Source organism: Trachypithecus francoisi, unplaced genomic scaffold (assembly GCF_009764315.1).
Source record: "Trachypithecus francoisi isolate TF-2019V2 unplaced genomic scaffold, Tfra_2.0 Lachesis_group17, whole genome shotgun sequence".
Classification (NCBI taxonomy): Eukaryota; Metazoa; Chordata; class Mammalia; order Primates; family Cercopithecidae; genus Trachypithecus; species Trachypithecus francoisi.
In genome coordinates, this window is record NW_022681462.1 from 44,528,619 (window position 1) to 45,105,334 (window position 576,716).

The window sequence follows — 576,716 nt, forward strand, 5'->3', positions numbered from 1 at the left end:
CCTCCTAAGAACTTTACACTTCTAGAGAATTCCAAACTCTTAAAATCCTTTGCTAGCATAGAAAAGGATCTGATACTTCTGTCTATTCATCAGAAGGGTGTGAGCTCTGCGTTTGCATACAGGCATACTTAATTTTGTTGTACTTCACCTTTATTGTGGTTCACAGATACTGCGTCTTTTACAAATTGAAGATTTGTGGCAACCCTGCATCTTGTGAAAAATATAATTTGCATTTTTCAAACTTTTCTGTTACTATTATTATATCTGTCATGGTGATCTGCGATCAGTTATTTTTATTTATTTATTTGTTTGTTTGTTTATTTATTTTAGAGACAGGGTCTCACCCTGTTGCCCAGACTGGAGTGCAGTGGTGTGATCATAGCTCAATGCAGCCTCCAACTGCTAGGTTCATGTGATCCTCCTGCCTCAGCTTCTCGAGTTGCTAGGACTACAAGCGCCTGCCACCACACCTGGCTGGTTTACTTTTATTTTTACTCTTTTTGTAGAAACAGGGTCTTGTTATGTTGCCCGGGCTGGTTTGAAACTTCTGCCCTCAAGCAATCCTCCAGCCTCAGCTTCCCAAAGTGCTGGGATTACAAGAGTGAGCCATCGTGCCTGGCCAATAATCTCTGATGTTACTATTGTAATTGTTTCAGGATGCCAAGAACCACACCCACGTAAGACAGCAAACCTAACTGATAAATGTGTGTGTTCTGACTGCTCCACTGACTGGCTGATCCCCCCATCTCTTCCTCTCCTTGGATCGCTCTCCATTTCCTGAGACATAACAATACTGATATTAGGCCAATTAATAACCTTAAAATGTCCTCTAAGTGTCCAGGTGAAAGAAAGAGTCTCACATCTCTCACTTTAAATGAAAAGCTAGAAGTGATTGGGTAATTTAGCATGTCCAAAGCCAAGAAAAGCTGAAGGTTAGGACTCTTGCGCCAAACTACGAAGTTGTGAAAGTAAAAGAAAAGTTCTTAAAGGAAATTAGAAGTGCTACTCCAGAGAATACACAAATGATAAGAAAACACAGCAGCCTTATTGCTGATAAGGAGAAAGTTTTAATGGTATTGATAGATCAAATCAGCCACAATATTCCTTTAAGCCAAAGCCTAATCCAAAGCAAGGCCCTAACTCTCTTCAATTCTAAGAAGGCTAAGGAAGCTGCAGAAGGAAAGGTTGAAGATAGCAGAGGTTGGTTCATGAGGTTTTAGGAAAGAAATCATCTCCATAACATAAAAGTGCAAGATGAAGCAGCAAGTGCTGGTGCAGAAGCTGCAGTAAGTTATCCAGAAGACTGAGGTAAGACCACTGATGAAGTGACTACACTACACAACAGATTTCCAATGTAGATGAAACAGCCTTCTTCTGGAAGACCATGCCATCTTAGGCTCCACATCTGATTCTAGTTCATTTGCAATTTCCTCCACATCTGCAGTTACTTCCTCCATTGAAGTCTTAAACCCCTCAAAGTCATTCATGAGGATTGGAATCAACTTTTTCCAAACTCCTGTTAATGTTGACATTTTAACCTTCTCCCATGAATTATAAAGTATATATGGAGAAGCAAATTGACTTGAAAGTTGAAATTACGTTTTGGTTCACAGGCTGCAGAATGGATGTTATGTTATCGGGCATGGAAACATTAATCTTGTACATCTCCATTAGAGCTCTTTGGTCACTGGGTGCACTGTTAATAAGTGGTAATGTTTTCAGAAAAGTCTGTTTTATCTGAGCAGTAGGTCTCAACAGCAGGCTTAAAGTATTCAGGAAATGATGCTGTAAACAGACGTGCTGTCATACAGGCTTTGTTCTTCCATTTACAGAGTACAGGTAGGGGAGATTTAGCATAATTCTTAAGGGCCCTAAGATTTTCAGAATGGTAAATGAGCATTGCCAGCTCCATTAAACTCTAACAGAGAGTCAGCCTGTCCTTTGAAGCTTTGAAGCCAGGCCTTGATGTCTCCTCCCTAGCTCCTCTCTAGCTATGAAAACCTAGAAAGTTTAGCCTTCTAGATGCCATTAAGAAAGTTCATAATTCAAAAAAAAAAAAAGTTCATAATTCATGGGAGAAAGTCAGTTGGTACTCACAAAATAACTTGTTAGGATTTTGAATAGGATTTCCATTGTATTTATAGATCAAGTTGGGAAGAATAGACATCTTAACAATATTGAGTCTTCCTATCTATGAACATGGAATCTACAGTAATGTTCCCTCTTTCGTTTTTGGTATTAGCAATTTGTGCCTTCTCTCGTTTTTTTTTGTTTTGTTTTGTTTTTGTTTTTTTTTCCCTTTTAAGTTAGCCTGGCTGGAAGCTTATTAATTTTATTGATATTTTCAAAGAAATAGCTTTTGGTTTTGTTGACTTCCTTTTTTCTACTTCATTGATTTCTGGTCTTTAAATTTTTTTCTTTTGCTTTGGATTTGTTTCTTATGTCTGGTCTCCAAGACCAGACATATTGCTAACATATTGCTTTTCCCATTATTTAAAAACAAATGTTTTCAAATAAAAGGTCTCACATATTTGTTACTAAACCACCCTGCTAGTGCGTAACATATACACAAAGAGAAAAACGATTTTCCCAGTAAAACATATCTGACTTTGCCACCAGCTCAACCACATGCCTATGTACTCGTAACATTTTTAGTTGCACTGCACCTGGAGAATAGATATAGTCCACCACACTGCTGAAAATAAAAATTTTCTATTTTACATCGTTTACTCTAGAAAAATTTCTTTTGTTATTCCAATAAATTTGGAGGTTGGAAGAGAGGAGGTAAACTCAAGGACTCTAGTTACAACTATAATATGGGTAAAAATCTACTATTGCAAATTCCCTGTCACTCCCCTTCAACTAACAGAGCTCTAGTCACAACAATGATAGTGGCTTACTCAGATCTCCCTAACTCCATTTCTTTTTTGATCTATAAAATGGTAACAATTAAAAAACCCATCACAAAGTTATTATGAGGATTAAATAATAATAATACACTAAAAACTTAGCCTGGCCAAAATATATTTTTCTGTTAGAAAGCTAATCTTGTATTTCTGGAATGTATGTTATCCTACTTAATCATGGATTAATGTTTCTGTCATATGCAGTTGGTATTAATTTCTCCATAATTCTTTTAAGACTTTTAAATCTTATTCTTTCTCATTTTGCCAACTGTTTGATACTAGGTTCATGCTAACTGCATAAAATGCATTTGATTTTTCTACATTCTGGGACAGTTTAAATAACTTTAAATATTTCATGTTGAAATTTTAAAACAATCCACTTGTAAAACACCTGGACTTGCAGCCATTTAAAAAAATAATTCTTGGCCAGGCACGGTGGCTCAAGCCTGTAATCCCAGCACTTTGGGAGGCCGAGACGGGCGGATCACAAGGTCAGGAGATCGAGACCATCCTGGCTAACATGGTGAAACCCCGTCTCTACTAAAAAATATGAAAAACTAGCCGGGCGAGGTGGCGGGCACCTGTAGTCCCAGCTACTCGGGAGGCTGAGGCAGAAGAATGGCATAAACCCGGGAGGCGGAGCTTGCCGTGAGCTGAGATCCGGCCACTGCACTCCAGCCTGGGCGACAGAGCGAGACTCGGTCTCAAAAAAAAAAAAAAAAAATAATAATAATAATAATAATAATAATTCTTTGATAATTTTATAAAAGACTGTAGGCTAGGAGCACTGGCTCATGCTTGTAATCCCAGCATTCTGGAAGGCTGAGGCAGGCAGACTGCTCAAGTTCAGGAGTTCAAGACCAGCCTAGGCAACATGGCAAAACTCTGTCTCTACAAAAAAATTAAATAAATAAATGACTGCAATGGTTTGCTAGTGCAGATTTCTTAAGCCAATTTTGATCTTTCCCTAGAGAATAGTCCATTTCATTCAGATTTTCAATTTTATTAGCACATGACCATAAAGAACAAATAATTTTTAAAACCTCCTTTATCCTAAATATTTTTGTTCTTTTCATGTTCCTGTCATTCTAGTTTTTGCTATATCTATTTCATTTTTCTTTTTCAGTGTTTTGAGAATATTTATGTGATTTTTATTTTAATAGTTTCCTTGATATTTTCCAAAAAGATTCTTTATCTTACATGTTTCTAACAGTGAAATGGAACACTTCGACTCTTTCTGATGATAATGTAGAATACTGTACTTAACAGCTCCTCTTTCATCTCTACCTCAATCTCAAGGCCCCATCAATTCTTAGTTTTTGTTAACAAAAGCTAAGATAGTCTTACCCAGATACTCACTGCTAACATATTGCTTTTCCCATTATATAGAAACAAATGTTTTCAAATAAAAGGTCTCACATATTTGTTACTAAACCACCCTGCTAGTGCATAACATATACACAAAGAGAAAAACGATTTTCCCAATAAAACATATCTGACGGTCCAGATAGTGGTGACATTTTCAGTCTGATATGGTAAGATGACAGTGACCTTGATACAGCATAAATATGTGTGCCATCTCATTTGCAATTGCTTACAGACCCAGCGTGGTTCCTCTCCAGTGTCTCCTCTTGGAACTGTACCTGATTTTATCATCAGTTTTCATCTGAATACAATGGGGAATGAGACAATTTTGCTTTCGTTTCTTGGCCTAAAATCACTTGACCCTGAAAGACTTATGAAGACAGGGTGAAAAATGGAGTCAACTGTACATATCATGATGATGGAGGAAGGAAGAGCGAGGGGCTGCTTTTTCCATTATTTATCCTTTTGAGGAATTTAACATCTCACTGCATCTTATAAACAGTTACAACAATTATTTAATGTTTAAGTTGTTTCAGTGTTCCGTGCTTTTGATATGAGGTTGATTTAATAAACTGTTTTCTTTCTTTTCTTTTTTTTTTTTTTGAGACGGACTCTCGCTCTGTCGCCCAGGCTGGAGTGCAGTGGCCGGATCTCAGCTCACTGCAAGCTCCGCCTCCCGGGTTTACGCCATTCTCCTGCCTCAGCCTCCCGAGTAGCTGGGACTACAAACGCCCGCCACCTCGCCCGGCTAGTTTTTTATATTTTTTAGTAGAGACGGGGTTTCACCAGGTTAGCCAGGATGGTCTCGATCTCCTGACCTTGTGATCCGCCCGTCTCGGCCTCCCAAAGTGCTGGGATTACAGGCTTGAGCCACCGCGCCCGGCCAATAAACTGTTTTCTTTCATCTCTAAGTTGATTAATCTTTAAGTCATTGCTTTCTCCAGAACAGTACGTAAGTGGTATCATATCTCAACGCCTGAATGTCTGAAGATGTCTTTCCATTGTCCCCACTTATGAAAGGTATCTTCACTAGGGATAAAGTCTTGGATTAAAAATCTTCTCCTCTAGAGCTCCCTATTACCTTCCAGCATTCTATAAGGCTAGCCTGGTTTTTCCTTTCTTGTAAGTAACTGGCTTTTGTTTGTGCTTTTATCCTTATAAATTAACATTTGGCCAGGATGCATCTAATTATAGAACTCTTTTCTCATAGGCTTTTCTGGAACATGATGAGCCCTTTCAATCTGTACATGCAGCTCTTTCTTTGGCCGCCAGAATCTTTATTCAACTATATTTCTGAATATTGCTTCCGCTCCATTTGTTCTGTTCTCTTCTTCAGAAACACCAAATGCCGCCCTGCAGAAGTGCCAGGCTCTGTCCTAGAATCTGCCATCCACTCTCATGAGTACAATCCCTATGTACTCTGAGTTCTGAGAGAACTTCTTGTTTGTTCCTGTCATGCTAATCCTATTTTATGAAGTCTTGATGTTATTTTTTGTTTCTAATGTGCACTTTGGCTTCTGTATTTTTATTTTACTTACTTATTTTTATTTTTTTGAGACAGAATCTCACTTTGTTGCCCAGGCTGGAGTGCAATGGCACAATCTTGGCTCACTGGAACCTCTGCCACCCAGGTTCAAGTGATTCTCCTGCCTCAGCCTCCCGAGTAGCTGGGATCACAGGCACCTACCACTGCCCGGCTAATTTTGTATTTTTAGTAAAGACGGGGTTTTCACCATGTTGGCCAGGCTGGTCTTGAACTCCTGACCTTTGGTGATCTGCCCACCTCAGCCTCCCAAAGTTCTGGGATTATAGGCGTGAGCCACCGCGCCTGGGCTTCTGCATTTGTAAGTTTCTGTGGTTCCACCATTCTCACTTTGGCCTGTTCTTTCATTATGGCTTTCTGTTTCTACTTCAAAAATGGCACATTTTCTGGTATTTTTTTGAAGAGGCCCAGTCGTTTCTTGAAAATTTCTTCTAACTCCTGAAACTGAGATTATACACTGATCATATATGATTTTATGACTTTTTAACACAATGTTCCTCAGTATCTTGTCCTAAGTCTCAAGTTTTACCACCTTTACTTCACCCAGACCTCTGGCCACTTTACTCATCTTTGGCTATACCAAGAGATATTTCTGGTAACAGGACTATTATTTTTGTTTACCTTTCGATGTTTAAAAAATGTCTTGCCTTGTATTACATGCTCCAGTAATAATTATTTTGAAAACAAAAAAAGTTTTTAAACCTGTGAACAGCACAATAAAAAACAACTTTTTCTATCCCACAAAGAGCACAATAAAAAAAAATCATTTGTTAATCTAGGATACAGTGTATAGAAAAGTTATGGTATCAAGACAATAGTTTAAAGATATATACTTTTGCTTTCAAAAGGAAGGATTCTAATATATTAAGAAAATAGAAAGACAGTATTATTTAACCTGTTCTCACATAAGCACCGATTTTATTCCAAATAATCACATAATTAAGAAAGAAATTTCCTAATATATTTTTACAAAAAGTAACTTCAGTGTCATACATTCTAGAAATGTCATCTTGTACATTAGCACTACCTTACTTGAACTGAAACATTCCAAAAGTTCCAATACCTTCTACAGATTTCATTTTTAAAGTTCAAAAAAAGTACTTATTTTTCATGATAAATGATGCTACTGATAACTTTCCTTGGTAGAATTGTAGTTACTTTGGTAATTTCTACATGTTTATAAATAAGCACCACATATACTATATTAAAAAATTAGCCAGTCTAATGGCTTGCACTGGAGACCAGGGAGTTACATTTTGTTAAACCCAAATTGAACAGAGTTGAATTTAGATTAATACAGAGAAATGCATGCTCTGGATTTGTTGTCCTTTGTATTTCTTGAAGCATCAGATGAATTGTAAAAAGTTCAAAGAGCTTCTTATTACTCCTGTTAAAAAAATGAATATATTATTTAATTACACATACTTAAGAGAGTTTATCTGCAATGACACGAAAGATAATTTATGTGTAAACATGAGGAAACAGCATCTGTTTTTAAAAACAGTGGAGAAAATAGGCAACTAGGCCGGGCGCGGTGGCTCAAGCCTGTAATCCCAGCACTTTGGGAGGCCGAGACGGGTGGATCACGAGGTCAGGAGATCGAGACCATCCTGGCTAACACAGTGAAACCCCGTCTCTACTTAAAAATACAAAAAAAAAAAAAACTAGCCGGGCGACGAGGCGGCCGCCTGTAGTCCCAGCTACTCGGGAGGCTGAGGCAGGAGAATGGCGTAAACCCGGGAGGCGGAGCTTGCAGTGAGCTGAGATCCGGCCACTGCACTCCAGCCTGGGTGGCAGAGCAAGACTCCGTCTCAAAAAAAAAAAAAAACAAAAAACAAACAAACAAAAAAAAGAAAATAGGCGACTAAAATATTAAGATGCTGAAACAAACAAAATAGGTTTTAGGAGATAAACCTGAAGCAGAAAACCACTGGGGGAAAAAAAGGAAACTTTTTCTTCATTTGAGACAAGGTCTTGTTCTGGCACCCAGGTGGAGTGCAGTGGCATGAACACAACTTACTGCAGCCTCAACCTCCCCAGCTCAAGCAATCCTCCCACCTCAGCCTCCCAAGTAGCCAGAACTACAGGTACACACCACCAAACCTGGCTAATTTTGTTTATTTTTTGTAGAGACATGGTGTCACTATGTTGCTAAGGCTGGTCTTGAACTTCTGGGCTCAAGCAATCCTCCTTCCTTGGCCTCCCAAGGTGCTGAGACTATAGATGTGAACCACTGTGCCCAGCCTGGAACCATTTTATAATTCTGAAAACTGCACCCTATTCACTATTAGCGTGAGAATTTTTTTTTCACTGCTGGCAAAGCAAACATTTGATCATGCTATTTTGAGTAAGCAGGCCTTTTTAAAGTGGCAGAATATTGGTCCATCTTTTGACTTGGTTACAGAATACTTGTTCAACCATCCTCTTTCTAATGACCTGTCAGTAATTTCATTTCAATCATTAAGAATTTATGTGTCTTATTTCCTTGTCTAGCTATTTTTACCTCTTGAGAGAATTTGTCAAATAACCTTATGTACTATCCTAATACAAAAGGATTTACATCTTTTGTGGTCTTAAAGATCTTTTTATTTTCACCTGTGGTATTAGAGAATACCAGTATGCAAGGATTTATTCTGATATTATTACTTGGTTGCTAAAAACTGCTCTTACTTTTATATGATTTATTTCAAGTTCACTTACCTGAAATGAGCTATAGAAACAAGTAGATGTTCTGAGATCAGAACTCTAATTCTAGTCTGCCACTAAATATGTGGTCTTAGATCAGCCTTAGTATTCATGAATCTTAATTTTCTACATCTGTATAATGGAAATTTTTATTTAATAATGAAAGCTTAAGTAGCATGGGATTCAGAAAGGTCTAAATCAAGCTTGTCCAACCTGCAGCCCACGGGCTGCAAGCGGCCCAGGACGGCTTTGAATGCCGCCCAACACAAATTTGTAAACTTTCTGAAAATACTACGAGGTTTTGTTTTGTTTTTAGCACATCAGCTATCACTAGTGTTAGTGTATTCATGTGTGGCCCAAGGCAATTCTTCTTCATCCAGTGTGGCCCAGGGAAGCCAAAAGATTAAACACTCCTGGTCTAAATGATCACAGTAAGGTATTTTTCAATAAAAAATGTTAGCAATAAGAAATTCTTACTTGATTTTGGAAAGTTTCTGTAAAATAATACTGAGTTTTTCTAGTATTTGAAGATCAAGCTTAGGGGCTCGAAGCAGCACAGAGCAAGTACGAAAAAATGAAGAGTTGCTACAGGCTTCCAGGAAAGGCTGCAAGGATTCTGCAAAACAAATCAACAGTGCTTTACCTTTAGGGAGCAGCTAAAAAGGAAATTAAAAACATATTAAAATCAGAACTATGTGAGGCATTTATAAATATTCATTTAGATTTTCATTCTTTTCATACTTAAATTTTTGAGTGAAAATATCATTTGAAAAATTAAAACATCTACTGGCTCTTATTCAACAATGCAAACAAAAGATAAGATTATTTACCCTAATATTAAATTCCTAATAGGCAAAATCTAGAAGAAATCCCATGTTTGAAAGAAAGGAGGAAAGCCATTTCTTCAGTAAGTTCATAATAAGTTAAGTTTAAATACTGTAATTAGCAACAAGAAATTCTGCTTAAGTAGTAAGTTTAAAAAAAAAAAATCAAAGAGCCCCCAAATTGGTGAATTTCACTTGAATATTAATGACAATTTACATAGTCACTGGATAAGGAAGAACCTTTGGAGCATGAAAGCAAAAAGGGAAAAATTCATTTAAAAAAAAAGACTAGTCTCACATTTAATTTATATGAGACTCTGGACTTTTACGTTGGAAGCTATTACAAGACTTGCGGGGCTATTTAGATGAAATGAATTATTTTGTTTATGAGAAGGACATGAGATGTGCGGGCCTGCAGGCAGAATGCTATAGTCAGAATACTTGCCCCCCTAAAACTCATGCTAAATTTAATTGCCATTGTAATAGTATTAAGAGGGGGGACCTTTAAGAAGAGGTGATAAGGCCATGAGGCTCCACCCTCATGTGTGAGTGCAGCCCCCTCTTGCTCTCTCTTGCCCTCTTGTCTTCTGCCAGGTGATGATGCAACAAGAAGCCCTCCAAGATGCCGGCACCTTGATACTGGATTTCCCAGCCTCTAGAATATAAGCCATTAAGCTTCTGTTCATTATAACATACCCAGTCTCAGGTATTCTGCTATAGTAGGATAAAACAGACTAAGTGGTATATGCTAGGAATGGAGCACTGGAGACAATGGTTATGTGCCCTTTGCATGCAACTATGTGGTAAAAGTAGGGTAACCAAACGCATTACTTTCACAATAATAGTCCAACAAAAGCATGGTCTAAACATAGTTTACCGAGTTATGTGTGTGTGCGTCTTTGTGTATGTGTGTTTGTGTGTGTGTGTGTGTGTGTGAGAGAGAGAGAGAGAGAGAGCCTGACAGAGAGAGCCTGAGTCCACGTGAGAGAGTGTTACACAGAATCTTCCTAAAGACTAAAAACTTAGGTTACAGATACAGCACACATAATCTACAAATAGAGCTAAAAATAAATCAACTGAAATTTCAAGCAGCCTCATTAAACAACCATACACAGTTTTAGTTCAGGTCCTGAGACATGATTCATATGAACTGTAAACAAGAAAGTTAACTATTGTATAGCTAACAGAATTCAAACTAGTGCGTAAAGAACAACCTAAATCAGCTGGGCACGGTGGCTCACACCTGTGATCCCAGCACTCTGGGAGGCCGAGGCAGGTGGATCACCTGAGGGCAGGAGTTTGAGACCAGCCTGCCCAAAATGGCAAAACCCCATCTCTACTAAAAACATAAAAAATCAGCCGGGGCTGGTGGCGGGCGCCTATAATCCCAGCTACTCGGGAGGCTGAGGCAGGAGAATTGCTTGAACCTGCAAGGCAGAGGTTGCAGTGAGCCGAGATCGTGCCACTACACTCCAGCCCGGGCAACATGAGCAAAACTCCATCTCAAAAAAAAAAACAACGTAAATCATTACCAGAAAGTTAACTGAGGGGTTCTTAACATATGTACAATCTACAGTATCAATGTTTTCAATCAAAAAGCCCAGAAAGCACACAAGAAAATTATAATCATTTTTCTGCATACTGCAAAAGCATGAAAGAGAACACATCTTACTTTATTTTACTGTACTTTTATCTAAATCAAGTCTTTGGCACACATTTAAGGGTTATTACACGAAGCCCCAAATAGAATCCCAAGCCAAATAAAAGTAAACTTCCTTATATGACCTCTGCAATGGAAAAAAACCCAACATCCCCCAAACATTTTAATATATCAGAATTATTTTAAAAGTGAAGCCTGTACAGGTCTTTTAGAAGTAAAAGAGGTCCAGCCGGGCGCGGTGGCTCACACCTGTAATCCCAGCACTTTGGGAGGCCGAGGTGGGCAGATCACGAGGTCAGGGGATTGAGACCATCCTGGCTAATACTGTGAAACCCCGTCTCTTCTAAAAATACAAAAAATTAGCCAGGCGTGGTGGTAGACGCCTGTAGTCCCAGCTACTCGGGAAGCTGAAGAAGGAGAATGGTGTGAACCCAGAAGGCGGAGCTTGCAGTGAGCCCAGATCATGCCACTGCACTCCAGCCTGGGAGACAGAGCAAGAATCTATCTCAAAAAAAAAAAAAAAAAAAAAAAGGAAGTAAAAGAGGTTCACTGGTTTGGTTTCCAATTTCTCTTTTAAAGCTGTGAGGCAGATGTAAAATATAGTAGAGAAAAAGTTCATTCTGTAGATGAGACAGGCTAACTATAAAATAAGAAACATTGTGGTTTTAACATTTTTTCAATACTACAATGTTCAAATGGATTACATCCTTTCAAGTTTAGAATTTTGACCTGAATACACTTGGTGTTATGAACTGAACATTTCTGTCCCCGTCTAAATTCCTATGTTGAAAGCCTAATCCCACTGTAATAATTATGGTGGGAGGGGGCCTACAGCAGATAATTACAGCGTTAAGAGTAGAACCGTCATGAATGAGTTTAGTGCTGGTTCTAATCTGAATGTCCCCCTCAAACTTCCTATGTTAAAACTCCCAAGGTGATGGTTTTTGGAGGAGGGGACTTTGGGAGGCAGTTAGGTCATGAAGGCTCCACCCTCATGAATAAGATTAGTACCATTATGAGAGGTTTGAGGAAGCCTGTCTGCCCCTTCTGTGATGCCATAGCTAGAAGGTACCTGTTTGGACGAACGGAGGCAAGATGGCGCACTTCCGGGTTCTTCATCCCCCCCCAACTTTTCCCGCGCGCGCGAAAATGCAGCCGACGCCCGGGAAGGTGCAGACCAACTGGGCATGCGCCAGGTGACGTCAATCTGAAGAGACCAAGATTTACCTGGTCGCACCTGCGGAACGCCCCCGGACACGCCCGTGCCCCGCCTATCGCCCTCCCACTCCCAGAAAAGCCACTCCGGACCAGTTCCACGCGCGGACTTCCCAGCTTCCCCACTGCGGTCGGGACTGTCGGAATTCCGTCCGAGAGCAGCATGGAGAACTCTGTGGGCCTCACTTGCCGGAGGCCAACAGACCTCTCCTTACCCACCTTCTTCCCCTGAAGCTAGGTGACCAAAATAAACTTGCAGTTTTGCTCCTACCCTTGCCTAGTCGCTGGTTCCTTTGCGCCCGCTCTGGTGGTCTTAGAAAAACAAGTCAGTTGGTGCCGAAACCCGGGAGGAGACCCCTCCTCGGGGCCCCCAGGGTCTGGGGAGCCTCCTCCTCCTCCTTGCTCCACGCCGCAGACGGACCAGGACCTGAGACCCGCTTCCCTCACTCTCACGGCCTCTCTGGGGTAAGTGCCCTTGTCTCCTCTTTACCTCCCTCGGCCAGAAATCCTGCGCAGGTCCGGGGTCCATTTGGAGCCACCAAGTGGCTCGGGAGCCACCACGTGGCTCGGGAGACCCGTTCAGGACGGAGACGTCCGCCTGAAGGTAATCTCCACTTAGGCTTCAAGAGCCTCTCGTCTGTCTCTGCTGGTTCCAAAGGACGCTTTGAAGCCAGGCAGGGATCCATTCCCATGTCCATTGGGTCCATTGTGTCGGTAAAGAGGAAACAAATGGGAAACCCCCAGTCCAAATTTCCAAGAGCACCCCCTTGGGGTGCCTCCTAGCCAATTTAAAAAACCTTACAGCTTGAACAAGACCTTAGGAGGAAGCGGTTAATTTTCCTTTCCACTGTGGCGTGGCCCCGATACAAACTAGACAATCAGTCTCAGTGGCCACCGGAGGGCACCCTAGATCGCAATGTTCTGACCGACCTCAGCAATTTCTGCCAGCGGTTAGGCAAGTGGTCTGAAATTACGTACATACAAGGCTTTTGGGCCTTACGCTCTCGTCCCGACCTGTGTAGCCGGTGCTCTTCGGCCCAAGTTATGCTAGCCAAGGACGCCGGCTCACAGGAACCCGAAAAAGAGGAGTCTTCATTCCTTTCTGTTCAGCCGGAGGATCTAGGGTTTCCCTCACTTCCGCCCTATACTTCTCCTCCCTCCGCCCGGACTCCTCCTTCCTCTTCCTTATCTACTAGTAATCCACTCAGTCCCGTGCTTCCTTCGGGGCACCCAACTGGCTGTCTTGAGTCTCCTGTCTCTGCACACACCCGCTCTAAGTGCCCTGCTGATGCCTCCACTCCTGCCCCACACCCTCCTACAGTGTTAGCGCCTTTGCGAGAGGTGGCTGGGGCGGAGGGGGTAGTCAGAGTACATGTCCCTTTTTCATTGGCCGATCTTTCCAAAATTGAAAAGTGTTTAGGGGATTTCTCAGCTAATCCCACCGTTTACATAAAGGAATTTAGATATCTTTGTCAGGCTTATGACTTAACTTGGCATGACTTCCAGGTTATCCTAACCTCCACCCTAAACCCTGAGGAGCAAGAGCGCATCGTAGCGGCCGCCAGGCAGCACGCCAACCAACTACATTTAACTGATGCCACCATCCCACTAGGGGAGCAAGCAGTCCCCTCGGCAGACCCAGACTGGAACTACCAAGCAAACCAGCCTGGGCGCCGTAGGCGAGACATAATGGTTCAGTGTTTGTTGGCTGGTATGCAAACAGCCTCAAACAAAACTGTGAATTTTAACAAATTAAAAGAAATTATACAAAATCCAGAAGAAAATCCAGCCGCATTCTTAAATAGGCTGACTGAGGTTCTAACCCAATATACCCGGTTAGATCCGGCCTCCCCCACAGGGGCCACCATTTTGGCGTCTTATTTCATTTCTCAATCAGCTCCTGACATTCGTAAGAAACTTCAAAAGGTAGAGGATGGTCCTCAGGCACCAATACAAGATCTGGTTAAATTAGCCTTTAAGGTCTATAACTCCAGAGAGGAGACGGCTGAGGCAGTGCGACAGGCACGCCTCAAACAGAAGGCCCAACTCCTAGCAGCGGCTTTACAGCCCAGTCGTAACCCCAGGCCAGAGAGTACACACTCCGCAGACTCCAAGGCTACGAAAGGAGCCTGCTATAAGTGCGGCAAGGCAGGACACTATGCCAACAGGTGTCCGCAAGGTCCCCGAGCCCCAACGCAGCCTTGCTATAAGTGCAAGGCGTCAGGACATTGGGCCAATGAATGTCCTAAGCCTCGTCCACCAGCAACCCCCTGCCCTGCTTGCCAGCAGGGAGGACACTGGAAGTCTGATTGCCCCACCCTGAGAACAGGTGCTGCGTCTCCACGTGACCCCCTTTCCCAGGATCCTGGGAGCTCCTTCCAGCTCCTACATCTGGACGACAATGACAACTGAAGGTGCCAAGACTCGGGGACCCCCATCACCCTCGCAGAGCCGCAGGTAACTCTCCTGGTAGCGGGTAAGACTATTAATTTTTTAATCAACAGCGAGGCTACCTATTCTGTTTTGCCGTCCTTCTCTGGACCTAGCCTTCCATCCAATATCTCTATAGTAGGAGTAAGCGGAAAGCCATCCACCCCACGAAAAACTCCACTCCTCAGTTGCTGCCTGGCCAACAACTACTCTGCACACTCATTCCTCATTCCCAGCTAAAGAGGGCCCCCACCGGGAACAATCAGTGGACATCAGTTCAACTTTCCCCCACTCGCCTCAAACTTACAAAACTTTCTTAACTAGTTCATGCTCTCTGACCCCTGGCGCTTAGCTCGCTTTCTCACCATCTTCTACATAAACCTATCAGACTTTCAATACATAACCCCAGACCCAGATCTACCTCCAGACAATAGTCCAGAGCAGTGGTTCTCCCATCTCCTAACCTTCATTGAACATCTCCAGTGGCAAGGGACACTCCGTGACTACATGGAAAATGAAGTCTCATTTTATACTTATATTGCTGTTTCACTCATTCACTCAGACCTTTGCTAGTCCGCCTACTGTATGGCAATTTTTTTCTCATCACTGAAACTTGGCCACAAGACAGCTGAACACACTCAGTAGTACATAGCTCTGCCAGTTGCCTTCCTTAAGGCTATCAAACTTCTCTCCACACAATAGAGACCCCTTTCTCATGGCTCGCACTTATCTGCCAAAGGCTAGACTTAACCTACACTGTGAATATAACCAATCTCTCCCACTGCTTCCTCTGTGAGGCTTTAGAAGGCCCCCACCTAGTGGCAGCCCCCTGCCCATGGCCTTCAACACAACTGGTCAAACATCCCACAATTCACTTACACTCCAGGCGTCACTATACCAGAAATCCAAACTGCCCAATCCTTCCTTTCCGTTATTCAACTCCAAATTCATCCTGAGGTAATCATATTCAGGCACCAATGGAGGCCACACAGCCCCCATTGAAGGCTATTTCTCGTCCAAACTGCCCAATCCTTCCTTTCCGTTATTCAACTCCAAATTCATCCTGAGGTAATCATGCTCAGGCACCCAATGGAGGCCACACAGCCCCCATTGAAGGCTATTTCTCGTCCAAACTGCCCAATCCTTCCTTTCCGTTATTCAACTCCAAATTCATCCTGAGGTAATCATGCTCAGGCACCCAATGGAGGCCACACAGCCCCCATTGAAGGCTATTTCTCGTGCAACTGATCTCTCTCTAAAACTCTTAACCATACAGCCATTAACTGATCCCTCTATGTCCCCGTGTCCTTGGTCCCCAGTCTAACTTTATACAGCCAGGCAGAAGTAGCAGAGCTTTTCCAGCAACTTTCCATGCCACTACGACACCCCCGTAAAAAAAAAAAAAAAAAAACGGGCTGTTTTCCTCCCTCTAGTTATTGGAATCAGCTGAAAGCCTGGCCTCCCTGCAGCACCGAACTACCTCAATAGCCTAAGTAGCTGCCCAAAACAGGCGAGCCCTAGACTTGCTTATAGCTGAAAAAGGAGGCACTTGTCTCTTCCTTGGAGAAGAGTGCTATTATGTTAGCAAGTCAGGCCTAGTAGACACTAGCATTCAAACCCTCAATAAAATAAAATAAAAAACTGAGATATAAAACCTTAACACCCCAACCTTGCCGGGACCTTCCTTCTGGGTTTTGCCCATATTCCGACAAATGCTTCCATAGCTCGTTCCTATACTAATACTGTGCCTTATTTTATTCTTCATCTGTACGTCCAAATGCCAACCATGGGCCCCGACCTTAACGACGCCCCTTAACAGCAGGAAGTAGCCAGACAGACCACGGCGCCCCTTTATCACTATTACCAATAAAAGGTTGGACTGTTTGGACGAACGGAGGCAAGATGGCGCACTTCCGGGTTCTTCATCCCCCCCAACTTTTCCCGCGCGCGCGAAAATGCAGCCGACGCCCGGAAGGTGCAGACCAACTGGGCATGCGCCAGGTGACGTCAATCTGAAGAGACCAAGATTTACCTGGTCGCACCTGCGGAACGCCCCCGGACACGCCCGTGCCCCGCCTATCGCCCTCCCACTCCCAGAAAAGCCGCTCCGGACCAGTTCCACGCGCGGACTTCCCAGCTTCCCCACTGCGGTCGGGACTGTCGGAATTCCGTCCGAGAGCAGCATGGAGAACTCTGTGGGCCTCACTTGCCGGAGGCCAACAGACCTCTCCTTACCCACCTTCTTCCCCTGAAGCTAGGTGACCAAAATAAACTTGCAGTTTTGCTCCTACCCTTGCCTAGTCGCTGGTTCCTTTGCGCCCGCTCTGGTGGTCTTAGAAAAACAAGTCAGTACCATCTATGAGAAACAGGCCCTTATCGGATTGAATCTGCTGGTGCCTTGGTTTTAGGCTTCCCAGCCTCTAGAAATGTGAACGGTAAATTTGTTTATAAATTATCCAGTCTGAGAATTTTGTCATAGGAGCCTGAACATACTAAGACAGAAGTTGGTACCAGTAGCAGGAAGCTGCCGTAACAAATCCCTAAAAATGTGGAAGTAACTTTGGAACTGGATAATGGGTAGAGCCTGGAAGAGTATGGATGTGCATGCTAGAAAAAGCCTACACTGCTGTGGAAGGAGCATTAAGAGCGGTGAGGGCTCAAAAGAAAAGGAGAACTGTTGAGAAAGCTTTGATCTTCTTAGAGATTACCTTAGTGGTCACAATCAAAATGTTGGATGGTAAAGGCCACTCTAATGAGGTCTCAGAAAAAAACGAGAAACATGTTACTGGAAACAGAAGAAAAGGTGATCTTGTAATAAAGTGGCAAAGAACCTGGTGGGATTGTGCTTGTGTCCTAGCGCTCTGTGGAAGAAATTTGACAGTGATGAAACAGGATATTTAGTGGAAAAAATATCCAAGCAAAGTCTTGAGGGTGCTTTGTGGCTTGACTTACAGTAAAATGGGAGAAGATAGAAACAAATAAAAGATGAAATCTATAATCACAAGGGAAGCAGAATTTAAAGATTTGGAAAATTCTCATCCTAGCCATGTTGTAAAGAATGATACAGCATGTTGAGGAAAGAAACCAAAGGTGCGGTGCAAGCATCTGTTAAGGAAATTCGTGTGAATGGAAGGAAGCCAGGTGCTATTCATCGAGACAATGGGAGAAGGACTAGTAAGGTATTTCAGAGATGTCCAGAGTTGCCCAACCCATCACAGGCCCAGAACTCTGGGGCCTGTGGCAGAACAATTTCAAGGCTCTTCTCCCTAAGTTCTGGTGCAGTGCTCCTTGGTAACCTCCGCTGTTGTTCAAGTAGGCTTAGGTGCAGCTCAGATCACCCTTCTAGAAGGCACAGGTGATAAACCTTGGCATGGTGTTTGCACGGTGCCATCTCCACGGGTGTGCAAGTGCATGAGCTGTGATGGTGTGGCTGCCTCCACCTATATTCAAAGGATGCCAGAAAAGCATGAGTGTCCAGGCTGAGAGCTGTCATGGGGCAGGGCCACTGCGGAAAGCCCCCAGTAGAGTGATACGAAGTAGAGGTGTGAGGGCAGAGCCAACACAGGGAGCCTCCTCTAGGGCAATGCTCAGACATGCCACGGGATGGGGGCTGTCTCTGAAACCCTGGAAGGGTAGGACCTACCAGTGTGCAACTCCAGCCTAGGAGAGACATAAGATTCCAATCTGTGAGAGCTGCAGCATGGTCTGTGCCATGCAAAAAAACAGGGGCAGAGTCGCCCAGAACTTGAGGCTGGATATGGTCTGGATATTTGTGCCCTCCAAATCTCACATTGAAATGTAATCCCCAGTGTTGGTGGGGCCTGGTGGGAGGTGTTTGGATCACTAGGGTGGATTCCTCAATGAATAGCTCAGCATCATGCCCTTGGTGATAAATGAGTTCACATGCAATCCGCTTGTTAAAGAGGATGTGGCACCTCCTTCCTCTCTCCTGCTCCTGTTCTTCCATGTAACTTGTTGGCTTCTTGCTGACTTCTACCATGATTTTGAGTTTCCTGAGACCCTCACCAGAAGCAGATGGCAGCACCATGCTTCCTGTACAGCCTGCAGTACCATGAGACAAAATAAAACCTCTTTTCTTTATAAATTACCCAGTCTCAGGTATTCCTTTATAGCAACCTAAGTCCTACCCCAATGTGTCCAGAGGCAGGACATGGAATCAAAGATTATTCTTGAGCCTTAAGAGTTAATGCTGTTTATCTTGTTGGTTTTAGACGTGCTTGGGATTTATCTATCATTTCTTTCTTCCTATTTTTCCCTTTTGGAATGGAAATGTCTGTGCTATGGCTGTCCCACCACTGTGTTTTGAATGCACATAAACTGTTTCATTTCACAGGCTCACAGCTTGAGAACAACTGGCCTCATCCACATCTGATTTAAATGATATTAGGTTAAACTCTGGACTTTAGACTTCTTAGTTACGGAATGAACGTATTCTGCATATGAGAAGGACATAAATTTTGGGGGCCAATGGCAGAATGCTATGGTGGGGGGAGGAAGAGGAGGAGGGAGGAAGAGGAAATGATCACACTCTTCTCTGAATTCTCCCAGGCAACAATGAATGCCTGAAGACAACAGAGCAATGTTTATTTACCAAGTTCTGAACAAAAGCAAAAGAGATTAAAAACCACTCAGCCAAGATCTGGTTAAGTATAAAAGCCTCAGGCATTCTCAAACATGAAGTACCTCTTTAAATCGGTGGAGGGAAGTAGGGCAAAGTATGTGTGAGAGAGGGAAATTAAAAGATCATTCAAAATTAAGAACACAGACATGGAGAAGCCACAGTAAAAGGATTAGTCTTGAGCACTGAATATAATTAACTGTAAAACTAGATAAAATAAAGCTAGTTATGTAGCAAATGTGGAAACTGTAGTCACAAAACAAAAGGTAAAAATATAAACTATGACTATAAAAATAGCAGTATCACTTAAAAATCAGAAAGTTGAGGTGGGGAAGATGAAAAGTGCAATACTGCTCATGTGCTCATCTTTCAGGCTGGAAGTCAATTAATTCTGTGTAGAACACAGTATTGAAACAGGGCATACAATTAAAACATGGATAAAATGGTAAATTTTATGTTATGTATATTTTATCAACATAAACAATGTACAAAAAATGGGACTTTTTTATCTTGTTTTTTTTTAACAGAAGGAACTTTTATTTTTTTTGGAGACGAAGTCTTGCTTTGTTGCCCAGGCTGGAGTGCAGTGGCACGATCTCGGCTCACTGAAGCCTCCTCCCTCCAGGTTCAAGGGATTCTCCTGTCTCACCTCCGAGTAACTGGGATTACAGACACACACCACCATGCCCAGTTAATTTTTGTATTTTTTTAGTAGAGTTGGGGTTTCATCATGTTGGCCAAGCTGGGCTTGAACTCCTGACCTCAAGAGATCCACCCACCTCGGCCTCCCAAAGTGCTGGAATTACAGGCGTGAGACACCACACCTGGCCAGGAATTTATATTTTAAAAAATTTATGGCCGGGCGCGGTGGCTCAAGCCTGTAATCCCAGCACTTTGGGAGGCCGAGACGGGCGGATCACGAGGTCAGGAGATCGAGACCATCCTGGCTAACACAGTGAAACCCCGTCTCTACTAAAAATACAAAAACTAGCCGGGCGAGGTGGCGGGCGCCTGTAGTCCCAGCTACTCGGGAGGCTGAGGCAGGAGAATGGCGTAAACCCGGGAGGCGGAGCTTGCAGTGAGCTGAGATCCGGCCACTGCACTCCAGTCCAGGCGACAGAGCGAAACTCCGCCTAAACAAAAAAAAAAAAAAAAAAAAAAATTTATGACTCAAATCCATTTTATTTTTCCTGTTGAATACTATTTCATTAAATAACATGTATAATGCATGCCATTTCTGTAAAAGTATTTCCTTCTATCCATCCATCTATCTCTTCATGTGAACACAACCATAGGAATATGTCTAAAATAATGTTCACCTAACATTAATGATGACTATTTCCAAATAATGAGGTTCATTTGAATTTTTGAGTCCTAAAAGTTTATTTATATTCATTCTTTAAATTGGTGTTAAATATGCATAACACTTATCATTTTAACCATTTTTAAGTGTTCAGTTCTGTGGTATTAAGTAAATCCACATTACTGTGCAAACATCCACCTCCAGAGCTTTTTCCATCTTCCTCTGAAACTGCACACATTAAACAATAACTTTGATTTTTCCATTTCCCTCTTGTCCAACACCTGACAATCACCAATCTACTTATTTCTCTACTCCAGGCACCTCATGTAAAAGGAATCATACAAGATATAGCCTTTTGTGCCTGGCTTGTTTCATTTAGCATAATGTCTTCCAGGTTCATCCATTTTGTAGCATGTATCAGAATTTCATTTCTTTCTTAGACTGAATAATATTCTACCATATGTACATACCACATTTACCTTTGCTGCTTTCCAGATACTCTTTGTTTTTCACTTTTGACAGTTTCATGATAATGTGTCTTGATGTCAGACTCTGGGTTTATCAAACGTGGATTCCTTGAGTTTCTCTGATTTGTAGTGCTGTGTCTTTCCTCAAATTTGGTAAGTTTCCAACTATTATTTCCATAAATTATCTCTCCACCCTGTCTCTTTTTTCTCTTTCTGGACAGCAGTGCATCAATTGGTCTGCCTGATGGTACTGCATAAGTCCTTCAGACTCTGTTCACTTTTCTTTTTTCTTTGATTTTGCTCCTCAGACTTGATCATTTCAAATAACTTGCCTTCAAGATCACTGATTCTTTCTTTTGCCTGTTCAAGTCTGCTGTTGAATCCTTCTAGTAAAATTTTCAATTCAGCTACTGTATTTTCCTGTTCCAGAATTTGGTTCTTTTAAATAATTTCTATTTCTTTGTTGATAGATATTTTGTTCATGTATCATTTTCCTGATTTCATTATTTCTCATTAGCTCATTGAGCATATTTAAGATAGTTGTTTTAAAGTCTTTTCTGAGCAAATCCAATTAATTTGTGTGTCTTTACAGGATAGTTTCTGAAGATTTATTTTGTTCCTTTGGATGGGCCAGGTTTCATCCTTTCTTTGCATGTTCTATGATTTTTTGCTGAAAATCTGACATTTGAAAAAACCACCCCTCCCAGCCTTTGAAGACTGACATGAAAGACCTTCACTACTTATCAAGCCCCTGAGCCCTGGGAACGGTGCAGGGAGTGTGCTTAAGGTCATCTCAGGTCTTTTCTGGGCATGCAGCCTGTCTGGACCTGTGTGTACTTTCTGTAGTTTTTTTTTTCTTGTTTCCTCTGGCTGCCTGTAAACATCTTAATTTCCCAGAATCTCACCCAAGCTTCTTCTCAAGGCCTTAGATGTTGTATGGTATTCCTCTGTGCATAACCTTCCTCCCACACATCCACAGGTCTGTGGTCTCCCTGTAGTCTTAATGTGCTATAGTGCCCATCACTGCCTTTCTTGGCCATCAGCCTGAGATTCAAACCATGCCGCATTCCCTGTATGTGCTTTGAACGAGGCGAGTCTGCAATCAGTCGCTTGGGTAACCCACTGATAGGCAAGAATGCTTCATACTAGTTCTGCTCAAATCCTTCTCTCCTGAGGAAGGGAATGGAGAACTGGGCCATTTACTTCTCTCTGTGCTGCACTGTGCCAGAGACAGAGTAGGGTAAGGTGAGTAAAATTATCACAGAATTTCCTATCATTTTGCATGTGGCTTTTTCTTGATTGGGCATTTGCAGGTTTGCTACAGATCTCTGACTGGTTTCCATAGTTCCTACAAAGTTATTTTAGTCAGTCTGTAGCTATTTATTTGATGTTTCTGTGGGGAAACAAGCACCTGCAACATCCTAGTCAGCCATTTTGCTAATGTTTGGATTTTGCTCTGCTTGAGCATGTATATAATACTATGAAAAAAATTTTTCTTTAAGGAAACAAAATTTTTATAAAGTAAAATAAAACCCACTCTAAGTATGAAATAAAATCTGTGTTAATTCAGCTGGGAATGTAGAGAAAATCCAACTTACAGCTTAATCAAATAGAAAAAAATTTCATTTTTTTCTTTCATAAAAGGTAGGCACTTCATGGAACCAATTCAGGTGCAAGACAACGTCATCAGAAACCCTGATTCTTTGTTTCTGCCTCAAAATCCTTAGCTTTTTTTTCTTATTCAAGTTTTCTCATGAAAATATCCTTAGTATTTGTTTTTATGTGTCATGGTCAAAGGTTCCATACAACAAAGTAAAAAAGGACAGTATGGGAACGAGTGCCAATTATATCTGTTCTTCTTCAAAAGAAAAGCAAAAGGTTTCCCAGAAACTCTCAGCAGACTTCTGGTTTCCATCTTACTGGCCTCAAGTGTGTCAAAGATGTAGCTACCCTGCCAGCAATGAAAGGCTGGAGGAGAAAGTTTTTAGGTGTTATAGTCTCTAGAAGAGAGGCAGGTGAGGTATAAAGAGGTGAGAATCATGATGAGGGAGCCAAGCCACAGTCTCTGCTGCAAGGATCTAAGTTATTTCTTGAAACAATTTTTTCAGGGCTTTTGTTGAGTCACAATATTTTACATAAATTTATAGTTAATAAACTTGGTGGAAAGTATTTACATCTTCAGTTTGAGAAAGATTACCTGAAGACACAACCACTCTCAGCTACAAGTTACTTTCAGTAATAAGGAAAAAGGGGCACCACAAACTCCCTGCACCAATACTACACTAATATGATATCTGACAAAAATCTATTGCGAGTAACTTAAAAAAATAAACGTAATTTTTATTAATTTAAAAGTCAATACTGACATCTCTCAAGAGAATTATTTATCTGCCAACATTTCCTACAGCGGTTGTACATTTTTTAAAAGTACATGCTGTCAACAAGTCAGCACACTCTTTGGTAATGATTATGTCCACATATGTTAGTCATCAGCCTGTCGATAACTGACTAGAACATTTTTCCAGTTTAAATGCTCAGAATCCAAGTTCCTCAGATGACAGCTATTTTAATCTTTTCAGAATTCTAAGGCAAGAGTAATCAGAATAAAATTATTTTTTAAAGAAAATTCACCTCAGTTCTCAGTAACATGCTATTTATTACATGGGACAAAGAATGTATGATGTTTAGTTAGTAAGGCTTTCATTCCAGTTCTGATGACTCAAAAGCTGGAACATAACACAGCAACATTCAATACCAACCAAAAACCTTCAGTTGCCCGTCCCTCCAACTGGATGAGGGTCAATTAAAAAAAAAAAAAAAGCAATAGTATGAATAGACTTAGGTAGTCTTTGAAAAACACCCAAATGAATTTTCCTCTTCAGTATTTTCTTCAAGTCCACCCTCTTTCCTTTTTGGAAGGAGGAATGGTGTGAAATGCACTAAAGATGAGCTATTTCTTGAAAGATGAGTAGGAACTTGCCAAAGGCTTGGGGAGTGGTGCTAGTCCAGGGACAAAGGTGCTCTTGGAGCAGGGTAATCCATATTCATAACTAACAACTCCCCAAGTAAACTTCCTAGTCTGCCATTTTCCCAGTTTTGAAGCACGTTGTTCCTTCTACTTCTCATTCCTGAGAGAATTTCAAGACTTTTATTTTTTTCTTAGTGCTACCAGTAATTCCCACTCTGGAATCTCTCAGTTCTGGAGTCCTAGCTTCCAGCAGGGAGCTTCTCTCTTGGGTCTACCTCTTATTCTTCTAAAAGACTTAGTTATTCCTCTCATCACTGCCCTGGCCCTAGCCCTGTAACATTAAATAAGTCACTTAATTTCTCAGAGCCCTAGGTTTCCTATCTATGTATATAAATTATACATATATATAAAAACATAGCTGAGCTAGTGGAACAGTTCTCAACCCAGTGACTCAGTAGAATCTTTTCATAATAAATATAATTCCCCTTTAATTATCCTAAAAATAACCATAAACAATATAACAATATAATTTATTTACATGTATCTTTTTAATCAATATAATGCACTATTTATAACACAGGGGAGGAAAAGGGAATTTATAATAAGGTAATATTTTAATCATTTCTTCTTCTTCTTTATTTTTTTTTTCCAGACAGTCTTACTCTGTTGCCCAGGCTGGAGTGCAGTGGCATGATCTCGGCTCACTACAACCTCTGCCTCCCAGGTTCAAGCAATTCTCCTGCCTCAGTCTCCCGAGTAACTGGGATTACAGGTGCCCGTCACAGCGTCCAGCTAATTTTTGTATTTTTAGTGGAGACGGGATTTTACCATCTTGGCCAGGCTGGTCTCAAACTCCTGACCTCGTGATCCACCCGCCTCGGCCTCCCAAAGTGCTGGGATTACAGGCATGAGCCCCGCGCCTGGCCTATTTTAATCATTTCAATGTGTCAATACTTGAGGATAACTGCACTGTAAGACATAATGAAGCAGTCAAATGCTTCTACCTGTACATGGAATACCCTAAATGCAGCAGATACACATGCAAACTGGTACCAAGAAAATTCTCAAACTGATGAGGAGAGAAAAATGAAGGACTAGTGTGGTTCCCCCAAAAGATGTCCATATCTCCGTCATGGGAACCTGTGAATGTTAGCTTATTCTAGATAAAGGCTTTGCAGATGTGATTAAATTAGAGATCCTGAGATGGAGGTGATGATCCTGGATCGTTTTATTGGGTCTAACTACAATCACAAGTATCCTTATAAAAGGGAGGCAGAAGGGATGACATCATCAAGACGGCAGAAGAGGACTCCTGGACCTTCTTTCTTCCAACAAGCAAACTGATTCCACAACAATCCCCATGGCCAAATTCCCTTTCTATGAAATCCAGAAACTTTAAGAGGCTCCTGCATCCCAGTAAGTGTGAAACCAGTCACATCAAAGCCAGTAAGTCAATTCAGATACCATCCTATAATCCTCTATAAACCATAATCCTCTGGCACAGCTCCATATGACAGGAACAAGATCCCCCAGCTCCTAGCTTCTCCCCAGGAAGAGAAAGAGGTACCCTATGTGTCTAATGTCCAAAGTTTTCTAGGAACTACCCAGAAAACTGATCTATGTCTACCCTGTCTTGGAGCACTGACAGAACCCAACAAACTCTGGCCACTCATAGCAACTTGGGGTATTGGTCACCATAGCCACCCCACCCTCTACCTCTGGCTCATCATGGAGTAAGCAGGCAAAAATCCCAGCTCTTTAGCTTCTACCTGGGAATGGATAGGGGAGAACCATGTGTTCAACCACTCACCTTAAATGGCAACTGCCTGAGGAAATGGCTTTAGTCTCCATGGTCTCAGAAGCTGAAGGGACCTGAAATATTCTAGATGCCTAGGGACTACTAAGAACAAAGAAAGTGGATAGGACTGGCAGGAAGGTATGAAAGATCCCAGAATTTCTGTCAGGGCTGATTTGGGAGAGTCTTCTCCAGAATGAGTCCAGTCCATGAAGACTAAGAGAGGTAACTATTTTGTCTATGGCAGAAAAACATCAACAGAGAATGTCAAGGAAAAAGAAGAAACAGGGAAATATTTTCCCCAAAAGACAAAGAAATGAATCTCTAGAAACTGATCCTAATGAAATGGAGATACATCAATTAACTGACAGAGAATTCGAAATCACTACTACCAAATAAGCTCCTACATGTACACACTTAAGTTTTGTATACAGTTATTCACAGAAGCACTGTTTATATTAGCCAAAGACTAGAAACAGCCAAAATATCCATCAATGGTGGTCTGCTTAAATGAATGAATTTTAATTGAAGAAATTATGCATTTATATAAGATCTTTAAGATATAAAGCTGACAATAACAAACATTATATATTATATACATAATATATAAAAAACTTAGTAGCATTCCTGTGATAAAAAGGAAAAAGTAAAAATGAGTATGTATTTGTGTGTGTGTGTTTGTGTGTGTCTGCAGTTGTTCCCTCCAGGGAGGGAAACAGTAACTGAAAGCAGACTTCTCATTTTTGTACTTCTGAAATTATGAGATATGTGAATGTGTTACTATTTATTTATTTTCTTAAAACAGGACCTCACTCTTGCCCAGGCTGGTGTGCAGTGGCATGTTAATAGCTCAGTACAACCTTGAACTCCAGGGCTCAAGCGATTCTCCCACCAAAGCCTCCCAAGTAGATGGGACTGCAAGTGCACACCATTATGCCAAGCTAATTTTTTTTTTTTTTTTGAGACGGAGTCTCGCTCTGTTGCCCAGGCTGGAGTGCAGTAGCACATTCTCAGCTCACTGCAACCTCCGCCTCCTGGGTGCAAGTGATTCTCCTGCCTCAGCCTCCCAAGTAGCTGGAACTACAGGTGTGTGCCACCACGCCTGGCTAACTTTTTGTATTTTTAGTAGAGATGGGGCTTCACCATGTTAGCCAGGCTGGTCTCAATCTCCTGACCTTGTGATCTGCCCGCCTTAGTCTCCCAAAGTGCTGGGATTACAGGCATGAGCCACCGTGTCTGGCCAATTTTTTAATTTTTTTGTAGAGCTGGGCCTTACTATGTTGCCCAGGCTGGTCTCAAACCCCTGGGATCAAGCAGTCCTTCCTCCTAAGCCTCCCAAAGTGCTGGGATTACAGGCATAGGCCACCACAACTGGCCTTGAATGTGTTACCTTTTAAACAATAAACACAATTTTGTTAAAAATAATTCCCTAAGTTAAATAGCTAGAGAACTTTAATCTTTAAAAAAAAAAAAGGCCGGGCGTGGTGGCTCAAGCCTGTAATCCCAGCACTTTGGGAGGCCAAGACGGGTGGATCGCGAGAGGTCAGGAGATCGAGACCAACCTAGCTAACACGGCGAAACCCCGTCTCTACTAAAAAATACAAAAAACTAGCCGGGCGAGTTGGTGGGCGCCTGTAGTCCCAGCTACTCGGGAGGCTGAGGCAGGAGAATGGCGTGAACCCGGGAGGCAGAGCTTGCAGTGAGCTGAGATCCAGCCACTGCACTCCAGCCTGGGCGACAGAGCGAGACTCCGTCTCAAAAAAAAAAAAAAAAAAAATAGTATGCTCATCATCTGGATATTTAATTATTCGCTTTCTTAGCTTTTTCTACCACACTAATTAGTGGGTTAGATTTTATCCCCCATCATATGCAACGTTTTGTTTTTTTCCCACAAAATATTAGAATGGGTTTCTTCAAAATATGCTATATAACACAAACTTAAAAGTTGACCAAAAAGGGCTCACTAGTGTTACACACTAGTGTAACGCATCATCTATTATCTAGTGTCACACACGAGAAAGACCGGCCTTTTATCTTAGAAACAGATTTTGTTAACAGTGTCAAACAAGGGGATGCAAACCATCATTAAAGTGATTATGTAACTTTTAATAGAGCTGTAAATCTGGCAGCATTCAGAGGCCAGTAGCAAATATATGGCTACAAGCGCTCATTAATTGACTCTTAAGTAGACTTCAGAAGTTACAGAAGGAACTGTTAGTTCATTAGGTCCCTGTGCCACGTATCCCTGAAGTGGCTGACCAAGAACAACTTCAAAGCTCTTTTGTGCTGGGAAAGAATGCCAATGAATCAATTTTCTTATCCAATTTCATAAAACTCAATTGCCTTAATAAATAATAAATGATGATAAACATAATGAAATATTAAGCAATAATTAAAAACAAAGGTTATGTAGAAATATATTAAAAAGCTCCTCACTTAATTAAAGTCAACAAACCAGAATAGAAAGAAGAAGATCTAGGAGTTTTACTACCTAAAAATCCCCAAGTCTTGATGACGCCCAACAACGCTCTTCCCAATGAGCAACCCAGCTTGTTTCCTGATTCTTCTACTTCTCTGCCCTCACTACCTCTGCTTCAGCTACACTGGCTTCTCTAATGTTTCTTGAAAACACTACACATCTAAAGTACAGCACAGCCTTTGGTACAGTTGTATATTATTCAGTTATTAAAAATAAATCTTCCCATTGTATTTCCTAAAGGGAATTTTTCCATGTGAAAGCTTGTAACTGAGGAAACAGATTATATGTATGTAGGATTAGGTTGGTGCTTTGTTAGAAATATTGCATCTATAATTTCATTGAAATTATCCTTCCTTTAATCTCCTAAATAATAAAAAACATAATAGAAAGATTGAATAAATTTAAAACAGCAAAAAGGGAAGAAGTTATGTTGTTCATATCAATAAAAACTTGTCAATGAAAAATAGTACCTGCATCAGATAGAAAGATCTCAAATTAACAACCTAATATTGCAACTAAACAATATGGATATGTTCAGAAGTAAGTTCTAGATTTGCAGAACAAATTTAATGCCTGGAATATAGTACAAAGTTTTTGATGATTCTTTGTTATCTTTATTATTTTTTACCCAAATTGACACAAAGAATTTAAACAGAACAACTCAAGTATGTCCTTGTAATATTTCCTAGGATTTTCTTGCATTTTAAACAGATAAACATAGCCTACTTGCAAATATGCAACTGTATATGCACTAGTATCTAGCCATGTAAAAAAAAGAAAAGGTGGCCAACATCAAGAAAACCGTCTGTAGAAAAAAGACACAAAATAGTTATGTATCTTTTGGTAGCAAAGATATACTTTTCTGGGATAGTTGTTGGTTTTTTAATTAAATGAAAATTATATATCTTTACCATGTACAATATATTTCAATATCATGTAGTATGTAGACATTGCGGAATGGCTAAATCAGGCTAAATAACATATCCATTACCTCACATATTTGCTTTGTTGTGGTGGTAACATTTAAAATGTACTCTGTTAGCAATTTTCAAGTACGTAATATACCTGTTATTAACTGTAATCACCACATTATAGAGGTTGAGCATCCCTAATCTGAAAATCCAAAATCCCCCATTATATGCAATGGGAACCAGTCACAGGCACTTGGAGTTAGGCCCACTGACACTACCTCCCAACCTGTGAAGACTCCTGAGGAAGCTCTGTACTCCCTAGAGCACTGTAAACACAATGCTTTGAAACATCGCAACTCACAAGGCTGGTCAGCAATGCCCATTTAGTAAGGTAAGATAACCCATTTGCAAATAAATTCCATCGAGATTTCTTTTGCAGCAACTTTTTCCTTTTATTAAATGGCATGGGTCATTCCCACAACCACAGAACATATATTCTTCTCATCTGCATGTGAAACATACCCTACGATTGACCACACGCTCAGTAAAGTCTCAACAAATCAAACAAACAAACAAACAAACAAACAAAAAACTGAAATCATTCCAAGAATCCTCTTGGGCCATAGTGGAATAAAAATAGAAATCAATACAAAGAGGAACTGTCAAAAACATGCAAACACATGAAAACTAAAGAACTTACTACTCCCGGATGACTTTTGGGTAAACAACAAAATTAAGGCAGAAATAAAAAAATTCTTTGAAACCATGAAAATCAAGATATAACATACTAAAACCTCTAGGATGCAGTAAAAACAGTGTGAAGAAGAAAGTTTAGGCCAGGCGCGGTGGCTCACGCCTGTAATCCCAGCACTTTGGGAGGCTGAGGTGGGCAGATCACTGGAGGTCAGGAGTTTGAGACCAGCCTGGCCAATACGGTGAAACCCCAACTCTACTAAAAATATGAAAATTAGCTGGGTGTGGCAGTGTGCGCCTGTAGTCCCAGCTACTCAGGAGGCTGAGGCAGAAGAATAGCTTGAACCCAGGAGGGGGAGGATGCAGTGAGCCGAGATCGTGCCACTGCACTCCGGCCTGGCTGACAGAGCAAGACTCTGTCTCAAAAAAAAAAAAAAAAAAAGGAAGAAAGTTTATAGTGCTAAATGTCTACATAAAAAAGAAAAATCTCAAATTAACAACCTAATGTCACACCTACAAGAACTAGAAAAACAAGAACAAATTAAATCCAAAGCTAGCTGAAGAAATAATAAAAACAGAGCAGAAGTAAATGAAGTTGAGACTAAAAGAACTATACAAGGATCGACGAAATGAAAAAGTGGTTTTTTGAAAGGATAAACAAGATCAATAAACCACTAGCTAGATTAACAAAGAAAAAAAGAGAGACGATCCAAATAAGCACAACCAGAAATGATAAAGGTGACATTACAACTAATCCCACAGAAATAAATTTTTAAAAAATCCTCGGAGACTGCTATGAACATCTCTATGCACATAAACTAGAAAATCTAGAGGAAATGGATAATTACCCAGAAATATACAAACTCCCAAGATAGAATCAGGAGGAAATTGAAACCCTGAACAGACCAGTATCGAGCTCCAAAATTGAATCAGTAATAAAACCTTACCTTACCAACCAAAAAAAAAAAAAAAGGTCCTGGACCAGATGGATTCACAGCCAAATTCTATCAGATGAACAAAGTAAGAGCTGATACCAATTCTACTGAAACTATTTCCAATATATGGAGGAGGAGGGACTCCTCCCTAACTCATTCCAAAACCCAGTATCATCCTGATGCCAAAATCTGGCAAAGACACAATAAAAGTAGAAAACTATAGGCCAATATCCCTGATCAACACAGAAGCAAAAATCCTCAACAAAATACTGGCAAACAGAACCCAGTAGCACATCAAAGACGTAATCCACCACGATCAAGTGGACTTTATTCCTCAGATGCAAGGATGATTCAATATACATAAATCAGTAAATATAAAAAGAGAATTAAAAACAAAAACCATATGATCTTATCAATAGATGCAGAAAAAAGTTAGATAAAATCCAAGATCCCTTTAGGATAAAAAGAAAACCCTCAACAAACTAGGCATCGAAACAATAAGAGTCATCTATGACTAAACTACAGTCAATATCATATTTAATGGGGAAAAGTTAAAAGGGTTTCCCCTAAAATTTAGAGCAAAACAGGTATGCCCACTTCATGACTCCTACAACAAAATACTAAAGTCCTAGCAAGAGCAATCAGCCAAGAGAAAGAAAGAAAAGGCATCCAAAGAGGAAGACAAGTTATCTCTGTTCACTGACGACAGGATTCTATATCTAGAAAACCCTAAAGATCCTGCCAAAAGACTCCCAGACCTGAAACATGACTTCAGTGAAGTTTGAAGGTACAAATTCAATGTACAAAATCTAGCTTACATCAAAACAACATATTTAAGAAAAAAAAATCAGAAGCATTTCTATACACCAATAACATTCAAGCTGAAAACCAAATCAAAAGCGCAATCCTATTTACAACAGCCACACACACACAAGATGCTTAGGAATACATCTAACCAGGAAGGTGAAATATCTCTACAAGGAGAACTATAAAACACTACTAAAGGAAATCACAGATGACATAAACAGATGGAAAAACATTCCATGCTCATGGATTGGAAGAATTAAGATCATTTAAATGGCTATATTGCCTAAAGCAATCTATGGATTCAACACAATTCCTATCAAATTACCAACATAATTCTTCACAGAATTAGAAAAAAAAAATTGAAAATTCATATGGAACCAAGAAAGAGCCCAAATAGCCAAAACAATCTTAAGCAAAAAGAACAAAGCTGGAAGCATCCTGTTATCTGACTTCAAACTATACTACAAGGCTATAGTAACCGAACACCATGGTACTGGTACATAAAGAGACACATAGACCAATGGAACAGAACAGAGAAACCAGAAACAAAGTCACATACCTACAACCAACTGATTTTCAACAAAGAAAATCACAAGACACAAAAATTAACCCAAGATGGAACAAAGACTTAAATGAAAGATGTCAAATTATTAAAATCCTAGAAGAAAATCTAGGAAATACCCTTCTGGACATTGGCCTAGGCGAAAAATTTAAGACAAAGTCCTCAAAAGCAAATGCAATAAAAATAAAAATTGACAATTGGGACTTAATTAAAATAAAGAGCTTCTGTGCAGCAAAAGAAACTATCAACAGAGTAAACAGACAACCTACAGAATGGGAGAAAATATTTGCAGACTCTGCATCCAGCAAAGGACTCATATCCAGAATCTACAAGGAGCTCAAACAAATCAACAAGAAAAAGCAACCTCCTTAAAAAGTGGGCAAAGGACATGAACAGATACTTCTTAAAAGAAGACATACAAGTGGCCAATAAATAAAAAATGCTCAACATCACTAATCATCAGAGAAATGCAAACCAAAACCACAATGAGATGCCATCTCACACTAGTCAGAACGGCTATTATTAAAAAGTCAAATAGAACTACCATTCGATTCAGCAATCCTACTACTGGGTATATACCCAAAGGAAATGAAATTGTTCTACCAAAAAGATACCTGCACTCACATGCGTATTACAGCAGCTGTATTCAAAATAGCAAAGATGTGCAATCAACCTAAGTGCCCATCAATGGTGGATCAGATAAAGAAAATGTGGTACATATACACCATGGAATACCATGCAACCATGAAAAAAGAATGAAATAATGTTCTTTGCAGCAACATGGATGCAGCTGGATGCCATTATCCTAAGTGACGAGTTCAACTGAAGCCCAAACCTCAGCATCACACAATAAAGCCATGTAACACACCTGCACATGTACTCCCTAAATCTAAAATTTAAAAAAAAGAAAAAAATAGCATGAGAAAATTAAATACATGGTAAAAGGGGTTTCCAATCTCAAACCTACAAAAATGAAAAACCAACAGCTAAAGAAGTATTTGCTACACTTTGATCAATCTTTCATCCCTCTAATAAATTGTACTAGCTGACCAACAGGCACTGAATTTACATTAAAATTCAAGCAAGTATATGCTCTTCAGACAGACTTCATCAAAGATTCACCCATTTCCAAACTTCCAAATTTTTCGCATCACTGAAAAAAAATATGGCTTTAGTAGTGATCACCATCAGATACTGCTTATTGATTTGAACAAGAAGGGCACAGCGTTGCTGTTTTTTTTTTTTTTTTTTTTTGAGACAGAGGCTTGCTCTGTCACCCAGGCTGGTGTACTGTGGCACAATCTTGGCTCACTGCAACCACCACCTCCTGGGTTCAAGCGATTCTTCTGCCTCAGTGTCCTGAGTAGCTGGACAGGCGCACACCACCATGCCTGGCTAATTTTTATATTTTTAGTAGAGACAGGATTTCACCGTGTTGGCCAGGTTGGCCTTGAACTCCTGACCTCCAGTGATCTGCCCACCTCGGCCTCCCAAAGTGCTGGGATTACAGGCATGAGCCACTGCACCTGGCTGAATTTGAGAGTAATCTGAACAATGGTAAACAAATGTGAATGACTGTTGACTATCTCATCTAATAGAATTTTTTCAAATTTGCATTTGCAGTACCACAATTGTCATTTCACCCAAGCAGGTCAACTATTTCATAAAATTATATTTCGTTTTCCTTCGACAATGAGAAGATGTCATCTCTGTCATATTCAGAAAGATTTGTTTCTAATGAACAGACATTTGCATCTGGTATGATTTTTGTTTTTCTCATTAAAAGAAAAATCCCTGTGAAACAAGTTGGGAATCTAGGCACTGAAGTAATACTAGATCCCTCAGTTCACTAACTTTTCACGTTTCATTCTACTCCTTATATTAGTAAACCGAAATACAAAACTCCAGAATTACTAATCTAGGTAGCCAGTCATCAACTATAAGTCCAATATTTTAGCAGTTACAAATAGCTAAAAATGTTGATAAAACATATCAGACAATATAGGACATTTTGGGACAGAAGAAGAAAATAAACCTGGAAAACCTAGTTACAGTGCTTCGGTAGAATAAGCCTTATGTTTAGAGTCAGAGATCTGGCTTTAAGTCTCAGTTCTACTTGTGTTTAGCTGGGGAGTCCCTGGAGAAGTTACCTAATTTTTTAGTGATATATTATTAATGACTCAATTAAATAGCACCAAAAGTATTCTTAAGCATTTAAAAATGCAATAGTCTGGGCGTGGTGGCTCATGCCTGTAATCCTAGCACTTCAGGAGGCCGAGGCTGGCGGATCCCGAGGTCAGAAGATAGAGACCATCCTGGCCAACATGGTGAAACCCCATTTCTACTAAAAATACAAAAATTAGCTGGGCGTGGTGGCGTGTGCCTGTAATTCCAGCTACTCAGGAGGCTGAGGCAGGAGAACTGCTTGAACCAGGGAGTTGGAGGGTGCAGTGAGCTGAGATTGTGCCACTGCACTCCAACTTGGTGACAAAGCAAGACTCTGTCTCAAAAAAAAAAAAAAAAAAAAAGCAATAGTATCTGATATGTGGAGTTATACCTTCAGACAAGATGAAGACAGAAAAATCATCCTGCTTTCTTTACACATATAGAACTTAAAAACTTACTAGATTCCACCGTCATCTGGAGCAAACTGTCAATAACATTAGACAGGAGTCCTTTACTGGATATTCTTAGATGACTTAATATTACTGGAACAGCTTGATACTCCAAAAACAAGGTTTTTCCTTCTTCTGTCTTCAAGTCCAAACAAAGAGAATCAAATGCCTGAGCCAGGTAATCAGCTGGAAAACAGTTATGTACAATCAACTGCAGTTTTGCTAGTCTAGGTGGCAATCAGAAACAGAAGGTAAAAAAGCAATGTCGTTACTTTAACTTAAAAGAGAAACAAAAATTAAATAAGAGATCACAGTCTAAATTTAGATTCTAACTAATTTGTCAGAACTCGAAGGGGGAAGGAGAGCGGAAACATTATGACAGGGTAAATTTCATTTAGAATTTTCATGTTTTAACACCAAAATAACAAAAGAGCCGCATTTTTTAATACTAAGGAAGAAAAACAATGCTTATTAGTATCACAAATGTTTATTTTCCATATTTGATAACTACTACATGTTTCCAAAAACTTAGATTTCTATTTCTTTTATTTATTTATTTATTTTTATTTATTTTATTTTTTTATTTTTTTATTTTTGAGACGGAGTCTCGCTCTGTCGCCCAGGCTGGAGTGCAGTGGTGCGATCTCAGCTCACTGCAAGCTCTGCCTCCCGGGTTCACGCCATTCTCCTGCCTCAGCCTCCCGAGTAGCTGGGACTACAGGCGCCCACCACCTCGCCCGGCTAGTTTTTTGTATTTTTTTAGTAGAGACGGGGTTTCACCGTGTTAGGCAGGATGGTCTCGATCTCCTGACCTCGTGATCCACCCGTCTCAGCCTCCCAAAGTGCTGGGATTACAGGCTTGAGCCACCGCGCCCGGCCAGTATTTCTATTTCTATAAAAGCTTTCTAAGACTATGTTTTTTGTTGCTGCTTCCTAAATGTTTACCTACTTCAAAATGTAATTTATACAAACACGCTAAATGAATTTTAAATAAGGATTTCTGTCTCCTAGTAAAGCTGAAACAAAAGACCAAAGATAATTTCAAGAAGATGAAATATGCTCTGGTGTGTCACTTTTCATGACACATCTGCCATTAAAAATGGCAGCAAGATTTTACCCAGGCCAGCGCTGTGACGAATCCTGAATCAGAATCCCTGAAACCTTCTTAAAGATGTCCCACAGATGACTAAGAAACCTGCAATGCCAGGACTAGGAAGCACTAATTTAACCAGAATCAATGCAAATGCAGTAGTAAGATAGTTGCATCATTACACTTCAGTACACTACACAACCCATGTCCCTATGCTTACAACAGTCTTACCTTGTGCTTTTAATGTACAATAATCAAGTTTTCTAAAACTCACCTTACAAAATGCTATTCAGAGGAATAAAAAACTGTTCATGCTATCCAAGTAATAATTTTTACACTGAGATTTCTGTTTAAAGGAGAAGACTCAAGAGCACCATGAAATACTGAAAGTACAACAGAATCACCGTATTAAAATGTACTCTTTTGTAGCTTCATGTTGCATTTCTTTTTTGCTGTTTCAGCTTACATAATAAATAATTTAAAACCCTGGTTATAAAGAATGAGAAGTTTAGAGTAACTTATGTGAAGTGAGAATACATATGAAACTATTTTGAGAAATTAAGATCTGTGCCTCTGGATCAATTATACTGAACTCCATTTTTACCGCTGGTAGAATTTAGTTCAAGGAACACTAACCGTACTGTACTTAATTTTGTGGTTTAAAAAAAATTGTAAATAAATGAGTATTAAGTTAAACAAAGTTGCTACATTCTGTTCAGACTTGCCTTATTTAGAAATATCCTTTTTTTTTTTTTTTTTAGCAACACCACAGGTAGAAGAGTATACACAGATGAAGCCTGAACGCAACTCTTTACAGGAACAAAAGTTTTATCACAGTGCCACCTACTGTATTTGACACAAATTATTCTTAGTATATAATTTGACAAGATTAAACAGGTTGAATACTATTACAGTTTTTTAAAATGGACTACTATATGGTATTAAGTTTGCAAACTTTAAAAAATTGTCCTTGAGGATTAGAAAAACTGTATTTGGTTACTTTTTCACAAGTGACCTTATCTTTTAGGGATAAATCAAAATTATGTCCTCATTTTAATTCTGTCTTCATTTTAATTTATTGAGTATTTCAGATTTTCTAAAAAGACCAATTTAACTTCTAAAAGAGTATTTTTAAAATTTTAGTTATCAATTATATCAAAGTTGATTTCTTTTTATAAATGTTGTATTATTGAGTCTTTTAACAGTGTCCTGGCAATCAAATGTAACCTTTTTATTCCGTAACAAAAGTCAAACTTCAAACTATTGATCTTAATCAGTATGAAATAGGGTTTTCCATTATTTGGTTTATATGGCAAATTTTAAAATGATTAGAAAGTCTTTTGCAGAAACTCCCATCAAAAGGTGAACTCTACTGCGCACCTTTGAATCTGGGCTAACCTTGTGACTTAACCAATAAAATGTAGCAGAAATGACGTTGTGTGAATTAGGAGCCTGAGGCTCAGCTAGATACTCTTCACCTAAAACAGGCCCCTGGAGAGACGCCAACGAAGAACAGCAGAACCTAGCCCAGCCCAGCCAAATATCCAGCTGAGCTGAGCCCAAATTACCAACCCAAAGAACTGTGAGCTGGTAAATAAAATGGTGGTTGAGCTAAGTCACTAAGTGTCTGGCAGTTAATTAGGCAGGAATAGACAGACAATGTAGTCTAACAGACCTCAATTCTGGTCTCAAGTAAAACCAACTCTTAAAAGTTTTATAATCAGTAATAATGTCTACTGATAACAATAGTAGCTAGTTTAAGACTTTATGCCAGACTTGCTAAACCTTTACATCAATTCTCTCATTAAAAAATAATTGTAGTGAAAATAGTAAAACAAACAAAAAAGACCTTCCAAATATCACACAGCTAGTAGTGAAGCTAAGATTCAAACCTTAGTTGTCTGACTATAGAGTTGAAGTAACTACTCCATTATACTGGCTTCCTACCAAATCAAACCTTCCTATTAACTGAGAACAGCAACAATTCCCTACATTTCTCTAGACCTAAAGTGTAAGTTCACAATTTAAAAACACATAAATCTGCTTTAAGAGTCAAGTACCAAGTAGAACAGGACAAATGTCCTAGTCCTAATGTACACATTTTAAATATATATTTTTTATATGCAAAATTATTTTTATATGCAAATTATTTTATTTTATTTTATTTTATTTTATTTTATTTTTTTTTTTTGAGACGGAGTCTGGCTCTGTCGCCCAGGCTAGAGTGCAGTGGCGTGATCTCGGCTCACTGCAAGCTCCGCCTCCCGGGTTCACGCCATTCTCCTGTCTCAGCCTTCTGAGTAGCTGGGACTACAGGCGCCCGCCACCACGCCCGGCTAATTTTTTTGTATTTTTAGTGGAGACGGGGTTTCACCGTGGTCTCGATCTCCTGACCTTGTGATCCGCCCGCCTCGGCCTCCCAAAGTGCTGGGATTAGAGGTGTGAGCCACCGCGCCCGGCCGCAAATTATTTTATATGCAAATAGAAGACAGTTGGCTGGGGATGGCTTGTGCCTGTAACTCCACTGCTTTGAGGGGCCAAGGTGGGAATATAGCTTCAGCCCAGGAGTATGAGACCAGCTTGGGTAACACGGCAAGAGCTCATCTCTACAAAAAATAAAAAATTAGCTGGGCATCGTAGTGCACGCCTGTAGTCCCAGTTACTTGGAAGCCTAAGGCAAGAGGACTGCTTGAGCCCAGGAGTTCAAGGTTGTGGTGAGCTATGATTGCACCACTGCATTACAGCCTGAGTGACAGAGACCTCATCTCTCAAAAAAAAAAAAAAAAAAGAAAAGAAAAAGAAAGCTATCAGTAAACCAAATAATTCTATCAGATAAAATTCCTACAACTTCTTTTAACAATTTCTAGATTACAGTGGTACAAACATATTGAAGGTTTTATTAATTAAAATATGCATAGATTTCTATATCTCCATACGTATCACTGTTAATGACATATAATATTGCACCATGCTCATGATGCTATGGTTAAGGGCCCAATATTTCTAGAAAATCTGGGTCTGGCCGGGCGCGGTGGCTCAAGCCTGTAATCCCAGCACTTTGGGAGGCCGAGACGGGCGGATCACGAGGTCAGGAGATCGAGACCATCCTGGCTATCACTGTGAAACCCCGTCTCTACTAAAAAATACAAAAAACTAGCCGGGCGAGGTGGCGGGCGCCTGTAGTCCCAGCTACTCGGGAGGCTGAGGCAGGAGAATGGCGTAAACCCGGGAGGCGGAGCTTGCAGTGAGCTGAGATCCGGCCACTGCACTCCAGCCCCGGCGACAGAGCGAGACTCCGTCTCAAAAAAAATAAAAAATAAAAAAAAAGAAAATCTGGGTCAATTATATTAGACTGACCCTCAGTTTGCTCTTCTATAAAAATGACATCACCACCTACGTCATAGTTATTGCAGGGAATAAATTGGAAACAATCAAGTATAATGACTAAAACAAGGCCAGCAAAGTCCAAGAACTTGGCTGATGTTCATTTTCTTCACTATTCCGATTGTGGGTCTACCAGCTATTTATCTTTTCTCATTATTACAAACAGCATATTAACACCTTTGAACATTTTGACCTTTGCAATTATTTCTTGCAATAGATCTCATGAAAGGTTATGATGTATTTTGGTGATGTCTGTGAGCAAAGTGCACTTCAAAAATATTAGCTTTGATACAAACAAAATTGTGCCTGTATCCTCTCAGTGACACATTATATTTGATCATTTTACTTCTGTAATGGTTACATTATATCTTTTTTTTTTTAGTTCAGGGGTACATGTGCAGGTTTGTTACATAGGTAAACTTGTGTCATGGGGGTTTGTTGTACAGATTATTTCATCACCCAGGTATTAAGCCTAGTACCCATTAGTTATTTTTCCTGATCCTGTCCCTCCTCCCACCCTCTTATAGGCCCCAGTGTGTGCTGTTCCCCTCTTATGTATCCATTTGTTCTTATCATTTAGCTCCCACTTATAAATGAGAACATGTGGTATTTGATTTTCTGTTCCTGCATTACTCTGCTAAAGATAATGGCCTCCAGCTCCATCCACGTCCCTACAAAGGACATGATCTCATTCTTTTCCATGGCTGCATAGTATTCCATAGTGTATATGTACATTTTCTTTATCCAGGTTATCTTTGATGGGCATTTGGGTTGATTCCATGACTTTGCTATTGTGAACAGTGCTGCAATGAACATAACGCATGCATGTGTCCCTATAATAGAACAATTTCTATTCCTTTGGGTATATACCCAGTAATGGGATTGCTGGGTTGAATGGCATTCGTCTTTAGGTCTTTGAGGAATTCCCACACTGTCTTCCACAATGGCTGAACTAATTTACACTCCCACCAACAGTGCACAAGTGTTCCTTTCTTTCCGTAAAGAAGAGTTATATCTTACAGTTAAATTTCATTTCAGAGATTGAGCATAACATACTGATTAAGTGTGCAAGCTAAACGTTTTTATGCCTCAATTTCCTCATTTGTAAAATTACAACAATAATATGGACATCCATGAACTGTTGTAAGGATTAAATGAGTTAATATATACAAAGTGCTCGGCCTATAACACAGTAAGTGCTATACAGGTGTTTGTTATTTCTTTGGTTATCTCAGAAGTGTACGCTCTTACGTAGTCATAAAATAGGCTTCAGAAAGTAGGCTTCAGCAATTGATAGAGGCTAAATTAGGCTCTGTCAAATGCAGATTGTATCGTTTTGGCATAATTATCTACCTTTGTAAACCTCATCACTAATATGAGGATAACAGTATTCAGAGATAAGGTATAAAGAGCTTAGCATCTGTGGTGTTATGATATATACGTAAGTTTTCATCTCGTTAGTCTTTTGTTATGATGTTGGGTGTGTGAGGCCTCAGGGGAAGGTCTCTGACCTTCTCCTGCCCTCCTTTCACCTGGCCCAAGCCAGGACTCTAATCTTTCCTGGACTTTCTGATTGTGGGTGTTAAGACCCTCCCCAGCGAGAGTCCTGCCCTATATCCTGGGGGACAGAATTGTGATGTCAGGAAGTCTTCATAAAAACCCAAGAGAAAGGCCGGGCATGACGGCTCACGCCTATAATCTCAGCACTTTGGGATGCCAAGGTGGGCGGATCACCGGAGTTCAGGAGTTCAACACCAGCCTGGCTGACATGGTGAAACCCTGTCTCTTCTAAAAAGACAAAAATCAGCTGGGCATGGTGGCAGACACCTGTAAGCCCAGCTACTCAGGAGGCTGAGGCAGCAGAATTGCTTGAACCTGGGAGGCAGAGGTTGCAGTGAGCCGAGATTACGCCATTGCACTCCAGCCTGGGCAACAAGAGCAAAACTCCGTCTCAAAAACAAACAAACAACAAAAAACAAAACACTCAAGAGAAATGGGTTCAGAGAGCTTCCAGATGGCTGGAGGCAGTATTCCTGAAATCCAGGGTGTGGAGGAAAGGGGTGGCACACAGGTATCTAGAGGAGGCTAAGGAGAAGGGAATAGGAGTGACCATGAGCTCAGTCGGACATGCTCCTTGGATTTCTGTGTTTAGTTTTCACCATATTTGGAAAATTTGGAGACATTATGTCTTGAAATGGTTTTGTCTCCCCTCTTCATAGACTCTAAGTACATAATATTAGAATATATGACTCTGCCTCAAAACTCACAGATGTTCTGTTTTCCTTTTTGTAGATTTTTTTTTTCTCTGTGTAATTCATTTCGGACAGTTTCTATTGCTATGTGTTCCAGTTCACTAGTCTTTTGTCTGCAATATCTAATTCTCTGCAGTGTATTTTCACATTTCAGGCATTGGGTTTTTCATCTCTAGAAATCTGATTGATGTCTTTTTATCCCGTATCTCCCAAGTATCCCCTCACCAGGCTCATGTTTTCCTTTACCTTCTTGAACACAGGAATATAGTGATAATAACTCTAGTAAAGTCTTGTCTACTAATTCTGTGTCATGATATGATTTGACATGATTCTATGTTCTTAAAAAAATGACTTGTACAGGGAAGCAAAGTCATTAATTCAATAATATGAAGTGCCAATTTTGATTCATTTCTGCACTTCCTATTCCCATTGTCCTATTTTGATTAAATAAATTATTATTCATTTTGTATCATTACATATTAGGATTCTTTTAAAGTAGGCTAAAGTTTCTGCCCCAGTGTTGCTGTTTTACTTGTTTTAAATCATCGCATTTGTTGCAAAGTTTTCCACATAAATTTCCCTATCACTTCCTCAACTTATGCAAACTATATTAGAATTTTAACTAGTATTATACACTAAGCCATGTGGGACATCTTATTTTTAAAACACTTTGTCTTCATAGGTAAGAAGAATAAAAGTTCTTTATTTCTGACATTGAACTTCAGCAATAATCTTCATCAACCTATTCATTCATCCATTATTTATCCATATTCTTACGCACTGTTATATTTCTTTGAAAGCCCTTGATTAATATAGAGTCTCCACAAATAAATGGTTTTCTCTACTCCTCCCAATATTCATACTTCATTGTTTCATGGCTCATTACAGATGTCCAAAACTGCCACACACAAGTGGTGACAGAGAGCACCTAATTCCCTTCTATTTCACATAAATATCCCTTATTGCATTTTTGCTTTTTAGCACATTATCAGAAATGAACATTATATGTTATTAAATGATACACTAATGTATGCTGATATATTATTTCAAACATTTTAGTTAAATGATAAATGATTAATAATTTTTCTTATATTACATTGGCTTCAAATTCTCGATACTAACCTTATTTGATCTTTGGTGAATACATACTTTAATGTGTGGCTATGGTCTGTCTGCTAAAATTCTTATTTAGAATCTATTTACCTGTGCGTGTGTAAGTGTGTGTGTATTTTTTTTAAGATTCGGAGATAGGCCTGTGGTGAGCTTTATTTTGAGCTAATCTCTGCTTCTTCTAAGTCACCTTTCACACACTTACCACCTACTCTATTGTAATTTTGAGGAGGTAAAATAATTAAGAAAGCAGTTATATAGTGTTTCATTTTTTCATCAATTCCATACCATTGGGAGAAACCAAATAAACCATACCTCAAAGAAAGAAGTCAAATCAAATTACTGTCATTGCCCATTAATAAAAACAACAATCTGAGTCATATAATTTAACAAACAGGACAGACAGAAAGATGGTATATTTATTGCCTGACTATACTGGCATAACTCACTTTAACAAAAAATTATCACATTTAATAATATAACCTGTTATAGCTAAATATTAAACACATATTAATTAGGGCCAACTTTGAAGAATTTCTAATTCATCCATTTCCTTATTCACTATTATATATGAAGCACTACGCTAGGTGCAGGGTCATTATAAACAAGATTTTTCTTCAGGAAACTTACAAGCTAGTGCAAGCACTGAAAAACATTTTCTGTAAAGGGCCAGATGACAATATTATAGGCTTTGGGGTCCATACAGTCTCTGCTGCCAGCTACTCAACTCTGTCACTGTAGGGCAAAGAGTCATAGACAATATACAACACATGAGCATGCTTGTGGGAGAAAACTTCATTTACAAAACACAGGTAGTAAGCCAGATTTTGCCCATGGGCTCGTTTGCCAACCCATTCGCTAGTGGAAAATAATAAACTAACTAGCAATTTCAATTTGATGTGACAAATACAAATAAATGTAGGCAAAAGCTGTTTTGGGAATATGACCGAAGACAATCAAAGGCCTCTTGGGAGGAGGCAACAATCCAACTAAAGACTTCAATTTCTGAAATTCAGCAAATACAAGTAGCTTTTTATAATGTGTAACCATTATAAAACAATTCAAAACCTCATTCTGAAAATGTACCACAGGCCGGGCGCGGTGGCTCAAGCCTGTAATCCCAGCACTTTGGGAGGCCGAGGCGGGCGGATCACGAGGTCAGGAGATCGAGACCCTCCTGGCTAACACGGTGAAACCCCGTCTCTACTAAAAATACAAAAAACTAGCCGGGCGCGGTGGCGGGCGCCTGTAGTCCCAGCTACTCGGAGGCTGAGGCGGGAGAATGGCGGGAACCCGGGAGGCGGAGCTTGCAGTGAGCCGAGATCGCGCCACTGCACCCCAGCCTGGGCGACACAGCGAGACTCCGTCTCAAAAAAAAAAAAAAAAAAAAAAACAAAGAAAATGTACCACATATGTGATTATAAAAGAATTGCTTTAATATATGATATTCTCTACTGTTTCTCAAAATTAACCACAAGTACACTTCAAAGCTTACCTTGAGTGACTGTTTTGAGAACAATTAAGGTTGATAAAAGTCTCAGTGGCAAATTGGAGCTCTTAAAGAAAGCAGCTGTCTTTGGTTTATTCTCCACAGAATGCTGTGGTGAACTATCCTGAATTCCTTTAGTTACCACTCCTTTAAAAATGTCTTCACCCAGTCTCCTCAATGTTGATGTCATAGTTGAGTGCTGTTAAAAATATGTACAATCTTAGTATGTTTATTCATGTTCAGAATATATCTTCTTTTTTTTTTTTTGAGACACAGTCTTGCTCTGTTGTCCAGGTTGGAGTGTGGTGGTGCAATCATGGCTCACTGCAGCCTCAAACTCCCGGGCTCAAGCAATCCTCCTACCTCAGCCTCCCAAGAAGCTGGGACTACAGGCACTCACCACCACACCCAGGCTTTTTGGGGTCTTTTTGGTAGAGATGGGTCTAAGTTGCTGACGCTGGTCTTGAACTCTTGGGCTCAGGTGATCCTCCCAAAATGCTGGGATTACAGGATCATGAGCCACTGTGCCTGGCCAATAACTACTTTAAATATTAAATCAAATATATGTATTAAAAGTAAGTGAATCTGTGGCTAATTTAAAGTTGAAAATATGCAAAATTGGAAAGTGATAATTTTATCAACTTAAAAATTATTTAAAAGTATGACTGTACATTTTTCTAAAACGCGTAAGAATATAAGATCATGCTATATTTCTGACACAGAGAACTATCAAGGGAACAGAGGCGGACTACCTACATTCTCGGTTGCTGATTGCTCCACCATCAATGAAAACCAGCTTATCAGGCACATCTTTCTGTGTTCGCTTATGAAATGATTATCTAGACCCTCAGTTCCCTTCAGCTCACTCTGACTACAAAAGTCACAGTGACTCCAAAAACTTTTAGCAATTTCAAAACAGTAAAATATTGGGTTACAATCACGGATAATTCTCATGGAGAATAAAACAAAAACAAAATGGGCAAAACAGAAATATTAGCAAGAAACGACTCCTAAAATAATGTATGATCTAACTGTATTTGATGTATCTATTAAGAATCAAATGAGGCCGGGCGCGGTGGCTCAAGCCTGTAATCCCAGCACTTTGGGAGGCCGAGGCGGGCGGATCATGAGTTCAGGAGATCAAGACCATCCTGGCTAACACGGTGAAATCCCGTCTCTACTAAAAATACAAAAACTTAGCTGGGCGTGGTGGCGGGCGCCTGTAGTCCCAGCTACTCGGGAGACTGAGGCAGGAGAATGGCGTGAACCCGGGAGGCGGAGTTTGCAGTGAGCCGAGATTGCGCCACTGCACTCCAGCCTGGGCGACAGAGCCAGACTCCGTCTCAAAAAAAAAAAGAATCAAATGAAAGGAAAGCATTTCAAACTGTTGCAGATCAGAATGCTTAACCCAGATTTAGTAACAACTTAAAATTTCCTTTATTTTTATTCATTTATTTTTTGAGACGGAGTCTCGCTCAGTCGCCTGGGCTGGAGTGCAGTGGCCGGATCTCAGCTCACTGCAAGCTCTGCCTCCCGGGTTTACGCCATTCTCCTGCCTCAGCCTCCCGAGTAGCTGGGACTATAGGCGCCCGCCACCTCGCCCGGCTAGTTTTTTGCATTTTTTTAGTAGAGATGGGGTTTCATCGTGTTAGCCAGGATGGTCTCGATCTCCTGACCTCGTGATCCGCCCGTCTCGGCCTCCCAAAGTGCTGGAATTACAGGCTTGAGCCACCGCGCCCGGCCAAAATTTCCTTTATTATGACCCAATTCTCCAATCTCATGTGACTGAGTTTTATAGCAGTTTCCTCTATCTGCATGGAAATTTGTGACCAAATGGTTCCTAACACAGTATTGATCCTGCAATGTGGATAAGTTTTGGCTTTTAAATTTCTGCATCTAAAATTAAAAACAAATCTATTGAGGTTTTGCCAGTGTCAAAGGCCAAACGGTTGAGTGGTGAGACACACAAGCAGTGCAATCTAATTTACATATACTGTCAATACAATTTTATTAGAAAAAATAATACATAGGTGTTTTCAAACCTTTGTGTAAAAAATAGAAAAAAAATGTTCAAAACTCTACTTAGTGTGTTAAAATGACAGGATTAAGGTAAACTTTTTTTGTTTTTAAAATTCTCTCTAATGCTTACTACTACACTTTCATAATGCAAAAATAAACTTGAAAAAAATATGTGGGCTGGGCTCAGTGGCTCACGCCTGTAATCCCAGCACTTTGGGAGGCCAAGGCGGGCAGATCACAAGGTCAGGAGATCAAGACCATCCTAGTCAACATGGTGAAACCCCACCTCTACTAAAAGTACAAAAATTAACTGGGCTTGGTGGCGCGCACCTGTAATCCCAGCTATTCAGGAGGGTGAGGCAGAAGAATCGCTTGAACCTGGGAGTTGGAGGTTGAAGTGAGCCGAGATCGCGCCACTGCTCTCCAGCCTGGGCGACACAGCAAGACTCTGTCTCACAAAAAAAAAAAAAGAAAGAAAGAAAGAAAGAAAAGAAAAGAAATGTGGATAGTATTTGCCTTTAATTGAAGGAAAAGAGAAAAAAAATCCAAAGCTAGCACTCTGGGTTGTTGCTGAAGCTTCACCTAAGTTATGCTAAAACTTTTGCTGGAACAAATCTAGACCCAAAATGTCTACTTTTCAATTTAAAATCACCCATCATTCCAAGGACGAGAAAGATTTCAAACTAAATGAAGAAAAGACAATCAACAGCTGCCAAAACCAACAGGACAGAATGTTAGAATTGTCTGACAAAGATTCTAAAGTAGCCATGAGAAAAGGAGCACCTGCATATGCTTTTAGAAAATCTCATCGAAGACACAGAAAGCCTTATCAAAGAAAAAACAGAAAAAGAACCAAGTGAATATTTCAGAACTGGAAATACAATAACAGTCTCAATAACAGAATGGAGAGGATGGAGGAAAGAATAACTGAAAAATAAAACAACAGAAAACACCCAACCTGAACAACTGCAAACAACCTGGAAAAATAACAACAACCACCACCACCAGAACTTCGGGGAATAACAAAACATCTAAAATCATGTCATTAGAATCCCAGGAAAGGAAAAATCAGGTAGAGCTGAAAACGTACTTGAAGAAACTGGGGGCGGTGGCTCACAGTTGTACTCTCCGCACTTTGGGAGGCCAAGATGGAAGATTACTTGAGCGTAGGAGTTCAAGACCAGCCTGGGCAACATAGGGAGACCCTATCTCTACAAAGCAAAAAAACTAGCCAGGTAAGGTAGTACATGCCTGTAGTCTCAGCTTGAGCCCAGGAGGGTGAGGCTCACTGCACTCCAGCCTGGGCAACAGAGCGAGACCCTGTCTCAAAAAACAAAACAAAACAAAAACACATACACATGCACACAGAACATGAAATTGAAGAAATAATGACTGAAAACTTCCTGGACTTGGCAAAAAACGTGCCCAGAGACTGAAGAAACTAAGCAGACACCAAAGAGGCTAAAATAAAGAGATCAACACCAAGACCCATCACAGTCAAACATAAAAATTAAAGACAAATGTGTGAGAGAAATGACACCTTACATCTATGGGGAAAATAACTCAAATGACAGTAGATTTCTTATCAGAAACCATGGAGGGCAGAAAGAATTTGCACATTTTTTAAGTACTGAAAGTAAAGAACTGTCACCCTGGAATCTGATACCTAGTGAAAATATCCTTCAGGAATTGAAAAGAAATCAAAATATGTTAAGAAAAACTAAGAGAATGTGTCATGAGCAAACCTACTCTAGGCCAGGTGCGGTGGCTCATGCCTGTAATCCCAGCACTTTGGGAGGCTGTGGCAGGTGGATCACTTGAGGTCAGGAGTTCAAGACCAGCCTGGCCAACATGGCGAACCCCGTCTCTACTAAAAATACAAAAAGTAGATGGGCATGGTGGTGGGCACCTGTAATCCCAGCTACTTGGGAGGGTGAGGCAGGAGCATCGTTTGAACCCAGGAGACGGAGGTTGCAGTGAGCTGAGATCATACCACTGCATCTAGCCTGGGCAGCAGAGCGAGACCCTGTCTCAAAAGAAAAAAAAAAAAAACTAAAGAACTGATAAAGAAGTCCTCTAAACAGACAGGATACAATGAAAGAGGGAACTGTGGCACATCTGGAAGGAGAGAAGAACAAAGTAAGCAAAAATATAGGTAAATACAATAAACTTTCCTTCTCTTCTTGAGTTTTATAAATTATGTTTGATGGTTGAAGGAAAAATGATAACATTCTCTAATGTGGTTCTAAGCATATATAGAAAAGGTTAAGGGATAAAAAGGGAAGTAAAGTTTCTGTATTTTATTCAAACCGGTAAAATGACAATAGCAATAGACTGAGTAAGTTATACATAATGTTGTAGTGAACATTTATAATTTTATGTTGCCCTGGCATTCATTTTAAATAATAAGTTGAACTTTTTCACACTAGAAGCAGGGATCAGTCACTTTTAACATGGTTTCCAGTTCTAAATCCCCATCTCCACCCCTAGTTCCTAAATGTGTTTGATCCAGATATCTGCCTTAGACAGCTCCTCCCTGATGACCACTTCCCTGTGGGATAGCTAGATGCAGTCCACACAACTTGTCTCACAGACCCTCACACCTCACTACAGACTGTGTGAATATGCCACAGTGACTACCTCCTAGAGCTCATGCCTGCTTGCTTTAAACTCAACAGACAAAACACCCTGTGAAAAACCTGTATGGGTAACATCCTGGATCCAATAAGGGCACTTGTCCACAGGTCCCTTTCTCCCTCATCGCTCTCTCTCCCTGCCTGTGCTTCCTGACTTCCAAGTATGTGGACTCCAGGTTTGTCATGTAACTCCCAGGACCTAAAAGTAACAAATTCTTGGCCGGGCACAGTGGCTCACGCCTGTAATCCCAGCACTTTGGGAGGCCGAGATGGGTAGATCACGAGGTCAGGAGATCGAGACCATCCTGGCTAACATGGTGAAACCCCGTCTCTACTAAAAATACAAAAAAAAAAAATTAGCCGGGCATAGTGGCGGGCGCCTGTGGTCCCAGCTACACGGGAGGCTGATGCAGGAGAATGGCGTGAACCCGGGAGGAGGAGCCTGCAGTGAGCTGAGATCCGGCCACTGCACTCCAGCCTGGGCGACACAGCGAGACTCTGTCTCAAAAAATAAATAAACAAATAAATAAATAAATAAATAAATTTCTTTATTGCAGCCAGATGGGTTGGCTCACAGCTGTAATTCCAACAATTTGGGAGGCCAAAGCAGGAGGATCACTTGAGGCCAAGAGTTAGAGACCAGCCTGGGCAACAAAGCAAGACACTGCCTCTACGTAAAAAACAAAAACTTTTTAATTAGCTATGTGTGGTGGTGAACGTCTATAATCCTAGCTATGCAGGAGGCTGAGCGAGGAGAATTGCTTCAGCCCAGGAGCTGGAGGCTGCAGTGATCTATGATCACCACTGCACTCCTGCCTGAGCAACAGAGTGAGACTCTGTCTCAAAAACAAACAAAAAAACAAACAAGAAAAACCCTTTACTTCCATCTTCTATGGCTTCTAATCATTGGAGGGGTACTCTCCATCTTAAAGATCCTAAATTAAAACAAATGTAATACCAAGAAGAACTACTAGAAAAGTTATACAAAGAGATACATTCAATACACTATAGATAAAGGAAAATAAAATTCTAAAAAATGTTCAAGTAACCTGTAAGAAAGCAGGAAAAGGAACCAAAGAAATGAAAAAGAGAAACAAAAAGAACCACCCAGTAGTTAAAAAAACAGTTACAGCTTAAGCCCTAACATATTAATAAGTACATTACATGTAAATGGCCTAAAACACCAATTAAAACACAGAGCTTGACAAAGTTTATTTTTCCTAAATCCAGCTATATGCCATTTATTAAAAAAAAAAAAAAAAAAAAACTCATTCTAGATATAATATAAGCAGGTCAAAAAGATTGGGAAAAGATATATTATTAGAACATGAATCAAAAGAAGGTAGAAGTCTCTATATTAGTATTAGATAAAGAGATTTCAGAGGCAATGCAAATGATCAGAGATAGAAAAGAACATTATAAAATGATAAAAAGGGCAAATCCACCAAGACATAATCCTAACTTTACATGAACACAGTTACAAAATATGTGAGGCAAAACAGATGAAGGTTATAACATATAAATCTATAGTTATAGCCGGAGACTTCAACATCCATCTATCTCTCCACACTTGATAGAACAGGACAAAGTATCAGCAAGGGTATAGACAACTCGCAAACACCATCAACCAACAGGATCAAATTGACATTTATGCAACACTCCACCAAACAACAGAATACATATTCTCAGCCATAAAACAACCTCAACAATACAATAAACTAGAAAAACAGAATAACAGAAAGACGACAAACTTCTGAAGAATTCAAGGGTTCAGCCAGACATGGTGGCTCACACCTGTAATCCCAGCACTTTGGGAGTCCGAGGTGGGCAGATTACTTGAGGTCAACATGGTAAAACTCCACCTCTACTAAAAAAAAAAAAGAAACCACAAAAATTAGCCAGGTGTGGTGGTGGGCATCTGTAATTCCAGCTACTTGGGAGGCTGAGGCAGGAGAATCGCTTGATCCCAGGAGGCAGAGGTTGCAGTGAGCCGAGACTGTGCCAGTGAACTCTAGCCTGGGTAAGGAAGTGAGTAAGACTCTGTCTCAGTAAGTAAATAAATAAATAAATAAATATAAATGAAACAAAGAGATGATCCGTTGAAAGATCAATAAAAGGGAGAAACAGAGAAACTTCTAGCAAAAAAGACGAAGTAAAGAAAACACAAATTATCCATATTAAGAAGGAAATAAGGCTACCACTACAGATACTGAAGACATCAAAAGGATAAGAGAATACTATGAAAAACTCTATACACATAAATTTGCATACATTTGAATGGTTCAGTTCCTCAAAGAGCACAAACTATTACAAATCATCGATAAGAATTACATAACTAGAACAGACCTGTAACTATTAAATAACTTAAATTCACAATTTAAAACCTCCCCCAAAAGAAATCTCATCCACATAGTTTCACTGGAGAATCCTACCAAACGTTTAAAGAAGAATGAACACTAAGTCTACATAATTTCTTCCAGAAGCCGGGCGCGGTGGCTCAAGCCTGTAATCCCAGCACTTTGGGAGGCCGAGACGGGCGGATCACGAGGTCAGGAGATCGAGACCATCCTGGCTAACACGGTGAAACCCCATCTCTACTAAAAATACAAAAACTAGCCGGGCAAAGTGGCGGGCGCCTGTAGTCCCAGCTACTCGGGAGGCTGAGGCAGGAGAATGGCGTGAACCCGGGAGGCGGAGCTTGCAGTGAGCTGAGATCTGGCCACTGCACTCCAGTCCGGGCGACAGAGCGAGACTCCGCCTCAAAAAAAAAAAAAAAAATTTCTTCCAGAAAATATAAAGGATAAGACCCTTCCCAATTCACTTTATGAACCTAATATGGCCCTGATACAAAACCAAAGAGAGTTCAAAACTATAGACAAATATCTCTCATGAATATAGAAACAAAAGTCCTTAACAAAATATTAGCAAACAGAATGAGCTAATATAAAAACATATAAAAAAAATTAACCACCACAACCAAGTACGTTTTATTTCAGAGACACATGGCTAATTTAATATTTCAAAGTAATTCATATTAACAAGTTAAAGATGTAAAAGATCATGTGATCTTATCAATCAATGCAAAAAAAGTACCTAAAAAAATTCAACGCCATTAATGATTTTTTAAAAACTCAGAAAACAGGAATACAGGGGAACTTGACTGAAAGTATCTATGAAAATACCACAGCTAATATTATACTTAGTAATCGCAGAATGAATTTTCCACCTAAGTGGAGAAACAAGGCGAGGATGACTACTCTCACCACTCATATTCAACATACTGCTAGAAACTCTAATGCAATAAGGTTGGAAAAGGAAATTAAAGACATACATATCAAAAAGAAAAAAAACACAATGCTGTCTTCATTTGCAGATAACATGATTTTCTATGTGAAAATCCTGAAGAACCTTCAAGAAAACTCCTAAAACTAATAAGGTCAGGATACAAAATAAGCAAACAATCTTATTTCTATACATTATCAATGAACATGTAAACATCAAAAGTAAAAAGATAACACCAATTAAAAGTGCTCAAAAAATGTAAATACTCAGCCAAAAATCTAAACAAGAATGCAGCAATTTTATGCTGAAAACTATACAACATGGATTAATTAAGGTTTTAAATAAATGGACATTTTATGTTCATAAGTTATAAGACTCAACAAAGGAAAGATGTCAATTATTCTCAAATTGATATACAGGTTTAACACAATTCCTATCAAAATCCCAGCAAGATATCTTATAGATAGGGAAGACTGTTCTGAAATACAAAGAATATATTCAAAAACAGATATTGTGAAATAAGATCAAGAAGTAATATTAGGTGGGTATTACTTGAAGAAAAATTCCTATTAACCAATTACCTGTGCTCCAGCATCTAGCTGCCTTAGGGACCAATATATACATTTTACAAAAGGCTCATGAAGTTTGGTATTCACAAATGGCATCCACTGTAGTTGCTCTGTCATCAGAGGCAAAAGCTAAAGATAAAATGATGGAAAATAAATACAAAGGCACAGTATTTTTAAATGTCTGAAATCAATTACCACAATTTTCCAAAATTATCTTTAAAAACAAACAAACAAAAAAAGAGTTCTCCAACAAAAAATCTTCAGTTTAAAACTATATGCAATACTATTTGGCAATATGTATTTGAATTTTTATATACGCATTTTCTTTCATCCAGCAATAACAGCACATCTAGTTTAAGGAGATTAACCTAAACAAAGATACTCTCTGAAACTTAAATGATTACATAAATGTATAGTACATATGTAACCTTTAAAAATGATAACCTAGATTTACATGTATTGCTATGGTGTATTTTGGGGTGAAAAAAGGTGTTTACAAGGAAGCAAATGGAATAAAAATCTCCTTTACATAAACTACATCTACATAAATTTATACTGAAAAAGATATATGAAAGGATTTCTTAAAAAGCTGGATTTCAGCCAGGCACGGTGGCTCAAGCCTGTAATCCCAGCACTTTGGGAGGCCGAGATGGGCGGATCACGAGGTCAGGAGATCGAGACCATCCTGGCTAACACAGGAGGATGGCGTGAACCCAGGAGGCAGAGCTTGCAGTGAGCTGAGATCTGGCCACTGCACTCCAGCCCGGGCGACAGAGCAAGACTCCGTCTCAAAAAAAAAAAAAAAAAAAAAAAAAAAAGCTGGATTTTAGAAACTGGAGTAATATTTACTTTTTTATATGTCTACATTGCATGTATATCTTAATATGCTAATTTATAAAAATAATATTTAAATGTTTAAGGATGTCTATGAACTTTGCTTCAAAAGTGTAACATTTTGCTAAATGATTTCAGGACCATAAAGATAAATTCTAAGGCTCTAACAGAGTATTCCCACTTCTGAGATACCAGCCTAAGAAAATCGTTTTAAGAAGATCCCTCCAAAAGCCATGTACAAAGATATTTATTGCTACACTGTTTGTAAGAGTATAAACCTGGAAGTAATTGTACAGCAATCAGGAAAATGGTTATGTCAACTGTGTAAAGATTCTCCAGACGAATGATTATGAGCGTATTGTGTGTATATACATACAAGTATTTTAAAAAATTTCCTGTATATTATGATGTTCTGACATCTTAAAAAACCTTTCCACTTGGGGAGAGACTGCCCCTCCCTGGACCAGCCAATTCTTAGATATAGCAAAGTGCTCAGCCTAGAGTATGCCTCTGATAGACAAATGAACCAATTCAGAGCCAGACCCCTTCTATCTGGCCCTTGTATCCCAGGAGGCAATATTCTCTGCTGTCATCTTACCAGAGTCACTAGGGCCTACCCCTAGAGCTTAGTACCAGCCAAAATTATTCAAACTAGCCAATCCTATTTGTTCACCCTGCCCTGCATTGCCCTTCATGTGGAAACCAAAATAAAGGGTCTGACCAATGCTTTCCCCTAGGCTCCTGTCTTCCTTCCATCTGACCACTCTGCTGTCTTAAAAAAAAAAAAATTGAAAAAATTATAGACACCTCACAAACTGAGAAATGTCTGAATAGTATTTTTATGGAATAAAAGTTGGTGGCCATATACTCTCTTACAGTCATAATCTCAGTAAAATTTTATATAAACTTCTCCCCCCAACTTTTTAATAAAGCCATGCATCAGTCAATGACAGAGATATACTCTAAAATAACAATAAATAGTATAGTAAATACATAAACCAGTAACATGGTTGTTTATTATCAAGTATTATGTACTGTACATAACTGTGTGTGCTATACTTTTATGTAACTGGCGGCACAGGTTTGTTTACATCAGCATCATCACAAATATGTGAGTAATGTGTTCTGCTACAATATTATGACACCTATGATGTCACAAAGTGACAGGAAATTTTCACCTCCATTATAATCTGTTTTTTTATATATTCTTTTTTTCTTTGCTCCATTATATTATGGGACCACCGTCATATATACGGTCTACCATTGTCATAAACATCATTATGCAGTGCATGGCTGTATATTAAAAGGATTATACATCATGACTAAGTGAGATTTATTCTTGCAATGCAAGGACGGTTCAACATTTTAACAAAATGAAGGACAAAACCCACACGATTATTTCAACTGACAATGAAAAAGCACTGAACAAGATTCAACACACTTTCATGATAAAAATACTCAGCAAACTTAATAGAGGGAAACTACCTCGATATAATAAAGGCTATATATAAAAAGCCCACAGATTACACTATAAAGGTGAAAGAATGAAAAAGCCTTTCCTCCAAAATCAGGAACAAGACAAGGATGCACACCCTCACCTCTTCTATTCACCACAGTACCAGCCAGTGAAACTGGGCAAAAAAAAGAAATAAAAAGTATCCAAATTGTAAAAGAAGAAGTAAAATCATCTCTCTTTTCAGATGGCATGACCTTGTATGTCGAAAATCCTAAAGATTCCACAATTAAAAAAAAAAAGTTAGAATACATAAATTCAGCAAAGTTGCTGAATACAAAATCGATACTCAAAAATCAGTTGTGGTTCTATACACTAACAATGAACAATCCAAACAGGAAATAAGGAAAACAGTTTCATTTACAAATAGCGTCAAAATTAATAAAAATACTGAGGAATAAATCTAAGCAAGGAGGTAAAAAACTTATACACTAAAAACCACAAAACAGTGATGAAAAAAATTAAAAGACCCAAATAGAATGAAATTTCATGTTTATGGGTCAGAAAACTTGGTATTATTAAGGTGTCCATGCTACCCAAAGTGATCTACAGATTCAAGGTAATCGCTACCAAAATCCCTACAGCATTAATTTACTATGGTGAACAGTATAGCAGTTCTTCAAAAATTGAAAATAAAACTATCAAATGATCTAGCAATCCCACTTCTGAGTATATGTCCAAAGGAATCGATTGAAAACAGGGTCTTGAAAGAAGATTTACAAGCCCATATTCCTATCAGCACTATTCACGATAGCCATGAGATGGTAGCTGCCCAAATATCCATCAACAAATGAACAGATAAGCAACATGTGGTATTCATGCATAAAGAAACATTGTCACCTTAAAAAGGAAAGAAATCCTGTCACACGCTACAACATGGACGAACCTGAAGGATATTATGCTAAGTGAAATAAGCCAGTCACAAAAAGGCCAATATTATTATGATTCCACCCATATGAGAAATCTAATGTCAAATTCATTGAAGCAGAAAATTGAATGGTGGTCATCAGGGGCTGGGGTAGGTGAAATGGGGAATTGTTACTTAATAAGCGCTATGGTTTGAATATGTTCCTCAAAATTTATGTTGGAAACTTAATGCCCAAAACATCAGTGTTGCGAGGCGGGGATCTACTGGGAAGTATTTACGTCAGGAGGGCTCTGCCCTAAGGAATGGATTAACGGCATAATAATAAAGGCATGTGGGAGTGGGATCCCTTTCTCCTGCTCTTCCACCCTGTGGGCACACAACATTCATCTGGTTTTTGCTCTTCTGCCTTGTGCCACGTGAGGATGCAACAAGAAAGCCCCAATCAGATGCTTGGACGTCCAGCTGCCAGAACCGTGAGAAATAAATTTCTGTTGTTTACAGATTGCCCAGTCTCAGATATTCTGTTGCAACAGCACAAAACAAAGACAATGGGTACTGAGTTTTAGTTTTTCAAGATAAAGTATTTCTGGAGAGCTGTTGAAGGACAATGTGAATATACTAATGAACTGTATACTTAAAAATTATTAAGATAATAAATTTGTTTTCATCACAGTTTGAGAAATTATATGGGTGGACCAGAAAAAGACTTACTTGAACAGATTTACAAATCTTATGATATGTAAGGTATTTAAACTATGGTTAGTCATTATACTATCTATAAGCCAATACTTTGTGAAAAATATTTGAATATATCATGTGTTTTCATATCGCTGTTATCAGTGGTGAATTTCATTTGCTCTGGGGGACTTAACTATCAACAGTTCCGTGAATTTTTTATTAGAAATAGAGGTATAATATCCTTAATGGCCCTAACACATGGCAGTGAATTTTTTTAATTTTTGAGCTCATGGCTGAGATGAACATTTTCTGAATAAGAACAGCACTCAATCATTGAACAGTTCTGGAAGTTACCTTTTACTGCACATTATTCATTTTTCTTACTAGAGTCAACCTGAAATTACAAGTCAAAACAGTGCTTATATATGAAACTTACACTACAGTAGCCATTTCAACAACTGGTGGTGGTTGAATCATAATGTTAGAGAGGAGATCTCCAATACCATTCCAACACAACACAACACGGATTTGCAGCGGATATGTTTTCTGACCCCAAACTACAGTTCTAGCAGCATTATTTGAATCTCAATGCAAGTGCAAAATGATTTGCATATTTCAAGATCCATTCGACTGCAACTGAGGAGCTGCCAACTGACCTTCAATTGGAAGTGATTACTCTCCAATACAGTGATATACAAAAAGAAGAATCAAAAAGAATGCTGTAAATGCTTTTCAAATGACAGAGTCATATGCATGTCTGTGGTCCCACTTATGAGATACTTAGAATAGACAAATTCTTAGAGATAGATAGTGGATGGAGACTACCAGGGTCTACAGGGGAGGGAGGAATGGGAAGATATTGTTAAATGGGTACAGAATTCGTTTCAGATGATAAAAAATTCTTGAAATTGATAGTGATGATGGTTGTACAGCATTGGGATTATACTTAATGCCACTAAATTGTACATTTATAAATGGTTAAAACGATAAATATTAAGCTATGCATATTTTACCACAATGAAACAAAATCATATGCTCACGGATTGATGTCAATTATTTGACAATACTTAGTGTATGAAAAGACATTTTCAGGCTGGGCATGGTGGCTCATGCCTATAATCCCAGTACTTTGGGAGGCCAAGGTGGGTGGATCACCTGAGGTCAGCAGTTCAATACCAGCCTGGCCAACATGGTAAAACCCCCATCTGTCTCTACTAAAAATGCAAAAAATTAGCTGGGAGTGGTGGACACCTGTAATCCCAGCTACTCAGGAGGCTGAGGCAAGAGAATTGCTTGAACTCGGGAGGCAGAGGTTGCAGTGAGTCGAGATCGCGCCACTGTACTCCAGCTCGTGCAACAGAGTGAGGCTCCATCTCAACAACAACAACAACAATAACAACAAAAATTCAAAGATGAAATATGTAAACTCTCATTACAGATCAGCATTAACAGATAAAAATATGCAATTGATTCTGATGAAACGAAACACTTGGAACCCCAATTAAGTAAAATGATACCCCCAAATTCTAGTTTCCTCATTATTCGATCTACTGCAAAAAGTTTACTCCACATTACATTTTTAATTTTGTCAACAAAAAAACTGGTGAAAATTTGTTTCATTTCTTATTATGTAAGTACTGGTATCTTTCACTTTGCTTTTTGGCCTGCAAATCCTAAAATATTCATCATTTGTCCTTTTACAAAAAAGGTTTGCTGACCTTTGTCATGGGCTATAAACATTCCCATAGCTTAAGAAAAACCAGACTTCACTAAATTCATCTGGCATTGTCTTCTTTGTAGTTCCTGCCTACTCTATCTCTACTTTCTGTTTACTTTTAAACTAACAGACCTTGTTTTTAAAGAGCAGTTTTAGGTTTCTGAGTATACTGAGTAGGAAGTTGAGAATGCTTATATGCCCCGTCCTACTCCCACCTGCCAGTACCTTCCATTATTAACATCTTTACTAGTGTGGTACATTTGTAACAGTTGTTAACACTGACACACTATGATTAACTAAAATCTATAGTTTACATTAGGATTCACTCTGTTGTATAGCCTACAGATTTTGACAACATATAATGACACATATCCACCATGTATCACAGGAAATATTTTCACTGTCCTAAACATCGCCTGTGCTTCTCTCCTCTCTTTCTCAGAACCCCTGGCAGCTACTGATCTTTTTACTCCAGTTTTTGCCTTTTCCAAAATGTCATTATAGTTGGAATCATAAAGCATGTAGCCTTTTCAGGCTGGCTTCTTTCACTTAGCAATGTGCATTTAAGGTTTCTCCATGGTAAAATATAGATCCCTTGCTTAAAACCATTTCCTGTCTCCCTCTTCTCTGAGGGATGACATTCAAACTCGCCAGCATAGTTCTAGAACAGCAGGTGACTCCACTTCCAGCTCACTGCAACTTTCCTCACATCATACCTCACCCACACCCTGTAACAGATACATGTCGTGACGAAGGCAGCTCATGTCTTCTCCTTCAACTACTAGGTGTCTGTCTTACAAATACCTACTCATCCTTCAAAGTTTAACTTTTGGCCGGGCGCGGTGGCTCAAGCCTGTAATCCCAGCACTTTGGGAGGCCGAGATGGGCGGATCACGAGGTCAGGAGATCGAGACCATCCTGGCGAACACGGTGAAACCCCGTCTCTACTAAAAATACAAAAAACTAGCCGGGCGCGGTGGCGGGCGCCTGTAGTCCCAGCTACTCGGGAGGCTGAGGCAGGAGAATGGCGTAAACCCGGGAGGCGGAGCTTGCAGTGAGCTGAGATCCGGCCACTGCACTCCAGCCTGGGCGACAGAGCGAGACTCCGTCTCAACAAAAAAAAAAAAAAAGTTTAACTTTTAGCAGTCACTTCTACAAGCCTTTTCCATATATTTTCTTATCTTAGGATATAATTTATCTACACCAGTGGTTCTCAAATTGTGGTCCTTACAACTACAGAAAGAGCATCACTTGGGAACCTGTCAGAAATACAAATTCTGGGTGGGGAGTTTCAGATCAGTCTGACCAACATGGAGAAACTCCATCTCTACTAAAAACACAAAATTAGCTGGGTGTGGTGGCGCATGCCTGTAATCCCAGCTACTTGGGAGGCTGAGGCAGAAGAATCACTTGAACCTGGGAGGCAGAGGTTGCAGTGAGCCAAGATCGCACCATTGGACTCCAGCCTGGGCAACAAGAGTGAAACTCCATCTCAAAAAAAAAAGAAAAAAGAAAAGAAAAGAAATACAAATTCTGGCCAGGCGTGGTAGGTCATGCCTGTACTCTCAGCACTTTGGGAGGCTGAGGCAGGCGATCACTTGAGGTCAGGAGTTTGAGACCAGCCAGGCCAACATAGTGAAACCCTGTCTCTACTAAAAATATAAAAATTAGCCAGGTGTGGTGGCGTATACCTGTAATCCCAGCTACTCGGGAGGCTGAGGCAGGAGAACTGCTTAAACCCAGGAGGCAGAGGTTGCAGGGAGCTGAGATTACACCACTGCACTCCAGCATGGGCGACAGAGCGAGACTCCATTTCAAAAAAAGAGAAAAAAAAGCAGGGCATGATGGCTCACGCCTGTAATCCCAGCACTTTGGGAGGCCGAGGAGGGTGGATCACTTGAGGTCAGAAGTTCAAGACCAGCCCAGTCAACATGGTGAAACCCCACCTCTACTAAATATACAAAAATTAGTCAGGCATGGTGACAGGCACCTGTTATCCCAGCTACTCGGAAGGCTGAGGCAGGAGAATCGCTTGAACCCAGGAGGCGGAGGTTGCAGTGAGCCGAGATCACGCCATTGCGCTCCAGCCTGGGCAACAAGACTGGAACTTCATTTCAAAAAAAAAAAAAGAAAGAAAGAAAGAAATACAAAATTCTGTGCCACATTGGATCTACTAAATCAGATTCCAGGGATAGAATCTAGGAACCTGAGTTTTAATAAGCCCTGCAAATGATTCTGATATGTGCTAAAACTGGAAAGTCAAGTTTCTCTTAGATATCTGACTTTCAGTTTCTTCACAGCAAACACTGTCTCTTCCTAGCGATTTCATTTTCTCATGAACAATATTCACTTCATTTATATCCTTATCCCCTCTAAATACTAAGCCTTTTCCGACAGTATTTATATTCTTAATCCAAACATAACAAAAAAGTATTTTTTCTTATCTTCTGAATGTTTCAAGAGATTTGGCATATTTCATCCTACTAACACTGTAACAACGGTCCTTGTTCATGGAGTGGCAGTAATAGTGAACTGTGAACTCTTTCCAAACTCACTTTTTACAATTTGTCCTTTCAGCGTTTAAGATCATCTGGTGATCTTTACATCAGATACATTGCCTTTTTCTTTCTTACTGTGATGATTTGAAATTGTCAGAATTTTTTTTCCTTTTTTTTGAGACAGAGTCCTGCTCTACAGCCCAGGCTGGAGTGCAGTAAGCAGCATGATCTCGGCTCACTGAAACTTCTGCCTCTGGGATTTAAGTGATTCTGGCGCCTCAGCCCCACGAGTAGCTGGGATTACAGGTGTGCACCACCATGCCTGGCTAATTTTTGTATTTTTAATAGAGACAGAGTTTTTCCATGTTGGTCAGGCTGGTCTTGAACTGCTGGCCTCAAGTGACCTGCCCGCCTTGGCATCCCAAGGTGCTGGGATTACAGGCATGAGCCACCGTACCTGGCTAAATTGTCCTGGCCAAAATGTCACAATGAAGAACATTTTCTGGCTTCCTTCTCAAGGTGCCACTGGTTTTTTTTTTTTTTTTTTTTTTTTTTGAGACAGAGTTTTGCTCTTGTTGCCCAGGCTGGAGTGCAATGGCGCGATCTCGGCTCACTGCAACCTCCACTTCCTGGGTTCCAGCGACTCTCCTGCCTCAGCCTCCCGAGTAGCTGGGATTACAGGGGCCCACCACCATGCCCGGCTAATTTTTGTATTTTTTAGTAGAGAGAGGGTTTTACCACATTGGCCAGGCTGGTCTTGAACTCCTGACATCAGGTCTCCGCCTGCCTCAGCCTCCCAAAGTGCTGGGATTACAGGCGTGAGCCATGCCTTTGGTTTCTGACTGGCAACTGCCTACCTTTTGCAAAGTGAGCACCCTAAAGTTTAGGGTGGCCTGTCTTAGAATGCAGAATCCTGGTGAAAATGTACCCTAGTCGACACTTTATTGAAAAATCTTTATTATGGTAAAATACACGTAACTTAAAATTTACCAATGGCATTAGTGTAATCACACTGTTGTATAACCATCACCACTACCCATCCCCAAAACTTCTGCATCATGCCAAACTGAAACTCTGTATCTATTAAATAATAACCCTCTACTCTCTTCCCCCAGCCCCTGGTAACCACCATCCTACTTTGTCTCCACAAAATTTGACTATTCTAGGTACTGCAGCATGGAAGTGGAATCATGTAATATTTGTCATCTGGTGTCTAGCTTATTTCATTTACAATGTCTTCAGGGTTCATTCATATTGTAGCACATGTCAATTTCATGCCTGAATAACAGTCTTGCGTATGTATATACCACATCTTGTTTATCCACTCATTCATGGATAAGCATTTACATTGTGTCCACCTTCATTTTATTATGTATAATCTTGCTATAAACTTGGCGCTTAAGTATCTGTTCAAGCCTCTGCTTTCAATTATTATGAATATATATCCAGAAGTAAAACTGCATAATATAAGGTAATTCTATGTTTAAATTTTTGAAGAACCACCATACTGTCTTCCACAGCAGCTGCATTGTACATTCCTATCACCAATAAACAAGGATTCCGCTTTTTGACATCCTTGCCAACACTTGTATGTACGTATGTATGTACGTACATACCGAAACACAGTCTCAATCTGTCTCCCAGGCTGGAGTGTGGTCGCACAATCTCAGCTCACTGCAACCTCCGCCTCCCAGGTTCAAGCAATTCCCGTGCCTCAGCCTCCCAAGTAGCTGGGACTACAGGGTTGCATCACCATGCCACGCTAATTTTTATATTTTTAGTAAAGATGAGGTTTCCCCATGTTGGCCAGGCTGGTCTCAAGCTCCTGACTTCAAGTGATCCGCCTGCCTTGGCCTCCCAAAGTGCCGGGATTACAAGTGTAAGCCACCACGCCTAGCCCTATTTTTTAAAATAAACATTCTAATAGGTGTTAAGTGGTATCTTACTGTGGTTGTGTGTTTCCTTAGAGAGTAGTGATGTTAAGCATCTTTTTATGTGCTTAGGGGCCATTTCTTTATCTTTGGAGAAATATCTATTTAGGTTCTTTGCTTGCTTTTTAAAAAATAGAGTTTTTTTGGTTTTGTTTTTTGCTGGGTTGAAGGAGTTCCTTATATATTGTGGGTAGCAATCGCTTGTCAGATACACAATTTGCTAATATTTCCTCCCATTCTGGAGATTACCATTTCAATCTGTTGATGCACAAACGTTTTTAATTTTGATGAAGTTCGGTTTAGTTTTGCTTTTGTTGCCTGTGCTTTTGGTGTTTTAGCCATGTAATCACTGCCTAATCTAATATCATGAAGATTTTCCTCTATGTCTTCTAAGAGTTTTATAGTTTTAAATTCTCACATTTAAGCCTTTGACCCATTTTGAGTTAAATTTTTTTTGAGAGGGACTCTTGCACTGTCACCCGGGCTAGAGTGCAATGGCGTGATCTCGGCTCACTGCAACCTCCACCTCCTGGGTTCAAGCGATTCTCCTGACTCAGCCTCCCGAGTAGCTGGGATTACAGGTGCCTGCCACCATGTCTGGCTAATTTTTTGTATTTTTAGTAGAGACACGGTTTCACTATGTTGGCCAGACTGGTCTCGAACTCCTGACCTTGTTATCTGCCCACCTTGGCCTCCCAAAGTGCTGGAATTAAAGGTGTGAGCCACCACGCCCAGCTGAGTTAAATTTTACATATCATATAAGGTAAGGCTCATACTCATTTTGTTGCATCAGGGTATCCAGTTTTCCAACATCGTTTGTTGAAAAGACTGTCCTTCCTCCATTGAGTGGTCTCTGTACCCTTGTGAAAAATCACTGGACTATATGTGAGGCCTTATATTGGGCTCTCCATTCTATCCCATTGGTCTACATGTCTTATGTCAGTATCACAGAGTTTAGATTACTGTAGCTTTGTACTAAGTTTTGAAATCACAAAGTATGAGATCTCTAACTTTGTTCTTTTTATGGTTGTTTTGGCTTTTCATTATGCCTTCAGATTCCATATGAATTTTAGGATAAGTAGTATTCTTTGACTTATAACAGTTTTATGTTTTTATGTCGTTAAATCTAGAGCCCTTGTTTTGTTATTTTTACCATTTGTGTAAACATTAATGGTAAAATGCTTTACCTTGTCCTCATATTTAATAAATATTTAATGTTATATTTTTGGGTTTTCTATGGTTTCATTATAACTTCCAAATATTTATCTACAATATATTTTGGTGTTAAGTATGGTATAGAAGCACCTTCTTGTTTTTAACGGTAAATCAGTAGTCTTGACACATTTATGAAATAATTCCCATTTTCCTCCATTGATTTAACATGCTACTTTTATCATATGTGAAATCCATGTACAAGTTTGGATCTATTTTTGTGGTCACAGTTCTATCAATTTGTGTGCTCCTATACTACTACCACAATGTTCTAATCACTGTGGTTTTAATATATTTTACATATGGGAATGGAATCTCTGACATTTTTTCAGGAACAGTGATCCAAAAGTATGTAACATAATTTTTAAGTTTTTTAAAATCTTTTTTTTTTTTCTTTTTCTGAGACGGAGTCTCGCTTGTTGCCCAGGCTTGAGTGTTGTGGCGTGATCTCGGCTCACTGCAAGCTCCGCCTCCCAGGTTCAAGCCATTCTCCTGCCTCAGCCTCCTGAGTAGCTGGAACTACAGGTGCCCACCACCACGCCCGGCTATTTTTTTGTATTTTTAGTAGAGACAGGGTTTCACCGTGTTAGCCAGGATGGTCTTGATCTCCTGACCTCACGATCTGCCCACCTTGGCCTCCCAAAGTGCTGGGATTACAGGAGTGAGCCACCACACCCAGCCAAAATCATTTTTATTGTTACATTTAACTTTTTGATTTAGTAAGAAATGTCATATATCTTTCTATCCAGCACATGTGAAATCCCTTGATTATCAAATTAAGTTTTCATATTGTTAAATGAAATTTGTAATTTTCTACATTTTGTTTTACACATTTTCTCTTTTATTTATTTTACTAGGTTTGTAAATTTGGTATTGTAAATACATTCTTTTCTTTAAATTACATATTGATGTATATGGAAGATTTTTTTGCTTTTTAGCAACTGGATACTTCACTGAAATCACGAGTTCTAATTAATTTTTTGGCTGGTTTCCTTTCCTTTACATTATTTTAAAGTGATGAAGATAGGTCTGCTTTTCAATGCTAAACATTTCATCCCATTTTCTCATCATTTTGCTTTAGAATAATGTTAAACAGTAGAGGTGACAGTAGGTGGCATCCCTATCTTGACCTGCCTTTAATTGTGTAACCATACATTAGCAACATACCATCCAAAAATGAATTTAAGAAAATGATTCTATTTTGGCATCACCAAAAATAATAAAAATACTCTGAAATTAACTTTTCAAAAGAAGTACAAAACTTATACCCTGAAAATGGAGTATAAGGGTATACTGAAAGAAATTAATGGAACAACTACTGAATAGAGAAAATATTTTCAAATCACATATTGGATAAGGTACATCCATCTTGAATATTTAAAAACAAAACTTCCTACAAACAACCAGTAATAAAAAAGATAGCTCAATTAAAAATGCTCAATGGATTTAAATCAACACTTACCTATAAAAGAAATCCCAACAGTCAATAAGCACATGAAATGATGCTCAACATTAGTCATCAGGGAAACATGAATCAAAACCATGATGACTGACCACTTCATACTCACTGAGATGACAAAAATTTTAAATCCATATGTTCTGACCATCATATAAAGAAATCGAAACTCCTGCAGACTGCTGGCAGGACTGTACAATTGTTGAACCACTTTGACAAACAGTCTGGCAGTTTAGCAGTTTCACTCTTAGGTATGTAGTCAAGGAAAATGAAAAAATACATGCATACAAAAATTTGTAGATAAGTGTTCATAGCGACACCATTTGTAACAGCCAACAAATGGAAACAACCCAAATGTCTCTCAAATGATATGGGCAAGTAAAACGTTATATCTATATTACAGAATATTATTTGGTAATAAAAAGGAATGAAGTATTGATACATGTGACGACATAAGTGAATTTCAAAAACATAATGAGTCAGTCATGGAACTCTACATATTGTATGAATCTGTTTATATGAAAAGTCCAGATAGGAAAATCTATAAAGACAGAAAGCAGATGAGTGGTTGGTGGTTGCCTAGGACTGGAAATGCTGAATAAAGGGCTGGGCAACTGATAATGGGTTGGATTTTTTTTTTGGAGAGAGGAGGTAAAATGTTTTAAAACTGATTAAGGTGATGGTGACACAACTCTGTGAATACAGAAAAAAAAACACTGAATTGCACAGTTAAAAGCCTACTTGTATAAGATGTGAATTATATCTCAATAAAGCTGTTACCAAAAACAAAAACCACCAGAACAAAAACAAGATATAATCAGGCCTGCTTGGTGCTCTTGGTCTTTGTGTCTCCTAAGTCTCTTCAAGTTTTGGACACGTTACATCCTCCCACCTCCTTATTATTTACACGATTAACTTGTTGAAGAGTCTAGGTCAGTGAATTATCTCACGTTCGTAATTTATTTTGCATGATTCCTTGTATTGCTACGTAACTTGTTTTCTGGCAGGAATACTTTATAGGTAAATCTGTGTACTGTATCTTCCATACATATGTCTAGTTCCATGTGAAAGAGTTCCCTCTGAAACAACTCAATTTCATTCTTTACCAATTTTTAATCTCACACAGTCATGCACTACATAACATTTCGGTCAACTGACCACATATAACAATGCTGGTCCCATGAGATTATAAGGGAGCTAAAAATTCCTATTGTCTAGTGATGTTGTAGCTGTTACAATGTCATACGGCAGTAAATTATTCATGTGTTTGTGACAATGCTGGTGTAAAAAAAACTACTGTGTTGCCAGTAGTATAAAAGTGTAACACATACAATTATGTATAGTACATACTACTTGATGAAGATAATAAACAACTATGTTACTGATTACGTATCTGCTACACTATACTTTTTATCATTATTTCAGATGTACTCCTTCCAGTTATTAACAAAAAAAAAAGCCCGGGCACGGTGCCTCAAGCCTGTAATCCCAGCACTTTGGGAGGCCGAGGCGGGCGGATCACGAGGTCAGGAGATCGAGACCATCCTGGCTAACACGGTGAAACTCCGTCTCTACTAAAAACTACAAAAAAAAAACTAGCCGGGTGAGGTGGCGGCGCCTGTAGTCCCAGCTACTCGGGAGGCTGAGGCAGAAGAATGGCGTGAACCCGGGTGGCGGAGCTTGCAGTGAGCTGAGATCCGGCCACAGCACTCCAGCCTGGGTGACAGAGCGAGACTCCGTCTCAAAAAAAAAAAAAAAGTTAAATGTAAAAGAGCCTCAGGCAGGTCCTTCAGCAGGTATTCCAGGGAAAAGGCATTGTTATTATAGGAGGTGATAGCTATTTGTGTGTTATTGCCCCAAAGACCTTCCAGTGGAACCAACTGTAGAGGTGGAAGACACTGATATTGATTATCCTGACCCTGTATAAGCCTAAGCTAACATGTGTCTGTGTCTTAGTTTTTAACAAAATAGTTGAGAGAGTAAAAAATAAAATATAAAATTTTTTTTTTTTTTTTTTTTTTTTTTTGAGACGGAGTCTTGCCCTGCCGCCCAGGCTGGAGTGCAGTGGCCGGGTCTCAGCTCACTGCAAGCTCCGCCTCCTGGGTTTACGCCATTCTCCTGCCTCAGCCTCCCAAGCAGCTGGGACTACAGGCGCCCGCCATGTCGCCCGGCTAGTTTTTTGTATTTTTTAGTAGAGACGGGGTTTCACCATGTTAGCCAGGATGGTCTCGATCTCCTGACCTCGTGATCCGCCCGTCTCGGCCTCCCAAAGTGCTGGGATTACAGGCTTGAGCCACCGCGCCCGGCCAAATATAAAATTTTTAAATAGAAAAAAACATATAGGATAGAATGAAAATATTTTTGTACACCTGTACAATGTGTTTGTGTTTTAAACAAAGTGTTATTAATATTACGAAGTCAAAAAGTTAAAAAAACTAGAATGTTTATAAAGTAAAAAGATTACAGTAAGCTAAGCTTAATTCGTTAGTGAAAAAATTTTTTTTTCTAAATTTAGTGTAGTCTAAGGGCATACTGTTTATAAAATTTACTGTAGCGTGCATGTCTTAGAATTTCATTTACTCACTACTCACTCACTCACTCACTCGCCCAGAGCAACTTCCAGTCCTGAAAGCTCCATTCATGGTAAGTGCTCTATTCAGGTGTACCTGCCCCTTTTTTTTTTTGAGACAGTCTCACTGTGGCCCAGGATGGAGTGCAGTGGTGCGATCTTGGCTCACTACAATCTCTGCCTCCCGGGTTAAAGCAATTCTCTTGCCTCAGCCTCCCGAATAGCTGAGATTACAGAAGCCCGCCACCATGTCCAGCTAATTTTTGTATTTTTAGTAAAAACGGGGTTTCACCATGTTAGCCAAGGTAGTCTCGAACTCCTGACCTCAGGTAATCACCTGCCTCAGCCTCCCAAAGTGCTGGGATTACAGGCATGAGCCACGAGCCTGGCCCAGGTGTACCCTTTTTAATCTGTTATATTGTATCTTTACTGTACATTTTATATGTTTAGATACACAAATACTTCACATTGTGTTACAACTGCCTAAGATATTCAGCATAGTAGATGCTGTACAGGATCATAGCCTAGGAACAACAGGCTACATAATATAGCCTAGGCTGGTAGTAGGCTATATTACCTAGGGTTTTGTGAATACCCTACAATGTTTACACAAAAAGTCACCTAACCATACATTTCTCAGAATGTGGTCCCATTATTAAGCAATGCATGACTGTACTGTTGAATTCAGTTTGCTATTATTTTGTTGAAGATTTTTGCATCTATATTTATCAAGGTATTAGTCAGTAGTTTTTTTACTGTGTCTTTGTCTAGCTTTGGTATCAGGGTAATGCAGGCCCCAAAGAGTAAGTCTGGAAGTGTTACTTCCCTTTCCATTTTTTCAAAGAATATGAGGAGGATGGGTGTTAATTCTTCAAATGTTTGGTAGAATTCTAAAGTGAAGCTCTCTGGCTTTTCATTGTTGGCTTTGTTTTTTTTTTTTTTTTTTAAGTGATTGAATCTCCTTATCGTTGGCCTTTTCAGATTTTCTATTTCATCATGATTCAGTCTTGGAAAGCTGTGTTTTTATAGGAACTTATTCATTTATTCTATGTGATGCAATCTGTTGGCATGTAATTGTTGATAATATTGTCTTATAATCCTTTTTATTTCTGTGGTATTGCTTGCAAGATCCCTTCTTTCCTTTCTAATTTGAGTTATTCCTGTCTTCTCTTTTCTTCTCCCTTCATCTAGCTAGTGGTTTGTCAATTTTGTTGATACTTTCAAGGAACCAAATCAGCCAGGCTGTTGATTTTGATTTTGATCTCTCTTCCTTTTCAATGTAAGTATCTACAGCTGCAAACTTCCCTCTTAACACTGCATCCTATAAATTTTGTTATGATTTTTTTTTGTTTTAAGGTATTTGCCAATTTTCCTTGGGATTTCTTCTTTGACCCAATGGTTGCTGTAGAGTGAGTTTTTAAATTTTCACATATTTGTGGATTTTATAGTTATCCTTCCTTGGTTTGAGGTTTCACTTCATTGTGATCAGAAATTTTGTAACGATGTTAGTCTTTGGAAATTTATTAAGACTTGTTTTGTGGCCAAACACATAGTTTATCTGGAGGATGTTCCATGTACACTTGAGAACAATGTATCATATGCTGTTGTTGGGTGGAGTGTTCTGTATATGTCTGACAGATCGAGTTAATTTATTATGTTGCTCAAGTCCTCCATTTCCTTACTTATATTCTGTCTGGTTATTCTACCTATTTCTGCAATTCTACCTATTTCTGAAAGTAGGGTATTGAAGTTCCTAGTATTATTATGCTACTATTTCTTCAATTCTATCAATGTTTGCTTCACATTATTTTAGAAGTCTGATGTTTTAGGGCATAAATATTTCTCATTTATATCTTCTTGGTGAATTTACCTTTTTATCATTTATATAGTGTCCTTGTCTCTTGTAAGAGTTTTTGACATAAAGTATATTTTGTCTTATATTAGTATTACTACTACTATTCTCTTCTGGTGACCACTGACAAGGATTGCCTTTTTCCATCCTTTGATTTTCAGCCTACACGTGTCTTTAGATCTAAAATGAGTCCCTTGTAGACAGCATACAGTTGGGTGCTGGCTGTTTAAATCCAATCAGCCACTCTAATTAGTTTTTTAATTTCATCCATTTACATTTAAAGTAATTACTGATAAAGGAAGGACATACTTTTTTTTTTTGAGACAAAGTTTCACTCGTTGCCCATGCTGGAGCACAATGGGGTGATCTCAGCTCACTGCAACCTCTGCATCCTGGGTTCAAGCAATTCTCCTGCCTCAGCCTCCGGAGTAGCTGGGATTACAGGTGACTGCCACCATGCCCGGCTAATTTTTGTATTTTTAATAGAGATGGGGTTTCACTATGTTGACCAGGCTGGTCTTGAACTTCTGACCTCAGGTGATCCACCCGCCTCAGCCTCCGAAAGTGCTGGGATTACAGGCATGAGGCACCGCGCCAGGCCAGGAAGGACATACTATTACCATTTTGTTAATTTTTTCTGTATGTCTTGCAGCTTTTTTGTCCCTCCTTTCCTCTCTTACTGCCTTTTGGTTTCAGTGATTTTTGTGTGTGTTACACGTTTAGATTCCCGTTTCATTTCCTTCTGTGTATATTCTATAAGTATTTTCTTTGCAATCAATTATATAAAACATCTTAAAGTTATAACTATCTTACATCAATAATGTCCACTGAATACACCAACTGCACCATTATGGCTCCACATTCCCACTTCATGTTACTGATGTCACAAATTCTTTTTTTTTTGAGACGGAGTCTCACTCTGTTGCCCAGGCTAGAGTGCAATGGCACAAAATCAGCTCACTGCAACCTCCGCCTCCCAGGTTCAAGCAATTCTCCTGCTTCAGCCTCCCAAGTAGCTGGGATTACAGGCACGTACGACCATGCCTGGCTAATTTTTGTACTTTAGTGGAGATGGGCTTTCACCATGTTAGCCAGGCTGGTCTCAAACTCCTGACCTTGGGTGATCCACCTACCTTAGCCTCCCAAAGTGCTGGGATTACAGGCGTCAGCCACTGCACCAGGCCACAAATTGTATCTTTATATGTTGTATTACCCCCAGCATAGACTTAGTTTTTTTTTTTAAATACTTGTCTTTTACATTCTATGCAATAATTAAAAAGCAACTTATATATCAAGATTACAACAATATAGGCTACTTACTGTATTTGTCCATTTATTTGCCTTTAACACAGAATATTACACTTTTATATGGTTTCATGTTGCTGTGTAGTGTGCTTTCATTTCAATCTGAAGGACTCTCTTTAGTATTTTTTATAGGGCAGGTGTAATGGTTACTGAACTCCTTCAACTATTGTTTATCTGAGAAAGTCTTAAGGACAGTTTAGCTGGATATAGTACTCTTGGGTAACAGGGTTTTTTTTTGTTTTTTTGTTTTTATTTTACATTTTGCAGAATGTACCATCCCACTGCCTGTTGGCCTGCAAGGTTTCTGCTGAGAAATCTGCTGAAATTCTTATAGAACTCCCTTCAACGAGACCAGCTTGCTTTTCTCTTGTCAATTTCAAGGTTCTCTTTGTATTTTACTTTTGAGAACTTGATTATAATGTATCTTAGAGTTGGGTGTCTTTGGAATTGTCCTCTGTGGAGTTCCTTGAGCTTCCTGAATTTGTATGCCCAATCCTTTCCTCAAAAAAGGGCAAGTTTGGGACGTTTTCAGCCATTATTTCTACAAATAAGCTCTCTCCCCCTTCTTTTCTCTTCTCATTCCAAGACTTACATTATGCATATACTGGTTCACTTGATGATCTCCCATAAGTCCCTTAGAGTGTCACTACCTTTCTTCATTTTTTTCTTTGCTCCTCTGACATAATTTTATTATTTTGTTAGAACTTTTTGTAGACACAGGGTCTCATTATGTTGACCAGGCTGGTCTTGAACACCTGGCTTCAAGTGACCCTCCTGCTTTGGCTTCCCAAAGCACTGAAATTACAGGTGTAAGCCACTGTGCCCAGCCTCTGACTTAATTTTAGATTATCTGTCTTCAAATGTGTTGACGTCTTCTGCGTAATCAAGTCTGCTGTTGACTTTTATAGTTCAGACATTGTATTCTTCAGCTCCAGAATTTATTTGGTTCTTTCTTATAATTTGTATCTTCTAGTTTACACTGTCACTTTGTTCTTGCATCATTTTCCTGACTTTGCTTAGTTTTTTGTGTTCTCTTAAGTTTTTAAATTATCTGTCACAGTTTTTAAGTCACCTGTCACAAAGTTCAGAGACCTGCATTTCTTTAGGGTGAGTTTCTGAAGCTTTGTTTTCTTCTTTGATTTGATCAATGTCCCTGCTCCTTTGTATGCCTTCTGATCCTTTTGTAATGGGTATTTGGGCATTTGAAAAAACAGAAAACAAATACCTTTCTGAGTCTTTACAACTGGCTTCATACAGGGAAACACTTTCATGAATCAGCCCAGTTAGAGGTTTTAGGACCACCCAAATTTTTCTGAGACATGTGTCTTCTCTGGGCTCCTATGTGTGTTTTTGACAGTCTTAATTTCCCTAACAACTTATTGCTGTTTCCTCACAGAAACCCATTAATCTCTGTGTCCTTCAGACGTCTCCCAGCAGAAGTGCAGATCTCTGCAGCTCTTATTCGCTGCAGCAATCACTTCTGTTTCCTGCAGCTTCCAAACTATGTATGCTACTGTTGCAGGAAGGCAGGGACCCTGAACCGAGGGACTGGCTGAAGCCATGGCAGAACATAAAGCCATGGTGAAGATTTCATAGATATTTATTAGTTCCCCAAATTAATACTTTTATAATTTCTTATGGCTGTCGTTACTGTAATCTCTGAACATAAATTGTGAAGATTTCACAATTGTGAAGTGACACCTATCACTTCCCCAGTCAATACCCTTGTGATTTCCTATGCCTGTCTTTAATCTCTTAATCCCATCATTTCTTTTGTAAGCTGAGGAGGATGTATGTTGCCTCAAGACCCTGTGATGATTGTGCTAACTGCACAAATTGTTTGTAGAGCATGTGTGTTTGAACAATATGAAATCTGGGCACCTTGAAAAAAGAAAAGGATAACAGCAATGTTCAGGGAACAAGGGAGATAACCTTCAACTCTGACTGCCAGGGAGCCGGGCAGAACAGAGCCATATTTCTCTTCTTTCAAAAGCAAATAGAGAAATATCGCTGAAGTCTTTTTCTCAATCAGGAACATCCCTGAGAAAGAGAATGGCCCCTGAGGGTAGGCCTCTGAAATGGCCACTTTGGGGGCAGCTGTCTTTTATGGTCGAAGACGAAGGGATGAAATAAGCCCTGGTCTCCTGTAGTGCTCCCACGCTTATAAGGATGAGGAAATTCCCACCTAATAAATTTTGCTCAGACCAGTTGTCTGCTCTCAAACCCTGTCTCCTGATAAGATGTTATCAATGACAATGCGTGCCCGAAACTTCATTAGCAATTTTAATTTCGCCCCGTCCTGTGGTCCTGTGATCTAGCCCTGCCTCCATTTGCTTCATGAGATTTTATTACCTTGTGAAGCATGTGATCTCTGTGACCCACACCCTTATTCGTGTACTCCCTCCCCTTTTGAAAATCGCTGATAAAAACTTGCTGGTTTTACAGCTCAGGGAGCATCATGGAACCTGCCGACATGTGATGTCTTCCCTGGACACCCAGCTTTAAAATCTCTTTTGTACTCTTTCCCTTTATTTCGTCAGACCAGCTGATGCTTAGGGAAACAGAAAAGAACCCACGTTGAATATCGGGGATGGGGGTTTCTCCGATACGCTACCATTCCCTTCAGCACTCTGAGTGAGATGAGATGCAAACCAGTCCTGTGGGCAGACTTTGGATAAGAAAAAATATTGAACACGCAGTCCGTTATTTCGTTTTTGTCCCAAGGGAGAAGGCAGGGGACAGGAAATTTCCTCCTGGTTGCACTGCACTATACTGGGAGGGGAACACACATGCAAAATGCCACGAACTTTTCCAATCCTTCTGAAGGAGTCCCTTCTTTTTAATGTTTTAGCCTGAGTGCTGCAGCTTCTCAATTGGTCTCTATAATTCTCACTAACATGTCCTTGTCATTATATTGAAATTAACTGGTGTTTCCATGGAGGAATAAGGGCCTGAAACTACCTACTCCAACATGTTGATGATAGTCCTATAGCCAAATTTTACAATCATTAGTCGTAATACATAGTACCTTCCACCTCAGGTTGTACTGAATTTTTCTATCTCAATTTCTTTGATAATAGTCCACCCTTATGTTACTGAATTACACAAGAAAATCAGTCTTATAAGGTATACCCAGTATATCAGATTTACTCCTCAATGGCTTTAGTTGTTTTTAAATATTAAATCCATCCTTAAACAAGTTATAACTGTGATCAAATATACAAAAAAAACCCTGTCAGAAGTTTCCAAAGGTAATTTCTGAAGAGATCACTTTGCTAAAATATTTTGAGTTATACTAGTATTCTTAGAATAAATATAATGCCTGCCCAAGTGGTTAACAGAGTCCTATACCAAAAAAAAAAAAAAGATTTTAAGGTTACATTATTTAAAATCACAAATTTTACATCTTCCTAAAGAGATGTGAATACCTGCTCATGATGCCCACATGTATTTAATTAGTTAATCTGGTACTACTTACTCTTCTATTATTATATTTAAAAACTTATTTATACACCTTAAAATTGTTCTACCCTTATGAATACACAGTAATTAAGTTGAAAACAATATTTTAACTGAAATGATCTAGGTTCAACAGAAACTGTAAATACTGAACATGTCAATAGACAACTTTTTATTTAGAGATGTTAAAATGAATCCTGAGAAATACGTGTGCTAAATGTTATTCTCTTATGTTATTAAACTAATATAAAAACACAGTGTTACATGATCCTGATTCCATTATTTTTCTTCAGACAGGGTCTCACTCTGTTGCCCAGGCTGGAGTACAGTGGTACAATCACAGCTCACTGCAGCTTTGACCTCCCCAGGTTCAGGTGATCCTCCCACCTCAGCCTCCGAGGGAACTGGGGTTACAGGTGTGTGCCACCGTGCCTGGTTAACTTTTGTATTTTTTGTAGATATGGGGTACTGCCATGTTGCCAAAGCTGATCTCAAACTCCTAGGCTCAAGCTATCCTCCCACTTCAACCTCCCAAAGTGCAAGGATTACAGGTATGAGACACCGTGCCCAGCCCTCATCTAGTTCTAACAAATAAAATTTCTCTGCAGAACTTTAATACTGCAGGCCTTCCTAATTAGCAGTTACTTCTAAAATAAGGCTAGATTTAGGGAAATAATTGATGTAGGTACTAAGAGACAGAATCCTAAACAAAGGTATATTTGTGTCCTATTGCTGCCATAACAAATACCACAAACTTAACATTTAAACAACACAAATTCATTATTTTACACTTCTGTAGGTTCAGAAGTCTAATATGGGTCTCAGCCAGCCAAAGTCAATGTATATTCAGAGCTGTGTTCCTTTCTGGAGGCTAAAGGAGGATCCATTTTCTTGCTTATTCAAGTTGCATGCAGAATCCAGTTTGCTGCAGTTAGAGCACTGAGATTTGTATGTCCTTTGTGACTGTTAGCAGAGGGCAATTCCCAGCTTCTAGAAGCTATCTGATGGCCGGGCATGGTGGCTCACACCAGTAATCCCAAGACTTTGGGAGGCCGAGGTGGGCAGATCACAAGGTCAAGAGTTTGAGACTATCCTGGCTGACACAGTCAAAACCCGTCTCTACTAGAAATACAAAAATTAGCTGGGCGTGGTGGCGCACACCTATAGTCCCAGCTACTTGGGAGACTGAGGCAGGAGAATGGCGTAAACTCAGGAGGCAGAGGTTGCAGTGAGCCAACATGGCACCACTGCACCACAGCCTGGCGACAGAGCAAAACTCTGTCTCAAAAAAAAAAAAAAAAAAGATTATCTGAATTCCATGTCTCATGGCCCTCTTTCTCCATCTTCAAAAGCCAGCAAGAGTGGGGTGAGTCTCTGACCTACTCTTCTGAATCCTTCTGGTTTAAAGTTTATGTGATTACCAGGACCACCCACATAATCCTGGATAATCTCCCTATTTTAAGGTCAGCTGATTAGCAACTTTAATTCCCTTTTGCCATGTGCTATGGTTTGAACGTTTGTTTCCTCCAAAAGTCATGTTGAAACTTAATTCCCAATATGACAGTATTGATAAGTGGGGCCTTTAAGAAGTGACTGGGTCCGGGCACAGCGGCCCACATCTGTAATGACAACACTTTGGGAGGCCAAGGCAGGAGGAATGCTTGAAGCTAGGAGTTCAAGATCATCCTGTGCAACGAAGCGAGGTCTGATCTCTACACAAATTTTTTAAAAATTAGCTGGGCAGGCCGGGCATGGTGGCTCAAGCCTGTAATCCCAGCACTTGGGGAGGCTGAGACGGGCAGATCACGAGGTCAGGAGATTGAGACCATCCTGGCTAACACAGTGAAACCCCGTCTCTACTAAAAAATACAAAAAAACTAGCCACGCAAGGTGGCAGGCATCTGTAGTCCCAGCTACTCGGGAGGCTGAGGCAGGAGAATGGCGTAAACCCGGGAGGTGGAGCTTGCAATGAGCTGAGATCGCGCCACTGCACTCCAGCTTGGGTGACAGAGCGAGACTCCGTCTCAAAAAAAAAAAAAAAATTAGCTGGGCAAAGTGGTATATACCTGTAGTCCCTATTCAAAGGGATGAGGCAGAAAGACTGCTTGAGGCTAGGAGTTTGCAGGCTGCAGTAAGCAATGACTGGGCCACTGCACTCCAGCCTAGGTGACACGAGGAGACCCCATCTCTAAAATAAAAGTTTTTAAAAAAGAGGAGACTGGGTTATGAGGGATGCCCTCATGAAAGGATTAATTCATCCAAGGGTTAATGGATTAATGGATTATCATGGGAAGTGGACCGGTGGCTTTATAAAAGGGAGAGAGACTTTAGCTAGCACACTCAGCCCCCTAGCCATGTGATACCCTGCATCACCTCTGGACTCTGCAGGAGACCAGGAAGAAAGGCCTCATCAGAGGCAGCCCCTCAAATCTGTTTGTTGGTTTTTTTCTTTTGAAATAGTCTTGCTCTGTTGCCCAGGATGGACTGCAGTGGTGCAACATCGGCTCACTGCAACCTCCACCTCCCAGATTCAAGCGTTTCTCCTGCCTCAGCCTCCCAAGTAGCTGAGATTACAGGCACGTGCCATGATGCCCACCTATTTTTTGTATTTTTAGTAGAGACAGGGTTGCCCGTTGCACCATGTTGCCCAGGCTGGTCTCAAACTCCTGACCTCAGGTGATCTGCCTGCCCACCTTGAACTCCTAAAAGTGCTGGGATTACAGGCGTGAGCTACTGTGCCTGGCCCTGGCTTTTCCCTTTTTTAATCTTCATATACTCTGAGTCACATATTTCAAATTAAAAAACAAACCTTTACACACTTCTCCTGAATATCATTTCTCTGGGAAGCAAATTTGAGTTGTGGTTTTTTACCATCCATTCCAGATTCTTCATGTTTCACTTTGCTAAGATGATGATCCGAAATCCAGTCCATGAAGACAGTTAAAAGTTCATAAACTTGCCCATTAAGTGGTACCTGTATGTCAAAAATTAAATCATTTATTTCAGTTCACAACTTCGTAAAACTTCAAAGACAAGCTTTAAATGTGGTAAATAATTAAAGAATAATTTGACTAAAGTAATTCACTAAAATGTGTTAAGGACAGAGCTTCTCCAAACGAACAAAAGAAATTCCAAATCAAAGTTTCCCAACTTGTCTGGCGCTGTGGCTCAAGCCTGCAATCTCAGCACTTTGGGAGGCTGAGGTGGGTGGATCACCTGAAGTTCCCTAGAAGTTCGAGACCATCCTGGCCAACATGGCGAAACCTGTCTTTACTAAAAATACAAAAATTATCTGGGCATGGTGGCGCATGCCTGTAATCCCAGTTACTTGGAAGGCTGAGGCAGGAGAATCACTTGCATCTAGGAGGTGGAGGTTGCAGTGAGCCGAGATTGCACCACTGCACACCGGTCTGGGAAAAAGAGCAAGACTCCATCTCAAAAAAGAAAAAACAACAACAACAAAAAACAAACAAACAAAAAAAACACCAAAAACCTCCCTATCTAATATTAAAAACATGTTAAATGATGACTGAGAAAAGGCAAGAAAAGTCATCATAATTAGGAAGTTGAAATAACTTGTACCTTATTACTACAAGAAAACTTTTCATAAAAATTATTTATCCAAGTTTGGTAAGATGGAAAAAAAGTAAAATTAGCCTTAACTCAAGAGCATGAACCACCAAAATTAAAAGACTAAAAAAAATTAAAGGTTTCCAGAGCTAAAGAATTTCCACTATGAAACTTCCTATCTTTTTCTTCTCACAAAAGTTGTTACTTTGTCTTTCCAGTATATCATTCAATACACATATGAACTTTTTTTCCCCTAGAAATCTTGTCCTCCGAGAGCCTACCAAAACGAAAAGTAAAATAACAAAGTAATTTATAAATTTAATTAGACTAATTTTAAGTATTATTACAAAACACATTTCTAATTTAATTCAATTTTTTAAAAATAAGATACCACTACACATATCCACCTTAAGCAGGGAACTATGTTAAATTTATTATTTTTTTTAATCTGCAGGCCGGGCATGGTGGCTCACACCTATAATCCCAGCACTTTAGGAGGCAGAGGCAGGTGGATCACCTGAGGTCAGGAGATCGAGACCAGCCTAGCCAACATGATGAAACCCTGTCTCTACTTAAAATACAAAACATAGCCAGGCGTGGTGGTGGGCGCCTGTAATCCCATTTCTTCAGGAGGCTTGAACCCAGAAGGCAGAGGTTGCAGTGAGCCAAGGTTGCGCCACTGCACTCCAGCCTGGGTGACAGAGTGAGACCCCCATCTCAAAAAAAAATAAAATTAAAAATATTAATAAATTAAAAAATAAAAAAAAAATTCAAAGACAGAGAAATATAAAAGCAAACTAATAAAAAGGCAACATTAAGTCAATGGCAATCCACAAAATCAGAATGAATAAAGACAAAATGATAAATAGTAGCATTACTGCATTATTCTGAAGAGCAATTTTTCACTTTCTCAATTTTTTTCAAATAGAAACTAACTCCCTTTAGATGAAAACTTCAATTATCTTCAGTCCGTGAATATAAAATCTGTACCTTTTAAATTTACTCCAATTTTCTCAATTTATAAAGAACTAGAAAATTTATCAAAATATCTAAATGATCAAAGCCCATAATAATAAGATACTACTACACACCCACTGGAAGGGTCAAAATGAACAAAACTGAAAACACCAAATGTTGACAAGGTTGTGGAGCAACCAAAACTTGGATACACTGTTAATGGGAGTATAAAACAGTACAACCAATTTGGAAAACTGTCAGTTTCTTAAAAACATACATCTACCTTTATCTACCTTATGACCCAGAGATTATAGTCCTGGTATATATCCAAAACAAATGAAAACATATATCCATAAAAACCCTGTACATATCAATATTTGTAGCAGCTTTATTTATTACAGACAAAAACTAGAAAAAGCCCAGGTGTCTATCAACAGGAGAATGAAGGAACAAACTCTGATATATTAATACAATGAAAAACTACTGAGCAATAGTAGGGAACAAACTACTGATACACTCATAATTATGCTGAGAAAAGCCTTACACAAACAAGTACACACAATACAATTCCACCGATCAAATGTCTCACATAGGCAAAACTAATTTCTGCAAAACTTCTGGCAGAAAAGAATGACCAGGAAAGGGCATTAGAGAATTTCCTAGGATAGTGGAAAGTTCTATATTCTAGGACAGTGGAAATATTCTACATCTGGTTGTAGGCAACATGAAATATTTATCAAAATTAATCAAACTTTATGCTACAGGATTTGTGCATTATGTTACCATATGTAATTTATATCTCAAATTTTACAAATTCTTAGGAAAAAAAGATACACGGAAATCCATTCAGGGATGGGTTGCAGTCTTGACTGAAAAATAGCAAATGCTTGTGGAGTGTCAAAACACACTAAGCAATAAAGCCATGAATTAAGTGTCGATACTGTACTTGAAACACTGTCGAAATAAAATAGTTTTGTTTTTGCAAATGAAAGTATATTTTAAATATTCTCGAGACATTTCCCTATTAAAAAAGTATTATGGTGAATCCTTTCCACAGCAAACATTCCAAAAAGAATATTTGCTAAATCAAAGAGAAAAGATTAAAGCACAAGAGAAATCTTCCTGGCTTTCCATTGGAGAAATTTCAATCATATCATACCTTGTAAGTTTTTGAAACTGGTGCTTTTTCTTGTTTTAAACTTTTCATTTCATGAACAGCATGGGAACTTCCTTTCAATCTCTGTATTGTCATAAACTCATACTTCCTCTGCAACAGTACATATGCATGAATTAAAGGACAATTGTATCAAAATGAGTAAACTCAAAGGCAATCATCCAAAAATATACTTGTGTCTGTAGAGAACAGGCAACTTACCTGTAAATTATCTAAACGAGCTTGAACTCTTTTCGCCTGAATGTCCATCTTCCTGTTTTCTTCACTTGCTTCATTCAACTAAAGGGTAGAAAAAGTTAGATATTTCAATATAAACCTTCAACTGGTTTCATACTAATGGTTTCTCAATCTACTATCTAATCTGGTCTATATTAGTAACCAACATAACAAAACAAAGACAGCATTCATGATTAACTTAGATCACAACTGAAGTTGCCATTTTTCCCTAAAATATTAATGATTTGTAAGATAATCTACTTCATCTTATGAAGAATGTACAAGATTCCAGATGTCTTAAAAGCATATACATATATTTTAGTGGAAAATGCTTTTATTAATAAGTAAATTGTTGTTAGAACTATAACATATATACAGAAAAGTATAAAATCCTAAGTATGCAGTACAATGAGCTATAACTGGGATTGCATTACTGGGATTATGTGTGTGTGTGTGTATGTATATACTGACATGTATATGTATGGAAGAACTGACATATTTACAATATTGAGTCTTCCTACACATGAACATATCTTTAATTTATTTAGGTTTTATTTTCTTTTAATAATGTTTTGTAGTTTTCAGTAGCGATGTCTTGCACATCTCTCTTTAGATTTATTTCTGGGTATCCAACTGCTTTTTTATGATATTACTTATGGTATCTTACAATAAAATTTATGATATATATACACCGTGAATGGAATACTATGTGGCCATAGTAAAGAATGAAATCATGTCTTTTGCAGCAACATGGATGGAGCTGGAGGTCACTAATCCTAAGTGAAATAACTTAGAAACAGAAAATTAAATACTGTATGTTCTCACTTATAAGTCAAAGATAAACAACAGGTACACACATATGGACATAAACATGGAAATAACAGATACTGGGGACTCCAAAAGGGAAGCGGGGAGAGGGGTAGGTGTTGAAAATTAACCTACTGGGTACAGTGTTCACTATTTGAGTGAAGAGTACATTTTAGAAGGCCAGACCTCACTGTTAGACAATATATCCATGTAACAAAGCTGCACATGTACCCTCTGAATCTAAAATAATTTTCTTAAAAAATGAAAAGTATCTTTTTGAAAAAATAAAAAAACAAACAAACCATGAACTAGATTAAGAAAAAAGAAGAGGCTGAGTGCAGTAGCTCACACCTGCAATCCCAGCACTTTGGGAGGGTGAGGCAGGAGGATCACTTGAGCCCAGTTCAAGACCAGCCTCAGCAACACAGTTAAGACCTCATCTCTACAACAAAATTAAAAAATTAACCAGAGGTGGTGGCGCACGCCTGCAGTCCCAGCTACTAAGGAGACTGAGGTAGAAGGGTGGTTTAAGCCCTGGAGGTTAAGGTTACAGCAAGCCGTGGTGATGCCACTGCACTTCAGCATGGGAAACAGAGGGAGACAGTCAAAATGAAAAAAAAGGAGAGAAAGAAAGAAAAGGAAGAGAAGAAATAGTACCAAGAGATGGAAGGGAAGAAAAGAGAAAAGGAAAGCAGGGGGAGGGGAAGGGAGGAAGGGAAGAAGGAAAGAAAAAAGAAAAAAAAGAAAAGAAAAAAGGAGAAAAGACCCAAATAGACAAAATCGGAAACAAAAAAGGAGACATTACAAGTGGTACCACAGAAATGCAAGGATCACTAGAGACTACAGAGATCATTATGAAACAACTATATGCCAACAAACTGGAAAATCCAGAGGAAATGGATAAATTCCTAGACACATAAAACCTACCAAGACTGAATCAGGAAGAAATGGAAAACTAGAACAGACCAATAACAAGTAACAATATTGAATCATGGTCAAAAGTTTCCCAGCAAAGTAAAGCCCAAACTAAATGGCTTCACTGCTGAACTGTACTTATAAATTCACTAAATGGTTTCACTGCTGAATTCAAGAGAACAAATACCAATTCTTCTCAGACTATCCCAAAAACCTCAAGGGTAGAGAATTCTTCCAAACTCATTGTACAAAGCCAGCATTACCCTGATACCAAAACCAAACCAAGACACAACAAGAAAACTCCCGGCCAATATTCCTGATGAACATAGATGGTAAAATCCTCAACTAAATATTAGCAAACCAAATTCAGCAACACACCAAAAAGACAATATACCATAACCAAGTGAGATTTATCCCAGGGACACAAGGAAGGCTCAAATATGCAAATAAAAAAATTGATATATCACATTTTAACAGAATAACAATGAATTATAAAAACCTTACGATCACTTCAATAGACACAGAAAACGTATTAGATAAAATTCAAAATCTCTTCACAGTAAAAACTCAAAAAATTAGGTACAGAAGGAATGTACTTCAACACACTAAAAGCTATGCATAACAAACCCACAGTTAACATCATACTGAACAGGGAAAAGCTGAAAATTTTTCCTCTAAGAACTAGAACAAGACAAGGATGCCCATTCTCACTACTCTTGTTCAACACGGTACTAGAAGTACTAGCCAGAGTAATTAAGTAAGAAAAAGAAATGAGACATCCAAATTGGAAATAACAGGCTGGGTGTGGTGACTCATGCCTGTAATCCCAGCAATATGGGAGGCCGAGGCAGGCAGACCACCTGAGGCCAGGAGTTCAAGACCAGCCTGGCCAACACAGCAAAACCTCGTCTCTACTAAAAATACAAAAATTAGCCAGATGTGGTGGCGCATGCCTGTAATCCCAGCTACTCAAGAGGCTGAGGCAGGAGAATGGCGTGAACCCAGGAGGCGGATGTTGCAGTGAGCAGATATTATGCCACTGTACTCCAGCCTGGGCGACAGAGCAAGCCTCCATCTCAAAAAAACAAACAAACAAACAAAAACAAATTGGAAATGAGTCAAACTGTCCTTCTTTGCAGATGACATGATCTTCAATGCAAAGAAACTGAAAGGCTCCACCAAAAATTTCTTAGAACTAATAAATTCAGTAAAGTTGAAGGACACAAAATCAACATACAAAAATCAGTAGCATTTCCAAACACTAACAACAAACTAACTGAAAAAGAAATAAAGGAATTTATCCTGTTTACAATGGCTACAAAAATAAAATAAAATACCTGGGAATAAATGTAATCAAAGAAGTGAAAGATTTCCACAATGAAAACTATAAAACACTGATGAATGAAATTGAAGATCACACACAAAAAAAGAAAAGATATTTCATGTTCATGGACTGGAACAATTAATACTGTCAAAATAACCAAAGTCATCTACAGATTCAACATAATGTGTATTAAAATACCAATAACATGCTTCACAGGAAAAGAAAAAAATCCTAAAATGTGTATGAAATCATGAAAGACCCCAAATAAACAAAAGCAATCCTGTGTGAAAACAACAAAGCCAGAGCTAAACTCAAAATATACTACAAAATTGTAGTTACCAGAACATAATAGTACTGGCATAAAAATAGACTCATAGACTAATGGAACAGCATAGAGAACTCAGAAATAAATCCACACATTTATGGCCAACTGATTTTCTACAAAGGTGCCATGAACATTAATAAGAGAGATGACAGTCTCCTCAACAAACGGTGCTGGGAAATGGATATCCACATGCCTAAGAATAAAACTAGACCCCATCTCTCATCACAGACAAAAATCAACCCAAAATGAATTAAAGACTTTGAAATATAAGACCCAAAACTATGAAACTACTAGAGGAAAAAATGGAAATAGTTCAGGACACTCGCCTAGGCAAAGATATTATGGATAAGACCTCAAAAGCACAAGCAACAAAAGCAAAAACAGACAAATGAGATTGGAAACAATAAAAATGATACAACCTGCAGAATAGGAGAAAATATATGCAAACTAGTCATCCAACAAGGATGAAAATCCAGACAATACAAGGAACTCAACAGCAAAAAAAAAAAATCCAAATAAGAAATGGGTAAATAATCTGAATAGACATTTCTCAAACAAAGGCAAACAAACAGCCAACAGGTATATGAAAAAATGCTCAGTATCACTAATCATCAGATTACTGCAAATCGAAACCATGATCAGGTATCAATCTCATTCCAGTAAGAATGGCTATGAAGAAGACAAAAAGTAATAAACGTTGGTGATGATGTGGAAAAGGAAAACTCTTTTACGTTGTTGGTGGGGATATAAATTAGCACAGCCATTACGAAAAACAGTATTCAGGTTCCCCCAAAAATTAAAAACATAACTACCATACGATCCTGCAAGACCACTTCTGGGTATATATTCACAGGAAAGAAAATCAGTATATTGAAGAGATATCTGCATTCCCATGTTTACTGCAGTAGTCGTTGCAATAGCCAAAGTATGGAAAGTAGCTAACCCATGTGTAGATACTAACCCATCAATAGATAAATTTATAAAGAAAATGTGGTGTATACATAAACAATGAAATACTATTCAGTTGTGAAAAAGAACAAAATCTTGTTATTTGCAGCAACATGGATGAGCCTGAAAGACCTTATGTTAAGTGAAATTAGTCAAGCACAGAACGATAAATACCACATGTTCTTACTCATGTGGAAGCTAAAAAACAAGTTGATCTCACAGAAGTACAGAATATAATATTAGAGGTTGCAAAGGCTGTGGAAAGGAAGGAATGGAGAGAAACTGGTTAACAGACACAAAATTAGAACTGGATGGGGGGCCGGGTGCAGTGGCTCAGGCCTGTATTCCAAGCACTTTGGGAAGCCGAGAGGTAGGTGGATCACTTGAAGCCAGACGTTTGAGACCACCCTGACCAACATGGTGAAACCCCATCTCTACTAAAAATACAAAAATTAGCCGGGTGTGGTGGTGGATGCCGGAAATCCCAGATACTCGGGAGGCTGAGGTAGGAGAATCGCTTGAGTCCAGGAGGCAGAGGTTGCAGTGAGCCGAGATCACGTCACTGCACTCCTCCCTGGGCAACAGAGTAAGACTCATCTCAAAAAAAAAAAAAAAAAAAAAACAAAACAAAAAGAAGAACTAGATAGGAGGAATAAGTTCTAGCTTTATAGCACTACAGGGTAACTACAATCAACAATTTATGGTATATTTTCTAATAGAAAAAGAGAGGATTTTGAATATTTCCAATACAAAGAAATGATAAATGTTTAAGTTGATGGATTTGCTAATTACTCTGATTGATCATTACACATTACTGTATCGAATATCACTGTACCCCATAATTATGCACAATTATGTCAATTAAAAATAATTTTACAACCCCATTCGATGGAATTCTTAAATTCAACTGATGTATTTTTTAGTTTTCAAATTTCAATTTAATTCCTTCACAGACTTACTATATAGGCAAAAATGTACCTACGCTAGGAATTCTCTAATGAAGTTGTCAATGTATTTTTCTACTTTCTTGAACATATTAATCATTGTTTTAAAGTCATTGCCTGTTAAATCTGGATCACTTGCAAGTACGCTTATATTCTCTGTATAGAATGAAAGACGTATTTTCCTCTGCTAGGCATTTAAACTGAGGAGTAAGCACCTTAATCTGATCAGAAACTGTACTTAATCAAGGCCAGGTTTCAATTTAGGAAAGTTCTGTCTCCCTCTAATTCACCCAGTCCCAAGGCACAATCCTGCTCCTTTCAACTGAGATCTTGGGGTGTTCACTGGGACTGTCTCCCCGTGATGAAGCTTGAACATTAACCCTTGCCTCCTCAGTTCGGCTAGACTTAATGAGAAATGTTTTAAATTATTAGAAAATGTATATCCGGTGTTAGCATAAATTACCGTGTAAGTCAGTCACGGAAATAGCATATCTTTTTCTTCAGCAATTTCAAAGTACATGTCATTCATCTGGCCAGGAGCTGGCTAAATATGCCCATTGCTTGTTTCTATAAATACAGTCGTTTTGGAACACAGCCACACTCATTCACTTATTGCCTATGGCTATTTTTGCACTATGATGGCAGAGCTGGGTCACTGAAAGAGAGACCACACAGCCTACAAAGCCTAAAATACTTACTATTTAGTCCTTAACAGAAAAAGTGTGCTGACCTCTGATCTATTTTTAAAAAGAAACCATAAAAAAGCATTCTGCCAAATTTTTTCAGTTTGTACACATTAGCTCGTAAATCCAATTATCAATAGGTCCAAATATTTAATAATCCACATATCCACCCCAATTACCACACACTCATGCAACCACATGCAAAATTATTAAGGATTACAGAAACCTAAGAGATGGGTATGGGCAACAGTTTATCTAGCTAGGAATTTTTAAAATCCTCACGAGAGAGTGGTAGAATGAGACTGTAATGAGAAAAAGTAATCTCTCCAGGGATAAAGTGGGATTCCAAAGAGACAACAGGCCAGCAAATTTATAGTCCAATAGTAACAGTCATAAATGAACTGAGGAAAGCCAAAGAATTAGAATCAGGTGAGAAACAGGGTACCTATGTATCGCTGCCAAGGAGGAGGATCACAACAAGTAGAGATTAAAGGGAAACAAAAGCAGAAACAGAAATGGACAGCTGGCAAAGGATCTCCAGGAGAGTCTGAGGCTTAAGTTACATTTTATAATCCATACAGATTCCCAGCCCAATGCTTTCATTTTCAAAGTGACGGGGTTTACTCCAATTTCTGCTCCAACATCTACTCCCCACACAATCTAAAAAATACATAATCATTCTCTTGTCTCTCTTTAACACACTCCTTTACTTTCACATCTTTCTGCCAAAACCTGGCAGAGGGAAGGAAAAAAATAGACATAACTCACAAAAATATTTATGTTATGCAACTTTGATATTATGTATTAATCTAAATTACAATGCTTTTTTTTTAGGTTTTTTTTTTTTTTTTGAGATGGAGTCTCGTTCTGTCGCCCAGGCTGGAGTGCAGTGGCATGATCTCGGCTCACTGAAAGCTCCGCCTCCTGGGTTCACGCCATTCTCCTGCCTCAGCCTACCGATTAGCTGGGACTACAGGCGCCTGCCACCTCGCTCAGCTAATTTTTTTTTTGTATTTTTAGTAGAGACGGGGTTTCACTGTGTTAGCCAGGATGGTCTCGATCTCCTGACCTCGTGATCCACCCTTCTTGGCCTCCCAAAGTGCTGAGATTACATGCATGAGCCACCGTGCCCGGCCTACAATACTTATTTATAAGTATACTGCAATGTGATACCAGTTTATAACCATGAGAACACAAGCAATGTAAAGGTCTGAGTCTAGCACGATGCCTAAGATATAATAGACACTCAAAAATAAATGAATGTTAAATAAGTAGTGATAAATAATAAGTATTAAAGCCAGAGATCAGTACCTAAAAATGTAATTAGTTCTCAGGTTATCAGGTTTTTTTCTTTTGCTTGTCTTTTTTTCTTTTGTTTGTCTTTTTCTCCTTTGCCTGTCAGTTGGTTGCAGAACAAATAAAGAAAGAAACCAAACAGTTGAAGAATATTTTATTTACATTTGGAAGTATTTTAAAATAAAGCTAACAAATGTAATCCAAACTTTCTCTAGCCGAAACGTGTTCTAAGGCTGACTTTAATTTGTTGTATATAAAATATGGTTCTTAGAATGTCTTATGTCCAATATATATTAAAACAGGTCTTACCTGTCTTTTTAAGGTATCATTCAATTCTTTCAATGCATCAAAAGAGGACCTCAGTCTCTTGGTTTCTTTATTCTTTTCCTTAAGAACTTCAGTTAAGTGTTCAACTTCTGCATCATGTTGCTAGGAGGAGAAAAAAAAACTCTGACCTAAAACTTGTAAGGATTATATATCACTAATACTATGGAACATGAATTAATTACAAGCAAGAACTCCTTCAATCACAAAACCTTTAATCAGCATATTTAAGCACAAGTGACTAGTGTGGCAAATAATTTATAAAAACCATGCAATCTACCAAGATAACAACAAAACATCAAAGGCATTTACAACATACTTATTAAAACATATTAGCATTTACAAAGTAGCAGTAAGTCTATTTTCTGCTTCTGCTCAGAAAAATCCACTCACACAAACTCACAGAAATATTTTGTTTGACATCATGGAATAATAAAACAATAAAGAATTTCTGATACTCTTCAAGAGATGAGTAAGTTATTTATGGCTTTATAAAGTGTATAATTTACATTACCCTTGAGAAATAAAAGAAATCTTCTATAAAACCAACTAATTTCTTGTCCTCATAAAGCAGCTAAAATGTCTGATGCCTGTTTTTCATCTCAAAACATGTTAAATACATAACACAATTTCCGAGCCCCCAACTATTTGACTCTTTTTAATCAGTTTTAAAAATAACTCAAATCAACTTCCCCTCTAATTACATTTAAATGGGATAGCATGTTTTAGATTTTAAATGTGAACACTTAATAGTTTCACCTTTCACTCTCAACCTACTCACCAAGTTTTAAAACAAGTCTCTACAGGAAATAAAAAAAATTGAATTAATTCCCTTCTTCCAAGTAATGATATAAATATGATGAAAATAAGGCAATTATCTTTATACTTAATAAAACAGATACACAAATCTAAAGAGAGAGAATCAAGAACAAGACTAAAATGGAGAGATCAGAGAATCTAAGCATTCTTTAGCCCTGTGAAAAAAATCCAATATTCTAAGAAGTTAATCTTTGTATGATTTTACTATATTAATTCCTTTAATAACTTAGGACATAGTCACAAATAGCTATTTTTTTTTTTTTTTTTTTTTTTTTTTTGAGACGGAGTCTCGCTCTGCCGCCCAGGCTGGAGTGCAGTGGCCGGATCTCAGCTCACTGCAAGCCCCGCCTCCTGGGTTTACGCCATTCTCCTGCCTCAGCCTCCCAAGTAGCTGGGACTACAGGAGCCCGCCACGTCGCCCGGCTAGTTTTTTTTTTTGTATTTTTTAGTAGAGACGGGGTTTCACCGTGTTAGCCAGGATGGTCTCGATCTCCTGACCTCGTGATCCGCCCGTCTCGGCCTCCCAAAGTGCTGGGATTACAGGCTTGAGCCACCGCGCCCGGCCACAAATAGCTATTTTTAAAACTAGTATTTTCATTGTCCAGCTTTTTCCATATCTAAAAGATATTAAAAACATATGCATTCCATTTCTGGCACAGCAGGATAAGCTCAATACAGTCTTCCCCCACTGATTACAGCGGAAAGCCCTAATTAAAACATAAAACAACTAACTGAGAACTGTGAAAAGAAAAAAGGGGAGGACATTGTGATGGGAGAGAAAACTTGTAGAAGCAACTCTCAGGGGTAAAGTTTCCTGCATGTTTGTTTTTCCTGTCAACATTTTGCCTCAGGGTGGGTCCCAGACACGAAGAAGTAGAACAAAAACTTCCACTAGCTGGGCACAGTGGTACACATCTATAGTCCCAGCCACTCAGGAGGCTGAGGGACGAAGATGACTTGAGGGTGCATTGAGCTATGATGACGTCTGTGAATAGCCACTGCACTCCAGCCTGGGCAACACAGCGAGAATCTGTCTCTAAAACAATTAAAAAAAAATTTTTTTTTTTAAATTTCCACTAAAGCTCTAAAAAATGTCCACTAAAGAATGAGAGAAAACCAGTCTTCCTGCAGGAAAATCAGGAAGAGGGGCCCCTACGAGCCAGAGTGTAGAGAGAATCCCGCAGAAGAGAGACTCAAAGAGGATCCTCTTGCTCTGGTATGTACAAATTGGGCTCACCGTTGAGCCGCTCGGGCACAGGACAGACCAAAAGCAGTAGAGCAAACACTTGGAGAATGGAGCTCAGTTTGAAACCATTACCTAAGTCTTGGCTAACACTTCAGTGCCTCTTTACCTGCACAAAAAAGACCCAGAGCAGCACAGCAAAAGCTTTGAGAAATGCATCAGGATTTTAAACTGTTACCCAAGTCTCAGACCGACCTTTAAGAGGCACAGGCACAAGACAACTCCACAGCAACATTGCAAAGGCTTTGAAAGCTGAACTGAGATGAGACCCACTGCCCAGAGGCGGTGAGAAAAAACTGAGGCCTGGCCAGGCACGCCTGTGACTCCAGCAGTTTGGCAGGCCAAGGCAGGTGGATTGCTTGAGGTCAGGAGTTCAAGACCAGCCTGATCAACATGGTGAAACCCCGTCTCTACTAAAAATACAAAAAATTAGCCGGGCATGGTCGTGGGCGCCTGTATTCCCAGCTACTCAGGAGGCTGAGGTAGGAGAATCACTTGAACCCAGGAGGTGGAGGTTGCAGTGAGCTGAGATAGCACCACTGTACTCCAGCCTGGACAACAGAGCGAGACTATCTCAAAAAAAAAAAAAAAAGGGAGGCCTAAATCTAATTCGGCTGAATGATTTGAAATCAACATTCTCTAGAGGGTAACAATAGAACCCAAAATCTATACATTAACCAGAAGGTCTTGAATATACCCTAAAAATCACCGAACATATCAAGAACCAAAGAACGTGACTAAGCCTCAAGAAAAAAGATAATCAACAGATCCCAATCTCGAGATGATACAGGTGATACATAGTTTTTAAACTATGTTTCATGAGGTAAAAGGAAATATATATAAATGTAAATATAAACACAGAAATGCTTATGAGAAAAACAAAAATAAATGCTTTAAACAACTTGAAATTTTAGAATGTTTAAATATCAAAAATAAAAATTTCGGCCGGGTGCGGTGGCTCACGCCTGTAATCCCAGCACTTTGGGAGGCCGAGACGGGTGGATCACGAGGTCAGGAGATGGAGACCATCCTGGCTAACACGGTGAAACCCCGTCTCTACTAAAAATACAAAAAAAACTAGCCGGGTGTAGTGGCGGGCGCCTGTAGTCCCAGCTATTTGGGAGGCTGAGGCAGGAGAATGGCGAGAACCCGGGAGGCGGAGCTTGCAGTGAGCCGAGATCGCGCCACCGCACTCCAGCCTGGGCGACTGAGCAAGACTCTGGCTCAAAAAAATAAAAAATAAAATAAAATAAAATAAAATAAAAATTTCACTAGATGGGCTCAACAGCAACATGGAGATTAAAAAAGAAGTAATGAACTTTAAGATGGATCAAGAAATTATCTGAAGAACACTGAATAAAATAATGGGAAAAAAGGAACGGAACCTCAGAAATCTGTGGGGAAACAGCACAAGGAGTCACTGGAGATCCAAGAGGCGACAAGAAAGAAAGTGGAAAAAATATTTCATGAAATATTGGCTGAAGATTCCCCAAATTTGGCAAAAGACAGAAATTTCCAAATTCAAGAAGCTCAGCTAACCACAAACAGAATAAACTGAAAGAAAACTATGTCAAGAAACACTGTAAATAAACTGCTACTGAAAACCAAAGATAAAGAAAAATCATAAAATGATGCTATTAACATGACATTCTGGAAAAGGCGGAGGTACTGGGACAGAAAATAGGTCAGTGGTTGCCAGGGGCTGAGGCTGGAGGAAAGGGATAGCTAGAAGACAGCGTAAGGGAACTGCTGGTGAGCTGAACTATTCTTGATCTTGATGATGGTTGTGATTACAAAACTGTATGCATTTTTCAAAACTCACAGAAATGTACAACAGACAATGAATTTTACTCCAAGTAAGTTACATGTACAGTAATGTATGTCTTGATATGAAGCAAAGTATATTATTCCACTTATATAATATCCTTGTCAAAAATATTTTATCGTTAGGATAAATATTTATCCTATTTATCCTATCCAATCAGGAAAATCCACAATGTGACATATAAGACTTCTGGCCTGAATTCTACAAAGAAAAAGTTCACAAAAAACAAAAAAGGTGAGGTTAAGTGCTCTAGATTCATAGAAACCAAAAAAGATATAACAACCAAATATAACGCACAAATCTTGTCTAGTTCCTTGATCAAACAAATGACCCACCCCTACAAACAATAAAAGACATACTGAAGACCAACTGAAAAGGTAAATATGGACTATAAATAAGTTATTTAGTTAGCAATAATTTCCTGATACGCTAATGGTCTGGAGAATGTCTTTATTCTTAGGAGATACACACTGAGGTACTTAGTGACAGAACCGTAATTTTTACACACTGCTTTCATACGGATCAGAAAAAAGCATGTGGGGGTGTGTGTGTGTATGTATGTGTAGGTGTGGAGAGGAGGAGGAAGGGAAGGAGAAATAAGCAAATGTGGCAAAATGTTAGTAACTAGTGAATCTAAGAAGAAAAGAAGAAATATACCACTCTAACATCAAAGGCTATACAGTTACCTCTTTCATAATTTGAAATCTTGTAAGAACCTCTTCTTCGACACCTTTAATTTTACTCAAGGCATTTTCATGTCTGAAAAGCAGTTGTTCCCTTTCAAGTAAAAAACGTTCTCGATTTTGAAGTTCTTCAGCAAACTTCTGTTGTGCTGCAGTTTCACACTGTAACAAAATCGCAGATTTTAATGCTCTTGAAAAGTCACAAATTCTGCAAATTCTATTCCTATTGGCTAACACTGTGGTTTAACCAAGTGGTTTTCAGGAATACAGGGGTACCTAAGGACAATCTGGATTATAGTAGCTAGACTAGTATAGCAAGTAAACTTGTACAGAAATTATATCTTGATTTTAAATGATAACACACTATAGTAAGAGTCCACTGCGATGATGCAAGAGAATCTGGGGTCCAAAATGAATCAGCACTATGCAGATTTAGTTCCCGATCCAGTTTAAATTCCATGCTCCACTTCCACATCACAGTCCACTATTTTACCTATACCCTTCCCTCCCTCACCTTGTTGTCTATCACCTTGGACTGAAAGAACGAGGCCTGGATTAGCACACTGACCATCTTCCCCGGCCCCATGCTACTCAGTTCAGTACCACTGGAGGAAAAAAAAAAAAATCACACACCAACCATGAAAAGTGGCCCCATTGCAAATTCATGGTCTCAATCCTGTACTAGATTCTTAATGCAGTCCAAAAATCTTTTTATATGTTCACAGCCAGCTCTCTCTCCCTCACTCTCCAAAGTGTCTATTTTGAGCCTTCTCCATTCTATTAATTTGGAATACATCATGTCCTATATACCACTCTCTGTGAATAGCCTCGTCTCTAACTTCACAGGGAAAAAAACAGAAGACAAAGTCAAGTCCAAAGAGTCTACTTAACATCCCCACCAAGGTGACGGGGATATCTATTACCTCAAACATTTATTCTTTCTTTATGTTGAGAACATTACAATTCTTCTTCTCTAGCTACTTTAAAATATACGATAAATTATCATTAACAATAATTTCCCTATTGTACTAGTAAACACTGAAACTTACTCCTATCTAACTGTATTTTTGTACCCATCAACTAACCTCTCTTCACCCCTGCTACCCTTCCCCTCCCAGCCTCTGGTAACCACCATTCCAGCTCTATTTCTATGAGATTCATTTCTTTAATTCCCATCCCACACGAGTGAGAACATGCAATGTCTGTCCTTCTGTGCCTGGCTTATTTCTCTTAATATAATGACCTCCAATTCTATCTATGCTGCCGTGAATGATAGGATTTCATTCTTTTTATGGCTGAATAATATGCCATTGTGTATAGATACCACATTTTCTTTATCTGCCAATGGACACTTAGATTGACTTCATATTTCGGTTATTATGAACACAGTTGCAATGAACATGGGAGTGTAGGTATCTCTTTGATACACTGTTTTCTTTTTTGGGGGACATACCCAGCGATGGGATTGCTGGATCATACAGTAGTTCTATTTACAGTTTAAGGAACCTCCAAAGTGTTTTCCACAGTGGCTGTACTTACAAAGTAAATTTTAAAGTCAGATTAAACTATAGACTGATTAAACCAGTTAATCCACTGTACTTTTTTTCTTATTAAACATCTTTATGTTTGCTACAAATGACAGATATATCCTTGCAATTTTGCCTATTCTTTTTTATCCTATAAAGTGTTATCAAAGGAATCTTCCTAAAACCTGACTTTTTACTCTGACACTCCTTTCCCTAAAAACTTGTAAAATACCCAGCCTCAGTTTTCATTATTTTCTTTCCTTCAGACAGGCTAATAAATGCACAATTGGACAATCACTGCTTTTCAGAACACCTCTCATTTCCAATTCCTTATACCTGGAATGACCTTCCCACTATTATCTTTCTCAAAGACCAGACTAAGTCTCTCCCTAAACTTTTCATGGTGATTTTAGGCTAAAATAATCTTTTTCTAAAATGCTATGGTAATTACCATCTGAATTATTTTGACAAAACAAGATACTGGTTTTAAAGAAATGCTTAACTATTTCATGTGTTTCCAATGGGAAGGATTTCAAACAGATACTGTGTATTACATACACTTTTGCTTCCTTCTCTACTTCTCATGGATGCTTAATATATAAATTATACTCTTTAGGCTGAGCACAGTGGCTCACGCCTGTAATCCCAGCACTCTGGGAGGCCAAGCGGGGGCAGATCACCTGACATCAGGAGTTCAAGACCAGCCTAGCCAACATGGTAAAACCCCAACTCTACTAAAAATACAAAAAATTGCCTGGACAGGGTGGCATGCATCTGTAATCCCAGCTACTCAGGAGGAGACTGAGGCAGGAGAATCACTGGAACCCAGGAGGCGGAGGTTGCAGTGAGCCAAGATCGCACCACTGCACTCCAGCCTGGATGACAGAACAAGACACCATTGCAAAAAAAAAAAAAAAATACACTTTAGAAACAAAAAAACCCCAAAGGCAGATATAAGCGAATGTTAAGAGTTCAATTTTGATGAGAGTTGACATGAGGACTCTTCATATATAAGTACTTAAAACAATAAAGCTAGAGCATCTACTTAAAAAGCATACTTTTTTTTTTTTGCAGATTTTATTGCTGAAGTAAGGGTGGGATGGGAATCAAATAAAATACAAGACAGTCTGAAACACACATCTACAAATAAAAACGCCACTGTCTCTATTTTATCTCAGCCACTGTATTTTTCCCTTCCTTAGTCCCTATAATTTGAGTTTGTCCCCTGCTGTCCTTGTCTTGACAAACTTATCTAAAGTAATTAAAATGAAATATATACAAATTTTGTAAGTGCTTGGTTCTTAGAACATAAATATTTCTGAATTCTCGATTCAGTATTTAGTTCTTACCTGCAGTTTCAGATGTATCTGACATAATTCGTCATATATCTGACTGATCTGACGTGGAAGTAAACTCCGCTTGTCTGATGTTTTAGATTTTGGATAGCTGACAAGTTTCAAAGGAGAGTCACCTGCATCACTACAACACTCAGTCCGAGGTCTTGACGAGGTCGTATTAGTTGGCAGGGCAACTGCAAAGAAAATAACATTTGCATTATAAACTTTATTAACTTATTGTTTCAAATATTTTCAGAGTAACCTTTAGGAAGAGATGCTTTAAATACAAATTATATACACCATGGAATACTATGCAGCCATAAAAAAGGATGAGTTTGCATCCTTTGTGGGAACATGGATGCAGCTGGAAACCATCATTCTTAGCAAACTATCACAAGAAGAGAAAACCAAACACCGCATGTTCTCACTCATAGGTGGGAACTGAACAATGAGATCACTTGGACTCGGGAAGGGGAACATCACACACTGGGGCCTATCATGGGGAGGGGGGAGGAGGGAGGGATTGCATTGGGGAGTTATACATGATATAAATGATGAATTGATGGGTGCTGACGAGTTGATGGGTGCAGCACACCAACATGGCACAAATATACATATGTAACAAACCTGCACGTTATGCACATGTACCCTAGAACTTAAAGTATAATAAAATAAATAAATAAATAAATACAAATTATAACATTAAAAAGTTTCAAGAGAGACAAATAATAATATAGTAAATATGGTAAAGTGGTAATATCGGAAAATTTGGGTGAAGGGTATACAGGAATTGACTGCACTATTTTTGCAACTTTTCTGTAAGTCTGAAATGATTTCAAAATAAAATACTTTAAAGGACATAAAAAGACACTAATTGCCAAGAAATGGAAAGTAACCTCAGAAACCCCTAATCATGTTCCTCTCTCCCTTCAATCAAATTTACCACTAACACAAATGAATGTTAAATGCTCCTTTACTTTGCTGTTTAATCTCCACTACTTACATTTTAAAAGTCCTTGTTTTGCCTGCTTTTATATTTTATATGTAATTATATTAACATAATTTCTATAACCTCTTCCTTTAAACAGGTTCACAAATCTTCACTGTATACCCTATTTTGCAAACACTGTATACAGTATCCTCCTACAGGTGGAAATTTGAGCTGCTTTGGCTATACAGATGCTACACAGTCTTGTACATGGCTTCTGGTGCACAAATTTAAGAGTTTCCTGAGGGTATGTAAGTAGTAGCAAAATTGCTAGATCACAGGATATATGTGCAGTTTCAACTTTATTAGTGATGCCAAATTGTTTTCCAAAGTGGTTGTATTAATTTACTCTCCCAACAGCAGCAGATAAGTGAGTTCCTCTTGCTTGATATTCTTGCCAACACTGTACTGTTAGAATTTATTTTCTGCTAACAATTAAGAGTATAAAATGCCCTCGCTCAGTGGTTGCTTTTTTGTCTTTTTTTGTTTTTTGAGACGGTCGCCCAGGCTGGAGTGCAGTGGCGCTATCTTGGCTCATTGCAAACTCCGCCTCCCGGGTTCATGCCATTCTCCTGCCACAGTCTCCCAAGCAGCTGGGACTACAGGCGCCCGCCACCATGCCCAGCTAATTTTTTTGTATTTTGTTTAGTAGAGACGGGGTTTCACCGTGTTAGTCAGGATAGTCTCGATCTCCTGACCTCGTGATCCATCTGCCTCGGCTTCCCAAAGTGCTGGGATTACAGGCCACCAAACCTGGCCTTTTTTTTTTTTGAGAGCGTCCCACTATGTCGCCCAAACTAGAGTGCAGTGGCACAATCTCAGCTCTCTGCAACCTCTGCCTCCTGGGTTCAAGTGATTCTCCTGCCTCAGCCTCCCAAGTAGCTGGGACTACAGGTGCATGCCACCACGTCTGGCTAATTTTTTGTATTTTTAATAGAGACGGGGTTTCGCCATGTTAGCCAGGATAGTCTCAATTTCCTGACCTCATGATCCGCCCACCTCGGCCTCCCAAAGTGCTGGGATTATAGGCGTGAGCCACCACGTCTGGCAGATGCTCAGTGGTTTTAACCTGCACTAGACTCATGGAAGCCCCAGCTTTAAAAGGGGAGGGTGGGTGTCTTCCATTATACTTCAGTATAAACAGACAATGGAGAAGCAAAAATAAAACATAGTATGAATTTTTTTAAATGAAAAGCTTCACTTCAGTCAGTTCAGCAAATGCCCTAAAAGTGAAAGGCACATTCACAGAGCTCTACTTGCCTGTTTAGGTTCCCAACTCACCAATCCCTGGCCTGAACATTTCTTAATTTTGTCTACTTTCAAGTATGAGGTTGGTGCAAAAGTCATTGCGGTTTTTTACCATTACTTTTAATGGAATACAAGCAACATTTTCTTTATACCTTATCCCATGTTTTCCACTGGGAAAATCGACCATATAGCAGGAAATACAAGTCCAGACAGAATTATTTTTCATCTTCCTCAAATGCTGAGAATAATGAGACAAAGGAAAACGAAGGAGAAGGAAAAGAGGAAAATGAATGTTGTTGTGTGTAGACCATAATACTGGCACCAGTATTATCGGTAATATCAACAGGGCAACTCGAAGTCATGTAGCCCAGAGGGTGAAGGGTGCCATTTGCGGTTGTCCATTCCTTGAAATCCTGCCACAACTATGAAATGCAGCCAGATACACAGAAAACTGCTGGTAGGTCAGTGCCCAGAAAGCCATACTTTAAATAATCTGGAGTATTTTCTCAAAATATTGTAGTCAAATACTATCACAGTCGTTTACTCAGTTATTATTTGGGTAAATGTTGAGGGTACAGGAATATTACTGAAAAATAATGAAGTTTAATTTCCTCTGCTCCTTTAATTTAATAATAAGCACAGTAACAATCTCCTGGCTTATAGAAGTTCAGAACACAGAAATATGCAGACTCTTGGGGGCCAGTGTTATTACCAGGAGGAAAGCTTCATGTACTCTATCTAACAAAGTTACTACTTGATTGTTCTACAATATTTATTTTACCTTTTTCTATTTCTTTAAAAGACTGCTTGGTTATTTTGGAGGTACTAACTCTATAATCATTTTCAATTAACTCTTCTTCTGTTTCCTGTTTCTTCAAATCATGGAAAGAATCCAGTTCATCATCTAGGCTTTAAAAAAATAATTGTATCACAGCAATCTAGAAGTTTCCTACAGCATTTTAAAAAGATAAAACTGCTTTTCAAATATTAGCAGCATAACTGAGAAAAAATGCAAAAGCATTTTTTAAACTGCAAAATGTAAACATGTAAAAAGGAAAAATGTAAAAAGTAACAGTCACAGATCATTGATAACCCACTACAAGATATTTTTCTACACATTAAATAGACAATTTAAAATGACATATACCTACCTGTGGTATACTCTACAGCTGAGGAACACTTTATTTTGACTCCCAATAATCTGTTGTTATTTATAAGGTAGCTTTAGCTAAAATAATGAATGTTTAACATTAGAAAACTAAACCTAAAGAAGTCAAATAACTGATGGGTGACATAACAAGCAGAAAGTGGAGCAGAACTAGAATCCCAGGTGTTCTCTCCAAAAAGACAATCTGAGTTGAAATTTCTAGAATAGTACTGTTCAAAAGCAATATAACACAAGTCATATAGGTAATTTAAAATTTTCTAGTAGCACATTAAAAAACAAATTTTAAAAATACTATTTAATATAGTATATCTAAAAGTTTATCATTTCAACATGTAATCAATGTTAAAAATTATTAAGATATAACAGGCATGGTGGCTTATGCCTGTGATCTCAGCACTTTGGGAGGCTGAAGTGGGAGTATCTCTTGAGCCCAGGAGTTCAAGATCAGCCTGGACAACACAGTGAGATTCTGTCTCTACAGAAAAAAAATAAATTAAATAAATTAGCCGGGAGTAGTGGTACACATATGTAATTCCGGCTACTCAGGAGGCTGAGGTGAGAGGATCGTTTGAGCACAGGAGTTGGAGGCTACAGTGAGTTACAATTATGCCACTGCACTCACAGCCTGGGCAACAGAGCATGACCCCGCCCCCTGCAAATCCACATACACACACACAAAATTAAGATATTTTACATTATTTTATCCATGCTTATTTATTTTTTGAGAGGGAGTCTCGCTCTGTCACCCAGGTTGTAGTGCAGTGGCACGATCTTGGCTCACTGCAAATTCCGCCTCCCAGGTCCAAGCAATTCTCCTGTATCAGCCTCCCGAGTAGCTGGGACTACAGGCACCCACCACCAAGCCCTGCTAATTTTTGTTATCTATGCTAAGTCTTAGAGAGCCAGTGTGTATATGACAGTTACAGGGTATGTCAATTCAGACCAGCCCCATTTCAAGTACTCAATAGATACATGTGGCCTGTTGCTACTGTGCTGGACAGCACAGTTTCAGACTAGATCATGACTAGGGGTCTAATGTTATGAAAATCTTCATAGTCCAAAACCTTCAGATTATAGTTCAGAATTATACCCAGGTCATTATTTTAAAAATGATAAAACTCAGTTAAAAAGAAAATAATTTCCACGAATTTATTACCTTAAAAGCAATTTTCACTTTCCTTACCCTACATTCAACATGGCTCATGTCTAAATCCTAAATCTAGATCAACTAGATTTTCTGAGTGCAGAATGAAACAGTAATAACAATAATGATAATAGCTAACATTTGAGTACTTATTATTTACCCAGAACTGTTCAGTGTATTACACAGATTTAACTTATTTAAGAAGAGAAAGGGAAAACTGTATTAAAAAAGTCAAGCTCCCAAATACTAATTATGTTAGAAACATATAGATACTTGGCCGGGCGCGGTGGCTCAAGCCTGTAATCCCAGCACTTTGGGAGGCCGAGACGGGTGGATCACGGGGTCAGGAGATCGAGACCATCCCGGCTAACACGGTGAAACCCCGTCTCTACTAAAAAATACAAAAAACTAGCCGGGCGAGGTAGCGGGCACCTGTAGTCCCAGCTACTTGGGAGGCTGAGGCAGGAGAACGGCGTAAACCCGGGAGGCGGAGCTTGCAGTGAGCTGAGATCTGGCCACTGCACTCCAGCCTGGGCGACAGAGCCAGACTCTGGCTCAAAAAAAAAAAAAAAAAAAAGAAAAGAAACATATAGATACTTTAGGCATAATTATTTTTTCTCTCCACAATTATCTCAACATTTCATTTTATATACATATACATCTTTATTTCAAAATGCTTACTCCTTCTTGATACCCATAACATTTCTTTCTGCCACATATTTTTGGCATTAAATAACATCCAACTTAGATCTTTATTTTACCTTAGCTTCCACTGTTTTTTGTACTTTTTCCCCATAGTAAATAGTATCTTCCTTACAGAATGGCAACTTCTTTTAATCCAGCACTGTAGTTCCCATCTCCCCAGACTGCCTTCTTCAATCTCTCTCTCAACCACCTAGATACAATGTGTACCACACTACCAGACACATCAGAGATAGTAAAATGCTGCTGCCTAACAAAACTTGTATGGCAGTTTTTTTTGTAGTTCCTTTTTTTCTTTCTTTCTTCAGGACAGAGTTTTGCTCTTGTCACCCAGGCTGGAGTGCAATGGCGCAATCTCAGCTCACTGCAACTTCCATCTCCTGGGTTCAAGTGATTCTCCTGCCTCAGCCTCTCAAGTAGCTGAGATTCCAGACGCACACCACCACACCCGGCTAATTTTTCTATTTTTAGTAGAAACGGGGTTTCACCATGTTGGCCAGGGTGGTCTCGAACTCCTGACCTCAGCTGAACCACCCGCCTCAGCCTCCCAAAGTGCTGGGATTACAGGTATGAGCCACCGCACCCAGCCCATAGTTCCTTTTCTAAACATTTTTATTTAAAGAAAGGGAGCAGAGTCTGCATTTGGGTCCCAGATGAATAACCATAAAAATATTTTTTCATCTTTTACATTATATAAATAATTTTCCATTACGCTACACTAAATATAATGCTAGGTCTATGCTTTTATTACAGAGACCCTCAGTAAAAATTAATAAGTGATTTGCTTCAACTATTTAGCAGGCTCCAGACTGCCTTATACTTTTTCTCAGGAAAGAGCAAAAATATAACCTGCCCTTTTCGCTTTCTCAGTTTCTTGAGCTACTGAGGGGGTAGCAACAGTAAAGTTTCAGGGTACTTTACCAATTCACATTTACGCGCTTGAATAAGCTGCACAATGGTGTTCTACAATGCTTGCTTTCATCAGAATATTTTAATGATGGACCAACTTTATCTCCAGGGTAGATATCCAAATCATCTGTCAACGACAAATAAACCACGAAAGATTACCAGAACAATGTATCACAAAATATCTGGCACTGGCCACAAGTCTAAATAATATTAGTTTTAAAATCTTCTGTCTCAAATTATTTTTTTCTTTTTTGAGACTGAGTTTCACTCTTGTTGCCCAGGCTGGAGTGCAGCGGCGCCATTTCGGCTCACTGCAACCTCCGCCTCCCAGGTTCAACCGATTCTCCTGCCTCAGCCTTCCCAGCAGCTGGGATTACAGGCGCCCGCCACCAAGCTCGGCTAATTTTTTGTATTTTTAGTAGAGACGGGATTTCACCGTGTTGGCCTGGCTGGTCTCGAACTCCTGACCTCAGGCGATTCGCCTGTCTTGGCCTCCCAAAGTGTTGGGATTACAGACGTGAGCCACCGCGCCCGGCCTCAAATTAACCTTTTGAAACCCCCAAATATACACAAAATACTGGCTTACCTGGGGAGGTTAGAGTTCTTCTCTTATATTTAGACTGATTAAAATTTGAAAAATCATACTAAAAAAGAGAAAAGATATTTAATTTGTATACTAAGACTCAATTTACTGTCTCAAAATATTTCCCCACAAATTATGTATTAATTACAAAGGTTAGAGTGGAGAAATCCTGTAGACACCATCTTAACCAAGTGATCAAAGTTAGTATCATCAATAATGTGACAAACCATCACGTGCCTCCCCAAAGCAGACCACACATCACTCATCTCATGCTCCTGCCAAAAATGCATAATCAATCTAACGAAGAGGCATCCATAAGATAAACCCAAATGGAGAAACATTCCAATAAATAATTCTTACACTTTTCAAAAAACCAATCTTGTAGAAAACAAAGGCTGCGAACCTGTTCCAGATTAAAGGTAACAAAAAGGACAATCAAATGCAATCAATGCTCATTCTTGGATTGGATCTGCACTAGGAAAAAATTTTTCCTATACAAGGCATTATCGAGATAATTGTTGAAATTTCATATGAACTCAAGATTACCAAATATATCAATTCTAAATTTCCTGAAAATATTACTGTGGTTATTAAAAGAGAACGTCCTCATGCTTAGGAAAAGCACACAAGTTATCTCTATCTAGAGGTAAAGGGGCATGATGCCTGCAAATTACCCTCAAATAGTTCAAAGGGAAAAAACGCGTGTAGGGAGGGAAGGGGAGAGAACGAATGGTAAAGCAAACGTGGCAAAATATTAATCTGTGAATGCAAGTGAGGGTACAAGGGAATTATTGGTACTACGGCAGCAACTTTTGAGTAAGTCTGAAATTATTTCGAAATAAGCCGCTTTTAAAAAGCAATTCAACTGTTTTCTCAACTCCACTCACATCACTGCAAAAACAAAAAAGCTGAATAATACTTTCTCTAACATCACACCATGCCCCGTACACCATGAACACATAGGCACAAGTGAAGTGGCGCCCCTGCGCCCCTGCACCGCAACGCCCGCCCCTCCCGCCCGCTTCCACGAGGCCCGAGCCGCAGCCACCGCGGGAGTGCCGGGGCCGGGACCAGAGCCGCTGCGCGCCCGCAGGCCGGCTGCGCGGGGAACTGGGTGAGCCGCTCCGCAGCAGCAGGAGCCCACCCGCGGACCTCGGGGCGGCGGCTTCACCTCGTCCGGGCAGCTGCCCCCGAGTCCGTAGCGGCTTTTGAGACGCTCCACTACTAAATCCTGCCCCGGCGGCTTGACGACCCTCGGCTCCATAGCACACCGCAACCGCAGCGGTCTCCCCGGGAACCGCGTTCATCAAACCCGCGCCGTAAGGCGGCCGCGGTGCGTCACGACGTGCCAGGCCCCGCCCCCAGAGGCACGCAGGGCCGCAGGGAAGGGGCGGGGCAGAACTGGAGGACCCGGAGAAAGCAGCTAGGCTTGACCGCGCGTCGTCCAGGTCTCTCGTGCTATCGCTGCAGACCTCAAAACTTTAGTATTGCATCTCCCCGCGTTAGTGCCGCCCCGGCCGCCTGGGTACCACGGATGGAGGGGCACCGAGGCCCCACACCTGCCTGCAGCGCTCCGCTTCAGCTCCATTTAACCTGTAAGTTTGGTGTGCGTTTGCGCTCACCATAGACCTGTTGTTCCATCAGAAGTGGCCTTTGCTAACTGCCATATAAAAGGTGGTTTTTCTCAAGACTGTACCTGAGCCAGGAGTGGTGGCGCGCGTGTAATCCTGGCTGCTTAGGGAGCCTGGGAGTTAACATCTACTCTGGATAACATAGCAAGACTCCCATCTCTTAAAAAAAAAAAAAAAAAAAGGAAAGCTGAGCATAGAAATTGCACATTACCTCACTTTTCCTGTGTTCCATATGGGTTATAACCAGGTATTAAAAAGAATAATTAGAATGTAAGCTCTCAGAAAACAAACTTTTGTTTTTTGAAAAGAAAAAAGCTTTTGCCAGTACCCACAACAGTGCTAGCCATAGTATACATCAACCTGAAAACCTATGTTAAACAAAACTGAGGGGAACTGTACAACCACTTCATTTTTCTCATTCATACAGTTACAGTGGTGTAATATTTTACTTTTCTAAGTTGTGACTGTCAGCTGCATCTCTGGACTAATAACTCCTAAAGTTTCTGGATTAAAGTTCCCAAATGCCCAAGTTTTATAAAATCTATGCTTAAGCAGTTATTATCTGAAAATTACTTAAGCCATACTTTTTGCCATAAAGTACCACTTAAGATGTACAAATAATGAATTACTTTATTCTATCTTTAAGCAGATTTTAATGAGACAATATAAAATCCAGTTTAAAAGGAAAGATACATATCATCGTGGGTTTAGACCACATCAGTGATTAAATAACAAAGAGAAATCAAAGTCCTTTCCTGAAATGTGACACAAAGACTTTCTCATAAATGCCACAAGCCACTGTTAAGCATCTTTGGAATACTAATACTAGAAAAGTCAGTTTACATGTCATTTTGTCAAATTTTTGGTCAAAGTTTAAAGCTTTTTAATTTGTAACTTTAATGCTTTAGGAAAGCACAGAAATCTGTAAGAAGTCTCTTAAAATGCACTTGCATTGTTAAGAATTTATTCTAAAATCATGACGAAGGCATCAGCTGTCTCAGCTGAAAAGTTACAACACACTTTTACATCAGTTTATATTACACAGATTTCCAAATAAGCCAATTTGAAATATTTAGTGTAAACATATGTAATCCATAGTTCTTGAGTAGGTTTATTTCAGGTATCTGGCTTTGTGGCTGAGTGGAATGGTGATGGTATACCATCACTCATTACTCGCACAACATCCCTCCCCTCTTTTGAACAGTTACTTGGCTTTAGGATACCCAATTTCCAAATCCCCATATAACAGGGAATAAACCTGTCTTTCCTCACTAAATAAAATGAGGTAATTTCACCAGAAAGAATGTGTTCTTTGGGTGGAAGAGAATCAGTATTCATAATTGCAATATACAGAATTTTGTGTTCTATCTGGATTCTTTGTAGTTCCGTATCGAGTAGGCCAGTAAGAACATCCTCTTTTCTTTAGCAATTTGCCTAACATTTGATATAAGCCATTTGCAAATACATTTTCAGCGTATATCCAACTTGAGAAACTAGCTCTGGAAGTTAGGTGGCAGTTTGAATTTACTGCCTCTGAATTCTCTTCCTTTAGAATAACCAGAAGCACAAGTAATGAATTTTTTGAATGTCAGTGGCTCTTATGAATTGTCATTTTATTTCTGCTACAAAATTTACCAGAAAAAGGTACTGCAACAATCCTGTATAAAGCAAATCTTTAACCAAATAACATGGCATAGACTTTCTAAAAATATTCATACTTTATCACAATAACTACAAGGAAAAATTCAATTTCTATCATCAGAACCAAGCTGCAGTTTCTGAGGTAGTAGAGACAGATGACAGAAAAGTTTAAAACAAAACCCCTAAAGGAAATAGTCAACTTGTTTAAAATGTAAAAATTAATTGAATACCTATGAAAGGGCACAGGAAGCTAGATATTTTAAGGAAGGAAGGTACCCTACTTAAAAAGTTAACTTGTAACCACACAGGAGGTGTAAAGATTCTAGAGAAGAGCACTTTGGTTAACTCTGTACGTTCTGTGGCTTTACCCATTCATAATGAGTCTCTATGCATTAATGAGTACACCAATAGTTAAGATTACCAAATATATTTCAAATCTAAAGTAAAATTATCCAAGTTGTGGTCCCTTTATTCAAATGGTAAGTATATCCATGCAGGAAGTCCAAATATCTTAAAAGGAATTAAAATTAAATTGCATATATCATATTCCTTCAATAGTTTGAGAAGGTCTATTGCTTTTAACAAGATTAGTATTATTCCATTTTAATACAAATATGTCAGGAGTACATAAACACAAGTACACCTGAAATACACCAGTGTTTAAACTTTTTATTTCACACCATGCAAGGTCAATTATAACATATTAAAAAGTGACAACAGCTATAAGCTGCAATTTTACATTTGTACATCAGAAATGTCCATTTTCAAAAGCTGAACATAATTATCAAATTGTAATAACTAAGATTCAATTCAACTGCTTATACAGATAAAATTTTCTATGAAACACAATGATTTTATATCTGTCCACATTCTGTGATAGTTATTCTTCGACAAACAGACCCTTTGGGAGAACCAAATGATTCAATCTTTTTCACAGTATCCATGCCATCCTTAACAAACCCAAATACTACATGCTTAAAGTCCAAATGTTCTGCTTTTTTCAGTGTTATAAAAAATTGAGAATTATTGGTATTCTGGCCTCGATTGGCCATAGATAGTAAACCAGGACCAGTATGTTTCACATCAAAATTTTCATCTTCAAATTTATCTCCATAAATGGACTGTCCACCTGTTCCATCATGTTTGGTGATATCTCCTCCCTGAAAAAAATGTATAACAAAAGTTTAAAAAATTTTTCAATTAATAGGAATCCTGAGTAAAATACTAAAATACACACAGAACTCATCACTATAGGATAAATCCTAAAGCCTAGCTTTCCTGACTATAATTTGACACCTAAGAAATTCATATTGTTGGAAAGAAGATGAAAAATGAAAAGGTTTTTCCCATCCCTTAGTCTCTATCTACTAGGTCTCAAGTACTGAAAATTTAACTTTTTTTTTTTTTTTTAAAGACAGGCTGTCTCACTCTGTTGCCCAGGATGGAGTGCAGTGACGCAAACCTAGCTCACTGCAGCCTTGGCTTCCTGGATGCTCCCACCTCAGCCTCCATGTAGCTGGGACCACAGACGCACACCATCACGCCTAATTTCTGTATTTTTTTGTCCAGATGAGATTTTTGCCACGTTGCCCAGGCTGATCTCAAATTCTAGGGCTCAAGCAATCTGCCTGCCTTGGCCTCCTAAAGTGCTGGAATTACAGGTGTGAGTCATTGTGCCCAGCCTAAATGATTTTAGGGTGAAAGTTTTAGGCAGGAGCAGGGAATGGGTAGTGATGCCATGTGATTCCATGTGTGGAAAACCTAAAGAAATCTTAAACAAAACTACAGGATGAGGTCCAGGAAAAACACCCAAATTTCCCGTTAGTGTGGTGCACTCTTAAGACCTCAATTGCAGTATGTACTTAATAATACCTACTTGGCAAACAAAATCTGGAATTACTCTGTGAAAAATGGAATTCTTGAAACCAAAGCCTTTCTCTCCAGTGCACAGTGCTCTGAAGTTCTCAGCAGTCCGAGGAACAATGTTCGAAAATAACTCCATAGTTATCCGTCCTAGAGGTTCACTGTCCACACAAACATCAAAAAACACCACAGGATTGGTCTCCTTTGATAATTCTGCTGCCAGTGATACATGTCCTTTCTGGAGTTGCAATAAATTCTGCTGACATTCTTCAAATGTTTTCTTGAAACAATCAGCTACTTCTTTAGTTTTAAATCTCACTGCAAGCTGTTCTACTTTTGCTTCTCCATCTATTAAGGAGGGAAAGAGGAAGGAGTGACCTTAGTATTAAAATAACTGTTATAAGTTGTTTTGTTATAGATTTTAGAAAAGTCCAAAAAATGAAAAGTACATTTGAATGTAAAAACTCACCAGCATAATCTGAGGCAGTCCAAACTAAAGCATTATTTGAAACATTTAAGGGCTTTAATTCCATTGTTTTAGTAATAACGTGGTTTGCACACACTTTAAAAACCTGGTCTCTTCTCATAAGGATCCGGTAATAATTCTTCATTGTATGCCAAAGAATCTTTATATCTCCAACACCACGTTCCTTCCACTGACTGACATCCCGATCCCATCTATAAAGTTTGGCTCTCTCTTTAAATAAAATTTCTTCATCTTCTTCTCCAGATTTTACTTCTACCTATAATAGGAGATGAAATACTCTATAAGCTGCTGCTTATAATAAATTCCATGACAAATTTCAAAGACCCCAATTTTTTAAGGCATTTTCTTTGTGATGACAAAGAGAATTTGTTAATATGATAATTGGTTATATATCTTAGGGCTGGGAATACATCTGATGTGGCTGAGGGAGTAAAGACCTGATTTGTCATTAAATATTTTCTTTTATATAGTATTCATTTTCCCTTTGGAAATTAAATGCTTTTCTTCATAGGACACAGAGGTTTCAAAAGTGTCTGCTACTGAAGAGAAATATAAGATACTGAGATTAAAAATGACAAAATAATTTTCCTAGAACGATGTTCTTGTCCAAAAAACACAGATTAATATTTATTGAAAGGACTTTGGTGAGTATGAGGTTAATTTTTCCCCAGAATCATGTTATAAAAACAAACATGATATTCTAGAAACATACGAAAAAATTATTTCTTCCCAACAATTACATATAGAATTTACAAACCAATATTTATGTAAAAACTGCAAAAAGATAATTTATACTTAAAGGCTAGACATCTAATAAATAGAGCTTCCATTTCAAACTGTAAACATTCTTAAATGCAAACAATGATACCCTGACAGATCAAGCCAGGGTAAGTTTTAAACTTATAAATGAAAAATAAGTTACTAGTAAAAGTTTAATTCCTTAACATTTACCTCTGGTAGTGACACTATTGGTTCAAAATGGATATCTTCGTTATGAACTACTTCTTCATCACTACCATCTTCATCTTCACCAACTTTACCAATTGACTGGGTTCCAACTGACTGTGTTCCAAACACAGCCGCTCCAGTATTTGCCCACTGGAAATTTTTATCTGATGAATAAATCAAGATATTTAAACACTAGTATCTATTTTTTACATTTTTCATCCCCCTCTTATTTTATCAATCCTTCTAATTCCCGATGATGTAATATGTACATCAATTTTAAATGTTTAAAACTATATTATTCTAATAAATTCCTCACGCCTGTAATCCCAGCACTTTGGGAGGCCAAGGTCACCTGAGGTCAGGGGTTCCAGACCAGACCACAGCCAACATGGCGAAACCCTCTCTCTTCTAAATAATACAAAAATTAGGCCAGGTGCAGTGGCTCATGCCTGTAATCCCAGCACTTTGGGAGGCCGAGGTGAGCGGATCGCCTGAGGTCAGGAGTTCAAAACCAATCTGACCAACATGGAGAAACCCCATCTCTACTAAAAATACAAAATTAGTTGGGCATGGTGGCACATGCCTGTAATCCCAGGTACTCGGGAGGCTGAGGCAAAAGAATCACTTGAACCCAGGAGGCAGAGGTTGCAGTGAGCCGAGATGGCGCCACTGTACTCTAGCCTGGGCATAAGAGGGAAACTCCGTCTCAAAAAAAAAAAGCCAGGTGTGGTGGTATGCGCCTGTGGTCCTAGCTACTTGGGAGGCTGAGGCAGAAGAATCGCTTGAACCTGAGAGGTGGAGGTTGCAGTGAGCCGAGATCGCCCCACTGCAGTCCAGCCTAGGCAATAGAGCAAGATTCTGTCTTAAAAAAAAAAAAAAAAAGTTAGCGGTGTATGGTTGTGGGTGAATGTAATCCCAGCTACTCAGGAGGGCTGAGGCAGGAGAATCGCTTGAACTTGAGAGGCAGAGGTTGCAGTGATCCGCTATCGCCCCACTGCACTCCAGCCTGGGCAACAGCAAGACTCTGTCTTAAAAAAAAAAAAAAAATTAGCCGGGCGTGGTGGTGGGTGCCTGTAATCCCAGCTACTCAGGAGGCTAAGGCAGGAGAATCACTTGAACTTTGGTGGCAGAGGTTGCAATGAGCAGAGATCATGTCATTGTATTCCAGCCTGGGTGACAGAGCAAGACTGTCACCAAAAAAAAAACCTTCATACTGGGAGTACAGAGTACATTTGTTATTGTTTATGCTTAGAGATACAAAGATAAGACTGTCACTGCCTTGGATAAACTTCGTAATACTGAACTACACAAGGACTTCCAGTAAAGAAGTTAAGTTCTTTACCTACTTCTAAAATTTCAAGTACTCACCTTGAAATTTTGTAAACTTAGCTCAGCAGGCCAAACCTGCTACTTCCAAATTAGCCACAATGGCCTAAACATGTTTATAATTTCTGCATCTCTACTTCTTCCTGAAGAAGCTGGTGCTGGAATATAGATTTCTTGACTGGGCTGGTGGATAGCAGCCTGGGAGAACTTCACTGACTTCAACTGCCCAAAGGGTATTAGACTGTTAAACATCCTACTTCTGTGTGGGGGAACAATGATGGTCTCTCTCTTGCATACCTGCAAGAAGGTGAGAACTAGAAACTTCTCCATCCCACACCTCAATTTAGATGACCAAGTCCCCACTATCTTAGAGGAAAGAAACACCTCTCAACTTTTCATCACTTGCTGAATCACTGTCTTAAAGAACCCTACACCTTCTGCTAAAAACTCTTAAGAAAGAAAAAATGTCACAGGGTCCATAACTCAGTATTTAAAGAATACAATAAAAAAATCTCTTTAAGAAGGATTTAATGGAGGGGGAAAAAAACGTTTTTAAAGAGGAGAGAGGGAGGGCCGGGTGTGGTGGCTCAACACACCTGTAATCCCAGCACTTCAGGAGGCCAAGGCAGGCTGCTCACTCTTGAGGTCAGGAGTTCGAGACGAGCCTGGCCAACATGGCAAAACCCCATCTCTACTAAAAATACTAAAAGAATTAGCGGGGTGTTGCAGCACACACCTGTAATCCCAGCTACTCAGGAGGCTGAGGCAGGAGAATCACTTGATCCTAGCAAGCAGAGGTTGCAGTAAGCTGAGATCTGCGCCACTGCACTCCAGCCTGGGTAACAGAGTGATCGTCTCAAAAAAAAAAAAAAAAAAAAAAAAGAGACAGAAAGACAAAAATTCTTAAGGACATAAAACAATTGTATTGCAAAGGAATGATCTAAGAACAAAAATCACAGGTTGCATGGGGACTTCCTGAGACCAGTAACCACTGATCTGGATGAGATACCAACTTGGGGGCTCAAAAATAACTGTTCAGGGCCAGGTGCAGTGGCTCATGCCTATAATCCCAGCACTTTGCAGGGCCAAGGTGGGAGGACTGCTTGAGCCAGGAGTTTGAGACCAGCCTGGGCAACATAGTGAGACCGCTGTCTCTACAAAAAATGCAAAAATTAGCTAGGCATGGCGGTACACACCTGTGGTCCCAGCTACTTGGCAGGCTGAGGTAGAAGGACTGCTGAAGGGCCCAGGAGGTCAAGGCAGCAGTGAGCTGTGTTCATGCCACTGCACTCCAGCCTGGGCAACAGAGTGACATCCTGTCTCAAAAACAGAAACAAAAAACACACAATTGTTCAGCAACTTTTTTGTCAAAAGCAAAAATTTAAAAAATAACCCCAAGGGACATTGGCAGAAGAATTCAAAATTCTTTCAAAATAGTGGTTCTCTATCCTGGGAACACATTAGAATCAACCATTTGTAAAAATATGTGTACTCTATCAGTATCTGGGTCTCACAGGCCATAACGGGGTCTACAGTGATGTTACTGTAAGTGAATAATTCAGCAAGCTTTGAGACATTAGAGAAAATAAGATTGAATCTCTAAATTATCTGGAAATTAACAAAAGTATAAAGATTCCCTATGAAAACCTATGGATACAAACAAAACTGACTGCAGGGCATTTACAGTTTCAAATACTATTTTTAACAAGCACAATCTAAATTAACTAAAGTAAGCATTCAATACACAAGAGCTTGGTGAATAATCTCACTAAAAATGACAAGTGGTAGTGAGAAGTGAATGTCAATTGCATAAGGCTTATTTAGGCATGGTTTTCCTCCTGATATGTGAGTATTTTCTACTTTATACTTTAGTGTCCAATATTGACATAATACTTCAAAAAGGCTACACTGATTAACAAGGAGCCTATCTATTTTTATTTGGGATTTTTTTGTGTAAGTGTACCTACTATATTGCTTATTTGCTGACACATTACCCTTTGATTTCAGGCTATTTAATAAATTAAAACAAAAATAAGTAACATCAGTGAAGCCCAAGAATTCCAACATAACATCACATCTGAAGGTAATTTCTAAAACTTTTATGTGTTTCTACAGGTGGCAGGAGCTGTGAAAAAAGTGCAAATATGGAGGAGGAAAGAACAGAATTCTGAACTGCATTAATCATTTAAGCATATATCCTCAATAAAATGTATTCCATAAATCAAACACCTTGTACTAGAACTATTTAAGTGGTGCTATAAAGAGCATTGTGAAAGATATTACAAGAATGAGAAAATACAATGAATGGTCTTATACTGGTAAACCCGATACAATCAGGGAAATGGATTATTTTCTAGAAATGTTACCAAAATGGATTAAAAATAGAAACTCCACTAAAGAAGATGGGCAAGCATACCAATTATAAACTTAACACAATAAATTAGCACAACCCTAATACTGAAATCCAAAGATAGTACAGAAAACTACAAAATCATATCCTTAAAAAGTAATAAACTCACAAATCATGAAATATTAACAAATCAAATCTGAAAGTATAGTTAAAAGAATAATGACCAAAGTCAGAGTCATTCCAAAGCTCAAAAATGGTTCTGCATTTCAGAATGGGGAGGACTATCAGCATGGCTTATATAAAATTTTGAGAAAATTCTTATGATAATGTTGATGTCAAAAAATAATAAAGTGTAGAAGCCCTTCATTATTAAAACACTAAACAAACTGGGGGGTAAGGGAAGAAACTTCTACTTTAGTTACGTACTGCAACAAAAAACTAGTTTTTCAGTTGTGCTTGATTCTGTAACAATGTCATTAAAAGTCTCTCCTCTTCATCTTACCTTTAGAACCAAAAGCAAAATCTCCAGTATTACTGGAAGCCAAGTCTGCAAATGAGAGCCCTGTGCTACTTCCAAATCCAAATGAAACTATTTTGCTTTCCCCTGGCAAAAGAAAAAGAACAATTTACTATTTCATTTGTGCTGAATATCAAAGCTTTACCCAGGACCTAGAGAGAACAGTAGAGCCTTGTATACTCTGGGATGAGGGGAGTTATTTCAATTCTGACAAGTTACAAAATACATCCAATTCTGAGCTGCTTCAGTATTACTAATTTTACAGGTGCTATTCACAAAGAATACTACAATACCACACCAAAAGCATGCCAACACTTATTTTTTATAAATGAGATGTAGAGCTATCTATATTAAGCCAGAAAATAAACTACAGTTTCTGCTCTATGGAGCCTACTATACTCCAAAGCAAGCATTCAATCAGAGGCAGGGTTTTAGGAAACATCTGTATAAAAACTTTTTGTGTTCTGTACTATAAATAAGCTCATAAAAACCAAATGTCTCATTTACACTTCGTCATAAGGACTTTTGGGGTCTTCTCTTAATTCTGCTAATGTGAAGCTGCATGATCTCTGAAAGCCCCATGCCTTATTTTCCTCATATGAAAATATATGAGGCTTTAGGTATGAAGTTGTCGTCTTCTTTTAGCACATTAAGACTCTCAAATGCCTATAAATGTAGTATTTGTGACACTGAAGGCTATTTCTTTTTTTAAAAGTAGGTAATGTACACAAAGCAATACAACTTAAACTTCCCACTTCCATCCCCGAAATCGAAATGAAAAGGAGAAAGCAATACCAAATATGTTACTGTAACTGAGTAATTCATTTAGCAAGCTTTGAAACTATTAGAGAAAATAAGAAACATTAAATAGTACCATAAAACTTTCTTAAATCCCTATTATATTTCTATAATTTCTTCATAATTAAAACACTTTGAATATGCTTGAGTGATAATATAATTCAAACAATATTTAAATGAAAACACTATCACAAAGGAAATTACATGTAACAACACTCTTGTCTTTTAAACTCAGGAAAATAGGTCAGAGTCATAATGCTTTGTATTTCCCTAATAACCACAACTCTATCAATAAAAACATATTTGTTGGCAAGACAATACAATTTTTCTGATTATTATTACTACCACTACTAAGATGCCCCTTTATATACACATCAAAATTTGTTTTAAAGGGAGTTTTCAGGATCTGCCTTTAAAAGTATATCTTCTCAAAGATAAATAAGGTGTCCCTTATGTAATACATGATAAACATATATCAAGTTTTACCTTGGCTTGCAGATTCTGTATCAAGTTCCTTTCTAGTTGACAAATCTACAGGTTTGTCCACAGTTTCAGAGGAAACAGATGGTGAACTAATGGATTTGGTAGTAGAATCAGGTTCTTCAGATTTACAGAAAGAAGGTACCATCACTTCAGTCCCACCTGTATATACACTGTCAGTTGTGCTAGTTATTTCTTCTGTCTGAGATTTCTGCAAAGAGGAAGTCACAAAATACTATGCCACTTAAATGCTAAATTACAAAAATGACTATATGATCTATGTCAAAGGGAACTGAGAACTTGGGCTTCTGGAGAAGACAGAATAAACACACTTCACCCTATCTCTCCTCAAAACCTACAACTAGAAGCCTAGACTGAAACATACAGAGCACCTCTAAGAAGCCTTGGAAAGGTGGATAAAAACAGGAAGAAAAAGGACCTTGGGACCAGAGAGAGAATCTGGAGGTTAAGATCCACATGGAGTTTTTCTGCCACTCCTATAACCCAGCCTGGGTGCTACAGCAGCCAGAAAAAACTGGAACTGCCAATGGCACAATGTCAACAAAACAACAGACTCTACTTTCTTCTCAAGTACACATGAGACATTCACCAAGACAGACCTCACAACATTTATGAGAACTGGAATTATTCAAAATGTTTTCATAAACCATAAAGGAATTAAACTAGAAATCATTAAGAGAAAGATATACGGAAGGAAAATCACCGAATATTTGGAAATGGCACAGTAGCATCTAATGTACAGATCACAAAGAATGTCTCAAGGAAAATAAAACATTTCGAACTGCATGAAAGAAAATACCACATATTAAAACTTGCCAGTTGCAGACAGAAAGTGCTTAGAAGGAAACTTACAGTATTAAATACTTATACTAGAAATAAAGAATGATCTTAAATTCGTAATTTAAGCTTTTTTTAAATTAAGAAACTAGGCCAGGCACAGTGGCTCACACCTTCAATCCCAGCACTTTGGGAGGCCAGCGCAGGAGGATCATCTGAAGTCAGGAGTTCGAGATCAGCCTGACCAACATGGTGAAACCCCATCTCTACTAAAAATACAAAAATTAGCCACGCCTATAATCCCAGCTACTCAGGTGGCTGAGACATGAGAATTGCTTGAACCCAGGAGGCGGAGGTTGCAGTGAACTGAGATCATGCCACTGAACTCCAGCCTGGGAGACAGAGTGAGACTCTGTCTCAAAAGCAAAAAAAAAAAAAAAAGAAACTAGACAAAAGAGCAAAATAAACCCAAGGCAAGAAGGAAAGAAGGAAATAATAAAGAAGAGAAATAAATAGTTATTTTTTAAAATTTAAGAAAACTCCAGACATGGTTTCATTGGTGAAAACAGCTCAACATTTAAAGGGAAAATGGCACCAAGTCAACACACTCTCTTCCAGAAAACAGCAATACAGAAAATGCTTCTCAATTCATTTTATGACACCAGTATTACCATTTTTTTAAGAGGTGGTTTCACTATGTTGTCGTCCAGGCTGGAGAGCAGTGGCTATACACAGGCACAATCATAGCGCACTGCAGCCTGGAACTCCTGGACTCCCGAGCAATCCTCCTCCTCCTCAGCCTCCCAAATAGCTGGGACTACACACAGCTACACACATCACTGAACCCAACCAGCATTACTCTTACATGGAAAACAAAGACAGTTTCAGAAAACTACAAGTATCCTGATAAATATAAACCCAAAAATTTATAACAAGATTTATGCAAATTGAATGCAACCACATATCAAAATTATACCCTGACCAAGTGAGGTTTACCCTAGAATGCAAAGTTAATTTTCTGAACATTTGAAAATGCAGTGTCATTCACAGATTTAATAAAAACAATCACGATTGTATCAATAGTTAAAATTTTTAACAAAAAGGTAAAAATGTTAGGTGATGATGTGTCAGTGTAGATTCATCAACTGTAACAAATGTATAAGCTTTTCTTTCCATAGAAATTTTAGAATTCACCCATAGAAATTTTAGAATTCACTTATGTATATCCATGAAGATTTCCTGGCCGGGGACGGTGGCTCACGCCTGTAATCCCAGCACTTTGGGAGGCCGAGGCGGGTGGATCACAAGGTCAAGGGATCAAGACCATCCTGGTCAACATGGTGAAACCCTGCCTCTACTTAAAAAAATACAAAAATTAGCTGGGCATGGTGGCGCGTTCCTATAGTCCCAGCTGCTCAGGAGGCTGAGGCAGAAGAATCACTTGAACCTGGGAGGCAGAGGTTGAGGTGAGCAGAGATTGCCCCACTGCACTCCAGCTTGGTGACAGAGCGAGACTCCATCTCACCAAAAAAAAAAAAAGAAAGAAAAAGAATTCCTGGAGGGGTTTTGACTGGTATTGTATTACATCTATAGATTAATTTTGGAAAACTGATATTCTAGTTATTTTGAGTTTTCCAATCCAGGAACAGTATACTTTTCCATTAATTTAGATTTTTTATTTCATCAGTCTTTTGTGGCTTTTGGCATATAGCTCTTGTGTAGAACCAAATTAAAATTCCTTATTTCCCGGCCATAGCTGATTAGACCCCTCAACCCATTTAGTAGCCACAACCCATTATTACTATTTGGTAAGAACATTCTAGGTCAGGCGCAGTGGCTCACACCTATAATCTCAGCACTTTGGGAGGCCCAGGCGGGTGGATCACCTGAGGTCTGGAGTTCAAGACCAGCCTGCCCGTCTCTACTAAAAATACAAAAATTAGCCAGGCATGGTGGCAGGCGCCTGTAATCCCAACTAGTCGTGAGGCTGAGGCAGGAGATTCACTTGAACCTGGGAGATAGAGGCTGCAGTGAGCCACGAGCATGCCATTGCACTCCAGCCCGGGCAACAAGAGTGAAATTCTGTCTCAAAGATAAATAAGAACATTCTAAAGTTTACTGCATCAACAAAAGCAATGGAACTAAAAGGAATATTTATTAGAGATATTCTTACTTGAGCTTCCTGAACTTTTTGAAGCTCTGATTGAAAGTCTTCCCCATTTCCATTGTCTTCATCAGTATCACTACAGACTCCACAAAAAAATGTAGGTGGAAGTTTTAACGTATCTGCTTTTGCCTTCTCTTCAACTGTTGGTTTCTTTTCCCAAACAATAATACATTCTTTCTCATTATCTGAAAAATCAGTAAAACACAAGCAAACGAAATTAGATGAAGCCCAACTTCTCTACAACAATGGTAGTCATCGATATCATCTACAGACCCAGGTAACAAGACCTGTACATGCTAATGAAAAACAAGGACCACCCAGAAAAGAGAATTTTTCACCTAATGTTAAAGTATTTTAAATCACCATGGGTATAGTAAAATTGATAATTACAGAAATTATCAGACTAGGTTATTCCTTCTAAATAGAAGACTTGTTAAAAGCAATATAAATGTCCTTTACATTTAACATACCTGCTGTATTTTCTTCCAAGGGTCTACATTTTTCTGAGCCATCCAAATACAGTTTTCCATTAAGTTTCTTGACAGCTGTTTCGAAATCTTCATCTTAAAATACAATTGATTAAAAGAATTTCTAGTTAATTTTGGGGGGTTTTCCTTGTTTAGGGACTATCTCCAACTTCACCCTTTCTCCCTCTCCCCATTTGAATTGCAGTCAATTTTGCCAATTTTATATCCTTAATACCTGTTACTGCTAGAGCTTTAGCTCAGCCTCTCATCTTGTTTGAGCTGCTCTCATTTTAACTCATCTTCCAATCTCCTTGTCCCATAACCCAATACTGTATACCACTGTCCAACTGATTCTATTGAGACTTTTATTTAACTGCCCAGCTTAAAAAATGGCATACAAAGTTTTCCATTGGAACCTTGTCTGCCTTATCTCTCTCTTGCACATCTTTAAGACTCCAGCAAAATTATGATTATTTTAAATCCCCTCAAAACATGTGCCTGGCACATTAGCCATCCAAAAAATGCTTGCTCAATGATCACAGTCCTTTTGATCCTTATATCCATTGACCACTTACACATACATTTAGGGTGACTATACCTGCAAGGATATTAGTGATAAGTTCTAAGAGGCAGGCTTAAAATAATTACACCACACTCCCAATTTTACTAGGATTAGCAGGAACACAGTGTTTTTGAAATAACAAAAGTTTACCATCCTCCTCTTCTTCACTAACATAATCTGGTCTATTCTTGTAGCAGAAGAAAGTTGGAGGAAGTTTCAGTTTGGTTGCAAGGGCTTTCTGCTCAGCGGTTGGAGTTAGTTCATATACAATGAGAACATCATCATCTGAGAGAGAATCCTCAGGTTTTTTCTTCTCTTTTGCTGTAACACAAGTCAAAAAAATTGACAAAGATAAGGTATTAGGTATTGACATTAATACTCTAACTGAAAATAAAAACCATGGAACTTGTCTGCAGGTTAAAACAGCATACTGATAAAAAATACATATACTTTGATGCAGAGATGTACGATAATCATGAATTAGAATTAGCATCCTGATTTAGTGTTCTACCAAAAACCCTTAGTGAACACAGAATCTATTTAAAACCAAAGAAAACAAAAAAGTCTTGTGTTTACTTAATAGTTATTGAAAAGAATTACTACTAATTTCTAGAATTTAAAAAGGTTAAAAATTTGAAAGTGTTGCCTAACTATACTTAGCATACAGTAGGTTTATGAAAATATCCATGCATTTGCAGCAACTAAAAAACATCTTAAAGAAAACATAAGCAAGTATTAGTAGACATATGAAACTAATCCAAAGCCAACTGTAATTAGTTCCTGTAAGGAAAGTTAACAATTGCCAAGAATGGAAGGTGATTAGAGTTGCATCTACTTTGTCTACATTCAAGCATGATACTAGATAAAATTAAATAAAAACTGTTACTCTATGGGTAACTAACACTATAAAATCTAAGACCATTCATATGGCTGAAAACAACCCATCTCTAGCCACCATCAATGCAAAGGGCAAAAAAATTAGAAAGAGAAAAACCTTCTATATGCAACCTGTTCTGCTCTATTAATGTAAAGAAGAATTTCTGGCTAAAGGAGTTTAATAAAGTAAGCCGGTCAAGAAGCATGCCATGTATACCAACTGGTGACAGGGAAACATTCTGAGAGCTATACTGTCCAATATGGTAGCCTAGCGACATTCTATTAAAACCTTACAAGGTGGCTAGTCCAAATCAAGACATGCTAATAATAAGTATAAACACACACATTGGATTTTGAAGACTTGGTGAAAAACAATAATGTAAAATATTAATTTTTATGTTAATTAGAAGTTAAAATGATATTTTGGATATGAGTGAAATCAAATATATCAATAAAATTACTTTCATCTGTTTCTCAACTGTTTCTTTTTATTCTTTTTAATATGGCTACTAGAAAATTTATTTATTTAATTTATTTGAGATGTGGTCTTGCTTTGTCACCCAGAGCTGGAGTGTGTAGTGATGTGATCATAGCTTACTGAAGCCTGGAACTTGTGGGCTCAAGTGATCCCTCTGCCTCAGCCTCTCAAGTAGCTGGGATTATAGGCACAAGCCTGCACCAAATGACAATTTTAAATTACATACACGGGGCCAGGCACGGTGGCTCAAGCCTGTAACCCCAGCACTTTGGGAGGCCGAGACGGGCGGATCACGAGGTCAGGAGATCGAGACCATCCTGGCTAACACAGTGAAACCCCGTCTCTACTAAAAGAGAAATACAAAAAAGAAGCTGGGCGAGGTGGTGGGCGCCTGTAGTCCCAGCTACTCCGGAGGCTGAGGCAGGAGAATGGCGTAAAACCCAGGAGGCGGAGCTTGTGGTGAGCTGAGATCCGGCCACTGCACTCCAGCCTGGGCGACAGAGCGAGACTCCGTCTCAAAAAAAAAAAAAAAAAAAAAAAAAAAAATTATATACACGGGTTATATTTTATTTCTATTGGATGACACTGCTCTGGAGAACCAGTGCCCTTCCTTTCACAATGTTAAATTTGTCCTTCCCCTTCATTATAAACAAAAACTTAGTATGATTTCCTAGCTAGGAGAAATAACAGTACACCGTAAGATAAAGGTTCTTGTTCCACTTCTGCTATTGCTCAGTAAAGACACCTTGGGTAAATGAGATAGCCTTTCTTGGCCTCAGTTTACTCATGTCTAAAGTCTTCATTTCTAAGGTCCCTTGGGACAATGACATTATCAGATTCAAAACAGAATAAGCCTCTTTGTTCTACAGTAGTGTACAGACACATTTGTTCTTAGGTCAGGGATTCCTAACCTAGGGCTCACAGAAACTGTATGCAAGTATACATCCACTTTTAAGTTCACACTTTTCATATTTCTCAAAGACTGTATCTTTAAAAATACAAGATTAAGAGCTACCTTAGCCAGTAATAAAACTGGTATACTTAAAAAAAAATCAGAGATTGTTACTTTATCATTGTACTTGTTTGGCATGGCTAAGATGTGTTACTGGTCACTAATGGTGAGATTTCACTTCCCTAACCTGTTCTAGAAGGCCTTCAACAGATCCCACTTCTTGTTCCACTCTAGTAGCCACACTTCTAAAAATCATCTGTGCAACATATATAATACACAAGCTGTAGAATGCTGGCTGTTAAAAATGGGGTCCATTTTCAAATACAACATTTTTCTAAACCATGCACAAAAGAACAGCCCTACAGGGACACTCTTCCATATTGTATACATGCCGTTGCCAATACATTTGAATACTGGCAGACGTTAGTGGCTAAAGATAAACATTAGATAAAACACAGGTCTTCACTGAGCAGACTTGAAATAACAGAGTAATGAAGTACATTACAAATCAGCATCCCAGTATATTTTAAAAAACAAACCAACAATAAAGGATGTCATGCCACCAGTCAAAAGGTACTTTGCCTAAACTGGCATTCTTTAACATGCATGTTGTAGTGTTAAGTACTTAATTTCATACAGCCACAGTTATTAATACTTTGCTAAGGGCTACCAGCTGCTAAAAACTGCTGTTATCTCATACTGAGAATGCTAGTTCTATACCTTTGCTCTCAGGCTGTGAGGAAGGGGTGCTAGTCCAAAAGGCCATGGGATTAGATTTAAAAAGGCTAAAATTAAATCCTAGAAAATAAAGAATATTTCATTTTTTAACATTTTGGGAAACAAAATGAATATGCTTTTAAAACATAAAAAGCCAGAATCCCTCAATTTAGACCACCAATCTGATTGTCTTATATATTCATTTACCCCTGTAGTTTCATTCTTTGCTCATTTAATAAATGAGCAAGACTAACATACAACATATAAAATGAGAACATCTCAGTATCATGTTTTTTTTTTGTTTTTTTGAGACAAAGTCTCACTCTGTCACCCAGCCAGGCTGGAGTGCAGTGGCATGATTTCAGCTCACTGCTACCTCCATCTCCTGTGCTCAAGTGATCCTCCTGCCTCAGCCTCCTGAGTAGCAGCTAATTATAGGCACGCACCACCATGCCCGGCTAATTTTTGTATTTTCAGTAGAAACAGGGTTTCACCATGTTGGCCAGACTGGTCTCGAACTCCTGAGCTTAAGTGAGCTGCCAACTTCAACCTCCCAAAGTGCTAGGATTCTAGGCGTGAGCCACTGTGCCTGGCCTCAATATCATGTTTTCTGAGTGACAAACTGAACAAATGAAAATGAAAACTTTAAAAAAAGACTCACGTTAACACGCATGATTCAAGCATGAGTCCGTACACTGTACTGAGTTCTTTTGCTCTGCCCTGGCATGATAGAAGTATCTCCCAGTTACTGAAATGTCTTAAACTAAGTTCTGTTGCTCTTTGAAACCTCACCGTGAACTTATTAAGGGAGAAAAATAAATTGCTCAAATATTTTGGGGGTGTTCACAAAGCATCGTTTATATCCCAACATTAGTATCCTACAAAGAGTGCATCAAGCTAAACATTAAAAGAAAAATTGTGCTTAACTTTAACAACAAAGTACTTACCCTTTTCTGGTGTTTTAAATGTGTAATTGATTGAAGATTCTTCCGTTGGAAAGGAAGCAAAGAGATTTTTGACTTTGCTATCTGAAGACTGTTCGATATCAGAGTTCTTTGACAGTTCACATTTGTTAGGTTCCACTTTGCTTTCAGATCCACTCTGGGCTACTGAACTAGTTTCACTATTGTTACTTTTCAAAGGTGCATTAAAACTAAATCCAAACAAAGACCCAGTGGCTGAACTGTTGCCAAATGCAAATGGTTTTGATTTTTCACTACTAAAAATGCTTTTAACAGACTCTGAACCAAATACAAACTTTGGAGGAGAAACCACTGCTTTTGTTGTTGTTTCAGATGTGCTAGACACTTCAACTTCTGAAGTTGCATCTGCTACATCATCACCCTGAATAACATCTGTCCTCTCTCTTGTGGTCTCTTCTAATACAGCTACAGCAATTTTGCTACATGGTGACTCTCTGGGAGTGCCTGACCGAGAAACATGAGGTGTTATCAAAGAATCTTTTTCCTGGGCTGTTTTTGCTTCATCAAAAATTTTCTTAAATGAGTCTGCAACATCCTGTAGTTTAAAACGAACAGCTAAATGCTCTACTTTTCTTTCTCCATCTGCAAAATCACATGCAGTCCACACCCATACTCTTTCTGTCCCTTTCATATTTTGCAAAGTCATGTCTGGAGTTATTCTGTGATTGGCACAAAGTTTTAATACTTGGTCCCTTCTCATCACTATACGAACTTGCTTATTATGATAATTCTGTAAAATCTTTATATCACCAATGCCCCTTTCTTTCCACTGACCAACATCTTTATCGTATCTGTAGAGTTTTGCCCTGTGACTAAAAACAACTTGTTCATTTTCCTCACCACTGGATACTTCAACTAGATCAGGTAAAGGAACAACAGGTTCAAAGTACTGTCCATCTCTCTCTTCTTCTTGAGTAACATCAGATTCTTCATCAGTGCCAACTGATGTCCCACTCTGATTCAACTTGGCAGGAGACTTAGATGGACTCAAAGCAGATTTAAAACTGAAGTTAAATCCTGTTGTTGACTCACCAAAGCGGAAAAGATTTTTTCTCACAGGACTACTTGCCAATGGAGAAGCATGTACTGAGCTACTACTAACACTATCATCCAAAGCATCTTCCCTTAAGTCATAGTTATCCCATTCTAATGTGGGCCCAGTGTTTTCGGGATTGGGTTTTATTGTTGTGTCTGAGGCACTGGCAGAACCTGTACCTGAATTCTTATTCTCTTCTTCAGTGACTTTTGCTTGATCATTTGTCAAAAATGTCTTGAAATCTTTCAGTCCACTCTTCATTTCTTCAGCTCTCTGTATTAACTTGGCAGCTCTGCCAGTATCTACAAGTTTATGGGGAGTTTGAAGTGGTATGTCTAACAGAAGCCGCTGGCATTCCTCAAACTTCTGCTTGAATTCTTCAGCCAGCTCCGGTGTTTTAAATTTTGCTGCCAACTGCTCTAGTTTGGCATCACCATCAGAGAAATCACTGGCTAACCACATCCATGCTCTGTCTGATCCAGAGAGAGGCTTCAGATTCATCGTAGTCGTTATCCAGTGATTAGCACACACTTTTAGTACTTGTTCTCTTCGCATCAGCATTCTTAGTTTGCCATTGACCTCATTTTTGAGAATTTTTAAGTTCCCCAAGCCCCTTTCTTTCCACTGACTTATCTCAGCATCAAACCTAAACAGTTTTACCCGCTGTGAATACAGAACTTTTTCATCTTCTTCTCCTGTTACAAGTTCTACTTTTTCGGGCATTTGAACTACTGGTTCAAAATGGATGTCATCGCTGTCCTCAGTCTTATAGGCATCATCATCTCTCTCAAAGTCACCAGAAGTGTTTGCTTTATCGGCCATTTTACCACATTGTGATGAGAATAATTTTTCTCCAGCACCTGAAAATCCCTTGAAATTGGGGTCTTTTTTGCCAAATTGAAATCCTTCTCCTGAGGTTGATTTTGCAAGATCTGCAAATGTAAAAGTGCTACTTGTTTGACCAAAAATCACACCACTACTATTTTTCTGGCAACTAATATCCTGAGCCTGGAAGTCAGAATCATTTTCAAGAGGCTTTTCACTTTTCTTTTCTTGATTCCCTGGTTCCGAAATGCCAAATTTAAATCCATCAGCAGACACAGGGATGGAAAATCCTTCTTTGGCTGACTTAAATTCTGTATTAGAAGAACCCTGAAACATAAATGAAGGTGAATTTTCTTGATCCACATGCCCAAATTTGAATCCTTGCTCTGTATTGCCAAACTTAAAAGCTTTTTCTGAGAAATTACTTTTAAATCCTGTTCCCACCTGACTTCCAGAAGAGTCATGCAACTTCATTTCTGAGCCCAATGTGAAAGCTGAAGGAGCTTCTGCAATAGCTTTATGAGTTGGTTTAGAGGCATCACAAGCCACACATGTTAAGGAAGAACTCTCATTTTGTACACAGCAAACACTACAATCCCACTGTCCTTTCTTGATGAACATTCCTTCAAATCCACTCTTTGGAGCCTTGCTTACCTCCGAAGAGGCAGGTGTTGAAATTGCAGTTGTTTGATTTTGTTTACTTGGATACTGACAAGCAATACATTTGGTAGCACTGGCTTCATTTCTTACTAAGCACATACTGCAATCCCACTGTCCTTCCTTCTTAGTGAACATTCCCTCAAATCCACTCTTTGGAGCTTTGCTTGTCTCTGAAGAGGCAGGTGTTGAAATTGCAGTAGTAGTCTGATTTTGTTTACCTGGATTCTGACAAGCAATACATTTGGTAGCACTGGCTTCATTTCTTAGTAAGCACACACTGCAATCCCATTGTCCTTCCTTCTTAGTGAACATTCCCTCAAATCCGCTCTTTGGAGCCTTGCTTATCTCTGAAGAGGCAGGTGTTGAAATTGCAGAAGCAGTTTGATTTTGTTTACCTGGATTCTGACAAGCAATACATTTGGTGGCACTGGCTTCATTTCTTACTAAGCACACACTGCAGTCCCACTGTCCTTCCTTCTTAGTGAACATTCCCTCTAATCCGCTCTTTGGAGCCTTGCTTGTCTCTGAAGTACCAAACTTAAAAGAGGCAGGAGCTGGAAGAGAAGTAGATGGACTTGGTTTATCTGGATTCTGACAAGCAACACATCTTGTAGCATTTGCTTCATTTCGCACTAAGCATGAACTGCAATCCCACTGTCCTTCCTTCTTAGCAAACATGTCCTCAAATCCACTTTGTGGAGTTTTACTTGTCTCGGAAGTACCAAACTTAAAAGAGGCAGGTGTTGGAATAGCAGTAGCAGGTAGACTCTGTTTTCTCGGATTCAGACAAGCAGCACATTTTGTAGAGCTCCCCTCATTTTGTACTAAACATACACTGCACTCCCACTGTCCTTCCTTTGTAGAAAAAACAGATCTGAAGTCACTGTTAACAGGTTTAGGAAGATCTCCCTGGCCAAATGTAAATGAAGCTTGATGAACAAATGAAGATCCACTTTTGTTAGCAGATTTTGTATTCTGACACGCAATGCACCTAGATACAGTAGGTTCATTTCTTACTAAACAAATACTACAATCCCAGTGACCTTCTTTCTTTGGAGTCATCAGTGCAAATCGATCTTGAACATTCTCTGGGCCAGTTTTAGGAGTAAAAACAGTTTCAGATAATGGTGGGCCAACGAGTTCTTTATTGCTTGGGTTTAGATTTTGGCATGATACACATTTCTTAGCAGTTGCAGCATTCTTTAATGAGCAGCTGTTACAATGCCACCAAGACCCTTCTTTCTTTCCAACTTGAAATTCAAAATTCATGTTTCCAGCATCAGATTTGCAAATATCCTTGTTATCATGACTTGTGGGTTCTTTTACAATTCTGATAGCCTGATTTGATGCTGTGGCTACATTTGTTCCTGGGGCTTTTAAAATGCTCTGGGCTTCTTCAAACTTGCACTTAAAAAGTGCTGCTTCCTCAGGAGTTTTGAACCTAATAGCAAGTTGTTCTGGTTTTGGCAACTCATCTGCATAATCAAGGGCATGCCATACAAAAGATCTGTCTGATCCAGCATTTGGTGTTAATTTCATATCTGGACTGATGTAATGATTTGCACAGATTTTCAACACTTGCTCTCGTCTCATTAGAAGGCGAATTTTACCAGATGTTTTATGCCTCAGTATTTTTACATTGCCAATCCCACGTTCCTTCCATTCTTTGGATTCTACATCAAAACGGAACAATTTCGCACGGTTGCAAAAGAATTCTTCTTCATCTTCCTCACCAGTTTTTACTTCAATCTTATCAGGAAGAGGTACTACAGGCTCAAAGTGAGGACCATCATCATCATCATCCCCATGGGCACTTCCTCCATCTGTCTCATGATTCTTGTTTGCTGTCTCTAAAGTGGGTGTTCCAAATACTGATTTCCCTGGACCATGGAAAGTAAACATATCATCACTTCGCCGAAAACCAGAATTCTTTTGCTGAGTTGACCCTATGTTTTCTGTAAATGAGATTCCAGACACATTTTTGCTTCCAAAATTGAATGTATTTCGAGGCCCAATGGTTTGACCACTAGGAATTGGTTTGGGTCCACTATAGCCATCTCCTTGCAAGGGTTTATCTGAAGTCAGGAGACCTAAAAGGCTTTCACTGTTACTGTAAGCTGCAGGAGGGGGCTGTGTCACAACCTGCGGTGAGGAAAACGTGAAGTCACCATCATTTGATTTGAAATTTGAGTTAAATTTAAAAGGAGGTGGCTGTGTTGTGTGTGCTGGTGTCGGCAAAGATGGCCTTATTCCTTCACCTGGCATGGGCTGAACAAAATTAGTTTTCCCAAATTCTATAGTCTTAGATTCTGCAGATCTTGAAGCATGAGCTGCAATTGGAGGTTTTGTGAAATATCCTGGTTCTGGCAAAGGTGGATTTGTGCTTGTCTGCTGAACATTGTAATTAAAGTAATCATCACCCCTGGGCGATAGAATTCCTGTTGCAGGAGACTCAAAACGCAATGCAGGAGGACCATACATCTCCTGAGAGAACATACAAGCAGATGAGCTTTGCACTGGTGGTGTGTGCATCTGTTGCGGATAGGCATAAATATGCTGTTGGGGTGGAAGCCTATTCATGCCATAGACTGGGCCCTAAAAGACAGAAAGTTAAAACATTTTGTAGATTGTCTACAAAACTACAGATAACTAAATGCAAACCAATTCTCACAAACTTCAAACATGAATATTAAGTGAAGAAGGTATCATTAGGGGATGTAGTACACATCATTAACCCGTTTATGCCAGAGGCTGCAAATTTTCTGTGTGAAAAATCAGACCTTGGCAATGACCTTGAGCAGTAAGATATAAATAACTCCCATAAGCTTAGTGTTCCAATAATGGAACACTAGGCATAAATAAAGAGAAAACCACATTACTACAAAGATACTTGCATATATACTTGGCATACAATGAAAATTAATTACAGCATCTTAAAATCTACAACTAAAGTCATAAAATAAATACCATCTTCATTCCTAAACAATTTATCAAATGATGTTAATAATGATGATGATGATGATGATTATAACATTTACTGAGCATTTATTAATGTGCCAGCTGGGCACTATTCTAAGCACTTTACATTATTATCTCATTTTAATATCCTCAAAAACCCTATGAATTAAGGTATTATTATTATCCTCATTTTACATATGAGGCAACTGATGCATTGAGAGGTTAAGAAACTTGCCTGTGGTCAAAATAAGCAGAAGAGCAAGGGTCTAAACGCACCCCAACACTCTGTCCTCAAAGCTATCACATTCAACTACCACTGTAATATTGAGTCTTCAATCAATTTTTATATATATAGCTATATCAGGCCTGAAAGTACTTACCACACAGTGGGTCAGGGAGGGCATTGTAGTTCTATTTCTGTTAAAAGAGAATGATGAAGGATCCACCACTACCACTCCCATTTTTAAAATATTCTAAATATTCACACTTATTGTAACACAAAAGGTGACTAAGAAGTATAATTTCTATATCTGCAGATAAATTTAAATTATCTACATCTTAAGGGACATAAAAGTTTTAATACTGAACTGCTTTCTTGAATTTCTTTGAAGGAACCCTAAACAATTTAAAAAGGAAATAATTATAAATGTATAAATTATTCCTTTGTTACCTTTGTGGGAGTAACATTAGCTGCTGGTCTGAGAAGATACTGGGAATTATATGCTGGTGACTGACTATAATATACTGAAGGGCCAGTAGTTGCAACTAAAAAAAAAAAAAGAAAATAAAGAAAACACTGTTAAAGTCTATACTACAGTTAAGACTATCTAGGCAAGAGCTATAAATACAAAAACAATAGAAATTAAAGAAAGATTTAACTACATAAATTTTAAATTTCTGTACATCAAAATACACCAATCAAGGAGATTATCAAATGACAAATGAGAAAAAAAACTGCTAAATATGACATGAAGAATAAGAGAATAGCATCGCGTGATCAACAACAACAACTACCTCACAAGCATTAAAAAAGGAATAAAGAAGAAAGTAGCTGGTGCCTTTTCTAAGAAAGATCAGTATGATGTGGAATTATGGACATTCAGTCACAGAAAGGACGTAAGGAACCAAGATGCCATCTGATGGTCAATGCATTTGAAGCGGGTCTAGAAAATCTGCAGAAAGACTAGGTTGTATTTTGTAAACTAAAGCTATTACTGAGAATGTTCAGCTCAAAAATCACCTGACAAATTCATGGAAAGGATCTCACAAATAACACAAAATGTGTTCCCTGGCTTAAAACAAAAAGCACATCAACACTCATGCTGATGTAAACTATCTGCTCCACCTGTTCTGTGTTTTACCAGGAAGCCAAACGACTAGAAGGGACCCATGTTAATGGCAAAACTACCAACAGTCATTTGCTTGAACTGTTTTATGATAGTTTTACCAGAAAACAACCAAAAGACCTTTTATGCCTGTACATGGAAGAAGAAACAAATTGTGCCAAGAGGTTCCAAACAATTGCCTCTGGAAAGCACTGAAAAATCAAGACCTAGAAAAGGCTAGCCAGAAGTCCAAGTTTGATTTTGGAAACCTAATAGAGGTGAGGATAGCTATTTGGAAATTACTATAGGGAAGAAGCAGGCACAGAACACAGAACAACCTGACAGAAAATGGCCCAAGAATCTTAAAGTCTTACAAGATGTCTGTCTGCATGAAAGCAAAAAGAAAAAATAAAAAAATAAAATTTTAAATTAAAAAAAAATCTTAAAGTCTGAAATTTAAGTAGGGACTTTAATTGACTACTGACTCTAAACTGTGGGGAAAAAAACTAAAGAGCTCTAATAAATCTACTAAAAGTAATCTAATTTTTGAAAGCACCACATGAATAGATAATTTAGGAAAGAAATATAAAAGCCTCAAGGGCCGTGTTTTTGAAGTGAGCCTTGAAAATCTGCAAAATGACAAGGCTGCATTGTGCAAACTCAAGCTATTATGAAAATGTTCAGGTCAAAAAAATTACCTGACAAATTCATGCAAAGGATCTCACAAGGAACACAAATGTGTTCGTTTGCTTAAAAAAAAAATCACATTAACACTCATGTTGATACACAAACTCTTCTCCATCTGTTTTGTGAGTTTTACCAAAGAAACCAAACAACTGGAAGGTACCCACGTTGAAGATGGCAAAACTGCCAACAGCCATTTGCACGAACTGTTGAGCATGACTAGTATTTAAAAAACTTAAAAATTGGTATCACTTTTGTTCCTACAAATTGGCAAAGAATTTTATAAACTAGTAAGTCAGCATTAGCAAAAGTGCGAAGATGGCACTATCAGATACTAGTGGTAAGAACATAAACTGAATATTTTGAATACCCTACAAAACTAGGACAGTGTCCTAGAATTTGTAATGGCATAAACCAGAAACAACATAAATAAAGGAACACAATTTACAGTACTTCCATATGATGGGATACCACGAACTCATTATATTTAAAAACATTTAAGTTTAAAAATGCTCAGAACTAAAGTAACATTTAAAAAACAGGGTAGTTCATCCACACACACAACATACTAACACGGTAACAATCTCATAAAAAAATACTATATGTATAGAGAAAGAACCAGAAGGAAATGCTCTCAAATATAAGAAATGTTAATAAGGTGGTTAGTTTTTAGTTTTCTTCAACCTGTTCAGTACTTCTGAGTATCTCCTACGAGCTTATTAATCTTTAATTTTAATCATCTTATTTTAAAAAAATAAGGACCATCTTGATATGTTTATTATTAAGGAAAAAAAATCTATGAACACAGGAACAGAAATCAGGAGATCTTGGCTCTCCCCCTTTCAGTGCCACAAAGCTGTTCTGTGAACCTGTAAATAATCCATTTGGAGTCTCCATTTTTCTCAGTTGTAAAATGAGGATGTGCTGTTTCTATACATTTCATAGGGTCATTGCAAGAATAAAATGAGACAATGAGAATGTTGTATTTATATGCTTGTAAAAGAACAGAAGACCTTTTATACCTGTACACAGAAGAAATGGAAATCAAGACCCAAAAGGCACCAAATAACTGACTGTACACAGCACTAAAAAAGCCCCAGAAAAGGTCAGCCCGTTTGTTTATCCTCTTACAAGGACCTATATGATGCGTAAGGTTTTTAAGTAAATAAGGTTTGAGTGTTAGACATTTCATATACTTATCTATGACTTGTGACATTTAATAAGCTTCACTTCACAAAGATTTTCTGTTATTTTGCTTGTGTTGAGAAGATACCATCACAAAAGGCTAGTGGGGCTGCCTTAACTATATGAACCATCACACAAATGTGCTCATCTAAACTAGATTTTATTCTAAATCTTTCCTGGGCTAAAAAGAGAGAGAAAAAAAAATGTGCACTACTACCATTTCAGGAGTCTGTCTTACATAAAAGGAACATTTTTTGTTTTTTCTGGCTGCCTGGGAGAAATGTCTTATACTGGCAAGTGCTTTGGAGTTACACCACTGGAGTCTGAATCTTGGTTCTACCAATAACTAGCTGTATAATAATGAGTAAGTTACCTAACCTTTCTTTATCCATTTCCTCATTTATAAAAAAGGGCTTAATAATGGTACCAGCCATTCTAAGTTACTGTAATTAAATAAAATTACGTTCACAAAGCACTTTTGCACATAGCCAACCCACAGTAAACACTATCAGTAACCTTAGTTCATTAACTGTTTACTGTATACTCTAATAAATGTCTGATATACACCCACGCCCATCTGCACATACACAAATGCTCATAGTAATTATGTGAGGCAAGTATTATCTCCACATTTCAAACAGATTAACTTACACAGCTATTACAGTGACAGAGCACAACTTAAAAACCCAGTATGATTCAGGTCCAAAGTCCTTTTCTTTCTTTATGTAACCGTAATATTTCAAATTAAGTAAGATTTCCTATATAATGTCCTGCCTCTCATCATTATCATCAAAATAATTCCCCAGAGGTGTAGGTTCTTAATTAAGCATTTCTGAGTGCATAACTCTATTCATTAACATTTTTCAATTTAAGGAATAATCTCATCTCAGAGAGCTTACCTGAGGTGTGGATTAAGGGTTCTTTAAGCCTTTATATACATGTGATCACATACAGCTCATCTTTTCTGCTTGGGGTTATAAAAATCTCAGTAACACTAAATACCGCTTTTGAAGTAACATATAAACAGACACTGACATGTATATTAACAAACATACATAAACAAGGTGATTTCACAAGTTATCTACTTAAAAGAGGGAAGTAAAGTAGTTTTACTAAAATATGCGATTATCCACTTGCCAGCTCACCTGTTAGTGGAGCCCCATGAAATGTCTGTGACCCCTGATACCCATCAGGCACTGAGTCTGGTCCATAACTCTCTGTGGGCCAACGATGAGGGGATGCTGAGTTACTGCTATTTAGTTTCAACTCCTGCATTTCTTTCTATTGGAAGAAAAAAAAAAATCAAATAATTTTAAACATTTAATTATATCATGCCAGAAACAGTGCTGGGGAAACTTACTCTTTTAAATTTAAATAACTGACTTTTCTTTTTTAGTTTTTTTTTTTGAGATGGAGTCTCGATCTGTCATCCAGGCTGAAGTGCAATGGCACAATCTTGGCTCACCGCAACCTCCACCTCCTGGGCTCAAGCAATTCTCCCACCTCAGCCTCCTGAATAGCTGGGATTTACAGATGTCAGCCAGCACACCCGGCCAATGTTTTGCATTTTTAAAGTAGAGACGGGGTTTCACCATGTTTGCCAGGCGAGTCTTGAACTCCTGACCTCAAGTGATCCACCGCCTTGGCCTCCCAAAGTGCTGGGATTATAGGTGTGACCCACCATGCCTGGCCCTGATTGTATCTTCTTTTTTTTTTTTTTTTTTTTTTTTTGAGACAGTGTCTCGCTCTGTCCCCAGGCTGGACTGCAGTGGCGTTATCTCAGCTCACTGCAAGCGCCGCCTCCTGGGTTCACGCCATTCTCCAGCCTCAGCCTCCCGAGTAGCTGGGACTACAGGCACCCACCAACACGCCCGGCTCATTTTTTTGTATTTTTAGTAGAGACGGGGTTTCACACCGTGTCAGCCAGGATGGTCTCGATCTCCTGACCTCGTGATCCGCCTGCCTCAGCCTCCCAAAGTGTTGGGATTACAGGCGTGAACCACCGTGCCTGGCCCTGATTATATCTTTTGAAAAATCCTATTTGCCAATGAGTTCTAGGTACCTGGTGCCAATTTTAAAATATGATTCTTAATTTGTTAAAACTTTATCTGCTCCCATTTTCATTCCTTAACACAAAACCTAATTCGTTAACTCTCTCACCTAAACAAATAACCTCTCCTAAATGATCATACCTTCATTTCTATTCTACACTTGCCTACATTAAACTTTCTGACATTCACCTCCAGCCAAGACAATTCCCTGCTCAAAAAAACAAGTAACTTCAAATTAAACTTCTTTCCCCAACTTTCACAGTCCTCTAACATTACACTGAACATCTTTTCAGTGTGTTCCTTCTACACTGCTTTACTTTTCTGTCCATCTGGACTACTTGACATTCCAAATCACGTCCCCAAACTAGCTTTTCACTTAACCCCGTGCTGTAACAAAATACAACTAATTCTCAATGTGATGTTCAAATACCCCACCCGGAAAGGGAAAAAAGTAGTAGCTGCAGAGAATTTATTATGTATATGATAATATGTCCAATGCACTTAAACTCTTAATTTTTATGCTGTCTACACTGTTAGGTAAACAATATTGGCTCCTACCTTAAAATGAGAGAAAGGGATGCAGGGAATAATAGCTGGAATTTGAACCAGATCTGACTCCAAAAATGTTTTCTTAACACAACTCTGCTGCCTTGACAAGATGGCAGATAGATACAATGCCATCTAGTGTAGCTATGTGGCTATCTGATCTCCGCTGAAGAAAACTAAATGACAGCACCATACCCAACCCTAGAACCTACAAAATGTCCCCTTACAAAACAGACACTTAACAGGAAATTCTTTCTTTTTCCAAAGAAACTGTAGTGCTATCAGAAAACAGGTAAAGTTTGAAAAGTTTCAAACTTCTCTGTATCAGCCCCGGAATCTGACCAGTTGTAACAAGTGAGGTCAGAGACAGATCTAGCATGTCTGCTTTCTTTTTCTACAAGTGTTTCAAATAAAAATTTCCCAGAAAGACCTAACTATGAGGTTCAAAACTATCTCAAATTTTCAAGCTAAATAAAATTTCCCCCACTCATTCATCTACAGTGCCTAGTCCAGATGCTACACACACACATCCAAGAAATAAGAAACTAGTGGAATCGCTTGGAAACCTTTATGGTCACTGTTGGTATCCGCATCAGAGCTGTGAATTTGCAATCACTGTTGTAACTGTAATTTTTAACATTCAATGTGAACTGGCTTCAATAATTCTCTCATTTTAAAGATAAGAAGCCAAACAGTCACAAAGGAAGTGACTGGCCCAAGATCATTAATTAATGGCAGAGTCAGTACCAGTACCAAGCTTTTCAAGCTCATGGACTAGTGCTCCACTATACTTCCAAAGAATACAATGTCGGTACCCTGAAACCTGTATGTTAAGTCAAAATTGTATGTAATTATCATAGGCCACGACTACACAAAATTAACATTCAAAATTTTGGTGCAAATTCAAAAATGTCTTCCCCACCAAATAGTATTCTCTTAAGTTGCAAGCACTGCTGATCACACTGTAATAATCACCACATATCAGCATATCCTCGGTGTAACTTTAGAAGTATGAGTAATTTAGTTCTTGCCTGATAAGCATGAAAGAACATACTTGTATTTCCAATTCCAAAAAAGTCAAACTCCTTTGAACCCTATTGTTAAAATGAGATATACATACGTAACTATTTCCTTACATAATTAAGTCAAATTCACACAGAAGTATTAAAATACAGTAAGACTTTTTGAAGCTCAGACCACTTTTAATTCCTAGCTATAAATGTGAAACACATGTACTCCACAGTTAATCTGGGAATGAACTCATAGACCAGAATATGATTAGTACATTGTAGTAGTTGAATCTCTCAGGAACCTTCTCTGTGCCAGGAATTCTAAAATTTTAAATAAAACAGTCTCTACCTTTGAAGGTCTCAAATTTTGTGGAAGATGAGGTGAGAGACACATAAAGTACTTTCAAAAATATGGTAAAGGGCTGGGCGTAGTGGCTTACGCCTATAATCCCAGCACTTCGGGAGGCCAAGGTGGGCAGATCACCTGAGGTCAGAAGTTCAAAACCAGCCTGGCCAACATGGTGAAACCCTGTGTCTACTAAAAATACAAAAATTAGCCAGGCCTGGGGGCGGGTGCCTGTAATCCCAGCTACTCAGGAGGCTGGGGCAGGAGAATCATTTGAACCTGGGAGGTAGAGGTTGCAGTGCGCCAAGATTGCGCCATTGCACTCCAGACTGGGCAACAGAGAGAGACTCCATCTCAAAACAAAACAAAATATGGTAACAGGTCAAGACTGAGGTATGTAGGCTGGGCGCAGTGGCTCACACCTGCAATCCCAGCACTTTGGGAGGCAGAGCCAGGAGTTCAAGGCCACCCTGGGCAACATGGCAAAATCCCATTTCTACAAAAAATACAAAAACTAGCCGGGCATGGTGGCGTGTGACTATTTGTAGTCCTGGCTTCCCAAGAGGCTGAGCTAAGAGGCTCTCTTGAACTAGGAGGTTGAAGCTGCAGTTAAGCTGTGGTCATACCACTGTACTCCAGCCTGCACAACAGAACAAGACCCTGTCTTTAAAAAAAAAAAAGACAAAATGTCCCCTTGCCATACTATTTGGATGGCAAGGGGACATTCTGACCAGCTTCAGAAAAAAAGCAAGGGAGTGGCCAGGGAAGGAATCTTGGAATAAAAAGTACAGCTAGAGACATTAAGTAACTTACCTTAATGGCCTCTACTTGTTGGCAAATCATTTTCAGTAAAGAATTCTGATCTTCTGCCCATCGAGGTGGTGTTTTGGGAGAATACTAAAAAAAATAAAAATAATAAAACAGTATTTAAAACACTTAGAAACATATTTCACAATGAAATGATTCATTTCTTTCCTGTTTACCTTGTAACTTTTACTTGGTGATAGTGAATATTTGGTAGGAGACGGTGTAGAATGTTTTATTTCTGAATCTGCATTTCGCGAAGAACCGTTCTTATAAAGAGGACCTCCTTCACTATAGTCTTCGAGTTCCTGCATGACTGAATTAAGCATCTCTTTTACAGACTCCAGGGGCACAGGCAACTAAAAATAAAAGACATTAATTAACAGCTTTCATTTGCAAAATATTCCAAAAGTAAAAACTTTAAAATGATATATTTACATTTTTGTCACTTTAATAAGCACTTTATACTTTAATAATATATGTGAAAGTGTTTTTTAAATTATCTTTCTTTTTCTGTTGTTTTGTATAATTTTTTTTGTCTTTATTCTATAATTTTTTTCTTCATGAACACAGAAAAATGGTGTACAATCTAACATCTTTGGATTCTAAAGTCCATGCTCTTTCTATTACTTCTGTTAGCCATGAAAATGGTAAAAGAATGTTAACCTGGAAAACTTTTCCAAGTGAACAAAATAAGTTACTGATGTTTTCTAATTGATTTTGAATGGTGACAGAAATGGAGATGCTACAATACACCAGACAACATAAATCCTAATAAAAGAGTAGCAACACAAATTAATCAACAAAACACTCAGAAGACTGAACATAATTTAACATCATCATGACAATCTCAAACAGCTGACAGCAAGAAAACAAGGGCGTTCATAATGGCTGATGATGAGAAGAAAAGCTCTTAAGTTGTCAGCAACAACTTTCAATTTCAGCAAAGTTCATTAAGAATTAGTCCTGAGGTTATAATATTTGTTTTGATTACATTGCTAAGATAACAAAATCAATGTCTTATCTTAGAAATCTTTTCTAGTTCCCCAGGAAGTACTTTTTAAGAACATATACCTAGATTTCCAAGTTTAAAAAGACTCACCAAACCTAAGACAAAGCAAGCAAATATAAGCATTTAGACACACACATCCCTTCTATGCATTAATAACAACATATTACTGAGTATTTTTGAAATTACCAAAATGTAAGACCAACGCAAAAACACTGATCAGTGAGTTATCAGTAAGAACATACATACAACAACCTGCTACTTACTTTCTTGACCACAGAGAGATTTGAATCACTGTCATCTAAAATCTTTATTAGGTAGTCCCTGGTCTTTCTCAGATAATTTTTGCATTCTTCTTGTTCTTCAGGAGAAAGGGCATCATTTTCAATGTCTTCTGCCTTCCTGTGAAAAATCTACACAAATAGTGCTTTTATGAAATAATCAGGTTTTTAAAACAAAAAACTTTTAGCTTGGCCAGGGATGGTGGCTCATGCCTGTAATCCCAGCTACTCGGGAGCTGAGGCACAAGAATTGCTTGAGCCTGGGAAGCAGAGGTTGCAGTGAGCCAAGATCGTGCCACTACACTCTAGCCTGGCCAACAGAGAAATCCTGTCTTTAAAAATAAATAAATAAATAAATAAACAAACAAACAAATACATAAAACTTTTCACTCAAGTACCACATCTACTTACCAGTGCAAGATTCCAATAAGAAACAACACTTTTTATAGATTCAAAAGCAGTCATAGCATCTTCTATATTTCCATTTACTGCATCCAATATAGCAAAACTTATGTGTGCGTCTTCTTCATATGCACCAATTTCTGATGCCTAAACACACAGAATAGTTTTCAGTCAAACTGTTTATACTCAGAATATAAAACCCAAATAATTTTCCAAAGATTTTATATGATCTTAAGAGATAAGCAACTCATTACTCTTCTCTGTCATATCTTATTTGTGAGAGCTAGTCAATTTAGAAAACAAGATTACCATTAAATAACAAGATAAATAATTTAAGCAGTTTATAGCTTCATGTCTTTGTTTATAAACTGGAAACTCCCATCTCCAGTAAATTCACAAAGGAACTCTGTTACCTGAATGTCTACACTATGAAAATGTTTAAACAGAGGATCAATAGGTTCAGGAATACTGTTCTTCTTTTTTATTATCTTCAACAATGGCAAAACTTTCTTCCAATAATGAACACTTCTCCCTATGTATTCTCGTTGATCATAAAAAGAATTGAGACCGCTGCCCTAAAAAAGAAAGTTAAAAGCACACACCTTTAAGGAACATGTATGATTAGATCTAAAGTTCATTTACAAGTTGTAAGAACTGGCTAAAATTTCAAGTCAAAACCAAATGGAACCTCAGTAGTCATTTGTTCAACTTCCAAATGCTGTAATAACTAAACCACTTAATACCAGTGATCATTCTACATTCAACGTTTTTTTTGGGTTTTTTTTTGAGACACAGTCTCGCTCTGTCGCCCAGGCTGGAGTGCAGTGGTGCGATCTCGGCTCACTACAAGCTCTGTCTCCTGGATTCATGCCGTTCTCCTGCCTCAGCCTCCCAAGTAGCTGGGATTACAGGCACCCGCCACCACGCCCGGCTCATTTTCTTGTTGTTGTATTTTTAGTAGAAACGGGATTTCACCGTGTTAGCCAGTATGATCTCCATCTCCTGACCTCATGATCCGCCTGCCTCGGCCTCCAAAAGTCCTGGGATTACAGGAGTGAGCCACCGTGCCTGGCCTCTACACTCAACTTTTAAACACTTCTAATGATACCATCCTAATGTAGCAATCCAAACTACTTTTTAACAGTTGCCATTTTTAGACAGCTGAAACCTGCCTCTTCTGTAGTGTCAGTCTGTTCAAAAGGCTGACCATCTACACCTAATCCTGACCCAGAACACACCTTAAATATTTAGAAAGATCTATAATGCTCTTACTTACAAAGCCTTGTGCTAATTTTTTTTAATTTTCAGGCTGAATAATTATCAGAACTTAAGTATTAAGGAATAACAGTAACAGCTCAGCTAATACATAACATTCACTGTGTGCCAGGCATTGCTCCTCTAACTGCTTATATTTAACTACATTAACTATTTTGTAGCAATAAAAAACACATTCATCTGTCATAATATGAACAAGCTGCTGTTTTCAGAACAAAAAGACTTTCAATAAAAAGTTCATGATTTTAAAAAATTAATGTTCTTTAAAATGTTTATACTTTAAAACTCACCGTTTTCTGAAGGCATTTTGCCCAATGTATAAGCAGAGCAGGTTGAAGGCCATGTTTTTCCTGGGCTCTTAGAGTGTTTATTTCATGCTGAACTAGAAGTCGTAATTTTGCTGAGTTTCCAGGTCTAAAAAATAGTTTAATTTACTAAAATAGCTTTCTAAATACACAGTTCAGCACTTACATACATATATGTTAATGGGTCACAGGACAAATTAAATCTTCACATGAGGATTAAATGCCTGTTAAAACCTACGCACTAAGTTAAAGCAATATTTTTGTTTTACTACTTACACTGCTTTTCTGTGAATCAGAGTACAAACCGCATCCCACCAAGACTTTTGTCGTTCTGTACAAAGCTGTTTACACACAGGAAGGGGCAGGCATAACGGCTGATAGGAGCTGTGGTGAGAATTACATTTCTCCTTTAATTGTAAGTGGCTGGTATATACTACTCCAAGTAGAAATACCTGTTTTATTTAAGGAAAAGTTAAGTTAGGAAAAAAAATTAAACAAAATTCAGAATATTTAATTTGTTAAAATCTTTGCTTACTTCAAGATCTAAAATACATATTGATTCAGGTGCATTTGTTTCAAGCCTTGAGGTTTCCTGGGGCAAATGATGGAAAAGCTGTTTTAGCCATTTTCGGATTGCAGGTAAGGCAGGCAATGAATTCCACTGTAAGCCAAGCCAAGTAAGGTGCTGAAGACTACCATTATGTGCTCGAATAGCGCCTGAAATAAAATTTAAAAATCGGCTTAAGGTTTTGCAAATTTTCTTTGTGCCATTAGTTTTGCCAAAATAAACAATTAATTCACATTATATATATCTTAATTATATAACTGCTTCTCTATATCAAAGCTGGGGGGAATTCTATGTTAGGCAAAATCTCATGTTCTTATTAAATGCATTCTCACTTATTTCTAGAAATTTTAATTAAAAAAGTAGTGAAGAATGTTTAAGTCCATCTAAAAAAATGACACTGACTAGAACTCAATAAACCAAACTCAACTGAGAAAAGCCAAATAAAGAACACCTAACCTAATAAGAAATTCCAAAACAATGGGTTTTTCTTTCAGTTAAGTCATTAAAGCAATGGAACACCACTATATTAATCTATAGGTATAGTAAAGAAATCTGTTTTTCTACAAGAAAGTCAATACTGAAAAAGTTATGTGCAGTCAGGAGTTCGAGACCGGCCTGACCAGCATGGTGAAACTCCGTCTCTACTAAAAAAATACAAAAAATTAGCCAAGCATAGTGTCACCTGCCTGTAGTCCCAGCTTCTTGGGAGGTTGAGGCAAGACAACTGCTTGAACCTGGCAGGCGGAGGTTGCAGTGAGCTGAGACTGCGCCACTGCACTCCAGCCTGGGCGACAGAGCAAGACTCCATCTCAAAAAACACAAAAGAAAATATAACGGTTATGCAGTTCTGGAAGCATAAAGAAGTATAATCTTTCTGTCATTTTGGCAATTTGTAAGACTTAAAGATGTTAATGTCCTTTGTCTCAGTAATTCTGTTTTTAGGTATCTCTATGGAAATAACTTGCAATGAAGACACTTTTTGTTGAAGTTTTTATCAGAATATGATTATTAATAGTGGAAAAGCTGAAAACAACTTGGATGCCCAGTAACAGAAAGTAGCAAATTATGACTACTTCATAAAAAAGATTATATTGCCAATAAAAGGGATACTTATAGTTTTAATACAGAGTCTATGGTAGAGAATTCATGAAGGAAGCAAGATAAATCATACATATAGTATAAACATTATTTAGATGAAAAATATGGCCAGATGCAGTGGCTCATGCCTATAATTCCAACACTGTTTGTTTTTGGGATGAAGTCTCGCTCTGTTGCCCAGGCTGCAGCACAGGGGTGTGATCTCTGCTCACTGCAACCTCCACCTCCTGGGTTCAAGCGATTCTCCTGCCTCAACCTCCCGAGCAGCTGGGACTACAGGCACACACCACCACGCCCAGCTAATTTTTGTATTTTTAGTAGAGACGGGGTTTCACCATGTTGGCCAGAATGGTCTCGAACTCCTAACCTCAGGTGATCTGCCTGACTCGGCCTCCCAAAGTGCTGGGATTACAGATGTGAGCCACTGTGCCTGCCGGGCCTAATCCCAACACTTTGGGAGGCTTAGGCAGGAGGATCACTCGAACCTAGGAGTTTGAGACTAGCCTGGGCATCAAAGTTAGACCCTGTCTCTACCAATTAAAAAAAAAAATTATCTGGGCAGAGTGGCATATGCCTGTGATACCAGCTACTCAGGAGGATGAGGCAAGAGAATCCCTTGAGCCCAAAAGTTCAAGGTAGCAGTGACCTACGACATGCCACTACACTCCAGCCCAGGTGTCAAGGCAAGACCTTGTCTCAAAAAACAAGGCTGGGCACGGTGGCTCACACCTGTAATCCCAGCACTTTGGGAGGCCAAGGCAGGTGGATCACCTGAGGTCAGGAGTTTGAGACTAGCCTGACCAACATGACAAAACCCCGTCTGTACTAAAAATACAAAAAATTAGCCGGACCTGGTGGCGGGCACCTGTAATCCCACTACTTGGGAGACTGAGGCAGGAGAATTGCTTGAACCCAGGAGGCAGAGGTTACATTGAGCCAAGATTGCACCACTGCACTCCAGCCTGGGCGACAAGAGCAAAACTTGGTCTCAAAAACAACAACAAAAAAATACATGCCACCTCCACAGCACCACATTTGAACTCCCCCCAGCCCAACTCACACACGAAAGGAATATGGGAAAATATTAAGTCATTATTTCTGGGTAATAAGATTATGGGCAATTTATAGGAATTAAGATGCAGACAGTTTCCTCTGAAACATGTAACTTACCAACATCGTATCTAGCCAAATCTTCAAGCTCTGGTTCTTGTACATCAATGTTTCCAATACCATCGCTACCAAGAAAAGATGTATCCTTAGGTGACTGACTAGAAAACAGAGCATCATATAATGCAGACTGCCCGCTTTTGTTGGCAAAAGACTCGACAACCTCTTTTAAAAAATCTTGCTTGCCACGACTTAAGTTTAGCAACATGTGCCCTGAAAAAAAAATTGTTATTTCCATCACTTTACAAATACAGATTGCATGTGCTCACATTGTTTCATTTGTACACCCAAAGGGGAAATAACATGATTATCGCAGACCTAACTCTCCAACCCAAAAAACACAGCTGGACAACAAAACGGGGGCTAATGTAGAAAATGAGAAGAGTACAGGTTTAATATTATCAGCATCTACATAAGACAGCAGAAGGGGGAAAAAAGACAGGAATGTGTATGAAAAACGCTAAACATATTTGCATTTTAGATGAAAAGGTCTGGATTTAAGTGGCCATAGGAGAGCAGGGACAAGCTCTTATTTTCTGATCTGATACACTGATTTCTAAACCTGACTGATCAGAATCCTCCTCTAAACAGCTTTTAAGAATTACTTCCGGCCAGGCACGGTGGCTCACGCCTGTAATCCCAACACTTTGGGAGGATCATGAGGTCAGGAGATGAGACCATCCTGGCTAACACGGTGAAACCCCACCTCTACTAAAAATACAAAAAAAAAAAAAAATTAGCCGGGCGTGGTGGCGGGTGCCTGTAGTCCCAGCTACTTGGGAGGCTGAGGCAGGAGAATGGCGTGAACCCCGGAGGTGGAGTTTACAGTGAGCCCAGATGGCACCACTGCACTCCAGCCTGGGCAACAGAGTGAGACTCCGTCTCAGGGAGAGGAAAAAAACAAATTATTTCCAGGCCTCACTCCCAGAGATTTTTATTCCATAGGTTTGCAATAAGCAATCTAAAAAATCATAGTCATTGGATAAAGTACTGATATATGCTATAACATACATGCACCTTGAAAACCTTGCTAAATGAAAGAAGCCAGTCACAAAAGACCACCTACTATATGATTCCATTTAAGTGAAATGTTCAGAATAGGCAAACATACAGAGACAGATTAGTGGTTGCCAACGTTGAGAGGTTTGGGTAAAATGGGAAGTGACTGCTAATAGGTAAGGAATTCCTCACGGAGTGATAAAAATCTTCTAAAACTGATTGTGGTGACAATGGTAATACTCTATGAACATATTAAAGCCACTGAACTGTACACTTTAAATGGGTGAAGCGTATGGTATACGAATTGCATTTCAATTAAACTTTTTTTTAAAAACCCTCCCTTGAGTTAATTCTGCTGGGCAATCAGGTTTGGTTACCACTACACAGTTGTGTCTCAGCACACTTGCAGAGGCACCCTTGGGATGCCCAGATCAAAGACATAAAAAAATACAGGCAATTTTTATCTAACTGTGACACCATGCAAAGGCACTTATGAGAACCCTGCAAGAACAGAAGGAAAACAGAAAAGGAAAAAAGTAGAAAGTCACTTTAAGGACTGAAAGTCTAACTCCCACAAAAAAAGTGGGCTATGGAATAGAAGAGCAATGTGAACTTTGGCCAACAGCCTAACTATACACCAAAGCTTACAGTAACTTTGATTTAATATTACATCTTGCTCTTTACAAAATTCATCCAATTTTATATCAAAACTGCTCCTTATAGAAAGCATTATGTTTCTTCGGTTCACTGCTTGATTCAATGGCCACCTAACTACCTTAAAGTTCGAATCTTAGCAAAAGCACAGGTAATATGTAACAGACCTTTAGGATTCATCCCAAGCCAAAAATGGGGGAAAAAAATCGACAAATTCTAAGAGACTAATACAAGGTAAGTATATATCGTCTATCTTCCTCACTATGCTCTCAGCTCTTTAAGACAGATCCGTATCTTCTTCTTCTTTATATCCCCACAGCAGTGTTTTTAGAAGTAGCTGGTGTTAAATGGTTGGCAAATCAATAATTACACTTAGTTCAGGAAGTGACTAAATATTCAGGATAGAGGCTCTACCAGCCAGATAAAGAAAGAGTTAAGAAATCCTCTCCACCTAGGAACAAACAACATCAACTATTCATTTCTTTTAAAGAATGTGCTATTTTCTTCCCATCTCTTCCATACCTATTGCTCTTAATTGATACAGCAAAAAGAAATAATTTTGACAAATTATCTCCTGGACAGATGAAGATTTTATTGTAATATATAACTTAACAATTTCCTTTTTCTTTTTAAATTAAATTAGTTTAATATTACTATTACCTGATTGGCTCAGACGGTCACAGGCCATCATTTCCAGCAGATTTTGTCCAGCTTCTCCTTTTATTAATTTAATCTTTGGTCTTGGAACCTAATAATTTTAAAATCAAAAATCTTAATTTGATGATATCCACACTTCTAATAGTAAGATGGTCTTTTCTATTACACTGTACTTTTTTTGATAATGAATTAACAGTTAACCATTAACTAAACTGAATTGGAAACGACTGCAAAAACTGGGAACCAAGGAATTTATATAACCTATGAAAGACTGGCCAGGTACAGGCGCAGTGGCTCATACCTGTAATCCCAACACCCTGGGAGGCCAAGGTGGGCGGATCACTTGAGGTCAGGAGTTCGAGACCAGCCTGGCCAACATGGTAAAACCCAGTCTCTATTAAAAATACAATAAAAAAAAAGGGGGGGTCAGGCATGGTGGCACACACCTATAATTCCAGCTACACGGGAGGCTGAGGCACAAGGATAGTTTGAACCTGGGAGGCAGAGGTTGCAGTGAGCTGAGACTGTGTCATTGCACTCCAGCCCGGGTGAAAGAGCAAGACTCCATCTCGTGGGGGGGGGGAAAGATGGGCCAGACACAATGGCTCACACCTGTAATCCCAGCACTTTGGGAGTCCAAGGTGGGGGAATCGCTTAAGCCCAGAGTTCGAGACCAGCCTGAAAACCGTGGCGAGACCCTATCTCTAAAAAAAATTTTGTTAAATTAGCCAGGCATGGTGGCACACACCTGTGGTCCCAGCAACAAAGAGGCTTGAGGCAGGAGGATCACTTAAACCCAGGAGGTCAAGGCTGCAGTGAGCCATGATTATGCCACTATGCTCCAACCTGGGCGACAGAGTGAGACTCTATCTCAAAAAAAAACAAAAACAAAAATGCATACACAGAGCACTTCTGAGAAATTAAGTTTCTACTAAAAGCACATTGATGTCACGTTCAGAGAAATGGAAACTTTAATTACATTACTTTTCTACCCTGAATAGGACAACAGCAGATGTTGTCCTACTTGAGTAGGTATGACAACTCTACTTTAAAAAGTACAGGTGATCTCTACTAAAAAATACAAAAAAACTAGCCGGGCGAGGTGGCGGGCGCCTGTAGTCCCAACTACTCGGGAGGCTGAGGCAGGAGAAAGGCATGAACCCGGGAGGCGGAGCTTGCAGTGAGCTGAGATCCGGCCACTGCACTCCAGCCTGGGCAACAGAGCAAGACTCTGTCTCAAAAAAAAAAAAAAGTACAGGTGAAATGACACCTGGAAATGCCACACTGTAGACAGTACATTTTCAGAGTATGGATAATATGGGATAGCACTGGAATAAATGGGACAACCAAGAGATTAAAGAGATCCTAATGCCATAACCTATGAAAAAAAAAAAAAAGCTGAAAGCATGATGAATAGAATGGCAAAGGGAAGATGTGACAGCTACCTTCAAATATTAAAATTATTTTATAAAAGAAATCATCAAAAGAAGAAACAAGACCAACAGGCAGAAGGTTTGAGGAATATTTTTATTCTATATAAGGAAGTACCAAGAGCCAAATCACCTAGACATGCACTGGGCTATCTTGAAAAGTAATGAATGTCCATCACTGAAAATGTCCAGTCATAGGCAATGCCCACTTACTAGAAACATGCCAAAAGTAACTACATGGGGGACTAGAGCATTGGCTTTTAATTCTATCACCACTTTCTTGTGTGGTGGAAAGGTAATTTGATACAAACTCTTTAGGGTTAGATATTTGGCAACAGCTCTAAAAATTATAAATGCACAGATACACTTTGATACTGCAATTCTTTCAGGAATTCATGGCACAAGTTAATCATTGCTAAATTACTTGAAGTAGCATAAAAAAAAAAAAAAGTAAAAGCAAGCTAATGTCCTGGTTTTAGAGCCCTGGTTTTAAAAACTCCAAAACTACAGTACATCCATACAATGGAATAATATACAAGCATCCAAACTAATGAGAATGCCCTTTATATATACTGACATGGAAATATCTCCAAGATACAGTTAATGGAAATAAAGTAAATACAATGTTTAAACGTTTTCCTCCTTCTTTTAAGGACAGGGGATGTGTGCGTGTTTCCTTGGAAATGCATAAAACATTTCCTGAAGAACACACAAGAAAGCAGTAACATTAGTTTCTTTACGGGTGGAGAAAGTAAATAACTAGGGAACAGAAAGGAATATTCTTAAGACCCCCTAGAATTTTAAACCATGTATATATAATTCTTTCCAAACATTCTCATTTTTCAAAATATATTCTTTATGAACTTAAAAGCTTCCGATTTTGAATTTTAGAAACATTCACATTGCCTATCCTTTTACTCACAAGTTTTCTAAACATCCTACCAATGTTTGTCATCTATATGTTGAAAAGAACACACAAAATAAGAAACAAAATGTTGACATCATTCTTTTTGTTTTCAAACTGACCTCAATTCATAAACCTGGCCTCTTTTACAAAATCACTCAACAGTTGAATTTGCGACCAGTTAATTAGCTGTGAATCCACTCAGTCAAATCATCTCAAGTCACTATTTCCTTTTTTTTTTTTTTTTTTTTTTTGAGACGGAGTCTTGCTCTGTAGCCAGGCTGGACTGCTGCAGTGGCATGATCTCAGCTCACTGCAACCTCTGCCTCCTGGTTTCAAGCAATTCTCCTATCTCGGCCTCTCGAGTTGCTGGGACTACAGGCACCTGCCACCATGACCGGCTAATTTTTGTATTTTTAGTAGAGAGGGGTGTCACTATATTGGTCAGGATGGTCTCGAACTCCTGACCTCAGGTGATCCGCCCGCCTCGGCCTCCCAAAGTGCTCAGATTACAGGCGTGAGCCACCGCGCCTGGCTATTTCCTCATCTTAACTAAAAGGTTTCAAGAGACTTTGTTAAATACCCAGCTGCAATGCAGATGTACTTACTAGAACGACAGTATTCCTCTGATTAAGAGTCTGAAAATCATACCATAAAAGTTAGCCAATTCTTAAATACCCAAATGCCAGCACATAACCTACACTTTATGCTTATAATCATTCAATCATTAAGCTTTAAAATAAAATGATAAAATACAAGCATCTAAGATGTTTCTATTATATATTCATTCTAGAGAAATATGTGGTACTTAATAAAGACTTAGGTAGGCATCTCTGTGCTGAAGTGGAACAATGAAGAAACATTTAGAAAAGCAAGGCATCTGGCAATAGGTAAAGCACACCCACACTGAGGCACAGTACTTTTCAAAAGTACAGAAAGAATGTATTGCACATTTGCATATGCAAAAGATATTTCTGAACACCCAAGAAACTCCTAATAGTAGTTGTCATCTAGGAAAGGAGACCTGAGTGAATAGATTAAGGGGGAAACTAACTTTTTATTATTAAAAGTTCACAGTCAGGTGTGGTGGCTCACACCTGTAATCCCAGCACTTTGGGAGGGCAATGCAGAAGGATCACTTGAAGCCAGGAATTCAAGAACCACCAGCCTGGGAAACACAGCAAGACCATGTCTTTACAAAAAATTTAAAAATGTAGCCAGGCATGGTGGCAGGCACCTGTAGTCCCAGCTACTGAGCTAAGGCTGAGGCAGAAGAGGATCACTTGAGCCCAAGAGTTCAAGGATGCAGTGAGCTATGATCATGCCACTGCACTCCAGCCAGAACAACAAGAGTGAGACTCTGCCTCCAAAAACCACATATCAAAAAATTTGAGGCTGTGCACAGTAGCTCACACCTATAATCCCAAGCACCCCGGGAAGCTCAAGTCCAGTTCAACGTTACAATGAGCTATGATTACAAAACTGCACTCCAGCCTGGGTGACACAGCAAGACTCTAATAGACACAAAGAAGATAACTTTTAAAGTTTCCATTAAAAATAAGAACTACTGGTCAGGCGTGGTGGCTCATGCCTGTAATCCCAGCACTTTGGGAGGCCCAGGCGGGTGGATCATGAGGTCAGGAGATTGAGACCACCCTGGCTAACACAGTGAAACCCCGTCTCTACTGGAAATACAAAACAAATTAGCCGGGCATGGTGGCAGGTGCCTGTAGTCCCAGCTACTCGGGAGGCTGAGGCAGGAAAATGGTGTGAACCCGGGAGACAGAGCTTGCAGTGAGCCGAGATCACACCACTGTGCTCCAGCCTGGGCAAAAGAGCTAGACTCCGACTCAAAAAAAAAACAAAATAAAATAAGAACCATCAGCTACTTGAGAATTTCTGTAACAACCCTTTAATGTTCATGTTACCTAGTGAACCTCACTAAATCCATTAACTCAGAAGTATTGAGCCAATATTAGCAATTAACATGTGAACTGCCTATCAACAGTGTTTTTAAAAGATTTACAGGCCGGGTGCTGTTGATCATGCTAGTAATCCCAGCACTTTGAGAGGCCGAGTAGGGTGGATCACAAGGTCAGAAGATTGAGACCATCCTGTCTAACATGGTGAAACCCCATCTCCATTAAAAAATACAAAAAATTGGCCGGGCGCGGTGGCTCACGCCTGTAATCCCAGCACTTTGGGAGGCCGAGGCGGGCAGATCACAAGGTCAGGAGATCAAGACCATCCTGGCAAACACGGTGAAACCCCGTCTCTACTAAAAATACAAAAAAATTAGCCGAGCATGGTGGCGGGCGCCTGTAGTCCCAGCTTCTCGGGAGGCTGAGGCAGGAGAACCCGGGAGGCAACGGAGCTTGCAGTGAGCGGAGCTCACGCCACTACACTACAGCCTGGGAGACAAAGCGAGACTTCCTCTCAAAAAAAAAAAAAAACTGATCTATGTTGGGCCAGGCATGGTGGCTCACGCCTATAATCCCAGCACTTTGGGAGGCTGAGGCAGGCGGATCACGAGGTCAGGATATCAAGACCATCCTGGCCAACATGGTGAAACCGTGTCTCTACTAAAAATACAAAATTAGCTGGGCGTGGTGACGCGTGCCTGTAATCCCAGCTACTCGGGAAGCTGAGGCAGGTCGATCGCTTGAACCCAGGAGGCAGAGGTTGCAGTGAGCCGGATCGCACCAATGCACTCCAGCCTGGGCAACAAGAGCAAAATTCCGTCCCAAAAAAAAAAAAAAAAGATTTATATTAGAAGGAGGGGCCTTCTCTAAAAGTAATGAATCCTTTATTTTCTCTCCCCAGACAAAAAATCCTCCTCTAAAATTAACAATCTTTTTCTAAGCCTGGTTTAATGCTTTTTTGGGGAGACTGCTTATTTCTTTTCCTTTCAAAAGTAATGCAAGTTCATCAAAAAAAAAAAAAAAAGGCCGGGCACAGTGGCTCACGCCTGTAATCCCAGCATTTTGGGAGACCAAGGCAGGAAGATCATGAGGTCAAAAGATTGAGACCATCCTGGCCAACATGGTGAAACCCCATCTCTATTAAAAATGCAAAAAATTAGCTGGGTGTGGTGGCACGCGCCTGTAGTCCCAGCTACTCGGAAGGCTGAGGCAGGAGAATGGCGTGAACCCAGGAGGTGGAGGTTGCAGTGAGCCGAGAACACGCCACTGCACTCCAGCCTGGCGAGAGATTTGGTCTCAAAAAAATAAATAATAAGAAAAGGTTTTATGTTTTCAAAGATTAATATACTGTTACATATCATACACAACACAGTCATAAATGTTATATACATGTTTTTCAATTAACATGTTAAATGCAATCATATTCTTCTTTCATAGGTTATAAAGCCATTGCCCTACATGTACTTATTAGGATTTTGTCCAAGTCACACATCTTTTTGGATCCAGCTTTACCCATAAAGTGGGATTACATCTTTATCATGTTCCCAAAAATGGCAGAGTAATAAGATCAAACTCTTCAAATTTGTCTACAAACAAATCATAGCAATGCAGACTTTCAACAGCAGTGCATTCAACATCCCTGTTTCACCAGCCTCACCAGTATTGTGTACGCTTAATTATTTTCCACTGTATCAAACTGACTATTTCATTTTAATTCCACAGGTTTATTCACATATTGTCATTACATACCAGAGCACACCTTCATTTAAAACACATCAAGACTCAGTGAAATGTCAATTGCTCCTACAAGTGGAAGACTTACCTGAAATGCTATGAGATAGCACAATGCAGCCAGCTCAGAAAGAGCTCGCCATTGAATATCACTATGCTGACCCATCTTCAAAAGCAGAGAACCAGCATGCATGTAGAAATGTCCCTTCATTTCTAAGAAAGTAGCTGACAGTTCATCATTTCCACCCAAAGAAGATTTCACGGACTGAAGAGCACTATCAAAACTGTAATATGAAAATATCAAACAGATAATCCACTTACTGCACTGTGAATAATCATGGTTTATTTAATTCAAAACAAAATAAAAATTTTATTTCAAGCTTCATCTTCCACATTCAGCTTCTAATAATTCTTATTCCCCATGTTGTAAGTTATGAATCATCTAATGCTTATTTTTATCCTGCATACTTCCTATACTTCAAGCTTAACCTCTCAAATGGTGTCTTATTCCCAGTTATTTCCAGCCCTCCAATCAGGGGATAAATATAAGACTGGTGATTACTGGTGGACATTTCAAAATAAACCAGGATAAAGTTGGGAGACTACTTTGTAGTTTCTTCCTGATCATATAGTTTCATTATTTAATTAACACTTGTAATTTCTCAAATTAGACATACCATTTCCAAATTATAAGTAAATAACTGACAGATATTTGAGTAACAATACAGTAATTGCTCTTTTTACTATATAAATCATTACAGAGTTAAATTATCTTTTTTTTTTTTTTTTTGAGACGGGGTCTCTCACTATCACCTGGGCTGGAGTGCAATGCAACGATCTCCACCTCCCAGATTCAAGTGATTCTCCTGCCTCAGCTTCCTGAGTAGCTGGAACTACAGGCGCCTGCCACCATGCCCAGCTAAACTTTTGTTTGTATTTTTAGAAGAGATGGGGTTTCACTATGTTGGCCAGGCTGGTCTAGAACTCCTGACCTCATGATCTCCCCGCCTTTTCAGCTTACCAATGTGCTGGGATTACAAGTATGAGCCACTGCGCCTGGCCTATTATTTGTAATCTATATTCTAAATTAGTTCTTCTAAATCCTAATGTTTCTCCAAATCTTCACTTTGGAAAAAAGTAACAGCAAACACTTAAACGTGAAGCATGATTTTAAAGTAGCTTACAATAAAGCAACCAGAGCAACTGAGGTCTAAAGATCTCTGAGGGTCCTTAAAAACCCCTTCAGGGGATCCATGAGGTTAAAATTACTTTTACAATAATACCAAAAAAAATTATATTTTACATTCCCATTTTCTCATGTATGTAGAGCTGAGTTGTTTTTTGTTTTGTTTTGTTTTTGTTTTTCCGCCCACCTCGGCCTCCCAAAGTGCTGGGATTACAGGCCTGAGCCACCCCATCCGGCTGAGCTGAGTTTTCCAGAGACTTCATGACATGTAATATGGTTTTATAGACTGAAAAAGGAAGCAAATGAGAATCTAGCCATGTTCTATTAAGTGAGACACTAAAAAGATTTACAAAAATGCAAAAACAATGACACTTTTCTGACTACTTTTTTGCTGTTGCAAAATAATTATTTTTCATAAAAAATGCTATTATTGGTCTGGCGCGGCGACTCACGCTTGTAATACCAGCACTTTGGGAGGCCGAGGCAGGTGGATCACCTAAGGTCAGGAGTTCAAGACCAGCCTGGTCAACATGGTGAAACCCCGTCTCCACTAAAAATACAAAAACCTAGCTGGGCGTGGTGGTGGGCACCTGTAGTCCCAGCTACTTGGGAGGCTGAGGCAGGAGAATCGCTTGAACCTGGGAAGCAGAGATTGCAGTGATCCGAGATCACACCGTTGCACTCTAGCCTGGGCAACAAGAGCAAAACTGTCTCAAAAAAAAAAAAAGCTATTATTATTAACATGCAATGGGCTTATTACATTTTTAATGATTACATATTTTTTCTTTAATTTCTAATGTAATAAACACTAATAGAAATAACCGACATATGGCCAGGCGCAGTGGCTTAGGCCTGTAATCCCAGCACTTTGGGAGGCCAACGCAGGAGGATCACGAGGTCAAGAGACTGAGACTTCCCAGTACTTTGGGAGGCCAAAGTGGGCGGATCAGGAGGTCAAGAGATCGAGACCGGCCAGTCACGGTGGCTCACAACTGTAATCCCAGCACTTTGGGAGGCCGAGGCGGGCGGATCACAAGGTCAGGAGATCGAGACCATCCTGGCTAACACAGTGAAACCCCGTCTCTACTAAAAAGACAAAAAATTAGCCGAGTGTGGTGGTGGTGGGTGCCTGTAGTCCCAGCTACTCGGGAGGCTGAGGCAGGAGAACGGCGTGAACCCTGGAGGCGGAGCTCGCGGTGAGCCAAGATGGCTCCACTGCACTCCAGCCTGGGCAACAGAGTGAGACTCCATCTCAAAAAAAAAAGAGATCGAGACCATCCTGGCCAACACGATGAAACCTCATCTCTACTAAAAATACAAAAATTAGCCAGGTGTAGGCCGGGTGCGGTGGCTCACGCCTGCAATCCCAGTACTATGGGAGGCCAAGGAGGGTGGATCATGAGGTCAGGAGATCGAGACCATCCTGGACGACAGGGTGAAACTCCATCTCTACCAAAAATATAAAAAATTAGCCAGGTGTTGTGGTAGGCACCTGTAGTCCCAGCTACTCAGGAGGCTGAGGAAGAATGGCATGAACCCAGGAGGCAGAGCTTGCAGTGAGCCGAGATTGCGCCACTGCACTCCAGCCTGGGCGACAGAGCAAGACTCTGTCTCAAAAAAAAAAAAAAAAATAACTAGGTGTGGTGGGCACCTGTAGTCCCACCTACTCAGGAGGCTGAGACAAGATAATCACTTGAACCCAGGAGGCAGAGGCTGCAGTGAGCCAAGATTGTGCCAGTGCATGCCAGCCTCGTGAGAGTGACACTCAGTCTCCAAAAAAAAAAAGAGATTGAGACCACCCTGAACCCTATCTCTACTAAAAATACAAAAATTAGCTGGGCGTGGTGGTGTGCGCCTGTGGTCCCAGCTACTCGGAAGACTGAGGCAGAAGAATCACCTGAAACCGGGAGGCGGAGGTTACAGTGAGCCAAGGTCGCACCACTGCACTCCAGCCTGGCAACAGAGCAAGACTCCATCTAAAAAACAGAGAGGAGAGGGGACGGGAGGGGTGGGGAGTGGGGAGGGATGGGAAGCGGGGAGGGAAGGTGGGAAGGGAAGGCAGGAGGGGGGAGGGATGGGAGGAGGTGAGAGAAAAGGGGAGGGGACGGGAGGGAAAGAAAATAACCCACATACAAAGATCTTTGATGTCCTTAAGAAAAACGTAAAAGGAACTTGTGACCAAAAAATTTGAGTATACAAGGAATACAAACTATAACATCCTACATGTTTTCTAAAATAATCTTAAAGTTATTTCTTTCAGATACTGCTCTTACCCTACCAATTTAGGACACTATGTACTTTTTCAAGAAAATTACCTACTCCCTGCACTCAGTGAAATGAGTTTCTTTCCTTATATCAGATGGGGAAATAACTTCCAAACAAATGGACAGCCTAAACTAGCAATCAGTAAACTTTTTCTATAAAGAGGAGATACTAATCTGGCTTTACAGGCATACAATCTCTGCTGCAACCACTCAACTCCAACCCTATAGTATGTAAGCAGCCACAGACAATTACATAACCAGAGGCATGCTGTATTCCAATAAAACTTTATTAACAAAATTAGGCAGGGGCCACATTTGGCCCACAAGTTCTAATCAACTCCTGCTCTAAACTAACATCTTTATACAAATCCAAGTGATGTTTTTGTCCAATGGAATTTATTTTCAAAATGGAGACACTGGTTCTCAAAATCAAAATTTAAGAAAAAAGATAAATGACATAGTTGAGTCATTTTGTTTCTTAGCTAAAACAGTATTTTCTGAAATACTAGTGATGTTAAGTACATATGAACCTAGCCATCTGATGACAGATGAACTTTAATTTTCACTCAAGATTATATCATTATAAAAAATAAAATATGAAATAGCAGTTAGAACATTCATTTTAAGCTTGACTATGACAAAACTGAGTAACCATAAGGCTAATTTTAATCAAGCTTGAACTGTTAAGAATTCTCTAAAAAGCAAAGTCATATAAAACCAATTAGAACTTCTCCATAAAAGAAGAAAAATAAGATTGCCTCCTAGTGGTTCACTGTATTAACTATAACTCCTAGGTATATTATAGAAATAACGATTCAGTAAAGAAGTTTAGAGCAACAAACTTACTGCAAAAAGAAAAACTGAATTTATACTAAAGTGTTCTCGTCAAAGTCAACTTACCTTTCCAGTAATTCTCTACTTTCCTGCACATCTCTAGTGGAAAGCGTAAGAAGTGTAAGATTAGCATAGGCCAGCAGTAAGTCTGTATTGGTTGCTCGCCAGTCACTTTTATCAGACTCCAAACACTCTAAAGACTCCAGATATTCCTATTTTGTGGAATGAACAGTAAGTTACAAAACTTAATCAAATGTTAAGAAATTAACCATTTTATGCCTACAAATTCCTTTTCTCACTCCATGTTTGTGAAACTATATTGATTTTTACATCAACCTTATAAATGAAAACACCAAAAATATATACATTTATCATAGTTATCTCCCCAATCTTCCCATTATAAATTTAACTGATCCTAGTAAAAAATTTCATTTTATAATTGTTCTACATAAATAAAAGAAATGTAAGTCTTGAGGGGCACTGCTGCTTTAGTACAAAAAGAAGTAAGCTAACTGCCTACATAGAAATGTAAAGACCCAATAGCTTTTACCTACCTTAAGGGTCTGTACAACACATGAATTCCAATCTAAACTTGAACGCAAAGCTATGTTCCTCTCCGCCTCATGGCAGTGGGCCACAGCATCCTTCAACCTTTTATTTGAGCGATACAACTCCACTAGCCGGATGTTCACATGGACGTCATCAGGTCTTACATAAAGTTCTGACTGAATCAAGTCAAAAAGTTTATTCCATCCATCTTCACCTTCACAATCTAGAAGCTGTTCCTATTTAGAGGGGGAAAAAATCATTAGAGTAACACTTGTGCAATTTTAAACAAGTCATGCTCCCAAAGAGCACCATTCCACTATGTCTAGCTTTATGATGATGCCACCAAAAACCCCATCCTATAAGCCTTATTCGTCCCTTCTGAGAGTTGCTTACAACCCAGAAACTAACCCTCAAGAACTGTATGTGAAGAAAAGCACCTGTGATTACTGCAGTAGCTCATACTCTCCTCAGAGACTACCACGACTATTGCCACACATCCCTGTCCATCTGAGTCACCACCAGAAGCATAGACGTCCCCAGTCAATCCTCGGCAACAAGGTCCTTACCTTCAAACTGCTCTGTATCTCCTCAAATCTGACACAATCCCGCATCCCCTCTCCTCCCACTGTTCTATTACCTTCATCATCATCTCAAAGCACTGTCATCACCTCCTGACCTTAAATGAAGAGAGTGTCATCTTAGGATAACCCCCACTACCATGATGACAAGGAGAGGAAGTAGGGTTTGCGGCCACTCACTTCTCATTTGCGATGCTCTCACATCAGCCTCTCAAGCTAGGACTACAGGCATGCACCACCATGCCTGGCTAATTTTTTTTAATGTTCTGTAGAGATGGGGTCTTGCCGTGTTCCCCAGGCTGACTACTCAGTTCTTTAATCACCTCATCTCCAGTGATGTTGTCCCTCCACTCCACCCTCAACCATCCATTTGCCACTGACACAGGTTTTCAAAATCTGTATTTTGGTCATACCACTGAAACCAGCATACCACCCTTCTGACTCTTCCACCTCACTGGGGGCCTATATAACCTTATGCCAGAAATATACTTCTCCACCACATGACAAGTTCCCTTCAGGATAATGACATCATCAAGTTTTAAACACCTGTAAACACATATAAATACACACACTTTCTTCTGTCAGGCAAAAAATGCTATAATCCCTTATATCCATAATTACTGTTTGCTTACAGACCCCTTCAACTAATTCCCTCTTATCCTCACAAGAACCCTCCCAATTGGTTTCTGTGTGCTGAGATTTGGGAAATCACAATCCCAGGCTAACTGATTTCATTTTCATTATCTCAACCCTCAAACTGGTCCTGCCTAGAACAAAATACCATTTTAGTACTAACAGACTCACTTTCTCCACTCCCTGACACTTCACACCTCCTATTTCCTCAGTTTTCCCATACCTTCCTTTGACTCTCACTTTCAACTTATAACCTAGGTTCAGCCCTCACTGAGAAACCTGATACTATCACATATAAATTCCATTTTACTTTACCTACTTAAACTCATCTTCCCCCAACTCCCTCTGCTATCAAAGACCAAGCCGCCCATTTGTAGTCTGTATTTCATTCCCCTCTCTCCTTTATCAATTTCTCCTCTTCTGGATGAGATGGATGATACCCTGGCCTCTCCCTATGTGCAAAAGCCCTAGTCTTTGACTCTATGTTAAAAAATTTTTTTAAAACCACTGAGTGCTTTTTTAATAAGTTCTATCTCATACTCGAGAGAAAAAGCCTTCTCAACAGTAATACTCTCATTCATTAAACAAATGTTAGAAATTGTTTGCCTTAGCAAGCCTTAAATTTTAGGAGAAATGGATTTGCTTTGCACGAGAGTTATAAATCTCACGGACTTCAATTCCAAAAAAAAAAAAAAAATCTGATACAGGAAAGGTATAACAGCGCCTTCAAGTTATTAAAGAAAATCTTTAAAGAACGCTTCAAAGTATCTAACTTGTTACACTGCAAGAAAAGAATCCCCTACCATTATGTATGTTCTTTAACACTACTGACACCAAATTAACTGGATTGCCACGCCCAACATGGGAATTATGTTTGAGGCATAACACCTAAAGAATATAGTAAAGAAATCTGCACAATTAGACCTAACGTTTTAGACTAATATTTAAAATCCAGCAGCTTACTACTGGGGAGAAAAACTTAACTTGTCAGTAATATTTATCTTTGGAAGCATTTTCAATGCTTTTTCAGCCTCAAAAATCTGTACATGATTGTTCATAGCAGTTGAACAATAGCCAAAACCTAGAAATAAACAAAATGCCCCTCAAAAGTGAATGGTTAAGGTTGGGCGCCGTGGCTCACACCTGTAATCCCAGCACTTTGGGAGGCTGAGGTGGGTGGATCACCTGAGAACCCGGGAGGCAGAAGTTGCAGTGAGCCAAGATAGTACCACTGCACTCCAGCATGGGCGACAGACAGAGCAAGACTCTGTCTCAAAAAAGAAAAAAAAAAAAAGGTGAATGGTTAAATTGTGGACCATGAAATACTACTCAGAAGTAAAGGAACCAACTATGGATATACAAAACTTAGATGAATCACAAATTGTATTATGCTGAGTGAACAAGCCAACCTCAAAACGTCACATGCTTGCCCGGCACGGTGGCTCACGCCTGTAATCCCAACACTTTGGGAAGCTGGGGTGGGCAGATCACTTGAGGTCAGGAGTTCGAGACCAGCCAGGCCAACATGGTGAAACCCCGTTTCTACTAAAAATACAAAAATTAGCAGGGCATGGTAACGTGTGCCCATAGTCCCAGCTACAAGGGAGGCTGAGGCAGAATAGCTTGAACCTGGGAGGCGGAAGTTGCAGTGAGCCAAGATTGCACCACTGAACTCCAACCTGGGCAACAGAGCAAGACTCTGTCTCAACAAAAAAAGAAAAAAGAAAAAAAAGTCACATGCTTCATGATGACATTTACATAACATTTTGAAATCACAAAAGTATAAAGATGGAGAACAGATTAATGGTTGCCAGAGGTTAGGCATAGTGAAGAGAAGGAAGCAGCATGACTACAAAAGGGGTAGCATGAGGAATATCTCTGTGGTAATAGAGTAGTTCTGTATCTTGACGGCAGTGGTGGTATGAATCCACACGTGATAAAATGAAAGAAAACTATACACACACATTGTGCCAATGTCAAAATTCCTGATTTTGATATTGTGTTTGGTCAGGTAAAACAGGTTGAGTATCCCTTATCCAAAATGCTTGGGACCAGAAGTATTTCAGATTTTGAATTTTTTCAGACTTTGGAATATTTGCAGGATACTTAGCAGGTAGAGCATCCCAAATTTGAAAATCTGAAATCCAAAATGTTCCAATGAGCATTTCCTTTGAGCATCAGGTCAGTGCTCAAAAAAATTTCAGATTCTGGAGCATTTAGGACTTTGGATTTGGAATGCTCAACCTGTATAAGCATTGGGAAAAAATGAAGTAGTATACAGGATCTTTCTGGCAAGTTCCTGTGCAAAAAAATCTCTAATTATTTCAAAATTAAAAATTTTTTAATTTCTATCAGAAACATATAATGGGGGTAGGAGGCTGCTAAAGGCAAATATACATTTATGATTTAATATTGTACATGTACAATAAAATTTACATTAATAAACATTACAATATACATTTTAAATGTTTGCCAAACATATTTGTGTAGATTTTCTCCAGAACAGTTAGTTTACTAAGTTTACTAAGTTACTAAGTTTACAGTTACTTAGTTACTAAGTTTACTAAGTTACATCTTATATACTAGACAAACCTTTATTTTTTGCTTGAAAACCTTACTATCTCAAAATATAATCCCTTCTACTTTCAGACAATAGTTATTAGAAAACTGTTCTTTAAAATATCCCTAAACTGTCATCCTGTAGGTAATTTTCACTTAATGAAGCAAAAATTGTACACCAAATTCTTTAATGTAAATCTTAGCTCTACTTAATTTACAGCTACTAAACTGTAAAATCCCTAAAATATTAATTATCCCAGAAGGGTAAATGTCACTTATAAAGTATAACAATGTCTAGTAAGACAGCAGTTGCTCAGAAAGGTTTTAATACACTTTTTAAAGAAAAATTTTAAAGGAAACACAAACACCTGGGCTTAAGGTTTGCTACTGAAAAGTAATTTAAACTCCAAATATTAGAAATGGTTATGTCTTAAGTTTTCTCCCTTTACGTTTTGTTTTTTTACCTTTAGTTTATAAATTGCAGGACTTCCTGGGAAAAGTTTAGCTGCTCTTTCAACCCAGTATTTTGCTCTTCCATCAGTAACATCATTTTTACAAAGCAATTCTGCAATCTTCAACACAAGATCTTTTTGTGTTGGGTTTAATTCCACTGAACGCTAATATCAGAAAAGAAATTAAAGATTAGCAAATTATATGTATGTATGTAGGAGTATATATACTTACATATAAAGGTTAAAAAATTATCACTCCAACCATTATAAAATTCTACTTCTAGAGAAAACATGTTACTTCAAAGGTGTTAAAGTGCCTTGGAATTTTCTGGAAATTAATCAAATAAAAATTATATCTGTATCATTTGAATGCAAAAAACACAAAAGAACACCATGTCTGACCGTTAGACTTACAATTTATAGGTGTTAAACAATTCTAAATCTGTTCCAAGCTGTGTCGCATAATGGTACTGTGATACCAATGCCTGTTTTATCATATTCATAAAATATATTTGACTTACTCATAAAAATTTGTCTTGGCATCATGTGTTTGGCTACGCAAAGGCTATATTTGAATCCTATAACTTACCCTGTAACATTCAACGGCTTTATCTGTGTTTTCTTCCAATTCATAAAGAAGACCCAGAAATCTGTGAGCTTTGGGATCCCTCTCTTGCACATTTATATAAGTACATATGTATCTGTTTTTTAAAATACAAAAGTAAATTAAACTTAGAACTGTACTTTTAAATGCTAACTGAAGAACACATTTTAAACCAAAGCAACCACTAAACTCGTTTATATTGTTACTCAAGACTACCACTATTTATGCAGATAACTCAAAAGTATTCATAGAAAGAAATGGGTAATACTTAAAAATACGTACATAGAGTTGACCACATACTCATTTTACCATTAAATGTCACAATTACCAAATTTTTCTCCAGTGTTATCCACACATAAGAAATGAACATATAAATTGCTTTTTCTTTCTGATCACATTTTAGTAAAGCACTAACAGTTTTGCAAATAAATTAGAAAAGTGATTACAGTAAACATTTTTAAAGTTATCATAATGCAAAATACTAAGGAGCAACAACTTCCCAAACAACAAAGGGAAATATATTTACCCTTTAAGCGAGAAAGTAATTTCTAACAGTACTATATCCAGCTAAAATCGAACAGAAGAAAAATTACTAATTATAGTACCAAATACAGGAAATCTCCATTTCTCAAATCAAGTGACAACTAAAATAAGTAAATATCCTCTAGGTTCCTTGACAGTATTATGATCAGAGAAATCAGGCCAGACCTAAACTAAGGGAGCAAAGTCTCACAGTAAAAAGGTACAAGGGTTAACAGTCGCAGTGCTGCTAGTTACATAACTTATGTACCACCATTTTTCCTTTCTTACCAGCATTTCCATCTTTGGATGTCTTTAAAAGCCTGCCTCCCGGCTGGGAGCAATAACACACACCTGTAGTCCCAACACTACAGGACGCTGAGGCAGACAGACTTCTGTGCTCAGAAGTTCAAGATCAGCCTGGGCAACACAGTGAAACCTGTCTCTACCAAAAAATGCAAATCTTAGCTAGGTATGGTGGTGTACCTCTGTATCCCCAGCTACTTGGGGCGCTGAGGTGGGAAGATCTCTTGAGCCCGGAAGGCAGAGGTTACAGTGAGCCAAGATGGAGCCAGCCGCTGCACTCTAGTCTCGTCAAGAGAAACAGATACTGCCTCAAAAAAAAAAAAAAAAAAAAAAAAAAAAATGCCTGCCTCCCTCTTCATTTCCTGATTTAATCCACTCCAAGTCAGGAAATCAGAATCACCAAGCTTCCTATCCCTAGGATAGAGCCTTAGAGCATCACATATTGTGTCAATTAAAGATCTTTTATACAAAAGCTATTCTCCTGTCTTGCAATTGCAGTTTAATTTTTATTCACTGCTATTTCCCATCTGATTAAAGTATCTGATATCTAACCAAAAATAAATTAAGATATAGGCATGGTCCTCTTTTACTCTAACACAAGACAATTTTTAGAAAAAAGTGTTTTAAGGCAAACAATTTCTTGCCCTTGGTATAAACAAACAGCAGCATGCAGAAAACACTAATTACAGTTTCAATCTCAATGGAATCTAGGTTGGTCCTTAGCATCAGTCTGAGTGATAAATCCCTTATTTCAGAATACACTTAGGAAAAACTACTAAAGAACATATTTTTACCTATTTCAAAGAAAATGAGAAAAGGCATTGATTTTTAAAAAAACGAATACATGTTACAGTTTGTACTTACTTTTTAGCAAGATCATATTCTTTAGCTTCATAATACAGCTTTGCAAAATAGAATCCTTTCATTGACTTCTAAAAAAATATTGAAAATGTTTTACTTTTCATACAGAAATATTTTCCAACATTTTTTCAAAAGTAGTAAAAATTTGTCCTAAGTTTATGTTCAGATATGCTGTTTTCATTCACTTAAAAGTATTTTTTAAAGCCTGAAAAATGCATAATTCCATGTTTTATAATTTCCTATCATAAAACAAAAAATAGAGCTGGATGCAGTGGCTCATGCCTACAATCCCAGCACTTTGGGAAGCCGAAGTGGGCAGATCATCTGAGCTCAGGAGTTTGAGATCAGCATGGCCAACACGGTGAAACCCCATCTCTACAAAAATTAGCCAGGCATGATGGCGGGTGCCTCCCAGCTACTCGGGAGGCTGAGGCACAAGAATCAGTTGAACCCAGGAGGTGGAGGTTGCAGTGAGCCAGAGGTTGCAGTGAGCTGAGATCGTGCCACTGTACTCCAGCCTGGGCGACAGATCAAGACCCCATCTCCAAAAAAAAAAAATACTACTAATAATAAATAAGCTGGGCGCAGTTGGTCACACCTTTAACTCTATTTAATTCTAACACTTTCAGAGACCAAGGTGGGAGGCCTGCTTTGAGGCCAAGAGTTTGAAACCAGCCTGTGCAACACAACAAGATCCTGTCTCCAGGGGGAAAAAAACAGCCGGGCATAGTGGAGTATGCCTGTGTTCCTAGCTACTCATAAGGCCAAGGCAGGAGAATCACTTGAGCCCAGGAGATTGACTCTGTTGTGAGTTATGACTGTGACACTGCACTCCAGCCTGGGTGACACAGGGAGACCCCGTCTCTAAATAATAAATACATACACACAAAAAATAAATTCAAGAAAGTAAGACAGACAACAGAAGTTAAGAATTTTCATCAGCCTTGGAAATCTTGGAAACCCTGTGGTACCACTCTCTCACTTAACAAACAAAATAAACCAGCTTTCTTGGGGGAGGAAAGGTATTCCAGAAATCTCTTCTCCTACCATGTGTAAATCTCTATGGGAAAGAATAAGTCAGTACTCAGGACCTATTAAGGCACTGAGGATTCCCTGGTCCATGTACTGTTCTCTCTACAGATCAGATCAGTATTTTACAGTCAAGTATTCAAAAAGGCAGAAATAAACATTGAATTCTTCAAGTAATAAACAAGGTCCACAGCCTGGTTCCTTGGTTACATAAACTCCAAAGTCCAAAATGCTGATACACACCAGGCTGGGTGTGGTGGCTCACACCTGTAATCCCAGCACATTGGGAGACTGAGGCAGGCGGATCACTTGAAGACAAGAGTTCGAGACCAGCCTGGCCAACATGCAGAAACCTCATTTCTACTAAAAATATGAAAATTAGCTGGGTATGGTGGTACACACCTATAATTCCCACTGCTCAGGAGGCTGAAGCCAAGAATCGCTTGAACCCAGAAGGCAGAGGCTGCAGTGGGCCAAGATCGCACCATTGAACTCCAGCCTGGGAGCCGGGGCAACAGAATGACTCCATCTCAAAAAAAAAAAAAAAAAAATGCTGATACAACCAGATTATGTTCCATCCATGTGATAAAGAGTATACAGCTACTCAAACATCTTATTTCTGAAATTCCAAGACCCCAGTGAATGTCCAAAACGATGAATAGTACCAAACCAGGTTGCCATCAATCAAAATATGTTTCCTGTTTGTGTCCTCCACCCACAAATTTAATGTCTTGCCCATCTTAACTAAGCACTTATCACACACTGTGGCTGTAACTTTTGCAGTTTGGGGTGTCACAACAAAACTAGTACAAATTTCTTTTTCCTTCTTCACAATTTCATGGACAAAAGATTTGTTCTTACCATAGATCTTAGCAACACCAGTACATGATCTTTTTTCTTTCCTAAGTCAAAAACTCACCTTTTCACTTAAAGGAAGCACTGTATGGCTTCTCTCTGGCATATGTGAATTGCCAGCATTGCTACTCTTGCTCTTTGGTGCCATTTTAAATAATGTAAGGGTTACCTGAACACAAGCACTGCAATACTCCAACAGTTGATCTGATAACTGAGATGGCTAGTATGTAATTAGCGGGTGGGGAGCATATACAGCGTGAATATGTTAGACAAAGGGATGATTCGTGTCCTGGGTAGGACGCAGCAAGAGGCTGTGAAATTTTATCATATTATTCAGAACTATTTGCAATTTAAAACTTATGAAATGTTTATATAATCTTCCATTCAATTTTTTTTTTTTTTTTTGAGATGGAGTCTCGCTCTGTCGCCCAGGCTGGAGTGCAGTGGTGCAATCTTGGCTCACTGCAAGCTCCGCCTCCCGGGTTCACGCCATTCTCCTGCCTCTGCCTCCCGAGTAGCTGGGACTACAGGTGCCCGCCACCACGCCCGGCTAATTTTTTTTTGTATTTTTAGTAGAAACGGGGTTTCACCGTGTTTGCCAGGATGGTCTAGATCTCCTGACCTCGTGATCCGCCCGCCTCAGCCTCCCAAAGTGCTGGGATTACAGGCGTGAGCCACCGCGCCCTGCCCCATTCAATATTTTTGGACCATGGGTGACGCAGGTAAGTAAAACCACATAAGGCAATACTGTGGATAAGAAGGGACTACTGTACCAGCAACGAACACTCAGAAAAGGAAGTTAAGAAAGCAATTCCATTTACAATCGCATCTAAAAGAAAAAATGCCTGGGAATAAATGTAAACAAGGAGGTGAAATACTTGTATGCTTAAATTATAAAACGGTGCTCAAGGTCAGGCTAACACTTGCAATCCCAGCACTTTGGGAGGCCTCAGCAGGTAGATCACTTGAGCCCAAGGGTTCGGGGCCAGCCTAGGCAACATGGAAAAACTCTGTGTCTACTAAAAATGCAAAATAAATATCCAGGCATGGCAGCATTTGCCTGTAGTCCCAGCTACTCCAGAGACTGAGGCAGGAGGGTGGCTTGAGCCCGGGGGGGTCAGGGCTGCAGTGAGCAGTGATAGCACTACTGCACTCAAGCCTGGGTGACACAGCCAAACCCTGTCTAAACAAAAACAAAAACAAAAACAAAACTGCTCAAAGAATTTAAAAGACCTAAATAAATGGAAAGACATCTATGTTCACACATAGGAAGACCTAATATTGTTGAGATGTCAATATTCTCCAAAGTGAGCTACAGATTCAATGCAGTCCCTATTTCCCAAATTTGGAATCCCAAAACTCCAATGGTCACTTCTGCAGAAATGGAAAAGCCAATCCTCAAATTCAGATGAGACTGCAAAGTGCCCAAAAGCCAAACACTCTTGAAAAAGAACAAACTGGCCGGGCGCGGTGGCTCAAGCCTGTAATCCCAGCACTTTGGGAGGCCGAGACGGGTGGATCACGAGGTCAGGAGATCGAGACCATCCTGGCTAACACGGTGAAACCCCGTCTCTACTAAAAATACAAAAAACTAGCCGGGCGAGGTGGCGGGCGCCTGTAGTCCCAGCTACTCAGGAGGCTGAGGCAGGAGAATGGCGTAAACCCGGGAGGCGGAGCTTGCAGTGAGCTGAGATCTGGCCACTGCACTCCAGTCCGGGCGACAGAGCGAGACTCCGCCTCAAAAAAAAAAAAAAAAAAAGAAAAAAGAAAAAGAACAAACTTGGAGGAACTCACACTTCTCAATTTCAAAACTTACCACAAAGCTACAACAATCAAAACAGTGTCATACGGCATACAGATACACACAGACCAACAAAACAGAATTGAGAGTTCAGAAATAAACCAATAAATCTATGGCCAGTTGGTTCTGACAAGGGTCCTAAGTCCATTAAATAAGGAAACAGTCTCTATAAAAATGGTGAAGGTACAACGAAATTTCCACATGCAAAAGAATAAAGTTGGACTCTACCACATTCCATATACAAAAATGACCCCAAAATGGACCAACAACTTAAAAATAAGAGCAAAAAGCTGGCCGGGCGCGGTGGCTCACGCCTGTAATCCCAGCACTTTGGGAGGCCGAGGCGGGTGGATCACAAGGTCAGGAGATCGAGACCACGGTGAAACCCCATCTCTACTAAAAATACAAAAGATTAGCCGGGCACGGTGGCGGGCGCCTGTAGTCCCAGCTACCCGGGAGGCTGAGGCAGGAGAACGGCTTGAACCCAGGAGGCAGAGCTTGCAGTGAGCCGAGATCGCACCACTGCACTCCAGCCTGGTGGACACAGCGAGACTCCATCTCAAAAAAAAAAAAAAAAAAAAGAGCAAAAAGCACAACACTCTAAGAAAAACAGGGTAAATCTTCATGTCCCAGGATTTAGCAATGTATTCTTAGATATGACACCAAAAGCACAAGAAATAGACAAACAAAAAAACAGATAAAATGGATTTAATTAAAATTATTCTGTAGCCTGGCATGGTGGCTCACGCCTGTAATCCCAGCACTTTGGGAGGCCAAGGTGGGTGGATCACCTGAGGTTGGGAGTTCAAGACCAACCTAACCAACATGGAGAAACCCTGTCTCTACTAAAAACACAAAATTAGCCAGCCATGGTGGCGCATGCCTGTAATTGCAGCTGCTCAGGAGGGTGAAGCAGGAGAATCGATTGCTTGAACCTGGAAGGCAGAGGTTGTGATGAGCCAGGATGGTGCCACTGAACTCCAGCCTGGGCAACAAGAGTGAAACTCCATCTCAGAAAAAAAAAAAAAAAATCATTCTGCAAAACCTACAGAATGGGAGAAAATATTTGGAAACCACATACGTGACAAGGGTTTAATATCCAGAATATATTAAGAATTTTTACAATTCAACAAAAAAGACAACCCAATTAAAAAACCCAAGTCATAAAAGTAGTAGAATACACTAAAAAAAAATTAAAAATAAATAAAATAAAAGCCCAAATCAAAGGACTTGAATAGGCCAGGCTGGTGGCTCATGCCTGTAATCCCAGCACTTTGGGAGGCTGTGGGAGACTAGCCTGGGCAACATGGCAAAACCCAGCCTCTACCAAAAAAAAGAAAGAGAATTACCCACGTGTGGTGGCACATGCCTATACTACGCGAGAGGCTGAGGTGAGAGGGTTGCTTGTACCAAGAGGTCAAGGCTGTAACCCTAGCCTGGGCGACAGAGCAAGACCCTGTCTGATTTTTTTTTAAAAAAAGGACTTGAATAAACATTTCTATAAGGACATATACAAATGGCCAATAAACCATAAGAACATTCTCAACATCATGAGTCATTAGAATATGCAAATCAAAACCACAATGAGATATCACTTTACAGCTATCCCAGCCGATGCAATCAAAAAGAATAGAAACTAAGTGTTGACAAAGATGTGGAGAAATTGGAACTCTCATACATTGCTGGTGGGAATGTAAAATAGTGCAGCCACTATGGAAAACAATTTAGGGGTTCCTCAAAAAGCTAAACATAAAATGTTTCCATATGATCCAGCAATTCTACTCCTAGGTATATAACCAAGGAAACTGAGAGCAGGCACTCAAGATACTGTTCGCCAGTGTTGACTGCATTATTTGCAAGTCAAAAGAAGGAAACAACCCAGGTATCCAATGACACATGAAGAGGTAAATGAAATGTGGAATATATACACAATAGACTATTATTCGACTATAAAAAGGAATGAAATTCTGGCACATGCTATAAAACATATGAACCCTGAAAACATGGTAAGTGAAATGAGCCAGACACAAAAGCACAAATACTATATAACCCTATTAATATGAAATATCCAGAACAGGCAAAGTCATGACAAACAAAGTAGACAGAGGTTTCCAGGGACTGCAGAAAAGAGGACCTGTAGAGTTACTACTAAATAGCTACAGGATCTCTGTAATAGAATCTTTTGAAAATAGACAATGGTGATGTCTGAACAACACTGTAATTGTAGTTAATGTCACCAAATTGTACAACTAAAAATGGTTAAAATGGCAAATTGTTATAGTTTTCTACAACTTAAAAAATTAATAATGTAATACACCAAAAATAAGTAATTGTACACTTTAAATGGATTAATTGTATGGTATATCAATTATACCTCAATAAAGTTGTTTTTTTAAAAACACTATGTCAAAAAGTGACACTCAGAGCTGGGAGTGTAGCTCACATCTGTAATCCCAGCACTTTGGGAGGCCAAAGAGGCAAATCACTTAACCCCAGGAGTTTGAGACCAGCCTGAGCAACATGGCAGATTCTGTGACACTCAGAAAACTATTCCAAGTGATCCTGGTATGACAGTATTTTGACTGTCCATCCTAAACAGAATACATTTTAAAAGTAAAAAACTGTAAGCGGCTGGGCGCGGTGGCTCATGTCTATAATCCCAGCACTCCGGGAGGCCGAGGCGGGCGGATCACGAGGTCTGGAGATCTAGACCATCCTAACCAACACAGTGAAACCCTGTCTCTACTGAAAATACAAAAAAATTAGCCAGGCGTGGTGGCAGGCGCCTGTAACCCCAGCTACTTGGGAGGCTGAGGCAGGAGAACGGTGTGAACCCGGGAGGCGGAGGTTGTAGTGAGCCAAGATGGGTACACTGCACTCCAGTCTGGCAATAGAGCAAGACTCCATCTCAAAAAAATAAATAAAATAAAAAGAACTATAAGCAATCTTAAACTTCACTTAGTATTCTTAACAAAGACTTGAGAAAACAGGTTAAGAACTGAACTGCAATTAAACACAAATACTTTTTAAAGCAAGGAAGAGAATACATAAGAACTGGGTACACCGTCTCCCCTCCCCGTTAAATGCACAAATTTAAAAGATACAGGAGAAAATATGTGACAAAAATAATACACAATAGTCAGGACAGCACATAAAGAAACAAGAGCTTGTTTCTCCCTCTCTTTCTTTTTTTTGACATGGAGTCTCTCTCTGTCGCCAGGCTGGAGAACAATGGCTTGATCTCAGCTCACTGCAACTTTCGCCTCCCTGGTACAAGCTGGGACTACAGGCGCACGCCACCACACCCAGCTAATTTTTGTATTTTCAGTAGAGATGCAGTTTCACCATATTGGCCAAGATGGTCTCGATCTCTCGACCCCGTGATCTGACCTCCTCCGCCTCCCAAAGTGCTAGTATTACAGGCGTGAGCCACCGTGCCCGGCCAGTTCCCCCTTTTCAAAATGAAGAAACAGATTCAAGGTACAACGCCAAAACATGATAGAAAAATAATTCCATTACCTTCTTTGCTTCCAATTATGTTATTAACGTAGACAATCTTAAGATAAACAACTTTATAAATTATTCTTCTATATTCTATTTTGCCTCTAACCTGCTCATTTTACAAGGGAACTGAAGCTCAAACAGGTAACTGCCTTGTTTAAAGATATACAGCTAGGAAGCAGCAGAGCCCATGTTATGTAAACAGGACAATACTTGATTCAAGCAGTACTTCTTTCCATGACAGCAGATATCACTATAAGCAAATACCTGAATTCACTTAAGCTGCCAAATATCAAGAACTGATGTAGGGCTGAAACCAGGAACAGTCAGACCCTAAGAGATACCAAATCATCTCTATCTTGCACAGTCAAATGGATCCCTCTCCCCCTAAAATCCTCCAAAAAAGCTGCTGTTCTCAGCAAACCCATCTGATCAGATACAAATCTGTGGCGTTCCAACAAGGGTGAAGGCAGTGATTATACAGGACAATGAAGAAAAGTCTAGATAGTGAACCATGAGTTCCCCAATCTACTTCCCCTGGAACATAAGGGTAAAGAAATCTCTCAAAAGGCAGAACAAAAAGAGGAGGAGGCCAGGCGCGGTGGCTCACGCCTTAATCCCAGCACTTTGGGAGGCTGAGGTGGGCAGATCACGAGGTCAGGAGATGGAGACCATCCTGGCTAACACGGTGAAACCCCGTCTCTACTAAAAATACAAAAAAATTAGCCAGGTGCGGTGGCGGGCGCCTGTAGTCCCAGCTACTCGGGAGGCAGAGGCAGGAGAATGGCGTGAACCTGGGAGGCGGAGCTTGCAGTGAGCTGAGATTGCACACTGCACTCCAGCCTGGGCAACAGAGCGAGACTCCATCTCAAAAACTAAAAAGAAAAAAAAATAAGAGGAGAATAAGAGAAAAATTAGAGAAACTCCAACTTTCAGGTAAACATCATTAAAAAAAGGTAAGAAATGGTCAAAGAAATAATACAAGAAATGTTACAGAACTCAAAGAAATGAGTTTCCCAATTGAAAGGACACTTCCAGAAAACCTTTAAGTTACCAAGAACAAGAATCTCATCGGACTTCTTTTTTTTTTTTGGAGACAAACTCTCGCTCTATGGCCCAGGCTGGAGTGCAGTGGCAGGATCTCCACTCACTGCAAGCTCCGCCCTCCGGGTTCACGCCTTTCTCCTGCCTCAGCCTCCCGTATGGGACTACAGGCGCCCGCCACCGCACCCGGGTAATTTTTTGTATTTTTAGTAGAGACGGGGTTTCACAGTGTGAGCCAGGATGGTCTCAATCTCCTGACCTCGTGATCCGCCGGTCTCGGCCTCCCAAAGTGCTGGGATTATAGGCGTGAGCCACCACGCCCGGCCTCATCGGACTTCTAATAGAACTTCTAGAAAATGGAGCAATGCTCTCAAAATCGAGAAAAAAAAATATTTCAAACTCAGAATTCAATAACCAAATGATCAACTAAATTAAGTAAAGATGTTTTGCAGGCATACCATTAGTTTCAAGACCAGCCTGACCAACATGGTGAAATCCCATCTCTACTAAAAATTAAAAAATTAGCCGGGCATGGTAGCACACACCTGTAATCCTGCTATTCAGGAGGCTGAGGCAGGATAATCCCTTGAACCCGGGGGGAGGAGGCTGCAGTGAGCCGAGACTACCCCACTGCATTCCAGTCTGGGCAACAGAGCAAGACTCTGTATCAAAATAAAGCAAAACAAAACAAAAACCTCTCATCCAGTTTTCCTCAAAGCAAGTGAGGCTATGCTACACCAAAACAAAGAAAGTAAATCAAGAGGACATGAGATACAAGAAACAAAGTGTCTAACTCAGAAAGGAGATGAAGGGAATTCTCAAGCTGATGATAAAGGGAAGTCCCAAGAGCACAGCTATGTAGTAAAGAGGAAGAAAAACCAGTCCAGGTTGGAGGAGTCTGTTAGTAAGGGTATCCTAGGTAGAAAGACAATCAATCAAGCAATGTTTTAAGCTGAAATTGATGGGATTATGTGACCAGTTTGACCACATTTGAGGGTTTAAATTGCTGATTTTAAGTAAACAAGGAGTAATACAACATAAACAAACCGAAAAATAAAGCAATTATTCAGTCCAGGAAAAACAAAACTGCCTAACAAGGGCAATTCAAATGCAAAAATATTTACCTTATGATATTTATATAAATGTGAAATATTCATTTAAACAAAAATTGCAATAACAGTACTGAAAGAATGAGGGGCAAACCAAAGTGTCTGAAGACAGTTTGGGAGAAGCATAGTAGAAAGTCAGTAGAAAATGTCTAAAATGGGCCGGGCGCGGTGGCTCAAGCCTGTAATCCCAGCACTTTGGGAGGCCAAGACGGGCGGATCACGAGGTCAGGAGATTGAGACCATCCTGGCGAACACGGTGAAACCCCGTCTCTACTAAAAATACAAAAAACTTGCCGGGTGAGGTGGCGGGCGCCTGTAGTCCCAGCTGCTCGGGAGGCTGAGGCAGGAGAATGGCGTAAACCCGGGAGGCAGAGCTTGCAGTGAGCTGAGATCCGGCCACTGCACTCCAGCCTGGGCAACAGAGCAAGACTCCGTCTCAAAAAACAAAAAAAAAAAGGAAAATAAAATGTCTAAAATGGGGTTCGGCGCGGTGGCTCATGCCTGTAATTCCAGCCCTTTGGGAGGCTGAGGTGGGCGGATTACGAGGTCAGGAGATCGAGACCATCCTGGCTAACACGGTGACACCCCGTCTCTACTGAAAATACAAAAAAAATTAGCTGGGCATTGTGGCGGGTACCTGTAGTCCCAGCTACTCAGGAGGCTGAGGCAGGAGAACCCTGTGAACCCGGGAGGCGGAGTTTGCAGTGAGCCAAGATCGCGCCACCGCACTCCAGCCTGGGCGATAGAGCGAGACTCCGCCCCAAAAAAGAAAAAAAAGAAAATGTCTAAAATGTGAGAAAGGGAATTAAAAATAACAAAAGTATATATGTGTATTACTCAGAAGTATGAAGTATACATGTAAAGGGCAGAAAAAACAACTAACAGCTATCAAAGGCGCCTGCCTGTAGTCCTAGGTACTCAGGAAACAGAGGTAGGAAGATCATTTATGCCCAAAAATTTGATGCCAGCCTGGGCAACACCTCAAGACCCTATTCTAAAAATACTAATAATAATAAAAATAAGAGCTGTCAAGTAGCCTTTGAGAAGTAGGAATCAGCTGCAGAATAAGAAACCAACTTGACAGAACCTAGAAAAACTAAACAGAAGCCATAAGGAAAAAGAAAAACTAGAGAAAGAATTATATATTTCTTTTTTTTTTTTTGAGACAAGAGTCTTGCTCTGTCACACAGGCTGGAGTGCAGTGGCGCAATCTCTGCTCACCGCAACGTCCGCCTCCAGGGTTCAAGCAATTCTCCTGTCTCAGCCTCCCAAGTAGCTGGGACTACAGGCACCTGCCACCACACCCGGCTAATTTTTGTATTTTTAATAGAGACGGATTTTCACCATATTGGTCAGGCTGGTCTCTCGGCCTCCGAAAGTGCTTGAATTACAGGTGAATAATATTTTTAAGAAGGGCAAAAGCACATGAGGGAGTAGAAAAATGGCAAAACAGGAGACTAACAAATGAAAGCACAATGGAAGACTAGAAAGATAATATACACAGACACATCATCACACTCCAAAACTCAGAGATTCTAGAAAGCATGGTCAGTTCACAGATGGCCAGCCTCTGCCAAACTGGGGGAGAATACTAACCTCTTTATATTCTTCACAGACACTGCCTCTTCTCCCTCCATTCTTTACCTTCTATCCAAAGCACACTGTTTTGTCATTTCACTCAAACCTAACTTTATAGAACAGCTTCACATGTTTCAAAGTTACTCACTAGCTAATCCATATTCCACTGAAATCCCCATTCTAATGTAAATGACTTTTAATTTGAGGAAAAAAATACTCTTTAAGTGTAAAGAGAGAGATGGTCATAATAACGAATCCTCAAAATTTTGCCACCACTCCACTTTATTTAATGGAAAAGTTATGTAGTTGAAAGAACATTCTAACTTCTGTCTAGACCAGTGGTATTTAATCTTTTGGAAGCCAAGGTCCCCCCTAAGAATCTCAGAAAGACTCTAAGCTTGCTTTTTTAAGCTTGTTTAAAAAAAATAATAATAATCAGGTTGAGCAGAGTGGCTCACACCTGTAATCTCAGCACTTGGGGCCAAGGCGGGAGGATCACCGGAGCCCAGGAGTTGGAGACCAGCCTGGGTAACACAGTAAGACCCCGTCTCTACATTAAAGAAAAAAGTTAGCCGGGCATGGTGGTGCATGCCTGTAGCTGGCATGCCTGTAGTCTCAGCTACCCAGGAGGCTAAGGTGGGAGGATGGATTGAGCCCAGGACGTCAACGCTACAGTGAGCCATGATCCCGCCACAGCACTCCAGCCCGGGAGATAAAAAGAGACCTTGTCTCAAAAATAAAATAATGGCAGTGGCTCACGCCTGGAATCCCAACACTTTGGGAGGGGGAGGCAGGGAAATCACTTGAGCCCAGGAGTTCGAGAACAGCCTGGGTAACATGGTTAAACCCAGTCTCTACCAAAAATACAAAACAAAACAAAACAAAAAAATAAGCGGGTGTGGTGGGTGCAACTGTGGTCCCAACTACTTGGGAGACTGAGGTGGGAGGATCGCTTGAGCTGGGGAGGCGGAAGTTGCAGTGAGTCGAGATAGCGCCATTGCATCCAGCTGGGTGACAGAGTAAGTGAGACCCCACCTCAAAAACAAAACATAAAAAGTAAAGTCTTTATTTTCAGGAGTTACTGGAACCCTCATTAAGGTCTAGTTTTAGACTCTATCACCACGTTCATATTTATGACTACGCCAGCAGTTTGAAATTACAATGTACAAGTAGGTATCTATTCCTCCTCTCTGGAGGAATAGGCGGCAACTTACTCCACTGTTCCCAAGAGAAACTAAAGCAGACCCACTGCCAAAATTCTGCTGCACTACCTATTTGACCCTGAACAAGTATCTTTAATCTTTACAGGTCTCAATAGCCATAGGGCTGCTGGAAGCACAAAATAAGATAACCTACGCTTAGTTATGATAAAAGACACAATCATGGTCATCCGTGAGTTTCCGTTTGTTGTTTTGGTTTGTTTGTTTTTAATTTTTATTTTTGATGGAGTCTCCCTCTGTCCCCCAGGCTGGAGAGCAGTCCGATATCGGCTCATTGGAACCTCCGCCTCCCAGGTTTAAGCGACTCTCCTGCCTCAGCCTCCGGAGTACCTGGGACTACTAGCGTGCGCCACCACGCCCGGCTTTTTTTTTTTTTTTTTCTTTTTTTGTAATTTTAGTAGGGACGGGGTTTCAACATGATAGCCAGGTTGGTCTCGAACTCCTGACCTCAGGCAATCCGCCCTCCTTGGACTCCCAAAGTGGTGTGATTACAGGCGTGAGCCACCGCGCCCCCGCCAATATTCTTTTAACATCAACAATAAAAATAGTGACTTGTAGCTAACATTGTGTTATGTGTCAAGCACAAACCTAAATGTTTAAAATGGATCCTATCAAATTCTATCAATGTTACAACTCCACCTATGGATGAAAAGTGTAACTGGCCCCAAATACCCAGCTTATAAACGACAGCGCTGATTATTCATGCCAAAGCAAACTGACTCAACATTCTGTGCACATCCACCTTTAATAGCTTCTTCCGTCACTCTTTAGATTCAATTACTAAAGTCTTATTGAATCCAAAACAGATCACATTATTTACCTATAAAGAGGAAAAATACCCTAAGAACATTTGCGGAAAAGGTTAAAAATTCTAAGCCATGATAACGATTTGTAAAAAATTTATAATTTTTTTTTTAAAGCAAAAGCAGCTACCAAAGTGTTCTGGGGGTGGGGGAGGTGAGTATGAGGAGCGGCAAACACCTCATACTCAAAACAAGGAGACTTCGCGTGTCATTTGCGCCGTCGGGCCGTTGCAAATGTTCGCGCTGAGATCCCTACGTTGTCACTCGTCAAAGCCGCCAAAGCGCACCCCGGAGCTGCGTCAGTCCCTACTGGGTTCCCCCTGGCCAAGGAGGTACGACCTCCGCCGCAACATGTAAAGTAAATGTCCGGGGGATGGGAAGAATCCCGCCGATATAGAACCCGGGTGCCCAAGCCCCCCGAGAACTAGGCCGCGCGGGTACTACGCGGCGCGCGACCGGCCAAAAAGCCCGGGCCAGGGCGGGCCCACAAGCGAGGACCGTCGGGAACAGGCCGGGAGAAAGAGGAAGCGCCGGCGCCAACGGTCTCCCGCCCACAGCGGTCCCCCCAGGGCTCACCCTACGCTTGCGAGCGCCACGCCGCCCACAGGACCACGCTAGCCGGCCGGCGCCTCAACAGCGCGCCAGGGAGCAGCGCCCGTCGGGAGCCATGACGCCCGAGCCTCGCGAGGCCGCCGCCCGGCCAGGTCGAAGCCGTCGGTCTCTTCGAGACCCACTCACCTCTCGAGGCGACGGCGCGGAGCCCTGCACCGAGGCGATGTACCGCTCCACGTCGGCCTTACTGCGCCTCATCGCGCCGCCAACCTGGCTCCCGAGGCGCGGGAGACCAGCGCTCAGCTCCGCAATAGTCGCGACTTCCAAGAGGAAAGCGCCTACAAACCAGTGACGCAGCGGCGTCGCCGGCGGAGGACCATTCTGACGAACTTGCGTACTGCGTCAGCACTGTGCGCCACAATGGCGACGTCGGCGCTAGAGCTGCACACAAGCGGTCTCTTGGTAGCTAGCTCCCTGGGCTCTGAGCAGTGTCTTGCGAATCCCGGATGATATTTAGGCCGCCAGAGTTCACTGCGTAGGCGTAGATTTCTGGCAGATAACAATTTGCGTGATGGGCTCTTAAGCGTTTTGGTCCCTTGTTCTAAATTATAAGTGCGCCATGCGTTGGAAGAAAAAATCTCCCAGGCCAAGTTGGTGAGCGTGTAAATTGGAACAACGTTTCTGGAGATGACTGGTTAAATACGTTGCATCGGACATGTGTGAATACTAAAGTATACATTTTAAAATTCATATCTATTACATTTTAAAATTCATATCTATTAAAAGAAGTGAGGGCCGGACGTGGTGGCTCACGCCTGTAATCCCAGCACTTTGGGAGACCAAGGCGGTCGGATCATGAGGTCAGGAAATCGAGACCATGCTGGTTCACACAGTGAAACCCCATCGCTACTAAAAATACAAAAAAAAAAAAAAAAAAAAAAAAAAACAGCGGGGCGTGGTGGCGGGCGCCTGTAGTCCCAGCTACTCGGGAGGCTGAGGCAGGAATATCGCTTGAACCTGGGAGGCGGAGGTTGCAGTGAGCAGCGATTGCGCCACTGCCCTCCACCTGGGCGACAGAGCGAGACTCCGTCTGAATTAAAAAAAAAAAAAAAATTTAGAACTGCATAATGAAAAAGTAGGCCACAAATATTAACTTTTGGACAATTACAATTTTTTAAACAGTCATCCCTTGGCGGGGGATTGGTTCCAGAACCACCGGCTTATGCCAAACTCCATGCATCCCGCCGGGCGCGGTGGCTCACTCCTGTAATCCCAGCACTTTGGGAGGCTGAGGCAGGCGGATCACCTGAGGTCAGGAGTTCGAGACCAGCCTGGTCAACATGGCGAAAGCCCGTTTTTACTAAAAATACAAAAAAAAAAAAATTACCTGGGCGTGGAGGTAGGCACCTGTAATCCCAGCTACTCGGGAGGCTGAGGCACGAGAATCGCCTGAAACTGGGAGGCGGAAGTTGCAGTGAGCTGAGATCGCGCCACTGCACTCCAGCCTGGGGTGCAGCGCGAGACTCCGAAGACTTCCTCTTAAAATAAAATAAAAAAAAATCCGCGCATTTTCAAATCCCGCAGTCAGTGCTGAGAATGGAACTCAGAGGAAAAGTTGGACCTCTCTCTATGCCGGCCCCTCGAATACTGTATTTTCTGTCGGCTTATAAGTGGAACCTGGCTGTTCAAACCCATGTTATTCCAGGGTGAACCGTGTATATAGGAATAACCATTCGCCCCACACAGTGGCTCAAGCCCGTAGCCCCAGCACTTTGGGAGGTCGACGCGGGAGGATCCCTCGAGTCCAGGAGTTCCAGGTTACAATGAACTATGATAGCGCCACTGCATTCCATCCTGGGCACCAGAGTGAGACCGTTGTCTCAGAAAAAAAAAAAAGGAAAAGGAAAAGGAATGGTCCCCCAAATCTATATATATTTCACTAGCAGAATAACAGGGCATACCAAAATTTAACAGTAATAATGTCAAGATTTTGAACCATCTGTATTTTCCAAATCTTCAAAAATGTCTATTTTGGGAATTTGGATGTTAAACTCTTACTTTTAAAACAAGATTTAACAAAACGTTTTTAATAGTGAGAACCTTTTAGATTTTAAAAGCTCGTATTTGTGTAAATATTACGGTCTTAATTATGTGGGCAAATATCAAATGCGTTGACATTTTTAACTGGAAATTTGGGCTATTTTGGTTGTGGATAATTTCCGGGCGCGGTGGCGGGCGCCTGTAGTCCCAGCTACTCGGGAGGCTGAGGCAGGAGAATGGCGTAAACCCGGGAGGCAGAGCTTGCAGTGAGCTGAGATCCGGCCACTGCACTCCAGCCTGGGCGACAGAGCGAGACTCCGTCTCAGAAAAAAAAAAAAAAAAAAAAAAAAAGTAGAGACAGGGTTTCACCGTATTAGCCAGGATGGTCTCGATCTCCTGACCTCGTGATCCGCCCATCTCAGCCTCCCAAAGTGCTGGGATTACAGGCTTGAGCCACCGCGCCCGGCCGGTTGTGGATAATTTTTTATCCTTTTTGTTTTTCCATATTTTCTAAATATATAATGAACAAGTATTGCCTTTCTAAAACAGGAGAAACAGCATTTTGTTTTGTTTTATTTCAACCATATTGGATGTGAATAAAAGAAAAGTAAAAGATGATTCCGAGCTTACCAATGTGTGTGACCCACATTGGCAGAAATGGCATGTAAAGAAAATCTAGTTTGGAATGGAAAATCCTATTTTAGGTAGTTGATTTTCTTCACTTGAGGTACCATTTATATAACCATGTGGGGATAGCCTAGTAGGAAGATGAAATGGTAGGACAAAGAGCCTGATGGAAGCCACTAGTCGTGGCACAGTTCTCAGGCCCAGCTACTCCAAAGGCAGAGGGGGAAAAAATCCTTTCAGCCCAGGAGTTGGAGACTGCAATTAGTTATGTTCATATGAGCCTTTGCACTCCAGCCTGTGGAAGAGAATGAGATTCCTATCTCTAAAATGAAAAGGGGGCCAGGCGCGATGGCTCACACCTGTAATCCCAGCACGCTGGGAGGCCCAGATGGGCGGATTGCTTGAGACCAGGAGTTCAAGACCAGCCTGGCCAACATGGTGAAACCCCATCTCTACTAAAAATGCAAAAATTAACTGGGTATGGTGGTGCACGCCTGTAATCTCAGCTTCTTTGGATGGCTGAGGCACCAGAATTGCTTGAACCTGGGAGGTGGAGGTTGCAGTGAGCTGAGATTGTGCCAATGCACTCCAGCCTGGGTGACAGAGCAGACTCTGTCTCAAAAAAATAATAATAATAATATTTAATTAATTTAAAAATAAAAACAAAAAGAGAAGATCTGATGGACTTAGAAGTCATAAACTTGGCCCGGCGCAGTGGCTCACGCCTGTAATCCCAGCACTTTGGAAAGCCGAGGTGGGCAGATCACGAGGTCAGGAGATCGAGACCATCCTGGCTAACACGGTGAAACCCCGCCTCCACTAAAAATACAAAAAATTGTCTGGGCGTGGTGGTGGGTGCCTGTAGTCCCAGCTACTCGGGAAGCTGAGGCAGGAGAATAGCATGAGCCCAGGAGGCAGAGCTTGCAGTGAGTCCAGATCGTGCCACTGCACTCCAACCTGAGCGACAGAGCGAGAAAAAAAAAAAAAAGTAATAAACCTCAGGTGATAGGTGAAACCACGAATTTGCCTTGAAAACTGTGTTGGTAACAATAGCCATAGCTAACAAGTACTTGCTGTGTTCCAAAGCTCTTTTTTTTTAGCACTTCACTGGTATTAACTAATTTCATTCTTCTAACAACTTTGTACAGGTACTGTTATTATCCTCAGTTTTTACAGATAAGGAAACCAAAAGACGCCAGGCATCATGGCTTTTGCCTGTAATCCAAAACTTCGGGAGGCTGAGGTGGGAGGATCACTTGAGCCCAGTAGTTCAAGACCAGCCTGGGCAACATAGCAACACCCTGTGCTTACAAACAAAAAGAAATTAAAAACTAGCCAGGCATGGTGATGCATGCCAGTAGTCCCAGCTATCTGGGAGACTGAAGCAGGAGGATCTCTTGAGGCTAGGTGTTGAAGGCTGCAGTGAGCTATGTTCACCTCACTGCACTCCAGCTTAGGTGAAAGAGCACGGAAGCAACTTGCCCAAACACTCACCTTGTAAAAATGGTATCATTAATCCATTTACGTTGAATATATTGAAAAGGAGTGCCCAAAGAGAGAACCCCCTTTTTTTTTTTTTTTTTTTTCTTGAGATGGTGTTTTGCTCTGTGGCCCAGGCTGGACTGCAGTGGCGCAATCTCGGCTCACTGTAACCTCTGCCTTCCAGCTTCAAGCAATTCTTGTCCCTCAGCCTCCTGAGTAGCTGGAATTACAGGTATGTGCCACCACACCCGGCTAATTGTTCTATTCTTAGTAGAGATGGGGTTTCATCATGTTGGACAGGCTGGTCTTGAACTCCTGGCCTCCAGTGATCCATTTGCCTTGGCCTCCCAAAGTGCTCGGATACAGGTGCCCAGCATCCATCGTGCCCAGCATCCAAAGAGAAAATCTTCTTGAGGAACTCAAAAGCCTTTTCTCTTTTGGACAAGCAGTTCATATTTCTGCATTAATTAGGGATTTTCACATTTTACTTCATTTTACACTACATTTTTTTTGTTGTTCAGTGGTATAACATTTTCACCAAGGCACTGAAAATTCCATTTGCACTAATGTCCAATGTCATATATTCCCACCATGTTGCAAATACAATTCATTTGTCCAGCTTTATTGAGGTATAATTCACAAATAAAAATGGTATATATTTACTAGGTACAACATGATGTTTTACTATCCAAGCATACATCATGTAATTGCACTACATTTTATTGTACTTCACAGATACTATGTTTTTTACAAATTGAAAGTTTGTGCCCACCCTATGTCAAACAAATCTTTCGGCATCATTTTTCTCTTTTGAGACAGTCTCACTTTGCCACCCGGGCTGGAGTATAGTGACACGATCTCAGCTCACTGCAACCTCCTGTGGCAGGCCAGGTCTCCCTAATGCAGGCTTCCATAACAACTCTTTCAGTAATGACTGAGTGGTTAAATTAAATATTAAAAGCCAGTGCCCTTATAGAGAGGCTGGGATATAACAAAACACCATCAAAACTTTTGCCTGGGCCTTTCCTGGGCCTTAAAGCATGAGAAAATAATGAAGGAATTCTCTCTCTCTTTTTTTTTTTTTTTTGGAGATGGAGTCTTGCTCTGTCACCCAGGTAGAGTGCAGTGGCGGGATCTTGGATCACTGCAACCTCTGCCTCCCAGGTTCAAGTAATCCTCCTGTCTCAGCCTCCTGAGTAGCTGGGATTACAGGCGTGCGTCACCACGCCCGGCTAATTTTTTAATTTTTAGTAGAGACAGGCTTTCACCATGTTGGCCAGGCTGGTCTCAATCTCTTGACCTCGTGAACCACCCACCTGAGCTTCCCAAAGTGTTGGGATTACAGGCATGAGCCACCACATTCAGCCCATAACGAAGAAGTTCTTAACAGGAACCATTTAGGATTAAACCAGTTTTATTGTGGGTCTGAAGAAACTCCCCAGGTCTCCACAGACAAGTTTATTGGGGGTCTAAAAGAACTCCCCAAATCTCCATGATTTAGCAGGAGACAAGATAAAGGTAATCACCCCGCACCCAGGCAGAGCTTGCAGTGAGCCGAGATTGCGCCGCTGCACTCCAGCCTGGGGGACAGAGCCAGACTCCATCTCAAAAAAAAAATAAAATAAAATTCACCCCAGCATCTAGACCCATTAGATTAAGTGAATTTACTGAGGCTCCAGAGGAAGGTGTTCAGGACTCAGACCTTAGTTATAGATTAAAAGAAGTGAATCACTTACGTCTTTAGATGAATGGGCACTTACACGTAGACATATAACTTAGAAGGTATATAAGCTCTGGAAAACTTTGTAATTTTGAGTTGATCTGGCAATAATTTCCAGGCCTTCTCCATGTAACTGGTTGCAGAAATAAAAACTCTCTTTCTCCCCAGCTCATCTGCATCTCGTTATTGGGCCACGAGAAACAGCAGCCCGACCCTCAGTTTGGTTGGGGAACACTCCATCTCCCAGGTCCAAGTGATTCTCCTGCCTCAGCTTCCCTTGTAGCTGGGATTACAGGTGTGTGCCACCACGCCTAGCTAATTTTTTTTGTATTTTTAGTAGAAATGGGGTTTCTCCATGTTGGCCAGGCTGACCAACTCCTGACCTCAAATGATCTGCCCGCCTCAGCCTCCCAAAGTGCTGGGATTACAGGCATGAGCCACCGCACTGGCCTCAGCACCATTTTTCCAACAGCATGTACTCACCTCATGTCTCTGCATCACATTTGGTAATTCTCACAATATTTCAAGTTTTTTCATTATTATATGTGTTATGTTGATCTGTGATCAGTGGTCTTTGATGTTACTTACTGTAATTGTTTTGGGGTAACACAAGCCATGCTCATACAAGACAGCAAACTTAACTGATGAATGTGTGTGTTCCATCTGACTGTTTCACTGACCCGCCATTCCCAGTCTCTCTCCCTCTCTTCGGAGCTCCCTGTTCACCTAGACACAACAATACTGAAATCAGGGCCCTTAATAACCCTACAAGGCCTTCTGTGTGTTCACATGAAAGGAAGAGTTGCATGTCGCTCACTTTAAATCAAAGCTAGAAATGATTAAGCTTAGTGAGGAAGGCATATCAGAAGCCAAGATAAGCCAAAAGCTAGGCCATTTTTCCAGAAAAATGATTCCTTTCAAATTCTGCTGCTCATTGACAATGCACTCAGTTACTCAAGAGCTCTGATGGAGATGTACAAGTCGATTAATGTTTACCTGCCAGCTAACACTATGTCCACTCTGCAGCCCATGGATCAAGGAGTAATCTTGACTTTTAAGCTTTTTTTTTTTTTTTTTTTTTTTTTTTGAGATGGAGTTTTGCTCTTGTCAACCAGCTGGAGGCCAGTGGCACAATTTTGGCTCACTGCAACCTCTGCCTCCCAGGTTCAAGCGATTATCCTGCCTCAGCCTCCCGAGTAGCTGGGATTACAGGCGCTGGCCACCATGCCCGGCTAATTTTTGTCTTTTTTTTAGTAGAGATGGGGTTTCACCATGTTTGGCCAGGCTGGTCTCAAACTCCTGACCTCCGGTTTAAGTTTTATTATTTAAGAAATGCATTGCTCTTTATCTTAAGCGCGCCACTAAAGATCCTGGTGTCACCATGGGCCACCGCCCCGTCCGTTGTTACCGGTATTGTAAGAAGAAGCCGTACCCGAAGCTTCGCTTCTGCCGAGGTGTCCCTGATACCAACATTCTCATCTTTGACCTGGGGCGGAAGAAGGCAAAAGTGGATGAGTTTCCACTCTGTGACCACATGGTGTCAGGTGAATATGGGCAACTCTCCTCTGAAGACCTGGAGGCTGCCTGAATTTGTGCCAATAAGTACATGGTAGAAAGTTGTGGCAAAGACGGCTTTCATATCTGAGTGCAGCTCCACCCCTTCCACGTCATCCGCATCAACAAGATGTTGTCCTGTGCTGGGGCTGACAGGCTCCCAACAGGTATGCGAAGTGCCTTCGGAAAGCCCCAGGGCACTGTGGCCAGGGTTCACATTGGCCAAGTTATCACGTCCATCCGCACCAAGCTGCAGAACAAGGAGCATGCGATTGAGGCCCTGCACTGGGCCAAGTTCAAGTTCCCTGGCGGACAGAAGATCTACATCTCAAAGAAGTGAGAGCTTCATCAAGTTCAATGCGGATGAATTTGAAGACATGGTGGCTGAGAAGCGGCTCATCCCAGATGGATGGTGGGTCAAGTACATCCCTAGTCGTGGTCCTCTGGGCAAGAGGCAGGACCTGCACTCATGAGGGCTTCCACTGTGCTGCCCCCTCTTACTGCTCACCAATAAATCCTACTTCCTGTCCACCTTAAATTTTTTTTTAAAAAATGCCTTTAGTAATGTTACAGCTGCCATAGGTGGTGATTCCTCTGATGGATCTGATCAAAGTAAATCTGGAAAAGATTCACCATTCTAGGTGGCCTTTAAAACATTCATGAATAGGCCAGGCACGGTGGCTCGTGCCTGTAATTCCAGCACTTTGGGAGACTGAGGCGGGCGAATCACCTGAGGTCAGGAGTTCAAGACCAGCCTGACCAACATGATGAAACCCTGTCTCTACTGAAAATACAAAAATTAGCTGGGCATGGTGGCGTTTGCCTATAATCTCAGCTACTCAGGAGGGTGAGGCAGGAAAATCGCATGAACCGGGGAGGCAGAGGTTGCAGTGAGCTTAGATCACGCCACTGCACCCCAGCCTGGGTGATAGCAGGCATGCACCACCATGCCTGGCTAATTTTTGTATTTTTAGTAGAGACGGAGTTTCACCATGGTGACCAGGCTGGTCTCCAACTCCTGACCTCAGGTGATCTGCCCACCTCAGCCTCCCAAAGTGCTGGGATTACAGGCATGAGCTGCGGCACCTCCCTGTGTTTTGGTTATTAATGCCTTGTCAGATAGATAGTTTGCAGATAATTTCTCCCTTTCTGTGGGTTGTGCCTTCACTTTGTTGATGTTTTCCTTTGGGGTGCAGGAGCTTTTTAACTTAATGTGATCCCATTTATCCATTTTTGCTTTGCTTGCCTGTGCTTTTGAGGTATTACTCAGGAAATCTTTGCCCGGACCAATGTCCTGAAGACTTCTCCCAATATTTTCTTGTAGTAGTTTCATAGTTTGAGGTCTTAGTTTTAAGTGTTGAATCCATTTTGATTTGATTTTTGTATATGGTGAGTGAGAAGTCTAGTTTCATTCTTTTGCATATGGATATTCAGTTTTCCCACCATCATTTATTGAAGAGACTGTCCTTTCCCCAGTGTATGTTCTTGATAACATTGTTATAACGAGTCCACTGTACTGTGTGGATTTGTTTCTGGGTTCTCTATTCTGTCCTAGTGGTCTATGCATCTGTTTTTTGCCAATACCATGCTGTTCAATTACTATAGCTCTGTAGTATAATTTGAAGTCAGGTAATGTGATTCCTCCAGTTTTGTTCTTTTTGCTCATGATGGCTTTGGCTATTCTGGGTCTTCTGTGGCTTCATATACATTTTAGGATTTTTTTTTTATGTAAAGAATGTCATTGGTATCTAATAGGGATTGTGTTGAATCTGTAGATTGCTTTGGGTAGTATGGACATTTAAAAAATATTGATTCTTCCAATCCATGAATATGGAATATTCTTCCATTTATTGGTGTCCTCTTCAATTTCTTTCATCAGTATTTTATTGTTTTCGTTATTAGAGGTCTTTCACCTCTTTGGTTAATTCCTAGGTATTTTATTTTATTTGCAGCTATTGTAAATAAGATTACTTTCTTGACTTTTCAGATTTTTGCTGTTGGCATATAGAAATGCTACTGATGTTTGTATGTTTATTTTTTATCATCCAATTTTACTGAATTTGTTTTTCAGTTCTAATAGTTTTTTGGGGGGAGCAGGTCATTAGATTTTTCAAATATAAGATTATATCATCTGCAAACAAGAATAATTTAACTTCTTTCTTTTCACTTTGAATGCCCTTTGTTTCTTTCTCTTCTCTGATTTCTTTTTTTTTTTTTTTTTTTTGAGGCGGAGTCTAGCTCTGTCGCCCGTACTGGAGTGCAGTGGCCGGATCTCAGCTCACTGCAAGCTGTGCCTCCCGGGTTCACGCCATTCTCCTGCCTCAGCCTCCCGAGTAGCTGGGACTACAGGCGCCCGCCACCTCGCCCGGCTAGTTTTTGTATTTTTAGTAGAGACGGGGTTTCACTGTGTTAGCCAGGATGGTCTCGATCTCCTGACCTCGTGATCCGCCCGTCTCGGCCTCCCAAAGTGCTGGGATTACAGGCTTGAGCCACCGCGCCCGGCCTGATTTCTTTCTCTTCTCTGATTTCTTTCTCTTCTCTGATTTCTTTCTCTTCTCTGCTTTCTCTAGCTAGGACTTCCAGTACTATGCCGAATAACAGCGGTGAAAGTGGGCATCCTTCTCTTGTTCTGGGTCTTAGAGGAAAGGCTTTCAGGTTTTCCCCATTGAGTATGATACTGGCTGTGGGTCTGTCATATGTGGTTTTTATTATGTTGAAGTATGTTCCTTCTATACGCAGTTTCTTGAGAGTTTTTTTTTTTTTCTTTTTTTTTTAAATTACAAAATACATTGATTTTCCCATTTCAGCCTCCTGAGTAGCTGGGACCACAGGGACACGCCACCACACTTGGTTAATTTTTTATTTTTAGTGGAGGTGGAGTCTTGCTATATTGGCCAGACTGGTTTCAAACTATTGGCTTCAACTGATTCTCTCGCCTTGGCCCCCCAACGTGCTGGGATTACAGGCATGAGACACTCACTGTGCCTGACCAAGATGCTGAATATTATCAAATGTTTTTTCAGCATCTAGTGAAGTAGTCATATCGTTTCTGTCCTTCGTTTTGTTGATATGATGTATTACATTGATTGCTTTGCATATGCTGAGCTATTCTTGTATCCCTGGGATAAATCCCACTTGGTCATGATAAATGATCTTTTTTAATGTGTTGTTGAATTTGGCTTACTAGTATGTTGTTGAGGATTTTTGCCTCAACATTTATCAAGAATATTGGCCTGTAGCTTCCCCTTCCTTTCCCTTCCCTTCCCTTCCCTTCCCTTGCCTCCCCTCCCCTCCCCTCCCCTCCCCTCCCCTCCCCTCCCCTCCCCTCCCCTCCCCTCCCCTCCTCTCCCCTCCCTTCCTTTCTTTCTTTTTCTTTCTTTCTTTCATTTTTTGGATGTGCCTCTGGTTTTGGTATCAGGGTAATACTGGCTTTGTAGAATGAATTTAGAAGTATTCCCTTCTCCTCTATATTTTTGAATAGTTTGAGTCAGATTGGTATTAGTTCTTTTTTAAATGTTTGGTAAAATTCAAGGGTGAAGCCATTGGGTCCCAGGCCTTCCTTTGCGGGGAGACTTTTTATTGTGGCTTTGATCACATTACCTGTTACCAATCTATTCAGGTTTTCGATTTCTTCATGATTCAATCTTGGTAGGTTGTATGTGTCTAGGAATTTCTCCATTTCTTCTAAATTTTCCAATTTATTGGCATATAGTTGCTCAAAGTAGTCTCTAATGATCCTTTGAATTTCTGTATTGTCAGTTGTCATGTCTCATTTTTCATCTCTGATTTTATTCATTTGGGTCTTCTCTCTTAGTAAGTCTGGCTAAAGGTTTGCCAATTTTGTTTATCTTTTCAAAAAACAAGTTTTCATTTCATTGATATTTTGTGTTGTTTTTTCATTTCCATTTTATTTGTTTTGACTCTGATCTTTATTGTTTCTTTCCTTCTAGTAACTCTGGGTTTGTTTTTATCTTGCTTTTCAGTTCCTTAAGATGCATCTTAGGTTGTTTATTTAAAGTTTTTCTACTTTATTGATGTAGGTGTTTATTGCTATAAACTTTTCTCTTACTATTGCTTTTGCTGTATTCTGTAAGTTTTGGTATGTTGTGTTTTCATTTTCATTTCTTTCAAGAAATATTTAAATTTCTATCTTAATTTCTTCATTGACCCACTGGTCATTCAGAAACATAGTATTTAATTTCCATGTGTTTGCATAGTTTCTAAAGTTCATCTTATTTTTTATTTCTAGTTTAATTCCATTGTGGTGAGAGAAGATACTAAATAGATTTCCATTTTTTCTCACTTTTTTTTTTTCATTTTGAGACGGAGTCTTGCTCTGTTGCCCAGGCTGGAGTGCAGTGGCACATCTCGGCTCACTGCAAGTTCCGCCTCCCAGGTTCACGCCATTCTCCTGCTTCAGCCTCCTGAGTAGCTGGAACTACAGGCACCCACCACCGTGCCCGGCTAATTTTTTGTATTTTTAGTAGAGACAGGGTTTCACCGTGTTAGCCAGGATGGTCTCGATCTCCTGACCTCGTGATCCACCTGCCTTGGCCTCCCAAAGTGCTGGGATTACAGGCGTGAGCCACCGCGCCTGGCTTTTTTTTCACTTTTTAAAGACTTTTTTTTTTTTTTTTGGCCGGGCGCGGTGGCTCAAGCCTGTAATCCCAGCACTTTGGGAGGCCGAGACGGGCGGATCACGAGGTCAGGAGATCGAGACCATCCTGGCTAACACGGTGAAACCCCGTCTCCACTAAAAAATACAAAAAACTAGCCGGGCACGGTGGTGGGCGCCTGTAGTCCCAGCTACTCGGGGGGCTGAGGCGGGAGAATGGCATGAACCCGGGAGGCAGAGCTTGCAGTGAGCTGAGATCCGGCCACTGCACTCCAGTCTGGGCGACAGAGCGAGACTCCGTCTCAAAAAAAAAAAAAAAAAAAGACTTGTTTTTTTTGGCCTAACATATGTTCTCTCCTTGAGAATGATCCATTTACTTAGGAGAAGAATGTGTATTGTGCAGCTATTGCATGAAATGCTCTGTAAATATCTATGAGGTCCATTTGGTCTGTAGTGCAGATTAAGTCAGATTTTTTTGTTGTTGATTTTCTGTCTTGATGATTTATCCAATGCTAAAAGTGGAGTCTTGAAGTCTCTAGCTATTATTGTATTGAGGGCTATCTCCCTCTTAAGCTCTGATAATACTTGCTTTATATATCTGGGTGCTCTAGTATTGGATGCATATATATTTGTAATTGTTACAGTCTCTTGATGAATAGACCCTTTGTCATTATATAATGAACTTCTTTGTATTTTTTATAGTTTTTGTCTTGAAATCTATTTGGTATGATGTAGTATAGTTACTCTGGTTCTTTTTTGGCTTCCATTTGCATGAAATATCCTTTCCCTATTTTCAATCTATATGTGTCTTTATAGGTGAAGTGTGTTTCTTGTAGGCAACAGGTTGTTGGGTCTTTTTTTTTTTTTAATCTATTCTGCCACTCTGTCTTTTGATTGGAGAGTTTAGTCCATTTACATTAAATATTATTATTGAAAAGTAAGCACTTAACTACTTCAGTGGTGATACTTGTTTCCTGGTGGTTTTGTAATTCCTTTCCTTCCTTCCTTCCTTCCTTCCTTCCTTCCTTCCTTCCTTCCTTCCTTCCTTCTTGTGAAGGTGATTTTCTCTGGTGGAATGTTTTAATTTCTTGCTTTTTCTTTTTTGTGTATCTGTTTTAGGTTTTTTTTTTTTAATTTGAAGTTACCACAAGGCTTGTAAATATCATCTTATAATTTATTATTTTAAACTGATGAAAACATAACACTGTAAAAACAAATAAGCAAAGAGAAAACTAATAAAAATTCTACACTTTACCTTCATCTCTCTACTTTTTAACGTTTTGTTTTTTCTTTTTATATCTTATTATATTGTCTATGTCTTGAAAAACTGTTGTTATTTTTTGATAGGTTCATCTTTTAGTCTTTCTACTCAAGGTCTGAATAGTTTACACACCACAATTACAGTGTTATCATATTCTATGTTTATGTGTGTGCTTACTATTACCATTTTTTTTTTTAACCTTCAGATGATTTCTTATTGCTTATTGTCCTTTTCTTTCAGAATGAAGACCTCCCTTTAGCATTTCTTGTAGGACAGGTCTATTGTTGATGAAGTTCCTCAGCTTTTGTTTGTCTGGGAAAGTCTTTATTTCTCCTTCATGTTTGAAGGATTTTTTCACTGGATATACTATTCTAGGAAAACAGTTGGGTTTGTTGCAGTAGTTGTTGCTGTTGTTGTTGTTTTTCAGCTCTTTAAATATGTCATGCCACTCTCTCCTGGCCTGCAAGGTTTCCACTGAGAAGTCTGATGCCAGATGTATTGGAGCTCCTTTGTATGTTATTTGTTTCTTTTTTCTTGCCATTTTTAGTATTTCTTCTTTATCCTTGACCTTTAGGAGTTTAATTATTAAATGTTTTGAGGCAGTCTTATTTGGGTTAAATCTACTTGGTGTTCTATAACCTTCTTGTACTTGAATATTGATATTTTTCTCTAGGTTAAAAAAGTTCTCTGTTATTGGCTGGGTGTGGTGCCTCACATTTGTAATCCCAGCACTTTAGGAAGCTGAGGCAGGTGGATCACCTGAGGTCAGGAGTTTGAGACCAGCCTGACCAACATGGAGAAACCCCATTTCTGCTAAAAATACAAAATTAGCCCAGCAAGGTGGCGCATGCCTGTAATCCAAGCTACTTGGGAGGCTGAGGAAGGAGAATCACTTGAACCCAGGACGCAGAGGTTGTGGTGAGTGGAGATTACGCCATTGCACTCCAGCCTAGGCAACAAGAGTGAAACTCCATCTCAAAAAAAAAAAAGAAAAAGAAAAGTATCTGTTATTATCCCTTTGAGTATACTTTCTACCATGATCTCTCTTTTTATCTCCTCTTTAAGGCCTCTAACTTTTAGGTTTGCCTGTTTGAGGCTATTTTCTAAATCTTGTGGGCATGCTTCACCATTTTTTTTCTTTTTTCTTTTGTCTCTTCTGATTGTGTATCTTCAAATAGCTTGTCTTCAAACTCACTAATTCTTTCTTCTACTTGATCATTTCTGCTGTTGAGAAACTCTGATGCATTCTTTGGGATGTCAATTAAATTTTTCAGCTCAGAATTTCTGCTTGATTCTCTTTATTTCAATCTCTCTGTTAAACTCATCTGATAGGATTCTGAATTCCTTCTCTGGAATTTCTAGAATTTCACTGAGCTTCCTCAAAACAGCTGTTTTGAATTCTGTGTCTGAAAGATCACATATCTCTGTCAGTCTGGGATTGGCCACTGGTGCCTTATTTAGTTAGTTTAGTAACTAAAGGTTACATTTTTACTTTACCTAGTAAAGTAAGGTCACATTTTCCTGGATGGTCTTAACGTTTGTGGATGATCATTAGTATTTGAGCATTGAAAGTTTAGATATTCATTTTTAAATTATTTTTTAATTAATTAATTAATTAAAAAAAATTTTTTTTTTGAGACAGGGTCTCACTCTGTCACCCAGGCTGGAGTGCAGTGATGAGATTGCAGCTCAATGCACCCTTGACTTTCTGTCCTCCAGCAGTCCTCCCACCTGAGCCTCCCAAGCAGCTAGGACCACACGCATGTGCCACCACACCCGGCTAATTTTTGCATTTTTGGTAGAGATGGGGTTTCACTTGTTGCCCAGTCTGGTCTTGAACTCCTGAGTTCAAGCAGTCCACCCACCTTGGCCTCACAAAATCCTGGGATTATAGGCATGAGCCACCATGCCCAGCCTGGTTAGATATTTATGACAATTTTTGCAGTCTGGCTTATTTGTTTCTGTCCTTCTTGAGAAGGCTTTCCAAGTATTCAAAGGGAATTGAGTGTTGTGATCTAAGATTTTGATGACTGCAGCTGTATCTGCATTAGGGTGCACCCCAAGCCCAATGATGCTGTGACTCTTGTCGACTTGTAGAGGTACTACCCCAGTGGTCTTGGGTAAGATCTGGGAGAATTCCCTAGATTACCTGGCAGAGACTCTTGTTCTCTTTCCTTGCCTTCCCCTAAACAAAGTCTCTCTCTCTCTGCATGCTGAGCTGACTAGACCTTGGGGAAGGGTGACATATGAACGCCTGTGGCCATGACCACTGGAACTGCACTGGGTTAGACCTAAAGCTAGCACAGCACTGGGTCTCACCCAAGGCCTGTGGCAACCGCTGCCTGGTTACCGTTGTTGTATCCTCACAGCCCACAGGCTCTACTGTCAGGAGGTTGTGAATCCAGCCAGGCTTACTGTCTTCCTTTCAGGGAAGCGCATTCCCCCTGTTTCCAAGTATGTCCAGAGATGTCATCCCATCTGGGAGTCAGGGCTTGGGGTTGGAAAACTTAGGAATCTATCTGGTGCTCTATTCTGCTGCTGAGCTGGCATCCATGTCACAAGACAAAGTCCTTCCACTCTTCTCTCTCCTTTCCTCAAACAGAAGGAACCTCTCCCTCTGGCCACCACCACCCCAGGCCCGCAGTGAGTATGACTTGGCTACTGCCAATGTTCACTCAAGCCCCAAGAGTTCTTCAGCCAGCTTCTGGTGATTGCTGCCAGGCTGGGTCTCTTCTTTGAGGACAAAGGGCTCCTTCTCACCTAGAGCAAGTCCAAAAATGCCACACAGGAGCCAAGGCCTGGAATCAGGGACCCCAGGAGCCCACCTGGTGCTCTATCTCACTGTGACCAAGCTGATATCCAAGCTGCAAGATGAAGTCCCCTTTACTCTTCCCTCTCTTTTCGTCAAGCAGAGGGAGCCTCTCCCCATGGCCATTGCAGCTGGGAATGCACTGGGTCACACCTGAGGCCAGCACGGCACTGGGTCTCTCCCAAGGCCCACAGTGGGTAGGGCCTGGCAACCACTGATGTTTATTCAAGGCCCAGGCCCTCTTTAGTCAGCAGGTGATGAATTCTGCCAGGACTGGGTTTTTCCCTTCAAGGTGGTGGGTTCCGTTCCAGCCCAGGGTGTGTTCAGAAATGTCATCTGGGAGCTAGGGCCTAAATGGGGGCCTCGGGACTCTGCCTGGTGCCTTTTTCTACTGTGGCTGAGCTGGTATCCAAGTTGCAAGATAGAGTCCTCTTTACTGTCCCCTCTCCTCTCTTCAAGCAGAAGAAAAAAGTCTTGGCCAGCTATGGTGGCCCATACCTGTAATCCCAGCACTTTGGGCCATCAAGGCTGGAGGACCGCTTTAGCCCAGGAGTTTGAGAGCAGCCTAGGCAACATAGTGAGACCCCTGTCTCTACAGAGAAAAACAAATTAGCCAGGCATTGTGGGGCATGTCTGTAGTCCCAGCTCCTTGGGAGGCTGATGTGAGAAGATCACTTGAGCCTGGGAGGTCAAGGCTGCAGTGAGCCATGACTGCATCACTGCATTTCAGTTTGGGTGACAGACCAAGAGCCTGTCTCAAAAAAAAAAAAAAAAGAAAAAAGAAAAAAAAGAGTCTCTCCCACAGCTACACTACCCCAGCTGCACTACCTGGGGTGCTGGGCCCTCAACCACCCTATCTGATGTCTCATTATGTCATGTGCACCCCAAGTTCACTGGCTCTGAGCCCAACAAAGCACAGCACCGGAGTTGCTAAGAAATTGCAGTCCTTGTGGCCTGGACTGCCTTCTAAGTTTAGCGCCCTAGGACAGGAGGGCACTTTGGCCCACGGTGACAAGGGTTGCTGGAGTTCAGGTTCTGACAGCTAGGACGGATAATTCCCTTCTGGCTAGGGCTGGTCTAAATGCTGCCTCCAAGGGTACCTGCTGAATGTTGCCCTGTGTTGCTTTCCGGTGTTACAGGGAAGCACTGAGTTCCAAGGCAAAGTCTCACAATGACGGCACTGTCCCTCCCCAGATCACACAGATTCTCTCTCGTCGTGAGGCTGCTGCTGCTACTGGGGAGATGGGGGAAAGGTGGCATCAGCTGTTCAAGACTGTCTTTCCTTCCCTCTTCAGTGCCTCTTTCCTTGATATGATGTTAAAAACCAGGTACTGTGATCACTCATCTGATCTTTATGTCTTATGAAGGTGCTTTCTTGTGCAGATAGTTGTTCCATTTGGTGTTCCTGCAGGGCAGAGGATTGGGGTGATGCTTGCTGGAGGGTTCTATTCAGACATCTGCTCTGCCTCCTCCTCTAAAAGCTCACTTTTGAAAAAGTGGTACAGACCAAAAGCCACCTGCCTATGGAAAAGGAGGAACCAGGTGGTAAGGAAACAGGTGCTCAAAGTGGTGATTACCTTTTTTTGAAATAGAATGGATATAGGTATTTTCAGTATATAATCATATAGAAAAGTTGCCCATTTAGGGGGTGCATAGTTCTACAAGTATTTTTTTTTTTTTTTGAGATGGAGTCTCACTGTGTCGCCCAGGCTGGAGTACAGTGGTTCAATCTCAGCTCACTGCAACCTCTGCCTCCCAGGTTCAAGCGATTCTCCTGCCTCAGCCTCCTGAATAACTGGGAGTACAGGCACGCACCATCATGCCTGGCTAATTTTTGTATTTTTAGCAGAGATGGAGTTTTGCCATGTTAGCCAGACTGGTCTCAAACTCCTGAGCTCAGGTGATCCACCCGCCTTGGCCTCCCAAAATTCTGGAATGACAGGCGTGAACCAACACGCCCGGCCAGTTCTACAAATTTCTTGTAGAAAAAATTTGACATGTACGTCCAGATTCATGTAACCACTACCACAGTAAGGATACATAACAATTCCAACATTCTAAAAAGTCATTCATATTATGATTCCTTTATAGTTATACCTTCCACTCACCCCCTTACCACTGATTACTTCTCCACACTATATACCATATGAATGGACTTACATGGTATGTAACCCTTTGATAAGTTCGCTCACAATGGTGTGTAACCATCATCACTATCCATTTCCAAAACTTTTGATCATCTCAAATAGAAACTCTGCACCTATTAAACAATTACTCCCCATTCCCCACTCCACAAGCCCCTGGTAACCCTAACTCTACTTTTTGTCTTTATGAATTTGCCTACTAGCATTTTTTTCTTATTGTTTTGTTTTGTTTTTTGAAACAGAGTCCTGCTCTGTTGCTCAGGCTGGAGTGCAGTGGCATGATCTTGGCTCACTGCAACCTCCACCTACTGGTTTCAAGTGATTCTCAAGCCTCAGTCTCCTGAGTAGCTGAGACTACAGGTGTGTGCTACTATGCCCAGATAATTTTTGTATTTTCAGTAGAGATGGGGTCACGCCATATTGGCCAGGCTGGTCTCGAACTCCTGGCCTCAAGTGATCCACCTGCGTCAGCCTCCCAAAATGCTAGGATTATAGGCATGAGCCAGTGCGCCCGACATTGTAGCTTTTAATGACTGAATGTGTATTAACGTTTTATAAACTGCTTGATTGAATTTGCAAATTTTTTTGAGGGTTTTGGCATCTAATTTCATAAGGGATATTGATATTTTCTAATTTCTCTTCAGATATTCTCTTTGATACGTGGATTAATTTAGAAGTCTGTTGTTCAATTTATAAGTGTTCAGGGATTCTCCTATTACGTTTGTCTTATTGATTCCTGGTCTACTTTTGTTACGGTCAGAGAACATACTTGGCATGATTTCACTTCATTTAAGTTTGCCTAAGGCTTGTTTTATGACCCGGGATATGGTCTATCTTGGTGAATGGTTCTGTGTGCACTTGAAATAATGTATAGTCTGCTGTAGAGTCTTCCTCAAAGTTCAATTAGATCCAGTTGGCTAGTGGTGCTGTTTAATTCTCCTTTGCTGATTTTCTTTTTCTTTTTTTTTCTTGCTTTCTTTCTTTCCTTTTCTTTTTTGAGATGGAGTCTCGCTCTTTCACCCAGACTGGAGTGCAGTGGCGCGATCTCAGCTCACTGCAAGCTCCACCTCCCGGGTTTACGCCATTCTCCTGCCTCAGCCTCCCGAGTAGCTGGGACTACAGGCGCCCGCCACCTCACCCGGCTAATTTTCTGTATTTTTAGTAGAGACGGGGTTTCACCGTGTTAGCCAGGATGGTCTCAATCTCCTGACCTCGTGATCCGCCCGCCTCGGCCTCTCAAAGTGCTGGAATTATAGGCGTGAGCCACCATGCTCAGCCTTCTTTGCTGATTTTGTATCTAATAGTCTATCAATGATTGAGAGAGGAGTATTGAAGTCTCCAAATATAATTTTGGGTTTCTCTGTTTGCTTTGAGAATTTTGAAGCTGTGGTGTAAGGCACAAACATATTTAGGATTGTTATGTCTCCTTGGTGAAACAACTATTTTATCATGATGTATGATCCTTTTTTGTCCCTAATGATTTTCATTGCTCTGGAATTTGCTGTGTATGATATTAACACAGCCACACCAGCTCTTTTGATTAGTATTTCCATGGTATATCTTTTCCCTTTTTTTTTTGAGATGGAGTCTTGTTCTGTCACCTGGGCTGGAGTGCAGTGGCGTCATCTCAGCTCACTGCAACCTCCACCTCTTGGATTCAAGTGATTCTCCTGCCTCTGCCTTCTGAGTAACTGGGACTACAGGCAACACCACTACACCTGACTAACTTTTGTGTTTTTGGTAGAGATGGGGTTTTGCCATGTTGGCCAGGCTGGTGTCAAACTCCTGACCTCAAGCAATCCACCCGCCTTGGCCTCCCAAAGTGCTGGGATTACAGGCATGAGCCACCATGCCCAACCTCTATTCTTTACTTTTAACCTACATATATAATGTTTAAAGCAAGTTTTGACTGGGTATGGTGGCTAATGCTTGTCATTCCAGTGCTTTGGAAGGCTGAGGTGGGAGGATTGCTTGAGGCCAGGAATTTGAGACTAGCCTGGGCAACTTGGTGAGTCCCTGTCTCTATAAACAAAACAAAACAAAACAAAACAAAAAACTAGTCAGACATGATGGTACATGCCTGTAGTCTTAGCTACATGGGAAGCTGAGGCAGGAGGATTGCCTGAGTCCAGGAGCTGGGAGCTGCAGTGAGCTATGATCATTCCATTGCACTCCAGTCTGGGCAACAGAGCAAAACCTTGTATCTAATAAATAAATAAATAAATAAATAAATACATGCAAAACATTTTTTTAAAAAATGAAAAAACTTTAAAAAAAATAAAAGAAGTTTCTTGTAAATAGCATATGGCTGGGCACTGCTTTTATCCATCTGACAATGTCTGTCTTTTAAGATTTAGGTTTAGTCGATTTATGTTTAATGTAATTCTTTATGTGTTTGGATATATGTCTACCTTCTTCTTCTTCTTCTTCTTCTTCTTCTTCTTCTTCTTCTTCTTCTTCTTCTCTTCTTCTTCTTCTCTTCTTCTTCTTCTTCTTCTTCGAGACAGAGTCTTGCTTTGTCACCCAGGCTGGAGTGCAGTGGCACAATCTTGACTCACAGCAACCTCTGCCTCCCAGCCTCAAGCAATTCTTGTGCCTCAGCCTCCCAAGTAGTGGGGATTACAGGTGTGTACCACCACGCCCAGCTAATTTTTCTGTTTTTGGTAGAGATAGGGTTTCACCATGTTGACCAGTCTGATCTCAAACTCTTGGCCTCAAATGATTCACCCACCTCAGCTTCCCAAAATTTTGGGATTACAGGTGTGAGCCACTGGGCCCAGCTCCATCTTACTACTTTTTATTTTGCTCCATTTTTTATCCTTCTGCTTACCACTTTCTGCCTCCTTTTTGGTTATTTAAATGAGTTTTAGCATTCTGTTTTAACTCATATATTGGTTTTGAATATATCTCTTTGAGTAGTTTTTTAAATGGTGACTCTAGGGATTACAATATGCTTAATTTTTCACAGAATGAACATATTACCACTTCAAGTGGAATGTAGAAATCTTACAGCTGGATAGGTATTTTTGCCTTCCCCTCTTTACATTATAGATGTTTTCTATTACATTTACATGCATTGTAAACTCCACTAATGTTATAATTTTTGCTTTCTTTCTTTCTTTTCTTCTTTTTTTTTTGAGACAGAGTTTTGCTCTTGTTGCCTAGGCTGGATGCAATGGCTCAATCTCGGGTCACCGCAACCTCCCTCTCCCGGGTTCAAGTGCTTCTCCTGTCTCAGCCTCCCGAGTAGCTGGGATTACAGGCATGTGCCACCACACCTGGCTAATTTTTATATTTTTAGTAGAGACGGGGTTTCTCCATGTTGGTCAGGCTGGTCTTGAACTCCCAACCTCAAGTGATCTGCCTGCCTTGGCCTCTGAAAGTGCTGGGATTATAGGTGTGAGCCACCACTCCCGGCCTAATTTTTGCTTTCAACCATCAAATGTATTTTTAAAAAACAATAATGGATAGATCCACTAGACAGGGATCATCAAGAAAATACAAGACTTCAACAATGGTTTAAACAAGCCAGACCAAATAGACATCTATAGAAAACTCCACCTAACAATATCAAAATACACATTCTTCTCAAGTGCACTTGGAACACTCTTTAGCATAAACCATATGCTAGAGCATAAGACAAACCTCAATGATTCTTTTTTTCAGTAAGTCTTTGTACTCCTAAACCCTCAATAAATTTAAAAGAATTGAAATCATAAAGAGTATGTGTTCTGACCAGAATGGAATGAAATTAGAAATCAACAACAGAAATTTGAGAAATTCACAAACATTTGGACATTAAACAACACACTTCTAAATAACCAATGAGTCAAATAAGAAATCACAAGGGAGGCCGGGTGTGACGACTCACGCCTGTAATCCCAACACTTTGGGAGGCTGAGGTGGGCGGATCATGAGGTCAGGAGATTGAGACCATCCTTGGCTAACACGGTGAAACCCCGTTTCTACTAAAAATACAAAAAAAAAAAAAAATAGCAAGGCGTGGTGGTGGGCGCCTGTAATCCCAGCTATTCACAAGGGTGAGGCAGGAGAATGGTGTGAACCCGGGAGGCGGAGCTTGCAGTGAGCCGAGATAGCGCCACTGCACTCCAGTCTGGGTGACAGAGCGAGACTCCAACCAAAAAAAAAAAAAAAAAAAGAAAGAAATCACAAGGGAAATTAGAAAGTACACAGGAAATTAGAAGAAATCACGACAAGTGAAATTAGAAAATTAGAGAAATTTGAGATGGATAAAATGAAGATACAACATATGAAAACTTATGGGATACAGCTAAAGCAACACCTAGAAGGAAATGTATAGCTGTAAAGACTATATTTAAAAAAGAATGATCTCCAAAAAGTAAGGAATCAAAGCATACCGCTACAGAAAGTCATCTAATCATAAAGGAAGACAGCAAGAGGGGAAGAAAGGAACAAAGGATCTATAAAACAACTAGAAAACAATTTTGTTTTTTTTGAGACATAGTCTCACTCTGTCACCCAGGCTAGTGGAGTGCAGTGGTGCAATCTTGGCTCACTGCAACCTCTGCCTCCTGGGTTCAAGCAATCCTCATGCCTCAGTCTCCCGGGTGGCTGGGACCACAGGTGTGCACCACCTCGTGGGACTAATTTTTGTATTTTTAGTAAAGACAGAATTTCACCATGTTGGCCAGGCTGGTCTTGAACTCCTGGCCTCAAGTGATCCGTCCACCTCAGCCTCCCAAAATGCTGGAATTACAGGCATGATGGGATTACAGGCATGAGCCGCTGTGCCCAGCCAGAAAACTTTTTTTTTTTTTTTTGAGATGGAGTTTCACTCTTGTTGCCCAGGCTGGAGTGCAATGGTGTGATCTTGGCTTACGACAACCTCCGCCCACCGGGTTCAAGTGATTCTCCTGCCTCAGCCTCCTGAGTAGCTGGGATTACAGGCATGTGCCACCACGCCCAGCTAATTTTGTATTTTTAGTAGAGACTGGGTTTCTTCATGTTGGTCGGACTGGTCTTGAACTCCCAACCTCAGGTGATCCGCCTGCCTTGGCCTCCCAAAGTGCTGGGATTACAGGTGTGAGCCACTGCGCCCGGCCCGGAAAACAATTTTTTAAATGACAGTGGTAATCCTTACCTATCAATAATTACCTTGAATATCAGTGGACTTAAAAAGAATGATCTCAAATCAATAGCCTGGGAAAAAAAGAGCAAACCATGCCTAAGGCAAGCAGAAGGAAGGACATAAATTAGGTCAAAGCTGAAATTAGTGAAATAGAAACTAGAAAGACAATAGAGACCTCAACAACAACAAACAAAAGTGAGTAAAAGGCTTGACTAGACATTTTCCTAAAGATGATACACAAATGTATAAAAAGCACAAGAAAAGATGCTCAGGCTGGGTGCGGTGACTCATGCCTGTAATTCCAGCGTTTTGGGAGGCCAAGGTGCGGTGGATCACTTGAGGTCAGGAGCTCAAGACCAGCCTGGCCAACGTGGCAATAACCCCGTCTTTATTAAAAATACAAAAATTGGAATTTGCACCAAAGCAGCAGCTGCATTCCCATAGTTCTTTCTTCACCTTCACAATGTTTCGCTTGGTCAAAAATTGCACTAATTCATCTGCAAGTTTGAAGCATTCAGCAAACAACGGCAAGGCAGACCCACCAGAAAAGTACACCTGATTTTCATGACAAATACAGTAATGCTGTATTAACTAGTGGAGCCACTTTCTGTATTACTATACGGACATATATAGCAAACAAATCGGAATAGAATGGAACCTGTCCTCTGTTGGCAGAGTCACCCAAAGGAATGGAGAGATCAGTAATCATCCCAGCTGGTATGATAATGAATTGTTTAAAAAAACAGCTCATAATTGATGCCAAGTTAAAACACTGTGACCCATTAAGATATGGCATTATTGAAGAAATAAAGTATATTTGAAACCTTCAAAAAAAAATTAGTCGGGCCTGGTGGCAGGCACCTGTAATCCCAGCTACTTGGGAGGCAGAGGCACGAGAATAGCTTGAACTCAGGAGGCAGAGGTTTCAGTGAGCCAGGATCGCAACACTGTACTCCAGCCTGAGTGACAGAATGAGACTGTGTCTCAAAACAAAACCAACACCAAAAACAAAACAAAACAAAACAAAAAAGATGCTCAACATTCCTAATCATCATTAGAGAAATGCAAATGAAAATCACAAGGAAACATTATCTTACACCCATTAGGATGTCTACTGTCAAAAAAGCAGAAAACACAAGTGTTAAAGAGGATGTACAGAAATTGGAGCCTTTGTGCAATGCAAGGTGTAACTACTACCAAAAACAATTTGATGGGTTCTCAAAAGAATAAAAATAGAATTGCCATATTCACTTCTGGACGTATATCCAAAAGAATTGGGAACAGGGTCTTTAAGAGATATTTACACATCCATATTTATAGCAGTATTATTCATAATAGCCAACATGCAGAAGTAACCTAAATGTCTATCAACAAATGAGGGGATAAACAAAATGTGGTGTATACACATAATGGAATGTTACTCAGCCTCAAAAAGGAAAGGAATTCTGTTACATGATGTAACATGGAAGAACCTTGAGGACATCATGCTAAGTGGAATAAGCCAGTCGCAAAAATACAAATACTGTATGCTTCCACTTATATGAGGTATCTAAAGTAGTCAAATTCACAGAAACAGCAAATCAAATGGTGGTCACTAGAAACTAGGGGGAGGAGAAAACGGAGAGTTGTTGTTTCATGGGTATAGATGTTCAGTTTTAAAAGATAAAAAGTTGGGCCAAGTGGTGGCTCACTCCTATAATCCCAGCACTTTGGGAGGCTGAGGTGGGAGTATTGCTTGAAGCCAGGAGTTCAAAAACAGCTTAGGCAACAAAGCAAGACTCTCTCTCTCCAAAAAAAAAAAAAAAAAAAAAAAAATTAACCCAGTTCAGTGATGCGCATCTGTAGTCCCCAGCTACCTGGGAGGCTGAGGCAGGAGGATTGATTGAGCGCAAGAGTTCGAAGTTGCAGTGACCTGTAATCGGACCACCGCATTCCAGCCCAGGTGACAGCGAGTTCATGTCTCAAAATAATAAATAAATAAATAGAAATAAAAGATGAAAACATCCTGGAGATATATTGCACAACAACATAAGGCTACTGCATTGCACACTTAAAAATGGTTAAGTTGGGCCGGGCACGGAGGCTCACACCTGTAATCCCAGCACTTTGGGAGGTCGAGGTGGGCCGATCATGAGGTCAGGAGATCAAGACCATCCTGGCTAACACAGTGAAATCCCAACTCTACTAAAAAACACAAAAAGAAAAAATAAAATAAAATTAGCTGGGCGTGGTGGCAGGCACCTGTAGTCCCAGCTACTCGGGAGGCTGAGGCAGGAGAATGGCATGAACCCGGGAGGCAAGCTTGCAGTGAGCTGAGATCATGCCACTCACTGCACTCCAGCCTGGGTGACAGACTCCATCTCAAAAAAAAAAAAAAAAAAAAGAAAAGTTTAAATTGGGCTGGGTGCGGTGGCTCACGCCCGTAATCCCAGCACTTTGGGAGGCCGAGGTGGGTGTTCACCTGTGGTCAGGAGTTCAAGACCAGCCTGACCAACATGGAGAAACCCTGTCTCTACAAAAAATACAAAATTAGCTGGGCATGGTGGTGCATGCCTGTAATCCCAGCTACTCAGGAGGCTGTGGCAGGAGAATCGGTTGAACTCTGGAGGCGGAGGCTGCAGTGAGTCGAGATTGTGTCATTACATTCTAGCCTGGACAACAAGAGCAAAACTCTGGCTCAAAAAAAAAAAAAAAAAAAAAAGAGCTTAAGTTGGTAAATCTTTTTTTAATCACTGTTAAATTTTTTTTTTTTTTTTTTTTTTTTTTTTTTTTTTTTTTTGAGACGGAGTCTCGCTCTGCCGCCCAGGCTGGAGTGCAGTGGCCGGATCTCAGCTCACTGCAAGCTCCGCCTCCCGGTTCACGCCATTCTCCTGCCTCAGCCTCCCGAGTAGCTGGGACTACAGGCGCCCGCCACGTCGCCCGGCTAGTTTTTTTGTATTTTTAGTAGAGACGGGGTTTCACCATGTTAGCCAGGATGGTCTTGATCTTCTGACCTCGTGATCCGCCCGTCTCGGCCTCCCAAAGTGCTGGGATTACAGGCTTGAGCCACCGCGCCCGGCCTACTGTTAAATTTTTTAAAAATCATTTTTAAACAGTAGAGACAATCAACAAGGGCAAAAGTTGGTGTTTTGAAAGAAATTTTTTTTTTTTTTGAGATGGAATATTGCTCTGTCACCTAGGCTGGAGTGCAGTGGCACCATCTTGGCTCACTGCAAGCTCCGCCTCCTGGTTTCATGCCATTCTCCTGCCTCAGCCTCCAAGTAGCTGGGACTACAGGCACCTGCTACCACACCCGGCTAATTTTATTTTTTTTTTTTGGATGTTTTTAGTAGAGACGGGGTTTCACCATGTTAGCCAAGATAGTCTTGATCTCTTGACCTTGTGATCGGCCCGCCCCAGCCTCCCAAAGTGCTGCGATCACAGGAGTGAGCCACCGCGCCCAGCCTGAAAAAAGTTTTTAAATTGATAAACTTTTTTTTGAGATTGACCAAGAAAAAAGAAAGACTCTAATTACTAAAATCAGGGATGAAAGAAGGCGTATAAAAACTGACTTACAGCTGGGCGTGGTGGCTCATGCCTGTAATCCCAGCACTTTGGGAGGCCGAGGTGGGCGGATCACGAGGTCAGGAGTTCGAGACCAGCCTGCCAACATAATGAAACCCCGTCTCTAATAAAAATACAAAAAATAACCCAGGCATGGTGGCGGGCACCTGTAATCCCAGCTACTCAGGAGGCTGAGGCAGGAGAATTGCTTGAACCCGGGAGGCAGAGGTTGCAGTGAGCCAAGATCACGCCATTGCACTCCAGCCTGGGCCAAAGTGTGAGACTCCATATCAAAACAACACAACACAAAACAAAACACAACAAAAACTTGACACGGATGCCTTCTTTCTTCACTTTTATTCAACACTGTACTGGATATTCCAGCCCAGGCAATTAGGCAAGAAATGCAAACAAAAGGCATTGAAATAGGAATAGAATAAATAAAACTATCTCTATTCTAGATGACATGATCTTATATATAGAAAACCCTAATGAAACCTCAAAAAAAAAAAAAGATCTAAACTATCAGTGATAATAAATGAGTTCAAAGAGATTGTACCATACAAGGTCAATTAAAAAAAATAAGTTGTCTACTTACACACTAGCAATGAACAATTCCATTTATAATATTATCAAAAATAATAAAATAATTATGAATAAATTTAATCCAAAAGTGTAAGACTTGTAGACTGGAAACTACACAACACTGTTGAAAGAAAGAAGAGCTAAATCAGTGGAAAGACATCCTGTGTTCATTAACTGGATGTAAACATGTCTACACAAAAACTTGTATACAGGCCAGGCATGGTGGCTCATGCCTGTAATCCCAGCACTTTGGGAGTTTTCAATGGGAAGATCACTTGAGTCCAGGAGTTTGAGACCAGCCTGGGCAACAGAGCGAGACCCCCATCTCTACAAAAAAGAAAAAACGAAAACAAAAGAAAACTTACACATGAATGTTTATGGCAGTACTATTTTTATTAATAAAAGGTAGAAACAGTCCAAATTTCCATCTACTGAAGATGGATTTTTTTCAATGTGGTATTGCTGGGCACAGACACATGTGCCTGTAGTCTCAGCTACTGGGGAGGTTGAGGCAGGAGGGTCGCTTGAGCCTGAGAGTTTGAAGCTGCAGTGACGCTCTTTGATCCATGCAGGAGCTGTGATCAGACCTGTGAAGAGCTGCTACACTCCAGCCTGGGTGACATAGTGAGATCTGTGTCTCAAAGAAAAATGTGGTATAGCCATACAACAGAACATTACTTTTGCATAAACATCATGAAGTACCAATGCATACTGCAACATGAATCAGCCTTGAAAACATTATTCTAAATGAAAGGAGCCAGTCACAAAATCGTGTATCATTTCATTTATATGAAATATCCAGAGTAGGCAAACTCAAAGACACAGAAAGTAGATTAGTGATTGCCAAGGGCTTGGCGGAGGGAAAATCTGGGACTGCATGTGACTGCCAACGTGAATGGAGTCTCTCATTGGGTTGATAGAGGTATTTTGGAATTAGATTTTGGGGATGGCTGTAAAACACTGCAAATTTACTTTAAAAAATCACTGAATGAAATTAAATGCTATGGAGATTGTAGATATTTTCATTTTGGCCAGGCAATCTACCTGATTTAGGTTCAAGCCACAAGTTCCCACCCCTCCATTCTGCAGTCTGTGGTTCCAAAGTCAGTTCAGGGTTCCAAAGTCAGTTCAGCGTCCCAAGTCTTCACAGGACTATTCAGTTCTGTCCCACTTGTGCGCCACCCAGTGGCCAGTTGTGTCTGTGGGTGATGGCCTCTCAGTTCAGCTCTCAGCCTTTGGTGTGTTGCACAGGACCAGATCTATGTGGGAGCAGCTCAAGAATGAGCCCTGGGGTTCATAAACAACTTACTGGGGTTGCTTCACTGATTAACTCTCTCTCAGCAATGACCCTGTTGCTTTCATTTGCTGAGGCGTCTCTCTTTTGTCTTCCAAGCAGAAAACTGAGGCTTTCGTTATCTGGCTCTACCATGCATGTCTACACCTGAAACCAAGCAGTGGGAGGACTGAATTGGAAGAGAAGCAACATGGGCTGTTTCTGCCCTTTTGGGACCACAGCTCTGTCAACTGGAGAAGGTTCCCACCTGCGTCTTGGCTCCTGGGGCTCCTCTTGGGGCTGGTGCCAGTGCCACTGTGGGACTGCTTGTGGGTTGAGGTATGAGAGAATAGGGAAAAGAAACATGGGGAGGAACGAACTTCTGGATTCCTTTGGAATGTTAGGAGACCCTTTTCCTGTTACTTGAGCCAGAAATAGAGACACCTTCTGGAGCTCTTTTTATCTACACCCTGGTGCCCACTGCCAGGTTAGTCAGGGGATACCATAGGGGAAACATGGTTATCTCACCACTGATTTGGTGTTACTCCAAGTTCTGGTCTTCTTGGGAAAGCTGCCTGCAACTATTCAGTTTTCAGTGTCTTCCAATAGCTGCTCCATGCATTCCGTGCTGTCTCCTGGCTGGACTCCATGCAGGACGCCTGTCTCCTCCACCACACAGATCATTACTCAGTTTTATTGTTGGCATTTGTTTGCTTTAATTTTTCACACTGGCTTCCTAGAGGTCACTTCTTGTCTGCATAGTTTGTCAGTCAAACATCAGTTAAAGCCAATACGGTTTCCACCATCTGCTGCTGGCTCTATGCGCAATGGAGAGGAGGCACGCCCCGGGCCATTTGCAGTGGTGTTCTGGCTTTTACTTCCTAACACTGGCACCAGCACAGACACAGGCTGTGTGCCCTGGGCATATGGACATGGCTTGGGCTTGCTCTAATCTTTGCCAGCCGGGAGCCTTCAGTCCATTTGGGTAGTGTGAAGCGTTTACCAAGCTCCCTTTGGCTCTCCCACCTCCTGGAGCTCCCTCTTACATCCCTGACTAGTCTGCAGGCCATTTGGTTATCTCCAAAGGCCCAGAGCCTCAGGCTAGGAGTCAGCAGCCTTTCTTCCTCCTGGTCACTGATGTCACCACCTTAACTAGCCATGCTGCAAATCAAAACCTTCCTCAATCTTGCATCCAGCCCCTGCAGCGAGGTGCCAGGGGATCTTATTTCCACAGGCTGCCCTGCTGGGGGCTGCTGTGTGTGTTACCAACAGCAGGGGTAAATGGGGGTAGCAGCCTGGGCAAAGATGCCATGGACACAGGCTGGTCTTCTCCAAGGCTCACTTTAATTCTTTTTTTTTTTTTCTTTTGAGACAGGGTCTGCCTCACTCTGTTGCCCAGGTTGGAATGCAGTGGTGTGATCACAGCTCACTGCAACCTCAATCTCCTGGGCTCAAATGATTCTCCTGCCTTAGCCTCCCGTGTAGCTGGGACCACAGGTGTGTACCACCATGCCTTTTTTGATTTTTTTTTTTTTTTGTAGAGACAGGGATCTCACTACTTTGCCCAGGCTGTTCTTGAACTCCTGAACTCAAGTGGTCCTCCTGCTTCAGCCTCCCAAAGTGCTGGGGTTACAGGCATGAGCCACCGCACCCAGCGAGCTTTTGTTGTTAAACACATCCCCATTTGTGCTGTGCCTTTGGTAAAATTACAGAATGCTAAATGGTTTGTCCAGCTATATAGTTACATTTTGGAAAGATTTGTTGACCTCTGCACTCCATCATGCCAGAAGTGGGAACTTTGATTACTCTTTAAAGAATCTGAACATGAAGGGAAGACCAATGCATGATTTGAGAGAACGGCAAGACTGAGAAAGGGTTTCTGTAGCATGGTGCGTGCATGTGTGTGTGTGCATGTGTTGGGTGAGGCAAAGGGTTCTGACAAGAGGAAGAGACTGAGAGAGCAGGCTCATCTCCACAACGTGCTGCTGCCACCCAATCGTAGGGTCTCTTGCAGCAATTTGAGTCCTGATCTCACCGTGCTCTCTTGGACAAACCTCACGCCCTGACTACTGTCCCCTTAATTGGGGTCCCCCCTCAGAGCTTTCCTGAGGCTTCCTAACTTTTCCTCTCACCTCGGTTGAGGCCTCCATGGTTTGTACTTCCTGGTTTTGCCTTGCTCTTCCTTTGATAAATATACCATTTATTCCGATTCAGCCCTTGGAACTTTACACCTTAACCCAAGCCTCCTCCACCCCACTCTATTAGCCCAAGCCTAGAGTGTCAGATCTGGATATTTGTGTAAAGATGCAGACAAATTTTGAGGTGGAAAAGAAAGCACTTAATTCATTACTAAAAGATGACCTCAGTAGCTACATGGGAAACACGAATGTATCAGGAAGTGAATCCTTTGCTCACACTACACCCAGTGCATGTAATTCCATCTCTGAGTTTTCCCCTTATTATTATTATTATTATTATTTTGAGATGGAGTCTCGCTCTGTCGCCCAGGCTGGAGTGCAATGGCATACTCTCGGCTCACTGCAACCTCCGCCTCCCAGGTTCAAGCAATTCTCCTGCCTCAGCCTCCCGAGTAGCTGAGATTATAGGCTCGCACCACCACGTCTGGGTAATTTTTGTATTTTTAGTAGAGATGGGGTTTCACCATATTGGCCAGGCTGGTCTCGAACTCCTGACCTCATGATCCGCCCGCCTCAGTCTCCCAAAGTGCTGGGAATACAGGCGTGAGCCACCGCGCCCACCCTATCTTTTGGTTCTTAATCCCTTGTCAGATAGCTAGTTTGCAGCTAGTTTCTCCCCTTCTGTGGGTTGTCCTTTCACTTTTTTTCCCTTACTGTTCAAAGCCAAGCTCAAGTCCTGCCCCTTTGGGAAAACTTCCTTGACCACTCTATTGCAGAGTGTTCACTTTTTCTATCCTTTGAGTTCCCGTCACATTACTATCCCATTCCTCTGGTATCAATCATCTAATATGTCCTATCTTTTCTTGTATTGTTCCCTTTTTTATGGTTGCAATAGTACGGTGAGATAAAGGGCTATTGCCTGGACTGCTTGGCAGGACTCCATATGGTAGAATGGCTTTGATAAAACCCCCACCATCCGGGATCCGATTCCTGGCCGACAAGACACTGTGTTCCATCCGGGATCCGATTCCTGGCCGACAAGACACTGTGTTCCATCCGGGATCCGATTCCTGGCCGACAAGACACTGTGTTCCATCCGGGATCCGATTCCTGGCCGACAAGACACTGTGTTCCATCCGGGATCCGATTCCTGGCCAACAAGACACTGTGTTGTCAGTGTCACCAAAGCCACCCAATGTCTGACAATTAATCAGCAGATATTTACTGACTGCCTCTGCCGTGTCAGGTGCTGTGCTAGGCACAGGTCCACGTTCGCCACCCGTCTCCAACTTCATCTCTCTCACCAGAGCTTAACCTCAACTCAGTGAGAATTTTCACCATTCTCTGATCATACCAGGCTCTTCTTACAGGCGCGTCTCTTTGCCTAAAAAGCCTGCTCACCCCCCTGCCCTTTCCCCTTTCTCCCTCTGGAAAGCTCCTTCCATGTCTTTCAAACCCCAGTGCAGCCATCACCACCTTTGGGAAATCTTTGCAGATGCCCTACAATCACCCAGTCTCTCTGAGCAATCGCTGTATCCCATTCATACATATATAGACACACACACACACACATTATATACATATATTTATACATATATAAACATATATTTATACATATATACACATATGTATTTATATATATATATATTTCTTTAGATGGAGTCTCGCCATGTCGCCCAGGCTGGAGTGCACTGGCGCAATCGCGGCTCACTGCAACCTCTGCCTCCCAGGTTCAAGCGATTCTCCTGCCTCAGCCTACTGAGTAGTTGGGACTACAGGCGTCCACCAACATGCCCAGCTAATTTTTGTATTTTTAGTAGAGACAAGGTTTCACCATGTTGGTCAGGCTGGTCTCGAACTCCTGATCTCAGGTGATCCACCTGCCTCGGCCTCTCAAAGTGCTGGGATTACAGGCATGAGCTACCACGCCCGGCCTCGCATTCGTATTTCCAACATTGATTCTTATCACATTATATGCTTATGCTTTTGTTTTGTTTGTCGGAGACAAGGTCTCACTTTGTCGCCCAGGCTGGAGTGCGGTGGTATGATCATGGCTCACTGCAGCCTTGACATCCTGGGCTCAGGACCCTCAGCCTCCCGAGTAGCTGGGACTACAGGTGCATGCTACCACACTTGGCTAATTTTTTGTATTTTTAGTAGAGATGGGGTTTCGTTGTGTTGCTCAGGCTGGTTTTGAACTCCTGGACTCAAGCCATCTGCCTGCCTAGGCCTCTCAAAGTGCTCGGATTACAGCCGTGAGGCACCGTGCCTGGCCTCTGATGCATTTCTTTTTTTTGTTGAGACAGAGTCTAGCTCGATCTCAGCTCACCACAACCTCCACCCTCCCGGATTCAAGCGATTCTCTTGCCTCAGCCTCCTGAGTAGCTGGGAATACAGGCGTGCACCACCACACCCAGCTAATTTTTGTTTTAGTAGAGATGAGGTTTCACCATGTTGGTCAGACTGGGCTCGAGCTCCTGACCTTGTGATCCGCCCACCTCGGCCTCCCAAAGTGCTGGGATTACAGGCGTGAGCCACCGAGCCCGGCCGCTGATGCACTTCTTATAGCCCCTGGTAAACCATAAGCATTTCAAGGACTGAAGGTTTATTGTTGTTTAACTATCTTCCAGCACAGTGGCTGGAAACAACAGTTGACATTCAGGGTCTCTTTAATTTGCTTGCCTTTAGTCTACCCTCTCCGCACTTTTAATCTGCGGTCTTCTGTTTGGTATAGGAAACTCAGGAAGTTTGTTAGAGCTGTGTAAAAATTTACAGTACGCAGCTGATAAGCAAGGCCCAAGGGATATTTCTAAGAGGAAAGATAGGAACTTTAGAGTATCTGGCATACATTTTGGTCTTTTTAAGGCTTTTAGGTCCTAATTTTTGCCTATAATTTGAGGGAAGTTGCCAGGAAGATCAGTTCCAAATAGTTCAGGTCTCATTACAGGTACACAAAATTAGAAGACTCTAGCTCAGCTGGGCGCGGCGGCTCATGCCTGTTATCCCAGCACTTTGGGAGGCTGAGGCGCGTGGATCACGAGGTCAGGAGTTCAAGACCAGCCTGGCTAAGATGGTGAAACCCCCTCTCTACTAAAAATACAAAAAAATTAGCCGGGCGTGGTGGCATGCGCCTGTAATCCCAGCTACTCCGGAGGCTGAGGCAGAGAATTGCTTAAACCTGGAGGGGCAGAGGTTGCTGACATTGCGCCACTGCACTCCAGCCTGGGCGACAGAGGGAGACTCCGTCTCAAAAAAAAAAATAAAAAAAAAAGAAGACTCTAGCTCAGTGGTCCTCAACCTTTTTGGCACCACGGACCAGTTTCGTGGAAAGCAATTTTCCAGACAGTGGTGGGGGCGGTGGTTTCAGGATGATTCAAGTACATTTATTGTGCACCTTATTTCTATTATTATTACATTGTAATATATAATGAGATAATTATACAACTCACCATAATGTAGAATCTGTGGGAGCCTGAGCTTGTTTTCCTGCAACTAGATGGTCCCATCTGAGGGTGACGGGAGACAATGACAGACCATCAGGCATCAGATTCTCATAAGGAGCGTGAAACCTAGGTCCCCCACATGGATCTAGTGGAATTTACCGCTTGAGAGAGAAAATAGACACGTAAAAGTCTTGGAAAAAAGTCTTTGACTCATGTTCAAACACAATACCTCTTGATTAAATGTGGGGTTTGGTGTAGGGGACTGTGGAATCATTAAAGTATGTCAATAATTTTCAAAGTATTGATATCAATGCTTTAATATCAACATAATCTCTCTTATGTTGTCTGACATGATGCTAAACATATGTGGAAAAGGAATATCCTTATAAGCTGTTCTTTCCATGATGCTTGTCTCTACTGTCTTTGGGATTAAGATCTTCTTGGACCATATAAATGAAACTGGTATTTCTAGTAGTGAACTTATTCCAAGTGTGCTTCAAATACTGTACTGTGACTGCCTGAACCTGAAGGCCTTACCCAGTAAGGACTCCATGATCATGAGTTCAGTGGTCCCTGACCCACAACCCTCCCCATGTCTTGAGCTCCCAGGGGACACTGGGCAGCACAAGTGAGCTTGCTACTAGATCCCAACCTGTGCCTTCACACTCCATCTCCAAAGAGACATCTCAATGTTTTACAAAGAGAACAGGGCAGTTTCTCCTCACCTCTGAAACGTGGGGTTTCCTGCTTTTCTTTTCAATTTTGCTGATATATGAGAATTTTTGTCTGTTTTAGACAGAGTCTCACTCTGTCACCCAGGCTGGAGTGCAGTGGCGTGGTCACAGCTCACTGCAGCCTTGAACTCCTGAGCTTAAGCGATCCTCCCACCTCAGCCTCCTGAGTTGCTGGCATGAGCCACTGTGCCCTGGCCAGTATTACAATTTTTGATGCCCTTCTACAGGGTCAAGTAGAAGATTCTCCATTTAATGATTGTCACTATTTTTTTTTTTGAGAGAGAGAGTTGTTGCCCAGGCTGGAGTGCAATGGTGCGATCTCGGCTCTCCACAACCTCCGCCTCGCGGGTTCAAGCAATTCTCCTGACTCAGCCTCCCAAGTAGCTGGAACTACAGGCACGTGCCACCTCGCCTGGTTAATTTTGTATTTGTAGTTGAGACGGGGTTTCTCCATGTTGGTCAGGCTGGTCTCGAACTCCCAACCTCAGGTGATCTGCCCGCCTCGGCCTCCCAAAGTGCTGGGATTACAGGTGTGAGCCACTGTGCCTGGCCAGAACGTCATTAATTTTTATTGCAAGGGTAAATGGCTTCTGAGATCTAAAATTTTATCAGGCAGCGTGACTGGTTCATCAGAGTGAAGACTTTACTTTTAACTCCACTAAGTTAGAATTTGCAATAATTAAGACAGGAGCTGCTTAAAAGCAGCTAAAGTTCAGCATGGCTCCATCTATGGGGAAAATTTTGCTAAAAAATTATGAAAACAATTTGTAGCATATGCATTTAATTGATTTAACAGAGCACGTTCAAAAAATATTTCCTATTACTATAGAATTTATTTTGGGCTGAAAACACCATCTGAAGAATTCCCTTTCTCTACAAAAAAAAACTCCAAACAAAAAATTTAAAAACCATTTCTGTAACATTTTGATGTATTGCCTCCGTCTTTTCAAAAGGCCATTTTGCACGTATTTGTGATCATGTGTAGTATTTTTAGATCCTGCTTTTACATTGTAAGTATTTCCCAAGTAGATTTTTTTAAATTTAATTATTTTTCAGACAGGGTCTCGCTGTCGCCCAGGCCGGCGTGCAGTGGTGCGATCATAGCTAACTGCAGCCTTGACCTGGACTCAAGCCATCCTCAGCCTTCAGAGTAGCTAGGGACCATACGCATGTGCCACCATGCCTAACTTTCTGATTTTTTGTAGAGATGGGGTCTCACCACCACACCTGCCTAATTTTTAATTTTTTATAGAACTGGGGTCTTGCTATGTTGCCCAGGCTTGTCTTCAACTCCTGGGCTCAAGCAGTCCTTCTGCTGTGGCCTCCCAAAGTGCTGGCATTACAGGCGTAAGCTACCATGCTCGGCCCCAAGTAGACTTTTTTTTTAAGCAAGGAAGGGGTATTTTTGTTTTTTAGTATGAAAACCCTGGTTGTGGTCTTTGTGCTGATTTTTAGTTTTAACAGCTTTTAGAATACTTGAATGTGGCAAGGGTGTAACATATACTGCCCAGGTATTCACTCACTCATTCAGTGATCACTGAGCTCTTATTGGGGGCTGGGCACTGTGACTGGCAGAGGATACAATGATTGCCACAGTCCTTCCCCTCAGGGAGCCAACCTTCTGGTGGGAACATAAACCAATACTTAAATTGCACATCAGAACCACTGAGACAGAGGTGCATACAAAGAACTAGGGGAACAAAGAGAGGGTGACTTGTTGCTTGAAAAAGTCAGGAAAGGCTTCACATGTCAGGTGATACTTGAGCTGAGTCTCAAAAGCGAGAAGGGTACATTTACTAGAAGAGGGCCGGTCAAGATCTGGGAAGACAATCAATTCTGTGGGCACTTGCATTGGCCATTGAGAGAAAAACATACTGACAACCAGTTGCCATAGCAGAGTTGGGACTTCTTGGACTATCCCGCTTCAGCGAGCCAAACCGAGGCTGACAGCAAGGGCAAGGTGACTGATGGGTACCTAGCAAGGGCAGCCTAAGGCAGGCAGGGGCTGCAAGTCAGGAGCAGAATAAAGATTTCTGGGAACTTTCCACAGCGGAGGTGATGAATTTTGGAGTTAGATGTGGGGGCAAATGTAGGTTGTAGGGAGGAGGAATTGAAGTCAAACTGTTATTAGCTTGGGAGCCTGCACTGATGGTAATGCTACCAAGAGAAATAGAGAAAACTGGACTGGAAGAGGGCCTGGGATGCCCACTCCCTATCCTCCTTCCCTGCCTGGCCAACTTCTGTTCATCTCTCAAGATCTAGTTCCTTTAGGAAGCCTCCAGTCTCCTCCCCTCCCTGGGCTCCTGCCACTGTGGTCTAGCATGCTCTGTGCTCACCCCATCCAATGCCTCCCACAGGGAGATGTAATGACCTGTCTCACCTCACCAGGGAAGGAAATAGAATGCAAGACTCAGGGGCTCCAGGATTCTCTACATTTAAGGTGGATGCAGAGCCGGGCAGACCAAGCACTGGAAGAGGAACGCCCTGGTAGTGGGTATCTTCCCAACACACTGCACACAGTGACTCAAGGCTTGCTGAATTTTTTTATTAAGCTGTATCTCTCTCTATTTTTTTGTTTTTTTTGAGACAGAGTCTTACTCTGTCAGCCAAGCTAGAGTGCAATGGCGTAATCTCAGCTCACTGCAACCTCTGTCTACTAAGTTCAAGTGATTCTCCTGCCTCAGCCTCCCAAGTAGCTGGGACTACAGGTGCACACCACCACACCCTACTAATTTTTGTATTTTTAGTAGAGATGAGGTTTCACCGTGTTGGCCAGGCTGGTCTCAAACTCCTGACCTCAAGTGATCCACTGACCTCGCCTCCCAAAGTGTTGGAATTACACGTGTGAGCCACCATGCCTGGCCTGTATCTCCTTTCTTAATAATAATAATAATAATAATAATGATAAAAACCCAGCATTTACACTGAATAGAAGGAAGACTACACCATTGTTCTAGATGGTTTAAAATTTGGCTTATCTATAGTAACCAGGTCATTTTATTCATTTACTTGTTTCTATTACACACTCATGAATACTTCAATTTTCCTATGTATTTCATATATATATACCATTCAAATTAAACAATATACAACAGGTTATTAATAATTATAAACATTTATTAAGCACCAAGAGTATATTGTGATGGTTGCTATATGAAAACATAATGATCAATATAGTATCCCTGCCATTGAGCTTACAATCTAAAATGAAATACAAGGCTATCAGCCTACCTAAAAATTTCCTTAACTTAGAAATGGCTACTTTGGCAAATAAGTGAGGCAAAATGACCTATTATTCAGGCGCAGTGTTAATAAGGCTTTGAGTATGATCCAAAGAACGTTTTACTTGTACCCATTTTTCCTGATGATAGTACACTTGCTAAGAAAAACAGTGCATAGAATTTTGGCATCAACAATGAATTATTTCAAATTGTCTTATAGGACTTTAAACAAAGAGATGCTTATTGGCCTAAGTGTTCCAGCAGCCAGGGAAAGCCCTATTAAAAATATTATGAACTAGACCAAGTTTCTCTTTTAATCCACTTACAATTCTTTTTTTTTTGAGAGGGAGTCTCGCTCTGTCACCCAGGCTGAAGTACAGTGGCGCGATCCCAGCTCACTGCAAGCTCTGCCTCCTGGGTTCAGGCCATTCTCCTGCCTCAGCCTCCTGAGTAGCTGGGACTATAGGCGTCCACTGCCACGCCCGACTAATTTTTTGTATTTTTAGTAGAGACGGGGTTTCATCGTGTTAGCCAGGATGGTCTTGATCTCCTGACCTCGTGATCCACCCGCCTCGGCCTCCCAAAGTGCTGGGATTACAGGCTTGAGCCACCACGCCCAGCCCACTTATACTTTTTAAACTTCTTCCTCTTCTCCTATATTTAAGGGCTCCAATGATACTACTTATCAGGGAAGAAAGTCCTGTATCTAGATAAACTACCCTTAAATATTAGAGGCTTAGCAAGTTGAAATTCTAGAAAACACTAATTCATAATTTTTTTTTATTGTTTTATTTGAAACGGAGTCTTGCTCTGTCACCCAGGTTGGAGTGCAGTGGCATGATCTGGGCTCACTGCAAGCTCTGCCTCCCAGGCTCACGCCATTCTCCTGCCTCAGCCTCCCAAGTAGCTGGGACTACAGGCGCCCGCCACCATGCCCGGCTAATTTTTTTGTAGTAGAGACGGGGTTTCACTGTGTTAGCCAGGATGGTCTCGATCTCCTGACTTCGTGACCTACCCGCCTCGGCCTCCCAAAGTGCTGGGATTATAGGCATAAGCCACCATGCCCGGTCTATTTTTATTTTTATTTTTGAGATGGAGTCTCACTCTGTTGCCCAGGCTGCAGTGCAGTGGCACGATCTCAGCTCGCTGCAACCTCTGCCTCCTTGGTTCAAGCAATTCTCCTGCCTCAGCCTCCCGAGTAGCTGGGACTATAGGCGCCCGCCACCACTCCTGGCTAATTTTTTGTATTTTTAGTAGAGACAGGGTTTTACTGTGTTAGCCAGGATGGTCTCGATCTCCTGACCTCATGATCCAGCCGCCTCGGCCTCCCAAAGTGCTGGGATTACAGGTGTGAGCCACTGCGTCTGGCCACTAATTCGTATTTTAAAAGAGGACTGAGCAAAGACAGCAGTGGAACCTCTAGCTACAGGAGATGCCTGGCTATGCCTGATATGTAAACAAACACAAGCAGTTGAGTTCAGGCCATGCATCTTCAAAGTGATGAAGAATGTATGTAAATGCTTGTTTTCCTGCTCCATATTTCTCGTGTAGAGGTATATGAGAATTTAGCATCAAGACTCTGTACTGCAAACCCTGTCCTATGTTGCCTATATTCATAGTATAATATTTAATAAATATTCCCAAGGTTGTCGTTGCTGGTCACATATTAGCTGACAAAGGCACACTGAAGGGACTTTGATTCTTACTGTCAAAGGCAAAGATTGTTTTAAACTACTGAATACATACAATCTTAAACTATGTGATGATTATTTTCAATCATCTATGATAATTTTAATTCTAAAAGATTACTAAAAAAATAATTGGTTGTAGGGTATCTGAAAACAAAAATAGAATGTACTCCATAAAGTACATGCACAGAATTTTTTAAAATGCAGGCATACAAATATTTAATGGCAGAGTGGTAATAACCTGAGACTTTTTAAAAATGGCAAAACAATATTTCAGCAATTTTTGGAAAACAAAATATTTTCCCTAAGAAGTCTCTCTTGGCAACTTTCTCTTTGAGTAACAAAGCAGCAGCAGCATTTTTTAAATGTTCATAAAGCTCGCTTTACATTAACAAGTTTATTAAGGAAGAGCGGTCCTGAAACTTCAGGATTCAACTTTTGAAAAAAGTAGAATCACTAATTTTGACCTAAAACAGACACTAAAACACTCCTCCTTCCAATTTAAGAGTGTCATTTATACCTCCTACTTGTAGTAAATAAATCCAATTAATTATAAGATTTGAAATGGAAAATCTGAAACACCTATCAACATCATTTTCTTCTAAGATGACAGAAATTAACAATGGATTTCCCCCAAAACAGGAGAAGAGAGTTTTTAAAAGCTTCATTATAGCTGTGGTAAATGAATCCGGGTTTACCAATCTCAGATCTCAATGCACTTAGTTTTAGTTGGTATTCTGTGAGATGGCTATAATTCCTGACTTAAGTATGCAGTATGTATTTTTTTAAGGCAAGGCAAGTTTGAATATGTATAAAGCACAGATATCAGCATGGTTATAAAGGCAATATGACCGACATACACATTCACTTTTCTGAAGCAATACATTCCAAGCTACATACAATTTAATTTCATGTCCTATCCTAAGATTACATGCTTAACATTAAGCTTAGACACATAATTGCTGTAATACATTAAAAATACTTCATTTTCCAATATTGTAAAGTGTATTTTCAAATGCCTGGTATACATTTTGCACAAAAATTTAAAAGACATCCTACTAGCTAGCTATTACTACTGTGTTAAGTAATCATTCGAAGGAAGAATTCACAAGGAGAGCAGGTTATAAAACTAAGCATAATAATTATTGCATTTAACTAAAAAAAAATCAAGTAGTTCTGAATTACACCTGTTTTTTGTCTTAGTAATGGGTATATTCACTTTATAGCTACTAGTTTGATAAATATACTAAGATCGTATAAGATTCATTTTTCTTGTTTTTGTTTTTCTTGGTTGGTTATTTTTTCTGTGTCCTTCCCCAACAGCAGTTGGAATTTTCTTTTGAATACAAAGTAAATTAATGTTTATACTGTTTTTTCACCTGAGTCATGTAGAAGGTGACTCCTTTCATTTTAAAAAGTTATATTTAATTTTGGGGGGGCCTTAATTAAAATTTAACATTTAACCATGTTTTTTTTTTTGTAAACAGTCTACACGTCAACAAATGGATAAGGGTTAACAAAGGTGAATACTGACTTCATCTGTGTTTTAAACACGATTATATGAATTTTTCTTTTTTAATTAAAAAATGACATAAGACCATTCATATAGGTCCTTTTCTCGCTCAACTGCTTTGAGATATAGCTTTAAATATGGATAGATCAAGACAAGTATGTTGGTAATCTCTTATCTTGCATAGAAAAGAAAAAATAAAGGGACTTATTTCCTTCCTAAGGTCTCGGCTAGTTTCTTAAGTCTTTTCTTCAGCTCCAGTGGAAATTTCTCATAGCACTTCTTACAGACTGGCTTCATGTCAAACTCCACAAACTTATTCCTAAAGATAATAATTATTAAAAAAAAGAAATTAGTGGAAACATATTCAACAAAGATATATAAATAATGTGAATTGTACTGAACTAAACGAAGGCAACTAGGTGATGATATCTATATTAATGTTAGTAAAAAAACCATAATTCTAACCTCAATTCTTATTGTGATATATATATATATATATATATATAAATTCAGTATCATTTGAAAAAAAAGTCCTTATACATTGGTTCTATACATCCATCTGTGTAACACAGACTGTAGATTACATTTTATTCAGTACTAAGTAAACAGGAAATCTAATGTAAATATAATTTACTTAAGTACAGTCAATCACAATTTTTTTTTTTTTGGAAACAGAGCCTCAACTGTCACCCAGGCTGGAGTGCAGTGGTGATCACAGCTCACTGCAGCCTCTAACTCCTGGACTCAAGTCTTCCTCCCACCTCAGCCTCCTGAATAGCTGGGACACACATGCATACTACTATGCCTGGCTAACTTAAAAAAATTTTTTTGGAGAGACAGGGTCCTGCTGTATTGCCCAGGATGATAATCACATTTTAAAATATCTTGGGAATACCTTAAAGATAAATTTATCTAAAGGAAAGAATCATATTTTTATAATGTGAGTGATTTCTCTATTGGAGGCAACATGATCTTACTTAGTACTTTAAAGTAGGTAGCCATGAGCTTTAATTAATTTTAAATTATAAGGGGTTATTTTGGGTATCTGACAGAAAGGTTGCAAGAAAGTTTTTAATCACTCTTAACATAAATGTAACCAAATCACCTGTGGTTGTATTGTAAATGGTAGCTATTTGAAGAACTCAACTATTCTTTTGAAAAGCTAGGGCAATACACATCAATTTATTTTTAAAACGGTCCTGGAGAAGACAACTTTTCAGATAGCCTCCTGACCATCTGTAATGCATTTCCAATAGGTAATTACAGGAGCATATTACTGTTGAAATCCAGAGTGTTTAATTTTGAATTGAGTAAATATACAACTTGATAACTTGTTCATTGTCCGTGAAATCATATTCAGGTAGCATTTGTGAAATAAATCTAGTGATATATTGCTATCTATGACAAAAATGATAAAATCTACTGATTTTTTTTTACTGCATTTAAACATTAGACTTTGCTTCAAGATCATTTTAAAGGACAATGTTAGTAACAAAGGAAATTCCTAAACCATATTTAAAATGAAAAATCGTCTATTTTAAAACACCACACTGGGAATTACTTTACAGGCTTTTCTCCCAAGGGCTTCTTAGAGCAAAAGCTATTAAAACTGCCATTTTTGTGACAAAAGAAAAAAAAATTATTCCTGTTTTCAGAGAGACTACCTTAGCAAGCTTTCCCACTGTTTGAATCTTTTTTTTTTTTTTTTTTTTGAGACAGAGTTTCACTCTGTTGCCCAGGGTAGAATGCAGTGGCACAATCTTGGCTCACTGCAACCTCTGCCTCTCAGGTTCAAGCGATCCTCCTGTCTCAGCCTCATGAATAGCTGGGATTACAGGCGCCCGCCACCATGCCTGGCTAATGTTTTTGTATTTTTAGTAGAGATGCGGTTTCACCATGTTGCCCAGGCTGGTCTCAAGTGATCTGCTGCCTCGGCCTCTCAAAGTGCTGGCATCACAGGCGTGAGCCACCGTGCCCTGCCTCATTGTTTTAATCTTACATTTACATTTAATTCCTCTTTATAGAAGGAAACATGTAAACTGAAACAATATTTTTAGAGCTCCAAACACAATGGTAACTATGAGGGAAAACTGGAACAATCATGCTAGTAATTCAAGAGAATTTCAAAGATTGAAATACTTCTCATAAAAATCAGGAATAAAAAAAGAGTTTGAAGACATTGAGGAAATAAATTCATAAACAATAGCATATGGGTATTGTATCAATGCATATTCAAACATCACAGAAGAGGTCTTATGTAAATCAGATAGACTTTGCTTACATATGAAACATGTTGAAAGATTTTTGTTTTTTTTTTTGAGACAAGAGTCTCACTCTGTCGCCCAAGCTGGAGTGTGTTGGCACAGTCATGGCTCACTGCAACCTCAGCCTCCTGAGTAGCTGGGACTATAGGTATGGGCCACCACACCTGGCTAATTTTTTTTTTTTTTTTGACGGATGGGGTCTAGGCATGTTGTCCAGGCTGGTCTCAAAATCCTGGGTTAAGCAATCCTTCTGCTCTGGCTTCCCAAAGTGCTGGGATTATAGGCATGAGCCACCATGCCTGGCCATGCTGAAATAATTTAATATATAACTTAGAATATATGCATTTTTAAAAATATCAAAGAACACTTATAATTTATCAATTAAATGATTTTGGCAAGGAAACCAAAAACCAGGGTTTTAAAAGCTATAGTTATCAGACAAAAATCCTTTAAAACTTTTTCCAGGTTCTATTAACAGATTAGAATTCTTCCCTTTGAATCCATTTTAAAAAAAGGAAAGAAATGTACACCATATGGTATTTAAAAAATGAGGTGAGTGAGTCTACAGAGTAAGTGAAATACATGACCACAAACCTGTATTAAGTATGGAGCGTATTCATTTAATGTTTGCAATTTTAGCAATTATGCTAAAGGACCAATTCTACATAGGACAAATACTTGTATTTCAATCTCTGATGACTACAAATACATGCCCAAAAGTTGCGATGAGGGGGAAGAAAGCAAAAGACAGAAACAACACAAACATATTCCAAAGAACTAACCAAAGGAGAAAGTAGCGAAGATGATGACAGAGCGATAGAAAAGTTTACAAACAGACTGCCTTTTTCTTTTTCTGCTTGTCCTTATCCTTTGCTTCTCTCTCCCGTTTGGCAAGTCGCCTCTTAAATTCTTCTGGCATTTTCTCATAACAGTGTTTGCAGACTGGCTTTAGGTCAATTTCAACAAACTTATCCCTTTGAGTAGGACAAAGAAGGAATAGAAGAAAGAACAGGGAACAATTAAAGGAAGAACCTTTCCTTTCAGAAGGCCTGAACAGAAAGAGGAAATAAGAAATCAAATAATTCTTTTTCTAAATTCTAGGATTTTTTTTAAGTGTCACCCCAAAGTTTTCAGTCTCAGGATTCACACTGGACAAAACCGTAGACTTACTTGAGTGTTAACTTAGTGTTGCAGGTAGAACAGGCAAAGCAGTTCACACACCAGGCCTTATTAAGAGCAGAGACCACTAGAGAAAGAGGAAAGAGATCTGGTCACATGAAAATACATCCTGATGGGGAGCAGGGCAGCTTAGAATTTCAACTCTAAAACAGAACTACGACTGTGTCTGTGACACTTGGTGGAGGTTCTCAATAATCTTTTTTTTTTTTTTTTTAATGAGACAGGGTCTTGCTCTATTGCCCAGGCTGGAGTACAGTGGCACAATCTTGGCTCACTGTAGCCCCAACTTCCCAGGCTCAAGTGATCCTCCCACCTCAGCCTCCTGAGTAGCTGGGACTACAGGTGCATGCAACTACACCTGGCTAATTTTTTTTTTGATACGGACTCTCGCTCTGTTGCCAGGCTGGAGTGCAGTGACGCAATCATGGCTCACTGCAACCTCCGCCTCCTGGGTTCGAGCGATTCTCCTGCCATATTTTCTTGAGTAGCTGGGACTACAGGCGTGTGCCACCATGACCAGCTAATTTTTGTATATTTAGTAGAGACAGGATTTCACCATGTTGGCCAGGATGGTCTCGATCTCTTGACCTTGTGATCCGCCCATCTTGGCCTCCCAAAGTGCTGGGACTACAGGCGTGAGCCAATGCGCCCGGCCTATACCTGGCTAATTTTTGTATTTTTTGTAGAAACACAGTTTTGCCATGTTTCCCAGGCCGGTCTTGAACTCCTGGGCTCAAGCAATCTGCCTGTCTCAGTCTCCCAAAATGCTAAGATTACAGGCATGAGCCACCATGCCCAGCCAAGAACCTCTTTCTTGAGAGCTTCTTTTCTTTTGTTTTTCAGACGGGGTCTCGCTCTGTTGCCCAGGCTGTATTGCAGTGGTGTGATCACAGCTCAAACTCCTGGGCTCAGGCAGTCTTCTCATCTCATCCTCCTGTGTAGCTGGGACCACAGGTGTGTGCCACCATATCTGGCTAATTTTTTATTTTTATTTTGTAGAGATGGAGGTCTTGCTATGTTGCCCAGGCCGGTCTTGAATGCCTGGCCTCAAGGAATTCTCCTGCCTTGACCTCCTTAAGTGGTGGGATTACAGGTGTAAACCACCACACCCGGCCCTCAACCTTTATGTATACAGTTGTTGCTCAGTATGTGCAGGATGCTGTTTCTAGGATGCCTTGAGGATACCAAAATCTCAGATGCTCAAGTCCCTGATATAAAATGCATATAGGCTATGTACATTGTGTTGTATACTTTTTTTTTTTTTTTTCTGAGACAAAGTTTCGCTCTTGTTGCCCAGGCTGGAGTGCAATGGTGTGATCTTGGCTCACGGCAACCTCAAGTGATTCTCCTGCCTCTGCCTCCCGAGTAGCTGGGATTATAGGCATGCACCACCACACCCGGCTAATTTTTTGTATTTTTAGTAGAGACGGGGTTTCACCATGTTGGCCAGACTGGTCTTGAACTCCTGACCTCAGGTGATCTGCCCGCCTCAGCCTCCCAAAGTGTTGGAATTACAGGCGTGAGCCACTGCTCCTGGTCTTGTCTCGTATACTTTAGATCATCTCTAGATTAATTATAATGCCTAGTATAATGCAAAGGATATGTAAATAGTCATTATACTGTATTATTTGTATTGTTATATTATTTTTCTCTAAATATTTTTGATTCATAGTTGGCTGAATCCACGGATGTTTGGATCCAGCCCCTGGATACGGAGGGCTGACTTTACTCTTTCCCTGTCCTTAAGTATCCTGTGACGTTATAAATGTGTGCCATGTCTTACACCAGCAACTGTGCCCCCTACACCTGGGCACATGTGGCGACTGTCCATGCATCATGTTGTTTAGGTGAGCTTGCTGTTTCTGTCCCTACTGCTGTTGGCCCAACAAGGAAATATGTGTATTTATACATATACATATTTATATGTATATATACACACATACATATTTATAAATATGTGTATATATACCCATATATAAAATAGGTATATAATTTTCAAAAATCCAGACATTAACTTATTTGCTCCTGTAGGAGTCTTTTTTCCAGAGCTGGTAACAAGACAGCTTCCTTTGCAGCTTCTTTCACCTGGCGTCTGTTTCACAGAGGAGGGAGGTAAGTTTTATTTTCAATGGCACTAAAGATTGTTTTCCTGGATTGTTTTCACAAACTGCACATGAACAGTGTTTCAAAAGTATTTCCTGAATTAGGTGATGTCTGCAGGGAGCCATGAATCATGCTGAAAACAGGACTGTTCAAAACTTTGCCAGGAAGTCTCTGGCAGAATTGTGTTAGTGACTGTTAGCAAACACAGCTGCTTCCTTTCTGTCCCAATCAATCAGCCCAGCCTAATTACCAAAGTACAAGGGTGGTAAGTCCTAGATATGCTTGCTGATAACTGCCAGGTTTTAGTATGTGGAGGTTAAAGTGCCTCTTCCTAACTACGATAGCAGATTAAACTGTTCCTAATAAACGTTGTTCTAGAGTTTCCTGAAACTGGACACAGAAATTGGTCTTAGGGTCCACCAGGGACAGTTCCCATGATTGCTGGCATACAACACTGTGGTAGTGACCGAAAGTAGTATCATAAATCAGTAACAAATCCAACTCTTTGATATTATCATCTTACTGCTACAGATTACTTGGGAAATACGCCAAAGAAAGAGAAAAAGCAACTGATAACGATCACATTCCAAACAATAGCAATCACCAACCTGAATTTCCACATTACCCTACCTAGTGTTTTTGTGTCAAACTGGTACCAATCTAGAACTCATACAGATACTTACCATCACCTTCTATAACACGATTGCAGTGGAAGCAAACATCACCAAATAGCTGAAAATACAAAAAGGTGGTCAAAGTTCAAGATGTGTTAAATATTTTAGAACACTGAACATTTAAAAACAGCTGGTTATCTAAATTGAGAACTTATCACTACTAGAGAAAATTAGTAAAAGTTCTTTGACAAGTGTTTTACTTCTTACAATGAAAGTAATTCACTGCCATCAATTAAAAAAAAAAACTTTCCAGATGATAGTTTGAACACCCAAATAAGTAATGCAAAATACAGAAATCTGTGAGTCCATATGGATAAGAAACAGACAAATGAATAAACCTCTAGACGGGAGAGGAGGTGGGCTCTTGCTCAGGCAGAGCGCTGAGGTGCAGACTATGGGTGGAGGATGTGGGGCTGGAGAACTGTCGTTTGCAGCTGGCACAGAGACAAGAATCATCAAGGGGTGCTAAATCTAGGGCAGGTGATGAGGAACAGGACATTTCCATGGTCATAAAATGATTGCCCACAGATTGCTTCTTTCTTACAAAAGAGGGAAGGAAATTGTAATTCATAGTGATGTTATCGGCCAGCACCACGCTTGGGAGATCACCAGTGCAGGAGAGGTATAAAGTGCTCCAGGGGCAAGGTTCTGAGAGGATGCCTGCCACCGTATGGGGCTGCAACCTGCTGTGTATAACCTCATCTAAGCACAGAGAAGCAGCAGGTGAACCCAAGAGGAAAGTAGTCTATTAAAAGGGTGGTAGGGGCCCTCTGCATCCCTCCAAAATGTCAATGTCATCAAAAATTTTAAAAGGCTCTGGAAATGTTCCAGATTTAAGAAGGCTAAAGAAACATCACAACCCCAGGCTGGGTCCAGTCTGGGAGTGGAAAAAGTGCTGTGAGGATGCTACTGACTCAAGCGACAAAATTGGAATAAATGGGTTATAGTATCAATATTGATAACTACGATTATGTCAGAGTCCCATATTCTTGGGAAATATACACTGAAGTATTTAGGGGTAAAGGAGTATGATGAACTTATTGGCAAATGCTTTAGAAACGGCCATCGTACTTGTATATAATATTTACATAAGTATGTGTTTTACACAGGAAGACCGAGCGCGCAAAACGATAAAGCGAACTGTGGACTTGAATGAAAGGCATACAGGTATTCTTTGTATTTTCCATTTTATAGTTAGCTTCTGAGTCTGAAATTATTTCCCAAATACAAAGTTAAAAATAAATCTCTGCTCAACAGTGCACATCTTCCAAGAGATTTACTTGTAGTTAAACTACTGATAAGCTTAGGTTCATAAAAGTCTATCTGGCACCCAGTGACTAAAGTCAATACCTGGTTATAGTGGGTTTCACAATATGCCAGGCCTTTCCTCTCATAATGGCGATGTCCAAGAAAGGGTTTCTCACACTTGGCGCAAACAAAATGCTGAAAAGAAAAATTGCTATAGGTCATTTTTGAATTGCCATATTTTATATCTAATAAAGGAAACCCCAAAGTTAACCTTTTTTCAGAGAAGATGAATGAAAGTTTGAGACAGTCATTTCATTTGGCCATAGGTGGCCTCATAATATAATACTTTTGCAGTTTTAATTCAGGTGTCTGTCTTTAAAGGTTACTTGACATAGCCTATTACAATAGCCCAAAAAGAGAACAGAGGTGAGCATCTTAGTAGTACCTACAAAGGAGGAGCTGCTGCTGGATACAGACCATGGCACTTCCTGCTTCAAGAAGGCTTTAGGAGCAAAAGTGCACATCCTGTATCATTACTGAGACATTCACAAAAGCAGTGTACATTCTATATTCTTAACTGTCAGCAAAGTCAATTGTCAATTTAAAACGTCCATGTTGAATCTTTAGAGTCTCCTAATCTTGCCAGGACATCTGAATCATAGAGATCTGAAAGTACTAGTTACCCCTGAATCATGAAGATTTGAAAGTATTGGTTACACCTTAATCATGGAGATTTGAAAGAACTGGTTACCCTTTGCCATTCAGAACTCACCTCCACATGCCACTGCTTGCCCATGGCGTTCACCACGCGCCCTTCAATGGGCCGTCGGCAAGCGCCACAGATGGGGACCCCCATTTTATCATGGCATGGCAGGCAGTATAGCTCCCCTTTCAGCTCCCGCGCATCGGCAGTCAGTTCCTTCCTGTCCGTGAGAAAGACAGCCAGCTTAATACTAATACTGAGAGAAAAACGGCCAACCGATGGGGCTAGCACACTTTTCAGGTTTTTAAAGACATTACTATGACAATCCCTGCAAATTTCTTTTTCCCCTGTTAGAGGTGATCAGAATAACCTGAATTAATAGGCCTGAACAGGTTTCAGACTCCTACCAAAACATCTGTATCTTAAAAGGATAAGATGCAAGACTAGGTCAGATACACACCAACACACCAGGCATATTCATCATTTCCTTCTTATATTATCACATTACATTTTAGTCCATTTGTCTTCGTTTAAAAGCTACAGGGAATAATCACAGTGCTGAGGGTAGACTCAGTAATACTACCTGCTATGGTGTGACTGTGCCCTCCAAAGTTCATGATCCCCAGTGCAGGTGTTGGGAAATAAGACCTCTAAGGGGGTGATTAGATCATGAAGGCTCTGCCCTCACGGATGGATTAATGCTGTTATTGAGGGGGTAGGTTCCTTATAAGAAGACGAATTCAGCCTCCTTCCTTCTCTTCCTTCCCCCTTCTTCTCTCCCCCACCATGTGATGCCCTCTGCTATGTTATGATGCAGAAGAAGGTCCTCACCAGATGCCAGCCCCTTGATCTTGGACTTTCCAGCCTCCAGAACCATGAGCCAAATACATTTCTGCCGGTTACAAATTACCCAGTTTGTGGTATTCTGTTATAGGCGCATAAAATAGACTAAGACATGACCTTTCCAAGCAAACTGAGAAGTTGGGAGACTAGTTCCATTTACTAACAATTATTTAAATGGTCACAAGCTGTTGAAGAGTTATAGGTTAACAGATTTATTTTCATAAACAATAAAATTCCCAGAATTTTCTTTCTCCAAATACTCAAATTAAATATTATTTTCAGTCTCCTGCATCAATAAACATTTGGTCAGAGATGGTCCCAATTAGTCAAATAGACTCGTCTGAATTTCACCCCTTTTATGTAATTCTCTAGGAGAGATGCTAATGAGGAGAGGAGAATCCCCCAAGAGGAAGGATAGGTAAGAAAATGAGATAAGGCGCAAACTGATAATTCAATCACAAAAGATGAGATGGCTGAACTTATGTGACCAAACTGTTTTCTTTTTTTTCACTTTTTTTTATGAGATGGAGTCTTGCTCTGTCATCCAGTCTGAAGTGCAGTAGTGCGATCTCGGCTCACTGCAAGCTCCGCCTCCCGGGTTCACACCATTCTCCTGCCTCAGCCTCCCGAGTAGCTGGGACTACAGGTGTCTGCCACCATGCCCGGCTAATTTTTGTATTTTTAGTAGAGATGGGGTTTCACTGTGCTAGCCAGGATGGTCTTGATCTCCTGACCTCGCGATCTACCTGCCTCGGCCTCCCAAAGTGCTGGGATTACAGGCGTGAACCACCGTGCCTGGCCAACTATTGCTAATTTTCTTAGGCACAATAAGAGTATTGTGATTCTGACCAGGTGCAGTGGCTCATGCCTATAATCCCAGCACTCTGGGAGGCCGAGATGGGTGCATTGCTTGAGCCCAGGAGTTTGAGACCAGCCTGGGCAACATAGCAAGACTCCATCTCTACAAAAAAATTAAAAAAGGGTGGTGTGTGCCTGTGGTTCCAGCTATTCTGGAGGCTGAGGTGGGAGGATTGCTTGAGCCCAGGAGGGTGTGGCTGCAGTGAGCTATGACTGCCCACTGCACTTCAGCCTGGGCAATAGAGTGAGACCCTGTCTCAAGAGGAAAAAAAAAATTAAAAATAGTATCGTGGTTCCATAGGAAAATGCCCTTATTCTCAGGAGATGTATACTGAGAGTCATGAGAAATTTTAGAGGTATGTGTATACATGCACACGCACACACATACACAGGTGGGTGAAACAAGAATGTACTGTATACACACAAGCGTGGCAAAATGTTAACTGGTGAAACAAAATTAAGGGTATACAGGTTTCATTATATCATTCTCTTAATTCTTCTACAGGTTTAACATTTTCTAGACTAAAAATTGGAGAAAAACAATTTAGTTTGCTAGAGTAACAGAAATAGAGATAAATGTAGTCTTTCCTTTCCACTGCTTGTGCAATAAAAAAGAAACAATTCCAGTACCCGCAGTTGGCACAGTTGAAATGGTCTGGATGGTAGGGGTCGTTCTTGAATATCAGAGGCTGCTCGTCGATGATAGCATGGCATTTCTGGCAGATATATTTCCCAAGGCCTCTCGCTTTCTCACGATTATGACAGGGGCGACACAGGTGTCTAAACAGAGCCAAAACTTAAATTTAAAATTTCAGGTTCTTTCTAATGGTTAAAAAGAAATATGCTTCCCTTACCTCTGAAAAGAAATTAAACAAACCATTTCTTAAAAAAATCACTCCTGTGCTTAACAGAGCAGAATCAAGCTACACGAAAATTGTGTTCCAACCCTAATATCTGACTGATTTTCATGAAACTCCATCTAGGCACATCCCCTGTTGGTAGTTCAGCCATGCATGCAGCAGTTATGCCCTGTGCATAGCAATGCAAGGGTCCACTGCCAGCAGCAGCACTCAGTCAACACACTGCAGTGTCTGAGTTCCCATGCCCTCAATTCGGTATCCTACAGAACTGCCTTACATCCCACGTGGAGAATACACGTGATCTTGTCACAGTCACATTTTCCACCCGCATCTGACAAGGATGAAAATCCACCTACCTCCCAGCATTCTTGACAAACCCGATATCCGCCAGAACTTCCTGGCAGAGGTCACAGCGGAAGCACTCTGGATGCCAGCTGTTATTCATGGCTTTGATAACTCGGCCAATGATGAATTCACCTGTGGGAAAGCAACACCCAAAGGATGTTACTAAGTAACAAGCATGGCACTTTATTTACTAAGAGAGCAATTAAGGAAAAACAGTGAGGATAAAAACCATTTAAGCCTTTCTCAACAAAGGAACTATTTTTTTTTCTTTTCTTTTTTTGAGACAGAGCTCCGCCCTTGTTGTCCAGGCTGGAGTGTAACGGCGCCATCTTGGTTCACTGCAACCTCCACTTCCTGGGTTCAAGCGATTCTCCTGCCTCAGCCTTCCAAGTAGCTGGGATTACAGGCATGCACCACCACGCCCGGCTAATTTTGTATTTTCAGTAGAGGTGGGGTTTCTCCAAGTTGGTCAGGCTGATCTCGAATTCCCGACCTCAGGTGATCCTCCCGCCTTGGCCTCCCAAAGTGCTAGGATTATAGGTGTGAGCCACCACACCTGGCCAGTAGAGGAACTTTTTATTTATGTGTCTACCAGAGTAAGCACATTAGAAAAAAAGTTTTTATTTCATCTGAGTTTTTGTTTTTGATTCAGTAGCCACGTTTTTGGGCTGTTTTGTCTCATCTCTGAATCTAGTTTTCCTTTCCAAATGAGGTATTGGGCTGTCTTGAATGCCTTTTGGTTATTTCTGTCATTGTCAACATAGACAACTGAAATCTACAGCACAGTTTCTTATAACCCACACTTAATTTATTCTTTCATTAAACCTTTAGAACATTCTACTCAGTTCCTTCAATCTCTGGAAACCTAGCAGAGGGATTAGCAACCAGTGAAGTGGACAACATGCAAGCAAGTCCATTGCTTATGCGCCATGCAAGCAACGCTGAAGCATCCCTAAGCATCGAAAGCACCTCACTGATGTCTTCCCTGCCTCTTTCCTGGCAAAACCAAAAGCAAGTAGATAAAGGTTGTGTTAACACAGGAAAAGAACAATCCTAATCGCCACCCGATAGGAGTCCTAGTTCATCCCAAAATACCTCTACTTCAAATGTCCTTAAAAATCAATTCTCTCTAGGTTTTGATACTCCTCCAGCTTGTTATATATTAACAATAGGGAAGAGGAGTGAAGTATCCAACAGTTATTCATAATGAGCACCAAAAACCATCTTTAGCATTGATACTTCACCAGTGTGAAATGACTTAAGGAATTTGGAAGCTTATTTTTTTTTTTTTTTTTTTCCCGAGATGGAGTTTTGCTCTGTTGCCCAGGCTGGAGTGAAGTGGCCCAGTCTTGGCTCACTGCAACCTCTGCCACCTGGGTTAAAGCGATTCTCCTGCCTCAGCCTCTTGAGTAACTGGGATTACAGGCACCCACCACCACGTCCAGCTAATTTTTGTATTTTTAGTAGAGATGGGGTTTCCCCATGTTGGCCAGGCTGGTCTCAAACTCCTGACCTCAGGTGATCCTCCTCCCTCTGCCTCCCAAAGTGCTAGGATTACAGGTGTGAGCCACGGCACCCGACCGGAAACTTACTTTTTACTTGATGTTTAGCAGTAAAACTTACCACACTGATGACAGCAAGGGGCAAAGAGCATCTGAAAGTCATGTTCACAGTACTTTCTTCCTTCAAACTGAAAAAGAGGGTACCACCAACTTACAAACACGAAATAATCACAGGAGAAATATAATTATTTGATGGAGATATACAGGAAAGATGTTTCCGCACTAAGAGTTTGTAACTCTACCGGGATTTTAAAAAGCAGATACACTTTTGCACTATCCATACATCTGCATGTTGGTACAGGAAAGACATATGGAATGAGTTTAGGCTAGAGTGACTAGTACACCTACAGGGATGGTGACCCGGCCTCTGACTGTGCTGAATTGTTTTCTGGCTCAAATACCCTGCCTTTAATGAATCTGTTGAAAGCTATGGATCACCTCTCCCTCCAGAAAGTAGGCACATACATACAACTCACTTCCCACATTTTTTAGGTCGATGTCTGTAATTCTCACTGTAACCTTAAATATTTACAAAGGGCAAATATTCTAGCACATTGTACTTTTTTTTTTTTTTTAAATGGGAGTCTTGCTATGTTGCCTAGACTGGTTATTGGACTCCCGGCCCAAAGCAATCCTCCTACCTCAGCCTCTCAAAGCACTGGGACCACAGACGTTAGCCAGTATGCTCAGCCCTAGTACATTTTAAAATGACCAAAATCCATTAAAAAAAATCCTTTTAACAGCCGAGATTTTTACATCTTTCATTTCTTGAACTGTTTCCATTTCATGTCCTCCTTTATCCGAGTATATTTTTTGTACTTGTCTTTAACTGATCGCCCTGCCATACTTTTCTGCAATAAAATATATATATAAAACATGAAATTTTAAAATGTGCTTTCTGAATCTATAAGGCTGTAAAGGTTAACATTTATTTTCTTCTGTATTATCATTACAATGATTAGTACAGGACAAGACGTAAATATTAATTTTTTAATACTATCTGTTTACTTGAAAAGCATATCTTAGTGATAGTGAAATGAGTCGGGCTGCCCTTTCCTCCTACAATTATTTCATGTATCTCATGCATCAATATGGCTTTCCACTAGAAGACTCAGGTTCAATATTAATTCTAGGTCTATTTTCTATCTTGGGGGTTGCTTTTTTAAAAAAATATACAAATGCTAAGAAGCCTTTTTCACATTACTAAGTCGTGAGACTTGTTATAGTAATGTCTCCCCTTGAGTCTTTGAGCTCCTTACAAGTTATATGTCAAAAGTCATACACTGTTTGATTATCAAAATCCATTTTTAATGATATCCATTTTTAAGGTATCGCTTGTCAACTCCATTTCCTCAAATTATGGCTATAGATTTAGTTCATCCAATTGAGTGAACATATCTACCACAGCTTAACTGGCAAAGTCAGTTCTTACTATTGAACCAATCAAAGCAGATTTTCTCCTAGAAAAATAACTTTTTTTTTTCCCCCAGAGTCTCACTCTGTTGCCCAGGCTGGAGTGCAGAGGTACAATCTTGGCTCACTGTAACCTCTGTCTCTTGGGTTCAAGTGATTCTCCTGCCTCAGCTTTCTGAGTAGCTGGGATTAGAGGCACCCGCCATCACATCCAGCTAATTTTTGTATTTTTAATAGAGACAGGGTTTTACCATGTTGGCCAGGCTGGTCTTGAACTCCTGACCTCAAGTGATCCGCCCGCCTTGGCCTCCCAAAGTGCTGGGATTACAGGTGTGAGCTACTATGTTCAGCTTTCACTTAATTCAAACTAATAAGCTGTCATATATTTAATGTATCTTTTGGTTTTTAGACTAGGTCTTGCTATGTTGTTCAGGCTTGTCTTGAATTCTTGGGCTCAAGTGATCCTTCCACATCAGCCTCTTGAGTAGTGGGATTACAGGTACACACTACCTTGCCCAGATTAATGTATTTGGTTTTTAAAGTTTATTAACAGAGGAGAATAAACTGATATGCTATTACTCATACTCTGCCACACTACATTATAATGTGAAGTCAAAAGTACAAGTATTTATGAAGCGTGATATATTTCTGATGAATGTATGCCATCTATGTGTATAAAAATCTGATGTTTAGCTTTTAGCAGTAATTAATGGAACTACCATATGATCCAGCAATCTCACTACTGGGAATGTATCCAAAGGAAATAGAATCAATATGTGCAAGAGATATCTGCACTCTCATGTTTACTGCAGCACTATTCACAATAGCCAAGATTTGGAAGCAACCTAACTGTCCATCAAGAGATGAATGGATTAAAAAAATACGGTACAGTACTCTTTGGCCATACAAAAGAATGAGATCTTGTCATCTGTGGCGACATGGAGGAACCTGGAGGACGTTACATTAAGTAAAATAAGCACTGAAGGACAAATACTACATGATCTCACTCACATGTGGAATCTAAAGAGGTTGATTTCATAGAAATAGTAAGATAGAGGTTGCCGGAGCTTGAGGAGAATGGAGTGGAGAGGATGGGGAGAAGATGGTCAATGGGTACAAAGTTACAGTTAGGATGAGTAAGTTCTACTGTTCTATTGCACAGTAGCGGGACTGTGGTTAATAATATTGCATTTCAAAATATTTCAAAATAGCTATTTCAAAATAGCTAGAAAAGGGGTATTTTGAATGTTCTCACTACAAAGAAATTATAAATGTACGAGGTGATGGATATATTAAATACCCTGATTTGATTTTTACACAATGTATACATGTATTGAAACATCACACTGTGCCTCATATGTGTGATTATTATGTCAATTAGAAACAAAAAAAAAACCAAAACGACCACAAAACAGCCTTCTGTATCTGCTGAGTCTGCATCCTCGGATTCAATCAACCAAGGATAAAAAAATATGTGGAGAAAAACCCCAAACAATAAAAAATACCAATAGAAAAATAAAAACAAGACAAATTTAAAAACACAGTGTAACAACTATTTACATAGCATTTACATTTCATTAGCTATTATAAGTAATCTAGAGGTAATGAAAAGTATAAGGAGGATGTGCATAGGTTATATGCAAATAAGTACACCATTTTTATATCAGGGACTTGAGCATTCGAAGATTTTGGTAAACTCTGAGGGTGAGGTGGGAGTGGGGTGGAGGGGGTGTCCTGGAACCAATCCTCTGTGGACACCATAAGACAACTGTATAAAAACTCAGAAATAACTCCATTAATTTAGTTAGAAATGATCAACTTTTATTCTGTATTAAATGAAAGAGAAAGATGTATATTGCATAAAAACACAAAAAACCCAGCTGTTAATATATATATATATATATTTTTTAGAAGGTATATATATACACATACATACACACACACACACACACACATATATATATATATATATTTGGAAGGTTGAACATATAATCCCTGGCTAAGATAAAATAAAATTAGGATTAGCTGTAATTTGGAAACACCTTTTAACAAGACAGGTAGGAGTCAAGAACACTGACCACGGATCCAGACTGCCTGCGTTCAAGATCTGACGGAAAGACCCATTGTGTGGCCTCGGGCAAGTTGCTTAACCTTTCAGGGCCTCCCAAGAGTCAAAAAGCGATACTGCTTTGGTCTGTTTGTTCTAGCTCATGGCATGCCCTCACTGTGACATTGTGAAATACATATTTGGTCTTCCTCCCAGTTTCTTGGCATATAGCTCCAAAAATCCTTGGAATCTTAAAAGTGATGTCTTTTTATATGTTAATGAGGTGACTCATGACTGGCAGCCCTTAAGTAGATTCAGGATGGGACTGGGTTACCAGAAAGACGAAGGCAGAATTAGATGGTTGGGGTTTTCAGCCCCACCCTCCAGCCTTCAGGGAAGGCAGAGAGGAGCTGAAGGTTAAGTTGATCACCAATGGCCAAGTGTTTAATTAGTTATGCCTACATAACGAAGCCTCTGTAAAAATGTAAAAGGACAGGGTGCAGACAGCTTCTGGATAGCTGAACACAGTGCAGTTTCCCAGAGGGTCGTACAGCCAGAGAAGGTGCGGAGGCTCTGACCACCCTCCCCCATATACCTCACCCTATGTATCTCTTCATCTGTATCCTTTATAATATCCTTTTTTAAAATTTATTTTTATTTATTATTATTATTTTTTCAGAAACAGGGTCTTGCCCTGTTTTTCAGGCTGGAGTGCAGTGGCATGAGTATAGCTCACTGTAGCCTCCAACTCCTGGGCTCAAATGATCTTCCCACCTCAGCCTCCCAAGTAGCTGGGACTGTGTGTGTGATTATGCCTGGTTAATTCTGTTATTTTTTATAGAGACAGGATCTCACTATGTTGCCCAGGCTGCTCTTGAACTCCTGGCTTCAAGCAATCCTCCCACCTGAGTCTGTCAAAGTGCTAGGATTACAGGTGTGCTTCATCGTGCCTGGCTGGTAATATTGTTTATAATAAACTGGTAGAGCCAGGCATGGTAGCATGTGCCTATAGTCCCAGCTACTGGGAAGGCGGAGGCAGGAAGACTGCTTGAGTACACGAGATGGAGGCTGCAGTGAACTGTGATTGTTCCACTGCACTCCAGTTTAGGCGACAGAGCTTGGCCTTGTCTCAAAACAAACAAACAAACAAAATACTAATAATAAACCAGTAAACGTGTTTCCCTGAGCTCTGTGAGTTGCTCTAGCAAATTAACAGAACCAGAAGAGGGGGCTGTGGGATCCCCAATTTACAGAGCATGTCAGCCAGAAGTACAGGAAAAGCAATCTGGGGCTTTCAATTGGCATCAGAAGGAGAAGACAGTCCTGTGGCTGACCCCTCAATCTGTGGGATCTGAGGCTATCTCCAGGTAGACAGTGTGGGAATTGAATTGGAGAACGCCCAGCTGGTGTCCACTGCAGAACTGATTGCTTGCTTTGTGTGTGGGGAAAAATTCCCATACATTTGGTCACAGAAGAACTTCTGTGGTGACTGTTGTGGTGTGCAAGCAGAGGAAAAATGGTTTGTGTTTTCTATCCACCTCATTCACAATTTATTACCAATGCTCTTTGCTTTGCTCTACCAGAGCTTTCTCTTAAAAAGGATGAATTCTTCTGAAATTAGTCAGGGGATGTAGTCAGGGGATGAAAAAGGCTAAGCTCTAAAAGGAAAGCTGTTGGCTGGGCGCAGTGGCTCACGCCTGTAATCTCAGCACTTTGGAAGGCTGAGATGGGCAGATCACAAGATCAGGAGTTTGAGACCAGCCTGACCAACATGTTGAAACCTGTCTCTACTAAAAATACAAAAATTAGCCAGGCGTGGTGGCATGCGCCTGTAATTCAAGCTACTGAGGAGGCTGAGGCAGGAGAATCGCTTGAACCCAGGAAGCAGAGGTTGCAGTGAGCCGAGATGGCGCCACTGCACTCCAGCCTGGGCAACAGAGCAAAACTCAAGACAGACAGACAGACAGAAAAAGGGAGGGAGGGAGGGAGGGAGGAAGGAAGGAAGGAAGGAAGGAAGGAAAGAAAGAAGCAAGAAAAGAAAGCAAGGAAAGCAAGGAAAGAAAGGAAAGGAAAGGAAGGAAGGAAAGAGAAAGAAAGAAAGGAAAGAAAGAAAGAAAAAAAGCAAGCAAGCTAGCTGTTGTAACTACTGTCTACATCTCTAAACTCAGCATATACAATCATGCGCTGGATAACATTCTGTCAACAATGAACCATATATACTACCATGGTATATGGTATATTTACTGTACTTTTTCTAAGTTTGGATACTTTTAGATACACAAATACTCACCATTGTGTTACAACTGCCTGCGGTATTCTGTATAGTAACATGCTGTACAAGTTTGTAGCCTAGAGGAATAGCCTATACCATATAGACTAGATGTGTTGTAGGCTATTACACTTAGGTTAAATATATTCTCTGATTTTTGCACAACAATGAACTCACCTAATGACACCTTTCTCAGACATTTCCCTGTGGTTAAGGGACGTGCATATCTGTACCCGAATATAGGATATCCAACACAGTTCCTAAAGCCAAGCTTCTCCTTAACAAGAAAATCCATAAGGCAGGGAAAGACTAAGCTTACAGGTTTCAGCACTCCCTAACTACTCCTTTTTGATGGGTATCCTGGAGCAATTTATGACAGTAAGATTTGAGATTTCCTTCTTTTGCAATGTGAGAGAAGTGCTATTGTGAATATAAATGTTTTCAGGCAAAGAGAAAAGGATCTAGAAATTGAGACCTTTAAAACCAGAATAGGAGGACTTAGAAATAGATTTCCTTGCCACCATGCATCCTGCAAATCTCCTGCACTCTGGGCTATGCTTCTCCAGTGTCACAACTACTGTTAATTCCAGGTGGAGAACTTCTGCTATAACGAGCTGCCTCTTTTCTACAGAGTGTAGAAATGATCAAACACAGTATAGCCCAACTTTTGGGTCTGAAAGAAAGGCCAGAAGTTTATCCAAAGTAAAACTCCAGGATATAAAATTTTTTAAAAATCAAGAATCACAAATTGGAAAGAATTACATTTCTATAAATATAGCCTTTCTAGGTAACTACACATTACATCCCAAAATTGATTTAAACAAGGAATACAATAAGCCTATTAGAAATATTAAAGGTCCAAATTAGTGGTATTTATAAATAAAATGCCTTAAGAACCCTGGGGTCCCACCACCTGTGGAAATGGGTCGCTCTGTGTGGGGGAAGATGAACTCCAAGAATGGCTCTGTTTTTTACTGTTTTAAGTTTTGGAGTTCTGTAAATATTCCATTTAGGGGAAAAAGCAGAATTATTCTGAGCTGCTTTCAAGTAAGCTCAGGATGAAAAATCAGCTGCAAGTCTCATTTCCAGTCAAGTGCAAAGTTGCAAATCTTCATTTGGTGCTTTATACCGGTTTGTCATAAACTGCCCTGAAGTGAGTGGATCCACAGATAAACAGATGTGCTGGTTGGAAGTGTCTTCCATTCTCAGTTTCCGCCTTCCTGAATAATCAGAGTAAATGAGTGAAGAAACCTCTCTGTAAAACATCTTGCTACAAAATTACTCATCATAAATGGGTCTTTCCTGGCCAGGGGCAGTGGCTCAGGCTTGTAATCCCAGCATTTTGGGAGGACGAGACGAGCGATCACCTGAGGTCGGGAGTTTGAGACCAGCCTGACCAACATGGAGAAACCCTGTTTCTACTAAAAATACAAAATTAGCCGGGCATGGTGGCGCATGCCTGTAATCCCAGCTACTTGGGAGGCTGAGGCAGGAGAATTGCTTGAACCTGCGAGATGGAGGTTGCGGTGAGCTAAGATTGAGCATTTGCACTCCAGCCTAGGCAACAAGAGTGAAACTCTGTCTCAAAAAAAATAGAAATAAAAATAAAAATAAAAATATAGATCTTTCCTGTTAATGCATTTTGTGATAGGAAAAAAGGATATTTGTGAAATCCAAACTAAGAGAAATGTGAGGCACCAACAAATGTGAAGCTGAAAGGGTATTTTCCCGGGGAAACGGCGTTCAATCACTTGAGTACAGGAGTTCGAGACCAGCCTGGGCAACATGGCAAGACCCTGTTTCTGCAAAAAATTTTTTTAAAATTATCTGGCTGTGCTAGTGTGCGCCTGTAGTCCCAGCTCCCAGGGAGGCTGAGGTGGGAGGATTGCTTGAGCCCAGAAGTCAAGGCTGCCGTGAGTCATGACGGTGCCACTGCACTCCAGCTTGGGTAACAGGGTGAGACCCTGTCTTAAGAAAAAGAAAAAAAGGCCGGGCGTGGTGGCTGAAGCCTGTAATCCCAGCACTTTGGGAGGCCAAGATGGGCGGATCACAGGGTCAGGAGATCGAGACCATCCTGGCTAACACGGTGAAACCCCATCTCTACTAAAAAAAAATACAAAAAACTAGCTGGGCGAGGTGGCGGGCGCCTGTAGTCCCAGCTACTCAGGAGGCTGAGGCAGAAGAATGGCGTAAACCCGGGAGGCGGAGCTTGCAGTGAGCCGAGATCCGGTCACTGCACTCCAGCCTGGGCGACAGAGCGAGACTCCGTCTCAAAAAAAAAAAAAAAAAAAAAAAAGGAAAAGAAAAGAAAAGAGAGACTGTAGTTGAGACAGAAATACTGGTGCTCATTTCTTCAGATATATGTTCTGGTAAGTGGTTAGGAACCAAGGATCTCATTCTATACTTGCCTCTGTGGCCAAAGGGAAGAATGTTCTATTTAATTCAAAGTACCAGAAAGTTCTACCATAAAAGTAAATCACATTTTCAAGTGGAAGCGAGTGCACAGAACCCACCTCTAAGTCTTCACAGCTAGTCTTCTAGAGAAAAGAGCACATAGAGGCTGTGGAAATCAGGGAAGGAAGCTGTTCTGATAATGAGACAAAAGCAATAACCAAGATACAGAGTGGCGAAGATGCATTTGTTATTATACAAAGACTGAAGCACATCAGTCATGCCCCACATGGAAGGCAAAGCGGGTAAGTTTCCAAGCTTCCTTTTCTGGAAAACAACTTATTGCTGGATATAATTGAAAGTAAAGATTATTTGTTAGCAGCCTTGGATGGTTTTTTTCTCTAATATCATTTAACCAAAAAGAAATTTCTTATTCTCCACATGCGGGTTTACACATTCCTGGGCTGGTTTTAATGATAAACAATGTAGCCAAAATAGTAATCTTCCTCAGGACCCAACAGCTTCAACTGGGCAACAGCCCATGAATAGCCTAGTTCTGGGTATTCAACGCATCTTTTGGAATAACAACGCACAAACCCAGGGAGGGTATTTATAGTCCAGTGTGAGGGGTGGGCAGGACGAGATGAGTCACACTTTATTCTTCGCTGCTCAAGGCTGTTCTGAGCCTTTCCCTCTGACTCAGCACCAGTGGCCTCACAGCTGACAGGGCCTAAATGCGGCAGCAGGAGCTCAGGAAGCGGTCATGCTGCTTAATGAAGGTAGCTTAACCATCATGTTCATTCCTAAGTCACAGGCAAAATGAGAGAAAGAAGGTGACGGAGTGCTGGAGCTCCAGGGTGCTCTCAGGGGAAACAGCAGGCCAGGGATATAAGGAAAATGTCTGGGAAAACAGAGCCTGTCTTTTTCTCTGAGTTCTTCTCTATTGCTCCCCTGGACCGAGCTCTCCTAAGGCCTTTGTCATAATCGCCCATTTTAATAAAAATATCTTATATTTAAAAAGAATATGTAAGGGAAAGAATACTGTACTGGATACTAGGAGACCAGATAGGTTCTCATCTCTTCCATGTCGCAAACCTGTTGAGTTACCAGATATTTCAACCTCTCTGGACTACAGGATAAAAAAAAAAAAAAAAAAAAAAAAGGGAGGGATAAAGGAGGGATTCATATAGTGAGAAGACCGATGCTCTCTCCAAGCCAGCTTTCTAGAATTCCCTTCAATGTGTCTTGGGAGTCTCATCTCCTTCCTTGCCAAGTCCTGGCAGGCCTCCACAGTGCTGAGGTAGAGTAGGTCCTCAGGTCCCTTTACCTGAATTGAGTCATGGCTCACCACCGCTAGCACCAGCAAACGCCCTGTCTTCTTGCTGCCTTAGCACCTAGGGATTTCCTTTTCCTTCTCCTCACCAGCCAATCACGGTCTACCTATAGCCTCAGTAGGGGTCTCTATGTCTGATGCCTCCATTCACACCTCTGGAGCTCCTCTCCCGCCCTCTTCTGCTGTGGTACATTGGCCTCTCCTGCTCCTGTCCATCCTCACAACTGTCATTTGCCCATCCCTAAATCCATCATCCTTGCCCAAAAGACTCCCACGGCCCAGGGAAGGAGTCAGGAAGAACAGGAAAAACTGCAAGAAAATACACAGAGCATGTTTGGAGGCCTAAAGAAATAAAGTAAAAAAAAGAATTAGAAGAAAAGAGAAAATGAAGACCTCTTTCCAATGCTAAGGTTTTTGTTGTCGGGAATGTGTGTTTTGGGGACACAATAGGAGCTTAAAAAAAATGTGTACTAGTGAATAAAATAGCATTCCCTAACCCAAACCCTTAAAGCTGTTTCTCGGCCGGGCGCGGTGGCTCAAGCCTGTAATCCCAGCACTTTGGGAGGCCGAGACGGGTGGATCACAAGGTCAGGAGATCGAGACCATCCTGGCTAATACGGTGAAACCCCGTCTCTACTAAAAAAAATACAAAAAACTAGCCGGGTGAGGTAGCGGGCGCCTGTAGTCCCAGCTACTAGGGAGGCTGAGGCAGGAGAATGGCGTAAACCCGGGAGGCGGAGCTTGCAGTGAGCTGAGATCCGGCCACTGCACTCCAGCCCGGGCGACAGAGCAAGACTCCGTCTCAAAAAAAAAAAAAAAAAAAAAAAGCTGTTTCTCAGAGTGACATTATTACATACTTGCTAGCCCTGAATTTCATGTACCCGTGATGAGGGAAACAGCTTTTCTGTGGGCTGGCCTGGGAACCCCCATCTCATGATGCTTGTTTCTATGGGAAAATGCTGCCTGAGAGGCACACAACAGACTTACCAATGCTCTTTGTAAACTACCTTTCCTTGCTCAAGTATGGTTTATATAACAGGGAAATATAAAAATCCGCTAGGCAAAGGAAGAAATCAAAGAGCAGCCACCTCCAGCTATAAAATAATTCTACATACATATATTATCATATATAGATGTGCAGATATGTACAAATATGTAAGAAATAAGGTGGTAAAAGTAAATTACCTACTTGATCTAACACACACATATACCTCATTCTCACCTTCTTTTACAGCCTGGGGTCAGCATCCCTAGATTATCCCCCAAAATACATGTTTACTGTGAGAAAGAGGTTTCAGTAGGCTGGACATGGTGGTTCATGCCTGTAATCCTAGCACTTTGGGAGGCCGAGGATCACCTGAGACCAGGAGTTCGAGACCAGCCTGGGCAACAACATAGGGAGACTCCGTTTCTAGAAAAAATAAAATTAGTCGAGCGTGGTGGCACATGCCTGTAGTCCCAGCTACTCAGGAGGCTGAGGCTGGAGGATCACTTGAGCTTAGCAGTTCAAGGCTGCAATGAGCTATAATCATACCACTACACTCTAGCCTGGGCTATACAATAGGACTTTGTCTCAAACAAAACAAAACAATACAAAACGAGAAAGGGATTTCAGTAATGTTGAGAATACCACATACACTACAAAGGAAGTGCAGACCATATGCTAACACCTGACGACCAAGAAAAACAAGCATTTGGAAAAGAACACAGACACCCAGAAGAGCTAAATGTAGACAGTATAGTTCCCCCAAATACTTATTTTTTCCTTAGAAAATAAATGCATGGACGCTCCTGGCTCGAGGCTGGGAAGTTGTGGAGGGGGTGACGTACACCACACACTCTCCTTTAGAGCGGGTCCAGTGGTCCCCTGAGAAGGGGGAAAGACACAGAGACAGGAATGGGTGAGGTGTGTTGGGGGCCTGAGTGTGGGTGAAGACTCGGAAAGAATTTTGTATGTGGAGCTGAGCTGCTTAGGTCTGCAAGGCTCTGTCATAAGGGACTCTGGGTTCTGAAATAGGACAACGAACTGAGCAATACGAATGCAGGGTCTGTGAGGGTGTCCCATCCACGCCACTGCCTATATGGGCCATACAGATTCCACCTCTGACCTCATAGCTATCAAATACCTGGCACGCATCTGACACTTCAATTCAGTCTTTCATCATGAAACTGAACATGAAGGAGGAGGCCTCAGAAAAGAAGGGCAGAAAGCGGGAGGGCGGGGAATGGCACCTCCCTGCTTTTGTCTAGCACAACTCACCTCATAGAAGAGTCCTTCTGGGAACTGCTGGAAGCACTGAGCGCACACGAAACACTGTTCATGATACAGCTCCCCATTACTGTTCACGATCTTCTCAGCGGGTGCAAAGCCGCCCTTGCAGCGCTCACAAGTGGCGCTGGCCAGGGCATTGGCCATGTTGCTGTAACACACAAAGAACAGCAGGTTGCAGACCGTCAGCCTCTTCTTAGATTGAAGACCAAACCACACCAAGAACCGAGCAGCAAATTCTATCTGATCACAAAAACCCTATTTTATCTAAAAAGCTCAATTTCTCGCTTGTTCCTTACATGCTCTGAACTCGGATTCTTCAGCCTCTTTACCCTAGCATCTGAGGTTCTGTAAGGGTGTCCCACTTTGATTCTGTTTCTAACATTTTTGGCATTTTCCTTGCTAAATATACTATGAGCGCGTGCCTACTATGTGTTAGGCACCTGAGACAGAGATGAAAGTTATAAGCTGCTCTCAAGGAACCTGGGTTTACAGCTTAATAAGAAGCTTAATTAAAATATCCAAAAGTCAGCATCTCAAGGCCAATTTCTTTCCCTTCTAAGAACAGAATCTAAAATGCTTGTCAACTAAATGCCGTATCATATAACCTAGACACAAGTTATCCCTTTGATTAAATTCTGTGGAAAGCAACTGCTTAAGTAAACTTAAAACCAGCCAAGATGCCCCAGTCCTGTTACCTAATCGGTAAGACGAACCTGATTACCAGTATTATAAAGTGTATCTTAAAATCACAAAATTTTACATAACAAAGATCATTTTACAGATGGCAAAAGAAGTTCACAGAGATGGAAGGATCAGACCAACATCACAAGGCTAATTAGTTAAAGGAAGGCACAGGGCTAGAAATCCAGGTTCCCTGCTCATAAAATCACACTGTCAATCAAAACAGATTACACCACGAATTTCAAACACTTGAAAGGACATGACAGGGATACCACCACGTTTCATAGGTTAGGAAAGTGATACCAGGCTGTCAAGTAACCACTGTTGTGGCTGGTGATGTGGGAAATCCCCCCATCAGTAACCCCACTACACCTTAAAACACAGAAGGCATTCAATAAATAATCTCAGGCTCTAACCATTGTGCAGTTTGCAAGAAGAAAAGCAACATGGCAGCTGGGTGAGGTGGCTCATGCCTGCAATCCCAGGACTTTGGGAGGCTGAGGCTGATGGATTACTTGAGGTCAAGAGTTCGAGACCAGTGTGACCAACATGGTAAAACCTCGTCTCTAATACAAAATTAGCCAGGTGTGGTGGTGCATGCCTGTAGTCCCAGCTGCTTGGGAGGCTGAGGCAAGATAATCACTTGAACCTGGGAGGCGGAGGTTGCAGTGAGCTGAGATTTCACCACTGCACTCCAGCCTAGGCAACAAGAACAAAACTCCATTTCAAAAAAGAAAAAAAAAAAAAAAAGCAACACGGCTTCGACAGGCATACAATTAGATGAGGATTTCACATGAAGACCTATTTGTAGGGAGAAAGTCCCCCATGCAGGGCAATAACTGGCCAAGTGGTCCTTCAATTTTTGCCCAGTTTATTTTCACAGGACTACTCACAGCATGAGCTCTACACCTGTGTGTCTAGTCCCCTGGTACAGCTTCTGACCTTCCAGATATTTAATCAATGTACTTCATGAAGTTATTACCAACTTTCTCCTGAATTTTCACAACCAACTAGTGAGACAGACAGGTGGACAGTCTCCATCCTATAGACAGAGTAACTAACTGCCTTGCCCCTATTGGTTTCCAAGTTTTGCTGTTTCCTTAGCAAAAGTGGTCCCACTTACTTGCTTCACTCCCCTCCACACCTCTGGAAGACAACTTTCCCTTTGCCTTCCTCCCACAAATGTTTCACAAAACAGTCAGCCTGTTTTGTAGCCTTACCATAAATAACTGCGTGTAGACACACCATGTTCATCACTTCAGACCAGTCAAAGATCAACTTTATTTAACAGGTTTGAATGCAGAATTAAATGTCACAAAAAAAAAAAAAGGAAGGAAGGAAGGGAGAAAGGGAAGCAGCTTCACTGCTCAGTAAACCTGGCCTAAGCCTCATGTTAAAATGAATTTCCATTTTGTCATTTCAAAGTTACTGTGGGCTGGGGAAAAAATCTGTAAAATTCTCATCATCGCTCAGCTTTGCCACAAGCCAGATGACTGTGGCAGTTTCACAAAACTCTGGAGAGGTCTGTGCTTCTCCCTTCGTCCTGACCAAAGTCCACAGGTGTTGCTGGATGGAGGAACATGGTAAGCTCCACACCCGCCTGGTCATTCTCAGTACTGTTCTCATTATTGTTCCAAGGAAAAAGTACTTAAAACCATTTGGAAACCAGAAGATGCTGCTCAAATATATGGCACTGTGGTTAATTCTAAACCCTCTCAAAAGATTCACCAAACCTCAACAATCTTAATGGGACTCTAAAAGAGCCCAAAAAGAATACTCTAGAATGTCCTGGTTCATTATCACCTAAATCAGTGGTTTTCAAAATGTCGGGGTCACCATCACTCTTTCAGGAGGTGGAAAGGTCCTCTGTTTTCCAACTACATCTCTGTGGGAGGTCACATTTTCTTCATATATTTCATCTAAAACAATATACCGTAATAGGTTGAATGCAGAAACAAATATGAGAAACTTTTATTAAGACAGATATTAACAAGATTCGCAAAAATGTAACATAATGCCATCCTTTCCTCTAAGCCTCTTCCATTTTGGAAAACAGTTATTTTTCATGAAAACATTAATATTAACATTTGCTATTAACATGTAATAAGCTTATTTTTTTTAAATGAAATAATAAGTATTTTAAATTGTTCCCACTTTAAATTTCTCATACAGTAAATACTGATAAATGAAAGTTCTTTGGGGACCTTAATAGTTTTTTAAAGAGTGTTAAGAGGCCCTTAGATTAAAATGTTTGATTATCACTGACCAGTTTAAACTCATTATAATATAGATTGTTTCTACTTAAGTTCAAATACTCAAGTAGAATTAGGAAATAGGTAGATACATCATAAAAACAAGCACATAGTTACTTCCCACACACAGGAAAAATGCGCTAGTTTTAGAAGTAGCATAATATGTATTTTGCAAGAAGTATTCCTTTTTATAACAAGCAGAGGAAAAAAGGAAACAGAACAATCCCCTTGCTGCCCCCTGAACCAGTCAGGCTTCCCTTTCCTCTTCTGCCTTTGACCCTCTGGCACAATGCCTGTTTTTTATCTTTTATTTTTTTTAAATGTTGATTTTACATTTAATACTACAGATGACAGAAATTACTTTAAAAAAGTCATTAGTGACAGTTATAGCTATCGGATTAGTTATAATTAATTAGCTAATTTTTAAGAAACAGATTTTCACTAAAAAGTGTTGATGACAAGAAACACATAAGTGGGGGAGTATCTATCTATCTATCTATAGATATTTATATGTAAAAATCAGGCCAGGCATGACTGATGAAGCTGATCTACTTCCACAAATCAACCTCACACAGCACACTTGATATCTTGCTTTCCATTATTCAAGTATGCAAAACAAATTGTTCAGTCTTAAAATACAGCAATGTATAAATCCAAAAATCATCTTGAGAGTTCAAGCAGTGAAAATTTTGGTGACTGTATTATTTCAATTCCCCAGTTACTGTCCAACAGAGCTCTCTGTGAGTTGTGAAGATAAGTGACATCTGTACCACAGAGAACGGATTATGGAAGTAGAGAATCGGGTCAGTTAAATTCTCATTAACTCTTACTTGACAAATTGGGGATATGCAGTAATTCTAAGCTCACAACTTTGAATAAGGTCAATAATCTTGAGCTGGTCTGATGGTTACTCTGCATTTTCTTAAAAAATGTGTTTACTAAAACCCATTTAATAATATAAATTAGCCTAGCTTTTTCGAGTTAACATTATGTTCTATATGTGTATTGATTTGCTACTTACACAATATATGTATTTATTCATTCAATTAAGAAACCCAGTTAGCTTACTTCACACTGTTCATTGTTACACAAAATAAAAATATTTATCTTTACCAACAGTCTGTAATTTGTTTTTTTCACTGTTCCAACCCATCTGCCCCTTATCTTTGGGCTGTTTTCTAATGTAATTCCTGACAGCGACAACGATAAGCCTTCCCTGCGGACGACATGATGAAAATGCAGCTACCAAGTGATCAGGAACCTACTGAAGATGGGGCTGCCCTGCTCTCAGTGAGGGCAGCACCTCCCTCCCATCTGCAGGTCGCTGCATGTCTTACCGACAAGCAGCCTCCTGTCTCCCTAAACGTGCTGCGCTGCGAGCCCCTCGGAGCCCTACCACCCTGGAAAACTCCCACTCAAAGTCCAGTCAATAAAATTGTATGGGCCAGCTCAGGATGGCTGAGCCAGCCAAGAACGCCGGACCTGGAAGAGGGCACTCCAGGAGAGGAGACACTCACAATTTCGCATAGAAGTCACAGAACTCCTTGTAGACTTTCACGTCACTGTGCCTGCGCTGCAGTTTGGAAACAGCCCTCTCGTCCTCGGTCCCATTGGCCTCGTGGACACTGTTAAGGGCCGCTCGTGGGATTTCTTCGTTCTCTGGGATAACGCAGGGGCGTGCTCGGCCTGAGAAGGCCATCATGGGTGCTTGAGAGCTCAGAGCACAGGGACCAGAGCCGCAGGACACAGAGCCAGGAGAAACAATATCCAGGCCTCCCTGCTTCCCAGCCAAGGTCACTCCCACCGTTCCCACGCACGTCAGCCCGACCCGCCAGGGTCACTGCTGCTGCTTCATGTTAAGAGCTCAGCAGCACAGGACACAGTTACATGGCAGTCAGGATTTACTGAGGCTTTCTGGAAGTTCTAAAAAACATTCCACAAAGTAGTGACACAGTCTGTCAGAGCAGCAGTCCCAGTGGACTATGCTATAAACACTGCACTAGGAGACAGGGGCTACCTCGTAAGCCTCTAAGAGAATGAAATATCCACAGGTGCCTTGCATATTTGCCACAAGACTTCATCACCAACACAGTGCTTTTCACTCTGAAGGGCATAGAGGCTTTTGGAGACCTTGTAAAACACCACCTGACAAGCTCTTCCTGAGACTGAGGCTGCTGGCACACTCTGAGGAGCATTTGAACCCCGCCCGGCCCTGGGCTTCCACAACCCTGGCCATGACTGCCAGCTATGCCCGATGGGTCCCTTCCCCAGGAGGCTGTGAGCCCCTAAAACTAAGAGCTATGTTTGACTTCTATCACCTTTGCTGCTGGTACATAGTCGCAGTTCAATCTCAGCTTCAATGAATGGGCACAAGTGGAAACAGACAAGGTGTTTAGTTATAACTCTTCTACTGAACTCCAGCTAACCTCAAAGCTTAGGTGAGCCGACGTTTCTCAATCTCTACCATGACTAAGGAAGCTTGTTACATACTCTGGCATTCTTGCTATAATCAGTCCACACTCCTGTCTCCTGTGATTGAGTTAGCAATGCAAAAAGGAAACTAAATCACTAAGCCAAGGGAAAAGTCAAGCTGGAAACTACGTCAGGCAAACCTGCCTCCCATTTTATTGCTAAATAAGATAGCTACAAAGATAACAACCCGCATCCCTCCCTCACCATTTGCCCACAAGAAAATTCCTTACGGACAAAGGACAGACACAACTCAAAGTCATCCCTCTGAAGCTCACCTGAGACAAATGCATATCTGATTGCTTCCTCTACCCTATTGTTCATGTAAAAATGTAGGTTCACTGAGTCAGACACAATTGTGTATTCATCAGAAGGCTGATCAAGGACTCAAAAGAATGCAACTTTTTGTCTCTTATCTACTTCTGACTTGGAAACCCCCCACTTCGAATTGCTCTGCCTTACTGGACCGAACATATATGTATGTACATCTTACATATATTGATTAATGTCTCATGTCTCCCTAAAATGTATAAAAGCAAGCTGTACCCCGACCACCCTGGGGCACACGTTGTCAGGACCTCCTGAGACTGTGTCATGGGTGCGTCATTAACTTTGGCAAAACACACATTTTAAATTGACTAAGACTTGTCTCAGATACTTTTTGGTTTACAGCAATGATGACAATCACGATGTAGCACTAGAGACAACTAAAGGGCTCAGAATCCTTCTTACGTCCCCGTCCTCTCAGGGCAGTGTGCCAGCCACCAAAACCAAGAGACTGTGAAATAAAATCTATAGAACAGGCACAAGGCACACTGATGGGCAGTCACGGAACCAGCAGCGGATAAACAAAATGCAGCAGAGACACCAAGTAATGACCATAAATAATGATATCCAAGAGTCAGTGAGTGCTTCCTATCATGTCCCTTAATCCTCCCCACAGCTTCTGAGATAAGTGTTAGTTACAAATGAAGAAACTGAGGCACAAAGAGACTGAAGAACTACGAAGGAGGTAGTGGAGTCAAGACTTAAACCTAGGCACTCTGAGTCCAGAGCCTATGTTGTTAATCCCTGTGTCAGAAAATGGTAAACATAATTACTGGGAAGCACAATGGTTAGCCAGAAAAGATTAGGCAGCGGGTACCAGACGGGACTGGAAGCAGAAAGTGGAACCAAATCTTTCTACTTTGAACCCTAAAAATCTCAGAGGATGGGTCCAGAACTCAAAGGCTGCGGGGTACAGATCCTGCCCAGGCCCAAGGGAATCACCGTATTTAAATAAGAAAGAAATAACCTCATAGTTTAAAATTTTTCCTTTCAATGTATCTACATTTCCTAATTTTTTAGGTTTCTCTTTTATAATGACCATGTGAAACAGTGAGGAGGCAGGGAGAGAGACAGACAGACAGATGGATGAGGACAGGGCAGGCTGACTCAGACGGTAAGTTTAATGCATCCGGTGGGGGTGGCATGGTAGGAGGCAGGAAGCCACGTGAGCCTTCTGCTCAGAATTCTCCCTCACAGTCTCCCCAGTTCTCACGTTACGTGACTACAGTACAGGAGTAAAACCAGGAATCTGACATTGCTGCAATGTGTGTGTGCGGGTCTCTGTCCTTTCATCACACGAGCGGCTTCCTGTAACAACAGCCTCTATCAACTTACAGGACTATTCCATCACCACAGAGTTCTCTTTCATGTTATCTCTGACCATCACATACCTCCACACACTCCAACACTCCTAACCTCTGGCAACCACTCCTTTGTTTTTCATTTCTATGATTCTGCTATTTAAAGAATGTTACCTAAATGGAATCGTTCACATGACATCTTATGGCTTTTCATTTAGCACAATGCCCTGAGACCAAGTTGCTCCACATGTCCACAGTTTGCTCTTGTTTACTGCCAAGTAGTATTCCATGACATGGATGCGTAATTTGTTTCACTGTTCACCTGCTGAAGGACATTTAAGTACTTTCCTTCCAATTTGTGGCACTGTGAATAAAACTATAGACATTTCTGTATTGAATATATTTTTATTTCTCTGGGATAAATGCCCAACGGTAAAATTGCTGAGTTGTACAGTAAGTGAATATTAGTTTTTAAAGAAACTGCCTGTGATATTATGACTTTTAATAATAAATCTATTATTGGTCTCTGCCCCCATTTCCTGGCACAGGGCTCCGAAAACTCTGACTGTCTGAAGTGGTACGTGTCTTCTGCAGGCTAATGTGACAGGTGTGGGGCTGGCTGATGGAGAACCAATCATGCAATAAGAAGGCTGAAACTTCTGGCTCCAGCCCCAACCCCTTGGAAACGAGAGGAGCTGGGGATTTCGATAATCACCAGTGGTCAATGATCAAATCCATCATGCCTATGAAATGAAGCCTCCAAAAAAACTCAATAGGATAGAGTTTAGGGGAACTTCTGGGTTGCTGAACATATGGAGGTGCTGGGAGGGTGGCGCTCCCAGAGGAGAGAAGCTCTGCTGCTTCCCCACACCTTGCCCCATGTATCTCTTCCATCTGGCTGTTCTTAAGTTATGTTAGGTAAGGATTGCTAGGGGGAAGCAGATAGAGATCTTCCTTTTATCTGGTTTCCTCTACCTACATCTGTGACTATTTTAATGAGGGTGGTTGGCACACAGTAACCCTAAACAGAACTCTTCAATAGAGGTCACCTTAATATGACCTGGTTTTATGATCAAAGGTACCATGTACTATGAAGATATTTTTAAACTGCTTAATCAATCAATGTAACATTTTATGTGAATGTAAAACGGTTTGTGGCTCTGTTCCTTTGTTTACAATTTTGCTAGATCTCATTCTCTCCTCTTGGCCTTTTTTTCACTTACGAAGATCCTAATGGGAGTCGGGAGGGAGAAGAGAGGCTGAAGTTCTGAAGGAAGAAAAGATGCAGCAAGAAAGCTTGATTGTCTTCTATCACACTGTACAGATCACATTCCCATTAGCTTCTCCCTAGGAACTTACCACCCAACCAGTTGATTCTCAGCATAAATAACACAAGGCAAAGAAATTCTCTGCACATTACCCAAGCTACTTACACTGAAACAACGAAGGAGCTAATGTGCGGGGTAAAGCCAAGCAGGAAGTTCAGACATGTCCTCCACTGCAATGGTGGGAGTAAACAAGCCCCGGGGTTTCAGGAGCTGGTGACAGCACTGATGGGCTGCCCTTCCTTTAGCAGCCCATTTTGGCATTCTGGTAAAGTCTATTTCTTCTTGAAAAACAGTTGCTCGCATTATTCCACTGTTGGCTTTACATCATTCCTGGACATATGGAACTTTTACTATGTGCCCATGATGCAATAGGCCCAACGTTGTACCTAAGAAGTATCCAGCCCACCATCAGTAGAAGATACTACAATCTGCTGAATGAATGAATGAATGAATGAATAAAAGTCATAGCCTCTGCTTCTATGAATATACAGTGTATAGTTTGGTGCCCAGTGCTGAGTGAACAAGGTTGTTTTTATGTCCCCACTACCCTGAATAAGGATCTGTAACAGTGTGGCCATGCAAAGTTTAGGTGGCGGTCGGGTGCGGTGGCTCACGCCTGTAATCCCTGCCCTTTGGGAGGCCGAGGCGGGTGGATCACCTGAGGTCAGCAGTTTGAGACTTGGCCAGGAGCCTGGCCAACATGATGAAACCCCATCTCTACTAAAAATACAAAAAATTAGCTGGGCGTGGTGGTGGGCACCTGTAATCCCGGCTACTCAGGAGGCTGAGGCAGGAGAATCGCTTGAACCCAGGAGGCAAAGGCTGCAGTGAGCCAAGATCGTGCCACTGCACTCAGACCTGGGCAACGAGAGCAAAACTCCGTTTCAAAAGAAAAAAAAAAAAGAGAAAGTTTAGGCAGTACACAATTCTCCCAAAAAGACTACCTGTAGTCACTTCTCTTACTTAGCTACAAGAGAGTAAAGCTAAAAGAAATATGTTATTTTTCCAAGAGGACAAGGGTGTGGTTTAATTCTGAATAAACACCATAGCTCAACTTTTATATTCAGGCATTCTGATACTGTTAAATCATTCTCAGGAATGAATAATGTCACTCTAAGAACTGCAAACAAATTTGATTCGAACTACTATTGCCACTGCAGTGGCCTCAGAATAGCCATTGAAGTAGGGTGGAAGGATGTTGTTTGAAAATACCAAAAAAGTCAGATGCGTCTGAATAGCAGGTCTGCTAGGTGGCTTCTGGTGAAGAATTAGGATTGTGCAAGGTCCTCAATACCCTAAGGGTGTTTTTCTTTTTTAAATGTTGAAAGTATTTATTTTACTGTTGAAAGTATTTATTCATTTTATTATACTTTAAGCTCTGAGGTAGGTACATGTGCAGAATGTACAGGTTTGTTACACTGGTATACATGTGCCATGGTGGTTTGCTGCACCCATCAACCTGCCATCTACATTAGGTATTTCTCCTAATGCTATCCCTCCCCTAGCCCCCACCCACTGACAGGCCCCAGTGTGTGATGTTCCCCTCCCTGTGTCCATGTGTTCTCATTGATCAACTCCCACTTCTGAGTGAGAACATGCGGTGTTTGGTTTTCTGTTCTGGTGATAGTTTGCTGAGAATGATGGTTTCCAGCTTCATCCATGTCCCTGCAAAGGGCATGAACTCCTCCTTTTTTATGGCTGCATAATATTCTATAGTGTATATGTACATTTTCTTTATCCAGTCTATCACTGATGGGCATTTGGGTTGGTTCCAAGTCTTTGCTATTGTGAACAGTGTTGCAATAAACATACACGTGCATGTGTCTTTATAGACAGATTTATAATACTTTGGGATTTATATAATTTATAATATATAGATTCTGGATACATTATAATACTTTGAAGAAACTCAATGGTAGCTTGATGGGGACAGCATTTAATCTATAAATTACTTTGGGCAGTATAGCCATTTTCATGATATTGATTCTTCCTATCCATAAGCATGGAATATTTTTCCATTTGTTTGTGTCCTCTCTTATTTCCTTGAGCAATGGTTTGTACTTCTCCTTGAAGAGGCCCTTCACATTCCTTGTAAGTTGTATTCCTAGGTGTTTTATTCTCTTAGTAACAACTGTGAATGGGAGTTTACTCATGATTTGGCTCTCTGTTTGCCTGTTATTGGTATATAGGAATGCTTGTGATTTTTGTACATTAATTTTGTATCTGGAGACTTTGCTGAAGTTGCTTATCAGCTTAAGGAGTTTCTGGGCTGACACAATAGGGTTTTCTAAATATACAATCATGTCATCTGCAAACAGAGACAATTTGACTTGCTGAATACCCTTTATTTCTTTCTCTTGCCTGACTGCCCTGGCCAGAACTTCTAATACTATGTTGAATAGGAGTGGTGAGAGAGGGCATCCTTGTCTTGTGCAGGTTTTTAAAGGGAATGCTTCCACTTTTTGCCCATTCAGTATGCTATTGGCTGTGGGTTTCTCATAAATAGCTCTTATTATTTTGAGATACATTCCATCAATGCCTAGTTTATTGAGTTTTTAGCATGAAGCACTGTTGAATTTTGTCAAAGGCCTTTTGGGCATCTATTGAGATAATCATGTGGTATTTGTCATTGGTTCTGTTTATGTGTGGATTACGTTTATTGATTTGCGTATGTTGAATGAGCCTTGTATCCCAGGGATGAAGCAGACTTTACCAAGGTGGATAAGCTTTTTGGTATCTGCTGGATTCAGTTTGCTAGTATTTTATTGAGGATTTTCACATTGATGTTCATCAGGGACAATGGTCTGAAATTTTTTTGTTGTTGTTGTGTCTCTGCCAGGTTTTGGTATCAGGATGATGCTGGCCTCATAAAATGAGTTAGGGAGGATTCCCTCTTTTTCTATTGTTTGGAATAGTTTCAGAAGGAATGGTACCAGCTCCTCTTTGTACCTCTGGTAGAATTCGGCTGTGGATCTGTCTGGTTCTGGACTTTTTTTGGTTGGTAGGCTATTAATTGCTGCCTCAATTTCAGAACTTGTTATTGGTCTATTCAGGGATTTGACTTCTTCATGGTTTAGTCTTGGGAGGGTGTACGTGTCCAGCAATTTATCCATTTCTTCTAGATCTTCTGGTTTGTGTAGAGATGTTTATAGTATTCTCTGATGGCTCTGATGGTAGTTTGTATTTCTGTGGAATCAGTGGTGATATCCTATCATTTTTTATTGCATCTATTTGATTCTTCTCTCTTTTCTTCTTTATTAGGCTCACTAGTGGTCTATCTATTTTGTTGATCTTTTCAAAAAACCAGCTCCTGGATTCACTGATTTTTTAAAGGGTTTTTTGTGTCTCTATCTCCTTCAGTTCTGCTCTTAGTTATTTCTTGTCTTCTGCTAGCTTTTGAATTTGTTTGCTCTTGCCTCTCTAGTTCTTTTAATTGTGATGTTAAGGTGTCGATTTTAGATCTTTCCTGTTTTCTCTTGTGAGCATGGAGTGCTATAAATTTCCCTCTATACACTGCTTTAAATGTGTCCCAGAGATTCTGGTACATTGTGTCTTTGCTTTCACTGGCTTCAAATAACATCTTTATTTCCACCTTCATTTTGTTACCTACCCAGTAGTCATTTAGGAGCAGGTTGTTCCGTTTCAATGCAGTTGTGTGGTTCTGAGTGAGTTTCTTAGTACTGAGTTCTACTTTCATTGCACTATGGTCTGAGAGACTGTTATGATTTCCGTTCTTTTGCATTTGCTCAGGAGTGTTTTACTTCCAATTATGTGGTCAATTTTAGAATAAGTGCTATGTGGTGCTGAGGAGAATGTATATTCTGTTGATTTATGGTGGAGAGTTCTGCAGATGTCTATTAGGTCCGCTTGCTCCACAGCTGAGTTCAAGTCCTGGTTAATTTTCTGTCTCATTGATCTAATATTGACAGTGAGGTGTCAAAGTCTCCCATTATTATTGTGTGGGAGTCTAAGTCTCTTTGTAGATCTCTAAGAACTTGCGTTATGAATCTGGGTAGTCCTGTATTGGGTGCATATATATTTACAATAGTTAGCCCTTCTCATTGCATTGATCTCTCTACCATTATGTAATGCCCTTCTTTGTCTCTTTTGATCTTTGTGGTTTAAAGTCTGGTTTATCAGAGACTAGGATTGCAGCCCCTAGTTTTTTCTGCTATTTGCTTGCTAAATATTCCTCCACCCCTTTATTTTGAGCCTATGTGTGTCTTTTCATGTGAGATGGGTCTCCTGAATACAGCACACTGATGGGTCTTGACTCTTCATCCAATTTGCCATTCTGTGTCTTTTAATTGGGGCATTTAGCCCGTTTACATTTAAGGTTAATATTGTTATGTGTGAATCTGATACTATCATTATGATGCTAGCTGGTTATTTTGCCGTTAATTGATGCAGTTTCTTCATAGTGTTGATGGTCTTTACAATTTGGTATGCTTTTGCAGTGGCTGGTACTGGTTGTTCCTTTCCATGTTTAGTGCTTCCTTCAGGAGCTCTTGTAAGGCTGGCCTGGTGGTAACAAACTCTCTCAGTGTTTCCTTGTCTGTAAAGGATTTTATTTCTCCTTTGCTTATGAAGCTTTGTTTGGCTGGATATGAAATTCTGGATTGAAAATTCTTTTCTTTAAGAATGCTGAATATTGGCCTCCATTCTCTTCTGGCTTGTAGGGTTTCTGCCGAGATCCACGTTAGTCTGATGGGCTTCCCTTTATGGGTTACCCGACCTTTCTCTCTGGCTGCCCTTAACATTTTTTCCTTCATTTCAACCTTGGTGATCTGATGATTATGGGTCTTGGCACGCTGCTCTTCTCGAGGAGTATCTTTCAGGTGTTCTATTTACTTAATTTGAATGCTGGCCTGCCTTGCTAGGTTGGGGATGTTCTCCAAGATAATATCCTGAAGAGTGTTTTCCAACTTGGTTCCATTCTCCCCGTCACTTTCAGGTATACCAATCAAACGTAGATTTCGTCTTTTCACATAGTCCTATATTTCTTGGAGGCTTTGTTTGTTTCTTTTCACTTTTTTCCCTATGATCTTGTCTTCACGCTTTATTTCATTGAGTTGATCTTCAATCTCTGATATCCTTTCTTCCGCTTGATGGATTCGGCTATTGATACTTGTGTATGCTTCATGAAGTTCTTGTGCTGTATTTTTCAGCTCCATCAGATCATTTATGTTCTTCTCTAAACTGGTTATTCTAGTTAGCAATTCATCTAACCTTTTTTCAGTGTTCTTAGCGTCCTTGCATTGGGTTAGCACATGTTCCTTTAGCTTGGAGGAGTTTGTTATTACCCACCTTCCGAAGCCTACTTCTGTCATTCGTCAAACTCATTCTCCTTCCAGTTTTGTTCCCTTACTGGTAAGGAGTTGTGATCCTTTGGAGAAGAGATGTTCTGGTTTTTGGAATTTTCAGCCTTTTTGTGCTGGTTTTTCCCCATCTTTGTGGATTTATGTACCTTTGGTCTTTGAAGTTGGTGGCTTTCAGGTGGGGTCTCTGAGTGGATGTCATTTTTGTTGATGTTGATGCTATCCCTTTCTGTTTGTTAGTTTTCCTTCTAACAGTCAGACCCCTCTGCTGCAGGTCTGCTGGAGTTTGCTGGAGGTCCGCTCCAGACCGTTTGCCTGGGTATCACTGGTGGAGGCTGCAGAACAGCAAAGATTGCTGTCTGTTCCTTCCTCTGGATGCTTCATTCCAGAGGGGCACCCACCAGATGCCAGCCAGAGCTCTCCTGCGTGAGGTATCTGTCGGCCCCTACTAGGAGGTGTCTCCCAGTTAGGATACATGGGGATCAGGGACCCACTTGAGGAGGCAGGCTGTCCCTTATCAGAGGTCCAATGCTGTGCTGGGAGATCTGCTGTTCTCTTCAGAGCTGCCAGGTAGGGACAGTTGAAGCTTTACCCACAACCACTCCTTCCCCCAGGTGCTCTGTCCCAGGGAGGTGGGGGTTTTATCTATAAGTCCCTGACTGGGGCTGCTGCCTTTTTTTCAGAGATGCCCTGCCCAGAGAGGAGGGAATCTCTGCCGGTAGCGGCCTTGCTGAGCTGCGGTGGGCTCTGCCAAGTTTGAACTTCCCAGCGGTTTTGTTTACATTGTGAGGGTAAAACCACCTACTCAAGCCTCAGCAATGGTGGACGCCCCTCCCCCTACAGAGCATCCCAGGTAGAGCTCAGTCTGCTGTGCTGGCACAAGAATTTCAAGCCAGTGGATCTCAGCTTGCTCGGCTCTGTTGGGGTGGGACCCACCAAGCCAGATCTCTTAGCTCCCTGGCTTCAGCCCACTTTCCAGGGCTGTGAACGATTCTGTCTCATTGGCATTCCAGGCGCCGCTGGAGTATGAAAAAAAAAAACTCAAATGCCACCACTGGGGTATGAAAAAAAAAAAAACTGCAGTTAGTTCAGTGTCTGCCCTAAAGGCTGCCCAGTTCTGTGCTGGAAACCCAGGGCCCTGGTGGTGTAGGCATAGGAGGGAATCTCCTGGTCTGTGGGTTGCAAAAACCGTGGGAAAAGTGCAGTATCTGGGCCAGGGTGCACGGTACAGTCCCTAACGGCTTCCCTTGGCTAGGAGAGTGAATTCCCCGACCCCTTGCACTTCCCGGGTGAGGCAACGCCCCACCCTGCTTCGGCTCACCCTCCTTGGGCTGCACCCACTGTCCAACCAGTCCCAATGAGATGAACCGGGTACCTTAGCTGGAAATGCAGAAATCACCCGGATTCTGTGCCAATCTCGCTGGGAGCTGCAGAACGGAGTTGTTCCTATTTGCCATCTTGCCAGCAAATCCAGGGCGTTTCTTAAGAGGTTCTATAATCAACCCTCATGGCTAAGTTGGGTCTTTGGGAGATCCCACAGGACAGGTCTGAACCCCAAATGTTCCTTAAATCTACTCACAGCAGAGCGATTTCTACTTTATGAAAACGATGAATTTGTCATTTTCTGATCATCTACTGCGTGTTTCACTTACGGAATGACTGACCTACTGTGGCAAATCTGGGACCCTGGCTGCATGGGTCCAATAGCTTGGTTAAGGGCCCCCACTCCCTGCACAGTGATGCAAAGTTGGCACACAGTAGTGTCCTGTAAAGAAGGCTGTAGAGCTTCAGATTCCAACCGTCTGCTAACTTTATGATTTTAGTCAAAACTAACTCCACCTCTGACATAAGGCATGGCCAAAACCAAATAAGCTACTTAGAGATATCATACAAAAAATTACAGCTATTTCCAGCAGCTTAAATAATTAAAGCCTGGATAAACTCATGAAAATAGCAGCCAACATTTTTTAAAAAGCAGCTTTTAAAAAACCACTAGCAGCTTAAAATTACTCCTCTTAAGAAGTAATGATGGAATTATGTACATCATTACCAAGTATTTCATCTGTAGGACTTAAAAGCCAAACTGGACATTTTAACCAATTGCCTCTAAAATACAGGACTCCAATACAGAAAAAGAGGAGTGTTTAGTAAATGCTTCACTCTATTCCACAAAGAGATTTGCATAACTGATGACTAAACGGAGCACCTGACAATAACAACTACTAGATGAAGCTTCTCCAACTGCATTCAAAGGCTTCCAGGTCATAATGGGGCATCTGCATTGTTGGGGTGGCCTGGTTAAATTACCATACGCCAAAATGAACTGTTTCCACTATCATCCTCTATCCTGCTCAAATGGAAAAAGATTATCTAATTTTCGAAAAACAAAACAATCATGACACGTAAGTAAAGATAATGAAACTGGGAAGTTCCTTCCCATTTCGTAGCTTCCAGAACAAATGCACTGTGTTTTCTTTCAACAGACAGTGAGAAAACAGACAAAGTTTGGCCACAAAAAGATTTGGATTTGTAATTAATATGCCATTTGGCCTTGTCAGTTTTTTCCCCCTAATTCTTGACTGAACAGGCAAAAATAAATTATTCATTACCACAGAAGCAAGAGAGTGATAAATAATGTACATTTCCTCAAGCTAGCTTAAAATAAAGAAAATCACACATTTTTTATGTGTATTAGCATTGCTTATTGGGATTATTATCAAAGGCAGAGCTACTGTGGCTTTGTTACGTATGTTAAAAATAACTGAAGAGTCACTAAAAGATTATCATCTAACAAGGATGAAATGAACAAAACAAATTCTCTCCCTGTGCACCATCAACCCCATCCCAGGGGCCCAAACCATCCCAAACACTGGAATCAAAGTCCAGAAATTATAATGAGGTTGTAATTGTGAGAAGGCTATTTGCATCTGACTGTTTGCAAGAAACTCCCTCTGAAATGAAGCTTAATCTAAGAGTTAGAGACTCTCTTTGGTGTTGCAGATAGGTTTCTAGCATCCCAAACTTCATGATATCTTAACTGTATTTATTTCCCTTAAAAGGAAAATGAGTGAAATGCGAAATGCCATTCGATTATCAGGTTGAAACATTTCTTGAAGGAAACTAGCAGGCACCCATTTAAGTCTTAAAATCACCGAAAACACAGTGTTTCAGATGGAATATCATCAGCCACACACAAAAAAGAAAGAATTAGATAATGTCAGTTGTGGTATCATGATGAGCCTGGGGTACATTACGTTAAGTGAAATAAGTCAGGCACAGAATGACAAATGCCAGATGTTCTCATTCGTATGTGAAAGCAAAAATAAAATTGAACTCATAGAAGTAGAGCATAGAGTTGGTTATTAGAGTGAGGGAAGGGTGGATGGGAGGGGAGACAGGGAGAGGTTGGTTAAGGGACTCAACATTACAGCCAAATAACAGGAATAGTTCTCAGCACTGAAGAGTGACTAATGTTAACAATAATTTATTGCATATGTTCAAAAAGCTAGAAGAGGAATGTGAAAGTTCTAAACCCAAGGAAATGATAAATGTTTGAAGTGATGGATATGCTGGTTACCCCGATTGATCCTTACACATTACATGCATGCATCAAAATAACACATGCACCCCATAAATATGTACAGTTATTATGTATCAATAAAAAATTCCTCCTCTAGTATCTGAGGGAAAAGTATCCTAGTTTTATGCCCAAAGCCCACAAAAGAGAGGCAAAAGAGAGTGGCCACTCAGAAGCCCCAGGCAGAGGTGTGTCGAGGGACAGCCCAGAGAAGGCAGGAATGGCCCCACATTCAACCTCAATGCCCATGGGGTTCTGCAACACAAGGCAGGTCTGAAAGTGCTATGTGGCCTCAGAGACACTGCCCACAACAGGCAGAAAGTACTGCAAATAAATAGTTCAGTTACTCAATCCTAACCAGTTTTTAAAGTCTTGACGGCCTATGTGGTGGCCTATTGCTTAAGAAGTCCTCTCCCTGGATGATTTCTAGAAAAGTTTCTAACATGAACCAACCAACAAATACCTGCCCACAAAGGACTTTGTAAAGAACATGGAGCCTGGGGAAGGGAGAGGAGAAAGACTGAAATCAAGCTCCTCCCAGCACTCTCTCCTTTTCCGTGATACTCCCTGAGTGCCTCAGACACTCTTGTGACGCTCTTGCTCCTTGCAACGAGCCATCCTGTCCCTATGATAATGGAGACACTCCCATCACACAGGAAACCCATCGTGGAAAGACAGGAGACTGGATGGGAAAACAGAATGGGCAGCAAAAAGGTGTAATCATTAAAAGCAGAACATTAACAAATGACTGTACAATGGCAAGCCTCAGTTTCTGTAAGCCGGTGCGCTTGGATGTGTAAGTGCTTTGGGATGGGATCACTGGATTGTACTGTTTTGGTTTGGTAAGCTGAATTTGTCAACTTTTATCAGCCCGACAGCAATATAGCTTATTACAGAAAATGTATGAAAGACAGAGAAGAATCACTCATATTCCTGCCAACTAGAAACAAGCTTTAACATTTTGAGCTCTATTCTTTTCAAAACACATGTACACGGCTGGGCACGGTGGCTCACGCCTGTAATCCCAGCACTTTGGGAGGCCGAAGTGGGTGGATTACAACGTCAGGAGTTCAAGATCAGCCTGACCAACATGGTGAAACTCTGTCTCTACTAAAAATACTAAAATTAGCCAGGCGTGATGGCAGACACCTGTAATCCCAGTTACTCAGGCTGAGGCAGGAGAATCACTTGAACGCGGGAGGTGGAGGTTGCAATGAGCCGAGATGGCTCAACTGCACTCCAGCCTGGGCAACAGAGCGAGACTTCATCTCAAAACAAAACAAAAACATTCACACATATATGATATATGATCTTAAATAAATACAGGGTTGTTGCAAGGTGACTTTAGAACTATCTTTAAAAGTGATGATCAACATTTCTAGCACTGGCTGAAACATATAAAGGACATACAATTTTCTGGATGAATGCCACTGTCCCCTTTTTCTCCTGAACTTTCTGCGTATCAGAAACCTGCCCAGTCCTCAAGTACCTGCTCAAGATCTTCTCCAGGAAGCTTTCTTGACATTCCAGGCCTTATCAATCTTCTGTTCAGCAGCCACAGCAGCCACTGTGTGTCCCATGCAGTGAGTGGGTAAGATTTTCATTGGATATAATGTTGTGTTTTGTATTGCAAAGGTGCTCCTCATCTCCTCAGGAATACCAGGAGGCCCTTAAGTAGACATTTCTTTTTTTTTGTTTTGAGACGGAGTCTCGCACTGTCGCCCAGGCTGGAGTGCAGTGGCGCCATCTTGGCTCACTGCAAACTCTGCCTCCCGGGTTCATGCCATTCTCCTGCCTCAGTCTCCCGAGTAGCTGGAACTACAGGCGCCCGCCACCACATCTGGCTAATTTTTGTATTTTTAGTAGAGACGGGATTTCACTGTGTTAGCCAGGACGGTCTCCATCTCCTGACCTCGTGATCTGCCCGCCTCGGCCTCCCAAAGTGCTGGGATTACAGGCATTAGCCACCGTGCCCAGCCTGTGTTTTTTTTTTTTTTTTGAGACAGAGTCTCACTCTGTCGCCAGGTTGGAGTGCAGTGGTGCAATTTTGACTCACCGCAACCTCTAACTCCTGGGTTCAAGTGATTCTTGTGCCTCAGCTTCCCGAGTAGCTGGAATTATAGGCATATGCAACCACACCAGGCTAATTTTTTATTTTTAGTAGTAGAGATGGTGTTTCACCATGTTGGCCACGCTGGTCTCGAACTCCTGACCTCAGGTGATCCGCCCACTCCAGCTTCCCAAAGTGCTGGGATTACAGGCATGAGCCACCACGCCCAGCCTCTGTTGAATCTTTATACCCCTCATGGCACCAAGCACACTGTCATCATGCAATTAATCAAACTGGACATCTTGAGAGAAGTCCCTAGACTACCTGCATAGGGCGTCTAAAGAGGACAAGCCCTGGTGAGCGGTGTCTCTCCCCAGACACCCAGACAGCTCAGTCTATCTTGTGGCCTTTGGCGTAACTTTCTCTCCTCAAGAAAGACAGCTCAATCCACCAGAATCACTGCAGTTTGAAATCTATAGGCCATCTCACAATTATTTTTCTCCCATGGTCCCTCAAATAAGCAGTGTTTGGTCAATTTAAAAACATTCTTGCGCTGGGCATGGCGCCTCACGCCTGTAATCCCAGCACTTTGGGAAGCTGAGATGGAAGGATCACCTGAGCTCAGGAGCTGGAGACCAGCCTGGGCAACATGGTGACACCCCATCTCTACAAAAAATACAAAAATTAGCCGGGCATGTTGGCACGCACCTGTAGGCGCTACTAAGGATGCTGAGGTGGGAGGATTGCTTGAGCCTGTGAGCTGTGATCGAGCCGTGATCACGCCACTGCACTCCAGCCTGGGAGACACAGCGAGATACTGTCTAAAAAAAAAAAAAATCTTAAAATTTTCTCTCATAGGTTAGGTGATTTTTCTGTTTAGAAACTTTTACTAGAAAATGTCTCTGCACTAGTTCCTTCTTATTTCAAACCACATATCATTTTATTCTTTTATTTTTACTCATATTGTGATCCATTAACATACATTCTCACACCTAAACATCTTTTTAAAAAGATAACATTGTGTTCTGGTCAAAACAGACAAATTAGAGGAAGCCGTGTTTCCAATACAGAATGGCAGTATTTTTAGCTAGGAATGCTGACTTGGGAGAACGCCCACATCACCAGTGACAGCCTCCAGTGTGTCAGGAGCTCTTGACACGGCTGTAGTGGCTGCAGCACCAGAGTCTCTGGCTCTAAATCACATCTTTATTTTAGTTCTGACTCAGTCAAGGCTATCTCCCCGGACACTGACCTTCAGCTACACCGGGAGGGAAGTCCGTGGGAGTTTTTATTTCGTGACTAAGCTTAATGTGGGGTTTACTTGCCTCAGTACGGTTAAAGAAAACCATGAGAATTTCAGAATAGAAGAACAGAATAAAAAACATTTTACTTGATTCAAGTGAAAACAATGAACCCTTTCAAATTCAAATGTACATATCTTTCACTGCCAGTTATTTTGTTTGTGACACAGAACATGTTTTGTGTAGATTTTACTGCATTAAGCAGCATTTGAAAATACTGACTAGGATGAAGCAGAGGAACTAAGAAAATATATATATACACACACACATATACACATATACATATATATACACATATATACACACATATATATTTTGCTGAATTTAAAAAGGTTTCTTCTATTTCATTAACTTTTAATTTTGTGAAATGTACACAGAAAGGCAAGGGATTATTTCAGCTACCACAACTTAGACTTTGCCATCAGTGCAATGAAAAAAGATGTGGAAATGATATAAGGTCAGGAGGTCAACCTCTGTAAGCTGGTGCTCATGTAACACCGCCCAGCTACAGCCAGGCCGGCAGCGTCTCCCGGGGGCCTCAGTTGCTCCTCTTGTTCTGCAGGCTCCTGTGTTCAGCCTTCCTCTCTCCCCACAGAGCTCACCCTTCTCTGTCATGGAATGAAGCTATGGTTTTTGAAAGCAGTTTACAGGGCTAAGTAGGAAGCTCTTTGTTCCATTCCTAACCTCTTCTCAAAAAGCAGTATTCTATACATCTAGCAATAATATATAAAATTATGGCAATTACCCACTTAGACCCCTTGCGTCCTGCAGGAGGCAGCACTGGGATATTGCGGGGTGCTGGTGATGCAGTCACTGCCACCTCCGTGAATCTCTGTCCTCTGTGAGCAGCACTGAGGCCTTGTCAGTAGAGGGTGCTGGAGAGACGCAGGAGGAAGAGGTGTGCTTCCCAGTCCTGCCTGCTCCCTGGGCAAAGCTCCTGCAGCACTCTGGCTTCTTCGGTGTCTAGCTCCCGCAGGGCATGGTGGCCAGCACCAGCTTCCCTGGCACCGGCCCTTCGAAAGTTTTGCAGCAGAGTGCCTTGGACCCTGATGGTGCATGCAGCCAGCAGCACCCACCCTTGGCAGTCAGCTATGTAGGGGGTGCCTTGGGTGAGGGACCTCACTGGGAACAGCCTTCCCTGGTACTCGAAAGGGGGATTTCCAGCAATCTGTGCCAGCGATTTTTCTGCTATGCAGCATGCCCTGGCAGTGTGACCCTGGGCACGCAGGAGGGCTCCTCCCTGGGCGCTCTAACTCAGCTCTAGGGTCTGTGGCTGCTCCTTACAGCGGCTATTCCTATACTCTTGCTTTCTTTTCTCTTACTAGCCAATTGCTTATTACTCCAAAACCCTGTTAGAGTTAGTAATTCTATCTTTATATTAAACCTTTCCTATTTAAATCAGTGTGTGGCTTTTCTCTCCTGGTTGGACCCAGGCCGACAGAGGCAGCCTGTATCAGGACTCTGCAGCTGATGGTACTTAGACCTTTTGGGCTCTTTCTCCAAGATCTCATTTACCAATTTAAACAACTATATTTACATTCAAAACTAGGAAGAGACTGGGGGAGAAGTGTGTTACCAAGTAAAGGTACAAAATAAAAAACTCGTCAGTTAAATAGGAGTCCGGGTCACTGAAACCTCCCCCTCCCCGGTTCAAGCAATTCTCTGCCTCAGCCTCACAAGCAGCTGGGATTACAGGCGCATGCCACCACGCCTGACTAATTTTTGTATTTTTAGTGGAGACGGGGTTTCACCATCTTGGCCAGGCTGGTCTTGAATTCCTGACCTCGTGATCTCAGCCTCCCAAAGTGCTGGGATTACAGCCATTCTTTTTTTTTTGAGATGAAGTCTCGCTCTTGTCCTCCAGGCTGGAGTGTGATGGTGTGATCTCGGCTCACTGCCAGCTCCGCCTCCCGGGTTCAAGCGATTCTCCTGCTTCAGCCCCCCACGTAGCTGCGATTACAGGCACCTGCCACCATGACCAGCTAATCTTTGTATTTTTAGGGATGGGGTTTCACCATGTTGGCCAGGCTGGTCTCGAACTCCTGACCTCAGGTGATCCACCCGCCTGGGCCTCCCAAAGTGCTGGGGTTACAGGCGTGAGCCACCGCGCCCGGCCACAGCCATTCTTTATTTATGTAAATGAGAGGCCACACATAGACTCACTGTTCAAGTCAGGGCCAGAAGATACGGCCACCCCACATCCCCAGTGTAGACCCCCCATCCTGATGGCATGTCTGGGGGCCACTCAGTGTGAGCTCCTGAGTTCCTCTGTGACCCCAGCAAAGAGGCAAAGAGGGACACACACCCACTGGTCAGTCCTCAAGGAACAAGAGGAGAATAAAGGAACTGAGGCGGTCAGTGAACTTTCTCTCTTGTTGAAGATGACTGGGAGGGCGCTAGGACAGCAGCTCCTTGGAGAGTCTCTGGCTCTGCTGCGCCTGGCCGTGAGCGCTTCTGTGAAGCTTTACTGTGAGTACGCCACATGCTTTCCTGTCATGGTCATTCCTGAGCCTCCCTTCCTGTCACATCACTCCCACAATAGAATGAAGCAGCAGCCTGTTTTCTAAAGAGTCCCTCGATTTCAGGACATCTGTGGTGAAAAGGACCATGTGTACCACTTCACACTGATGTGTGTGGCGTCTCTCCAGAGGTGTGGCCAGGACAAGGTGTCACATTCAGAAGGCACAGCTTCCGGGGCCTGAAAGCCAGCCCTGGGAGGGCTGGAAGATTTGCCTCATGCTAGTGGAAGGGGCAATGTTCTGGACGAGCTTCTCTGTTTTCTGAGGGGATTGGGAAAAATCTAAAATGTAATACAGTAACAGTCTGGACAATTTCTGTTACAAAATGAGCTTTTAGGAGATGACATATTATCTCATTATTTCTTCTCTTTTCTCATCATCTACCTCTCCCTCAAACCCCATTGGTATAGACATTAAATTGAACAGCTGGCATGCTGAATTAACATGAGAGTCCCTGAAAACTGAGTGCTGCATGAGAGCTGGCAGCTGGCACACCAGAGAGCCCTGCAGTCCTTCCTTGCCCCCAGACATCCTGCTAGAAGGAGACCCCAACCTGACACAGGTCACTTATTGCATAGACTTCCGTGAGCTTTGCCTAGCCTACTTCCTCCCTCTCTAACCTCGCTGGACTCTTCGAGGACAATGCTCCCTCCTCTTTCCTCTGAAGCCACAAAGGGGCCACAGCCAGCATCCAGTCCCCATCTCAACCACAAACCTCCAAGAAATACTACTTCTAAAGAATGGTGGTGTGCAAGAGAGAATCACAAGGAAAGCTTGGTGGGAGAACCGCCACAACGGAGCCCAGGGAGATTATTTCAGGAAATTTTGTGATTGAGGCACAAGGATGGACACACATACACAACTGTGTGTAAACTTTTTAACATTTAATTACTTAAATAATATAAAATAAAACTTGAATTTCCTGACTGTAGGGCAACAAAACTCCCTGCTCTAATCCTTTCATCAACAGCACTGGCACCAGGGATTTCAGTTCAGAAAGGCAAACGTGCACCTGTATGACTCTGGGCCAATCCAGTCCTTTAATTCAAACCTTTCACCAACTATTAGTAAAGCATAAGACAGAACAATCTCTTTTATGGCAGCTCATAAATAAAAAAGCAAAAATGTAACCAAAACTAACTTGGCACCAGGCCAGATTCATAGGCTGCGAAAACAGAACAAAATAACTGAGCTTCAAAGAGCTTAGAACCTATTAGGAAAGCAAATCAAATGGGGAAACTGAGAGTGGTTCAAATAAACTAATAAATATAGTGACTATTTGGACTATGTTTGGACTAAATATAAGAGGTCTGACCCTCTAATGATAGCACCTATGCTGGTTGTATAAAAAGTCAATAATTTAGGCCTATTTAAAAGCAGCAGTCATTTTTACTCTTCTATGGAGGGCAGTATTCTAACCTATTACAGACAAACCACCACATGAGTATTTCAAGAGACAGTTTTATCCTTTTAAATAAAACTGCTCTGGAATACAGAAAATAATTCTGTGTTAAAAGAATACATAAAAAGAATCTCACCAAATCAATTAGTAAGAATTAAGATGCTGGCAAAAACAAAGGGATAGAAGAGCAGGAAGCAATTCAAAAGGGAAAAGCAAATCTTCCACTGCCGTCATGATGAACATTGAATGTTCTACTTCAGAGCAGAAGAGAGGATACATGGATGCTTCCTGGAGTGGAGGGTGAAGGGGACGGAGGAGTTACCTGGTACACCTTATTAACCTGAGCACAAACATAATCAGAAGAACAATATAATGGCTCATAAGGCAATGTCAGTGCTTTCTCATTCAGAAATCAATGTGTACACTTGCTATGCAGGTACAGATTGCCTCTAAGTAATCTGCTTATATAAACAGACTTGTCAAGGTCAATTTACCTTCCTTTTGGTTTCATATTTTCATCTACATTTAAGTAGCCTGAGCCAGTATTCCAGTTCTCTGAGGCCACAATCCCAGGCACTCATGTACAGCTCTGCAGAAGTTGCTGAAGTCATGCTGCTACTCACATGTTGATTCTATAGCAGTATCTGCATTCCCTTTTACATTTTCAAAGCGGAGGAGGCACACAGGCTTGTCTTTGGCTCGCTTACCATTTTCATTTGGCCCCAAATACCATTTTATGCAATAAGGTCTAGCACTGCCTGATAAAGAACAAGGTGTCCAGAACATCAGGACTCTGGGTACATTCTCCCTTGAGTTTTCCTTCACTGTTCATCATGCTCTCTGAGAACGCACGTTGCCTGATTTTCAGACACCAGAACCCTACATCCTATGCAGCATCAGCACTTAACTTTTAACATGGTGTCTTTCAAGGTGGAGAAGATGGCTGAATTCAGCAGATGAAATCACCGACACGAGGTACTAAGAAAGTAAAGGGCAATTAACTTTCTGCTTTTCAAACATGTGTGGCTTCCCAAAGAGTAAAAAGGGAAAGTATTAGCCGGGCGTGACGGCTCAAGCCTGTAATTCCAGCACTTTGGGAGGCTGAGGCAGGTGGATCACCTGAGGTCAGGAGTTTGAGACCAGCATGGCCAACATGGAGAAAACCTGTCTCTACTAAAAATACAAACATTAGCGAGGTGTGGTGGCAGGCACCTGTACTCCCAAGCTACTCGGGAGGCTAAGGTAGGAGAAACGCTTGGACCCAGGAGGTGGAGGTTACAGTGAGCCAAGGTTGCACCACTGCACTCCAGCCTGGGTGACAAGAGCAAAACTACATCTCAAAAAAAAAAAAAAAAAAAGGAAAGTATCTATTCTGTGAAGGAGGCATATATGAAAAGCGGCCCCAAATGTGAAGAAGGTGAGACACTAAAGAAGGAGGAAGACAAATCTAGTTTGTTGGTACTGGGTGATTTACTGAGAGAACTTACAGACAGAAGTGTGGTCTTGGTCAGCCACAAGACAGGCAGATCTCTGCACCACTGCCCCCAGACCCAGGGCTTACAGACCATGAGGAAAGGGCATGTGTGCAGAGAACCCTCCAGAACATGGATGCTGTGCACATCACAGCCTGGAATCTGTGTGGCAACATCCAGGCTGACATGCTCTTACACTAGGGACAGTAAGTAAAGTAGTAATCAGGAGGCATTCAAAGGTCTCAAAGGAGGTTAATCAGAAGTCAACATGGCATGCTATAACAGATGTCTTAGAAAAAAAAAAGGCAACATGGCAGATTAGCATCCAAGATGGAGTCCCTTTTGTTTCCACAGCATACAATCATTTGATATTTAAAATGAAACACAATAAATCCTCCTTGAGTAGGTCTAAATCTGTTAATATAAAAACATTCACTTATTTTACAAATCATATTCAACTAGCAAAGGGAGAAACTCAAGCTCCTAAAAATAACTGACTTGCAGAAGTCAATTACTAAGTAGTTATTCAAGACACTGGACCCAGTCCAGTGGGCTATACCCAGACTCTTCACCCACTCTACACCTATGTCTCACTCAGCAACTTAAAACAAGTGTATTTACACTCAAAACTAGGAAGGGATGGGGGGAGGTATATATTATCAAGTAAAGGTACAGAATAATAAAATTTTCAGTTAAGTTAGAGTCCAAGTCAGTCTACCCCATTCTTTATATATCTAAGCTAGAGGCTAGAAGCGGACTCCTTAAGTGTCCCACACTCTGTAAGCCAAGTTCATCCTGTTATAATAAATTTAAATTGTCTGACAAATCAAACAATTCCATCTCTGCTCCACAGAGGTAAAAGTAGTAACTTGAGATGTTCATTTTTCTGAAACTAATCTTTTACACCCACATTATCATTTTCACTTTCTAACAACATAAAGAAATACTGTTTTTTTTTTTTGACACAAAATATGAAAGGCTTAATGACTACCATAGGAAAACAGACTAGATTAAGGTAAAGAATCCTCTTTCCACCCTCCTTCTCCCACTCAGCCTCCAAATTAGTCATATTAGAGCCACCGGTGGTGAAATCCTGGTGTGGCGTATCCCAACAGACACACAGGTAGCTAACAGCAGACGGAGCCTCAGGGGCTTTGCTGTATTCCTGACTACTGGGATAGATGTTTGGATGGGGCACGACCACTGATAACCCCTAAATAAATGAAAAATTATAATGTGTTAGTTACATAAAAGGGAAATGTCAAAACTGTGCCATTCATCATGATACATATTTCAAAAAATTTAAACCCTTTGATTACTGAAGATTTCCAACATATATTAAATGAGTGAGTATAACGAATCCGTCTGAACCATTACCCAGCTCCAAAAGTCATCAACTCCTGATCAATTTGTTCTATCTACTCATCAACCATAAAATATTTTGAAACAAATTCCCTACATCGTATCATTGGATCCCTGAGTTCTTAAGCTCATGTGATATAATTAAGTTCCGATTTCCTATAGCAGCACAGTTAATCTTGAGGGAGGCTCAGTAGAGGGATGCCTGAATTCTACTATTTTTAAAAATCACACTTTTCAATGAGGCAGGCTGTGTTCTGGTTTTCTTTTTCTTCTCTTTTTTTTTTGAGACAGGGTCTCACTCTGTTGCCCAGGCTGAAGTACAATGGAGTGATCTCATCTCACTATAGTCTCAACCTCCCAGGCTCAAGCAATCCTTCAGCCTCAGCCTCCCAAGTTGCCAGGACTACAGGTGCATGCCACCACACTTGGCTAATTTTTGTATTTTTTGTGGAAATGTGGTTTCGCCGTGTTGCCCAGTCTGGTCTTGAACTCCTGGACTCAAATGATCCCCCTAAGTGCTAGGATTACAGGCATGAGCCACTGAGCCTGGCCTTCCCCTGGTTTTCAAATCTTGATCTCCTAAACCGAGACACCTCTGCAGCTGCCACGGGACAAAGGAAGGGCCTCAGGAACGGAATCTGCAGTCTAGGTCACATAGCCTTCTCTCTTCACGTCACCTCCATGGAGAATCTCTGACTTTGTTTCATACACCACAATCCACAGGGAAATCCTGTCTGGGGAAAAAATGATTCTTTAAAGCTTCTGAATGGACCAACCCTTTCTTTTTATATTTGGAGGAAACTGGGCTTCAGAGAGGCCCAAGGTAAAGTTCCACTTCCTCACATGCTAAACAAGCTAATTAAAGGATGCAATGTCAAACAAACACGGTAACCACCCACACCTTTTCTGGAGTCTCAAATGGAAAGTCTTCTATATAACTGATATTTGCATTTTTTCATCTGTCCTTGTGACAATCAGAAGCTCTAAAAACATTGACTGGCTTTCTGAAATGATCCAACCTCTAGCTATTTCTATTACGAGTGAAAGTTAACTTAGCAGAGTTGAAGCAGTCAATTTCGGTCTCTGTCTCCTTTCTTTCTTTATATACATCTCTGAAGACCATCCTAGGTTCATTCATAGACAAGAAACTTTTTTGGAAACAAGCCTATACATCTTCTTTCCACCCAAACGTGGCTGAAACATTACAAATTAGAAGCCAAAATTTAAGTTGTGATCCATTTCTAGTTCCATGCATATGAACACTTCTTCCCTATAACACTGTCATTTTTTCATTCTCATTATCCCTAATCATTAGAATTCTGGCAATAAAATGTTCCATTTCCTCCCAATACCACACCACACTGTCTTCCTTTAAACAGCTATAATAGCGGATGGCCACAGAGATAGACAAAGGTGATGGCAATACGTTTCTGTTGAATTGCACAGCTGCTTATAATGGACACCAAACCTATCAATACTGCTTTAAGCACATATGGTCAAAGAAGTATTCTGCTTTTTAAAAAAATACTTCAATGCAGTCCCAGCTACTCAGAAGGCTGAGGATTGCTTGAGCCCAGGAGTAAAGATTGTGCCACTGCACTCCAGCCTGGGTGACAGAGCAAGACTCTGTCTCAGAAAAAAACAACAAAAACCTTAATAAAACTCATTACTGTTATATTTATCTTCAAAATGCACTGAGGCTGGGTGCAGTGGCTCATGCCTGTAATCCCAGCACTTTGGGAGGCCGAGGCAGGTGGATCACCTGAGGTCAGGAGTTTGAGATCAGCCTGGTTAACATGGTGAAACCCCACCTCTACTAAAAATACAAAAATTAGCCGGGCGTGGTGGTTCACCTGTAATCCTAGCTACTCGGGAGGCTGAGGTAGGAGAATTGCTTGGACCTGGGAGGCGAAGGCTACAGTGAGCCAAGATGATGCCACTGCACTCCAGCCTAGGAAACAGAGCAAGACCCCGTCTTAAAAAAAAAAAAAAAAAAAAAAAATGGACTGAAATGCCTTTTCACATTTTAAAATACATTAAAACATACTCTGCACTCCTCTACCTAGATAACAAGTGCTTTACTTTGGAGGGGTTTGAAAGGAGGTACAGTCACAATCTTGTCTTCAAAATCTCCATTTATGTTATATTCTATTATCTTTTTAATGGCTTTAAGTTTAGTTTGTAAAGAAAAATCCAAACCTATATTTTGATTTCACTGCCTATTCAATAAATGATCCAATAAACTGCTTTCATAGCTCATTTCATTCATTTATTGATTCACAAATATTAACTGGAAATCCCTAGTTTAAACTGGTGCTAGTCACTAAGTGACAGCTAGAAATGACTCCTGGCCTCATTTGACAGTGACTGCACATGGATGGTATCTGAGCCATACATACTGAAGAGCTATGGGAGACACCGAAAGACAAGGGAAACATGGAAAAGAAGTAACCAGTAGGAAAACTAGGAAAAGGCAGGACTGAGGAGACAAGGGAGGAGAAAATTTTAAGAAGAAAGTATTACTGCTGTCAAACCAAGAAGTCAAGGGAAAGTGACCAGAGCTGTGGTGAAGACAGACACACTGAGAAGATGGCCTTATGACCACAAGGGCAGAAACAGGAGCAAGGCACCTGCAAGTCAGGAACACTCAGCACTGCAGGAAAAGCCCAGTGCTCGGAGAGGCAAGGAAGCATCTCCTTTCAGGGTTCAGAGTGGGCATGGCCCTGCTGATATGTTGGTTTCTGACTTCTGGTGTCCCGAACTCTAAGACAACAAATTTCTGTAGTTTGAAGCTACACAGTTTATGGTACTTGGTGATGACAGCCCTAGGAAACAGATATAAGCATTTAAAAAAACTTAAGGAGGTTCATATTTATGTGAAACATATTTAATCATTATTGCTAAAAGATTTTTTTAAAATAAGAAAATATTCACTTCTAAAGTTTGTTTTAGTCACAGAATAGCCACTGGGTAGCACAGACATTGCTGTGTCTCTAAGATATACACATGTAGAATAAATAGTACTGTTTCCTTTTAATAACATCTATCCAAAGTCAGGTAGGTAAAGCACAAGTTTTGGACAACTGTCTTTTCTGACTTTTATAAGTAATTTATATCTGAGACTTCAAGATTTTGTTTGCTTTTTAAAAAACCAACAGGAAAGCAACCAAAGTATTAATATTTTGGAATTTAATTGTCATAATAAATAATTTAGATAATTTGATGTGTACTGACAACAAAATTAAAGATTGATTCTGTTAAAGTTGAGGTTGGTTCATTCCTAAATGTCTCTTATAGCAGTGCAAAAAAAAAAAAAAAACCAGAAAGGGATCATTATTCATTAACTTTTTACTTCTTATCATTCCTTTAACAGACCTGATTTTTAAGCATCAACACTGCTATTTTTAATTTCAGCATAAACTCCCTCTACTATAGTCATACATTGCTTAATAACAAGGATATGATCCGAGAAATGCATCGTCAGGTGATTTACTCATGTGTGAACATCATAAATATATAAATGTTCACATAAACATACACAACCCTGGACAGTACAGCCTATTACATGCCTAGGCTATGTGGTATAGCCTGTTGCTCCAAGGCCACAAACCTGTACAGCACAGGACAGTACTGAATACTGTAGGCAACTGTAACACAATGGATTAAGTGTATATATAAAACAGCTAAAAATATTATAGTATAGTAGAGTAAAAGTATGGCTTAAAAGATCAAAATGGTACATCTGCATAGGGCAACTTCCTTATAATCTTAAGAGACCCATGTCATGTCTGTAGTCTCTCGCTGACTGAAACGTTTTAGGCAGCACATGACTATATACAGAAATATTTTAGATGACTGAAAAATGTATCTCCCTTCGGAAACTAAGCTTCCCAGAACTACTGAAAGAGAAAAGCAAAGTAATCATGATCTATACTCTGGTAGAAGCATCCCTCTCTTAGTGTTCTCTCAGTGTGATACTGTACATAAATAAAAAGTTAATAATTAAGACTTCAAAAGTAGAGTGTAAAGAGTTTAATGTAGAATAAAAGAGGTACCTTTAGGCCAGTTCAGTTTCTCATTCCTTAACTCATTCAATGAGAAACAGATTCTGAACTGCGGTAGGTGCTAGACGCACAGGAAATACGATAAAGTCTCTCGCCTCGGAGAATCCCCTCTCTCTTATACGGGGGAGGGAGGTGAGAGGGGTGAAGAGGGGACCTGTAAAACCAGTTATTACAATATAAGTATTTGCAGGTTACAATCAAACATATAGGAGAAAACACTATTCACTTTTAAAAAGCAACACTAGCAAGTGGTTTTTCTCTTTCCTATAGCAAAGAGAAAAATATTTAATTGTCCCATGTGTTTGCTCATTGTTAGGCAGACTAAACGTGCCCTCACTGAACCATCAAATAATAAGAACAGATAATATCAGATAATAAGATAATAGCAAAACTGCAATTTTATCCCTATTGTCTAACAGACTACATTTCTAAAACTAAAATACAAACATAATTTTTCAGTTAAAAGTTGGGCCGAACAGTGATCGGCGAACTGCAAAAGAGGTAAGCAAGAAACACAACCTAGGCTGAGCTACTCCAGCGTTGACTGAACTCTAGGCACTAACTTATTTGAATCAAGGACAGAAACTGGTTTCATAACGATGACCAGCTTTATAGCCTTCCGTTCTTTCTCCCTTAAACGGGATCATGAGAAGTTGTGGGCCCACACACAAAAAAGCCCTTACTTAATGCAGTGCCTGGCCTATCACAGGGGTTCAGTGAATGGTAATGTACTAGTCAGGAACACATGATCTGAGTTTTCACTCTCAAACCAAAGTAAGGACATTCCCACCACTTAAAAATGATTTTATATGCTGTATCTATAAAATATGAGCTTGGAAGGTTTATTCTATAACCAGAAAGTAAAGGTTACATGTCTTTGCACTTCCATTCTCGGTTAACGTGATCCATCCAGGAATCAGGAGAAGGGTACTACTTCAAGGTCAACGCCGCAGGAAAGGAGGAAAAGGAGGTCTAAGAAGCCAAGAGCTCACTGCTGCGGTGTGGCAACTTCACATTTTCACTTTACTCCTAAACTATTAGGGATACAAATTTCAAACTGCATTTTGTTTGTTTCTTTTTTTGGATTCACATTCTTTTCAAATGGCTGACGTAGCCCTGATTTTATCCAGGCAAGATAAACCTAACTGGGAGGTGAGGGAGTGAGGAGGGCCAGAAGCATGGCCGAAGGAACAGGGAAAAGGGAAAGCTCTCGGAGTTCTTATCTCAGCACAAGACCAGGGTCAGCCCAGGTTTTCTGTGAAGAGCCTGAAGGTAAGTAATTGTTGTCTTTGTGGGCCACATTGGTCTGTGTCACAAAACCACCACAGGCAACACACACAAATAAGCATGGCTGTGTTCCAGTAAAACTTCATTTGTGGACACTGAAATTTGAATTTCATGTAGTTCACATGTGAAAAATATTTTTATCATTATTTTCAACCATTCAAAAATGTAAAATCCATCCTGAGCTTATAGGCCATACACAAAAGGCAGCAGGCCAGATTTGGCCTGAGGGTCACAGTTCACCTGCTCCTATATATATTTTGTTTGTTTGTTTGTTTGTTTGAGACAGAGTCTCACCCTGTAGCCCAAGCTGCAGTGCAACGGCATGATCTCGGCTCACTGCAATCTCTGCTTTCCAGGCTCAAGCAATTCTCGTGCCTTAGCATCCTCAGTAGCTGGGACTATAGGTGTGCACCTCTACACCTGGCTAATTTTTTGTATTTTAGTAGAGATGGGGTTTCACCATGTTGCCCAGAGTGGTCTTGAAACTCCTGAGCTCAGGTGATCCGTCCACCTTGGCCTCCCAAAGTGCTGGGATTACAGGCGTAAGCCACCGTGCCCGGCCTACCAGCCCCTTATTTTTATTTATTTATTTATTTATTTATTTAGAGACATAGTCTTGCTCGGTCACCCAGGCTACAGTGCAGTGGTGCAATCTCGGCTCACTGCAACCTCTGTCTCCTGGGTTCAAGCAATTCTCCTGCCTCGGCCTCCACAGTAGCTGCGACTACAGGTGTGTGCCACCAAGCCCAGCTAATTTTTGTATTTTTGTTTTACCTGAAGTGATCCACCTGCACTGGCCTCCCAAAGTGCTGGGATTATAGGCGTGAGCCACTGCATCCAGCCACCAGCCCCTATATATAAGCTGTTTTGAACCCAACCGGAAGAAACTTGAATTTTGCACTGTTTCTAATCATTTATTTATAGATCCCTTCCATCTGAGGCAGAGGAAAAGTGACTTTGAGAATTTTTAAAGGGCAGGAATTTCTCAGGCGTGTTTGTCATTCAGGTATCCTCAAAACACAACTATGTTTGACTACAACATTATTTAAAAGATAGAACAGCTAAAGGAGTAAGTCTATGTACATGGGTTTGTCTTAGATGTTATTTTGGGACACCAAAAACTTCAGGGAAAAAAGGGTCAATGCCTTGTGAAGGTCTGGGGCTTCCGACCCATCGGAGCAAGCATGTCACTTGTGTCACTTCACTCTAACTGTAACCCCAAACACAGTGGGCAATGCTCCACTGTACAAAGTATGTGAATAAAGTCAGCTTCAAGTCATATTTAATGCTTTAAAACAAAAGTCTAGGAAGCCCAGTGTTTGTCATGCCACCTTTTACCTGCTTCAGTTTTGAACAATTTCAAGTTTGAAGCCAGAACTATTTTCATGTGTATTACAGTGCTCTTTAAGCGCCTGCCTCGCATGTTTCACAGCACAGCCTTTTATTTAAACTTTAAGAGAAAAAAATGTTTTCTGGCAGTGGCCATGGCCAATTTTAGTCTCTGAAAGTTTTCTGTTAAGAGTCCACAAACATAACAAGAAATGAACACGTAAGAAGGAATGGGAGTTGGAATGGGTCTTATGCAATACTTGCGACAGAATAAAAGATGTTTGATAGCACATGTATTCAAAATCAAATAACTGCTCATGGAGAGAAAATCTGTGGTCACATTCAATATGCACAAACCTAGGTGGGTGTTCCTATGGCGAGGCCTGTGTCTTACTCATCACTGTATCCTTACTTTGCAAACAGTAGGCACTCAATAAAAATTAAACAATGAATTAACTGTATGGCACTATTCGCAAGATAACAATGCCACCCACCTCTTTGAATTGGTAGTTTGAATTCTGTAAGAGAGTAAATAATGTTCAATAATAGTAGTTACTTTTATCCTCATTTAAAAAAAATAAACCAAGGCTTAAAAAGATTATATAACTTGTCCAGCTGAGTGATACTGAAACTTCGGTGTACCTAACTTCAAAGTCCTTACTCTCTGATTCCTATTAGCTCAGAAACCTCATTTAATCCTGAAAACAGGCTTAGTATAACTAGGGTTAAAAAAAAATTACCTTTCTAAGCTGATTTAAAAAAAAAATCCAGGGATAAAGAGACAATGGTTTACCTTTCTTGGCTAACCTATGCTTCTAAATAAGGAAAATGATCATTTTCTCTACATTAAGGGACAAAAGTGGCAGAAATACAAGTCCCTTCCATCACCAGATAACTGCATCACCAGAATGGGTGACAAAATATTTCTCTTTAAACAATTAGGCAATACTTAAGAATTACTCTTCCTCTTTTAACTAAATTCTAAGCAAAAAAAAAAAAAACTAGTTGTTTGAAAGAACATTGTAACTATGTAAATATATGTAAATAACTACCTCCCTGGCATATATGTTATTTTATTCATGGGTACTTTGGCTATTGTCTGAAAATAAAGAAAAGGTTGGTTTAGAATATTACTTTATATAACTTAATTTTTTTAAAAAAGGAAATTCCTCCAAACCCCGAAATCTGAAATTAAAACTGTTTTTGACAGATAACTTCACTCTTGGATCCACTGTAGACTGGAGTCTGCCAGTAAATGTTGGTTTCGGAGGTCACTTCCAATTGTCTATCTGGTTAGCAATATAGAGCTCAATATTTTCACTAACCTCACATATAAAATTCATAACAATTTAAACTCTGAGACTTTCAAATGGTTTAATCCAGTCAATTCAAAGTTAATACATTAAATGTAGCTAAGAGACACCTGACATACTAGGCAATAAACTATAATAATGTTAGTGTCAATAATAGTCCTTTAATGTTACCCTCTTCAAAAACTGGTGAGTCAACAATTTTAAAATAAATATTTCTTTAGCAAATTACAGTTCCTGTAGTATAGCTGTCTATGACAAATACAAATTTAATAGAGAATTTTTAAGCTTGTCAATTTGTCCTTGTTACATATAAATAGATAATTTAAAATAAACTCTGAAAGTGAGTGTAGGAAAAAGAACAATAGTACACAAAGTATAGATAATCTTCCCGCCATCTAATGAGTACATTCAAACACTTAAATCAAGACCTCCAAATTAAAGTACTAAACAGTACATGTAACATAAAAAAAGGAAGTCTGTCTTTACTGCAGCCTTCCGTCATCAGTAAAACAGGAACATCCTAGGCACAGAGAAAATCTAAACCCTTCAGTTAACGCGGGATTTTAACACCCAGGCTTAATGTTGTAGAGGCTTTCAGAACCTCACATCTAAAATAAATTTTCAGTAGTTGCAACACAAAACTAGAATTGTGTTGTTTTAGGGAAATTCAGTTTGAAAGCCAAGAACTCTAACCTTTTTAGTTAAAAAGGTTTCCAGATTTTTGATGTCCTTCCTTCCTAGGCTACATTCAATAGTTCCACTGCATTCCTTTGTTACACCATTTCAGCAACAATCCCCATGACACCCCTCCCCCAACCCCAAACTACCACAAGCTACCCCCCTTCATCAAAACGCAGACAAAAACAGGTTCCAATCAGCCAAAGAAAATTCTCTTTAAAATAAGGGGAAAAATTAATCGTTTTCAATTTAAAATATTACTCTGGTGAGTATATAATTTTTAAAGACATAACAACACTGCAGGTTTGGAGAAGAGGTAAAACAACTTAAAGGATTTGTGAAGAAATGGGCAAGTGTTCTGGTTTTGCACAGTTCCAATCAGTACAATCTTGATATTGTGTTCAGTCTTTAATTACAGATTAGGTTACTTTTCAATGGGTACTTCCCAATGCTGCATCCACTTAGGCATGAATCCCCACTGCACTTACTAGGTTAGATGCCTTGACCTTTAGCTAACCATGACTTTGCACTCACCTTAGCTCTTCCTCCGGTAATCCATTTACTCTCAAACTATCGGGACGATCTCGTCTTCTCCTGTAGAGACCTGAATGTGAAAGCTCTTTAAGCTGTAATGCAGTCATACTTCTCTCCACACATCAATTGCTGACACTTTTAAGCATTTATGCTCAGCAGTGTGGCTGCCAGGGGAAAGCAATGTCCCTTGCCGAGGGACCTCAGCACACCTGACTCAGCCTTAGAAACCTCCAGGCAGGCCAGGCTGCTGAAGCACAGCTTCCTGTTTCTCACTAGTACACACCCTCCTTAGCAAGGCACAACTTGCCTTATCTCTGGGCCTTGCACCTTGGGAAGGGGGGAGTCGGTGACCAAGAAGGCAGGTTACTTACTCGTTTATTAATAAGAAAAATTTAATTGTTATGAATAATCATACCAATTCCTTTATGAACCTTGCCAGGACCACTCTGAACTAAAATTGGGCTAAAAAGCTCCAGTAAGGTAGTCACTAAAGAAGGGTCCTACTGTTTTATTTGCCAGGAAATCCATTAACACTTCACAGGCAGTTGTCAGTTTAAAGAACTGCCTGGTTACAGTGAGCTCCTTAGGGACAATTCTCCTTAAAAAGGAGAGGAGGGGCAGAATTCTAAAGGGAAGCAGTCCAATTCCTCCCCCTTACCACTCTACTCTAAATCCTCTTCAGAAGGGAAGGAAGTGTCTTTGGTCCACCCACCCCTCATTAAATATTACTAAAAAATCCATAACTGAAAGGAAGATGGTTTCTTCCTTCATTCAGTGATTTTCCGAATCTGTAATTACTGGCTGTGAATAACGCCCTCTTGTAGTGCAGGACACCCCGGCTGACACAATGCTGTTGCCTTTAAGGTGGAATGGGTTCTATGTACCCTGTATTTACCTGTACATCTGACCTTGGAAAGTGACAATGTTAGGAAGGTTTTGGGTGTGGGGATGTGGACAATAGAGGGCAGGTTTGGGGCAAGGGTCATCCAGCTCAAAGTGATGCTACCCCACAGCAGGCACAGTGCAGCCCTCCAATCCACTTCAGTCCCGCTGGGAACATAGGACCACACCACAAACACAGGCTACCTCTCAGCAAGCTCTTAGCCAGTAGTTTGACTGCATGGTTCTAGGAATTTCTCTCTGGGCAATTTATACCAGCCTCTTTTCCTTTAGTCTTCTCGACAAGAGCACACAGAAATGGGTCTGATACTATTTTTACACCAAGAGTTAGAGAGTTAATATATTCACATCTTTGAGAGAATCTGCACTATACATACAAAAATTAAGGCAACCCACAGGAAAGGGAAGTCTACATCTTATTCCTTCACTCAGGACATAGATGCTAGTTCCCCTGAGGGCTACCATTTGTTAGGCTAGGTCCATGGCCCCAGGAAAAACAAATGACTTTTCATAATTGCCATTCAAACACAGCATATGCTTTTAAAGATGCAGGGACAAAATTTACCATTTTTGTCACTACACTAGATTTAATGAGTGATGAAACACGTTTTAAAAAATCAGTTTTAAAAATCTCTGGAATGGCACACAAAACTGGTAATATTGGCTGCTTCTGAGGGACCTGGGGGAACAGGAGCAGCAGGAAGCGTTTCCACTGCATACCACTCTACACCTTCTGAACTTTGACTATATTGCCACTCAAAAACAAATAGAATTCAAAAGATTTAAATACCAAACAACTTAGTTTACAGTAATAGAAACATTTTAATTTAGAACTCCTAAAGTATCCAATTCTTTTTTTTGAGACAGAGTCTCCCTCTGTCACCCAGGCTAAAGTGCAGCGGCACAATCTCGGCTCACTGCAACCTCCGCCTCCCCAGTAGCTGGATTACAGGTTTGTGCCACCATGCCCAGCTAATTTTTTTTGTATATTTTGTAGAGATGGGGTTTTGCCATGTTGGCCAGGCTGGTCTTGAACTCCTGGCCTCAAGTGATCCACCCGCCTCGGCCTCCCAAATTGCTGGGATTAGGGGTGTGTGCCACCGTGCCCAGCCTTCATTTTTAAAAATCAAGACAAGTTAAAAAAAAATGAACAGAAATAACCACTAATCTTCCTTGTTTTCCCCTCACCATCAACACAGAATAGACGCCTAATGAATAAAACACAAATCAATTGTATATTTGTTGCAAATACAGAAATCCCAACATTAAATATGACCTGCCTCCATAGGAAATGTAAATAATTGCTTTATTTTCAAAAGAGTTTTTAAAAATTAATGCAGCTTGCTGACAAGGGAAAAGAACTTGGTGACTACTAAAGGTTAACCAGACAGGAAACCCCTAACTGTGTAGGATGAATCCTGCATTTGATGAGACTAGTGTTAAAAGGATGTGCAGGGGTGGGACAGGGCGGGGGAGAGCGGTAACAGGGACAGTTACCAAGCCATAAAACAAGCTGAAACAATTCTTGCCCTCTGACTTTTAAAATGGCTGTACTGACAAACAGGAACTTCAGCAAATCAATGCTTATGTTCTGATGAAATTGCCACAACTGAGTGAAATTAAATTCTGGGCCTTTGGGGAAGGCCCTTTTAACCAGGATCTTTTTTTTTTTTTGAGAGGGAGTCTTGCTCTGTGGCCAGCCTGGAGTGCAGTGGCGCAATCTCAGCTTACTGCAACCTCCGCCTCCCGGGTTCAAGCGATTCCCCCGCCTCAGCCTCCCAAGTAGCTGGGATTACAGGCAAGCGCCACCGTGCCACCACACTGGGCTAATTTTTTGTATTTTAGTAGAGATGGGGTTTCACCATGTTGGCCAAGACGGTCTCGATTTCCTGACCTCGTGATCCGCCCGCCTCAGCCTCCCAAAGGGCTGGGATTACAGGCCTGAGCCACCGTGCCCGGCCTAACCAGGATCTTTTCACTGAAGACAGAGATAGAGGACTGCTTTCCCTCCCCAGCACCCTTCAGACAGCAGCACATCAGCACAGGGAAGGCGGGCAGATGGACAAACACCCAGCACACACAGCAGGGCTGTGACAAAGAGAGGGAGGAGGAGTCCCCATCTATTTATCCTTTCAAATGTACTTTCCCATGGAAATGGAATTATTAATTATGCCTGAATTCTCAGATCAGGCCTATTTAAAAGGCTTTTAAATTACAAATAACTGTCTTAGCATGATTTTGACAGTACAGAGGGAGGCCTGTATAAATGCATTTTCTGTGGGTTTCCATATAGATGTATTTTTCATTTTAGCACTCTAAAAAAATCTTTGAAGGTCAGTCCAGACTCTCATTCAATACAGAATTCCCCACCATCATTTTCCCCATGGCCTCATCCCTATACAATATCTACGACCTGGGATTTGGTCTCTTCATGGACACGTGCAGTGATGGGGAACTCACTACCTCATAAAACTCCTGGGGCTTTCCCCCATATGCCCAGTGGTTGCCAAGGAACAACAGTTCACAAACTGTGAATAAGACAAATTTGCCTTAACAATTGGTCTGGTCTTTGAACCTAATTACAACTTTTTGTCCTTTTTTCCGAACTGTTGGGTTCTCCTCGAATCTGTACTTTGACTCCAGCAGATCTCACGCCCCCATCCCAGCTGAGAGGACTGGACTCCAGGAGTTCCCTGGATAGACTGTGTGTCCTCTCACTTTCTAGCCTTTGCACATACGGCTTGGTAAGACTGGAAGAAAGATCACTAGCAGGACTAGCTCCTGACCATCCCACTAGGACTCACTGCAAGGATCATCTCTTGCAAGAAACCTTTCTAAACCCCATACCCAACTTACCACTGCATCTGCAGGGCCAGGGACATGGAAGACAGTCATGTTTGTTAAATAAGCTTTATGCTTTAGTTGTTCAACCAAATAATTTTGAGAGCCTAATCATTTTACAATGTTATGTTTGAGGAGAAATCTCCAGAGTTTTGAAGCTTTTTCATTTCTGCATGTAATACTCATTACCTAAATGAGATTTTAAAAGACACACTCGTTCTACGGTTTTGGAAAAATTTACTTTCTTGGTGAGACTAAAACTCTGAAGCTTTCATATTTGTGGGGTTGAACAGTACCTTCCACAAGTATAAACATTTTCCATTTGTGATAAGAATAAAAAATTAGCCTGGATTTTTGCCTAAACTTGTCACAGTCCAGCTTTTAGCATCCTGTTGCAATTAACCCCTTCAGATATAAGAGGGTAAAGAAACCTAATTAAACATCAAGCCGTTTGTTAAATATGGTCATTAATGTTACTGAATCATCAATTATTTCTCGTATACAGAGTTGAGAAAGCTGCAGGCTGGTTTCCATGGCTAACTGGGGCTCACTGCCAGTACACTAGGTACTAATGGCCTGTAAACTGGTTGAGCAGCTGTACATTTCCAGGCCATTAATTTCCTTGTGCAACACAAAAGAAGAATTTTATGTTTTGCACCTAACTTTGAACTTGATGGAAAGGAATCCTTTTTGGTTTATGTTTTATCTCATAAATAATCATTTACAGGGAAAATCAAATTTTATCTAATAAAGCAAGAATATCCATCCATACTATGTCCAACACACATTCATCTGGCAAACACTTATTTGCCAGCCAAGCCGTCTTCCTAAATGAGGCCTCTCAAGAGTGCTCTAGGCTATAAATTCGAAGGAAGAACAGTGCTATATATCTGCTGCAGAAAAGGGTTCAATGATGTACCATTGTGAGTAGGCTCAAGGTCAAGCTAACTGGAGCAGAGAGTATGAGAAGGCAGAAGCAACTGTCCACAAAAACTGTTCACTGTGCGGAAAAAAAATCTCCAAAATATGGTCCCACTCACAAGCAGATAATATTGCAACTGTCTATAAGCCCCTCTGAACTTTCTCCTTCATCAGGCTTCCTGAACCTCTGACACGTCTAAGTGGATAGGCTGAGCTGTCATTAAAGCTCATGTGAAGCCAGTGTGGTGGCTCACGCCTGGAATCCCACCAATGTAGGAGGCCGAGGTGAACAGACAGCTTGAGCCCAGGAGTTTCAGACCAGCCTGGGCAACATAGTGAGATCTCATCTTTACAATACAAAATCAGCTGGGCGTGGTGGCGAGTGCCTGTAGTCCCAACTATTAGGGAGGCTGAGATGGGGGGATCATGATCACTTGAGCCTGGGAGGTCGAGGCAGGAGTGAGCTATGGTCATACCACTGTGCTCCAGCCTGGGTGACAGAGTAAGACGCCTATATACAAAAAAAAAAAGGCCATGAAAACTTGCCTGTGTCATTCTCATTCAGCAGCCTCTTCCACAACCAGCAACATGGGATCGTCAACAGTCTTCAATTCAGACCATTAACAAATGTTCTCAAAAGCCACTGATACAAAACAGCAAATTTTCCGGTTATAATTCCGGGTATATTTCCAAATAATTTAGAATGAAATTCTAAGTAACCTATCCAATCCCACACTTTCAAGGGGCTAAGGGAGAGCACAAGGTACGTTAGTGGAAGGATACAAGAGGGGACCAGTAGACATTTAGCTGACAGTTCCACATTTGGAAACTTCCTTGCTGTGACTAACTTATAAGTACACAGGAAGTCATTTAACTACCACAGTCCTCCATTGCTCCATTTGGAACAGAAGTGACTGAATTAGGTGACCTCCATGGTTTTTTCTGCAGGCTAACATTACTTGGTTTTCCAGACAGGATCTGTGCAACGTGACTCCCTGACTGAGCACACTTTTCTCCTTCATCATTTAGTCAGAAATCTCATTCCTGAATAAAGTAGGCACACGTGGGTAGGCTCTGCACATTCAGCAATTCAACAGACATTTCCCAAAGGCCTCAGTGTGCCAGGCCTTTGGGGTGTGGAAGAGAACCCTGAGCAGCCTCTGGGCTCCCCAGATCCTTCTCCATGAACACCTTTTCTTTGGTCAGAAAGCTGCTTGAGGGTAAGAGCTCTAGAGTAGATAAAGGACCACAAAAAGGCATGCTGATCACCCTAGACCCAACATACACCCGACCTCGTCCAAAGAGAACACAGGATCCTCCTCAACAGAGCGCTGACCTTTCAGGGAAGGAACCCAGACAAAAGCTTGCAGCGGGACTGCACTTTTCTTCCCTGAGGGCAAAATACAGAGTATTGCACTGAATGTAGTAAACTTGCTTCTGGAAAACTACAGATAAAGCTAAAACTTCAGCACATAGAATAATTTTTCTTTCTCTAAATGAACTTATTTTTAAAAGGAATTCTAGTAGTACTCTTTACAAACGAGAGCTTTTCCACAATGCAGATTTTCCCATAATTTGACTTAAAACAAGATACATATTAATGCATTGAAATCACTTTTTAGATATTGTTTCTATCCATTCTGCCTGTCCACCACTATACATAGGACTACACGCTATAGATTCTAGTGTATCTATATCTGCTTAGCATATTTCTAAGCCAAACTGTCATTACAAAAAAATCCAATAGGTGAAATACTTCTGTGTGAGAGGAGAAATGTAACAGTTACTTGCAAGCTAACAGTTCCGATATTCTGAAGACCAGAAAGAACAAAAACGGTTCTTCTCCCTACCCTGGAATTCAAGGGGTGTGTCTTCAAAAATAAACCACAATTCCTGCCCCACCGAGTATAGGTTCATGACTATAGCCAATACTGTCAACACATTAGCTTTCATTTCAAAATTGTTTTTACCAGGTTATCAAAATACTTCCCAGATTTTATGTGAAGCCTAATCTTAAAGGCAACAACACACATAACAAGCTGTATGGACACATTTCTGGTATCTGTATTATCCCTTTATTTACTGTTATTTTTTCCTAACTCAGATATAAAAGTTCAATTCAATGATACAAATATAATTTAGAAATTTAAGAATATCTAGCAGTAAAGACAAAAGTTTTTCAAAAACTTGTATTTCCTATATAGTGTTACTATGCCAGAGTGATTGATGGCAAGTGAAAATAATGTAAACATGTATTTGGCACAAAAAGGAGTGTTCATGATCTACCATTGAGTGAAAAAAAGGACCATAGGATACAAGCTATGAGATTCCATTCCACATGAAAAGACCACATATGTATGTATCATGTATGTGTCCACACCCTCCCCAGCATCTGGGAGAGTGTCTACCAAGACATCTCTGGTTGGCAGGGGCTGGAAGCCTAGGCAGGGTCTGGGTGGTGAGAGAGCAAGTGCAGGGCAGTTCACGTGGAGGAGGTGTCTGAGCATGGTGAGGACCTGTCAAGGGGATGAGACTGGCAGAGGCATGGGCCTTCCAAACTGGGAACACAGGTTTAAAGTGGATAAGAAAACAGCAAAAGTCACATACGGAGGGTCTGTCGTCAGCCAAGTATAAGAGGCAACACAGAAGGGTGCCTGGTGTGCCCCCAACCCAGCTGTGGCCCTCACAAACCTTTAGTGAGCGTCTAACCTAGGCTGGGGTCTGCTCTTAGCAGCAGATTCAGCGGCCTCGTGGAGCCTGCAGTCGAGTAGGGGACACTGGTATCAACCCTATAATCACACAAATGAATATGTAATTTAAAATATGTCAAGTGGTAGAAGGTAGGGTGCAGAGTGGATGCTGAAAGCAGGGAGGGGAGCAGGACAGCTGGGGCAAGCTTCCTGAGACAGAAACACTGGATCTGATCCAAGAAACCAGGCTCAAAAGCAAGAGGTCCTGACCCTGTGGCTGAGGGGAAGGCTGGGAGGTGAAATGAGACAAGAGACATGGGAGGTGGCATGTTTCGAAGGGCCTAGTGTTCTTCACCCTCAGAGCCAAGGGCAGCCCATGTCTTAAGCAGGGTACTGACAAGACCCCATCTGTTTGCTGAGGACCCCTCTCTCTGAGACAGCAGAGGCCCCAGGGTGAGGACCAGCAGAGCTGTGCAGAGCCACATGGCAGTCCAGGGAACAGACAGCAGTTTGAGCTAGCCAGGGTGGTGACAGACAGAAGAGCAAGGAGAGTGGACACAGAGATGTGTAGGAAGGGCAGACTGGACACAGAGGGCCAGGGAGGGAGGCGGGAGCACCGACACTGCTAACGTTTCTTCCCGCATTCTTTTGTGGACATAGCAACAAACAGACTTGGTGAAGTACAGCATGAGCCAGACGTATTTCATGTTGCCTTAACCTTGTCCACAGAAAGGTAAGCGTTTTAAACCTATTTTGACTCTAATAATAAAGACTTTTATGAGTTTACAAAAGAAAAAAGCTAGGACACAAAAATGTTTGCTTTTCAACTATCGCAAGGACAAAAAACCAAACACTGCATGTTCGCACTCATGGGTGGGAACTGAACAATCAGAACCCTTGGACACAGGAAGGGGAACATCACACACTGAGGCCTGTTGTGGGGACACAAAAATGTTTGCTTTTCAACTATCGCAAGGACAAAAAACCAAACACTGCATGTTCGCACTCATAGGTGGGAACTGAACAATCAGAACCCTTGGACACAGGAAGGGGAACATCACACACTGGGGCCTGTTGTGGGGAGGGGGGAGGGAGGAGGGATAGCATTAGGAGATATACCTAATGTAAATGACGAGTTAATGGGTGCAGCACACCAACAGGGCACATGTACACATATGTAACAAATCTGCACATGCACCCTAGAACTTAAAGAATAATAATTTTAAAAAAGTTTGCTTCTCACTATTGTAAAGCTCAGTCTCTCAACTATTTATGTAACATAATTATGACTAACAACTGAGGTTAGAGTGCCTACCCAGCACACTATGTGTTGTTAACCTCCATCTCAACTCTATGAGGTATGTATCACTATTACTCCCATTTACAGATGGGAAAACTGAGTCTTAAAGCAGTTAAATGACTTGACCAAACAATATAACCAATAAGAAAGAGAGTGTGGATCCAACCCAAGTCGATTTGACTCAAACATTCCTGTTTCAGTCATTAAACTGCAGTGTCCCAGGGCCTAAAACATTCTCCCCCACAGACCATCACAAGGTCAAGTCTGAACTAGCATTGCCTCTCAACAAGACAACCTCATCACGGAAGCTTCTGGGAAAGCGGGTGCATGACAGGCGCAGGAGCTGCAGCGCAAGCCCCAGACTGTAAACACAGACTAGAAACCACCCAGACACCTCTGCCAGCCCACACCTTCCCTCCCTCCAAATGACCCAGACCTAGTCCACGTGAATATTACGAATGGTCGGTTTGAGGGTTCTGAAAGGAGCCTTGTGGGGTGCTCAGGTGCAGTCCCCACTCATATGTGTGTTCCTTCTCAGCTGGTCTTCTCCTGCAGGTTTGGAGGCAAAAGCTAGTGAAAGAAAGCGACCTTCTACGTAACTGAATTCCTAGATTCCTTAGGAGTCTTTGGGTCCAAATTACCCAAACTACTTTATTTCCTTTTACAGTACATGGAATTATTCAATGTTTTCAACAGTTCTGAAAAAAAAAAAAAAAGGCAGATTCTAACAGGTTTTCTTCATCATAGCAACTATGCTGAAACCAAGGGTACTGTTGAACAGCAACAGGCACTAGAAGCAACACAAACAGCAAACTTCAGGAGGGCGTGGGTGTATGAAGAGGCACTGATGATGTGTGACCACACCGATTTCGGTTCCTCCGAGAACACTTCATACCACAAACACACTTTAGAGCTCAAGCCAGTCAAGCAGCCACTTGCTCCTACTGCTTCATGCAAAGGAAGTCTGGTAAAGAAGGTGATTCTAATTCGAAAACACAAATCAAACCAGTCACTCTGTGAGACTAATAAAAGAAAGGCCTACAGCTTTAATCCTCCAATCCTGATCTCAAGAACTCCTGCCAAGAGAAAAAACTCACTCTTAGGGTGTGTGTGTGTGTGTATATACACACACACACACACACACACACACAGACACACACACATATATATTTATACGTGTAAATACAATTATATTATATATAAATATATGTACACATACTTATATATTTATACATATATTTATGTACATATTTATATATAAATATATTTATGTATATTTACATATATATTAGATCACAGTTCACAGCAACCTCCGCCTCCACAGCTCAAGCAATCCTCCCACCTCAGCCTCCTGAGTAGCTGAGACTATAGGCTCATGCCACCACGCCCAGCTAATTTCTGTATTTTTGTAGAGACAGGGTTTCGCCATGTTGCCCAGGCTGGTCTCGAATTCCTGAGCTCAAGCGATCTCCACTCCCCGGCCTCCCACAGAGCTGGGATTACAGGTGTGAGCTGCTGCACCCAGCCTAGAGACAATATTTCTGATTGATCAAAACATACTAGGGAACTATGTTCTACTGAATAAAAATTCCCAAAATAAAAGTGAAATACCTCAAAACGTAGTGAGACCACTATATAAAACCAAATCAAATGCACTATTTCTAAGGTAAGTGAAAAAAAAATCAATACATTATTTTTTAAATAATAGTGAGCCTCGGGGAAGACCCAGTTCCTTCCTCGGGGTTCGGTATGATTTAGGAACTAGCACCTTGGTCAAGAGCCAGGTGTATTGAGTACTTCTTATGTGCCCAGAACTGTGATAAGCACTTTACATACACTTACCAAATTTATTTTTTTACAATAATCCAATGAAATGGTACTATTATTATTCCCATTTCAAAGGTGATGAGACAGACATGGAAAGCATAACTTATTATACAGTTATTACGTAATTGAGTGAAAAACTGGAACCTGGCCTCAGCCTGGGTTTTAAACCGTAACGGTGTAGTGCCTTCTAGTCAGAAAATGGTTATTTTTCTCAGCAGAAGATAAGAACTTATAACCAGAAATCATTTAAATATTCAACCATGGCTAAACACAATGTGGTATCCTGGATTGGATGATGGCACAGAAAAAAGACATGATGAAGGTAATGGAAGGTGCTGACAAGAGGGGAAGCTAGGTGAGGACTACGTGAGGATTCTCTTGAGCTCCTGACCTCTGCAACTTTTCTATAAATCTAAAATTATTCCAAAATAAAGTTTATTTTAGACATTCAAAACTTTAATTCTACATGACAACAGAGCTGGTATCTCTGTCAGTGACTGGAGGAAAAACAGAGAAGGGGTTTTCCTGAAGATTAGGAGACACTTAAGAGACATATCAATTAAACGTATTATTAAACGATGGCCTTTGTTTAGATCTTGGTTTAAATAAAACAAATGTAAAAGGCTACTCTTGGGACAAGTGAGGACATTTGATTATGGGTGGGGTACTGGATGGTGATAAAGAATTATCACTCATTTGTTAGATATGTTAATAGCATGTCCATCTTCTCAGAGACCAGCTCCATCTCCTCAGGCACCAGCTCTGAGTTATTTTGGGATGAAATGTCCTGATGTCTGGGATTTGCTTTTAAATAATTAAGAAAGAAAAGAAAAGAAAAAAGAATATCTGAAGCAAATATGGCAAGATAGTATTAAGTGTGGGTGATGAGTATAAGAGGATTGTTTCTTCTATTTTTTTATTAGAATGAAAATTTTCAGGCTGAGTGCGGCGGCTCACGCCTGTAATTCCAGCACTCTGGAAGGCCAAGGCAGAAGGATTGCTTGAGGCCAGGAGTCTGAGACCACCTTGACCAACATAATGAGACCCCATCTCTATTTTTAGAAAATAAAAAATAACATTTTTATAATAATACACACACACACACACACACACACATATATATACACATATATATATATTTTGAAACGGAGTCTCACTCTGTTGCCCAGTCTGGAGTGCAGTGGTGCGATCTCAGCTCACTGCAAGCTCCGCCTCCTGGGTTCATGCTATTCTCCTGCCTCAGCCTCCCAAGTAGCTGGGACTACAGGTGCCCGCCACTATGCCCGGCAATTTTTTTGTATTTTTAGTAGAGACGGGGTTTCACCATGTTAGCCAGGATAGTCTTGATCTCCTGACCTTGTGATCTTCCCGCCTCGGCCTCCCAAAGTGCTGAGATTACAGGCATGAGCCACCGTGCCCGGACAATAAAATATTTTTAAGTTAAAAAAAAAGTTCAACCGTGGGGATGAAAACAAGCATAACTTCCTTAAAGCCAGAACACCATACACTGCTGTATCACGTGCGCAGTGTGATGCCCCGACGGCATGGCAGAGGGCATCAGGTCAGGATTCCTGGCTTTTCTGGGTGCTTCCTCTAATGAGGGATCTGAAGTGTCATATCTGAGGATGTTAAATAGGTTGCCCAAGATCATATGAAATACATTAAGGGATATGTTACATTGTGAAAGAATGGCACCAGGAAAGGGGAGGAGAGAATATTCTAGGTGGAGAGGAGAGTGCAAAGGCATGGGAAGGTGGAGAACTGAGCCAGGGAACAGTGGGCGCCTCACTCTGGAAGCAGTAGGAGCAATGACTGCAGGGAGCCAGGCAGTTTAGAGTCAGCTTTTGAAAAAGTCAGAGCCAGGCTAATGGCTTTACGTGACAGGTAATAGCCGCACAAGGTTCAAATTCCAGGTGGGGAGGGGTGCAATCCTGGAGACAACCAGTTGTGGAAGCGGCTCCAGGTAGCAACACCCGCCATGGCAGAGAGGACAGAAGACTCTAGAGGAGAAGCCTTTATACTTTGCCAGGTAAACAGGTTGCTAAGAAAAAAATCAAACAAGATTAGCACACACACCAACACAGGAAATTATTTTGCATGTATGTAGTCAGATCATGCCCCAAGTAAGAACACTTGAAACCCTCAGTACTCTCGAATCACCGATCCCACCCTTTTTCTATTACCACCTACGTCAGAGAAAACAGAAGTCTTCAGAAAGACGCCACCTCAGCTGTCTCCAAGCTATTGTCCCCACTTCTTTCAGAGTGCCCTCTGTTCGACTGGAAATTAAAACATAGCACAAAATTAGCCCTGCCCTGAGTCTGCACTACTGTCATCTTGTTCTAATGGTGCTAATGCTTCACATACTATTTCATTTGATCCCCCTAACACCCTGTGAAATGAGCGGTATCCCTACTTCGCGGAAGTAGAAACTGGGCCCTCAACTGGTGAGTGAGAGAATGGGGACTGGAATGGGCATCAGGGGCCCCATCTATGATCACTCTACTACCCTGCTTCTCTCAAGATCAAAAAAACAGATTTCTAAAATTGTGATGTCTGCAACGAAATGCTGTATAGCTGTAAAATTCACTGAAGCACAAATCTACATGTTTTTAAAAAGTGAGTGAAAAAGGCAACCTGCACAGTAACACAAACAGTAAACACCAAGTAAAATCTAAAACGAAAGAAGGAATCCCATGCATTGTTAAGAATATATAAATGTGTAATGAAAATATAAAGATATGCACAAAAGTGAGCCAAAAGCAAAACTCCGTTAAGGAAAGGGTTTCCTCGTGGACGAAAACAGGAGGAGGGAATGTGATTGACTGGAAGAGGAAACTGAACCAAGAGACCTCAACTCTGTTTGTAAGGCTTTATTTCTTGAGGTGGGTGGTAGATATTTGGAGGTTCCTTTTTATTAATTTCAGCATCTTCATTGTTTTTAAAGGAAGGAAAGATGAAGATGCACAGCAAACACTCTGAGTATGTAAGTCCACAAAGTTTCAAAGCACTGTGCCTGCCACCATGTGGCTCCTAAAGACGTTACAGGCACACAATTTTCAGAGGATGAAAGAAAGGGGCATTAACTCTGAGACCAATATCATATGAATGTTACCCACAGTGAAAGGCCAAGGAGCCCCTACCTGATACATAATCAATACTAAAATCATATCCATTTCCAAATAATGCTTAATAAAACAGAAGACATAAAATATTATGCTAGGAGCCCACTCAAAGGAAGATGAGAAAAGTTACGGGATATAAACTCTAAGACTAGCAAAAACAGATGGGAAAGACTGGGTTTCAGGCACAATTAACAGGTAAATGAGGACCTGTGAACCGACTTTAAGACCCAGAAGTAAATAAGCAAAAGAATACAGTAAAAAGGAACTCCGCCCATGGTATTAATAATTTCACTTGTAAAACTTAGTACTTTTAATAGGCAGATTTATTAGAGAGATCAATAACTCTTTTCTGGTTATATCCAGGTTAGAGAGAAATACCTAAAAACTACACCATAGTGAATCCTATTAGATGCACAAAAATATACTCTTATGTAAAAATCACTTCTATATGTGCACATAGGTACTATTTATGTGATGAAGATACCAGACAACTGGTGGGCTCAATTATGTTCTATTTGTGTTTCATCTGAAGGGGGAATAGCTCAATATTGCGCAACAGCACCCACCATGTCATGTATCTTGATTCAGTGCATCCCTCATCATCTGGCTGTCCAAGCTAAGCTCTCTGTGCTCACAGATGGCACCCTCTCACTGTTTCCTCACAGGCAGGAAGGGGCAAGCAGGCTCCCTTGGGTCTATTTTATATTTATTTCGTAATCTCATTCACGAAAGCTCTGTTCTCATGACCTAATCATCTCTCCAAAGGCTGCACCTCCTAATACCCTCACTTTGGGGTTAGAAGTTCAACATATGAATTTAGGGGAGACACATTCGGACCACAGCAGCACGGTAGATGAGACATATCCTTTACTGCATACTCACCTGGGTGGCCTCATTCCAATCACCTTTTCCCTTCTAACAACTAATTGTGCTATATTTTAATTTCCCAACCACTTCCCTAGACTCAGCACACTCTTTTGTGTTTCCAGGATCTACCATTTCTCTACGTGGATGAACCTCCAGCCTCTCTCCTCACATAGGACTCCCACAATATTGCCATTTGGTGGAGCCTTCCAGAGCTCTCCCAGGGAGGCAGTGGAAGCTGTTCTCTCCTCTGGGATCCTACTGAACTTTAGTCAAATCCATTCTGTTGCACTTGCCATACTGTGTGTTGTTCATAAGTTGGTTGGTCTTCCTCACTGAAATGTGAGCTCTTCAAGCCTGGCAACAGTAGGTACCCAAGAAATGCTTCTTGAACGGCTGAATTAAGTTCAGAAGCTTCACAGAAACATGAAAGTGCTAATAAAATTTTAAAAGTACCTTATAAATTGTGATTTTTCTTACTAACATACACACACATACACATATACTGAAATCTGCCACCCTCCCAAAAAAAAAAAGTCCTCAGTTCAGTGACAGAGTTTGCTGGTGAATCCAGCTGGCTTCCTATAAAGAATCCCACCTTGGTGAATTTTTAAGAATGTAAAGTCTGACCTTCAGCTTCTGAAGCTGAGTTATTAATGTTGTCAGCACACCTAAGGCAGATGTGCCACTTAAGCATCCTCATTCACTAACTTTTAGAACTGATGTGTAAAACCAGAACTCCAACCTGCAAAGTAAAATATCTAGCTTTCATAAGTAATGTGTTCTCTCCTAGGCACAGGTCAAATGAAAATCTAAGTTATAATCAGAAGGTTGTCTGGTGTGCTTGAATTCATAAAAATAGCTACACAGTCTGAATATTCAGTGACTACGACAGCCAGATTCACCTCCCCCAAATTGGGGGCAGAGCTGGCAACAGGAACCTGGTACTTGGGCCCGAGGGCCATGCTGCCTGGCCCCCAGGCCTGGTTGCCAGCTTCACCTCTGTGACTGCCCATACACCTGCTGCTTCCGTGCTCACCGGGCCTTTCAGATGGTCATGTCCTTTCTTTACATATACATCCAGAGCCACTCCATCCCCTTTAGGAGACTACAGAGCTCTACTCCTGGGTCAAGTCTGAAGTTTCACCCTCAGAGGATAATCTGACTTCTTTTCTTTCCAAGTTGCTCTTGGGCCCCTCACTGTTGTCAAGTGTGGCCCACAATACACAGATACAACGACCTGGTTATAAGGATCAAGACTACACTGTATGGCATTCTCTAAGTGGGGCATCACTAAGTCCAAACACTGACACATTCTTCTGCTTGTGTTTCTGCTTATGTGAAGCCATGTGCTGGGCAGGTAGTAGGTACTCGGCAGACATTTTTGGAATGAATAAAGAGGAAAATGGGGACAGCATAAGATGCTGAAAGATATACATTTCAGTAAATTTCAAAATAGGGAATTTTTTTCAAAATTTTATAAAAAATTAGATATTTTGAGTGAGCTCTTTATTTAGCTTGACACATGTAGGTTTCTAAGATGCAAGCAACAGAAACCACCTTGGGTTAATTTTAAGCAGAAGAGATATTTAATAACGATATTGCAATGCTCACAGACTCTGCAGGATTAACAAAGAACCCAGCTTGTAACAACACCCTGCCCAGCGGGGGAAGTCTGCCCCCAGCCCTACACCTCTGGACCGAGTGTACCACATGGACCAACGCTGGGTACTGGACTGTGCTGCTCACACCGGGTTCTACTGCTGCCCCCAAACAATGGGTGTCGTGAGTGCTGTTACAACCGAGCTCTCCAGAAATGATTCCAGGCAATCCCTATTTCTTTGCATCTCTAGCAGGTCACAGTCCAATACAGGTGTACCTGATGGCCAGAGCCCAAGGGACATTTCTGTGCCTCAGCTGCAGCTGCAGGGGAGGCTAGGAAGGCAGGCATCTGGCTCTTCCGGATTCTCAAGAGGGAGCAAGCTTCAGTATCTTGTTAAGACTCACAAGGTGGGGAATCACCAGGCAACTGGATTCCAATGAAAAAGGAACGATGTGGCATTAATCCGTGACCCATCAATCCTTCCTGCAGGTAAACTGCTCCTACCTGGCAGAGATCAAATTTCAGAATACCAAGTGCTCTGTATAGTTGAGATGCTGCCTCACACTCTGTCCAACAGACTTTACTCCTGCTGGTCCCCTGCTCCTCCTTCATCCAACTCAGAGGAGCAGGGGCAGTGGGGGCGGTCTTAGACAACGCTCTAGTGGTCTTCCAGGACAGAAAGAAAGGAAGCTAGCTAATGCTAGTTACAAGAAGCCCATCTTGAGAAAGGGGGATGAGGAGCAAGACTTGTTTTAAGGTAATTAAAATACGTTAATATCCAGTCATTTCTATTAGAACAAAATTTAATTTGAGAGGCTAAGGATAAAAGATCTGAAGGCAGTAACCGTCTAAAATTTGAAAATGTTAATGTTTTCAAAAATTGCTACAACTCTTCTATGGCAGGAATCATCAAACTTCTGTAAAAGGCCAGATAGTAAATATTTTAGGCCTTGCAGGCTACAAAGTCTTTGTGGTGACTAGCCAACCCTGCCCTCGTGGTTCAAAAACAGCCACAAACAATAGTAAATATGTAAATGTGGTTGTGGTCCCAAGAAGACTTTATTTATGAACACTGAAACTTGAATTTCATATAATTTCCATATCATCCTTTTATTTTTTTCTCAATCATTAAAAAAGGTCAAAATATTCTTAGCTCACAGGCTGGAAAAAAAAAAAAAACAACAACAACTGGAGGCAAGAAAAAAACTAGAAATAAATAACAAGAGGAATTTTGGAAACTATATAAATACATGGAAATTAAACAATATGTTACTGAATGACCAGTGGGACAGTGAAGAAATTAAGGAAAATGAAAAAGTTCTTCAAACAAATGATAATAGAAACATAACATACCAAAACCTATGAGATACAGGAAAAGCAGTAATAACAGGGAGGTTTAGAGCTCTAAATGTCTACATCAACAACAAAAAACCCTTCAAATAAATAACCTAACAATGCATCTTAAAGAACTAGACAGGCAAGAGCAAACCAAACCCAAAATTAATAATAGAAGAAAAGAAATAGTAAAGTTCAGAATAGAAATAAATGAAACTGAAATGAAGGAAACAAAAAAATTAGTAAAATAGTTTTTTTGAAAAGTTAAACAAAATTGATAAACCTTTAGCCAGACTGAGAAAAAGAGAGGACCCAAATAAAATCAGAGATTAAAATGAGGCCAGGCATGGTGGCTCACAGTACTTTGGGAGGCCAAGGTAGGTGGATCATTGGAGGTCAGGAGCTCAAGACCAGCCTGACCAAGAGGTAAAACTCCATCTCTACAAAAACAAAACAAAATAAAAAAACTTAGCCAGGCATGGGCGGCACATGCTTGTAATCCCAGCTTGTCAGGAGGCTGAGGCAGGAGAATCACTTGAACCCAGGAGGTGGAGGTTGTAGTAAGCCAAGATCACTCCAGCCTGGGTGACACAGCAAGACTGTCTCAAGTGCCGGGGGCGGGGGGTGGGGGGAGGAGACATTACAACTGATACTGCAGAAATTCAAAGGATCATTAGTGGCTACTATGAGCAACTATATGCCAATAAATCAGAAAATCTAGAAGGAATGGAAAAATTTCTAGATACATACAACCTACCAAGATTGAACCATGAAGAAATCCAAAACCTGAACAGACCAATAACAAGTAACGAGATAAAAGTCGTAATAAAAAGTCTCCCAGTAAATAAAAGGCCAGGACCTGACGGCTTCACTGCTGAATTATACCAGACATTTAAAGAAGAACTAATACTAATCCTACTCAAACTATCTGAAAAATAGAGGAGAGGGGAATACTTCCAAACTTATTCTACAAGGCCAGTGTTACCCTGACAACAAAACCAGAAAAAGACATGTCGAAAAAAAGAAAACCTGGCTGGGCGAGTGGCTCGTGCCTGTAGATCTCAGCATTTTGGGACACCAAGGCAGACAGATCATTTGAACCCAGGTGTTCCAGACCAGCCTGGGTACCATGGCGAAACCCTAAAAATACAAATACGTCTCTACAAAAAATACAAAAAATTCGCCGGGCATGGTGGCACATGCCTATACTCCCAGCTGCTCAGGTGGATGAGATGGGAGGATAGCTTGAACTCAGTAGGTTGAGGTTTCATTGAATCATGATTAAACTACTCACTCCAGCCTGGGCGACACAGCAAGACCCTGTCTCAATAAAAAAATAATAATAATACTAAAAGAAAACCACAGGTCAATATCTCTGATGAATTTTGATGCAAAAATCTTCAACAAAATATTACAAAACAGAATTCAACAATACAATCATTCATTGTAATCAAGTGGGATTTACGCAAGGATGGTTCAACACATGCAAATCAATCAGTGTTATAAATCAATCAATGTGATACATCGTATTAACAGAATGAAGGATAAAAATCTTATGATCATTTCAACCGATGCTGAAAAAACATTTGATAAAATTTGACATCACTTCCTGATTTTAAAAAACCCTCAAAAAACTCGGTATAGAAGCATTCCTCAACATAATAAAAGCCACATATGACAGACCCACAGCTAGTATCATACTGTGGGGAAAAACTGAAAGCCTTTGCTCTAAAATCTGGAACATGACAAGGATGCCCACTTTCACCACTGTTATCAACACAGTACTGGAAGTGCTGGCTAGGGCAATCAGAGAAGAGAAATAAAGGGCATCCAAATTGGAAAGGAAGTCTTCAAACTATCCTTGTTTGCAGATATGATTTTATATTTGGAAAAACCTAAAGACTTCACTAAAAAACTATTTGAGTTGATAAAGTCAGTAAAGTTGGAGTATACAAAATCAACATACAAAAGTCAGTACCATTTCTATATGCCAACAGTGAATGACCCGAAAAAGAAATTTAAAAAGTACTCCCATTTACAATAGATACAAATAAAATAAAATACCCAGGAATTAATTTAACCAAAGAAGTGAAACATCTCTTACAATGAAAACTATAAAACACTGATGAACAAAATTGAAGAGAACACCAAAAAATAGACATTCCATGGGTTGAGTCAATATTGTTAATATGTCCATACTACTCAATTTATAGATTCAATAAAATCCTCATCAAAAATACCAATGACATTCTTCACAGAAATAGAATAAACAATTCTAGCCTGGGCGTGGTGGCTCACACCTGTAATCCCAGCACTCTGGGAGGCCAAGGTGGGTGGATCACCTGAGTTCAGGAGTTTGAGACCAGCCTGGCCAACATGGTGAAACCCTGTCTCTACCAAAAATACAAAAATTAGCCAGGCATGTGTGGAGGAAAAGTTAAATATTATATTTGAACTCAACTGAACATGGACACAAACAAGGGTCACCAAGTCCTGGAACAGGCTGTGTGAGCCCTTTGAGGCATTCATACAGCGCTGTTTCAGAGAAATCTCTATTTCAATCTATTCCTATACATTAGTTATTGAAAAACAATAGACAATCGCAAAAACAAGTTGTGACCTTTCTGTGTTCCTTGAGCCCAGTCACGAAGGGCCCTCGTGACTGGGTCTGATGCCAAACAACTTGTTACAAAAAGAGCTAAGAGTCCCAGACTGCATTGAAACTTCATGAGACCCTCCCTCACTGTGCACAGACAAGTGGCTGACTCTGGAGCCTAGGCTGTTGCTTCCTGGTCTGGTGGTGAATCCTCCATAGTTTGGTGAGTGTAATGTTACGTATATATATAGTAACTAAAACAGCATGGTATTGGCATAAAAACACACATACAGCCGGGCGCGGTGGCTCAAGCCTATAATCCCAGCACTTTGGGAGGCCGAGACGGGCGGATCACGAGGTCTGGAGATAGAGACCATCCTGGCTAACACGGTGAAACCCCGTCTCTACTAAAAAATACAAAAAACTAGCCGGGCGAGGTGGCGGGCGCCTATAGTCCCAGCTACTCGGGAGGCTGAGGCAGGAGAATGGCGTGAACCCGGGAGGCGGAGCTTGCAGTGAGCTGAGATCCGGCCACTGCACTCCAGCCTGGGCGACAGAGCAAGACTCCGTCTCAAACAAACAAACAAACAAAAAAAAAAAACAAAAAAACACATACAGACCAATAGAACAGAACAGAGAACCCGGAAAGAAAATCCACACACCTACAGTGAAGTCATTTTCCACAAAGGTGCCAAGAACATACACTTTGAGGAAAAGACAGTCTCTTCAATAAATGGTGCTGGGAAAACTGGATATCCATAATGCAGAAGAATGAAACTAGACCCCTACCTCTCACCATAAACAAAAATCAAATCAGAATGAATTAAAGACTTAAATTTAAGATCTTAAACTATGAAACTAGTATAAGGAAATGTTTGGGAAACTCTCAAAGACATTGGTCTGGGCAAAAATTTATTGAGTAATACCCCACAAGCACAGGTAACCAAAGCAAAAATGCACAAATGGGATCACATTAAGTTTAAAAGCTTCTGCAAGGCCAGGTGCGGTGGCTCACGCCTGTAATCCCAACATTTTGGGAGGCCAAGGTGGGCGAATCACCTAAGGTCAGGAGTTCAAGACCAGCCTGGCCAACATGGCAAAACCCCGTCTCTATTAAAAATACAAAAAATCAGCCAGGTGTGGTGGCATGTGCCTGTAGCCCCAGCTACTCGGTAGGCTGGGGCAGGAGAATTGCTTGAGCCCAAAGGCGGAGGTTGCAGTGAGCAGAGATTGCATCACAGCACTCCAGCCCTGGCAACAGAGTGAGTGAGACTCCATCTCAAAAACAAAAACAAAAACAACAACAAAAATACAGCTTCTGCATAGCAAAGGAAAACAATCAACAAAGTGAAAAGATAACCACAGAATGGGAGAAGATATCTGCAAAGTAACCATCTGACAAAGGGATTAACAACCAGAATATATAAGGGGCTTAAACAACTCTATAGGAAAAAAATCGAATATAATAATCTGATCAGAAAATGGGCAAAATATATGAAGACATTTCTCAAAAGAAAATATACAAATGGCAAACAGGCCTATGAAAAGGTGCTCAACATCACTGATCATCAGAGAAATGCAAATCAAAACTACAATGAGATCTCATCTCACCCCAGTTAAAATGGCTTATATCCAAAAGATAGGCAATAACAAATGCTGGTGAGGATGTGGAGAAAAGGGAACCCTTGTATACTGTTGGTGGAAATGTAAATGAGTACAATCACTGTGAAGAACAATATGGAGGCTCTTCAAAAAATTAAAAATAGAGCTACCATAGGATCCAGCACTCCCACTGCTGGGTATATACACTAAAGAAAGGAAATCAGTATATCAAAGAGATATCTGCACTCCTATGTTAATTGCAGCACTGATCATAATAGCCAAGATTTGGAAGCAACCTAAATGTCCATCAACAGACGAATGGATAAAGAAAAAATGTGGTGCTTATACACAATGTAGTATTACTCAGTCATAAAAAAGAATGAGATCCAGCCATTTGCAACAACATGGATGGAACTGGAGATCATTATGTCAAGTGAAATAAGCCAGGCACAGAAAGATAAACATCGCTTGTTCTCACTTATTCATGGGATCTAAAAATCAAAACAATTTAACTCATGGACACAGACAGCAGAAGGATGGTTACCAGAGGCTGGGAAGGGTAGTGGTGAGATGGGGAGTGGGAAGGGAATGGTTAATGGGTACAAAAACATTAGTTAGAAAGAAGGAATAAGACCTAGTATTTGATAGCACAACAGGGTGACTACAGTCAATAATAATTAAATTGGACATTTAAAAATAACTAAAATAATTGGATTGTTTGTAACACAAAGAATAAATGCTTGAGGGGATAAATATTACCCCCCCAATAAAATAATTAAACAGAAACGGGAGGTAGATTTGGCCCACAGACTGAAATTTAGAGACTCTAATAGGAAGAAGTAAATACCATATTTGGTATACAAACTTAAAATGTCATTACTACAGAGCCTTGAGAAAACAGATTTTTCTTTATAAGATGCTAACTCCTTAAACGAAATAGCGGACACCACAATTCCTGAAGGAATACCTTAAAAGACCCACACAGCCACTGCTTTTTGAAAGACCAGGGCTATGTTTACAAAGACAGGAGAAACAGACGCAGCTTCCATGATGCCTGAACTGGCATAAACAACAGAAGAAATGAACAGTGTCAGACTGGCACACATCTGCCTGGGCAGGCCTCACTCCCACACCCGCTCTGTTCTCCCAAAAGGATTCCCCACTCCCACCCACTGCAAGATGGCTAGTATCCAACCATGAGGGCTTAATCCTGAGCAAAATACTGAACTAGCTGTTTTCTTCTCACTGGCCTGGTATCTGCAAAGCTAACCATCTGGCTGCCCTACCTTCAATCTTTCCTTCCACACACAGTACTGTTCAATCTCTCCTTCCTCCTAGCCTATACAGAGTCACAAGTTTATGTTAATTTTATTAAAGCTGTGGCAACAACAAAAACAAAAAGTCTCAAATCAAATCTAAGACATACTAGGTGACAAAAATTCATTTATAAACTAAAAAGTTTGGATAAAGTAGACTTTTGTTTTAGTTTACTATGAACTGATGATATACTGGCAAACTTACCAGATGGAAGGCTTTGAGCCAGCTACTTACATGTCAGGTCCTAATCTATGAAATAACACATGCTGCAGTTGTAGGGATAAGGGGTAAAGTTCATAAGCCACCCAGTGCACAGCCAACCACGGTGGGTGCTCATAATTGGCAGCTATTCCTAGGATGATGAAAAACAAGGATATATTAGAAAACATTCAGAATTCATCTGTAGAACATGTGGGAGAAGACTTTTTAAAAAACAGCATTTCTGGCTAGGCATGGTGGCTCACGCCTGTAATCTCAGCATTTTGGGAGGCCAAGGCAGGTGGATCACGAGGTCAGGAGTTCAAGACCAGCCTTGCCAACATAGTGAAACTCTGTCTCTACTAAAAAACATAAAAAATTAGCCGGGTGTGGCAGTGGGCACCTGTAATCCCAGTTATTCAGGAGGCTGAGGCAGGGGAATCGCTTGAACCTGGGAGGCAGAGGATGCAGTGAGACGAGATTGCATCACTGCACTCCAGCCTGAGTAACATGCAAGACTCTCTGTCTCAAAAAAAAAAGAGCAAAAGGCATTTCTGCTTGTATTATAGATAAGCAAAAAGGAGAAAAAAGAAATATGCACAAAGAAATTCTTTTACCTATGCAGGTAGAGACAGTGTGTGTGTGCCTCTGTCTCTCACACACAGACACAGACATACATACAAGCAAGCACATACACAGGAACCTACAATGGCAACCTGCCAGAAAGAACTTGATGTTGTATGCTAGAAAACATCACCCTCTAGTGACTGCTAGTGAATTTGCTGCTTATTCAATTATCAAGATTTCACAACATTTTAACTCTCCTAACCAAAAAAAGGCTTTAAAAAAGTCTTCAGAAATGCAATCATCATTACAATCATGTGTTGCTGTGGCGGGACTGGGGACATGAATTCCTTGAAGTTACACAAAAATTTCCTATGCATATACCTTTGTGCATTTTTTTCTATGAAGGTCGTAAGTGTTAGAGTCTCAAAGTGGTCTGTGAATTTAAAAAAGGTCCAATTAAGATGTTTTGACCAAGCACAGTGGCTCATGCCTATAATCCCAGCACTTTCGGAGGCTGAGGCGGGTGGATCACCTGAGGTCAGGAGTTCGAGACCAGACTGGCCAACAAGGAGAAACTCCGCTTCTAATAAAAACACAAAAATTAGCTGTGTGTGGTGGCGTGTGCCTGTAATCTCAGCTTCTCAGGAGGCTGAGGCAGGAGAATCGCTTGAACCCAGGAGGTGGAGGCTGCAGTGAGCCAAGATCATGCCACTGCACTCCAGCAACAGAGCAAGATTCTGTCTTTAAAAAAAAAAAGATGTTTCGTAGGGAAATTAATGAACCATCGCACGTACTTCAAGCTCCTATTTCCTCAACATGCCCTTTTTTTTTTAGAGATGGAGTTTCGCTCTCATTGCCCAGGCTGTGCAATGGCGCGATCTCGGCTCACCGCAACCTCTGCCTCCCAGGTTCAAGCGATTCTCCTGCCTCAGCCTTCTGAGTAGCAGGGATTACAGGCATGTGCCACCACGCCTGGCTAATTTTGTATTTTTAGTAGAGATGAGGTTTCTCCATGTTGGTCAGGCTGGTCTCAAACTCCTGACCTCAGGTGATCTGCCCGTCTCAGCTTCCCAAAGTGCTGAGATTACAGGCGTGAACCACTGCGCCTGGCCAACATGCCCTTTCTTTACATACACCCCTAATGGGGAATGTAAAATCTGAAACCTAACTGAATTCCATTGAAGTGTTCTGTATATCATTTTACATTTATGTTAATATTCCAAAAAGTTATTTTCCCCACCTCTTATTTTTAAAATGTTGTCATCATATATATCACCAGACTCCTGAGCCACTCTCTGGCTTTTCTGCCCCTTCCACAGCTACAGCGTGACCTACAGCTCATCTTCCTCAAACCCTTTCATTTCCTCCTTTGTAAATTAAAGACAGCACATGCTCATTTATCTCACACTTTTGTAAGAATTACGAATTGATTTGTATTAATACTAAGAGTATTAATTATTGTTCATTCAAAATAAGCTGAGAAAGATAAAATACTATACAAATGTTGGCTGCTGAATAGCTACTGGGACACAGGAAGTCAAAACAGTATCAAGTCTTTCTATGTCTGGGCAGAATGCCAAAGCCCTGACACACATCCTTTTAGCAGTTTTAAGTTACTTCTGCAAGTGAATACTAGGAGATCGTCTCTCACTCCTGATCTTCGCTCTCAGGGAGCCACTCCAGCATAAGCCTTCCACCCTCCACAGACAACCTCAGGTTCTCCTCAAGCCTCTAGATCTTATTTGACATTTTATTATAAGTAGCAACTTCTTGTGTACTTAACACTGTTGAACTGTCGAGTTTAAAAATGATTAAGATGGTAGATTTTATGTGTTTTTTACCACAATAAAAAAAGCAGTCTCCAAACGAGCTGCAAAATGAGGGCCCCAAAAGATTATAAAGGACTCTAATTCTAATCCTTTTCATTTTTCAAATGAAGGAACAGAATTAAAGTCCCATAGCTGAGAGCCAAGAACAGGATCTGGGGGATACACTAATTCCTAGTACATAGTTGACTACAAAACAGCAGCAGCAACAAAATAAACCAAGTATAATGGGACAAACAACCAAGTGGGACAAAGACAACAACGTGGGCAGAATCACAAGAAGAAAGAAGACCAAGCGGACATTTCAATAATATTTTTTAAAGTAAGAAAGTATGGAAGAAATGACTGAATATTATAAGCATAGGATGGTCCCTGTTTTGCTGGAATAGCAGTCTGAAACCATCATTTATCTTGGTCTGGGTGGAGTTGAGGTCTGGGAATTCCCATGTAAGGTAGTTTGTTCATGCTTACTTCCTCAAGCACACATCACACCTCCTCATCTGAAAAAGGCACTGGAAGAATAGATTCTTTGGGAATGACATCCACACATACATTAAAGGCTGTGGTTTCCACTCCTAATGGTTAGTAGATTTGCCAAGATACAGCATCCTCGCAACTCCGCCCAAATACGGTTCAGCATCTAGCAGTCAACACCACAGAGCCTTCCTGTGGTCATGACTGGCAGTGGTGATAAAGGTCGGTATAACCTTACTGCCTTCCATAAATAGCCCTTCAGTCAGTAATGTCCTCGCATGATATGGTCACATTCTTTCAAGAGCAGCCTTGCTTTTATGTATGGTACCTTCCTTCCACAGAGCTTTCCACCCCAGGTGAAGCTGCTTTCCTTCCCCACCATAATTCCTCTCAATGGCTTCAAAGCAGGGCCTCTACCTTTAATTTTTTTAGGATGAGTCTCTCTACCATCTTTTTTAGAGCTATGCTGTCCACTTTGGCAGCCAGTAGTCACATGCAGCAACTTGAAATGTGGCTAGTCTGAATTCAGATGGACTTTAAAGTACACACTGGATTCTCTTGGTAATTTTAAAATGCTGATGACATGATATGCATATAGCTTGGACATGATGACAGTTTGATATACTGGGTTAAATTAAACATATTACTAAAATTAATCTTATCTATCTTTTGCCTGTTTTAAATGGCTACTAGAAAATCTTAAACTACACATGGGGTTCACATTATATTTCTATAGGATAGCACCATTCTAGATAGTATAATAAGCCCTACTTATTGAATAAGCTCAGTAGAAAGAAACCCTGAAATCCTTTCATTTCAAACGATCTCTTATCGGCCAGGCAACTTTCTTCATTTGCAGGTGAGATTCTTCATCTGTAATGTAGACAAAATAAACCCCCCTCACAGACTAGTAAGGACTGAGAACACAAAGAAAGCATTTTAAGCATGCAGCAACATAAAATGTGTTCTCAGTAAATGTCACTTCCCTTTCTGTGGGTGCATTCAGTTTAGTCATCTTGGGGTTAGTCATGGAACGTCTGGATTCCAGCCCTCTTTGTTCCTTCTCCACTCTAATCACTTCCACAGAATTCACCGTAACTTACAGGGCAGGCGTGTGTGGTGAACTTTCTAAGCCCCACAGCTGAATTCTTCATTCCTACCACTTGTCGACCATATCCTTCCCACCTGTTCTCTGCTGGTCCATTCATTAATAAATTATTAAAATTAATCTCAAAATTCTGGCTGCTGCTCATTTTCTCCTTAGGGCTGTTACCAGTAGCTCATTGCTACTGCCTGAATTTAAAGGGAGCTTTGTTACTATTCTAGCTATTTCATGTATGAACACTTCCTTCCCCTCAAGTGCATGGATATCCTTTACTTACCACTAAGGTCTCACCAGATATGTAATGACTGAAGGATTCTATAATGGTCCTAGAAATAAGTAAAATAAAACTGAATGTTGACTTTTAATTATTGACCAGGCCAATCAGGATTACAGGAATGAAAAGTACCTTTTATGACTAAGAAATCACATCTGACTTGGCAGTCTGGTGTTTATTTCTGGCTGGTGTGTCTGTGGAAAATTCACTTTATGATTTCTTCCCAGCTGTTGGTAGCAGCATGCTAGGCTGGCAGCCCTGACAGTTGAATTACTCCCATGGATGATGCTATTTTTTCATTCCCCACCCAACCTTTCCCAAATACTTGGCATTTTTTAGTATTATACAGGTGCTAATTTTTCTGAAAGTCTGGCTTACAGTTTATTGTAAATTGATGTTATCTAGCATCTAGATGTCATTCTGTTTCTATGTCCCTTTTCACAAAGACAGCAACTCCAGGTCTGGGTAGGCCTGAGAGTGGGGATGGAGAAGTAACCCCTGCAAGACCTTTTCCCCAGCATTCCTTTATAGAAAGCAGGAGGTGAGAAGGAAAGAATTAGGGAAAGAAAAGGCAATCGAAGGGGAGAAGATTTAAGAAAAAAGCAAAAGAAAGAGAAGAATGGCTTTTTTCACAGTAGAAGTCAGATAGTGGGAGGCTTGGACAAGGTTTGGACATGTTTGGAAGTGGAGACAAACCATGAGACTACCAGGCACTAAAGTGAATTTGGCTGCTTTCAACCCTGACCTCTAGCAATTTTGGATCTTAAAGGAGATATGCATAAATGATGCAGAGTAAACCAAAAAACAAAGGCAGAGAATGACTGGAAGTCCCTCAAAAAATTAAACATAGAATTATCACATTACCCAGCAATCCCAGTTCTGGGTATATATCCAAAAGCACTGAAAACAAGGATGCAAACAGGTATGTGTACATGCATATTTACAGCAGCATTATTCACAATATCCAAGGTATGGAACCAACCCAAGAGTCCTTCACAGGTGAATGTTATACACATTTTACTATTAATACAATAAAAAGGAGAACATTTGTTGGCCACCTAGATCCCACCAAATATCAAGCTAGGATCCTTTTACATACACTACTCACAGATTAAATACTATTGCCATTTACAGATGAGGAATATGCAACTCAGATATTAAACAATTTGTTCAAAATCACACAAATGGCAGAAGTAAAATTTAAATCAGTGGTCTTTCAACTTACACCACAGTATTTCAAGGATAAACAGGCTCAATGAATAAGGAACAAGTGACAAAACCATATGCTCCTTATGGTCTGAAACTGTTAAATAAGTGACAAGAAAGACCATAAGCAGCTGAACCCAAAGAACTAGGTAGTCTAAATGTCTTCCAGGCTGCAAACAAACTTTCTTTTAGCGTAGTACATTTTAAAGCCCTATAAGGGAATCTCTGTCTCTTCTCCACACACCCCCTCCCACACACAAAAATTGGTAAAAGTTATTTTTCAATTTTTTAGATTCTATATGTCCCATCTGGGCTGATAAAGTATTCTTTTCTCCCAACAATATTACCATACATTTGTGGCAACATTTGGGGTATAAAAGACCTCCCCACAGACAGGTGCGGTGGCTCTCACCTGTAATCCCAGCACTTTGGGAGGCCGAGGCAGGTGGACCACAACGTCAGGAGATCGAGAACATTCTGGCTAACATGGTGAAACCCTGTCTTTACTAAAAATACAAAAAATTAGCTGGGTGTGGTGGCTCATGTCTGTAGTCCCAGCTACTTGGAAGGCTGAGGCAGAAGAATGGCATGAACCCAGGAAGCGAAGCTTGCAGTGAGCCGAGATCGCACCACTGGGCAACAGTGCAAGACTTCGTCTCAAGATAAATAAATAAATAAATAAATAAATAAATAAATAAATAAAATAAACAAATAAATAAATAAAATACCTCCCCACCTGCCACTTATTTTAATCAAGCACTCTACAGGACATCCTGTAACTATTCTGTAACTATTTCATCCTGTAACTATTCTGACAAACTGTGCCCCAGAAGTGACACGCTGACTCGGAGCTAAAACACTGCTCCTGTATACCTCTTTCTCCTGGAACTAATGGGTCAATCAATATATTGCTAACTTTTGGGCAAGACGCAATTTAAAATCACTGTAAGTCCCTGTATTAACAAAATAAAACTAGGCTGGGCGTGGTGGCTCACGCCTGTAATCCCAGCACTTTGGGAGGCCGAGGTAGGTGGATCACCTGAGGTCAGGAGTTCAAAAGCAGCCTGGTCAACATGGTGAAACCTCATCTCTACCAAAAATACAAAAATTAGCCAGGCGTGGTGGTGCATGCCTATAATTCCAGCTACTCGGGAGGCTGAGACAGGAGAATCACTTGAACTTGTGAGGCGGAGGTTGCAGTGAGCTGAGATGGCACCACTGCACTCCAGCCTGGATGTCAGCAAGACTCTGTCTCAAAAAAAAAAAAAAAAAAAACTAAAAACATTTTTAAAAGTTCCCTTAAAGGGCCAAGCATGGTGGCTCAAGTCTGTAATCTCAGCATTTTGAGAGGCCAAGGCAAGAAGATCTTTTGAGGCCACGAGTTCAAGACAAGCCTGGGCAACACAGCAAGACTGTTTTTACAAAAATTTTAAAAAGTAGCCAGGCATGGTGGTACGTGCTTGTAATCACAGCTATTTGGGAGGCTGGAGCAGAAGAATCTCTTGAGCCCAGGAGGTCAGGGCTACAGTGAGCCATGATCGTGCCACTGCACTCTAGCATGGGTGACAGAGCAAGACCTTGTCAATCAATCAATTAAAAAAAAAAAGTTTCACTGAAGGCTTCCTCTTTTTTTCTGGGAACTCTCGGAACTACTGACATCAAGAAACTACCAATGAGACTTCAGACTCCTTCCCACGCCTCTGACAAGGCCCAGGTTCAGGCCCCACCACATCATTTGCTCAGTCCTTTGCTACAAGATGTTCACACATCTGGCACTACCCATGGAAACCATTTCTCAGTCACCTTTGTGTCCCCTAGAACCTAACACAGTGCTTAGCATGGGGAAACCACTCAAATGTCCACTGAATGAAGGACCCACTGACACATCCTTTCGTATGGTATTGCTATCTTGCTCTTTAGTCCTTCTAATCCATTCTCTACACTGTAATATTAGCAAACACTTCACTGCAACATCATAGATGCTTCCCTAATGTACCCAAACTTTACACTGCCCTCAAAACCAATAATCCACATACACCCTCCCTCCCTGCCATTCTTATCCTTCAAACATTCCAGCACAGTCGATAATTTTTGAATTTCTTTCATTCATTCAACATTTATTTATTGAGCACTTACTGCTCTGGGCACTGGGAATACAGAGGTTAGCAAGAGGAAACAAAGCCCCTGCTTTAACGTATCTTCCAGGCTAATGCGGAAAACATAGTACAGAAAGGAATAGGGCAGGGGGTAGATCCAGAAAGCACTTGCAGCGCAGAATAAAAACTGGATTTTACTCTAAGTGAGATGGAAAGGCAGTGGAGGATTCTGAACAGAAAGTAACATCAACCTGCAAACCTTTGCTCAAGCTGTTGCCAACTCTGCCTAGAACAACACTCTTTTCCATCATTTGTCAAATTCTTCAAAGCCCAACTCAAAAGTCACTACCTCCATGGTGCCATCTCTTAGACTTACAGGGGGTTCCCCGTTTTTTGGTTAGTCTCAAAATCTTGACACAACCTGTGATGGCCTGATGTTTAGTTATTTTTGTATATTTTTTAAAACACCACCAAGTGTTTATGTTCATTAAGAATATTTTATCCTATTTTCATTCTATCAGCTATGCAGTGCTGCCTTGTTTGCAAACTAAAAAGCATGTACCCTTTTTATCTGAAAGACTAAATTAAAATGATCATCCTCTTTTCAACGTTTTCTTTCTTATCCATGAAAAATACTTGTGTTCTCCTGTTCATTATAACTATTCCTTATTTCCTGACTACGTATGTGAATGTACACATATACACGTGTACATACACACAACATACATCTACATAAGAGACTCCCTTACACATGCAATCGGTATCACTCTTAATGTTCTTGAAGGTTAACTGTAAAATCAATGCTTTTGCAAATACATTTAAATCTATAGGAAGTCCACTGTATAGGGCAAGTTATGTAGTAAAGTAAAAGATTCTTTTGTGGGTAAATAATCACCCCTTAATAAATATTTTCCAAATGTAGGTCTGAGGCATTAGAGTTCCTTTAAGAGAGGCCTGCAGGGGAAATTCCACCCAACAGCAACAGAATACATATTCTTCTCAAGTGCACATGAAACATTCTCCAGGACAGGTCAAGAAGCGTGAAATTATATCAGGTATCTTTTCTGATCACAATGGTATGAAACTAGAATAGTTTCTACAGTAACAGGAGGACATGGAAAATTAACAAATATGTGGAAATTAAACAATACGCTCCTAAACAACTATCGAGTCAAAGAAAAAATTAAAGGGGAAATTAAAGAAAATAAAGGAAAAATATAAAAATATCTTGTGACAAACGAAGATGGAAACACAACATACTAAAACTTATGGGATGCAGCAAAAGTTAGAGCTAACAGGGAAGTTTACAGTAATAGACACCTACATCAAAAAAGAAAGATCTCAAATAACAGCCTAACATTACACCTCAAGGAACTAGAAAAATAACAAACTAGGCCCAATGTCAGCAGAAGGAAGGAAATAACAAATATCAGAACATAAATAATTGAAAAAGAGACTAGAAAAACAACAGAATCAATGAAACTAAGAGTTTGTCAACGGGTACAAAATTAGATAGAAAGAGTAAGTTCTGGTGATCTATTGTACAGCAAGGTGATTATAATTAATAATACTGTATTATATATCTCAAAATACCTCAAGAGGATTTTAAGTGTTGTTACCACAAAAAAGTGATATTTGAGATGATTCATAGGCTAATTACCCTGCTTTGATCACTGTACAATGTACATATGGACCAAAACATCATACTGTACTCCATAAATATGTGTCAATTAAAAACAAAACTTTAAAAAAAATGACCAGCAGTTTAGCAGTTTTTTCTTTCTTTCTTTCTTTTTTTTTTTTTTTTTAAACTAGAGTTTTACAAGTTAATGAATAAGAGTAACTCCTGATTTAGTTATAGCTGCTTTCTTCTTACCATGACAGGACAAAAGTTCACTAAACATATTGTTAAATAGTACATTTCCCCACCAAAGATTCTAGGCAGCAGAAATAATGTTTCAAAAAATTAATGTAATAAAATGCCAAAAGCTAAAGTCTTTTATAGAAGGTTCTGCAGGACATAAACCATACGACACTAAATACTGTTTATCAATTGTTTTTACATTTTTCTTTGCAAACAAAAGGCATAGTTTCCCTTCCACACTCACCCTACTTTCAAACCAATAAAATACAAAGTTTTCGCATATTTCAATAATTAAATATACATCTACAAGATAAAAGAACCACAATCATAACCTCTGCAGCAGGGAGGAAATTTTAATCAGCATGGCTAAAGGTTACTACAACTCACCCAGGACCCTTTCTGCATAGAGTTTCAACAAATATCCTTTAGATTTGCTTCTTAAATAACTGAGAAAGATAGGTCATAAGGAAAACAAATCCAGAAATACAACAATACCCTGTGTTTGGCTGATTTAGGCGATCAGGTCCATTTCTTCTCTTAAACTTCCACTCCCCCGCCTTAGTCACTTTACACACACAGACCTAGTTCTGCAAACCTGCGCACTCTACCTGAGGCACCTCCAGCTCCCCTTCCCTTAGTTCAAGAGTAAAGAACCTCCCTCCTGGTTCCTACTCTCTTATTTAACTTACTTATCAGGGCTTGGGAGGCCAGTTTCACATCACTGCGAATTATCTTTGAAAGCCCCTATTTCCTAAACTGTATAGAACTTCCTCATCTTAGCTTTGTCTCCGTTGTCTTGAACTATATTTGAGCCAATGAAACCAAGTTCAGGGTTTTTTTTTCCTGTATTTAGTCAAATCATGTGACATGGTGTATTACACGATAATCCCACTGTTCTGAAGCAACAGGACAACACCCCTAAATGTCATAACTCATATCCTGCTAAGTTGTTTTATATACTTTATGAAGTTAAGAAATTCATCCAAAAACTTATTGAAAGCACATATAACATGCAGACAAATATTTAGAAAAATGAATAACTGATCAGCATTGAAAGAGGTTACTTTAAAAAAATGACAGCCTCTGGCCCTCTGGATCTCTATAATACCTACATGTTTGAATTAACGGAGCTTCTTTATGTGCCCTCTGAATGCTGCTTTGGGGTCAAGCAGCTACTCTACATTACATCTTCCGGTGGCAAGGCGCAGGCCAGCTTAGAGACAGGCATGCCAGGCTCTGGCTGCCCCAGCAGCGGAAATTATTTTCTGTCCCAGATATCCCTGACAAACACAGTGCAGAGAAGAAGCAAGGCCAGTGGTGCCAAGGCCTCACATATCCGACTGAGTCACCTCCTGGGACTCCTCAGTGCCAAGTTTCCACTGAAGAATAAGGGGATCTTTAGTTTAAGCTAAGAAAGAACTTGAGAGCAATTAATTCAGCCTTCCCCTTCCATGAATGAAGGTGTCCTTGCCTGGATTCACTGAAAATACAGTAAGAAAGCTCCTTTACCCAATTTCTTTATTATAGAGGAATCATTTTTTAGGATGATGGCATTTCCAGGATGATAACATAATTAGGGCCTGAGGTTAATCTTTAAAAACAAGAAAATGGCCAGGTGCAGTGGCTTACACCTGCCTGTAATATCAGTGCTTTCCAAGGCCAAAGTGGGAGATCACTTGAGCCCAGAAGTTCAGGACCAGACTAGGCAACACAGGGAGACCCTGTCTCTAAAAAGCAAAAACAAAAACAAACATACCACCACAATAAAACAAAACAAACACACACACAAAAATCTCAAGAAAACAACTCATCACGTTTGCTTGTTATCCAACACTGAGACTGGGTACTAGCCCCTTTTAGAGCTGGTGACAAGCTATATAACCTGAGGGTACCCTGGCAGGTGACTATTTGCAGGGAAGGGTTTAGAGCTTTTCAAAAGAGTGGAAGAGCACATCCAAGACAAGCTAAAGGCAGAGGGAGTTCTAAAACTCAGGGTTCTGCCCAGCACTCCTGGGAGAATCTCATAGGCTTCACCTTTATTCTGAAGTCCAACCATCAGAGCTAGTTTGGGAGCTCTCACACAATACTGAATCTAACAAAATTCCAGCCAGAATGTTTTTCTGGCTTTGATTTATTTACTTCATTTTGGGAGGTGGGAGTGGAAGGCAGATGGAAGCTGGAGGTGAAAAGGCTGCTTTGGAGTGGGAAGCAGTTCCCTCCCCCATTCCCAGCAGGGACAGTCCTATGTCATGGACATAAACCCTGGGAAGCAGCTGCGATCTCTCTTGGGAGAGGGAAAAGAGAATGGAAGTCTTCTGAGCTACAGCCCCAAAATACAAAATTCCCTCTAGGAAGGCAGCTCATGATGCTGCAGTTAAAATCTAAAGGAAGGAAACTGCATGTTTTTCTGTGTCCCAGCAGAACACCCTGGGCAGACTGGACGTTGTTAACTTCTCTACTCATGGATGGGCCCCACCAACCCTCCTCTTGAAGATATGCACCACTTGCATAAGGACTTACTATGCTTGAGGTGCTTCCCATAATCGACCTTTCTTCTCTCAGCAGGTACTACCTTATCACTTATTCATGAAGAAAACAGATCATCTGGAAGGTTCTCTTTCAACTACCTCCCACCCATATGCTTAACTATTCAGGCCTTCAGTCCCAACAAGGTCTGTCTGATGTCAGTCCATAAACTCACATCCAGACAGCCACTTTCCTTCTTTTTGGGCTCTTTCCCATGAAGATTTTGTAAATAGGCTCCAGTTTCTGCTACATTAAAATGAGTCTATCTTGAGTCACTCTCCAGCTACCACCACAGCTCTCTCCTCTTTTCAGACACCATTTTCTTTTTCGTCTTCTTTTTTTTTTTTTTTTTCTTGAGACGGAGTCTCGCTCTGTTGCCCAGGCTGGAGTGCAGTAGCGGGATCTGAGTTCACTGCAAGCTCCGCCTCCCGGGTTCACGCCATTCTCCTGCCTCAGCCTCCCGAGTAGCTGGGACCACAGGCGCCCTCTACCATGCCCGGCTAATTTTCTGTATTTTTAGTAGAGACGGGGTTTCACCATGTTAGCCAGGATGGTCTCCATCTCCTGATCTCGTGATCCGCCCGCCTGGGCCTCCTAAAGTACCGGGATTACAGGGATGAGCTACCACGCCCGGCCTCAGACACCATTTTTTAAAAGTTATCTCAACTCCTACTTACTCATTAACCTACTGCAATCTGGAAACACCTCTTACAGTCACAGTCAGCTTTTAAAAGCCAAATCCAGAAGACATTTTTCAGTCCTTATCTTACATTTGACATTTTTAAATGATTCTTTTCTGAGAATTTTCTATTCCTTTGGCTTCTAGACCATCATACTTTTATCCCTCTAGTCATCCCATCACCATCTCCTTTGCAAGAGCCTCTGCCTGGCTGTAGGTATGGCTACTCCCCAGCCTGACCTTGGTTTTTTGCTCCTCTCATTGTGCACATTCTCCCTGATGACTTCAACATTTCTCATGGCTCAACTACTTCCTCCCTGTTAGTGGCACTGGCTGGACCTTCTTAAACTTCACAATCATACATCGAATTGTCTGCTGACGTCTCCATACAGATACCGTCACAGGCAACTCAAACTCACCATGCCTAAAATAAACTTCCCTCCCCACTATGCCTAAATCCAATTCTTCCTCTTAATGTGCCCTCTCTCAGGCATGGCAACATTATCCAAGCAGGCATGCCACAGCCTCCTAGATAGAGTCCCCGTCTCCAGCCTGGTCCCCTTCAATCAAATCCAACAGACACAGCCAGCAAGTGGTCTCTCTAAGGAACCTGCTATCATTACCCTGCTTAAACTCTCCACTGCACTGAGGACAGTCAGCATCCCTTAAGGTAACATACGAAACCCTACATCACCTGGCCCCATCTTTTTTTTTTTTTTTTTTTGAGACCGAGTTGTGCTCTGTTGCCCAGGCTGGAGGGCAGTGGAGCGATTTCAACTTGCTGCAGTCTTCACTTCCTAGGTTCAAGTCATTTTCCTGCCTCAGCCTCCCAAGTAGCTGGGACAACAGGTGTGTGCCACCACGCTCAGCTAATTTTTGTATTTTTGGTAGAGACATGATTTCGCCATGTTGCCAAGCTGGTCTTGAACTCCTGACCTCAAGTGATCCGCCTATCTTGGCCTCCCGAAATGCTGGGATTACAAGTGTGAGCCTACTGCGTCAGGCCCTACTACCTGGCTCCATCTATGTCCCCAAACCCTCATCCCTGGACACTTCCTGCTGCTCACTTTACATAGCCTAAGAGGGGCATACACACACCACACAGGCCCTCATCTCCATGCCGCTGCTCACGTTGACCTCGGCTGGGAAGGGCGTCCCTTCGCTAAGGCTCACATCCTCAAACAACTCAGAAAACCTGTCCATACATTCCTAGTCCACTCTCCTGCCTGGATCCCGCACTCCTCCTCAAGGATCCCGTTATACATTCTCATTCACTCTGTGAGGATCATTTTATGAGCTCCTGTTTCTAACCTCGTGGTGGGCAGGGACTAGATTCCTACTCATCTTTATGCTCCTTGGGCCTCTGCCTAATAGACACACTAGATATTTAATAAAGTTTAGCTAAACTGAGGCCTATAGGAGGGACCCTGTTATTCCTTACCTCTTATAAGGAACAGGAAGCTCAGAATGAGGTTACATGGCTTTAAAAGTCACCCAAGGAAAAGTCTAGGAAACCTAGAATACATAAGCACACCAGCTAAAACAAGTCTTCTTGACAGCAGTAGGCCTCTCAGAGCTAGGCATGGTGGGAACAGGGAACATGTCTATGTTTTTCCTCTGTTACCCTAAGCCTGACAAAGTGTTACATAGTGCATAGCAAGTGCTTAGCAAACACGGGCTAGCTCACTATGACTGTAGAGAGATCACTTTTATTTATAGACTATGCAAGAGTGAGATTGCTTCTCTCCAGCAGATGGAGCTACAACCCTGTGTTATCTCCAGCTATGGTCTGGGAACCCTGAGAGAAGAACCAGCCTTTTCCATGCATCCCTTGCCATGCTTCTTTTTGTCCTTTATTAGTCTCACACAGAAACAGCAATAACAGCCAGGTGCAGTGGTTCACGCCTGTAATCTCAGCACTTTGAGAGGCCAAGACAAGCAGATCACTTGAGGTCAAGAGTTCAAAATCAGCCTGGCCAACATGGTAAAACCTCATCTTTACTAAAAAATACAAAAATCAGCCAGGTGTGGTGGTGGGCGCCTGTGATCCCAGTTACCCGGGAGGCTGAGGCAGGAGAATCCCTTGAACCCGGGAGTCAGAAGTTGCAGTGAGCCGAGATCACACCACTGCACTCCAGCCTGAGCAACAGAGTAAGACTCCTTCTCAAAAAAAGGAAAAAAAAAAACAACAAAAAACAAACAAACAAAAGAAACAGCAACAAAATAGCAGGATAAATGTTTTCCACAGAATATTCTGAATGGACACAGATCTTTTTTAAAAACAATTTGTTCAATGCCCAACATACTTGCATATCTTTTCCTCCCAGGACTTCAAAAAAATCTGGGATAATTTCACCCAACTTGATTTGCCCAATCTATCAAGTGCGAATCAGTGTTTCCACCTTTATATACTTTTCATAGGTCCTTGCTATGAAAGTCATTTATAACCCAAAATGGGCTGGGCGCGGTGGCTCAAGCCTGTAATCCCAGCACTTTGGGAGGCCGAGACGGGCGGATCACGAGGTCAGGAGATCGAGACCATCCTGGCTAACACAGTGAAACCCCGTCTCTACTAAAAATACAAAAAACTAGCTGGGCGAGGTGGCGGGCGCCTGTAGTCCCAGCTACTCGGGAGGCTGAGGCAGGAGAATGGCGGGAACCCGGGAGGCAGAGCTTGCAGTGAGCCGAGATGGCGCCACTGCACTCCAGTCTGGGCGACAGAGCGAGACTCCGCCTCAAAAAAAAAAAAAAAAAAACCCAAAATGTTCATCATATTCATCTCTATGTATATACCCTATGTCACTTGCGAAAACATTAGTTTACTAACCATCTCTCATTTAAAAACAAAACCCTTTGGGCCAGGCGTGGTGGCTCACATCTGTGTTCCCGGAACTTTGGGAGGTCTAGGTGGGCGGATCGTCTGAGGTCAGGAGTTCGAGACCAGCCTGCCCAACATGGTGAGACTCCCCCCCCCTCATCTCTACTAAAAACAAAATACAAACATTAGCCGGGCGTGGTGGCAGGCACCTGTAATCCCAGCTACTCAGGAGGCTGAGGCAGGAGAATCGCTTGAACTCAGGAGGCGGAGGTTGGAGTGAGCCGAGATGGCGCCACTGCACTCCAGCCTGGGAAATAAGAATGAAACTCCATCTCAAAACAAAACAAAACAAAACAAAACAAAAACACACCCCTTTTTAATATATTCTAAACATTGTCTTAAAGGATTTGAGCTTCTAAATAGAATATAAAAGAACAATTAAGGGCAAAATGTTCATAGGTGGTAATGTCAGTAAAGCATAAAGTCCAAGCAAATTTCATTCTTCATTCAATTTATAATTTCATGGCATTCCCAGAAAACTTAGTGCTTACTGAAACTGTTGAAAAGTACTTCATGATGGTATCTTTTTTTTTTTGAGACAAAATCTTGTTCTGCTGCCCAGGCAGTGGTGTGATCTTGGCTCACTGCAACCTCTGCTTCCTGGATTCAAACGATCCTTCCACCTTAGCCTCTCAAGTAGCTGGGACTGCAGGCGCGTGCCACCACACCTAGCAAATTTTTGTATTTTTAGTAGAAATGGGGTTTCATCATGTTGGCCAGGCTGGTCTCGAACTCCTGGACTCAAGTGATCCACCCACCTTGGCCTCCCAAAACTGCTGGGATTACAGGTGTGAGCCACTGCGCCCAGCCGATGATATCTGAAACAGATACCAACCTAAACCTGATGTTATCAACCTAAACACAGTTAGGTTCTATGTTCATCATTATACAAAGGTGTTTTTCTTTCTTATGTTCTTAACCAGCATCAAAGTCCTGTGGATGAATACTTCATGACATTCAGCATCTCTGGCCTTAATCCATTTAGTGCCTATGGTACCCCTTCCCTCAAACCATCGAAATAAACTAAAAATGCCCCACAAGTTCCCACTTGCTCCTTAGGGAACAGTTCCAGATCCACTGAGGATGACAGACTCAGAGGATTTCTGAGGCCAGTAAGCATTAATGCCAAAAGTACTCACTAAAGTACCTAAGAGAACCACTTGTCAGGGTTTGGCTTAACTCATTAATATTATACAACATTGAATACTATTAAAATTAAAGCACTGTAACTAAATTCATTTATCAACTTTACATTTTATTTTATTTTATTTTATTTTTTTCTTGTTTTTTTGTTCAACTTTACATTTTAATCAAGGAAGTCCCCAATCTGAAAATATTTTCAAGCTCTATGTCAAGAAAACAGTGTCATCATATAGCAAGCTTTATTTATTTATTTATTTATTTATTTATTTATTTATTGAGATGGAGTTTTACTCTTGTTGCCTAGGCTGGAGTGCAATGGTGCAATCTTGGCTCACTGCAACCTCCACCCGCTGGGTTCAAGCAGTATCTGTTGCCTCAGCCTCCCTAGTAGCTGGGATTACAGGCATGCGCCACCACTCCTGGGTAATCTTGTATTTTTAGTAGAGATGGAGTTTCACCATGTTGGTCAGGCTGGTCTTGAACTCCTGACCTCTGGTGACCTGCCTGCCTCGGCCTCCCAAACTTCTAGGATTACAGGCATGAGCCACTGTGCTCGGCCTATAGCAAGCCTCTTCTAAACATAATAACATCTAAGAAAGAGCCCTAAATAGCAGCACTTAGTCCTAAAAGCTCCTAAGGTCTGGGGGCCTTTCTGAGTTTGGGAAAGCTACTGTAAAGGAAAAATCTGAGGAACAATACAATTTTAAAGAGTTTATTTAAGTAAGAAGCAATTCATGAATTGGGGAACACCAGACCAAAAAAGTTTCAGTGTCCCAATGACAAAACGTCAGAGACAAGTATTTACTGGGAAACGCAGAAGCAAAATAAATTATTTGATTCATCTGAAATTACAGAATTGCCTTTTGTTAAAGGTACCTCGTTGGAAAGCCCCTAGTCACTTAGTCATATGCTAGTTGGCAGCTTATGACTGGCTGGGGCTAAGTTTTACTTCTAACATAAACATTTATCAAAATGACTCTACTCGTTCTACGTAGGTTTGCAATTTAAATAAGGCTGAGGTAACATATAAAGCCTAACTGGTTTTGTGTGCTCAGAGATTCTACAGGCCTGGTCTTCATTTTCACTTCCTTTAACAATACTCATTCCAGTACCGACTCAGACCCAAACCTGCCTAAGGTAGGGGAGCAGAAGGAAGCATGTTGCAAATTCCATGGCAATACTGTGAGAAGATTCTGGCAGCCAGGGACACGAAAATAGAGGAACAACCTTGGCAGAGGCCACAATGCTAGAGTGAGAGGGCCCTGATGGCTGAGCTGGAATCCCACAAGTAATGGGGAGGCGTTGTTCATACCCAAGTGTTCTTAAATTAAATGTGGTCTGCTTAGATACTCCAACTCAGTACTGAATCAAAGCCCCATTCCCCTCCTGAAACTCTCCTCCATGCAAAAGGGACCACTATGCACCCAATGGTTCTAGTCCAAGCCAGAAACATGAGAGTCATCTTCAACAACTTAATCATCCTCACACACCTCCCAATGTCCAGCTGCAAAGTCCTTTTTTCTCTGCCTCTTAACTGTCTCTGAATCTATTTACTACTTTATATCTGTACAGGCTGCACCTACTTCTGGCACCATCACCTCTTATGTGGATTAATGCAACAGCCCTCTAACTGGTCTCTGAACATCCACTCTTTCCTAATCACTGCTCCCAAACCACCTCTTCTCTGAGCTACCGTAACACTGCCTTCTGGGTGGTCATGTCATCCACATGGGTATCCATGTCATCCACTCTCTCTTTCAGGTAACAGATCTAGTTGTCCTGACTACCTAACAGTCATCTACCTTGATTGACCAGGCATGGTGCTTGTTCCTATCCTCTGGCCACAATGACTGGTCCTGGGTCCATTTAGACAATGGACTTGAACTAAGTTAATCAGATTCTGTTTCTCAAAGACTAGATCTCTGAGTAGAGACTAACACCCTGCAATTAGAGGAAGTCAACTCAGAGCACTGCTCTATGGAGAAATCCCACAAGTTCTGCAGAGATGCCAGGAAAGCCCTAGTTGTTTGCCCTTCTCTGAGACCTGTAAGGTCAGCCCATTCTTCAATTCTGGGAGCAACCCCTCTATTTTTCCAGTAAATTTCTTTTAAGCTTCTGTTTGCCTGAGTCTATTCCTGTTGTTGATAATCAAGGAAACTGCAGTCCCAGTAAAAACGAACCTGGCTGTCCTTGCCCACCCACCATCCCCCAGCTCCCGCCCTCGCTGCACAGGCTGCAGCCCTGCAGATCTGCCTGTCACATGTCAACAGCCCTCCTGGCCTGGTGCCTCTTGCCTTCCTCCCTAAACTCTTCTTGGGATGATTCCCATTCACGCTTGAACTCGGTCAAGAGGTTGCTTCCTCTGGGAAGTTCTCCGGAAGGCCCTCTTGCTCCACAGGAATTTGCCTGTGTCCTTTAGTCTGACCTCAAGTTACAAGTGATGATTCCTGTTCACAGCTGTGCCCCATGCCAGTCATGCCTGGCAGAGGGCAGGCTCGCTGTGAATACTGCCAAACAAATGAGCAATGAGGAAATCAGAAACACTTCAAATGAGTATTAAGGGAAGTGCAACATAAGTTTTAAAAAAATGTATTTCTCTGGAATCAAGAGACTCTAGACATCTATTATTAAATTCACTGTATTGGCCGGGCGTGGTGGCTCAAGCCTGTAATCCCAGCACTTTGGGAGGCCGAGACGGGCGGATCACGAGGTCAGGAGATCGAGACCATCCTGTCGAACACGGTGAAACCCCGTCTCTACTAAAAAAATACAAAAAACTAGCCGGGCGAGGTGGCGGGCGCCTGTAATCCCAGCTACCCGGGAGGCTGAGGCAGGAGAACGGCGTGAACCCGGGGAGGCGGAGCTTGCAGTGAGCTGAGATCCGGCCACTGCACTCCAGCCTGGGCGACAGAGCGAGACTCCGTCTCAAAAAAAAAACAAAAAACAAAAAACAAAAATTCACTGTATTTTAACATTAATTCATACTCCAAATCACTTGACCATGTTTTTGCTTTGTGAAAATTCTTAAGTTGTGCATTTAAGATTTCTGCACTCTTATATTTTACACATTAATAAATTTTTTTTTTTTTTTGAGACAGAGTCTCGCTCTGTGACCCAGGCTGGAGTGCAGTGGCGCGATCTAAGCTCACTGCAAGCTCCGCCTCCCGGGTTCACGCCATTCTCCTGCCTCAGCCTCCCGAGTAGCTGGAACTACAGGCGCCCGCCACCACGCCCGGCTAATTTTTTGTATTTTTAATAGAGACGGGGTTTCACAGTGTTTGCCAGGACGGTCTCGATCTCCTGACCTCGTGATCCGCCCGCCTCGGCCTCCCAAAGTGCTGGGATTACACGCGTGAGCCACTGCTCCTGGCCAATAAAATGTTTAAAAACACATTTAACATCACTGAAAATCATAGATATAGACTAGTAATAAGTTCATATGCTTGGAAACATTATATAGTGGTAGAAGGTACATTGACTACAAATAAAATTATAGTCTTAATCATGCCACTTACTATAAGAGCTGTGACATCTTGGTTCGATAAAAATTCTTTATATTCAGCTTTAATAATCATAAAATAACATAATTACCATTTTGTCCAAATCTCAGGGCTACAGAATAGATTTTTTAAAATAATAAAGGTGAATATTCAAACATAAGATGTTTTTGTTACAAAATTCAGAATCATCTCAAAATGAATGTTAGTTAAACCAGTTTAAAAAAAATTGGACTTTGGAAAACACAACACTTTGGCATGAAACTGCCTACAAAATTCCATGAATGCATACCAAAAAGTGATACAGGATAATAAATCCAGGATGCTAAGACTAAATTTATTATTGAGGAACAAAACAAGAATATCCCTACATCATCATTTTTTCTTTGTAAACTAGATTTAAAAATTATTTACATTTCATGGCCGGGAGCGGTGGCTCACGCCTGTAATCCCAGCAATTTGGGAGGCCGAGGTGGGCGGATCACGAGGTCAGGAGATCGAGACCATCCCAGCCTTGGTGACAGAAGAAGACTCCGTCTTAAAAAAAAAAAAAATTTACATTTCATGAACCAAGACAAACATTTCTTAAGCTCATGATAACTGAAATGCTTTTAAGAGTTCAGCTAAGGCATTAACCTTCTGGCTGCAGTAATCTCAGAGAAGGGGGGTGGAGGAAAGCACAGATATTCCTTATTTCATATGGTGGAGATACTATAACATTTAAAACAATTTCAAAATAAGTGCTTGCATTTAAAGAGAGTATAACAAAATATGAATGGATGTACAGATTAAAAATAAATGAAACTTATCTTTACATATATACATGCTAATAAGCTCTTACAAATAATTTAATGATAAAATGAATCATAATTAGAAATGGTGACTAATTGGCAATTTTATTGTATACCTCTCTATAGTATCAAAACATACAAGCTGGGCGCAGTGGCTCACGCATGTAATCCCAGCACTTTGGGAGGCTGACGCGGGCGGATCATGAGGACAGGAATTCGAGACCAGCCTGGCCAAGATGGTGAAACCCCGTCTCTACTAAAAAATACAAAAATCAACCAGGCGTGATGGCAGGCAACTATAATCCCAGCTATCTGGGAGGCTGAGGCAGGAGAATCACTTGAACTTGGGAGGCAGAGTTTGCAATGAGCTGAGACCGCACCACTGCACTCCAGCCTGGGCAATAGAACAAGACAAATCTCTGTCTCAAAACACAAAACAAAAGAAAACAAAACAAAACATACAATCTCAGAACAGCATTGAACAGTCACACGGTAAGAGGAGGGAACAGATGGGCAAGACTTTATTCCTCAGAAAAAATAGATTTTCATTTTTTAACTGCTGAGCCAGAAAATTTTATTAAGTTCCCAGAAATGCTAAACAGCTTGTAAGAACATCTGAAGCACGTTTTTCCTCTCTTACTTAAAAAATAAAGTACTACAATATAGAGAAATTCATGTTTATTAAGAATGTAAAATACATTTTAAGAATGTAAAAACACAGCCGGGCGCGGTGGCTCAAGCCTGTAATCCCAGCACTTTGGGAGGCCGAGATGGGCGGATCACGAGGTCAGGAGATCGAGACCATCCTGGCTAACACGGTGAAGCCCCGTCTCTACTAAAAAATACAAAAAACTAGCCGGGCGAGGTGGCGGGCGCCTGTAGTCCCAGCTACTCGGGAGGCTGAGGCAGGAGAATGGCGTGAACCCGGGAGGCGGAGCTTGCAGTGAGCTGAGATCCGGCCACTGCACTCCAGCCTGGGCGACAGAGCGAGACTCCGTCTCAAAAAAAAAAAAAAAAAATGTAAAAACACTTAGTTATTGTAAAACTTAACTTTTGAGCAAATGGAAGTGTTAACCTGCCCTTACCCACTCTGTACCACTAAAACAGGGGTAAGCAGAAAACAAATACATATACATTGAAAACTTCCATTTTCATTTCAGTGAGTATTTACCCAGTGACTACCATACCACTAACTGCTATCGGTACGGGGCACATAAGGATAAATAAGGCAGAAACCGGAGTAACTTCCTAGACTGCGATGTACACACAAAACAGATTGCAATATTCTGTGACACAGCAGAGGCAGCATTTGCAAAGCGCTACGAAATGCAGAAGCAGCAAGAAAGGCCTAGGCCTTACCAGGTTCGTCATGGAAGTCAGTCCATATTAGCTGTGGTTCACGAAGTGGGAGAGGGAAAGGGAATTCTCAGAGTAATTCGAAAGGGCACTGACTTAGCAGTGTGTCAGGCAGGCACTGTGCTAGCTTCTCAGGCAACAGCAATAAGACTCAGCTAACTGATTTCAAATGAGAGCTTATGGTTCAAGGGAGACACAAGAAAAGGTCAATCATAAAACATGTTGAGTACACTCACAGTTCTGAGATCGTACTGTTTTCCGGAAGTTTAAAACCCATTTTCAAGGAATTTGGACATACTAGTGAAGATCAAACAACGGTATAAGGAAATGTGAAGCTGTGGCAGCCATGCGCATCCTTGTTTGGGATGGTCAGAAACTCCTGTTGGCATTTTCCCTCCTACCTCAGGGAGTTCTCCCTGTCCTTGAATCCTGATCGCTCTGTACCTCTTTGTAGGATATTTACCATATGTTGCCGTGTATCACGATAAATTGAGACTTATTTACTCTTCCCTACTAGAATATAGCCTCTGAGACTGGGAACTTAGTCCCTTAGCTTCTTAGCCATTGCAATGTGAGGCAGAAGGCTCACTCTAAAGGGCACTTTAACTTGTGGCCGGACACAGGGGCTCACGCCTGTAATCCCAGCACTCTGGGAGGCCACGGCAGGCAGATCATGAGGTCAGGAGTTCGAGTCCAGCCTGGCCAATATGGTGAAACCCCGTCTCTACTAAAAATATAAAAATTAGCCGGGTGTGGCGGCACGTGCCTGTAATCCTGGCTACTCGGGAGGCTGAGGCAGAAGAATCGCTTGAACCCGGGAGGCGGAGGTTGCAGTGAGCCAAGATCATGCCACTGCACTTCAGCCTGGGCGACAGAGCGAGACTCCATCTCAAAAAACAAAAAAACAAAAAAAAAAACTTGTTAGCCGGTGAGGCGCATGCCTGTTAATTCCAGCTACTCAGAAGGCTGAGGCAGGAGGATCACTTGAGCCCAAGATCAAGACCGGCCTGGGAAATACAGCGAGACCCTGTCTCAACAAAACAAAACAAAACAAAACTTGCAGAGTTGACCCATAACTGGTACTGACCCAGACCCACTCTGACAAGTTCTATTCTATTCCTTTTGCAGGAATGAATAAAACCTGATACCTATTTGCTCTCGTTCAGTCAAGGTGATGATCTTAAAGACTTCAAAAAATTATTTTCACACACATAAATACTAAAACCTTAGCAAGAACAGTACTAAAATGAGTAAGAAAACCTAGTAACTGGTAAGTCTGTCACTGCTTCCAGACTAACACTGACATGAAGACCAGCCCCTTCCCTACTCTCAGGTAAAGAAAGAAGACTTCAAATCCTGGCCCCAGGTGCCTGCTTCCTGATCAGGTGCAAGCACACGTGCCTATTAACATTATCTTGCTGCTTTTTTCTGTCCTGTTGGCAACCTCTTGGTTTGGTTTTGGCTACAAAATAAAAAATGCTGTATCGCATGCCATCCAAATAGCCAAAATGAATACTACCACGCACACACACACAAATGTACAAAAGGAGAAAGACTAAACAACCCTGATGACTCAGGACTGATTTCTGCAATAGTTATTACAAATCAAAGCATAAAATACTTTCAAGAATAAAGATAAACGGTGCCTAAAAGGAAGCTGGAGAACAAGAGGAGGGCTGCAGCAAACCCTGCACCTCTAACATCAGTGTTCACCCAGACCACTTAGCCCAATAGCCTGACTGTGACTAAGGGGTGACAAATGCAGGAATTTGGAGTAAGAAAATGCACCAGAGCAAAAGGGCCTCCACATTACATTTCAAGAAAAATGTTCTCTGATGAAAGAGAGAGGAAGAGCTAGAAACATCTGGATGGCGAACACAGCTTTAAACAAAGAAGTAACAGCACCTGCTAGGCTGCAGCTCTGTGATCAGTAAGGGCAGCAAATCTCTACTATTTCAGTTAACTGAGAGGACTCAGGTTTCACAGTCATCAACACCACGCTGGTTAACTCTTGCATTTTTTTGAAGAATGGTTAGCTCACATTCTAACGAGCATGTGACTATGTTTGTAGGAGGATCAAAAAACATATAAAACCCCAGGCTGAAAAACCCCACCGCCATCCTCCGCAACCTTGGAGGGGAAGTTACAAATGATTAAACAAACTAGCTAGGAAAAAAAAAGGGTGAGAAAAGTTATTTGTAAGATTGAGAACCCCAAGAGTGTTGAGGCTTGTTACTAAGAAATACAACCTACAATGCGAAACAGCAGGTAATACTTCAAAAGTAAGAAGAATATCCTGCCAAATTTCGAAGCACACTTACACAAATTATTAAATTTCAACCTAAAAAATAGCAAGGCACTGTAAAAATCAAAATGATATTTAGTCCCCAAGTCAACGACCAAAAATCTGAAGCAGAATCTTTATCACGTTTCCAACCCTGGAACATATTTTCCATAAAAGCCATATAGTAAATTCCATATAAATAAAATCATGACCAACCCACAAAAGCTTCCTTCATCAAAAAAAATGTAGCTGAAAAAGGAGATGGGGTAGCAGCAGTCAGGGACATGGAAACCAAAGAGTTTGGTTCAAGTGTTTACTCTGGTTTACCGGGAATCCGACGGCCTTGGACAAATTATTTAACATCTGTGAGCTTCACATTTCTCACCTGTAAAATAGGTATAGTAATACCTGCCTGCCAATGTTATGTAGTGTACAAGCTCAAATGAGACTAGAATACTTACTAGTTATAAACAGTCATCATCCCTACTCTTCCTCCTCTCTAAGCCAACTGAAGGCTGGTGGAGGAGGTGAGGAGGCGGAGAAGCAGTGGGAGGTTCAGCAGCCATGACCTCGGGTGAAGGGTTTGGGTCAGAGCTCTCGGAGTTTGCAGAAGGTTAAGTCTTGGGCAGTAGAGCGCAGCCAGATGAGAAAAAGGCCCCAGGAAACGCTGCTGTCAAATACGAGGAGAGCTGTCTCTAAGCACCAGGTCATTCATAAGCAGGGAATAACCAACACATCCTTAACTTCAAAGTGCTTAAACAAAAACAATGCCTTTTTCCCAAAGCTTTTATCTCTTCTCTTTTGAAAGCCCCTTCCCTGATCTTGTCTAGCTCTTCATGTCCCCTAGAGAAAATTCATCCACTTAAAAATGGAAACTCCATTACAAAACTCATGTACTTCATATCCTTAGGAAAAATATATTTAAAAGCCTTGAAAAATATCCAGACCTGATCATCAAAAGCAAAATCCACACATAAATTCCACATTCCCATTCCCAAACTGATTCCCACTTTTTTTTTGCAGGAGGACCCAGGCACCTTTTAAACCAAGAGCATGGAGAGTGAGTAAAGACTATAAAGTATAATAGAAAAAGTCATATTTATTATCAGCCATTCCCTAGCTGAATGGTGTGAGAAGAGTCCCTAACCTCAGTGAGTTCCTCAAAACTGCAGGACCTCGCCTCTGCTGCTCCAACTGCTTCTCTTCCTCAGCCTGATCTTGGCCCAAGGTCACCTCAGAGAAGACTTCCAAGACCACCCAACCTCAATGTGTAATCGTTGCCTACTGCACCCTACACCCTTATCTAGCTTATTCTTCCACGCTGTTGATCACCATCTAATATGCCATACGCTTTGTTTATATGTCTCCACCATCCCCAACAAGGACGTAAGCACCATGAAGATGGAGAGTTCTGTCTGCTCTGCTTCCTGCTGTATCCCCAGAGCCCAGCACACGCCCGGTCTCTACCAGGCATTCAGCAGTATTTGTTAAATAATACATGATTACAAGTGAGGTAATTCATCCCTGCAGTGGGGCTAATACCACTTATTTTGCAGGGTCGTTTTGAGGATCACCTAGAAATAAAAAATAAAAATGCTTTGCCCATTGGCTGGTGTATCCTTAAGCATTCAGGAGCTACTGTAAGTTTCCTTTCATTTCTTAGGCCAAAATAACTGGCCAAAAGCTGCAGAATATTCCAAGTGGGAAACTCTAAAAGCGTGGCCAAAAGATCACTGTACCCAGTGGGGACGGGGGGGTGCGGGGGGGAGAAAGAAAATGGTTCTGAGAAGCAGGACTGCCAATCAGCATTGCTCAGTGCAGCTCATGAATCACAAAATTTTGTAATCACTCTGCAATAAAATCCGTGCAGAAATTGAGTATAAGTACTTAGAAACTTACCAATGTACATAGAAATTTTATATCTGCTGAATCTAAAGAGAAACTGGGACCTGTATTCATATGACTTTTTAAATTTCATTTTTCTAGTAGCCCATTTTAATTGTCTTTTACAGAAGTATCACTTAGCAACAGACTAGAAATTATTTCTTAAAATCCTCATTCTTCACCAGTTTGGGAAGCACCGGCAAGCATACACTCAGTCTGATGTGGCCCAGGAAGCTGTGGAACAGCAACAAAGCTAGCACACACTACAAGTTTACAACTGCAATTTATGTGGGTTCTAGGACAAAAGAGACCTCGATGACAGAAGGGTGGCGAGGCAGGTTCAGTGGCCTGTTCCAGAATGTTAGAGAATTCTCTAAAACAGTGTTTCTCAGAATGTTTTCCTATACACATCAAGAGCAAAAGAGTCAGGCTGGGCGTAGTGGCTCACGCCTATAATCCCAGCACTTTGGAAGGCCAAGGCAGGCGGATCACAAGGTCAGGAGTTCAAGACCCGCCTGGCCAACATGGTGAAACCCCATCTCTACTAAAAATACAAAAAATTAGCTGGGCGTGGTAATCCTGTCTGTAATCCCAGATACTCGGGAGGCTGAGGCAGGAGAATCACTTGAATCTGGGAGGCGGAGCTTGCAGTGAGCTGAGACTGCACCATTGCACTCCAGCTTGGGCAACAGAGTGAGACTCCATTTCGAAAAAAAAGAAAAAAGAAAAAAAGCTAGAGTCCCAGAGACCAAGGGAGAGGAGGATTACAAAGGGTTATGCTCATTTTCTTGACTGTGGTAACAGTATCATGGGTCAGAACTTATATTGTAAAATGGAACACAAGTAGCTTATTGTATGTAAATTATATTTCAATGAAAGGAAGTTTAAGGAACGGAGAGGAAAACACTAAGACACAACAGACATGTATACAAAGTCAGGATTAGGATATAAATTCCATGATTAAAAAAAAGCCCAGTCCCTCAAATCCTCTTTCAAAAGAACTTTTCTAGTGGCTTTATAATAGGCCACGCATGATACAACCAGTATTTAGACATAAGCTCAACATGCATTCATGTATATTATTACAGTTTTGGCATTGCTACACTACATGCATATTTTCCAACAGAACATCCCCTTATCCATCCTTTTTAAATTATAAGGGCCCATGGTTCCTGGCTTAGAGACAGCTGTTGTCAGGTCCAGTTGAGCTCTGGAAGAGCAGCTGGGACTCAATGAGACACATTTCAAGACAGTTTCTCAGGTGCCCATCTCTACATCAAACAGCTTTCCTCTATAGCAGAAGCCCATGTCCCCCTCTGTATTTTCTTATCATACAGAATTATGTGCTAAATTGTCAGAAACTGAAAAGTGAGAGTCTTTAACGAAAGAAAAGATTAAATGTTTAAGATGCACTGTCTAAAACACTCATTCCTACTTCTATCACAGCATTAGTAAGCTTTCATATTAGTCATATGTTATAACAGACTGCTTTGTTCACAATAAAATGCTATTCCAATGTTTGGGATTACAATATTTTTTAAAGACTTTATTGTACCAATTTAGATGAGTAACATGGATTCAGTGCAATTATGTACGCCCATGTTTATTTTCAAAGAAGTATATTTCCTGTTTGCAGATAGCTCAAGGAGAATGTCCAGCACACTGGGAACAGTAGTGGACTGTGGCTCAAAACATCCACGATCACTATTCACACTAACATGACCAACAGACTCACTTTCATGGAGCCTCTTGCTATTTACATGTTAGATATAATGTGTGGAAGACCCAGACCTGTAAAGTTTATATAATATTTAGCTCTCAGTTTCTCCATCCTTAAAAAGATCTTTCTCTTCCCTCCAGATAACCTCAAAAGGTTATCTAGAAAGACAACCTTATGTTTCATGATTACTACTATTACCACTGGTATCATAACTACTTACCATTATTTATAAACATTCTGTCTTCTCTACTGCAATCTAAGCTTCCTGATATTTACATCCCTCCCAATAAACAGTATATGTAATAATATCTGATGCAGAGAGGAAAGGAAATAAAGATACAAATAAGATTTCTATAACTGATTAATGCCCAGAGATTTTAACAGAAGATTCAGACATTTGAAATGTTTTAGCAACTTTGAGAAATGTTACCACAAAGGTATATAATTTTTCTTCAGTTAGCTATTAAAAGCTCCTAGAGGCTGGGATTACTCAGCTGAGGGCTAACACTTAGGGAATGGAGGAGCAGTCTTGGCCTCCCTTTCCCCTCCAGGACAGGACTACAGAGCCAGTACCTTCAGTCTGGTGTTTTTCCTCAAGGTTGCTGCTCACAATCACCCTCAGCACTGCCGACCTCCAGGGCTCTCCCTCGCTAACTCCTCTTGCTCTTCTCCACTGCCTCCCAGGATGGCCACGTTCCCTCTGAGACACAGCCACTCCCTCTGTGAATCAGGCCATCACAGTATACAGGAGACAACCTCTTAGAGTTCAGCTTTTTTTATCTTCTATGTTTGTTTGCTTGTGGGAGTTCAGAGACTCATTAGTTTGGCATTAAAAGGTTTCCTCCCCCACCACCAACCTGCCAGCAACTTCTGGATTCCAGAAACCCTGGGTTTCTGGAAAGCTGGTCTCTTCGTAGCCAAAGAGAATATAGTATTACTTTATTTATTTATTTATTTTTTTGAGATGGAGTCTTGCTCTGCCGCCCAGGCTGGAATGCAGTGGTGAGATTTTGGCTCACTACAACCTCCGCCTCCCAGGTTCAAGCGATTCTCCTACCTCAGCCACCCAAGTAGCTGGGATTACAGGCATGCGCCACCATGTCAGCTAATGTTTGTATTTTTAATAGAGACAGGGTTTCACCATGTTGGCCAGGCTGGTCTTGAACTCCTAACCTCAAGTGATCTGCCCCCCTTGGTCTGGGATTACAGGCGTGAGCCACCATTCCCAGACTAGTATTACTATAATGTCTTGATTTGCTTTCCCCATACAAACAAATACGAATAATAAACTCCTCTATATCTGTCAAATAAGTTCTCCATAATTCCTGTAAATATATTATCCTAGCAAAGATTTATGTACACTTTTCTCCATTTATGTAGTGGCAAACAAGCTAAAAAATACTTCTGCATTATTTTTTCTCCCAAAATAAATATCCCCTCTCTTCACTCTCTCTCCTCTACCCTTACAAAACAGCATGATGGATGAGCACAGTGGCTCACGCCTGTAATCCCAGCACTTTGGGAGGCCAAGATCACTTGAGGTCAGGAGTTCAAGATCAGCCTGGGCAACACAGCAAGACCTCATCACTTAAAAAAAAAAAAAAAAAAAAAAAAAGAGCCAGACGTGGTAGCGAGTGTTTGTAATTCTATAATAGCTACTTGGGAGACTAAGGTAGGAGGATTCCTGGAGCCTAGGTGTTCAAGGCCATAGTGAACTAGGATTATACCACTATACTTCAGCATGGATGACACAAGAGAGACCCTGTCTCAAAAACAACAACAAACAACAAAAACCCCAGCAAGATGGGAAAGAACAGTTTCTTCAACAAATGATGCTAGGAAAACTGGACATCCACACTCAAAAGAATGAATTATATACAAAAATTAACTCAAAATGGATTAAAGACCTAAACATAAGTCCCCAAAGTATAAAACTCCTAGAAGAAAATATAAGGAGAAAGGCATGACATTGGACTAGGCAATGGTTTCCCAATCCAAAACTAAAAGCACAGGCAACGAAAGCAAAACTAGACAAATGGAAGTATATCAAACTTCAAAACTTCTGTGCATCAAAGGATCCAATCAGAGGGAAAAGGCAAACTATGAAACAGGAGAAAATATTTGCAAATCATGTATGGGATGAGGCTTTAATATCCAGAATATATAAAGAACTGCTGTACCTCAAGAACAGCAACACGGCCAGGTGTGGTGGCTCACGCCCGCAATCCCAGCACTTTGGGAGGATGAAGCAGGCAGATCATGAGGTCAAGAGTTTCAGACCAGCCTGGTCAACACAGTAAAACCCCGTCTCTACTAAAAACGTAAAAAATTACCTGGGCGTGGTGGTGCATGCCTGTAGTACCAGCTTCCCGGAAGGCTGAGGCAGAAGAATCGCTGGAACCAGGGAGGTGGAGGTTGCAGTAAACTGAGATCACGCCACTGCACTCCAGCCTGGCCAACAGAGGGAGATTCCATCTCAAAAAAAAAAAAAAAAAAAAAACAACAACAACAAAAATCAAATAGTCTGGTTACAACATGGGCAAATAACTTAACAGACATTTTTCCAAAGATGGAAATACAAATAACAAGCATATTAAAAAAAAGTGTTCAACATCACTGACCATCAGAAATGCAAATCAAAACCACAACGAAACATCACCTCACACCCATGACGATGGCTACTATTAAAACGAAACAAAACAACAACGAACAAGCGTTGGTGGGATGTAGAGAAATTGGAGCCCTTGTGTGCTGTCGGTGCAAAATGGTGTGGTTACTACGGAAAACAGTAAGGCGGTTCTTCAAAAATCTAAAAATTGAACTACCATTTGATCCAGCAATCCTACTTCTGAGTAAATATCCAGAACAATCTAAAGCAGGGTATTGAAGAGGTATTTGTAACCCATGTTCATAGCAGCACTATTCACAATAGCCAAAAGGTGGAAGAACTCAAGGGTCCCCTAACAGATTAATAGATAAATGAAATGTGGTATACATAACAACGGAATACTACGAACCCGAAGGAAATCTTGTTATAAGCTACAACATGGATGAAGCTTGAGGACATTATGTGAAGTGAAATATAAAGCCAGTCACAAAACAACAAATATTGCATGATTTCACCTATACAAGGTATCTAAAGTACAGGAAATCCTCAATATTATCAGTTGGTTGTCAGAAACTATGACTTTAAATGAAGGGACACATAATGAAACCAATTTTTCTACAGGCTAATTGATACAAACAAGAGTTAAATTCCTACGGCTGATTTCTGGTCACAAAAATATCACCAAACTTCTAAATACCAAAACACTTCTAATATTGGGCATTAAAATAAATATGAGCTATACAGACATTTAAGACAGATGAATAAAAATAATTATTTACCCAATTTTTGGTGAATCAGTGAGTGACAGCAGTCATAATGGTGGTTAAATCAATGAATCAATGTTTGCAAAGTGAAAATTGCAAGTAGCACCTCCTGACACCATGCTATTTGGAAACAAAAAAGAACACAGGGCAGGCTGGGTGAGGTGGCTCACGCCTGTAATCCTAGCATTTTGGGAGGCCGAGGTGGGAAGATCACTTGAGGTCAGGAGTTCAAAACCAGCCTGAACAACATGGAGAAACCCTGTCTCTACTAAAAATACAAAACTTAGTCGGACGTGGTGACGCATGCCTGTAATTCCAGCTACTTGGGAGGCTGAGGCAGGAGAATCGCTTGAACCCAGGAGGCAGAGGTTGCAGTGAGCCAAGACTACGACACTGCACTCCAGCCTGGATGAGAGTGAAACTCCATCTCAAAAAACAAAAATCAAACAAAAAAAGGAAAACAGCACATGTTCATTGAGTGCTTTTGTACCACATCATTTACTGTCATGTATTTTAGTGATCATTTATTGTATGATCATATACTTTACAGATTTTTATTTTACAATAATGTATGTCCATTCATTCATGCATTTTCCACCCTGCTTATTCCAGTTCAGGGTTGTAGGTGGCTGGAGCCTATCCCAGCTGCTCAGGGAGCAAGATGGGAACCAACTCTGGACAAGACTCCATCCTGTCGCAGGGCACACTCACAGCCACACCCACTCACACTGCGACGATTTAAACATCAATTAACCTAACATGTCCATCTTTGGGATGCGGGAGGAAACTGCAGTACCAGGAGAAAACCCAAGCAGACATGGGAGAAACACGTAACCCCCACACAGACACTGGCTCCAACTGGGAATCAATTTTTTGTTCTCATCAACATTATAACAAAATCATGTTGAATAAAACAAAATTATTTGAGAATCTGCTGTATTCAAATTTATAGACATAGAAAGTAGAATAGTGGTTGCCAGGAGCTGGGGATAAAGCAGGAGTTGCTATTCAGTGGAGATAGAGTTTCAGTCCTGCAAGATGAAAAAGTTCTGGAGAGCTAATTCATAACAATACAAACACACTTAACACCACTGAACTACACACTTAAAAAGGGTTACGACGGGCCAGGCACAGTGGCTCACACCTGTAATCCCAGCACTTTGGGAAGCTGAAGTGGGCACATCACCTGAGGTCAGGAGTCTGAGATCAGCCTGGCCAACATGGCGAAACCCCATCTCTACTAAAAATACAAAAATTAGCTGGGTGTGGTGCTGGGCACCTGGAATCCCAGCTACTTGGGAGGCTGAGGCAGGAGAATCGCTTGAACCCAGGAGGCAGAGGTTGCAGTGAGCCAAGACTACGACACTGCACTCCAGCCTGGATGAGAGTGAAACTCCATCTCAAAAAACAAAAATCAAACAAAAAAAGGAAAACAGCACATGTTCATTGAGTGCTTTTGTACCACATCATTTACTGTCATGTATTTTAGTGATCATTTATTGTATGATCATATACTTTACAGATTTTTATTTTACAATAATGTATGTCCATTCATTCATGCATTTTCCACCCTGCTTATTCCAGTTCAGGGTTGTAGGTGGCTGGAGCCTATCCCAGCTGCTCAGGGAGCAAGATGGGAACCAACTCTGGACAAGACTCCATCCTGTCGCAGGGCACACTCACAGCCACACCCACTCACACTGCGACGATTTAAACATCAATTAACCTAACATGTCCATCTTTGGGATGCGGGAGGAAACTGCAGTACCAGGAGAAAACCCAAGCAGACATGGGAGAAACACGTAACCCCCACACAGACACTGGCTCCAACTGGGAATCAATTTTTTGTTCTCATCAACATTATAACAAAATCATGTTGAATAAAACAAAATTATTTGAGAATCTGCTGTATTCAAATTATAGACATAGAAAGTAGAATAGTGGTTGCCAGGAGCTGGGGATAAAGCAGGAGTTGCTATTCAGTGGAGATAGAGTTTCAGTCCTGCAAGATGAAAAAGTTCTGGAGAGCTAATTCATAACAATACAAACACACTTAACACCACTGAACTACACACTTAAAAAGGGTTACGACGGGCCAGGCACAGTGGCTCACACCTGTAATCCCAGCACTTTGGGAAGCTGAAGTGGGCACATCACCTGAGGTCAGGAGTCTGAGATCAGCCTGGCCAACATGGCGAAACCCCATCTCTACTAAAAATACAAAAATTAGCTGGGTGTGGTGCTGGGCACCTGGAATCCCAGCTACTTGGGAGGCTGAGACAGCAGAATCGCTTAAACCCAGGTGACAGAGGTTGCAATGAGCTGAGATTATGCCACTGCACTCCAGCCTAGGTGACAAGAGCGAAACTCCATCTCAAAAAAAAAAAAAGAAAAAACAGGTTAAGATGGTAAATTTTATGTTGGCATTTTATGACAACAGCAACATGATACACTGGAAAGAGTAGGGTTTGGGTTTTAAAGACCTAAGTTTGAAACTCTAACAGCTCTGCCACTTACTGTGTGGCCCTGGGCAATTTACCCTCTGAGAATCAGTTTCCTCATCCATATAAATGGGGGTATAAATAATACATATCTTAAAAGTGATCTGAAAAGTAGACGAGAACTGCTGACATAGAAGACACTCACAGCTGGATTCCTTAATTCTTCTTCTGGGGATTGCATCAATGCATCACCCTCATCAAAGCAGCTAACACGAATTAAAGGCTGAGTCTTGCACTGCTCTGGGTGATATGCCAGGAACCACATTTAATACTTGCAGAAAGGAAAGTAGGGAGGACTGTAATCCCCACTTTGCTGATGAGGAAAGCAAAGCAGAGAAGTGGCCTAACTTGCCCAGATACCATAGTAAGTGATGGAGCCTGCTTCATTTTACTTCAGAGACATGAGACAGAGCTAGCAACACAGAAAATAAAACCGACAGCAAAACACCAAACTCAGAAAGGAGCTGCTATGGTTTGAATGTCTGTGTTCCCTCCAAAATTCATGTTGAAACTTAATCCCCAGTGCAACAGTATTAAGAAGTGAGGCCTTTAGGAGGTGATTAGGCATTGAGGGGTCTGTCTCACGGATGAGAAGAGTGCTTTGTGAAGGACTGGTGGGAACTGTCCATGCCCTTTTGTTGCCTCCTGCCATGCGAAGCCAGGGCCTTCAAGGTGCCATCCTGGAGAAGATGGCAGCCCTCACCAGACACAGAACCTGCTGGCACCTTCATTTAGGACTTCCCAGCCTCCAAAACTGTGAAAAGTATGTTTCTGTTATTTAAAAATTACTCAGTCTGTGATATTTTGTTATAGCAGCAGGAATGCACTAAGACAGGATCACAATATATAAAACAGACCATAAGGGCTGTGTCTCAGAGGTCAATGATCAGATAAGATTAAGGAAAACAACTTTATTTTAAAAATTTACATTTCCAGGCCGGGCGCGGTGGCTCAAGCCTGTAATCCCAGCACTTTGGGAGGCCGAGACGGGCGGATCACGAGGTTAGGAGATCGAGACCATCCTGGCTAACACGGTGAAACCCCGTCTCTACTAAAAAAATACAAAAAATTAGCCGGGCGAGATGGCGGGCGCCTGTAGTCCCAGCTACTCGGGAGGCTGAGGCGAGAGAATGGCGTAAACCCGGGAGGCGGAGCTTGCAGTGAGCTGAGATCCGGCCACTGCACTCCAGCCTGGGTGACAGAGCGAGACTCCGTCTCAAAAAAAAAAAAAAAAAAATTTACATTTCCAAAGAATGGTTTAAAAGGTCATGATTTCCCTGCTTACCTTTTAAACAAATTCATTCCCTCCTTAAGCATTCACTTTAATATTCAGTTGTCTTTCAAGATAGAATTATAACTCTAACTCATAATGCAGTTTAAGTAACTTTACTTCTTACTCCAAGATAGAAAATAGTTACTTCACACCATCTATGATTACTAGATGACTAAATAATGTGCTACCCAAATTTTATTAGAGACTTTTGTGCTACCAAATTTTAAAGTAGCTACTGTAATAAACTTCCCAGAAATTGTGTCACCTTGGCTATGTCCTAATGAGACAACACAGCTGTAGCAACCTTTCCATACATTCCATTTCAAAAACCCTGTGGAATGAAGACAGGGTATCCAAGTAAGGAAAAAGTTACCTCCTGGCTTTTAACAGTAGCCATAAGTAACAAAGTTGAGTTGACAGAATCAAGTATTCCAGAGGTCAACTCAGTTATGGAGTAGTTCTGAATTTTGACAGAAATGGACTTGGAGAAAGCTCAGAGATTTTGTCCAGCATAAACACTTTCTGAAACTATGGGTTTCTCTTAAAGAACTAGGGCAGAGCACTGGCCCTTTCCTTCCCTGTAACCCTGGGGTACAGTGACCACAGTACAGAGTGCTCATTTTGGATGTTTACAACAGACAAGCTCCCCTAGGCTACAGTGTTACCCACGCCCTTGTTTCTTTCACGGTGTTGCCATTCCCTCTTTGACAATCCCAATTCCAGCTTCAGCCCTAATATGACAACATAGCTGTAGCAATCTTACATACCTTACATTTCAAACATTCTTGTGAAATACTAAATTGTATGATGTGCCAAGCACTGAGCTAACGGGCTATGTAAGAGGCACAGCATAATGGTAAAAGCAACTGAGAAGTACAACTGAGTTTGAATTGTGCCAGTATACAGCCTTCAGACTTGAAATGCAACACCGGCTCCTCCCTGGGTCTCAAGATGGGGGCCTACTCTGTGGATTTTAAATTTGCCAGCCTCCAAAATCCTGCAAGCCTGTTCCTCAAACTAAGTCTCTCTATCTCTTTATCTATCTCTATACAGGCATACCTCGGAGCTACTAAGGGTTCAGTTTCAGATCACCACAATGGAGTGTGTATCACAATAAAGCGAGTCACATGAATTTTTTGGTTTCCCAGTGCATATAAAATTATGTTCACACTACACTGTGGTCTATTAAGTGTGTAAGAGCATTATGTCTAAAGTGTGCAAGAGTATTAGGTCTAGAAAGAAGTACAAATCTTCATTTTAAAATACTTCATTGCTCAAAAATGCTAACAATCATCGGAGCCTTCAGCGAGTCATTATCTTTTGCAGGGTCTTCCGTGAAGTAGACAGCTGCTGACTGATCAGGATGGTGGCTGCTGAAGCCTGGGGTGGTTGGGGCAATTGAAGAAAATCTCATTGTGGCAAACAATGTTTCTTGTTCCTTTTTTTTTGAGACAGGGTCTTGGCCTGTCACCCAGGTGTGATCATAGCTCACTGTAGCCTTAAACTCCTGGGCTTAAGCGATCCTCCCACCTCAACCTCCTAAGTAGCTGGGATTATAGCGCACCACCACACCTGGCTAATTATTTTTATTTTTGTAGAGATGGGATCTCACTGTATTACCCAGGCACATCTCAAATTCCTGTGCTCAAGCAATCCTCCCACTTTGGCCTCCCAAAGTGCTGGGTTTACAGGCATGAGCTACGCACCTGGCTACTAGAACATTCAAAACTGCAGTCAGTTCTCTCAAACCCTGCCACTGCTTTACTAAGTTTATGTATTACTCTAAATCCTTTGTTATAATTTCAATAATGTTCACAGGAAGTTCACCAGGAGTAGACTACATTTCAAGATATCACTTGGCCCAGCACTTTGGGAGGCCGAGACGGGCGGATCACAAGGTCAGGAGATCGAGACCATCCTGGCTAACACGGTGAAACCCCGTCTCTACTAAAAATACAAAAACTAGCTGGGCGAGGTGGCGGGCGCCTGTAGTCCCAGCTACTCGGGAGGCTGAGGCAGGAGAATGGCGTGAACCCGGGAGGCGGAGCTTGCAGTGAGCTGAGATCCGGCCACTGCACTCCAGTCCGGGCGACAGAGCGAGACTCCGCCTCAAAAAAAAAAAAAAAAAAAAAAAGAAATCACTTGGCCGGGCGCGGTGGCTCAAGCCTGTAATCCCAGCACTTTGGGAGGCCGAGACGGGCGGATCACGAGGTCAGGAGATCGAGACCATCCTGGCTAACACGGTGAAACCCCGTCTCTACTAAAAACTATAAAAAACTAGCCAGGCGAGGTGGCGGCGCCTGTAGTCCCAGCTACTCGGGAGGCTGAGGCAGGAGAATGGCGTGAACCCGGGAGGTGGAGCTTGCAGTGAGCTGAGATCCGGCCACAGCACTCCAGCCTGGGTGACAGAGCGAGACTCCGTCTCAAAAAAAAAAAAAAAAAGAAATCACTTTCTTTGTTCATCCATCAGAAGCAACCCCTCATCTGTTCAAGTTTTATCATGAAATTGCAACAATTCAGTGACATCTTAGACTCCACTTCTAATTCTAGTTATCTTGTGATTTCCACCACATCTGCAGTTACTTCTTCCACTGAAGTCTTGAGCCCCTGAAAGTCATCCATGAAGGATGGAATCAACTTCTTCCAAACTCCTATTAATGTTGATATTTTGACCTCCTGCCATAAATCATGAATGTTCTTAATGGCAAGAAGAATGGTGAATCTTTTTCAGAAGGTTTTCATTTTACTTGCCCAGATTCATTAGAGGATCATCACCTGCAACAGCTATAGCCTATGGAACGTATTTCTGAACTAGTAAGAATGAAGTTACCCCTTCGTCCCTGGGCTGCAGAATGGATGCTGTGTTAACAGGCAAGGAAATAACATTAATCTCCTGATACATCTCCATCAGAGCTCTTGGGGGATCAGATGCATTGTCAATGAACAATGTTTTGAAAGGAATCTTTTTTTCTGAGCAGGTCTCAACAGTGGCCTTAAAGTATTCAGGAAACCATGCTGTACACACATACCTGGTCATCCAGAATTCAGTGTTCCATTTACAGAGCAGAGGCAGAGTAGATTTAGCATAATTCTTAAGGGCTCTGGCTTTTTTTGGAATAGTAAATGAGCACTGGTTTCAATTTAAAGTCACCAGGTACATTATCTCCTAACAAGAGAGTTAACCTGCCCTTTGAGGCTTTGAAACCTTGAAGCCAGGCACTCACTTCCCCTCTCCAGCCTTGAGTCCTAGATGGTATCTTCTCCCAACAGAAGGCTATTCTGTCTACACTGACAATCTGTTGTTTGGTGTAGTCACCTTCATTAATTATCTTGCCAGATCTTCTGGATAACTTGGTGCAGCTTCTACATCAACACTTGCTGCTTCACTTTGCACTTTTATGTTTCAGAGATCTTTCTTCAAGCTTCATGAATGAACTTCTGCTAGCTTCCAACTTTTCTTCTGCAGCTTCCTCACCTCTCTCTGCCTTCACAGAACTGAAGAGTTAGGGCCTTGCTTTGGATTAGGGTTTGACTTAAGGGAATGTTGTGACTGGTTTTATGTTCTACCCAAACCACTAAAACTTTCCCTGTATCAGCAATAAAGCTGTTCTGCTGTCTTATCATTTGTGTTTTCACTGGAGTAGCACTTTTTCAAGAACTTTTCCGTTGTATTCCCAACTTGGCCAGCTGGTGCAAGGAGCTTAGCTTTCAGCCTGTCTTGGCTTTCAACATGCCTTCCTCACTAAGCTTAATCATTTCTCGCTTTTGATTTAAAGTGAGAGATGTGTGATTCTGTCTTTCACTGTAACACTTAAAAGATTATTGTAGGACTATTAATTGGTCTAATTTTAATATTGTTGTGTCTCAGGGAACAGGGAGGCCCAAGGAGAGGGTGAGAGATGGGCAAATGGCCAGTAAGTACAGCAGTTAGAACACACACAACATTTATCAATTGAGTTTGGTACCTTGTTTAGGTGCATTTTGTGGTATCTCAAAACAATTACAATGGTAACATAAAAGACTGCTGATCACTGGCCGGGCGTGGTGGCTCACACTTGTAATCCCAACACTATGGGAGGCTGAGGCAGGCGGATCACGAGGTCAAGAGATCGAGACCATTCTGGCCAACATTGTGAAACCCTGTCTCTACTAAAAATAGAAAAATTACCTGGGTGTGGTGGCGCGTGCCTGTAATCCCAGCTATTCGGGAGGCTGAGGCTGGAGAGTCGCTTGAACCCAGGAGGTGGAGCTTGCAGTGAGCCAAGATCACGCCACTGCACTCCAGCCTGGCAACAGAGCGAGACCTTTGTCTCAAAAAAAAAAAAAAAAGACTGCTGATCCCAGAGAACCATAACATATAATTTTAACAAAGAAGTTTGAAATATTGTGAGAATTACCAAAGTGTGACACAAAGACATGAAGTGAGCACATGCCATTGGAAAAATGGCACCAACAGACTTGCTTGACGTACGGTTTTACAAACCTTCATTTTGTAAAATATGCAGTATCTGTGAAGTACAATAAAATGAGGTATGTTCTTTCTCCATCTACACACACATAGATGCACACACTCCCCCCGCCCCCACACATATATACTGCATTGGTTCTGCCTCAATACCAATTATTATTAATTTACCACATGACCTTGATCACACTGTTTAGCCTTTCTAAACCTCGGGTTCCTTATCTGTCAGATGGGCTCATAATAGTACCTACTTCATAGGCCACTTATGAAGATACACTGTGTTAAACAGAGATCCAAACAGATTAAGCACAGTCAGAAAATAACAGATGCTGGTGAGGCTGCAGAGAAAAGGAACACTTTACACTGCTGGCAGGAATGGAAATTAGTTCAGCCACTGTGGAAAGCAATTTGGAAACTTCTCAAACAAAATACCCAGAGTGAGAGATTCCAACAGCAGGTAAGTGACAAATACCAACACAACTGAGACTAAGATCTGTACTGGTGTTTGCACTTTGCAGCCAAATGACAAATGCAGCTGATTTTTTTCACTGAGCTACTGGGTTTATCAGGAAAGACAGGGGTTCAACCTTTCTTTTGACCCACTGGTAACAGAATCAGACCAATTAGCATTGAGCTACAGTGTGGCAAAACCATTGATTATTTATCAAAGCACATACAGACACGCAGAAGGCATCATTTTGGCCCTACTAAAAGTATACTTCAGGCAGAAACGTTGGTTAAGAGTTTTTAAAATTAATTTGACAAATATTGACTGGGTGCACTAACAGGCACTCTTCCAGCTGTTGTGGATACAATGAACAAAATAAACTCTTGCCATGGTGAGACATGACAACAAAATTAAAATCCACCCATCCATCCATCCACTGAAGCTGTGTGTGTGTGTGTGTGTGTGTGTGTGTGTTTAGCAGTGAACAAAGAGCCATTTATATTCTAAGTGTCAGGAGAAAAGCAAGCCAGGAGGGGGCAATCAGGAGTGTCAGGGCAATTTTTGATAGACAGCGATGGAGGACCCCCCCAGAGGAGGTGAAAGAGTGAGCTCTGCCAGTCTTTGGGTAGGAACGCTGGTAAAAGCCTCTGGGATTGAAGCCTGGATGGTGAGTTTGAGAAAGAGCTAGGGGACAGACATGGATAAAGCAGAATGAATGAGGGGAAGAATAGTAGATGAGATCAGAGGGCAGCAGGGGGCCAAACACTGTGAGGCCTCATGGGTCTCTCTAAAGACTATGGCTTTCCTTAGGGTAAAATGGAGACCCACTGGAGGGCTTTGAACAAGACTAACAGGATCTGACTTAGTAAATTTTAACAAGATCACTTTGGCTGCTTTCTTAAGAATAGACTGGAGCTGGTGAGGGGCAGAGAGGGAGACTCGTTAGGAAGCTAACAAAACAGTCCAGTTGAGAGGTGACAGCAACCTCATCATCCAGTCAGAAAATACCTGTGGACACCCACGCTGTGGCCGGTCATCTGCTGGCCCTGAGAATACACAGTTGAACAACTCCCTGCAGGAAGGGCACCAGGGAGGCTTTCTCCAACACCTCTTCCTCAGGCAGGATATGAGGGGGCAAAGGACACTCCAACCTGGGGAGAACCCAGGACTCCGTGGGAGGTGGTGGGGCTGGCGGGTGGGCTCCATTTGTTGACTGCTGACTCCCCAGCACCTACGACAGTCCCTGGTATAAATATTTGTGTTCGAAGTGACTTTCAGATAACAGTTTTTAAGGCTGCTTTAGTGTTAAACCAGTTTATAATTGTTTGCCAGTTTAACTGTTGATCAACTCACTGAAAATATTATAAAAGGGCACACACCCACATACCTACACACATCACACATTTCCCACAAGTGTATGTTGAAGACTGACATAGATTCTACAACAAGCACACTGGAGACAGAATATTTCCAATTTCATAGAGGTTTCCTTTGAGGGAGAGGGTAATAGAAAAATGTCTTTTAAACGTGAAGAATGTGATCCCTATAAAGAGATTAGATTTTTATCATGCCTCTTCATAATTATAGTTTCTAATATAAAACTAGCACTGTGCTGCAAACTAAAAGTAATAGTTTTTAAAAATTAATAGAGTTGATTATAAGACCACAATTAGAAAGTCTTATTTTCTTACTCCTTATGGAACATAATTATGTATCACAGGCAATTCAAATCAACTCACATTTACTGACTAATAAACATTTTAAATTACATGTAATGTAAATCACTCTAGAACAACACATTTTTACAAGTTATTCTGAAGTGTTTTAATGTTGCTGAGGACATTTTAAAATTCTCAGGAACTATTTCTCAAATTTTCCTGGCTAGCATTTCTCACACCCATGGATGTCAAGGGATATTGTGATTATGTATTTTCATAGCCTTCTACAGAAGACTTTATGTGCAAACTCTGAATTAAAGCCAATGTCTAAGGGTATATAAACTATCCCATACAGAATAATTTCGTGGAAGTGATATTTAGCTCCTCGCTCAGCCAGTCCTAATAGTGGGAATCAGAAGCTGCCCCCGGTGCCTTGGCAGTTTCTGAAGAGTTATTTTCGCACATTTAAATATGTTCTTGGCCGGGCACAGTGGCTCACGCCTCTAATCCCAGCACTTTGGGAGACCAAGGTGGGTGGATCACCTGAGGCCAGGAGTTTGGGACCAGCCTGGCCAACATGGTGAAACCTTGTCTCTACTAAAAATAAAACATTAGCCAGGTGTAGTGGTATACAACCGTAGGCCCAGCTACTCAAGAGGCTGAGGCAGGAGAATTGCCTGAACCCAGGCGGCAGAGGCTGCAGTGAGCCAAGGTTGCACCACTGCATTCCAGCCTGGGTGACAAAGTGAGACTCTGTCTCAAAAATAAATAAATAAATACATACATTCTTAAAAGTTTTCTCACAGTTGATGTAAAAGGATATTTGTCTCCAATGCACTCTACAGACTGTCAATTTATTCATATTTAACAAAAGACGAGAAATGCCAGTGCAACAAAGGCATTTTGAGTACTACAAAAACGCACAAATCCGCCTGGCGCAGTGGCTCACACCTGTAATCCCAGCACTTTGGGAAGCCTAGGCAGGCGGATCACGAGGTCAGGAGATTGAGATCATCCTGGCTAACACAGTGAAACCCTGTTTCTACCAAAAAATTCAAAAAATTAGCAGGACGTGGTGGCAGGCGCCTGTAGTCCCAGCTACTAGGGAGGCTGAGGTAGAAGAATTGCTTGAACATGTGAGGTAGAGGTTGCAGTGAGCCTAGATTGCGCCACTGCACTCTAACCTGGGCAACAGAGCAAGACTAGGTTTCAAAAAAAAATTCCTACTATTTTTTAACGAGGGTAAAATAAAAATCTGTTCGTATGTTCAATATCTCATAAAATGGTCAGTTCAGAAGTTCCATGTTAAAATTATCAAGTCCTCTCAATCAATGAAAAACTATAATCTTAAGGAAAAAAGGCTGGGCGTGGTAGCTCACACCTGTAATCACAACACTTTGGGAGGCTGAGGCAGGAGCAACACCTGAGCCCAGGAGTTCAAGACCAGTCTGGGCAACATAGAGAGACACCATCTCTACAAAAAATGAAAAATTAGCTGGGCATGGTAGTGTGCACCTGTGGTTCCAGCTACTCAGGAGGCTGAGGTGGGAGGATTGCTTGAGCTCAGGAGGTTGAGGCTGCAATGAGCTGTGATGACTCTACTGCATTCTAGCCTGGGAGACACAATGAGACCCTATGTCAAGGGTAGGAGAAGGAAGGAAAGTAGGTAGGTAGATAGGTAGTGACAGTTACTTCGGGACTGAACAAAGGGGGATGAATGCAGAAATGAAAACAAAAACCAAATAAACTGTTTTAAAGAAGGGGTCGGGGGATCCTTGCTTCTAGGGAGCAAAGGCAGCCCTGAGCTTCTATAGCCTTTGTATTTATTGGGTAGAAAGAGCAGGGAGGAGGAGGAGGTTAACTACTGGTCAGCTGCTTGACTGATCACAGGTTCACATTATTGCTAATAGGCTCCAGATTTGCCTAATCACAAGAAACACTGTGCCTGGGGCGTGACTGCCCTCAGCATTCCTCCCGGCAGCAGACGCAGTTGTCAGCTTGCCAACATCCTGCATTCATGAGAACAGTTTGCTGTTTACCCATATAGCCTCCAGTGGTACACTGAGTTGATCACCAACCCTTATCCTTTCAGTCTCCAACAAAGGAAGGGAGGGAGGGAAAGGAGACAAAGAGAAAAAGCCTAAGTCCATCTTCCAATCTATGTCTGAAAATATAAATAAAAGTTTTCAACAGTCTGACAGGTCCTAAAAGGTAAACACAGAATCACCATACGATCCGGCAACTCCATTCCTAGGTATATGCCCCAAAGCATTAAAAGCAGGGACTCAAACAGATACTTGTACACCAGTGTTCACAGTACTCAGGTGTTCATAAGTGACATTACTCACAACAGCCAAAAGGTGAAAATCACCCAAGTGTCCATCAACAGATAAATGGATAAACAAGTACAGTATATACATACAATGGGATATTATTCAGCCATAAAAAGGAACAAAATTCTGATACAGCTACAACATGGATGAACCTTGGGGACATTATGCCAAGTAAAATTAGCAAGACACAAAAGGATAAAAATATATGATTCTACTTATATGAAGTACCTACAGCAGGCAAATTCATAGAGACAAAAAGTAGAACAGACGTTACCAGGGGCTGGGGGCAAGGGAGAATGGGAGTTATTGTTTAACGTGTACAGAGTCTCTGTTTAGGAAGATGAAGAAGTTCTGGAAATAGACAGTGGTGATGGTTGAACATTGTGAATGTGAAGTTACTATCACTGAATTATACACTTAAAAATGATTATGATGGTAAATTTTGTGTTATTTGTATTTTGCTATAGTAAAAAAGGAAAAAAAAAACAGGACAATTAAACTGGGCAAAAAAGAGTCAAGTTTTCAAAGCATTTCCAGTCTACCTCCACTATTTCATTATGATTCTTTTTATTTTACAGATAAGGAAACTGAGGTTCAAACACCAAATGAGGGGCAAAGCATGGACCAGCACTCTAGCCAGTGGACTCCACAGCCAGCCAACTGCAGCCTGGCTCACTCCACAGTCCAGCACACAACACTTCTGAGTGCAAGCCTGCCTTCCCTCAGGACAGTCTCCCAATTCTTCTCTCTGCCCTTATAGCTTTCCTCTCCATCAACTTTCATGTGAACAATGGAATAATCAGCACAGGGTAAAAGCATAATTCACAAGACTAGGGGAAAAGCCTAGGAGCACCTGAGAATGTAGGCCTTTCACAAGAGGACCACGCACATAGCACCTTGTGCTCAGAGTGCTCATTACCAAAGCAGAGCTAACTAGGATGCTTCCAGCTGCAGAAAATCAGAAAACCCAAAGTCAGACTGGCATAAACTATGAGAAAATTTATTATCACACATAACTATGAGATGAGAGACAGAGAGAGACCCAGGCCTAGATCCTATGACCAGCAGGTGAGTGCCAGAACCAAAAATGCAGGTTCCTTCTGTCTTTCTGCTGACAACTTCAGTGTCAGACTCATCTCACGACTGATCCCCTCATGGTCACAGAATGGCTGCCAGTGGAAATGCAGTCACAGCTTTGCTTCATTATTTGCTCTCTCATTCTGGATGTGAAGGAAAATGCTTCCCCCACCCCCCTCAAAAAATAAAGTCTTTACTTATGACCGAGCCAACCCAGATTATGCAGGACCGTAAACAGTCACCAAGAGAAAACCATGCTCTCACCGACTCAAGGAATGGATTCTCACGGCTGTCTAAGGGTGAAGGGAAAATAACTGAAGAAAATCTGAATCTCGTTATTAGGAAAGACAAAGGAAATGGATGCTGATAGGCAGCCAGTACTGTCCACTATTCCTGTGTTTCTCAAACTTTAAAGCACATGAACTCCCACAGGATCTCACTACGACAAAGATTTGGATTTGGTAGGTCTGAGATAGACAGGGCCCAAGATTCTACATCTTCAATAAGCTTCCAGATAACGATCATGCCCCCGGTCCCTCTCTGCACACAGGAGCTACTCAACAATGGTTTGTGTGTACTTACCTAAAGAGCACACCTCCCCTAGTGACCAGGGTGTCTGGCCGCCTTCTGAGAGCATTACGTCATATACTTTTGTCAGGCTGGTTGCCAGCTGCACTCTGAACATTAGAGGCCAGCCCACTCCCCTCAGCTGTAATGGCACGGATGTTGAATAGTGCAGGTGACAAATTACCCTGAGGCATCAGGAAACTAAGAAGCTTTTTAAACAAAACACTTGGCAAAATAATCAATGGTGATAAGTAATATACTCTAGCTCTAATGGCAAGCCATTATAAATTTCTTGCATTTTATCACCCTATCTATGTTAAGAGTTTCTACCCCAAGAATAAGGAAGATACTCTTCTTCAGAGACTATCCTCCAGCAGCACTACCCCAGTGGGACACCATGCCAAGAACAGGGGGAGAAGGTGACCAGTCCTCGGGAATAGAGGGTAGACTCTAGAGTCTGGGATGAAGTGGAGCCATGGGTTGGTCTGGCTCATACTGAAGAAGATGTAAAAGGCAGTAGGTATCAAGTGAATACAGACGAACCAAGCAGCAGCATCGCCTAGATTTTCCACAGGATCTCAATACTGACTCCACCAAGAGCTGTCATTCCTCCTCTACCTCTTCTATCTTCTCCTCAGCAATTCTATCCTCTCCTGGCAATTTCCTTGGCTTCAGAATAAAAGGGTGTTCCCCACCACTGAAAAGATTTCTCAGAGAAAATGTAATGCTACAGGAAATGCATGGGATCTGAAATTCCAGGGCCCAGGTCTCAATGTCAGCTGTCATTTTACCAACCAACTACGTGAGTAAACAAGCATTTCCTGAGTCTTGGTTTGCTCATCTAAAAAAATAAAAGAGAATGAGGATAATCATGCCTATCTATATCATCAAATACTACATAAATGTGTGTCCCTATCATTCAAAGTTCTCTGTATGGCAGAAGAGTAATCTCAGTTTTCCCCATACACCAGAGACCTCTGTGATTCTCACAAATCCTGGATGTTCAGATTGAAAATCATCCGAGGCATGGCTCCTCACATACTATAATGTCCAACAGAGTCATCACAGCATTTCTAGGGGTGCATGGCCTGAAGCTAGGTCCACAGAGATTCTGGGAAGGCTGGTCTGGGTCTGTACTAGCCTGCAATTTGGAATTTCCTGTTCCTTAGTAGTTTATGGCACTACTAAGAGTGGTTTGCAAAGCAAGGAATCTTCTTTCCAAGCAGAGAGAAGATCACAAAATAGGAATGTCAATGCAAAACTATCATTTCTAATGAAAGAGAACTGGATAGTTCTCTAAAGTCTCTTCTAACTCTAGTATTTTGGGACTGTGTGATCCCGGGCCTTTCCTAGAGAAACGTTAGCCCAGAATCCACTGCTAACAAAGCTTCTATTATGATCCCCACTTACTCCTGCCAAGTACAAAGCACTGTCCTCAACTGGTTCTCCAAATTTATATAACAGTTAAAGGCCATTTGCTTCAATTGTGGAGCGGATTTTAAACGGACCAAAAGAATAAAAGCACACAAACGGCAGTGAGCCCCAGACAAGTACTAACTCTCTCCCTCAAAAGATATTTATCTGCACTCAGGCTGCATCTGGACAGCGAGAGAAGGAAACCTTGAACCCTACACATTGTGTCCAGGAGAGGGCATGGAAGACCATGCTAGAGAGTGGCAGCAGATTCTCTTACGTAAGGAGGAGGCCCACATGAATTATGACTCTTTTTATCCTTTTCTCTTTAACATCCCATCAGTGCCCACTGTGATTTCTCATGCACTGGTACCTTCTTCGGAGCCTTCCTGATTAAACTTTATTTTTCATTGGATATGGCTGTGACAAAGGGTTCTAAGATGAAGATCCTTCATTTTCCCCAATCTATCTCTATGCCTCAGAAACATAAGTACTGAAAAAACTTCTGGTGTTTATAGTTAAATTGGACTAGGCACAGTGGCTCATGCCTGTAATTCCAGCATTTTGGGAGGCCAAGCTGAAAGGATTGCTTGAGCCCAGGAGTTCCAGACTAGCCTGGGCAACATGGTGTGACCTCATCTCTACAAAAAAATGTAAAAATTAGCTTGTCATGGTGGCACATGCCTGTAGTCCCAGCTATTTGGGAGGACTGCTTGAGTCTGGGAGGTCAAGGCTGCAGTGAGTGGTGATCATGCAGTATGGCCAACAGAGTAATACCTTGTCTCCAAAAAACAAGAAAAATTGTGTATATTATATATATATACACACACATATATATATATCCCAAAGTTCACTCATATACATATATATATCCCAAAGTTCACTCATAGTGAACTTACATAAAGTATATATATACTTTATATATAATATATACAAGTTCACCTATATATAAATATATATAAGTTCACCTATATATAAGTTTTATTTATATATTTTATTTCTATATAATACATAACTGTAATGTATTATATAGTATATATTAATATATATTTAACCGTATATTTTATATTTATATATCTAACTATATACAATTACATAGTTAAGTATATTCAGTATACATATTATATATAGTTTCATATATATATATATATATATATGGAGGAACCATACCTCAGATCATTTTCAATCTGAACGTCCAGGATTTGTGAGAATTAAAGAGGTCTCTGGTGCATTTGTGTGTGTGTGTCTGTGTGTCTGTGTGTGTATATATATAAAGAGAGAGAGTTAACTATATATTACATATACCACATATACTTAACTATATAATTATATTACAAATATAATATAAAATATAGTTATATATTAATATATAATACATTAGTTATATATTATAAATAAAATCTATTATATACAAATATACATTACATATTTATGTGTATATATATACTATGAGTGAACTTTGGAGTGATGAAAATATTCTCAAACAGCATTGTTGTAATGGTTGTACAACTGTATAAATACATAAAAGCCTTATACACTTGCAGCAAGTGAATTTTAAAGTATTTAAATTATACTTCAACAAAGCTGTGTGTGGGTTTGTTTTTGTTTCTTGAGGTAGGCTCTTGCTCTGTAGCCCAGGCTGGAGTGCAGCCGGGTGCAATCATAGCTCACTGCACCCAACTTCCTGGGCTCAAGTGATCCTCACACCTCAGCCTCCCAATTAGCTGGGACTACAAGTTTGTGCCACCACGCCCAGCTGAATTAGAAAAACAAATTTTTTTTTTGTAGAGATGAGGTCTTGCTATTTTGCCCAGGCTGGTCTCAAACTTCTGGCCTCAAGCAATCCTCCCACCTCGGCCTCCCAAAGTGCTGGGATTACAGGCATGAGTTACTGCACCTGGCCTAAAGGTGTTTATTTTTTAAAAAGCACTTTGTATTTTTCCTAGTCATTTTATGTTTAAACATTATAAAGTTCTAATCATACCATATTTATAATTTCACATCCTGTTTTTCTTAATAAAATGTCATGACATTAAAATATTACAAAGCTTTAATAAATATTATAAATATTGTATAATTTCACTAAACTCTAGGGTATCATCATGCATTTTAAGTGATCCTTTTATTATCTACATAGTTTCAAACTTTCTGCTAGTATAAATAATGCTGCCAAAATCTACTCACACCCAGTTTTCTCCACACATTCTTAGATCTGATTAACAAAAGTAGAAACTATGAATTACAAGTTATAATCATTTTAAACTTGATGCATACTGACAAATTATTTTACTAACAGATTTTATCCATTTATCTTTCTTTTTAATAATTAGCTTTTTGCTATTCTTGCCTGTTTATTCCTCTCAACGAACTTCATAATTCTGTCCATTTTACCAAAAGAATTCCACTTGGAATTCTGATTAATAGTATTGAAGCTATATATTAATATGGAAAGTTGAGGAAATTCATAAGAAAAAAATTAATGTTTCAGCTAAAAAATGTAACCCAGTAATCTGGAAGCTTCATTTATCTAAAATATAGCCTCTTCCCATATCAAGTAACTTGTTCCTGCATTGCCTGCTAACAGAGAAAGCACTGTACTTACCATCCTGGCCAACATGGTGAAACCCTATTTCTACTAAAAATACAAAACTTAGCTGGGCATGGTGGTATACGCCTGTAGTCCCAGCTACTAGGGAGGGTGAGGCAGGAGAAATGCTTGAACCCAGGAGGCAGAGGTTGCAGTGAGCCGAGATCGTGCCACTACACTCCAGCCTGGGTGACAGAGCAAGACTGCGTTTCCAAAAAAAAAAAAAAGAAATACTGTACTTGTACAGTATTATTGAAATAATTTAATGTCAACTGAAAGGTTACTTATTAGCAACTACCTACATGTTATTTTATGGCAATATTTAAGGAAATATACTTCACTAAACCAAACAAAAGGCCATATATACCAAACAAAATGTACTGCATCATTATTTATTCATTTGACAAGTATTCACTGAATGGTTACTATATGCAACGTACTGTCCCATGAGCATGAGATTTTTAAGTATCTCAAAAAGCGTAAGTAGCTTTTTGTAGAAAAATGCTATATTCTTATAAAGTAACGTCTTATCAAAATTTATTTAAAATATCCAACTGCATATTTTGGCTTTCATCTCATTTGTTCAGCTAATCTCCAGTAATGCTCTATCCTGGAAAGCATGACAGTGCAAAACAAAACTTCATTTCTAAAAGGTTCCCAAGCCTTATATCCTTGGAGTTCCCATCACCCTCCACATTCCAAAACTTATTGCCACAACTTCCTTCATAGAAAGCATTCTAAGTGAATGAGCAAATTACCAGAGATGTTGGTTTTTATCTGTTCTCACGGTCCCAAAATGACCCTTTGCCAGCGGACTGGTCGGGGGAGCAGGGAATAGACCTCTGAAATTTTGAGAAACTGCTGGAACTTGTTTTGTCTTTCATCAAACTCAATAGAGAGTTCTATATTAAAATTAAGCGTCACATTCTACACTTCACCAATGTCCTCTGTCATCATGAATACCACTCCCAAAGGGAAAGCACCCGAATACTGGAAAACCCAGGTCTAAAACAAAGTAGCTTTCATATAGTATATACCACATGCTCAGGGTTAAAACATTCTATTATGAAATATAAAGAAATTGCGTTAAACAGACATCTGCAGATGTTTCATGCTTTGTATAGATCTGGCAAACGCCCAAAAGACAAAAAAGTTCTCATTTCCTGATGTGGCAGCATTGGAAAAAAAAAAAAAAATCCCAAACATTGTTAAATTGTTTCAGAAATGACCCTTACACCCACCTCAAAGTTACATCATTGTAATTCTCATCCATCTTACTAACCAGGTAACCTAGTGTCCTAGGTATCTATCATTTTAAAATCTTTAACCACATTTTTTCATCATTATCCTCAGTCACGTAAATACACTCAATGACCTGAAATGGGTTAAGTGCGAACACAGCTTTCCAGATTTCATGGGGCTAGTCACAAAGCTCCTACTTTCTTGAACTCATTTTCAAAAAGAGAAAACCAGTCTCTAGCCATGTTTACAAAGGTTTCATGGCTATTGCAAAAATATCACTACCCACACTCCTAAAACAAAAGGCTGCTCATTTGATGGATGAATTACTCCATCTCCAGATTCTAATTAAGACTACTATATATTCCCTAAAACATGCTTTACTATGACAAAGTCCATATTGTATTCCAAAGAAAGAACTATTCTGACAACAATCCAGTAAAACCCAAGGGAACCGATATATTCTAATGTAGGCAATGACCTTAAACTCTGGTATTTTGGGCACCATTTCCTCCACACACTCTCTCAATGCGAAAATTTGAGAGTGGAGAATGAATAATTGGTTTGTTCTGAAACTCCCCATTAGAATAACAGAAAGAGACGTTCAACACAACACTCAGGAACCAGGCTAAATTTTAACCTGTATTCCTATGCTTTAGCTTCTAGAACACCCAAAGAACAAATCTCAACTGGATAGAAGACATAAGTCAAACTGCCAAAGGTCCCTTTTGACTGATTATGGGCTTAGCACCTGTCACTTTTACCTCTTTCTTCCTCTGTGTTGTGGGCCCAGCTGAGAGAACTACCCCATTCAAGAGAGTGTCCAGACTCTTGGAGCCAGCAGTTAGCAAACTGACCTGCGCTGGAGACACTAAGCATCACGTTGTAAGGGTTTGAAAGAGAAAGACACCCTCAACCTCATCAATTCCACCTCTACCCTACACTGTCCCTTGGTGATGAAGGGTACAGCAGGGCAATCCCTAAGAATGTCCTGCCTGACCATCCACCACCCAATCCACAACAGGACTTGGCCTATTTCCCAGCAACTTAAAAGTTTAACAACACTATCAGTAAGTGTGGAAGCACACCAGTTTTGTGTTGAAGTCAAAGTCTAACTGCACCTTTGTAATCCAAAGCGCAAGGTGAAAACTTTATTAAAAATTTACATTAAACAACTTCAAACCACAACTCCCCCAATGAACTCCATCAACCCTTCTTACCTTGTAATGAAATCAGAGCTCTTATCTATCAGCCACTTCATTTTTTTCTGTAACAGACTAAAGTTATAGACACAATTATAGCCAGGGAGACCATTACTGAAAAGCAAAACGTCATACTTCAAACACAAGCATCATTAAGGAAACTTTATTCTCCATTACAAAATATGCACAGTATTAACACCCAAATGATTTACAGGTGCTTTACAGAAGTCTCCATAACCAACTTACTTTGCCCTTTAGAAATTAGCTTCCTTCCATTTCTCATTGAACATGTCAAACTCTGTATGATATTTAACATAAAACTATACCATTGTCTTTTTAAAAAAAAAAGATCACTCAAATTAGACAGGCTTGCTAGAGAATGATCCGCTAGGCTCTGCTGGTTTAGCTATAAACGCAAACATTAATGATGGAATGCCAATCAGCCAATGAACAGGGATTACTTAATATGAGCGGGAAGTTATCACCATTCCAGTGGACTTCCAAGTGCAGATGCCATCCTAACCAGAAGGGCTCATAATACAAGAGCAACATCCACTTAAAGAGTAGTAGGGCGGGGCAGGCACTGTGGCTTACACCTGCAATCCCAGCATTTTGGGAGGCTGAGGCAGGAGGACCCCTTGAGCCCAGGAGCTCAAGGTTTACGTGAGCTGTGATTGATCCACTGCATGCACTCCAGCCTCAAGGACAGAATAAGACTCTGTCTCCCTTAAAAAAAAAAAAAAAAAAGGCTGGGCGCGGTGGCTCTAGCCTGTAATCCCAGCACTTTGGGAGGCCTAGACGGGCGGATCACAAGGTCAGGAGATCGAGACCATCCTGGCTTACACGGTGAAACCCTGTCTCTACTAAAAATACAAAAAACTAGCCAGGCGAGGTGGCGGGCGCCTGTAGTCCCAGCTACTTGGGAGGCTGAGGCAGGAGAATGGTGTAAACCCGGAAGGCGGAGCTTGCAGTGAGCTGAGATCCGGCCACTGCACTCCAGCCTGGGAGACAGAGCCAGACTCCGTCTCAAAAACAAAAAAAAAAAAGAAGAAGGCAGCAGTCCGATAGCCAGGAAAAACAATCACTCATCCAAGTCAGAAAGTGACACCTCAACCCTAATTTAGTACTCTGTAAACCTAAAGCATCCAAAAGTGAAGGACTATCTAGATACCACAAACAATGTATTTTTAGGGCACAGATTCTATAACCACTATTATACTAAAGTGATATATGCTAAGGCAATACACATATTATTGAGAGACTGGACAGGATTACATGCTAACAACACAAGAGTGATGTGTAATCTGTCAAATTATATCATCAGATTACCAAATAGTTAAGGAGGGCTACTCTTTTTAGAAGTACAGCAGCTAAGACCTGCAATGTCTTCAATAACAATTATAATATTTCCATCTTTTAAACCCCCAAATGCATTAATAATAATCTAGACTGAGCCATCTGCAAAGTGGGGTCCAGAGGCCAAACCAGCCTGTCCCTGTTTTTATACAGCCTGTGAGGTAAAATAGTTCTGTCATTTTCCCATTTATTATGAAAGAGGTGTATCTGAATCAGATATGGGTAAGACTCAAGGCACCATTCATCCTGAGGCAAATTCTCCTCCAGCTGTGAACCCTTAAGATCAAACAAGTTGGCCGGGCGAGGTGGCTCAAGCCTGTAATCCCAGCACTTTGGGAGGCCGAGACGGATGGATCACGAGGTCAGGAGATCGAGACCATCCTGGCTAACACGGTGAAACCCCGTCTCTACTAAAAATACAAAAACTAGCCGGGCGAGGTGGCGGGCGCCTGTAGTCCCAGCTACTCGGGAGGCTGAGGCAGGAGAATGGCGTGAACCCGGGAGGCGGAGCTTGCAGTGAGCTGAAATCTGGCCACTGCACTCCAGTCTGGGCGACAGAGTGAGACTCCGCCTCAAAAAAAAAAAAAAAAAAAAAAGATCAAACAAGTTACCTATTTCCAAAAGACACAGCAGTCCTCAGTAATTTCTAAGAGAGTAAAGTGGTCCCGAGACCAAGAACGGAGAACTGCTATTTTAGATCCAACTACCAATTTACAGAACATATTAATATAATAGAGGATGTGCCAGCATGGTGACTCAGGCCTGTAACCCCTGCACTTTGGGAAGCTGAGGTGGGTGGATCACCTGAGGTCAAGAGTTCGAGATCAGCCAGGCCAACATGGTGAAATCTCGTCTCTACTAAAAATACAAAAAATTAACCAGGTGTGTTGGCGGACGCCTGTAATCTCAGCTACTTGGGAGGCTGAAGCAGGAGAACAGCTTGAACCTGGGAGGTGGAGGTTGCAGTGAGCCGAGATCAAGCCACTGCACTTCACCCTGGGCAACAAGACTGACTCATTCACTCTCTCTTTAGACAGACAGATTAGACAGATAGATAGATAGATAGGAAGGAAACCATATACCCTGAGGATACAAGTTGGTAAATCCAGATGGTAGGAAATTCTTCAAGATAACCAGCAATTTCTTCAACAACAAAATCACAAGAGAAAAGAAAAAGATGGAAGGTGTACTTATACGTTAAAAGAGACTAAAAGACTTATCAACCTATCAAATTTGTGAACTTTATTCAGATCTCAACTTAGAAAAACCACAAAATAAAATCGATGTTTGAGATAAACAGAAATTTAAACACGTACTGTGTAGTTGATGACATCAAGCAATTACTACTCATCTTTTTTAGGTGTGATGATGCTGAGGTTATGTTTAAACAGTTTTTCGAAGAGTCCTTATCTTTTAAGGATACATATTAAAATCTCTATAATATGACAGAGGGGAGAGAAGAGTGAAAAAAATTGGCCTTCAGTCAAAGATTTACCATCAGTCAATAATTACTGAAGCTAGCCGGGTGTGGTGGCTCACACTTGTAATCCTAGCACTTTCAGAGGCTAAGGTGGGTGGATCACCTGAGGTCAAGAGTTTGAGACCAGCCTGGCCAACACGGTGAAACCCCATGTCTACTAAAAATACAAAAATTAGCCAGGCGTGGTGGTAGGCACCTGTAATCCCAGCTACTTGGGAGGCTGAGGCAGGAGAATTGCTTGAACCCAAGAGGCGGAGGTTGCAATAAGCCGAGAGTGCTACTGAACTCCAGCCTGGGCGACAGAGCAAAAACTTCACCTCAAAAATTAATAAATAAAAAATAATAATAATAATAATAATTGTTGAAGCTGAGCGGAAGCACATGGAGACACATTATTCTCTCTGCTTTTGTGTATGTTTGAAATCCTCCACAATAAAAAATTAAAAAGCACAAACTTCATGACATTTCTCCCTCAAGAAGTATGGGATGAGGCTGAGCAACCAGCATTTTTAGCACGAACCCCATGCCATGACAAGTCTGCAGCCCATGTTTTGAGAGCACTGTTCTCCCTGATTCTTGAATTTTCCCTACACATTCCAAATCAGCCAGGCGTCTGGCTGAACCCTACAATGACCAATACATCTCTGCCTGCTGAGAATCCAATAACATTTGACAGGTCGTAATGTCTTCAATAAGTAACAACTAATCTATAATAACTAGTAACAAATTACCACTTCCTCCTTCAAATTTCTTATTTCCTTTTTGAGAGAGAGAGGAAAAGAAAGAAGAGAGAAAAGAGAGAGAGAGAGAAAGAGAAAGACAGAAAGAGTCTTGCTGTGTTGCCCAGGTTGGAGTGCAGTGGCAAGACTCAACATCCCAGGCTCAGGGGATCCTCCCACCTCAGCCTCCTGAGTAGCTGGGACTGTTCCCGGACCAAACTGAGGGTCGGGCTGCTATTTCTCGTGGCCCAATAGAGAGATGCAGATGAACTTGGGAGGAAAAGAGTTTTTATTTCTGCAACCAGTTACAGGAAGAAGGCCTGGAAATTATCACCAGACTAACTCAAAATTGCAGTTTTCCAGAGCGTATACACCTTCTAAGCTATATGTCTACGTTTAAGTGTGCATTCATCTAAAGACATAAGTGATTAACTTCTTTTAATCTATAACTAAGGTCTGAGTGCTGGAGACCTTCTGGATCCTCATTAATTTACTGCATCTAAATGGGTCCAGGTGCTGAGGTGATTACTCTTATCTTGTCTCCTACTAAATCACAGAGGTTTGGGTAGTTTCTTCAGACCCATAATAAAATTTGTTTAATCCTAAAAGGGTCCTGTTAAGGATTCTTTTGTTGGCTGGGTGCGGTGGCTCATGCCTGTAATCCCAGCATTTTGGGAGGCCGAGGAGGGAGGATCACGAGGTCAGAAGATTTAAGACCACGGTGAAACCCCATCTCTACTAAAAATACAAAAATTTAGCCGGGCGCGGTGGCGGGCGCCTGTAGTCCCAGCTACTCTGGAGTCTGAGGCAGGAGAATGGCGTGAACCCGGGAGGCGGAGCTTGCAGTGAGCCAAGATCTCGCCACTGCACTCCAGCTTGGGTGACAGAGCGAGACTCCATTTCAAAAAAATAAATAAATAAAATAAAAAATAAGTAATTATTTTGTTATTTTGTCATGCTTTAAGGCCCAGGAAAGGCCTAGGCAAAACTCTTGGTGGGTTTCATTTGCAGTCCAGCCTTTGACAAGGGCACTGGCTTTTTTAGCTTTTACTATTTAACTTAACCACTCACTCAGTATTGAAACAGTTGTTATGGAGGCCCGCATTAGTGAGACCTAGCTGCCACAGGACTACGGGCACGTGCCACCATGCCTAGCTAATTTTAAAATTTTTGTAGAGATGGGGTACCACTATGTCGCCCAGGCTCATCTTGAACTCCTGGGCTCAAGCAATCCTCTTGCTTCAGCCTCCCAAAGTGCTGAGATTATAGGTGTGAGCCACCATGCCCAGTCAAATTTCTAAAAGACTTTTCTAAACAGTCTCTTATGGGACTTGTACACACAAAGCTACAATATTAGACAATGTGTCCTTCACTCTATTATAGCTGTATACTCCATGCCCTATAGCATAGTACAGTGTATATAATGGACACAAACTGTATTAAAAGATGTCTTCCAAAATTTGTAAATATCACTTTCACATACACAAGCACAGCCAAGAGTTCAACTAAAAATAATGAAGTTTGTGTGTTGCACACAAATATAGACACACTAAATCTAGGTAAAGAACTGAATCTTATCCAATGCATTCTCCGGGAGGTCAAGGACAGAAAGCCTAACAGGTGTTGAAGCAGCCAGGGAAGCCATCTTCAAGATAGAGGAGTTTGCTGGGACTTGAGTGTAAGACTTGGGAACTCCTACCCCCTTCAAAAAGGAAAGGCTACTCCTGGCAGAATAACAAAAATCACGTTCAGAAAGAGGGACTGTGGTATGGTTGGCAAAAAGATGATGTAAGCTTAAGTGTAGTAGGGAATAAAACTGGGTAGGTTGTCTGGACATGCCAAGAAAAAGCCTTGAGACTTGGAAAAACAATTAGCGAGCTGTGACCTCTTCTTAACCAGTGATGTGAAGGGAGGAGACACAGGCCTCTACAGGGCACTTCGGTTTGAACCCCAGCTGTCACTAATTGTACAACTTGGTGCGTTCTTAACCTCTTGAGCTTGGTTTCCTTATCTGTAAAATAGATACAAAGATCCTACTTCATGGTGTGGCTGTGAAGGCAAGATTATATAAAATAATATCTTTAAGGTATTTGTGTGGAAGTAGGTAGTTAAGAAAAGGTGGTTATGACTAACAGAGTTTCCAAAAGAGTGGCCTAGGAGGAAACTAGACTAAACAAGGATGCCTAAATATCATTTGAATTTCTCTTCAATGTTTCATGATGTTGGATCTTTGCCAGCAGTCTGTAATATACGTAGACTCACTAAACCAAAGAAAATGATCCTGTCTTACTCAAAGTTTTGTGAATTTATTCAAACAATGTCAAAGACACTAAGCAGAGCTAGCCTTGAACTTTCTGATTCGCTAACAAATAAAAGGAGAAATAAAGCCTACTGTCCAGTTTGTTTTTCTTTGGATATTTAACAAATTTGATTAAGACATTCCTTGACTTCCAGAGATTACATTTTGGCAGAAAAGATTAGACATATATACAAAAAACTATAAAACAAAATAGAAATTGGTAATTACCAAAAAAGAATTCAAAATGCTTTGGGAGAGAACAGAAAAAGCTCTGAATCCCTAATTCCCTACTGCACAGCAGGGGCTAAATTAATGCTCCAGGAATTCGTTATTTTATGAGGGAAGTGGCAATTTTGCCCCCCCCCCCGGCCAAGAAAACACAAAAGATTATGATTTTCCAGGCCAAGAGAAAGGCATGAACAGCACTGAGGCAGGAAATCATCATTTTCAGAAAAGGCAGTGGGTGGGTTAGACAGGCTAAGGAAATAGTGTGTGACAAGGCTATTAAGATGGGTTGGGCCAGATCACAAACAGCCTTAAATTCCAGGAGCTGGAGTTTGGACCTACTTGACAGGCAATAAGCAGCTTCTCAATATTTTGAAAATATGTGACCAAAGTAGTGCTTTAGAAAAATCTGAAACCAACACGGATGACAGATCAGTCAGGTGCACCTGCACTGTACCTTCCACAGAAAAACAAATCCTGTTGAATCTACTGCACTGAGAAGGAGAAACAGCCAGCTGTGGCAAAAGCTGCAACTGCCTACCCAACGCGCATTCTCCCTCCCTTCCTCGCTGTATTAACAAGGCAGATTTTATATGGGACAGCAATGTGCCAGCTTTAAAAGCAAACAAAAACAAAACAACAACTACATTTACTAATGAGAAATAAACATATCTGTTTAAGTAGTTGGTAACATTTGTCACTCAGCTGATGCATCGGTAAGGAAGCCCATCAATAGGAAGGGATCTCTCTGGAGAGGAAAAAGTTGCAAGCACCAGCACATGTGGCTAGGAATATCAGGTCTTCAACAACACTTTTGAAGTGTTCTTCAAAAGGAATAACTTGAAAGAGCCTGACATCCAGGACACCTGTAATAGAACAATTCTGGGCCAATATCCATAATTCATTCAGACATTTCCAAACATACCTACCATGTTAATGGGCTCAGCTATAGGCCTTGGTCCTCAAGGTATTTACTACATACTGTAGACAAAAAGATAAAATATATACATACAACAAACTGTAACAATGCAATGTGAATAAAGTAACAGACCAAACCAGTGTAATATAGCAGAGGAGACCCCACAATACAACTATAGCTTGGGCTGTATTCCTAACCCTGCTGTTAACTCACTTTTCAGCCCTGAATAAACTATTTTACCTGTCTAGGCAAATCCTGTCCTATAAAATAAAGGAGCAGTTTAAATAAAGGGCTAACACAGGAGACCCACTAAAGTGTTTAGTGCATTAGTTCAGTAGGTTCCAACTTTTTCACATATAAAGCCATTTTTTAAGTGTTAAATAAATTATCTTAGATCTTCACATCACTATGATTGTCTTTTTAGCACATGTTAACAGATAAAGCATGCACTATATAAATACCACCACAAATTCCACAAACCCCTTAAAAGAATCTGTACTTTATCAACATTTAAATGAAAATTAGAAACATTCACAAACATTATTTCTTCCACTTCAAACACTTAATATGTGCATGGATTTTTATTTCCAGCCAGTTGGAATAAGTTCACAGTCCACAGGGCATTGGCTCTGCATTCTCTCAAGTCTTTCCCAGCCTTAATACTGTCATCTTAGTTCATTTGAAAGATTTTCAGAACCAGGGTGAAAAGGAAATCAGTAAGAAAGGAGTGAAAAAAGAAAACGAAGGATTCAAGAGAAAATTCGAAGGTAAGAACTCAGCCAGAAAGTGGCTAAAGGGAGGGAAGGACAGGAAGAAACAAAAGCAACCATGTTAAGTGCCATCAGCAGCAGTATAAGTTCGGGGAAAAGAACCAGGATGATGGGAACTGATGGCTCACTGAGCATCTACTATGTTCTCGGCATGGTGTTAAATGGTTTAAAACTGAAAACATACACATGATTTTAAAAATCAAAACAGTACCAAAAGCTATACAATAAAACATTTCCCTCTCATCCTGGATTCTCAGGTGCCTAGTCTCCCTCTCCAGAAGCAACAATCACTAAAAATTTCATCTGTATCCTTTCAGAAATATTTGCGTTTGCCTTCATATTTAATTATCACAACGTCTGAGATAGGTGGGATTACTTTATAAATTAAGAATCTGAGGCTTAAAGATGCTGACAGGGCCAAGATCAAAGAGCCATGAAGGGACAGAATTAGGATTAGAACATGGACCCAACCACCCATGTACATACTAACTCTACACTCAGAAAGCTACGAAAACTCTGGTAGCTGGATGCAGTGGCTCACGCCTATAATCCCAGAACTTTGGGAGGCTGAGGAGGGCGGATCGCTTGAGTCTAGGAATTCAAGACTACGCTGGGCAACATGGAGAAACCCTGTCTCTACAAAAAACACAAAATATTAGCCGGGCACAGTGGCATGCACCTGTTGTCCCAGCTACTCGGGAGGCTAAGGTGAAAGGATCTCCTGACCCCAGGAGGCTGAGGCCGCAGTGAGCCATGATTGTACCACTTTACTCCAGTCAGGGTGACAGAGTGAGACCCTGTCTCAAAAACAAAACAAAACAAAACAAAAAACACTGTGACAGAGATGTTCAAAGTGTTTGCAATAATTAAAAAACAGAACCCAAATAACCAATAGTCAAGGACTGGTTGTATAAGTCATATCACATGTACACTGTGAAATACTATGCAGCCATTAAAACTAAGGTTAAAAAAATAAGGTAAACCCAGATATACCACTCTAAGACAGCTTGTTGAAGTACAAAGGCAATTGCAAGAAATGGACAGTTGGTATTTACTGGACACAGAGTCTCAGTTTGGGAAGATGAAAAAGTTCTCGGAAGGAAGGGTAGTGATGATTGCACAGCAATGTGAATGTACGTAATGCCACAAAACTGTACACTTAAAAATAGTTAAAATAGCAAATTTTGTTTTGCATATTTTACCGTAACTTTTTTAATACCAAAAAGAGCAACTGCAGAACAGTATAACTGTGATTCCATTTTTGTAGAAAGTATGTGTAAACATTTTTTGTAAATGCATGTTGTCTGTTATCTTGCTTTACCTTGCTTGCTACTTAGACATCCTGAAAGCCCTGGACTCCTGGTGTGCTGATGCGGAGTCCTGTGCCTCCCACCGCCAAGCACATACTGCCAGCAGTTGAACTACTACCTTCGCCTTTCTTCCTACCTCTCACGGAATGCACTCTTCAGCCCTTGCTTCATCTGCAGCTGCCCCGCCCCACTGTTAAATGTCACTGCAGACTCATCGAGCTCCAAAACATGCTCCAACGTGAAAAAAGATGCAGGAAAATGACTCCCTTACTCACCCCTGCAGTAAGCTCCAGGGTGGAAATGTCTGATATGATCAAATAAAAGAGATGAGATTATATCAGAAAGAGGGAAAAGAAACCTCTGTTGCTGAAGAATGCACAGTATACGGCAACAGGTAGTGCAGCTCCTGCTTCTCAAGTGTCTTAAAATTAAAGTTTTTGGAAGATAATGTGGCAACAGTCCAGCATATAATGTAGACGACATCCCTGTGGGTGGAAAACCACAGCTTAAAGTATAGTTACGAGAACTATAAAACTGACAAAATAAGTTTGAGATGTTTTTCCTTCTATGTAAATGCAAACCTAGGTAAGAACATGACCTACACTGAGGTGTGTTTATTTAAATGATTATCCAAAAAGCAAACACAACATTATTGAAAACAGAGGCTTTCAGAGTAAAGCTCTGCTCTCCTGTTACTGATCTGTTGTAGCTACGGAAGTTTCTCTGACCCAGTGGAGGGGCTCCAAGGTCCCCCTCTCTAGGAGGAAAGGAAAGCCTACTTGCTGTACCCACATTTAGCAAAGGAAAGAACCGCCCAGGAGACAGGTCAAGGGGCTATAGCCAAGGGAAAGGGTGGGAATGATCAAATAAAATCAAGACAGCACAATCCTGACGGACAGTTTTCTCTAAGCCTGCGAGAAACGGAACCACCAGAACTGAAATGATGTTTTCTACCACCAAACTTTCCTTAGCTTTCTTAAAAATCAAGAGTTTGGGCCGGGCGTGGTGGCTCAAGCCTGTAATCCCAGCACTTTGGGAGGCCAAGACGGGCAGATCACGAGGTCAGGAGATCGAGACCATCCTGGCTAACACGGTGAAACTCTGTCTCTACTAAAAATACAAAAAACTAGCCTGGCGAGGTGGCAGGCGCCTGTAGTCCCTGCTACTCGGGAGGCTGAGGCAGGAGAATAGCGTGAACCCAGGAGGCGGATCTTGCAGTGAGCTGAGATCCGGCCACTGCACTTCAGCCTGGGCGACAGAGTGGGACTCCGTCTCAAAAAAAAAAAAAAAAAAAAAAATCAAGACTTTGATTTTCTCACCATACAAACAGGGGCAGCGCACTGAAAAGGTGTGAAGACACTCCGGCCCATGCAATTTTCCCTCTTCATAATGGCACTAGCCATTTTCTTACCAGGGAAAATCCTGAAAGGCAGAGAGTTGCTTCTTCCATAATGGCCGAAGTCTTAGTTATTACGTCCTACTAAAACTCCCCAAAACTACAAGGCACACACTACCACAAGCATTCAAGAACAATTTTAAGAGAAACCTTGTATTTGTTCCTTTTTAAATATCCCCAATACCTGCGTATCCCTCATCATTTAGGATTATGTCTTTAACAGTGGTTCTTAAAGTATGGCCTTGAACCCCTGAGGGTCTCCAAGACCTTTTTAAGGGATCTGAGAGATCGAAGCTATTTTCATCAAACTAAGATATTCCTAAGAAGTCACTGTAGCATTGTGCACTGTGTTGACACACAGATAGTGCAAAAACAACAGTCGGTACAACTGCTGGCCGCTCAGCACTAAAGAAGGCCATGGTAGTGTCCCTGAATTCTTTACCTCTATGTACTCACAGGAAAATAAAGTCAATTTCACTTTTTTAAGTGAAATGGTACAGTCACGCTGGAAAAAAACTGTCAGTTTCTTAAAAAGCTAAACATGCAATTTCTTTTTTTTCTCTTTTTTTATTTTTTTTTTATTATACTTTAAGTTCTAGGGTACATGTGCATAACGTGCAGGTTTGTTACATATGTATACTTGTGCCATGTTGGTGTGCTGCACCCATCAACTCGTCAGCACCCCTCAATTCATCATTTATATCAGGTATAACTCCCAATGCAATCCCTCCCCCCTCCCCCCTCCCCATGATAGGCCCCGATGTGTGATGTTCCCCTTCCCGAGTCCAAGTGATCTCATTGTTCAGTTCCCACCTATGAGAGAGAACATGTGGTATTTGGTTTTCTGTTCTTGTGATAGTTTGCTCAGAATGATGGTTTCCAGCTGCATCCATGTCCCTACAAAGGACGCAAACTCATCCTTTTTTATGGCTGCATAATATTCCATGGTATATATGTGTCACATTTTCTTAATCCAGTCTGTCACAGATGGACATTTGGGTTGATTCCAAGTCTTTGCTATTGTGAATAGTGCCGCAATAAACATACGTGTGCATGTGTCTTCATAGCAGCATGATTTATAATTCTTTGGGTATATACCCAGTAGTGGGATGGCTGGGTCATATGGTACATGTAGTTCTAGATCCTTGAGGAATCGCCATACTGTTTTCCATAATGGTTGAACTAGTTTACAATCCCACCAACAGTGTAAAAGTGTTCCTATTTCTCCACATCCTCTCCAGCACCTGTTGTTTCCTGACTTTTTAATGATTGCCATTCTAACTGGTGTGAGATGGTATCTCACTGTGTAAACATGCAATTTCTGTACAACCTGGCAATTGCACACTCTTGGACATTTATCCCACAAAAGGAAAACTTACATTCACATAAAACCTAGACAGTCCGGGCACAGTGGCTCTAAAATTCCAACACTTTGGGAGGCTGAGGTGGCTGGATTGCTGGAACCCAGGAGTTTGGGACTCCCGGACTAGCCTGGACAACATGGCGAAATGCTGTCTCTACCAAAAAAATACAAAAATCATGCAGGCATGGTGGCGTGTGCCTGTAGTCCCAGCTAGTTCGGGGACTGAGGTGGGAGGACTGCTTCAGCCTGGGAGGTCAAGAGTGCAGTAAGTCATGACCATACTACTGCATGCACTCCACTCCAGCCTGGGTGACAGAGCAAGACACTGTCTCAAAAACAACAACAAATACTTGTCTATTTGTTCGTAGTAGCTTTCTTAATAGTCCAAAACTAACAGCTTGAATGTCCTTCAACATGTGAACAGTTAAACTCCTGTACAACCATACCATGGAGCACTAGTCAGCAACAAAAAAGAACAAACTATGACATACACAACAAATAGTGTATGATTCCACTTACATGAGATATGAGGTACCAGCAGTAGTTAAAGTCATAGAAAGTAGGATGATGGCTGCCAGGGGCTGGCGGGAGGACGGGAATGGAGAGTTGGTTAATAGGTACAGTTTCACTTTTGGTAAGACAAAGATTTCTGGACATGTATGATGGTTATGAATGCACAATAATTTGAATGAACTTATTACCCTCCCCCCAAAAAGCAAATTATTAATGGTAAATTCAGGATGGGAAGGGGACAGGAGCGGGAGGGACACTGGACCAGAGACCTTTGAAGGTCTTAAAAGGAAACTATTATCTCCTTTATTACACTACATATCCATTATTCTTAATATCTCACGAATACTTTAAATTTTATATCAACTTACTAGTCAATACTTTAAGGAAAAAAGTCCATGATGAAGGAGTACAAATTATTGTTATCAAATCTTGAGCTTTGACTCTTTTTTGTTACTTGTGACCAAATGGCAGGTGTGCACTTCCGTAATAGAACGATGAGCTGAATTACTTGCTTGTTTCAAGAAATATCACTTTTACTGGAAAGAACAACTGACAAACTAGGGTTATTTAAACCTGCATTGCCAGACATTCCCTTGAAACTGAACAAAGTGAATCTGTCACTTTAAGGAAAACAATTGACAATATTTTGTTTCCAATGATAAAAAGCAAGCTTTCAACTGAAAATTAGAATTTTGGAAAACTTGTAAGCACCACACCTAGTATCTGACAGCTTTTAACATAAAGACTTTGCTAATGAAATCAATACTGATAGTAACGAATGTTATTCGGCGCTATTAATGAAATGCGTCAGCTTGGGATCTGCCAAACTCAAGTAAGCCAGTATTTTCCAAATGACAAACATATGGTGTTACAATGGGTAACAGGTCCATTCAAACTGCAAGACAGACCAAGGAATTTTAATGTAACTGTGTGCAAAGGCCATTCAGAAGCTTCAGCTGCATTCAAACTGCAAGAGAGACCAAGGAATTTCTAACGAAACTGTGTGAAAAGTCCGCTGATAGCAGCTTCAGATAACTGCAAGACAGACCAAGAAATTTTAATATAACTGTGTGAAAAGTCCACTGATAGTAGCTTCAGATTCCACACCCAAACCAGCCTTTGGGAAACTTCCACTTACGTAGTTTTGGTGTAGTAATAAAGAATACCCATAATTATTTGAAAAAGCTATTAAGACAGTACTCCCTTTTTCAACCACACATCTGTGTAAGATCAAATTTTCTTCATATGAAAATATACCGCAACAGGCTGAACGCAAAGCAGATGGGAGAACGCAGTTGTCTCTACCAAGTCAGACAACTCAAGAGATTCGCAAACTGCCACTAGTCCCACGAACTCTTTTGTTTTAGCAAAACCCTACGTTGCATAAAAATGCGGTATGTACGTCAACATACCACGGATTTATTCAATTAGTTAACTGTAACTTCACTGTCTCGGTTTTGCTTTCTAGTATAGTCTATGGAGACAGCCATCCTTCCCAGGTCCTCTAGTCCCAAGAGGGGTCCCGAGACCAAGACGCCTGCGACCTGCTGATCCCTACTGCTAGAAGATAAATGATTAGCTAGGCAAATACTGATTTGTCTTCAGGAACTCTGGGGGCAGCGAGTCGGCGTCAGCGCCCGTGCCACCGCGGACACTCGGGCGTGAACAGCAGGGGTCTCCTCCGCGGGCCCGCACGCAGCCACGCCGCCTCCAAAGCGCTGGGGGTCCCGGCTCCGGGCTCCGCGCCGCCCGGGTGAGGCCGCAGGGAGGCCGCGGGGAAAGCCCGGCCGCCCGCCCGCGCCAGGCCCGGCCCGAAGGCCCGCCGGGAGCGGCGGGGCGGACGTGGCGGGCGCCGCGCGGCGCGGCCCGTACCTGTGGGTCATCCCGGCCGCCACGCCCAGCATCTCTCCGCTTTCCACCGCCGCCGTCTCTCAGCCCCTCGCTTCACGGCACTGCTCCAGCCGCGTCCTAGTCCCTCGCCGCCGCGGCCGGCTACTGGCGGGCCCGGAGCAGGAAGGGGAGGAGGGCCCGGGCGGGCCGCACGGGGGCGAGCGAGGCGGGGGCAGGCGAGGCGGGCCGCGCGGGAAGGCGGGGAGGGGCTAGAACGGCTGGACGGGGAGGGGCGGGGACTGGCGGGGCGGGCGCGGGAGGGCGGGGACTGGAGAGGTAGGCGCGGGGGGCGGGGAGGGGCGTGGTGGGGCGGGGCGTGCGTCAGACCCCGCCCCAACCCGTGGCTCAGGCCCGCCCCCATCTCAGCACCCTAGGCTAGTCTGGGAGGCTGGCGCAAAGGCAGCTGGTGGCGGGGTTGGAGGCTTCCTGGGAGTCCACGACGTGCGGCGGCGACTCGGAGGCCGACTTCGCTACAACAAGGATGGCGGTGACGGGCGCAGAGAGCGGGCCCGGCTCTCCTTGCGTCGAGGCTCCTCTGATTCCACTCGCGTGGCTGCGCGGCCCTGGCAGCGGCCTAGGTCCCGGGGGATGGGAGCTCCACAGGGTTCCGCCCCGTCCTGGCGACTACGCCTGAGGGGACTCTATGCTAAAGCTCTGTCTGGCAGGCGGGGCGTCCGGGAGAACCTGGTCTGGATCGGCTACCGCTGGGTCCCTGAGCTCCGCACGGAGCGTGCAGGCTTTGTTTAACTTGTGAGTTAAGAAGTTAACCTTTCTTGTAGAGATTTCCAGTCTTGCTTCTGAATCCTGTTCTTCCTTGCTAGCTCTCATTGTCTTCACCCATTCCACCTATCAAAACCTGAAATTTCGGGGCCGGTGCAGTGACTCACACCTGTAATCCCAGCACTTTGGGAGGCCAAGGCAGGCGGATCACCTGGGGGTCAGGAGTTCGAGACCAGCCTGACCAACATGGAGAAACCCCGTCTCTACTAAAAATACAAAATTAGCAGGGCATGGTGTTGGCGCATGCCTGTAATCCCAGCTACTCGGGAGGCTGAGGCAGGAGAATCGCTTGAACTTGGGAGGCGGAGGTTGCGGTGAGCTGGGAGATCGTGCCACTGCACTCCAGCCTAGGCAACAGGAGCGAAACTCCGTCAAAAACAAACAAACAAAAAACCCCTGCAATCTCCTAAGGATCTAATAGATAAGACAGGTTATTCATCCTGAGCATAAATGATCCCTCTCAGGGTATCTGATTCAGTAACTATACTTACTCTCTAGTAATAGAACAGAAACTTTAGTCTGCTGCCAGTGGAGGCATGTGGAAGAAAAACAGTGGATCTATTTGATGTCCTGACATCAAAGTAAATTCCAAACAAAGCAAATAGTTAAATATTCAAAAAAAATTAAAAATAAAAAAATAGAGGGAGAGAGAGGATATAAAAATACCACAAGAAAACAAGGGAAAAAAATAAAACTAAGGTTGGAGTGGTGAGAGGCTTTTCAAAGAGCATATAAACCATAAAATTAAAAATTGATAATTGTAGGCTGGGCGCGGTGACTCCCGCCTGTAATCCAAGCACTTTGAGAGGCTAAGGTGGGTGGATCACCTGAGGTCAGGAGTTTGAGACCAGCCTGACCAACACGGTGAAACCCCGTCTCTACCAAAAATACAAAAATTTCGCCGGGTGTGGTGGAGGGTGCCTGTAATCCCAGCTACTTGGGAGACTGAGGCAGGAGAATTACTTGAACCCGGGAGACAGAGGTTGCAGTGAGCCGAGATCGTGCCATTGCACTCCAGCCTGGGCGACAGAGCGAGATTCTGTCTCTAAATAAATAAATAAATAAAAACTGATAAATATAACTACGTAGAAATCTAAATTTTCTGCATAGCAAATAAATATAACAAACCCCAAGAAAAATATTTGTAAAATGTATGACAAAAATTATATTTTTATCTGATTATTAAAAAAAGAAGTACAAAAATGTTCAACTCAGAGAAAAACAGGTTTCTACAGAAAATACAAACGATTTTTTAAAATACAAGAATCTAACACCATAAAACAAAAATAAAATAAGATTTTTCACAAATGCAAAGATGAAAAGTTTGACTATATACTGTTTTGATGAGGATATAGGGAAACCCTTTTTTCCCGCCCTAGAGGAGGTCTCCCTATGTTACCCACACTGGTCTTGAACTCTTGGACTGAAACTATCCTTTTGAATAGCAGGGCTTACGAGTGCATGCCAACATGCCTGACTAATTTATTGTTGATAGGAGTATAAATCCATACACGCTTTGTAAAGAATGAGTGGGCAATAGCTGTCAATGTAAAATTCAACTCTACTTTGACCCAGGAAGTTCATATTTTGGAATTTATCTTACAAATGTATTCTTATATGCACACCAAAAGAATGTACAAATTTGACTGGGCACGGTGGCTCACACCTGTAACTCCAGCACTTTTGGAGGTTGAAGCTGGAGGATCCCTTGAGGTTAGGAGTTCAAGACCAGCCTGGGAAGAAAAGGGAGACCCCCCATCTCTACAAAAATTTTTTTTAAAAATTAGCTGGGCATGGTGGTGGGCACCTGTAGTTCCAGCCAGCCATAATTGCACCACTGCACTGCAGCCTGGGTGACAGAGTGAGACCCCCGATTAAAAGAAGAAAAAAAAAGAACAAATTTTAAAGATCCCTTGGCAACTCTCTGCACACTAAATGATATCACTGAAATTTACTTTAAAATAAAATGTAGGAGTGGGGAATGTGGGTTGATAACTTGAAACTACCTCATAAATACATGATATTCTTTATATTAACTTGTCTACTTTAGTGTATATGTGAAAATTTCTATAATAAAAAAGTTTTTAAAAATTGAAAACGGCCAGGCTCAGTGGCTCAGGCCTGTAATCCCAGCAATTTGGGAGGCCAAGGCAGGCGGATCACGAGGTCAGGAGATTGAGACTACCTTGGCTAACACGGTGAAACCCCGTCTCTACCAAAAATTAAAAAAAAAAAAAAAAATTAGCCGGGCGTGGTGGCGCGCGCGCCTGTAGTCCCAGCTACTCCGGAGGCTGAGGCAGGAGAATGGCGTGAACCCCGGGAGGCTGAGCTTGCAGTTAGCCGAGATCATGCCACTGCACTCCAGCCTGGGTCGACAGAGCGAGACTCGGTCTAAAAAAAAAAGAAATTGAAAACAGAAGAATGTACAAGGAGAGTCATTGCAGTTTTGTTTTTAAGAACTGAGAAAGTTTATTTATCCAGGACATTGTTTAAGTAAATTATGGTTTCTACCAGTAATACTCTGCAGCTATTGAATAAAAATAGCCAGTAAGTATATGAAAAAATGCTCAACATCACTAATCATTAGGGAAATGCAAATCAAAACCGTGGTGAGATATACCTCCTACCCTTTCAGATGGCTACTATCAAAAAAACAGAAAATAACGTTGGCAAGGATGTGGAGAAATTGGAACCCTTGTGCACTGTTGGAGGGAGTGTAAAATGGTGCAGCCCTGTGGAAAACAATAAGGCAGTTCTTTAAAAAATTCAACATACAGTTGCCATATGATCTAGCAATTCCATTTCTGGATATATATCCCAAAGAAGTGAAAGCAAGGTCTTGAAGAGATATTTGCACACGCATATTCATAGTACCATTATTCACAATAGCTGAAAGGTGGAAAACCACCCAAATGTCCAAAAATGGATAAATGGATAAGTAAAATGTGGTACATTCATACAATGGAATATTCACCTTTATAAAGGAAGGAAATGTTGGCTGGGCGTGGTGGCTCATGCCTGTGATCCCAGCACTTTGGGAGGCCAAGGCAGGCAGATCACCTGAGGTCAGGAGTTCGAGGCCAGCCCAGCCAACATGGTGAAACCCCATCTCTACTGAAAATACAAAAATTAGCTGGGCATGGTGGCAGGCACCTGTAATCCTAGCTATTTGGGAGGCTGAGACAGGAGAATCACTTGAACGCAGCAGGTGGAGGTTGCAGGGAGCCGAGATCGTGCTATTGCACTCCAGTCTGGGCAACAAGAGCAAGACTCCATCTCAGAAAAAAAAAAAAAAAAAAAGGAATGAAATTCTGACTCATGCTGCAAAATGGATGAACCTTGAGAACGTTACACTAAGTGAAAGAAGCAAATCATAAAAAGGACAAATACTGTATGATTCCACTTACGTGAGGTACCTAGGGTAATGAAATTCAGAGACAGAAAGTAGAATGGGTGTTGTCAAGGGTATGGATTGGGGAGTGGAGAGTTATTGTTTAATGGGGACAGAGTTTCAGTTTTGCAAGAGAAAAAATTCTGGAGATGGATGGTGGTGATGGTTGCACAGCAATGTGAATGTACTTCACTCTACAGAACTGTGCATTTAAAAACAGTTAAGACAAATACATCTTAATTAAAAAAATAAAAGGAAGTTGACTGGGTGTATGGGTGTAAAGATGGTGGCATGATCTGGGAATAAGTAGGCAAAGGAATGGGCATAAAGTTGAAACAAGCAAGGAAGAGCCAGGTCATTAGGGTCCTGAATGTTAGGGGATGCCAGATTTTTCTATGAAAAAAAATGTAGGCCAGGCGCGGTGGCTCACGCCCGTAATTCCAGCACTCTGGGAGGCGGAGGCAGGTGGATCACGAGGTCAGGAGATCGAGACCATCCTGGCTAACATGGTGAAACCCCGTCTCTACTAAAAATAAAAAAAAAAAATTAGTCGGGCATGGTGGCGGGCGTCGGTAGTCCCAGCTGTTCCGGAGGCTGAGGCAGGAGAATGGCGTGAACCCGGGAGGCGGAGCTTGCAGTGAGCCGAGATTCCGCCACTACACTCCAGTCTGGGCGACAGAGCGAGACACCGTCTCAAGAAAAAAAAAATCAAGCGTAGTACCTGGCCCCGTTTTTTTTCTTGACTTTGAACTTATTGGAGAGACCTCGCCAGCTTATAGAAGTTGGGTCAATGTTCTCACTTTCTGTATTTATCTGATTGTTTCCTCATGGTGTTCTTTAACTGTATTCTCTTTTATTTCTGGTAAAGCAGAATTTTAGGCTTGAATACAATTACATTAAACATGTTGGGCAACAATTCTTCACCGTTGATGCCATTTTCTTTCTTTCTCGCTTGCTTGCTGGCTTTCTTTCTTTGTCTTTTTTTTCTTTTTTTGACGGAGTTTCACTCTTGTCACCCAGGCTGGAGTGCAGTGGCACGATCTTGGCTCACTGCAACCTCCGCTTCCCAGGTTCAAGTGATTCTCCTGCCTCAGCCTCCCAAGTAGCTGGGATTACAGACGCTCGCCACCACGCCCAGCAAATTTTTGTATTTTTAGTAGAGATGGTGTTTTATCATGTTGGCCAGGCTGGTCTCGAACTCCTGACCTCAGGTGATCCACCCACCTCTGCCTCCCAAAGTGCTGGGATTACAGGCATGAGCCACGACGCCCAGCCTGATGCCATTTTCTTCACATAATATCTAGTGTACTCACTATTAGAGATTCTAAGATCATAGGGTTAAGGTAACTATTCCTTTATCTTCTTGCCACTAGAAAGTATTCTATGGGTTGATACACTGAGATCTTTGACATCTTTCCCTGAATGGTTTTAGCATGCAGTAATGATTCTTTCTCGCATCAGTTACTTAATTAGAAGTTGCCAAATGGTAATTAAATTCTCTTCTTTTTTCTACATTTATTAACTGTCATTCTAATCTCTAATGAGCTTTCCCTCATCCACTGGGGTTATTTTGTATCAAAAACTTAGTTCTGGCCGGGCGCGGTGGCTCAAGCCTGTAATCCCAGCACTTTGGGAGGCCGAGACGGGCGGATCACGAGCTCAGGAGATCGAGACCATCCTGGCGAACACAGTGAAACCCCGTCTCTACTAAAAAAAATACAAAAAAACTAGCCGGGTGAGGTGGCCGGCGCCTGTAGTCCCAGCTACTTGGGAGGCTGAGGCAGGAGAATGGCGTAAACCTGGGAGGCGGAGCTTGCAGTGAGCTGAGATCCAGCCACTGCACTTCAGCCTGGGCCACAGAGCGAGACTCCATCTCAACAACAACAACAACAACAACAACAAAAAACTTAGTTCCACTGCAGAGAAAGAATAAATTATTCTTTATTTACCTTTAATTACCAAGTTTTAGAATAAGAAATTGAATAATAGCCACCCCCAGCAGTGATAAAAAAGATGATTTGTTTTCATCTTTATTGAATATGATTATGGGCTCAAGAAGTTTTATGCTTTAAATGTGTTCTAGTCAATTATGGTTCATTACTTTTATTGATGCTGAAACTGTCAAAATGTTCCAGATTTGGCCAAGGGGAGTCCTTTCTGCTGGCTCCTGAGACCTTTTCATATGACTCCATTAGTCTTTTAAATGACTCTATTTGTGTTTTGGAGTTTTAATATAACTTCATTAGTCCTGGTTCACTTTGTACATTCCTTACTCCAGACCTGAAATAAGCATCTCTCAAGCCTCCTGATTCCTTTTACTGTGGTATTATATATTTACACATATATGATTGCTATGTCTTCTTGTTGAATTGACCCTTTAATAATTATGTAATCTCCTTCTTTATTCATGGTAATCATCTTTGTTTGAAGCCTACTTTGATATTAATATAGACAGTCTAATTTCCTTCATCTTTTGCTTATTTTTGTAGATACAGGGTCTCATTCTTTTGCCCAGGCTGGAGTGCAGGGTTGCAATCATAGCTTGCTGTAACCTCAAACTCCTGGGCTCAAGTGATCCTCCCACCTCAGCCTCCCAAGTAGCTAGGGTACATTATACCATGCATGCCACCATGCTGTGCTATTTAAATTTTTTTTTCATTTGCAGAGAAGGGATCTCACTCTGTTGCCCAGGCTTGTCTGGAACTCCTAGCCTCAAGAATCTTCCTGCCTTGCCCTCCCAAAGTGCTAGAATTACAGGTGTAAGCCACCACACCCAGCATAATTTCCTTTGATTAGTATTTGCATTTTTCCATTCTTTTAATTTTATTTTTCTATATATATTTTTTTGAGATGAAGTCTCACTCTGTCGCCCAGGCTGGAGTGCAGTGGTGTGATCTCGGCTCACTGTAACCTCTGCCTCCGAAGTTCAAGAGATTCTCTTGCCTCAGCCTCCCAAATAACTGGGACTACTACAGGTGTGTGCCATTATGCCTGGCTAATTTTTTGTATTTTTAGTAGAGACGGGGTTTCACCGTGTTAGCCAGGATGGTCTTGGTCTCCTGACCTCGTGATCTGCCTGCCTTGGCCCTGTAAAGTGCTGGGATTATAGGCATGAGCCACCTGTAATTAAAGGCCCATTCTTTTAAGTTTAATAGATTAAGTCTTTATATTGAAAGTGATTTTATTATAAATAGCATGTACTTGGGTCTTGTCTGTTTAATGTAGTCTGATCATCTCTGCCTTACAGTTGGTATATTTAGACCATTTACATTTAATGTAATTATTGATTTGGTAGGATTTAGGTCTACCATTTCTAATCTGTCTTCAAGTTCGCAAGCTCCTATCATTGTCATCTGCATTCTGCTATTTAGCCCATCAAGTGAATTTTTGAAAACTATTAATAGTACATTTTATTGTTTGAACAATTTCAGCTTATCAGAAAAGTGAGCAAACAGAAGAGAATTCCTATATGCCCTCTTACCCCAAACCCTCCCACCCCCCAGTTTCCCTTATTATTAACACCTTGCATTAGTATAGTACATTTGTTATAATTGATGAGTCATTATTAAAACTTTATTAACAATAGTCCATGGATTACATCAGAGTTCATTCTTGGTGTTGTATAGTCTACGGGTTTTGACAAATGTGTAATGACATGTATTCATCATTACAGAATCAAACAGAATAGTTTCACTACCCTAGGAATCAGCTGTGCTCCACCATTTATCCACCCCCCTCCCTCAACTCCTAACTCTTGGCAACCACTGAACTTTTTGCTGTCTCCATAGTTTTGCCTTTTTCAGAATATATATATAATATTATAAATTATATATATATATATATATATATTTTCTTTTTTTGAGACAAGAGTCTCGCTCTGTCACCCAGGCCGGAGTGCAATGGCGCAATCTCAGTTCACTGCAAGCTCCGCCTTCCATGTTCACGCCATTCTCCTGCCTCAGCCTCCCGAGTAGCTGGGACTACAGGCGCCCACAACCATGCCTGGCTAATTTTTTGTCTTTTTAGTAGAGAGGTTTCATTGTGTTAGCCAGGATGGTCTCGATCTCCTGACCTCATGATCCGCCTGCCTTGGCTTCCCAAAGTGCTGGGATTACAGGTGTGAGCCACTGCACCCGGCCATGATATATATATTATTATATATTATATATAAAGAACTATTTTTTTGCAAAGATTTTTTCCCATTTAATGGCTTACCTTTTCATTCTCTTAACAGTGTCCTTTGTGAGCAGAAAAATTTAATTTTAGTGAAGTCCAACTTACCAATTTTTTCTTCTATGAGTCATGTTTTTGATGTTATATCTAAAAAGTCATCACCAAATCCAAGGTCACCTGAATTTTCTCCTATGTTATCTTCTAGGAATTCTGTAGTTTTGCATTTTACATTTAGGTCCATGATCCATTTTTAGTTAATTTTTGTGAAAGGAGTGAGATCTGTGTCTACATAAGATATACTTAGGCAGGCCCAGTGGCTCATGCCTATAATCACAGCACTTTTGGAGGCCAAGGCTGGCAGATCACCTGAGGTCAGGAGTTTGAGACCAGCCTGGCCAGCACGGTGAAACCCCGTCTCTACTAAAAATACAAAAAATTAGCCGGGCTTGGTGGCGGGGCCCTGTAATCCCAGCTACTCAGGAGGCTGAGGCAGGATAATAGCTTAAACCCAGGAGGTGGAGGCTACAGTGAACTGAGATTGTGCCATTGCACTCTAGCCTGGGCAACGAGCGAAACTGCACCTTAGGAAAAAAAAAAAAAAAAGATTTACCTCCATGTAGCATTTTTGTTATTTATCCTATATGGTATTTTTTGAGCTTCCTAGATCTGTTCTTTTATGTCTACCTTAGTTCATTTGGGCGGCTATGACAAAAATATCATAAACTGGAGAGCGTATAAACAACAGAAATTTATTTCTCAGTTCTAGGGGCTGGGATGTCCAAGAGCAAGGCAGTAGCAGTGTCTGGTGAGACCCTGCTTCCTCATAGATGCATTCTGGCTTTGTCCTCACATGGTGTCAGGGGCTAGCTAATTCCCTGGGGCTTCTTTCATAAGTGCACTAATCTCTGTCCTGAGGATAGAGCCCTCATGACCTGATTGACTCCCAAAAGTCCCACCTCGGTACTATCATACTGAGGATTAAGTTTCTTTTTTTTTTTTTTTTTTTTTTTTGAGACGGAGTCTGGCTCTGTCGCCCAGGCTGGAGTGCAGTGGCGCGATCTCGGCTCACTGCAAGCTCCGCCTCCTGGGTTTACGCCATTCTCCTGCCTCAGCCTCCCGAGTAGCTGGGACTACAGGCGCCCGCCACCTCGCCCGGCTAGTTTTTTGTATTTTTTAGTAGAGACGGGGTTTCACCGTGTAGACCAGGATGGTCTCGATCTCCTGACCTCGTGATCCACCCGTCTCGGCCTCCCAAAGTGCTGGGATTACAGGCTTGAGCCACCGCGCCCGGCCGAGGATTAAGTTTCAATATAACTTTTGAGGAGACACAAACATTCAGACCATAGCTGTATCTATCATTAATTTGGGGAAATTTTCAGTCCCTGTTGCTTCACATGTCTCTTCTGTTTCTTTCTCTTTTTCTTCTCTTTCTGGTATTTCCAAAAAGTCTCCATGTTCCCCCTTTTGTAATTGTCTCGCAGTTCTTGACTCTTGTTCTGTTTTTCCTTTTTCATTCTTTTTTCTCATTGTATGTCAGCTTTTGAAGTATCTGTTGACATCTCTTCGAGCTCACTGATTCTTTCACCGGCCATATCCATTCTTTTGATCAATCCATCAAAGGCATTCTTCATTTTTGTTATGGTGTTTTTTATTTCTAATATTTCATTTTTATTTCTTCTTAGTGTTTTTATCTCTCTGCTTACATTACCCATCTGTTCTTGCATGTTGTGCTCTTTTTACATTAGAGCCCCTGGCATGTTAATCTTAGTTATTTTAAATTCCTGGTTGGATACTTCCAATATCTCTTTCATATCTGAGTCTGGTTTTGATGCTTGCTCTGTCTCTTCAAACTGTGGGACTTTTTGTGTTTTACTATGCTTTGTAATTTCTTGTTTGAGGCTGTACATGATGTACTGGGCGAAAGGAACTGAATTAAATAAGGTTTTAGTATGAGGTTTTGTGTTTCTCTGACTGGGAGATAGGCTTTGTTTACTATTTCCTGTAGTCATGGATGTCAGAGGCTAAAATTTCTTCTAGTGTCCTTGTGTTGTCTCCCCTGTTTTCTCTGGGGAGCTCCCTAGAGGCTTCTTTGTAAAGTGTCTCTGAGTCTTGCAGTGTCTATCCCTCATCATGGGAAAACATCCAACAAACCCATCCAGAGGGACATCTGACAAAATACCAAGTTTCAAGGATCATGGATTGAATCCTGAAACAGAGGAAGGACACTGAAGGAAAGACTGGGAAGACCTGACGGAAGTCTGGAGTTCAGTTAGTGACACTATACCAAGACTAATTTCTTAGTTTTGATAATTTGTTAACAGTTATGTTAACATTGGGGGTAGCTGTGCAAGGGGTGTAAGAATGCTTTTATATCTTTAACCTTGGTCCCTGTGTTTCCAGTGTAAGGTCACTGTTATTACTTGTAGTTCACATATTTGGCACCACAGAATTCATTATGGAATCCTCCTTGGCTTATTTATAACTTTTTTTCTTTTTCTAGTAGTGAGAAACCTGGTTTTCATATCTCATGCAGAGTTTACAAAGTCAATTTAAACTTTTGTTTTGTCATATGCAATGATTTTATTACCTGTATTTATTTCAAAGCTTATGAATTTTTAATTGTTCTAAGGGCTAACAGAACTTTTTCTTGTTTTCTACTCTTCAAGAGTAGGTAAGACTTTAATTTAGTTTGTAATTCATTAATCACATTACAAAAGGAATCCTGTGGCTCTCTGAGAGCTAATTTATTTTGGCAAAAGGCTCTGGAGAGCTGTGAGTGGTGGCTCATGCCTGTAATCCCAGCACTTTGATCTGAGGCGGGTGGATCACCTGAGGCCAGGAGTTTGAGACCAGTCTTGCCAATACGGCGAAACCCCATCTCTACTAAAAATACAAAAAATTAGCCAGGCATAATGTCATGCACCTGTAGTCCCAGCTACTTGGAAGACTGAGTCAGGACAATCTCTTGAACCTCGGAAGCGGAGGTTGCAGTGAGCTGAGATCGTGCCACTGCACTCCAGCCTGGGAAACAGCGAGACTCCGTCTCAAAACAAACAAACAAAAAAACAAAAAAACAAAAACAAAAAAATTAGACAGGCATGGTGCCATGCACCTAGAGTCCTAGCTACTCAGGAGGCAGAGGCAGGAGAATCGCTTGAACCTGGGAGTTGGAGGTTGCAATGAGCAGCAATCACGCCGCTGCACTCCAGCCTGGGTGACACAGTGAGTCTCCATCTCAAAAACAAACAAACAAACCAACCAACAACAACAAAACAAGCAAACAAACAAAAAAACTAAACAGGCTTTAGGGAAAGAGCAATCTAATCATCTGATTATATAATTGGCACTCAGATTGGGAATGACTCTGGCCTAATTTCTTCAATTTACATTTTAAAATAGGAGCTTAGTTAGCCTCCCAATAATATGTGATTGATGTATTAGGGTTGGGGAGTGAATATTTTTCAAAGCAGAAGGTATTTCTCAATTCTTGCTTACTTTTAGAGTTTGAAGTTCAAGGAAGCCCCTACCCTGGCATTATATTCCAGGGAGGTATTTGGAGTTAATTTCAGGGCTTAGCAGAGTGACTCTTTAGAACAGCAGTATATGATTGAAATGTAATGTGTTACAAATGAGATCACTACGAGTAATTTTAAAATGTTCTAGTAGTACTTTTATCAAAAGTAAATAGAAACATGAAATTAATTTTCACAATATATTTTATTTAAACGAATATGTTCACGATGTTAAAATTTCAACATGTACTCACTATAAAAACTACTAGTGAGATATTTCACATTAATTTTTTCATGTAAGCTTTTGGAATCTGGTGTTTATTTTATATTTACCGTATGCCCTGATTTGGAATAACCACATTTCAATCTTTCAATAGCCACATGTGGCTAGTGGCTACTGTATTAGAGCAGTCCTAGAACGAAGGAGTCCCTTTAAAAATATTTTGAGACCGGGCGCAGTGGCTCAAGCCTGTAATCCCAGCACTTTGGGAGGCCAAGACGGGCGGATCACGAGGTCAGGAGATCGAGACCATCCTGGCTAACATCATGAAACCCCGTCTCTACTAAAAAAATACAAAAAAACTAGCCAGGCGTGGTGGCAGGCGCCTGTAGTCCCAGTTACTCGGGAGGCCAAGGCAGGAGAATGGCGTAAACCCGGGAGGCGGAGCTTGCAGTGAGCTGAGATTGCCCCACTGCACTCCATCCTGGGCGACGGAGCGAGACTCCGTCTCAAAAAATATATATATATATTTTGAAGTCATAGTCTATAAGGCAATATGAAAGCTGATCTGAATGATTTCTCCTTTTCCAGGAAAGGAAACAAAAATGAAATCATGTTAGGGCTGCATATTTTATGAGTCCCAGGAGAAATACACATAGTCTGAAAGAATGATCTCAATCAGAAACTCAGAATGAATCATATGAATTAAACATTGGACAATGTCCAGTGCTCAGCATGTGTTTTTGGTTTACAATAAGATCATATTATGCCACCAAATACAGAGATTTACTATTATACTTAGTGTAGGAGGTATATTGAGACATTGTTCTAGACTACTGCAGTTCCATATTTTGTGAAAACTTATACTGCACTTTTTATTTTTTTTGTCTTTTGAGACGGAGTTTCACTCTTGTCACCCAGGCTGGAGTGCAATGGCGCAATCTCAGCTCACTCCAGCCTCCGCCTCCCGGGTTCACGTGATTCTCCTGCCTCAGCCTCCCTAGTAGCTGGGAATGCAGGTGCACGACACCACGCCTGGCTAATTGTTGTATTTTTAGTAGAGACGGGGTTTTGCCATGTTGGCCAGGCTGGTCTCGAACTCCTGACCTCAGGTGATCCACCCACCTCGGCCTCCCAAACTGTTAGGATTACAGGCACAATCCACCGTGCCCAGCCTTATATTTCACTCTTTAGGAATTATATCTTATTGTAATCTTAAACTACACTAAAATAAATAATGTAAACCTTTTGTCAAATTGCTCAGAGTAGGTTTCTACTTTGGTTATAAGGAATAAAAATCATGCTTTTGTGTACACACTAGACATCTAAAGCAATCAACTATAGTTAACAAGCAGTGCTCTTACCAAAAGGTAACTCTAGAATCTGGCACACCATCTAATATCCGTATGAGCATATGGTTGGTTTAATAATTGTTTTCCATATTCATAAGTTTTCTTTACTTTTATAAGCAGCTAAAAAGAATCCCTTTCACTGAAATACAATCTGTGGTGGGACTTCTGGCTTTCCTCAATCTTACTCTGCTAGATTTATGTCGCTGCCATAGCTATGCGATGGGTGATGTTTACACTACGCTCAAAGTAACCATAAAAACACATAACTGAATAATACAGATATTCTGAAGTCAGGCAAGCCAGCCTTCATTAACTGATCAATTTCCTTAGAAAAGTTGATGAAACTAAAGACTGAGGTTCAAACAAAAAGCCCTCTCAAGGGGGTATGAATTTCTGATAACTTATGGGGTAAGAAAAAGAGCAAGAAACTTGGAAATAGGGAAGAGAAAAAAAAGAAAAGGAGCAAGAGGGGATAGCCAGCTCTCAAAAGAGTCTTCACTCGGAAAGCAAAATCTGTATCTAACCAGTACCAGCATGTGAAGAAAGAGTGAGCATAGCAAAATTTAGAAGGGTTGCTTGAAAACCAAACCAAAAACAAAAGACCTGGCTGGGCACGGTGGCTCACGCCTGTAATCCTAGCACTTTGGGAAGGCGAGGTGGGCAGATTGCCTGCACTCAGGAGTTCAATACCAGCCTGGGCAACATGGTGAAACCTCGTCTCCACTAAAATTAAAAAAAAAAAAAAAAAAGCTGGGCTTGGTGGTGGGCACCTGTAGTTCCAGCTACTTGGGAGGTTGAGGCAGGAGACTCACATGAACCCAGGAGGCGGAGCTTGCAGTGAGCTGACATCGCGCCACTGCACTCCAGCCTCCACGACAGAACGAGACTCTATCTCAGACAAACAAACAAAAACCCCAAATACCTATTTACTCCTAAGGTAACAAAAACTAATAGAAATTGCCCTATTCTGAATAAACTATGTTTAGATTGCTTTTGCTAATTGGGAAAGCAGTAACAGAAATGAACTCAAAAGCCATTTATAATAACTTTTCAAATATTTACATTTGTATTTAGACTTCAGTATGTCTCTTGGAAAAGAGTTGTAGCCATAAACAATTATTTGACTAAATAACAATAATTTAAGGTAGGAGCAGAGGCTCATGCCTGTAATCCCAGCACTTTGGGAGGCCGGGGTGGGCGGATCACTTGAGGTAAGGAATTTGAGACCAGCCTGGCCAACATGGTGAAAGCCTGTCTCTACTAAAAATACCAAAATTTGCCAGGTGTGGTGGCCCATGCCTGTAATCGCAGCTACTCCGGAGGCTGAGGCAGGAGAATCACTTGAACCCAGGAAGCGCAGGTGGCAGTGAGCAGAGATCGCGCCACTGCACTCCAGCCTGGGTGACAGAGTGAGACTTGGTCTCAAAAAAGAAAAAAAAAAAAGAAAAAAAAAAGTGTTAATCTTCTGGTTAGTGACAGTGACAAGAGCATGCTGAAATTTGTTTGTAATTACACATTTGAAGTGGACAATAAAAACATTTAACATGTATTGTGTATGTCCTGTGTACCAGGTACTGTCCCAAGTCAGCCTTTTCCCTGCATTATTTCACTTAATTCCATTATATTATTATCTTTATTTGAAAATTAGGAGGGAGCCAGAGGGATGTAACAGGAATTATACTAATAAGGGTTTATTTTTCTCATATAACAAGAAATGAGAGATAAGTCATGGACAGTTGGTTAACAAGAATTAATTAAAATTTTTTCTGTTTTCAAATCCACCATTCTTAGCATATCTGTTGCCTCATGGTCACAAGATGGTTGCCACAGCTCTAGGCAGCAGTACTTTCTTTTTTTTGAGAGAGTCTCGCTCTGTCGCCCAGGCTAGAGTGCAGTGGCACTGTCTCGGCTTGCTGCAAGCTCCGTCTCCTGGGTTCACGCCATTCTCCTGCCTCAGCCTCCCGAGTAGCTGGGACTACAGGTGCCCGCCACCACATCCAGCTAATTTTTATATTTTTAGTAGAGATGGGGTTTCATCATGTTGGCCAGGCTGGTCTTGAACTCCTGACCTTAGGTGATCCACTCGCTTTGGCCTCCCAAGGTGCTGGGATTACTGGCATGAGTCACTGCACCCGGCCATATTTTATTTTCAAATATGTGATCAATTTTAGAGTAAGTGCCATGTGTTGCTGAGAAGAATGTATGTTTGTTGTTTTTGGGTGGTGAGTTCTGTAGATCTCTATCAGGTCCACTTGATCCAGAGCTGAGTTCAAGTCCCGAATATCTTTGTTAATTTTCTATCTCGATGATCTGTCTAATATAGACAGTGGGGTATTAAAATCTCCTGCTATTATTGTATGGTGCTCTAAGTTTCTTTATAGGTCTTCAAGAACTTGTTTTATGAATCTGGGTGCTCCTGTATTGAGTGCATATATATTTAGGATAGTTAGCTCTTCTCATTGAATTGAACCCTTTACCATTAAATAATGCCCTTCTTTGTCTTTTTTGACCTTTGTTGGTTAAAGTCTACTTTGTTAGAAAGTAGGATTGCAACCCCTGCTTTTTTCTGTTTCCATTTTCTTAGTAAATTTTCCTCCATCCCTTTATTTTGGACCTATGTGTGTCTTTGCATGTGAGATGTGTCTCTTGAATACAGCCCACCAATCGATCTTCTCTTTATCTAGCTTGTCATTCTGTGTCTTTTAATTGGGGCATTTAGCCCATTTACATTTATGGCTAATATTGTTGTTATGTGTGAATTTGATCCAGTCATCATGATGCTGGCTGATTAATTTTGCAGACTTGTTAATATAATTGCTTCATAGTGTTGTTGGTCTGTGTACTTCAGTGTGTTTTCGTAGTGGCTGGTAATGGTTTTTCCTTCCCATGTTTAGCACTTCCTTCAGGAGCTCTTGCAAGGCAGGCCTGGTGGTGACAAAATCCCTCAGGATTTGCTTGTCTGAAAAGGATGTTTGGCCGGATAGGAAAAGCTTAGTTTAGCTGGATATGAAATTCTGGGTTGAAAATTTTTTTCTTCAAGAATGCTGAATATTGGTCCCCACTCTCTTTTGGCTTGTAGGGTTTCTGCTGAGAGATCCATTGTTAGTCTGAGGGGCTTCCCTTTGTAGGTGACCTGGCCATTGTCTCTGACTGCCCTTAACATTTTTTCTTTCATTTCAACCTTGGAGAATCTGATGATTATGTGTCTTGGGTTTAATCTTCTTATGAAGTATCTTATTGGGGTTCTCTGGATTTCCTGAATTTGAATGTTGGCCTGTCTTGCTAGGCTGGGGAAGTTCTCGTGGATGATATCCTGAAGTGTGTTTTCCAACTTGGTTCCATTTTCCCCATCTCTTTCAGCTACTCCAATCAGTCATAGGTTTGGTCTTTTGACATAGTCCCATAGTTCTTGGAGGTGTTGTTCATTCCTTTGGGTTGTTTTTTCTCTAATCTTGTCTGCTTGCCTTATTTCAGAAGATAATCTTCAAGCACTGATATTCTCTCTTTCACTTGGTTGATTTGGCTATTGATACTTGTGCTTGCATCATGAAGTTCTTGTGCTGTGTTTTTCAGCTCCATCAGGTCATTTATGTTCCTCTCTAAACTAGTTATTCTAGTTAACAGCTCCTATAATCTTTTATCATGGTTCTTAGCTTCTTTGCATTGGGTTAGAACATAATCCTTTAGCTTAGTGAAGTTGATTATTACCCACTTTCTGATGCCAGCTTCTGTCAGTTCATCCATCTCAGCTTCAGTCCAGTTCCATGCCTTTGCTGGAGAGGTGTTGCGATCATTTGGAGGAGAAGAGGCATTCTGGCTTTTGGAATTTTTGGTGTTTTTGCGTTTTTTTTCCCCCTCATCTTCGTGGATTCTACCTTTGATCTTTGAGGCTGTTGACCTTTGATGGGGTTTTTGTGGGGTCTTTTTTGTTGATGTTGTTGTTGTTGCTTTCTCTTTCTTTGTTTTTCTTTTAACAGTCAGGCCCTTCCTCTGCAGGTTTGCTGCAGTTTGCTAGGGGTCTACTACAGATTGTTTGCCTGGGTATCACCAGTGGAGGGAGCAGAACAGCAAAGATTGCTGCCTACTCCTTCCTCTGGAAGCTTCATTTCAGAGGGGCACTGACCTGATGCCAGCCAGAACTCTCCTGTATGAGGTGTCTGGCAACCCCTGTTGGGAGGTCTTGCCCAATCAGGGTGACCCACTTAAGGAAGCAGTCTGGCTGCCCCTTAGCAGTGCAGGTGCACTGTGCTGGGGCGAATCCCCCTCTCATCTGGATTGCCCATACTCTTCAGAGACAGCAGGCAGGAAAGATTATGTCTGCTGAACCTGAGACCATGGCTGCCCCTCCCCCGAGGTGCTGTGTCTCAGGCTGATGAGAGTTCTGTCTGTGAACTGCTGGCGAAGTTGCTGGAATTCCTGGAGGGAGACCCTGCCTGGTGAACAGAGATGGATCCGGGTCCCACCTAAAGAAGCAGTCTGGCCACCATCTGCCACAGCCACTGTGCTGCACTGTGGGGATTCCACCCAGTCCAAACCTCCCAGTCTCCCTAGCACTCGCAAGGGAAGACCTCCCACTAGAACCACAGTAATGGCCATCCCCCCTTCTGCCAGGAACTCAGTCCTCTTAGGCAGACTCCAGGCTGCTGTGCTGGCCGGCAGGGATTCCAAGCCAGTGGGTCTTAGCTTGCCTGGTTCTGTGGGAGTGGGACCTGCTGAGCAAGGCCTCTTGGCTCCCTGGCTTCAGCCCCCTTCCCACGGGAGTGGATGGATCTCCTGCCTTACTGGAGTTCTGGGAGTTGTTAGAGTATGCAAAAATTCCTGCAGCTCAGTGCTTGCCCAAGGGGCCGCCAACCCTAGCAGTTGCCATGGGTCTGCACAGCTTTGTGATTGGGATCCAAGGCCCTAGTGGTATGGGAATACGAGGGAATCTCCTGATCTGTGAATTGCAAAAACTCCGTGGGAAAAGCATAGTTCTCTGGGCAAGTAGCACAATCTGTTACTTCTTCCCTTGGCTGGGGGATGGAGGTCCCTTTGCCCCGTGCAGCTCCTGGGTAAACCATCACCCCACCCTGCTTTTCCTTGCTCTCCGTAGTTCACACCAACCACATAGTCAGTCCCAATGAGAGAATCTGGGTACCTCAGTTGGAGAAGCAGAATTCACTCGCCATTTACGTTTGTCTCAGTGGGAACTGCAGATCAGAGCGCCTTCTACTTAGCCATCTTGGCGCATTCCCTGGCACTATGTTCTCACACAGCCTTTCTTTCATGCATGTGTGGAGGGGCAAGCTCTGGTCCCACTTCCTTCTCTTTTTTCTTTTTCTTCTTCTTTTTTATTGAGACGGAGTTTCACTCTTGTCGCCCAGGCTGAAGTGCAATGGCGCGATCTTGGCTCACTGCAACCTCTGCCTCCTGGGCTCAAGCAATTCTTCTGCCTCAGCCTCCTGAGTAGCAGGAATTACAGGTGCACGCCACCACGCCCAGCTAATTTTTGTAGTTTTAGTAGAGACGGGGTTTGGTGGCCAGGCTGGTCTCCTAACCTCAGGTGATCCACCCTGCCTTGGCCTCCCAAAGTACCGGGATTGCAGACCTGAGCCACCCGCGCCTGGCCCCTCTTCCTTTTCTTTTTTTTGAGAGGGAGTCTCGCTCTGTCGCCCAGGCTAAGGTGCAGTGGCCGGATCTCAGCTCACTACAAGCTCCGCCTCCCGGGTTCAGCCATTCTCCTGCCTCAGCCTCTCGAGTAGCTGGGACTACAGGCGCCCGCCATCTCGCCCGGCTAGTTTTTGGTATTTTTTAGTAGAGACAGGGTTTCACCATCTTAGCCAGGATGGTCTCGATCTCCTGACCTTGTGATCCGCCCGTCTCGGCCTCCCCCTTCCTTTTCTTAAAAGGACAACAGTTCTATTGGATTAGGGTTCTACCCTAATGCACTGATTTGACCTGAATTAGTCCCTTCTAGGCCCTGTCTCCAAATACAGTCACATTGGGGGTTAGGGCTTAAACATATACTTTTGGTGGGAGACGTAATTAATCCATAGCAGTAAGTGTCAAAGCAGTATCTCTGGTGTTTTTGGATTTCTGTTTATTATATAAATGTAGCATGTTTATTTTTATTTTAAAGGATTGTAATGGAAAAACAACAAAACCCTTGCTCCATTTTTTTCTGGTCCTAGGTCCCATCTCCAGGGACAACTACTTTACACTTTTTTAGCTTTTAATTTTGGTATTTACGTTCATATTTCTAAATAATATGATCATAGATTTTTTTTTTTTTTTTGAGACGGAGTCTTGCTCTGTCGCCCGGGCTGGAGTGCAGTGGCCCGATCTTAGCTCACTGCAAGCTCCGCCTCCCGGGTTCACGCCATTCTCCTGCCTCAGCCTCCCGAGTAGCTGGGACTACAGGCGCCTGCCACCTCGCCCGGCTAGTTTTTTGTATTTTTTAGTAGAGACGGGGTTTCACTGTGTTAGCCAGGATGGTCTCCATTTCCTGACCTCGTGATCCGCCCGTCTCGGCCTCCCAAAGTGCTGGGATTACAGGCTTGAGCCACCGTGCCCGGCCCTGATCATAGATTTTTAAAGTTCATTTTAGAAGTTTTTTACTGATTTCCTTTTATGTTAGATGAGAATTTAGGTCTCTTATGCCTCCCCACTTCCCTATACCCATTCTCCTAAAATAACACCTGTCTTACTCCATTTTGTGTTGCTACAAAGGAATATCTGAAACTGGGTACTTTGTAAAGAAAATAAGTTTATTTGGCTCAAGTATCTGTTGTTTGGAAAGTTCATGATTGAGCATGTGCATCTGGTAAGGGCCTTAGGCTGCTTCCACTCATGGCAACAAGGTAAAGGGAAGGAAACTGGCATATGCAGAGGTTACATGGAGACAGAGGAAGCAATAGAATGGCAGGGGGCAATAACCAGGCTTTTATTATTATTCTTTTTTATTTTTTTTTGAGATGGAGTCTCACTCTGTTGCTCAGGCTGGAGTGTAGTGGCATGATCTCAGCTCACTGCAACCTCCACCTCCCAGGTTCAAGTGATTCTTCTGTCTCAGCCTCTTGAGTAGCTGGGAGTACAGGCACATGCCACCATGCCCAGCTAATTTTTGTATTTTTAGTAGAGACAAGGTTTCACCATATTGGCCAGGCTGGTCTGAAACTCCTGACCTTGTGATCCACCCGCCTCGGCCTCCCAAAGTGCTGGGATTACAGGCATGAGCCACCATGCCAGGCCTATTATTCCATTTTAACAACCAGCTCTTGCAAGAACTCAAAGAGTAAGAACTCATTCATTACACTTTCAGGGAGGGCATTAATGTATTCATGAGGGATCCACTCCCATGACCCAAGCACCTCCCATTAGGTTGCACTTCGAAGATTGGAATCAGATTTCAATGTAAAGTTTGGTGGAAAAACATTCAAACCATACCAACATCCTAATGTTTTGTAAATAGTGTTCCACTGTTTTGACTTTATGTTTTATCCAGTGAACTAGGAATGTACTATGACTATGTCTCCTTTCCTGTTTATCTTTTTGTTATTCCTAATGTTAACATAAACTTCTCCTCCCCCATTTTCTTTTTTTTTTGAGACGGAGTCTCACTCTGTCGCCCAGGCTGGAGTGCAGTGGCCGGATCTCAGCTCACTGCAAGCTCCGCCTCCTGGGTTTACGCCATTCTCCTGCCTCAGCCTCCCGAGTAGCTGGGACTAACAGGCGCCCACCACCTTGCCCAGCTAGATTTTTGTATTTTTTAGTAGAGACAGGATTTCACCGTGTTAGCCAGGATGGTCTTAATCTTCTGACCTCGTGATCCGCCCGTCTCGGCCTCCCCCCGCATTTTCTCAGTCTCCTATTTACACTTCAGGAATTCTTCAGCAACCTTTCTGTTCATTGCATTTTAGTAGCTTTTTATTATGACAAATTCCAAATATATACCAAAATAGTAATAAAAGCATAATATACTATAGTATAAGTATAATATAATAGTAATAAGTAGTAATAGTAATAAAAGTGTAATAAACTGAAATAGAGATTCCTCATCATTAAGCTTCAAATATCAACTCCTTTCCAAGGAATACAAGGTTGGTTTAACATCCAAAAGCCAGTCAATGTAAGAGTGCACCATATTAATAGAATAAATAAGCTTATGATTATTTCAATAGACATAGAAAAAGCATTTGAAAACACCCAAGTCTTTCATAATAAAAAACTCAACAAACTAGGTATAGAAATAAACTTCTTCAACCTGATAATAGACATCTATGAAAATCTCACAGCTAATATCATATTTAACGGTAAAAGACTGAATTCTTTCCCTCTAGGATCAGAAATAAGACAAGTATATCTTCTCTCACCACTTCTACTCAACATTGTACCAAAAGTTCTACCCAGGGAAATTAGGCAAGAAAAATAAATAGAAGGCTTTAAGAATGGAAAGGAAGAGGTAAAGCCATCTTTATTTGCATATGACATGATCTTGTATACTCATGCATTGCTTAATGTTGGGGATACATTCTGAGAAATGCAATACTAGATGACTGTTGTTGTGCAAACATCATAGAATATATTCACACAAGCCAAGATGGTATACCCTGCTACACACCTAGACTATATAGTATAGCCTATTGCTTCTAGGCTACAAACCTGTACAGCATTCAGTTGCTGTACTGAATACTATAGACAACTGTAACACAATGGTTAAGCACTGGTGTATTTAAACATATGTAAACATAGAAAAGGTACAGTAAAAATATGGCATAAAAGATAAAAAAAGGTACAACTATGTAGGGCAGTTCCCTTGTAATCTCATGATACTACCGTTGTATATGGAGTCCATCATTGACTAAAACATTGCTGTGCAGTGCAGGACTGTAATTAGTAGAACTAATAAACAGTTCATGTTTGCAGGATTCAAACAAAATTAGTATACAGAAAATCAATTGTATTTCTATACACAAGCAATGAACAATCAAAACATGAAATTAAGAAAACATTTTGTCAGGGCATGGTGGCTCATGCCTGTAGTCCCAGCACTATGGGAGGCCGAGGCGGGCAGATCACGAGGTCAGGAGATTGAGACCATCCTGCTAACATGGTGAAACCCCATCTCTAATAAAAATACACAAAAAATTAGCCGGACGTGGTGGTGGGTGCCTGTAGTCCCAGCTACTAGGGAGGCTGAGGCAGGAGAATGGCGTGAATCTGGGAGGCAGAGCTTGCAGTGAGCCAAGATCACACCACAGCACTCTAACCTGGGCGACAGAGTGAGACTCTGTCTCAGAAAAAAAAAAAAAAAAAAGAAAAAGAAAAAGAAAAAGAAAACATTTCTGAGGCTGGGCATGGTGGCTCACACCTGTAATCCCAGTATCTTGGGAGGTTCAATTCCAACACTTGAGCCCAGGAGTTTGAGACCAGCCTGGGCAACATAGTGAGACCCTATCTCTACAAAATTTTAAAAATTAGCTGAGCATGATGGTGCATGCCTATAGTCTCAGCTATTTGGGAGGATGAGGTGAGACAATCACCTGAGCCTGGGGAGGTCAAGGTCACAGTTAGCCATAAGTGTGCCACTGTGTTCCAGCCTGGGTAACAGAGCGAGACTGTGTCTCAAAAGAAAGGAAAGAAAGAAAAAGAAAGAAAGAAAGAGAGAGAGAGAGAGAGACAGAGAGAGAGAGGAAGGAAGGAAGGAAGGAAGGAAGGAAAGACATTTTCATTTATAATGTCATTGGAAACAATATACTTCGGTGTAAATTTAACAATGAAATGCAAGATTGTACATGAAAAACCACAAAATTGTGTCAAAAGAAATTACAGGCCGGGCGCGGTGGCTCAAGCCTGTAATCCCAGCACTTTGGGAGGCCGAGACGGGCGGATCACGAGGTCAGGAGATCGAGACCATCCTGGCTAACACAGTGAAACCCCGTCTCTACTAAAAATACAAAAAACTAGCCGGGCGAGGTGGCGGGCGCCTGTAGTCCCAGCTACTCGGGAGGCTGAGGCAGGAGAATGGCGTGAACCCGGGAGGCGGAGCTTGCAGTGAGCTGAGATCCGGCCACTGCACTCCAGCCCGGGCGACAGAGCGAGACTCCGCCTCAAAAAAAAAAAAAAAAAAGAAATTACAGAGGACCTATAATATATAAATAAAAAGACATCTTATGTTCATGGATTGGGAGACCGATACTGTTAAGATGGCAATACTCCCCAAATTGATCTGCAGATCCAAAACAATCTCTATCAAAATCCCAGCTTGTGTTTTTGCAAAGCCTGATAGGTTGATCCTGCAATTCTCATGGAAATGCAAAGGACTCAGAAGAGGCAAATAAATCTTGAAGAACGAAGTTGGGGGACACCTCTCAGTTTCAAACCTTACTACACAGCTGCAGTGATCAAGACAGTGTAGTACTGGCATACATACATATAGATAGATCAATGGAATAGAATTTACAGTCCAGATATAAACCTCTACATTTGGCCGGGCGCGGTGGCTCAAGCCTGTAATCCCAGCACTTTGGGAGGCCGAGACGGGTGGATCACGAGGTCAGGAGATCGAGACCATCCTGGCTAACACGGTGAAACCCCGTCTCTACTAAAAATACAAAAAACTAGCCGGGCGAGGTGGCGGGCGCCTGTAGTCCCAGCTACTCGGGAGGCTGAGGCAGGAGAATGGCGTAAACCCGGAGGCAGAGCTTGCAGTGAGCTGAGATCCGGCCACTGCACTCCAGTCCGGGGGACAGAGCGAGACTCCGCCTCAAAAAAAAAAAAAAAAAAAAAATTTAAACCTCTACATTTGTGGGTTAATTGACTTTCAACAAAGAAGCCAAGACATTTTGGTAAGGAAAGACGAGTGTTTTCAATAAATGGTGCTGAGAAAACTGGATGTCAACATGCAAAGAATGAAGCTGGACCCATTTCTATATCACTAAAAAAAATTAACTTAAAATGGATCACATACCTAAATCTTTTTTTTTTTTTCTTTTGAGACGGAGTCTTGCTCTGTCGCCCAGGCTGGAGTGCAGTGGCCAGATCTCAGCTCACTGCAAGATCCGCCTCCCGGGTTTACGCCATTCTCCTGCCTCAGCCTCCTGAGTAGCTGGGACTACAGGCGCCCACCACCGCGCCCGGCTAGTTTTTTGTACTTTTTAGTAGAGACGGGGTTTCACCATGTTAGCCAGGATGGTCTTGATCTCCTGACCTCATGATCTGCCCGTCTCAGCCTCCCAAAGTGCCGGGATTATAGGCTTGAGCCACCGCGCCCGGCCAACATACCTAAATCTAAGAGCTGAAACTATAATACTCTTAGAAAAGAATATGGGAATAAATCTTTGTGAAATTGGATTAGGCAATGGTGCCTTAGATATGACACCAAAAGCACAGGCCAAAAATAAATTTTGATTTAATCAAAGTTAAAAACTTTTGTACTAAAAATGATATCATCAAGAAAGTAAAAACGGGCTGGGTGCCGTGGCTCAAGCCTGTGATCCTAGCACTTTGGGATGCCAAGGCAGAGGATTGCTTGAGCTCAGGAGTTTGAGATCAGCCTGGACAACAGAGTGAGACCCCGTTTCTACAAAAATTTTTTTAAAAAATTAGCTGGGCGTGGTGGTGTATGCCTGTACTCCCAGCTACTTGGGTGGCTGAGATGCGAGGATTGCTTGAGCCCAGGAGGTCAAGGCTGCAGTGAGCCATGCTCACACCACTGCACTCCAGCCTGGGTAACAGAGTGAGATCCTTTCTCAAAGAAAAAAAATTAAAATGGCAATCCATAAAATGGGAAAAATGTTCATAAATCACATATATGATAAGTGATTTATATCTATAACATATAAAGGAGACTTACAGCTAAGTAATAAAAAGACTAAACAAATTTTTATTTTATATATAAAAAATATATATATATATAAAATAAGTAAATAAATATAATATATATTTATTTATTTATTTTTGGGACGGAGTCTTGCTCTGTTGCCCAGGCTGGAGTGCAGTGGCACAATCTCAGCTCACGGCAACCTCTGCCTCCCAGGTTAAAGCAATTCTCCTGTCTCAGCCTCCTGAGAAGCTGAGATTACAGGCATGCGCCACCACGTCCAGCTAATTTTTGTATTTTTAGTAGAGATGGGGTTTCACCATGTTGGTCAGGCTGGTCTTGAACTCCTGACCTCAGGTGATCCACCCGCCTCAGCCTCCCAAAGTGCTGGGATTATAGGTGTGAGCCACCGTGCCTGGCTGAACCAATTTTTAAAATGAGCAAATAATCTAAACAGACATTTCTCCAAAGAAGACATACAAAGCACATGAAAAATGCAACACCTTCAGTCCTTAGGGAAATGCAAATCAAAACCACAATAAGATACCACTTTACATTTGCTAGGATGGTTATAATAAAAATGGCAGATGTAAGTATCAGGGAGAACACGGAGAAAATGAAACCTCATACCTTATAGGTGAGATTATAAAGTGGAGCTGTCACTTTAGAAAATAATTTGGCGGTTCCTCAAATAGTTAAATATAGAGTTAACATATGACCCAACAATTCCACTCTTAGATATGTATTCAAAGTAAATGAAAACATATATCTACACAAAACCTTGTATGCAAATTTTCATAGCAGCAATGTTCATAGTAGCAAAATGTTGGAAACACCCAAATGTCCATCAACTGATGAATAGATAAAATATGGTATGTTTTACAATGAAATATTATTCAGCAACGAAAAGGAATGAAGTATTGATACATGCTACAATGTGGATGAACCTTGGAAACCTTATGCTAAGTGAAAGAAGTCAATCACAAAGGACTATATATGATTTCATTTATATAAACAGTCCAGAATAGGCAAATCTATGGGTGGAAAGTAGATTAGTAGTTTCTTAGGACTGGGGTGGACTGCCCATGGGTAGCTTTTTTGGGGGGGATGATAACAATTTCTAAACTTGGAGAAACTCTGGAGTGACATCAGGAAGATGGTTAACTAGGGACCCTTAGTCCTCATCACCCTAATAAAGACAGCCACAAGAATGAGTAAACAACTACATTTTTTTTTTTTTTTTGAGACGGAGTCTTGCTGTCTCCCAGGCTGGAGTGCAGTGGTGCGATCTCGGCTCACTGCAAGCTCTGCTTCCTGGGTTCATGCCATTCTCCTGCCTCAGCCTCCCGAGTAGCTGGGACTACAGGCGCCCGCCACCACATCTGGCTAATTTTTTGTATTTTTAGTAGAGATGGGGTTTCACCGTGTTAGCCAGGATGGTCTCGATCTCCTAACCTCATGATCCACCCGTCTCGGCCTCCCAAAGTGCTGGGATTACAGGCGTGAGCCACTGCGCCCGGCCAAAGAACTACATTTTAACGAAAATAACTGAGGAAGAACCTGAGTGCATTAGAGAAGTAATGGAAACTCTGGTGAGTACAGAAACTTGGGACGGCCACATGAAGAACAGAAGGAAAGGCTGGGCCTCCACCACTAGGATCAACTGGGAACCAGGAGGAACTTCTCCCTACAGTAAGGAGGTAAGCAAGAGAATCCTAACAACCCTCATCAACACCCTAGACACCCACAGACCTCACCACTGGGGTGCTCTGCAGTTCTGACACGCACTAAACCTAGCTGAGGGAGCTGCCTGGAGTCCACAAAGCTGTGCTCCCCTCAGAGAAGGAGCTGACTCTGTGCCCTGTGCCCTGTGGCCTGTGGCCTGTGTGTCTACTGCGTTATACATCTTGTAACTGGAACTGTGGCTGGTGTGTGTCTTGCTTTGGGGGTGAGTATTCATGGCTCCCTTTCATTCCTGAGGCTAAGCTGCTGCTGAAACATCTTAGCCTGTTGGTACAAAATCCCTAAGCTGAGCTGTGAACAGCTGTTACACCCTTCCTTATGGGGCCAATGGAGGTGAAACCACTCCACCTACCTCTCTCCTTGCCCGCTTGGGCCACAGCAGAAGCAGTACCCTGCCTCCTGGGAAAGCAGTACTTGGCTGCTCATAGTAGTCATTACTTCCTGGTGCCTAACTTGAAGCAGCAGCTTGAATCCCAGGAAATGGTGCCTTTACTGCCCAGCATGGTTGCTACCTTCCAGTACCTAAGCTGAAGCTGCACTGCCATCCTATGGAAATGGTGCCTGGCAGCCAGAAGAGTGACACCCTCCAGGCCTGAGCTGAAGAGGTACTTTGTCTCCTGGGAAAATGGTCCCTTGGCTAGGCTGAGTAGCTAAGCATTTCAGAGCTGAGCTGACACAGTACCCGCATCCCAGGGAAATGAAGCAGTGGCTGAACTGAGACATCTACCTGCAGGCTGAACAACTCTAGTACCCTGATTTCCTGGAGCTAGAATATCCCCCTAGAATCTGAACATCTGAGACATAACTATCCCTTGGGAGTGGAGTCACCACTATATTGTTCCATGCCCTCTCTCAGAGTCCGACTGACAGCTGTGCTTTGTTATTCTGTAGTATTTGCTGCTGTTGCACCTAGTATCACAGAGTCTGGGAAACTGCTGAGCCCCATCACCCCAGGCTTTAGAGTCACTACTACATAGTGCCTCATCCCCTGAGACTGAAGTTGCCACTGAACCATATCAGCTCCGGTTCCCATAATGCAGCCATACCCTGCTCCCCAAGCTCAAACCTCCAGAGCAGCCCTTCCTCCATGGAGTCAGGTCGGTGCTGTGCCCTGACCTTGGGGGAGAATCACAATTACAATTCAGCCCCCAGGGCCTGAGCTGCTAGGGGGTCCATCAGAGTTACAGATCCTAGCTCTGTGGGCAACCCACATCCAACCCTGCCATAGAAAGCCAACCTGTACCCAAGACCCAAATGCCACAGTAGATTTGTGAGACCCAGAGTCTAGGACCTTGGCCTCACAGCTGCTCTGAGCACCTGCACCTGGAACTTAGCACTGCTGCAGCTGATTGTAGGTTGAGTGAGATTTGACACAATGAGGGATCACCTCAGCTAAGTCTCCCCATTGTGAGGAAAATGAGAATAGGATACCAAAAGTCCTTGACATCAGGAACATGAACAACCTATGCTGTCACTGCCACAAACATCTACAGCCTAGACCACTGAGGTGCCCACAGTAATTGCTGATGTTGAGTTCAGTGCAGTTGAAGAGGGTTATAAAGATTACACCACTGCACCTATCTAGAAACAGAGTCACTACACTCTTTTCAACTGGAACACTGAAATCAAACTGCAGGTAAAAGCCTTTCTCTATGAAAGTCACTCCAGGCCGGGCGCGGTGGCTCAAGCCTATAATCCCAGCACTTTGGGAGGCCGAGACAGGCGGATCACGAGGTCAGGAGATCGAGACCATCCTGGCTAACATGGTGAAACCCCGTCTCTACTAAAAAATACAAAAAAACTAGCCGGGCGAGGCGGCGGGTGCCTGTAGTCCCAGCTACTCAGGAGGCTGAGGCAGGAGAATGGCATAAACCCGGGAGGTGTAGCTTGCAGTGAGCTGAGATCCGGCCACTGCGCTCCAGCCTGGGCGACAGAGCGAGACTCCGTCTCAAAAAAAAAAAAAAAAAAAAGTCACTCCAGAAAATTTAGAAGTGATTGTTCCACCAGATGCACAGACATCAATAAAGGGACACAGAATATGAAAAGCAAGAAAATATGACACCATTTAAAAACATAATGCTAGTGGCAGACTGCAATGAAAAGAAAATCAATGGGCTGGGCACAGTGGCTCAGGCCTGTAATCCCAGCACTTTGGGAGGCTGAGGCAGGTGGAACACCTGAGGTGAGGAGTTCGAGATCAGCCTGGCCAACATGGTGAAACCCTGTCTCTACTAAAAATACACACACACATACAAATTAGCTGGGCATGGTATGGCAAGTGCCTGTAATCTCAGCTACTTGGGGAGGCTGAGTCAGGAGAATTACTTTAACCCAGGAAGCGGAGGTTACAGCGAGCTGAGATTGTGCCACTGCTCTCCAACCTGGGTGACAGAGCGAGACTCTATCTCAAAAAAAAAAAAAAAAAAAAAAAAAAAGAAAAGAAAAGAAAATCAATGAGTTGCTGGAAGAGAAATTCAAAATAATGATCTTAAGAAAACTCAATGAAATATAAGAAAATACAGATAGACAATTAAAAAATCAGAAAAAGAATTCATGATATAAACAAGAAATCTGGCTGGGCACAGTGGCTCTCACCTGTAATCCCAGCACTTTGGGAGGTCGAGGTGGGCAGATTGCCTGAGGTCAGGAGCTCAAGACCAGTCTGGCCAACATGGTGAAACCCCGTCTCTACTAAAAATATAAAAAAATTAGCCAGGCATGGTGGCATGCACTTGTAATCTCAGCTACTCAGGAGGCTGAGGGAGGGGAATTGCTTCAACCAGGGAGGTGGAGATTGCAGTGAGCTGAGATCATGCCACTGCACTCCAGCATAAGTGATAGAGTAAGACTCCATCTCAAAAAACAAACAACAAAAAAAAATCCAAGAAATTCAATAAAGAGATAGAAATCATAAAAAAGAACCAAATAGAAATCCTGCAGCTGAAGAATTCAATGAATAAAACAAAATATACAATACAGAGCTTCAATAGCAGATTGGATCAAGCAGAAGAATCCCTGAACTTAAAGATAGGTCACCTGAAATTACCCAGTCAGAGAGAAAGAAAAGAGAAATAAAAATGAAAAACAGTGAAGAAAGCTTGTAAGACTTACAGGACACTATTAGCTGAACAAATTTTTATATTATGGAAGTTACAGAAGAAGAAGGGAAAATATATGAAAAAAAAAAACCTACTTTAAAGAATAATAACTGAAAACTTCCCATCTGGGGAAATATATGGACATCCAAATTCAGGAAGCTCAAAGGTTCCCAAATAGATTCAACACCCAAAGGCCCTCCTCAAGCCACATTATAGTCAAAGTGTCAAAAGTCAAATACATAGAAATCTAAAAAAAGCAAAAGAAAAGCATCAACTCAAATATAACAGACTCCCCATTAGAATAACAGCGTATTTCTCCACAGAAACCTTACAGGCCAGGAGAGAGTGGGATGGTATATTCAAAGTGCTGAAAAAAGAAAATTACCAACAAAGGATACTATGCCCAGAAAAGCTATGCTTCAGCAATGAGGGAGAAATAGGTCTTTCCCAGACAAGAAAACAGTGAGGGAGTTTATCACCACCAGATCAGCCTTAAAAGAAATTCTCAAGGGAGTCCTATATTTAGAGGTGAAAAAATAATAAGCATTATCATTGGAAATAAGCAAAAGTATAAAACTCACTGGTAGAGCAGATACACAAATAAGAAAAAGAATCAAATTTAGCATTACAGAAAACCACCAAACTGCAATGATAAACAATAAGAAAAGAACAAAGAATACACAAAACGACCAGAAAAGAATTAGCAAAATCACAGGAATAAATCCTCACCAATCAATAATAATCTTGAATGTAAATGGATTAAATTCTCCACTTGAAAAATGTAGATTGGCTGGATGGATTTTTAAAAAAATAACCCTATGCTGCCTATGAGGAACTCACTTCACCTGTAAAAACATGTATAGACTGAAAATGAAGGGATGGAAAAGTTATTCCACAAAAACAGAAACCAAAAGTGAGCAGAACTAGCTATACTTATACCAGATAAAACTGACTTTAAGTCAAAAGCAGTAAAAGGAGACAAAGAAAATCAGTATATAGTAATAAAAGGATCAATTCAGCAAGAGGATCTAACAATTCTAAATATTATCTATGTACCCAACACCAGAGTGCCCATATATAAAAATCAAATATTATTAGATCTAAAGGGAGAGATAGACTTCAATAAAATAGTAGTTGGAGACTTCAACAGTCTATTCTCAGCATTAAACTGGTCACCTAGACAGACATTCAACAAAGAAACAATGAATTTAAAGTGCACTTTAGAACAAATGGACCTAAGAGACATTTATAGAAGATTACATTCAACAGCTACAGAATATACATTCTATTCATAAGTACATAATACATTTTCCAGGATGGACCATGTGATTTGGCCATAAAACAAGGCTGAGCAAATTTAAAAGAGTTGAAATCATATCAAATATCTCTTCTGATCACAAAGGAATAAAACTAGAAATCAGTAATGGAGAAAATTTCAAAATAAAGCAAATATACAAAAATTAAACAACCTGCTCCTGAATGACTAATAGGTCTATAGAGAAATTAGGAAAGAAATTTTTTAAATGTTTGAAACAAATGACAAAAGAAACACAACATACAAACCTATAGGCCGGTCGCAGTCACTCACACCCGTAATCCCAGCACTCTGGGAGGCTGAAGCAGGTGGATCACCTGAGGTCAGGAGTTCGAGACCAGCCTGCCCAACATGCCAAAACCCCATCTCTACTAAAAAAATACAAAAAAAAAAAAAAAAAAAATTGCCGGGCATGTTGGCAGGTGCCTGTAATCTCAGCTACTTGGGAGGCTGAGGCAGGAGAATTGCTTGAACCCAGGAGGCAGAGGTTGCAGTGAGCTGAGATCGCACCACTGCACTCCAGCCTGGGTGACAAGAGTGAAACTCAATCTCAGAAAACAAACAAACAAACAAACAAAACAAATGATAAGAACAAAAAAACCTATGAGATATAGCAAAAGCAATATTAAAAGAAATGTATAGCAATTAACACTGATATCAAGAGTATAAAAATTTCAAATAAACAACCAAATGATACATATCAAGGAATTAGAAAAAGAGGAACAAACCCAAAACCAAAATTAGTACAAGGAAATAAATAATAAAGATCAGAGTACAAATAAATAAATTTGAGACTTTAAAAAGTATTATAAAACATCAATGAAATTAAGTTAGTTTTTTGAAAAGATAAACAAAATCAACAAATCACTAGCTAACCATGAGAAAAAGAGAAAAGAGCCAAGAAAATAAGGAATAAAAAAAGGAAACATTAAAACTCATACCACAAAAATACAAAGGATCATTACAGACTATTATGAACAAGCACACACTAACAAATTGGAAAACCTAGCAGAAATAGATACATTTCAAGACACAATCTACCAAGATTGAATCAAGAAGAAATAGAAAACCTGAATAGACTATGAATAACAAGACTGAATTTATAATAAAAAGTGTCCCATTAAAAAAAGCCCTTGACTCAATGACTTCACTGTAGAATTCTGCCAAACATTTAAGGAACTAACACCAACTCTTTTCAAACTGTTGCAGAAAATTGAAGTGGATCTCTTCCAAGCTCATTCTACAAGGCCAGCATTTCCCTGATATCAAAACCAGACAGGGAAAAAAAAAAAAGTAGAAAACTATAGACCAATATCTCTGATGAACACAGTTGCAAAAACCCTCAACATAATACTAGCAAATTGAATCTAGCAGCACATTAAAAAGATCATTCACTATTATCAAGTGGGATTTATCTCAGGGATGCAAGGATGGTTCCATATATGCAAATTAATAAATGTGACACATCAGGTCAACAAAGTGAAGGACAAAAAACACATATTCATCTTAATAGAGACAGAAAAAGCATTTGGTAAAATTCAACATCCATCCTTGATAAAACTCCTAACAAATTAGGTGTAGAAGGACCATATCTCAACACAGTAGAAGCCATGTATGACAAACCCATAGCCAACATCATACTGAATAGCAAAAAGTTGAAAGCTTTTCCTCTAAGAACTGGAAAAAGACAAGGATGCCCCCTTTCACCACTCTTAATCGACACAGTAAAGTAAATATGAGCCAGAAAAATTAGGATAAGAGAAAGAAAAAAAAGGTCATCCAAATTGGTGAGAAGGAAATCAGATTGTCCCTGTTTGCAGATAACATGATCGTATATACATATAAACCCTAAACACTCCACAGAACACTCAGAATTGATAAACTGATGAAGTTGCAGGATACAAAAAATCAACATACAAAAATTAGCTGAAAAACAAATCAAGAAAGCAAGCCCATTTACAACAGCAAAAACAAGATACCTAAGAATAAATTTAAGGAAGTGAAAGATCTCTACAAGGAAAACTATAACACATTAATGAAAGAAATTGAAGAGGACAGAAAAAAAGAAAGATAGCCCATGTTTATGAATTGGAAGAACTGATATTATAAAAATGGCCGTACTACTAAAAGCAATCTACAGATTCTGTGTAATTCCTATCAAAATTCCAATGATATTCAGTGTCTCAAGTCTGTAATCTCAGTACTTTAGAAGGCCAAGGCAAGAGGACTGCTTGAGTCCAGGAGTTGGAGACTAGCACGGGAAACAAAGTGAGACCCCACCTCTACAAAAATAAAAAAATAGCCAGGTGTGGTGTCACACGTCTGTGGGCCAAGCTACTTGGGATGTTGAGGTAGAGGGTTCACTTGAGCCCAGGAGTTAGAGGCCCTAGGGAGCCATAATTGTGCCACTGCAGTCCAGCCTGGACAAAAGAGTGAGACCCTGTGCTGGAAGGAAAGGGAAGGGAAGGGGAGGTGCAGGGAGGGGGGAAAAAAGGGAAGGGAAAGGAGAAAGAAGGGAAGGGGGAAGGGAGAAGGAAGGGAAGGGAAAGGAAGGGAAGGGAAGGGAGGAGGAAGGAAGGAATGAATAAAGGAAGGGAGGAAGGGAGGGAGGAGGAAGGAAGGAAGGAAGGAAGGAAGGAAGGAAGGAAGGAAGGAGCTGGAGGAATCACATTACCCACTTCAAAATATAATAGAAAGCTATAGTAATCAAAACATCACGGCAATGGCATAAAAACTGACACATAGACCAGTGTAACAAAAGAGAGCCCAGAAATAAATCCACATATTTACAGCCAACTTATTTTCAACAAAAGTACCACGAATATTCATTAGGGGAAGGGAAAGTTTCTTCAATAAAGGATGCTGGGAAAATTGGATACTCATACTCAGAAAATCAAAATGAGACCTCTGTCTCTTACCATATACAAATATCAACTAAAAATGGATTAAAGACTTAAATGTAAGACCTGAAACTATGAAACTACTAGAAGAAAACACAGCGAAAATAGATCAGGACATTGGTCTAGGCAAATATTTTATGGCTAAGACCTCAAAAGCATAGGCAACAAAAGCAAAAATAGACAAATGATATATATCAAACTACAAAGTTTCTGCATGGCAAAGGAAACAGTCAAGGTGAAGAGGCAATCTGCAAAGTTGGAGAAAATATTTGCAAACGATTCATCCAACAAGGGGGTAATATCCAAACCTCAGTATTATGCAATATACTCTTGTAACAAACCTGCATATGTACTCCTTGAATCTGAAAAACAACAAAGCAAAAAAAGCTTTGCTTTTGGCCTCAGTCTCAGCTTGTGACTTGCCTTCTTCACTAAGCTTAATTATCTCTAGCTTTTGATTTTGAGTGAGAGATGTGTGAGTCTTTCTATGACTTAAACACTTAGAAGGCATTGTAGGGTTTGTAATTTGCCTAATTTCAATATTGCTGTGTTTCAGGGAACAGGTAGGCTCTGTCACCCAGGCTGGAGTGCAGTGGCACAATCTCGGCTCACTGCAACCCCCGCCTCCCGGGTTCATGCCATTCTCCTGCCTCAGCCTCCCAAGTAGCTGGGACTACAGGTGCCTGCCACCACACCTGGCTAATTGTTTTGTATTTTTAGTAGAGACGGGGTTTCACCATGTTAACCAGGATGGTCTCGATCTCCTGACCTCATGATCCGCCCACCTCGGCCTCCCAAAGTGCTGGGATTATAGGCGTGAGCCACTGCACCCAGCCCTCTGTGCTGGGTTTTATGATGTCATCCAATAACTCACAAGTATGTAATTTATCTCCTTTTACAGATAAAGAAATGGGGGCTCAGAGCAGTCAAGAACATTTCCCAAGTTATTCGTCAGTGAAGCAGAAATTGTGGTGTCCTTGTGTAAGTTCAGTTTATACTTTACATTATACTGTGCTCCAAAATATCTGATATTCACTTTCAAAGTATGTGTAGGAAGTTTACTATGATGATGCAGGGACATTGTACAGAATCCAGTCCCTTGACTCTCAGGTCCCCAGAACACTCACTTCACAATTTTGTTGACATCAAATTAAAGCTGGCACTCTCTTGGCTGGTTTTCTCTGCTCTTTCTGGGCACTCCAAAGCTTCTGTACTTACATGCTACAATTCCAGTCACAGGAAGATGCTGACTTGGTTCTTTAGTCCCAGATCCATATTCCTGAGAAAACCTAACTGCCTAGGCTCAGGTCAGAACTCTCTGTTTCAGTTGATTATGGCTGGGCCTACTGCCCCTCTGTATGGTGGTGGGGCAAAAGTTCCCAGAGACAGGCAGGGGTGACAGGGACTGTTGTCTCAAATGCTAGGCAGACATCTGGGGTGGTAACCACTACATCTGTTTACAGTGAGCACATCCTTGCAGGGAAACTGGGTTAATCATCTCTATTACTGAAACTCAGAGGCATAGTGTTTCTTCATAGGAATTTTCTTTCTTTTTTGAGATGGGATCTTGCTTTGTCGCCCAGAATGGAGTGCAGTGGTGTAATCTTGGCTCACTGCAGCCTCCCCTCCCGAGTTCAAGCAATTCTCCTACCTCAGCCTGCTGAGTAGCTATGACTACAGGCATGGGCCAACACGCCTGGGTCATTTTTGTATTTCTAGTAGAGACAAGGTTTCACCATATTGGCCAGGCTGGTCTTGGACGCCTGACCTCAGGTGATCTGCCCACCTTGGCCTCCCAAACTGCTGGGATTACAGGTGTGAGCCATCGCGCCCAGCCTATTTATAGGAATTTTCTCTATGTATATAATAATTTGAAGATCACAACTAGATGCCTTTTCGTGTAATCGTATCTTAACAACAAATATTTTTTCTACATAGAAATTATACATAAATAACTCACTGTTTTTTTTTAATTAATTAATTATTTATTTATTTTATTTTATTTTTTTTTTGAGACGGAGTCTCGCTCTGTCGCCCAGGCTGGAGTGCAGTGGCCGGATCTCAGCTCACTGCAAGCTCCGCCTCCCAGGTTTACGCCATTCTCCTGCCTCAGCCTCCCGAGTAGCTGGGACTACAGGCGCCCGCCACTTCGCCCGGCTAGTTTTTTGTATTTTTTAGTAGAGACGGGGTTTCACTATGTTAGCCAGGATGGTCTCGATCTCCTGACCTCGTGATCCGCCTGTCTCGGCCTCCCAAAGTGCTGGGATTACAGGCTTGAGCCACCGCGCCCGGCACTCACTGCTTTTTAATACCCATGAAAAAGCATTAGCTCAAAGACACTTGCAAAATTGTTATCAGTTTGGAGCAAAGGGGATTTTCAGATACCAAGACAAAGTAGAAGTCTTCCACCAAGCTGAAATCATTACATTGCAATTTAATCATATGATACAACCAATTTTTTGATGTGTTATGCCATTCACCAAATAAAACGATTTTTAGGGGAAACTTTACATCCTCAATACTATACACTTCCAGCTACACCACCACCTAACATGGACTTTAAAAGAATACAAAGTACAGTATGCCTTCTCAGTGCCTTGTAATTCAGTTACAATCCTGCCAAACTTTGTTTAAAGAAATACAATTCTCAATCTTACACTGTTCAGAGCACAAGCATAGCTTACTGTACACAAGAGATGTGCATCCGTTCCCACTCCTCAGGGACTGTATGAATTTGGCTTTTTTTTTTAGACGGAGTCTCACTCTGTTGCCAGGCTAGAGTGCAGTGGTGAGATCTCGACTCACTGAACTCTGTCTTCTGGGTTCAAGTGATTCTCCTGCCTCAGCCTCCCAAGTAGCTAGGACTACAGGCGCACACCACCAAGCCCAGTTGATTTTTTGTGTGTGTGTATTTTTAGTAGACACGGGGTTTCACCATGTTGGCCAGGGTGGTCTTGATCTCTTAACCTCATGATCCACCCACTTCAGCCTCCCAAGGTGCTGGGATTACAGGCGTGAGCCACTGTGCCCTGTGAAATTTGGCCCTTAAGAAACCAAGGAGAAATGTGTGCACTAGGCCCAGGGCTGAAGAGCTGCTTCTCATCAGATGCCTCTCTTGGTCTGGCTGCTGTATCCAGTCCTATCCGGGGTTAGCTCTGTTCCTCCTCCTTGTGGCATCTGTGTTCTCTGTCTGCTCTGTCTCTCCCCATCTCCCAGTCCAAACATCCAAAGAAATTAGTTATCTCCAGGAGATCAAGACCATCTTGGCTAACATGGTGAAACCCCGTGTCTACTAAAAATACAAAAAATTAGCCGGGCGTGGTGGTAGACGCCTGTAGTCCCAGCTACTTAGGAGGCTGAGGCAGGAGAATGGCGTGAACACGGGAGGTGGAGACTGCAGTGAGCTGAGATCGCACCACTGCACTCCAGCCTGGGTGACAGAGCGAGACTCTGTCTCAAAAAAAAAAAAAAGAAATTAATGACCTCTACCCCTAACTAAACAAAGCCCTTCATCTAAGGCCAACCTTACGTTGGCAGCCTTAGCCAGACATCTGCTTCTGGTCAAATCAATGTCTTGTCCACAGGGAGGCCTAGTGCTGTTTCTAGTTTTAGCTGGATGCAGGGTGTCAGACATGGCAGGTACCACGGTCTACCTGGCAGGTATCAAAGAGTTGGCTGACATTCTCTCAACCACCTAATAGGTCCCAACCATGTACGGCCAGTAGTAAAGGAGTTTGCGGTTCCATTTCATAAACCAATGAACAACCCCAAAGAGACAGCATCTAACATAAAAGAGCAGCCATAAAAATATACAGTTAAACATATTTAATAGAAATATTAAAATAATCATTACACTTCCTCTCATTGCAGAAACCATGAAAGAATAGGCCTTTTGTAATCAAAGTAATAATTTTTTATCATGCAAAAAGGTATTTTTGTTATGACATTCATAAGTAGAGACTATATTTTAAAACAAGTTTATACAGACTTCAAAAGGTCTAAAGTCAAAGAGAAAGTAAAATATATTTAAATATGATTAGTTACATTGTAGGCAGGTGGCATACTCAAATTCACAGTTTATAAAGTAAAAAAACTAAACTCTTCATGTCAGCTCTGAAATAGATGCATTTTCATTAATACATTCACTAGTTAGGTCTGTTCTTCTAAGACAGGAGGAAAGACAGATATATGAGATATTATTTAAAGAACAAACTCAACATATCAGCAGCAAATTTCAGTTAAACTAAATTGGAAACCAATGTTCTGCATAACCAAAGTGCAAAGTCAGTTCTCCAGCTCAGAATGAAAATTAAGACTAGAAACTGAAGGCTTAAGAGAACTTCTGAGAGCATCCTGTGTGGTGATTAACACATAAATATTAAAAATAGAATTATCAAATTTTTGATTTAAGAACACCACAATTTTGATCTAGTCATTAAAACATATGCAGAGGCGTCAAAGGCAAGTAACACTACCACCTAAGTTTATTCAGAGGAACTGTGAAGATGCAGCATAGACCTCTAAGGTGTCTTTCTAAAATCCCTTCTGATGGAAAGCTGATGGAAAGCTTACGGAACACCATCTGCCACAACACTGAAAGCACCAGTTTTATACTTAGATACAATGCTGAGTGATATAGTCACTGTTGTGATAGGTTTTTATTTGGGAAAATAGAGAGGATTCTCAAAACAGATTCATGGCTTGCATGTAGTGATACCATACCAAGAGCCTGGAGAGACAGCATGAAATCACCTCAACTCAGGGGGTGGGCCCGCCTATTCATAGTCAGTGTTACACTAGCCAGCTCCAGGGCTCTGACAACATCATGAGTTTTGAGAGAATATACTTTAAAGAAAAAAAGAACAGTGTATTTTAAAGTAACTAAATTATATTTCAACTTAGCATAATTAACTGCAGCATATTTACTTCATAGCCCCTTAATAAACATGTCACTTTTACCAATAAAGCTTTTTCCTTCATATTCTAATCACAAAAATTTCTCAACAATTTATAACTAATAACAATCTACAAATCTGACCTTGCAATAAATAGTCATAAAACATTATTTTTATTTTATTACTATTATTATTTTTAGAGACAAGGTCTCGCTCTGTTCCCCGAGCTGGAGTGCAGGGGTACGATCACAGCTCACTAGCCTCAAGTGATTCTCCAGCCTCAGCCTCCCAAAGTGCTGGGATTACAGGCCTGAATCACCACACATGGCCTTGAAACATTCTTTTTAAAGCCTAAATTCCAGTTGGTATGGTACCAAAATTTAGTTTAACTTCAAAATTCACAGTACTGCCGAGAAATGGGTCCTGAGGTTCCAGAGAAGTGGGGAGTGAATTCATTCCTGGTGGTTTTATTCTGGCAGCATGCACGGGAGATCACGAGTTAGAGGGCTGTCGCCTGGTATCAACACTTCAAGCTGTTGTACTTCTACTTCAAGTTGAAACTTTTAAAATACATCTGTCATATAGATGTACAAATATATGTAGCTGCAAACATATATACACACTTTTGGACAAAAGAATGATGGTAATATACATGAACCATTTTTGTAAATAGATTCTATTTGGTTAATAAAAATATTCCTTCCATCAATCTATCGAAGTCCAGACCAACTATGAAGATAGGATGCCCATCCAGAAGAACGGGAAGCATTTTCTTCCTCACCTTTGGAAAGTAAAAAGAGAGTATTAAAATTTCTCAATGTAAAATCTGTATTTTAGAACCACTCTACAATATAAGCAAATAATGTCTTTTTTACTGATTACATGCCTTTTTTAGGGGCCGGGGGGTTCTTTTTGTTGAAACAAGGTCTTGCTCTGTTGCCCAGGCTGGAGTGCAGTGGCATGATGAGACTTCAATGTAGCCTTGATCTCCCAGGCTCAAGTGATTCCCCCACCTCAGCCACCCAAGTAACTGGGACCATAAGATGTGTGCCACCATGCCTGGGTAAGTTTTTGTTTTTTTTTTTGTAGAGATGCGGGTCTCACTGTTTTCCAGGCTGGTCTCAAACTCCTGGGCTCAAGTGATCCTCCCACTTCAGCCTCACAAAGTGTTGGGATTACAGCCATGAGCCACTGCACCCATTCATATGTCATCCTTTAGACATATTACTTACTAAATTTCTCTTTTTAAAGGATATACTGAATTTCTGGTTGAGCCAACTTAACAGCTACTTTTATTTTAGCTTTAAAACATTGATAAGCAACATGAAGCAATCTAGAACTTAACCTCTGAATGGCTTTATTAAAGAAATCCAGCTATGAAAATTATGCAGAAACGATTCTCTACAAACAATCCTACCAGCACATAAGAAATTCTTCCTCTATTCTGAAATACCATTTTATAACATACTTTGATGTTATGAATCAATGTCTGTTCTTGAACATTATTTATTGTCTTTCCCTTTTAATTCCAAAATAGGATTTCTAGCACAACTAAATATTGTTGACAATAAGAGAATGAAAAAAAAAATTCTTTTAAAACAGAAGCTTATATGCAACTTAGAATCTAAAATCAATAGATTTATGGTAAACCTTACAACTTAACCAAAACAAACAAAAACCAAAGTTTTAATCATTTAAAAAAGAATGTTTATTGAGGTACAACATACTTATAGTAAAACTTGCCCTTTTCAGCATATAGAACTGAGTCTTGACAAATGCACAGTAATGTACCACCACTGACCAAGGCCTGGCACATTTTCACCTCCTCAAAGTTCTCCCTGGCTTCTTCTCCCACTCCTTAGCAACCACTAACCTGTTTTCTGTCCTTACAGTTCTGCTTTTTTCCTAATGTCATATAAGTAGAATCACACTGTACATAGTCTTTTGAGTCTGACCTCTGTCAACTGGCATAATGCATTTGAGAATTATCCATGTACTGGCAGTACATTCTTTTTTTATTGCTGAGCAGTATTAAATTGCATGGCTGTACCAGTTTGTTTATTCATTTGCTAGTTGAAGGATAACTGAGATCTCCCTAGTTTTTAGCAATTGTAAAGACAGTTTCTATGAATAATTGTGTACAGGTTTTTCATGAAATGTTTTGGAGATATAATTCATATACCACACATTTCACCTTTTCAAAGTGCACAGTTCACTGGTTTTTAATGTATTCACAAGGTCTGTGCATACGTTTCTGTGTGAATACTGGTTTTCATTCCTCTTGGATCAAGATATTTAATTTGGTATTACCCTTCCAGACACCTTTCTGTGTTTTCATACATATACATGTACCAGTTTGATCTCAGGCAGAGAAGCATTTTCAAAATTTTACATGGGGAAACTCTTTCTAGAGTTAAAGCCATTTTCATTTATTTTTCTGTTCTGTCTGGTTTTATCTGCATATTATTTACAATCTGCTGCATAACAAATTACTACAAACTTAGTACCTTAACACATTTCACAGTTTCTGTGGGTCAGGAGATCAGAAACGGTTCTGTTTTCAAGGTCTCTCACAGAGCTGCAATCAAGATGTTGGCATGGCTGGGGTCTCATCTGAAGGCTGGACTGGAGAAGAATCTACTTCCAAACTTATGTGCTAGTTGGAAGAATTTAGTTCCTCAAGGCTGCTAAGCTGATGGCCTGTTCCTTGCCTATGGGCCTGTCTGGGATGGTAGCTTGTTTCATCAAAGTGTTCAAGCAACAAAGGCAGAGAGAGTCTGCTAGCAAGATAGAAGCCACAATCTCTTGTAAGCTATCGCTTTTGCTGTATTCTACCGGTTAAAAATAATTCATTAGGTTAACCTACTGGCTCTCAAGGGGAAGAGATTATACAAAGGCATGAATTTCTGGAGGAGTGAATGAGGGCAAAGAATTCTGAGAAGTCTGGCTTCCACAATCTTTAGAACTTCTAGAAAGTAAGAGGAAGGGCCGGGCGCGGTGGCTCAAGCCTGTAATCCCAGCACTTTGGGAGGCCGAGACGGGCAGATCACGAGGTCAGCAGATCGAGACCATCCTGGCTAACACAGTGAAAGCCCGTCTCTACTAAAAATACAAAAAATTAGCCGGGTGAGGTGGCGGATGCCTGTGGTCCCAGCTACTCAGGAGGCTGAGGCGGGAGAATGGCGAGAACCCGGGAGGCAGAGGTTGCAGTGAGCTGAGATCTGGCCACCGCACTCCAGCCTGGGCGACAGAGCAAGACTCCGTCTCAAAAAAAAAAAAAAAAAAGAAAGCAAGAGGAAGAAATAATGTTTAGGGATGGACAACTTGGCACTGGTTATGTGTTCCAAGTGAGGTAAACTTGTTCCCAAGAATAAAGAGAACCAGATGACTGTAAACATTTCCCTAAACTGAAATGCAGACTGTTGTATGTTCACCTGAAATGAATGGTATAAGCCGAGTATAAGATTTTTGACAAAATAAAAATTTTGCTGTGTTCTCAGATCTGGCAGGCCCCTGCCCTTGTGCAGACAATGTTCCTGGCAGCTATTCATCTCCTTAGGTAAATAAGAACTGGAGAAAAGCTGTGCTGCGATAGGGTGCATTTGCTCTTGCCTTGGAAGGTCGTTTTCTGATAAGGTTCTATATCCTCTGCAAATCAAGTCAGGTACTTACAGTGAGTATGCATTCTCCTCCTGCCAGTCTGGAGATGATCAAAAAGCCTGTAACAGGCCAGGTGCAGTGGCTCACGCCTGTAATCCCAGCACTTGGGGAGGCCAAGGTGGGTGGATCATGAGGTCAGGAGATCGAGACCATCCTGGCTAACACGGTGAAACCCCATCTCTACTAAAAATGCAAAAAATTAGCCGGGCATGGCGGCGGGTGCCTGTAGTCCCAGTTACTCAGGAGGCTGAGGCAGGAGAATGGCGTGAACTCGGGAGGTGGACCTTGCAGTGAGCTGAGATCGCACCACTGCACTCCAGCCTGGGCGACTGAGCAACACTCCGTCTCAAAAAAAAAAAAAAAAAAAAAAAAAGCCTATAACAGGCTTGGCCTATTTTCCTATTGGTTTGTTGGGCTTTTTTTCCTCTTTATTTACTTGTAGAGGGTTTTAGACCTCTGTGTATGTATGGTGTACAAGTGACAATATTCAGATCTGTAAACTATAACCCAGTCTGGGAGCAAAGATACAGAAAAATGACTTACTTCTTGCTTGAGTAGTAAAATTGAGATTCAAATTTTGCATACAGAATTACTATATGGCTAACTTACTTGGAGGGCAAAGCTGACTTACCATAAGTCTATCTCAAATAGAAAAGAAACACTCAATTTGTCAACTATGCTGTTTTTTAATGTGTGTGGGGGCAGGGTGAATGAACATTTGTGATACATGGAGAGGAGCAATCTATACTTAGCAGTATCTATTTGACATTAATTGTTTGGGGACTACTGCTACACTCTAAGTCATTTTACCTTGTAACACAGAATTGTAACAGGCTACTCTGAGCAGCTCATGCCATCTCCTTGAAATTTAATGTGTTTATTTATAAAGAGTTTGTGTTTGTTTATTTATAAGGAGTTTGATGATCCTTTTCAGAGTTGGGTAATCTACTTTACCCTCTAAGCTAATGTTTCCCAAATACACCCAAACCCACAGAAAGGAAAACTATTCCCCATAAACTTACAGCCAACATCATAAACATTTTATATCTAGAGCTGATGATAGAGTCAGGTATTTACCAATACTCAAGCATATATGTAGAGTTTCAAGAAATAATTGCTTACCCTTACTAACATATTCTAATGTTTGACATACTATTTTAATTTTTTTTAAAAAATGGGATTTTACTCTGTCGCCCAGGCTGAAATGCAGTGGCATGACCAGGATTTCAACCAGAAGTTTGACTACAGCCTCAAATTCCTTATAATAAACAATCCTGCTGCCTTAGCCTCCTGAGTAGCTAGGACTACAGGCACATGCCACCATGTCTGACATATTCTAAAATTTTTGTAGCCATAGGTTCTTGCCATGTTGCCCAGGCCGATTTTGAACTCCTGTCCTCAAGCAATCCTCCTGCCTAGTATTCCCAAACTGTTGGGATTACAGGTATGAGTCACTGAGCCCAGCTTGTATTCTTTTGATTAAAAAAAAATATTCTGAATGTGATCCACCAAATTAATTTCACCTTCCACTAATAGGTAGCAACCTGAATGAAAAATACTGTTATAAACTTTACACAAAACCAGAGATTATAAACATTTGCTTCCAAGGAGATGAAGGAGGCAAGAGGTACTTGTTTGCTCTGATGGGCCCTGTTTCCTTCAGTGCCAGGAAGAGTAGCTCTCAGACCTTTCTTATTTTCAAGGCATTGGTAACAAAATGCCCCTAGTGTGACCAGTCAGGCTGACAGTCCACACCTGTAATATGGTGGTTAAGTTTCCTTTGCATGTCTTTCTTTCTTGCATCTTGGACCTTTTACTTAGGAAATTTTCTTTTTGCTTGGAGTACATCATTAAGAATTTTCGCTGAAGGTGAATTCTGAAAAGTTTTTGTTTTCCAGAAGAGATCTTGGAAAATATAAAAGGTTGGCAGTTATTTCTTTTAGTACATGAGATAGTATTACACCAATGGTGTTGAGAAGTCTATTGTGAGGCAATGTATCTTCTTTCTCTGGCTGCTTTTGAGATTTCTCTCTGTCTTGTTTTTTAGGAGCAGTTTTACTCTTATGTGACTAGAAGTAGATTTCTTCTTCTTTTTTTTAATACTGGTTGAGATTTTCTTGGGTTTTTGAATCTGTGGATAGATATCCTTCTCCATTTCTAAAAGATTTCTAGCCATTCTCTTCATAAATAATCTGTGCTCTATTCTTTTCTCTCCTTTTAGAACTTCAATTAGTAAAAACATGTTTGATGTCTTTATTTATCCTCTATGTCTTTTCCCACTTTTTCTTTTTTGTTTCTCCCATGCTGAATTCTGTGTAATTTCTTCTGAACTATCTTCTAGTTTACATTCTCTCTTTTTTTTTTTTTTTTTTTTTTTTAGACTTTTAGACAGAGTTTTGCTCTTGTTACCCAGGCTGGAGTGCAATGGCACCATCTTGGCTTACTGCAACCTCCACCTCCTGGGTTCAAGTGATTCTCCTACCTCAGCCTCCCAAGTAGCTGGGATTACAGGCATGTGCCACCACGCCTGGCTAATTTTTGTATTATTAGTAGAGACGGGGTTTCACCATGTTGGCCAGGCTGGTCTTGAACTCCTGACCTCAGGTGATCCGCCCTCCTCAGCCTCCCAAAGTTTTGGGATTACAGGTGTGAGCCACCACACCCGCCCTTACATTATCTAAATCTGTTGCTAAACCATCATTGCTTTTAATTGTTATAAAGTGTCTTTTATGTACTCACATTGGTAAGAGACAAGTAGTAAATAATCTTTAAAGGGCAAACTAATTTAAATGTAAGTGTTTTCCTGTATGTTTACAGGACTTAGCAAATGCACATCTTAGAGTTCTGGGTTTCTAATGTATATCTCCTCTATGATAGTCTTTAAAAATATGTTATTGGTGTCCCTTAGGTTAGTCTCTTTTAGAACTTCTAATCAACGGACCCTTAACTTACAGGAGCCACCTGGATGTTAGCAACATCCACATTAAACATGCTGAGCTTTTAAAAGAGGGCTGTTAGACATGCTAAGTATTTTGAGATATCACTGTTCTACTGAAAACTATTGAAAACTTTATTTCAAAATGCAAACGTTCTTAAAGTCCTGGTTAATTTTATAATTATAAAATTAGCTATAATTTTGAGATTTCTCTGTCTTGTTTTCATAGGGGCAGTTTTACTCTTATGTGACTAGAAGTAGATTTCTTTTCATAACTATAAAATTAGGTTTACTTTTGTTAGAATAAATTAAAGATAGTGAATTTGTAATTTGCAAATTTGTAATTGGAATAACTGTTTACTAAAAATATACATGATGTATTCTTATTTGGGCTCTTATGACAAAAATACTATTGTGGCTATAGAAATCTAAGAACTGAGATTACTGTCAGTATTGAGAACATTCCTCCTTCATCATTAGAAAGACTATAAAAAACCAGATTCAAAGAAACTATCAATACTACTTATGAAGTACGTCTGTAAAAAAAAAAAAATTAAGCCTGCATCTTATCAGGCCCCTAGACTGGGGTTCCCAAGGTATGGGCCCCAGACCAGAAGTATCAGCAACAAATTGTTAAAAATGCAGAATCTTGGGTCAGAAACTGGGGACCAGCAACTGGAATTTTAGTAAATATACCAGATGATTCAGATGCCTGCTCAATTTTAAGGATGACTCTATCAGTTTGGTTATTAGGATTTACAGGGGATAAGGGAACATGTTAAAGAGCACCAACTAGATAAGGTCAGTCAGTCAAAAGTAAGACGTCTGGACATTCTGGGCCTCCTGATGTCTTAGAAAGCACACAATACTATCTATGATGTATTTTTGTCTACCATCCCACCCAATTGCACCTGGATCTTCCTATTTATAGGCAATTGGAACAAGTTCAGTGCTACCCTGTAATGATTAAAACCAGAATATAGGACTGCTATAGCGTAAATGACCAGTTTCTTCAATAAGTGGCACATTAAAAAATATATTTATATATATAATTGTTATAGATTTAAAAAAACAACAAAATGGCTGGGCGTGGTGGCTCACGCCTGTAATCATAGCACTTTGGGAGGCTGAGGTGGGCAGATCACAAGGTCAAGAGATTGAGACCATCCGGGTCAACATGGTGAAACCTCGTCTCTACTAAAAATACAAAAATTAGCTGGGTGTGGTGGCGCGCGCCTGTAGTCCCAGCTACTCGGGAGGCTGAGGCAGGAGAATCGCTTGAATCCAGGAGGCAGAGGTTGCAGTGAGCCGAGATTGGACCACTGCCCTCTAGTCTGGGTAACAGAGCAACACTATGTCTCAAACAAACAAACAAAAAACACAACAAAATAAAGCTTAAGGAACATCAACCAAAAGCAATATATAAGCCCTATTTAGGATACTATAAAAAGACATTCACAATAACCTAGGCAAAACAAACATAAACTAGGTATAGGTGACAGAGAAATCCAATCAACACTGAATTATTCACTGGGCAAAGAAATGATGTGTAGGATTTGTTTTAAAGTCTCTAACCCTCCCCTGTTTGTGCCAAGATTGTCCATGACTTGAAAACTGTTAGAGGTGGGTGACAGCTACAAGAGAGTGTTCTCCTTGTATGCTTGAAAATGTCAACAATAAAATGTAAAACTAAAAACGAAAATGAAACCATAATTCTTAAGATGCAGTTTGAATTAACGACAGCAGCTGTATGTGAAGCATTTCAAAGGAGTTAATGACATCAGAGTATTAAATCCATCTGACATGGAAACCAACTCCAACTACATCATAGTTTTTTGAGACGGAAGCTTGCCCTGTTGTCAGGCTGGAGTACCGTGGCACGACAGATCACCGCATCCTCCGTCTCCAGGGTTCAAGCGATTCTCCTACCTCAGCCTCCCAAGTAGCTGGGACTACAGATGCAAGCCACCACGCCCAGCTCATTTTTGTATTTTTAGTAGAGACGAGGTTTCACCATGTTGGCCAGGATGGTCTCGATCTCCTGACCTTGTGATCTGCCCGCCTCAGCCTCTCAATGTGGTGGGAATACAGGCGTGAGCCACCGGTGCCTGGCCTATGGCACAGTTTTAAAACTGCATTTGCCTAGAAAGTGGATTTCTGTATATAACCAAGTGTTGGGCTATATGACTCCATTGTCTTAAGCTATTTGGGGTTGCAGGAGGGAAGAGGGGTGAAGTAGAAAAGGAACAAGCTAACAAATGTTTTTTAAAAAGTAGAATTTAAAACAAAACCACATTCAACTGAACACCAGAACTCAATACCAGGATACAAGTTCAATTTTCAAAGAGCTGGAAGATCAAGCTAAGCACTGTACTGTATTTTGCTGAACGTTAAAATTACATAAATGTACTACAGTTGCCTAAAGATGTTAAAAAAAGTCAGCTTTTCAAATCTAGTCACGGCCTACTCATATGATAGACCCAATCCAAATGAGCAAAATGTAAAAGTTACACATACAGACAAATTCTTAACCACAAGGCTGTTTAGTTTAAGTTATAAGTTAGAAGTTTTAAGACTCTCCTTTTACCCACCTTGAGCAATGGCAGCAAGTTTTCCCTTTTCTTCAGGGCTGAGCTGCAACATTGTATTTATAACAGGAAGAAGTCTTTCTTTTTCACTACCTGGTTTCAAGAAAATGAACTGTAGCAAGACATTCTTCAAGTATTCCAGGTTAGCTGCAGACTTCTCTCGCTCTTGATTCCTTTCTAATCTTCTTATTTCACTTTTGAGAAGCTGGTGTTAGAGAAATGAATTAAAAATGGGCTTTAGGAGCTTCTGATTAAATATGGCAGACTGAACTCATGTATTTTTCTTCTCCTCCAAGCTAAACGTTCCCCTTCCCTCCATATGGCAATAAAGGAGGGAATTCAGTTAACTATAGCAGCTGTATGTGAAGCATTTCAAAGGAGTTTATGACATTACAGTATAAAATCCATTTGACATGAAAACCTGAACTCTAACTATGAGATAGTTTCAAAGCTGCATTTGCCTAGAAAGTGGATTGCTGCATATGCACCAAGTGTTGGGCTACATGACTCCATTGTCCAAAGCTATTTAGGGTTGGAGGGAAGAGGGGTGAAGTTGAAAAGGAACAAGCCAATACAAGAGGAGAAAAAGTAGATGAGACACATCAAGAAATTATCACAAGACGAGAAACAGACGAAGTGGAAATGAGTCAGTCCAGCAGCTTACCAAGTATCACTGACGAGAGGAGAGGATGCATCCTGTGTAAATACTGGGGTTCTTGCCTCAGAAGCACAGGGTATCATGGAAATTGGAGTTGAAAGCTGGGGAACTGATAGAATGTCTACATGAGGAGCAACTAACTGGAGCCATGGGTTGGTACCAAGATGTTTCCTCTGCCTTCTACTTTCTATAGAAACTAAGCCAGTATGGCATGGGGCTCTGAAAATGGGCTGACGGGAACATTTGTAGCCTCCACTAACCCCTGCCCCTACCCTGTTCCTAAAGTCCCAGGCAGTTAAGACGTCCACAGTGAATGGCACTTAATCAGAAGTTCAGACACAGTGAAAACTCAAGAATATAAGACAATGTAAAACACTATTAAAGAAATGAGGCAAAGAATGATATAAAAAAGGTAACAGCATGTTCAAGTCTTTGAGGAAGATTTCCAGGTTGAAACCAAGCTGTAGCTTTTAGCATATTTTCGTTTTAGGTTAGACAAGAAAGTTAGCCAACTTTGTCCTAAAACCTAGGACCATTTAAAAAAGTGACAATAAAGAAGACTAAGAAATCATCAAGAGAGTATAAATTTATGAAAATATAACATTTGGCCAGGCGGGCTGGCTCATGCCTGTAATCCCAACACTTTGGGAGGCTGAGGCGGGCAGATCATGAGGTCAGGAGATCAAGACCATCCTGGCCAACATGGTGAAACCTTGTCTCTACTAAAATACAAAAAATTAGCCGGGCGTGGTGGTGCGTGCCTGTAGTCCCAGCTACTCGGGAGGCTGAGGCAGGGGAATCGCTTTAACTGGGAGGCGGAGATTGCAGTGAGCCGAGATCACACCAGTGCACTCCAACCTGGCGACAGAGCAAGACTCTGTCTCAAAAAAGAAAAAAAAAAGAAAATAAAACATTTAAATAAGTAAGTAACTTAGGTTTACTGGGCTAGTTAGTGATTTGTTAGCTATGATGTTTTTATTAGTGTGAAAATGTTATTTTACAGAGATGCATACTGAAGTATTTAGTGGTGGAATGTCATGATATATTCAATTTACTGAAAATAACTGAATTCAGCTTTAGAATAATCTGACAAGGATAGCTAGTGGCCTTTCACAGTGGCAGGACAGATCTATTAGGAGCAGCAAAGAACAGGGGAAAAAAAAAGCATGTACTTTTCAGACAGCTATGAGTTTGAATTTTGTTCCACCATTTACCAGCCTCAATTTTTCTCTCAACCAGTGATGAGATTAAATAATACATGTAAAGCCTAGGGCCTGGGTCATAAGAACTCCTCAATAAGTAGTATGACTGTATTCTGAGGGGTGATTATCAGTGAGCCAGGGTGGAAATATCTCATTTGAGTAATTCTCAACTGCTCTGCAACACTCCTACATGTTTCTGGTGTCTACTTGAAACAGGAAAAACTTCCCATGCCACTTTGCCATCTCCAACTGAAAACTGTTTAGTAGTTCAGTACCATAAATATCACGTGAATGATTTAAATTTACTGTTTATCTTTAGAATTCAAAGACTCACACCCATTTAAGTTTTATTTAAGCATATGTGCAACAATGACTTGTGAACATCTCTCTAGCTTCTAAATCTATTATGGTTTCTTAGAAAAAGTAGAAATTAAGAAATAATCTTTATGTAATAGTATACGTATAAAAGCAACATTTTGGCTGGGCACGGTGGCTCACGCCTGTAATACCAGCACTTTGGGAGGCTGAGGCAGGCGGATCACAAGGTCAGGAGATCGAGACCATCTGGCTAACACGGTGCAACCCTGTCTCTACTAAAAATACAAAAAAATTAGCCAGGCGTGGTGGCGGGCACCTGTAGTCCCAGCTACTCGGGAGGCTGAGGCAGGAGAATGGTGTGAACCCGGGAGGTGGAGCTTGCAATGAGCCAAGATTGCAACACGGCACTCCAGCCTGGGCGACAGAGCGAGACTCTGTCTCAAAAAAAAAAAAAAAAAGCAAAAATAAAGCAGTATTTCTCACCGTCAGGAATCTAATATAAAGATCAAGACGTTATGGATGCATCTGCAATGTGAATTTTTAAACTTGGGTGCATGTGTATGGAGGACCAAGAAAACCTAACTGGCGGTTTTCATGGTAGCCAGGTTCGCTGATCTCACCTTAATTTGCTCCATAAGGATTGCATTGGTTGCTTCTGTTTCCCGAAGCAGGCCGTTTAAGTGATCTGCACTTTTTGTGGTGGAACTGAGCTTCTGAACCAGTTCTTCTTTGGTAAATTCAGCATGCCATAATGGAGGCTCTGCAAGATGTTGTTCCAAGAATTAATTTTCAAAATCACAGATACAGATCAAGATTCTAAATAAGAAAACATCTAAATATAAATATCTTACTATGTGATATTTTATAGGTCTGCTTTGCCATTCATCTATTCAACATACCTCGAGCAACAGATTATATTGTAGGTGACACAAATAAAACAGCATCTCTGTTGTAAAGCATGTCATCTAACTGAATATAAGCCCTATGAGTCCCAGTTCTGAAATCTGTCAGAACTGTGTTTATCAGCAGTTTTATTACACATCTTCTTCCCATCTATGAATATTCCAAGACTTTATGTCATTTCACTTATAATGAGGAAAGCATTAACATTTACTGGTCATGTATCATGTACCCTCATAAGAATCTTCTATCAGGTGGGGTAGGTATCATTATTCAAACTTTATAGACGATGAAACAGGCTCACAGATGACAGGTAATTTTGGCAGGAATCACAAAGTCAAATTGGCTTTTGGAGTCTGCTGCTGCTCTATCACGATGCCTCCATGTCACCACTATTTGCCTGAAGGAACCACGACTTGCAGTTTCTACCCCACATGGTCAGTGACTATGAATACAAATGACCCTTACTCCAGGTGATCCTGAAGTTTCAGGAAGATGACAAACAGATTCCCCCCAAATTTTGAACAGTAATATTGATTATAGGTAAGAATAAAATATGCTAAAACATCACTACAAAAATTTAGCATTACTTCATCAAGAGGAATAAACTGAAACTGTCAGTTTCTTGGAAGGGTGAGAAGATCCTGCTTTCTAATACCCACCATCTATTTGTGACAATAAACTTCCCACCACTTATTTGTGGTTCAAACCTAGGGCAAGAGCTAGCATTTTATTTTAAAAAAGATTTGTTTCGTAATTTTCCCATTTGGACAGTGTGATGGTTAATGCTGGGTGTCAACTTGACTGGATTAAAGGATGCAAAGTATTAATCCTGAGTGTGTCTGTGAGGGTGTTGCCAAAGGAGATTCACATTTAAGTCCAGTGGGCTGGGGAAGGCAGACCCACCCTTAATCTGGTAGGTACCATTTAATCAGCTGCCAGCGAATATAAAGCAGGCAGAAAAATGTGAAAAGGTGAGACTGGCCTAGCCTCCCAGCCTACATCTTTCTCCTGTGCTGGATGCTTCCTGCCCTTGAACATCAGACTCTTAGTTCTTCAGTTTTGGAACTTCGACTGGCTCTCACTGCTCCTCAGCCTGCAGATGGCCTAGTGATCGTGTAAGGTAATACTTAATAAGCATCCATCTATCTGTCCATCCAATTAGTTCTGTCCCTCTAGAGAATCCTAATACAAACAGGTAGTGGAATATTGAAATAAATTTTATTGGAGCAGCCCAAAAAAGCATATGTAACTTAGAGTAATAGTAATTAAATAAGACAAAGAAATTAAATAAGAAAAACATATTTAGACAGAGTAACATACCAAGTTTAGTTTCGGGAGAATTAAGCAGCTGCTCTAAAGACTGTGTATATGTGCTGGCGGAAGACACAGACTCAGTATCAGTTGTCTCCATGCCTTCTCCCTCTTCCCGGGTTACAGTGTGCATGTCTAGAAGTGGGAGGTCTGTGTTTCTCCTTTCTCGAAGGTTCTTCAAAGATTGTTGAGAGGAAACTGGGCCTATTAGATTTTTTTTTAAAGGTTAAGTGTGAGATTGTTCAAAATCTATTGATTCGGCCTTACAGAGATACAAAATAAAATGAAAATATCAAATGATAAGAGCAGAGGAATTAAGTAACTGTAAGACAAGTGAAAGGTATATGAAGAATTGCTAAAACATTTCTTAAAATTTAGTCATCAAGGCTGGGCATGGTGGCTCACACCTGTAATCCTAGCACTGTGGGAGGCTGAGGCGGGTGGCTCACGAGGTAAGGAAGTTCAAGACCAGCTTGGCCAAGATGGTGAAACCCTATCTCTACTAAAAATACAAAAGTAAGGCGGGCACGGTGGCAGGTGCCTGTAATCCCAGCTGCTGGGGAGGCTGAGGCAGAGAATTGCTGGAACCCAGCAGGCAGAGGTTGCAGTGAGCCGAGATCACGCCACTGCACTCCAGTCTGGTGACAGAACGAGTCTCAAAAGAAAAAAAAAAAATTTAGTTATCAAATATCAAACTTTTAACTACGTTAGTCATTTTAGCAGAAGCTATAAATTAATTGCTACTAGCTAAGATAGACTGTTAGATAACACAGCTCATAATACAGTACTACTTGTTTTTTATTAATTTAGAGTAGAGGGCCATACTGCTGCTAAATACTGGCCAAAATTAAAAAACTAGATTCTAGCAATTTTCCAGGATTAGGTATTTGAGATTGCTGCATACTTCTTGAAACACACTTGCTGAAATCTGCTTGGCAGACATCCTCAATCACTGCCCTTACACCTTTACCTCTGCAGCTTCTTAATTGTTGCTGCTCATACCTACAGTGTTCATACAATAAGAGCCCAGAATCCAGAGCATGGAACTAATCAATTACATTGTCTAGCAAGACTTTCCTGTTTGCTGATGAACTGTAAAGTGCTTTTTTTTTTTTTTCTGAGACAGGGTCTCACTCTGTCACACAGGTTGGAGTGCAGTGGCACAATCTTGGCTCACAGCAACCTCTGCCTCCCAGGCTCAAGCCATCTTCCCACCTCAGTCCCACAAGTAGCTGGGACTTACAGGTGCATGCCATCCCGCCCAGATAATTTCTGTATTTTTAGTAGAGATGAGGTTTCACCATGTTGCCCAGACTGGTCTCAAACTCCTGGCCTCATGTGATCCACCTGACTTGGCCTCCCAAAGTGCTGAGATTGCAGGCGTGAGCCACCATGTCCGGTCTAAACTGTCAAGTTTATCAGGCCCTTTGACATGTATTGGTTTATTGACCCCGAAACATCTGAAGTTCAGATAAATTTAATGACTTTGCCCAAGGTCTCATAACTGAGTTAGAAACCAGAATTGTAATCTAGATTTTTAAACTTCAGATTTCATGTATTTTGCATTTCATTAAGTTGCCTTAGGCCTGACTGCCTTTTCTGAAAAATTTTCCTGAGTTTCTGATAAGCTGACTGCTTATTCCACTGCTAATTCCTAGATTACAATCTCCTGTACAACCTTTGCCCTGGCCAATTACTTCTTTTGTTGATTCTTTGGCATATGTTAAATTATCTTGAAGTTGCTTTTTTACCCTAGTAAGTGACCTATAGCTGCTAATGCTCCAGTGACAATATTTCCCATGGGAAACCAAAACACCATCAACTTGCTACTAAAATACTGCATCATCATGGCTGACATTTTTCCATTTCTTCCTGGAAGCAGAATGGAAGACACTGGGTGCGGCTGAACTAAAACTCCAACTAGTTGTAAATGTGAAAGGAAAGAAACTATATTGGCCATGCAATTCTACACATTCAGTGCCACCTGAGTGTTTCTAAGCTCCTTGTTCCATCTCTAATGTTTCTATTTAAAAAGTAGACAAACTTGATGACTAACAACAGAGAACACGAAACAAATCTGGTGAATACTAGAATTAAGACATATGTCATGAGACTACCAGAGTATGTTTAAGTCAGAGAAAAAGAAATACTCCTTTCCATTGAGGGTAGGAAATACATCAAAGTCAGCATTCTAAGAGGTTATACAGGCCTCTGTAAGTATAATCAAGGAAGAATTCAGATGGTTCAAATATCTTCCTAGTAAGCAAATCCAAAATTCATTAATCACAGAATTGACACTGGTGACACCTAGTAAATTTTCTGTCTTATGAATTTGGAAGAATGTATTTAAGAGACATAAATACACGAAAATTTGAACAACTAGTATTTCCATGTGTACATACATACTTCTTGTGGTCGGTTCATTCTTAAGCTGGAAGAGCTGTGCTTCCACCTTGGAGAGCTGCTGCTGTAATGTCTCCACTGTCTTTCTGTGCTCTTCCTGCAAATGTCGCACTTGATCTCGGAAGCTATTTCGAAGGACCTCATTCTGGGATGTTAGCTGACTCACAGTCTGTGTATGCTCAGACTTCATCATCATGTTCTCTGATTGTATTGAACACAATCTGAAAGATGAGAAACTTAGTTCACAGAAGATCTTTCAACTTTATATGCTGACTTTAGCCTTTCTCCACTGGGTTCTGCGAGAGAATTAGCTCTAAGACCTCTACTGAATGTATGAATCAACTTCTCTCCTACATACCTACACTGTACTCATTGTGTAATAACTTGATGAGAACTGACACTGGCTGTCATCTAGTTCAAATAATCTGTGTTCCACATTTCTGATGAAGAACCCCAGTTGAGAAACTGCGTTGTGTTGTCCAGACTAGGAACTTCATGGTTCATCAGAAAAAAGGACTATATTTAAAGCATAAAATAATTATACTTTTAATTAGTCCACTTCTTCATGTCATCGTATGTGGTAGCTCACATAAATATAAGATTAATCTCCCTTTTATCTACTACCCTGAAAATATGAGGAAAAAAAACAAAAAAAACAAAAAACCTCACACTCTTGATTCACTCAGAAAACTTTAAAGTATTCATTTTTGAGTCAATTAACATGAACCACAAACACAGACTTGGTTTACAATAGCTGTTTCAAATCTCACTGCAAGTAAGAATCGCTGGAGTACCTTGTTGAAAATAGACACATCTAGTTTTCATGTTACACCCACTGAATCAGGATCGCAGTAGTATTCTAGGAATTCCCTACTTTTAGCAGTTTTCGATGTGATTTTTATGTACTCGGCCTGAAACTAACCAGTGGGCCTACAATTTGGGAACCATCACTTTTAAGGGTTTACCTGTAGTTTTCATATTTTATATGTTTGGCTTTGGTAAAACAAAACAAAACAAAAAAAATTTCCTTTTATACAGGGGATCCACATAATTCTCTCATAAAAATACAAAAGCTGTTGGCGAAAAAAGTAAAAGCCCTCATTAATTACTCTCATGCCTGGCAGGATGAAATCCCAATTCCACAGGTAGATAAATGTTGTTAACAGTTTAGCCTATACTTTTCCAAGATATTTTTTCTACCTGCTGCACTTACACGCACCATATAAGGTTTAAAACAGGGTTTAGTGGCTGAAGAGAGAAATGCAATAAAATACCATGTTTTAGAAAAGAAATCTTAATTACTAAGTTCACATTGATTAATGAATCTAGAAAATACTAGTGTATACACATTTCTCTGCAAGCATTTTGTTCAAACAATATCTACCAAGAAAGTAAAGGAAGAACCATCGGTAGTTACAAAAATAGTCTAAGCAGGACAAATATTAGAGGTAGGGTAAAGTGTCTATTCTCAGGCAGTATCAGTGACATTTCTAAATTTACCTACTTGAAAGCTAAATGCTTAAACCCCCCATCTGGAATAAGAATGACTGTGCTAATGGAAGTTCACTGTTCTGTCTCAGTTGTTACTGAAGTGTTTATATTAACTGTAGTCTCTGGGTAATACAGATATTAATTAGTTAGCCTAATTATCACATTCCTCTGGAACCATTTTCACAATCTACTGTAGAGAAAGTATAAATATTAAAACATTTTTAAAAGTGGAGACTATATAAGAGGCTATTTCTTCATACTTGGGCACAGACAGTAACAATACTGTTAGTTTTTGACATTTCTGAAGAAGAGGAAAGACTCCTAAAGATATCTCAAAATGCTATGAAAAGTGACTGGCACATAGTAGGTGCTCAAAAAACACTTACTGAAAGATTGAATTACTTTAGAGGAATCAACAGTTACTTTGTGTTAGCAATGTAACTTGCAATAACTTTCCTAAAGAATAAGTGTTGGAGAATATCAAGCAAACATCACCTAGATAATCTCATGGTAAACCCTGGTGATAGGCAGCTAGAAAACTGGTCCATCTCCCTGAAACTTTTGGTTTACATGATTAACAAGCAAATTACACTGTTAACAGACAGAAGCCACAAAAAGCTAAGTGCTTTCACTTTTCAGATTAGCATAAGATTAGATATATATAAGAAAATCTGTGATAAAAGTATCTTAACACCCTTGATAAAAGATGCTCAATGAAGAATTCTTTTCCTCAGCCGAATACTCCTACTACCCAATTTCTTTATCACAGGAGTTGAAAACTTCTTGTTCACAATCTATTTATTTTGCCAATTCTCCTAATGTCTATTTAAAGTATTAGAGTGATGAACAAAATATGAGAAACTGAAGATAGAACTGCAAAGATAAGTTGCATATTCTTTTTCAGTTAGCAACTATTTGGGTGTTTTCTTCTAGAAAAAAAAAAAATGCTTATGATTTGATACCTGGGTTGGAAAGTAGTATGTTTTTGTTTTTTAGAGAAACATCCTAGCCAAGAAGGCTGTAGGAGACGCAGAATACTGGATGAGCAGACAGACATTAGTTGTTCTTCAAAATGCAAAATACAAAAGCAACGTAAAAGGTGAAGCTCTAAGGTAGATAAAGCAAAGTTACCAAGCCTTTAGATATGTCTATTTTTTATTTTCTAATCTGCATTTATCTCAAGGAGCAACATATCAGAAGTTTCAACAAAGAAATACATTGCTGTCTAGTACAGCGTCAGTGCTGCTAACAACCTTACTTTTCCCGGAGTTCCGCCTCTTTAGACACAGTTTCCTGAAGCATCTTGTTGTGCCTTTCTAGCAGTGTATCATGTTCAGACTGCAATGTTTGAAGTTCAGATACATTAATCTGTAAGTTATTTTGGCTATCTTGTAATTTGATTTTTAGCTGGTCAATCAGCATTTCCAGATGTTCCCTAAAACAGAAATACAGTTTTAAAATTTTTTGAAAAAGGTGAATTTGATTTTGTGGTTTTAAATATAGTTTAACCATTTAATCTTTCAATGTCATACTCTTGGATGATTCTAAAGGAAATATAATAGTCAGAAGAATTCAAGACTAGGATTAAATATAATACAAAAGATACAGCCAGATTTAAAATCTTAGGCACTATAGATTTACAAAAAATTTCTCCAAAATTTAGAATTTCATATTCAAAAAGGGGCATCAAAATAGCCTATTTTATGTTACAGGACTATGTCAGCTAAAGAAAAAACGTCATGCTACTTTTTTTTTTTTTTTTTTGAGATGGAGTCTGGCTCTGTTGCCCAGGCTGGAATGCAGGGGCGCAATCTTGGCTCACTGCAACCTCTGTCTCCCAGGTTCAAGCGATTCTCCTGATTCAGCCTCCTGTGTAGCTGGGACTACAGGCACACACCACCACACTCAGCTAATTTTTTATTTTTAGTAGAGACGCGGTTTCACCATGTTGGTCAGGTTGGTCTTGAACTCCTGACCTCAGGTGATCCGCCAGCCTTGGACTCCTAAAGTGCTGGGATTACAGGTGTGAACCACCACACCCGGCGCACTCACAGTTCTTAAACTATTGTTTTAAGAATGGCATGTCAGATCAAGTTACAGTGAAAGATAATCCCTGAAGAAAAGCAGGTCTTTTCAAACTTGGAAAAAAAACTAGGTGGAAATAGTTAAAATCCTAATTCTGCCACAATAAGTATAATACACTATTAGTTTATTTTTAAAAAAATGTATTTATATTATAAGAAAGTAGAAGGAACACAAAACATTTACATTCATATAATCTCAACTCAAAATTTAGGCATGGTCGAAAATGGTGACATTTTTATATTTATGAAATGTATCAGTATCTAATTTCCCCTTTATACAATGAGCTACTGGAGAGAAAATACCATGTTTCAATCTACAGTCTCTATATTTAATAGATTCTTAAATGAAAGTAACAAACACAAACATACAAAAATTCATAATAATTAGTCTTGTTTAGAACAGTAAGAGTCAGATGTAAAACTGCTTTAAATACTGAACCGCTACTCAAAGACAAAACACAGATGCCAAGGCATGTCCTATCTCTTACTCCCAGTACAAACGGGATTTGCATGCTACTTTTAAAGCAGCATAAACAATATACCATCCACATAGAACTGAATTGGTCATAAACAAGAAAAGTTTAATTCTAGACCAAAATTCAGTACTAAATTTAAAATTTTTTGAAATAAGTAAAATATTTTAAAGCAACTTCTGTTTAACCTAAATTAATGCAAATAAGTATACTTCGCATTTTAATTTTTACTTCTAAATTTTCAAAATTGGAAAAACAAATCATAATGTAATTTTAATGCCGATATTTCTACCATGACAAGATCTTATTAAGACCAGATTGAACTGTTAGCCTATTTTCTCATATCCTGGCCTCACTGTGTGTGCACTTTAACATCTAATTTTAGAGTTTGTAACAGTGTCCTTTGTAATGAAGTTTCCCTGTTACTGTCTGCAGACACAGTGAAGCCAAGAAATTCTGTTTTCTTTGGTAACAATATATACAATTTCACAGTTAAAAATCATAATAGGATTTTAGGCTAGGTGCTGTGGCTCACCCCTGTAATCCCAGCACTCTGACAGGCTGAGGTGGGTGGATCATCTGAGGTCAGGAGTTTGAGACCAGCCGGCCAACATGGTGAAACCCTGTCTCTACTAAAAATACAAAAATTAGCTTGGCGTGATGGTGCATGCCTGTAATCCCAGCTACTCAGGAGGCTGAGGCAGGAGAATCACTTGAACACGGGAAGCAGAGGTGGCAGCAAGCTGAGATTGCACCACTGCACTCCAGCCTGGGCAACAAGAGCAAAACTCTGTCTCAAAAAAAAAAAAAAACACCACACACAAAAACATAATAGGATTTTCAATCTACTTGGTGAAGAACCTGCATTGTGGGAGGAAAACTCTGCATATTTAATTTAGACTTTACCTTTCTTGTTTAGCGCCCTCAGTTTCAGCCTGAGACATAGATTTATTTTTCTGTTGTTTTAGAACGTTATGAACTCGGACTTTGTAGCTCTCGAATTCAGAGGTTACAGTAGCTTGTTCTGCCTATAACATTTAAAAGAGAGAAACTTTTTGTATTATAACAGGGTCCTTTTACTTTCTTTCAGAGATTAACAAATTGAGATAAAAACCTATTTTTTAAAGTAAGAAAAATGGCTGACATACTTTTTGGTTCCTTGATTAACCCTGCTAAAAAGTATACTTCTGTTGGCTTTACACTTAATTTTCTTTTCCATTGATACATAATTGTACATATTTATGGGGTGCATGTGATATTTTGATGGATACATGCAATGTGTAATAAGCAAATCAGGGTAATTAGGATATCCATTGGGAGGCCTTACACTTTTTAAAGGCCTTTCAATAATATATATATTTTTTTTTCTGATAAGAGATCCATTTCTACCATGTCTTCTACCCTGGTAGATTAATTTACTAACCATACATTTTATAGTGGCACTATGTGCTTTTGGAACTTTACAAACATTTTCTCTTATGATATCCCTTTCATAAATTTGAGACAAATTAACTCAAATAAATTATTTGAACTTCAGTTTTCAAAACAGGGTGGTAAGTGCTAAGTTTTAGGTCTTCCACTTTCCTGAAGTGATCTGTAAACTCCCACAACAGTGTTGCCATGATTGCTTAAGTAAGACCTGCATCTAACACAACCACTGTACTTTGCCTATTTTGGATGATGACAAGAAATTAGGCCCCCACAGCTGTGCTATTAAATTGTTATCTTATAATCATTTAGCCCTCAGAAAGAAGTGTAACACCTTCCTAATAAAAAAAAGTTTCATAAAGAAGTGACACATAAATTGCAAAACAAGGTTGAAATGGAAAAAACATCATGTTTTTCCTTTTGGCAAAAAAAGTGATCCAAATTACAATTGGGGTTGGCATGGGATTGGGGTTAGAGGCAGATTAACTGAACAGGTCTTAATCTAATAAGTGCTCTTAACAGCAAAATACTAAAAAGGGAGAGCACAGCCCTGGAGTAAACACCAATGACTAGCTGACAATAAAATCCCAGTGGCTCGCTGTGGCTGCCCTGAAGAACACACCTTGGCAGCACGACTCTCTTCCTGTAGCGCTGTCACTCTCTGCTGGTACGCACTTAGCGTACGCTGGTGCTGTTCTGCAGAGGTTTTCAGGTGCTCGTGGATTTTGTGTTTCTCTGATGTTATTTCAGCCAGCTGTATCTGGGGGTAAATCTTTAAATTTAGCTTTAGCAAATCCTACCTTCACTAGTTAAAGAGGTTTTCCTTAAAACACAAACTTTAGGTTTGAGACGTAAGTACATATAAGGCATAATTAAGTAGCGAAATATTTTAATGTATTATTATTGAAAAAGTAGAGACAAGAAGGACATTTTCTCACTAATTTATCTTTTCTTAAACCAACATCAATTAAAAAAAATGAAAATCCCAGACTACATATTTAACATACAATGTTTAAATACTTCAAGACATTATATATAAAAATATATACAAACGTAGCAAACATATAAAATCATTTTATAAACTGTTTCTTGTGACTGCAATATCATTTTGAAAGTTCAGATGCAGCCGGGCGCGGCGGCTCAAGCCTGTAATCCCAGCACTTTGGGAGGCCGAGACGGGCGGATCACGAGGTCAGGAGATCGAGACCATCCTAACACGGTGAAACTCCGTCTCTACTGAAAAAAAAAACCAAAAATCTAGCCGGGCGAGGTGGCGAGCGCCTGTAGTCCCAGCTACTCCGGAGGCTGAGGCAGGAGAATGGCGTGAACCCGGAAGGTGGAGCTTGCAGTGAGCTGAGATCCGGCCACTGCACTCCAGCCGGGGTGACAGAGCAGGACTCCGTCTCAAACAAAAAAGAAAGTTCAGATGCATGCTTATTCTGCACTATTCTACAGTGTATTACAAATTTCCAAATACATGAAAATAATCTAGCTTGAGCTAAACAATATACTCCAGTCACACACCAGACTTGATTTATTGTTGCAAATTCCTCAAAATGCTGAGGAATCTTTCTAGATATCCTTATAGGATAATTAGTAAAATCTCTGATTAGTACCTCACTTCTACATGAAAAAACATTTTTTTAATCTTAAAAAGTAAAAACCTTACTTTATAGACTTCTACTTGCTGCTGGCTTGCCTCCAGCTCACCTTTTAAAGATGCTTGAAGTATTAAGTGATCAGTTTCCTACAGAATGAGAATCTTGGTTAAATTTTTTAAAATGTTACTCATAAATAAATTATGAATAAGTACTAAAATATGAAACTGAAAAATTAACATACTGCTTGCTTTGAATCTGCCAGTTCCTTTTTGGTTTTCACAAGCAATTGCTTGATTTTGGTGTTTTTTTCTTCATATTGTTGTACTGAAGACTGTAATGAAGCTAGCACAAGAAATAATTTCAGCAGAAAAAGATGAAACATTTTTTATGAGTGAATTTGAATACACAAATAATGTCTTCTTTGTATTGGCTTATCTTTAAAAGAAGCCTGTTTTAGCTTTTTATTATGGAATACTTCAAACATATGTGACAGTAGTAACAACAGTGCCATAAACTCTACTGTACCCATCTCCTAGCTTTCACAATTACAACCCATGACAATCTCAGTTAACCCAGACAACAGCAAGGTACATAAGAAATGCTAAAGTGAATAAATGTGGACTATAAACATCTTAATGGCAAACAGTTTTACATCCATTCTGGGCCCCAGTAACATTTATCACTGTTAAACACCTGACTGACAGTGAAAGACTGGTGAAATAAACAAGTAATGGCCCCCACTAAATCAAGTTGTTATGATGAAATAATTAAAAGGTAAAGTGAACTTTATTTAACTCACTTATTTCTTCTTGTAGGGTTTCTTGTTTCTGTTTTTGAATTTTTATTTCTTGCTCCAAATCTTCTATCTTGTTGTTTTTATTAGTTAACTTTTGATTTAGTTCTTTCATCAAACGTTCATAATCAGCTATTTCCATATTCATCAATGTGGTTTGTTGGGCATCCTGCACATTTTATAAATAAAAGATTTAGACAACAGTAGATCAGTTCATTTGTAAAATTGCTAAAATGATGCCACAGCAATAAATAGGTGCTTTTCTGTAATACTCAAATCGTTTACACTGTAACGAAGAAATGAGGAATTGGATATTTTCTAGTTTTTAATTTCACAAAATATTTTCTAATAGTTTAACCCAACTTTCTTAGTTTCATTTTATTTCATTATAACGAACTACAATGGGCAGTTGTAGCCTGTGGAGCTCTTATTTATAAAATACTAATATTTCAAGTGGCTCTTACATAACAGTATATTTCTTTTTAGCCTAATCTTTGAAGGAGTAAAGTCAGCCAAAGTTTTAAGTATAATACAAATTTCAAGCTTTGACATTAATTAAATCTTTATGTGTCATACAACAATCATGTCCACAAAATGAAACGTCAAACCAAAATCTTATAACTCATGAGCCTAGATTCTTCTGAAAGGACTGGTACTTAGAGAAGTTAAATTTTCAATTTTTTGAGCAAGTAATTTATAAAGCATTATTTTAGTACCACAAGTAACATTCTAAAATATTTCTTTTCAACATGTATAGAATAGTTTAACAATGCAGGCTGGGTGCGGTGGCTCACACCTGTAATTCCAGCACTTTGGGAGGCTGAGATGGGTGGATCATTTGAGGTCAGGAGTTCAAGACAAGCTTCACCAAAATGGTGAAACTCCTTCTCTACCAAAAATACAAAAAGTTAGCTGGGTGTGGTGGTGCATGCATGGAATCTCAGCTACTCGGGAGGCTGAGGCTCAATAAGTGCTTTGAACTCGGGAGGCAGAGGTTGCAGTGAGCCAAGATCATGCCACTGCACTCCAGCCTGGACCACAGAGCAAGATCACAGAAAGAACGGAACAAACAGAACAACAAAACAGAACAACGTGAATATTACACCAATTTTGATCCTAGTGTTTTATTTTACCTTTTTAACCAGCTCTAATTCTTGCATGGTTTTCTGAAGCTGTTTCTTTTCCTTTTGAAGTTGTACCTGAAGTTCTTCAAGTTCATTTACAGTAGTGGCATGTTCCTGAAATTAAAAATAAAAACAACCCACACAACCCAACCAACATTAAAAAGGTATTTTTAAGGGGCTTTAAAATAAATCTGACAGTGGGGCGTAGTGGTTCACGCCTGTAATCCCAGCACTCTGAGAGGCCCAGGCGGGCAGATCACAAGGTCAGGAGATTGAGATCATCCTGGCTAACACAGTGAAGCCCTGTCTACTAAAAACACACACGAAAAATTAGCTGGGCTTAGTGGTGAGTGCCTGTAATCTCAGCTATTTGGGAGGCTCAGGCAGGAGAACGGTGTGAATCCAGGAGGCGGAGCTTGCAGTGAGCTGAGATTGCGCCACTGCACTCCAGCCTGGGCAACAGAGCAAGACTCTGTCTCAAAATAAATAAATAAATAAAATAAATCTGACACACTAAAATACAGAAAGTTTGGTAATATTTCAATGTTTAAAATATATACACCCCCAAATCACAGCATGGATTCTCAAATTTATGGTTGGTATAAAGGAATTAATGAACTGTGCTGTATTTATAAATGCTACTCTTTAGTAAGTCTTTCCTTCATTTAAATAATATTTTGGTAAATGCATCATATATATGTGAATCAATCTTGCAGGATTGTTTTTACCTTTATCTTCTGTTCTTTCTGAAGTTTTTCAGCTTCTAATTCTTTGTCTACCATTGCTTTGTCCCTCTGGACTTCTAAAATCTGTACTTCTAATAATTTGGCATTAGACTGTAGTGTCTCAATACGAGCCAGCAGATCTTCATTATCAGAATTTATTTTTTCACACTGAAATGACAAATGATTCATTACTCTAAACATGCAGAAAACATATACAGCAGAGAAGAATGAACAGGTACATTAATGAGAATACTGGCATAGTGTAACAAATGAAGATTTCAAAGTCCATGCTACAGAACGATAATGTTAAATTAAGAATAAGTTTTAAAATCTGTCACTGAAACACTAATATGGTAAATCTTACAAGAGACCAGGTGCACTGGCAGAGTAAAGAGCAGAAATGAAAAACAAACAAACCCCCACCCAACCAACCAATCCTCTAGGGGAATTAAGATTAGCATAATAAGCAAGATAGTTGCTAGCTGTTTCGTCTTATTCTTCTCTCACAAGTGGGGAGGAGGGTAAAGTGGGGGTGGGGGGAATAAATTCTGTTTCCGACTATATTTTTTTAATGTTTATGCACAAAGTATTGAGATTAAAATACACCTGTTATAGTTTTCATTTTTGAATTTATTAAAAAATTACCTGCAAAGTTGAATTTCTTAGTTGTCTTGTAAGGTCTTCAATATGATGCTCAAAATTGTTAGCACGTTCTTTTTCCACATCCAGTTGCTCTGACTGCTTTTCATATTCTAATAAAAGATTCTTCAATAAAAGAAGGATTTAACTTTGGTATATCATTATGCATTCAACAGTTCAGACTTTATCATCAAGCCACCTTAAGATTCATGAGTCCATTCTGGATGCTTAAAATATTTACCCAAGTTGAACAGAATACCTAACTGACATTAGGTAATAAAATTAGCAGATTTTGGAAAACTTTTAGTATTGGAGGGTGGGGGAAATAAATGAAAGGAAAAGAAAATTTTAAATATAAACAATATAATAGCTCCAAGGTTAAATATTCTACTCATTAACAACACTGAACTTCCAAAACGTAAACACAACTTAAGGATAGACGATAAAAAGTTTCACCTGGATACCTAACTCCACCTGAAGAATTCTGATGAGAGAAATACTCTAGGCCTGGCCTAATATAAGATAAAGGTGCTAATGAAAGAACACTGGAAGACATTCATAGATTTAGTCTCTCATACTCCGCAGTGACACTTTCAATATTTCCTGAAGAATCCAAAGCCAACTGAATTTGCTTTGATATTCCCAGTTGGCCTACTGAAGGACAGAATGATCAGACTTTTTTTTGCTACACACAAGCTAATTAGGTTATTCACCAAAATATGTAAATGAGATTGTTTCGAGACTGCATGTAGTTCTTTATGTTCTTCTCTCTCTTCTTCCTTATAAATCCTGTTTTTGCCTTTGTTTCTGGAAAACTTCTATTCTTCCCACAAATGTGCATGCAAAATTACTAGCAAAATGGTGTTTTTTTTTTTTCCCCAGAGGTTCATATTTACTGACATTCGACCTAGAGTCCTCAGCATAAGGAAGGCACAGCCTTGGGCCATGGGTAGGAAAATCAGCATCCTACTCTCTCCTCAATTCCATCTGTTAATCCACCAACCCAAATCCCTCCCACCCCACTTGCAGTCCAAAGAAGATAAAATGATAAAATGATGTGCTGCTCTCTCAACAGTCAGCTGAGTCTGAATTGGAGGGAAGGAAGTATTTGAAGTTCTGCTCATTTAGTTTCAGAACAAGAAGTAAGCAGAGGCAGGAGGTGGACAGCAAAGATGCTGGCAGCCCTGCATCTTGCTAGGTCTTTATAGCTGTGTCTCTGGATTTGTAGGCACTTCTCGACTTTTCAGCTCCCTCATGATTCCTTGAGGCAGGCAACCAGTGACTGACACCGCATATACACCTGGCTTAAAGTTACTGACTCGCTGCCACTTGGAGACCCAGCTGTCCTCTGGACTCATCATCACAATGATTCCATCAAAGGAAGAGCTGGTGGAGTCATACACCATCTCTTAGTTACCTTTCATTTGTAGATATGCATCACAATTGTCAAAACCATCATATTCAAACTGGTCTATAGTCTTGACCAGTCAACATAGCAAACAGGCCCGCAGATGCCGCAGGTCCTTCGGCACCGTCTCCAAGGCCATCTTCTCTGATGGCAAGAGCAACAGAGAGGTAGACGGCCACAGCCTGCGCACCCGCAGGAAGTAAATGGTGTTTTTAAAAAATTTTTTAACTTTTCATTTCAGGGGTACATGTGCAGGTTTGTTATGTAGGCAAACTTGTGTCACAGGGGTTTGTTGTACAGATGATTTCACCATCCAAGTATTAAGCCTAGTACCCATTAGTTATTTTTCCTGATCCTCTCCCTTCTTCCACCCTCCACCCTCCGTTAGGCCCCAGTGCCTGTTGTTCCTCTGTGTGTGTCCATGTGTTCTCATCGTTTAGCTCCCACTTAGAGAACATGTGGTATTTGGTTTTCCGTTCCTGCATTAGTTTGCTAAGGACAGTGGCTTCCAGCTTCATCCATGTCCCTGCAAAGGACATAATCTCATTTTTTTTATGGCTGTGTAGTATTCCATGGTGTATATATACCAATTTTCTTTATCCAGTCTACCACTGACAGGCCTTTAGGTTGATTCCATGTCTTTGCTATCATGAATAGTGCTGCAGAGAACATACGCGTACATGTGTCTTTATTACACAATGACTTATATTCCTTTGGGTATATACCCAGTAACGGGATTGCTGGGTCAAATGGTATTTCTGTTTTTAGGTCTTTGAGGAAACTGTTTTCCACAATGGCTGAACTAATTTACACTCCCACCAAAAGTGTAAGTGTTCCTTTTTCTCTGCAACCTCACCAGCACCTGTTATTTTTTTGACTTTTTAATAGTAGCTATCCTGACTTAAGTGAGGTGGTATCTAAATGTGGTTTTATTGCTAGCACAGTGTTTATGTTTTCTTGCAAAGTTTACTTTTGGAAGTTCCACTGAGATACTATGCATAAAAGAGAAATGACATTAACCAAGAGGACTGTGAAGCCTGGCATTGGCCTTCCTCTGGACCTGAACCTCTTATGTCCTTGGCTCACCTCTGCAGGCTTCTCTGGTGGGTTTTTTTTTTTTTTTTGAGATGGAGTCTGTTGCCAGGCTGGGGTGCAGTGGCGCGATCTTGGCTCACTGCACCCTCCGCCTCCCAGGTTCCAGTGATTCTCCTGCCTCAGCCTCCTGGGTAGTTGGGATTACAGGAACGTGCCACCATACCTGGCTAATTTTTCTATTTTTAGTAGAGACAAGGTTTCACCATGTTGGCCAGGCTGGTCTTGAACTGACCTCAGGTGATCCACATGCCTCAGCCTCCCAAAGTGTTGGAATTACAGGCATAAGCCACTGAGCCTGGCCTCTGGTGGGTCTTCTGGGGCATTTACGCTTTTTTGGATCGTGCTTGCCAAATCTTTTTTTTCGAGACGGGGTCTTGCTCTGTCGCCCAGGCTGGAGTGCAGCGGCGCAACTTCAGATCACTGTAACCTCTGTCTCCTGGGTTCGAGTGATTCTCCTCCCTCAGCCTCCCAAGTATCTGGGACTATAGGCGTGTGCCACTATGGCCAACTAATATTTGTATTTTTAGTAGAGACAGGGTTTTGTCATGTTGTCCAGACTGGTCTCAAACTCCTGAGCTCAGGCAATCTGCCTGCCTAGGTCTCCCAAAGTGCTAGGATAACAGGTGTGAGCCACCACGCCCGGCTCTTGCTTCCCAGATCAGATCCTTGACTAATGTACTTTTGTTTCTAATTCTGATTTACACATGGTGAATTATTTGACTCAACTAGTAGCTGACTGCTACAATCTGAATTTTGATTTTACAGTCTGTCCATTTAGTGATTTCAGTGGTAGAAGACAGGACTTGGGAATCTAGAATCTGGCTTATTATTATTTTTTTTTTGAGACGTTGTCTTGCTCTGTCGCTAGGCCGGAGTGCAGTGGTGCGATCTCAGTTCACTGTAACCTCCATCTCCCTGCTTCAAGCAATTCCCCTGCCTTAGCCTCCCGAGTAGCTGGGACTACAGGCACACACCACATCCGGCTATTTTTTTTTTGTATTTTTAGTAGAGACGGGGTTTCACCATGTGGCCAGACTGGTCTCGAACTCCTAACCTCAGGCAATCCTCAAGCCACGGCCTCCCAAAGTGTGTTTTTGTATGTTTATTTATCTGAGTCTGCTACTTCCTGGCACACATGCACACAGGGTTGAGGTATCACTAGGGTCTTTTCCATAGAAAGAAGATTCTGTGCTTCTTTTATATTTGGGTAGGCTCCTCTAAAAATCAGAGATATTTATCCACTTAGTCTCTAACTGGCCTTCTTCATTTTTACTCATTCTGGTTCCAATTGCTGTCAACAGCTGTAAAAACTGAATTGCTATGCCAAGGCATAATAAATAATGGCTCCCTATGGGAAATTCTGATTTTAATCAAGTATTATTCCTAAGGGGAGTCCTGGAACAAAAACGAATGCCAGGCATACAAGAGTCTACTTTTACTTTCCGTATGTAGGGTAGACACTTCTAAACATCCGAATAATTACAAATTATTGTTTCTCTAGGACTCCTGTGTGTTCAGATCTTTTAATAAACTGATACAAGTTATTACAAGTGATGTGAACACTGAAAAAACTAGCCAAATTAACAAACTCCAAAATTATTCAGCATCTTTATAATGATGCATCCTGAAGAACTTAATAGAGCGTAGGTATGTGTTTTTAAAAGTGATCAACATTCTTAAACATTTCAGCACTTCTGGTTCTACCTTAAATCCCGTCACATTTTTATACATAAGTTTATATTACATATGAAAATATGGTAATGAAATCTGAAAATTTAAATCTACACATGACAAAATTAGTATGCTCATATATAAAGATCTTATAAATCCATTAAAAAACCCATTTAAAATTTATAGATGGGCTTCTTCATAAGAGCAAGTTACATAAGGAACTTGCTTCTTTACATTTTAAGAGACCTTATAATCAATTAATTTCTTTCAGAGGTAGACCAGGCATATCAATTTCAAATAGTTAAATCTTTCAATCTTTTCCTTTGTAATTCATTAAAATACTTTAGGTAGGACTGCAGTGAGGGTACAATCTCCCCACTCACTGCAACTGCCACCTTCCATGTTCAAGTGATTCTCATGCCTCAGCCATCAGAGTAGCTAGGACTACAGGCGTGTGCCACCATGCCCAGCTAAATTTTGTATATTTTGTAGAAACAGGGTTTTGCTGTCTTGGCTAAGCTGATCTCAAACTCCTGGCCTCCAGTGACTCACCCACCTCGGCCTCCCAGAGCTGGAATTATAGGCTTCAGCAACTGCACCCAGCCTAAATTTAGTATTTAAAGTTTGAAAAAGTCTTTTGTATCCAGAAGTCAGTTAAAGGATCAAGTGTTTCATTATAGGTTTTTAAAAAATACTTTTCACAACATTTTTTAATCCATCCAGAATACATTTTGGTATGTGGAGTGAAATAAAAAGCTAATTCCTTAGAAGGAATTTCTTTCTTCATTGGTTTCTGTTTCAAATTTTACTGGGATGGTATAGCTTAGTGGATGAAACAACAGATCTGGAACGAGACTGCCTGAATTCAAATTCCAGCTCTGCCCTGTCACTTGTTCTGTGACCCTGAGGTCTCTTAAGAAATCTGAGTCTGCGACTTTTGAGTTCTTTAATTGATTTATGCCTCAGACTCCTCACTTGTAAAGTGTTAATGCTAATATACTTGGGGGTTGTTTTGATAATTAACTGTATTGAGATATGTAAAGTGCTTAGAAGAGAGCCTGGCACCTGTTTGTTGTTATAAGTGGAAGTAACTATCTCTTCTGCTACGTTAATCTGTACCATTCCTGCATCAGAATTCTACCACCTTACTGTAATTCTGTCATAAGTTTTAGTGTCTCTTTGAGTAGGATGTCACTTTATTCTTTTCATCAGAAAAAAAATTTAGCTGCTCTTGCTAGTTTTCTACTTAAAACTTAGAATTTTCTGTCAAGATCCAGCCAAAAAAAAAATCTAAAATGTTTAATGAATTTGTTTTAGAATTTATAAGCCAATCTGAGAACTGATAGTTCAAATAATAGTCATCGTATGTAAGTTTTGCAGTTTTTTTCACTGAGTGCCAAAACTTCTCATTTAACTGCTTCCTAAGATTGGATTTTATGGCTGTTGTGGTATTTTCTTTTTTTCATCAAATCCTGCCTGATGACCGCTCACTCTCTTCTCCCTACCCAACTTACTTTTCTACATAGTATGTATCTTCTATTTTTGTATGTTTGCCTGTTATTGCCATTGGGATTCTTTTAAGTCCTAAGAGGACAGGAACTTAGTCTCTCTGGTTGACCTCCAACTTGCCCCAGAACTCAGTCTGCCATATAAAATTTGCTGAATGAAACCTTAAGAAATGTAGTGATGTTTATCTTGCATTCAGTGATTTTGTTGTACTTTCATTTTTAATTCTTATATTTTTAATAATACATTTTCGTGTTACTAAGATAAACAAGCATATTGCCTCCAAATAACAATGCTTCACCTTGTTTAAGCTTCAGGTTTATTCACTTGGCCAGAACAATATCAAATAATCACAGTAGTAATAGGTTATCTTTTTGTTACTGATTTTATTAGGAAATCCCAAAACAAAATTTTACTTTTATGAACAACAGTTTAAAGGCACTATTTAGGCCAGGTGCAGTGGCGCATGCCTGTAATCCTAGCACTTTGGGAGGCTGAGGCAGGTGGATCATGAGGTCAGGAGTTCAAGACCAGCCTGGCCAGCATGGTGAAACCCCGTCTCTACTAAAAATACAAAAATTAGCCAGGCATGGTGGCGTCTGCCTGTAGTCCCAGCTACTCGGGAGGCTGTGGCAGGAGAATTGCTGGAACCTGGGGGCAGAGGTTGCAGTGAGCCAAGATTACACCACTGCACTCCAGTCTGGGCGACAGAGCGAGACTTCATAAAAAAAAAAAAGAAAAGAAAAGAAAAGAAAAAAGCCACTATTTAAAGCTTAACTACTTTATTTATTTATTTATTTATTTTTGAGACGGAGTCTCACTCTGTCGCCCAGGCTGGAGTGCAGTGGCCGGATCTCGGCTCACTGCAAGCTCCACCTCCCAGGTTTACGCCATTCTCCTGCCTCAGCCTCTCGAGTAGCTGGGACTACAGGCGCCCGCCACCTTGCCTGGCTAGTTTTTTGTATTTTTTAGTAGAGACGGGGTTTCACTGTGTTAGCCAGGATGGTCTCGATCTCCTGACCTCATGATCTGCCCGTCTCGGCCTCCCAAAGTGCTGGGATTACAGGCTTGAGCCACCGCGCCCAGCAAAGCTTAACTACTTTAAAATCTTGATGTTAGGATTCTATTACATTGCACCCCAAAACAGAATAAAGATTTACTGAAAAATACAAGGTGATTGTTTTGTGGACAATAGTTTTACATTTCCACTACATTTCTTAGAAGTTATAACTTTTATAACTTGTTATTAAAATTACTATTTTTACCTTATAGCTTTCTGCTCCTTGAATGAGATCTCTCATGGAAGCAGATAACTGGTCCTTTTCTGACCGAAGAGATTCAAGTTCTTCCCTTACAGTCTGGGTCTGTTTTAAAGACAAGTAAAATGAAAGAGGTTTTTGTTTGTTTTTTTTTTAATGGATAGAAAAACTCTTGATTTTCTAAAATATAAGATTCCTGAATCTCACATTTTTTAAGTCAGCTCACCTCTTTTCTGCTGGAATCTAATTCTTTCTTTGCCTTCATGGCAACTAATTTTATCTTATTTATTTTCTCCTCCTTTTCTTTGCATTCTTTTTCCAGATTTTCTAAAAATAGAAAATAAACGGATTACATATGAACTCAAAAGGAAAAAATTCATATTACTTGCTTATTTTAGCCCTAGATTATTTGGGAGCACAAAATTGGTAATTTGATATTAAAATAAGCAGTAAAAACAGTAATATCATTTTTTAAAGTGGAAGCTTATTCGTTATGTGAGGCAATGTAAAAAGCTTCCATTGTTTTTAATCCTCCAAAATAGTCTACTTTTTTCTAGCCATTTCGTAAGTTTCTAGGAATTACAGGCTTTCAAAACTTCTCATTAGATTTCCTGGAAATGCAGATATGCCAGGACTTTAGATGATAGTGTGCCAATTAGGATCAAGTACTGGAGATATCAGATGCAGATCAGTATTTATGCTCCACAGGTGCACTCTTCCTCTTGGCTGATAGGTCTGACTTTCACAACTAAACCTGTAATATGTTTTACCTATCCAATATGGATCTCTCTGTTAACTTATTTAGCTACCTACCCCATTTGAACTCCAGAGTTCAGGACTTCTTGGTATTTGTTTCTAAAAATTCAGTTATGATCCAAATTTCTGTCCTGGCCTATTAATTTACTTGCACCAGTGCCTTCCCTTTGGCTACTATAGTGAAGTGTCTGTGTGTGGAGCAAAGGCCAATCGTTCCACATCTGCATTTCATCCTATGTCTCCTTACCTACTCAAGCATCAGAGCAACAATTCTCCCTCCTTCTTCTGCAGCAGCAATTTCCCCCTTTCTAGTGGATTTTTTCCCAATATTTTATAAACATGCAACAAGAAAAATTACCATCAAGAAATTAAGGCCAGGAATAAATAGTGAAAGCATTTAAAGAGGGTAGGGGACAGGTGAAATATCTCAAACATGCTGTTATTCTTCCCATAAAATAAAAAATTAAACCACAAGGTCCCTCTAGTTTTGTCCCATGGCTTTTTCTTTCCCCTACAGCACATCCCTTGAAAAGAGTCATCTATATATGCTCTCAAACATTGCCTGCCCCATTTTTTTCTAGAATCAACTGCAATCAAGCTCTGGTTCCAGCATGTCATGGACACTGACCTCTATGTTGCTTAAGGCAGTGGTCAGTTCTCAGTACTCATCTTATTTGATACATTAGCAGCACTAGCAATGGCTAACCACTTTTTCCCTCTTGAAGCACTTCACTTCCTGTCACTTGCCGTAGCTTTCAAGACATTTTATGTTCCAGGTTTTCCTACCTCACTAGCTGCTCCTTTTCAATTTCCTGTGTTGTCTCTATCTTTACATGAATGGATAATTGTCTCTGGTCTCCATCTTTTGGCTATATTCCCTTGGTAATTTCAATCTCTCGGCCTTTTTTTTTTTGAGACAGAGTCTTGCTCCGTCACCCAGGCTGGAGTGCAGTGGCGTGATCTTGGCTCACTGTAAGCTCTGCCTCCTGGGTTCCCGCCATTCTCCTGCCTCAGCCTCCCAAGTAGCTGAGACTACAGGCGCCCGCCACCTCGCCTGGCTTTTTTTTTTTTTTTTCGATTTTTAGTAGAGACGGGGTTTCACCGCGTTAGCCAGGATGGTCTCCATCTCCTGACCTCGTGATGTGCCCACCTCAGCCTCCCAAAGTGCTGGGATTACAGGTGTGAACCACTGCGCCCCCTCTCCGGCTTTTATGCCCACTCTTTAACTACAAATATTTATCTCTAGCTTAGGTCTCTCCCCTTAACTCCAGATTTGCATAGCATTCTAACATCTCTACTTGGACTGGTATTTAAACTTACTTCTAAAACTGAACATCCCAATCTGCCCCAATAACCTATTATAAACAACTGGGAGTCATTCTACTCTTCAACTTCCCTTACCCTAATCTAATAGGGCACTAAATTCAGGGATCATTGGCACATTACATACTTCTAAGTCTTTGTTTCCTGATCCTTATATGGTAATAAAAGAGCTATCCTATAATGTTACTGTGAGGAATAAATGGATAAGATAAAGCCCTAACTCCTCTGCATATCAATCATACTGTTGTGTTTATGATCTGGCTCTTACCTCTCCAGGAACTTCCTAGTATGCACCTTGATGTATGCTATATGTCAACCTACAAGCACCTGCTCTTCCTTCTTCCTAGAATACCTTTCTTCCTGTGTAAAATTTCTCATTCTTCAAGACTCGGCTCAAAACACTATTCTATGCTGCTTTTCTTAACTCAAAATAGTGTAAGCTCCTATGTTGTCAGTACTGTATCTTGTCCACACCTCAAACTACTGCAATTTAACAGTGAGATCTTTGTGCACATGGTCTGTACCTCAACCACTTTTCTATCACCAGTGTCTAGAATAGCTGGACATTTAAATAAAGTTTGCTAAATGATTGAAAAGTCCAAAATAAATCAGGACACCATTTATAAATCACACCAATCTTGCCTGGGTTAAACAATAGAAAGTAACACTTTTGAAAGAGAAGGCGAACAGGTGTCAGAGGGGCAAGAATGTGAGCTCGAGGAAAAGACAGCTACGAACTGTGCTTTTAACAACTCATTATTTGGCTACTGTATTTCTCAATCTATTCTAACACTAACAAGAATCTGTCTAATTGTGACAACATCTGTAAAACCATAGTTACCTAATTTTTCTTCCAACTCTTTTACTGAAGACAGAGGATCATTTTGTACAGAAGGTGATTTTGCTAAGGAATCCTAGATTTTACAGGGGGAAAAAACAAAACAAAACAAAATAAAAATCAGAATCAGAATTAATTTTCCATAATGAACCGGCCATCATGTTAAGCATAAGAAAATCATTATCAAAGAGAATTCCTACAAAAAGCAATTTGGTCAACAGATTTTCCCTTGTTAGACCAGAAAATTAATACTGACCTTACTATGCATATGGCATTTACTATTTAAAAAAATAGTAACCAAGGCCAAGATAAACAACCTGATATATCAAATACACGTGTAATAAGGAAACAATTAAACGACTTTTAATCTTTAATGTTTAAAGAAAACCCTAAAATTTTAGCAATACCACCAAAGCTCACTGTCTTGCTTAAAAGTGCTCTTTACAAAAGATAACTAAGCATTTCACACAAGAATGACACTCAAGTTTTTTCATGTTTAGTTGTTTTGCTAGTGACTAATAAACTTCTGACCAAGACATTTAAATCCCTAATCATTTAATCTTCTATAAACTCAAGATTTTAAAATTATATAAAACTCCCCAAAAATAAATGTAATAAACTGGACATACAACATGGAAATGTCTAACGCACTTTTCAGAAAGTTGCCACTTGAGCTTGAATGGTAAAATTTACTTTTGATGTCAAGGTGTAAAAATGTTTAACGTATATATTTTAGAGTTGAACTAAGAATTTATTTGAAACAATACAATTCAAATGAACAGTACCTTTAATAGTATCAACTCTGCTCTCACATCTCGTAATTCTGATTCTTTTTGTTCTAGTAACAGCTTTAGGTTTTCATGTTCCTTTATAAAACATTTTTCTTTTTCATTATGGATTTCATTTTTGCTACATGTTTGAGATACTTCCTCAACTTGAAATAGAAGATTCTGATTTTCAAGCCTTGTTTTTTCATTAGCATTCTTCATTTCTAGAAGATCAGATTGCAGGGCCTCTTTTTCTGACTGGATTTCTTCTAACTCTTTCCTTAAGAGAACTTTCTCTTGCTCATAGTCTCTCAATAAAGACTTAAGTTCTTCACACTGAACTACACTCTCTTCTTGAAGGCACTTAATCTCTTTTTCTAACTCGAATACCTTTTTATCACACTGAAAAACCAGGTTGCATTTTTCCTCATTTATTTTTGCCAAGGATTCACCGACTGCTTGTAGGATATTAACATCTTTCTCTTCACTATCTTCTGAAACTTCAGACCCCATATCTTTAAGAAAACCACACAACTGAGTTTTGACAAATAACTTCTGAACTTGCTCATTTTCAAGCAGTTTATTTAAATTATCTCGCTCTTCAACCATTAACTGAAGTTTCTTTTCTAATTCAGTAATATGTTCTTTAAGGATAACATCATCTTTTTGAGACGAAAAAACTTCCAAATCCCTACTCAACTGTTTTTTTTCTGAACTGAGTTTATTGTTTTCCTCATAAAGAGACTTCACTTCAGCTGACAATACTTCTTTGTCTTCAGAGAGAACTTTCATTTGAACCGTAAGTTTTTCTAGTTTTTGGTCATTTTGATCCTTTTCCTTTAAAGTCTCCTCTAGTCCTCCTGTTAATTCATTTACCTTTTGTTCTAGTTCACTGTTGTACTGGGTTATCTGCTCTACTTTCTTCCCAAGTTCAAGAATCAATCTTTCTTCCCTTTCACATTTCTTATGGAAATTATCCAGTTCTTCATAGGAATTTTTCAGTTTATTTACAAAATCATCTTTTTCCTCAGTAAGAGAATTTACCTTTGCTTCTAATTCTATTAACATGGTATCTCTTTGACTGAGACTAAGTAAGTATACTCCATTCTTTTCTTCAAGGTTCTTTATGGTATTTTCAAGTTCTGGTACCAATTCTTGTTGAGACAGTAACTTTTCATTTTCTCCCTGGAGGTGATTCACAGTTTCGAGAAGAGCATCTTTTTCAGTAAAGGCAGTTCTGAGCTTCTGCTGCAGTTCATGAACATCAGATGCTTGCTGTTGCTTCATTGATTCAAACTCTTGACTTATTTTTCCAGCAGATTCCCCCAATTCTGTTTGTAAAATTTCCATAATCTCTCGTAAACTCTCATAATTTAAAATTGCTTCTTGCTTTTCTTGCTGTAGGTTGTCACACTGTTCCTTAAGACCCTGTATTTCAAACATTAATGTTAATTTTTCTTTTTCTGAATCTGACAAAGATGTCTCATTTAGCTCTGATATTTCTTTTTGATGTTGTTCCTTAAGACTCTGTACTTCTTTGTTATGCTGTTCTACGGTACAGCAAAACTGTTTATTTAAACCTGCTAGCTCAGATTTTAATTTTTCAATTACACAGCCCTGTTCTTCTTTAGCTAGTAATAATTCATTAATTTTAAACTCTAAGTCTTCCCGTTCATGAAAAAATTCATCCTTTATATGTTGAGCATCCATTTCAAGTTTCAACTTAAGATTATTCATATAAGTTACCTCATCTTTTAAGATACTATGTTGAGATTCAAGTTCTTTTAAGGTATCTTCTAAGTGTTTGACTTTTTCATTTACTACTTGTTCTACAAATGTATTTTCTTGGAAGAGAAGAGAACACATCTGATTGTCTTGGTTTGCATTTGATGTGGCTTTCCTTAAATTTTCTAGCTCACATTCATATTTCTCCTGGATGTTCTTTTCACTTGCCTCACATTGTTTTACTAAGTTCTCTTTTAGCTCATTCAACTTATTTATCTCTGTTTCATGTTCCTTAGCTGATGCTTCAATCTGGCACATTAATTCTTTCACCTCTTCTTGGTGTATAGCTTTCATCTGTAAAAGTTCCTCCTGCAAACTATTAATATTTTTTTGGTAATGCTGAGAATTAGCCTCAATGATATTTTGGAGTTGAGTAATTGTTTCCTTCTTTTCATCAGTGGTAGCGTCTAATTGCTTTTGCAGATATAAAATTTGCTCCTCAAAGGCTGGCCTAATTTTCTCAATCTCTTCTTGTAGTTTTTTAACATTATCTTCAGAGTTGTTCTGAAACTTAAGTTGTTCTGAGAGCTCTAATTGCTTATTCATTGCTTCTTCCAGTTCCTTTTGCAAGTTAGCTTTGTCTTCACTGTATTTGGCACGTACTGCCATCAATTCATTTTTCAAATTTTCAATTTCTTTCACATAGTTTATATGTGATTGTTCCAACTCCTTATGTGCATCTTCCATCTTAGTTACAGAATCCTATTACAAAACATAAGCACACGTAAATTATTTAAGTAAGACAAAAGAAGCCTCTGCCCTTACGAAAAATATTAGCCACAAACTAAGTAGAGAGAAAAGTAAATGAGAATAAATGTATTTCGAGAAACATGATACTGATATTCCAATAATTCTCCTTAGGTGCTGCCTATCTAAAGTATGACAATAAACATCTACAATATTAGATCTACAACTCAAATTAGCTCAGACCTAATAGGCAAGAAACAGAAGCATGTCTCTGAATAGCCTAGAGCTAAAGAGATAATGGTATTTAGTCATGTGTGAAAACCAACTTACTTCTTTTTTGTTTTTATTAAAGAACAGCATTATAACTGTAAAAAAGATAAAGCAACAAGTAAATTCACCTCTGTTGCTGTATAGCTACGTGATTCAGTTATTTTTCTTTTAAAATCTCAATCTGTTTGTTTATATTATAAAATGTTAATCAGATTAGATGCTTTTTAAAATCTTACCTCTAAAATTAATGACTACACTATATAAGTTAATAAAAAAGAACACTAAAATATTGACTTACCTCAACCTCTTGCTTCATTTTTATATTTTCCTTTTTCAGAGAAAGACACTGTTGCTCAGTCTCTGCTTTTTCCAGAAGAATAGCATCCAGACGTTCAGTTAATGCCTATTTTAGAATAGGATTTATATGCCTGGGGTTAAAAAAATGGTGGATTGACCACATGCATAATTTTCTCCTGACCTTTTCAAAACACACTAAAGTGAGAATAAGATTTTAAAAGGTAGAACACATTAAGCAAAGAGAAAAGGAGAAAAGATACAAGGATAAGAGAAATTTCAACACATTTTTGGAAAACTGAATTGTGGAGGAGGATGAACTGAATTAGAAGCAGGAAGAAAGCTATATAACCTAAGGACCTGCACAAGGAAACACATATGAGAACCTGGCAAATATTTTGCAGAACTGAAATGCTCAGAATTGGAGGCAACAGATATTGTTGAGGGAGGTGTAATGTGTGGGGCTCAAAAATTGGGGATTGGTCAACAATCTGAATAGGGACCAGTCAGAGAGTAAGCAAGAAATAATCTATGTCCTTCCCCTATCAGAGACAGGTTATTCTGTGCAGAAATTAAAGGGGAAGTTAATGAGATGGAAAAAAAAAAAAAAATCAATAAGCCAAGAGTCAGCTCTTTTAAGATAGCTATCAAAATAGACACCTTTTAGTAAAACTGATCAAAAGACAGAATTTCCAAAAAATAATACAATGTAAAAGAAAGCACATCTACGTAAGTCGGGCATGGTAGCTCATGCCTGTAATCCTAGCACTTTGGGAGGCTGAGGTGGGCAGATCACTTGAGGTCAGGAGTTCGAGACCAGCCTGGACAACATGGTGAAACCCTGTCTCTACTAAAAAATACAAAGAAAATTAGCTGGGTGTGGTGGTGGGTGCCTGTAGTCCCAGCTACCCTGGAGGCTAAGGCAGGAGAATTCCTTGAACCCAGGAGGTGGGGGTTGCAGTGAGCCAAGATTGCTCCACTGTACTCCAGCCTAGTCCAGCCTGGGTGACAGAGCAAGACTATGTCTCAAAAAAAAAAAAAAGAAAGTTAAAGAAAATTATTATGAGTAACTACTTGTCAATAATAATGACAACTCAACGAAAATGGATAACAATTCCTATAAAAATAAACCTTTACTGACTCACAAAAAATTTAAAAAGCATAATACTATATTTAAAAATCAAATAAACACTTAAAAATTGTCCACCAAAGAAAACAGGAGGAATAGATGGTTTTGAAGGTGAGTTCTATCAAATTTTCAAGGAACAGACAGATCATCCCAATTTCATACAAACTTGTTCAGACAAAATAAGAAGCAAGAATAATTCCCAAGAATAATTCCCAGCATAACTTGAAACCAATATCCGAGAACTTACACAAAGGAAAAATCAAAGACCCATTTTATGACAAATCTAGATGCAAAAATCCTAAATAAAACATTAGTACACTATCACTATTGCTAATCAACAATTGTTATTAAAGACCTCAGCCTGTAAATAAAGCTTTAAAAGGATAGGAGGTGGCTAGGAGTGGTGGCTCATATGTCTGTAATCTCAACACTTTGGGAGACGGAGGTGGGAGGATCAATGTTTGAGCCTCAGCAACAGGCGAGGCTCTGTCTCAAAAATAAATAAAAAAATAAGACGTGAGGCATAAAGACTCAAAAAAAAGTTTTTTTCAGATGATATGACTGTTTATATAGCAAATCTAGAAGAATCTATAGGTAATTAGAAACAAGAGTTTCACAAAGTAGATATAGGATTAATATACAAAGTCAGTTCCATTTCTGGATACTAAAGAATTAGAAAATATAGTTAAAAAGAAGACACATTTACAATGGTATCAAAGAATATCAACAGTCTAGAAAAAACTTTACCAGAAGATGTGTGAAAGCATTCCACAGGGGAAACTATAAAACTACAGATTCCATGCAATTCCAATTAATTGCAATGAAGTTTTTCATGGAATATGACAAGACTCTAAATGTATATGGAAAAGTAAAAAACCAAGAATAGCCAGGACACTTTTGAAGAGAACAAAGAGAGGACTTACTCTCCTAGATACCATTACTATAAGACTATAAAAAATAATAAAGACAATACAGTATCGGCAAAGGCAGAGACAACCAATGGAATAGAAAAAAAGAGTTCAGACAATTCAGATAAACACAAACATTTTTAACTATAATATTAGATTAATGGAGAAAGACTATTCAGTAATTAAGGTTGAAAAAGTTATTTATGGCCGGGCGCGGTGGCTCAAGCCTGTAATCCCAGCACTTTGGGAGGCCGAGACGGGCGGATCATGAGGTCAGGAGATCGAGACCATCCTGGCTAACACGGTGAAACCCCGTCTCTACTAAAAATACAAAAACTAGCCGGGCGAGGTGGCGGGTGCCTGTAGTCCCAGCTACTCGGGAGGCTGAGGCAGGAGAATGGCGTAAACCCGGGAGGCGGAGCTTGCAGTGAGCTGAGATCCGGCCACTGCACTCCAGCCCAGGCGACAGAGCAAGACTCCGCCTCAAAAAAAAAAAAAAAAAAAAAGAAAAAGTTATTTATATTAAAAAATACTTCAAACCATCTTACATAAACAAACTCCAGATAGATTAAGATTTGAATGTCAAAAACACAGTTTTAAACTCGAAGAAACCTTAAGATGGCTGGGCAGGGTGGCTCATGCCTATAATCCCAGCACTTTGGGAGGCGGAGGCGGGCGGATCACAAGCTCAGGAGATCGAGACCATCCTGGCTAACACAGTGAAACCCTGTCTCTACTAAAAATACAAAAAATTAGCCAGGCGTGGTGGCAGGCACCTGTAGTCCCAGCTACTCAGGAGGCTCAGGCAGGAGAACGGCGGGGACCCAGGAGGCAGATCTTGCAGTGAGCCAAGATTGGGCCACTGCACTCCAGCCTGGGTGACAGAGTGAGACTGTCTCAAAACAAACAAAAAAACAAAAAAAAACATAAGCTGGGAGAAGGTATTTACCACATAAACAACAAAAATAACAAAAAAAAATATTTTAAAAAATTCTACAAACCCATAGGAAACCCACTGGCCCATTAAGAAAATGGATGTTGGTCAGGTGTGGGGGCTGACACCTGTAATCCCAGCACTTTGGGAGGCTGAGGTGGGCGGATCACAAAGTCAGGAGATCAAGACCGTCTTGGACAACATGATAAAACCCCGTCTCTACTAAAATACAAAAAATTAGCTGGGCGTGATGGTATGTGCCTGTAATCCCAGTTACTTGGGAGGCTGAGGCAGAGGAATCACTTGAACCGGGGAGGTGGAGGTTGCAGTGAGCTGAGATTGTGCCACTGCACTCCAGCCTGGCAATAGAGCAAGACTCCATCTTAAAAAAAAAAAAAAAGAAAAAAAGAAAAAAAGAAAACGGATGTTATACACAAAAAGAATACTTTAAATCCAGATCACATGATCTATCATTTTACACCTATTTGGCAAAAATAAAAATGTATGCCAATACCTAGTGCTGGAGAGGATATGGATCCACAGTATCCCTTGTACACTGCTGGTAAAAGTTATTTCAAATACTTAATAGTGGTTTGGCACTATCTCCTGAGGTTGAACCTTCATGTAACTTTTGACGCAAAGATTTCACCCATTTACTTATAAGAATCCTTTGCACATTTATAAAGGAGATGTATACAAGAAGGTTCATTCTGCTTGTACTCCATCGCATAAAACTTGGCATAACCCCAACATCCATTAACAGTCTAGTTTATGAATGAACCGTTATTGTAATACAATGTCATACTCTATAGCAGCATGGTGACATGCAATGACAGATAAACTTTAGAAAAATATTAAGTGCAAAAAGTCCTAATACATTACAAACAACATGATACCCTTTTAGTGAAGTTAAAAACTAAAATGAAAAAAAATTATACAGTGATACTTATAAATACAATAAAAACTTCATAAAAGGAAAAGGAATGATGAACATGGGACTTAGGATTATGGTTTCCTGGGGTGTGGGAAACTGGGGCGGGGGGGTAGAGTAGCAAGGGGGAGGGGATTACACTGCAAGATGTCTATTATTTTAAAGATCCTAGCTTTTGGGGGGAGTTCATTTGTGATTACAGCACAAATAATTAAATTGGAAGGAAATGGAGACAATGCAAAGGAAGCAGAAGTCAAGTCCAAGACAGCAAAAATTTATTAGCTCAGAAAGATTTTAGAACTTGTTGAATCTTTAAGATGAAAAAAGAATATTCATATATCAAGAATGAGCTCTTTGAAATGAAATATTTAACATCAAATAGAAATTTTAATACAATGATGGAAAAATTAAAAGTGGATGACATTTCTTCTTAGACAAAAGGGAAAACTATTGAGAAAAAGGAAAAACTCTATTGAAAATATAAATCTAGATGAGCATTCTAGAAAGTTTTGTGGCATACTCTATAGACTGTCTCCTTCAACTTCTATAATCAACAAGTTCTTTCTTGCCTGCCTCTTTTAAAGACAGCTTTAAAAGCTAAAACCTAAAACCCCTGATTTCTCAGATCAACAGGATGAGGATGCAGGAGCACAGGGATGAAGAGTGTCTGGGTCCTGATGACATCACTGGAAGACTGCACCAGCCTGAGAACTGCTATGTCTAAACTTCTTAGATGAAATAATACTAATTTAAAAACTTTATTATTTAAGAAAACAAAAAAGATGTAGAAAAATTCAGAGTTCTACATCAAGTTACAGCTATCATTCAAACATGAGTGTAGAATAAAGGAATATTTAAATACAAGACAATACAAAAATTTACCCACATGTATTCATTCTTAGGAAGCTACAGAAGAATGTGCTCTACCAAAATGAGACGGTTAACCCAGAGAGTGAATGACATGTGACTTAGCAAAGAAGAGGGGGCCAATACAAGTAAGCAGTGTAGAAGTTCACAGGATCATCACAAAAGGCCTGCCCCAAAGTACAGGAAGACAGAAGGCAGGTACCAGGAATAAAGATAAAACAACGATAATTTAATCTGTTTGATTATTTGGAAAGTAGAAGGGGTAGTGAAAGACAGCTAGATTTTCATCTGTTGTAACAGGAAGTTTTAGAACAGATAAATCAAGTAATAGCAGTATAAACATATTATTTAGAAATACAGAGATAATTTTCAGAAGTTATTGGGTATTATAAGTTATTTAGAATTTAGTATTAAAAATTACGTGGATATGACTTTGGTTAAAACAACCTGAATTTTAAAATTAGTTTTTTCGCATTATATATAAGTATTGCAATATAAACTTCTGATTGGTAAAAATCGAAAGACTCAACAAATTAATTTTAGGAGATCTATATATACAGGCTAAATGCAAACAACTATTTAAAAAAACCTTAAAGATCAGAAGCACAGAATGGACAGTATTTCTTAGGAAATACAAATTTGATTTCAACTTAAAAGAAAAATTATTAACAGTGATACGGACTAGAAATTCAAGTATCTTAACATGCAACTTTTTCATGTTTCTTGCATTTAGAAGCAGCATAAATATTAACCATAATGCTGTGCACCTCAAATTTTGACATGAGAAATATGGTTTCTTAGTCCTTCTTTAAAAGTCAAACCTGTGAGGTTTGCAATGAAACTAAGATTGTATTCTAATGCACTAGATGTTTACCAGAGGTTTTAGTCATAATTTAAACTTGTAAGGACATACATTTTGACATGTTATATAAAGAACATAAAAGTTTCTATTAAAATCTATAGGTTTTTCCAGTGTACTTTCCCAAAAAAGTGATATAACTTAGCAAGAAAGCCTTTTCAGTTTTCTAGAAATGTAGAGAACATATTATATTGCTATATGAGTTTTCTAAAATAGAGAACTTAATTGTAGCAGTTAAGTGATGAACACCTGTTAACAACACTCCCAAAATAATTTTCTTAAATTGTTACCTTCTGACACTTGAATGGTCTATTAAATCAATAACCTGGCCTATGCAAAGAATTCATGACTAATACCTCAAAAGCAAATGTAACATAAACAAAAATAAACAAATGGGACCTAATTAAACTTTTTAGTTTAATTGCTTATACCCCAAAAGCTACTGAAATAAAAATTAAACTTTTTAATTAGCTTCTGCACAGCAAAAGAAATAATCAACCGAGTACAGACCACTCACAGAACGGGAGAAAATATTTGCAAAGTACGCATCTGAAAAAGGACTAGTATCCAGAATCTACAAGGACTCAACAAATCAGCAATAACAAAACCCCAAATAATCCCATTAAAAAGTGGGCAAAGGACATGAATAGACATATGAATAGACATTTCTTAAAAGGATATATACAAATGGCTAACAAACATATTAAAAAATGCTCAACATCATAATCATCAGGGAAATGCAACTTAAAGCCACAATGAGATACCACCTTAATCCCAGCTACTCGGGAGACTGAGGGAGAATTGCTTGAACCTGGGAAGCAGAGGTTGCAGTGACCTGAGACTGCGCCACTGTACTCTGGCCTGGGTGACAGAGTAAGACTACATTTCAAAAAAAGTCAAAAAACAACAGATGTTTGCGTGGATGTGGGAAAAAGGGACACTTATACACTGCTGGTGGGAATGCAAATTAGTACAACTTCTATGGAAAACAGTATGGAGATACCGTAATATGGAAAACAGTATGGAGATACCGTAAAGAGCTAAACAGATCCATCAATCGATTCAGCAATCCAAAATGACTTATTTTCTTTTGGGTAGATACCAAAAGAAAGTAAGTCATAAGATGACTACAATTGTAAACAAATGTTTACGGCAGCACAATTCACCATTGCAAAGATGTGGAACCAACCTAAGTGTCCACTGACTAATGAGTAGATAAAAGTAAAAGTGGCACATATACACCATGGAATACTACTCAGTCATGAAAAGGAATGAAATAATGTCTTTTTAGGTAACTTGGATGGAGCTAGAGGCCATTATTCCAAATGAAATAAAACCAAAAACCATATATATTCCCACTTATAAGTGGGAGCTAAGCTATGAGTATGCAAAGCCATACAGAGTGACATAATGGATGTTAGAGACACAAAAGCGGGAGGGTGGAAGGGGAGCTAGGGATAAAAAACTACACAGTAGGTATAATGTTCACCACTCCGGTGATGGGTACACTAAAATCTCAGACTTCACCACTATATAATTCATCCATGTAACAAAAAACCTCTTGTACCCCAAAAGCTATTGAAGTAAAAACTTTTTAAAAAATCAATAATCTGAGATGAAGGTTAGGAGAGGGCTTCAAAGGTGGCTGATTAGAGGCATCTCTTACCTCCTCCACTATGAACCAAAATAGTGAGTAGATAATTACATACATATAGATCATCCAAGAGAGAACACAAATTCAACAGAGAAGTGACAGAAAACACCTTAAGGTGACAGTTTGGAAATTTGCCCCCACCCAAATCTCATGTTGAAATGTAATCCCCAATGTTGGTGGTGGGGTCTGGTGGGAGGTGTTTGGATCATGTGGGTGAATCCCTCACGAATGGCTTGGGCCATCCCCTTGGTGAAAAGTGAGCTCTCACTCTGCGTTCACAAGATTTGGGTGTTTAAAATTGTGTGGCACTTCTTTCCACAGTGCTCTCACATGCTCCTGCTTTCGCCACGTGACGTGCCTTGCTTCCCCTTTGCCTTCTGCCATAAATAAAAGCTCCCAGAGGCCTCCCTAGAAGCCAAGCAGATGCCAAAACTATGCTTCCTGAACAGGCTGCAGAACGATGAGCCAATTAAACCTCTTTTCTTTTTAATTACCCAGTCTCAGGTCTCCCTCCCTCCCGTCTCTCTGTCTCCCTCCCTCCCTTTTTCCCTCTTTCCTTCCATCCTTCCATTTTTCCCATAGACCTCTGGTATTTCTTTATAGCAATGCAAAAATGGCCTAAAACGTAAGGAAAGAGAGGGAAGCAAGGCAGCCTGCTCAGCTACAGTTGGCTGGGAGAAGAGAGAAATTCCCCAATGCTCAGAAAGGCTAAGTGAGAGACTCTCAGCTGTCCACATTCCTGTTGCAGACTTCTACAATCCTAGCCACAGAAGGGTCCCTTGACCCTAGTGGGTCCCAAGACTCACAGAGGGAGTTTCCTGGAAGCCGCATGAAGGCACTGCTCCAGAGAGCTCACGCTGCCCCCACAAGCCCCTGAGTTTTGAACAGTGGCAACACAGTGCCACGGCCTCCACTCCATTGGATTATGTCTTGCCCGGCAACCTGGGCTGAGGTGTCAGCATGGGTGGCAATCTTGTCCCTTCTAACCATGCAGAGGGGGGCGGCTGAGCATTGTCATGAACCCTGAGGACAAATTCCACTGCCTGCAGCTGCTGTGGCTAAAGACTGCTGTGGGCCGAGGCACAGGTGATGCTGCCTACCTACGGCTGCTCCCAGGGGAAGCAACTTCACTCTCCTCAGTAGCAGGGACACAACACGCTGTTGTCTCCACCTGAACATTCCGCTGGTGGCCTGGGACACTCACCCCACCCTTATATACCACAGTCGGAATCTTCACGCACCACTGAGGAACCTAAGGGCACATAGCCTGTCCTGGCTCCAGCCCCTACCAGAACCTCAGAGCAATGTCCAGGGGACTAGGTATTGTCCAGCCCAGTCCATTACCAGTGGCACCTGAGCACTCCTCCTGGGGCCTGAGATAGGGCCCACTTAACCTGCTGCTACCACCACAGCTGGCTGGCACTCATTGCCATGTACCACCTGTGGATATGGAGACTGGCCCAATCAACAAATCAGTCACCGCCAAAACCAATGCTGATCAGTGAGGCCCCAGAGGGTTGTCCCACCACTGCTGTTGCCAATTCCCATGCTATATCCATTGCCCAGGGGCTCAAGAACCCACCCAACAGCCTGGCCCGCTGCTGCCATTCCCAGCACCTGATCAAGCTACCTGGAGGCTCAAGAATTGGCCTGCTAACACTGGTGCCAGCAGACACACCTTGAGGCCCAGGGACAGGCATGCTCAATCCACAACTGCCACCACTGCGACCTGAAGACTGGCCTACTTGGCATTCCAGGCCCCAGCAAAACTTTACTGCAGCCTCCATAAAAACTGCACCCTAAGTCACTGACGAAATCACAGTCACCACTGATGCTGTTTACAGCCAAGTCAGTCATACTGATCCTATGCTACAGCACCCACCTAGAATCAAAGCCACTATGCTCTACCCAATCAATCCTAAAGATACATCTTCAGGAAAAAGTTATTCTCTAAAAAAGTAAATTAAAAAAAAAAAAAAAACTGGAAAAAGTGACTATTACACCAGATGCACAGATATCAAGGTAAAGGACACAGAAAACATTAAAAAGCATGGAAATAAGCATCTCCAAAGAAACACAATAATTCTCTAGCAACAGATCTCAATCAAAAAGAATTTCATAAAATCCTGGAAAACGAATTCAAAATTTTGATACTAAAGAAGCTCAGTGAGATACAAAAATTCCCAAAAAACAATACAAAGAGATCAGAAAAAAAATTCAGGATATGAATGACAAATTTACCAGAGATAGATATCAGAAAAAAGAACCACATAGAAATTCTAGAACTGAAGAATTCATAGAATAAAAAACAAAATACATTCAAAAGCTTCAACAATGGACTAGATCAAGCAAAAGAATGTCAGAAATTAAAGACAAGTCTTTTTTTTCTGATATAGTCACACACAAAAAAAACAACGGAAAAAGAATTTTTAAAAATGAGCAAAGTCGGCCGGGCATGGTGGCTCACGCCTGTAATCCCAGCACTTTGGGAGGCTGAGGCAGGTGGATCATCTGAGGTCAGGAGTTCAAGACCAGCCTGGCCAACATGGTGAAACCTCATCTCTACTAAAATTACAAAAATTTTAGTAGTTGCGCGTGGTGATAGGCATCTGTAATCCCAGCTATTCGGCAGCCTAAGGCAGGAGAATTGCTTGAACCCTGGAGGCAGAGGTTGCAGTGAGCAGAGATTACATCACTGCACTCTAGCCTGGGTGACAGAGTGAGATTTTGTCTCAATAACAACAACAACAAAAAAAAGGCAGCAAAGTCTTTGTGACCTATGCAACTCCATAAAGTGACCAAATATTTATTTGAATTATTGGGGTATCTGAAAGCAAAGAGGGAACAAAAGGATTAGAAAACCTATTTAGTGGCCAGGTATAGTGGCTCATGCTTGTAATCCCAGCACTTTGGGAGGCTGAGGCGGGTGGATCACCTGAGGTTAGGAGTTTGATACCAGCCTGGCCAACATGGTGAAATCCTGTCTCTACTAAAAATACAAAAAAATTAGCTGGGCATGATGGCAGACAGCTGTAATCCCAGCTACCTGGGAGCCTGAGAGAGGATCACTTGAACCCAGGAGGCAGAGGTTGCAGTGAACCGAAATCGTGCCACTGCACTCCAGCCTGGGCAGCAAGAGTGAAACTATGCCTCAAAAACAAAACAAAACAAAACAAAACAAAACAAAACAAAACCAAAAAATACCAGAAAACCTATTTAGTGAAATAATACATGAAAGCTCACCAACTCTAGCAAGAGAGGTAGACATCCAGATACAGGAGGCCCAGGTATCCACAAATACAATGCAAAAAGGTATTCTCCATGGCATATTTACAGTCAACTGCTATTAAGTCAAAGACAAAGAGAATTCTAAAAACAGCAAAGAGAAAAAAAAAAATCTAGCAAAGAGAAAAGCATCTAGTCACCTATAAAGGAGCCTCCACCAGACTAATAGCAGGTTTCTCAGCAGAAACCTCTTTTCTCCGGGAAGCTTACAGACCCGGAGAAAAGAGAATAATATATTCATTGGAGATAAGAGAATGATATATTCAAAATGCTGAAGGAAAAACTCTCAGCCAAAGTATATTAGTTTGATCTTGCACTTCTATAAAGAACTGAGATTGGGTAATTTATAAAGACAAGAGATTAAATTGGTTTATGGTTCTTCAAGCTGTATAGGAAGCATGGCTGGGAAGGCCTCAGGAAACTTATAATCATGGCAAAAGGCAAAGAAGAAGGAGGCACGTGTTACATGGTTGGAGCAGGAGGAAGAGAGCAAAGGGGAAAATGCTGCACACTTTTAAGCAACCAGATCTTGTGAGAAGTCCCTCACTATCATGAGAACAGCAAGGGGGAAGTTCATCCCCATGATCCAGTCATTTCCCACTAGGCCTCGCCTCCAACACTGAAGATTACAATTTGACATGAAATTTGGGCAGGGACACAAATCCAAACCATATCACAAAGATACTATAATCAGCAAAATTATCATTCATAAATGGAGAAATAAAGTCTTCTGCAGACAAGCAAAAGTTGAGGGAATTCAACTTTGACCAGACCTATAAGAAATGTTCAAGGAAGTCCTAAACCTGAAAGTGAAAGGATGACATTTACAATCATAAAAACACACACAAACAGAAAACTCACTGGTAAAGCAACACACAAATAAGGAAGAGAAAGGACTCAAATGGTACCACTATAAAAAGCCAGCAAACCACTGTAACAAACAGTAAAAGAGAAAGAGAAAGGAACGAAGAATACATAAAGCAATGAGAAAACCATTAATGACAGAAAAAAGGCTCACACATTATTAATAACTTTGCATGTAAATGGAGTTAAGTTCTCTCCTTAAAAGATAACAGGCGGCCAGGCGCGGTGGCTCAAGCCTGTAATCCCAGCACTTTGGGAGGCCGAGACGGGCGGATCATGAGGTCAGGAGATCAAGACCATCCTGGCTAACATGGTGAAACCCCGTCTCTACTAAAAAATACAAAAAACTGGCCAGGCGAGGGGGCGGGCGACTGTGGTCCCAGCTACTTGGGAGGCCGAGGCAGGAGAATGGCGTAAACCCGGGAGGTGGAGCTTGCAGTGAGCAGAGATCTGGCCACTGCACTTCAGCCTGGGCGACAGAGCGAGACTCCGTCTCAAAAAAAAAAAAAAAAAAAAAAGATACAGGCTGACTAAAAGGATAAAAGCCATAATCCAACTATGTGCTACCCACAAAAAAATGCACTTTCTCTGTAAAGAGACATATAGAAGAAAGTTAAAAGCATGGAAAAAGATATTCCATGGAAATAAAAACCAAATGAGCAGAGAGAACAAAAGGATTCAAAAACCTATTTAGTGGCTAGGCACAGTGGCTCATGCTTGTAATCCCAGCACTTTGGGAGGCTGAGGTGGGTGGATCACCTGAGGTCTGGAACTCGAGACCAGCCTGGCCAACATGGTGAAACCCTGTCTCTACTAAAAATACAAAAAATTAGCTGGGCATGGTGGTAGACGGCTGGAATCCCAGCTACTTGGGAGGCTGAGGCAGGACTGCTTGAACACGGGAGGCGGAGACTGCAGTGAGCCGAGATCGCGCCACTGCACTCCAGCCTGGCAGTGGCGTGATCTCCGCTCACTGCAACCTCTGCATCCTGGGTTCAAGCGAGTCTCCTGCCTCAGGCTCCTGTGTAGCTATACTTACATTAGCTAAAACAGACTTTAAGTCAAAAATAGTTAAAAAAAAAAAGAATCAAACCAGCAAAAAGATATAACAATTCTAAACATATATGAACCCGACTTTGGAGCACCCAGATTCCTAAAGCATTACTAGATCTAGAGAGAGAGAGAGACTCCAACACAATAGTACTGGGTAACCTCACCCCACTCTCAGCATTAGACACATCATCTAGACATAAAATTGACAAAGAAATATTGCATTTAAACTGGACTTTAGACCAAATGGAGCTAACAGAAGTTTACAGAACATTTTATGTAAAAGCTGCAGAATACATATTTTTCTCAACAGCACATGACACATTCATTCTCCAGAAAAGACCATATGTTAGGCCACAAAACCATTCTCAACAAATTTTTAAAAATCAAAATCATTATCAAGTATGTTCTCAAACCACAATGAAATATTAGAAATCAGTACCAAGGGGAACTTTGGAAGTGACAGAATTACATGAAAATTAAATAACATGGTCCCAAATGACCATGGGTCAATAAGGAAATTAAAACGAAAATCAAAAAATTTCTTGGAACAAATGAAAATGGAAACTACAACATACCAAAACCTATGTGATACAACAGAAGCAGTGCTAAGAGGTAAGTTCATGGCAATAAACACCTACATCCAAAAAGTAAAAAGATTTCAAACAATCTAGTGATGTACCTCAATGAACCAGAAAGAACAAGCCAAACCCAAAGTTAGCAGAAGGAAAGGACTAATACAGATCAAAGCAGAACTAAATGAAATACAGACTTTTTAAAAAGGCAGAGGATTAACAAAATGAAAAGCTGGTTCTTCAGAAAGATAAACAAAATTGATAAACGACTAGTTAGGCTAACAACAAGAAGCAAAAAAAAACAAAACAAACAAACAAAAACAACCCAACAACACCCAGTATCCTTGATGAACACCAATGCAAAAATCCTCAATAAAATACTAGCAAACCAAATCTAACAGCACATTGAAAAGATAATACACCATGATCAAGTGAATTTATTCCAGGGAAGCAAGAAGGGTTCAATACATGGAAATCAATGTGACATATCACATCAACAGAATAAAGGACGAAAGTCATACGTCATCCCAATAGACGCAGAAAAAGGAATTCATAAACTTCAACATCCCTTCAGGATAAAAACTCTTAGCAAACTAGGCACAGAAGGATTAAACCTCGAAATAATAAAGGCCACATATGACAAACTCACATTAACAACACACAAAAATGGGAAAAGTTGAAAATATTTCCTCTAAGAACTGAAACAAGACAAAGATGTCCACTTTCACCACTACTATTCAACATGGGACTTACGGTCCTAGCCAGAACAATCAGGCAAGAGAAAGAAACAAAAGGCATCCAAATTGGAAACATGGAAGTTAAATTGTCCCTCTCTACAGATGACAAAAGACTATCAAAAAACTTAGAGCTGATAAATAAATTCAGTAAAGTTGCTGGATACAAACAATATACAAAAACCAGTAACATTTCTATATCCCAACAATAAAATAGCTAAAAAAGGAAACCAAGAAGGCAACACCTTTTACAGCAGCTCAAAAAAAAAAAAAAAAAAAACCCCAAAAAACACAAAAAGCAAAAAACAAAAGCCAAAGAAGTGAAAGATCTCTATAATGAAAACTACAAAAACACAGATGAAAGAAACTGAAGAGGACATAAATACGTGGGAAGACATTTCATGCTCACAGAATATTGTTAAAATGACCATAATACCCAAACTAATGTACAGTTCAATGAAATCCCTATTAAAATACCAACACCATTTTTCGCAGAAACAGAAAAAAGAATCCTAATATTTTTATGAAACCAAAAAAAAAAAAAAGTCGGAAGAGCCAAAGAAATTCTGAGTTAAAAAATAAACAAAGTGGAGGCATCACACTACTTGACTTCAAAACATATTACAAGGCTATAGTAACCAAAGAAACAAAGTATTGGTATATAAACAAGCATACAGACCAATAGAACAAAATAGAGAACCCAAAAATAAATCCTCATATTTATGGACAACTGATTTTCAACAATGCCACTAAGAACACACACTGGGCAAATGACACCCTCTTCAACAAATGGTGCTAGGAAAACCAGGTAACTATATGCAGAAGAATGAAAGTGAGTCCCTATCTCTCATCATTTAGTTGATGTAAGTATCAACTAAAATAGATTAAAAAGTTAAATATAAGACCCAAAAGTGTAAAACTAGTAGAAGAAAACACAGGGCAAACGCATCAAGACATTGGCCTAGAAAGATTTTATTAAGATCTCAAAAGCCCAGGCAACAAAAACAGACAAATAGGACATTAAACTGAAGGCTTCTTTAAAAAAATTTTTTTTTTTTTTTTTTTTTTTAAGATAAGGGCTCCCTCTGTCACCCAGCTGGAGTGCAGTAGTGTGATTATGGCTCACAGCAGCCTCAACCTCCTGGGATCAAGTGATCTTCCTATCTTAGTGTCTGTGGGACTACATGCACTCTCCATCATGTCTGGCTAATTTTTATATTTTTTTGTGGAAATGGATCTTGCTATGTTTCTCACGCTGGTCTGAAACTGCTGGGCTCAAGTGATCCTCCTGCCATGGCTTCCCTTAATGCTGAAATTATAGGCTAAAAAGCTTCTGCATAGCAAAACAATCAACAGCGTGAAGAAGACAACCTCTTAAATGGGACAAAATACTTGCAATCTACTCATCCAATATGGGACTAATATCCAGAGTATACAAAGAACTCAAACAACACAACATTAAAAAATAACCCCATTAGGCTGGGCGCGGTGGCTCAAGCCTGTAATCGCAGCACTTTGGGAGGCCGAGACGGACGGATCACAAGGTCAGGAGATCGAGACCATCCTGGCTAACCCAGTGAAACCCGGTCCCTACTAAAAAAAAAATATACAAAAAACTAGCCGGGCGAGGTGGCGGGCGCCTGTGGTCCCAGCGGGAGGCTGAGGCAGGAGAATGGCGGGAACCCAGTAGGCGGAGCTTGCAGTGAGCCGAGATCCAGCCACCACACTCCAGCCTGGGGGACAGAGCGAGACTCTGTCTCAAAAAAAAAAAAAAAAAAAAAACCAAAAAAAAAACCCCATTAAAAGATAGGCAAGGGACATGAATAGACATTTCTCAAAAGACAAAGAAATGGCCAACAAGTATATGATACTCAATATTACTAATCATCAGGGATATGCAAATCAAAACCACAATGAGGAATGGCTATTAAGAAGAAAAATGTAACAGATATTGGTGACAATGTGAAGAAAGGAGAACTCTTCTACATTGTTGGTGGAAGTGTAGGTAAGTACAGCCACTACAGAAAACAGTTGGGGATTTGTAATTCCAGCACTTTGGGAGGCCGAGGCAGGCAGATCACGAGGTCAGGGGATCGAGACCATCCTGGCTAATACGGTGAAACCCTGTCTCTACTAAAAAATACAAAAAATTAGCCCGGCACCGTGGCAGCGCCTGTAGTCGCAGCTACTTGGGATGCTGAGGCAGGAGAATGGTGTGAACCTGGGAGGCGGAGCTTGCAGTGAGCTCTAGAGATTGCGTCACTGTTCTACAGCCCAGGTGACAGAGCAAGACTCCATCTCAAAAAAACGAAACAGTTGGGGATTTCTCAAAAAACTGAATTTAGAGCTACCATACAATCCAAAAACCCCACTATTGGTAGTTATTGAAAAGAAATCAATATAACAAAGGGATACATGCACTCCCGTGTTTACTGCAGCACTATTCACAATAGCAAACATACGAAATCAACCTAAGTGCCCATCAAAGGATGAATGCTATATATACACAATGGAATACTATATGGCCATAAAAAAGAATGAGATCACATCATTTCCAGCAATATGGATGGAGCTGAGGTCATTATGTTAAGTAAAATCTAAGTCAGGCAGAGAAAGGTAAGTATTTTTCAAAATAGCCAGAAGACCTGAAATGTACCCAACACATATATATGATAAGTATCTGGGTGTGGATACTACTCTGATTTGATGATTATATATTCTATGCATTTAACAAAATTTCACATGTACCCCATGAATACATATAAATATAATGGATTAAGACAAAAAAAAGAAGGATAAGAAAAAAAAACCTTAAAGTTGGTCAACTTGGATAATTTTTTTTTTCTTGAGACGGAATCTCACTCTGTTGCCCAGGCTGTAGTACAGTGGCACTATCTCGGCTCACTCAACTTCTGCCTCCTGGGTTCAAGCAATTCTTCTGCCTCAGCCTCCAGAGTAGCTTGAGCTGCAGGCGCGGGCCACCATGCCCAGTTAATTTTTGTATTTTGAGTAGAGACGGGGTTTTACCAAGTTGGCCAGGCTGGTCTCCAACTCCTGACCTCAGGTGATCCGTCTGCCTCAGCCTCCCAAAATGCTGGGATTACAGGTGTGAGCCACCGAGCTCAGCCGAAATTTTCTAATCTTGTCTTTAGGAGCAGTTTTGACAGCGGGAGAATACATTGATGAGTGATGAGGAAACAGCAGGTAGGTATTTAAATGTTCTTATTCTGAAATGCAATTCTGTAACAAGTATTTTAAGAGTTAATGGATAAAAAACTAGAAAACACTCTAGAGGTTGCAGTGGGTGGAGATCATGCCACTTCACTCCAGCCTGGGCGATAGGGAGAAACCCTATCTCAACAACAACAACAAAAAATCCCCCAGAAATAATACATGGTAGTAACAACAATGATAACTAACAATTATTGGGTACTTATGTGGCCAACCCAGTTCTATGTGCAGCAGATGTATTACCTTATCAATCCTACATTTCTACATCAATCCTATTTGTACCTCAATCTTACAAACAGAAAGTATTATTATTGCTGTTCTACAGACGACAAAACTGAATCATAGAGAAAGAATATAAGAAACTTAGTCAAGGTCACATAGCTGGTCAGTGGAGGAACAAGGATTTGAAAGCCTAACTCAGGCAGTCTGGGTATAACTGACCTTCTTCCTTAATTACCATATAGTTGTATTGTGGCTATCATGGATTAAGAAAACACATAATGATCAAATATACAAAGAAGACTACTGTGAACTCAATAATACTTAAATGAAACAGTACATTATAAAATGAAATGGCATTTGTGTACATCATTCTAGCTTCATACATTGTAACTAAAGAACAAAATGATACGGCATGACATGCATATGAATTTAAAGACCCCTTGTAATAACTCTCTGGGAGTCCCTCAGTAGTCCACAGCTCACAAGTAGGGAGCCACTGATGAGAAAATAAGATAATGAATAACCAGGCTGGGCGCAGTGGCTCACGCCTCTAATTCCAGCACTTTGGGAGGATGAGGCGGGTGGATCACGAGGTCAGGAGATTCAGACCATCCTGGCTAATGTGTTGAAACACCGTCTCTACTAAAAGTACAAAAAATTAGCCGGGCGTGGTGGTGGGTGCCTGTAGTCCCAGTTACTTGGGAGGCTGAAGCAGGAGAACAGCACGAACCCAGGAGGCGGAGCTTACAGTGAGCTGAGATTATGCCACTGCACTCCAGACTGGGCGACAGGGCAAGATTCCGTCTCAAAAATAAATAAATAAATACATATATAACCAAAGGATATTATGCAAAAGCAGTGAACACAGTATTGCAGAGCTCTGACATGCAAAAGAAACTTTACAGAAGCTTGGCCTAAGGTGGGGAATGAAAAAGCATTTGTTAGCATTAAGGGAGTGGAAATAATAAGCAACTCAGGTCTTTTTTTTTTTTTTTTTGAGATGGAGTCTTGCTCTGTTGCCCAGGCTGGAGTACAGTGGCTCAATCTCAACACACCACAACCTCTGCCTCGTGGGTTCAAGTAATCCTCATGCCTCAGCCTCCTGAGTAGCTGGGATTGCAGGTGTGGGCAATCACGCCCAGCTAAATGTACTTTTAGTAGAGACCGGGTTTCACCATGCTGGCCAGGCTGATCTCAAACTCCTGACCTCAAGTGATCCTCCCACCTTGGCCTCCCAAAGTGCTGGGATTACAGGTGTGAGCCACTGCGTCTGGCCTGCAACTCAGGTTTTTAAACAGGGAATAAAAATAATATTTTGTTATCTGGCAGGATTATATAAGACTAAAAAGAGAAAGAGAACCCAGTTAGGTTTTTATTGAAATAGGTTAAGTATTTGATGTGTTTAACATAAAGCCATAGAAATGGAGAGAAAAGAGATAAACTGGAACAATATCTTAAAGCTATGATAGGTCTCTGGTGGCTGACGCATATAGAGAATAAAGGAAATAGAAAAGTTAAAGTGTCTCTCAAGTCAAAAGGTATGAAAAACTGTGGTGCCACTGGTCTAACCAAGGGAAGCAATTTGGTTATGTTGAGCTTGATGAGATGGTAAGTGAGATGTGTGAGAGGGAAACACAACTGTGCGATCCGGGTCAGTAGTCATGTCCAGGGATACGAATCTATCTATAGATTATATACTGCACACCTAAAATCACTGAAGTCCTGAGCATGGCCAGATTTATCTCAGGAAGCTAGGGAAGAGCAGACAGAGAATGAAGTAACAATCATAATTAGAAAATATGGGCTGGGTGTGGTGGCTCATGCCTGTAATCCCAGCACTTTGGGAGGCCGAAGTGGGTGGATCATGAGGTCAAGAAAGCAAGACCATCCTGGCCAACAGGGTGAAATCCTGTCTCTACTAAAAATACAAAAATTAGCTGGGCATGGTGGCATGTACCTATAGTCTCAGCTCCTTGGAAGGCTGAGGCAGGAGAATCGCCTGAACCCAGGAGGCAGAGGTTACAGTGAGCCAAGATCACACCACTGCACTCCAGCCTGGCGACAGAGCGAGAGTCCATCTCAGAAAAAGAAAGAAAGAAAAAAGAAAATAAGTAGGAAGAAAGAGTAGAATAAATTCAGAATAGAAAGAGACATAGAGGTAATTAACCCACTCTTTTTACAGTGAATCAGATAGGTAAAAACAACCATGGCAGAGAGGAAAGAGAAGAACAGGGACAGAAAGCCAGATAGCCTCCAGCAGACTGACAATCCTCATGGAAATTTTCTCTTTAGACATTTCCCAACTTAATAGTTACCTTAATAATATCATCAGTTCCTTCAGTAACAGGTTTTGATTTGAGTTCTTCAATTTCTTTCTCCAATTCTAAATAATTAAAAAATAAAGGACTCCGGTTCAGAAATAAAGAACATAATTACTGGGAAACTGATAAGTACATTCTTACAAAACCCCCCCAAAATCTGCAAATTAGAATATATTTAAGCAGAATAGTATGATTAATCTCTGCACTCATCACTAGGCTTCAGCATTATTACATGGCCAATTTTGTTTCCTTCCAACTTGTATTCACGTCCTCCTTCACTGCTCTTATCCATCTGATAATTTTCAAACATACTCCAGACATCATATTATTTCACCTGTAAGTACATATAACCTTAAAAGCAACAATCGCATATTAAGAATAAACGTTATTGAGAATGGCCTGGCCAACATGGTGAAATCTTGCCTTTACTAAAAATACAAAAATTAGCCAGGCATGGTGGTGGGCGCCTGCAGTCCCAGTTACTCGGGAGGACTTGGCAGGCTGAGGCAGGAGAATCGCTTGAACCCGGGAAGGGGAGGTTGCAGTGAGCCGAGATTGTGCCACTGCACTCCAGCCTAGCCAACCAGAGCAACACTGTCTCAAAAAAAAAAAAGAAGAAACGTTAATCGAAGTGTTTCACTAGCAAATGCCTAGATCTCAGGCCTAGAACTTCTTTCCAAATAAATTATTCTCTTTATTGCAAAGTGATCCAAACTCCCAAGACATAATTTTATCTTTTCTAATAGAAAATAAGTCTTGGCTTTTAGGCTAAGCAGTTAATATTTGTAAGTCACTGGAAATTCAAGAGCTCATGTGCATATACTAAAAAAAAGATCTAAGATCTTTTTCCTTCTGGAATAAAAAGAAAACTGAATACAGAATCAATCAACTTCAGCAGAAAAAAATACTTTAATGTCTATAAATGGAAATCTTTTATTATTTTAACTGAGGAAGCGTTCCATCTCTTTGGGCTTATCTTCTGTCTCTAACATTTCAACTGACTTCTCTTGAAAAAATGCTTTACTCAGAAGAATCTAAAGTCTACATGAAGAAAAAACACACTTAACTTGCACAAACTTTAAAAATCCTCCTCCCTGACTTTAACAACTCAAAAGTCACTGTGGTTTAGAGACGTGGGAATTAATTTAGAAATCAGAGGTAAATTTTTAGAATGTTAAATAATAGATTCTACTACACTAAGGTGCACTTTGAATCACTGGAAAACAAAAACAAGCCAATGCATTATTTTAAAAACTACGTTAAACCACGATTAAAGAGACTGTGATCAAGATGAATATTTTCAACCCAATACCTGTACACCTTGATTTAGATTTCTGTATTAGCATCATCTGTTTCTTGGCAAACTTGATGAGGTCTTCTTTGGGCAATGTTTCCAGCTGAAAGATGTGGTCACGTTACCAACTTGTTATAACTCATGTTTCTAGTACACCACAAAAAAGAAACAATGTCTGCCAGAAAACAAAAGCATTCTACAGAATAAATCTTTATGCCAACAGCATAGTTTGTTCCACTTTTTTTTTTCTTTTTTTGAGACAGAGTCTCGCTCTATTGCCCAGGCGGGAGTGCAGTGACACGATTTTGGCTCACTGCAACCTCTGCCTCCCAGGTTTAAGCAATTCTCCTGCCTCAGCCTCCCAAATAGCTGGGATCACAGGCGCCCGCTACCACGCCCGGCTAATTTTTGTATTCTGAGTAGAAACGGGGTTTCACCATGTTGGCCAGGCTGGTCTCAAACTCCTGACCTCAGGTGATCCACCCGCCTCGGCCTCCCAAAGTGTTGGGATTACAGGCGTGAGCCACCGCGCCCGGCCACATCTTTTAAAATAAGCAAATGCAACATCAACTCTGTAATTGCTATGCAAGTACTAAAAATTAGTTATGCAACTACTATGAAACACAAATACCAGGGCATATCCTCTTATAGCTAATGTTACAGGTTGACATTGCTAGCTTTTGATTTAATTGTAAAATTAGTGGGTTGGAGCTAACGCTACTTAAAATTCCTTGGAGCTGTAAAAGTATTTCATTCTATTTAAGGCTGAAAGTGGTCACAAGAAACTGTAAGCATAATTACAGCAGCAAGATGAACCAGGTAACATTCAGGCTTTAATTAAAAAATTAAGCTTTACCACTTGAAAAAATTACTTAAGCCTGTGGTCTCAGGTTTAAGCTTTACCACTTGAGAAAATTACTTAAGCCTGTGGTCTCAGGTTTCTCAACAACAGTACCTATCTCATGGTTATCATGAAGCTTAAATGAAGTAACTGAGTGGTTAGGCAAGTGCCTGAAATCTAGCATGCAAGCAATAAACCTTAGCAATAAACCACTATCGTTTAGAATGATTAAATGTTAAACACTGTACAAGGCCATAAAACTGGACTAATTCAACTCTTTGACTATGTAAAAACTGGAGCCCACAGATCAGAATCCCTTGATCCCTACCCTATGTCACTGCTCCTTCCACTACATCACTATATAAACCTTCTTAAATTAGACTTCTTTGTTTCATGTTCGAAAAATCGCAGGCTCTCCCAGCAGTGTTAACCAGGAGCAGGAAGTAAACAAAAAGTCTTTTTATATCGGGGTGGGCGGGGGAGAAAGAAACAGGAAATGGATGGGTGACTGCGTAAACTAAAATTGAGATCCCTTGGAGCAAGGATATTAAAAAAAAATTATATATATATATATATATATATATAGCGCCCCCCTTCCCCATGCCAAAGTTTTCCAATTCATCACCCTTCCACTCTTCAGGGAGCCCGCTATTCAAGTATCCTCTTCACCTTAGATTTCCCAGTCCCAAGGGTAGCTGGTGAAGCCACCCCATCTTGAACAGGATCCTGCAAAACAAAATCAAACCCAGGTGTCAGAAGAACTCTTTTCCTAATCCCACACGGAACGCGTGGAACCCTTACAGGGATAAAACCTTCTATGGAATCAAGTGGTGGAAAGCCTTGAAAGACAGAGAATGAGGGCGGACGGAGGCGGTCGCTGTGGCAAATCGTTTACAAACGGGCTCTATGGGGACAGGTAACCGCCAGGGATGGAGTTTAGGGAAGATAAGGCAGGCGACAGCAGAGCGGGCTCCGGGGCACCCTCCGCGCCCTCCCACCAGGCCCACCCCCACATCCCAAGTCCCTGCGCGGAAGGCTTGATGGGAGGCAGTGGGCCCGACCTCAGTTACCTCCATCGCCGCCTGCCTGCAGCTGGCCCGCAACCAGCCGCCGCCACCGCTGCACTTCTGTTTGCGCCAGCCTCTGACGTAGGCTCGACTGCAGGTCAAAGGTCGCGCTCTCCGGGCGGCCCGCCCCCTGCGTCTCCATAGCTACGGCTCCCCAGCACTTCCGCTTACGCCTCTGTGTCCGGGTTAAGGTTCCCCGGGCGGCGCCGAGGGCGGAGTCGGTGTAGACGTTCTACCTGGGGCTCAACCCCTGGGCCTGCGGGTCACAGAGTAGGTGTGGGTCCCGCCACCGCCGGTTATTGGTATGGGAACGGGGGCCAATTACCCTTTGGGGCCTCGGTTTCCACGTCTGTAAAATCTTGTGAGAGTGAGGAGAGCATTGGATTGGAGTACAGGTCCCTCAGCCCCCGGAAGGTGTCTACTAGCCTGCGAGGGCCTGCGGGACCCACAGTTGCTTCCGGGGGTGGCTCCTTAGGCATTTGTGGCCAGCATGGTGCCCAGGAGCTCCGTGACTCACAGGTCAGTGATGAGGTGGAGTACTTCCCTGAGGAGGCGTTCCTTGACTCTGGAGTCTGTGAGGAGGTCCCGGGACAGCTCTGTCCTGCAGCCGCCCGGTACTGATGGTGATGTGGTGGAGGCAAGATAGTCTACCAGGGAGCTGGGCAGCCGTGGGAGGAGACTCTGTAGAATAGGGGGCACGAGGCCACCCTTTCTCGGAGGGCACGCCGAAGAATCTGTGGTCGAATCCCAGAGCTGCTGCAGTGTCCTGATTGGCGGTCCAGTGCTCTGAGAGCCTTTCTGTTAAGGGCTGAAGTGGTTTGCTACGCTTTTACCTTTCCATTAATGTTTTCCATACACTCCCATAACTAAGGTAACCTGAAGATAACCCAGTTTCCTGTAGTTTAAATGGCCAGAAGGATGAAGAGGCAGCATACAGTATGTAACTAGTAAATGGTAGCTGCTTATTACTAGGTAAAAGAAGTGTTATTGTGGACATCTACTCTTTGTCTTTGACAGTGTGTATCACCCATAGTGTTTGACTAGGATTGGTTCAGGGGTGGTGTGTGACCTAAGATGTACAGTCAAGTTTTGAGACTTCTATTTAGTATTTTGGTTTAGTGGTAATATTTTCTCTTTCTTTGGATGTGATTGAAGAAACATACAGCCGTGATTGCTGTTGGCAGACATCTGCCGCTATGGTAGAAAGCAGCCTGAGGACAAAATTGTTAAGAGGAAAAAGCAGCCTAAGGACAAAATTGTTAAGAGGAAAAAAGCAGAGCCGAGGCAGCTCCGGAGGAATGAAACTGGAGCTTTGATAAGTTATCAGTGAGTCGGTAAATTCCCTTTAAGTGATCCAGTTAACACTGGGGTTTGCTGTTCCTTGTAACAGTGTACACATCTATTGGGAGTACACATCTATTGGGAGGAAGAGGTTTCCAACTTAAAGAAAAAATCTCTCTTAATGAGATGACTAGAGAAAATGTCCATAAATCTGGACATTGTGCAGTGGTATAAAATGGGCAACTTTACTACTGAAAAGATCTAAGAGCCACCAACATTTTATGGCAGCACATGCTATTAAAGAAGCATTCTCCTTGAAAACCGGCACAAGGTTGAGTGCGGTGGCTCACGCCTGTAATCCCAGCACTTTGGGAGGCCAAGGCAGGCAGATCACTTGAGATCAGGAGTTTGAGACCATCCTGGCCAACATGGTGAAACCCCGTCTCTACTAAAAATACAAAAATTAGCTGGTCGTGGTGGTGCGTGCCTGTAGTCCTAGCTACTTAGGAGGCTGAGGCAGGAGGATCTCTTGAACCTGGGAGGTGGAGGTTGTGTGGAGGTTGTAGTGAGTTGAGATTGTGCCGCTGCTCTCCAGCTGGGGTGACAGAGTGAGACTCCGTCTCAAAAAAAAAAAAAAAAGCTGGCACAAGACAAGGATGCCCTCTCAGCACTCCTATTCAACATAGTATTGGAGGTTCTGGCCACAGCAATCAGGAAAGAGAAATAAAAGGCATTCAAATAGGAAGAGAGGAAGCCAAACTCCTTGTTTGCAGATGCCATGATCCTATATCTAGAAAACCCCATTGTCTCAGCCCAAAAGCTTCTTAAGCTGATACGCAAGTTCAGCAGTCTCATGATACACAATCAATGTGCAGAAATTGCTAGCATTCCTATACACTGACAACAGTCAAGCTGAGAGCCAAATCACAAGAGAACTCATTCACAATTGCCACAAAAAGAATAAAGTACCTAGAAATACAGCTAACAAGGGAAGGGAAAGATCTCTACAAATAAGTCAGATGACACAAACAAATGAAAAAATATTCCATGCTCATGGATAGGAAGAATCAATATCATTGAAATGGCCACACTGCCCAAAGCAGTTTATAGATTCAATACTATTCCTATCAAACTACCACTTACATTATTTGCAGAATTAGAAAAACCTATTTTAAAATTCATGTGGAACTTGCTGGGCATGGTGGCTCACGCCTGTAATCCCAGCACTTTGGGAGGCCAAGGTGGGCGGATCACAATGTCAGGAGATCCAGATCATCCTGGCTAACACAGTGAAACCCTGTCTCTACTAAAAATACAAAAATAAAATTAGCCAGGCATGGTGGTGGGTGCCTGTAGTCCCAGCTACTCGGGAGGCTGAGGCGGGAGAATGGCGTGAACCCAGGAGGCAGAGCTTGCAGTGAGCTGAGATCGCGCCACTGCACTCCAGCCTGGGTGACAGAGCAAGACTCTGTCTCAAAAACATAAATAAATAAAAATAAAATTAATGTAGAACTAAAAAAGAGCCCAAATAGCCAAGGCAGTCCTAAGCAAAAAGAACAAAGCTGGAGGCATCATAGTACCTGACTTCAAACTATATTGCAAGGCTACAGTAACCAAAACAGCATGGCACTGGTACAAGAGCATACACATTGACCAATGGAACAGAATAGACAACCTAGAAATAAGGCTGTATACCTACAACCATCTGATCTTCAACAAACCTGATGGAAACAAGCAATGGGGAAAGGATTCCCTATTCAGTAAATGGTGCTGGGATAACTGGCTAGCCATATGCAGAAAATTGAAACTGGACCCCTTTCTTACACTATATAGAAAAACTAACTCAAGATGGATTAAAGACTTAAACGTAAAACCCAAAACTATAGAAATTCTGGAAGACAATCCAGGCAATACCGTTCAGGATATAGGCATGGGCAGAGATATGACAAAGCAATTGCAACAAAAGCAAAAATTGACAAGTGGGATCTAATTAAACTAAACAGCTTCTCACAGCAAAATAAACTATCAGAGTAAACAACCTACAGAATGGGAGAAAATTTTTGCAAACTATGATCTGACAAAGGTCTAATAGCCAACACCTATAAGAAACTTTATTTATTTATTTTTTAAATTATACTTTTAAGTTCTAGGGTACATGTGCACAACATGCAGGTTTGTTACATATGTATACATGTGCCATGTTGGTGTGCTGCACCCATTAACTCGTCATTTACATTAGGTATATCTAAATACTGCACGTTCTCACTCATAGGTGGGAATTGAACAATGAGATCACTTGGACACAGGAAGGGGGTCATCACACACCGGGTCCTATGGGGGGGGGGCGGGGAGGGATACCGTTAAGAAACTTAAATTTGCAAGAAAAAAACTATTGAAAAGTTGGCAAAAGACGTGAACAGACACTTCTCCAAAGAAGACATACATGTGGCCAACAAACATGAAAAAAAGCTCAACATCACTGATCATTAGAGAAATGCAAATCAAAATCACAATGAGATACCATCTTATGCCAGTCAGAATGACCATTATTAAAAAGTAAAAAAAAATAATAGATGCTGGCAAGGTTGTGGAGAAAAAGGAACGCTTATACACTGTTGGTGGGAGTGTAAATTAGTTCAGCCATTATGGAAGACAGTGGCAATATGGTGATTCCTCAAAGATCTAAAAACAGAAATACCATTTGACCAGCAATCCCCTTATTGGGTATATACCCAAAGCAGTATAAATCATTCTCTTATAAAGACACATACACGTATATGTTCACTGCAGCACTATTTAAAATATCAAAGACATAGAATCAACCTAACTGCCCATCAATGATAGACTGGATAAAGAAAATGTAGTACATATACACCATGGAATACTATGCAGCTATTAAAAGAAACAAGATCATGTCCTTTGCAGGAACATGAATGAGGCTGGAGGCCATTATCCTCAGAAAACTAATGCAGGAACAGAAAACCAGTACCACATGTTCTCACTTATAAGTGGGAGCTAAATGATGAGAACAAATTGACACATAGTGGGGAACAACACACAGTGGGGCCTAATGGAGGGGTTGGAGGGTAGGAGAAGGGAGAAGATCAGGAAAAATAACTAATAGATACTAGGCTTAATACCTGGGTGATGAAGTAATTGGTACAACCACCATGACACATGCTTACCTATGTAACCTGCATGTCATGCACATGTACCCCTGAAATTAAAAGTTAAAAAAAAAGTGGATAAATGATTTCACAGACAGCATTGTTAAAACTGGAAGATTTTGAGCAGCGTTTTGAGAAAAGAGGAATTCCTACATCAAGTATAATACATTGCCTTTTATATAGCAGGCATTCCATGAATGCTTAATTGAATCAATTAATGTATTAAAGGATCAAGGAACAGAACATAAGATCACTAGTCAGTTTCTCCCCAGGTTTTGAATAAGCTTGAAGCTAAAACTTTGGAGTTATTTGTTCTATCTGTTGATACAAATGATGTTATAGCATTTTTTTTTCCTTTCCGGTATGGAATCCAGTCTGGGATCAGGTATTACGTTTGTCATGTCTTTTCAGACTCCTTTAATCTGGAGCACTTACACAGTTTTTCTTGATGTTTTATAAAGTTAACATTTTCGAGACTGTAATTCTCCCCATCTTTTTTTTTTTTTTTTTCAGTTAACATATAATAGAATGGATTTTCCTTTTGGCATGCAGTTCTTTGAATTTTAATACGCATATAGACATGTAACCATCAGCACAATCAAGTTACAGAAAAGCACTATTATCTCCCAAACTCCCTCATTTGTCTGTTTTAGGCACACTCTCCTTCTATCTCTAATTCCTGGCAACACCATGATCTGTTTTTCATCACTATACTTTTGTCCTTTCATGAATATAACATAAATGGAAATATACAGTATGAACCTTTTGAGACTGGCTTCTTCCAGTCAGGATAATGCCTTTGAGATTCATCCACATTGTTGCATTTACTGATAGTTTGTTTCTTTTTATTGCTAAGTAATATTCATGGTATGGATGCATGACAATTTGCTTATTAGGTTATTAATCCTAGTAAAAGTAAACACAGGAAGTATATGTTTAACTTTTTTTCCCTTTTTTTTGTTTGTTTTTGAGATAGAATCTCACTCTGTTGCCCAGGCTGGAGTGCAGTGGCAAGATCTCGGCTCACTGCAAGCTGTGCCTCCTGGGTTCACACCATTGTCCTGCCTCAGCCTCCCAAGTATGTATGTGCGACTATGGGCACCTGCCACCACGCCCAGCTATTTTTTTGTATTTTTAGTAGAGACGGGGTTTCACTGTATTAGCCAGGATGGTCTTGATCTCCTGACCTCGTGATCCACCCACCTTGGCCTCCAAAAGTGCTGAGATTACAGGTGTGAGCCACCGTGCCCAGCCATTTTTTTGTTGGTTTTTTGAGACAAGGCCTCACTCTTTCACCCAGGCGGGAGTGCAGTGGTGTGATCATGGCTCACCTTAGCCTTGAACTCCTAGGCTCAAGAGATCCTCCCACCTCAACCTCCTAAGTAGCTGTGACTACAGGCACATGCCACCATGCCTGGCTAATTTTTAATTTTTTTTTTTGTGGACATGAGGTCTCACTATGTTGCTCAGGCTGATTTGAACTTCTGGCCTCAAGTGATCCTCCTATCTCGGCCTCCCAAAGTGCTGGGATTACAGGCGTAAGTCACTGTGCCCAGCTATGTTTAACTTTTTAAGAAACTGCCAAACTGTTAATCCTGATTGTTACCCAGGACATCAAGAGGAGATGATCTTTTCCTGGGGACGGCTGCATTTAGTGACCAACTGCCTGAGCAAGAGGCACAGACCACGAGATGAGAAAGACAATCAAAAACCTTTCTGGGCTGGATAAAGTGGCTCACACCTGTAATCCCAGCACTTTGAGAGGCCGAGGTAGGTGGATTGCTTGAGCCCAGGAGTTCGAGACCAGCCTGGGCAATGTGGCAAGACCCCGTCTCAAAAAAAAACAAAAAAAACCTTTCTGATTTTGTTTTAATGGAGGCTTTTTGAATGCTTAACAATATCAGGTGCCTTTGGATGGGAAACAGCCTTGAATACCTTGGCTATCAACCCATTGTTGATGAATAGCTGTTGCAATAAAAGTTGTACCAAGGTTAGGTTGCAAATTGTCCAGAAAACCAAATACAGGATACATATTAGTTTCAGGGCCATACAAGTGTAACTATGGTTGGCTGATTGGACTGAAATGACAGCTCTATAGCCTGAAAAATTGTCAACAGAGTTGAGGCACCACCAATAGCCTGGGAGGGCTCAAAGGTCTACTGTAATCAGTCTGCTGGAGAGAATCAGACCAACTTTGGTCAGGAGCCACAAGTGACAGCCTCTGCAGAACAGAGCCCTTCCCTTTTTGCCTTATCTGCCATGGTGGATATGTGGTCGTATCTGGTGTGATGATGGATCCAGGTAGCAACAGAGTAGCAATCAGGGCAGTGCAAACTCAGCAACTTGATTCTGGTTGGTCTCATCAGGGAATGGGCCCTTCCTGTGGGTGTTTACATAAGAATCCCTAAAAGTTTAATCAGCAGCTGTAATTCATTTCCACAGTTCACAGCCCTATGATGCATGTCTTTAATCTGCTAGTCTGTAGTTTTCAAAGTGACAGACCAATGGCTAGGCCATTGGCAACAGCCTAAGTCTATAAACATATAGCAAAATTCACCAAGGGAGGTATTGGCCAAAACTCTGAGAAGGTCCTTGAGTTCTGTTCTTTGAGTAGAGGTACTACATCTGTTTTTAGTTCTGCAAAGCTGGCACTGAAGTTGAAAAGCTGCTGCAGTCCGGTGGAAACCATTCAGATTCAGCCTAGCCACACCAGACTCAAGATTTAAGAGAATCTTTGTGAAGTGAGGGCCCCATTGAGCTAGTAAAATGGCTCACATGGCTGAATCAGGGTAAAATTTTCCCCAGAGAGCCGCGAATTTTTTTTCGAGACAGTCTTGCTCTGTCGCCCAGGCTGGAGTGCAGAGGTGGGATCTCAGCTCACTGCAACCTCCACCTCCCAGGTTCAAGCAATTCTCCTGCCTCAGCCTCCCAGTTAGTGGGATTACAGGCGCCCGCCACCATGCCCGGCTAATTTTTTGCCAGGGAAAGGTGGGAATGCAAATTAATTCAGACCCTATGGAAAACAGTTTGGAGATTTCTCAAAGAACCCAAAGGGAAACAAATCATTCTACAGAAAAGACACCTGCATTTATATGTTTGTTGCAGCACTATTTATTTATAATAGCAAAGACAGAGCATCAACCTAGGTGCCCATCAGTGGTGGATTGGATAAAGATAATGTGATACATATATACCAGGGAATACTATGTAGCCATAAAAAGAATGAAATCATGGCCAGGTGTGATGGCTCACACCTGTAATCCCAGCACATTGGGAGGCCTAGGCGGGTGGATCGTTTGAGCTCAGGAGTTTGAGACCAACCTGGACAACATGAGAAAACCCCGTCTCTACAAAAAAAAAAACCAAAAATTAGCTGGGTATGGTGGCATGCTTCTGTAGTCCCAGGTACTTGGGAGGCTGAGGTGGGAGGATGGCTTGAGCCCAGGAGGCAGAGGTTGCAATGAGCTGAGATCATGCCACTGTACTTCAGCCTGGGCTGCAGAGCCATACCCTGCCTCAGAAAGAAGAAAAAAAAAAAAAAAGGGGAAAAAGAAATCATGTCATTGCCAGTAACATGGATGCAGCTGAAGGCATAACATTATCCTAAGTGAATTAATGCAGAAACATAAAGCCAAATAACTGCATTTTCTCACAAGTCAAAGCTAAACATTGGGTACACACAGACACAAAGATGGGAACAATAGACACTGGGGATTCCAAAAGTGGAGAGGGAGGAAGGAAAGGGTTGGAAAACTGTCTATCTGGTATTATGTTTACTACTTGGGCAATACGATCATTAGGAGCCCAAACCTCAGCATCCCACAAGATACCCATGTAACAAACCTGCACAAATACCCCCCGAATCTAAAATAAAAGTGAAAATAAAAGCTGCTTTTGAAAAGGGATGCCAGAGAGAATGAGTCCAAAACCCAAGGAGTACTTCCAGGTGAAGGCTGCCTCCCTTCCCTAGAGGCTATCAGCGACAAAATCATCAGTCACAGACACTTTTGGATTAAAGTGGTAATTAGGGGTGTGGAACCCTCTAAGTAGCGAGCATGCTACAGCTGAACAGCTTCCAGTGAAGCCTATCAATTTGCAGCCCACTTAAATGATACTCATTTATGAGTTAGGCAAGTAGAATGCCCAAATGAAGCAGATACTGTCTCTAGTGCCCAAAGAGCCCCGTAAGGCTCTGGGCCTCCATTTTGTTGGGAGACAGCAAATAGCCGTCTTTCCTTCACTTTCAAAGTGATGGAGCATTGTGAGTTCACTCAAATAATCCACATAGTTCTACGAAACTTGTTATCAGGCCCCTCAATTTATTTACTTTTATTATTATTTTTTGAGACAGTCTCAGTCTGTTGCCCAGACTGGAGTGTAGTGGTGCAATCTCAGCTCACTGCAACCTCCACCTCCTGGATTCAAGCAATTCTTGCACCTCAGTCTCCTGAGTAGCTAGGATTATAGGCGAGCACCACCACACACTGATAATTTTTTAAAATTAATTAATTAATTTATTTTGAGACAGTCTTGCTCTGTCTCCCAGGCTGGAGTGCAGTGGTGTGATCTCGGCTCACTGCAAATTCTGCCTCCTGGGTTCACTCCATTCTCCTGCTTCAGCCTCCTGAGTAGCCAGGACTACAGGTGCCTGCTACCAGGCCTGGCTAATTTTTTTTGTATTTTTAGTAGAGACAGGGTCTCACTGTGTTAGCCAGGATGGTCTCGATCTCCTGACCTCATGATCTGCCTGCCTCAGCCCCCCAAAGTGCTGGGATTACAGGCATGAGCCATTGCGCCTGTTGCACACTACTAATTTTTGTATTTTTAGTAGAGATGGAGTTTTGTCATGTTGGCCAGACTGGTCTTGTATTCCTGGCCTCAAGTGATCTGCCTGCCTCTGCCTCCCAAAGTGCTAGGATTACAGGCATTAGCCACCTCACCCGGCTCAGGCCCCTGAATTTCACTGGGGTTATTGGCAGAGGTGTGGTAGCACCACAATCAGGGCCATTGAAACCAAAGTTTCTGATTTGCCAACCAATAGCACACTCTATGGTGAATGATTTGGATATCAGAGGGGACATGCATTTGCATGAAATATTCACACACCCACTGGTAGCAAATGACAGAAGAGTTTGTCCACTAGCCCTTTTTAACATGAAGCCCTTTCTTATTGGAAAGATTGTCTTTGGCACTTATGGGAGAGGGAAGTACAAACATAGAATCCAGTGGTTCCTATATAACAGGGGTCCCCAACCCCCTGGCTGTGGCCATTAGATTCTCATAGTGCAAACCCTATTGTGAACTGTGCATGTGAGTTTGCATGCTCCTTATGATAATCTTAACACCTTGAAACAATTTCATCCTGAAACTGTTGCTGGAAAGGGGTCCTGATCCAGACCCCAAGAGAGGATTCTTGGATCTTGTGCAAGAAAGAATTCAATGTGAGTCCATAGAGTAAAGTGAGAACAAGTTTATTAAGAAAGTAAAGGAATAAAATAATGGCTACTCCATAGGCAGAGCAGCCCTGAGCTGCTAGTTGCCCATTTTATGGTTATTTCTTGATTATATGCTAAACAAGGAGTGAATTATTCATGAATTTTCTTAGAAAGGGGTGGACAATTCCTGGAGCTGAGGGTTCCTCCCTTTTTTGGATCATGTAGGTAACTTCCTGATGTTGCCATGGTATCGGGGGAATCACTCCCCAATATTTCAACTAAGTGTCAGCCAGTCTGAGAAATAAAGAGTACAAAGAGAGGAATTTTACAGCTCGGCTGCCGGGGGTGACATCACATATTGGTAGGTCCGTGATGCCTCCTGAGCCGCAAAACCAGCAAGTTTTTATTAGGGATTTCAAAAGGGGAGGGGGTGTACGAACAGGGAGTAGGGCACAAAGATCACATGCTTCAAAGGGCAAAAAAGGAGAACAAAGTTCACATGCTTCTGAGGCCAATAAAGATCACAAGGCAAAGGGCAAAGCAAGATTACAAGGCAAGGGCAAAATTAGAATTACTGATGAGGGTCTATGTTTGGCTGTGCACGTATTGATAAACATTTTAAACAACAGAAAACAGGGTTCAAGAGCAGAGAACTGGTCTGACCTCAAATTCACCAGGGTGGGATTTTTTCCCCACCCTAATAAGTCTGAGAGTACTGCAGGAGACCAGGGCATATTTCAGTCCTTATCTGAACCACATAAGACAGACACTCTCAGAGCGGCTGTTTATAGACCTCCCCCCAGGAATTCCATTCCGTTCCATTCCGTTCCGTTCCGTTCCATTCTTAATATTTAATATTCCTTGCTAGGATAAGAATTGCTAGCGATATCTCTCCTACTTGGATGTCCATTTATAGGCTCCCTGCAAGAAGAAAAATATTGCTCTATTCTGCCCGACCCCACAGGCAGTCAGACCTTATGGTTGTCTTCCCTTGTTCCCTAAAATCGCTGTTATTCTGTTTGTTTTCAAGGTGCACTGATTTCATGTTGTTCAAACACCCATGTTTTAAAATTTATACAATAGTGGTCCTGAGGTGATGTATATCCTTAGCTTACAAAGATAACAGGATTAAGAGATTAAAGTAAGACAGGCATAAGAAATTATAAGAATATTATTAGGGAAGTGATAAATGTCCATGTTAAAATGAAATCTTCACAATTTATGTTCAGAGATTGCAGTAAAGACAGGCATAAGAAATTATAAAAGTATTAATTTTGGGAACTGATAAAGGTCCATGAGATCTTCACAATTTATGTGCCTCTGCTGCAGCTCCAGCTGTTCCCTCCATTTGGGGTCCCTGACTTCCTGCAACACCATGGCATTTGTAAACTGTCATGGTGCTGGTAGGAGTGTAGCAGTGATGACAACCAGAGGTCACTCTCATTGCCATCTTGGTTTTGGTGGATTTTAGCAGGCTTCTTTACTGCAACCTGTTATCAGCAAGGTCTTTATGACCTGTATCTTTTTTTTTTTTTTTGAGATGGAGTTTTGCTCTTGTTGCCCAGGCTGGAGTGCAATGGCATGATCTCAGCTCACTGCAACCTCCGCTTCTTGGGTTCAAGCAATTCTACTACATCAGCCTCCTAAGTAGCTGGGATTACAGGCATGCACCACTATGCCTGGCTAACTTTTGTATTTTTAGTAGAGACAGGGTTTCTCTATGTTGGTCAGGCTGATCTCAAACTCCCAACCTCAGGTGATCCACCCGCCTCGGCCTCCCAAAGTGCTGGGATTACAGGCGTGAGCCACCGCACCCAGCCTATGACCTGTATCTTATACTGACCTCCTATCTCATCCAGTGACTAACCATCTGGGAACACAGCCCAGTAGCTCTGAACCTTATTTTACTCAGTACCTATTCAAGATAGAATTGCTCTGGTTCAGACATCTCTGACAAAACAATCCCTACCCCCTGGTCTGTGGAAATGTTGTCTTCCACAAAACTAGTCCCTGGTGCCAAAAAGTTTGGGGACCCCTGCTATATAACATACAGGCCAAGAAAAAAACAACAAAACAACAATACATTGAATCAACTGAAAGGGCCCTCCCACAAGGTCACTTTAGCTTCCTTCCTCCACTGTGAACCCTGTGCTGACCCTGTCAATTGAATGTGGGTGTTTTCTCCCCATAAGGGATCAGGGAAGGGGGTGACTTTGATATCTTGGTCTAACGAGTCACACAAATTGTAGTCCCTTTCTTTTGAGGTTTCCTAGCATATTCAGCTGGGTACATATGGACTTACATCCCCCTCTTGTGGAAACAGACACCTCTGCCCAAATCCTAATCACCTTTTAAAAGCAGCTCAGTAGAGTAGAGGGGAAGCAAGGGATCAGTGGTTCAGAGGGAGAGCACGCCTCCATATCAGTAAACAAGGCATTATATTACATTTTGTTTTGAGCAGAGTGGTGACTGCTTGGGGCTCAAATACATACATTTTGAATGCTTATGATCCACCAAAGCTCTATGCCATAATTGCTACACCATTTATTTCAGCTGTATAACATCCCTGAAAAGATAGTCCATATAAAAACTGTTTATAGGCCGGGCATGGTGGCCCACGCCTGTAATGCCAGCACTTTGGGGGCCCTAGGTATGTGGGTCACCTGAGATCAGGAGTTCAAGACCATCCTACCCAATATGGTGAAACCCTGTCTCTACTGAAAATACAAAAATTAGCTGGATGTGGTGGCACACACCTGTAATCCCACCTGCTCAGGAAGCTGAGGCAGGAGAATCACTTAAATCTGGGAGGCAGGGCTGGGCGCGGTGGCTGAAGCCTGTAATCCCAGCACTTTGGGAGGCCGAGACGGGCGGATCACGAGGTCAGGGGATTGAGACCATCCTGGCTAACACGGTGAAACCCCGTCTCTACTAAAAAAATACAAAAAAAAAAAAACTAGCCGGGCGAGGTGGCGGGCGCCTGTAGTCCCAGCTACTTGGGAGGCTGAGGCAGGAGAATGGCGGGAACCCGAGAGGCGGAGCTTGCAGTGAGCTGAGATCCGGCCACTGCACTCCAGCCCGGGCGACAGAGCGAGAGTCCATCTTAAAAAAAAAAAAAAAAAAAAAACCTGGGAGGCAGAAGTTGCAGTGAGCAGAGATCATGCCACTGCACTCCAGCCTAGATGACAGAGCGAGACTCTATCTCAAACAACAACAACAACAAAAACCAAAAAACTTTCTCTGCTTGAAAAATTTACAGAAACGTGAGAAATCTGTGCAGAATTGCCTAGTATCCTGTGACCTTGCTAAACTTATTAGTTGTAGATATTTTTTCCTGGATATTTCTATGTAGACAATCATGTCACTGTTTTATTTTTTATTTTCTAATATATATTCTTAAATTAGGCTAAGACTTTTAATACGATGTTGAATAGGAGTGTGAGAGTGCATATTCTTGCCTTGATCTGATCCAAAGGGAAAAGTATTCAGTCTTTCACTGTGAAGTATGTTAGCTGTAAGTTTTTTGTGGATGCCCTTCCTTTATCAATCCTCTGCATCTGCAGTTAAACCCTTTCTTTTATAACAACATCTGTCTTTATTATGAAAATTAAATGCAGGTCTGGTGAAATAAAAGTGGGCAAATAAATAAAAATAAATGAATAAATACAATGTGCCTCGACCCACTACACTTGTGGAAGTGCTCCTGTTCTTATCTTATCACCTTTGTCTCAGTAAGTGGCCCATTCCTTCATTTTGTATATACTTAGTTGACATTCTAATTACATTGAAGTCTTTGTGGCCCAAAACGTTATGGTCTTGTTTATTTAGGGCCTCTGTTTCACTGGGGTAACATGGCCAAGGAGGCTACATTTTTTTTTATCCATCCATTCATCCATCCATCCATCCATCCATCCATCTATCTTTCTGTCTGTCTGCATTCCCAAACATATATACACCCATATATATAAATCTATCTTCAATAATCGACAACTGAGAACTAATCTTGTTTCACTTCTACTCACATCTACTACTTCTCCTAATTTTCCTATATTATTTTTGAATAAATCTAAGATATCATGTCATTTCATTTATAAATATTTCTGGATGTATCGCTAAAAGACAGACACTTTTTAAGAAGTAGAACAATACCACTGTCACACAAATAACAGTGATTTCTTTATATAATCACACGTCCAATCGCTGTGCACATTTGCCAGATTTTCTTAACAAAATATTCTTCTAGAGTTTGGTTGGTTGATTCAGGATTTTAAACAAGGTCCATACATTGACTGTCTTATCCTCATGAGCAGCCTGCTCTGAATTGTCTCTCAGAGTGTACTGCCTATTCTGCACCTAGTTTTTTTAAAAAAGGTCCAGGCCAGGCGTGGTGGCTCCTGCTTGTAATCCTAGCACTTTGGGAGGCAGAAGAGGGCAGATCATCTGAGGTCAGGAGTTTGAGACCAGCCTGGCTAATATGGTGAAACTCCAGCTCTACAAAAAAATCAGCCAGGTGTGGTGGTGGGCACCTGTAATCTCAGCTACTGGGGATGCTGAGGCAGGAGAATCACTTGAACCTGGGAGGCAGAGGTTGCAGTTAACCAAGATCACGCCATTACAGTCCAGCCTGGGCTACAAGAGCAAAACTCCATCTCAAAAAAAAAAAAAAAAAAAAAATCCATTATATCCAATTGAATTCATGCCTCTTGAGTCTCTTTTAATCTGAAGGTTCCCTCTTTATTTTTTTATTCCTTGCAATTATTAAGGAGTCATTTGCCCCAGAGACTTTTTACCATTGGATTTTGCTGATTGTATTCTTACAGTCTCATTGACCATGGCACCTTTCTCACAGTATTTTCTATAAATTACTAGTTTAATTTAATGGCTTTACCAAGCTCAATTTGTGTGATGCGCGCATGTGTGTGTGTGTGTGTGTGTGTGTGTAAGTGTAAAGAATACTTCATAGATGATAATGTAATTCCACAAGGAAATGGATAAAATCTGTAGTCTTGTGAAGTGAGCAGTAACTGATGATCATTGCCTGGATCTATTAATTCATCAGGAGTCACAAAATGGTAATTTTCTGATCCAATCTTTTTTATTGATTTATTTGCTGAGATGCTTCTCTAAGGACAAACTTCCTCTCATCAACAGTTACATTATCCTGATGGTTAATATTTGACTCTCATTTTACTTCTACTTACAGTTTTCAAAGTGATGGATTTCAAAGCAATTCTCCAAAAGTGGCCAGAATTTTTTTTTTCAGAATCATTCAGCATTCTTGGGTTTAAAATTATTTGATGAGTGCTTATCTATTTCAGCTCTTATCCTTCCCAGTGTTTACATTGTCCCATTCTTGGCTTATAGGAGGGAGCCACTTCAAGTTGGCTCCGTAGTTGGCCATGTCCTTTTACATAGACCCTTGGTGTTTAACTCTCAAGGTTGGATTGTACGTTAGAGGTCAGCTGCTTCAATCTCTCTTCTCTTCTCATTTTTGCTTGCTATTCAAAGAGGCGTCTTGAGGCCCTCTAATTAAATTTTTTTTTTTTTTTTTTTTTTTGAGACAGGGTCTCACTCTGTTGCCAAGGCTGGAGAGCGGTGGCACAATCATGACAGTCTTAACCTCCCAGGCTCAAGCAATCCTCCCACCTCAGCCTTCCAAGTAGCTGGAACTACAGGCATGCATATGCCATCATGCCTGGCTAATATTTTATTTTTTGTAGGATCAGGGTCTTAGTATGCATACCCAGGCTGGTCTCTAACTCCTGAGCTTAAGTGATGCTCCTGCCCTGGCCTCACAAAGTTTTGGAATCATAGGCGTGAGCCATCACTCCTGGCCCCTAATTGTATATTTATAACTAACTTCCTTCTTATGCTAATTGATATGGATATTGCCCCAACACAACAGTCATTTCTAGTTGACTTTAGAATATTTTTGTGCTTTTTTGCTTTTACCTGACAGTTCAAATACAACAACAAAACTACACACACACACACACACACACACACACACTAGGCTAGGCTGAGCTGGAAAGTTATTGAACATGTCTTTCCATTTTTTCACCTCCTCTAATCTCCTAGTCCCTTCACATTTTGTTCCTCATAAACAGCATTATCTCTAAGAGTGAGCAAAAAACCTCCAAAACAAGAACAAAACCAAAGTTGCTGTTTTTTTTTTTTCCTTTAGCTTTCCTATCTCACTGCTCCCAGGGTGAGAGGAGAAAAATCAATGTTTTGATTTTATGAGCTTTCTCTAAGGTGGGCTTAGGGCTACACACTTAAGTTTGAGGCAACAGTGTGTGTCTATGTGTGCGCGTGTGTATACAAAGTGTGTATACATGTGTATATACACACACACACACACACACACAATCCCCAAGTATACATTGTTATTAATGGTCCAAATTACTTCACTCTAATGCCATGCAAAGTAGTTCCCCAAGTTAAGAGCAACTTAACTCCTGTTTCAATTAACAACTTAAAAAAATCACTTGCAATAAAATAGCAGGTTAACTAGATGCTACCCACATTCCAATCCTGTAAACGTTTCTCAGAGAAACGCTGTAAGAAATAGTTACATTCCAGGAATCTGGCTACATGAATAGCTACAGAAGAGTTGATGTTTTCACAGTGGAACTCTCTTTTTCTCATACTTGAAATCAAAAAGAACCTTTCTTCCTTTTGATCTTCCTTCCCTCACCAGCCCTCTACTGCACTTGGTTGGGTAATAGGGTCTGTGAGTTGCAGCCACAGGTAGGGCAGCATCTCCTGGGAATCCCCAGGGAGATGAGGGTCAGCGCACCCCTAAGCTCCAGGTCACCAGTGGCCTCCTTACACAGCTCCACCTCTCCCCCATCTGCCTTCCTGGTTGCCATTGGACAGGGATTTTATTTTCTGAGATGATGGAGGCAAGTATAATGTTCATGACTATCGGATACCTTCCTTTGTTCCTCTTAAGGAAGAAAATCATTTATTTCTTCCTTCACCAGTTATAGTAAGTGCTGAAATCGTCTAAATATATTTATCATCTTTCATGCTTTAAGTAAAGAGTGAATATTTGTGAATTGATTGTGAGTACTCTGAGATCTTGTGATATTCATAAACCTATAGGAAAGGCCTTATTTAGATTTTAGGGAAAAAAAAGTCTTTATATTTCACATTCTCTGGACTGCAGATACGTTCACATTTTAAAGATGTATATATTGCCTTAATGAGCAGAACTATGACCTGTTTAATGAATGTTTCTTTCCAATTGTAAAAGTAACACAGTTTCATTGTAGAACATCTGGAAAATATAGGAAAATTCCAAAAAGAAAATAAAAATCACCTTGAACCATTTATGGAAATAGAAAATAGGAACAATGTTAATAACAATGTCAATAATATATGCTGTGCTGGTCACATTGTATACTAGATGGAGACTGCTGTATGTTAACCAGCACTACTGCATAATATAATTTGAGCAAGTTGCAGGGCCTTGCCTAAGTAAAAATAGCTTCTTTACCAGCTTGGAATGGTGCCAACATTCCATTATTTCCTGAAGAGCTGCATTAAAAGGCACTTGTTGCTTAGGGAGGGTTCAGAGAGACATTTGATCTTTTTTTGTTAGTTTGCTAGCAAGTTTTATTTCAGAAAAATGAATCCTTGGCTCTTCAGCACTTCCATTAACTCTTCAGGTAAGTATGGAAAAGCTACATTTGTATTGTATTTTTTTTTTCTTTTTTTTTTTTTTGAGACAGAGTCTTGCTGTGTTACCCAGGCTGGAGTGCTGTGGCGTGATCTTGGCTTACTGCAACCTCTGCCTCTTGGGTTCAAGTGATTCTCCTGCCTCAGCCTCCCGAGTAGCAGAGACTACAGGCGAATGCCACCACACCTGGCTAATTTTTGTAATTTTAGTAGAGACGGGGTTTCACCATCTTGGCCAGGCTGGTCTTGAACTCCTGACCTCAGGTGATCCACCTGCCTCAGCCTCCCAAAGTGTTAGGATTACAGGTATGAGCCACCACGCCCGGCCCATTTATATTGTATTTTTGCAGCTAAAAGATACGACATATGTTTTAATTTACTTTTAATATACTTATTACTTACAAGTGAATATAGTTCTGACCTAACCTATTGCCTCTTATTATACAGGATGAGAAACCAAGCCAGAATTTAAGCTACTTGCTAAGGTCCATAATATGATTAGGGGTAGAGCCAGTACCAGAACTGAGGAATTTTTTGTGTGTGTGTGAGATGGAGTTTTGCTCTTGTTGCCCAGGCTAGAGTGCAGTGGCACAATCTCCGCTCACTGCAACCTCCGATTCCCAGGTTCTAGCGATTCTCCTGCCTCAGCTTCCCAAATAGCTGGGATTACAGGCATGTGCCACCACACCCAGCTAATTTTTGTATTTTTAGTAGAGACGGGGTTTCACCATGTTGGTCAGGCTGGTCTCGAACTCCCAACCTTAGGTGATCCACCCACCTCAGCCTCTCAAAGTGCTGAGATAACAGGTGTGAGCCACCACACCCACTCAGAACTGAAGATTCTTGACCCTTAGTGCAATGCTTTCTCCTCCATGACACAAAAATACTATCTACCTGATATTATACTATAGTCACATGAATGTGCTATAGCTAGCCAGCATTATTTTTTAATTTATAAAGTAAATTGTTACAACAATATTGAAAATAAATGTTCGAGTCTTAGATGTTCATACTGGTGATGCAGGATTTTTTGCTCCTTAGTTCAGCTAATCTGGGTTCTTTTCTCATGATCAGGAAGAATTAGGCATGCCGACACATTGAAAGATGAGGAAAGTGGAATTTATTAAGTGAAAAGAAAGCTCTCAGCAAAGAGAGGGGTCCTGAGAGCAGGTTTTCACCTCACAGACTGAATACCAGGGCCACCACACATGAGTTGAAGAGGCCAGGCTCCTCCCCTGCATATGGCGCAAATTCCTGATGACTCCACCCTATTCCCTCAGTGCATGTGGGCCTCGGAGTCCACTGCGGGCATGCCCAGGCACGCCCCCTCTGCAGGTTCCCTTATCTGCACAAAACATCTGGTGTAAACCCTTGTGTGGCTGGTCAGAGATTCTCTGGGGACCCTTCCCTATCTGCCTAGGCATTTGGCTATCTCCTGCCTCTATCGCTGGTGAATTTGGTTTCTGCTTTAAGTCAGGATAAACTTCTGTGCATTTAGTTTATTCGATTATGTAATTATTTTATTTGTTTGCCAGGGCTTCTGTAACAGGGTATCACAGACTGGTTGGCTTACACAACAGAAATATATTGCTTCACAGTCCTGGAGGCTGGAAGTTCAAAGGTGTTGGCAGTGCTGGTTCCTCAGAGGCTGTGAGGAAAGGATCTGTTTCTGGCCTCACTCCTTGGCTCGTAGATGGCTGTCTTCCCTTTGTTTCTCTTCCCATCATTTTCCTTCTATGCATGTTTTTGTGGCCAAATTTCCCCTTTTTGTAAGGAGCACAATTACATTGGATCAGGGTATACCTTAATGACCTCATTTTGAGTTGATTACCTTTGTAAAGACCCATCTCCAAAAGGTCACATTTTGTGGGACTCTGGGAGTTAGGACTTTAAAATATGAGTTTGGGGGATGGGTCACAATTCAGCCCATAGCAGTTATTTTAAAAAGGCACATATAACTGACTTTCAGCCTATGAGATTCAGGAAAATCATGTCTCGGAGGAAACAGAGATGATGAAGCCAAAGAGCAGTGGTGATAATGAAACTGACCCAATAGTCCCATAGATGGTATTTTTGATAAACATAGAAATGGACCTTCTGGTCTTAAAGCTTGAAAGTTACATTTGTTTTATCCTAGTTCCTTCCTCAGGAAATGACTTTTAGGCCTCTCAAAAAAGTATCAAAGAATTGAAACTTACCAGATCACCACATCGTGACAATGAGATGGTGGACCCCCTCATTCATTATGATTGCTTCCTTGCCCCACCCTAGTTCCTATTTCCTTACACATTGTTACAGTTCTTCCCTGTTGTATACACTCCTAATTTTAGTCAGTCAGAGAAATGGATTTGAGAATGAGCTCCCATCTCCTCAGCTGCAGCACCCAATTAAAGTCTTCTTCCTTGGCGATACTCATCATCTCAGTGATTGGCTTCCTGTGTGGTGAGTGGCAGAACATAGACTTTCCCCTTGGTGTTTCTGTAACAGATTTTAGTTCCCTGATAGGGAATGTGTTGCTCTTGGCTTGGCTGCTCGGGCTGGGAGTCTCAGAAGACCACCTAAGTGGCTGTCCACCCAATTTTGACTGGAAGTGAGTTTCCATCTCTCTCTGGCCCTGATGCTGCTGGCCCCAAATGCATTCCTGATTTCCTAGGAAGAACTGCCTTTGAAATTTCACATCTACATCCAGATAGGTGGGCGTCCTTTGTAGGCCCAGAAAGCAGGATCTGCCCCTCCTAATTTGGGAAATTTTAAACTGAATTTCCATTTGTAGGTTGAACAAGGCCAACTGACAGAGAGGGAAGCAGTCTGACTCTTTCAGTTTGGACATTTTTGGGGGCTTCTGCATAATTGTGTGTTTTGTGTCTGGGCAAGTGAGTGTCTTTTGTGGGTACCAGACAGTGGGATCAGTTACTCTTAATTTGGGATTTTTTTTTTTTTTTCGAGATGGAGTCTTACTCTGTTGCCCAGGCTGGAGTGCAGTGACGCAATCTCGGCTCACTGCAAGCTCCACCTCCCCTGAGTTCATGCCATTCTCCTGCCTCAGCCTCCTGAGTAGCTGGGACTACAGGTGCCCACCACCACCTCCGGCCAATTTTTTGTATTTTTGGTAAAGACAGGGTTTCAGCGTGTTAGCCAGGATGATCTCCATCTCCTGACCTTGTGATCTGCCTGTCTTGGCCTCCCAGAGTGCTGGGATTACAGGCATGAGCCACCGTGCCCAGCCAATTTGGGAAATTATGAAGGAATATTTGTTTGCAGGTTGACCAAACCCATCCCATGAAGAGAGGAAACACCCTGCCTGTTTCAGTTTGGAAACTTTGGGACTTGTTTGTTCCTGTTGCAGTTGAATTATGTTTTCATTATTGTGTGTGTGTTTGGTATCATCATGGGAAACTAGAATTCAGTAAAGTGATATTTTTTGTAATACTGTTTGGCTCCAATATTCTTTGGAATCTGGAGTTAAATGGAAAAGTGGACCATGTATTGCGGCTTTCATTTTGCTATTCTAAACAAGCTTGGGCCTAATTGGTAGGTTGCAGGTGATGTTCTTCTGTAGTGCTGTTTGGCCCTGGTGTTCTTTGGAGTCTGGTATGTATGGCCTTTAAAAATCCAATTTCCATGGAGACTGCTTTGCCCAAAATTTTGGTTTACAGCCTTCATTGGATTATCTATTGGGTCTAACAGAGTTCAGCCATGTGAACATGTTTGTAGACTGATAAGTTTGTATTGCTATCTCATGGCTAGAGTTTTCAAATAAAAGCCACTGGATCTTTGTTTATGTGTATATACATGTCTAGATGTTTTTATGTGAATGTTTATTTATTTGTTTATTTGAGACAGAGTCTCTCTGTTACCCATACTGGAGTGCAGTGGCACAATCTGGGCTCACTGCAACCTCCGCCTCCTGGGTTCAAGCGATTCTCCTTCCTCAGCCTCCTGATAGCTGGAATTACAGGTGTCCACTGCCACACACAACTAATTTCTGTATTTTTAGTAGAGATGGGGTTTCACCATATTGGCCAGACTGGCCTCGAACTCCTGACCTCACGTGATCAGCCCGTCTTGGCCTCCCAAAGTGTTGGGATTACAGACATGAGCCGCTGTATCTGGCCTGAATGTACATTTGTTAAGTTATATGTTGTGTCTATCAAATTGGCTTATAAATAAAAGAGTAGTCATAAATAAAGTAAATAAGTCCAAAGTATTTTTCAAATTCACATGACCTAAATAAATCTTTACTAAACTAGCTAGCTGGCTTTAAAATTATTGGTACAATAAAAATAGAAATGTCTTCAGAATTGTCAGCACATATGTTTTTATCTGAGGTTTATATTTGTCTCTGCTAGATATTTTGAGATATCAGGGTTTTGCATAGAAGGTTGTAAAACTATAAACCCGATCAAAGCAAAATGATCTTGGTTAGTGTGCCTTCTTTGACAAATGAGACTAATGTTGTTAGCTGAATCTTCTGAGTTATTGACAAAAATACCTATGTATTTAACTTTGAGACTCTTACATAGGTGAGCACCTGTTGTTCACTGACTATTAAAAAGTGGTTAACAAGGAAATAACTTTACATGATGGTGTCTAATATTTTAGTTTTCAGAAGTAATTTAGATAAACTGTTAAAAATGAAAGAATTGAGTACATGTAAATGAGAAACTTGTTTTAGGTAAACATTTTGTGTAATTTAAAATCTTTAAATTATTTTTGATGCTTTTTGGATGCTTATTCAATACCTGGGTCATTTCCAATGAAGAAAGGATTACAATATGGGAAAATACATTTCTGAAAATTGTGTAATTGTTCTTTATAGAGTGCTGATATTTGATATTTCAAGGAAATATTCAATAAAATTTAAGGTTACTGTGATCATAATTATAGTTAATATATAATTCTTTATATAAAATGTGCCATAAAGATGTGTTGTTAGAAAAAGAATAATTTTGCCTAATTCAAAGTTATCAAAGACTAATTCGAATTATGGACTTGCAAAAGGTTATTTGTAAAACAAGGTAGTAAAGAACCAATAAGTAGAGGAGAGAGATGTGAAGAAAGTTGTGGATATAAAGATATATGTTTGGTAAGGAAAGTTATAAAGAAAAGAGAGTAATTTTGTATGAGAAAGGATCTTGTATGGTGAATTTTTGTTATAAAATAAAACGACTGGTTATTTAAAAAAAGAATTGGCTGGGCGTGATGGCTCACACCTGTAATCCCAACACTTTGGGAGGCCAAGGTGGGTGGATCACCAGATCAGGAAGTTGAGACCATCCTGGCTAACACGGTGAAACCCCGTCTCTACTAAAAATACAAAAACAGGCCTGGTGTCGTGGCTCAAGCCTGTAATCCCAGAACTTTGAGAGGCCGAGGCAGGCAGATCACGAGGTCAGCAGATCGAGACCATCCTGTCTAACATGGTGAAACCCCGTCTCTACTAAAAAATACAAAAAATTAGCCGGGCATGGTGGCAGGTGCTTGTAGTCCCAGCTACTCAGGAAGCTGAGGCAGGAGAATGGTGTGAAGCCAGGAGGCAGAGCTTGCGATGAGCCGAGGTCGTGCCACTGCACTGCAGCCTGTGTGAGAGAGCGAGACTCCTCAAAAAAAACAAAAACAAAAAATTAGCTAGGTGTTGTGGCAGGTGCCTGTAGCCCCTGAGATGGGAGAATGGCGTGAACCGGGAGGCGGAGCTTTCAAGCTTTCAGTGAGCTAAGATTGTGCCACTGCACTCCAGCCTGGGCGACAGAGCAAGACTCCATCTCAAAACCAAAAAAAAAAAAAAAAAAAGAAAGAAAGAAAAAAATTGGGACAAAACAGAAAGTCCAAACATGTCATAGATGGTCTGTGTAAGTCATACATGCTTTTTTGACTGCTTCTCTGTATATTTGTGCACATACAGAGAAAATATGAAGTTGAAAAAGTTTAGATAATATTCTTTAAAACCTGATAGAAAATTGGAGAAATTTGGCTAATTAACATTGCATTTAAACATTTGTTTAAATGCTCTTAGTTTAAAGCTCTTAGTTAAATGCTATTGTTTAAAGCTCTTAGTTTTGATGAAAATAAAATAAATATTATGAAGAAATACATTTGCAGTTTGGCAATTCTTTTTTAATATAGTTAAGCATGAAGCAAGATTTAACATGGAGCAAGGTTTAACACGGAGCCAAATTTCACATAAATGTTTGCATTGCTTTGTTTTACACTGTATAGATAATACTAGCACTAAAGTACTTACTGGTCATGTGCCTAAAGTGAATTTCTTAATTGTACAAAATGTACAGTGGTATTGGTGAACTTAAATACATTAATTTACATACCTGGAACAAAATACCTACCTTGTGTATGTGTGTGGATTTTTTTGGCTCTAGGTAACTAGCTTCCAAGATAAACTGAGTAGGAGAAAAACTTGGGGTTGGTTTTCTGTTTGTTTTCACTTCTAATTTTTGCTTATTTGCCCTTTTTTGGGGGGGGATTTACTTATATATACATATATAAAATCATTGATGTTTTTTAGTTTCTAATGGAATGCTTTTATTTGGCTTCATGAATAGCTATTTTGTTTCCTGTGCATTTGTAACAATTCATTATTTGTTCTGTTTATCTAGAATTCCTAAGCTACAGTTGTCAAGCCTGGAAAAATTGGTAGAGCACACCAGCCACTTAAAATTTGCTTGGTTTTTCTTAACTCTAATGATCTCTAGAGGTACAAGAGCTTTAAGGTTCCTGGAAAAAGTAAAACAAAAGACTTAAGTTCTGAACAGAAATAGTACATTATACATTTTGTTATTTGGAAAGTAGATGAGAGCAGAAATATTTAAATGGTGATTATTTCCAAGGCAATTCTCTTCAATCAATAACTTGAATTGGTTTCAGATCTTTTCCTTTACTGAGGAAAAACTGATATGTATACAAAGTTTTAAGGTTCAGGAAAGAGTGGCCTTATCTTTAAGGAAATTATGTTGATTGCGATTTCTCTCAAACTACTTTAGTTGTGTTGAACATTATTAAAATTAAGTGACATTCACCTGGATTAAGTAATAATAAAAGATGTGAGACTTTCTATGGATTTGTGATCCCAAGCCATTTATCACTGATGGGCCTTCCTGTGTGTACTTGGAAACACAATGTATATAAGTGTTGCACTGGTCTGAAGGTTTTTCGTTATGAAAGTTACCTAATCAGTTTTCAGTACTGTATCTAGAAATCAATCTTGGGAAGTGTGTGATGATGCTCTTTTAAAATAGCTGAGAAGAAATTATTGTGTGCTCGTTCTTACTTTGTCCCTGTTTTGTTGTATTTAAGTGAAAGAAGAGTATTTATTCTTACTGAATTTTCAAAACTGATATTTGTGCTTACCATTTTTTAAAAATAGAAAAGTTAACCATCTTACTTTGATAAGTTTGGTATAGAACCTATCCCTATGATGCTTTTGCTCGCAGTTCTGTCACTAGAATACTGGCAATTAGGCATATGCAATGTATAACCTACCTACTTTAATACAGTGGTTTGAAGTGCTTCAGGCAGTAACTCCTAAACAGCGAATCACATTGTTTTAATTTGTAACAGGTTAGAAAGAATGATATGACTTTCTGTTGTGTCAGTTTCCTATTAACTAATCCTATTCTGTGTGCTGTTAAGTTACAGAGCTTTGACTCCTGGGTCTGAAAAAGTCACTGACTTCTGCTAAATCTTGAGCATTAACATAGGTTGAAGCCTCATCTTAAGTACCAGGAGAAGGTGATTGACCAAATACCCGGTTTTCGTGAGACACAGGGCTAGAAATTAAAATGACTCAATCCCTCTAGGCCCAGGAACTATTGTGGAAGAGGTGGACCCATGAGATTGTAAGTGCAGATTTTGAGGGATAAGATTAAAGTGTTTCTATAAATTTAACATTAATATCAAAAGCCAGTGATGCAAACCCAGTGTCTGGGACCGTGTGTCAGAATAACAGGGTTTTCTTGGAACATTGATCTGCACTTTAATAGAAAGTTGTAAAACATTGTAAAAGGTTTATGGAAATCTTACCTTATAGTCAAACTGATTAAAATCAGATACATTTGTTTATAAAGTTTTATTAAAATTAGCTTTAATGTTAATTATATACCATACAAAGGTAAAATTTTGGTTTTCTCTTTTGAACAAAATGTTTGTGTAATATTAATAAGAGATAACAGATTTCTTTTGCCTTTTGAGTAAACTGCAGGGAGAAAATGGAGGAGGGAGAGACAGGTTTAGTTGGTCTCATGCTGTCTTTATTAGGGCTTATTGTTTGGGAAACTGAGTCTCCTTTCTATCAAATAGAAGATGTTTTTGTATTATAATTTTGGCTAAATGAATGACTATTTTATAGTACATTGTGATCCTATTTTGAGTTATCAAGTGTCTTAAACCTTTGATATTTGACGGATTTTCCAATAGCAAAATTTCAAGTTCTAAATTCAGACTTTTTAAATTTACACTACTTGTTTGGATATTCACATTCCCTGAAGTCCAAAGAGATAGTAGGCATACTTGTTATGTTAGAATTATATAGGAAGCGTTGTCAAATGTGAGGTGGTACTTAACTTTCTTTGGGTTACATTTGTACAGATATGTTATTAATATGTGTTCCAGGATTGTATGCATTCCTGAAATTCTGATATGTCTTAATATATTTTGTCATATTTGTGACAAAGTAATAATTATGGCTGTTATGTTAAATTGTTGTATGCCACAGAAATAACCGAATTTCTTTGTCACCTGTGTCTTTGATTATGGCTGTCTTAAGACTTTTGTCATCCACAATTGATGTTTGCTTTGATCCTTCTCAAAAAATTGATATATCAGCTACAGTCCAGGGCTTACTTCTTTGGAGTAGTTTACAAAATGGACTCTTCACTGGAGGTTTCTGATAACTTTGGGTGTGCCATTGGAAAGGCTGATGTGTTCATAAAGATTGCTAACCCAATATGAAGCAGAGCAGGAGTTAATTGCATGGACTGAACTAATGGATGACAGAAATAATTTTGTATGGCTATTTTCCTTTGAAATATTGCTTATTCTTTTTATTTTGTTTTTCAGAGTCTGGAGGACTTTTTTCTTTTGAGCTATTTATAGCCTATAAGTATACTTTAAGTATATTGAGTAGAGTATACTTTTATAAACAGAATTTGAGGCATTAATTTCTACTGAGTTTGTAAACTATGTTTGAAGATTGTTACTTGGGAATATGGTTAATAACAATATATTTTCTTTTATAATGGGACACAGTTGGAGGAACTGGTTACTTTCTGTGGGACTTGTTTGAAATGGCCCTGTGAGATGTTCCAACAAAGCCAGTTTAGGAGCGCCTGTGTAGACAATGATTCTTGCTGCACTTTGTGTGGGTAATCAGGCCAACTGTATGGGACTGAAGCTTATTTTGCAGGTAGATTGGTCCTGCTGTGATTTGCCTTTGGTGGAATTGTTGGGGGTCCTGGAAAGAGAAAGATTGTGTTTCAGAAGAAAACTATAGTATTAGATTAACCTTTGATTCCTGGGTGGCCATGAGGTCACCTGTGGTATAGAAGTGCCCAGGACATCCCTCCTTAGCATGAAACAGCCAGAAAGATTAACGACCAGATTCCCCATGACTAAGGAATTGATAAATAAGAGGGGGCAGGGACTGACATCAACTTAATAGTGCCTAAGGTAGTTTTTTAGATTTACATAGACATTGACTTTCTGGTCTTAAAGCTTGAAACTTAGATTTGCTTTATCTGAGTTCCTTCCTCAGGAAATGACCTTCAGGCCTCTAAAAAAAAGTATCAAAGAACTGAAACTTACCAGACCACCACATCCCTCCAATGATACTTGGCCCCTCCATCATCATGATTGCAGCCTTGCCCCTCACTAGTTCCTGTTTTCTTACACATTGTTACATTTCTTCCCTGCTATATAAATCCCTAATTTTAGTCAATCAGAAAAATGGATTTGAGATTGAGCTTCCATCTCCTTGGCTGCAGCTCCTAATTAAAGTTTTCTTCCTTGGCAATACTCATTGTCTCAGTGATTGGCTTTCTGTGTGGAGAGCAGCAGGACTTAGACGGAACCCCAGGTGTTTTGGTAACAATAATGTCTAAATGTTTGGGGCAGATTAAGGGGCTGGCAGAGGCAGGCCTAGGCACAGCCTGCTGTTAGGCATTCACAAATGGAAGGGCTTTCTTTCCACTCCATAATCCCCCATTTTACTTGGTCTTTCAGATTTAAAAGAAAAGTTACAAAAATGTATACCCTTTATCCAGATTAATAACTTACTGAATTTGCTTTATCATTCTTTCTCTATGTATATACATAATTATTTTTTCTAAGCTGTTGAGAGTAAATTGCAGACATCATGCTTCTTTATCCCTAAACACTTCAGTGTACTTCCTCAAAACATTATTCAACATAATCATACAACAAACAAAATCAGAAACTCAACATGGATTCTGTTATTATCTAATCTACAGATCTGAAATTCCACTTATTGTCCCACCAATGCCCATTATAATAAAAGGAGGAAAATGCCTTTCTGCTCCAGGGTCCAGTGCATTTAGGTATCATCTTCTTTAATCCCTTTTTAAAAAAATTATTATACTTTAAATTCTGGGATACATGTACAGAACATGCAAGTTTCTTGTATACATTTGCCATGGTGGTTTGCTGCACCCATCAACCCATCATCTACATTAAGTATTTCTCCTAATGCTATCCCTCCTCTAGCCCCCCACTCCCCGACAGGCCCCAGTGTGTGATGTTCACCTCCCTGTGTCCATGTGTTCTCATTGTTCAACTCCCACTTATGACTGAGAACATGCAGTTCTTGGTTTTCTGTTCCTGTGTTAGTTTGCTGAGAATGATGGTTTCCAGCTTCATCCATGTCCCCGCAAAGGACATGAAGTCATCCTTTTTTATGGCTGCACAGTATTCCATGGTGTATCTGTGCCACATTTTCTTTATCGAGTCTGTCATTGATGGGCATTTGGGTTGGTTCTAAGACTTTGCTATTGTGAATAGTGCTGTAATAAACATACATGTGCATGTGTGTTTATAGTAGAATAATTTATAATTCTTTGGGTATATACCCAGTAGTGGGATTGCTGGGTCAAATGGTATTTCTGGTTGTAGATCCTTGAGGAATCGCCACACTGTGTTCCACAATGGTTGAACTAGTTTACACTTTCACCAACACTGTAAAAGTGTTCCTATTTCTCCACATCCTCTCCATCATGTGTTGTTTCCTGACTTTTTTTTTTTTCTTTTTTAGAGTCTCGCTCTGTCACCCAGGCTGTAGTGCAGGGGTGTGATATCTACTCAGTGCAAGCTCTGGCTCCTGGGTTCACGCCATTCTTCTGCCTCAGCCTCCCAAGTAGATGGGACTACAGGTGTCTGCTACCATGCCCGTCTAATTTTTTGTATTTTTAGCAGGGGGTTTCACTGTGTTAGACAGGATGGTCTTGATCTCCTGACCTCGTGACCCGCCTGCATCGGCCTCCCAAAGTGCTGGGATTGCAGACGTGAGCCACTGCACCTGGGGATTTCCTGACTTTTTAATGATCACCATTCTAACTGACGTGAGATAGTATCTCATTGTGGTTTTGATTTGCATTTCTCTAATGACCTGTGATGATGAGCGTTTTTTTTGTATGCTTGTTGTCTACATAAAAGTCTTTCTTTGAGAAGTGTCTGTTCATATCCTTTGCCCACTTTTTGGTGGTGGTGTTTTTTTTTTTTTTTTTTCCTGTAAATTTATTTAAATTCTTTGTAGATCCTGGGTATTAGCCTTTTGTCAGATGGATAGACTGCAAAAATTTTCACCCATTCTGTAGGTTGCCTGTTCACTCTGATGATAGTTTCTTTTGCTGTGCAGAAGGTCTTTAGTTTACTTAGATCCCATTTGTCAGTTTTGGCTTTTGTTGCCATTTCTTTCAGTGTTTTAGTCATGAAGCCTTTGCTCATGACTATAGCCTGAATGGTATTGTCTAGGTTTCCTTCTAGGGTTTTTATGGTTTTAGGTCTTACGTTAAAGTCTTTTTTTTTTTTTTTTTTTTTTTGGTACAGAGTCTTGCTCTGTCGCCCAGGCTGGAGTGCAGTGGCATGATCTTGGCTCACTGCAAGCTCTCCCTCCAGGGTTCATGCCATTCTTCTGCCTCAGTCTCCCACGTAGCTGGGACTACAGGCACCTGCCACCATGCCCAGCTAATTTTTTTGTATTTTTAGTAGAGACAGGGTTTCACCATGTTAAGCAGGATGGTCTCAATCTCCTGACCTCGTGATCTCTCTTCCTTGGCCTCCCAAAGTGCTGGGATTACAGGCCTGAGCCACCACACCTGGCCACATCTAAGTCTTTAGTCTATCTTTTTTTTTTTTTTTTTTGAGACAGAGTCTCGCTCTGTCGCCCAGGCTGGAGTGCAGTGGCCAGATCTCAGCTCACTGCAAGCGCCGCCTCCCAGGTTCACGCCATTCTCCTGCCTCAGCCTCCCGAGTAGCTGGGACTACAGGCGCCTGCCACCTCGCCCAGCTAGTTTTTTGTATTTTTTTAGTAGAGACGGGGTTTCAGCATGTTAGCCAGGATGGTCTCGATCTCCTGACCTTGTGATCCGCCCGTCTCGGCCTCCCAAAGTGCTGGGATTACAGGCTTGAGCCACCGTGCCCGGCCACTTTAGTCTATCTTGAGTTGATTTTTTAATAAGGTGTAAGGAAGTGATCTAGTTTCAGTTTTCTGCGTATGGCTAGCTAGTTTTCCCAGCACCATTTATTAAATAGGGAATCCTTTCCCCATTGCTTGTTTGTGTCAGGTTTGTCAAAGATTAGATGGTTGTAGATGTGTGGTATTATTTCTGAGCCCTCTGTTGTGTTCCATTGGTCTATATATCTGTTTTGGCACCAGTACCATGTTGTTTTGGTTACTGTAGCCTTGTAGTATAGTTTGAGGTCAGGTAGCTTGATGCCTCCAGCTTTCCTCTTTTTGCTTAGGATTGTCTTGGCAATGCGGGGTCTTTTTTGGTTCCATATGAAATTTAAAGTAGTTTTTTTCAATTCTGTGAAGAAAGTAAATTGTAGCTTGATGGGGATAGCATTGAATCTATAAATTACTTTGGGCAGTATGGCCATTTTCATGATATTGATTCTTCCTGTCCATGAGCATGGAATGTTTTTTCATTTGTTTGTGTCCCCTCTTATTTCCTTGAGCAGTGGTTTGTAGTTCTCCTTGAACAGATCCTTCACATCCCTTGTAAATTGTATTCCTAGGTATTTTATTCTGTTTGTAGCAATTGTAAATGGGAGTTCACTTATGATTTTGCTCTCTATTATTGGTGTATAGGAATGCTTGTGATTTTTGCACACTGATTTCGTATCCTGAGACTTTGCTGAACTTGCTTATTAGGAGCTTAAGGAGATTTTGTGCTGAGATGATGGGGTTTTCTACATACACAATCATGTCATTTGCAAATAGAGACCATTTGACTTGCTTTCTTTCTATTAGAATACCCTTCGTTTCTTTCTCTTGCCTGATTGCCCTGTCCAGAACTTCCAATACTATGTTAAATAGGAGGCATGAGAGAGGGCATCCTTGTCTTGTGCTAGTTTTCAAAGCGAATGCTTCCAGCTTTTGCCTAGTCAGTATGATGTTGGCTGTGGGTTTGTCATAAATAGCTCTTATTATTTTGAGATATGTTCCATCAATACCTAGTTTATTGAGAGTTTTTAGCATTAAGTGGTGTTGAATTTTACCAAAGGCCTTTTCTGCATTTCTGCATCTATTGAGGTAATCATGTGGTTTTTGTCATTGGTTGTGTTTATGTGATAGATTATATTTATTTATTTGCACATGTTGAAGCAGCCTTGCATCCCAGGGATGACGCCAACTTGATCGTGGTGGATAAGCTTTTTGATTTGCTACTGGATTTGGTTTGCCAGTATTTTATGGAGGAGTTTTGCATTGATGTTCATCAGGAATATTGACCTGAAATTTTCTTTTCTTTTTTTTTTTGTGTCTCTGCCAGGTTTTGTTATCAGGTTGATGCTGGCCTCATAAAATCAGTTAGGGTGGTGTCCTTATTTTTCTATTGTTTGGAATAGTTTCAGAAGGAATGACACCAGCTCCTCTTTTTACCTCAGGTAGAATTCAGCTGTGAATCTTTCTGGTCCTGGGCTTTTCTTGGTTGGCAGACTACTAATTACTGCCTCAATTTAAGAACTTGTTATTGGTGCATTTAGGGATTCCCCGTCTTCCTGGTTTAGTCTTGGGAGGGTGTATGTGTCCAGAAATTTGTCAGTTTCTTCTAGATCTTCTAGTTTATTTGGGTAGAGGTGTTTATAATATTATTTGTATTTCTGTGAGATCAGTGGTGATATCCCCTTTATTATTTTTTATTGTGTCTATTTGATTCTTCTCTTTTCTTCTTTATTAGTCTGGCTAGTATTTTATTTTGTTAATCTTTTCAAAAAATTAGCTTCTTGATTTATTGATTTTTTGAAGGGTTTTTCATGTCTCTGTCTCCTTCAGTTCTGCTCTGATCTTAGTTATTTCTTGTTTTCTGCTAGTTTTTGAATTTGTTTGCTCTTGCTTCTCCAGTTTTTTTAATTTTGATGTTAAGATGTTGAATTTAGGTCTTTTCTCCTTTCTCCTGTAGCCATTTAGTGCTATAAACTTCCCTGTAAACACTGCTTTAGCTGTGTTCCAGAGATTCTTGTACATCGTGTCTTTGTTCTCATTCGTTTCAAATAACTTATTTATTTCTGCCTTAATTTTATTATTTACCCAGTAGTCATTCAGGAGCAGGTTGTTCAGTTTTCATGTAGTTGTGTGGTTTTGAGTGAATTTCTTAAACCTGAGTTCTAATTTGATTGCACTGTGGTCTGAGAGACTGTTTGTTATGATTTTAGTTCTTTTGCATTTGCTGAGGAGGGTTTTACTTCCAATTATGTGGTCAATTTTAGAATAAGTGCTATATGGTGCTGAGAAGAATGTATATTCTGTTGATTTGTTGTGGAGAGATCTGTAGATGTCTATTAGGTCCGCTTGGCCCAGAGCTGAGTTCAAGTCCTGGATATCCTTGTTAATTTTCTGTCTCATTGATCTAATATTGACCGTGGGGTGTTAATGTCTCCCACTAGTATTGTGTGGGAGTCTAAGTCTTTTTGTAGGTTTCTGAGGACTTGCTTTATGAATCTGGGTGCACCTGTATTGGGTGCATATATATTTAGGATGGTTAGCTCTTTTTGTTGCATTGATCCCTTTGCCATTATGTAATACCCTTTGTCTCTTTTGATCTTTGTGGTTTAAAGTCTGTTTTATCAGAAACTAGGATTGCAACCTCTGCTTTTTTTTTGCTTTCCATTTGCTGGGTTAAATACTCCTCCATCCCTTTATTTTGAGCCTATGTCTGTGTTTCCATGTGAGATGGGTCTCCTGAATACAGCACACTGATGGGTCTTGATTCTTCATCCAATTTGCCCGTATGTGTCTTTTAATTGAGGCATTTAGCCCATTTACGTTTAAGGTTAATATTGTTATGTGTGAATTTCATCCTGTCATTGTGATGCTAGCTGGTTATTTTGCCCGTTAGTTGACACAGTTTCTTCATAGTGTTGATGATCTTAACAATTTGATATGTTTTTGCAGTGGCTGGTACTGGTTGTTCCTTTCCATGTTTAGTGCTTCCTTCAGGAGTCCTTGTAAGGCAGACCTGGTGGTGACAAAATCTCAGCATTTCCTTTTCTGTAAAGGATTTTATTTCTCCACTTATGAAGTTTAGTTTGGCTGGATATGAAATTCTGGGTTGAAAATTCTTTTCTTTAATAATGTTGAATATTGGCCCCCACTCTCTTCTGGGCATGTAGGGTTTCTGTAGAGAGATCCACTGTTAGTATGATGGGCTTCCTTCCCTTTGTGCATAACCCGTCCCTTCTCTCTGGCTGCCCTTAACATCTTTTTCTTCATTTCAACTTTGGTAAATCTGACAATTATGTGTCTTGGGGAGTATCTTAGTGGTGTTCTCTGTATTTCCTGAATTTGAATGTTGGCCTGTCTTGCTAGATTGGGGAAGTTCTCCTGAATTATATCCTGAAAAGTATTTTCCAACTTGGTTCCATTTTCCTCGTCACTTTATCAAACAAATGTAGGTTTGGTCTTTTGACACCAATCAAATGTAGGTTTGATCTTTTCACGTAGTCCCATATTTCTTAGAGGCTTTGTTCATTCCTTTTCGTTTTTTTTCTCTAATCTTGTCTTCACGCTTTATTTCATTAAGTTGATCTTCTATCTCTGATAATCCTTTCTTCTGCTCCATTGATTCGGCTATTGATATTTGCGTATGCTTCACTAAGTTCTCATGCTGTGTTTTTCAGCTCCATCAGATCATTTATGTTCTTCTCTAAACTGGTTATTCTAGTTAGCAACTTGTGTACCCCTTTTTCAAGTTTCTTAACTTCCTTGCATTTGGTTAGAACATGCTGCTTTAGCTCGGAGGAGTTTGTTATTATCCACCTTCTGAAGCCTACTTCTGTCAATTCGTCAAACTCATTCTCCTTCCAGTTTTGTTTCCTTGCTGGTGAGCAGTTGTGATCCTTTGGAGGAGAAGAGGCGTTCTGGTTTTTGGAATTTTCAGCCTTTTTGCTCTGGTTTTTCCTCATCTTCATGGGTTCATCTATATTTGATCATTGATGTTGGTGACCTTCAAATGGGGTTTTTGTGTGGACGTCCTTTTTCTTGATGTTGATGCTATTCCTTTGTTTGCTAGTTTTACTTCTAACAGTCATGCCTATCTACTGCAGGTCTGTTGGAGTTTGCTGGAGGTCCATTCCAGACTCTGTTTGCCTGCGCATCACCAGCGGAGGCTGCAGAACAGCAAAGATTGTTGCCTGTTCCTTCCTGTGGAAGCTTTGTCCCAGTGGGGCACCCACCAGATGCTGGCTGGAGCTCTCCTGTATCAAGTGTCTGTTGACTGCAGCTGGGAGGTATCTCCCAGTCAGGAGGCACGGGGGTCAGGGGCCCACTTGAGGAGGCAGTCTATCCCTTAGCAGAGCTCGAGCACTGTCCTGGGAGAGAACTGCTTGCACGAGCTATTCCAGTATAATAAAATATATAAAATAAGAATAGTTATACTAGATATAGGTAATAGATATGATTATATATGAATATCATTAATCATTAGTTTGTAGCAATTACTCTTTATTCCAGTATTATAATAATCCTTGCTTTCTAATCATAACCTAGGAAAAACCAGGCCATACAGAGATGGGAGCTGATGGAACATAGTGAGAAATGACTAGAAGACAGGAGTGTGAGCCTTCTGTTAACGCCTGGGCAGAGCCACCAGAGGGCTCCTTGGTCTAGCGGTAACACCAGCGTCTGGGAATACGCCCGTTGCCAAGTGAACCGTGGTCTAGCGGTAGCATCAGTGTCAAGGAAAAACACTCACTACTTAGCGGACTGGGAAAGGGAGTCTCCCTTTCCCCGGAGGAGTTCAGAGAAGACTCTACTCCTCCACTTCTTGTGGAGGGCCTGACTGATGTCAGGCCTGCCCATAGTTTTCTGGAGGCCTAACCGTCGTCTCCCTGTGATGCTGTGCTTCAGTGGTCACGCTCCTGGTCCGCCTTTGTGTTCCATCCTGTACACCTGGCTCTGCCTTCTAGATAACAGTAGCAAATTAGTGAAAGTACTAAAAGTCTCTGATATGCAGAAATAATGGCGTAGGCTGTGTCCTCTCTCTGTCTCTCTGCCTCAGCTGCCAGGCAGGGAAGGGCCCCCTGTCCAGTGGACATGTGACCCACGTGACCTTCCATATCATTGGAGAGGCTCTCACTCCTTACCCTGCCACTTTGTCTTGTATCCAATAAATATCAGTGCAGCCTGGCATTCGGGGCCACTGCCGGTCTCTGCGTCTTGGTGGTAGTGGTCCCCTGGGCCCAGCTGCCTTTTCTTTTATTTCTTTGTCTTGTGTCTTTACCTACAGTCTCTCATCTCTGCACATGGGGAGAAAAACCCACCGACTCTGTAGGGCTGGACCCTACAGTGCCCCACAGCCACCCCTTCCCCCAGGTGCTCTGTCCCAGGAGGATGGGAGTTTTATCTATGAGCCCCTGACTGGGGCTGCTGCCTTTCTTTCAGGTATGCCCTGCCCAGGGAGGAGGAATCTAGAGAGGCAGTCTGGCTATAGCGGCTTTGCCGAGCTGTGTTATGCCCAGACCGTTTATTCTCCGAAGAAGACCACCAGAGTCCAGAGTCAAAGCCAAGCGGCAAGGATCTTTAATACAAGTTCGAACTTGGTCCCTCCGTTCTACAACATACAAGAGGGCCTGGAACAATGCGTGCGCTTGCTTTTTATAGCTTGAGATAAACAGGACTTGTCAGGTTACAGAGGAACAAGGCATTACAATTGGTTTACATTTTAAATTATGCTTTTAGCAGCTTTCTTATTGGTTCCTGCGCTTTTACAAACAGTTGTAACCTTATCGGAGGTTCTCCAGGTGTTGTTTTTCTTTGAAATATATGGAGGAATGTGTTTGTGTCCGGCCCAGGAAGTGGAGGCATTGCTCAAGGCTGTGATGTGTTTGTGTCCGGCCCAGGAAATGGAGGCATATGGGGGGATGTGATGTGCTCAAGGCTGTGATGTGTTTGTGTCCGGCCCAGGAAGTGGAGGCATATGGGGGGATGTGATGTGCTCAAGGCTGTGATGTGTTTGTGTCCTTTCAGCTGCAGTGGGCTTTACCCAATTTGAACTTCCCTGTAGCTTTGTTTACAGCGTGAGGGGAAAACCACCTACTGAAGCCTCAGTAGTGGCTGATGCCCCTCCCCACACCAACCTCGAGCATCTTGGGTTGACTTCAGACTGCTGTGCTGGCAGCGAGAATTTCAAGACAGTGGTTCTTAGCTTGTTGGGCTCTGTGGGGGTGGTACCTGCTGAGTTAGACCACTTGGCTCTCTGGTTTCAGCCCTTTTTCCAGGGGAGTGAATGGTTCTGTCTTGCTGTGGTTCCAGGTGCCCCTGGGTATGAAAAAAAAATCCTGCAGCTAGCTCAGTATCTCCACAGATGGCTGCTCAGTTTTGTGCTTGAAACCCAGGGACCTGGTGGTATAGGCACCTGAGGGAATCTCCTGGTCTGCAGGTTGCAAAGACCACAGGAAAAGTGTAGTATCTGGGCTAGAATGCACAATTCCTCATGGTACTGTCCCTCAAGGCTTCCCTTGGCTATGGGAGGGAGTTCCCTGACCCCTTGTGGTTCCCGGGTGAGGTGATGCCCTACCCCGATTTGGCTAGCCCTCTCTGGGCTGCATCCACTGTCTAATCAGTCCCGGTGAGATGAGCTGGGGACCTCAGTTGGAAATGCAGAAATCGCCCACCTTCTGCGTTGATCTTGCTGAGTGCTGCAGACCGGAGTTGTTCCTAGTCAGCCATCTTGCCAGCCACCTCTTTAATATCTTTAAATCCAAAGAACTTACCTTTCATGACCTTGACATTTTTTAAGATAACAGGCCCATAATTTTTTAGGGTCTCCCTCAGTTTGGGTGTGCAGGTTCTGCAGTTTTGCCAGCATTACCAGTGAATCCATGTTGTGTCATATCATGAGGCATATGATGTTGATATATCTTGCTATTGGTGATGTTAACAGTGACCATTTCATTAGGGTGGTGTCTGCCAGGTTCCTCACCTTAAAGTTATGATTTTTTTCCATTATCATTAACAAGTATCTTGTGGGAGATGCCTTGACACTATATAAATATCCAGTGTCTCATTAAACTTTCATCCACTAGTTTAAGCATCCCCTGACAATTCTTACTTGTAACTTATTACTTTTATGGTGAGTTTCTGATACCATAATTCCTCCTACATTTATTAGTCATTTTATTGTAAGAAAGAGCTCTCCCTTTTTCTCCTATTTATTTTTTTATTTATAATACTATGAATTCTTGGATTCTTATTTTATCCTATGGGTTATAATCTGTTATGAATGCTGTTTATTTTGATGTTTAAATTGTACAAGATTTGACCAGGGGAAAACCTTTCAAGCTGATTCCTGTGTTCTTTTTACATGTCCCCCTGGTGCTTAGAGCCTTTTCTCATTTCCTGTTAGAAAAAGATATTCTGACTAACCTTATGTTTTTTCTGCCCCCGTTCTAAAATCAACCATGTCTTTAAGGAGCTCTGGTTCCTATTGCTGGAGTATGGTATTTAGAAATCAGGAGCTGGGGAAGTAGTGTGCTCATTGCCAGTGAGTACCATGGCTTCTAGGCCTTCTCAGCCTAGAAGAGTGAGGACTGGGGAATATATGTGTATATATATATATATATACAGGTATGTGTATATAGACATATCTCCCCCCACCACACACACACATTGTGGTGCATAGAAAAGTGGCTGCCTTTGGCTGGGCGCAGTGGCTCACGCCTGTAATCCCAGCACTTTGGGAGGCCCAGGCAGGTGGATCATGAGGTCAGGAGATCGAGACCATCATGGCCAACACAGTGAGACCCCGTAAAAATACCAAAAATTAGCCAGGAGTGGTGGCGGACGCCTGTAGTCCCAACTACTTGGGAGGCTGAGGCAGGAGAATGGCGAATGGCATGAACCTGGGCAGTAGAGCTTGCAATGAGCTGAGATTGCACCAGTGCACACCAATCCGGGTGACAGAGCGAGACTCTATCTCAAAAAAAAAAAAAAAAAAAATGACTTCACATGTCCTAATCCTGGAACCTGTGAATGTATTACTTTACATTCAAAAGGAACTTTGTGGATGAAGTTAAGGATCTTGAGATAAGATAATTACCCTGTTTTATCTGGGTGGGCCTGGTATAATCACAGGGTTCTTATGAGAGGGAGGGAAGAATCAAAAAGGAGGGGAACAGATTCTCTTCTGAGGTCCTTGATTTTAGACTTCTGTCCTCCAGAACTGTAAAAGAATAAATTTGTACTGTTTTAAACCACTAAGTTTGTGCTCATTTGTTACAGTACCAATAGGAAACTAATTCCGAAGAGATATATGTATATGTATGTATATGTGTATCTATATCTATATGATATATAGATATTTATATAATACACACCCACACCCACTGGTATCTATCTAGTAAAAACTATGAGTTTCTATTGATACCTAAAATTCCATTTCAACACCGCAAGGATTATTGTAACTTCCCCTCGTGAGAGGAAAAAAAACACTGAGATTTTTTCTATTCTTTCACTCTACAATAGCCATCAAGTTCGTGACCAAATGAGTGGGGTTTTTTCCCCACATGCCAAGTAGCAGACACTAGCTAGATGTCCTATAATTCAGTTCAAATCTGACACTCTCTGACTGGAGATAGCTTTAGATTCCATAGGTGGAGGGCTCAGTCCCCAAACTGCCCCCTCCTTCAGACACCAGTCGCAAGTCCAGGCCTCTGGAACTTCTGGCTGATCCACTCCTAGTTGGAGTTCCCATGACCCCCTTTTTAGATATGGTTAATTTGCAGGAGCTGTTCACAGAACTCAGGGAAACTCATTTACCAGTTCATTACGAAGAAGGATTGTTTTTTGACAGAGTCTTGCTCTGTTACGCTGGAGTGCAGTGGTGCAATCTCGGCTCACTGCAACCTCTGCCTCCTGGGTTCAAGCGATCCTTGTGCCTCAGCCTCCCTGGTAGCTGGGATGACAGACACGCACCACTGTGCTTGGCTAATTTTTGTATTTTTAGTAGAGACAGGGTTTCATTATGTTGGCCAGGCTGGTCTGGAACTCCTGGCGTCAAGTGATCCACCTGCCTTGGCCTTTCAAAGTGGGGATTTACGGGCATGAGCCACTGCACCTGGACACAAAGGATATTTTAGAGGATACAAATAAACAGCCAGATGGAGATACACAGGGCAGGGTCACAATCAAACTGCAGTAAAATTGTGGATTGAGTGGGCATTGGTGATCTCTAGAACTAGGGACTGGAGTAGTTGCTAAAGTGAATTGCAGAGTAAAGAGAAACGTAAGATTCAGAGAGTGCGTAACTTAGAAATGAGTAATCACAGCAGCTTGTCCTGGCATAAAGACCTAAAAAGTATTTTTATGTGGATCCTCATGGAAGCCAGTGTGATAGGATACACAGCATCCCTGACAACATTGCTCAAACAAGTAGACTTGGTTTCTTATGATTCTCAAGGAAAGCAGTTCTATAATGAGTGAGGATGGTGTGGTCCAGGTTGTCAGGCTTGTTGTTGTAGTAATTTTATGTGCTATTTTTAAGTGTATATATTTATTTTCACTTTTTGTTACAGAAAATTTCAAATACATTCAAAACTTGAATGCCCATGTTCCTAATCACCCACCTTTAACAATTACCAACTGATGGCTAGTCTTGTTTCATCTGTTGCTCCTCCTCTACCTCCAAGTACCTTTTTTACTTTAATATTTTAGAGCAAATTTTAGATATGATGATGATTTCCCTCTTGAGTACTTCAGCATGTGTCAGGGCCTTTACTCATTTCTTTTTTTTTTTCTTCAACTTTTAAGTTCCAAGGTACATGTGCAGGATGTGCAGGTTTGTTACATAGGTATACATGTGCCACAGTGGTTTGCTGTGCAGATCAACCCATCACCCAGGTATTAAGCTGAGCATCCATTAGCTATTCTTCCTGACGCTCTCCCTCCCCCTGCCCCACTGATAGGCGCTGGTGTGTGTTGTTCCCCCTATGTGCCCATGTGTTCTCATTGTTAAGCTCCCACTTATAACTGAGAACATGCAATGTTTGCTTTTCTGTTCTTGTGGTAGTTCACTGAGAATAATGGCTCCCAGCTCCATTCATGTCCCTATAAAGGACATTATCTCATTCTTTTGTATGGCTGCATAGTATTCTATAGTGTATATGTACCACATAGTATTCCATAGTATATATGTACCAGTCTGTCATTGATGAGCATTTTGGTTGGTTTCATATCTTTGCTATTGTGAATAGTGCTGCAATGAGCATACTCATGTATGCATCTTTATATAATAATAGAATGATTTGTATTTGTTTGGGTATATACCCAGTAATGGCATTGCTGGGTCAAATGGTATTTCTGCTTCTGGATCTCTAAGGAATTGCTGTACTGTCCTTTACAATAGTTGAACTAATTTATACTCCCACCAACAGTGTAAAAGCATTCCGTTTTCTCTGCAATCTCACCAGCATCTGTGATTTCTTGACTTTTTAATAATTGCCATTCTGACTGGCATGAGAGGGTATCTCATTGTGGTTTTGATTAGGTGCTTTACTTTTTTTTTTGAGATGGAGTTTCACTCTTGTTACCCAGGCTAGAGTGCAATGGTACGATCTCGGCTCACTGCAACCTCCGCCTCCTGGGTTCAAGTGATTCTCCTACCTCATCCTCTCGAGTAGCTGGGACTACAGACATGTGCCACCATGCCCGGCTAATTTTGTGGTTTTTTTTTTAGTAGAGATGGGGTTTCTCCATGTTGGTCAGGCCGGTCTTGAACTCCCGACCTCAGGTGATCCACCTGCCTTGGCCTCCCAAAGTGTTGGGATTACAGGCGTGAGCCACTGCACCCGGTCAGGGTCTTTACTCTTAATCATTCTTATTGTTCCTATTTTATGGATGAGGAAACAGGCACAGAGATGATTAAGTAAGTTGCCCAAAACCACAGAGTAATAAAGTGGTTCAGAGACAAAGTTGGTTCAGTTACCACCTATATCTCCACTGTCATTCTTGATTTCTCTGGCTGGTGTGATCCAGAAAAGCAAGAGTTACACGTGCAGCATTTTACCTATGATCAAGCACATTGATGTGCACTGGCTGGAAATAAAGGAAAAAACATGAACTTCACCTTCTAATACTTTGTAACTTATAATGTTGGGAGCATAGGCTTCAAATCTTTAAAATCTTATTGGCCTGTTTTACTACATTTTTTATTTATTAGGGCAAGAAAATTTATTGTCTTGATTCTGCACATATAATTTCAGTATAAAACAAATGCATCCATGAAGTTCCTATATATTAAAAAAATCTTGATTTCATTTCCTAAGTATAGCTCCTAATAAGATCAAGAACTTCCCCAGGAAGGTGGCACTTGGGCCATGAAGGCAAGGACCATGTCTGTTTTTTTTTTTTTTTTTTAAACAGAATTTTGCTCTTATCACCCAGGCTAGAGTACAATGGGGCGATCTTGGCTCACTGCAGCCTCTGCCTCCTGGGTTCAAGCAATTCTCCTGCCTCAGCCTCTCGAGTAGCTGGGATTACAGGTGCCTGCCACCACACCCAGCTAATTTTTCTATTTTTAATAGAGACGGGGTTTCATCATGTTGGCCAAGCTGGTCTTGAACTCCTGACCTCAGGTGATCTGTCTACCTTGATCTCTCAAAGTGCTGGAATTATAGGCGTGAGCCACTGTGCCTGGCGCCGTGTCTGTCTGATTTGATGTTTCTTCACACCTGGGATGGCCTTACACAGTGCTTTGCACATTGCAGATACTCAGTAAATGTTTGTCCATTAAATGTACTTTATTTATTCCTAACAAGAAGCTTTGGTAATTCTGTGACACCATCTTATCTAAAATTGCATGTATTTTTTGTTATTTAGACATAGTTACTTAAACATTATGTTTAATTTAAAAAATGTATTAGGTCCCCCAAAGGGCATGAAAGGAGTAATAGTTAAAAACAATATGGTATATACAATGTAAACTTTTTCTGGGGTGAGGGTGAGAATTTATGAACAAGAGAGTGTCCTTGATTGTGAACAGCTGACTGTCTTCTAGATGGTTGCCAGTTGGCTCACTTCCTTCCCACCTCCAGATTTTGAGAGGAACCTTGGGGTCTTTTGTTTGTATGCTTGCATATATATATTTAAATCCAACACTATGAAGTATGCGTATGGCGTGGCATACGTTATAAAAGGCAGTAAGCCTCTGCCTCACCCCATTCTGACTTTCCATTTGCATTTTATGTGATTATATCAGCACAGGCTGAATACACTCTTCTAGCATTCAATATGAACACAGTTCTAGAGACAGTGATGATTCTAGTCTATTGGCGAGGACCTTGTGTTTGTTAGGTAATCATAGATACACAGAATTGAGTGAAAGACTGACTTTAGAATCAGCTACTACTGGTTTGGTTTTGACTTTTTAATAATAAATTTTCACATTCAGTTTCTTCGGTTCCAGGATACTGTTCAAGTACCCAATCTTTTAAGTCTTTTGGTCTAGGATTTTGTCCTAAACTAAAATCTATCCTAAATGATTCTCCTATTGTCCAGCCCTGGAAACCTGGCCCTTACAAGAACCTGTTATTCAGGTTTTTGTTGTTCTGCAGGAGCCACCACATTCTTGCATAAAGATGAGATTATTTATTATATAAGCCATACCCAGGTACATGTTGATTGTCATTGACCCACTTCTTCACAGTAGCGATCTGTTTGACCACAAGAAGAAAAGTCTAGATCATTCTTTTTACTTTTGTTTTTTAATTTAGCTGGTTTTATTTTGTTTATGTCAAGTGATTGATGTGCAATAGATGTAATCATTTCGTTGAAAAGATGTTAGCCCAGCAAAGTGTCAACTGCTCAGTGTCCCACTATTAAACAACAGCATTCTGATTCACTTCCAAACCAGAGACTTCAAGCTTCTGTTAATCAGGAATAGGCAATCCAAAAGCAAAAACCAAGGCAAAAGCAGTGACAAAAGTACTTGACAGATCTTTAAAGTGTCAACTAATCAGATTATGTTAAACACAACTTACTGTTAAATAAAAGGTAAAACAATAAACACATAGAGCAATAATTGAAAAATCATAAATTCTTTGTTTTGCAACTTCTAGCTATAATTGCTCTCTGTTGTTATCTCCCTTGAGGAAGATAATTAATCTTGAAATTGTCAATGACTTTAAAATGTACATTTCTTTGAGAAAATTGAATAATAGCTTGAAATATTTTTTAACAGCTATTTTGCAAGTCATTTTTACGCTGCTTCTAAAGACAAATTACATCATTATATAAGTATTATTTTACCCACTTTGACGAGATACATACTGAAAGATGGTTTATGTAGTAAGTCTGGAGTAATTCAATTTAATTTTTTTGGCAAACAAGGGAGCCAGGTAGATTTTTTTTTTTGAGACAGAGTCTCCCTCTGTCATCCAGGCTGGAGGGCAATGGTGGCATCATGGCTCATTGCTGCCTTGACTTCCCAAGGGCTCAGGTGATACTCCCACCTCAGTCTCTCTAGTAGCTGGTACTACATAGGCATGTGCCACCACACTTGCCTATTCTTGTATTTTTTGTTTTTTTGAGATGTATTTTCACTCTTATTGCTGAGGCTGGTGTGCAATGGCACAATCTTGGCTCACTGCAACCTCCACCTCCTAGGTTCAAGCAATTCTCCTGTCTCATCCTCCCTAGTAGCTGGGATTACAGGTGCCTGCCACCACACCCAGCTAATTTTTTTTAATATATATTTTTAGTAGATGGGGTTTCACTGCGTTGGCCAGGCAGGTCTCGAACTCCTGACCTCAGGCGATCCACCCACCTCGGCCTCTCAAAGTTCTGGGATTACAGGCCTGAGCCACCGCGCCCAGCCTATTCTTGTATTTTTTTCTTCAGATGCGGTCTGTCTCCCTGTGTTGCCCAGGCTGGCCTCAAACTCCTAGGCTTGAGCAATCCTCCCTCCTCAGCTGTCTCAAGTGTTAGGATTACAGGCATGAGCCACCATGCCTGGTCAGATGGATGTTTGAACTCTTCCCATTACAAACTGAAAATAGACAAGTAACTATCCCTTCTCAAGGCGACACCCACATCCCATCCATTCTCCTTTGAGGCCAAACTGCTTTCCCACGGAGACTGACAGCCAGTGTGCATTTCTTTTTTTTTTTTTTTTTTTGAGATGGAGTCTTGCTCTGTCGCCCGGGCTGGAGTGCAGTGGCCAGATATCAGCTCACTGCAAGCTCTGCCTCCCAGGTTTACGCCAGTCTCCTGCCTCAGCCTCCCGTGTAGCTGGGACCACAGGCGCCGGTCACCTCGCCCAGCTAGATTTTTGTATTTTTTAGTAGAGACGGGGTTTCACCGTGTTAGCCAGGATGGTCTCGATCTCCTGACCTTGTGATCCGCCCGTCTTGGCCTCCCAAAGTGCTGGGATTACAGGCTTGAGCCACCGCGCCCGGCCGCCAGTGTGCGTTTCATAACACTCTTCCCCACAGTGCACCCATAGGCTTGGAAGCCTGAACATGTGTGGCCACTATACAACAGATGCAGTTTTCAGCCAGAACCCTCTAGGGCCTTCCTTTTCACTGGCCCTCAGCTGCTGCTGGGTCTGCTTGCCATCAAGGAGCAGCCAGTGTGTGTGTGGCTGTGAGGTGTGGGAGGGGCCAGGGTGAGCAACAAAGCAGATCAGAGGTGAATTCTGGGGCTGGGTGGACACAGTGGCAGGACCAGTTGTGGCCCACAGTAAGACCAAAGGGTCTTGTGTCCTCCATTAATTCTTTTCTGGGCGATTTCTGCTAAGGACAGCTTCAGGGAAAATTCCAGCTTGCCCTTAAGGCTCATCACCTGGGTGTGCTCCTTGCCAAGCAGCTCACCGAGTTTGTGATCCTCCCGGTGCTCCGAGATGCTCTTCTCCTCCTCCGCAGGCCTGGGATCCTTTTCCCTGATGAACTATTCCAGGTAGTATCCCATAGCCCTAACCATGAAGGCCACAGAGAATGTGACATAGCGAGCATAGGTATGCATCACAGTCCAAAGTACAGGCCTTGTGACATTTGCGGCCCAGACCACACTCTTCAGTTTGGCCTACTCTCCCTGGCTCTCCTAGAGCACATCACAGATGTTGCTGCTCCCAGACCCTAGTTTTTCTTTTATTCATTGCTTTTTTCTTAGGATTTGGCTGCAAAATTGTTGCATCAAGTCCAAACTGTATATTCTACACATGAAATGTCCAGAGGAATTGAGAGGTCCATTCTTGAAGCATTCCCAGAAGAATGAGAAATGTCCTACAAGTTAGAATTCTTTTCCAGCTTCTCCCTGACTCTTATTGGCAAAAGTATATTCCAAGGCAGCTCCTAAACTGACCACTGCCCAGGAGAATGGCTTACTCATAGCCAATCAGTCTAGTTCCTGAAGCTGAAGTTGAGGTCGATGTCCTTGGAGGCATGTGGGCTGCATGGGGAAGAGGCAGACACCAGAACTGGGTTCTATTAGGAAGAATGAAGAGGAGATAGATGCTGGATGTGGAATCAACAATGTCCAATTCAATGAGAATGGAAGGAGGCAGGAAGGTTTGAAAAATATTGAGGGGATAAATGTGTGGGGAAGTGTTGTGGGAAATATGGGAAGAGACTCGGACTTGGCAACTGGTTGGGTATTTGATGAAATAAGAAACCAGACAAAACAGATGTAGTGCTGGGGAGGTGATAAGTTCAGTTTTGGATGAGTTGAATCTGAGATGCCAATGGGATATCCAGATAGTAGTTTGATGTTCTCAAGAACAAGCATTAGCCTGAAGGTACGTCTGAGAGTCCAAGAAGCATCAGCATGTAGAGAGAATTGAAACCAGAGTGGATGACTCAGAGAGTGAAGAGAATGAAACAAAAACAAACAAACAGAAAAACAAAACTAGAAGAATTTTGGAACCCCTGAGAAAGAAGATGAGAGTAGGTGAGAAAGTACTGTGGGAAAGGTGGGAGGAAAAGTCTGGAATGTTCGTTATCAGAGAAACTGAGGGATGAGAGCATTTCATGAAAGTAATGATGGTTACATTGTCAAAGGCTGCAAGAAATATTTGGACTTAAAAGTATCCATTGGATTTAGTGGCAAGAAGGTTCTTAAGACCTTGGCAATAACACTTTTGATGGACTTCTGGAGACAGAGCCTGACTCTGCTGGAGGGAGATGGAAAATGAGAAAATGGAGGTGTGTATAATCACCTATTTTAAAAGGCAAAAATAATTTTTTTGAAAAAACCAGGAGAGACTTTAGCATGTTTAAATGCTAAACAGCCATTCTGATTCAAGATGGGTGGCTACTCTGTACACACTTTAATCTCTGCACCTTTCAAAATGCTGTGCAGTTAAAGAGCAAGATCTGCAGCAGCTCTGGGAAACGTTCACATTGCCATCCACAAACTAGAAACAATGAGGGATTTCTGGGAGACATAAAGTGTGGGATTCGATCTTTGGCAAAAGTAAAGATCCTAAAAAGCAATATAATAGAGGAAGAGACTATTGGAACATTGAGGTTTTTTGAAAGAACCTTGAAAAAATCCTCAAGACTAGAGTCGTTAGTAGCTGTGTGGGGGAAGAAGCAGTGGAGAAGAGTAGATTATGGGGCAGAGGGCAGGGTCATTAGTTCCAAGACAGCTGGAATAGGGTCAGGCCCAGAGAGTGCCCAAATGGGTGTTCCTCTTCTAGGCTGTAGCTAGAGACAGCCTTGCTCTTAATGACCAGAAAGTGGGGAGGACCTCCTTTGGGAGATAGAATGTCATAGTATAATCTTGGAGAGAGATAGTTCAGGTTCTAGCCACCAAAATGGACACAGAGTCTCACATTCTGAAAGCAAGTTCCCTAAGAAGCGTGAAAGGTGATTTTCCTGGCTGCACTTTGCTGTCCACTCACCATGGCCAGTGCTCTGCCCTCAGCCAGATATTCACACTGCAAAGGACACAGTGACTTTAGAACACTAGCTAGAAACACTTCTCATTTATTAACTTGAATAGATAACTAAAAGTCATCAGATATTAGCATGAAGAAGAACAAAGAAGAATAATTAGTTACTGAGAAAATGGATAATTTAGAAAATTAGATAACTTAAATTTTCAGTATTTCTAGAAATGATTGAGATTATGTTACACTCACAAAGCATTTCCAGGCTACTCTGGGCCAAGTGCTGGTGGCTCACACTTGTAATCACAGCATTTTGGGAGGCTGGGGCAGGTGGATGACATAAGGATCACTTAAGATCAGGAGTTCGTCTCTACTAAAAAAAATACAAAAAAAAAAAAAAAAGATCAGGAGTTCGAGACCAGCCTGGCCAATATGATGAAACCCCATCTCTACTAAAAACACAAAAATTAGCTGGGTGTTACACACCTGTAGTCCTAGCTACTCAGGAGGCTGAGGCAGGAGAATTGCTTGAACCCGGGAGGTGGAGGCTGCAGTGAGCAGAGATCACGCCACTGCACTCCAGCTGGGCAACAGAGTGAGACTGTCTCAAAAGAAAAAAGAAAAATAAAAAAAGAACAAGTTACCAAAACAGTATGAAAATAAGTTTGTAAGTAGACTGGAAGTGGAGGAAAAATTATTTTATAAACTGAAATATGGTGCCAATGAATTTCCCAGAACTTACTGCAGAAAGACAAATAGTTGAAATTATGGAAGAAAAGTTAGAAGACAATTTATTATTTCATTTGATAAGTACTTTGAATGCCTACTAGGTGCCCTCTTGGTGGCCTCATAGAGTCTATAGTGAGGAGGAAGGTAATAAACCAAACATTACAACAATGAGTATATAAATTGGAATTGTGATAATTTGCTATGAAGAATAAGAACAAAGAGTTGTAATATTAATAGCTGAAATTTACATAATTTAGAAACTGCCAGGAACAGTTGAAAGTGCAAACTTTGTTTATTTTTTTAAATTAAAAAAATATTTAATTTTTTAAATTAAAATAAATTTTTTTTTTTTTGAAATGGAGTCTTGTTCTGTCACCAAGCTGGTGCAGTGGGTGCAGTGGCACGATCTCGGCTCACTGCAACCCCCGCCTCCCTGGTTCAAGCAGTTCTCCTGCCTTAGCCTCCTGAGTAGCTGGGACTACAGGCACATGCCACCACGCTCAGCTAATTTTTGTGTTTTTAGTAGAGACAGGGTTTCACCATGTTTGCCAGGATGGTCTCGATCTCTTGACCTCGTGATCCGCCTGTCTTGGCCCCCCAAAGTGCTGGGATTACAGGCGTGAGCCACCGCCCTGGCCTTTGTTTTGTCATCCAGGCTAGAGTGCAATGGCGTGATCTCAGCTCACTGCAGCCTCGACTTCTGGGCTCAAGCAATCCTTCCACTTCAGCCTACCCAAGTAGTGGGGACTACAGGCGTGCACCACCACACCCGGCAAATTTGTAATTTTTGTAGAGATGGGGTTTTGCCGTGTTGCCCAGGCTGGTCTCAAACTCCTGAACTCAGGCAATCCACCTGCCTTGTCCTTCCAAAGTGCTCAAATTACAAGCATCAGCTACCACACCCAGCCTGTATTTGTTTATTTAATCTTTACCATAATCCTATGTCAGTCAGGGAGTAAATATTTTAGACTTTATAGGACATATACAATCTCTATCACATATTTTTTTCCAATCCTATAAATGTATTATTATTACTTTAAATTAAAAAAATTGAAAAAATTTTTGGCAGAATCACAGTCTCCCTATTTTGCCTATAAATGTATTATGATGTCAGGAACTTTGAAGGATCCGAGATTTTACCCTAGTTATATCCTAATAAGTTAGATGGAAGCCGACAAAAGACATGAGACTTCTGGGTCAGAGACAAAGGACTTTATTACTGAAGACATAATGGGTGGCATAGATCTCATGGACTTCAGGTTTTCAGGTATGCATACAGTGGGTCTGTGTCACAGCTGAGGAGTACTGAGATAAGGGAACCCAAATGTTTTATGATGGGCTGAAGCACACCCACTCTTTTTTTCTCAGAGGGAGATATTACCATTGTTACACTTGACAGTAAACAAGGCTGCTCTTTACTGCAGAGGGAAGCAGTCTCTCTTCCAAGGCTGCTCTCTGTATAAATATCTTTGAAAAACTAGCTCGTGACAAAGATGTACAGAAATGAGATAAATCCATGGTGAATTGTCTCCCATCAGGAAGCCAAGGCATAGAGAGGTTGAGGCTTGTCTGAGGCCTCAGAACTAAGTAGATGCAGAGCCAGGATTCAATCCCACACTGTCTATGTAAGACATACTGTTAACCAAGGGTTGGTAAACCATGACCTTCTAGCCTAATGTGGACCTGTTTTGCATAGCTGGTGAGCCAAGAATAGTTTTTACATTTATAAAGGGTTGTAAAAAACAATGAATATGTCATAGAGATTGTTTATGTCCTATAAAGTCTAAAATATTTACTACCTGGCTGACACTTTACAAAAAATGTTTGCCCACCCATACTCTTAGCCAGTGCACCTGACTGCCTTTTAGGATGTTTAGTAGGGTGTGCATGGGGGCCTAGCATAGTTCTAGGTAATGGTAGTAGGGAAGACATGAATTAAAAATTGAATCAGAGGCCAGGCACAGTGGCTCATGCCTGTAATCCCAGCACTTTGGGTGGCCGAGGTGGACAGATCACCTGAAGTCCTGGCCAGGAGTTTAAGAGTAGCCTGGCCAACATGGGGAAGCCCTGTCTATACTAAAAATGGAACAATTAGCTGGGCATAGTGGTGGGTGCTTGTAATCCCAGCTACTTGGGAGGCCGAGGCAGGAGAATCGCTCGAACCAGGAGGGCAGAGGTTGCAATGAGCCAAGACTGTGCTACTGCACTCCAGCCTGGGCGACAGAGTGAGACTCCATCTCAAAGTAAACAAAAAGTGAAAAAAATAAAAATAAAGATTGATTTAGGCCCTGAAAGGTGAATAAGAGGTGAATGAAGAAAGGAGGAGAAGCTGGTTCCATGAAGAAAAAAATTTCCCTGAGTGGAGAGATACTTGGGTTTTTAGACAAACTATCACCCACACTGTGTGAATGTGCACCGTCCCCTAAGCCCAATGTGGGTGTCGTCACTGAGTGCTGTGCACTGAGCCAGTACGTGGGAGTCGGGACAAAGAGATACCGGACAAAGTCTTCTGAGAAGACGTGGCTAAAATGTGGCCACTTAACCACTGGTCTGCACAGCTCTCAGACCAGAAACCTAGGAGTCATCCTTGATTCCTTTCTTTTCCTTACTCCACCTCTAATTTATCTGGCACTACCTCCAAAATATAGACTGAATCCAACTGCTAGTAATGTTCATCACCACCCTTGCATTCCAGCCACAATTAGAAGAGCTTCCTAAGCAGATCTAACTGCATTCACTGTTACTGCTTACTTTCTATTTTCCATGCAGCAACCAGAGTTTTACTTTTAGAACTCAAGTCAGATGATGTTATTCTCCTGCCTCAATCCTCTGCTGACTTCTCCACACTTTTAAAATAAAATTCAAACTCCTTCCTATGGCTCTGTCCACCTTTTCAGCTGCATTTCTTATTTTTTCTATCTATATTCACCTCGGTTTCTCAAGTCAATCTCTTCAGAGATACCTTCTCTGACTAACCTCCCTAAAATTAACTCATCCCTGCAATTATATAACCCTGGACCCTGCTTTATTTTCTCCATGACACTTATCCCTTCTTAAAAGTTATATTTATTGGTTTATTTGCTTAAAAACACAATATATGTCTTTCTGAATGAGAAAGACTAGAATATATACTTATTAGAATGAAGGATTCCTCAAGGCAGGGACTTAGTCTTGTTTAGCACTGTATTCCCTGTGCTTGGGAAAGTGTCTGCTATATAATTGGAAGGTTAATGCATATTTATTGAAAGAATAAACACATCTTTTAATTAATTTGTGAGTTTCGTGTGAAAACGCACCAAGTATCTCCTATGATTTAATAAAATCTTAACAGTGAAGAAGATAAGCTGATCCTATTGATGACAGAGTTTGGCAAGAACAACCTGCCTTTTCTGGTTTTAATATTGAGGGTCTATGAAAGAAGTAGACAAGGAGGAAGAGATAGATAGAGGTGTGGGCCACATAACATGGGGTGCCACCAAGCCAATCCAACCTTGTTTTTGTGACTGTCATGTTTGCAGCCTGCATGTCGTCATGGCCACTGCATAACTCCCTTGGGGTGGATAGTCTACCACTAGGTGGAATGTTGGAATGCAACCTGGTGGAATGGACCACACTTTCCTTACCAGTAGAGTCGGTAATATGCTGCTGACACCAAGTCAGCCAGATACTTCCCATTGGCTCGGGGGCTGATAAGGACATCCTGCAATTACCTGTAAGCTTGGTAAGGAAAGCAAAATGGTTTACATGGAATTTGAAGCAGTATTTCCAGGCCTCTAAGTGACTACAAAATAACCAGTAGGGGACTTCAAAACTGTCTGACAGAGCATCAGTTAATCTTGCATTTTAGTTTAAGAACTTCTTTGATACAGTCAAGAGCTGACCTAAAAATATGGGCTGTATTTTTGTATACCATGTATTCCACCTACCATATCATCCTGGAAACGTCTACTGACAGACCCTGCTCCTCCTTCTCCCCATCCCAAGCATTAAGAATAGTGACTAATTCTTTTCTGTTTTAGAAAGCTAAACTGTTTCTATAAAGGGTTAGATAACAAATATTTTAGGTTTTCTGGGCCATATGGTCTCTGCCACAACTTCTCAACTCTGCTGTTGTAGTGCAAAAGCAGCTAGAGACAATACATATTTAAATGAATGATCACGACTGTATTCCAATAAAACTTTTTTTTTTTTTTTTGAGTGAGGATCTCACTCTGTCACACAGGCTGGAGTGCAGTGGCACAATCTCGGCTCACTGCAATCTCTACCTCCCCAGTAGCTGGGACTACAGGCACGTGCCACCACGCCTGCATAATTTTTGTATTTTTTGTAGAAACGGGGTTTCACCTTGTTGGCCAGGCTGGTCTTGAACTGCAGACCTCAGGTGATCTGCCTGCCTTGGCCTCCCAAAGTGCTGGGATTACAGGTGTGAGCCAGTACACCTGACCCCAATAAAATTTATTTACAAAAGCAAGTGGATTTGGCCAAAGGGCCATAGTTGGCTGATGTGATTTAGACTATCACATAAACACAACTGGGAGATTAGAAGAGTGGACCTGTCAGTCGTTTGCTCTGATTCATACTCCATTGTGGATGAGTCACTATCTATTGATTTAATACGGTACATCTTTTAGGAGACTCGGTAAGGTATTAGCAAACAACCTTCTTCTCTCAAAGATTTGGTCACTGTGTGCTCTATTTCAAGATACTGTTACTTTTTCCAAGTAAACAACTTTTGCTTGCTATCAAAATTTTACTCTTGGTAAACCAAATACCCTTCTATAAAGATGGAAAAATTATGTTAGAACCCCAGAAGAAGATATAATCCTATCCCTTATACAATTCATTTTTTAATTCTCAGAGCACCTTATTCAAAGCCCTTAAGGAGTCCTTGTTTCTATTCATATAAAATTAAACCAGAAACTGAGATCTTTATCAAGTTGTGGATCATATAAGAAATCACAGCTATAGTCTAATTTCTTAAGTCCAGCTTGAGTTTTAGGTGTACTCATTTCCGATTATTATTATAGGACTGAATTTGGGACGTGTCCAAAACAAGGCGACTTATGTGTTTAGAATGACTGATCTCTACTGTATCTGAAGAACAGTGGCCTCATGAAGCTGTTTTGTCATTGTATATTTAAAAAATATATATAGTATATATATTTATATATAAATAAAAATATATACTTTGTATATGTATTATATACAAATATATCAAATATATATACAATAGATACTGTATATATAATACATAGTATATATTGTATACTGCATTTGTGTATATATTGTATACATTGTATACTATATATGTGTATATATTGTATGTATTGTATACTATATATGTGTGTATATAGTATATACTGTATACAATATATATTTGAGTATATATATTGTATATATTACACATACACATACACACACACACACATACAAGCACCAACTAAAGACCAGGACACAGTCAGAGAAGGCACTGGTAGATTGGATATTTCCCATTGGCTTAGGGACCGAGAAGGACATCCCACAGTTGACTGTTGAATAGACTTTGGATTGAGCTAGAAGAGTATAAGATAGGAGAAGCTATTGTGTAGCAGTTCCTTCAGTCTGGTATACATTTACAGAGCATCTACTGTGCACTAACCATTATGCTAGGCACTGGTCAGGGAAGGGGGAATGATGCAATTGTAATTAAGACAGAAAAATTCTCACTTGTTGAATTAGTGGTAGACACAGGCTATATGTGCATAAATGAGCAATATTAATTGTTTTTAGTTCTAGGAATGAAAATGACTTTCCACTGTTGCTAGCCCTGGGAGACTAACCATTTCTTATTGGTTTTACTGCTCACATCTTTGTAAACAATCCCTTTTTGAATTGTCCTGTTGGATTCCCGACTGACATAGATGATAATGACCTTGTCATGTTTGAGGAAGAGCAAGAAGGCCAAGGTGATTGGAGAGTCATGACTAGTGGGTAGTAGTCACTTCGCATTGTCTAATCACCTTTGCCTTCTTGCTCTTCTTCAAACATGCCAAGGTCATGTAGTATAGGAGGTGCAGTTGAAAAGGACTTCGGCAGTTCCTGGGGGCTTTGAAATTTGTGCTGAGTTTGGGCTGTGTTATTTGCAAAATGGGAAAACATTGGTTGGTTTTAAGCAGGGGAAACATGATCTGAATTATGCATCAAGAAGGTCATTCTGGCTCTTTTGTGTAAAGAGGCTATTGGAGCAGGTGTGTAGGAGTGGAAGCTGTTAGGAAGACTTGTAGTGGTTCTGAGGTGAACGTGCTGTGGGTGAGGGGGGTTGTAAAGGAGGTGATGAACAGTGATCGGATTAGGATAACATTTGAAATTAGTGCCAATTTTGAGGAACAACTTGGATTTTCTGTTGCACTTATGTGGGCATGAGGGAAAGAGAGGGATCAAAGAAGACTCTTAGGTTTTAGGCCAGAGTAACTCTGAATAGTGGGACTGTTAATCATAAGTGGCAGAAGGCTAGGGGTGAAGATCAGGTAGGATATTTACAAGCTATGTTTTGGGCATATTTGAACAAATTCGAGTTGTCTATTAGGCATCCAAGTAGATATGCTAATTAGGCAATTAGTTTAAAGACCATCTGTCAAATGTGAAATTTGAGTTTGAATTTCAATGCTACTATTTTCTAGCTGTTTATTGTTATCTTCTCCCCCTGGTTTTCTTGTTTGCCCCGGATGTCAACATCCAGTCAGCAGATGTGAGAAGAGGGGGTGGAGGATTTTGTGAAAAAGTTTTTATGGGCCAAGGAAGGGAGTCACTCATATTCTTTTGGGTTGCAAAAATCCAACTGTCTGAGACTGAGGAATATTGTCTTGCTGAGGGCCCAGGAAGGAGAGGAGATGGGTGTGGTGGTTAACTAGCCACCTGAGTCAAATTCACCCTTCTGGATACCAAATATCCATTTCACCCTTTTTCCCCGCTTAGAGAAGATACCATCCCCATGGCAAGAGCCCAAAGTCCCATCTTGTTACTGGCTGCCACTTCAAGTTGAGCATCTCAGGATGAACTGTAGTCATTTTCAACAGAGTAGGATGTGGCCTACTTCTGAATCAAACGGACGAGGTTTTTATATTCTAGCCACACCTTACACAGTGGTATAGTAGGTATAGGGTACTTCCGCTGAGCAAAGGAAAGAATGAGAATCACACAGCAGTCGTTGATCCAGCAGCACTTGGTGACAGCCTGCAGGGAATGCCTGAGGAGTTCTGTCTGCCCTGACATTGGGCACAGTTCCACAATTACACCCAATTCTACTCCCTGAGAAGGACTTTTTTAATCTACTGTTTTCCATGATCCCTGACTCTGTTCTCTGGGAAGTTCTTCCTTGTGAGTGACCACTTCTGTGTAAATGAAGGAATCATCCCATACAAGATTTACTGTGGAAAAAATTTTGTAAAGATCCCGCAGGTATTTTGAGAACATCTTTACTCTATCCTTCAGCCCAATTACAAAACAACATCATAGTCTTTGTACTTTAAGAAGTGAGTCAACTGAGTTTTCAGAATAGTTGTGGTAAGATGGCTACCTTTTTTTTTTTGCCTATGTCTAAGGCCCACTGAGAACAAAAGTTCCCTCAGGCTGACTGGCCAGCGTCCAAAGGGATACTCACAGGGCCAAGTGAGTCCCAGAATCAGCAGCTGATAAAGGCCATGTTCCAAAGAGCTCACATTGCACCAGAGGTGGAAAAGAACATTACAAATATACCAACTATTGATATATTACAGTTGTGCTCATCAAACATCAATTTTACTTTAATAATTTGTAAGCTGCATTCACTATTAATAAAATAACTAAATATTTTTAGACATAAAATTTAGAGTATGTAGAATTTAATAAAGCACTCTTATTTTTCTTCTTTATGATATCTTAAGTGTACATTAACAATTAATTAGCTAATTTTGTCACCATATGATTGTATTTTTACAATTTTTTTTTTTTTTGAGACTGAGTCTCACTCTGTCACCCAGGCTGGAGTGCAGTGGTGTGATCTTGGCTCACTCCAACCTCTGCCTCCCGGGTTCAAGTGATTCTCCTGCCTTGGCCTCCCAAGTAGCTGGGACTACAGGCATGCACCACCATGCTCAGCTAATTTTTTTTTGTATTTTTAGTAGTGACAGATTTTCACCATGCTGGCCAGGCTGGTCTCGAACTCCTGACCTCGAACTCCTGACCTCGTGATCCCCCCGCCTTGGCCTCCCAAAGTGCTGGGATTACAGGAGTGAGCCACCATGCCTGGCCGTATTTTTACCAAATTATTAAAGCACATCCAAAGTAGATCAGATGATGCTCAATTATTTTGCAAAATAAATAAGACTTGTTTATAATTTTTAGTAAAAAAAGGTGAATTTAAAAAATTATTCATAAAATGTACCTATGTTTAGAATCATAGAATGGTTACAACTGAAAGGAACTTTATAGGCTACTCAGTTCACATCTTTATCTTGTACTTAGGGCTGTGGCATGTTATATTTTAGGAAGAAAAAATATCACTGGCTGGGCGTGGTGTCTCACACCTGTAATCCCAGCACTTTGGGAGGCCGAGGAGGGCGGATCACAAGGTCAGGAGATCGAGACCATGGTGAAACCCTGTCTCTATTAAAAATACAAAAAATTAGCCGGGCGCGGTGGTGGGCACCTGTAGTCCCAGCTACTCAGGAGGCTGAGGCTGAAGAATGGCATGAACCCGGGAAGCGGAGCTTGCAGTGAGCCGAGATCGCACCACTGCACTCTAGCCTGGGGGACAGAGCGAGACTCCGTCTCAAAAAAAAAAAAAAGAAAAAATATCACCACACTCTTCAGTTAGAAGTATACTTATTTGAGGAACTATATAAAGCTACATCAGATGTTATACATTAGACCCAAATATGTGTCTCTGAAAAGTAATTACTTTATAATCGCCATTATGTTTGCAAGGCACAAATGTTTAATTACAATGTTCAGATATTTGAGTGTCTTTGGAGTATAGTTGTCCCCCATTATCTATGGGGGTTTGGTTCTAGGAACTCCCGTGAATACCAAAATCCATGAATGCTCAAGTTCATTATACAAAATGGTGCAGTATTTATATATAACCGATTCAAATCTTCCCATATACTTTAGTTTTAAAAAATACTTTTATTATGTTTATGTAGTTTTTAAGAGACAGAGTCTCCCTCTGTTGTCCAGGCTGGAGTGCAGTGGCATTCACAGCTCACTGCAGATTTGAACTCCTGGACTTAAGGATTCCTCCTGCCTTAGCCTTCCGAGTAGCTAAGACTATGGGCATGTACCACTACACCGGGCTTATTTAAAACATTTTTTTTTGTAGAGATGGGTTTTGCTATGTTGCCCAGGTTGGTCTCAAACTCCTGGCCTCAAGCAATTCTCCCACCTAAGCCTCCCAAAGCGCCAGGGTTACAGGTGTGAACCACTGCTTCTAGCCCCACCTCCTGTATGACTTTAAGTCATCTCTATAATTATAAATAATACCTAGTACAGTGTAATCTTATGTGGGATGATTCCTTCATTTACACAGAAGTGGTCACTCACAAGGAAGAACTTCCCAGAGAACAGAGTCAGGGATCATGGAAAACAGTAGATTAAAAAAGTCCTTCTCAGGGAGTAGAATTGGGTGTAATTGTGGAACTGTGCCCAATGTCAGGGCAGACAGAACTCCTCAGGCATTCCCTGCAGGCTGTCACCAAGTGCTGCTGGATCAACGACTGCTGTGTGATTCTCATTCTTTCCTTTGCTCAGCGGAAGTACCCTTAGGTTTTTAAACTGCACCTTCCAACATCATTCTAAGTGGCTGTGAACCACAGCAGTAGAAAGTATGCCTATAACTGAGGGCTGCTAGCTCACCTCTTCATTCTAACTGTCTTCATGGCAGATACGATGCAGACACATGGTTGTGTGCTAGACCTCACTCATCACTAAGATGCTCAAAATCAACAAATCACTACCATGGTCCAGTTCTTCTGTTACATACAGGTTCCCATGCCGCTGCGAATCTCACTGAATTCCACTTGTCCACCTAATAGTTTCTAAGACTTTATCTGATACAGTTGGCCCTCCATATCCATGGGTTCCACATACATGAATTCAACCAACTGCAGATTGAAAATATTTGGGAAAAAATGGATGGTTGCTTCTGTGCTGAACATACACAGACTTTGTTTCTTGACAATATTACCACTTAGAATGATGTTGGAAGGTGCGGTTTAAAAACTTAGGTTCTCATCATGGTGCCAAAACCAGAGCAGTGGGAATGAAGGAAAGGGGAAGGAGGATTCACTGATAGAACAGGCACTGTTGATCTCACCAATGATAGAATGGAAAACAGACTTTCAAAGTAGCAGGTTGAAGATTTAAAAACTCAGCTGGGGCTGTATGAAAGGGGTAGGGAGAACACAGATGTGTATGGACACTAGAGGAAGTGGAGCCAGATCCCACTGCTGCAGAAGGGAGGCTGAGAGCAATGTTTCTACTCCCATGAAAGCCACACAAGTCACTGAGGGCCCAGATAACTCAAAAGCAGACAGAACACAAAGTTTTGAGGAACAGAACATGGTTTGGGCAATATCAATCCTCACATAGACTTTATGAAAAGATTTACAGTAATTATAATCATCATCAACATTATCATTGCTAGCTTTCCTTGATTGTGGATGATGTCCCAAGCACATTTCTTTTTTTTTGAGACGGAATCTAGCTCTGTGGCCCAGGCTGGAGTGTGGGGCATGATCTCGGCTCACTGTAAGCTCCACCTCCCGGGTTCACCCATTCTCCTGCCTCAGCCTTTCGAGTAGCTGGGACTACAGGCATCTGCCACGCCTGGCTAATTTTTATTTTTTTATTTTTTTATTTTTAGTAGAGACAGGGTTTCACCGTATTATACAGGATGGTCTCAATCTCCTGACCTCGTGATCTGCCCACCTCGGCCTCCCAAAGTGCTGGGATTACAGACGTGGGCCACCGCGCCCGGCCCCAAGCACATTTCTAAGTGCTTCTCATACATTAGCTCACATAATTCTTTTTTTTTTTTTTTGAGGCGGAGTCTCGCTCTGTCGCCCGGACTGGAGTGCAGTGGCCAGATCTCAGCTCACTGCAAGCTCCGCCTCCCGGGTTTAGGCCATTCTCCTGCCTCAGCCTCCCGAGTAGCTGGGACTACAGGCGCCCGCCACCTCGCCTGGCTAGTTTTTGTATTTTTAGTAGAGACGGGGTTTCATCGTGTTAGCCAGGATGGTCTCGATCTCCTGACCTCGTGATCCGCCCGTCTCGACCTCCCAAAGTGCTGGGATTACAGGCTTGAGCCACCGCACCCGGCCATCACATAATTCTTAAAGCAAAAGAGAAGTAGTTACTATTAGTAGCTCCAGTTACAGCGGAGGAAACTGAAGTGCAGTTAAATAAATTGCTGACGTATCACACAGTGAGAAAAGTGGAGTGGGGTCTGGACCCTGAGCAGTCTGATTGCAGACCTCATTTGACCACTATGCTAAGAATCTTTCAAGAAGATAATTTCTAGTTGGGAGACTAAAAATAACAAACACTGATTGAGAGATGACTAAATGGCTTGCTCTGTGCTAAGTAATTTATGTACATTACCTAACTTAATTGCATGCATCAAGAGCTAGGGACTCCAAGAAAAGCAAGGCAAGCTGGCTTCCTGAGAGAAAGAGTGAGTAGAAGCTGTGTCCCTCAACAGAACCTAGGCCTGCTTCAGATGTCAAAGCGGGAGTAGCAATGAAGACAGTTGAAGTGCGCTGCCTAAGTGGAGACCACACCATTGCAAATGTGTCCATTTTAGAGAAGGGGGCCTGTGTTTGAGACGCCATACTCAGAGAAGGCAGTTCACAAGGGGTGGAACATATTCAGAACCTGGAAGCCTGTGGTGGTTTGGTGGTAAACTAACTCATTGATTGCTCCTCCTTGTTGTGGAAACTTGTCAACTTCTGGGTCACTTATGTTCCACCTCACATCTTGGCATGTTTAGGTCCTCAGTCTTCGTTGCCAGTCCTTTCAAGTTTTGGTGATTTTAATAACCACACAGACTACCTCTTCTTTTCTTTAGTGCTCCTGTGTTTCACTCTCCCCCAGTTGATTGCTTCAATGATCATGCCCTAGGACTTGTCTTTACCAATAATTGGGTACTTTTCATAATCACAATTACAAGCATCTCACCAACTAACCACCACCTTCTATCTTTCCTACACACTCCTTCCAGCACCCTGACCCCAACAACAGTGTCACCTGTGCCAGACCATCTGCATCTGTGTCCATATACCCTGCCTTCCTCTTGTTACTAGGGATGATCTTTCTGAACTCCTGGGTTTTGTCTGTTCCCACCACACACAAATCATCAGTTTTCCTTTCTTTCTATAATGTCTCCCATTTTGTACTTTGCTGCCACATCCTACCTCAGATACTGCCAATTTTTTCCCTCTGTAATAGCAAACTCCTAAAATAATTGACTATATTTACCATCTCCAGATAATTTCCTTGTCTGTAATCTCTGCAAGCGGAACTTTTGTAATCAGTCTACCAAAATAGGTCCTGTCAAGGTTAAAAATGGCCTCCACTTTAGTAAATTCAGTGTTGTTTGTCAGGAATGCCATTAACTACCCTCTACCTCCAAACATGGAATTTTTTCTGTAGAAGAAGGAGAGGGAAAAGCAGAACTCTGAATTTGGCTAACAACTTTTGAAATAACTTAGTTGTAACTAACTTAACCACATTTACCAGGACACTGGTTTTGTTTTATTTTCTGGTTTGGAAAACATGTAGGCTGATTGTCAGAAATTAAGCTTAGTTATAGGAAAATTTAAAAAGTTACATTTTTGTGTATCTTAGGTTTAATATCTATGAAATTCACTACTGCAAAAAAACAGGAGGCATTTTAATGTCGAGAGGTGTTAAGATCTATAAAGGGGAGAGAGAAGTGGTTGGAGCATTTTAATGTGAAGAATGAAGTGAGAAAAATGGGGGAGACAAGAAAGCTTTGAGTACCATATGAGTCAAAAGAAGAAACAAGAATTCAGTCTCAAAGGACAAAATTTAAAGGACTATTGAATTTACTAATGAAAGCTCCAAACCACTGACCAGTCATGAAATAAGAGGATAAAAATATTCACTTAGGCCGTGGCTCAAGCTGGTAATCCCAGCACTTTGGGAAACTGAGGTGGGGGGGAATCACCTGAGGTGTCAGGAGTTTGAGACCAGCCTGGCCAACATGGTGAAACCCCATCTCGACTAAAAATACAAAACTTAGCCGGGCATGGTGGTGTGTGTTTGTAATCCCAGGTACTCAGGAAGCTGAGGCAGGAGAATCACTTGAGCTCGGGAGGCGGAGGTTGCAGTGAGTCGAGATCACACCACTGCACTCCAGCCTGAGCGACAAAGTGAGACTTCATCTAAAAAAAAAAAAAAAATTCACCTGTGGAAGTGGAAATTGGTTTAATCTCTTTTGAAACAGTTGTGCAATACCTAGCAATGCTGAAGGTATATAGCATGATGATCCAGGAATTCCCCTCTTAGGTTTACACCCCAGGAAAACTCTGTATGTGCCCAAGAAGACATAACAGGAATGTCCAAAGTGGCTTTGGTGGTAATAGCCAACTGTTGGAAATAACCTAAACATGTAGCAATAGGAGAATAGATATGTAAATAATGTGGTATATGATAAAACAAAGAAATAAGTTGTGTTACTATATTCATATGCTGGAATGCTACACAGTAGTGAAAAGAAATAAGCCAGGGCTATATTTGAACATGGATGAATATTACAAACCTAGTGTTGAACAGAAAAAGAAAATTGTTGAAGAATGCATATAGTAGGATAACTTAAATCTGCAAGCATGTGCACTAAAAATGTGAACAAATGCATGGGAATGAGAACCACCAAACTCAGAGAGGAGGAGAAAATTTAGGAAGGAGGGGAAGGGATGCTGCTGGGAGTGGTACCAAGGAACTTCCCCTGGAATGTTTTATGCTTTATTGAAGTTTGTGGTAGGTACCTAATTGCTTTATTTAAGTCCGTGGTAGGTGCATGAACATTTGCTATATTGTATTTCATATCATTATGTTTTATATATTTCATATAAAAGTGCTCAGACTACTAAGTATTCTTCATGTCTGATAGTCATTTTGTCTGGAGTCTTTTACTAATTGGAATAATTAATTTTTTTCCACTCAGATGTGAGCATAACCTGGGACAGTTTTAGTGGGAAACCAGGCAACCATTGATTCATATTGCATAAGCCAGAATGTCTGGGGACCAAGGAAATGTGTCTAGAAATTTTGCACTCACTAGACAATGATGGTAAATGTGTAATATGGAGATTTCTTATCCAAGTAAGAACATTCTAAAAGCCAGATAATGTAGTTTTTCATGAGGTAGAAAGCATCCACAGCATGCTCCAATGATAAGAAAGGCATCTAGTCTTTGGAATGGGGTTATTTTTGACATACTCTGCAATAAGTCCTTGCTTGTAAAGGTCTTACCCAGACTTGTCAGGACAAGGGCTTGGGAGAGCCTACTGCCTAGGAATGATTTAGGAGACATGTCAGTCCCAGTTTCCAGCAGAGGGACCCATAGGCCTCCAAAGCTATGTCTGTGAGACCGTGACTCTCTGGGATGGAGGGTGGCTTGAGAAAAGAGGAAGAGAAAGGTGTCTTGCATTTAACTTTCTCATCATTTGGTTCTTTTATACAATTTTTGTTGTAGAAGCCTCAATGTTAACATTTATTACTTTAAGGAATCTCACTTCATTTCACAAAGATTCTGGGAAACAGAATAAGAAGGACGAATTTTCTCCATCTTTATTACATTGATTCCAAGAACAAGTACATTAAACATAATAGAAGTTCAGAGCATTGCATTAAGACACTATTTCTGTTTTCTAGTTTTTTTTTTTTTACCTACAACCTGGGGTCCTAGGACAATAGATGGCAAACACTTTCAAGAATACCTCTCTCTTTTCAAGATCTTTGATTCCTCTTTGAGCACACTCTCTACTGTAGTTTTTTTTTTTTTTAAACATTGGCAAATATATACAGTATATCAAAGTTAAATGAAATGCATGTAGCATATAGGCAATGGATTAAGCTGAAATTTTCTAATGAACAATGGCAAAATGCCTTTTGCAATTTCTTCCCTCCCACCTCCTAGGTGGTTAAACAATTCCACTTCTAAATAGCATTTCCCATCAGTTTTTAAAAGCTATTTACAAAAAGTGTTATTCTACTACTACTTTTAAATACATCAAGCACTTCTAAATATCTAGAAAGACTAGATATTTCATATGACTTGTCCAGCATGTGCACAGCACTGTTAAATAAAATTGCACACAGATAACAATGGTTATCATCTGAGGTATCTTCCAAATGTGGTCATTTTGGCCTTGAGTCATTCCCTCCTCTCTTTCTTCTCTCTCTGCCTTCAATCCAGTGGACAAGTACAGGCACATGTAATGCTCAGAGATGGTTGAACAAATTCCTATGCAAAAGTCATTTAGAGAAGACAAGTTTTCCTATGAATTTCAGCACAAGGCTTACAAAATATGCTAATTTTACTAAATATGTTGTCATATACACTGGCAACCTCTTTAACATCTAGAGACTAGATATTGAAAATTAGGACTCATTATCCATTATATACACTATATACAGAGCAAAACAAAATGCACAAAACATATAGAAAAATGGTGTCTGAAAATGTCCAAGTACAAACACACTAGCCTGCTACCTTTTGCAATTTCTTCCCCTCCACCTCCTCTAAACCTCTGAACAAGTATAAACAGTACTCTACTGCTCACAAAGGTGACTTCACAATTTAATTCCCAAAAGGCAGTATTTCCTATGAATTTTAGCAAAAAAATATTTACAAAGTGGTATTTTACTACCTCTACATTTAACATACATTGAGCACTTCTAAACATCTAGGTGTTTCAAGTAAGGAGTTAATTTGTCCACTATGTACACAGCAGTCTTCAATAAACTGCAAACATGTAACAGCAGTTATAATTTGAAAGAGTCTTCCAAATGTGAACATTCTGGCATAGAACCCTTCCCATCTCCATCAATCCAGTGGGCAAGAATGCTCAAATTTTCAGATGACAGTCTTTCTTAGGACTTGTAAAACCAAATGTACAAAACATATTAGTTTACTAATTCTACTTTTGTCATATACTGGCAACCTCTTTGTTGGAAGTAAATGCGCAGTGCTGCAAAGTGAAAATAGCACTCAGGCAAAATGTTCTCAGCAAGGCAATTTGCTTCTATAGAAAGGGTGCATCTCACAGTTGGGGCTACGGTGAGAGCACACCAGACAAGGGAGAGGAAGGGGTTCTTGTTTTTAATGCAGCTGGTCCCTACTGCTGTGTCTTTCCTTTATTGGCTAGGATTGGACCACATAATCTAAACTGACCTGATTGGCTAATGTTTGGAACTGAACACAGCTATCTAGGTGGGAAGGAGAAGCCTGTCTGTTAAGGTGCAAGGCATGTCTAGGCTTGTCAGGGCGTGTCAAGGTGTGGCAAGGGTGGGAAGGGTTGTTTACAGCATGGGTAACTATAGAAACTAGAGAAACAACCAGAAGAACAGGGAATTAAAACATTTTAAAGAGGAATTTATTATCTCTGTCAATTTCCCCCCTCTTGATTATATAGTTTTTCCTCTTCAAAACACCTCAGCATATCTCAGCTCTGTTGTTTTTCTTGGGCATCTAGAAGGAAGAGTTTTTCTGAATAAGGTGGAGGAGAGCTATGGGAGGTTTTGGTGAGAGCTGTTTCTGTAAGTCTTTGCACTAAACCATGAGTGGAGGGTATGATACAGCATCCTACAAGAATGAGCACACCTATAATGATTACAAGGGAGGTGAATATTGAGGTCATAATTCCTTTGCATTTCCCGAACGATTTTTCCATGAGGCTTGTAAAGGGGTGATTTATTCCAGAATTTTTAGCTAACTCATTTGATAAGGAGGTAAGGCCTTGTAAGGCTTTTATTATTGTGCCATTGGCGGCAGTGTTATTAGGAATAGAAGTACAACATTGGACTCCAATCATGACACAAACGCCGCCTTTCTCTGCTACCATCCTATCAAGAGCTATTCTATTTTCCTAAATCATCTGACTGGTAGAGCCTAATCATTCAGGTATTCCTTTAATGGCATCTTTTGTGTAGTTAACAAACCTTTGCTGATTCTAATAAATGTAATTTATCTAATCCTACATTTTTGTTTATGGTTGACCACCAATACAGTGCAGACTCAAATCCTGCAGCTGTTTGATTTTGGGCTTTAAACTCATCTGGTACTCTTGGTAGAACTGCAATAGTGTCTATATAAGCAGGGGGTCAAAGGACCTATGTGGGGCACTTCTTCTTTTACGGTTTTCTTTTCTATCGTGTTTATGGACTGCTAGGGTGAAAGGGATGGCCAACTGGACGAGAGCACAAATGCTGTTCCAATTATTTGGCAGAGTACCCAGCAATAGTCCCCCGCAATACCAACACACATCTGCTCAGGGATGAACAAGGGCAGACTGGTACACTTTTGAAAAGGTTTGGTTTCACTGTACTCTGTTAAGTCTTCAAGGAATGCTAACGCTTCCTCCTGCCATGAAAGGCAGGAAGTGAAGTTAACATCAGGGGCTGGAGGCCGGATGGCCCTCAAGGGCTGACTGTAGGGCTCTTGACCTCTGGAAATAGCAGTGAAAGAGTCCTGCATGACTCATCGCCCCAGGCAGTGGGGTTCTGGAAGAGAACTACCACACAGCTCATGTCTAGTCTGTTAGAGGACCACCCAAGTGGAAAGGGGACAATTTGGGTCTCTCACTTGCCTATTGCACAAGTGTAGCAGTCACTTTTGTTTAGTGTGAGAACAGAATATTTAATGCATTCCAGCCAAGAATTTGCGTCCTAATACCCTGTTTCAGTTGCTATAGTTTGTTTTAAATCTTTAATCTCTACAATAGCTACTTTGGTTTTATCATTGGGTATATAACAAGAGAACTTAGGAGAGGGAGAAGGGGGTGCAGGAGGTGGGGAAGCAATGAAGCACATTTCAAAGGATCCTATGGAGTTTCCCTGAAACTTCTGCTCTGATACCATAGAATAGGCTTAATGAAGGGGAAGAACTCTGGGGAGCAGAGATGGTAATCTGTACTGGATTACATTGGTTCAGCTGACAATTGGGAGGGGTAACTCCTTTAGTGAAATGAATATATGGTTTCAAGAAACTCCAAGTACTAGTTGGGGCAGTCCATCCTTGCTCTTTAGTATTTCATAGAGCATTGGACCAACTTTGGCAGAAAAGCTCTGCTCTAGGAGGACAAGATTTCCAGTTCATACTGGAATCTTTGTCAAACTATTCCCAGACTAACTTATCCCAGTTAACAGATTTCCAGTCTGAGGAGAGCTAGGAAGGACAAAGATATTTTTCTGAAGTGGAGAGTTTCCTCTGGCTTGGCAAATCTCCACAGGGCATCACAAGGCAAGCATCAGAAGTAATAGTTTGGGGTGAACTCGACCTAGGTACATTAATAATGAGAGGACTAACAATAGAAGGGGAAAAGAAAGAGATGCAACATAAGAGGATCAAACCCATTTTAGCTTTAGCTTGGTTGGAGTTGGTGCTGGAATAGCTGTCTATGATTCTGAAGGGGGTGCTGCTCTTTTGACCCGGGTGTGATGAGTCCATCCTCTTTCTGCTGTTTGAACTGTGGCCTCGGTGTTTAGAAACACTAGGTAGGGTCCTTCCCAAGCTGGTTTGAGTTTTCCTTCTCTCCAACTTTTCATGAGGATGTGGTCCCCAGGCTGATGTTGGTGTACTGGAAACTCTAGGGGCGGCGCCTATGCTAAAAGGACCTTTAGTTCTGAGGGAAGAGAAAGTGGAAGATAAACCAAGTGTATAATTTCTAAGAAACTGATCTTTTGTTTCAAATGTCGAATGATCAGTAGTAGAATGTAGATAAGGCAATTCATAAAGGTTAACAACCAGCGGGTTTTAATTTCTCCTTACCACTAGAGTGCTCAGTAATTGTACAAGTTTGTTGTTTTTCTTGTTATTAGTTTGTTTCTGTTTTTGTTGTTGTTTTGTTCTTTTTCCCATTTGGGTTACATCAACTCTATCTGACTGATCACATCTGAAGGAAAATTCCAAATTATGGGGAACAAGGCCTTCGAAGTGCCTAAATTTCCACATACAAAAACGGTGGTGTGGTGTTGGGAGAAAAATGGCCAGCAAAAGGTGGTGGTGGGTGGTGGGGGAAAGGAAAAGTTTTTTATTTTGACTATTTAAGGGGTTTTATTTACATAACAAGGCCACCTTTTAGCTAGGCAGGCCAAACTGAAACAGCAATGGCTGTCACCCCACACTGCAGTTCCATAGCTAAGGGTTCTGCCTTCTTTTTTCCACCATGACAGCCTGGTTTTGTTTCCTAAATCAAGTCCTTTCCAGTTTGATACTTGGTACTTCTGAAATAGCAGCAATTTGTTTTAGCTGAAATATGGTAATGAGATTTAAAAAAAAAATTTTTTTTTTCTTTTTGAGGTGGAGTTTCGCTCTTGTTGCCCAAGCTGGAGTGCAATGGTGCGATGTCGGCTCACTGCAACCTCTGCCTCTTGGGTTCAAGAGATTCTTCTGCCTCAGCCTCCCAAGTAACTGGGATTACAGGTGCATGCCACCATGCCCCGCTAATTTTTTGTATTTTTAGTAGAGATGGGGTTTCACCATGTTGGCCAAGCTGGTCCTGAACTCCTGACCTCAGGTGATCTGCCCACCTCAGCCTCCCAAAGTGCTGGGATTACAGGAATGAGCCACTGCACCCAGCCTTAAAAGGAATTTTTAAAAGGTACTCAGCGGTTAAAAGTCAGCTTAATTAAAAGATAACTTTCAATATGTGTGTATATGTGCATGCGTGTGTGTGTTTGTATTTAATAGGCCTTCAAGTTTTTATTTTGCTCCTAGGACCTTGTTCCTTTTTTGAGCTTAAGTTTTCTTCTTTTCAGTTGACTGAATTCTGTTTTCTGAATTTACTGCTGCTGTCTCTCCTTTCTCTTGCACGCTCTGCTGCATGAGGGACTTCAAATAGTTTATAATAGCCTGGGGTTTCTTTCTTTTTTTTTTTTTTATACTTTAAGTTCTAGGGTACATATGCATAACGTGCAGGTTTGTTACGTATGTATACGTGCCATGTTGGTGTGCTGTACCCATCAACTCGTCATTTACATCAGGTATAACTCCCAATGCAATCCCTCCCCCCTCCCCATAATAGGCCCCGGTGTGTCATGTTCCCCTTCCCGAGTCCAAGTGATCTCATTGTTCAATTCCCACCTATGAGTGAGAACATGCAGTGTTTGGTTTTCTGTTCTTGAGATAGTTTGCTGAGAATGATGGTTTCCAGCTGCATCCATGTGTCTACAAAGGACACAAACTTACCCTTTTTTATGGCTGCATAGTATTCCATGGTGTATATGTGCCCCATTTTCTTAATCCAGTCTGTCACAGATGGACATTTGGGTTGATTCCAAGTCTTTGCTATTGTGAATAGTGCCGCAATGAACATACGTGTGCATGTGTCTTTATAGCAGCATGATTTATAATCCTTTGGGTATATACCCAGTAATGGGATGGCTGGGTCATATGGTACTTCTAGTTCTAGATCCTTGAGGAATCGCCATACTGTTTTCCATAATGGTTGGACTAGTTTACAGTCCCACCAACAGTGTAAAAGTGTTCCTATTTCTCCACATTCTCTCCAGCACCTGTTGTTTCCTGACTTTTTAATGATTGCCATTCTAACTGGTGTGAGATGGTATCTCATTGTGGTTTTGATTTGCATTTCTCTGATGGCGAGTGATGATGAGCATTTTTTCATGTGTCTGTTGAATAGCCTGGGGTTTCTTAAAGAAGATGGAGAAGGTGCCAGACTCCCTTTGGGAGAGACCTGTTTTTCCTTATGGAACCCTGAGAGTGTAAGCAGACAAGTTCATCTCAGCTCTTAAATTGCTTCCTTTCATGTTGTGTTACCTGATTTATTGACTAGAATAGTTATTGCAACAGAGGCTACTCTTGGGTTTCTAAGGAAGAGTGTAGTTTAGACATTTAGAAATGCCTTTGTTTAAAAAAAATTTTTTTAAGTGCACTGTAAAAGCATCATGTGGTCTAGCCTCATAATAATTCTCCCCTTTTGGTGACCCAGGATTCGATGTGGGCTCTGCCCAGAGCTCAGAGATCCAGTTAAAAGATAGGTAGTTCCTAGCTAAATAAAATTGGTTTCCTCATACAATCTTATGATAGATTTCTATAATTTTATGTTTGGCATCCATCTTTAATCTCCCTCTAGCACCATTAGACTTTTTCTCTCAGTACTTTAAGATGTAAATTTTGCTATCTGATTTTTTGTCTAAGAGTTATTTTCCTTCAATATACAGATTTAGGGCTATTTATCTGACAACTGCCTAGGGTAGCAAACAGATTATTGAGAATTTGAAAGTCTAAGACAAGAAAAAAAGGTTTTTATGAATCTATAAGATATACTTCTATTGTCATGCCTAATATATCTATGTATTTATGTGTTGTGTACACAATGGTTTACTACATACATATATATGAGCTCTAATTAATTGACAAGAAAAAAGTGCTTGAATCAAATACTTTATCAGGAAAAAAGAAAAGACTAGACAAAAGCTTTTTCAAGGTTGTATAACTTAAGTAAAATTTTTAATAAATAAGTTGGCATTAAAATTATTGGTAAAGTAATATTAGAAATGTCTTCAGAACTCCCAGAATATATTTTTATTTGCATTTATTGATCAAGCAATTTTATACTTATCCCTGCCAAATACTATAAGAGGTCAAAATTTGGCATAGGGGTTACAAAACTATAAACCCAGCCCAAAACAGAATGATCTTTGCTTGTGTAATATTTAATAAATAAGATATTGATATTGGTTTAAGGAAAATGGCTACATCTTGAATTATTCAGTAAAATTCCTATAACTTCTAATCTTGTGGCTTTAGGCAGTTTAGTTCACAGGCAGTAAGGTTTGTTTTGGGAAAGGACTGTTATCATCTTGTTTCAAAACTAAAGTAGAAATTAAATTCCTCCCAAAGTTAGTTTGGCCCACGTCCAGGAATGAACAAGGACGGCTTGGAGGTTAGAAGCAAGATGGAGTTGGTTAGGTCATATCTTTTTAAGTGTTTTGGTTATAATTTTGCAATGGTGAGTTTCATATCTTTAAATGATGACTATCGCAATTTTCATAGTCTAGGTAAACAATTAAAATAAGATAATTAGGTGAATGTAATGGAATAAATACTTATAGACTTGTCATAATTTGGAATCTGAAGTTAAATTAAATAATAGATATTTCATTATTTGAATATTTTTTAATAAAAATATATTGTAGGAAAATATTCTTTCTAAAAAAAGTGTCTTTTTAAAAAAGGTGAACAACTTTTGTCTAATTCAAAGCATTTTTAAAGGTTATGGGCCAGTTGCGGTGGCTCACGCCTGTAATCCCAGGACTTTAGGAGGCTGAGGCAGGTGGATCACCTGAGATCAGGAGTTCAAGACCAGCCTGACCAACATGGAGAAACCCCGTCTCTACTAAAAAAATACAAAATTGGCCAGGCGCGACTCACGCCTGTAATCCCAGAACTTTAGGAGGCCGAGGCGGGTGGATCACGAGGTCAGGAGATCGAGATCATCTTGGCGAACACGGTGAAACCCCATCTCTACTGAAAATACAAAAAAATTAGCCGGGTGTGGTGGCAGGCACCTGTAGTTCCAGCTTCTAGGGAGGCTGAGGCAGGAGAATGGCGTTAATCTGGCAGGCGGCAGAGCTTGCAGTGAGCGGAGATCATGCCACTGCACTCCAGCCTGGGCGACAGATCGAGACTCCGTCTCAAAAAAAAAAAAATAAAATAAAATAAAAATAAAAAAACCCCAAAATTAGTGGGGCATGGTGGCGCATGCCTGTAATCTGACCTCCTCGGGAGGCTGAGGCAGGAGAATCACTTGAACCTGGGAGGCGGAGATTGCAGTGAGCTGAGATCATGCCATTGCACTTCAGCCTGGGCAACAAGAGTGAAACTCTGTCTCATAAAAAAAAAAAAAAAAAAAAAAAAAAAATTCTGTGCAGTACAGAAGGGTGCTATAATGAGCCACCTTTGTTCTCAGTGGCAACCACCCTGAGTATGCTGTTGTTTCTGTTAGCACTTCAAGTTAGGTGATATGGAAACCATCTACTTTGTAATTTTCTGTTTCATGTGGTATTTCTAATTCTAGGGTGAATTTTCATTTCTCAAACACTGGATTTAAGCTTGAAACAGTATGACATGTATTTATTTTTAAAATTATGTTCCTACTGGTTATTCAGAAATAAATAGGATCCAGGTGGCCTCCTGAGGCCTTTCAGTCTCCTCTTAACATTGCCAAAGTGTATGAGCTTCTAAATACTTTACATAGAATCGTAATACTTATATTATTGCAGTAGGTTACCTCTTGCATCTCTACACATGAGCTTTGATTTCCTTTAATATTTTCTTGGTTCAAGTCCAGACCTCCTCCACAGAAGTCAAAGGTTACTGCTCTGGTGTGGCAAAACAGCAAATGTGTACCCTGTATTTACAAACGCAATGTATCAGAAAGGTTCCAAAGTCTAAATGCATTATTTTAATTCTCTGATGAAGTGGAAATAATCTTGAATAGATTTAGAATATAATATCCTAATCACTAGTTTCAAAAGACTTGAGAGAATAGGCCAAGTGAAGACCAAACCGAGTTGGTCTAGTTGGGGCTGGAGCTAAAGTAACTAAACCACAGAGATTGGTTTTGCTTGCTGGGGATATGGAGGGAGTTTGCAGGAAAGTAAGAGGTAGGCTGGGCATGGTGGCTCATGCCTATGATCCCAGCACTTTAGGAAGCCAAGGCAGGTGGATTGCTTGTGCCCAGGAGTTTGAGACCAGCCTGGGGCAACTGGCAAAATCTTGTCTCTACAAAAAACAACAAAAACAAAAAAAGTAGCCGGGAGTGGTGGTGCATACTCATAGTCCCAGCTACTCTGGTGGCGGAGGTGGGAGGATCACTTGAGCTCAAGGGTTTGAGATCAGCCTGGGCAACATGGTTGAAACTCTGCTCTACAAAAATTAGCCAGTGTGGTGGTGTGAGCCTCTGGTCCCAGTTGCTTGGGAGGCTGAGGTGAGAGGATTGCCTTGAGCGCAGCAGGTGGAGGTTTCAGTGAGCTGTGATCACGCCACTGCATTCCAGCCTCGGTGACAAAGCGAGACCCTGTCTCAAAAAAAAAAAAAAAAAAACAAAATCTTGTCCAATAGAAGGTTCTCTGATGTTAGAAATGTTTTAGAATCTGCACTGTCCAATATGATACCCTCTAGCCATTCATGGCTACTGAGCAATTGAAAGTTGGCTGGTAAAAATGAAGAACTGAATTATAATTATATTTTGTTTTAATTAATTTAAATTTAAATAGCCACATGTGACTAGTGTCTAGCATATTGAACATCATAGCTGTAAATTAGAGTGCTTTTAGGGACTGTCTACTTGAAATATAAGAGTTAGCTTTTTAGAATTTCCCTGACATGTTTTTTTCAGCCATTTATATTTGAGCATGTTATATACCGTTTGGTGTGCGATGAAATATACAGCAATATTCCTATCTTGGAGAAAAAAGCAAACAAGTAAAAATTAAAATAAGCAAAGAGAGACAATACAGAAACACGAGAGTTGCCATAATACACTTTAATCTTCATCACAGAAGAGTTACACCAAGTGTAGAGGACTTTGGAAAAGCAAGAGTGCTTTCCAGGTTGTAGGGTTTGTAGGAGGAAGGGACTGGTTATTGAAGCATGTTGTATGTCTTGGGTAGGTAGAAAGAAAGGAAAGGAAATTTCAGGCTTGGTATGAATAAAACTGGGAGGGTAGGAAGCTGTAAGACGTGACTAGGAACAAGTAAGTAGGCTAATTTGCTGGAATATGGAGATGGTTTGGAAGGTGAAGCTGGAAGTGAAGGCTGGAGTCATTATGGTTACAGCTGCTTTTGAATTCATAGCTAAAAGCTTGGGATTTGTCTTTCAGGCAGTGAAAATTCAGTCATTGAAGGATTTTGAGCTAAGGAACAACATAATAAGAGTCTTTTTAAGGAAAATAACCTTACCATATGTATGAAATAGAGAGAAAGGAGTTAGGAAGCTATTACATTAGTTGAGACAAGAAGTAAAAGGTTTCTGAACCAGAAAGGTGGCTATAGAAATAGAAGGAAAACAAGGAATGGTTAGATAGAAATACTGTAAGAGATTTCATAGATTAAAACTGACAGATTTTGCTGACAGATTAGAATGGATTGTGGCGGCACTGGGAAAGATGAATCAAGAGGTGACTCCAGGATTGTAGCATTAGCTGAGGGTGGGAGAGTGAGTCCAGTTAAATATGTAGGCTGGTGAGAAATGGGGACAGATGTATTACACTAGGACCCTGAAGTTTTTCTTGGAGGGTTCCAAGAGGAAACTGAGTCATTTGACAGTTCACCACCAAAAAATTGCTGGAACAGTCACTATTTACACATTAGTGATGCATTTAAAAATTAACTTGAACCAAAACGTAATCTGAAAATGTTAGTGTATTATCATGTGAGGACTGAAGCATTTTCAATATGTTAATAAGCACATGATTGTAAGAAATGTAAATATGATAATTGGCAATGATACCGGGATTGTAACTAGTGACTTACTGAGCTTCCCTCTCTCCATGTTGCCACCCTGCTGCCTGTCACCACCTTGCCCCCAGCCTTTTAAAATTTTTTTTTAGTAGAGTGAACAAGAGCAAACACAATAAACTATTCTGATAACTGGAATCTGATATCATTTGTTGTGAGAATTAAACTTTCATTGTTACCTAAATATACTGGGTAATAAACTAAAATATTTTTAGTTCTTTTTCTTCCTTACTAGAATTGGAAGTGGAAAGTTAGTCTGGTATCAGCCATTTTCTTCTTGTAATCTTCATCAAATCTCTCATTCTGAGCCACGGTGAAGTGTTTCTTCCAATCTCCCACTGCCCCTGAAATACAGTTATGTAGGAGAGGGTCAGTAGTTATTGGAAGAGTCTGTGCTTCCCTGTTCTGCTGTTTCTGTGTGATGATTTCTAGGCCATGTTCCAGGAAGAGCAGTATTGGACAAAACGTTTCTCTTGCTATCCTGTCACTTCCTTATCCTGAAGGGAAGACGACTTTCCTGTCTGATTTGTGAGACAAGGAGAGCCTCTTACCACCTGGCTGCATTAGTGAGTGAGCAAGACCACTATGTTACAACAGCAGGCCTGAAGGGCGTTCTTGTCTTTCTGTGTGCCCTGTTGCACATCGAAGCATGGTGGGTGCTCATGACTGTAGCTCCCATTGCTGTAAACTGTACAAGAAGGGCCTTTTTCTGGGAGGCCCAAGGTACCATTTGAAGAAGAAAAAATATGACCCCTCCCCCAAATTCTCTAATTGTAATCCCTGTTACCTTTCCCAGTTTTATTTTTCTTAATGTTATCTATGTATTCTTCTATTTTGCTTATCACTAGAATATAATTTCCATGCAGGAATGAATTTTTGTGTTTTGTTCACTGCTGCAAACAGTGACTAGAACAGTGCCTGGCACATAGAAGCCCCTCAGTAAGTACCTTTGAATGACTGAATCTGATAGCATAGAACCGACTATAAAATGGATTATTTCCCCTCTCTGACTTAATTCCGTATAGTTTCATGTTATTAGCTAGAACTCTTAAGGGAAAGTGGGGATAAGTGGTTGGATTTAGACATCAAATCTTACTCTGTGAATCTTAGTAATAATTGGCTAATTAAATACTATTTTCATTTTATCAGTGGCTTCTTAAATACTTCTTTTCCCCAAATCATTTATTAAAGACATTATTTTTTCCTAGCCATAGGAAAGAAAACTCCTCTCAAATGCTTTAAAATATCTGACAGTTCTTTTAAGATTATAACGAAAAGAAACTATAAAAACCTTTTCTCATGAATGGAGAAATGGAGTGGTCCATGATTTCAGCAGGAATCGATGAATAGTTTGCCATTGGATTCTGTTTCATAACATCAAATGAAGTGTAATGGACAATTTTATCTAGAACTTTGTCATCTAGTTTCTTCTCAATAAATTCTGTTAGCTTCTGAACTTCATACTTTGGGTTCTATGATCAGAGTCAAAAGAAGAGTAATGATTTAATAGAATTAGTTTAAAAAGAATATTGTGATGGATTAATGACAGTAACCAGTAACATAGTCGAGTTAAAATAAAAAACAAATCTTAACAAATGCTCAAGTGACTCATTTTAACGTGATGACCCATATTGTGCTTTTTTTAGTAATTGGAATCACTAATAATTTTTTCCCCTTAATATGTAATCAATTGGGTAAGGTTAGTGAAACATTCACCAGACAATGACGTACAGTGCCTAGTGAATGGTTCACTAAGGGAGTGTGCCAGGGTTATGTCCACAAGCCCTGCTCAAGACATTTCAGAAGCACAGGGGGCAGAAGATTTAAGACCTGACCAAGAGGAAGCTATATCCTGTTTCTGACATTGACAGAAATGTCCCCAGACTGCAGTGATGGCAGGAGGAGGGGAGAGAATTTTTTTTTTTTTTGCATACGTCAAGAGGTACCCATGGCTAGTACCTCTGGTACCAGACCACCAAGTCAAGTGGAACTGAGAGTAGCTCAGTTCCAGTGTAACCACTGATTTCTTATCAGAGGGTCGTACAACCTTGTGACATCACTGTGGCTGTGGGACTCGCCCATCTCTGGGAGGAGGGAGCGGGTGGGAAGGGAAAGTGGAAGAGCTTACCCCGACCACTGTATCTGTAGTGGGCTTCTGCTTTGAAAGCTTGTATGTCAGAAATGTTTCATTTAATTGACCTCACACAGACTAGGAATCAGAGTACTGAGAATTGTGAGCTTTGTGAGGGGACATTCCCGAACAAGATCACAGCAATATTTTAAAAAGTTTTAGGGACTCTGAGGTTAGATTACCTGTTTTGGTAAAGTTTCTTCCTGGCATGCATAATACGCTAGAGTCTACCTAAACAAAAGAGCCCCATTCCCAGCAACATATCCTTTCTCTGACACGGCTGTGATACATGCCGTAGGCAAACATCATCTGCCCGGAGTCTTCCTATGGGGCACAACACTTTTGTACCAAGTAAAAACCATGTAAACACAAGGAGGGAATTTTATACTGATAACCTCATAGGTTGTTCTGCTGGTTCTTTAGTCATGCTTCTGAAAATCCTAGAGCTATAACAATTATTTTAAAAACCACATGAAAATGGTCTGTGTTTTCCACTCCTTTGATATTTTGTAGAAATCACTGATATCACAAGGCCCAGCAGTGACTGAACCTTAGAGAAGTGCATCTAAATGGTGATGTGTGCTTGAATCTCCTGGGAATTTTATAAAACTCCAGACTTAGCAGGCCTAGAGCAGGCTCCAGTAGCTCATGCAAACTAGTCTGTGAAGTACCTGTTGAGTATCAAGGCTTTCAATGACCAATTCAAGAACAGAGACTGTAATTCCGTATAGAGCTCTGTATTTAGTGGGGTCACAGAAAGTAGCACAGTAGATGATTATTTACAACAAACATCCACCGATATTATCTCATTTAGTCCTCAAATAAATCTTGAATGGGTAAATCTTATTATCTTAAAAAAACATTTAAGAAAACTAAGCCCCCAAGATGTTAAGTGTCTTTACCAAGAATTGACAGAACTTGATTTCAAGAATTTTGAATCTAAATCCATTTTCCATTGAACCACTTCCTAAACTGTTTCTTTTTTTTTTTTTTTTTTTTTTTTTTTTTGAGACGGAGCCTCACTCTGTGGCCCAGGCTGGAGTGCAGTGGCCAGATCTCAGCTCACTGCAAGCTCCGCCTCCCGGGTTTAGGCCATTCTCCTGCCTCAGCCTCCCGAGTAGCTGGGACTACAGGCGCCTGCCACCACACCCAGCTAGTTTTTTGTATTTTTTTAGTAGAGACAGGGTTTCACCGTGTTAGCCAGGATGGTCTCGATCTCCTGACCTCATGATCCGCCCGTCTCGGCCTCCCAAAGTGCTGGGATTCCAGGCTTGAGCCACCACGCCCGGCCTAAACTGTTTCTTAAAGCTATTGGCTGGGCGCGGTGGCTCACGCCTATAATCCCAGCACTTTGGGAGGATGGGGCCGGCGGATCACCGGGGTCAGGAGATGGAGACCATCCTGGCTAACATGGTGAAACCCCGTCTCTACTAAAAAATACAAAAAATTAGCCGGGCGTGGTGGCGGGAGCCTGTAGTCCCAGCTATTTGGGAGGCTGAGGCAGGAGAATGGCGTGAACCCGCAAGGCGGAGCTTGCAGTGAGCCGAGATCGGGCCACTGCACTCCAGCCTGGGCGACAGAGCAAGACTCCGTCTCAAAAAAAACATGGTATTATGTTCCTCAGTGCTAATAAAAAAACAAAAACTCCGGGCACGGTAGTTCATGCTTGTAATCCTAGCACTTTGGCAGGCGGAGGTGGGTGGAACACTTGAGATCAGAAGTTCAAAATCAGCCTGGCCAACATGGTGAAACCCCGTTTCTACTAAAAATACAAATAATTAGCTGGGTGTGGTGGCAGGCGACTGTAATCCCAACTACTCCAGAGGCTGAGGCACGAGAATCGCTTGAACTTGGGCTGCGGAGCTTGCAGTGACTTGAGATCGCGTCACTGCACTCCAATCTGGGCGACAGAGTGAAACTCCTCTGTCTCAAAACAACAACAACAACAAAACAAAACCAAAAACCAAAGAAACCAAAATGCGCTAGGATTTTTTTCCTGCTAAACTGCATTTTAAAATAGATATGCAACGGAGAAATGACACCATCCATATTGTGTAATAACCTCCCTGTAAGGGAAATGTGCAGCATCCCTGGGAGCGTCAGGAAGTTGCAGGTGAGACTGTGTGATACTTAAACTCATGATCAGCCATGTGCATTTTGACAAATGACAGCTGTAGCCAACGAAGTGCAGCAATTTTCTGTTCCCCACATCAATCTGAGTCCCTCATGGGGTCAATACATTATGACTTAAATGTTTTATGGCCCAGTGGGCACACATTAGATGGCACTGTGCTCACCTTCTTCATGTCCTCATAGAAGAGGTAGAGAATACGGTGTTTGTCTTTGGCTTCCCACCATCCTTTCACATGTTCATGCCAGGAGCCCCAGCACACTGGAAGATGGGATGGAAAACAGCAATGAGTCACAGAGGTCCTGTTATTCCCTCTGGAAGGAGAATTCCTGAAGTGAGAGTGTTCCATTAGAGAAGGTAGAGCCCCTGCTGGTGGAAAGAAAGGATTCTTTCCTTCTAGGGTGTTTGGAGATTCTGAGAAACGAACGGAAACAAAATTAAATTCTCTCACCTTTCCCAGCCAGAAAAGTCTCAAAATACTCTTCCCATGTTCCTGGATCAGGAAGTGCTTTATTCATTCTTTGGAAATGGTAATAGGACACCATGTTGTCCTTGGGATTTCTTGCTACATAGATTATCTGGGAATGATGAGGGGAGGGGAGGGAAGAAGCAAAAAAAAAAACAAACAGGATTTTTTGTTTGTTTTTTGCTATTACTGCCCAGGCAAGTCATGTTAGGGTGGATACCTTTCATACAGTTAAGTTTTTCTGAGGCTGCATTTTTGTCATCCTGGTTATGGGAGACTTTGTTGTTTTGTTTTGTTTTTGAGACGGAGTCTCGCTCTGTTACCCAGGCTGGAGTGCAGTGGCGCCATCTTGGCTCACTGCAACCTCCGCCTCCCGTGTTCAAGCGAGTCTCCTGCCTCAGCCTCCAGAGTAGCTTGGATTACAGGCGTGTGCCACCCCATCCTGCGAATTTTGTGTTTTTAGTAGAGATGGGGTTTCACCATGTTGGTCAGGCTGGTCTCGAAGTCCTGACCTCAGCTGATCCACCCATCTCAGTCTCCCAAAATGCTGTGATTACAGGCATAAGCCACTGTGCCTGGCTAGGATTCGTATTAATTTGTGTATTGATGATTGTGAAGAGGTAGACTTTTTTTTTAAACAAGTGAAGTGTTTTAAGAGGAAATGGAAGACTAAGGTTGTTTTAAGGAGTACAGCTCTGAATTCCTTTTGCTTTTTACCTTACAGTTTTTCTCTAGGAAGGATGGTGGCAGCAAGTGAAAAGGAAGATGTGTTTTCAGGATCCGTGGTGAGGGCATTGCATGAGCTTGTTCCAAACCTGCAAAATTGGTTTTTGATCAATTTCTACTATTTTTTTCTCTTTTTGCGTCCAGGTTCTGCTGCTTCCATTATTGCTACTACAAGTCAAAGCATCTGCAAGAACATTGTAACTGTAGATCTGGTGTGAGAGAATATGTCTAGCCCATGAAGAGATGTTTGGCTAGAACTATTCCTAACCATAACAGTCAACCAAATAAATAAGAACCTAAAAAATTCAAATCCTTTCACCAGAGTTATCTTACTTGAGCTTATCCTTTTGAAGTAAAATTAATTTCTAACTAGAAAAACAAAATTTAACTCACTTTTGTATAAACAATAATTCCATTAGAAAACATCTGTAGTATAACAGTGGCCAGACACAGTTAAAAAAAGACAAAACCACAAAACTCACCAATCATTGTTTGAAAGCCTATAATTTTGAAAGGTTCAAAAACAGTAAAAATCCTAAGTGCATTTTAGGACTGTAGTGAAGTGTGGCTAGTCCATACTTACCAGATCCTAAGGATGGGATTTTCCATTCGAGGAAAGGAAATCGTTGATGAGTTGGTGCCTCTTTACTTTTCTCCACATCACCTTCATTTTGTATTAATTCCACTATCTCCTGTGTCCATGTTGTTCCTTATCCCACATGTAAAATGAAGATGGATAGACATTTAGTACAGCATATTCCTTAAAATATGATCAAATACTTGTTAGAACATCCATGTCTTTTTTTTTGTTTTTTGTTTGTTTGTTTGTTTGTTTTTGAGACAGGGTCTTGCTCTGTAGCAAGGCTGGAGTTCAATGGTGCAATCTCGGCTCACTGTGACCTCTGCCTCCTGGGTTCAAATGATCTTCTCACGTCAGCCTCCTGAGTAGCGGGGGTTACACGTATGCACAATCACCCCCGGCTAATTTTTGTACTTTTTGTAGAGACAGGATTTTACCATGTTGCTCAGGCTGATCTGGAACTCCTGAGCTCAAGTGATCTGCTTGCCTTGGCCTCCTAAAATCCTGGGATTACAGGTGAGAGTCACCCTGACTGGACCATCTATGTGAATTTAAAAGATAGGTTTTAAATGGGATTCAGAAGATAGCATTCCTTATTTATATCTTATTATCATAATATGAATTTTTAAAAAATACTCCAATTTTGAATGGACATTAGACTGATAAATATATATTTTTTTCTGTCACAACTATTAATTTGGATTGTTATTGTTCTCTTGATTTAGCTGTATTGTCCTTAGAAAGGACATTCTCCCCAAATTGTGGTCTCCTATAGAGAAATGACTAAATGGTTTTCAAACTCTTTTTTTCCCAGTCACATAGCATAGGAGACACTTACTATTTGTTGGCTGAATAAATGAACCATTAGGGTTTGAACTTGATATTGACCATTAGCACTTAGTATTCATTTTTCTATTTTCTCTGTTTCCCCCATATTTCGTGGGCTGAAAGTCTGTAAAAGGCCTTCCCTAAACTCCTTTGCCACTAAGATTCTGAAGGCTATTAGATCCCTCCAGTGAGATGCATTAGCCTGAGTTTTGGAAGGCAGTGGGGAGATAGAAGTCATCCTTCCTGGGGAGGTGTCTGCGGATAGTAGCCCCAGCAGATAGAAATTTTGCAAAGACCATTCCACGTTCCATGGCCCAGTGCCTTAGACCCAACCACTGCCACTGTGGCCATAGGTAGAATGGAATCCCCCAGCTTCAGTCTGTCTGTGTCTTGCACTGATCCTGACTTATACAGTGATATTGTGCTATCAACATAATCTTCACCCTTTGATGAATATCTGTTGCACCAGTTGTTCTGGCAAAATCCAGATTAAGAGGATGTTGAGTTATTTTAAGATGGCTTTTTTATCCAGAGACAGGGTCTTGCTCTGTTGCCCAGGCTGGAGTGCAGTGGTGGGATCCTAGCTCTGTGCAGCCTCCCCACTCCTGGGCTCAATGGTCCTCTTGCTTCAGCCTCCCAAATAGCTAGGACTATGAGTGTACACCACCATGCCCGGCTAATTTTTAATTTTTTTTTTTGTAGATAGGAGTCTCCCTATGTTGCCCAGGCTGGACACAATCTTCTGGCCTCAAACGATCCTCCTGCCTTGGCCTCCCAAAGTGATGGGATTACAGGTGTGAGCCACCATGCCTAGCCAGGATGGCTTTCTGAATCCTGATCTAGGGTGATCTTTCCTGTATTATCTGGCTGAAATTCTATAGATTGCTTTTCCCATATTCTCAATTTAGTGCTTTTAAAGGCCTAGAATAAGGGCATAAGTTAGAAATAAATTAAATTACATTATATATATATATATATATTTTTTTTTTTTTTTTTTTTTTTTTGAGGTGGAGTCTTGCTCTGTCCCCTGGGCTGGAGTGCAGTGGCGCGATCTCGGCTCACTGCAAGCTCTGCCTCCTGGGTTCACGCCATTCTCCTGCCTCAGCCTCCTGAGTAGCTGGGACTACAGGCGCCCGCCACTGCACCCGGCTAATTTTTTGTATTTTTAGTAGAGACGGGGTTTCACCGTGGTCTCGATCTCCTGACCTTGTGATCCGCCCGCCTCAGCCTCCCAAAGTGCTGGGATTACAGGCGTGAGCCACCACACCCGGCACATTTTATATTTTATATGAGTTGATCTCCTGTATTTTCTGGCAGCAACTTTTATTACAGGACGAAGGGTCAAGATATCTTTAGTTATCCATGCAAAGAGTATTCCAGCCATTTGTACTAGTTTTATGACAATTTATAGCCATAACACTGAATGTCTATAATGAATGAATTGAATGAATTTATAGACATGAGCCAACATGAGGGCAGATTGAAATGTTGCTAGAGGTTCTGGGGTGAGTGGAATGACTTCTCAATTTATTCTTTAGAGGTCAGTGATTCCATGATGTATTTTTTCTTGTCATTCAGAGTATTATTCTTTTAAAAATTTAGGGTGAACTATTTTTGCCATCTATGCTTGTTTCTTCTTCCTTTTAATAAAATAGACTTCATTAACGTATATGGTTTTAGTTATGATTAAATATTACTTTAGATGGCAAGCATTTAATTTTCTTAGTGTGCTTTTTGAATTGCTTAAACCTCATTAATGCCATGAAAAACCTAAATGAACCATATTTTAGTACTTGCATTTGGCAGGTAGAGAAAAGATTATTTAGGTACTGCATTGATAATCAAGTGGAATTGTCAATGAAGTTAAGATGATAAGATGTGATCGTCACCAGTGGCTACTTTTAGAAATATACATTCAGACAAATTTGATCCTGAACGGGCTCCCGATGAGTAAGTTTGGGAAATCAGGACCAACATGAAACAGACGGACAAAGAAGAGACCAAGGCCTCCGTGTTCCTGCAGAATCTTCTGTCAGGATCTTGAGAGATAAGAACAAAAGAGGGTTTTGAACAGTCTCAGAAAATACTGAGGTTTAGATTTTTTGGTGTGTGTGTATTTGTGTGTGTATAACAAGAGTTTTTGACAGCTTGATTTTGCAAAGAGCATATGTATATATAATTTGTGTGTAGACCGAGTAAAGTATTTCTGGTAGATATGTAGATATGCAAAAATATTTATAGAGAACTATTTCCACCTCATCATCCCCCAATTTTTATGATGTGGTTGCTGGGCTCAAGCTAGTCCTACTTTTACAGACAACTTTGTTAAACTGATTGTTGAGATAAGAGAGTTGGTTCACAATTTACCACAAAGGAAGGTGGAAATCAGAAGGATGGTTCTAAGACCGTGATATGGGAGGGCTGCTGAGGTGGTATCAGCATTGCAGAACCAAAGCTCCTCTATTTCTTTCCCAAATCAGCCTCGAGATCCCCTTTCTAGCTCACACACTCAAAGCAGCTTTTTACAAGATTTGCAATAAGGGCCTAGATTGGGAACGAATAAATAAACAAGTCTACCCTTTTGCTCTTAGTTGTTTTCACTGTCTCCTGGGGAAAAAAAAAAAAAAAGTAAGTACATCATAACATCATAGGAAGGTTGAATTCTAAAAATTTGTGTGTCATTTTAGTATGTTTCGGTATAGCTTCAGTTTCCACTAGTAACTTTCTTTAGCCGTATCACTCCGTCCAGTAGAGTTTTCCAGATCAACTTCTTTATTTCATGACTAATGCATCCTTCCCACTTACCTTCCTAACTCTCCTCTTCCCCTTCTCCTGTAAGCCCTTCCACCTACCTGCTTTAGGATAGGTAGAAATAAGCAGGTCATCAGGCTTGGCTTGGAAGTTCCAGATCTCATCCCAGATGTCACAGGTGACTGTGGGTTGAAGAATTCCCTTCACGTAGTTGACACTTAAGCGCTTTGTTCCATCAAATGTAAAATCCTCCATCTTGTGTAAGGCCGTTAGTATAGGAAATCAGAGGGCTCTTCCAGACACAAAGTTATCACTCAGTCAGCATATGGCTGCATTGTGGATAGAGGCAGCACTCTGTCCACCACTCTACCACACTGTCCAGCCCTCTAGCATAGGCCTGTCTGGGAGAGCCTGGTGCTGGCCAGCAAACAGACAGAAAGTGAACTGCAGGCCTCCCGACTCAGGTTCCAGGGAACTGGAACTCTTGTTTATGACTTTGTCCACTGGCAGTTTCCTGAGGACTGCAGCCCCCTCCCTACCAGGCTGTGACGTCACAGCAGAGGCGGTCATAAACCCTGCTATCTGGGTCCCGTTCCAGCCCTTCCGTTCTCTGTCAGTTAACAGGACATAGTGTCACATTGTTTATATCCCTTATCTCTGTGTCCATTAACCCCTTCACAGATATTTTCATTAATTGTTTCTTAGTTGTAGGATTTGCCTGTGAAATTACAGATTCTACACGGAATGACTTCCCTGAGAGACTGCAGGGACTCTCCCATGGGCTATTAACAGTGGTGGCCTGGATAGATCTGAACCTCCCAGTACAAACATCTGCAAGGGTCAGCTTTGTTATTTTTTAAGAGTAACATAAATAGTGCTAAACTGGAGAAGGCTCCTTCCTTTGTAGGGGTTTCATCACAGCTATGAAAACATGCATGCCTTATTTAAAGCAAAATGGATGCAGAAAACTCCAGAGTTAACAGAAGACAGTGGCTGCCTTAGGAATCCATTCTGCCCCTGGCAATCAGAAATTCCACAACTTGCTTCAGTCCCTGCCCCCAGCCTGGCCTGTACCCCAGGGCCATGCCACACTTACTCCCCATGGCAGCACTCCTTCTTCTGGAGATCTTGTTGGCTCTTGTGTGTCTGGCTCTTGTCTGATTCTCTTTCCTCATGTCCCAGCTTGGATGCCCCCTTTCTGGAGAAGTCTTCTTTGACTTTCAGTGTCATCTCAAGTAGGTCCCTCCTATTTCCCTGCTCATGACAACTTGTGTTCCTTTAGAGCAACCATTGACAGTTAGTTTTGCTTGTTTACTTGTTGGCATTTTCTGTCTCCTTCACTACACTCTTAAGGTGCATGAAATGGGGTCTCTTGTTTTCTCACTGTTTGCCAGCTGTATGCCTAGTGCCTGGCATCCTTCTATTTCTCCAAAGAATGAACGAGTAAAACTAAGCAAAAATTGAGGAAGCGAGTTCCTTGGGCCATGATTATGTGGGGACTAGGCGAGTATGGTGGCTGTGGCTTGACATCCTTCAGACAGATGTCAGGCTCTCTGTATTTGGATCCTGTGCCAACTCCCAGTACCTGTTGGCAATGGCAGGTTACAGAATCTCTCTGTTTCATATCACACTTTTCCTCAGGTTTGAATTGGAGATCTTAACATTACCTACCTAATAGCATGGTTGTGGGGAGATAAAACAGCTTATTTAATGCTTGGCAACAGGGAAATGTTGAATAAATTGTAGCTATTAATAACAATCAGTGACTTTGTGTACCATTTCTCTGTGGTCCACTTTCTGGATGCAAACTCAGAAAAGATCAGTAGATGAGTTCTTTGGCTTTCCTGGTTCCTCATCTCCTCCCTCCTGGCCGTGGTGAGGTGGATGGGCCTTTGAGACAGAGACTGCCAGGTGGAATGCCTGGCGTGCATATGCATTTAAACAGACTGATAAAAATCACCTATAATTTTTCAGTTAGATTTTATTCTGTAATCTTTTCAGCCCTGTGTGCCGTCAGAGTACAGTGGTAGATATTTGGCAATGCCTTAGCAGTTTTGACTAGTGCGTTGTGTGCTAGACGGGGAGGGCTGGGAGACGGGGGAGGTTATGCTCCCGGACCCAAAGATGACTGATTGGCACTGAAAATAGATTCGGGAAAGATAGAAAGTTCCAAATAATCTGAAAAGTGATCTCGACTACAAACACTGCTCTTACTCTCACTTAATGTTTTTACTCAATAGTACTTTCTCATGAGATTAGGAGAATTAAACAATTGTATTTAGTGATTATAAGAATAAAATTGGTGCTAAGTCTACATTTGACAAGCATTGCTTTGGAATTCTAAATATATGGGTTTGAATTTAAACGACCCCTTAATAGCTGTGTAACTTTTCTAGTACTTATCTCTTCTGAACTTTTCATTTTTTGTTAATCTCACGGGTTAGTGTAAAGTTGGATGTAAATAAGGTAGCCTGTAGTCTTGGGACATATTGGGTACCCAAGATAGAGCTAATACACTCTCCTCCTCTAATTCTTCCCTGAACCTCCTTTTCGACTCTGTCACTGTTTGTTTCTGAGCATGGAGAGGAGATTCCAACTCTCAACGCACTTTAGACGTCCTTGTTATAATCTACTATCTTGTTCAGGCCTCTAATGTGATTCGTTTGCAAAATTTATAACTGGGGTTTCCAAACTCTTTTTTTTTGTTGTTAGGAAAATCCAGAATGCTGGTTACTACCCTTAAACAGGTCTCTGTTTGTTTGCTTTTTCTAAAAGGAATATGTCTAAAAGATGTTTTGACTCAGCACAGTTTTAAAAGACACCGGCCAGGCGCGATGGCTCATGCCTGTAATCCTAGCACTTTGGGAGGCCGAGGTGGGCAGATCACCTGAGGTCAGGAGTTTGAGACTAGCCAGGCCAACATAACAAAACCATGACTCTACTAATAAAGTACAAAAATTAGCCAGGTGTGGTGGTGCACGCCTGTAATCCCAACTACTCAGGAGGCTGAGGCAGGAGAATCGCTTGAACCTGGGAGGTGGAGGTTGCAGTGAGCCAAGACTGCACCACTGCTCTCCAGCCTGGGCGATAGAGCAAGACTTCATCTCAAAAAAAAAAAAAAAAAAAAAAAAAAACCGCATTGGAGAGTGAACTAAGACTGTGTTGAAAAATTTGAATCAAAATGGTCTTTGATCTTTGAATCAATATTTAGCATAGGGTTATTATAAATTACTTATTTGTTGTTCAGTACTTGAAACCAAAGCAAGAAGAAGAACTAACACGTCCACATAATTAAAACTGGAATCAAATCCAGATTGTTTAATTATTGATAAATATCTATGGTTTATTCATAACTTTTCTCCCTTCGTCTATTTAGATGGCCTTAAGGCCATTCTATTTGCAGTGCACTATTCCAGAAGCTGAGTAGGGAGAAAAGGAAACTTAAGTGAATTTTATTACTCTTTGCTATAATACTTTAATCAGCTTCAGAGATTGAGGGTAATTGTGAGTTCTTAGTGAGGGGACGCAAGTATGTAGGCAATGTGTAATTTCAGACAATTCCTTAAAACACAACCTAAGAACCTCTTACATTCTCAGAAAAAATGAAAAGTTGTGTCAAATGGTGGGTCATGTAGAGCTTCCAGCTGTAGCAAATATAGATACAGGAAGCCCAGTTAAATTTGAATTTTAGATAAACAGTGAATTAATTTTTAGTACATGCATTTTCTGTGCAATATTTGGAAGATGAAGGGGTGGCCTGCCCCTCCACACTTGTGGGTATTTCTCATCAGGTGGGACGAGAGACTGAGAAAAGAAATAAGACACAGAGACAAAGGACAGAGAAAGAACAGTGGGCCCAGAAGACCGGTGCTCAGCATACAGAGGACGTACACCGGCACTGGTCTCTGATTTCCCTCAGTATTTATTGATCACTATTTTCACTATCTCAGCAAGGGGAATGCGGCAGGAGAACAGGGTGATAGTGGGGAGAAGGTGAGCAAGAAAACATGTGAGCAAAGGAGTCTGTGTCACAAGTTCAAGGGAAGGTACTATGCCTGGATGTGCACATAGGCCAGATTTATGCTTCTCGCCACGCAAACATTTTAGTGTAGTAAAGAATAACAGAGCAGCATTGCCACCAGCATGTCTCGCCTCCTGCCACAGGGCAGTTGTTCTCCTATCTCAGAATAGAACAAATGTACAATTGGGTTTTATACCAAGACGTTCTGTTCCCAGGGGCAGGCAGGAGACAGAGGCCTTTCTCTTACCTCAACTGCAAGAGACCTTCCTCTTTTACTAATCCTCCTCACCACAGACCCTTCATGGGTGTCAGGCTGGAGGACAGTCAGGTCTTTTGCATCCCATGAGGCCGTATCTCAGGCTATCTCAGTGGAGAGAAACCCTGGACAACACCCGGCTTTCCAGGGCAGAGGTCCCTGCGGCTTTCCGCAGTGCATTGTGCCCCTGGTTTATCGAGAATGGAGAATGGTGATAACTTTTCCCAAGCATACTGCCTGTAAACATTTTGTTAACAAGGCACATCCTGCACAGTCCTAGATCCCTTAAACCTTTATTCCATACAGCACATGTTTTTGTGAGCACAAGGTTGGGGCTAAAGTTACAGATTAACAGCATCTCAAGGCAAAACAATTGTTCAGGGTACAGATCAAAATGGAGTTTCTTATGTCTTCCTTTTCTACATAGACACAGTAACAGTCTGATCTCTCTTTTCCCTACATATCCCCCTTTTCTTTTTGACAAAACCACCATCATCATTATGGCTCGTTTTTCCTGGTTGCTGTCTCTTCGGAGCTGCTGAATGTACCTGTAGACTAACAACAGACAGAACAGGCATACAAGGATTGATACAAAATTTACAAGAGTGGAACTTTTGATGGTTTTAACCCAAGTGTCGGAGTTAAGATTTGTGAGGCCATCAGCAGCTTTTACGATTGCCTCAGTTCCTGGCACCACATTTAAATGGGCTTTTGATTCCTCAAAAATTTGTTCTTTTAATTTTGAAATATCTAAAGTAAGGTTATTTTCTCTTTCTTGTAGATGGCATTTAACCATGTCCCAGTGTGATGCTCAGACTCATTATAGGCTCGGGGTGTAATACAAAAATCTGACGTATTCTAGTCACACTGTAACTGCAGAAGGCATTTCAAGCACATGAGCCTATCTCCCATCCAAATGACAGTTTGTCTAAGATCATTAATTTGGTTTGCCAATTTTGATTTATTTGGGTCTGAGAATTCCACTATTTTGAGGAATTCTTTTGCCAATTATTTACATATTCTGCAGTTTGAACAGCAGCTGCAGCAGTAGCTGTGACTGCGGTAAGGCCCATAATCACTACGATCAAAGTAAAAATAAATCTTTTAGATCTAGTTAGAATTCCTTTTAATACTTTTGTTAAAATATGGATGGATGACGAAACCTCCCGTGGTCGGTCTATGGAAACAGGGATCCACACGCCCTCTCTTGCCCTCACCAGCAGAATATGGTGCTACCAATTAAAAGTCGAATCAATGCAAGGAAACAATCTACAGTTTTCACAGGTTGTAGTTTGGGAATCTGGTTTAATAATTATGTTTCCTACAACTAGCATATAAGGGGGTTTTACACAACTCTGCAAAGGAATTGTCAGATTGGAGTTTAGGTGGATAGTATAATATGGCTTATGATCTCTTATTCCTATAGCTTGATTTCCAGACCAAATTTTAATGTGGTGCGAGAACACAGTAAGCTTCCATTATTCTGGATGTTCAGGACCAGTAACAGGACTAACTAACTTTGGTCGAGGTGATGAAATTACCTTTTCACCCCATTTCCGTGGATAGGGTGATTTTAACCTTCTATAAACCTGGTCCAGCTTTTCAGTTAAATCACTATCACAGGCCGGATTAATGGGGCAGATGGATGGGGCCTGTGAACATGAGTGAGTCTAGTCCGTACAATTATAATATAATTGGCCTTGAGGGGCCCAGTCTGTAATAGTTCCAAATTTATTGTTTTGTAATACCTCCACAGTTATTAGCCACACATTCTTTCCAAAGTAAGACTTCTGGGCCTTTTGATTCTTTGGGAATTTCCTTGGGGCAAGGCTTCCCCTTAGGCCTAAATTTTTTATTTATTTTATATATATATATTTTATTATACTTTAAGTTCTAGGGTACATGTGCACAACGTGCAGGTTTGTTACATATGTATACTTGTGCCATGTTGGTGTGCTGCACCCATCAACTCGTCAGCACCCATCAATTCGTCATTTATATCGGGTATAACTCCCAATGCAATCCCTCCCCCCTCCCCCCTCCCCATGATAGGCCCCGATGTGTGATGTTCCCCTTCCTGAGTCCAAGTGATCTCATTGTCAGTTAGGCCTAAATTTTAATGATCTTTGACAAGAAGAGTCCTTTAAATTATTTATCTGTGGCCCGAGTGACATTCCACTTACCATGTGATAAGTAAATCTGCTGGTGGCACTGACAGTAGGTACTTCTACTAACCAATTTTGGGTTGTAGGCATTAAACATCCTGGTGCCTTCCTTAGGTAAATAGGAGGATAATGATACCCAATGGAAATATTTATCATTATTCCTTCTTTTTTAGGTTGGGCAGCGCAACCATCATCTGTGGGGCCTGGTACCCATGCACTATTATTAACATATACTTCAATAGGATTATCCATCCATGTGACTGCCGGAATTAAGGACGGGAAAGGCACATAGGTCAAGTAAGTATAATTAGCTGCAGCTGCTTCTGCAGACATGGGGAGACTTATCACCATTGATACAATCATCGAAGCTGCAAGCAGCATATTCTCTGGAGTTTGTGTTACCCTTGTGTTTTTTAGGCTTTTTTTTTTTTTTTTTTAACTAACTGTGATAGCTTCTTTAATTGGGCCCAAGTCAGCGGCTCTGCTTTCTTGGTGGATGGCAACTTCATCTCTTCCTCTGATAACACCATTTTGTTTACCTGGCGCATCAGTGATACTCGATTGCGGGTTTTCTGTCTCCGTGGAGGTGCCTTTTTCTGCATCTCCAATGGGTTTATTGTAGAACTTTAGATGTCTAGTGGGTATCCAAACAGGAAGCTGATTTTTCTCCTGGTGAAACACAAGCAAAGCCTCTTCCCATGTTATCACCTTCCCTATTTTCCATGTCCTATTTTTGATGTCTTTTTACCAAATCAGTTTTTCTTTATGTGGGCTGTTTCTGTTTTGTTCCCCCCCCCAGTAAAATGTTGTTTTGCAGAAGTAGCGGTCTGATTTTTATAAATGTTTAAAACATGTAAAGTATAGAGTGCTAGGTTAAGTTGCATCTGGGGAGTGTTATACTCCTTACTTTTTCCTTTATTTGTTTTACCCATTGAGCTTTGAGTGTTTTATTAGTTTTTTCAATTGTGGCCTGTCCTTGGGAATTATAGGGGATTCTTGTGTATGTGCAATTTTTCACTGATTTAAGAATTTTTGAAATGTTTTACTACAGTATTCTGGCTCATTATTTGTTTAGTCATGTCTTATGATTGGAGAGAATGTGTGGGGAATTGAGAGAGCAATGAATGATGTTCAGGTCAATAATAATGTGGCTGAGACCTGGTCACAGTGCCTTTAATTTGTATAGTGCTTTGCCTCACTCGCATGTTCTTACATATCCGCCTGAAGACATGACAGCATAAGCCTTGAGGGCAGCAGAGCATGGAATACTCAGAGAAATTCTAAGTGGAATGGCACCCAAACTTGGAAGCAGTACCCATAGCAGATGTCCTTGATGGAGAATCCAGGCAAGGAGACTATCTTGTTCCTCCTCATCACCACTTTCCAGTGTTTATGAATGAGACTTATGGGCATGTAAAGATTGAGATTGCCTGGTGATTTGATCAGTGTCAGTTCTTGCAGTTTTAGGGATTGCCATTGTGCGTTTTCTCTATTTAGACCTTTTCCAATAGACCCAGGAGTGCTGGGAAGTGGAAGAGGTGGAATTATCTACACAGAAGGTAGAGAAGCTTGAGGTAATGGTTTAGGGCAGGGGGTCCCCAACCTTTTTGGCATCAGGGACCAGTTTCATGCAAGACAATTTTTCTTCAGACGGAGGGAGGGGGCAGTGCAGTGGATGGTTTTGGGATGATTCAAGCACATTACATTTATTGTGCACTTTATTTCTATTATTATTACATTGTAATATATAATGAAGTAATTATACAACTCACCATAATGTAGAATCAGTGGGAGCTTGGAGCTTGTTTTCCTGCAACTAGACAGTCCCATCTAGGGAGGATGGTAGACAGTGACAGATCATCAGGCATTGAATTCTCGTAAGGAGCATGAAACCTAGATCCCTTGCATGTGCCGTTTACAATAGGGTTTGTGTTCCTATGAGAATCTGATGGCACTGCTGATCTGACAGGATGTGGAGCTCGGGCAGTAATGTGAGCGATGGAGGGAGGCTGTAAATACAGATCAAACTTCACTCACTCACATGCTGCCTACTTCTTGCTTTGTGGCCCTGTTCCTAACAGGCCATGGACCGGTACTGGTCCCATCTCTCATCTCTCTCCTCCTGTTAGAATTCATGACATTGAACTTGTATCTTTTGGTTTGCATGTCCTCTTGAACAATGAATATTTTAATTTTGAGTGCGTGTATTTTTAAATTTATGTAAATTATATTGAGTTAGGTTTAGTCTTAGGTTAGCCATTTGTTTACTTTCTTCCTTTAAGCACAATATTTTAAAGATACCTACACACCAGTATAAATCTGTTGCTTCTAACAAATTGCTTTCTAATATCCCAAGATGTGCATCCACTATGTTTTTACCTATTTATTCTCCTAGCAGTGGGAACCCAGACAACCTTCAACTCCCATCCAGCACAAATAAGGCTGCAGAAAACATGAGTATGAATATTTTTGCACATGTTGTCTTATGGAACTGCCTACACGTGTTTTTGGAGTATGTAGCTACAGGTGGAATTTCTGGGTCAAATGTTTGTTTACTTATTTCGATTAAGCATTGCCAGAGTGCTCTTCTGAATTGCTGTGCTTGTCTACAGTTCACCAGAAGGGTATTACCTGGCTTCCTAACTTTTGCTTAACAGATATAAAGTTATAGCTTATTATTTTCATTTGTATTTACTCTTATTCATGATTTTGAACATCTCTTCAAAGGCTTGTTCATTTTGGGGGTTTTATCTTCTGAAAATTGCCTTCCCCTAGGTCTTCTTTGTCCATTTCTCTGGATTATTATCTTTTCCTTGCTGATTTGAGAATTTCTTGTGCATTCTGAATAGTCTCCCTTTTTAGTTTTAGACATCACAAATAACTTTTTCCATTCTGTCATCTATGAACATTTTTCATGGTGCTTGTTGCTAAACAGAAAATTTTAATATTGATGTATTCGTTAAGTATTTTTGCATCACGTTTTGTGTGTTTGAAGTTTTGCCTTAAAAATCTCTTTTGTCATTAGGTTACAAAAACAGGTTATCATCTTTTTGAATGGAATACACTTTTTTTTTTCTTGAGATAGAGTCTCACTCTGTCACCCAGGCTGGACTGTAGTGCTGCCATCTTGGGTCACTGCAACCTACACCTCCTGGGTTCAAGTGATTCTCCTGCTTCAGCCTCCTGAGTAGCTGGGATTATAGGTGCATGCCACCATGCCTGGCTGATTTTTGTATTTTTAGTAGAGACAGGGTTTTACTATGTTGGCCAGACTGGTCTCAAACTCCGGACCACAAGCAATGCAGCCATCTTGGCCTCCCAAATAGCTGGGATTACAGGCATGAGCCACCTTGCCTGACTGAATGGAATACACTCTTATCCCTGCACTTTTACCTCTCACATTTAGTCTTTACCTAGATTCTTCCTTTGCATAAGTCGATAGACTGGAATTCAGCTTTATTTTTTTCATATGTTAAGCTAAAGCCATTTAAAAAATATAATCTATTAGCCATCAGTGCTTTCCCCATTGATTTGAGATGGCTACTTTATCATATACAAAGTTTCCGCATACTCGGCCTCCAGTCTTTGGGCTTTGTGTTCTGTTCCCTGACTGTGTCTACTCTGGTGACATGCCACCCGGGGCACTGGTCCTGCTCTGGGGCCGTCCTGCTGTCTGGCAGAGCAGGTCCCATAGCTGCTGCTTTTTCAGATTGGCTTGGTTGTTGTGAGCCTTTCATTCCTTTCTGTACATTTTACATTAAGATTTCTTAAGCTTGACTGGGGTTGTGCTGAATTTGTGTTAATTTAGAAATTGTGGTTGGGCGCGGTGGCTCATGCCTGTAATCCCAGCACTTTGGGAGGCCGAGGTGGGCAGATTACAAGGTCAGGAGATCGAGACCATCCTGGCCAACGTGGTGAAACCCCATCTCTACTAAAAATAAAAAAATTAGCTGGGTGTGGTGGTGGCTGACTGTAATCCCAGCTGCTTGGGAGGCTGAGGCAGGAGAATTGTTTGAATCAGGGAGCCAGAGGCTGCAGTGAAACGAGATCGTGCCACTGCACTATAGCCTGGTGATAGAGCAACACTCCATCTCAAAAAAAAAAAAAAACAACAACAACAACAACAACAAAAAAACCAAAAAGAAATTGTATTAGTAGATATAATTATTTTTCTACAGTGTTTTAAAGTAATTACCACATTTAGAATTTCTCTTTGGCTTTTTCTTAAACATACAGATTTTTATCTATGTGAGTTTTTTTCATCTGCTCCTTTCCGCTAGTTTGACCCCTGAATCCTCTCCCCAGCACCCGTTTCCCACCTCTCTTGTTAACCCAGTAGTGTGGGACACCACCACCCTGTCCCTAGCTGCTCACCATTATCCCATCAAAATCCAATTAAAAGACCCCTCCACATTTCCCAGTGTACCCCAATACCCCATCTTTCTCACGCACCAAAAAGGCCTACAGGCCATTAGAAACAAGTTCTGCTTATGCGGTCTCCTTAGACCAACTCACTCTCTATATAACACCCCCATCCTCCCTGTTAAGAAATCAGATGGCTTGTACCGACTCATCCAGTACCTCTGAGCCATCAATTAGTCTGTCGTCCCTATTCATCCTGTAGTCCCTAACCCCTATACACTTCTCTCTCTTGTCCCCTCCAACAGTACCCACCGTACCACCATTGACCTAAAAGATACCTTCTTTACCATTCCCCTACACCCTGATTCCCAAAACCTTTTTGCTTTCACCTGGACTGACCCTGAGACCCTTCAATCACGACAACTCACATGGACTGTCCTCTCCCAAGGCTTCAGAGATAGTCCTCATTTCTTTGAACAAGCCCTAGCCTGAGACCTCACCTCCTTAGACCTTTACCCCAACCGTCTTCTTCAATATGTGGATGACTCCTTCTCTGTAGCCCCTCCCTAGAAGACTCTCAAACTTACACTATTACCCTTCTAAACTCTCTTGCTAACAAAGGATAGAAGTTCTCCCCTTCCAAAGCACAACTCTCCACCCCAACAGTGACATACTTAAGAGTCCAACTCTCTCCCAGGGACTGAGCCATGACCCCGGCATGGGCAGCCTTAACAGACAGCCTACCTCCACCTTCCTCTAAGAGTAAAATTCTCTCTTTCTTAGGACTGACAGGCTTCTTTAGGATTCCCAACTTTGCCCTCCTAGCTTGCCCCCTCTATAAAGCAGCCAAAGCCACCCTCAATGAACGCCTGAGCCCCTCACATAACATACTCCTCAGTTTCCACAAGCTCCAAACTGCTCTTATGACTGCACTAGCCCTGTCCTTACCTGTTGTCTCCCAACCTTTCACTGTCTGTACTGCTGAAAGCCACGGGATATCCCTCAGTGTCTTAGGGCAACAGAAAAGAAATCCTCCTTCCTTTGCCCCTGTAGCTTACCTCTCTGAACAACTAGACAACACAGTCCAAGGGTGGCCAGCCTGTCTTAGAGCACTAGCAGCAGCGGCTATTTTAGCTCTGGAAAGCAAGAAACTTACATTCGGCCAAAACACCACTGTTGACAGTCATCACAATTAACGAGATCTCCTCTCCTCTGGAGGATTAAGCTCCCTTTCTCCTTCCCGGATCCAATCACTCCATGCCCTCTTTATCGAAAATCCCGAATTCTGTCTTGCCAAAAAAGTGCTCCCCTCAACCCGGTGTCCTTACTCCCCATGTCCTCTTCCTCTCCTACTCATTCTTGCACTGACATCCTAAACCACCTACAGCCACATTTTCCAAACATCTCTGAGCCTCTCACCAACCCAATGACCAGCTATTCATAGATGGCTCTTCCTGCGGGCCCACTGACTCCCCCAGAGTGGCTAGATATCTGGTCGTTTCTCTTAACTAAGTAATTAAAGCCAAGCTCCTAAGCCCAAAACCTCCTCCCAAAAGGCAGTACTCATAGCCCTCACTAGGGCCCTCTTTACAAATGCAAATGAGCCAACATTTACACAGACTCCAAATACACCTCACATTCTTTATTCCCATGCCACCATCTGGCAGGAGAGAGGATTCCTTACTGCCAAAGGCACCCCCATCACTAACAGACCCCTCATTTACCAACTCCTTCAGGCTGTGAACCTCCCCACTAAAGTAGGAGTTACACACTGTCAGGCACATCAAATAGGATCAGATGAGATCTCAAGAGGGAACAGAAAGGCCAATAAGGTAGCAAAAGAAGTCTCCCTTTCTTCTGCACCTGCCTCCCTCCTCATTACTCCCACAATCCAACCCCAATATTCTCCCACCAAAAAAGCTTCGCTACTACAACAAGGAGCTTCCTTCCAAGGAAACTGGCTAGTGAAAAATCAAAAACTCATCCTCCCCCAAGAACAAACCAAAGAAATTCTAACATCCCTTCACTAATCTTTCCATATTAGTGCCTACCCCCTGTATCTTCTCCTTTGCCTGTATTTCTCTTCCCTGCACCTATTTGCCTCACTAAAAGGCATAACCAGTTCTGTCTGCCCAGCCAAAGTATGTTTTTCTTGTGCGGAACTTCAATCTATGTGTGCCTCCCTATGAATTAGACTGGTACCTGCACCCTAGTCTTCTTAAGCCCCGAAATTGACATTGCCCCTGGAAATCAGAGTTTACGAGTCCTTATTAAAGCTCAAGTCTGTCAACACAGAGCTGTACAGCTAATACCCCTGCTTGTAGTACTAAGAATCGCCACTGCAACAGGAACAAAGATAGCAGGCTTGTCCACCTTTCTGTCCTACTATCACTCTCCTTCAAAAGATCTCTCGGACAGCCTACAAGACATAGCCAAATCCATCCTTACTCTCCAATCCCAAATAGACTCTTTAGCAGCAGTAACTCTTCAAAGCCATCAAAGTTTAGATCTCCTCACTGCCAAAAAAGGTGGACTGTGCATCTCTCTAAGAATGCTGTTTCTATACGAACCAGTCAGGAATTGTATGAGATGCTGCCTGACGGTTAAATAAAAAAGCTTCTAAAATCAGTCAATGCCTTTCAGAGTCCTGGTCCCAGTAGTTTTGTAATTCCTAGGCACCCTGGCTATTGCCCCACCTAGGCCCTACCATAACCATTTTTCTCCTTTTAGCATTTGGCCCCTGCCTCTTACGTCTCCTTACCCAGTTTTTACAAGATGGTATTAGAGCCTTCACCCATGGAATAGTACAAGGTATGATGCTACTCCAAGGATACCGATGGCTCCAGGAATGGCAGCCCCTACCATCCAGCCTCTCCCACCAACTGTCGCCCCTACCCAGCAGGAAGCAGCCAGATGACAACGGTGCCCTTCTTGTTACTTACTAAAAGGCTGGAATGTTAAGGACCCCTTGCCCCCAAAAGAATGCAACAAGACCCCTCCCCTAAATGCCCTGCAGTTTATATTTCTTCCAAAAAGTTGCCCCTGCCCCAAGTTCCCAGAATGACAGGTACAGCTATAACCACTCCCAGGCTAAACCATATCCTGATACCCTGAGCCAAATAAGGCAAGAACTGACAATTGCAGATGTAGACACACCCCAAAAGCCCCTGAACACCCCCACACCCTTTCCAGAAAATACTTATACCCCCTAGCCTGTAAGCTCAGGTGCTGCCTCTGACTGTTAAGGAGCAGCGCGGCAGGTTAATAAATTTGCTTGCCTGACTTTAGGTCTTCTCGTCCTTTCTCTAGGCTAACCTTACACATTCTACTTACCTCGGCTTTGCTTCTACATTTCCCATCTTTTTAAAATCATTTCCTGCTATCCATCTGTCTGCAAGAATTCCTCCATCTGATCTTTCCCTCATTAATTGTCCCGACCTGCAGGACAGTCGAACAGACCCTGGAAGGGGGAGTGGGAATGGAGGAGACAAGAAAACACGAGAAATAGAGACAAAACAAATAACCTGATGAAGTCTCCTTTAAGGGTGGCGGTGCAATGCCTTATATAGGCTGGCAGAGGAAGAGGTTGGGCCAGGGCGGTGACAGGAGGCTGGGCTTACTCAAATTACAATTGCGCATGCGCCATGGGTTTGTAATTTTCCCGGGCGCGGGATCGCGCCTGCGCCGTAGGCTGCATATCGTCCTGGGCGGGAAAAATGTTTGCGCGAGCACGGGAAAAGTTAGCGCTCATGCGGGAAAGGTTTAGGCGCGGGCGGGAAGGGTTTAGGTGCGCGCGGGAAGAGTTTAGGTGCGCGCGGGAAGGGTTTAGGTGTGCGCGGGAAGCGTTTAGGTGCGCGCGGGAAAGGTTTGTAATAAAGAACCCGGAAATGTGCCGTCTTGTCTCCGCTTTGCGGAGATCAAGCAACAGAGGTCGGCTAATTCCGGGCCTCATGGCTCCCGACAATTAATAACTTGTTTTTAAGATGTAAGATGTAGCTGAGGTGGATGGATCACAAGGTCAGGAGTTTGAGACCAGCCTGGCCAACATGGTGAAACACTGTTTCTACTAAAAATACAAAAATTAGCCAGGTGTGGTGGCAGGCATCTGTAATCCCAGCTACTCGGGAAGCTGAGGCAGGAGAATCACTGGTACCCGGGAGGCGGAGGTTGCAGTGAGCCGAGATTGCGCCACTGCTCTCCAGCCTGGCGACAGAGCAAGACTGTATCTCAAAAAAAAAAAAAATATATATATATATATATATATGTGTGTGTGTATATATGTGTGTATATGTATATGTGTGTATATATATGTGTGTATATATGTGTGTGTATATATATGTGTGTGTGTATATATATATGTGTGTGTATATATATGTGTGTATATATATGTGTGTGTATATATGTGTGTGTGTATATATATGTGTGTGTGTGTGTATATATATATATATATGAAACAACATTGTAAGCCTTAGTTTTCTTACCTGTAAAATGGGAGTAATATTACTTTCCTGATGTATTGCTGAACATTCGAATGTGTTTGAACTGTCAGACATATAAATGCTTAACACAGTGTCTGGTGCAAAGACTCCTTACACTCTTAAGTCCTTTCATACTTGGCGTGGGACATTCCATCTTCCCCTTTAGCAAGGGGCACCCATTCTCATTGCTGCCTTCTGCAGATGCCCTGATTCATGGAGCTGGTTTGGATAGCCTGAGCTTACTGGGATATTTAGCATCCACAAGACATCGATTTTTCAAATGTATTCCCAGGACTTTCAAACACGATTATGAGATAAGTTCTTCAGTTGGCAAATGGTATATTGTTAAGCTCATCCTCAGGTTGAAGTGAAAGTTCCATTGTCGTTCACTATGTCATCCAGCCTGGCTTATGTCTCAAGCTAGAAAAAAATGTGCGTCTAACTTAGCAGAGACAAAGCCTCTGGGCAGATTTTCTCTCCGCAAAGTGTTTGCTGTTGTCCCATCTCTATTCCTGGGGAAGAAACTAGATAAAGTGGGAGGCCAGGTCCTACCATGTGAGCCAAAAAATGGGGGGAGCTGGGGTACAGAGGTCAGGGGACACAATGGAAAAGAATGCCTTAAAGCAGTGCTATAGCACATGCTGGGGCTGAGGTGGGGAGCTACGTGCCTGTGTGTGCACACGCATGCGCCCGGAGGGATTGGAGAGCCAGCAAAGAAGGGCAAAGGGCAATGATTGGAACAAGAAGAAAGGGAGATTGCTTGGTTAAATACCACAGGTCGTGCCTCTAGCTGAGTTTGTGCCTGCTCCTAGCTACAAGTACAAAATCAATATTCTGGAGCAAATAAACACCTGTGAGAAGGTTCTGACTGTTCTCTTTCATTTCAAGAACATTCAGGGCTTCCTATTTTTGGAGGCTGATGTCTTTCACTTTCAAAGTGTGTCTCTCTTCTCCCCATCTTTGTTATTTCCCTTCTCCAGGGCTAGGAAAGGACCTGCTTGCCCCTGGTTCCTTGGAGCTCAGACCCATTTTTGATTCTCTCCTAGCATCTTCTTTATCTTACTCTCAGGCTGACCTGTTAGCTCTTGGTATCTATCACGCAAACAGGCTTTTCAAACTCTCATGGGGGTGGGGGGACCACTCTGCAAACTCAACCCCTTTTGGTCCAGTTGTTTAGCTTCCCCTGTGTGTTCATCACACAGTCAGAGATAAACTCTCAAAGAATAAAGCATGTCCTTTTTGACACTTGATGGCATGAGCTGGGCACCTGGCATAGTCTGCTATGGCCCATTTGTGGAAGCCTTCATGTGTAACCCAACCAGAGAGGGGATGAACAATCTGCAGCATCAGGAATTCTGCTCTGAATAGACTCGAATTCTAAGACTATTCATTTAGCGAAGTAATAATGTTTTACTTTCATTACTGGATTAGCAAGTTGGTGTGTTTTGCATTTTTACCAATATCCTTGAGGTATGTCTTAGACAATATTAAATACTTGGCCAAGATTGCAGTATTATTTATTATTCATTAGGAACTAAAAAGATTATTAAAGGTCTTGTATATGCCTCATGGGAGACAGCAGTACTCCACCTGCTTTAAACATTTAATATATGCTAAAATGTACTTTTTTGGTCTACAGGTCTGTGAGTTTTAGCAGATGTATAGGTTAGTGTAACCACCACCACAGTCAGGAAACTGGTCCTACCATCCCACAAAACTCCATCGTACTTGTCTTCGTAGTCGCATTTCCCCCTGACCTGTAGCCTCTGGACACCACTGATCTGTTCTCTATCATTATAGTTTTATCTTCACAAAAGTATTATAAATGGAATCACACAGCATGTGACCTTTTGAAACAGACTCCTGTCACTCACCGAAATGTTTCTGAGATTCATCCAAGTTGTTGCCTGTGTTAATAGTTGGTGCATTTTTATTGCTATAATATCCATTTTATGGATCGACTACAGTTTATAAATCCATTCACTAGTTGAATGATGTTTGGGCTCTTTCCAGTTTTTAACAATCATGAACAGATGTGCTATAAACATCCATGTACATGTATTTTTTTGTAAATATGAATTTTCATTTCTCTAGGGAAGAGGTTGGCAAACTTTATCTATAAAGGGCCAGATGGTAATTTTTCTGTCTTGTAAAGACACGGGATCTCACTGTGTTATCTGGGCTGGAGTGCAGTTGCTATCATAGGTGTGATCATAGAGCACTACAGCCCCATACTCATGTGATCTTCTTGCCTCAGCCTCCAGAGTAGCTGGGGCTATAGGTGCATGCCACCATGTCTGGCTCTCAGATGGTAAATATATGAAGATTTGTGGACTTTATGGTCTCTGTTGCAATTACTCAACTCTGCTGTTATAGTGTAAAAACAGGCAGAGATAATATGTAAATGAATGAATGTGGATGTGTACCACACTCTTTTTTTTTTTTGAGAGGGAGTCTGGCTCTGTCGTCCAGGCTGGAGTGCAGTGGCGTGATCTTGGCTTACTGCAGGCTCCACCACCCGGGTTCATGCCATTCTCCTGCCTCAGCCTCCTGAGTAGCTGGGACTAGAGGCACCCACCACCATGCCTGGCTAATTTTTTTTTGTATTTTTAGTAGAGACAGGGTTTCACCATGTTAGCCAGGATGGTCTTGATCTCGACCTCGTGATCTGCCTGCCTTGGCCTCACAAAGTGCTGGAATTACAGGCGTGAGCCACCATGCCCGGACATACCACACTCTTAAAATAAAAGATGGATTTGACCGGTGGAAGTAGTTTGCCAACCACTATTCAAGGTAAATATCTAGGAGTGTGATTTCTGGGCCACATAGTAAGTGTGTGTTTAATGTTATCAATGCATGGCCAAATTACTTTCCAGAGTGAGTGTATCATTTTGTGTTCCCACTATTAATATATTAGAGATCTAGTTAAATTGTATTTTTGTATTCAGGTATTGTCTGTATTTTTTTTAGTCATTCTTATAAGTGTTCTATGGTATCTCATTGATCTCACTGTGGTTTTGCTTCATATTTCTCTAATGGGTAATGAGATTGAACATCTTTTCATGTACATATTTGCCATTCACATGTCTTCTTTGGTGAAGCATATGTTCAAATCTTTTGCTTCTTTTTAAATTGTAAGGGAATTTATATCCTCAAATCTTTTATTCTGTTGAAAAGCAATTCTACTCTTCAGTATTGGTAACAAAAAGTCTTGATGTTTCAGTGGCTACTAGCATAAGTCTTTTTCTGTCTCGTGCTGCCTGTCTGTTGTGGGTCACCTGAGATCTGTTCATGATCCCTTAGTCCAGGCTTTTCACTGTGAAACCCAGCCTGGCACCTTGCCCCATCTGGAGTCTTGTTGGTTGGCATGGTAAAGGTAAGTCAAGCTCTAACTCTTAACATTTCTACCCATGAGAAATACATGTAACTTCATCTTATATTTAATTAGCCAAGCAGGCCATCTGGCATGTCTTAGCTTCAGAGGTGGGGACGTCCAATCTTTCCATGTCCTTAGGAGAAGAATGTAGCCATAGTGACAACAGCAACATTGTTACTAACAATAAGGTGTCTAGGCAGTTCTCATGTATGTCATATTCTCTTACAAATGACATTTCTTTTCAATTAAATTTCTAAAATATACCTGTAATCTCAGCACTTTGGGAGGCTGAGGTGGGCACATCACTTGAGGCCAGGAGTTTGGGATCAGGTTGGCCAACATGGCAAAACCCCATCTCTGCTAGAACACAAAAATTATCTGGGCTTGGTGGCACACACCTGTAATCCCAGCTACTCAGGAGGTTGAGACAAGAGAATCGCTTGAGCCTGGGAGGCAGAGGTTGCGGTGAACCAAGATCATGCCACTGCACTCCAGGCTGGGTGAGAGTAAAACACTGTCTCAAAAATTTTTTTTTTCTAAAATGTAAAAGCACTACTAAAAGAAGATATCTTTTAAGGGGAGGCTCACTGACTTATGTATTTCATAAATCAATGTAAAAAATGTGGGGCCTGATGTTTATTTTTCCAAGTAAGGATATTTCCAAAAAAAGTTACAATCACACTTCCATTTCATTAAGAAGGATATTTTAGCATCAAGTGTGAGAGCATAATCTCAGAGTAAAAAGAAAATTGAATGTACCTAGCTCTATGAAAAACTTGTATTATCCTTAACTTTTACATCTCATTAGTAACTCATACCATTGTAAGGATGACATTTGGGATTTCTTAGTAGTGGATTCTGCATTAGGAATTACAGGGAAATGGTCGGGTATGTATCCAGGATCAGGAATGACTGTGCCATGATCAAATTAGGGCCTCATAGAGGTTTAGAAAGGCCATTAGAGAGAAAACTAATGCATATTTCTTTTACTTTAGGTTATTATTTTAAAAAGTGTTACAAGGAACCACATGGGTTATTAATTGCATTGAAAACAAAATGTTCTTTGGCTGCATTGTAACTGGTCAGTGTGAGTGATGAGGTAGTCTTTATCACTTGTCTTGACTTTTATCTAGCTTTACTTTTCAGAGCCCTGCAGAAAGTACAATAGCAGTCAAACTTTTTCATAGTCATTTAACTGCTCATTCTGAACCACTATGAAGTGACTTTTTCCAGCCTCCAACAGTACTTAAAATGTAGCAACAAAAAATACTTTACCATAAAAATACATGTATAGTGGCTGGGCGCAGTGGCTCACGCCTGTAATCCCAGTACGTTGGGAGGCCGAGGTGGGCGGATCACAAGGTCAGGAGATCAAGACCATCCTGGCTAACACGGTGAAACCCTGTCTCTACTAAAAATACAAAAAGAAATTAGCTGGGCGTGGTGGTGGGCGCCTGTAGTTCTAGCTACTTGGGAGGCTGAGGCAGGAGAATGGCGTGAACTCAGGAGGTGGAGCTTGTAGTGAGCCGAGATCACACCACTGCACTCCAGCCTGGGCAACAGAGTGAGACTCCATCTCAAAAACAAACAAAAAAGCAAACAAACAAAAAAATAAAAAAACATGCGTAGAAAAACGTGATGAATGTATGCTAAAACGTTAAAGCTATCTCTAGAAGATGGGATGACATTTAACTTAATATCTGGAATCTTCAATAAGTATATATTATTTTATAATATGAAAGTTATTTAAAAATTAGAACAGTTTATAATTTAAATATCATGGGAAACTTTTTTGGAGATTCAAAGTGTCTCAAAGTTGGTTTTCTTCTAACATCTTAGTGAGAAATGAATTATTATTAGGTTCCTATAATCCATCAGGAAACATGGGCTAGGAAAATTTCGTAATTTTGGTCTGGACAAATGAATGAGAGATCAGAAGAGTGTGGTGTTCGGATTCCTACCTCTGTGTTAATTGTATCTCTTTGAGGAGGGGTTGCAATGTTGCAGGCGTCATCCTAAACTCTTTACATGTAATAATTCATTTACTGTCCACAACATCTACTTGAAGTGGATACTAATATTTTCCTATTTTATGTAACATACAACAGAAGAACAGAGAGGTTGAGTAACTTGTCCAAGGTAGTAGACCCCATCGGTGGCAGCACTGGTATTTGAATGCAGGAAATTTGGCCACTGCCCTAAGTATCAGCAGCTGCCTTTCACAAAGATTCTTACTTCTTAATTTGAACTCTGTAATGATGAAGGATGCACACAAATGACATGTATGCTAAATGCTGACAGAATGAAAGATATGTTATAATATCACGGAGTCCACCTACAACAGTTTTTATAACCATTTTATTGAGAGCCCTAGGCCTCCAGGTATTGTCTTCCAGAGGTTACTGTGCATTGGGACGGGAAGAGGAACAGGGCGGGGAATGGGAGAGGGATAGTGTCATTGGGTAAGGTCATATACTTAATATTATTATTTACTGTTTATTACATGAGGTTCAATTATTTGTTCACATTGCTTCCTCGCACCACTATGTCAAAATCTTCACAAGGGCAACCACAATGATTTATTTCTTTCTGCTTCATCATTACCTTAGAATATACTTGATACATAGTAGATAATATGGTTAAGAATAAATGAAGGAATGAGTTACATTCATACCTTTCTATCCTGTTGCCCTCAAAACAAAGCATACTAAATGTAACGCCCCAGGTGTTACATTTAGTATGTAATGTAATAGGTGACTCATCTCAAGCTTATGCTATACCATTATTTATTTTACAAACTGCTCTTCAAAGTAAAATCATTTTTAAACAAATAGAACCCCTTCTTTTTCTCTGCTCTTCAGCCCCCTCTTCAGAGGTACTGGAAGTGCAGACAACTGTGGCTGGAGCCATTGTCTGATTCTTTAGTTCAGACAAAATTTCCATCACCACTAATGTTCTGAAGTATAATTTTAAAATCTATACCTTCTCCCTGAACATTTAATCCGGAGGGAAAGTAATGTGAAGAAGAGATTGAATTGGCCGTATTTGTTTCAGACATACTCAATATTGCCCTAGGAGCTTCCAGCTTCTCTTGTTATTGAAGAATTTATAAGCCAGGTAATTGAGAATTGGTTGTTATATTAAAAGAAAAAAGCAAGATGTAAAGATCCATGTGTTGTGATCTCACTTATGTGAAAAATACATAAAATGCTGAAAGGAAATGTACAAATAGAACATCTCTGGGTGCAGTTAGAGGTGATTTTACATTTTAATAAATAATCATGGATTCATTATAAATTTGGGGAGAATTAAGCTTCTGATGTCATCTACTGCCACCTCCTTACTAATGTGCCAGGTGATGTTCAAGACCGAGTTTTTCATTACGGAAAGAAACAAAAGAACTTCCCATCACATCCTTTGCACAGGACTTTCAGTTGGAGCTTTGTTTGTGAAATATCTTTATACCAAAGCCCCTGTCCTTTTCCCTAGGAAGACCACTGCTATTGCCTGCAGACGAACCTTTCTATCATTCATTCATCAACACTTCGTGTGTACTGATGTATGTACGGCATGTACAGAGCGAATGCTACTGTACTTATTCACTTGATTCAAAATGGAAGACATCTGGAGAGCATCACCTACTGTACATTGCTTGCCGTTGCTGGGAAAGGATGCTTCAGAGTGTTCACTGTCCTAGTTCAGGAAGTACATTATTCATCCTGTGATTATGGCAAAAAGATACAATATCATCATTGACATTTCTTATCTCATAAACTAGCTGGAATACATTTTTAAAAATAGAGCAAGAGACTGTAAAATGGAAAAAGATATGTATGAAATGGCATTATATTTTATAGGCTTTGTGTGTTTTGAGGGCAACAGGATAGAAAGGTATGAATGTAGAATGTAACTCATTCCTTCATTTATACCTAACCATATTGTTTACTATGTACCAAGTATATTCTAAGGTAATGAGGAAGCAGAAAGAAATAAATCATAGTGGTTGCCCTTGTGAAGATTGTGACAGAGCGGTGGGAGGCAGCAATATAAATAAATAATGGAATCTCATGTAATAAATAGTAAATAATTATATTAAGTATATGGTCTTACCCAATGACATCGAATTACCACAATGCAAAGAATTTCTGGTGCTCTCACCTTAAATTACTTGGTAAATATGGTATCAACTCAAAATAAGAGGCATATATGGTTTAGAGAAAGCACTTTGTAAATTCAAAATTTGTGAAGTATACAATTCTAATTGTTACACTAAGAAGGACATGACAAAAAAATAATGGGAAGTGTGCTGTAGATTTTTTCCTGGGAATAGGAATGGATATTTCATTCTCCTGCATGTTGGGAAAGTTTTAAAACAATTGATTTTAGATTGCTTCAGAAAGAATCAAGCTCTAATCTAACTTTTGGGGCAATGGATGCCACATGTTAGGTCAAAAAGTAGACTATTAATGTGATCACTCAGGCGATCAAAGGGACTATGCTGGCCTGTTGGAACTGGTGTGCAAGATCGACGTCCTGGGGAGAGGCGTTGTTTAAATTTGTACCAGCTGGCTGGGTGCAGTGGTTCATTTCTATAATCCCAGCACTTTGGTTTGCTGAGGCGGGCAGATCACCTGAGGTCAGGAGTTCAAGACCAGCCTGACCGACATGGTGAAGCCCATCTCTACTAAAAATACAAAAATTAGCTGGGCATGATGGTACAATCCTGTAATCCCAGCTGCTCTGGAGGCTGAGACAGGAGAATTGCTTGAACTCAGGAGGCAGAGGTTGCAGTGAGCTGAGAGTGTGCCACTGCACACCAGCCTGGGCGACAGAGCAAGACTTCATCTCAAAAACAAAACAAAACAAAACAAAAAAACACGTGTACCACAGTGTACCATGGACACTGTGATATTTGCCTATGTTCTAGATCTTTCTTTGTTTAAATTCCACGTCCGTATAGAAAGACATGCCAAAAATAATACAGCAGCTACTATAGTGACTGAGATCCTGATTTGCTTCCTGACATATGCTGTTGACATATGCTTCCTGACAATGTTTATGCATTTCTGATATTCATTGCATTTTTTCTATTGGAATGTTATTTATAGGAAATTACAGCAGATACATAAGAGAAAAATGAGAAGTTTCCCATTCGTTTTCATCACCCCTTTTCCTGATTATTTTTAAGGGTGAAGATATAATATTTACTAGTTCCAGTACAAATAAATTTCTCACTGCTCTGGAAGAATTCCAGATGTACTCTACTACATGATGATTCTGTGTGTTGTACTTGAAACTAATGTTGCACTTGGTAAGTGGCAGGAAGTCAAGGCTGAAGTTAAACTTTGTTGTCTACCAGCTGAACTCCCCAGCCTTGGCATGCTTTTTACAACTCATACTGTTCTTTTCAAGGTGTTCTTTATTTGAGATTCTCATTTTCAACTTTATGGTCTTCTGCTCTTTGAACGTGGCAAACCATTGCTGTTTGTATATGGAAGATGCCCAGGCTGAAGATTCCAGGGATGACAGATCATTGATGATGTGACCTAATCTGATTTGCCTCACCAATGAAATGCTTTTCCTTCTTTGGTTTTACGGAAGACAGTGTCCTCAAAAAAATTAAATGCATCTGGGAAACCTGGCATCTTCTTCACTTAGAGGCAAGGATTAATGATTTATTTCAAGACAACACTAGAAGAAAGAACTGCATTGTTTCCTTACATTACAAGTGGGTTAGAACATAGAGGAGTTGCTGCGTAAGATTTTACAGTGTTTTCCGAAAAGTTCCTCAAAAGTGAGTCACCAACTTGTTTAGAATCCATTTAAGACACACTTTGCACCTTTCTAAAAAAAAAATTGAATTGAGTCATAGCTCTCTACTGATGTGTCAGAGCCACAAATTGTTTTCTTATTTT

General features: G+C 40.8%; 5 protein-coding genes, 2 long non-coding RNA genes and 3 pseudogenes across 38 annotated transcripts; 3 read left to right on the top strand and 7 right to left on the bottom strand.

The window, feature by feature from the left end:
* Positions 1 to 6,700: 6,700 nt before the first annotated feature.
* CCDC138 (coiled-coil domain containing 138) lies at positions 6,701 to 103,721 on the bottom strand. 8 transcript variants are annotated; one of them, XM_033175516.1, is made up of 15 exons: positions 103,355 to 103,721; positions 102,187 to 102,244; positions 101,613 to 101,727; positions 98,459 to 98,581; positions 95,454 to 95,635; positions 92,582 to 92,740; positions 87,994 to 88,113; positions 80,428 to 80,505; positions 80,212 to 80,319; positions 77,335 to 77,499; positions 52,646 to 52,762; positions 44,134 to 44,326; positions 34,812 to 34,988; positions 8,977 to 9,115; positions 6,701 to 7,201 (listed from the first exon to the last, which is right to left on the bottom strand). In XM_033175516.1, exons 6-15 carry the CDS (start codon positions 92,588 to 92,590, stop codon positions 7,036 to 7,038), a joined length of 1,272 nt encoding a protein of 423 aa, XP_033031407.1. In that variant the 5' UTR covers positions 92,591 to 92,740; positions 95,454 to 95,635; positions 98,459 to 98,581; positions 101,613 to 101,727; positions 102,187 to 102,244; positions 103,355 to 103,721; the 3' UTR covers positions 6,701 to 7,035. The 8 variants fall into 8 exon arrangements, with proteins under 8 accessions (XP_033031407.1, XP_033031402.1, XP_033031409.1 ...); XM_033175511.1 differs by having other exon boundaries at positions 98,459 to 98,586; XM_033175518.1 differs by having other exon boundaries at positions 98,459 to 98,586; positions 103,328 to 103,721.
* Positions 35,412 to 58,285, top strand: LOC117062238. The gene is made up of 3 exons (XR_004428268.1): positions 35,412 to 35,436; positions 44,565 to 44,568; positions 57,887 to 58,285. It is a non-coding gene; the product is annotated as an uncharacterized LOC117062238 (long non-coding RNA).
* A 1,670-nt stretch (positions 103,722 to 105,391) lies between the features above and the next one.
* RANBP2 (RAN binding protein 2) lies at positions 105,392 to 175,295 on the bottom strand. 2 transcript variants are annotated; one of them, XM_033175509.1, is made up of 29 exons: positions 175,080 to 175,295; positions 161,405 to 161,472; positions 159,701 to 159,812; positions 159,124 to 159,276; positions 154,895 to 155,125; positions 154,407 to 154,552; positions 150,148 to 150,340; positions 144,073 to 144,160; positions 141,763 to 141,972; positions 139,462 to 139,643; positions 139,203 to 139,378; positions 138,912 to 139,035; positions 137,760 to 137,921; positions 137,356 to 137,493; positions 136,930 to 137,076; positions 135,834 to 136,013; positions 135,664 to 135,747; positions 132,043 to 132,178; positions 128,374 to 128,468; positions 122,189 to 127,340; positions 118,369 to 118,539; positions 117,660 to 117,752; positions 117,196 to 117,374; positions 114,231 to 114,435; positions 112,932 to 113,033; positions 108,757 to 108,917; positions 107,788 to 108,061; positions 107,332 to 107,666; positions 105,392 to 106,615 (listed from the first exon to the last, which is right to left on the bottom strand). In XM_033175509.1, exons 1-29 carry the CDS (start codon positions 175,149 to 175,151, stop codon positions 106,310 to 106,312), a joined length of 9,675 nt encoding a protein of 3,224 aa, XP_033031400.1. In that variant the 5' UTR covers positions 175,152 to 175,295; the 3' UTR covers positions 105,392 to 106,309. The 2 variants fall into 2 exon arrangements, with proteins under 2 accessions (XP_033031400.1, XP_033031401.1); XM_033175510.1 differs by lacking the exons at positions 105,392 to 106,615; positions 107,332 to 107,666; positions 107,788 to 108,061; ... (6 more) ...; positions 122,189 to 127,340; positions 128,374 to 128,468 and adding an exon at positions 130,515 to 130,642.
* Positions 175,296 to 182,128: 6,833 nt separating this feature from the next.
* LOC117062960 lies at positions 182,129 to 182,892 on the top strand (annotated as a pseudogene).
* A 33,269-nt stretch (positions 182,893 to 216,161) lies between these two features.
* LIMS1 (LIM zinc finger domain containing 1) lies at positions 216,162 to 367,200 on the bottom strand. 16 transcript variants are annotated; one of them, XM_033175528.1, is made up of 12 exons: positions 366,968 to 367,139; positions 277,322 to 277,391; positions 240,746 to 240,905; positions 229,094 to 229,160; positions 227,482 to 227,602; positions 226,896 to 227,045; positions 224,634 to 224,784; positions 223,964 to 224,056; positions 222,623 to 222,671; positions 219,828 to 219,903; positions 219,440 to 219,631; positions 216,162 to 216,712 (listed from the first exon to the last, which is right to left on the bottom strand). In XM_033175528.1, exons 3-11 carry the CDS (start codon positions 240,899 to 240,901, stop codon positions 219,484 to 219,486), a joined length of 1,011 nt encoding a protein of 336 aa, XP_033031419.1. In that variant the 5' UTR covers positions 240,902 to 240,905; positions 277,322 to 277,391; positions 366,968 to 367,139; the 3' UTR covers positions 216,162 to 216,712; positions 219,440 to 219,483. The 16 variants fall into 16 exon arrangements, with proteins under 16 accessions (XP_033031419.1, XP_033031422.1, XP_033031420.1 ...); XM_033175531.1 differs by lacking the exons at positions 277,322 to 277,391; positions 366,968 to 367,139 and adding exons at positions 300,477 to 300,594; positions 310,542 to 310,670; XM_033175529.1 differs by lacking the exons at positions 277,322 to 277,391; positions 366,968 to 367,139 and adding exons at positions 300,447 to 300,594; positions 310,542 to 310,670.
* A 144-nt stretch (positions 367,201 to 367,344) lies between these two features.
* LOC117062245 lies at positions 367,345 to 406,960 on the top strand. The gene is made up of 3 exons (XR_004428271.1): positions 367,345 to 367,735; positions 402,171 to 402,250; positions 406,884 to 406,960. It is a non-coding gene; the product is annotated as an uncharacterized LOC117062245 (long non-coding RNA).
* On the bottom strand, positions 405,072 to 469,083 carry GCC2 (GRIP and coiled-coil domain containing 2). Of its 6 annotated transcripts, none has more exons than XR_004428269.1 (23): positions 468,929 to 469,083; positions 468,528 to 468,584; positions 467,036 to 467,120; positions 465,718 to 465,785; positions 446,164 to 446,268; positions 443,142 to 445,610; positions 442,360 to 442,432; positions 439,666 to 439,766; positions 439,446 to 439,544; positions 432,507 to 432,626; positions 431,865 to 432,029; positions 431,146 to 431,250; positions 430,019 to 430,181; positions 429,461 to 429,561; positions 429,288 to 429,365; positions 428,241 to 428,390; positions 427,097 to 427,218; positions 424,892 to 425,068; positions 422,142 to 422,363; positions 419,749 to 419,943; positions 418,146 to 418,285; positions 415,351 to 415,552; positions 405,072 to 406,945 (listed from the first exon to the last, which is right to left on the bottom strand). XR_004428269.1 is itself a non-coding variant. In XM_033175538.1 (23 exons), exons 1-23 carry the CDS (start codon positions 468,932 to 468,934, stop codon positions 406,875 to 406,877), a joined length of 5,058 nt encoding a protein of 1,685 aa, XP_033031429.1. In that variant the 5' UTR covers positions 468,935 to 469,083; the 3' UTR covers positions 405,072 to 406,874. The 6 variants fall into 6 exon arrangements, 5 of the variants coding, with proteins under 5 accessions (XP_033031429.1, XP_033031428.1, XP_033031431.1 ...); XM_033175538.1 differs by having other exon boundaries at positions 422,146 to 422,363; positions 428,241 to 428,378; XM_033175537.1 differs by having other exon boundaries at positions 422,146 to 422,363.
* Positions 433,347 to 434,181, bottom strand: LOC117062244 (annotated as a pseudogene). Its single transcript, XR_004428270.1, has one exon. The product of XR_004428270.1 is annotated as a transcription elongation factor SPT4-A-like (transcript).
* A 44,851-nt stretch (positions 469,084 to 513,934) lies between the features above and the next one.
* On the bottom strand, positions 513,935 to 520,483 carry LOC117062837 (annotated as a pseudogene).
* Positions 520,484 to 540,330: 19,847 nt separating this feature from the next.
* LOC117062243 (sulfotransferase 1C4) lies at positions 540,331 to 552,718 on the bottom strand. 3 transcript variants are annotated; one of them, XM_033175543.1, is made up of 8 exons: positions 552,245 to 552,718; positions 548,568 to 548,693; positions 547,976 to 548,073; positions 547,244 to 547,370; positions 546,959 to 547,053; positions 543,822 to 544,002; positions 542,763 to 542,874; positions 540,331 to 540,420 (listed from the first exon to the last, which is right to left on the bottom strand). In XM_033175543.1, coding segments are annotated over exons 1-8 (894 nt in total). In that variant the 5' UTR covers positions 552,399 to 552,718; the 3' UTR covers positions 540,331 to 540,419. The 3 variants fall into 3 exon arrangements, with proteins under 3 accessions (XP_033031434.1, XP_033031433.1, XP_033031436.1); XM_033175542.1 differs by lacking the exon at positions 540,331 to 540,420 and having other exon boundaries at positions 541,543 to 542,874; XM_033175545.1 differs by lacking the exons at positions 540,331 to 540,420; positions 547,244 to 547,370; positions 547,976 to 548,073 and having other exon boundaries at positions 541,543 to 542,874.
* Positions 552,719 to 576,716: the final 23,998 nt, after the last annotated feature.

Coding starts and splice junctions, on each gene's coding strand:
- GCC2 (XM_033175537.1), bottom strand. Junction 442,433..443,141: donor CAGAGTTGATACTATTAAAG/GTACTGTTCATT, acceptor TGTAAAATCTAG/GATTCCTTAGCAAAATCACC. Junction 425,069..427,096: donor GAGGGCGCTAAACAAGAAAG/GTAAAGTCTAAA, acceptor TTTCTGTTTTAG/GGAACATCTGGAAATGCTGA.
- LOC117062243 (XM_033175543.1), bottom strand. CDS start 552,398: ATGGAGGATTTTACATTTGATGGAACAAAGCGCTTAAGTGTCAACTAC. Junction 548,694..552,244: donor TTCTACCTATCCTAAAGCAG/GTAGGTGGAAGG, acceptor ATGTGGGATAAG/GAACAACATGGACACAGGAG. Junction 547,054..547,243: donor GACTTTTCTGGCTGGGAAAG/GTGAGAGAATTT, acceptor CCCATCTTCCAG/TGTGCTGGGGCTCCTGGCAT.
- RANBP2 (XM_033175509.1), bottom strand. CDS start 175,151: ATGAGGCGCAGTAAGGCCGACGTGGAGCGGTACATCGCCTCGGTGCAG. Junction 117,753..118,368: donor TAGTGAAGAAGAGGAGGATG/GTAAACTTTTGT, acceptor TTGTATTTTAAG/ATGAAGATTTCGAAACAGCT. Junction 107,667..107,787: donor GACTGCCTCAGATTATGCTG/GTGAGTTTTTAC, acceptor CCTCCTTAATAG/ATGGAGAAGCAAAAGTAGAA.
- CCDC138 (XM_033175518.1), bottom strand. CDS start 103,447: ATGGAGCCGAGGGTCGTCAAGCCGCCGGGGCAGGATTTAGTAGTGGAG. Junction 102,245..103,327: donor CGCCGCCCCGAGGTCCGCGG/GTGGGCTCCTGC, acceptor TCTCTTTTTTAG/TATGATTTTTCAAATTTTAA. Junction 9,116..34,811: donor CCAGATGACGGTGGAATCTA/GTAAGTTTTTAA, acceptor TTTGTTTTGCAG/AATCCTTGCAGCCTTTCCTG.
- LIMS1 (XM_033175520.1), bottom strand. CDS start 245,392: ATGATGGCCTTCTCAGGCCGAGCACGCCCCTGCGTTATCCCAGAGAAC. Junction 229,161..240,745: donor CAGAAGGACTCTTCTATGAG/GTGAGTTGTGCT, acceptor CCTCTTTTTCAG/TTTGAAGGAAGAAAGTACTG. Junction 227,046..227,481: donor TTTGTCAAGAATGCTGGGAG/GTAGGTGGATTT, acceptor GGCTCTGTTTAG/ACACCTGTGTCGCCCCTGTC.